Below are 535,058 nucleotides of genomic sequence, written 5' to 3'. Positions count from 1 at the left end.
TGCCCCCCTGTCAACACTGTCTGCGACCGATCGGAGAGATAGGAGGAGAACCACCGATAAACGGTGCCTCCCACTCCCAATCCCCCCAACCGGCGCAGCAGGATACCATGGTCGATGGTATCAAAAGCCGCTGAGAGGTCTAATAGGACCAGGGCAGAGGAACAACCCCTATCCCTGGCCCTCCAGAGATCATCCACCAACGCGACCAAAGCCGTCTCAGTGCTGTAACCGGACCAGAAACCGGACTGGAACGGGTCTAGACAGACAGTTTCATCCAGGTGTAAGGGAAACTGATATGCCACCATACTCTCTACAACCTTCGCCGCGAAGCGAAGGTTGGAGATCGGACGATAATTACCTAAAACAGCCGGGTCCAGGGAGGGCTTCTTGAGGAGGGGCCTCACCACCGCCTCTTTCAAGGCGGCCGGAAAGACACCCTCCACCAAGGAAGCGCTCGTAATTGCCTGGAGCCAGCCTCGTGTCACCTCCTGAGTGGCCAGCACCAACCAGGAGGGGCACGGGTCCAGTAAACACGTGGTGGCATTCAGCCTACCCAACAGCCTGTCCATGTCCTCGGGAGCCACAGGGTCAAACTCATCCCATAAAATGTCACCAAGACCACCCTCAGCCGTCTCACCCGAGTCACCGCAATTTTGGTCCAGACCATCCCGAAGCTGAACGATTTTATCGTATAGATAACCGTTAAACTCCTCAGCACGTCCCTGCAGCGGGTCATCCCGCTCCCCCTGGTGAAGGAGGGAACGAGTCACCCGAAACAGGGCGGCTGGGCGGTTATCTGCCGATGCAGATAAAAGTTATGTTCCTCTTATATTTAGAGCATATGCCATTCTAGTTTACATAATTATTCTGAAACATGGAGATTCTATATTCTATTCTATTCTATTATTCTATTCTATTCTATTCATCTATTCTATAGATAAAAATTCTATCTGTTTTTATTTGTAGGAGACAGTGAGAATAAAGAATATTGACTCAAACATTCATTGTGTGTATACTAATGTTAAAAAGAAAAATGAAGTATGGAAGTTCAAAAGAAATTTGAATTCTTAATACAGAAAAGCAAATGCAATAGATATAAAAGAAATGAGATGGTATTACTGGAAGGCATCAACTGAAGAAAACTGTTTGCACAAAAGAAGGAAACAACAGAAAGGAAGGACTTTAATTGTATGTTAAAATATCTATCCCCTGCTTAGATATAAAAGTAAATGAAATTTGATGATACTGAAGAGTCCCTATCTAGTGTAAAGTAACTGTAGAAATGAATAAAATGAATGTTTGTAAGCCGCCTAGAGTTACCTTATGGTAAGATGGTAAAATGGAGGGCCAATAAATTTTATAAATAAATAAATAAAAACAATACTATAATTAGTGCATAATATCTCCCACTCACTCAAAAAATACAATGTTTTTAAGAGATATAAAAGAATAATAATGGAGGACTTTCATTATCATAATATTTATTATAAGGCAACTTTCTAATTCTCTGAAAACTATCCTCCAGAAGATAGAGTAAAACATCAGCTTTCTCTCACTTGACCCTAGGGATTTGTAAGTGTGTGCATGTGCAAAAGTGACATATGATGCTAGAGTTCCCGATTACAAGGACAATTAAAATATAGATGAACAAATATCTTAAGACTTTTAATAAGCTCAGAGTAACCACAAATGAAATTCCACAGCAAGAGAAACAGCAAAATGTGTATAGTAATGTATTCTATCAAACAACTCAAAAAAGCAGGATTGAAACTTGGGACTGAAACATGTTTTAGTTTAAATCTTTTGGACCACATAAATGACATCTAAGCTGCTAACTGAACTAATAGTCTGGGAAAATATGAATGAATTATCTTTGAGAAATACTGGAAAATAAGTGACATATCTTTGAACTTAGGGGAACATGGGCCATGGCAATTATGTTAGATGGTAGGTTACCCCATAGTCATCAAAGATACACTCAGTATGGAAATTAGATTTAATGGCCCAACTGTTATCTTAATAATAGCTTATATACCACTTCACAGTGCTTTATAGCCCTCTCCAAGCAGTTTTTACAGCATCAGGGTATTGCCAATTTCCAACTTCAGAAGGATGGAAGGTTGAGTCAATCTTGGGCCGGTGAGGATCGAACCCCTGGCAATCAGAATTTGCCTGCAATACTGCATTCTAACCAATGTGCCACCATACCTCCTTATCCTTATCTATTCTTATATGGTATTAATTTTCTAATGTCAAGCATTCCAAACATATTGAAGCCTTCACACCAGATTACAATATGTTCATAGAAAAGATCTTCAATTCCAACAATCAAAGCCACTTGAAAGGATAATAGCAATATCACTTAGACTTATATACCGCTTCATAGTGCTTTACAGCCCTCTCTAAGCGGTTTATAGAGTCAGCATATTGCCCCCAACAATCTGGGTCCTCATTTTACCAACCTCGGAAGGATGGAAGGCTGAGTCAACCTTGAGCCTGGTGAGATTTGATCTGCCAAACTGCTGGCAGCCAGTGATCAGCAGAAGCAGCCTGCAGTACTGCATTCTAACCACTGCGCCACCGCAACTCATTTAATCAAACACTTGTTGATGAATTGTAACAACAGTGAAATACATATTAAAAATTTATGTAAATGATAGATATCTTGGAGATTGGAGTTAATTTAGAGATTGGTTATCTATAACCAATGGACCAGGTAAAATAAGAATAAAGATTTCACTAGTTATTTCTTATTATAGTCATTGTGAACGTTAAAAGTAAATTAGAATACTAAACAAAAAATCAGCGCAAAACAAGTTGTTGAGGCAAATCAATTCCAAACAAAATGTATGAAAAACGGATTCTATACTCACAAGGATAGGAGTAATGCTTGCTCGAGTTAACATCTGTTTCACAAGCCTGTACCTGTCATAGAGGGGTTTAACAACATGTCTGTCTTCTCTGGAAACCTGAAAGAAAGAAAAATCAAACACTGAAAATGAACAAGGGGGCCTTGCCTTAAAACTAACAGAGTAATATAAAGATGGCAAAACTAAATCACACAGAAATAAATCCATAACAAATTGGGCTTGATAGGAAGAAAGCAGGCATAAAGAGTAGAGTAGAGTAGAGTAGAGTAGAGTAGAGTAGCGTAGCGTAGCGCAGAATAGAATAGAATAGAATAGAATAACACAATTGGAAGGGACCTTGGAGGTCTTCTAGTCCAACCCCCTGCTTAGGCAGGAAACCCTACACCACTTCAGACAAATGGTTATCCAATATCTTAAAAATTTCCAGTGTTGAAGCATTCACAACTTCTGGAAGCAAGTAGTTCCACTGATTTATTGTTCTAACTAAGGAAATTTCTCCTTAATTCTAAGTTGCTTCTCTCTTTGATTAGTTTTTACCCATTGCTTCTTGTCCTACTCTCAGGTGCTTTGGAGAATAGCTTGACTCCCTCTTCTTTGTGGCAACCCCTGAGATACTGCTAGGAACACTTTATCTGACAAATGGTCAGATAAAAGCAACAGGGATAGGAAGGGCACTTATAAAAGCTTAACTACTCAATCCTTATTTATTGTAGGAGGTATCCTTGCAAGACAAAATCTATCATGTGTGGTTGTATTATCATAAAGTAGACTTTGCTTCATGACTGCCCTATTAAGCAACAATTCAAAGTTATGACAGCACTGAAAAAGTAACTTTATGACACACCCTTGTATTTATGATTGTCACAGCATCCCTGCAGTCACACAATCAACATTTGGGCACTATGCAATTGTCGGGCATTTGACTATTGTAGCATTCCTCAGTCATATGATTGCCATTTTCACACTTCACACTTTACATCTGGCTCCATCAAGGAGAGACAATGGAGATGCCGGCAGTAAAATCGTAATTTGCTCTCATGTGATGTCTTGCTTAATAGGAAGTAATACTGTAAGTCTGTTGTGATTAGGTGATGTTTCATTAGTGGCCACGGTGCTTAGCAAGTGCTAAGTGCCACTCTCAATTAGGGTAGCTAAATGAAGAATACCTGTATTTAAATTTAACATGTGAGCCATATAACAGCTGTATGCAGGAACTTGGTAAGTATAGCTTGAAATAAATAATAAACAGACTTTTGAGATAGGTGTCTATTTTACAATGCGAAGATGCAGCATCTCAATTCACAAAAATAAAGCAACCCCATCTTTTCAATTCCTTAGATTTTAATTTCATTTTTTAAAAAAAAAAAAATCTATACAATACAGACTGTCAGCAAAATTAAAACTCTTAAATGTTACAGTTAGTCTTCGACTTATAATAGTGACTGTTCAAAGTTACAACAGCACTGATAAAAGTGACCATTTTTCACAGTTATAGCCATTGCAGCATTCCCTATGGTCATGTGATTTACATTCGGATGCTTGATAACTGACTCACATTTATGGGAGTTGCAGTTTGTTGCATGTGATCAGCTTTTGCAAGCTTCTGACAAGCCAAGTCAATGGAGAAACCAGATTCACTTGACAATCATGTTAATAATTTACAACCACAATGATTCACTTGACAAATGTGGCAAGAAAAGTCATAAAATGGGACAAAACTCATTTAACAAATCTCTCACTTAGTAACATAAATTTTGGGTTTACTTGTGGTCATAAATTGAGGACTACCTGTATTCTCTTCTCAAATTAATAGTTCTTAAAATATTTCTGAATTATGTTTCTGAGATTACATTTAGATAAACATCGATGAATGTTGATGAAAGTTTTAAGGAACGAATTTCTGAAAAGAAACCAGTTTCTTTTACAATTCTTAGAACTCTATTATTATGCTGTTTTGAAGGACTCAGTCCTATTTATTCTTTGGTCTCCAACACAATTCCTGCAGGCTAAAGCTATTAGAAGAAACACCGGAGCAAGAGTTCAGTGCTTCTGCAAGATGTGGTAAACAGTGTTTTAAATAATTCTAAACAGGCAGGAGGGAAGAGTATGAAATATTACCGGACGTCCATGCTGACTTTCATAGAACAGGAGACTTTTTTGGAGTGATGTTTTTTCTTCTGCCAGATTGTCTTTCGTCATTTTCTGTTATAATGAAAGAAATGAAACTGTTTTATCCTACATCCATTTTTGTTTTTATACTTACTTGTGGAGCTAAAATAATAAAATTGAAATAGTTAAATTGAAAAATAATTATGATGAAAATATTTTTCTTCCCATACCTATTTCTTAAAGCAATGAAGAAAAGTTTCTCGGCAGAACAAAAGGCAATGCAAAACATTGTTTAAAACAAACTGTAATATTAAAATCAATTTATAGGCTTTAAAAAATTTCTTTCAAAACACTAATATTCTTATTTCATGTTTAAACATCATTAGGGATTAGTGCTAGAAATTCCAAAGTCAGAATGCTAGCACAGAAAAAACTCTGACCTAAGTATCCACCAACCTAGCCTTTCTTGGTTGTGGAAAGAAAGCCAAAGATTATAAGAAAGCTCCAGGAGAAAAGTGGTTTTCTTTGAAGTCTTTAAGACTTCAAAACAAGGCATCTTCATTATAAATCAAAACCAATGCAATCGGTTCATACTCTCTAGAGCAGCGGTGAAATCCGCCCAGTTCTATCCAGCTCACCAAACCGGTAGCACTGGTGGCAGGAGGCTCTGCCCACTGCCGGGACATCATTATGTCCCCTTTTTTTATCTTTTGCACATGTGCAGAAGAGACACGTGCGCATATAGCGTGCTCCCAATCCAGAACCGGTAGCAAAGGTAAGTGGATTTCACCGCTGCTTTAGACTGCACAACCACAGTATAAAATTTTATTTTGTCATAGCTGAATGTCCCTACAAAGGGACATTCTACAAAGCTGTATAAAACTGAGTGAAAATTTTCAAAGTAATTTTAGATTAATACAGCATATAGAGGTGATTTTAATACTTTAATACCACTGTCAAATTAAATTAAGAATTAGCAAAGGCAGCCAACAGAAGAATAAATAATCAGAATAAGCAATACATGTTCTATCTAAATTGAAAAAGTGTGTCCTTATTGTAACAAAGAAGCAAAATCTAACATTTTAAAGCCTTGAAGTAACCCAAATTTTGGATGTGAGTGTTCACATGCAAAATTATAGTCTACAGATAGTTTTCAAGTTAAAAAAATTTAGTATCAGGCTTATTTTTTAAATCTGAAGTTATCTATTACATGGATGCCTAGTTCCATAGCAGTCTGCTATTTTCTGAGAAGGAATTTTGTGTAATTTTGATCAAGAAGCAGAAAATATCCTAGCAGCTGTTCTCATGTTTAGACCCAATTCTGTAGGAATATAATGCTTGGTAAGATTTAGCATAAAAACAGCTGGTGAGGAATCAAAGTCTATACTTAAATTTCGCTTTATTTTATGGTGAATCATCTTCCAAATTGTTGAGCCTCTTAGTTGCCACAATGATCCACCCTGGTTATTGCATTTCTGGTAGACTGGTAGTCTTTTAAAATTTGAATTGTCTATTAGAGCAACAAAGTCTGGGGTATTGCATCAATGAAAAAGCATCTTGTACCAATTTTCTTCAAGCGTAGTATCTGCAGGAAATGTGATATTTATTTTCCATTTATATTCCCACTGCTGCATATCACATGTCCTGTACATTCACCAAGACAAATTCCTTGTGTGTCCAATCACACTTGGCCAATAAAATTCTATTCTATTCTATTCTATTCTATTCTGCATTCATTTAATCATACAATCTTGGTTTGTTTATTTTCTATATCATATTTCAATAACTTCTTACAATTAGGTCTCAGCCAGTGTTATAGTCTGCATTACGAGCTTCGTTGATCATCTACCTTGTTTTTGTAATTCCTTTGAACTATACAACTTATTTCAAGATGGTGAAACCAATGGCATTTCTGACCATTTCCGGGGAAGTGCCTCAAAAGAATTCATATTTGCTTCTGGGTTAAATCTTGTGTTCTATACAAATTATTACAAATATGAATGTACATTCATTTTCATAAAAAATTAATGTTTGATACTGAAGCAAGGGGCAATAAATCTGGACTTAGTCTTCTATATATTTATCCAATATTGTTATAACATTATTTTTAACCAAATAATCCCTGACAGCCTTGACAGGGGTTTGTATTTGAGCAAAGATACTCGCCTTCTGGGAGTCCTGCTCCTTCCACAGAAGTGGCCCACTTGTAAGATGATATAATCCAATTTGTAATCCACTTCAAACAACTGGTTTGTTAATATAATCTACGATGTGATAAACCAAGTATTTTCTTACAATGATTTTGATTTTAAATGCAGAGGGAAAAAAAGAGATGGATTTTCTAGCAAAGGCATTCCTGGTGACACAGGTGAAAGTTAAAAGATGTAAATTGAGTAAAAACTGCATTTTGGTTTGGCGGCTGACAATACATCTGGTCTACAGTGATTTTCAGTTTCTTTATCACAGTACTTTACTGGGCAGACAACAGTTCAGAATGATTTTTTTTTACTGTTCTCACTCCTACAAAGTTCTAAAATATGAGCACGGTGGTTAAATGAATTTGCAGATTGCTTCTCCATGTTAATATTTAAAAATGTGCCTGATGGTGCTACCTATCCAAGCCATCTTTCCAAATCAAAGGTTTCAAAGTCATCCAGACCTTTCATGAATCCTTTTCTACTGATGTATTTAAGGATAATCTAATTTAATAAACTCCTATCCTTGCAGAAATTTTGAACACTCTAATTATACAATTAATCTGGTTAGTCATCTTTGTTAAATAAACATAGATCAAGGCTATGTTTCCCCACCACCACATTTATAAGACAAGATATTGAGAAAGACCTGCATATTGTCCCTAAAATGTCAAAGCATTCTATTCCAGATAACTGCTTCTTCTGCAAGATGCTTCCTTCTTTAAATCACTAGCAGGTTAATATTTGTCTCCAACGTTATGGAAACAAATTCCATTTCTTGTGCAGAGACCAACACATGCATTAGAGATTATTCATATTTCTACCTATCAAATTAATACACTATGGGTCAGTACCATAAGCAACTTACTAAATTATATATTAGGAAATTCAACAGGATAATGAACTTGACAGATGCACTTTTTTTGATGTAGCAGTATATGCAATACTTACTTTTATATCTTCTGGCAAGCATCTTTCAGTTCGCTTTTCTTTCAATTTCTTTAAAATTAATTCAACAGTGATTTCTTTTGTAGGCTTCTTCTCTTTCTGAGCAACACGCAGATCATCTTCATTGTCTTCATCTTCATGGTCCAGAGATGAACCAAAACTTTTTGGAAGAGTGTTGCTTCGTGGACGTGCCTGAGGTATCAATTCATCTGAGTTTTTGTGCTTTGCATCTACATTGAATTTTTTAAAAAAATGAAACATAAGTTCACAGAACAAAGCTCAGTCACTTTGTAACTGTTACTTCTAATCTGCCTAATAAAAATAGAAACAAGGAATTTAGACATTAAACTGCCTGGATCCAATGGATCATCATGTTGGCACAGTGGTTAGAATGCAGAATTGCAGGCAAACTCCAGGCGTTTGATTCTGAATCGCTCAAGGTTGACTCAGCTTTCCATCCTTCCGAGGTCAGTAAAATGAGGACCTGGATTGTTGGGGACAATATGCTGATTCCGTAAACTACTTAGAGGGCTGTAAAGCACTGTGAAGCGGTATGTAAGTCTAAGTGCTATTGCTAGTTCAGAGATATTTCCTTATCTAAACAGATAAACAAGGGCAAAAAGGCAGGGGAAGTGAGATTAACTTGCAACCATCTTGACTGCAGATAACCACTCTCTGGCAGCCAGTGGCTTCCAGAGGGCTAAACAGGACTGACTTATCTGATCTCCAGCAGTTGAAGGAAAGGTCAGTCTGAAGGACTAGGGGAATATGCCTACTTGAACCATGGATGGCAATGCAGCAGCACTCAACCGGCCATAAATTTGCCAAATTTCAATCTCACAAAAGTCATGGATCCAGATTTTGGATGCATTCTGTAAGTTAGCCTATTTGTGACCCCTCAGTTCAAAATTTGTTTACACTGACGAGAATTTTAATGGCATATAACATTGTTTTCAAAAGTAGAATGAAATAATAATCAAATGCTTTCTTAATGAAAATTATCAGTAATGAATAAGCATGAGCTGCCGAGGTGCCATAAGAGATTTCTATGAAAAACTTACCTTTTATTTGCTTTTTTAATTTGGTAAGCTCTGTCATCCATTTTAAAACCTTTGGATTTGCTGCAATATCAGAATACGAAGGCTGCAAAGAAAGCAATTTTTAAAAAAAATATAAAATACAAAAGGAGCAAAGAAAAGGAATTTTAAAAAGGGAACAAGGGATAATAAAAACAAAATTAGATAATGCAAACAACAACAAAAGCTATAAAAAACAATAAACTCCTGACTTTCTTTGATACAGATCAAAACCTGTAAATCAATATCCCATAACAGTACTTGTATTATCATAAACATATCTAATTATCAAAATATGTCTAATCATCAACCCTGCAGAAGGATTGGTACCCGTTTTGCTTCTGTTTACCATCTACATGAAGCTGTATGGGGAAATCATCCATCACCATGGAGTGAGATATCATCAGTATGCTGATGATAGTGAGCTGTACATCTCTGCCCACGGTGAATTAAGCGATGCGGCGACCGCCCTCTCAGTGCCTGAAGGCTATTGAGGTCTGAATGGGAACCACAGGCTAAAAGTGAACCCTGACAAAACAGAGTGGCTCTGCGTTAGGAACTCTTTGGCTCTTGGAGAAGTACTATCTTTTTGGTTCTGGAGGGGTTGCACTGCTCCAGATTGACCCAATGCATAATGTAGGGGTTCTCCAGTTCAAGGAACAAATGGCAGTCGGGGCCAGAGGGGTGCAATTATGAGTTGGGCACCAATTACACCTGTTCCTGGACTAATGTGTCCTTCTCCCAGTCACACCCACATGGTGTAACCTCCCCTCTTAATTATTGTAATGAAGCTGCCTTAAATAATATCTGGAAGCTTAATGTATGCTACTTAGTAAAAGATAAATATGTTTTGTGTGTATATTATTTTTACAGGATAAAGTGATTTACATATACCATGTTTCCCCGAAAATAAGGCCAGGTCTTATATTAATTTTTTGCTCCAAAAGATGCTTTAAGGTTTATTTTTTGGTTAGATTTTATTTTGAAGAAAACAGAACTAAATGTATCCATCTGGCTGACAATCTTAACTGGGGCTTATATTGGGGGCTTATATTATGAGCATCCTAAAAAACCATGCTAGGATTTATTTTCCAGTTGGGTCTTATTTGGGGGAAAACAGGGTATACTTGTTATCTGAAATGCAGCTGAAATCGAATTTATCATCATCACCACCATCCTGAATCAGTATCTATCAGATGAAAACCTCTTCTTTGAAGGTTATGGATAGTAATGTACCATATGTTGATCCAGTGTAGGTTGGTAAACAGATAATTTTGAACTTTCTAATCTAGGGAGGAAAGAGAATGACTATCCCAAAGTTACTCAGCCAGCTTCTATGCCTAAGGGAAGACTAGAAACTGGGTCATCCTCTCCTAGTCCAGCACCTTAACACCCACTGGTTCTCCAAGTAATAAATATTCCTAAAGGAATAATCAGCTTCATTCCATCATATAGCTTTCTGAGAAAAATTCAATTTATGATTTTCCTTATTATTTTCAGTTGATATTTGCAATTCTGCTTTAGTGCTAAGAAAAAAATTAGCAAACAGAAAAAATAAACACAGCAATACAATAGTATTCTATAAAGGAAAACAGGAGAACATCCTTTTTATCCTATTTTGTTCAATGAACTGACATACATGCATATATATATATATATATACTAACGCGTGTATGTGTGTGTGTGAAACAATTGAGAAAAGAAAATTAAGTAGAAAAGAGGAAAGAATGGAATGATGAAAAAAATCAATGCAAGTTCATTTTTGTAAAGTAAGAGCAAATAAATATTATCCTAAAACAGCACTGTAAAATATTAAAATAATTTACCTTGAAGTTTTTTTCTTTCTCAAATTGCTCCTCAAACTGTCTTATTTTTTTCTGCAACTTTTTGACTAGCTGATATGGAGTCTTTTCTTCCCTTCTATCATCCTTAGAACTACTAAATGCTGCTCTTCGAGTTCTGAATTTAAAAGAAGAGGTAAATATTATAGGTACTATATACACATATGCACACAAACATATACACATGTTCAATTAAAAGAGGAAACAGGTATACATTTTTATTTCCATTATAAAATTGGAAACAGAGACAACAAAATTAATTTTTTACTTTTACAATATTGTCACCAATATTTACTATAAATTACTACTTTATTTCCCGCTTTTTATTATTTTTATAAATAACTTCAGGTGGCGAACGTATCTAATACTCCTTCCTTCTATTTTCTTCACAACAACTCTGTTGTGCTGAGTTGGGTTGGGTTGGGTTGGGCTGGGCTGGGCTGGGCTGAGAGACTGATTGGTCCAATGTCACCCAGCTGATTTCATGCCTAAAGCAGGACTAGAAACACAGTCTCCTGATTTCTAGCCCTAGTACATTAACTACTAGATCAAACTGGCTGCTGAAAAAATAACATGGTTAAGTTTTTTAAAAAGCTGTTAATCAATACACTGATTAATAAAAAAACTCCTTTTTCATGCTAAGGCTTTTTCTAAAATTAGTAAACCATGACATCTAAGAACAATTATAGTACCCTGTTTCCCCCAAAATAAGACATCCCCTGATAATGAGCCCAATCAGGCTTTTGGGCACATGGCAATAAGGCCAAGCACTTATTTCAGGGTTCAAAAAATATAAGACTGGGTCTTATTTTCGGGGAAACATGGTACTGAAAAATCACTTCTATGAAGAAAAACAGAACTTTTCCATATAAATTCTTTTAAAAAAACAGAACTTTAAAAGAAAAGTAGAGCAGAATGCAGAAATAAATGGATTAAAATATTTTAATTTGGATCTCAATCTTACAATTATTATGTTGGCTAGGCTTTATTAGCTGCCCAAAACAAGTCACATATTGAATGAAAGCTTAAAGGTCATTTTTTCTATCAATGTACATGATCCTAATTTACTTCAACTGAATGTTATCAATTTAGTTCACAGTTAGCATTTCTCAAGATTTAATACAAAATTTGTTATGGTTTTTCTATTCATCTTAGTTTACATGCATTAAAACATTTGGAATCTATTCATTCTTTGAAAGAAGATTTCTGGCATTCTTTTACTGCTTTCCCATATCTTTGCTCCTCTGACAAGTGTGATTTTAAACAGACATTTCTATTTTTGTTCTTTCTAATCAATCAATCAATCAATCAATCAATCAATCAAATCTCATATTTAATTCTAAAATTAGAAAATTTCCAAAATTTGAGTTTTCTATACATTGTACATTTAGAATCTATAATCTAAAATAATTCCATAAATTATGTTGACATTATGCAATTTTCACCATTATATCAGTGATTAAGAGTTAGGAGTAAGCAGTTAAGGGGTCACATTTACTGAATATTTCATAAAGATGCTGTCTAAATCAATCAAATATTAAAAATTCTCATATGGGAAAACATCCTAATTTCACATTTGTGTTTAATGAGTCTAAACTGGCAGTGATTATTTAGGAAAGAGACACTGGAATTATCATAGATAGTACAATAAAATGTTAACTCGGTATGAAACCAAGTCTATTAACTTGTATTACCAGATCTCATATGATTAATATGGTTTTTTTATATTGTCCCAAAAACAGAATGCCATGCCCATTACTACAGTATATCTACAGTGGAAAAGATTGTGTCCAATATCCTATCCTAGGTAAACTATAAACTATATGATCACTTTCATATAACTAAACTTAAGGCTTTATAACCAAAAATAGACATGTCAACTGTACAGCTCGGCAGAATCATAGAGATATATAAACCATTAAGTCTGACCGATTGTTTTCTACAGAAATCCAGACTAAAATATGCAACAAGGGCTATCTAGTCTCCACTGTACAATGATTGCAATAAATGAAGGGAAACCCACTATTGGGTTGCAGAATTGGTTTTCTCTCTTGCCACTGTTACTATTAAAAATGTTTCTTAATAGGTGTAACTTCATTGTCACTCTACGTATATACACAGTATATCCATACAACAAAATTAATCCATTCTTAATCCATTGTTCTAAAACTTTGATTCTGGAATCATAATAAGCAGATCTTGGCTTTTCCATGTGACATCCCTTCAACTATGAAAACTACAACTGTATCTTCCTTTAGGTTTTTTTTTGTTTTTTTTTTTACATTTATATCCCGCCCTTCTCCGAAGACTCAGGGCGGCTTACAGTGTGTAAGGCAATAGTCTCATTCTATTTGTATATTTACAAAGTCAACTTATTGCCCCCCCCAACAATCTGGGTCCTCATTCTACCTACCTTATAAAGGATGGAAGGCTGAGTCAACCTCGGGCCGGGCTTGAACCTGCAGTAATTGCAGGCTGCTGTGTTTTAATAACAGGCTTCTTACAGCCTGAGTTACCACAGCTCTAGTATTCCCAGAGCTGAAGATTTCAATCTCTCTTCATATGACATTAGCTCTAGTTCCTGAATAATTCCAGTGATCCTTCCTTGAACCTGTTCCAATTTGTCTGAACAGTTTTTAAAGTGTGGTACCACAAACCCAGCACATTACACAGATTGTAAAATTAGGTCTCGTCACATAGTGACTTGCTTAAAATTGCTTAGTAACCAAAAATAGACATGTCAACTGTACAGCTCGGCAGAATCATAGAGATATATAAACCATTAAGTCTGACCGATTGTTTTCTACAGAAATCCAGACTAAAATATGCAACAAGGGCTATCTAGTCTCCACTGTACAATGATTGCAATAAATGAAGGGAAACCCACTATTGGGTTGCAGAATTGGTTTTCTCTCTTGCCACTGTTACTATTAAAAATGTTTCTTAATAGGTGTAACTTCATTGTCACTCTACGTATATACACAGTATATCCATACAACAAAATTAATCCATTCTTAATCCATTGTTCTAAAACTTTGATTCTGGAATCATAATAAGCAGATCTTGGCTTTTCCATGTGACATCCCTTCAACTATGAAAACTACAACTGTATCTTCCTTTAGGTTTTTTTTTGTTTTTTTTTTTACATTTATATCCCGCCCTTCTCCGAAGACTCAGGGCGGCTTACAGTGTGTAAGGCAATAGTCTCATTCTATTTGTATATTTACAAAGTCAACTTATTGCCCCCCCCAACAATCTGGGTCCTCATTCTACCTACCTTATAAAGGATGGAAGGCTGAGTCAACCTCGGGCCGGGCTTGAACCTGCAGTAATTGCAGGCTGCTGTGTTTTAATAACAGGCTTCTTACAGCCTGAGCTACCACAGCTCTAGTATTCCCAGAGCTGAAGATTTCAATCTCTCTTCATATGACATTAGCTCTAGTTCCTGAATAATTCCAGTGATCCTTCCTTGAACCTGTTCCAATTTGTCTGAACAGTTTTTAAAGTGTGGTACCACAAACCCAGCACATTACACAGATTGTAAAATTAGGTCTCGTCACATAGTGACTTGCTTAAAATTGCTTAGTAACCAAAATACTGGCCCCAATTCTGGACGCAAGTGGGGACTACCTATACTGAATCTAACTTGTTTTAATTTATGTCAATTAAGTCTAAAGAGTTATTTATTTAGGTTTATTAACCTGATAGATGTGTAGCTTTTTAAAAAATAAAATCTACTTGTGGACTACAGTATTATAAAGATGGCAGTAAAATCGGCAAATCATCAAATGTCGATCAATAACAAAGTAGCTAGAAATGGAGGAAGGAGGAATACTGACATAGTATCTGTGCTAAAAACTACTTTTTTGCAGCTAGGAAATATGTTTCCAAAGTATTAAAATAACTGTAGAATCATGGCAGTTATATACTATCCCTTCTTTTTGCTGCAGAGATGACTTTTGAGAAAAAGCTAATACGTGTTTGAAGGACTTTGAACTTGCTTTTTACATAAATTTTGTATTTCATTTAAGTAAAAAATAAAACAGCTTTGCGTGTGTGTGTGTGTGTGTGTATACAAATGTATATATTTATATAAAACTTTATATTATTGCTTTTAGTAAGATGGGAGGCAAACAAATTCAATAACTAATTAAATAAATACGTTTTAAAACCTCAAATGTAAAAATGTGTTCTTTTTATCAAAGTAATGAAATACAAACACTGTGTAGCCAGAACTGAAGAAGTCTCCATTAAAATACCACATTTTTTTTATTTTTCGTAGGTGAAGAAATTATGCCATGGAATTTCCTTTTCTTAAACTTGTACTGTTATAATTTACATTTTAAAAAACCATTTTAAGGGGAAATTTTAAGGAAAAATCAGATTTAAAAACAATCAAGAATACAAAAGTATTAAAATATAGACTAGATTTGGAATTTTCCTAAGATATATGCCTAAAAGCACCAACACTTTTACTCTATGCACAAGTTGCAACTGAAGAATTTATTCCAAAGTTCAACTAATAATAAAAACTATTCAGTGGAAACGGCAAATTCTCTTCTAGAAAACATTTTTTTTCTTTTTCTTTTATAAACCTGCTTTTTTTTTTACTCAGAAGCTTTCTAGAAAGCTAGCACAAAACCAAAAAGCCTTACAACTTTATAGAAAACAACTACATGATACTAACACTCATGATTTTGGAGTTAAAGGTGAAAAATTCTATATCCTAATACAAATCATTAACATTTTTTTTCTTATGAACTGTATCTGTGAATGACATTAATTACTTACTTAACAAAAGAAAGGGCTTTAGATGAAGAATCTATTTTTTCTGGATCATGCAGAAAACGCTGACTTTGCCCAAAATCCAAACTCCGGTGTGCCAATATGGGATGACTATCTAATTCCAGAGGATGATTCATTCTTCCAGCTTGTGGAGAAAGCTGAGCTTCTCCAGATTCATTATCTTCCTGCCAAGATTTAAAAGCAGGAAATGGCTCTAGAAGGAAATAAAAAACAAATGGCACTGGGCTATTAGAAGAATGCAAGAAAAAAATTGCAAATTCACAATGTGACTAAAATGAATAATGAAATGCACTGAAAAGCTACATGTCAAAGCAAACAAAAAGAAAATGGTCCCAATACACTTAAGACATATACAACAATCTTCCAATAAGTGTATGCCACTTAACATATTTTATTAGATAATCATCATGCATTAATATATAAAACTATACTATGTTGTACACTAAATATATACCATATGCATTTTGATTATGTGCTTTAAACCATATGAACAGGTAATTTTTGTCCAAAACAACAGAAAGCACAGTAAATACCTTCAAGTGCAACAGTGTGCATCAATATATTTACCTAAAGATTTTAGATAATGAAGTGCAAACCCTATGTTTCATTTTAATACAAAAGACTTGACTCCTCCATATATTGATATTGAAGAATAATAATTATATTGAAGGAGCATTATTTGTGAGGAAATAAATAAATATTTAATATTGCATATTATGTTTAAAATGTGTGCTTATGAAAAAATTTGGGCTGTTCTAAGGAATCTGAAATATTAGAATAATCCAAGAAAGGAAAACCTTGTTATTGTCCCTCAAAAATAACATGTATGTGTGTGTACTGATATTAATACACACAGAGAGACAGTTCCTCACTCTATCTCTTTATTTACAAACCCAGAAATAGAATGACATAAATACTATATCTGGTTTTTCCAATGCAAATCTTATACTTGAAAGATAGTTTTGAACAATACAGTGACAACACAATAAGATGTTGATTAACCCACTTATACCTGCTTCCCACCAAACATCAAAATATATTTTAAAGAATCCCTTCTTTAAAATAAAAGTTATTGGATTACAAAAAGGCAAACCAGACATGATGTCATGGTGTGAACTTAAAAAGCTGCTTTATATGGACACTCTTCACTGGTCCAACTAGCAGAGCACATTCTCCTCTAGCTGCCAGAGGCTTTCCCAGGTTGTGAGAACTTTCTGCTGGCAAAAATCATTTAATTGAACATACCAGCACGTCAACCTGGAACGCTAATATGCATATCACTGCACCAATCACAAGCCATGACTCTTCAGAAGGCAGCAGGTAAAAGGGGTAATTTGAAAGCAACCATAAACCATGAAAGAGGCAGTAACTGAATGTATGGCGAACCATACTTACCCTCCCCTTCTCTCTGTAGATGCATTGTTTTGAAATCAATGAGGGGAAAAGTGATAGGGCATGGCGCTAATAAATGAAAAAAAATGGCAAAAAATACTGAAGTGAACACATCGCACAGTTAGAACAAACTATAAATAACACATAGGTGTATAGCACCACATAGAAAGTCTTCCAATTGATTCTGGGCCAGGTCTAAGCACTCTTCTCAACTGAATGGAGCAGTTAAAAGGTGCCCAATACCATTCAAAATTAAGCCCTTTATTAATTAAAAGTCTTCCCAGAAGTGTTCCAGAGGTGACAAACAAAAAGCCACATGCTTTTCCATGTTTAACAAAACACATTTCAAAGAAAAATAAATTTACACACAGGACAGATTTTGCTCACATGTGTTTAAAGATAACAAACCAAAATGCAGAGAAAATTTGTATGCCAATTATTTATGTGTCCAACATACTAATTCTGGCTGAATTAGTAAGAAATGCATTTTTAAAAAAGAAGCAAATTTCTGATAACACAATAGGTCTAGAAATCACTAAACTATATCAAAATAGACCTTAACAATAAGATTAATATAAAAGAATTCAATCTGATTTGAAAAAGAGAACAGAGAATCAACAAACCTAGTTCAGGATCCAAAGAACTTTGCAGAGTATAAAGGGACTTTCAGTTCAACCCACTGTAGCCCCTAATCCCTACAGTCTGAGGATATTCTTGAGCTGCATTCAATTTTATCACCAAAAGGAAAACAATTCCATTAACTTTGGAACTGTTAATGCATTGCATTTCTTTGGATCCTGTTCCCAGAGTATATCAGCAAATAAAACAAAAAGCTACTGCCTAAACAAAGAGCCATTTTAAGTAGTTATCTGGTCAAAATACATATGTTTTATCCAGAGGTGAAATGCTCCCAGTTCAGACCAGAAAATCCGATCCGGTAGTGATGGTGGCGGGTGGTTCAGATAACCGGTAGCAAAAATCCCTCCCCCCTGCCCATGCCCAGCTGAGACACGCAATCATCAGAGATTGGGTTTTTTTTTTACTTTTAAAAGCATTTTTTCTTCAGCAGAAAAAATGCTTTTAAAAGTAAAAAAAAAGCCTCTGATGATCGCACGGTTCAGCTAGGACAGGGGTGTCCAAACTTGGCCCTTTGGAGAGTGGTGGACTTCAACTCCCAGAATTCCCCAGCCAGCATGAGCTATAAATTTAAGCAAGTTGCTAGTTGGAGAATTCTGGAAGTTGAAGTCCACCACTCTCCAAAGGGCCAAGTTTGGACACCCCTGAGCTAGGATCATCAGAACCCTTTAAAAGCATTTTTTCTACAACCTCTTCGGCTGAAGAGGTTGTAAAAAATGCTTTTAAAAGAAAAAAAGTTGACCACACCCACCCAGTCACATTACACCCCCCCCAGCCACACCCACAGAACCGGTAGTAACAAATTTTACATTTCACCCCTGGTTTTATCCTTACATTCAGAGGAACGTTAGAACAACCATTCTCAAGAGAAACTATACTTTAATAGTTTATCATAATGCAGCAGCCTATACCAATTATTAGAGGAATAACTTGTTCAAATAGAGATAACTAAAATATAAGCAGCAAATATGACATTTCATTTTTCAAAAATAATGCAAAACAGATTATATTAATGTTTTACATGTTCTTAATGTACACTTACTCCTATTAGGAATCTCTTTGTGTTTCTAGTATACGACAAAAAATAACCTGAATGGCTAATCCAATGGCTGGGGAGGAATTTTATTATCTGCTCATTTTGAGGAAATCTGTCCAATTGACATCATCTAGATACCCATGAGATTAAGCTACAGTTATAAAATAGAAATAGCATTTATATGGTTTGCGTACTGCCCCATAGCTTTTTATAGCACTCTCTGGGTGGTTTACAATGTAGAAGTATTATTTGCATATTGCTCCCCACAATCTGGGTTCTCATTTTACAGACCTTGGTAATATAAAAACTTTATTTTTTGACTACTAATAGCTTGCATGAGGTATAGAGGCTACCTTTTTCAAGCTATCTGGACAGGCAGAAAAATCAGGGTGCCTCTTTATATAAGAGCTTCTGGGAGCAGCCTATAACATGATGTCTTTTAATTGTTAATTGTATGGAAAAAAATATGTTTGTCCACATATAGCAGCATTACCAGGAGCAACATACGATAGGGGGGGAAAAAAGAATTGTAAAAGAAAAAGATAATCCTGAAATTGAATATACTGTAAAGTTTTAATATAATTTCAGCTGTTGTAGATTCTGAAATTTTCTTTAAGACATTTTCATGGAAGTAAAAATGCACTTCTGCACTTTATGGTCAATATACTCCCTACCCCCACAAAAAAAGAATCAAACCCATTCTTAAATATTACATATTAAATGTTACATAGAACAACAATATTAGTTTTATATTGTAAATTATAACTTCAGTTACTTCATCAGACATGACTATGAATGTTGATAGGTATTTTTTTAATTTGCATATTACAACAAATGTATACATTATTCTATATAAGCAGTCATAGTTATTTGCTGGCATACTATAAGCCATGGTAAATATGATGGTTGCCAAGTCATTATTTGCTATATGGGCGATATATGTTTTATCTCAAGAAAAATGATGTATGGAAACATAATAGAATTATCACCTCTTGAATTCTTTAAAAAAAAAATGAGCAGAATCCCATATCTCCCTTGCTATGATACAATAAAAAACACAGGAAGTGTGACAGAGAAGCTCTAGCTAAGCTCCCTCATACATTCTTTTACAATGGAAAATGGGGTTGGCATCATCGAAGTCAACACAACCTCCTTTTCTTAATTACAGGACTATGCAGGAGTGAAATACCTGTTACACAATTATCATTATGATCCCCAGCAATCTTTGCAGTTTATAAATTGAGAAACAATACACAAATATTGAAAGCCACCAATTTTTAAAAAGAATATTAGTAGAAATAACCACTCTCACAGACTTCAAGCTGATTAAAACAAATTGTTAAGAATTATTGGCAACTTCAACTAACATATATTTGGAAGTTTCAATTTCCCAAATCTAATTTTTTTTCTACTGATTCATTTCAATAGCCGTCTAATACCCATTTGAAATACATTATTAAGTATAAACAAATACAAACATATTGATCATATATTTGAATTTTCAAAATTAACAAATTTTTGAAAAACATCAAAATCAAGAATTACCTTCCCATTTGTCACCACCATTCACATTCTTCAAATCAAGATGTGGTAAAGAGGCACATAGTGTTGCTTCAGGAGCATTGTTATTTTTGTTTTTCAATTCCTCCGATTCATTTTTCATATTTTGATCAGAAATGTTGCTAACACAATCCTGTAAATAAACAATACACTATTACAGGGTCAACAATTTCCAGCATATCTGTAAATTTTTGTTTTGTGGATTTCAGCAAGTTTTCCTGGCTGATAAAAAGAATTTGAACTACAAGTAAGCAATTAAGTAAACTAAATTTTTACAGATACATGGAATAGGAACCAGACAACAGAATGTGAAATACTATCTATCTGTAAAATTAAAATTAATATTCATGCAGTTAAAAAGTGGAAGTGGAAATATATTTGTGGATATATATTTAAAATGTGCCTAGATTTACAAGGGAAAGAAAAAAAGCAAGCTCTCACCAGAATCATATGGGTCGTCATTTTGCTACCATCATCAAACGATATAAAATCTTGCCTATAAAGGAAGTTAGGGAAGATTATTTCAAAACACTTATGATGACAATTCGTATGGTCTCAACTCAGTCATATCAATACAATTTAAAACAAAATAAACTTACGATTATTCCCCCTAATCTAGTGATATTAATACATGCAGACATAAATACAAGCACACATCTAGTATTATGGCTAGCAATATATCTGTGTATATAAAGCTGTACTTTTGATTTGCCAATTTAGCTATCATGATAAAGCATGATGTACAAAAGAAATGGTTTGGGAATCATTTAAAATATTTTCTGATTCATCTAATGAGGAATAACAAATCATGGTTCATCAATTCAAAAAATCATGGCAAACACTGTTAAATGTGTTTCTTCATTTATTAAACTAAACCTGAATTTATTGCCAAACTCTGTTTTACTTGTCCTGAGAAATTGTAAAGAATCTGATTTACTTGGTTTTGTGGAATTTTAATGGTAAGCAAGATTTATAAAATAATTTCATAATATAAAATAATATAAAAATTAGTTAACACAAAAGAAAGAAGACTGGCTGAGTTGAAGGAGACAGAAGTTTTTATACAATATTAAATTATTTTCTTACTTGGCTCTGGACTTTTTCCTACTCTGAAGGCAACAATCACTAAAGCTATGTTAAATTAACCTTTCTGTATCCTGTAACACAAAATAAGGTTACAATCCTGGCTGTAAAACTATCAACTCACTAAATATACTCAGCCCTAAATATCCTAAGTATAGACATTTTATCTGTTCTTCCAGCAACAGATAGATGTCCTCATACTAAGGAAACCAATTCTGGAAAAAGAGTTCCTCATAGAGATAACCTTAATAAAAAGTATCTTGCCCAAGACCCAATGTTCTCATGTATACTGCAGTACATACTTATTTCCAAAGGATTCTTTATCTTCACCTCCATCATCACATGGCTTCAACAATACGCCTGCAGCCTATTGGTGAAAACAAAGACCTTAGCATGGTAACCACCATTCTGTTTTAAGAAAGGAAGAAAGCTGCAACATTCTGTGGTTCTAAGGGAATGTAAAATTTATTTAAAACTACTTAATTACTTTAACTTCTGGGGGGAAACTTTTGAAGTACCCTGCTGAACTACACTAATGTAGATCAATTTGAGGCCTGAAGATGTAAACAAAGTATTATCAACAAGGATTCTGAGGACTTGTCTCAGCTTATGTAGAATGAGCCATCTGCTGGACTCTAAAAGATACAATTAATCCTTGTTACTAAATAAAGCAGCAACATGGACAGAACATTGCTGGCAGAAAGCACTCATGCCACTAATAAAGCCACACAATTAAAACTGGCTTATCTGTTAAATTTTAATTTAAAAATCTGTATTTAATACAATGAGAAAAGCACATTAAAAGTGATTATTGACGAATCCTTGTGGACAGCTGATAGAGAAAAATACTCAATTCACTACTAAGCAGTAACAGTGCTTCTTAATATAGCCTCTCCTCTGTCCCTTGGATCTGAAGATAGCTAAACATACTTCAGATAGTTTTAAGTCATTTGCTCTTTTCCTTTTTAAGTAAAGCACATTTTATACCCAGGATATAAAATGAGGGCGGTATTCAGTTCCCAAAGCCTAACCCAAATGCTGAAAACATATAATTTTAAAAAAATTATTATTTATTTAATAATTTGTGAACAGTGTATTATTCAAAAATCATACAAGAAGTTCTGGAAATGATGTTCCAGATGAAACTTGTTTATTTGGAGTATTACAGCCCCCAAAGCACACTGAACTACCTTCAGTGTGGAGAAATCCAAAAACAAACTTCACCAAACCATCTTTGAAAAGGGAGAATCTTCAGAAAGTTAACATGGCTTACTAGAACTGCAAAACAGTTTTAACATTATCCAGAATGCCCCGTCTCTAGAAATTATAAATTTTGCATATCCCTAATATATTTTTCCATTTCTATGGCTTATATCAGAAGCCATTTACTATTATTATAAACATATGCATTCAATTTTTTGGCTCTTTTGATTTGAAGCATTTAAAATGGTTCTAATAACAGTGACTAAAATAACAGTCTTATTTACATCTATTACAGTGGAAGGAAGGGCAAAACTATTGTAAAACACAACTGAAAGTTATATACATTCTAATATTTGCATTTTCCAGAAAAATTCCTTGAAAGAGTACATATAGGATTCTCAATGCAACTACTTTTATTAGTATTTGTAATATTCATATAATGGTAGCATGCTAATATTATGTAAATCTTAGTAAAAGAAGTTAACAAATGATTCTAATATAAATAGAAAGATGAATAATTCAGTTATGCATTGCTAGGGTAGTATGGTAAGCGAAAATCCCACGCAAAACATGCTAATTTATAATGAGGAGGACTACATTAATTACCGTATATACTCGAGTATAAGCCGAGTTTTTCAGCACATTTTTTGTGCTGAAAAACGTCCCCTCGGCTTATACTCGGGTCTATACGGCTTATACTCAAGTTTTGTTTTTTTTTTAAGCCCCTCGGCTTATACTCGAGTATATACGGCTTATACTCGAGTTTTTTTTTTCTTTTTTTCACATTTTACCGGACTGAAGCCCTGCCGGTGCAGTGAGAGGGCGGGGCGGGGGAGCCGCCAGCCTTCTCAGCTGAGGGAGGGAGGGTTTCCCCAACCGGTAGGTGCCTCATTTCCCACCCTCGGCTTATACTCGAGTCCCCAGTTTACCCCAGTTTTTGGGGTAAAATTGGGGACCTCGGCTTATACTCGGATCGGCTTATATTCGAGTATATACGGTAGTTTCCTACAAAGCTATTATCTTCCTTTAGAAAAATTGGTAAATTAACTACAAACTCTCATTTTTTTCCTTTTTTAATTCTGATTTTTTTCTATATACCTGAAGCTTTTTTACAATAAAAACTCCTTTTTACCACCCTGTAATTCCTTAATTCAGGATAGAGTCGGGATGACTGGATGGAGCTGAGTGTTTACAGGCCAGATCCCCTTCCTGACCACACACTGCAGATTCTCTTTTTTTGCGCCCTAGGAGAAAAACATTTGCTGCTACCTAGGATTGAACTCTCAATCTTCAAGTGAGAGGTGGGCAACTTCACCACTAGGCCACCATGCCACTCAAAAGGTTTTACAATGTCTTTGCTAATTTTTCCTTTAACTTACATTCACTCAGAGGTAGGATTCTTAAAAAGAATGAAAGAAAGGTATTTTGCAATATTTTTGAGAGTGTGACTCTTGAAAGAGAATGTCACATAGGACAGGGCAAAAATCATATATTTTGCAGAAGCACAAATTCCTGCAGAAAAAAAAAAGAGGCTAGCAGGAACAAAAAAAATTGTTCGTTTTGTTCTAACACCGCTTAAGATTTGCAGCAAGTATTTCCGTAAGTCTGGACGCTAAATATATAGATGCAAAAAAATACACATCTATAAATGTCTTCAAGCATGATATAAACTTTAGCCTTCATTTTGGATGGGGGGGCGGTTCCAGACTGGTCAGCTGCTTTAAATTTCTAGGCCTTGGTAAAAGTGTTCCCTGTTACCCTCTCTTTTGGTCTTTCAAAGGGAAAGAAGTGCTTCAAAGCATTCACAGATGTACACTCTGCATCTGTCAGGAACACTTTAATATATACGTGTCTTTTCCAAAGTTATAGAAGCCAGTTATTCACGCTCAGGAAAAGATACAGCTGCTTTGAGTTGCTTAGAAATGTTATGCAAGTTCCCAGCTCCTAAACATATTTTCCCCATCAAAACGTAAGTGCTGTAGTGAAATTGCAATGGCATTTGGAACTCATAAGTATGCACAGGATATAGTGAGCAGACATAAAATGGGGGATATCCTGTTAAATAGACCAAGGGTGGGGATCGGAGCAGGGGTTGACAAAATATGGGACAGTAATCCTTTGGAACTAAATTTTATGGGAACAACATTCCAGCTTTCTAGCAATTTTTTCCCTATAACAATGAAGGTTTAAATATAATTTTTGGCTAAGTGATATATATTTCCCAGGGGCAAGTAAGCCCTAACATAGGTCTCTGCAGAGAAAAGAACAAGATTCTCTGGTAGAATCCTGAATTGTCCTGAAATGATCTGATACAACTCCCTGCTTATCCATCATGTTGCCTGGATTATCTTGAAAATACCTTTTATTTTCAATCCAACTAAGTTCTTACAGGAACAAATGTATCAAATTTATGTGTTCTTTTATGGATATTGCACTTGGCTTCTTGTCAGAGTAGAAGGCAAGGAGAAGAATGGCAAAGTAAACAGTTTTAATTGGAATTAATTATGTGAATGCTTTAGTTAAAAGATTAAAAATAACATATAAAAAGGTGAAAGAACACAGGGCAAATCATATTTTACCCCAAGGGCATGGAGAGTACAGTCTCCTGAGCCAAAAAGGGAAGGAAACTTGAAAGAGTGTAAAGCTTGCTAGCATATGGATGGCTTTAAAAGCAAGATATTGAATTTGATGGACATGTTTAACGTCCAGAAGTAGAACACTGGATTCATGTTGTGTATGGGGAAAAAGCAACGCTCCTATCTATTGTTACATGAAAACGACATAACTGTGCTGGCAGCAGGGGTGGGTTCCAAAATTTTTTACTACTGGTTCTGTGGGTGTGGCTTATTTGGTGGGCGTGGCTTGGTGGTCCTATGACTGAGTGGGAGTGGCCAACTTGAAATCACTCAGGGCAAGGTGGGGCGGCACCTTGCTGTGAGTGACATCAAGTTGGCCACCCCCACTCAGTCACATGACCAATGCTGCAGAGACAGGACGATTTCTCCCGGGGGACAGCCAGAGCTTCGCCACCTCCTCTTCCTGAAAGGAGCTGCCTCCAAGTCCTTGCGAAGGGACACACACAAACAAAATAACACAACACAACACAACACGACTCACACACAATGTAAAAGCAGCTGCACTTCACCCAAAATGGCCCCTGCAACAAGCAGGAACCTCACACAGCCACAAAAAGCTCAAAAACCAACTTTCACACTTTACACACACACAACACAACATAACACAACTGCCTCTCTCACACACACACACAAAATGCCACATACAGCTTTGTGAGATTTTGTGTGTTTGTGTAGTTAGAGTAAACATTACAGAAACACACCAAATCTCAGAAAGCTGCACAAATATTTTATTTTATTATTTTATTTTATTTATATTTTTTAGATCAGGAGTCTCCAACCTTAGTAACATTAAGGTTTGTGGACTTCAATTCCCAGAGTTCCTCAACCAGTAAAGCAGTTGGTGACTGAGGAGATGGATTCCAGGCAGGCAGATTCAGTTGCTAGCTGATGCAACTGATGTAAAGCATGGCTTTGCCAGCCCGAAAGAAGCTGTAGTCAGGTAAGTGAGAAGTGGGGATTGGGTGGGCCAGAGGAAATTTTTTTTTTAAAAGGCTCCTCTGATGATCCAGCTGAAGTTGCCTAATAGCAGCCCAGAAGTTCTTAACTCAGCTTGGATCACCAGAGGAGCCTTTTAAAACCTTTTCGGCTGAAGAGGTTGTTAAAAAAAAAAACTTTTAAAGGATTCTGATGATCCCTGCTCAGCCATGTGATCATCAGAGGGTTTTTTTTTTACTTTTAAAAGTTTTTTGGGGGGCTGAAGAAAAGATGTTTTTAAAAGTAAAAAAAAAACCTCTGATGATCGGGGAACCGGTTTGGGGGCGTGGTCAGCCAGCCATTACTACCGGTTGTCCGAACACCAGCAGATTTTTACTACCAGCTCTACAGAACCGGAGCGAACCAGGAGCAATCCACCATTGGCTGGCAGGTATTCCAGATGAGTGTCTAAAAGCAAAGTTCTTATAACTTGGACTACCACTTGTCTTTTCAAGCTGTATTTACAGGTGTATGGAGCACCGGCCAGGTCAAGTTCAGTTTCAAGGGAGGAGGCAAACTTTTGTCCCTTGGCTTGGATGACCTGCCTTGCAGACTGCATTAGACTTACGTTCCCCACCCGGAGTTACAAAGAAGAATTATGATGGTCTATGACCATAAAAAAATACTTTATTTAAAAGGAAGAATACAGGCATAGTCTGGAGACTCTCTTATCAACAAAGATTGGAAAGTGAGGATATTGTTATTATAGCTACTTTACAGCAGGATAACAATATATTTACAAAACAAATACTAATAGTATTCCTTCTGGTTATATTTCAGATTGCACTAAAATATTTTCAGACTACAGTTACAGGAAACAAAACTCAAAATGCATGAAGCATATTTTATGCTACTCTTACCTGATAATTTTCTTTTTCCTCAGACACAGGTTGTACAATTTCACTGTCTAATTTAGTGCAATTCACTGTTTCAGAGCAGTCTCCAAGATTCTCATAATCTTTAGTAATATTCTTTTCAGTATCATCCCTAACAAAAGGAACAAGATGCTAAATAATGAATTTTACCTGCATAAAACTATCTGGTTATGGGTTTAGGTTAAGGACTTTAGGCATTTACTATTTTGGTGATCATAATATTCTGGATTAATGAAATCAGAATATGTTTATAAAAGTATCTACAACTGCATTCAGAAAAGAAAAGAAGTAAATTCCTAATATCCATTTATTATTGAATAAGATGCTCATAAATGTTATAGCACAAATACATATAACATTCTACTTTTAGAGATAATTTAATACTGTTCCTATCGTATCCAGCCACAGGCTGTAGATACCGCAATGATCTTTAGATTGCTATTTCCCAAAGCAAGAGTTTAGAACAATGATAGAAAGAAACATACATTGCAGTTGGTTGATACAAATTGATCACACTGAAACCATTCTGAAACAACCAACATCTATGAAACAGAAGCTGCTGCCTATTCAAATACATTACTTGAAGAATAGCTTCAGAAGCAGCAGAAGGGAATGAAACTTTCACCTAAGGTCACTATATGAAAGAATGGATCTAAAGATGCTGCAGGCATCTTTGTGCTACAGGTAATCCTCAACTTACCATCATTTATTCAGCGACTGTTCAAAATTACAATTCTAAAATAATGGGCTTATGACCTATGCACAAAGTTATCACCATTGCAGCACTTCCACAGCTCCATGACAGAAAATCAGGCACTTGGCAGCCTGCCTACACTTACAATCAAGGGGCACATCACTGCCCATTTATTTGTATTTCATATTTCTTAACTGCCCATCTCCTTTTGGCTGACCTGCACCCTGCTTCACAGGGCGGCAAGCAGTCCCACAACCACAAGGGTCTGCAGCTGCTTGACAAACCCACCAACCCCGGGAGCCTCAGCAAGCAGCAGCAAGCATTCATGCACCTATGTCTTCCTTTACAACCACCCTCATTTATGACAGAAATTCTGGTGCCAATTGTGATGTAACAGTATTCAACTCTGTGGAATCATTCAGTTTGGGTATTTTATTTGCAGTCAGCTAACATCACTGAATATACTGTCAGCAACAACGATCTACAACTTAAAATCCTTATTTAATTAGAATATCCTACAAGTAAATCATCACCTGCCACAATTGGACAGCAACTATAAAGTTACTTGATAATTCTTATAGGAAATTGATTTGAAATAAAATGCAACAGAGCATAAATAAATAATCAGGACACTACAAAATCACTTATGAAATATATTAAGGATAATAGAAATGCTATCAAGTATCCTCCTCTTCATTACTACCATCATCTTTATTCATTATCCATACTATCATCATCATATAGTGCCCAAACACTGCAAACAATAAAATTTCTATTTATTTATTATAAAAAATTCATTTTTATTTTAAATGATTGGTTTTTGTAATCAAATAAACAATATAAAACAAAATTTTACCGGTTGTTAGATCCTTTTTCATCTTCCTCAATATCTCCTTCATGACACACCACTTGGTGCTGTAAATTCTTGAGATCTTGATCTATGCTGCTCTGCAGATCAAAAAGATGTTGTTCTACAGCTGCTCTAATTGTTCTTTCCAAGATACTTGAAATAAAACAATGATATGTATTAATAATCTATTTTCTTATATGTAAATCACGTTGCTCAATTTTTTTCCTAGCACACAGAAGATATTCAACTAAAAAGAAACTAGTTTATTCATTCACTTTTACTACCAAATAGAGAGTGTGTGCTTACATTACAAAAATAAATCTTTCTCAAAAGTTTTTAAATTGACTGCTGTCATTGTACAGTTTAAATAAGACAAACAGAAAGAAAAGCTACAGTAACAGACTCTAGAAAGAAAAAAAACCACTACAATCAAAACAAATTTCTTACACACAGAGGATTAAAGTAAATTTCTTTATAATTCCAATTGAAAGCATGAAAATTTTAAAAATTAAGTCCAAGATCCATTCATCCCATATTCTGATTCAGCATATTTTTCTATCAATTTTTAATTTTAATAATTGGAGGAAAAAAATACTGGAGTCTACACTCGATCAAGTAAACTGAAACAAGTGAGTATATCCTGGTTTGCTAACCTACTGCAATCTGAAAGAATAGCAACCTGTCTGAGAATTGGTGGTTTAAATTGTGAATTGCACAATATAAAGGTATAATTTAAAGAGGAACTAAAGAGATACAGAAAAAACAAATGAATTTAGGGTCAATATAAGTCATGTGCTCTTAGACCAATAAGAAATGTGAGTATATTGAAGATTAGGAAAAGAAAAAAGGCGCTAAAATTAATGTATTTTAAATAGCCATTCAATATTAATTCAAAATTTTTATCTATACTAAAATCAGCCAGTATTCACCAAAAGGTCAAGATTGCAAAGGTTCCATAACATAACAGACAGTCCTTGACTTACAACCACAATGGAGCCCAAAATTTCCATTGCTAAGCAAGACAATTTTCCCATTTTACAACTTTTCTTGCTACACCTCTTAAGTAAATCACAGCTACACAGCATGTTAAGTTAGTAACATGGTTGTGAATCTAGCTTCCCCATGGACTTTGCTTTTCAGAAAATAGCAAACGGTAATCACATGACACTATAACCATTATAAATACATGCCAGTTGCAAGGAGTCCGGATTTTAATCATGTGACCATGGGGATGATGCAACGATAATTAAGGGTGAAAAATGGTCATGCCACTTTTTTCAGTGCCGCTTAACTTCGAACGATCACTAAACAAATAGTCGAGATTACCTGTATACAATGCAATCATGAATATTTTCTTTCTTTCTTTTTTTTGAAACATTTTATTTATTTTTAAACATAAAATAAAAAAACCTCATCAAATCAATTCCATTACAACATGCTGTAAGGGTGTTAACATATCTTCCTGTGCATTCACAAAATAATCATCTCTTTCACACATATATCTTATACTCATTTTTCCTAACGTATCTTTCCATTTAACCAATTATAGAATAAATCCCATATTTTATAATATTGTTTATCTTCTTATTCTCTAATTTCAAATGTTAATTTACTCATCTCTGCACATTCCAACATTTTTCTAATTATTTCATCTTTCAAAGGTAACTTTTCATGAAAAGTTACAATCATGAATATTTTCTACACCTATGGGGAATTTATACTTACTCTGCAGAAGCTGGCAAGATACTTAAGGGGGAGAGATGAGCACTGCAATGAAAATGATACAGAGACATTCAGGTTTCAGTTCATTTCATTTTAGCATATTGAAATGATGTTCAATAAGAAACCTAGTATATCAATGACAGGTTACAAGCTCTAATACAAGCTTTAAAATCAGGCTTAATTCTAATTGACCAGGTTATGAGTTGCCTTTGCCACTCTTTTAAGAGTTTCTCATTCACCATACTTAAATGCAGTCCTTTAACATAACTTCCGCAAGCAAAACAATACAGCAATATATGAACTGCTAACAGAACAGACTCAGGTGTTGATCTCAACAATAACTATTGTTATTAACCTGTTATTCAGTAATGCTAGGAAAGCCTGTGCAAAGTATTTCAAAGAGGTGCTTTGCAAAGTGCGTTACCATGAACAAAGCACCTCTCTTTGAAAGCCACATCCTTTGCAAGCTGCTTTCTTTAAAAGCTCTCCTTAGTTGCCTATGCATAGAAACAGAGTGTTTTTATAAAGGAAAATAAATGGCCTAGCTTCTTTAGATTTTGAAGACAGCACCACTATCACCTTGCTGCTGTTTTTTGGAAAAAATGAAGTATGAAAGGAAAAACTAAATTCTTTCCTCCACATTGAAAAGGGATGTGTGTTTTGCTTCCTTTCCCTTCAATTTACATGAAGAAATGCAAAATGCTTTATACAGATGGTGAAAAAACATTTTTAATTTCCTCCCAGGAAGACATGATATGAAAGAAGAGTGTTTTAATTAACATAGCAAGAGCATTTATAGCAGGACAGCTGGGTGTAACATATGAGGGAGGACTTCTTATGACTGGCAAGAAGGCAGTTTTATTCATCCTTTAGGTTAGTACCTCCACACTTCCACCAGAAAAATTGAGACTATTTAAAGGCAGCAAAGCATTACTTCTTGGGAAAAAGATATAACACATTCAAGGTACCATAATCAAAATAAGTATCGTTCTCATTAAATTCTACACTTTGTTGTACTTGAGTTTTCAAAACATTGTACAAAATATATGAAATTTTAATGAATGATCTTCAAAATAACTCCGATTTTGTGTTTCCTTGTTCTAAAAAAACGAAAGGACTACCGGGGTTTAAAAAACTCAGTTAAGTATAAATTTTGTCAAAGTTTTTTAAAATCTTTATAACAAAGATTAGCAAATCATTAAAAATATTGCACATCTGTTCAGTATTGATCTAAATAAACATGATATAAAATAGTTCAGAAAGCAGTAATGAACAGTATTGGTCAAACATCCGTAATTTGATGAAGTATGAGAGTAATTAAACATGGAAATAGCCCCAAACAAGAACATTTTTGCAGGTGAGGAAGAAATGAGGTTTTACATGCAAGTTCAAATGAATGTCTCAAGAACTCAACATGAATAGAAAATGTTTGATTAGAAGCTCTAGTCAGTTTTAAATACTGAACTGGGGAGACAAATAATAAAGAACATTATATAAAGCATATTGATCAGTTCACTAAGATCTAACTGCAAAAAAATTGTATGTTTATTTATTTTGGGAAAAGTAGCACCAAAGGTTTTTCATTTCTGGTATAAGTAATTTTAGTAGCAGGACTACCAACAAATTTTGTTCAGTATCAAAAAAAAAATCTTTAAGATCCTAGCATACCTACAATGTCATGTCTCTAAGTTAAAATACAAATTTCAAAACTTAAAATACAATACTAAATTAGTTTTACAACTGCTTTTGTAAAGCAGGCAGTTTACAAAAGGCAGTTGTAAAAATAGGCCTATAACAAAGGCCTTCTTATTTTTGCTTATATATAAAAATATGCTCCCTTATTATTTTTCCCAAATCAACCTCATTTTTTCTTTTACTAAGTGACTGTTAATTTTGGAATGGAAAAACAAATACTTTTCATTTATTGTAACTAATATGAACAAGCTCTTAACCTGTGAAATGGAATGAAGTACTTAAGCAGTATTAATGAGAAGAGCGGACTCATTAGAAAAGACCCTGATTTTGGGAATGATTGAAAACAAAAGGAGAAAGGAACAGCAGAGGATGAGATAGTTAGATAATGTCATCGCCATAATAAACATGAATTTGGGCAAACTCAGAGAGACAGTGGAAGACAGGAGGCCTTGATGTGTTATGGCTATGGGATTGTGGAGAGTCAACATGACTTAGCAACTGAATAATAACTTAAGCACTATATTTACACTGTATTATACTATATACAGAGGATCAAAAGAAAGTTTAACAAAATAAAATATTTAAGCAAAATTTATTAAAGAAATGAAGGTGATTAATTTTTAAATAAGCACTTGAATATTCAAAGTTTATGTAAGGTACTTTGATCATCAGCAAGCTTTTATTAAATTATATACTATATAGTAGTTATATTTGACAAAGTTCTAAACTTTTTTAGTGCTTCCAAGGGGGGAGGGAGAAACCTAGTCAGTAAACAAAACACTCAATACTGCCTCCTCCACCTCAGCTATCTCCAATGCAGTGACTATTCTCCAAAAAAACAGCCTCATTTCCAAGCCTAAAAAAATCTTACTGTTTTTACAGTCTCTTTCATTAGTTTTACAGCTTTTAATATTTCAAGCAGCAGCATTACTTGGATGAATTGCTGACAAAGAATGACACAGCATGATACAGCATAACCATTTTAATATGTTGTCATAATCTGATAAAATCATGTAAATATTCATAAGCGTTATAATTTTAATACCCCAAAAATACAATTAGGAATACATAAGAGGTTTATTTTCCTTAAATATTACATATTATATGACTGCAGGAAAATAGCAATGTATAGCAGTGCATATTTCCAAAGCTAGTTAGCTTTTAAAAGTTATTTCAGTTCTATCATGCAATCCTTTAAATCAGCTTACCTATGTAGTAGAACTTTGTAAGCCATTTTCATTATTTTTCCTATTCCAAATGAACATTTCATATGAAAACACTTCATTGGAAAAAACTAAACAGATCAGCAGTCTCTGTCAGCTATTCTGCTTGCTTAACTTAAGTAGTTGCCTCTAAGATAGCACTGAAGTACTGCACTAAGTCCTGCAGTCTACATAGAAAAGACTGCAACATGAGGTCACTACTGACAGTAAGCTGCCCAATCAACATTTTATTTCTAATAGGAAACTCCTGGATGCAAGATGGTGGATCTTAAGGGCATCTGAACAGATTTGCAATCTTTTCCATTTAAATCATCACAGAAAAACGTGAAATATATAAATGTCATACTAATTTCAATTACTCCATATCATAGTTTTTATAAGCCCTTAATGCAGCCAAAGAATGGGAAACTCAGCTCAAACTGCAATAAAAAGTGGTTTATCCAACTATGAAAGTAACTAATATTCATCAATAGAGATGAGTATACTATAAAACTATCACAGAATGCATAGGCTTCCTATCTTTTGGTGTTATTCAGTACTAGTTAATAGAATAACAGACTTGGAGGGGACCTTGGAGGTCTTCTAGTTCAACCCCCTGCTCAGGCAGGAAACCCTATACAATTTCAGACAAATAGTTGTCCAATCTCTTCTTAAAAACCTCCATTGTTGGAGCACCCACAACTTCTGGAGGCAAGGCATTCCACAGATTAATAGTTCTAACTGTCAGGAAACTTCTCCTAGGTTGGTTTTCTCCTTGGTTAGTTTCTATACATTATTTCTTATCCTGCCTTTAGCTGCTTTGGAGAATAGGCTGGCCCCCTTTTCTTTGTAGCAGCCCCTTAAATATTGGAACACTGCTATCATATCCTTCTTTTCATTAAACTTGACATACCAAATTCCTGCAATCATTTTTTATGTTTTAGCTTTCAGTCTCCAGTCATAAGAGACAACAATAAATGCACCTTGAATATCCCTTCCAATTCTCTATAGTGTTATTTATTATTCATCACAAGATATTAATTAATCCTGCAATTTATGAAACAGGGCTGAAGACATTCATAGCATCAACATCTAAAAGTAAATACAAACTTGACATTTACATGTAAAACATTATCTAGACAATTTGTTTTCAGTACATAACAGATTAGCAATAAAGTAACTACAGAAATATGGCTAGCTATGTGTGGACTTCCACTGTGCCCTCAAGTAAAAATTATATGCAATCAAAAGGTTAAATCCTGAATTAATCATTGTATATGTGTATGGCAAGAAAATGAATACGTGTAAAATACACATGCTTTTAATGTGGCCTCTCAAACTAATACTTATGAAATAATCAGAAATAACTATTTAAAATAGCTGGGCATCACCCCATGTACTCTCTTTCCTCTTTTTACATAATACTGTAAAATTACACTGTGCTCTCCCCTCTGGAATATTCTCCCTTCAGAGGTGAGATCTGCCTTCATACTGCTGACCTTCCAAAAGAGCCTAAAAACTTGGTTCTGCCACTTGGCCTGGGGCCCCAGTAGGAGCCTGCTACATTGGGGGTGGCTGATGGAGATTCTCATCATCATCTTTTAAAAAGTTAAAAGTTCTTAACTTTTAATCTTTTCCCCCCTTAATTTTAATTGTTTAGTACTTTTTAACTTTTTATTATATTGTAAGCTGTCCAAAGTCGCTGTATTAGACAGATGAGCAGCTGAGACATTTAACATATAAAAAGAATTTTATAAAGTCCATTTAGGGATACACTAGGAAGCAATTGGATATTAAGAAACTATATGGAATTACAGAAGATTAGTCAGTTTCATTTTTCCTATTAAGAGACCATTTAACTTTATTGAGTAATAGACACAATTAGTGGGACATTGTTTTAATTTCATCTAACATTCTATATATTTATACACCCTTATTTCCCTCCTTTTGTTAAAATATAACTGTTAATATCATTACTCAAAACATCAATATATTAAATCAGGCATGTGTTCAAGGAAACAAATTAGGAGTCACAACAAGAATTAAAACACCCCCACCCCACCCCAATAGTCCCCAAAAGCAAGCTTAGATATACCCCCAGCATCATTATGGCAGAAGCTACGTAGAATAATGTTTACATTTACACCTTGCATTTTTTCCTCAGGAATCAGGCTAGCCACTTTGGGAATGCTGGATCCTGAACATTAACTAAACTCATTTTACATTCTTATGAAGTTGGGTTTTTTTTACCATGCATAAAGCAGCAAACAAGTCAGAACTTTCAAAAATTGTTTCAAGCTAAATTAAGTGTTAATTTTGGCTCATGCCAAGTTCTTGAATGAAACAATAAAAACACGAAACTATTATTTCATTAATTGTGAACTGTTATATGAAGTATTGACATCCTGAAATTTTGTCATTAATCCGTAATTCAAAATACAACTATTTTAAACTCTATTTTGAATAACTCTGGTCTAGATGAAGGAAACTCAGATCTGAGATCTTTGTGTCAATTTGACTACATTACTGTATCTAAGTCTGACTTCTGTGACAGAACGGTTGGAAAGTTGTTTCCAAAATTTTGCATAATTAAAATCCTAAAATTCAACACTAAAAACAGAAGCTTATATAGTATTGAAGTATACTACAGTGTACTGCCTAGTGATGCCATCCTTAGTATCTTTGCTGATACCTTGTTGAGGCTGAAACACTACATGACTCCAGGATGCTCTCCATCATATCTTGAGGCTCTGTGTCTTCCCTATATTTTGGATCCTCTGTATTTTCTTCCTCTTCCTCTTCTTCTGGCAGTTCTTCAGACTGCTCAAGCTTTATATCATCTTCATCCAACAAATCATTTATCTTAAAAAAAAATAAAGAAAAACAAGTAACATCAAGACCCCATTTTCTCAGATAAAACAAATTATTAAATTCCACACACTGTAGAGAAAGTATACCATATGTTAAAAATAAAGTGGATCAAACTTTATTGATACCTATGTTTTCGATCTCAATTCAACAAACATGTATCAATGAACCCCTGGACTCACAGCCAGGAATAATGCAGGAGTGAAATGCTCCCGGTTCAGACCGGATCAGGTGATCTGGTAGCGATGGGGGCGGGTAGTTCGGAGAACCGGTAGCAAAAATTCCTGCCCACCCAATCGCCCAGTCCCCACTTGCCTACTTGACAGCTTGCTGCTTCTTTCAGGCTTGCCTTGCTTCGGCTGCTGCAATCAACTGCATCAGCTAGCAACTCAATCTGCCTGCCTTGTCCCTTGAATTGGGTATGTAACTGGGAGGTTTTTGGGGGCGTGGGGGGAAACTTTTAAAAAATAGTTAATTGGGGTTTTTTTAGGAGGTTTTCTTTTTTTAGACATAGCAATTTAAAGTTAAGGAAGTTTTAAATTTAGCTGCTTTTATCCAAAAATATAAATTAAATTAAATTAGTAAGAAGCAAGAAAAATGCATATGCACAGAATCAGTGTGTTGAGGCAGACTTTGGAAATAGATGACTTATCTATAGATGGTGAAATTTGAACACAAATTTAGACTATTGCATCTATGTTAGATTGAGATTTCATTGAATTGCTTTCAGAAATATGGAGAGCAGAGATTTCAGTATTATTAAGCTAAAGAACACTGCTACTCTTCATGGTATTATGTATGCTTTACTTAAAGAAGATCCAAATTAAATCTCTTAAAAATCTTGTGCCAGATTAAGAGATATCAGATTGCTTTTGAATGATTAGGATGTATTTATCTTTGATTTGTATGGGGGAAGTTAGGATTTGAGAAGAAGGGGAGGATTATAATTTGTGTTAGGGAATTAAGCATCTTCTGCATATGGTAAAAGAAAAGGTAGGAACATAAATGAAGCCCAATTAGTAAACTGAACTAGAAGTTATAAACGTATCTCACAGTACATTATGCAGCAAAATATTTCTATTTTTACATAATGCAAATATTTTATCTATCCAAAAATGCATTAGTTTCTTACCTGCTCAGTTACTGAACTTAAATCATTAGATGAGAAATCTTCCTCTTCATTTTCAAAGAGTTCATCATAATTTTCTAGCAGTCCTGCCATTATTCTGCTAACAAGTTCTTGCTCTTTCAGATCCTCCACATCTGTGTAAATGCTTTAAGAATGTCCAAAACTAAATTCATGTTTTTTAACATTATTTTATAAATGTTCCTAATATTTCCTACTCCAGGGTCACCAGAGGTAAAGGTTAAAAAGGATTGCCAATATAGCATTTTCATCCCTTAAGCTAGACAACCTTCTAAGAGCACCATCTACAAGAAATTATTATTTTGGTTTGTCTAGCAAACAGGGCCACTGCTTGAATTACCCCATTCAATTTTGCCTTTCTGAAATTAGAAAGAATGAGATTTATTCATCACATTAATCAGAAAATGATTTAGTATGCATTCTGAGCATCTAATATAATTGTAGAATTACATTTGAAAAAATGCGTAATGGGCAGATCCAATATTTATACAAAAATTCAGTTTTGTTAATTTAAAGTAATTAATTAACAAAAGTTTTGTTAATGTAGCAAAAGAAAAAAATTCTTACACTATTTTAATAGAAAAGCTAAATTTAAGGAGCATATAATTTTAACATAATATTTAATAAATTTGCTGAATGGATAAAATTAAGGAAGGTAAAATAAATTACTTGTTAGGTTAACAGGACAAATTTCTTAAATACACTTTTACTCTAAAGGGGAAGGGAACAATATCTTACTGAAAGACATCAGGACCAAAAACTGCAGCCAATGAAGTTGCAGACCAAATCTCTTCATGATGTGATGCTACATTAGCTAAAAATCTACACAGAAACTTTAATAAACTGTAATTCACAGGCGGAAGTTGTTGCAAGAGGAATCTTAATTTTCTTCCAAATTCATCTTCATTATAATCTGCAAAGAGTGATAGAATTTTCAATAAATTTTAATGCACTATTCCACATTTGATAAATTTCAATTCAAATAGTAGTATGTTAATTCCATTTTATATAAAAATGTTAATTTTAAGTAAAAAAAACCTTTTCAGTAATTGAACATTTTTCATCTCATTTTCTGCCCCTGATTTTAGCAATCTTTCCTATTATCTCTACTTTGTTGTATAATTATTTGTTAGTTTTATGTTATCTTTATCTTTGTCAGATGGATTTAAATTATCTAAATAGAGATGTACACAAAATGAATTTTAATATGTAATAAATTCCCATCCTCTCCCAAGTATTGCAGTGATTTTATACCCGGAATTAACATCTGAAGCTGTTACTACTGTTATTCAGTTCATTATATTTCAATATTGTAATTCTGTGTCAACAGCCTTTCCATCTTGCTGACAGAAAACATGACTACGTTCTATACATTCATATTAACCAAAACACACAGATACTAAGTTATTAAGTTATTCATTTCTTTTGCGAAATATGTATCACAAGCATATCAGATTGACTTTATTAGGTATTATTAGGCTGAAAAGAAAACATTGGATAAAAATATCTATATTTAAATATAGTACATGCAGCACTCAAGAGCTATATTTGATTCTGTTTATTTAGAATGGTTCAGAGAACACATGCACATTGCTCAGTTGTTCAAGTTTAGCTCTTTATCAGACCCTTGTTAAGCAGGTCTGTGTTAATCTTTTTAAAAAGGTGTTTCAATGCCTTTTCCCAGTTACCTGAACACACAAGTATATGCACAGAAAAGATATGTCAGAATTGTTGCTAAAACGAATGCTCAGAAAATCTAGAAAGAGGCCTGAAATGAGCACCTCAATCCTTTAACAGATAGTTGCCCTTGACATTTCTGAACAGCAAGTTCACAAGAGTGCTTGCCTTGCCAAGCATTCCTGCAATTTTCAAACCTATATCTACCTACGTACCAAGATATGACAGTCACCTCTAAATCTATTTTGATTATCAATATTAAGAAAAATATAGTTTATTTGGCAACCGAGTGCCAAACACTCAATAGAAAACTCTGAAACACGTAGGTGCATACATTCAGAATATTTTTCTATTGATTTCAGAAGAGAGTTTAAGAATGTTTCTGATGATAACTAAAGAAATATGAAATATCAGTTGAAGGTGTCTTTCAAAACGTTTTTCTAAACTTTCCAATTATCTAAATTTATTTGTGGTTCCATGTGTTGAAATGTTCACATAAATTAGATATAGTTAAACCACAAGAAATAAAATGCAAGGATATTTTGACATACATGGACTCCACTCAGATCATCCAACACATTCTTTGAAAGGTCAACTGACCACCTTTTATGTTAGATTGTTTACAAATTTTTGAGAAGGGATTACATAAAAACAGGTATGTCGGGATTTATTAAGACAATTTCATTTTCTTTTTAGTTTTTCAGATATAGAGATAGGGCCAAAACCTATCTCTATATATCCAGTGGATATAAAATTAACAGAGTTCCAAACCAAATAATCCCCAATCATCAATAACATAGTGTGCGTTTGTGTGTGTGAAGAGATAAGTAGGCATTACAATGTGACCCTAATAAATGTTTTGTTTACATAACAATTATTAAATGGGCCTAAAAGTGGGAAAAGTGCTATTCCTAGTACATATAGCTTTTATTTTTATCAATATCAAAGCAAGGTTCCCAGTGATCTTGATACACATTTGGAATATTATAGAGGAACATATTTCAGGGATTTTAAATTTCCAGATTAACTATTTGTGAAGAGTTTTTTTTTTCATATATATTGAAGTCATTCCAATACCTTGAGGCAGTTGTATTAAATGCATATGTAGCGTGCCAGGAATAACTGGTTCTGGAAGTGCTTGAAGAAAATATCTAAGAAGACTAATAGCAGAAGGTACATCTGCTTCTTTAACCAGGTCCACATCTTCTCCATTATCATATCTTTGCCGAAGCCACTCCACTGTTTCTGCATTCCCATTGACTTGAAAAAGTCCTTCTTGCTCTAGACCTCCTTCGAATAGAATGAAAAAACAATATTCCCTTTAAAATGAAAATATAGTCATTTCTTACCTATGAATATGTAGGTTTTGTTTTACCTACAAAAACAGGCAAAAATGACTCTAGCCAACACTGCTACCCAAAGAAACATTTACAAACAGCAACAAAAATTTTGAAGCAGTGTGCAAAAACTTTTGTCATTTAACAATGAAACCCATAAAACTTCCCATTTCAAGTTTATGGAACTTTTGAATTGAAAATAGGCTGAAGACTGTTTGGAGGTTGTGAAATGGAACATTACATGTTGAAAAGAGCTTGTTTCTTGCTTGGAATACAGGAAGCCCTAGACATACGACTGTAATTGAACCAGAAATCAGTCATTAAGCGGATCATTGCATGGCTGTGTCTGATTTTATTACTTTTGCGGCATTCAAGCATATGGCATAATAATTAAGTGAACATTGGGGTCTTTAAGCAAACACTGAAGTTTTTAAACAAGTCTGTTTTTCCCAATGAGTGTTTTTTGCTGGAAACATGAAGTAAATGCTGGAAACTGACAAAAAAACTGCCCAAAACTGCAGTTGAAGGACCATGAGATGCTGCAAATGGATATAAATGTGAGCCAGTTGCTAATGTTCAAGATGCAAGTCACATGCTGCAGTCACACTGCACACCGGAACAACTAGACACAAGAACAGTTTTTCCCCGAATGCCATCACTCTACTAAACAAATAATTCCCTCAACACTGTCAAACTATTCACTAAGTCTACATTACTATTACTATTAATCTTCTCAGTGTTCCTATCACCCATCTCCTCCCACTTACGACTGCATGACTGTAACTTGTTGCTATATCCTTCATAACTTCCAAAGAAGAATATGTGAAAATTATTTATATTTTCAAGTTTTAATTTTATCATTAAGGCACAGGACAAAAATACATACCATGTTCCTCAATATAGTCCACGACATGGCGGACTATGAATGGAACTTCACTGCCTGGTTGCCCTTCCTGTTGCAGTTCATCAAGTGGAATTCCAAATATTTTATTAGTAAGAACAGAGTTGCAATTACTCAAAGAAGGGGAGGAGCTCTTCCTCATATCTTTATGCAGCCCAATGTCAAAGTGTCTTTCTGAAAATAAATTAGTTGTAGATTTAACTTCTTCAATGTAATGCACTGCTTCCCACAGATATTTATTACCTGAAAAAGGATTAGAACTGTCTCTAGTAATAAATACCATCTCAAAGTGATGATTTCATTACAAATTTACACTAGAAACTAGGTAAACCAGAATGAATACCAAAATTTGGTTAGCTATTTCATTTCTTGGATAAGGCTTGTCTCCAGTTTAGTTTCTTTCCATTAAAAATTCTTGACAATTGCAAATCGAAATGGTAGAAGTTTATTATAAGTAACTATTTTCTCATGACTGTTCAAGTTTCTATCACACTTTAGGATGAGAAAAAACCAAGACTTACTCCAATATATTAGAATTTTGTTAAGAAGAACGTAGACGAACTGAAGATAAAAGGATATTCAAGTCAATTATTTCCATAAGTACAATTATTAAAATAGATAAAAGAATTTTTGGTTTTGAACAATGTAAGACTAAATTTGAAATGGGGTTGTATAGAAATGAGGAACATGTTATTGTTAAAATGTATAAACTTCTACTGAACTTCTGAAACAGACATGAAAAAATAAATGATAAAATGGCTAAAAACTATGGTAATAATATGCACATGGGTAAGTCAGACAATAGATAGTTGAAAGGACTGAAATTTGTACTATTGTTATAGTCCTAAAGTTAATTTTTATAAATGATGTATCATAGCTGCAATCCTCAGAAAAACAATCTAGAATAACAAACAATAAGACATTTTATCATGCTTAGTAGACATGTAATAAAAGCTAGAAAATGTTGGACATAATTACAATTACACAGAAGATTCTAAAGATTCATATAGAATTTTTGTTAAGTAAAAATTCTGCTTTTTTGCTACAAAATCATCCAAGAAAACCAGCACATACAGTACTTAAAACAGAAAAATTAAACAAAAATCCAAATAAAATATATGAATACATTTGCAGAGAAAACAAGCAAAACACTTGGTGAAATAATTATGTCTTGATAATTTGCCCCCCCCCAAAAAAATCAATGGGATTCCAAAGGCTCAATTTAAAGAGGAATACTCTTACTTTTTATCAGACTGCTACTATCACTGTAGCAGGCTGATAATCCTTTCACCACGTGAAAGATTTCCACAAACTTTAGGACAGACATCTCAGAGTAAAAGGGAACTGCAATAATACTTTTATTCAACCCATGTCTTGTAATTTCGGGATTTAAACCAAATTAGTATCTATTTCTCTAAACACTTAAAGATAGGAATGCAATTTTAAAATACAGCTGCCTAATATTCTGAAACAAACCATTTTTCACTAACTTTAAGAACATTATAAACTGATTTTTACCACATACTGCTTAATAGAACATATGATGACCATATACAGCACCTTCACTGCTACCTGCAACCTACAAAATACTTCTGGGTCGGTTTTGAACTATCTCCAAAAGTTATTAAAAAATCAGAACGTACAATTCTGGGCATCAATTATCAACCAGTTTAGGTCTATGCCTTTTGAATAGTACAAAGAACTACTTTTAACAAATTTCATCCTTTTACAAATGTTTATTGGCATTTTAAAAAATAAGGAAGAAAACTAGATTTTTATAAGAATAATTCCAATAAATAAAATAAGTAGTATATTAAATACAAAAAAAAAGCTAAATTTGAATGGTTATTCTAACCAATATGGACTTTACAATATGAGAAATCTAGGGGGGTGGGGAGGGAGCTTTACATATGAAAATACGCACAGACTACCCAGAGTTGCAGATCACAGTGTATTTACCACACTACTGAAGAATGTTCTCCATTATGTTCCATTTTTATAAAGCAGTACCTTTCAAATCAATACAGCTTAAGAATATCTTGAGAAAATAATAATAGTTGAGAACACCTACCTCACAGCACTTAAACACCTATGTTCACAAAATACTTTCTATGCCAGCTACCTTTACTGACCAAGCATTCTTTTGTCATTTATGGTTGCTTAAGGTTATGGCAGAAGATCAGCCTGTAGTTCCTCATTGAAGATGGGCAGAACTTGATCAGTATCTCAGCTATTAATCTGCAAAACACACAAAAGCATTTGAGTACTTGATCTCTTAACAAAGCAGTCACAATACACATTACTGTACTCAAAAATAAAACTAAATTCGGTAGCATGTAATACAGTGGTAGTCAACCTGGTCCTACCACCCACTAGTGGGTGTTCCAGCTTTCATGGTGGGCGGTAGGGGTTTTGTCCGATACTGAAGCACTTTCCTTTTTTTTAATTTAATTGACTTTTTAAAAAAAATTCATAGCATTATTTAAAAACATTTTCATTAGGTTTTCATAAAATTCCCCGTGACAATTTAAATTTCTGAAAATATACTATTTGTATCACCCGCGCATAAGTTTAGTTTACGTTACGTAAGTGAAACTAAATGGCGCTATAGTGCAACCGCAAACAAAAGAGCCTCGTCCCAGAATAGCTCACACATCTCCCCCCACACCACCCAGCTGTAACAAACAAGCAGAGCTGGTAGCTGGCGCCCCCACAAACCCAATCCACGATGCGCGAGAGGCATGCGCAGACGACGATACATGGTGCATTACTGTGGAACCAGTGGGAGGTTAGAAAATGTTACTACTAACAGATACAAAAGTGGGCAGTAGACATAAAAAGGTTGACTAACCCTGATGTAATACATTTCCCATTTGAAAAATTTTGACCTTCAAACACATTCTAAAATCAAACTCCTTGTTTGTAGTTTAGGGCATTTGTTTGGGACTTACTAAAAGTGTCCCAATGCTGTTTCAGCCATGCCAGAAATGTTTCAACCTTAAGAATTGTGTTTCAATCTTAAAATGAGGGCATTTCATATTCAATATTTTTCCAGGTTGATCCACACAGCATCAGAACACTTTCGGTAAAATTATAGCAATTAATTTGTCCTCAGAATGCAATGCTTCATGTTGAAACCAACAAATAGCAGAAATTTTGCACTCCAATGTATGATCCAAATCAAATTTAAGAATAGATCATTGTTTCATATTATTGATTGACAATGTTAATTATGCAATCCAATGATTCTTAAGGTGAATATTATATACAAGAGAAGAATGTACAACTCGGAAACACTTGTTTTCTCCTTAGAAAGTATGCATTGCTATAAATAGGATTAGTTATTGAGCCAGAATGGAGCAAAATTCTGTATGGTAGTCTACCAAAATACAGAAACATTTTATCATAAGTTAGAGCAGTGGTGTCAAACTCAAGGCCCCCAGGCCAAATCTGGCCCACAGGGTGCTTAGATCTGGCCTGCGGGACTGGCCTGGAAATAGCAAAGGACCAGCCCGTGGGGCCTCTGCTGCAAAAAATGCGGCACGAGGGGGCACATGTAGTACCCCATATCCCATTTTTTTAAGAAAAGTTTTACAAAAATTTTGACAAACATTTTCCCCCTCCTCCCTCCACCCTCTCCCTTCCCCCCTCCCATTCACCCTTCCCCCCACCCAGAACTTCCCAGAGCAAAATACAGGGTATTACATCTAACAATCATAAGCTAGAATACACTAATTAATCATAAACTCCCATCCCCCCTTTGGAACCTTAACTCCCCTTTTCCATAAAAAAAAATTACTAATACAATACATTCCCTCCATCATTCATAGACTATTTGATACTTCTCGATACGATATTTGTTTTGAATATAGTCAATCCACCTTCTCCATTCCAATATATATATATATATCTTTCTTGTGAATAGTCTTTCAAATACACTGAGATTTTTGCCATTTCCTCTAAGTTTGATACTTTTAATGTCCATTCTTCAATTGTAGGCAAATATTCCTTCTTCCAATATTGCGCGACCAGTAGTCTTGCTGCTGATATTAAGTTTAAAATCAATTTAGTCTTTTAGTCAATTTAGTCTTTATTACTGTACAGTCCGTAATTATACCCAATAGAAACAACTGTGGAGTAAACTTTATCTTCTTTTTCAAAATATTTTGCATAATCCACCAAATTTTTATCCAAAATGCTTTGATTTTTTTACAAGTCCACCATATATGATAATAAGTAGCATCATCACAATCACATCTCCAACATTTAGCTTGATGAAGCCCATAGTCATGTGATCAACATTCAAACACTTGGCAAACTGGCTCATATTTATGACGGTTGCAGCATCCTGAGGTCATTGATCACCTTTTATAACTTTCTGACAAGCAAAGTTAATGGAGAAGCCAGATTCACTTAACCCTGTTACTAACTTAACAACTGCAGTGATTCACTTAATAACTGTGACAAGAGGTCATAAACTGGGGCAAAACCATTTTAACAACTGCCTCACTTAGCAAGAAAAATTTTGGGCTCAATTGTAATCTTCACTAAGACAGTCACATAGCTCACTTATGGTATAGGGAAAAACATGTTATGAAAAAAAATGTATATATTCATTTGAGCAGTTCTTCTAGATTCCATCCTTATTCAGTTTAAATTACTTATTTAAAAAGTCATAGAATATGTACTAACAACTCCTAGAGGGCTAGCTATATTAGTGTTTTGCAACAACTGCAATAAAGAGCAATAAGGAATTATTCTTGTGCAAATATTTTAAACCATTAAAGTTACTCCAATACAATACTTTTAGCTTCCTATGGAAAGTAATCAACACCATCTAGATAACAATATATTAATTTTATCACATTAACAATACTAATTTTCTGTCATCAGGTCCAACTTTTGCTTCCTTTCCCCACAGGGAAATTCACCATCTTCACAATTCTTATCTTTGTAAAGACAGACACATCATGGCACCTGAATATTTTTTTTCAAGGCCTTCAATGCTACCCTCCCAAATTCAAGTTTGAAAGTATTTCTTTACTGCTTTACTGTTCATTGTTGATCCTAAAAGGCAGAAGCTACCTATCACTTCAGTATCTTTTTTGTTAATTCTATGCTGGTTGCTGTACTTCCTACAATTATTTTGCCCTACTTTATATTTAATATAGTCTCATTTTTTCACTCTGCTCCTTCACTTTCGTTATTAGAGATTACATTTGCATTTTCAGCTATCAGTACAGTACAGCCCAGGTTATAGATATTTCTACCTCCAATTTTAAAACTCATCTGCTTCCAATCCATACCCTCTCAATATATACTGAACATAAAGATTAAACAAGTGGGGAGACTATGCAGCTTGATTTCTTGTGGGGTCATCTGTTCTACTATATTCCACCACATGGATCATAACTTTCTATCCTTTATATAAGTTTTGCATGAGGAGAATAATATTATTCTCCTAAGCATTATTTTCCTAGCATGAGAAATTATTGTATTACTGGATATTATATGACATGTCTCCTTTCTTTGATATTAGTATGTAAATGAATCTCTTCCAATTTTATTGGTCACTGTGTCTTCTCCAGGTTTGCTGGTTAGAACCTTCACTAATTCTTCTGTTTCTTGCCATACTTTCATTTATTCATTTGTTTGTTTGTATTCTGCCATATTATTTTTACAAATAACTCAAGATGAAACACATATCCAACACACCTTCCTCCTCCTATTTTCCCCAAATAATCATCTCATGATGTGGTTTGAAGAAATGGAAGTTCTTCTTGAAAATGTTGATATAAATTCAAATTATACTACAGCAATTGGCTTCCTTCTTCCACTCTGATTTGGAACGTGCATATAAAGCCATCTGTGATCTGTTCCACAGTCAGCCAATGGCAACTTCTTCACTATTATAACTGAATTCTTCCATCTCCTTGTGCCCCTAATAAAGCAAATTTTATTTCTGTATACTCCATCAAGTGATGCCCATGAATACAGGCGTTGTTTGGTTGAAGACTACGTTCCAGTCCAACTAGTTTTCCTTCTTAGTATTTCCAACTTTTCATAATAAATTATGGAAATCTAGTGAAAACAAAATTATCTGCAACCACAAGCCCACCTTCAAGTTGTAATTAACATATTTAATATTAGCCTTTTAGTCATTTCTGAAAATACAAAGCAATTACAAAATTATAGCCAATCCAACATTCTTTCCTTCCACTAATGTATTTCTAAATGTTCATCCATTACACAATGGTCACCTTTAATCAGATTTTCTAAGTTCATTTTAAAAGCTTTATCTACAGTCCACAGTTCTTACACATAAGAAACGATGTAGGAACAAAAAATCATCAGCTTTATGCCAATGGTCCAATGTTCACACTTATTGTACAGGCTGAAAAGGTTGGAGTGATTTGTCTTAGATCAATCAATAAGAGCACCAGTACGATACTATGATTAAAATGGACTCAGAGACTCAGATTCAACTTCCAACCATGGGAACTGGGGAATCACATTCTGCTCAATGAATTTTATTAAGTTATCATTGTGGGGGGGAGGAACAAAGGAAGGAATACGAGACTATATCAAACTCCTGAAGGAAAGGAAATATAAATTTAAGAAATAAAAAAGCAAGAAGCAAATAATAGATAAAAATTCAAATTCTAATTGTAGCAAAATAGAGAAGGCACGTAGGCTTCTGCCATTCCTTCCAATTCTTTTACCAGAAGTGTAAAAGTGGTGTTACTAGAAGCATACTTTCTTCTGTGTAAAAAGTGATAGGCTGCCTGTGTGTTTTAGTCCCCTCCTCCTCTTGTTTATGGGTGTACTTGTCTATATGCACACACTGGGATTTTCAAGGCAGTAATTGTACCGTATATTATTCTCTGGGGTTTATGACCAGTGAAAAAGAGAGGGAAGTTGAAAATGAAAGAGTGGCAACATATGAGCAGCTACCTAGCTGAATTCCCTATAAGGATATATAGTTTAGTTCACTCTCTCACCCCCCATTTTGAACTTACCTTTCTTTTGCCATCCACCCACCCAAATCTGATTGGATCCAGTTCCTATACTGGGCTTGAAAAAAATGAAAAAGCCAAGTCTTCTTTCAACTACTTGACTCCTTGTTATTTCATGGACATATCTGTGGGTGTTGATATTACAATAATACAGAAATAGTCTAACATTGTCTTTGCATCGGATTTTAAAACTTCCAGTATAATTTCCTGCTACTCTCTCATCTACTGAGTTTTTCAAGATCTGGCACAAGACATTAGCATACTGTTTAATAGTTGGGCTGAAATTCTAAAATATGTAACAATTAGATATATAAAGTCAAATTGCTTAGTGTCAAGTACAACTTAGCAAAAAGCTTTAACAAACGATAGTATTTTTTAAAAATAATAATAATAAAAGTTTCCTTTAGATGGAAGATTAATGATTAAGATGAATTAGCTCAAATTTGCTTTAAAAATTTTATTCAAACAATAAAATAATTACAGATAATCAAAATTCCAGAAGACAAGAGTTACCAATAATATAGTCCAAAACCTGCAGTTTTAATTTTAACTCCACTGCATCCAAACATACATTTTAAAGATTAGTACTTCAGGTGGTAAAGTACTATTGAACATAGCATGATTTAAGGCAAAAAGAATGGAATTCATTTTATTCTAAAATTCTTATATTTTTTCATGTGGAAAAATCATATGAAATGTAATTGTCAAGGTTTCTATCATTATCATTCCCATACAAAACTCTAAAATTATCCTAGAATTTTGTCATTTCATTTTCAAACCAAATAATTTCATCACATTTATTTTTAATTTCATACTCAGTTAGAAGCTCCCTTTTTATCCTTTTCACCCACAATCCCATCATTTCTGCATGTTTTTTATCTTAGTAGTTCCTTGCCTGTTTCATTATATTCTCTGCAGATTTCCCTCCCTCTCTCTCTCTCTCTCTCTCTCTATATATATATATATATATATATATTATACATACATACACTGTATATACTGTATATGTGTATGTATATGTATACACACACAGTATATATTCCTACATTTTTGCAGAAATCAATCTCTTTTTTTGTATTTTTTTCCCTTACCGACAGCTTCTTCCAATACAATGTGGCATAATGGTTAAGGGATTAGACCACACAATTCTTAGCGAGGAAAGAGCCAGACTGATATCTTAAAAATAAACTGTAGGCTATTATGGAATACTTGGCCTGGTGATCAGTTATCTGGTGGCTAGCAGCACCACGCAGCACCGGAGTTGGCTCCTGAGGCTTAGAAACAGTGGAGATCCTGGTGGCATGTCTTTTGAGGGAAGTAGTAGCTGCAAAAACCAGGGCAGCAGCAGATCATTCATGGCAATAGCAGTATTTGATACCAATGGATTATTTTTTGAAAAACACTGGTGGATCACATAAGGCTGCCTGACATGCAATATACAGCCCATGTATAGCGTAAGTGTGGATTAGGCTATGAATGAAGAGATCAAAGTTCAATTCCAGCTTCAGCTATGAAAGCTGGGTGACTTTGGTCACTCTTCTTAGGTAAAGCTTCCTTACAGGGAGAAAAAAAAAGAAGGGAAAACTAGTACACTACTTTGGATTCCTAAAGCATTAGGGCTAAGAAAGCTGAGATAAAAATCCACCAAATGAATAAATAAATCATTCCACCAAGCATTTTTTATACTTCCTTTGATATAGCCTCATGTATTTCCATGGCATTTTGTGCATTCACTCTGTTCCATTCTGCTTCCATACCTCAATCCCAAGTATCACATTAAATTTATTCTGTTGGAAAATTAATCTATCTCTTATGATGTTTTTATGCACAATCCATACTTGCTCGCCCTGCAGTTGTTCTACTTCCTTTAATCTCCCTCACAAAATATTTACCATTCTCATATATTCCTGCATCAGTGAATGACTCATCTACATTCTACTAATTGCTGTGTTTTATTCTCATTCATTTATTCATAGCAAGTTAACTTTTTCCCCTAGATGTATTTTGAACTTCAATATTTAGAAAATTGGCGTTTTCCCCAAATTCATCCCTGGTTCTTTCATTATCATCATTCAATGGAGGATTATATGCAACTATCATCATCTTATAAATTTCTACATTCATGTACACACACAATTAATAGCAATTTATACTTTATATGCCATTCATTTTAGCTTCTTCATAACTAAATCTACACCTTCATTTCATATATGTGTTCAGTAACTCCACCCTATAAGATTAAACTATGTTCATTCTTATCACAAACACACAATATAATTATTTTCCTTGTCAATTCATGCTTTGCCATTTAGTTTTTTTGCATTCCAAGTTGAAATCTATATTTTATAGTTGTCTTTAGATAATCCCAGAAATGGGATCCCATCATAGTGCTGCTCTGAGGCTTTCATAGATGTAATATTCATCAGTTATAGAGAATAGATGAATACTAAGTTTCCAACCTAAGCCATAATCATGTGACATGCAGCATTTCCTACTAATGATTGGTAACAGCCAATTTTGGCAGCCAAAGGGTGCTTTACAGACTGTAAAGCATTTCTGACTGTTGTAAAGTATTGTATCGACCCCCATGATCACGGAAGATAGCCCAAAAAACATGGAGCCATCTGATAGAATCTGGACAGGCCATGCCAGAACTAAGGCAAAGCTCTTTAAGTGGGGAATGGCTGAGAGCCCACAATGTGATTGTTTCCCCAGAATAAACTATAACACATATAGTTCAAGAATGTCTCCTCAGGAAATTTCAAGGCAGCTGGGATGATCTCACTGCAGCTACAGCAGAAGCAGTTAGATAGTTGGCTTCCTTAGATATTGAATTATAACGTCTGTCCCACTGCAATTCTATGGCTTCATATTATGGTGGTTTTATTATGGTTTTACCTTGACATATTATTATATATATTATAGTATTAGCCACCTACCTTACACATGTTTGCTGATGCTTTAAACTAAATTTGTTATATCAGTGATTGTATGACCTCTGTAGATGCCATATACTGAATAAACAAACCCTCATGATCATGTAACCACATTTCAGACACTTGGCAAATGGTCTGTTGCAGCATCCATGGTTACATGACCACAATTTGTAACATTTTTGCCATTTTTTCTTAATGATAGTAGTGATTTGCTTTATACAGTTGCAGAAACAATTATAAAATCAAATTAGGACATAACAGTCCCAACTTGCAACCAAAATTCTGGGCACAATTGTGATCATAAATCAAGGCCTATCTGTAATAAATTTTCCTCTTCTATCACGAAAAATAGTAATTCAATGACTGAAAGGTCTCAGTATGCAATATTCAACTTTTTCAGAGGCTATGTCTAGCTCTCAAGTTGTACATTTCTGACGTAAAGTACAGAGGAATATAAAGAAAACAAGGAAAAAAGTGGACAAAATTGATGTAGGGAATAAGATTTCAAGAAAAAACTCTGAGCTCTGTTCTAAAGTGTATGATGAGGCATAGTGAATGGCATGCATATAACTTGATTTAGCTATCTTTTTTTAAATGCATCTTTATTTTTATAAATAACTCAAAGCAGCAAACAAAGCTTAATATTACTTCTTCCTGTTATTTTCCCCAGCAACCCCTGTGAGATGAGTTGGACTGGGAGTGTATCACTGCCTCAAAGTCACTCAGCTGATTTTCATGCTTAAGGTGAGACTAGAACTCATAGTCTCCTGGTTTTTAGCTGGGTGCCTTAACTGCCAAACCAAACTGGCTCTCTTACACAGGCCACTATACACACATGTGCACACACACAAAGCAAATAAAATAGACTGCTACATTTAAATTCTCACTCACAGCTTTTATGGCAATAATTCCTTTTCTTTTCTCCTGTCTTTAAGATTTTATGCTTGCTATTTCTTACTCCTTTTCTGTATTTTGCATCACGTTTACTCTGAAAGGGAACAGCATAAGTATATTTGTGTACAAGGTTTTTAATGATTTCCATACTAAGATTTTGTATTACACTGTTCCGTATGATTTAAAATCTCCTCTGCAAGGAAAAAATAAAGTTACTTGCCTTATCTAAACATTGTTATTTGCTATAATTTCAAAAGGTTTTACTTCTCACAGAACTACCCACTCCTCTGCCAGATTCCCTTGTATTCTGGGTTCTTCTCATTCTTCACAGTCAACAAACTGTTTAGATGTTTCCCATTCTCAAAAACCTTGTAATATAAGAGTAATAAAAAACACACTTGAAATAGGTTGTGTTTAATAATCTTCCTTATATTCTTCTAAAAATGATTTTTAAATATAATACCATTTCACTGTAACTCTTATTCTAGCATGTTTAACACTAATCACATACCCATCTGCACAGATGTACAATATTCAGATCTGAAGTAGAATGTTTCATATCTGGCCCTGTCATGTTCATTGTACCTGTCAGAGGCTCCTTAAAGAAGCTGCATCTAAGGAACTATTGGACATCTCAGATGCATCATTACTTTGAATTTAATGTGGTGCTTCACAATATACTCTTTTCATAAAGGACATTCATCTGCATTATTTGTATCAGTATATCAGATAAAGAATTCTTCAAGAAAAAAATAAGTTAGAGATCTTTGTTGCCAAGAATGATCTCTTCTAAAACTGAAGATGACAAAGAAAACACATTATAGAATTTCAAACTATATGAAGCAAGTTAATGGACACATTTTTTAAGCTATTGCAGAAGCTAAGCGATATTCTCTGCCCATCCACCCACCCACCCCCAAGACACTGAGTCCAGTGGTGACACAGACCAAGCATAAAATGCCCTTCTCACTATGTAGCAACTGAGGAAGGAAGAAGAGAGGGAGAAGATGAGCCACACAGCCACTACTTCTCTCTACTGCCATTAAAGCAACAGACCTCAACAATGCAAGGTCTCAGGAGAAAAGCAGGAGATCAGTGAGCAGGAACCACTGTGAAAGTGACGAGAGCTTCCAAGAACTCTCTTTTTACCACAAGCATCACCTATTCTGGTTATGCTTCCAGGCAATCTGTAGCAGAATAGCAGCTCTTTTCTCACTTGCTCCATCCTTCCTTCAGCATTGCTATCCTACTACATCTGTCTTGTCCAAGCAACAAGGTTTATTGGAAGAATGGGGCAAGGCAGCTGTCCAGCACTATTTGATCCCTCATCCGCTGTTATAAACAGTTAAGAAGCAATCAGTCCCTCTTACATTGACCAAAAGATATGAACCAAACATATAAAGTATTACTGAAGATGAACGCAAATACACTAGAACAATAATGTCACTAACTGTCCCCCCCCTAAGAAAACAAGACAATTTATATTTTAATATAATATAATGCTCAATGACTCATCTGATTTCAGTAGCATACAATGTTATTGTTTGTAACCCACCCAGAGTTGCCTTATCAGTGAGATAGGCAGCACATAAATTTAATAAGTAAATGAGTTTTTAGAAAAACATGCCATATCTTTCTATTATTTTGTTTGATAGATTTTAAAAAATACAAAACACATTTTATTCCCTATGTATATTACAAAATGTACTGCAGCTGAAGACATTGCCAATTCTTAAAACAAATAACTATCAGAAAATAACATAATTCAGGAACATTAGTCAGTACATCTTACATAACTCATAGTAACATGAGACACCTGATAGTGTTGGCTTCCCCAGTTTTTACTAATTTTGCAGTGTAATTCTATACAAGTCTATCTCAAAATAAACTTTGTTTGATGGTGTTTACTCCAGTGACTTACATTACAATAAACAGCCTACGTTGTATTACATTATTTTACTTCTGAATGGTAATTATCAACTCTTACCTTTATAAAAGAAATATATCTATCTCAAGAGTAACAAATCTTTACATATGTTATGTAATGTTTATGCTTCACACTAGGTACAATCAATATACATAGCAGAGCTGCCATAATTGTGGCAACAGTACAATTCGTTATCATTTCTTTAAAATGTTAAATGCAAAATACACATATGAAGATGGAGCGGTAGGAAACTGCTAATATAAATTCCATCACCCACATGCTTTTTAATGCAAGCCAAAAGCAAATCAAAAAAAATATTTCTTGCCTACTGTATTCTTTACTTGGCTCTATTAACAATTCTGAACTAACTGGCTTTTGAAGCTTCTTCTTTTCATCCTAAAGTATTACCCTATGCTACATTTTTCTTGGCAGTTGTCATGTTACCTCTTAAAAGTATGCTTGTATTGCTTTTTCATTTTAAGTCAGTTTATTTTTAAGGAAAAAATAACAAAGCTCACAATATTAAACCTATCTAATTTATTTTTATAACCCATTTTAAAAATTTCTTAATAATTAGTAATAATAAAGTGTCACACTATAATAAAAAGCTTGAGTTCATATACAGGATAAAATACCCATCCAGCAAAAAGAAAAGAAAAAGAAAGAAGAATCTCTTGTAGAATTTTGGGTAAGCACATGCAGTCCCCACTTCATGTGGCAGATAAGACTGCAGCAGGTACATGGTGTTATGCCAGTGGCTACTGCAGGAAACATTTCAAGGGCAGATGGCATTCTTGCATTTTTAAACATCTATGAACATGCACTTGGGAGCATGCCCAATATTATTCACATTAACTGATATCAGCATTGTTCATTTAAAAAAATGTTTAAGGCTGAATTCAGAGAAACAGTGTTACTTAAAATAGCTGCAGTATCAGCCTCTGTGTCCATTGCTCCTAGTATTTCTGAGCTTTGTTCTTAACAGTTGGGGTGAAAAAGCAGAATTATGTAATGAAAACAGCAATGGTTATTGTATTTCTATTTTCTGCTTGAGGCTGAGAAAGTACAAGCACCATGTGCTACGCTGCTGTACATCCCCATTATTTCCAGCTACCGCTCATGACATCTTACATCCCATATCCCTCTACTTTCTGCTGTGTTTTCCTAACAGGGACAGAGAATATAGACCTCTCTTTTCTATACGTCTTCCTGAATTATTGCTTTAAACATCTGAAAAGAGGACCAAACTTAATGATAGTATGATAGTTATAAGATCAAATTATCACTGCTCAGTAAAGAATAAATTAAGAACTCAGGCTAAGTTTTCTTTGTTAGATATAAATTTCACAATCTTGGGAAACCAGCTTCAAATCAGACTGTAAATAAATTTTGTGCATTTGCCTAGGATCCAGATCATCACAGAAACTTATGAGAGGCTCTGTTATATTCAAACCAAGATACCTAGAACATGCCATAACACTTTCCTGCAGATAATGATCAGTAATAGCAAAACATGAATGCTATTGCAGTCCTCCTTAATTAGTGCTTGATAAGTTCTCTTGGAACATGAAGAATCATAAAAAATATTATCTACACTGAACTTAATTGATCCTTACGAATTAATACTGTCTTCCAGCAGTGCTGATGTAACATTCAACTTGACTTCAATTAGTCATACAGGTCTATTTTGTCCTGAGAGAATTTTTCTGTGCTGCACCTGCTCTCTGTTTATGACACCTGATCCTGAATTACAGAAGTTAAACTGTTGGAGTCGGATGAGAGACATAGTAATAGAAATGTTTTGCGTTAATGTGGGAAATACCATTATTCCCTAGCCCAGGATCCTACTTCCAGAGAGCGAGAAAGGCGGAAGATGGAGCTAACCCTCTATCCCGTTTCCATCATCAGCAACCACACAACTGGAATGCCAAGAATCACATTCTCAACCGCTTTTGTTATTTGCTTTCTGTTAACCACAGATGCTGTCCCTCAAATGTTTCTGTTATTCTTAGCCCGTCCATGGCAACAGGAAGCCTTAAACAGGGCTGATCTTGCAAAGTAAGCACCGTTCCCCTCCCGGTAAGATCTCAGTAGTTATGGCTCCAACTTCTACCGAAGTCTCTAAATCGCCATCACGGTCCCACAGCAGAGCCGCCCCCTCCACGGGGAAAGGCTCCCTGCCGAAAGGGGCTTTCCGATCTCAATTTTGAGCAGCGAGCCTCCGAAGAGCCACGGAGCGTAACCGCCCCTTCCCCGCATCCCTTTTTTTTTCTTCTTCTCCTATTCTGCCCTCATCGTTTCAGCTCCCTCCGCCTCCGCCCCTGCTGCTGTGCCGCGCATGCGTGCCTCAATTCCCTCACCGTTGCCGGGTGACTCTCCCCTCGGCCCTCAGTTTCAGCAGCAGGTTTCTCCGGCTTTTTCCGTTCGAGGGCCCGGCTTGACTAGGTGCCGCTCGGCTCTTCAGGGCTGGTCCTCGAGCGGCGTCAGCCGAGGGTAACAAGCGTGAAGCTGCCGTCCCGGTCCCGGCCCCGCCCCTGGAGGCCAAATAAATGCACGGTCCCTGGCGCGCGACCGAGAAACCCTCGCTCCCCGTAGCGCGAGCTTCCCCGTTGACGGACTCGTCAACTGTAGTTAGCAAAATAGCAGCAAGCCAGCCGCCGCCTGGAGAAGGAAGTGACGCGTGAGCCTGATTGGCAGGGAACGCCAAAGCGCTCACGAGCCCTTCTTTCCCGCCCCTTTGGTTAGGAAGTGACGTTTTTTTTACCACCCCATCCCCCCACCCCAGTGAGAGAATCATAAAGGAGAGCCGTGACGGCTCGGGCGGGGCGTGGGTGGGTGTGGTCAAGGGAGGTGGAGGCGCCGAGGGCGGGGCGCGGAGTGGCTGTTGCGCTTTGGGGAGCCTCTCCTGCATTGACCGCCTTTAGTTGACGTCCCAAGGGTGGGGGAGGGGGGAAAACAATGGATGGTCTTGCTTGGTGTCAGTGATGAGGAAAGTGGCAGCTACTGAATTTCTGAGCTGTAACTGACGTTAGAAGAGTAAGGAAAACCAGTTCTTACTCATCATCACCTTTATACTTTCTGATCATTAATCCAGAATAATTATTTTTCTCTGATTCCCTCTCTGCAGTTGCTGAAGGAAACAAACAGACAAACAAACAACCCTGCCATCTTTTTGTATTGTGATTATGGTATGTGCTGTGAAGTTGGTTGTGGGCTCCTGGCAGGGGTGAAATCCAGCAGGTTCTGACAGGTTCTGGAGAACCAGTAGCAGAAATTTTGAGTAGTTCGGAGAACCGGCAAATGCCACCTCTGGCTGGCCCCAGAGTGGGGTGGGAATGGGGATTTTGCAGTATCCTTCCCCTGCCACACCCACCATGCCACGCCCACAGAACCGGTAATAAAATTTGGATTTCAACACTGGCTCCTGGACCACCTAGATTTTTGCCCATGAGAACCTGTCCCTAACCTGGTCCTTTTAACGGTGCACTCATCACCGTTGCAGTGAAGTCCATCGACTTTGCTGGTGGTGGCCCTCTTTCCTTCCGCTTTTCTCAGTCAAGCCTTTCCAATACAGTTTGCTAGCAGTTGTCTTAGCAGTTTTGATTTATTTCTACACTGCTTTGCTATCCAGAAGCATCTGGAGTGATTTTATAACAAAGTCAGGAGCATCTTAAATGAAACAATTTATTTGTAACACAAAGCCACTCCATTCTCTTGCTGTTTTATGTGGGTTAAAAAATGACCAATTGATTGCAGCATATATCCCACTCAAAGCCTTGTGGCATCACAGTAAAACATGATGAAAAGGGTTTTCATGATATTTTTAACTAGGACTCAAAAAATAATAGTCTGAATTCTGGAAAGCTGCTATCATTATAAACTAAAGTGAAGAAGATGGACCTGTAGTTTGTTATGGCATAACTGCTCTTTTTACTTCTGGCCCATCTCCATCCATTGGCAAACCTTAACCTAGAAAATTGGTGTGCTGGCAGTTCTATGTTGCCAGACAGCAAAAGATTTCCTCCACTAGGAATAACTTAATCCTGATCAGTCCGTCCATGCTTTCTGTTAAATTTCATTGTTAGTTAGTGAATAGTGTATAATAAATTATTTCATTGCTTTGATGTTGAAATAAATATTAGTATTTGATCATTCAATACAATACAATACAACTTTACATTTTTTTCAAATTCTAAGGAAAACTTTAAAAACAATTTGCATATTACAACTTTGAAACTGGGAACAGGCCTAATATTGATAAATTATGTATCATCAAATGGTGCAGGTTAAAATGGAACATGAGTTCATGGCTTGATTCAGCAGAGAGATGCACAGTAAGAAAAGAAATTTACTTAAATGTGTATATTGAAATCCATAATAATTGAAATCCAGCAATTATTTATTTCTTTACTTATTTATTTATTAAATCTATATGCCATCCCCTCACTATCCAGAGTTTGTGACGATTTTAAAAGTTCTGATGTACTGGCATTTGATTAATTTGTGAGTCCATCGCTCATCTGCAGGCTTTTACTGAGTGAATAAGTTATAGTCCAATAAAAGTCAAATATGTCTAATGAACCAGGAGAACTTTCACTTAATCTGCTTGCTGGGTTTATGTACTTCCTTTCTGCTGAGGCACTCTGGCCATTTGTAAGTTAATTAGTGAGTGCTATGCATTCAAAAGTATGTTAGCACAAGCAGAAGTCTAAGAACTGGAACAGCCACATCCTTTAGAAGGCTGACAGAGCTGTTTCGAAGGCTGCTCCCAGCTGAATGCACATCTCTGCACAGACAGCACATTCTGCCACAAAGGGCAGCTTTGTGGGCAGGCGCAGATAGTCGAGAACAGCCTGCTTAAAGCCTTCAAAAGACACAGCAGCTTTAATGCTTTGAGGATAGCGTGCTCACAGGCTTTGCAAAGCTCTCCCTTTGCTTTGTAAAATAAAACTGCAAAATTGTCACATGATTTAGCACTTTTCAGAGCCCAATGGCATGGCCTTTCTGACCTAGGATGCTTTTTCACTTCCACTGAGCACACGATCTTCTGACACATAAAGATAATTGTTGAGTGGGAATTTCAAGAGAATTTGCTCTGTTTGTTGCAATGAAAACAACAGAAATTTCTGGCAACGGTTAATTTTGTTATTAATGTTGGCCGTACTTCCTCTATTTCAGGTTGTTGGGTTTTTTTTGACATTACAGTTTCACTGTCCACCAACTATAATTGTTTGTGTGTGTATCTAACTCAGGATATGCATTCGTCTTCTTGACTGCACGAATCAAGAAGAGGGCCGTGAAAATATTTGCAGATCCCTCGCATCCTGGACATAAACTGTTTCAACTCCTACCCTCAAAACGACGCTATAGAGCACTGCACACCAGAACAACTAGACACAAGAACAGTTTTTTCCCGAAGGCCATCACTCTGCTAAACAAATAATTCCCTCAACACTGTCAGACTATTTACTGAATCTGCACTACTATTAATCGTTTCATAGTTCCCATCACCAATCTCTTTCCACTTATGACTGTATGACTATAACTTGTTGCTGGCAATCCTTATGATTTATATTGATATATTGATCATCAATTGTGTTGTAAATGTTGTACCTTGATGAACGTATCTTTTCTTTTATGTACACTGAGAGCATATGCACCAAGACAAATTCCTTGTGTGTCCAATCACACTTGGCCAATAAAATTCTATTCTATTCTATTCTATTCTATAAATTAACCTGGATATGTCTGAAATATTCAATTCTCTAGAATCCTCATAACATTAAAAAAATTGGTATGTTTCATGTACGTTTTATCAGGGAATGCTTGCCCAAATAATGCTCTACTGAATACACCCATTAAACAAATTATAAACACTAAAGGTTTGCATGAGAATATATAAATTGATTTCAGAAAAGCTAAGTGTATCAACTATTGTATACCTAATTAATTCTTACTACTAGGAAATTCCAAGGCTGTGGGCAACATTGGGAGATATACTGTATGTATGTATGTTTGTATGTATGTATCTGTGTATACATGTAATCCCTGGGTTACAACAGTTCCATTAGCGAATGTTTGAAGTTACGCGATAACCGCCCTCTAGCGTTTACAAACAAGTCCCGAATCACTAATCTTGCAACATCATGGCAATTGTTTGCCCTTATGAAGAATTGCAGAGGCTCTGCAACATTCGTCCTGCCTGTTGCCAGCCAAAATGGAGCTTCTGAGGGGCAGATCTGCCTATACATTGCCATGATGTCACCAGCACTCCTTATCTAAAATGATCTTAAATTTTAGCAATAAGAGATGAGAAAGTTGCAAGCTCTAGAAAATAATACCCATGTGATTAGCAGTTAGGAAGATTTGTTATTTAATTAACAAAGCTGTTCTGGAATCGTTTTGGCTAAAGAGGAAAATAAAACAAGAGGCTAAATAACTAGTCATACCGTATAATCCTAATTTTAAATTGTCCATTAATCTCACGAAACTATAATTTTGGGTTTTGTTTTTTTAATCTGACATGCCTTACTCTGCTTCTGTTTCTAAAATATTTAATTGTTTCATTCTTTTAAGCTACAAAGGGTTTTCTTGGCCACTGGTAGCTAAAGTTCAAATGCAATAAGTATGTGGTGCTAATCACGTTCCTGTTTGTACAGCCTTAAAAAAGGGTGCCTCGGATAGGCTAGATGAGTTGAGGGTGGGGTGGCCTTTGATACGTCTTGAAGAGGACTGGCAGAGATAAACAGCCACCTGCATTAGGGCTTCCGCAGCAAGACAAAGGCGCTACAGTTTTAACTCAAGCAAATCCAGATTGCTAGTGGCAAGCCCAGGAACTGAAGGACAGAGGTCAGCAACATGGAGCAATAAGAGCCACGTGCTGCCTCTTCCACACACTCGTGATTCATTGTCTTCGTGGCTGGGAACTTGTTTCTGTTTCCAAGATGAGATATTTATCCTGGCAATAAAGCAGAACAAATGACACAGAGGGAATAAGAGCCTTCCTTGCAAGATGATCACCTTGTTCTGTTTTCTTAGGCTTCATACAAAAATCTGAAATGATCTGACATTTCTAGCACTTGGCTGTATCCAGCAGATATAAAGACCTTTTATGCACCATAGGAATTGAGCAATACAATTTCTGTATTAATTTATTCTGAATTCTGAATTCTAAACTCTCAAGCTTTTGTTTACTAAGAATAGAACATGTACGACTGTGGTTCGAATGTGTGTTGCTCCAAAGTAACGCTAATATGACTATAAACTATTTCTATCAGCTTATTGACTTAAAGTGATTGCTTTGATAAGGCAAAATGCTTGCTTTACTTAGGCCTCATTGTTTGGTTTCAAAGACCAGTCTCCTACTTTTTCCCTGAAGAAAAACGTAATTCTTTGTCACTTTTACACATACCATCGATAACACCTATAAAAAGAACACTTTCTTATTATTCACCGTCTTCTGATTACACTAGAGGTTGTATATATCATGGAACAAATACTACTACAGTCAAGAGAATTAAGCACAATATTCTGCAGAACCACTGAAATGGCAGTACTATTTTTTTTTTTTAAAAAAATCTGTATTGTAAGTTTGTAACTCTGTTTTTTAGCTGAACAGATATATTAGCCTAGATTTAAAATATGTTGCATCTTCAGATCACTGCTCTCAATGGCTTGATGATCACTCTTTTCTAGAAATACCATATCTAGACTGAAAATTTCTCTTTCTCTTTGCTGTCATCTAATTATCATATGGATTTCTGCAGTCCAAGTATGGTATGCCCAGTCTTGGAAAAGTTCTGCCTATTCTTGGTTCTGCAAGCTGACACTATTCTCTATTTATTTTCAGTGCAATCTGATGATTAACAATAAGAGTACACAGTGATGGGATTCAGCCAGTTCGCACCACTTCGGGAGAACCGGTTGTTAACTTTCTGAGCAGTTTGCTGAACTGGTTGTTGGAAGAAATCATTAGAGCAGAGAACCGGTTGTTAAATTATTTGAATCCCACCACTGAGTGTACATAATATACTAGATTACCATGATGGCGAACCTATGGCACGCATGCCAAAGATGGTACACAGAGCCCTCTCTGCGGACACGCGAGCCGTCGCCCCAGCTCAGCTCCCCCATGCTTGCCCATGCGCCTCCCACAGGCCAGCTGGTTTTCAGGTCTCTGCTGCGCATGCGGTGGGTGGTGCGCATGCGGGAGATGCATGTGCATGCAGGAGGGTGGGGTGTATGCGGGGGGAGGTGGCATGCATGGGGGGCAGGGGCAGTGCAGAGGGTGCAATGCGCCCCACCATGGCCTGTTTTTGGGCCCAAGAAGCTGCAGGGAGGCCTGCTGGCCAAAAACGGGGTAGAGGGGTTGCATGCACATGCACAGGGGAGGAGCGTGGGGAGGTCGCATACGCATGTGCAAGGGGCCTGGGGGAGTGTGGGTGGGGATTGTGCGCATGCACAGAGGGACACATTGCATTATGGGTGCCAGCGCGCACTTTCAACACATGAGAAAAAGGTTAGCCATCACTGACCCAGGTGGTTGAATTGTCAGAAGTCAGATGCTTTACTTCCAGTTGCTGTTGGCAAGCATCAGATCTATTCAAAATAATATCCTAAGCTGATAGATCAGGGTTGTCAAACTCACTTTGTCACATCGGCATCACATGACATATCAGGACTTTTCCCCCCTTTGCTAAACCAGACGTGGCCGTGGCCAATGTGTCACGCATCCAGCCCATGGGTTGAGAGTTTGACAGCCCAGTGATAGATGATCATGTAGATTCGGCATGTATTATTCAAACCTGGTTAAATAGTTAGATCTTGCCCTGTCAGAAGCCTGCCCTTCTGGTGTGGAGTAATTTCAACTTTCACACCCTCAAGTCAAGATCTCATGTCATTTCTGAGTTCACAGTTTCTACAGTGACTATGGATTTGACACAAGTAACCACATGAAATTACAAGGGTGTGCATCAATTGGATTAGGTCTTCCCTTGGAGTAAACCTGGTCATGTGAACTGGTTATGGAGGACATTAACATTTATCCCTGAGCAAGGATAGGAGGAGGATAGTGTACACTGTGGTGAGCTCCTAAACCAAAGGCTAAATTAAAGAAAGAAAGAAAGAAAACTTGATTAGATTATATGCCTAAAATTGAGTCCAAGAGTGAGTTGGATGTTAACAAGTTTTAGAGATGCTATTTGTCTTCCAAATAAATAAATATTTTCTCCTACATAAGAACATAAATATGCAGGCCCGGGATAGAAAGAAGCAGCATATGGTAAACATTAAGGTCAACAATAACAAATTATTTAAATATATTTAAACTCAGAAAATGTGGTAGGGAGGCCATGTGATGTGCTCAAGGAAGAGACGTGGATTGCAGGGGCAATCAGGTGAAAAAGACAATGCCTGTATCAGACATGGATATTCTCTACATATTCTGTCATTTTTATTTCGATCAACTATAGCTTTTTCAATTTAATTCTTTTATAGTTGAGTATATAAATGCTTGTGATCAATTTGTTCATAAATTCGCTGGTTAGAGAAGCAAGTGAAGCACAGGCGCGAACACATATTGCCATCTTCCTACAGCACTGGGTGTGACAGTGTATTTGCATCCTTGCTCACTGCCCTCTTAGCATAAAGAGGAATCCAGCTTTCTCATGTATACATAAAAGACACCCTTATTTCTGATCAGTGCCTAGGCTAATTCCAGGAAATTGAAAGGGAACATTTTACTTCAGCCGAGGTATGTGCATCCTTCTTTCTGCCTGCCACATATTGGCCTCAAACATTTTTGCACGTTGCAGAATTAATAAAAATAGGCTCAGCAAATAGGGGGGTGGAAAAGGGGGAAAATAGAATATTGATTTTCTTTTGAGGTTTTCATTTTTCAGGTTGGATCTTCCCCTTTTGTCCCTGGTGCACCCAGCTACGTGGAGCGTGCTTTGTGAAATAATAAATTGATATTCGCTGAACCACCCTTGCTGCAAGCTTATCAATATTAATTGAGGTGGGCTGAGATGGGGAGGAGGGATCAGTGTGTGACCTTTCCCAACCCATGCTGGCTCAGATAGTCAAAACGTAGCTGAGGAGGAAGGAGCAGAACAGGTAACGGCATGTGGTTTTATTAGCTTTCCTGCCCTAATCATATAAAAGCAGTAAATGTGTCTAGCTTTTACAGTACGTACGAAAGGCAGCCTTTATTGATAAACTTTAGGGTAAATTCATTCTGGTTGAACTGGAATTAGATTCTCTGTTTCTACGGGAGAAAATCAGAAGCTTAAATATGATCCACTAGGGAAAGATTTAATGCTGGGGTGTTTGTTTAATCAGAAATATTCTGCATGGGGTGTGATGAATGGAAACAAAAATACGAAAGAACAAAGCAATCTTACAAATCTTCCATTCTATTGTTAAGAGCAGTTGTGCACCGTAGCTCTTCTGGACATTTATTTTTGTGGCTTTGTTCTACTAAAGGAAACTCAATTGTCTGTTAAACAATGTCCTTGAAGGATCTGGGAAATGATCCCCAAGTGTTAGAGGCTATTTTAAAAACAACAACAACGAAGCAGGCTTCTGTGCATCCATCCAGAGTCAGCTTTTCATTAAATTGTTTTCAGAGCATTTGTTAATTTCACAAGGAATATTTTATTCAGAAACAAATTTAAATCCTTTTATTTCCCTTTGTTGTTATTTTCATGTTTAAATAATTTTTAAACTCTTATGTCTTCAGAAGTAGAACATTTACTTTATATATTATTGGATTTCACATAAAGTATGATCCAGAAGTATTTTAAAGTGTGTGTGTGTGTGTGTGTGTGTGTGTGTGTGTGCCTACAGCATGCAATGTAGCATGGTTAACAAAGCCATGGGTGTGTTTCTTCCTTCTTTGTCAGGGTTCATCATGTCTGACAAACCAGATTTTGCAGAAATTGAAACGTTTGATAAGACCAAACTGAAAAAAACTGAAACCAGAGAAAAAAATCCATTACCTACCAAGGAAAGTAAGTGATTTCTTTGTACAATTAGTTAATCGGTGTGTATGATAGATAAATTGCCAGTGACCTGCTGGACCGCAATTTCCTTGGAAACTGTTCATACAGATGTATGATCAGGCAGGTCCTGTTGAAATGAATGAATTTATTCCTCAAATACCTACATAGAGCGTTCCTGTTTTCCTAGCACTTTCAAAAAAATGACTGCATGAAATGTTGGCTTCTTCCAGTACAAATTATGACTTTCAAGCTAATTGAACCAGTCAGTGCCAAGCAAGATAATAATTTAATCTGCACTTTGAACTATTTATTTCATGTGACTTTCCTAAGGCATTGTGACTGGAATTTCATATCCAAAATCTCACGTAACACATGCCAAAGGGAGCATAGAAACCGTTTCAGCAACATGCCCGCACAAAGGATTTTATATCTATTTAAAGATTTGACAGGTTCTTTCTGGAAAAAACAGTTATGCTACAAAAGTAGCCTACAAAAGCTGTGGTTATAATGAATTTAAAAGTTTTAAGGACATTCAAAAATATTTTTTAAAAACCGATAAATGCACAACATCATGACAATAGTATTCGATCAATTGAAAAATTACTTAGTGCTGCCCTCTGCTGGTTGATAGTTAAATCCACCATATAATATTGCTTCACGAGGCTTTCATCTACAGTGTTCGATCTGCAGCAAGGCTTATTATCTTTCTTGCAAAAATAACAATTTAACATGGTAAATAGAAAAATCTTAAAGCATCCATTTTGCCATTCTCAATCTGAAGTGTTTCCTGGAGCAAGAACATTACATCACAGATCTTCTGACCTGCTAGTCTAAATGCTTTTCCTATGAATGGAATATTTTCCTTTATTGGGTATAATATAAATGGGTCAGTTAATATCTCTTACCTATATTTCAATAAATGATACAGCATGTAGCTATATTCTTGCAAAGGAGAGAATAAAGAAAAGGTTAGTTCCTCAGATTATTTCAGAGACAGATTCAGATACTCAGATAAAGGTATTCCTCAACAACCGCCCCGTTCAGCGACTGTGTAAAGTTACAACGGTCCTGAAAAGGTAACCTTATGACTAGTCCTCAAACTGTGGTTACATGATTAACATTTGCGAGTTTCACAGCCAGCTTCCAACAAATAAAATCAACAGGGAAGCTGGCACTAAAATCACCAGTTGCAGTCTCATGATGTCTCAATTAATGACTGCATCACTTAGAATTGCTGTGGTCATTCAGTGAAGACTAACTGGCTCCTTTGCATGTGGAAAACGTAAAATGATCTCTAGCTGAGAAAGCATTGCAATCACCAGACTATCTCCTAATCCTTGAACCATAACTTTGCAAGACACAGAAGAAACATATTTCTACGATCCTGTAAACCAAAACCGTTGGGTTGTAGAAGTCTGTGTCTTTTTTCAGCCTCTCCTTCTGTTTGCAACACGCCCTTTTTCTTGCCCAGGGTAAGGAAAGAGAAGACATGGGCTATCATCTCGCAGCCTCTTTCTGGCTTCAGGAGCTTTAGTTCTGAGTAAATCTCGTGTTTGAACAAGATTTGTGATAAAATACCAAACACAGAAAGCAAATACAATATATGTGTTGCTTTACTTTATTAGTATTTTACCTGCCACGATTTTACAGAGAAAAGTTGCTGGTATAAATTAGAGCCTTCTCTACCTCTTTTGGGAGCACTTGATCCTGTGCATTGACTAGGAATCATGGAATTCTTTTGCTGTCTTCTGTTACACCTCCTTTCAGGGGCAATACTAGACATCAAACCCCCCCCCCTTTGTTTATGCATTCCGAGAATTGCATTCAGTGGTGAATTCCAAATTTGTTTACTACGGTTCTGTGGGCGTGGCTTGGTAGGTGTGGTGTGGCTTGATGGACGTGGTTTGGTAGGCGTGGCAGGGGAAGGATACTGCAAAACCCCCACTCCCATCCAACTCCAGGGGAAGGATATTGCAAAATCCCCATTCAGACCCCACTCTGGGGCCAGCCAGAGGTGGCATTTGCCAGTTTTCCAAACTGATCAAAATTTCTGCTACCAGTTCTCCAGAACCTGTCAGAACCTGCTGGATTTCACCCCTAATTGCATTCCATGTTGAATATCCGTTAACAGAAAAGGTATCTCTGGTGGAAGGGTTTCCTCCTTCTCTCCTATAAATCCTTCCCCCAAACTCTGCATTTAATTTAGAGATTTATGGGACACTCAGAGCAATTTGGGGCGGAGGAGGTAAATAGGCAGAAAGAAGCAATTTTGTTGTACGGGCTTAAGTCCTTTCATGTGATGTTGGACTGAACTCCTGAATTTTTTTAAACACTGGGTCTGTTCTAAAAATAAATAATAGTTTACAGAGTTAGCAGTCTGATCTCTGGGACTATAATTTGCTATTTGTTAATAGAAAGAAGTAATATTAAAAAATGTCTTCTCAAGCACAGCAGGTGTTTGATACAAGAGAAAGGATTCTGGCACTTTCTAATCTTTTTAAAATGTCCAGTTGTTGGGCCAGTAACCAATACGAGAGAGCAACTAGTTTTCATACCAAGCATCAGTTGACTTTGGGCCCATAAAGGAGGAGATAAAGGTCAATAAAGATATGCAGTTGATGAAACTTTGTCATTTATTTTTTAGTGTTAATAATACCCTGCACCATCTGTAGAATAACACTAGACCAATGTTGTTGTTGATGATGAAGATGTTTATCCTCCCATACTTCCAAAAAGCTAAGAGTGACATCTAGCCTTCCATTTATTCTAACGAAGCAGAGTGTGGAGTTAAATTATCTTCATTCCTCTAAGTCTCAGCAGATGGCACCACCTAACCAATCTTGGCTGATCTAGAAAGCTAAGTAGTTTTAGTATTGATTAGTTTTTAAAGGGGGAGCAGAGAGGAAGTGGAGGGCTTTAGCTGAGACTGGGAAGTCACTTTCCTGGGAGAAGGCAATAACCATCCAGTTCTGCATCATGCCAAGAAAGCTGCAAGAATGTTTTTAGTGTAAAACCCCACAGGGCTGAATTCACTTCGAAGTCAACTTTCCTCCCATTCTAAATTCAAACTGCTCATTAAGATTCTGTAATGGGTAGTCCTTGACTTACAACCACAATTGAACTCAAAGTTTATATTGTAAATGAGCCATTTGTTAAGTGAGCTTTGCCCCATTTTACGACATTTCTTGCAACAGTTGTTAAATGAATCACTGCAGTTGTTAAGTTAGTAATACAGTTGTTAAATGAATCTGGCTTCCCCATTGACTTTGCTTGTCAGAAAGTTGCAAAAGCTGATGATGTAGACCCAGGACACTGCATCCATCATAAATAGGAACCAATCGCAAAGCTTACCAATTTTGATTGGATGACCATGGGGATGCTGCAATGATCGCGTGAAAAACTGTCATAAGTCACTTTTCTCAGTGCTGTTCTAACTTCAAACTGTCACTAAGCAAACAGTTGTAAGTCAAGGACTACCTGTACTGCAGTATCTCTTCAGTGTAAGATTGGGAAAGGTAGGCCTTAAAATTATTTTGCCAAACCAGGGATGCTATTCAGCAGATTCTGACAGGTTCTGGAGAACCGGTAGCAGAAATTTTAAGTAGTTCAGAGAACCGGCAAATACCACCTCTGGCTGGCCCCAGAGTGGGGAGGGAATGGGGATTTTGCAGTATCCTTCCCCTGGAGTGGGGAGGGAATGGAGATTTTGCAATATCCTTCCCCCAGGAGTGGGGAGGGAATGGGGATTTTGCAGTATCCTGCCCCTGGAGTGGGGAGGGAATGGAGATTTTGCAACATCTTTCCGCTGGAGTGGGGAGGGAATGGAGATTTTGCAGTATCCTTCCCCTGCCATGCACACCATGCCACACCCACCAAGCCATGCCACGCCCGCCGAACCGGTAGTTAAAAAAATGTCAATTCCACCACTGTGCCAGGCACATAGTGAGCTATGGCAGGGTGGGGGTGGGGGACAATCCTGGGTCTGTGGAATGGCATCAGTCTGCAGCATGCCAGAAACCAGCTCAGACAAGTGAAGCCCCATCCACAGGATGCAGGCAACACACAAAACCACACCCTCTTTGGGCCACGGAAAAACTTATCTCCACGGAACAGGTCCCTGGTGCCCAAAAGATTGGGGGCCACTGAACAATGAGATTCTGTAACTCTTTAATTTAGGAAAGAGGCCTAAATTGCAGGATATCTGTATTGGGCTGCTTGAGGTCCTGCCCTGGACTGCCTAGTCCCCAGGAAATTTTGCCTGATTCTAATTGCCAAGACAGTTTCCCACTATTTTGAGATGATAAATACAGATTGGAGTAGATTGGAGTAAAATTTCATAAAGCAGTTGTTGGAAAGCCAAACACACTTACAAATTAAGACAAATATACATGTCCCCAGGATCCTGCCACATTCATTCTTTCCTGTGCTGAAACTTATGGGGGAAAAAATCGAATCGAATCCTGGCCCTGTGCATGTGTGACATCCATCCTATATGTTATTTCCCCCAATGCAAAATTTCCTCCTAATGTTAAAGACAGAGGTGGTATTCAGCAGGTTCTGACCAGTTCTGGAGAACCGGTAGCGGAAATTTTGAGTAGTTCGGATAACCGGTAAATACCACCTCTGACTTGCCCCACCCCCATCTACTCTCTGCTTCCCGAGTCCCAGCTAATCAGGAGGAAATAGGGTTTTGCAGTAACCTCCTCCTGGATGGGGAGGGAATGGAGATTTTACAGTACCCTTTCCCTGCCACGTCCATCAAGCCACGCCCACCAAGCCACGCCCAGAGAACCAGTAGTTTAAAAATGTGAATCCCACCACTGGTTAAAGATCACCATATAGGCAATAGATCAGAAGGTTTCATCAGTTTGTTGTCTCCCTAATTAAATATTCAATTGACTGTGATACTCCTGAATATTCTATTTCTGTTCAACTGATCACAATTATTTTCTCAAACTTCAGAAATCTCACTTCCAGCGCTGGTGAACCACTTGATAAAACAAATAGTGCAAAATTGGTTGATCTGCAACAGTGGTTTTGTTAATCTTTCATAGTTGCTAAAGCATTTTCTTTGCACAAATTCGTAACAGTGAAGACCTGTTTAATTGTGTAATTTTTTTTAAAAAAATTCTGTACAAATGTCAAAGGTTGAGAAATTATGTTTATCTTCTTCTTTTCTGTTTCTTTCTTTCTTTTTCCAGCTATTGAACAGGAAAAGCAAAACAAAAATACACCTTGAAGTTGAATCAGCAAATATGGCTAACATCTCCTGCTATGGGGTTTTACGTTCTACATTTTAAAAATCTGTTATTAGTTGATGTATTCTGCTTTTTCAGAAATAGCACTTTTTTTACTTCCCTCCCTCCTGTATTAAAACAGCAATCTGTTTTAAAGCAATCAAAATACCATTTATAATTTTCCAAAGACACTCCATATTGTGTATCTAATATATATGTGAATTTGCCAAAAATGTATCCTTTTGTTGTTTGTCAACAGAAACTATTATTTTCATATACTATCTTATATGGAACCCCACAATAAATCAGTTTCTGATGTGTTGCCCTTGTTTAAAATTATATTTTCTAATTCAAAAAGGCTGCGCGTCATGATCAAAAAGTCTGTCTGTAAACATCCTTAATACTAAGATTTAATTTCGGACCGCAATTAAATATATTTTTGTCCGTAACAGGTATGGGGCGGGCACATAACAAAATGTTTGAAGATTATCTGGATAATGTTACAACAGATTATTCTTTTCCAATTTATTTCAGAATTGAAGTTATGAATGCTCCCCATGATCAAATACATATTTCATCCTGGTACGAAAATGTTCCATAAGAGGTTACATACTAATTTATCATACAGGAGCATATTTACGATTGGAAACCTTGGAAATAGCAATAGCACTTAGAACATAGACTTATATACTGCTTCACAGTACTTTTATAGCTCTCTCTAAGCGGTTTACAGAATCAGCATATTGCCCCCAACAATCTGGGTCCTCATTTTACCGACCTCAGAAGGATGGAAGGCTGAGTCAACCTTGAGCCTTGAGAATTGAACTGCCAAACTGCAGCTAGCAGTCAGCTGAAATAGCCTGCAATGCTGCACTCTAAACACTGTACCACCTTGACTCTTTTTTTATTAACCCATGTAATCTTCAGATAAAGGGTCACAGGTTTGAATCTTAATTCATATGTCTTTCTGATAAAAAAATGAAATTGGTATTTATGAATATTGGTATTCATTGGTATCTAATGACCCATCCATTTTTGTTTCTTGGACTGCTGTCCCTGCATCTGATGAGCATGATATTGGGGGATTCTGAACAGACAAAAACTACCCTTTCCATCTCAAAGTTAGTCAATGGAGCTATTAGAGCTAGGTGATTATACATTCAAATAATTTGTTATTATTATAATAAATAATATTAGTACAAGACAATTAGCTTCAAAAGCTAAGGCAATTTGGTAGACAACAGAGCTATAAAAGAAGCAGTGTGTTTGTGAATTATTATTATTACTAGGAAATACCAATAGGTCATAAACTCTTCTGCTTCCTATTCACTTAGATTTCTTCTAAGGACTACTTTGGGAAACTAAAGGGGAAGGACTAGATAACTGTTTCAGCTGATCCACCCAGACTGTTCCTTCTTTTTCTCTAAGAATAAGGATTAACTGTCCTAATCTAAAATATATTTGGGGTGAGGGAAGAACTTGAATTTGCAGTGTGACTTGTTTTTCACTAGAGGGTACTTTTCCATCATTGTACTGCATCTGGTTAAGATGTCAACATGTATGAGAAGCATCTGGTTCATGGAAACCAAGATTCCCCCCCCCTTCTTTTTATTTTTCTCTTTCTCTTTCTCTTTCTCTTTCTTTTTCTCTTTCTCTCAGTCCTGGGAATTAGTTCTGGAAAGCCCATTTCTGAAAAATGCTGCCAAGAAAACCACAGGGTGCAGTCTCCTGTAGTCAAAAATGACTTGAAGGCAAAACGTTTAAGTTTAACTGGAGAAACTGGAAACAGAAATATGTTCAGAAAAAAGTTAATATTTATTTCCATAGTAAATAGGACAATTGAACTCATCTGGTAGCTAAGAATGTGTCCGGCAGGATGTGACCTTTCAATAAACACAAAATACGACTTGAATTTAAAATCCTCCATTTAAAAAATTATGGATACAGTTAAGGAAAAGAACTTTTGTATAAAATAAATAACATGAATGTTTCAATCAAAAACTTTGTTTTCAATACATAGAGATGAGATTTCAAGGTTACTGTCCTCTGGTTAAAATGCAAGGGTCGGGGTTAGCATGCATGTAGATTCTCCCTTCTAGTGCAGAAAATATGCAGTTAATGGTGTTGAAACATTTACATCATATCAGAAAAAAAGTTGTTGAATAATAAATATAAGAAATATATATGTATCTAATGGATCTAGTGAAATAATCAAAGTAACGTCTGAAGAATAGGATAATTATGGTTATAGTATCAAAAATAAGAAACATTACTGTTTTATTAAAAAATGCTTTCACAAAATTGCCTTTATGTTTCTTTTTAAGGCACATTTTATGTTATTTAACTCTGCTATAGTACTATTAACATCCTCTTTGGAGTTGCTGCTTTAAAGATGTCAGGTAGTTGGCTTTTGAGAGACAGTTTTAAGTTAGAAAATGCCACATACAATATGTTTAGATACAGAAAAATACAAAGTAGACCAATTTTTAGTTATCAATACTACATAGACCATTTTTAAGAAATCGAGTTCAAAAGTTTTATTCCGGAGTATGCTTGAAAAATGAGTCCAAGAACCCGAACGCTACACCACTTACCTTTATAGTCTATGTATGGCTCAGGCCCACAGAGGCTACAAGATACAAATTACTGCATGTTTATCTCTTTGTAAAATTATTTCTTTCCATTAAATCCAGCAAATAAGATCAACAAGCAAAGAGAATGAGTTGTTTTGAGAAGTAAAAGTATGCAGTGTCGAATATGTCTTGGATAATAGCATCGACATGCATTACTGCATGCATGAATCAGGATGTTGTCAAAATAATGCATGCATGAATCAGGATGTTGTATTTTGTTGTCAAAACAACAAAATACCTTATACCACCAGGCTTGAAATCCTGGGTTTAGAAAACTTAGAACTCCACCGACTCCGACATGATCTGTGTTTAACACACAGAATCATCTATTGTAATATCCTTCCTGTAAAAGACTACTTCAGCTTCAATCACAACAATACATGAGCACACAATAGCTTTAAACTTAATGTGAACAGCTCCAATCTTGATTGCAGAAAATATGACTTTAGAAACAGAGTTGTTAATGCCTGGAACGCACTACCTGACTCTATAATTTCTACTCAAAATCCCAAAATCTTCAACCAAAAACTGTCTACTACTGACCTCACCCCATTCCTAAGAGGACTATAAGGGGCGTGCATAAGAGCACAAAAGTGCCTACCGTTCCTGTCCTATTGTTCTCTTCATTATAGTATTATATGCATACTTTTACTTATACTTTTACATATATATACTTTTTCTCTCATGATGGATTATTGTTTATGTTGATTGTATATACTGTTGTGACAAAATAAAAAAATAAAAAAATAAAGATCAATATTAATATTTCAAAGCAATCAAAGCTTTGAAAATGTGCTGTGCACCTTGACATTAGTTTCTTCTCTAACTGATTTATTTATTTATTTATTTATTTTATTAGATTTTTATACCGCCCTTCTCCCGAAGGACTCAGGACGGTGTACAGCCAAAATAGTAAAAACCCCACAGTATACACATTAAAACAAAACTTAAAACCAAGCATATAACTTAAATGGCCAAAATTTAAAACAATTTAAAACCCTAAGATACATAAAAACCCCAATTTAAAAATTTAATAAAACTTTTAAGCCAGTCCCGCTTGAATAAATAAATGCGTTTTCAGCTCACGGCGAAAGGTCCGAAGATCACCACTTGCTAGACCTGTCCTCCAGTTAATTGCCACAATCAATACGAGACACATATAAGAATCATATGAACCTTAGGAAAAGTTTATCTCATTTTTTCCCCCAGAATAAAATTGTGTAGGACTGTACCTACAGTATGTTCATATGCTACGCTCTTTGAGAATGTTAACACTAAATCCAGCACAAGATCACTTTATTAACTCATCAGGAAGGTTACAATGCCTTCCTCAACAAAACCACTTGGAAAAATACTGCATGTTTGTACAGAGCTAAAACACAATGTTCTTTTTTAGTTGGAAAGGAAGATCTCATTTGCATTTTCAGTAATTAGGTTTAGTCCTTTGTATTTTCAGGGAGGATTGGAAACAAAAATCCTGCTAGAAACTTTGAAGTGCCATTGTTATATCACAATACATTTTTGTTTTCTTTTGTTCATCAGAAAAAGTCTCCAATATTTTATTTAGTTTATTAGTTTAGTTTATTCAAATTTGTATACCGCCCTATCTCCCTAGGGACTCAGGGCGGTTCACAGGCAGTTAAAATACATATAAATACAAGATAAAATGTCCGTTAAAAAACTTATTAAATATAGCCCGATAATTAAAACAATATATATAAAACCCATTTAAAATCTAAATTTTAAAAATTTAAAAATTTTTTTTTTTTTAAAAACCTAATCCAGCCCTGCGCAGACAAATAGATATGTTTTAAGCTCGCGGCGGAAGGTTCGGAGGTCCGGAAGTTGACGAAGTCCTGGGGGGAGTTCGTTCCAGAGGGTGGGAGCCCCCACAGAGAAGGCCCTTCCCCTGGGTGTCGCCAGACGGCACTGCCTAGCCGACGGCACCCTGAGGAGTCTCTCTCTGTGAGAGCGCACGGGTCAGTGAGAGGTATTTGGTAGCAGCAGGCGGTCCCGTAGATAACCCGGCCCAATGCCATGGAGCGCTTTAAAGATAGTTACCATTGATTACCATTGTGGGAAAGAATGTCATTTCTGGAATTATCCTTCAGCTATGCATATTAACGTTATATTAAGGATACTTCAGTCTGCAGGCCACATACCTGCTTATTGCAAACTTCAAAGAAAAGGAGAAGTTGTTCATTTTCTTTCTTTTGAGAAAGAATGGAAAGACATTGAATAAGGGTGTGGGAGAGTAGCAGCAGCTCTAGGGCACAGAACTGAAATATCTGAAAACATAAAGTGTTGTCCTTTGGCTTGTGTGAATAAGAATATTCTTAGCTTAGCATTAGCAATGCCCTGTCTAGGCTGATGGCTATCTGACCCTAGGCTACAGACTAATACCCACCAGACGCCCAGGTATGATGAATGTTTAACATAATTCAATTTGCACACTAGATACGTCTTATCACAAAGCTTCAGTCCATCCCCAAAGCTTCAACCCAAAGCTGCAAATTCCTGTAGATAACATTTCCATAGAACGCATCTTCAGGGACAGCATATATTATCCCCCGCCAAAATAAACAAAACCAGTCACATGCCATAGTGTTTAAGACATTTCAATGTATGACTATATTAGAGCTATAGGGTGAGTTCAGATTAGCACTTAACAAAATTCTCTCTGCATGCGGGACAATAATGGGGGGCAAGATACCTCATTGCCCTTGCAGCCCCACATGCCAAGTGAAGAAAAAAATGTGAAAACTGGATTTCCATTTGTCCAAAGAATTGGAGTTCCTGTTGTCCTTCAGGCCCACCTGAATTTAGACTGTTTGAGAAAATGATTGATATTGCTTTTTGGATCAGATGCAAAGACAGAAGACCTTTTTGGGGAGAGAAACAAAAATATCCTGAAAACCCGTCCTTTCTGAATGATCTTGACATGATTGTCATGGACAGATTGTCAGGATAACTTGTCCTCAACTTGACCCTTTAGGTTTTGCAATGGTGAAATCAGAAATCAAACCAAATTCATCCTCCTGACTGCTGTTCATTCCCTTCTTTCTCTTTCCACTTTATCCATCGTAATAGGCTCCTCCAAGGAGCTACATAATGTATTATAATTTAAGACAGGTAATTTCTATCTAATGTGAGAAATAGATAGAATGTGAGATGCACAGAATTCTGTCTTTGCATCTGGTTATAAAGCAATATCAATCATTTTCTCAAGCAGGCTAAATTCAGGTGGTTTGTTTTGTTTGCTTCAGCCATTTGTTGGTTGTCTATACCAGTAGTAGGATTCAAATTTTTTTACTACCGGTTCTGTGGGCATGGCCTGGTGGGCGTGGCAGGGGAAGGATACTGTACAATCTCCATTCCCTCCCCATTCCAGGGCAAGGTTACTGCAACATCCCCATTTCCTCCCAATCAGCTGGGACTCAGGAGGCACAGAATAGATGGGGGCAGGGCCAGTCAGAGGTGGTATTTACCGATTCTCCAAACTACTCAAAATTTCCGCTACCTGGCCAGAACCTGCTGAATACCACCTCTGGTCTATACATAATGTTCTCGAGTTTACTTCAACATTAAAAAGCATTAATGTTTATTCTGCTTTTTCAACAGCAGCAAGGAGAATGGATTCAATTTACATTCGTAGACTATCATATTAATAGCACTGCAGGCTACTTCAGCTGCAGTTTGGCAGTTCAAATCTCACTGACTCACGGTTGACTCAGCCTTCCATCCTTCCGAGGTCAGTAAAATGAGGACCCAGATTGTTGAGGGCAATATGCTGACTCTGTAAACAGCTTAGAGAGGGCTATAAAAGCACTATGACACAGTATATAAGTCTAAGTGCTATTGCTATCACCATTGCCTGCCCAATTTTGATCTTTGTAGGTACAGACATCTCAGAGGCATCTGGGCACTTTTTCCAGAGGCATCATTGTTACCCTACCAAGTGCTAGTCTGTGGTTTATTTCTTCACTGTAAATTCCTTTACTGTTGATAGTCAATCCTAAAAAGCAGTATCTAGCACTTCAATATATTCACTGTCAGTTCTGTTGCCTCCTTGATATTTAATCTTAGTCTCACTTTTTCATTTTGCACCTTGACTTTAATTACTACAGCTTTAAGATCATTTGCAGTTTCACTATCACCATCATACAGGACAAGGTATTGATATTTCTTCTTCCAGTTTTAAAATCATACCCTCCTTCTTCTTCTTCCTTTACCTGACATGGAGTCGGTCTGTTCCACTGTATTCTGTCTTGGCTGTAGCTTCATCTCCTGTACATGGATTTCACTTAAGGAGAACAAGATGTTTTCTAAGCACCTTCCACAGTTTGACATGACCAATACAATAAAAAAGCCTTTTTACAATCCGTGAAGGACACACTGACTTCTTTTAGTTACTCTGGCTTTTTCAATTATCCATTGTGAGTTCATAGATTGAGGCTCATCTTCCCTTCCAGAGACAATTAGTCCAGGGAACACCTAACATCTGGCTCAGTTCTGCCACCTGCGTGTGGATTAATTATTGATGTGATTAAAACACTTAAAAAAATCTAATAGGATAGTCAACATGATGATCTATCATTATTATGCATAAATATTTGTACATATTTTATATTGGAAGTTGGGTCTTTTACATTTTTCCAGTATTGCCCACAAAAGAAAATAATTCATATCAAAAATACATATTCCATGAGGTCAAATTCTTGAAAGAATTCCTTTTATGAAGATAAGCTGACTAGAAATTACTTGTTCAATAAAGCAATTTTATTGAATGCATATTTACGGGACCGCCTGCTGCCACCGACTACCTCCCACCAACCCATACGCTCTCACAGGGAGGGACTCTTTAGGGTGCCGTCCGCCAGGCAGTGCCGACTGGCGACACCCAGGGGAAGGGCCTTCTCTGTGGGGGCCCCCACCCTCTGGAACGAGCTCCCCCCAGGATTACGTCAAATTCCTGACCTTCGAACCTTCCGCCACGAGCTTAAGACACATCTATTTATTTGTGCAGGGCTGGCCTAGGGTTTAATTTTAAAATTAATTTTAAACGGGGTTTTGTATTTTTAACTATAGTTTTAAATTTGGCCTAATGGAATACGTTTTTTAAATGTTGTTTTAACATGTATTTATTTATACTTTATGTTTTATAAGGCTGTAAACCACCCTGAGTCCTTCGGGAGATAGGGCGGTATAGAAATTTGAATAATAAATAAATAAATAAATAAATAAATAAATAAATACGTTTAAAACCTCACTTTAGTTCTTGGGGTTAGTTTAAGATAAAATTATATATAAGGTGAAGGAGTATGTAATGTTCAGTATTCACTTGGAAATTAGGTATCTAACATGTTAAGTACAGGTAGTTCTCAACTTACAAATATTCATTTAATGATCATTCTAAGTTATGATAAAAGTGGTCCTTGCACTCACAACTGTTGCAACGTATCTGTGGTCACATGATCAAAATTCAGGCACTTGGCAGCCAGCGTGTGTTTATGAGGGTTGCAGCATTCTGACATCACATGATCAGCGATTGTGACTTTCTAAGCTGGTTTCCAACAAGCAGAGTCAAACGGGGAAGCCAGATTCATTTAATGACCACACTGATTTGCTTAACCATTGAAAAATTGAATACAGAATAACGGAGTTGGAAGGGACCTCGAAGGTCTTCTAGTCCAACCCGCTGCTCAGACAAGACACCCTATACTATTTCAGACAATTGGCTGTCCAATCTCTTCTTTAAAACATCCAGTGATTGAACACCTACGACTTCTGGAGGCAAGCCATTCCACTGATTAATTGTTCTCATTGTAAGGAAAATTCTTTTTAGCTCTAAGTTGGAGCTCTCCTTGACAAGTTTTGAACCACTGCTTCTTCTCCTGCCTCCAGGTGCTTTGGAGAATAGGTTGATCCCCCTCTTCTTTACGGCAGCCCCTTAGATATTGGAACACTGGTATCATGTCACCCCGTAATCCTTCTGTGCATTAGATTAGACATACCCAGTTCTTGCATCTGTTCATCATATATTTTAGCCTTAAGCCTCAATTATCTTTGCTTTTCTTCTCTTAGCTATCTTTGTTGCTCTTATCTATACACTTTCTGAGTCTCAACAAGTGTTTTGTATTGTGGAGATCAAAACTGGATGCAGTATTCCAAATGTGGTCTTACCAAAGCAGTATAAAGCAACACTAAAACTTAATGTGACCTTGATATTATCATCCGTTGATGCAGTCTTGGACAACTTAGGCACTTTTTGGCAGCTGCAGCACACATCTATTTTTATTAAATTATTTATCCTAATGTCTGTTGCACTACATACAAAATAATTAACCATCCTATATAATATAATTATATATATATAATTATATACAATTCTAATATTAATATTCATTATTGAAATATATTCATAGAAAATATTTTCCTCTTCCCCCCCCCTTATCTCTTGCCCATGTCCAAACTTTTAGTCTTTTTTTTTTTTTGGCTTGCCTCCCATATACTTTTCTTAAATCTTTTACTCCATCTACTTCTAAATCTATTTTCTGACTATGCAATCTAACTATACCTGTGCATTTGGTTTTTCTTGCCTAAGTGTAAAACTTTACTTTTCTCACTACTGAATTGCATTTTATTGGATAAGGCCTACTGTTCATGTCTGTCAAGATCCTTCTAGACCTTGAGCCTATCTTAACATAACAACAGAGTTGGAAGGGACCTTGGAGGTCTTCTAGTCCAACCCCCTGCCCAGGCAGGAAACCCTACACCATTTCAGACAAATGGTTATCCAACATTTCCTTAAAAATTTCCAGTGTTGGAGCATTCACAACTTCTGCAGGCAAGCTGTTCCACTTATTGACTGTTCTAACTGTCAGGAAATTTCTCCTTAGTTCTAAGTTGCTTCTCTCCTTGATTAGTTTCCATTCATTGCTTCTTGTCCTGCCCTCAAATGCTTTGGAGAATAGTTTGACTCCCTCTTCTTTGTGGCAACCCCTGAGATATTGGAACACTGCTATCATGTCTCCCCTAGCCTTTCTTTTCATTAAACTAGATGTACCCAGTTCCTGCAACCGTTCTTCATATGTTTTAGCCTCCAGTCCCCTAATCATCTTCGTTGCTCTTCTCTGCACTCTTTCTAGAGTCTCAACATCCTTTTTACATCGTGGCGACCAAAACTGGATGCAATATTCCAAGTGTGGCCTTACCAAGGCATTATAAAGTGAAGCTTTGCTGGCTGGGGGATTCTGGGAGTTGAAGTCCTTCAGGCTTAAAGTTGCTAAGGTTGGAGACCCCGTTCTAAAATGTTGGCTGTTCCCTCTAGCTTGGTGTCATCTGCAAAATTGATGAGTTCCCCTTTTATCCCCTCATCTAAATCATTTATGAAAATGTTGAAGAGTACTGGACCTAAGACAGAACCATGGGATATCCCACTGCATGCTTCTCTCCATGAAGATGTAGTTCCATTGAGAACTGTGGTCCACTCTGTCCAATGCCTTACTGAATGTTCACAACGTTTTGCTGGTCAACTAATTTAGTCACTTTGTCATTAATGTAATAAAGTTTATCTGACATGGTCTGTTTTTGACAAACCCATATTGGCTTCAAGTAATAGCTTTGCTTGATTGATGTCAGGCTGATTGGTCAATGGTTTATTGGATCTATTTTATTTTTCCTTTTATGAAGATTGGGAACCACGTCAGCTCTTTTTCAGTCCTCTGGTAGTTCCCTGGTTCTCCAGGATCTTTGATTCCGAGATCAGACCTGCCAGCTCCATTGGGCATTTATTTGGCATTTATGTGACACTATCCAATGTAAAACTATTCCTAAATATCAATGTTACTCTTCATCAGAAATGCAGCACTGCAAGGACTTAATCCTGAGAAAGAAAAAAGTTCAAGAAAATAAGTCATTCAAGAACTTTTCCCTCCTCCCTCCCCACAAGTTGTAGGTGTCTGTATACAAATAAAGTACCGGTATATGGCATCACACATAGGGAAGTACTTTGCCTCCTATGGAGAGCAATGCAGATGAATACAATAAAAGTCTTCAAGGAAGGAAGGAGAGGAAATTTTTTCTAATTACCCAGGTGTGGTAATTAGAATGGAGGTAATTAGTTGGAGGGATATATTTGTGAAGCCATGGAAGATCCAATTCTCTTGGCAAGGAGGGTATAAACTTCAAAAGCTGTCATTTGCTGTGTCTAACTTTTAAATGTACCTTGCTTCCTTTTCTATTTGCACAATGTGACTTGCTTGTTGTATTATTCCGTGTTGACTTCCTTTTTAGAAACTTTTTTTTTCTAAGATAGCTCAAGCACAGGAACTCCTGTTACAACTCATTTGTGCCATATATCCCAAAATCCAACTTGATCAAGATTGTACTCGTTCAATCTGATCCTAATGCTGTACTCTTTGAAATGTGTTGTAAGTTACTTACAAGTGTGGCCATGGGAAAGTTCAGATCTGTTTCAGTTCAGAAAGCCTGAAACAATCCTACCACTTATATTTAGATAGCCTGAAATCACTTCCTCATTCTTTCTACTTTTCTTATATGGCACACAGAGTTCATATTTTGGATCTGTTCTTTCATTGTAGTGGCCTCTTCCAATCTTTGTGTTGTGTTCCGCAGCATTCCTACCCTTCTACTCAGGGGTGAAATCCAAAATTTTCCCCTACCGGTTCTGTGGGCATGGCTTGGTGGGCATGGCAGGGGAAGGATATTGCAAAATCTCCATTCCCACCCCACTCCAGAGGAAGAATACTGCAAAATCTCCATTCCCTCCCCTCCTGGGGGAAGGATATTGCAAAATTTATATTCCCACCTCACTCTAGGGCCAGCCAGAGATGGTATTTGCTAGTTCTCTGAACTACTCAAAATATCCGCTATCGGTTCTCCAGAACCTGTTAGAACCTGCTGGATTTCATCCCTGCTTCTACTGGTATCCATTTTTTCTTTCTTTCTCCCAGATCACATCACTCCCAAACTCACTCCAACCCAATCCTGATTGTCTTTTTATACTATTGGGTCCTTTTAGCTCCCACGCTCCGTAGCACTAGGCAGTTATTTCTTTACAATATCTGATTTTCAAAGATTTCATACACTAAGCTTCTATTTGATAAAAATAAACATTTTTTATTAAATAAAATAAACAATAAAATAAACAATAAAAATAAACAAGTGTTCCTTGAAAAGCTCCTGCGTGAGCTTTTGCGTTTCGTGATGACGTTTGCATACTAAAATTATGCAGCGTTTTGCATTTGATTCCAAAAATGTGTCTTATCTTTTCCCAAAATCATATTGCTGCCATTTTCCACACAATTCCACATTCTCCAAAATGTGGCTATTTTTAAAGAGTTGCCCACAGGCTACATTTGCATCTGTAATGCTCTGAAGCACCTATGCAGAATAAAATTCAAAACACTGCAGACCCCAGATATATACATGTTGATATAAAGTAATTAAATATTGGAAAGAAAAATTTGGAATTAAAATAATAACAAACATGCCTGTTTGATACAATGGTTTCAGAATGGTTTTCACAATCACCTTGAGTTTGATAATTGCTGTTCATATGTTCACAGGGGTGTGTTAACTGCCAGTGTGTAAAGAAATCTGTGGCATAATTTCCTTCCTTCAGTCTTCTGAAAGCCCTAATCAGAGCTTGGCAGGACAAGTTGTTGCAGAGTCAATCATGGGCACTGGCTTTAAGTCAGAATGACATGAGTCATAAAATCAAACCTAGATACATGGTTGTCCCTAACCACCATCACAGTCAGTCATTGAACAAACTATAATTCACACGTCTTTCCTTTTGTTTTCTCTTCCTCTGTAATCATGGCATTCCCCCCCCCCCTTAATTTTTTTTTTTTTGCTTAGCCATAGTGGAGGAAGGAAAATTACTAAGAGGAATTTTATATTAACAGAGCTGCAGTAGAGAGAGGAAGGGAAAATTAAAGTATCTTCTTAACTATTTTCTTATATAACCCCTGAATAATTATCTTTAAATTATCTTTAAAAATATTTACCATTGTTAATAAAAAAACTTAAAAGATTTTTTAAAATTATGGACAAAACATAGAATTCAAAAGATACAAAACCAGACAAAAAACAAAACAAAAGCACAGTCCAATTTTCCTTGGAAAGATAGCAGAATAACAGAGTTGGAAGGGATCTTGGAGGTCTTCTAGTCCAACCCCCCGCTCAAGCAGGAGAGCCTATACCATTTCAGACAAGTGGTTGTCCAATCTGTTCTTAAATACCTCATGTTGGAGCACCCACAACTTCTGGAGGCAAGTGATTCCACTGATTAATACTTCTGTTAGAAAATTTCTCCTAGAAAGGTTGGTTCTCTCCTTGATTAGTTTCCATGCATTGTTTCTTATTTTACCTTCAGGCGCTTTGGAGATTAGGTTGACCTCTTCTTCTTTATGGCACTCCTTAAATATTGGAAAACTGCTATCATGTCTCCCCTAGTCCTTTTCATTAAACAAGGCATACCCAATTCCTGCAACCCTTCTTCATATGTTTAGCCTCCAGTCCCGTAATCATTTTTGTACCTGAAGTGAATAGGATTTCTTATGTCAGTGAGCAAGAGGCAGTTATGCAAACCTTCATTGGAAGAGAGTTTCATGTACAGGGACTTCAGCCCAAAGGCCCACCTTGCTAATTATGTTCCTTGGCAAAAGTCTTATCAGAAAGTCTAAAGTGCTGGGAGGCCTGATGGAAGAAGGGATATTCACTAAGAAAACCAAGACGTTTAAAAGTAAGAATAAATATTCTTTTTAGCACATTAAAGACTGGGCACTTTCAATTAAGTCTGGAAATGGAATACTAGCTTGAAAATATAACATTTAATCGATGCCCTCCATTTTTGCAGCTAATACTATTCAGAAACTCTGACTAGAATTCCTTCATTTGCTTGGACATGAATAAATCTTTTGAGTGCAGATCTAAAGATTACTAACAAGGTACCTAACCAGTCCTTGCTGCAGATCATTCTGCAGATCAGATTCCTGTATCATGAGCAGAGGTGGGTTTCAGCAGGTTCTGACCAGTTCTGCAGAACCAGTAGCAGAAATTTTGAGTAGTTCAGAGAACCGGTAAATACCACCTCTGACTGGCCCCACCCCCATCTATTCTCTCCTGAGTCCCAGCTGATCAGGAGGAAATGGGGATTTTACAGTAACCTTCCCCTGGATTGGGGAGGGAATGGAGATTTTACAGTATCCTTCCCCTGGAGTCGGGTGGGAATGGAGATCTTACAGTATCCTTCCCCTGCCACGCCCACCAAGCCATGCCCACCAAGCCATGCCATGCCACACCATGCCCACCAAGCCACACCTACAGAACAGGTGGCAAAAATTTTTGAAACCCACCACTGATCATGAGGTAAAAGAAGCCAACATGCCCTGAACCAAGAAGAATTTTAGAGGCAGTCGTCTATATATTAGTTCTCCCTGTCATTTTATTTGTGGCCCTTTCCAAATGCCTCCTTAGCACAATAATTCATCTAATCCTTGTCCAAAGCTGCTGCTTATTTCTGCTAAATTCATGTTAGCCATTGCAATGAAAATAGTCATCTTACAATTGGACTCTCTTGCCACAAACTCACAAACTGAACTCTTTAGTTCAGTAGATCTAATTAGCCTTCCTCAGCCTATTGTCTTCCAAAGGTTTGGGTTTACTTTACAGCATCTTCGGCATGCTTTCCATTGAATATATCACACATCTCAGGGGTTGGGGGAAATGGTACTAGCTCCTTAGTAAATATTGTTAGGACTGCAGGCATGCAATGCCAGCCTGCAGGCTTACTCAGAAGTTAATCTCACTAAATCCAGTACAGGAGCATATACTTCCTGGTATAGATGCAGATTCAAAGTCAAACATCTTTCCTGAACAGCGGATTTCCTCTGTGCTAGGAAAGCACCATTGGTCACACTTCCTTCTTATGTCAAAGGCAAAGCAGCACAGCCAGCCCCAGTGAGCAAGCCATCCTTTCCATCCATGCTGCTAATCACTTCATCCCCTCAGGGCTGTGAACAGCCAGGACCGCAAGCCCTGAATCACTAGAAGAATCTGGAGAATTTCACTGATTACAGTCAAATAGCTATGCAGTCAATATAACCATTTCTGATTAAATGCCAGGTCTACTGAGATTTCTGCATAGCTAGTCTTCTCAAGGCATCTCCATCCTATGCTCTGAGAATATTTTGTATAATAAATGCTGCTAGGTGAAAATGAGATCGGTAGCTAACAAACAGGAAGATCTTTATTCTTATTTTGACCCCTTTCTTAAAAGAGGCTACTTACTCAAGAAAAAAAGAGGTGGCTCCTCAACTATAAAACCACATGTATAAGTACACATGTGGTTATTGGCATACCACCCTCATGCCAGAACATAGAAAAATTATTAAATAGCTGCTCTGAAGAGGTCCTTCTAGTGTTGTTGTTTTTTAAATTAAAGAAAGAGTAAGCTATCTAAGAAAAAGTCATAGTTGGTACCAAAAGATGATAACGTGGCTAATTACAGTTGATGGCATGGTTTAAATAAGTAAATAAATAAATATATCTCTCTGGAAACAAATTACTTCTTCCAGGACCTGCTCTTGTCCTAGGTAATTGCTGTGGGAAATGTCCACATATAGTAGCTGCAGCTGCTATTTGAAGAACAGAGTCTATCTCATAACTTGGTATTTTTCTGTGGTGTAGTAAATGGTCTAATGCAGGGGTGTCGAACTCACATTGTCATGGCAGCATCATGTGACGTACTGGGACTTTTTCCCCCTTCGCTAAAACATGTGTGGGTGTGGCCAGTGTTTGACACATCCAGCCCATGCGCCAGGAGTTTGACTGCCCTGGTCTAATGCATGGAAAGTGCCAGCTTATGATGAGATGTGAATGGTATGGATTGCCTTCCTGTGTAGTATGAATCTATTTGGTGTGGTTTATAAACCAAAATTAACATGCTTTGTGAATCTAGCCAGCTGTTATTTGTTCAGCCAACTACGGTATGTTAAATACAGTGTTATATGATCTGATCTAATGAAATTTTGGTAGGAAGTCAACTGAAGAAAAATATTTTGCAGAATATTTAACGTAAGTGCTTATAATACCAGACAACCCATGTTGCACTAGTCTTCCCCAGTTTAGCACTCTACAGATGTATCTAGGATTAGGGTCCTACTGTAAATGTAATCATTTGTGTGGGGGGAAAAAACAGATTAGCGGTTTTCTTTCCACCAAACACTTTCTTACAAAGAAGAATTGAATCATTTGTTGTCTGTTAAAATCCTTTCCTTTCTGAAATGGCTTTCCAGAATGTTAATGATTACAGTGTCTCAAGGCAAGTTTTTTTCCTCCCAGCAAGAATACATTCACTTTGGGAAAACTTCTGTGCTCATTACAAGGAATTTGGCATTCATTACATTCTCACTAACCTACCATTTTAATCCTCTGATTGTGAATGTTTGTTTGCAGCTTTATCAGGCTGGCTCCAGGTTTCCCTTTCACATGATCTTGGATGATGATAAGTTTCTCCTATTGCTAATAAACTTGGAGTCAGGAAAGAATTCAGAAAGAAAGGAAGGAGCCTTGGGCTTGTGTGACTTAGTCTTTTGCTATGATATGAAAATCGTCTACTTAATCAGATACAACTTTTACCTGCCCAGGGCTATATGTGTGACCGCTGAACAGCAAACCAGAATTGCACTTCTAGTAATGAGTAGGCTGAGAACAAAACTAAATTTGGTTGCGTTCATGCTTCAATTGAACCAGAGATATGAATACTGTACTCCTTCTCCATGAATTAATCATTTTACTTTCTATCATATTAAACATATATAATTTCATAGCAGCTTTTGAAAGTCTTGAAGGTTTTTGAGCAAACAGGTATGTAGCCCTGAACCACTAGTTCTTTCCAGTTAATTTTTTGGTTGGCTACTCTGGGTTTCTGGCAAACGAATAAGCCCAATTTATGAGATGCCAACTATCCCGTGTAAGAAATGGTGGTATCTAAGGACTGCTCTACTGTGCTATTTTATAATAACTCCCGTTCACAGCATGTTTAAATGCTTATGCTGTGTCAGATTTATACCACATTTTCTGTCATTGTAGTTCTTTGCAGTAAATTGTGTCAGGAAGTTTAAACTATTAGTCTTGGAATTGGAATTCTAAATACCTTACATAAGTGATGATCTTTAGGAAATGATTCTCAGCTACATTGTGTGATCTGATGGTGCAGCTCCAGGGCAAGGAATGATGGTCTTTGCTTGCCCAGGCATTTTATGCATTCTTCACCTGTATTGCCTCCGTGTGGGAACAAGATCCTTGAACAGATAAGCAATATCATATGATTTATGATAATGATTCATGATTTATAAAAATGACTGAGTAAATACTAAAATATACTAAATAGTGAAAAGAAAGTATTTTTAAAAAATTTCCATTTTAAAAAAATTAGGAAGAAAGAGACTTTTGGTGAGAAGGAATTGCTTGCCAAATCCCAACAAACCGTACCTTTTCCCACAAATTTCCAATATTTCTTTTTTAGATAAGATGTGAACGTGTCATTTCACTTTTGCTTTAGTATGTTAATGAGTTGGAGTGTGCTTTGTCATATTGCTAAATAATCTTCTGTATTCCAGGAGCTGAATAGGAATAGTAGGTAGCTGGTAATTTGGCTGGATCCCCTTACTGCTTTTAATATGCTTGACGATGGGACTATTCTGGAGTACATGTTTAGAATGGCAATTTGAAGCACAGAACCAGTGTCTCCCACAGATTTCAGACAGTGGTTCTGAAACATCCCTTCTGAGCCTGCTCAGTGGTTTATGGACTCCAGGATTAAATTTTATACCCCCATTCTATTTCACATAAACATGACATTGTTGGGAGAAGATAGTTTAGATAGTTTGGCTTCATCAATATGCATGTAGTACTGATGGCAGTACGATGGCTCCTGCCTTCTTTTCTCTTTCCCATCTAATCAAGAAATAGATTCAAATTCTAAATCAGATATCTAATGTTGATAATTGATTGAATAACATCAGACATAATCATATCAAATGCTCCATTCATTCCTCCTAAGTTGAAAAATGGAATACGGGATTCAGTTTATCTAACTGATGAACTAATAAAATGTAATGGCTTGGGCTGCATTTTCCATGAGGACATATATTTTCAGTTATCTTAGAGTTAGATCTTAAACTAAAAATGTCCTTGAATTGATACCTCAAGAACATGTTCAGGCTTTACTGGTAGTCACCAGTGCATTTGCTCATATATTCAGTGCATAAAATCTTGGAAATATCAAATCTTTATAACACATACCTTGATGATGTTCCTTTGGATCAGTCTAGTGTTGTCTTCAAGAGGCTTCATTTAAAATGCATTTGGAAACTTAATGAAGTCTAAACCCCACCTGGCCATGGCCATGGTTCACTTATTTGGAGAATCAGGAATTAGACATGCAAGAACAAGAAATATTGGTTATTATCAGTCAAAAAATGAATCAGAAAAGGGGAAGTTAAGGAGGAAAAGGGGGAGGTAAAATTTGTTGTGGTCATATTGGGATAAATCAACAGCAAGCTGACAAATCAAACATCGAGATGCCCAGTCAAAAAAAAGGGGGCTTTATCTTGCAAAATGCTCCCCCAGAAAAGTAAATTATCCCTAATTTTCATGTGAATAGGCCTTGCAGAATACTAATGCTGCACCTTCTTGCAATCTGTTTGGGTATGAAATAAATGTAAAATTCTGTGGATTTAGGGATATTTATGTTTAAGTAAATTTGCAAGTGCAGAAGAAAGGATTTTTGATGATTACTTAATCACACCAAAAAAACCATCTTGCTTTTAATGTGCTGGAATAAGTCCATGGACATTGTTACAGATAGTCTTTCTGTCTGAATTTTTTGAAAGCCAGTTTAACTGCTGATTTATAAACTTAGATCTCTGTCCTGCCCATCAGAATAGAATACAGTAGTTCAAATTAAGGATGGAACGAATTTTCTATAGCGAAGACAATAACCCACTTTTCCTGGCTGGGATCCTGTTTCTTAATCTGTTGCATGATGAAAATAAAATGAGAATTATAATATTAACACTTTATACTTTTAACTACTTTAGAATATTCCAAGAGGACCATCCCTAGTGCAGGTTTACTGAACGTTATCTTCTATAGTTTCAGGCAATAGGACTACACTCATGAGGAGCAGCCCTGCAAGGCATCAACTGAGGAAGTCTGTTGAAGTTCACAAATGAGGCTGCCCTCACCTTCCAATGTATGAAATCTTTAGCTCTGTCCTCGAAGAAACCCACTCAAAGTTTGTTCAACTAGCAGGATTTCATTGGAAGGAGCAATTTAATCATCAAAGATAATTAGCCTTTCCCCAAATGATTCCCCTGATCTCTGGGGAGCGACAGAAGACCAGAAGAAGGAAAGGTGTTGTTTGTTTGTTTTTCAAAGGAGAAAGAAAGGACACCTCTCTTCAAGTCAAGGAGCTGCTTTAAGAGCATTAAAAAGTTCTCTATTGTTAGGCAAGTTCTGAGAATGGATAGCGAAGACACACACACACCCTCCTCCCTTTGCCTTTTGAAGTGCAGCATCATCAGGCAGCTCCTTCTACTATCTTGTCATTGGGTAGCAAATGAATGGGGGTGGGTGAGAGGGGGGCAGTTGGCCTTTTAGGCATCCACCTTATAAATAAGAAAGACTTAGGCTGCAGGAACTTCCCTTATTCTAGCATCTGATGAAGGGGGCTGGCGGGCGCATGAGAGCTTTTTATTCCATAATTAGGCTTTTAAGTAATTAAAAGAGCCTTGGTGTTTTTTTCCATCCTAATTCTATTGGGCTGGGACTTTTTGTGGGGTTGGGTTTTTTTTAAAGTATAATAAAAGGAGGAGAACTAGCTCTTTCTGTTATCTAGCAAATCCTTTGAGAAGGGTGTGAGGAGAAGACAATTTAGTAGGTCGGCTAGGGGAACAGAGATTTACCATGAGAAAAGGGACCTCCGTCACCCTGGCCAGTCTTGTGCTATATAGTGCTATTGCTGTTTTCAACACATCATCAGCCTGGTAGGTATTCAAGACTCATTGCTACTTAGGTATTGGGTTTGGAATGATTCTGTTCAGAAAAGTTTTTCATAACTTTTTTTCCTCTCTCTTTCTACAGGTCAGTGAATAACTTTCTGATGACAGGGCCCAAGGTACTTATTTATACCCCCTCTAAAATGTATTTTAAACTTGCATAATTGATGACAGCTTACTTTAGTCAATAGCATATTATTTACCTATGATAAGTAACCTTTATTAATATTGTGACCCTCTTTGCAGAAGCTGGATATAAATAGCTATATAATTTGGATTATATCTTCTGGATATAATTTAAGGGTGTTTGGGAGGGTTGAGAAACATTGAAAAATAATGTATTATATTTGTTTTGTCTGTGAAAGGCATATTTGAGGTACTCTACAAGCGTATCTGCTGGTGCTCAAAGTGGAATCCAAGAATGTAAGCATCAGTTTATCTGGGAACGCTGGAATTGTCCAGAGAGTGCACTTCAACTCTCCACTCACCACAGACTTAGAAGTGGTAAGTGGATTTTAACACATCCCTGCCTTTTGATAGGTCTACTTGAGTTGCGTTTAGCAGTCTGCAAAGGTTATGTGCAACTGAGAATAGAGCATAACTTGTAGGTAGGGTTCACCAAGTTTTCAGTTACCTGTGGTAGGACTTGCTCCTGGAATATATATGTGAAGGAATATATAATAGGAATACATTCTTGAACAAATCAAAGTAAATTTCTCTTTTACTCTGCTGTTATTATTTACCATAGGAGGGACTGCTCTTTTTCTAGGAATGGCATGGAAAATTGTTTTAGACTGCTAATCCTTACAACAAATTGTAACAACAAACTAGGAGGTAGATTGTGTGGAAAGAAAGTGACCGATCAGTCATCTGCTGTGCTTTATAGTATGAAGCTCTGAATCAGGATTGGTATGATATCCAGTTTATAATGCATGTACACATTGAGTTGGTACCTCAAGAACATTTTTTTTCCCCAGCCTAGGTTGAGGTTTGTCTTTTTATCCCAGAAATCAGCTGCTGTGTTCATCCCTATTAGGGCAATGGTTTTATTAGGTCAGATCAGATAAAAAATAGTTCGCAAGTTTTGAGTCTCTCGTTTTTGCAGAAGGTCAGAAAGGTGAGCTAATGTAGTGCATGGATTATTTTTTTAAAATTATGGTCAGGACTAAGTCAAGCAATAACAATTCGTTTTAAAAGGCAACTATTTGTTGCTGTTATTTAAAGACATTTTAAAAAGGGTCATTCAGAATTCAAAATGAACAATGATTTCTAGGATGATCATAAATCTGGAACTCAGAGCACAATCCTGTGCAACTTTCCTGAGAAGCTACTCCTATTGAATTTAGCATGGAAGACTTCTACATCTGTGGGTGCAAGAATACTTTATAAAATAATAAAATTAATGTTGCCATTGTTGGATGAATAATGAAAATATATATTTAAATATATATATTAAATATATATTTAAAAAGGATTTTAAAAAATCCTTATTTAAAAGAATTTTGGGGAAGGAAGACATTCAATGGCAACATTAATTTTATTACTTTATAAAATATTCCTCTGTTTGTGTGTGTTTGTGTGTGTATTGGGGATATTTGTGTATTTATGTGTATGTTTTATATTAATTTTTAATACAAAATGAAAACTAATCTGTTGATTATCACTAGGCATCATATATCAATGCACCTAATTTATGAACTGAAGTAGAGACCAGGGAAAATGTAGATGGATTAACCAATCAATCCTCTCTGCTTCAAACTAGCTCAGAATGAACAGACATCATACAAATGAAAAAACACTTCCATTCAATGGTGTATCAAATGAGGAAGCTTTCACCAAGAGTGCTGCTAGATTTGTCTGTGACATGATGAAATGCATAAAATTTAAACACTAAAATTTAAAACCTTGGAGTTGAAATAAAAGCAATGACTAGAAAACAAATCATTTTATAGTAGAAATGCAGCAATTATATCTACAAATTTAGTATTTCTCTCCGTCTAATTTCTTATTATGCTGTACAATTTGCAAAAACAGTTTGTTTTTCTTTAATTCTGTTGTAATTCCTGTCTTTTGATATATTTCCTAATCCAGAATCCTAGTGAGATTTGAGCATGGGAGCGGATATAAATTGTTTAACCAAATTTCCTTCCAGAGATTGGGAATGTATTGGCATATACAAATCCATTGCTGGTAAACCTGAGATGAGAAGAAGATTTCTTTTGCTTTTATTTTGGCCAGGAGAAGGGAAGATTAGACTAGAAGGAAGTGAGGGTTTATGTTTCACACTGACAGTTCTTTCTGCCTTCTAGCTACAAGGGAGACTTCATTCGTTCATGCCATCAGCTCAGCTGGAGTAATGTATGCCCTAACCAGGAACTGTAGCATGGGAGACTTTGAGAATTGTGGCTGTGATAATTCAAGAAATGGACGTGTAGGTGAGCCTGGGTTTTTTTTGAAAAAAATATACCGAAGAAAGACAGGTGTTGTTCTCCTCAGTTAAGCTGGTTTCCACACGTTTGAAGAGCAGAACTGCAAGGTCCATATTTTGTACTCTTTAGTTCTGCAAGTTAGACAAAGGTATCAATTAACTTAACAAATTGTGCAGATTATGAACAATCCCAAGCAGCACAACTGAAAAATGTTTTATTTCCCACCCCCCCACCCCCACCCGCACATGCATGCTTCTCTACTAATCCAAAAATTGTGCTCATTCTCTTTAGATTTTTGGTGAACTTCTTAAAACCTATCTCTGTTTTATGACTCAACCCACAGGTATTTGGAAATAACACTTTTTTTTCCTCCCCCAGGTGGAAGCGGATGGGTTTGGGGAGGATGCAGTGACAATGTGGAATTTGGTGAAAAAATTTCCAAGCACTTTGTGGATGCTTTGGAGACAGCACATGATGCCAGAGCATTATTGAATTTGCATAATAATGGGGCAGGGAGATTGGTAAGTTTTACTTAGAGAAAATATTTCTTTGGGAATTCAGGTATGGGCAAACAATGTTACAGAACTATGCCTTCAAGCTGTGTTTTCCTGATTTGACTATCTCCATGATTTCATGAACTTGAGTGCTCAACTTGAATAACTATAGAGTTACCTTACCTGGCCCTACAAGGAACAACATGTTTCAATAAACTCCTTTTTACTTTGGAAATAGAAAATTTAGTCGTTGTCAATAGGAAAATAGTTCAGTGATTGCTTTAAAACCAATAACCACAATGTCTGATTTTTTAAAATTTTAAAATATTATTAAGTCCAATTTGATGGGATGAATACAAACTTTGCTCTCACTTAGTTCTGGAGAAAATATGGAAAATCTGTTCTCTATATTGATTGATTGGAATTGATCTTCAAGTTCCATTACAATGAGAGATTTGGACAAGTCCCAACTTGTCTGCTATTGACTCTTTTTCCTCAAAAGAATTTGCAAGATTGCTTGTTAGGCATATTGATAATCCACAATGTGCAAAGTAAGCCCTGATGGCCTGGTTTGCAAAGAATCCTTATCCATAACACTTGTATTCAGACATCCAACTAAGTAAAAGCAAACCAATGAATTTTAACTTATAGTTATTTTAAGAACTGGCGCATTACAGTTTATTTATAATATGTTAAACAGCTGGCCATATATATTAATATTAAAATAAAAATCCATAGAGCACATTTTTCTGCAGTGTTTGATGAACATGAGTCTAATTTTCTCCAATCTGCTGTCCTCCATATGTGATATTTATGCTACATAGGGATAATAGTAACTAGAATCCAATTTATTCAGAGGGCAGTAGACTGCAGGAGGCTTTTAAGATATGGACAGTAACTATATTCTATACATACTAGGCAAATACATACAAGTCAGCCTAAAATTATAATATACTGGTGTAAGCTTTTATTTTCAACTGCTCAACTAGACATTCTTTACATATTTATAAAGTAAATCTAACTGAACAAAGAAGAATTTATTTTAGTAATGTATGTTGCTTGTTTCCATTAATAACATGTTCACCTAGCATGGGAATTTACCTGTGGAGAAGTTCAGGGTAGGAGGGAAGATGTTATGGGGAAATTAAATGAAAGCCTGATGCTTGTGCCAGTGCAGAGCTGTATTTAGAATAACAGCTGGTTGATCCAGGTTTAGCTTTTTACTTTAATCATAAATCCCTCTCTCTGCCCAAATCACTAACATTATCACTCTTAGAATGTTGGCAGAAATCATGTATGCTAAGTAGCATTCAGATCTGTAGAAAACAGGGCTGTCTTAGGATTCAAACTGGACTATTGTTTAGCATAGAGCTGTATAAAGGTGGTCCAGAGCTATTATTGAAAGGAGAGGCATCCATATACATCTACCTGGACATTAAGATGAGTCTTTTAAGAGTTATTCTCCCCCCACCCATGTGCTGTTAAGAATTGACAGACAAAGATGGAACCTTCCTGGTGATGGCCTTGCTCTGATATAATTTCTTTTTTAGCATACACTTTTATATTGTTTATAATTTCTTTTACCATAATGCAGGTCTGATGTTTAACATGTTTTTGAAAGTATGATTTTTGCAATTACTTCTACTGATTTTGTATGGTATTGATGTTTCAATAGTATTATAAATGGATAGTAAATCCTAACAAATATACATTTTCCCAAACTCTCTGGAAGAAAAGTTCGGCAAAAAACATTCTTCCAGATTTGTGTTTTTTAAAATCCTGTAAGTAATGTAAACCAACTAAGCGCTGAACAGGAAGTTGTACACATTTTGAAAAACGATTCAGAGGATGTGGTGCATACCTGATGTGAACTTAACACTGCTGCACAACACTTTAAACTCACTTTAAAATAACTTTTGCTCAGACTTTGATATAAATGTGAAAGAAAGGAATACCCTGCCTTAACAATCATTTTTATGGATTCCTTTAAGTAGCAGTGTTCCCTTCCCCTCCAGCTTACATAGAAGCCAAACACTTTAACAAACAGCTGATAGGTGATGTGCTTGTTCAAGGTCTAAAGCACTTGTCCTGAATCAAGTTGACAGCACACCCAGACCTCCTTAGCTGGACACCGAAGTGGAGCCCACCTTTTCTGATCTAATATAAGACCCAACTAGTTCATGCATGTACAAAGGGCTGTGTGACAAAAAGCCTGTCTCCTTTTTTATTTCTAGAATGGAAAGAACTTAAAAAAGAGGGGCACTTTTCTGTAATTTTTAGAATTGGGGCCAGGGGGATGGAATAGGAGAATAAGAGGTTGTTGCTTAAGGCACAAATTTTTCCCTGTAAAGCTTCTGAACCCCTCTCTCAAAGTGACATTTCTCCCAATCATTTTTGGAGTGCAGATTGCAGTATCCCATACAGATTTTTGAGTCTCAGCCTGTCAGAAATTGCAGGCCACAAACCAAACATGTTGCCAGAGACCAGGAAGAGATAAATTGATGCCTTCCACTAAATCCAAGTGGCCAACTGCCATGAAGATTTGCAGTTTGGAAAGCTGTAATCCAAAATATTTGGAAGATATCAAGTAGTAGGGACTTATGCTCACTGTTTAAAACTTTTGAATCTCTAATTCAAAATTAAAGTTTTTAAAATTTAGTCAATCTTTTCCAGTCTGGTGTCCTTCAGATATATTAGGATGAAACTCCCAATCGTTATGTCCTCCATATAATGTTTGACCATGCAAACTCTTAAAATAGCTTACATGGGAAAGGAAGAGTTAAGTTTCTCTTCTCGCCATATTCTTTTGGTATTTAACAGAATTATTCAATACTCTTATTTCCTAGTATTCCTAAATGTTGTTCCATCTCTCATGCAAGGCTGTAAAAGCAACTATGAAGCGGGCCTGCAAGTGCCATGGAGTATCAGGGAGCTGTAGCATCCAAACTTGCTGGCTCCAACTAGCAGACTTCCGAGATGTTGGAAATTATCTAAAGAAAAAATATAACCAAGCTCAGAAGCTGGAGTTGGACAAGAGAAGAATAAGAGCTGGTAATAGTGCGGAGAGTCGTGGAATGTCATCTGAGCCCTTCAACACCATGCATGCTGCTGATCTTGTGTTTTTGGAAGACTCCCCAGATTACTGCATCAAAAACATCAGCTTGGGACTCTATGGTACTGAAGGACGAGAGTGTCTTCAAAGTGGCAAGAATCTGACCCAGTGGGAGAAGCGGAGTTGCAAGAGGCTCTGCGTGGAATGTGGCCACAAAATAGAGGAGAAACAGATTGAAATTGTCACAAGCTGCAATTGCAAGTTTCATTGGTGTTGCAAAGTGAAATGTGAACAGTGCAAACAAGTGGTAACTAAATATTATTGTTCCACTCGAGTGGGCTCTCTTTCCAATAACTCTCGGCATCGGAACAGGGGTCATGGGAGATAAATTCATCATTCTCTAACTCTCCCTAAGGCTAACGCCTGGTTCGCAGGAAGTATTCCGAAAAGAGATCTTTGGATCATAATTGTCGGACTTTCAGGTTTTCATTGGACGAAGCTTTAGTGTTCACATTACAATGAACTAAATTTGTATTAAGTCTGAGTATTATCACTGCTCATCACCTTTTATATGCCTACCTGTATTCTAGAAACATGGTTTCCCCCTAGCCAAATGCTAGGCAAATGTTTTCACCAACAAGCTAACCTTACATTATAAGGATCAACTCAGGCTTGGGATATGTAGATGTTTAATTTACAATGCAATGTAATATGGATTGTAAACTTAGACTGTAGCCATTGATGGCTTTAAAGTTTCTTTCAAAAATTTCAAATCTGTAAGCAAGTTAAACCTTGTAGCAAGTCTCCTTTCACATTGAAGCATTGTATTTTTTGGCAAGATTGGAATGGAAAAGGTCTGAAGCTCAGATTCAATATTGTTCAGCTACATGTATAATACTTATTTCCCTTTCTTCCCCAATCTTTTTCAGTCTTTGATCTTATTTATAATTATCAATGTGATATAAAATCAACATAGTTTAGGGCATACAATGTTATCATTTTTCCTAGGATTCCAATGCCCAAGGTAATAAGATATTGATGATACATAGTATCCAATCCGATAGCTATTATACATTATATGTTTTCAACTTGCAAAATACATAGTTATCGAAAGTATGAAAATCAGAGGCTATCCTGCATTTTATCTCTTCGAACAAGATAGTGTCATAAGAATCCAACATTGTGATCAGAAAATATTGGTTGCTTAAATTATTGGTTGAAATTCACAGAAATTTTGGAAGCCCATTGTTTGAATGATTTTCTGTAGTGCTAGAGAATAGTTTTTTCTTCTGTTGAACTTCCATAGGTTGTAAATATATATAAATATATATATAAATTTATATATTAATGTGAAACGAAACATATGCACTTTTTATTCAAAGTGTTTAAATGCACAGGTCTAGTTCTCAGAGGTGCCTCAAGAGATGAAGCTGTAGGTTTTATTAGACATTCAACTTTCAAGGAAAGAATTTCAGGTCTTTTAGTTTTTAATGGTTGATTAATTTTTACCCCTTTCAAGTTACTATTGTAAAACAAGTTAAGCTGTCCTTTAACAATATTTTACAATAAACATTTTTGAAGAAATGTTTCCTTTAAAATACTCTGTTTGCTCCATTTGTCTGGGTTACAAGAAGCTACTTTTTCAGAAAAGAAGATAAAAGGAAGTTAAGGATTTGATCAAGAAGCCACAAAATAAGATAGAAACTGGCTTAGGTCTCTTTTTTTCTGGGGATATAAAACTTGGAAGAATTGGCGACAAACAAGGGCTTGACAAAGTAAATTTCCCTTGTCTCGTTAATTTGTCTATTGTCTAATGTTCTTCAAACAATGCAAGCTGAGATTGTGTTTGATGTGGTAAATATGAGGGCTTGTTGCAAATTCTTTATTCTAAAGGACAAGATTAACCCTTTGAACTAGAGAGTTTGGCGAAAACTTGGAAGCAGTTGTGAATGTGTCTGTAGGTTCCCTGCTGTTTGCTCCTATAAATAACCTGATGACTTGCATGCCTGAGAAGGCAAATGGAGAAATCCTCTAGCTCTGGAAACAGGACAACAAGTCCTGGCTGCTTCCTTAAATGCATACTGAAGATCTCATCCAGGTTAATTATTTTGCTGCCTCTGTAGGTCAACTATGCCAACAAAGATTTGGCTTATTGTTCTCCCAAGCAATGCTGCTATTACCTTTCCACTCACCATTTTCAATATTTATAAATAATTTGTGCCCATCAACTGACCTAATTAGGAATTTTTCATCTATTCTCTCAAAGCTTGAACATAGTTTTGATTGGGAGAGAAAGAGAGAGGGAAGGAGAGGGGGGGAGAGAGAGAGAGAGAAGGAGAAACAACTTGTGACCCCTTGGGTCATGTTTTTCAGAGATATTTCCTTATCAGATTTCTCATTGCCTTCAACAATGGCAGAGTTTCTAATATACTTGACAAGTTCTTAAAAATTCAGGGAGATGTTTTGCGATGGATTTTTCTTGAACGTGGCCCATCCTGCATTGTATAGCATAGTCAAACATCAGGAGTTGACCACAAGAAATGTTTTATAACATTTGTATTCTGTCATAAAAAGCTTAATGATCTTTTTAATATTGTTAAATATTTGTAAAATATGCCAGTTCCACAGGTGTTATGGATCCTGAACTTTCGAGAAATTCTGTAAGAGCCCATTTGAAGTACCTTGTTTCAAAAAGTTTTGCCCTGCGATAGTACTTTCACCTAGTTAAAGATTACACACATGAGAGTTTTAGGTGTGTGTGTGTGTGTGTGTAGTATAGTCCAGCACAACTATCTTTGTTGCTTATATCTTTGCCATCATTTGAAATCAGCATGATTAGTTTTCAAGCTCTGCTTTTCTATAAAAGCGCTTGAATTTCTCTTACATATTTTAAGATATGTTTGAAGAGAAATCACAATCTTGTGGTACAATATTTTAGTACCATCATATATCCTGTTTGTAAAATTAACCCAGTAAAATAAATCTCTAATACCATACTAACTTAACTTGAGTCACTTTTGCCTCCTGTGAAATTTCTTAATAGAATAGAATAGAATAGAATAGAATAGAATAGAATAGAATAGAATAGAATAGAATAGAATAGAATAGAATTTTATTGGCCAAGTGTGATTGGACACACAAGGAATTTGTCTTGGTGCATATACTCTCAGTGTATATAAAAGAAAAGACACGTTCATCAAGGTACTCTTCTAACTCTTCTTGCCACCAATATCCCAGTCTTAATTTATCGTTTACAAAAACTTTCAAGGCTGGGATGATTTTACTTCTCTGTCATATCTGAGGGGAAAAAAGAGTTGCTCTGATTTTTATATAGAATAATAATAATAGAATAATTATATATAATACAGGTAATCCTTGACTTACGACCACAATTGTGCCCAAAATTAATGCTGCTTGCGAGACCTTGCTAAATGAGTTCTGTCCTATTTTACAATCTTTCTTGCCCCAGTTGTTAAGTGAATCACTGCAGTTGTTCAGTTAGTAATCCAGTTGTTAAGTGACTCTGGCTTCCCCATTGGCTTTGCTGGTCAGGAAATTGCACAAAGCAATCAACCGTCTTAAATATGAGCCAGTTGCCAAGTGTCTGAATTTTGATCACATGATCATGCGATGCTGTAAAGGTTGTGACTGTGATAAATGGTCATAAGTCACTTTATTCAATGGCATTGTAACTTTGAACGGTCACTAAATGAACTGTTGTTAAGTCGAGGACCAATTTTATAAAATAATATAATATAATACAAGACAAGACAAGACAATATATATCACACACATATATACATATATATGCAGTTAGTCCAGAATGCGGCTGCGCGGGTGATAGAGGGAGCCCCTCGTGGCTCCCGCATAACACCCATCCTGCGCAGACTGCACTGGCTACCTGTGGCCTTCCGGGTGCGCTTCAAGGTTTTGGTGACCACCTTTAAAGCGCTCCATGGCATAGGGCCGGGTTATCTACGGGACCGCCTACTGCTACCGAATACCTCTCACCGACCCGTGCGCTCTCATAGAGAGGGACTCCTCAGGGTGCCGTCAGCGAGGCAATGTCGTCTGGCGACGCCCAGGGGAAGGGCCTTCTCTGTGGGGGCTCCCACCCTCTGGAATGAACTGCCCCCAGGACTTCGTCAGCTTCCGGACCTTCGGACCTTCCGCCGCGAGCTTAAAACATACTTATTTAATTGCGCAGGACTGAGCTAGATTTTAATGTATGGGTTTTAACTTGGGTTTTATTTTTTATATTTTTAATTATTAGGCTTTTGAATAAGTTTTTTAATTGTTTTTAGATTGTATTTATTTGCTTTTAAATGCCTGTAAACCGCCCTGAGTCCTTTGGGAGATAGGGTGGTATATAAATATAAACAATAAATAAATAAATAATATATGTACATACAATATTTTTTATTACCCAGTGAAAGCTTTGCTTTACAGTTAAGCTTTAGTTTAGTCATGGTGCTATTCCAGTATATCATCCTTCTTTTCAAATGGGCCAAGAGTATCCATCAAATCTGAGTTAGATAGAGGTTTTACCGATTTTTGGGAAGTTATTTATTTTTTATTTCCTCAGATGACAAGAATACATTTAATTTTATTAATTTATCATATGCACACACATACATACACACACACACACACACACACACACACACACACACACAGAAAGTGAGTGAGAGTGAGAGATAGTGAGTGGATCTCAACTTACAACAGTTCATTCAGTGACCGCTTGAAATTACAAGGGCACTGAAAAAAGTAACTTATGACTATTTTTCACACTTACAACTATTTCAGTATCCCCAGGGTCATGTGATCAAAATTCAGATGCTTGACAACTTACTCGTATTTATGACAGTTGCAGTGTCCCAGGGTCATGTAATAACTTTTCCCAGCCTTCTGACAGGCAAAGTCAATGGGGAAGCCAAATTCACTTAACAGCCATGTTACTAACTCAACCACTGCAGTGATTCACTTAACAACAGTGGCAAAAAAGGACATAAAATGCAGCAAAACTTAACAACTGCCTCATTTAACAACAGAAATTTTGGGCTTAGTTGTGATTGCAAGTTGAGGACTAGCTATATACCTTGCTATTTTCAAATTTGGATTCCTCACTGATAATTTGCCATTATTGTTATGCTCAAAATGGAGCTGGCCAATCAAACCAATCTGATATAACACAGTTGAAATGCAATATTTTCCAAAAGGACTACAATAAACCTCTATAATTTATAAGAGTTGGCAAAAATGCCTATTCCAAGTAGTGGCAAAAGACCTGAGACAGAAGATACGTTTTATGAATAAACCAAAATCTTGAAAATAAACCTTGTTTTTCCCTGACAGCTTGGGAAGCTGTAATTTTTCCCATGCTGTTTGTGCATGCGCAAAATAACAAAAACATACTAAAGTCCCTAAATATGTAGAATCACATGAAATCATATTGTGAAAGCCAGTGTCAGGTACAGTATGTCTTTTTAGAATTTATGCTGAAAATGGGAATGTGTTTTATTATCTTGGATGAATGTTTCAGTTCAACCATAGATAGTTATTCTAGAATGTAGGCTAGCTTCTACTCTATTGCAAGATTGATCCAAAGGTAAGATTTCATTTTTTAAAGATTTATATCCAATCTGCCCTGGATATAAATCTAAAATGACGGAAATGCTAAGAATGAATGCAGTAAGGATAACACATGACTGAATTGGCATGGTATGCATAAGAGGGCTAAGCAACAGGCAGGCCAAAAATACAATGGCCAGTGTCCCTTGTCTTGTGTTTCCACTGTTCAAGAACAGAACTACCACTGATTAACAATCCATGGGTTAACTAAGATTCATCTCTATTGTCAGCAAGCATTCTACTATAGATAGACTTCTTGATATCAGTTGCTCACCAAGGATTGTTGACTGTTTTTCTTTTTTAACCCACCAGGGTCTAAGAACAGAAGAACGTATTTTTACACCATCCATTTCCTGCATTTCCACATGGGGTTGGCAATTGTATGAAGTGAATATTATGGCTCCCAATGCAAAGGTTTTCCATCACTCCACTTGACATCTCCTCTCTTGAAGAGAATAAGTGACCTTTTCATATGCAGCTTGGCTAGCTGGTCACACCAAAACTAAATTAGGAAAAGCCATGGGTCACATCAATTCCTTGAGGCCTTAAAAACAAAAGGGAGAGGCTCTTTTCAACTTGCAAAAATCTTCCTTAACATTACAAAGTTTGGGGAGGGCAGGAATATATGGCTATTTTGATGATCTCCCTTCCTCCATATGTCAAAGTTGAGTAGATATCACAAAATGGTGGCCGAGTGTCATTATCTCTTTCCAGGATATTCAGATTAGTTCAAGAGAAATATTAGAGTTAAATTCTTGCTTACTGGGACATGTTGATGGCTGAAAAAGTAATAGTGGTTAAAAATAGGATAGCCTCATATATTCTTTTTATAATGTCCTCCACTCCTGGTACACAATAGAATAGAATACACAATAAACGTGTGGATTTTTAATACATCCCCTACATACAGCCCCTAAACTGTTAGAATAAAAAGACTGTCAAAATATCTAGAATGGCCCTACTTGGATCATAGAGCCCATCTTTCCATAGATAGGAACCCTGCACATATAAGTGTGAGAGTATAATATATATAGAAGTAGACTTTCCAGTTGCATGATCCAGGAAGACAGTATAGCAGGAGAAGAATCTGGTCTAACCTATAACTATATGGTCTAACTAACCTATAGCTACTGTATATTTATATAAAATGCTTTCCCATGATAAATTTAACCCTAATTTAATCAGTTATACCAATTTTCTGTACTTTTCTAGTACACTAGACTAAAATATGATTAGCTAGTTTGGATTCAGTGACATATATGAACACAGTATATGGATTGGGGATAGGGTTCTAATACACAGTCCTGCTTTCTCCATTTGAGTGCATGTTCCTTTTGTGGGACCTCTTATTTTATACACCTGCAATGACTCCATGGTTCATTGTAGGATCACAACCTATTGTTCTGTATAAAATCAGTGTGATTTAGAGAGGGAAGGATTTGCTCGTTACTGTTATCCTGCTGAGATGTCCATGAGAAGCTGCTGCCAGAGTAGGCTGGGTTTGTATGCTGTGCAAATTCAGAAAGTGTTTTGTCTGATCATTCTATTGTTATGAATTATTTATGTTGTAAACATGTGAAGCCTACCAGTTGTGATTTATTTAACAAATCATTTTAAACAAAGTTGAGCATAGGGTGATATAAAATCTCAAGTATTTTCTTTTCTTTTCTTTTTATATAAGGTTCTAGGGAAACTCCTAGTTTTGTGAATTACTAGCATGAACTGGCAATATCAGAAAAATGGCACATTTGTGGTAGTCAAATAGAAATGGTTACGTCAAAACTTTGTGATATTGTGCTGGTTCTCCAAGGACATTTTTTCATTTCTGTTTAGCTGTATTATCATGAAGACGTGAAATCCTTGTAAATATTTATATATAGTAACATATGATATAGCTGCCTAGCCCCATAGCACGATAGATGGCAAATAAATTTAGCAAATAAGATAGATAGATAGATAGATAGATAGATAGATAGATAGATAGATAGATAGATAGATAGATAGATAGAAGCATCCAATTGTCAAATGTATATGCAGTTATGTTTCAGTTCCTCAGATATTAAGATATATGCTATCTCAAATTAGCCTGGCTGAAAATACCACTTAATATTCTCTGCTTTCACAATTTGTATCAATTTAAGATTTTTTTTTCAGGATTTGGGATTGATTAAAAAAGACTGGAATCGATTCACATGTTTTACAAGCTACAGAACTGTTGATACAAAAACATGTAGCATATTATCTCCTGTTCCTCTTTTTTGTTCTTCTGCTTTTTCTCTTCAAACTTTGTAGAGGAGAGCAAGAACTCCATCCTGAGAAAAAAGACTTCATTGATCATGTATTTACAATGAGAAAAAAAATCAGCAAAGCAAAACTTTTAATATAATAAACTTATTCTATAGGGTAAAACCTGAACCTGATTTTCAAATGTGGTATCAAGCAGATTCGGTGTTTCATCACTGCCTTTTAACATGAGAAACTGCCAGCTCTAAGGATGAGTGCTAACTCTTTGTGTAATCAGGCGCAAGAGACCAAGAGATATACTAGCTTTATCTCATCCATCACCAGAAAACTACCACAAATCATGCTTTAATGCTTTCTCTGATGATTGGGAGCACTAAATTATGCCACTGTTATCCAGAATTCTCTAAATTTATAAATACAGACCAGAAACCTTAAAAAGAAAGATAGCGTAAATGTACTATGGGGCTGCTACAGAAAGCTTAAGATTTCCAGTAACAATGGGGAATCTGGTTTAAATCCATTTAAGCTTACCTCATCTCCTCATCTCGCAAAGATTAGCAAAATTAAGAGGAATTTGAATGAACTTTCCTCAGTTATAGCAACATTGAGAGATTCAATCTATTATATAGATCTGAGTTACAGTTTTTTAAAAAAACCAGTTCAATATTGTAAGTAAGAAAGAAAATCCCCCAGTTGCAAATGGCAATGGTGTGATGCTTGCTTCCATAGATACTTTTCTGTTTGCCTTTAGAAGATTAACTTTAATTTGCTGGTGACCTAATATTTTCTTCTGCAAAAAATGCTTTTCATTTAGAATTTGAAATGTTAGCTGAAGAACAGCTTAGACCTACTTTTGTTTTCTATGCATCTGAATGATTTTTTTGTATTTCCTTGAATGTTACTGACATTCTGTTGTGGAACTCCCATTAACAGCTGCCGTAAACTAAAACACCACTGTTGAACTTCAGTATGAAATAGGATCAGTTAAAGCATTTTTCTCTTTTTTCTTTTTTAAGTTTTAGCCCTGCAATATTTGCGCACAACTACTGAATGAGAACCACATTTTAGCTACAATTCTGTGTGTTGCACAATAGCAATAGCACTTAGATTTATATACCGCTTTACAGCCCTCTCTAGTCTAAGCAGTTTACAGGGTCAATGTATTGCCCCCAACAGTCTGGGTCCTCAAATCTAGAAAATTACTTTAAATGCATGAAGGAGAGATGTTTGTGATGACATATCCTGTCTTTTATGTATATCAACCATTCATGTGCTTCTCCTAATAGCCAAGAGGAAGTTTATACATGTTTTGTACATAGGGTTGTCCTCATTGGAATGATGAAGAGTGTAATCTAATATATTCAAAGGCAGCCAAATTTGAGAAGGCTATAGTAAATTATTGACAGTGAATGTAATGTTAACTGTGAATAAACGTATCTGTATATTAATAATTGATTTCCAGTTGCCTCTGTCCTCCCCCCCCCCCATTGCATGGCTGTGCAACATGATAAATTGAATGCTAAGGATAAAATAATCCAAGCAGAATTTACTGGTATCCTTTAAAAATTCAGAAATAGCAATGGGTTACTCATTTCAAAAGAGGTGGTTGAGATACTGGCTATGTAAACCCTTCTTAGCAGTATTTATCCTATCATTCAGGAGGCACAACATGAGAAATTATTGGTAATATATGTTTAGCTTTTAATGTGTGAGGGGACCTAAGTGTAGACCTAATGCTTAACTGACTTGTTTTCTTTGGATTGCAGTTCTTGCATTGTACTATAAGTGGCTTATTGCTTACCAGACTGTGCAAAATTGTTTTGTTACTTACTGTTAAGTGTTATATTTGACTATGTAAACCATAGTTATAGTTTATTAATTTGAACATAGCCTGATTCCCAGCAACCATGAGCAGTTGACTAGAAGAAAGCATGTGAAGCTCTACAGTAATCTGAAACTGGATTGTAAACTCAATTAGTCTGCAGTGATGAAATACTAAAAGTCCAATGTTTATAATCTTCTACTCTATTGAAACTCTGTTGGTAAGTATGCAGTTCTTAAACAGCATTTTTGTGATGTGTTATGCTGAGTTCATCTGGATACAACAACTTTCAGGGAAGAAATTGGAAATTGAAACTGGCTCCGCTAAATGTGAAGCCAACAACTGTGGCAGAATGAAGAGCCATCAAGTAGGCTAGCTGTTCATAATTCTTTTCTAGACAAGGAAGGGACTTGAAATCCCTCACAAGTGTTCCAGCCAGCTGCTCCTTGTAAGACCGCAAGACAGCAATCTCCAGCAGATTTAGAGCTCTGAGAGAGGATGGAATAGTCTTGCTCAAATCATGGCTGGCACCTTCAAAAGGGTACTGACTTTGCATACTTTCTTTTCTAATCACTTTCAGAAATTGCTTATTAACTGCTTCTCAGCTATTAGGAACCTTTGGATCAACAAGTCTGAAAACACCAGGTAAATCTTCCTTAGTCAGGAAGACTTTGGACACTAGAGGGAACTAAAAGTAACTAAAGATGACAAAAAAGAAGATAATCCTCAATGGATTTTTGCTGATAAGGTTTTGAAGATTTCTTCATGCATAAGAGATGGGATATGGGAAGAAGATATAATTTGTTGCACTTCAAAAGAAGACAATAAGTTACTAAAATTGTTTATACTTGTGATAAAGGGGGAAATAATTTCTTTATATATTTCCTTTCCTCCACTTTACTATATTTTTATTTTTCCTTTTCTATTTTTCTATTTTCTTCATTTTTGCATTTTTTATTTGTTATTTTTTTAGTATGCATTAACTTTTTTTATAATTGTAAAGGCAATCTTTTAAAAAATTGCTATTAAAAAAACAATAATGCTGGACTGAACATAGGAGCAAGCTACTCAGTGATAGAAGTATATTTTAATGCAATACATAAATAACTGAAGTAAAACCACATTGATTCAAAATGCAATATCCTAACCTGAAACTGGATTACATTCAAAGGAAATTGAAGGAAGTTTCGTTTTATCAGCCCTTTGTGTTCTTTCAAAAATTAGAAGATGACACTTTTCAATGCAGCCAGCAAGGTGTTAGCAAAACAAAGGCCCATGTGGTCAAACACATTTGGCTGTTTTCAGTTACATAGCTTTCTATGTAACCATGAATAGTTAGGTAGAAGGCCCTGGAAGAAAATATTCCCCAAGAATACTCGCCATGATGCTACAAGGAATAGTTTACTCGGAATGAATGAGCTAGCAATAGCCTAACTAATCTGTCACAATAAGAAGCCCTCGGGAGAATAGGCTGCTATTTTCTTTAACAGCAATTGATACATGGACATTTACCAAATAATTTTTCGTTTTCTTTTGCTTCTATGTACAGAAGAATATATGTACAGTAACTGAAAAATGAAGACAGTAGAAAAAAATTACAGCACAGCGGAAATTTCTAGGAAATGTATTCTTAATTTCAGTACCAGTGCACAGTTTGATACTGAAGTCTAAGACTTCAGGCATTCTTGGGATTTTTCCTGGCACCTTCAGACCCAAGCACTGGTCACTGCAGTGAGTGGCAGTGTGTTGTGGTCAGAACACTGTGTACTTTTTTTTTTTGCTTTGTTCATCCACTGACAGTATCTCTTCATCTTGATAGTTATTGTTTTTTCAATGATTATGACCAAACAATGCGTAATTGTTATTTGATCTGATTACATATACAACTAATCATAAACGGTAGGTTGATATGGTATGCTATATCAAAATCACTGATATGCATGTGAGTCTGGAAGAGGGAGGGAGGGAGAGAGGGAGGGAGGGGGAGAGAGATCATGCATATACCTGAACTTTGTGGCCATGTCTACTATTCCTATTTAATTCAGTGGCCTATTGGTAGGAGTTAACGAGAAGCCTGACCACTTCTGCTTTAATTCAATGTTTAAAAAAATAGCACAGATTGACCAAAAGCTACTGCAGTTGAGCATTATTGCTGCTAAGCTGAAAAGCTGAAAAGTTCTTTCTCAGTCAGCAGAAAACCTACTGGCTAAAATGTTCTGTACCCATTGCTGATCACTGCCTCCCATCCAAAATAAGGAAGCCAAAACAATTCTACACAGCTTGAAGTTGCCTTTAGATGATGTTGGCATACAGAAGGAAAGAACTTTAATATTTGCTATAGCTAACAATGAATTGACTATGTCTTGTGACCTGGAGATATTGTAAAGACAACATCATTTGAAATTATAGCTGTGTTGTCAAGATAGGTTTGCGTTGAGGCTTAGTGACTGGAGAAAGCTCCCAATGTATTTTTTTTATCCTAACTTATTTCCCAATCCTTCCATGAAGGAAAAAAAAATTTAGCAGGTTAGGTTTTTTTACTTCATGTTATCCTGTGTACATAGCAAACCACCAATGAAATCTAAAGGAGAGAAAGGAGTGAACTTCAGTAGTGAAGATATATCATTCTTATTTATTAGATGTATGGCTGCCCATCTCGCCCAGTGACTCTTGCCAGCATACAAACCTATGTCTGTCTGTCTGTCTGTCTGTCTCTCTCTCTGTGTGGCTAAAAATTAATATTAAAATTTGGTGTAAAATATACAAAATCTGGGCATGGAGAGGGAGAAAGTATGCCTATATTATGTGATCTGTTAGGGTTTGACAATATATTATGTATGCACAGCCTTTATGGGCTTATTCAACAAACTGTGATTAAATACCTCCAGCCTACAGCTATTATGTGCAGGATTAGATCAAGAATATCTACCCAAATGTTTCTTCAACCATAAGGTCTGAACATTTAGTTTATTGCTGCAAATTCGTCTTTTTTCTGATTGAAGGTGGGTTTGTCTTCATCTGTCACTATTTTTCTTATTTTGTTCTGTTTGATTTCAGGTGCCTCAAGTTGCAGCTGTGAGATGAATACTATATAAATTGTTTTTAACAACAAAAATCATTCTTGTGAGGAAACTATGCTAGAAAACATTCCAGCCTAAACAAACCCAAATTAATGCATGTTTCAGAGGACACAAAAAGTACTTTACATCATTCAGAGACCATCTGGTCTTAAACCGTCTTTAGCACAGCTCATATAAACATAAATTGCAATTCCATGCATGCTTACTAGAAAGTAAGTCTCATTGCCTCTAATGACTTTTATTTCTAGTAAATATGCACATGATTGTAGTGATAAAAATACCAGTAAAGCTAATTCCAGAATGATGCTGATGATTTTTTGGAGCAGCCTTAGAAAAGAAGCCTAGATTACATACAGGTGCTATTAACAGCAAACCTGGCCTTAGCAGCCTTTTCCTTTTTCACAGTTCATTTGCTAAATTGGGTATTATAAAAATAGTTTGGTGTGACTGGGAGGATGTGTGAACTTCATTGGCTTTACCGTTTCTCAGTGATGACTGCTTTATGTTGGGTACATGGTCATCTCTTTTATGGTACAAGCCGGCAATTCATCCACATACATATGTTAAAGTCCCTGTGGAATGTTCTCACGTTAAGAGAGCAAAGAGTCACTACCTCAGAAGCAAGCTACACCCCAAATGTTGCAATCCCTTATATTCCAGCCTACATGCCACCCAGTTAGAAGAGACGTTTACAACTGCTAAGAGGGGGTGAGTCGGGGGAGTCAACCTAGCCCAAATAAAATGCAGCTTTGAGGATTTATGTCCTTTTCCTTCTCCCTCTCAATTCTTGGGAGCAGAAGAGTACAATAATAATCAGCATTTATTTTTTTTACTTATCAAACTTGCATGCCATGCCCATCTCGTTGGAAGCAACTCCAGGAGGCTTACAGACATTGAATAAAATATACAGAATAAACATTAAAATAATAAAGATCTTAAATTTAAAACTGAATTAAAATGGAGTTTATTTTTGCAGAAACAAAACATGACCAAATATAAGATTTATTTTTTTTAAATGGAGGAAGACCCCACTTAATTTTTATCCTGCTATAGTCAAGTCCCATAGTAGTTGCACTGAAAATGCATCCCAGAGCCATAAAAGTTCCATACATATAGGTTTATATATTTAGTTCAATGGGATATGTTTTTCCCATTTTTAAATTTTTCAATAGGAAGATCATTTTTTTCTGTATTTTTGTTATGCATCTTCATGTAACTTGGAGTCGGATATGGAACATGTGGCTTTTCAAATGTGTTGTATTTCAGGTTCAAAAGCTCCATTCAACTTGGTGAGTACCGAGTAATAAACAGCATGAATTATAGTTTAGCAACATGGGGGGAGCGACAGATTGTCCATTGTCAAATCTCATCCAGGCATCTTCATTTTTTTCCTATTTCTCTGACAGGACTCATTTTGCATTAAAAGAAGTTTAAGCAGATTTCCCATCATTACATTGCGAAGTTAGGGGAAAAAAACTTCCTTTTGTTGAACTTCTATTCATCTTCTTTCAAAGCTCCCAAAGCAGAAATTATAAATTGCTGCATTTTAATTGCAAATATATTCAGCTCTGGTTCTATTTGAATTCATACTGACAAAAATGGAACAATTTGACACAGTGATTTTCTGCAATCTTGTTTAAAAAGAACTGGTGGGAAGCCATGAAAGCAAATGTCATAAAACTGTCCCTGCCTTTTTAATGACACTCTTTTCCCCTATGGAGTGACTTATCTAAGTCTAAACTGCTTTGCTCCGCACATAATTGTCACGAAGTAAATAGAATGATAAAAAATATGACTGAAGAACAAACAACTATGCTTATATAAATAAAATAGCATGGTCAAATAGTCTGTAATAACAGGTGGTATTCTGTTAGGTAATTCTGTTGTTTTAATGAAATATATCCTTGTATTTTAATTTATCTGTGTATGAAGGCTGGTATTATTTATGTGACAGAAGCTATTATCTGAATTAACAAATCTGTTATTCAGAGGCCCATCAAATTCAGTGGATCGTTCTCAAACAAATGAGTTTTCCACTTTGATAAGGCTCCAACCTAATAAGACTTTCACTTAAAGTATCTTTCCAATAGAGCTTAAATTTAGATTTCAAAGAATATTATATAATATTCAAAGAATATTATATAATCACTATGAAAAGAAGGTGTCCATGCTATAAAATTAAAAGGCACTATTCTCATAAGGAGCAGCATTATTCTGCCATTCATCTAGAATTTTTCCTACCCACTTGCCATTAGCTGCTGCCACAATTCTGAAGACAGGAATAAGAGACAGCTACCCCCATGCTGAGGGTAATGCTATTCCATCATGAACTGGCAGGGGGTTGGTACCAAAGCAATTTGGTCAGTAGCTATTCTCTTGGATACAATACTGATCAATCATGCTTCTGACATGTTTGGGTCTCTAGGGGAACCAGACTTTTGGGGGAAGATATAGTAAGCGAAAGCATCAAACTCTCAATATAGCGGAGAAATTTCTTCAAGATATGCCAATGAGTTTGCTGTGCAACACCATGTCTTGTTTGAAGGGAAAAGTAATATGACAGACATCAATTTCTTGAACATCCCCTTCTCTCTCTTGTTCCTTTTCAAATTCCATTTCTTAAATTAACTGACATAGCATCAGGACTGTCATATTCTAAGGTTATTACCCTTTAAATAATTTTAATTAATTAGAGAGTAACTTCGTCATTTATATTGATGAGCTGCAAAAAAGGATCAAAAATGTTTAATAAATATGTAGATCATGATGTCAGCTATTAATTGTGCAGTTCTTATCGAACATTTCCAATGATGTTCAGAAAGAAGATAATGTTCAGCCTAATGGACAACCACCTCAGTCCTGGCTGTAGCTCTGTCAAATGGTGTGGCTCATTTTCATGGCTATGGAACAACATTTCAATCAAACTCCTCTGTATCTGTCTCGAGATATGATCAGTAGTTCAAATCAGCTTGAGAAACAAGTAAACTGAGGTTTTCCTCTGGTCCTTTTATGTCAGTAACTTGTATTCATTTTATAAACAATACAATGGCCACTTAATGATTCTAATCTCTTAAATTACAAGATTAATTACAATACCATTAGAACTCAGGAGATATGTAACATTAAAGGAGCAACTTTTAAAGGAATTTAAAGTTTCATGAGTTTGATTCATTCACACAAGTATAAGAATCTCATGGAAACACTGTATTCAGAGCTCAGAAGGCAGAGGTTGAATGAATGAATGAATATAGTGTAAGCAACAGGCATATTCTCCAGACTGAGTATTTTATTCATTGGATTCTGTCTTCTACGTATTTTTTAATCAGACTGTTTCCTACCATACCAAAATAATATAGAAATACCAATTAGATGTTCTTTTGTTGAATTACTGAAAGGTACAGTCGTCTTATCAAGGTAAAGACTTAGTAATGTTTATTATGCTAAACTAAGATCTACCTTAATAGTGAATTATTTGCTCTTAATATTTGGTATTTATTATTTTCTATAAACACCTTAAATGAAAAGCTGTTCTTGGAAAACAATGCAGATCGAGGACATTTTTTTCTGCAAAGTACAGGCTACATAAATGATATTTTAATAAAAAAATAATAGATGAAATAAATAGGTTGGAATTTAAAAAAAACTCTTATCAGCTGTTCAGATAAAGAGGGAGACTTATCAAAATCTGCTAGAATTTTGCTTCTCACTTTGCCTGGGGATACATCGAGGGGCAGCTGAAGTATTGCAAAGTTTGTGAACTTGCCTGACAGGCACAATAATATATTAGGGAAAAAAATGGTATATTTGTGTTGCCTCATACTAACCTCACTCATCAGTCATATTATTCATGGCAGGAGAGAAACAAAGCAATTCGCTTACCATTTTAAGGCATCATAGTACTGCAAAGTTTGAAGACCTCTGGCATAAATAAATAATAATTGTAATAAATAAATAGTAACTATATACTCTCAGCAACAGAAGAGCCAAGTTTCTTATTCTATTCCAAATAACTTGCAGTTCCTTTAGCAGAGGAACTGTTTTTAAAGGAAATAGGGCACAAGATACTGCTGAATTTAAATGAAAGTCTACCTAGTCCAGCATTTAGTTTTCCAATGCTTAGTAACAGGCCTGCAGGAAATCCACAAATATTTTAAACTGATGTTCAGTGAGTTGATATTTTGAGACAGCCACCATAGCACAATGATTTTCCTAAACATTAAATAGTGAGGACATGCATTGTGCTGCATCACACTCTCATTTTAGTTTGCTAGGTATATGAACTCAACTCATCTGCCTTAGTTAATAATGGTTAAAAGTGCACTATTTTGTACTGCCCTAATATGAAGTACTAAATCATTTCATGTCATCTGCAAAATGGATGGTTTCATTGTTCAACTTTAAATCCAAAATATCCAGAGTCAATTTAAACCAGTGGTCTCCAACCTTGGTCCCTTTAAGACTTGTGGACTTCAACTCCCAGAGTTCCTCAGCCAGCTTTGCTGGCTGAGGGACTCTGAGAGTTGAAGTCCACAAGTCTTAAAGGGACCAAGGTTGGAAATCCCTGATTTAAACAACAGTAATCCACGTGCAGATTTCTGGCAGACCTCACTGCTTTTTCCTGCCAATTTTAAAAACTATTCTTGGCTTCTTATTCTTTAGTCAAACGTCTATCTTATTTGTCTATTCCTTTACATCAATATTACATTTATTCAGGGATATTTTGGAGAAACTATGTCAAAATATTTTTCTTGTACAGTCCATCAGTCCATCACTCCACTACTACCCACATGTTACAAACATCAACAGGTTAGTGAGCCAGATTTTTTTTAAAAACAAAAATCAGTAGAATTTCTTTAGTAAGATCTTTCTTTTAAGGTTTCAGTATTATTCATGAATATTAAGTATTATTAATAATACTTTCCATGTTTTTATCCAGATCAGGCATTATTCGGATCCAGTTCCTAGATATTCAGGAACTCCTTTAAAAAATAGGATTGATAGACTAGCTACTTTCCAATCTTGAGAAGTAGGAGTCGGTTGAGTAATAAACTGTATATTTATATTTTAAGAGAAATTTCACTTAGGAAAACTGGTTATGTGTTAATTTTCATTTGTTAATATTTATATCTTGATCTAAAAAATCTTTAAACTGTTGAATAAGCATCTGTCTAAATATATTTACTTTACTATTAATACCCGCATGCATCAATGAAAGCATGTATTTATGGTTTTATAAACAAACTGCTTTCAATACAAATAAAGAATTGTGCAAATCTTATACCAAGTATATCAAACCTTATACCAACTAAAGGCAGTTGGTTGCAGCAATTAACATACTGGACAAGAACTAAGGAGACTGTTTCAAATCCATCTATAAGGTGAGTGGTTTTAGCTAGTAACGCTGAGAGTAACTTCTGTCACAAGTCTGTTGGGGTAAAATGGAGACCCTCCTGTTAATTGTTTTTATAACCTGGATAACTGTAAAATATAAACAAGATGGGTGGCTCTCAGCCTTTTTCATTTTACAGCACATATCTCATAGGAAGGACTTCTAGGTAGAGAAACTGAAAGTCTTGTGACATCACAGGTTGTCAGGAATCAGGTGGAGAAATGGAGTAACCCCATCACTAGTGAACTCACGAAGACAGGATTCTAGTTGCGCACTTCCTGTCATTTACTCTGGCTCACTTATAGGGCACACCTATATTTTTTGCAGCATGCAAATATGCCAGGGCCCAGCAGTTGGAAAAAAAATCTGAACTAGACAAATAAATGCACCTTATTTTTATGCCTTAATTGCAACAAATATACTCTTTATTAGTTTAAGATCCAAATATGTACATTGACTCTTCCATTTGCAAATACCAGTTAGTAGTATTTCTCAATATAACAATTATTTTAAAATTACAACTTGTGATACTTGCAGGAAATTGGTTAAGATTTAACTAGCAGCCTCTTCTCTTAAGGTTCCTCCACAACCACATTCTGCCGCAACTTAGGTGTATTCGGATTATTTTCGATTAGCCAATCAGCCAACCATATCTATCAAAAAGAGCAACAATAAAATTCCTCGCTTAATTTCTGTATCAAGATACTGTTTGCTAATAGGAGGCATTCATACTCTGTATTTCTACTGACCAAATTGCCTTTAATATTTCTCTTTTATAAAGCAGTAAAGAAAGTAGAAACTCCTTAAAATTCCTAAACCTTCCTTTTCATGATTTTTTTGCTTTTGAAAATGTACCAGTTTGTCTGAGTAGGTGCTGGCAAAGGAGGCAGTCAGTCTAGACAGCTTCTGAAATACAAAGCCTCACCAATTATGGGCATTCTAGCTTGAAGGGACCAAACTCAATATGCATATAAACAACTCTTGCTCTTATCAACCATCAATTTTTCCCCCTTTGGATGTCTATCTGTCATGGAGCATTTTTCCTTAGCAAAGGAATGCTGCCAGTTGTTATCACATACTCATTCTGCCTCTTGATTTGGGTCTTTCTTGTGATACATACAAAAGGATCTGCTGGTTTCCTCTTAGACAGCGCTGTAAGTCCTTTCAGTAGAGTAGGTATGACATATAAGTTGAGGTAATCTTTAGCAGCTTGCCCAACTGGAATTGGTTCAATCAAAACTGGAAAAAAGAAAGAAATACATTTAACATACTGACTTAAAACCAATAATTTGCCTCCTATTGCTGAACACATATTTCATGTTTGTCTTCTCCTAGATCAGGGGTGTCCAAACCTGGAAATTTTAAGACTTGTGGACTTCAATTGGAATTCCTCAACCAGCTTTGCCAAGTTTGGACACCCTGTCCTAAATAATAGCATTTCAAGCTGAAATCGGGGTAAAATCCAGCAGGTTCTGACAGGTAGTGGAAATTTTGAGCAGTTTGGAGAACTGGCAAATACCACCTCTGGCTGGCCCCAGAGTAGGGTGGGAATGGAGATTTTGCAATATCGTTCCCCCAGGAGTGGGGAAGGAATGGAGCCATGGTGAAATCTAATTTTTTTTACTACCAATTCTATGGGCATGGTTTGGTGGCCGTGGCTTGGTGGGCATGGCAGGGAAAGGATATTGCAATATCTCCATTCCCACCCCATTCCGGGGACAGAAATTGCAAAATCTCCATTCTCTGTGGGAAGTTGTGGGTACTCCAACACTGGAAGTTTTTAGGCAGAGATTTGATAACCATTTGTCTGAAATGGTATAGGGCCATGATGGCGAACCTATGGCACACATGCCAGAGGTGGCACACAGAGCTCTCTCTGTGGGCACAGGCACCGTCGCCAGCTGCTCTTCCGAATTCTGTTGCGCATGTGTGCCGGAGAGCTGGTCCGTTGTGCATGCACACCAGGTAGCTGCTCTCTTCCGGTTTCCGGTAGAAGAATGCGCACCCACCAGTTGGTCTTTAGACCAGGTGGTTGGTGCACATGCACGTGCCGGAACCCGGAAGAGATTAGCTTCCAGTGAGCATGCGCGCTAGACCAGCTGCTCTCTTCTGACTCTGACACGCGTGCACGCATGTGCACCGGTTTTGGCATTCAGTGCCGAAAATCACTGGTATAGAGTTTTCTGCCTGAGCATGGGGTTGGACTAGAAGATCTCCACAGTCTCTTTCAACTCTTATTCTGTTTACCTAGAAAACTCTTAAGTATAAAGGAACCACAGAGAGCTTATTATTGATATATAATACAGTTCATCTGAGCTTATCACATGGTAACCCACAACAAAAGGATTACCATAAAAGAAAAAAAACCACATCTCAAATATAATGGTCAATATCAGCCACAGTACACGTTTTGTTACTATTTGGAGAATTTTGAATTATGTTTTCAAATACTTGCAACCTCCATAAACTTCACAAAAGCTAGGAATAACTATGTAATAAAGTCTTGATTATAAACTAGAATTGCCTACAGAAAATCTGCAGATATCCAGTTCAAATACTAATAGGAGTATCACACATACCAACCTCATTTCAAGGAGCACACTTTAGTTTGAGTTGCAAATGAATATTGTCTCATATCAGCATGAGGATTTATGATAAATATTGCAAATTGAAACTTATACTGACTTTGTGTTGAGAATGAATGGCTGATCCAATTCCTCCCACTGTTTAGCTCTTAGGTAAAGGTAAAGGTTCCCTCGCACATACGTGCTAGTCGTTGCCGACTCTAGGCGACGGTGCTCATCTCCGTTTCAAAGCCGAAGAACCAGCGCTGTCCGAAGACGTCTCCGTGGTCATGTGGCTGGCATGGCTCAACGCCAAAGGCGCACGGAATGTTGTTATCTTCCCACCAAAGGCGGTCCCTATTTTTTCTACTTGCATTTTTACGTGCTTTCGAAACTGCTAGGTTGGCAGAAGCTGGGACAAGTAACGGGAGCGCACCCCGTTACACAGCAGCACTAGGGATTTGAACCACTGAGCTGCCGACCTTTCAATCGACAGGCTCAGCGTCCTAGCCTCTGAGCCACCGCATCCCTCTGTGCTATTAGGAGGATACAATTAAGGAAAACATCTATGCTGCCTTTAACAGTTAGAGAAAAGGTGAATATGTACACACGCAAAATAAATTTATTTCCTCTACCAGGTACACACACACACACACACACACACACACACACACACACAGGGTGACAGTATTAGACAACAATGTGCGGTATTTAGTTTCTTTAGCTTCATAGCAGGAAAGATGCTAAATACATACCTTCAGGAAACATGAACCGGATTTCTCTTTCAGCTGAGGAAAAGCTGGCACTACCATGAAGTCCATTTCTCAGATCATCTGTTCCATAGATTGCTCTTAAACTAAAAGCAACATAGATATGCTCATACAGATGCAGTGCAAAACTATTTTATTTCTATTTAGTATGACTGTAATACAACTTTCATTGAGTTACAGGAATATCCCCAGCAATGATTAAGATAAGCTTATGATTAGTCTTTTTTAATCCATTATTTAATAAAACAGATGTAACATGGATCTCTGCCACAATTCTTCTATTTTTTCTTTAAGTATTGCCCTTCCTTTATTAAAATAACCCCTAATCTATAAAATAGCCCTAAACCATACAGCAGGTACATAGGATAGCACAGAGGTATGTCACAGAAGTTCTATATTGCTTAGATCTGAATCTATACACAAGTAAATTCTTTACATATACGAAACATAGCAATAGCAATAGCATTTAGACTTCTGTACCGCTTCACAGTGTTCTCCAGCCCTCTCTAACATAATTATATTGCAAAGCCTTAAATTGATAATTCTTGCGAAATCAAAGGTGCAATAGTAAAATGTTAGTTCATTTTAAGATAGTTTTAATTAATTAGTTAATTTACCTGTCAGGATGTGTTTCCTTAGCTACTATACTACTTGGGGGTCCAATAAGTTCCTTCCAGTATGAGATTGCCTTTTGCCGAGCAAGAACCATTGCAACTAAAGGTCCAGAACTCATGTAAGCTGTCAAATTTGGAAAGAACATTTTCCCATACTGTTCTACATAGAAGTTGCTACATTGCTCTGGACTTAGCTGAAGCTTTCTTTTCTATAAAAGAAATGAAAAGTATCTCTAAATGTACAGTTCAAAAAGCAATCAAATATGATACCTTGCATAACCATACTGATATAAAAGCACAGTAACGTGTCTGTATGAAGCTCTTTCTGATTAGTATATAGATTAACCATTTACAATAGACCATCCTCTCATTCATCTGATGTCATAGGGGAGCTTATAATAAGTTATAAGTTCTTGACAGCCTCAAAATACTAATTTTTAATGCAAATATAATTCATGATATATTACTGGAGCTATAGGTCTTAAAATGAAATCCTTGTTTACCACATTGTCATTCGAATTAATGTTACTACTTCAGTAACATTAATGGAAGGCTTTATACTCAGATGGAATTGTTGCTTTACAAAAACAAAAATAGTCTTTTATTTGAAAATTTCCAGTAGTGAAAGAGAGACATCTAGTGGAAATATTTAATAGCTTATCTATAGCCAACAACATTTTTCCAGAACTGCTGCATTGGCAGTTCCTTGATTATAACAATTGTATGTATATTTTATAAAAATAATATCAGCTCAAACAGTTCTACATAATAAGTGACCCAAACTTTAGAGTATCAAGAATATTTGTTGTGATCATGGTATATAATAAGTATGGATTAATGTTAGTGATTTTGGAATTTCACAGCTGTGATTAAAAATTTAAATTTATTATAGCATTCCAAAATGCATACAATTGTATAGCATACATCATATAACAAAATTATTCTCTAATAGGCATATGTGCTGCTTTATCTACACTGGTTTTGATCAGTAATTAAAGACTATCCAGTTCAGTTATGTTATGATGTTGCAGCTTACAAGCTGTTTCACAACTAAATGATATGTATCATCTAACATGATCACATTTTAATTGGGCCTTGTTCCTCAATATCTTTCTATCATTCTTTTGCGAAAGCATAGCCCTGAAAAAGGTAAGTTAGAAATCCAATTTTCTCTTGTATTACCTGAACAATAGTAAATCCTGATCTGAGAATTATATCTTCTATTTCTACCTCTTTGTTGATAACATCTGGCTTGATGATTGCCAAGGTTCTTTCAACATAGATTTGAGGTTCAGGCATTAAAGCCTGCATTTTTCAGATTAAAATTCACGTTGTCTTCTCCGACTGAAATGATAGAATTATTAAACCTTTAACATATGCTCTTGTTTGAGGGATGAAAGAACAGTAATCTGACCTTTCAGAATAATAATTTATTCCAAAATAACATTGCATTAGCCAAAACAGGATATCACACCCATTATGCACATTTATTCTAGTTGAGAATTAGAACTGCAATGCTGAAGGTTCATCATTGGCTTGCAAATTAAAAATCATATGGAAACTTTCCCAAAAGAACAAAATGACAAGTTAGAGATGGCGCCTCCTGCGTCATCCAGAAAAGTAGAGCTATTTGACCTTTTCTTCTTTTGCCAGAAAGCTAAACAATTTTTTTTTTGGTAAATTTCAACGTCTGAGTAATTATGGTGCGGCCGAAATCTTACCAACGCTTACTCGCCCAATAATGCTATATTTACTGGGGCTTCTTTAGCCCTTTGATGAAAAAGATAGAATGGCAGTCCTCCGTAATGATATCTATGCCTGGGCGGCAGAAGTAACTCCTTTCCACGGCTCTTGTGAGCTAAGTAAGCGTGCAGAGTTGCAACCTCAAACGACACCCCCTTTCTCTGCCACTATACCCTCGTCTGCAGTTTTGCCCGTGACTTTTCGGTATCCCCGAGCCAAAGCCATCCCCAACGAGAAACCGCCTTTACGTGCCTGATAACTAAGCCCCTACCAAATACGGTTGCTAGGCAACCAGTCAAACTACCCGGAAAACACTGTGTCTACGGTAGCCGGCAGGGTCAGGTTCGAAACATACACTGGCTTCGCTTTTATCATTTCTGTCTTAAGTTTTTTTTACGGTATATCGCTAGCCTTTTTAATGGGCAGACCGTTCCTATCACATCCGTAGATATTTTGGTACGTGTATTAATTTAAAATTAATTAAAATTAAAAAATTAAAATTAAAGCTACGGGTGTGGGTAAAAATTCGGAGGAACAGAAGTCGGAAAAATAACGTGCTGCCGACTAGTGGCTCCCTGCATTTTTGCAGACGGGTTTGTAAATACTAACTGTGGAGTTCTATGAACAATGAAACTCACGTTCTTTCCCGGAAAAGTCTTATATTGTACTTCCTTCATTAACTAGATGCCTCCCAGTTAGGTTGGTCTCCTGTTTCAATCAACTAGAAAATTCATCAATGAATTCCGCTTCTGCAAGTCTCACTCTTGGGATCATTGGTAATTTCCTAAGAAAGCAGAAAAGCCACAGAATAGAATAGAATAGAATAGAATAGAATAGAATAGAATAGAATAGAATAGAATAGAATAGAATAGAATAGATTTTTTTTATTGGCCAAATGTGATTGGGCACACAAGGAATTGTCTTGGTGCATATGCTGTCAGTGTACATAAAAGAAAAGATACCTTCATCAAGGTACAACACTTACAACACTTAATGATAGTCATAGATACAAATTTAACACTTAATGATACACTTAATGATAGTCATCAGCTACAATTAAGCAATCAGGAAACAATCAATTACATTATAAATTGTAAGGATACAAAGCCAAGCAATATCCTTGAAAAAAGATGGATAGTCAAATGTTTGTGTCTGCTGAGCTTTCATTGGAAACCTTGTTAGAGCACCAGTGGAAACACTTCATCTAATTAATAGATATCTCACACTTTTAATAGTTAAAGTTAATTAATAAAAATATACTTGCGTTGTGTTCATTTGAAGTACAATAGATTAACAAATCTGATATTTGTTTTAAAATTTAAACAGTGGACAAATAGTTTTATACATTTTTTAAAATGTAGATAATGTATCTGTAACTATATACCGGTAAACAGACAATGTGGTATGGTGGTTAAAATATTAACTATGATTAGACAGATCCAAAATCATGTCCAGTCTGGGTCATTCACACTCAGCCTGGCCTACTTTACAGTTGTGTTGTCAGGAAATTTAAAGTGCCCTGGACACTTGGGCTTCTGAAGGAAAAGTGGGAATTTGAATCTTACATATAATTAATACAATCCTATACAAATCTACTAAAAAATAAGGCTGTCTTCTCCTGTAACGTATTTCTTTTTCCCCCTTTCCCTTCCTTTCCCAATAAATTGCTTATGCTATGCCAACAGTATTTAGGAATCTAATCTGTCTACTTTCATAATCTGTCTATCTTGATCCATTCCAGTCCGGTTTCCGGCCTGGTCACAGCACGGAAACAGCCTTGGTTGCGCTGGTTGATGATCTCTTGAAGGCTCGGGACAGAGGTTGTTCCTCTATCCTGGTCCTATTAGATCTCTCAGCGGCTTTTGATACCATCGATCATGGTATCCTGCTGCGCCGACTCAGGAGACTTGGAGTGGGGGGCACTGTTCATCGGTGGTTCTCCTCCTACCTCTCCGACAGGTCGCAGACGGTGTTGACAGGGGGACACAGATCGACCCCGAGACGCCTCTTATGTGGGGTGCCGCAAGGGTCGGTTCTCTCGCCTCTTCTGTTCAACATCTATATGAAGCCGCTGGGTGAGATCATCCGTGGTCTTGGGGTGAGTTGTCATCTATACGCTGATGATACTCAGCTCTATATTTCCACCCCTAACCACCCCAACGAGGCTGTTGAAGTGATGTCCCAGTGCCTGGAGGCCGTACGATAATCTGTGCGTAATCTGCACTGGCTCCCGGTGGTCTTCCGGGTTCACTTCAAGGTACTTGTTATCACCTTTAAAGCGCTCCATGGCTTAGGGCCGGGATATTTATGGGACCGCCTACTGCCACCATTAGCCTCTCACTGACCAGTGCGCTCTCACAGAGAGGGCCTCCTCCGGATACCGTCAGCTAAACAATGTCGGCTGGCGACCTCCAGGGGGAGGGCCTTCTCTGTGGGGGCTCCTACCTTCTGGAACAAGCTCCCTCTGGGGCTTCGTCAACTCCCCGACCTCAGGTCCTTCCGCCGCGAGCTGAAGACGTTGCTGTTTCGAAGAGCAGGACTAGTGTGAATGTAGTTTTAAATTGGGGTTTTAAATCAGGGGTTTTAAACGGGGTTTTAAATTTGTATTTAAAAGTTTTAGGCCATCAATTGAATTAATTTTCTATTCTTTTTTGCTGTTTTATATGTATTATATGTTTTCTGTTGTTTTATTGGCTGTGAACCGCCCTGAGTCCTTCGGGAGATGGGCGGTATACAAATATAATAAATAAATAAATAATTGTAATCATCTTTATATGGCTGAATCACATCAAAGGTGTGATTTTTGTACCAGTTTTGTACCAATCACTTCTTCTGTATTCAATTCACACTAATGCTTCATCCATTCAATCTTGATGTTGCCTGTTTGTTTTATCAATTGACTACCCAATCTCCACTGTATTCAACTGGTTGATATATTTCTTCTGCTCAGCTCTCATATTCATAAAATAGTCAAAAGCAAGTTCTTGCTGGAAGCTATTTTTATTTCTTTCAGCCCTCATCCCTCATTACTATATGCTCACTACCTGTCTAACAGGATTTGCACATTTTAACAATTTTCCATCCATTTCCCCATGAGTAGTAAGCATAGTACAAAATACAGATTCATAAACTTGCTCTAGTTTAATAATATAATAATATAACATATATATGTTACAGGTGGTCCTCAACTTACGACCACAATTGAGTCCAGAATTTATTGCTAAGGAGAAATTTGTTAAGTGAGTTTTGCCCCATTTTATAACTCTTCTTGCCACATTTCTTAAGCGAATCACTGCAGTTGTTAAATTAGTAAGATAGTTGTTAAATGAATCGGGCTTCCTCATTGACTTTAGTTGTCAGGTCACAAAAGTGGGTCACATGACCCTGGGACACTGCAACTATTATAAATGTGAATCAACTGTCAAGCATCTGAATGTAAATCATGTGACCATGGGGATGCTTTTTTCATAAGTGTGAAAAATGGTCATAAGTCATTTTTCAGTGCAGCTGTAACTTTGGTCACTAAAGGAACTGTTGTAAGTCAACGACTGCCTATATATAATTTTAGCTATTGTCTATCCACTGCAGGATGAAGGCCTCTTCCGCATGTTTCCAACCAATATGGTCCTAAGCTTTCTTTTGTCAACGGGGCCTGCAATACTTGCTAATGTGATCGATCCATCTTATTTTAGGTCTCTTGTGGATGCTTTTTATCAAGTGGGATCCATTCTATGAGTGCCTTGGTGCACCTGCCATTAGTTCTTTTTGCTATGTGACCAGCCCATTTCAATTCTTTTACTCTCTTGATGATATTGTACACTTTCGTTTGTTCTCTAGTCCATGAGCAGGTCTTTCTATATTGTCTTGTAATGCCAAGCATGTATTTCTCCATGGCTCTTTGTGCCACTCACAGCTTTTGTTTTGATTGTGAGGTTAGTGGCCATGTTTCATTGGCATATATGAGAGCAGGTAGCAGACTGATCAAAAACTTTTCTCTTCAGGCATATACACACACATACAGAGTTTCTGTGTATATATACACACACACATAAACAAAAAAATCAAGGAGAAAGTTAAAAGTGCAAGAAAACAAGTAAAATAAAAATAAAAAATGTTAGAGAAATAACCACTAATCTTCTTTACAGCAGTTTCTTACAATTAGAGATTTACCTCTTACATAAAAGAATTCAATTAGCCATCTCATGTCGATATTCTCTTTTCTTGATCAAAGTCAATTAGCCACTTCAGCAAGTGTCATCTTCATCAATCATTTCTCCATTGTAGGTAGTGCTGAATCTTTCCATCTTTGTGCATACCATAATCTCATTGCAGCTATCATGCTGCACAAAGAAACGTTTTTCCCCAACTGTTTGTCCATCAGCCCCAAAAGAACAATCTTTGGTCTCAATTGTAATTTTTAACTTTTAATTTTTTTCTCTGAACCAATTTTTTAGCTATGTACATACTCATCACATGATAAAATCTCTCTTCTTGTTCATGTTCTAGATAATTTCTCTGGTGACATACAAAAATTCTGTTTAAAATATAACATAGTATAAATTTCAATACTTTCAATCACATATTTTCCCGCTGTTCCATTTGTATATTATAACCAAAATTTTAGCTCACTTTATTATACATTTCTTGTATGATTCTTGTTTCAAATTTCAATAAAAGTTTATATATTTTAGCAAGTACATATTCATCATTTGTATACAATTCTACTTCAAATTCAATTTTATAAAGTTCAAAACCATAATTTTTGTCTTTAATATTTCTAATAACCGTGAATAAGAAAACCATTGACAACTATATCCCTCTGCTACCAGCTCTTCTCTTGATTTTAAATTTTTCTTGACAAAATTCTAGTATCTCCCAATACATTAATTATTTGTATTTGCCTATTATTTCTTGTCTAAAATATGGTTTTTGTGCTAAGAGCCACAAAGGCATAGTATCCTAGTAGCTGTTTCATATATAAAGCCAACTTGATATACTTTGTAGAGACATAAAGTTTAATGATGTGTAAGAGAAAATTGGATAGCAAGAAAGAGCATTCAACCATTATTTTTTTAAAAATCTATAATCTTCTTCCAGAATTCTTGAGCTTTACAGGATTGCAACTAAATATGAAAGAATGATCCAACTTGATTATTGCATTTCCAACTATTTTTAGAAAATGAGTTACCTATTTTGACAATCAGTATTGGTTAAATACTTCACTGATAAAACATAAAATGCCAATTATTCTAAGTGCAATATTAATAATAAATTTAATATTTGTCTACATTAATATTCCCATTGTTGTCTGGTTTAATTTCTACAACCATTTAATCATACATTTTTAATTGTTCAGATAGTTTTTTAAGATTAACTCCCTCAGGATTCTCCCTTGTTTGTAATTAAAACTCTGCAACTTATTAAGAGATATTGAAACCAGTAAAGTGATTCTAACCATTTCAAAGAAAGAATATTAAAAGATGGCTTGATAATACAATTTGAAAATTGAGACTGCTAATTCAACTTCTTTCAGCTCTTATAAAATCTTTTTTTTAATTTGCTCCTGTAATAGTTATTTGCTTCTCCTACAGTATTTAACACGGAACTTTTCATTATTTCTATTTATCCTTCACTAATTCTCTCACCTGTTCATTATTAACCATTGCATGCACACTCATACTGACTGAGATTCATTCCTTTGCCATGTGTACATGCGTATATTTGATCTTAAATGTTATACTCACAATAAACATATTTTCTAAGCAAATATCAGGCATCATTTGCATTTATTTTTGGCTCTCAGAATGTTCCATTCACTTTTTCTAAACCCTCGTCTCAATTCACCTCCCCATTCACCTCCCCCACCTCCCCATCACTTAGCAGGTTCATTCATTCATTGTTCCACAAGCTTTCCTAAAACTCCTATCTTCACAGCCCATATACTTACAGTAGTACATATATCTCAACTCCATTCCATTCAATAAAACTTTTAAAGATAGAAGTGTAGAGCAGCCTTAGTCAAATCCATTTCACATACAGGATTCCCTGCTAATAATGAAGCCATTTAAATGAATATGCCATTATACTTCAGTTTTCTTTCACACTATTCATTATAAACTGGAATCTCAATGTAAGCCCAATATAGTGTTGCCTGTGTCACACCAATTGTAGCAGGGAGATCCAGATTGTACTCCTACCTGTTTTGGGAAAGCTCACCAAGCAACTTTGAGCCAGTTACTTTATTTCAGCCTGACCATCATTGCAGGGTTGTTGTGGGGGAAAAAAGGAGGGAGTGTTATGTACATTATCTTTGGTTCCTGAATGAAACCGTAACATAAATGAAATAAATAGATATATGTAATATACTGACACACTCAGAATACTAGACATGAGTTATAGTAACTGTATTAAATGTCTCTAAAAATTAAAGATCTGATTTGCAATTTATGTATTTATTTAGAAAATTTGTATAACTTACTCACTCATAGTGTCTAGGCGGCTTACAAACAATAAAAGCCCAGTATAAAAACAAAAAACAATAGTCATCCCCCCCCTCCACAGAGTATTAAATAAGTCATTTGATGGCTTCATTGCACTCTGGGCTCTCCAGGCCCACTGGCAAAACTAAATCTTACAGGGCCTTACAAAAGACTGTCAAAGTAGGGGCCAGTCTAATTTCTGCAGTGATGATGTTCCAAAGGGAGGGAGATGCAATGGAGAAGGCCATTCTTCTGGTTCCCACCAGATGTACTGCCTTAGGGATGGGACTTGCAACACTTCATGCCTCCCCGCTTTAGTGGGTTCCGTGAATGTGACCAGCAAGAGATGTTCCCTCAGACAACTTGGTCTCAAGCCATGAAGTGCTTTAATGATGACAAGCAGCATTTTTTATTTATTTTATTTATTTATTTTTGTCACAACAATATATATAAGTATTGCACCCAGAAGCAGATCGGCAACCAATGCAGCTCCCATAAGAAAATTGATACAATGATTTATCATAAATCAACTTATACAAAAGCCTTCCATAATTGTAGGTTTTATATTTTAATGAAAAATAAATAATTGAAGTGGGAAAAGATAAAACATGAGTAGAAAAAAAAACAATTTATCTGTTCACGTATCTTTTAATGACAGATGAAGTACTGGAAATGGTAAGGATCAAAACTATCAGTCATATTATTTTGATATGGAATCCTAGAATGATGGTCATTCACTTAGTTTATATTTCAGCAATTAATAAATTGGATGCAATTAGATGGATTTACTTCTTTATTTTTATTTATTTATTTTATTTTGTCACACAGTTGTACACACTTAGAATAGAATAGAATTTTTATTGGCCAAGAGTGATTGGACACACAAGGAATTTGTCTTGGTGCATATGCTCTCAGTGTACATAAAAGAAAAGATACCTTCATCAAGGTACAACATTTACAACACAAATGATGGTCAATATATCAATATAAATCATAAGGATTGCCAGCAACAAAGTTACAGTCATACAGTCATAAGTGGAAAGAGATTGGTGATGGGAACGATGAGAAGATTAATAGTAGTACAGATTTAGTAAATAGTTTAGACAGTGTTGAGGGAATTATTTGTTAAACAGAGTGATGGCGTTTGGGAAAAAACTGTTCTTGTGTCTAGTTGTTCTGGTGTGCAGTGCTCTATAGCGTCGTTTTCAGGGTAGGAGTTTATGTCCTGGATATAATATAATATATTATAATATAATTATTATTAATTATTATTATATTATAATATAATGGATATATTTACTTCTGTACAATCTTTTAATAAAAATTAAAATTTTATAAAAAAATATTGTATTTTAATAAAATAAAACAAACTTTTATTTGTTACACACTTCTGTGTAACTATACTTTTTATATAAAGTATAAAAGAATATACTTTTTATAAAGATTATTGAACAAATTCTTAATTTTAAGGTGGCAGCATCAAAGCATCATTTCACAAGGTGCTTGCAAAATTGATACCCCCTCCCCCATATAATTTAAAAAAAATGTATTATAAAGAAACCCTTGTCTAATGTGAAAGCGCTGATTATGTGAGTTTGACCATTTAATTTGGAAAAATGTACTTTCAGATGGGGGAGGATTTCTTTTTCTCCACAGTGGTGGTCTTGTGCCTTAAGCTTGCTCCTTTTTTGGATCGAGGTGTTAAGAGGTGAGGTCAACACGACTGTCTCAGTGAGCAAAGGATTGGAGGTGCTTGTGTCCTTTTGACAATTAGACCAATTATCTAATTGGAAGCAAAAATTCTCCATCCTTCCCCGCTCATTAGGACACGAAGCAACTGGGTGCAATCCTATCAGCGGCACTATAAATGACAAGTGCTCTTTTGTAACACCCCAATTGGTCTGTCATCTGCTTCTCCTTCCCTTCAGAAAGGCCAGGAGGTAGCCCCCCCCCCCGCCTCCTCAGGAACCGCAAGTGGCTGAAATCCAGGGCTGTGCCTCGGCTGGCCTAATTAACCCCTCGCAGCCACATGGGATCTTCGCTTCTCGGTCACCATTTCCTTTCGGACGGTTGAGAGGCAACCCGCACAGGTGTGCAAGGTTAGGTAGATAAATTAAGGCGAGAAGCGGGGCGGCCTGAGCCATCGTTCTCACGCCCTCCTATGTGACGATCAGATCAACCGGCACTTATGTGGGGGGCGGGGGCGACAAGGGGAGAAACTTGGTTCCATTCTCGTTAATGGTACCGCCGACTTCCAGATGCTCGGAAGCTGCAATATGAATGCTTCCATCCCAGAATAATTCTCGCCCCCTCAGAAAAGCGAACTCGGAGACAACTTGTGAACTATGTGACCGTAACTGACGGCGAGGCCTTTACAATTCTATTTCCGCGCTCTCGTAAGAAGCCGCAGGCCGCACAACCAGCAGTTAGAGAGGAGGCGTGGCCGAGAATACGCAAAGGTGTTCTCAGCCAACGGGAGCTGAGATTCTACATGAGTGATCGACGTGCTTGGCCAGTAAGCGGGAGGTTTGTTGCGGAGTGGCCGCGCGACCCGAGAAGCCTATAAAAGGAGGCCAGGCGGGAGCGTGCTTTCGCCCCCTGGATAGCTGTGCGCCGTCGTGTCCGTTTGTCTGTCAGGAACTGCACGGGAGGGGAGGAGCCACTGTCGCCGCTGACGACATCGGCAGAGACCGGCAGGCTCGCGACAAAGCTTTAAGGACCGGATTCCGGTTCCTCCTGGGAAAGGCGAGCCGAGCGGCGTTTAAACGTGAGTCTCGGAAACTCGGGGTGGGGGGGCGGCGCTTGGCTTAGCGGCTTCGCGTGGCGAGGCCGAGTGGGACGCGCGCTCCTTCCTTCCTTCCGTGCGTCTGGAGGCGCCATCTCTTTTTTTTTCCCCACCCCCCTTCATAGGCCTCGCTGAGGGGGAGAGAACTTCCGTTGTTGTCGCTTTACGCAGGTTCGAGGCAGCGGCGCACTCTGGGCTAGAGATCATGGCCGAGGTGGAGCACCAGTTTGGCGCCACCCAAAACGGGCACGAAGCGGCGGCGGCCGCGGCGGCCGAGGGATCCGTGAGTGGCGGCGACGAGGAGCTGTTGCAGCCGGAGCAGCAGCTTGAAGAGGAGGAGGAAGAGGAAGAGGTGGTGGCGGCGGCAGTGGTGGTGGCCGAGGCCGGAGAGGAGGGGGACGGCGAAGGAGAAAGCGAGGAGGCAGGGCAATCGGTAGCTTCTGCAGAAGCTAGCGGCAGCCAGAACGGAGCCGAAGGCGATCAGATCAATGCAAGCAAGAACGAGGAGGACGCGGGGTAAGGCTGCCGGGCCTCGTTAGCTTGCCCCCGCCCACTTTCTGTGGTTTCCGGCGCCATGCGCGGCGACAACCTGCTCGGAGGAGTGACAGGCCCGAACCCGCTGCTTTGGCTCGGCTCCAATCCCGTTCTTAACGCTTTTTCTTGCCTTGCCTGATCATATTTTTTTTTTTTTGGCCGAGGGAGATTAGCGCGGGGGTCCTTCCTTTTTTAGCCTTGTCTTTGCGGATGAAATAGACAATGAGCCGAAACGGGGCTGCAGCAGTCGGTCCTCCTTTGTTCTTGAAGCTGCCTTTTGTTGGCGCCATGTGGTAGGGGAAGGAGGGGCGGTTAAGGCTCCTGGTTTCCTGAAATGGCAGTAGTCTAGGCGTCCCCCCCCTTTTCTTTGTGTGCCATTTGAGGACAGCTTACTGTCCTTGCCTCTGTATTAAAACTTGAAAAGGGTAAAATGACCCCTTCTCCCTAAAATATATTAAGTTGCTAGTTCGATGGGAGTCAGAAGTAGGTGCTTAAGAACTTTGAACAGGAACATATGTTTCTGAAATTATTTGCTGGCAGTGTAATTTAACTGTACATCCTCCAGCAATTGCAGTTCGATTAGCATGTATGCAGTTTAGTTTCTTTAGGTGATTAGGTAACTCCAGCATAATCCTTGTAGAAGTGATGCTGAGTTGTTTACTATATTTTATCTCCTGTTTTCTATGTTTTTCCTGTTCCATTAAATTTTCTTAGGGAAAGTCTGGACTTGAAGTGGACTCTCAAAAAAAGCAACCTTTTACATAATTACATGCAGCCCAATTGAAATGCCAGGTGGCTTGAATATATCTAAAATTTAATAGAGCAGCCTATTATAATAGAAAATCAAACTGGTAATTGTTTAAACAAAAAGTCTGAGTCTTGATGAAAGCTGTATGCTTAAAACTTGAGTTGGAATCATTAGTTTGTATGACTTCAGTTAGTAAAATACTTTGGTTTGCTTAACTTTTATTGTAAGTATCTCAGGGCCTGAAATTGAGTGAAGGCAATTGAACCATAGGTATAACTATGTAAACTTGTTTTACGAAAGGCTAAACATCACAAATTACAGATGATAAATTATATATAATTAAATTATAAATTATAATTACAAATTATACTGAGACATGATGAAATGCAGGTAGTCTTCATCTTATGACTACAGTTGAGCCCCAAATTTTCATTAGTAAATTGAGTTTTGCCCCATTTTACAACCTGTTGTTAAGTGAATCATGTCATTAAGTGAATCCAGCTTTATCCTTTGACTTTGCTTATTAGAAGCTAGCTAGGAAGGTTACAAATGGTGATCAGATGACTGTGAGGGCACTGCAATTATCATAAATTCATCCATTTGCCAAATGCTTGAATTTTGATCATGTGGCCATGGGGATACTGCAATGGTCTTAAGTGAAAAATGGTAATAAGTTACTTTCTTCAATAACTTTGAACTGTCACTAAACCAGTGGTGGTACATCGAGGACCAGTTGTATTGCTATGGTAACAATGGTCATAATTTTTCAGTGTATCTTGCTTACCTTGTTGCAGGAAAATGTTTGTTGGTGGTCTCAGTTGGGATACAAGCAAAAAAGACTTAAAAGACTACTTTACTAAATTTGGTGAAGTAACTGATTGCACAATAAAGATGGATCCCAATACAGGCAGATCAAGAGGTTTTGGATTCATTCTCTTCAAAGAAGCAGGAAGTGTTGATAAGGTTAGTGATAGACTGAGATATATTACTTAGACTAATGCTAATGTTATAAATGTTCTGTCATCCTGATTTCTTGAACTGCTTTGTAGGTTTTGGAGCAAAAAGAACACAAATTGGATGGAAGAGTGATTGACCCTAAGAAAGCAATGGCAATGAAAAAGGATCCTGTGAAGAAAATATTTGTTGGTGGACTTAACCCAGAGGCAACAGAAGACAAAATCAGGGAATATTTTGGAGAGTTTGGAGAGGTATATAATCTGATGCAAGTTTAGGTAGACAGGATAGCTTTATCCTGAAAATAGTAAAGTAAATTGTTTTAATCCACAGTAATTGTAAGTAGAAATATGGGGTATATTACTCAGGGATTGATTATTATACTAGGTGCAGTAGTATACCAGGTGTGCAATACACATACATATGAATTTATATGCTTGTATTTCAATTTAATTAGAATTGGTTACATCATGGCATTTCTTTAAATGGTTGACAAATCATGTACCCCTGCGTATCATAAATCTATTTTTATATTGCTTTCTGTCCTTGTATTTCCTTGTGGTTTTTCGAGCATAGTATATAGTAAATTTTAACAGACTTTAATTGTTTAGAGCAGCAAATGGTCATCCTTAGATGAAATTTGTAAATTATTATACAAATCAGATCACACTTGCAGAGCAGTAATAGTTTGCATTTGTTACATTATTTTATCAATGTAGCTTTATCTACTGAGTTCCTAGTGCTTAATAAGTTGCAGTTTTTAACACAAGACTGTTGTACCCTGAAAAAACAGATAGAGACTGACCAGAATTACTGAATAAGGTAATGTGATACATAATTCCAATTAACTTGAAATATTATGTTTCTTTAGATTGAAGCGATTGAACTTCCAATGGATCCAAAGACCAATAAAAGAAGGGGGTTTGTATTCATCACATTTAAGGAAGAAGAACCAGTGAAGAAAATATTAGAGAAAAAGTTCCACAATGTCAGTGGTAGTAAGGTAGGAATTCCGCTTATGTATAGTGGATTGGAATCTATTCACTTTATATATCTTGCACATTGTTGGAAGGTGAAAAGTAAGAGAATTACACAAAGTTTATTTTGAATTTGGAAACTATATAGGAAACGGACTAAATGAGCACAATATATTTATTGTATAATTTTTTAGCCACGAGATCTGTTTTTGCACTACAGAATTAGAAACTATCCAGATTAATTTAATTCCTTTTGCATAATCGAAGATTTGAAGTAGCATCAGCAATTGTAGATGGTATTACAGTGTACATGTCTTTTTTCCCCAGAAGTGAGGGCTAATTGTTTCTAGACAGTATTAAATTTATATGCTGCCTATTTCACTTTGAAAAGTGATGCATAATATTTTTCATTATATTATCCCAAATTTGAGAAATACGTAGTGCCTACCATTAAATATGATTTGATATACTTCAGCAAATTAGTGAAAAACAGGACTAGTTTGTATGAAAGGAGTATATTATAGTAATATAGTATATTTAGTATATTATAGTAAAGTACTATATTTAATTTATAATTTCATGAAAACAGCCAGTGGCATTTGAGACCTAGAAGCTATAGATCAGTGATGGCGAACTTTTTCTGCATTGAGTGCCGAAAGCGGAATGCGTGCACCAGAGTGCTTGAAACTTGAAGACCAGCTGGCTGGTGCGCACGCCAGCCAGCTGCTCTTCTGGGTTTTGAGCGCTGGTAACCTGAAGACCAGCTGGCTAGTGCACATGCACGCTAGCCAGCTGCTCTTCCTGTTTCCGGCGTGCATGGCCAGCTGATCTTCATGCATGCCAGAAATCCAAAGACCAGCTGGCCTGTGCAATTTGAATAAAATAAATAAAATGTGCACGCCAACCAGCTGGTCTTTGAATTTCTGGTGCTCCAACGCACGTGAAGACCAGCTGTGCATCAAAAACCGGAAGAGCAGCTGGCAACTGCGCATGTGCCCAGAGGGCTCTGCATGCCACAGGTTTGCCATCACAGCTTTAGATTATTATTCCCTCAAAAAGGAATATTAATGATATACAAGTCTTATGTGGACCACATTTGTTGATGGGATGTGGGAATAATGTAGGCAGGAAGGGTAGAATGAGTAAACTCATAAGTTGTATTTATATAATGCTGGTATACTACTGTTATTTGAATGTCACAGCCTGGGTCGGTGAAGTAATCGACAATATACCGTATATACTCGAATATAAGCCGATCCGAGTATAAGCCGAGGTCCCCAATTTTACCCCAAAAAACTGGGGTAAACTGGGGACTCGAGTATAAGCCGAGGGAGGGAAATGAGGCAGCTACCGGTCAGGGAAAGCCTCCCTCCCTCAGCCGAGAAGGCTGGCGGCTCCCCGCCCGCCTCTCACTGCACCGGCAGGGCTTCCCCGCGCTAATGCAAAAGCCCGCCAAGTTTGCACCATCCGGTATAATGTGAAAAAAAGAAGAAAAAAAAAACCTCGAGTATAAGCCGTATATACTCGAGTATAAGCCGAGGGGACGTTTTTCAGCACAAAAAACGTGCTGAAAAACTCGGCTTATACTCGAGTATATACGGTAATGCCTTTATCATCCCTTTTACAGCTTCCAGAACCTGTGACATAGTGCTAGATTTTTAGTTTTGTTTCCTTTCTGTTCATAAACCAAAATGGCAAACTAGGGCAAAAATACTGATTTTACCAATGTGATGTCATTGGAAATACCGTAATGCCCATTGTCCTCAGTCACTTTAAAATGCAACCACTTTCAAAACAGGAAGTATCTTTCTTTTGTTATTTTCTCTAGAGTTGTTGCCCTGAACTAGGAGGATAGCTAGAAGGATAAAGGTTTCTTAAACAATGGACTTAAAATAAGCATTTTCTGTTAATTTTTATTAATTTGCTTGGATCCTATGATAGTAAGGAAATAAACTTTTTTGAAAATTACTTGAATAAGAAGACATGAAAACATTAATATAACACTGTCAGGGTTCCAAGAAACACCCCCAACAAAATAAAGCACTGAGGCTTGAGGTTCCTCAAAGTTCCAATTTATTAGAGATGTCATGGTGGCACAGCTGGGAAAACTCAAAACTGAAAGCTTCCAGGTTTTTCACACCCAGTTAACAGTTCACAGTCCTGCCCCACACCCACAAGTTCATCTCATTGTCCAATCAACTCTTCACACTCAATTGGATAAAATCTTCAGGCAGTCTCCATCAGAGGCAGGATGTCCTTGAATGCGAAATGTTGTTATGACTAACTTTCGATGCTCCAACAACAACCCCCTCCCAGCTTCCCCAGCTAAAATATGTGGCAGTTAAGAAGCAAAAAAGAAAATTGCCTTCCACAACTGACAATAACACTAGGTAACAGCCAAAAGTAGGAAGTCGCTTGATTAGAATATGGACTACTTGAAGCAGAAGATATAAAGCAAAATACAAATGGTAGAATGTGGAAGCATATTTTAAGAGCAGGGCTTATAGTGGAGCTAGGGTGCTGGAACTTTGGATGCTGCCAAATTGCCAATAATTCCAGTAATCATGAAAATGATAAGGGATGATGGATGTATTTACAATATTAGGGAGCTTCATGTTGCCCTGTTTTGGGTTATAGTCACTGTGTAATAGTTTAAAACTCACATACTTGGCATTCATAGCACTATCGGATGAAAAATATGTGTACATGGGTAATCCTTGAATAAAATCACAATTGGGGTTAGAATTCTTTTGCTAGGCAATGTGCTTGTTAAGTGAGTTGTGGTGGATTTTATGACCTTTTTTGTCATGATTGTTAAGTGAATCAGATGTTCATTAAGTGAATACATATTCCTCCCATTGACAATGCTTCACATGATCCCAAGGTGCTTCAGCTATCATAAATACGTCTGTTGCCAAATTCCTGAGTTTTGATCATGTGACTTTTAAGATACTTATTGTAAGTGTGGGGACTATTCCTAAATTATTTTTTTCAGTGCCATTGTAACTTCAAATGGTTGCTGAATGAATGATTGTTAAGACAGGGACTGCGTGCACTTTTGGCTATACTCATGTGATATATTTAGCCATAGTTAACCATATTTTGCTTAACTTGTTTCCTGGTTTCAGATAGCATATGGAAATTTAATCATGTAAACTGAGTTTATGCAATTTGAGAGATTAAAGTTCAGTTTTGAAAGAGGTATTGAGTTTATAGATTATATCTTATAAATTATAGTACAGTGCTAACTTCTGTGCAGCAGAAGTGTTCTCTAGAATATTTGCCCTCAGATTTTATTGTTTGGAAAGTATTTTTGTAATCCAGGTATTTATAACATTTATAACTTGTGGTATGTATATGTAGTGTTGTATGTTAAGAACATATGTTTTACATTACAATCTTTTCAGTGTGAAATTAAGGTAGCACAGCCAAAAGAAGTATATCAGCAGCAACAGTTTGGTTCTGGGGGCGGCCGAGGAAGAGGTGGAAGAAGAGGTATGTATTGCATTCAGTATTTTAGAATGGACAGATTCTAAAATACAGAGTTTTCCAGATGATTTTCCTTTTATAGAAGAAAGAGTTTTTGAATATAGGATATAGCTATCAAGACTACAACTGTTCAGTATCTGTTTATTTTGGATGGGACCTGGTTATAGATACCTGCAAGCATGACTAAATACTAATTTAATGTATTTGATTGCTTACTTATAGGTCAAGGCAGTTCAAATTATGGGAAGGCTCCAAGACGTGGTCATCAGAATAACTACAAGCCATATTGATCAAAAGTATTCAGGTATGCAGTGGCATGCTCTAATGCACAAAACTACTGCATATGTTTTGTACTTAATGCTGTAGATGGACATTACAATTATGTACCAAAATTAACTTTACAATACATTTCTATGGCCTGTTATGTGTATCTGAAGACCTCCCTGGAAATGTCTTTGTTTAATATTTACAGATAATAGTTGTCTAGAGAGTGTGGTGTGTAAATTTCAGCCTTGCTGAAGATTAATGATTTTATTGATAGGTTAAATTGAAATGATTTTGAGGGGTCTGCTTAAAGCTGCAGCTTCTGCATCTAGGGACTGCCCATTGGAGTTAACCACGTTATTCCAGTTGTACAGAATGAGATGCATCTTAGGGAACCAGTATCACTTTCCACCTTTTTATTTTGTATTGGTTTTGTGTCATACATTTCCTGTAATGGAAGTGTTAATTTTACTGTACTTTTTGGTACCTTTTTGGAATCTAATGTATTGTAAGGTATTTTACATGTGTTCTGATTCACCATGACATGGATATTGATGCTATTCTAGCTTTTGAATAAAAAAGCATAATACAGTATCCTGTGCCATTATTCCAGCTATCCTTTTGTAGCTCAGAGAAAAGAAGCCTTAGAATTTCATTAGAAATGATGGTGGCTGGTTGGATGCGTAAATTTTAGAAGTTGGGTTTAGAGCATGTTTTATTTAACCTTTACTAAAATTGATGAAAGACCAGCAAAGTTTAATTATTTAATCACAAATTTAAAGTATTGTTGAGGTAGGAAAAACCAGGAAGCAGAAAAAAGTATTATATTTCAGGCAAATTTTAGGATTAAGAATAGTGTATTGCCTTGCGTAGGAATAAAGGTCATAGGAATTTAGGAATAAATTTGTAGAATTAAAATACCTAAAATACTGAAGGGCTCAAGGCTGTATTTACACACACAGGACAATATTAGACAAGCTTACACTATAGTCTGCTTTTTTGTATATGCAAGTTCAATTTAACTGCTTTCAAAATCTGAAAACATGCTCAATAACGTATGTACAAAACTCCTGGATGCTTATGTAGTACACTCACTATATTTGAACCTTCCCTAGGTTAATTGATCATACTTAAATCTATCAATCTGACTGGCTTTTGTACTCTTATGTGTTTTATTAGTATTTAGAAATTAAACATTTCATGCTAAAATTATTAAGCAAATATTAAAGCTGCGTAAACATTGGATTTTCAGTACTGTTTCCAAGTTTTTTTCAACTATTCTATAGCTTCTTCCAAGCTTATTCTGAGCTATTTTGCAGTCATGTTACTATTTTCAGTAGTTAATAGGTAATAGCAGTCCTACTGTCAAATATGGGTAAAGATCTTTAATGCACTATAAGTACATTAAATTCTACATTTCAAGTTTCCAAAAATGTAGCTTTTTAGCTAGGTATAAGCTCAGAAGAATATCATGCATTTTTATTTAGAATAATAATTTCTTGCTTAAATCAAAGATATTACAATAACAGCTCTGTTTTAATGGAAGTTTTAATTATATTGTAACAGCCATGGTTAAAATTAGGTTTGGCAGAAGAAGTTGTCTCTGGAGAGACAACACAGTCTTTATCCATGGGATAAATAATCTGTTATCAACATTTTAATTGTATAGTAATCAATATTAACCCCAAATTAGAACTCATTGTTTAAGCTTATATAACAACAGCTATGGACTGGCTCCAGTTATTTAATTTTTGACCATTTTTATATGGTAATCTGCTTGGTTTGCTTGTCAGGGCATTTGAACAGTAACAAATAAGACTTGAAAATTAATTTTGCTTTTGACAGTTCAGTAGTTCAGTCAGGCTGAATTGTGTCCTGTGAGAAATTAAAAGGCTACTGAAAATATACCTAACTACTTACAAAGATTTTGTCCACAATGATACAAGACAGTTTTCAAGTCTTATTTGCTAGAGTGTCAAATCCTTCTAACTGAAGGCGAATTAAATATAGTTCTTCTGAAAGTGAAACCATTAACTACTGCATTCCAGAATTTATGAGCTAGAGTGGTAGAAGTAGGTAATCCTATATCAGAGTTACCTCTGATCAGGAATTGCTAATTCATTTAGACATAAAATGACTATTATACATTTTTTTCTGACTCATTTATCTATTATAATCAGTTGGATATCTAGCAGGAGTTCCTGAAAGACATTTTCACATTACACTAGAATTACAATTACCTGTCTTCTCCCTGGCTATGAACTTAACAGATCACATTTTTGTTCTCTGTAATGTGTGTGATAGTGGGCTTTCCAACCTTACTTGTTTTTGAGTATTTTAACATTGTTTTCATCCTATGTTTTTGTGCCCCAAAGAATGGAAGTTCTATGCTCCAAGTGTAGATAGTTGAATACTAGTACTGTATTTTGCATTTTTTGATAAGTAAGCCTACTTGTTATTAATATGCAGCATAAAAGAGTCTATTGAAGTTCTGTTAAGCACATTTTACCAAATTTTTTAAAAATATGTTTTTATTTGCTTTAAGTCACAGATCTTAGGGATTGAAACATCAGAGCCTGACATAGCAAATATAAACAGGATTTTACACTAGAAAATGCATTTTCTAGTGAAATACAGAAAATTAGCTGTAGCTAAGAGAGAAAAGAAACTGCTTATGAAGAAATGGAGATGTACCAATTTGATACTGTTATGATTGACAGACATAGCAGAACTATCTTTAGCAATGGAATGCCATCTCAATAGCACAGAAAAACAGGTAACATGTTTGAAGATAGTAGTTGTTAGACACTGTCCTTAGAAAATGGGTTGCTTTTCATCGGTTATAACATTTTTGGTATAAATACTTTTTGATCTGTCAACTTCTTAAAATAAGCATTCCCCTTTATTTCTGAATTGTTGTAATGGGAGAGCTATGCTTTCCAAATAAAAATAGGTTGTCAGCGTTGGTGACAATACTTTCTTTCGTAAATAAAACATTTCTATAAGATGTTACAAATCTTACAAAAACAATTCTCACGAGTCTAATGTTTGGATGTTTCATTAAATAATGTGTGCCTACCAATTTGTTAATAAAATGTTACAAAGAAAATGGACTTATTAGATCAAATGTGCTAATTGTGAAATATAGGCAGAAATAAGACTGTATATATTTTCCTGCAACCTCTATAGCAGGGTCTCCAACCTTGGTCCCTTTAAGACAGCGGTTCTCAACCTGTGGGTCGGGACCCCGTTGGGGGTCGAATGACGATTTGCCAGGGGTCGCCTAAGACCATCGGAAATATGGGAAGTATACTTGCGAGTCGAAGAATCGCGCTCCGATGGTTGACTCCACAAGCCAGCTGCAGGCTCTTCAAATCGCTAGCCGAATTCGGCTTCAGGTGCGATGAATTAAAAAAGAGAGAAATCTTTGCTCTGATGTCTCCCTCTCAAGCCAACTGCAATCACTCCCAATCGCTAGCCTAATCTGGCTTCAGGCGCCATAAACTTAATAGGGGAGGAGTCTCTGCTTTAATGCCTCCGTCCTCAAGGCAATCGCAAGCAGTTCAGATCGCTAGCCAATATGGCTTCAGGCGCGATAAATTCAAAATGAAAATAATTTTACACTTGGGGGTCGCCACATCGTGGGGAATTGTATTAAAGGGGTCGCCACATCGTGGGGAATTGTATTAAAGGGGTCGTAGCACTATAAAGGTTGAGAATCACTGCTTTAAGACTTGTGGACTTCAACCAAGGTTGGAGTCTCCTGCTCTATAGCACAAGGATGACAAGCTATATTTTCTGGATAAATCATGTTAATTCTTCTCTACTATATTAAGAGTTGCATTAGTAGAGATTAATAGCTATAGAGCTGAAAAATCACAAACTGTATTGCTAAAAATAATGTCAGCAATACAATAAAACTACATAGACTGGATTACAAAAGCTTGAAGAAGGCAGAATTTTATTATTGTAGTTTTAAGTGTAGAAAATGGTAGAATTCTGCACCATGCCTGTATCCTGTAAAAGATGGATGAAAGAATTCAGTATTCACATGAGAAAGCCAGCAAGTTAAATTTTTTGTAATTTATGTTTGACATGATGTTGATTGTATATTGTTGGAATATGATTTGATATTCAGGATAATGAAATTAATGGCTTCTGCATAAAGAACATGCTTTTTGTATATAATAATAGTACATGAATGGTTACCTCTTGTAGCCTTGGAAATCATCATCTTTAGGTTTTTCTTATCTCCAATTCTGCAGAATATTCAATTAGAACATGTTTGTTGTCTGCCTGTTATTCATGGGCCAGTATTACCATATAATCCCCATATAATGGGAATGCAAATCTGTTATTCCTGTGGCACAAAAATATTCCTAGTGGTCTTCTGATTCAGACTGTTATATTCTCCCTCCCCCAAAAACGCGAAAGTGAAAAATAAGATTTATTCAAGGTAACTATCATAAAGTTAAAAACTTTTTTCCATTTAAACCCAAGCTTGTTTTTTCATTACAATGATATCTATTTTCGGAAAAAAAATTAATTGGTGCATTCTCATAAAGAATTTAGTAGGAAAATCATTCAGTATAGAAGAGCTCCCATATAATTTTGCATATGTATCTTGTGTTTCCCCAAAAATAAGACCCTGTCTTATATTTTTTTGAACCCTGAAATAAGCGCTTGGCCTTATTGCCATGCGCTCAAAAGCCCGATTGGGTTTGTTATCAGGGGATGTCTTATTTTGGGGGAAACAGGGTAAACTGTACACATAGAACAAAACAGATACAGTAATTTTAATCCCCTAACTGCCTCTTTATGGGGAAAAATAGCTGAGAAAGAGGACTGGCAAACTGATTGATGTTCTTAGAACAGGCTTTCAGACTGCAAAATCTTTGAGCATTATTGCTTATATATAAAATGCTTTATTTCTTGAGAAGGCTTAGCTCAATCAATAGCATGTCAAATAGGCAATCTAGCTTCAAATATATATAATATAAACCAATGTTAAAGGTATTCCCTTTACTTACCTGTTAATATCTTATCAAGTTTATCAACAACTAACTCTGCATCCTTTGTATTGAAACACAATGGTGGCTTGAATTTAAGCACATTTCTGCCTGGTCCATCTGTGCTCAGCATAATGAATTCTTCCTTTAATCTAGAAAACCAGAAAAAATGGTTGATTTTTGTAGAAGCATAAGTTATTTACTTGGATTAGTATGATCATAAAATCACTTTTATAATAATATATGAGCTTTATCCATTGTTGGGCACAATGGAGGTTTTGGTTATGATTTCTGGCAGGATTTGACATTTTTCTTAAAAATCTGTAGCTTCAAGACCTGTCTGGAACATGCAATCTTACAGTGGCATTGAGACCCTGCATGACCAAGAAGGTTACATGTTTCTAAATACTTTTAAGCTGGAGATGGAAAAATCATAAGGTCCCCTTTAAATTTGCCTTACTTTATTATGTAAACACAGGTTTCAACATGTTATGGCTTCCATTATTGTAATGACAGAATCAATATGAAAGGATTAATTACTTTTTACATGAAGCTAGGGTCAAGCATTTGCTTTTTTGCCCTTTGGGAGGAAGCCCTCTTTAGCCTTGGCTCTGTCTCTTTGAGACAAGGTGGAGCTTATTCCTTTATCAGCTTTAATCGCTGAGCAAATGACAGGGCAATGATGTGTAGAGATGGAAAGAAAAGTAGGCCAAATTTCTGAAAATGTTCACTCCTCCCAAAAACCTACTAGTAAGTTAGCTGAGAAATAGGGTGCACACTTCAATAGTCTTGGTAGAATGATTATTTTAGCATAATCAGTAAATTCAAGATATCTGAGAGCAGGACCTGGAACTGCAAGATTGGTTCCACAATGTGGTCTGGTGCTAGTTAAAACACAGATGTGGATCACCTGTCCAAGGTCAGGTCACATACAAGCCCTTCCTGAGATGAAGACTGTTCTGTAAGTTGCTTACACAACTGCTAATAAAAAGCAAGTACAAAAATGTAATTGCCCACAGCCCTAAGAAATACCAGATTACAGAGGAAATCCTTATCCAACTGTTAAAGCAAAGATTAAGCAGTACCTTTTCACCCCCTGAAAATAGCTTGTTGGCCCTGCAGCTTACAACCACTATGACACAGCACTCTAAACCCACCAGAGGTGAAAAGCCCAGTGGAAAAGATGCCTCCTAATAAATAGGTTGAAACGCACAGGATTCCATGAAGATCAAGCTGGTGTATGCTGTAGGATTGAAGAGAAAAATTTCTACCATGTCCAGGTATACAAAAGGATGTTCTAAGCCACCAAGAATTAGCAAAAACATCGGAACCATAAAGTACCATCAAAGTAACTTCTGTCAGGATGTTTTTCCCATTTTATTTACGGTTCCCAAAAGGAATTGAAAGAAGGGAATGATGTTGAACCTTAAGGGTCAGAATGAACCTATCAGGTTATGAAGGTTTAAAATGGAAGCAGATTACAGCACGGGATATCCTGGAGTTGATTTGCTTAAGAAAAGCAACAGCAAAGAGGATCAATGCAAATTTCCTGCTTCCAAGACAAAAAACAGAGGCTTTGTAACTTCCAGTCCTACTCTATATGTTCCTACCAACACTGACACACATCAGCAGGGAAGCAACTGATCTGGAAACCCTCTTGACCTGTTGGAACCAAGTGGATGGTCCCAGTAATTGACACTCTCCTTCCCTCAAGATGCCCAATTATTGTCAGAATCTACCAGATGGGCTGGCAAGCCTTCCAGAATGGATGCAAAAAGCACAAAATGTCATCAAGCAGCTCAGAAGGTTTCCTAGGAGGACTGAATAGGGGCTGGCAGAGTCTACTGTTAACAAACACCTTACTTAATCCTAGAGCATGGCTGTCAAACTCTCGATTTAGCAAAGTGGGGGGAAGTCCCAATATGTCATGTGACGCCACTGTGACAATGTGAGTTTGACACTCCTGTCCTATAGAATCTGGAAAACTACCTTATTCTAGCTAGCAGAGAGATGCAGGCCTTTAGGGCAAATGGGAAGCCCTTAAAACATCAGCTGGGTAACACTAACAGTGATGGAATTTTCATTTGGGCAAGCATATTAACATGTTTCATGGTTGATAGCTTGATTGTAATGGTTCAAAACAATTGTTTGAAAAATTGGTCACAAAATATGACATCACTATGATTGAATACAGTTCTTAGATTGGGAAAAGGGGTTCCCTGAAGGATATTGGAGGGCTGTTCTTTATTTTCTTACCTAAAGAGGTGTTAACTCCTTAATTTAAGTTCTATGTTCAAAGACCAAAAGGATACTAAACAATAAACCCATTTTACCCAATAATTCATCTCTCCCATTCCTTTCTTATATACCTCAGATAATTATGTACTCTTTGAGAGTATATTATAGCTATCCTTAACATTTGGAAAACTATCAAAAGAGTTTGTTCTTTCCATAGTAGCAGGATTTAGACATGTAACAATCCTGAGTTAGGATATATAATTAAACTTACTAGCTGTTCTGTTGTTGATAAATTTGGTATACATATTTGAAAATATACCTAGGGGGATGCAAAAATCTGGTTTCCAGGTATAGAACGTTCTAGTGTTACCTAATATACACCAGGCCATCTGTTCCAGAGGTACCTTATAAATTGCTAGAAGCAAATCCAATTCTCTTTAGAGATCAGATCATGTCTTAAAACTAATAACCATTTTCTATTCTTCAAAATTACAAACTACTATTGGTAGTTTGCAATAGTAACTACATTACTAATATACTATATTATATACAGTAAGTAACTACAGTAAGTTACTATGATTCCATAGATTCTGCTTTTCTCTTGGGATGTATCAATCTGGCAGCTACTATTGGAGCTGCCAGATTGATACATCCCAATAGAAAAGCAGAATCTAGGGAATCATAGTAACTTATTGTACATTGCATGTACAATTCTGCATACACAACGGAAAAGAGGTGTGCAAACTGCTAAATTCTTTATCTGTAATTCACTTGTGAAAAGTGGAGATACTGCCCACAGATTATTTCAGGAGATAGAAGTTAAAAAGTAAGTACTAATCTCTCTTCCACTACCAATAAATTAAAGGATAATTAAACTGTCCAAGAAAATAAACAAAATATCTCAGAGTACCTTTACCTTGTTATGATGAATTCTGCTTCTTTGCTAGCAGGTAATCTTTTCTCTTGGTCTTGTACTAAATCTACACCAATAAATAGTCCAACACCCCTGTAAAAACAAGATCAAATATGAAGTTACAGTTAGTTACAATAAACACGTGCAATTTGGGACTGCTAAAAATCATGCTAAGAAACTATGTGGCAAATATATACTGCTTATATTAAATAATTGGTAAATTTTTAAAATTGATACCTGATATCTCCAATTAGAGGATGTTTAGCTTTTTGTTGATTGAGTAGTTCCATAAAGAATTTTCCCACATGAAGGGCATGGGTTTGAAGCTCTTCTTTCTCAATAATATCCAATACTGTAAGGCCTATTGCACAGGACACCGGATTTCCTCCAAACTATGAATGGGAGGAAGAAATAAAACAAAAATAAATTTTCTACACAATATTGTTTGCCAAAAGCAAGTACCATATGCCAGTGAGAATTTTATATAATGTAGTAGCAATCCAGTAAATATCTTATGCATGAAGTATTTGAATACATGTAACACTCAAACTACACTAAGATGCATTTTAGAATGAAAATGTGGGTGACTGCTTACTGTGTTAAAATACTCTACTCCTGTTGCTGAAAAGGCCTCTGCAATTTCCTTTGTTGTTGCTACACAAGCCACAGGATGTCCATTCCCTATTGGCTTTCCCATAGTAACAATATCGGGAATAAAATCCTCTCCTTGAAGTTGAAATGCCCAAAAATGTTTGCCCACTCTGCCAAAGCCAACCTGAATTTCATCAGCAATAAATACACCTCCTGCTTTGTGTATATGCCTATTAAAAGAACAAGAATTATATTTATGCAGAAATGGAACAGATCTTATTAAATCAGTATTTCTGAACAATTTATTTAGGGTTAAAACAAATATCTCCAACAATTCACTTTTTCCAAAATTAAGCAAACAAAATCCCACCAAGGAAAATTAAATATTTGTAAAGTTAAATCATTTCAGTTTTAATTATTGAAATCTTTGGGAATTAAAATTGGATCTTGCGGAAGTTAAACATCTTAAAAGTCCTTAAAATTGGAGAGTTTATGCTAAACAGAAAATATATGAATACTTTTTAGAATAAATAGAAACAGATAGAAGAAAAGTATGAACACTTACTCGGCAACCTTTTGGAAATAACCAGATGGTGGAATGATTTGTCCAGCAACGCTGGGCAATGATTCTACAAAAAGTGCAGCAAACTGAAAGTGTATATAACGTAATTAGTAGACGTATACATAATACCTATGTGCATGTTATCTGCCTTTTTGGTATATTAAAGCTTCTAATTCAGAAATCTTAGGTACCACAGTTGAGTAACAACTACTATAACACGTAAGAAACCTTAAATATCCAAACAACAGTGTACATTTGAACTTTTTTCTTGCCAAGAATTATGAGTTATAGCCAACAATGTGTTTTTTTTCTTCTTGAAGATGATGTTCCGCCACTCAGATTCTTTAGAATGCAAGAACATTACTCAATTTTAAACAGTTGTCTGGAGCAAAATGTAAAAAATTATAATGAATGAAGCTGCAGCTGAATACCACACATTTTTTTCCAAATTTCCTGATTTGTTACATAATTGCTACAAAGAAAACAGAAGAAAAAACTCCACTGTAACAGCCCACTGGATAACTGACTAAATCCATGTTAAAAAGAAATCCAAAATGATAAATATAGAAACTTTAAAGACAATTTTACCTTTCTGTTTTCTTGGTGTGCTTTGCTAATAATTTTTTTCACTTCATCTGCATATGCTGTGGCTGGATCCTTATGATTTTCTCTATATAATCCTCTGTAAGTATCAGGAAGAGGAGCCTATTAAAAAAAAGTTTAAAGCTGATTAGACCTCTTGGTTTTAGGTGAATTGGAAATTAACAAGAAAAGGGTTAATATAGTCTCTTATGCCTACCACATGGACCCATTCCTTTTGGCCATCTAGATTTCTGAATTTGTATGGACTTATGTCAATCAAAGATGTCAGATGTCCATGATAAGCGCTTAAAACAAAACACAATAATCCACAGAAATACGATAAATTCTACCTTGGTTTAATATTAGCACCAGAAAATTTTACACACCCAGACTGCCAAACTGAAGCACCTACTTTCTCATTTGTAATACTTTTACGTATCTCAGCTTATGTCCTAGAAAGCAAACAGTTCTCATAAAGATACATTTTCAAAATTATGTCTGTATTAAATGCAGGTTGTAATTCAAAATATGGACTTTGGGATCATAAAATAATAACAGAGTTGGAAGGGACCTTGGAGGTCTTCTAGTCCAACCCTCTGCCCAGGCAGGAAACTCTACACCATTTCAGACAAATGGCTAGCCAACATTTTCTTAACAATTTCCAGTGTTGGAATCACATACACTTAGCTTTGAAACTAAATGGATGTGCCTAGATTAGGAATTAAGTTTGTTTGATTTTGGTTTTTTGGAAGAATAGGAAGATTCAAGTTTTAAAAAGTGAGTGTTAATAAACTTACAATACTGATAACCTAAATACGTCTTAGTATGAAATATAGGTTAGATTTTAGGTATTTAAAAGTTCACTTGAGAAACACAGAGTTGGTGACTCCAATTACTTTTGAAAGAAAATAAAAATTCTTGAATCAAACTAAACTTCTGATAATTATAACAGCATGTTCTTATAGTTTTCTACAGAACAGTGTGGAAATGATTAATACACCTTTGTCATACTTTTTTAAAGGCTTCCTAATCTAACCTATTTCTCTCATTCCCTGTGGCAGCATTTTCTTGTCCAAGTTCTGGACATGATCCCGTTTAGGTTTTTCCAAGTTCAATTAAGATTGATTAGGTGCTGTTAGCTGAATTGGACATAGTAATTTAATGGTATTTAAAGCATTGTATATACTTACTGGTCAATAACAATAACGTCTTTATGCTTTGTATATTGCCGTGCTAGTCTCAGAGCAAGATCATTAGCTTCTGATCTGTAATGGAAAATTCTGAGGTTTTCTCATTGTTCATATTCAATCATCTATAAACCTGAGTAGTTTCATATGTATCAAATGGGGACATACTGGTATGGAAATATGACCAGTGTTAGATGTATGTAATTTTTAATAAACTTTAGTTGAATGGTTAAAAGAAAAAAATGCGGATACAATAAACATAATTTTAAAAGAGAATTTTACATTTATTTATATGCAGTATTTCATTACTAATTAAATGTTTGATGAAAAGCCTTTTGATTATAAAATATAAGGAAAATATGAATGTCTTTTTTCCTCCAAAAATGGAAAATGCATTTTCATTCATTCTGACTAAAGGAACAAATACTGAAGTAATATAAATACCAAAGAAGCAAAAATGTGATTATCCTGACAAACAGTTCCATGAGGTGATAACAAATTTTAGTTCTCTTGTTCTGCAAAGATGCCTGTATGATCTATTGATTAATAAATAAATCCTACCCTGAATTCAAAAAATAGAAGATACACAACTTCTCCGGCAATTTTTTAGAAAGTCTCTGTGCATAATCCACCAAATTGTCATGCAGATACCGAGAGTTTGTATTTAGCAGTAGATTCTGCTGATGAGCTGCTTTGACCACTTCAGGATGGCAGTGCCCCACTAAAAAATAAGGATAGAAAAATAGCAATTTTAGTGACCATTCATGCAGTTTTTAAGACTATGTATATAATTCCTCACTTATTTTATTTCCAGCCTAATCTTGGGAAATCAAAGGAAGAATTTCATGATGTCACTTTAGTTACTGGATATATTTGCTAGGGGTGTACTTCCATAGAAAAGTAGAATGTCCTTCTATTTTGTCATGGTCACCCAAATTTTTAAATATCAACTATAGCTTTTATTTTTCTAAATAATTCTGAATCATTGTTAGCATATTTATTCTTACTCCGCAGGGTTTGAATTAAGTGAATGAATGGGTGCAGATACTGTCTATGAGAGCAGACACAGGCCACATAAAGCTACCACTGCGGATGGATGATATGGACAAGTTAAGCCATGGAAAAGAAAAGAAACACAAACATTTTGACAGTTTAGAAAGGACTGGAGTTAAATTTACCTGACTACACAGGTCTGACCTAAGAGAGTTACTAAAGAGAACATAATTTCACACTTGCCATGAGCAACATTATTGATACAGTCAAGGTACTGGTTTCCATTTTCATCATACATATATTGGCCCTTTGCCTGGATAACCTTCACTGGATCTTCTGGAAAAAAAAGCTTGCAGGATGACCTTTAATGAAATATTTTTAAAAAAATTAACTTAATTGGAACAAATTAAAATTGTTTACCATCAATATATTGCAGATTTGAGGTAATAAATCAGAAACAAAAAAACCCGGTTTAATTAGCTATGATACAATATTTATGTTTTAATCAAATTCTAAGGAAAATGTTTTTGAACTGAGTTTAGTCATGCCTGGTTGCAAGTAATTTGAGCAAGTAAAAGTCACTTTCTTTAAGAATTTTTAGCATGATTCTATCTCTGAATACAATCCTTTATATAATTGATCTGTGGAAATCTTAAAGAAGCCACAAAGTCAGGAACTTGTTGAGGTGACATTTGTAATGCATATTTGTAGGAGATGTGACAGTGATACAAAATGTTTGGGTTCAATTGTGGTTTTAAGTCGAGGTCTATCTGCACTGAAAATATTAACTTGTTCTAAGAACTTAAGTATAGTTCTGCTGGATCAGGGCAAACCCTTTCTTGAACCATTTTGTTTCTCACAATGACTAACTAAATGCTTCTGGGGTATTCCCAAAGCATTAGAGGCATACCCCTTTCCTGCAGAGTCCCCGAGCAACTGGTATTTGGGGCAAGCCAACACAGAAGTAATATTTGTTTTTAGGACAACTGGCTTTGATGGACTTACCTACTGATGTGGCCTTGGGTATGGAAGTAAGCTGCCTGTTCGAGCCCTCTTAATGAGTGCTTTTAACAGACCTATATATTTCTGAACAGGGCTTGATTAACCTGAGGGGGTGGATAGTTTGCAGGCAGTTACAGTTATATTGGATCCTGAAACAATGTTTCCTTCTCAGGAAATCAAGTGACCAGGCTTGGTGGATGAAATAAGTACAAGACAGGTGGAATTGGAATTTCCTATTGTCTATATAGCCTGGGTATATAAACGTTTTGGCTTGCCTAGGCCACTTTGAGTGAATAGGAATTGTCTTTTGCCGCATATCAGATACCGTATAGAAGATAGTTAATGCATATAAATCATATACATGTGGGGCCCCATGAATAGCTGTCCAGGGCCGCATGCAGCCTGTGGGTCATGTAGTGATTTTCAGTGAGGCCTGATCTGTAGTGATTTTCAAGCTCCTATGACCATGCTTCACTGTGCCACTAGTAATGAAAGGAGGTACGCAAATTTCAAGCCAAGCCAGCACTGCAGGTTGGCTTTTAGTGTGCATGCTAATACAAACATTCCGATTGCAGTCATTATGCCTTAACAATACTTGTTGGTGTCTCTAAGAGCAACATGATTTACAAGAGATGTACCTTGAACTGTCCTTGTACATAGAAGGACAAAACGCCTGTAGTTATGAAGTTTACTTGTGTTATCCCACAGATATATAAACAAACCAACCACTAGCTTTTCAAATTATAGATACACACTCAATTACACAATTATAATTATTACAAACTGAAGAAATCATCTGCTCGAAGAATCACGCCGCCTAGATGCTAGATCATTTTGTATCGCCGACTCGAGGACTAGAGAAAATCCTCGAGCCGGAGATAGAAATAAATCTGGGTAGCGCGGGGCGATCGGGTTGATATCACGGGTGAACCAATAGCGAATCTACGCAGGTGCCGCCTTTAGAGCTGCCCTGCTGGACGAGCCGAAAGCAGCAAGACGCCCCCGGAGGCGTCGCGCCAACCGCCAGCAGCGGAAGTGTAGCGCGCGTGTATTGCAGCGGCTCCCCCTTTCCTGTGGAATGAGTGGGTGGGCGTCTGGCACTTTACGACACAGGATGGTCTTTTGAGGGCCAGGCAGACTTTTCATCCGCCGCCGAAGCACCTACCCGATGAACTGCTTCCGTAAAGCCAGAGTCTGCTGGCGGTTGCGAGGCTCGGAGCTCATGGCTGTCTGGGAGAGGAACCGTAGAGATAGAAAAGGTTAGCATAGGGGGAATCCACGGGCAAAACCGCGCTCTCGTGCCTTTTGCCGCTCTATAGGTAATCGCTTTAAGCGACGCCAAAGCCCCGGGTTCTCTCCGCCGGTCAGCGCTCGGAGCGCCGGCTGCTGAGGGCGCCGCGGAGGACTCCAGTTGCGTGTTTTAACGAGCTGCCTAGGCTGAGTTTGGAAATCGAGTTAAATTTTGTCAAAGCTGGAGCCAAACTGAATCTGCTGAAAGTTGTTCCGACTTCCTCCAAAGAGAGCGCGCGTCTCTCTACTACTAAATTTTGGTAGGATTTGAGGTCGAAGCTCACTGCCTTGAAAAGCCTGTTTTTATCTTTTTAAAAAGAGGCACTTACTCTACATTTATGCGGCCGGACGCGGCGCGAGGGGGAAGGCGATTTAAACTATTGCCAACTCTTGTGGATAGAGGTTTCAAGGCCCTTTAGCTGAAAAACAGTCAAGCGGGCGAGTTTTCCTTTGTTAAAATTGCTGTTGAAGGGCTGCATTAAAGGCGCCGCATCTTTGCAAGAGGCAGCAAAGTAACCTTTCCCAGAGTTGTGCATCTTCTCACCAGTAAAGCGGAAAATGAAGGGAAAAGACGCTTGCCCAGCACTGGCAAATGTCTGACGTGATTATCTCGTAATCTTTTGCAGCCGCCCTGTATGGTTGCAAGGATTTCCTTCTCTAACCGACAACTTGGAGCGCAGACCCCATGACCAATAGGCATTTTACATAAATTGTAAGGCTGCTGTAAGAGAAATCCAGTAATTTTTTTTTTTAATACTGCAGGTACTAGAACTAAGCAATCTGCGATTTGGCAGGCGTTTTGTGAACAGATAATATTGTTCTTTTTCATTAACTCAAACTGCAATTTTCTGTGTGTTTACCAGGAAAGAAATCTTACAGAACGAGGCGACTTACCGTACTTTTGAGTAGATCTGTACAGACAGAGTTGCACTGCCTGTTTCTTTGCTGGGCTGACTGTGCAAAATGGCAGTTGCCGAAATGCTCCAGGCTGGCAAAAAGCTGACGAAGATTAAAAAAAAAAAAGTAGGATGGGGTTAAACAGAAAGTACATCTGGAGCTGTCCTCCACAGTAAAACTCTTCCAGCTTTTCTGCAGGAAATATAAGATGCGGGTGTCAGATATACCCAGGATTGATAAAAAAGGCTACTGTAGCTCCTTATAGTTGTATCACTAAGATGATTTTTTTAAAAGTAGGAATTTCTTTCCCATATTTGGTACTCGGAAAGAACCCAGCACTGTGGATGTTGGTGAGAGGCGTCCACAAGACTGCTTGACGGATATACATAAAAACAGTGTATATCTAAAGATAAGCAAATTAATAATGCCTTATTCACAATTCAAAAGACTAATTTGCAGAGAGGAACATTTAATCTTTCTTGCACCACAGCTCAGGGGATTCAGGAAAACGGCAGATTTTTCTATCAAAAATTGATTTCTCAGAATACTGCAGTCTATCCTGATACTCGTGGCCTTACTTTTGCTTGTGTTGATACCATACTTGCTTTGTTTTGGGCAAAGATCAGAAATTCTATTCTATTCTATTCTATTCTATTCTATTCTATTCTATTCTATTCTATTCTATTCTATTCTAAAACCATTTATCTCTTGTTTTATTAGGGTCTTGTTTTATGTACAAATTAAAACAAAATGGAAGACAGCATTTAAAACTGGTCCTATTTGAACTTTAATCCTGTCTCACCACTGGTCCAAAATTGTGGTGCTGAAATTTGTTATCGTGGGATGGTTCTGGAATTTCGGGAGAGGTTTCTGAGCAGGGGTTCGTTCCAAGGGTAGAAATGAGTGTCATTTGCCTAACAAAACTGGTCTGTTCTTGTACTCCCTACATTGCATTTTTGGAAGAATGAAAAGGAAATTTCATGACCCTATATTGGCAATTTTTCTCCAGATTTTGGAAGAAAGAATTTTAGAATACTGTGCCTTGCCCACCTTTGTATAAAACAGTTTAAGGTTTAATATGTTGTAGAAATATACCCAATTGCTCCTGATTCAACATAGGAGAAGCCAGTGTCATATAATAATTGAGGTGCTGTTACAGGACATTAAGGTTGAAGTCCATCCTTAATAAAACCAATAAAAGATTACTAGTGAACTTTGAATCAATCAAAGTCTTTCAGTTTATCTACCTCTCAAGATCATTATGAGTAAAATCAACAGAATAAAATATTACTATGTCCAAGAATTATGCACACTTTAAAACTGTTCAAGTGCTTTTTATCTGGTAAAAACGTAACTCCTCTGAAATTCATTAAAGCACAGATTTTTGTTTGTGCAAGCTTGATAAAAGATGCTTCTACTCTAATGAATCATATCAATATAACACTGTCTTTAAGGCAACTCTTAAACCATCTGCATTTATCTTCCAGAACTCTGCAAAAAACTATTGCTGCTTCATTGAGTAGGAGACATATATGATAGGATTTATATGTGGTCCAGAGCCCTTCTGAATGACTTTTGAAATGCAATTACCTTGAACACCTGGCTAAAATGGTGTAATATACATTTACTCACTAGCAAATAAATCGTTGTTAAGCAAAATGTATTATAGCAGGTTGTGTGAACAGCCCAATTATATATGTGCCCAAGTTACTAGAAGCTACTCTATTTCACCCGTAAACAGCTCTGTGAAAAATAGGAGCAGTGTATTGTGATTTTGGTTTGAATTTGTAGAACAGAAGCAGTTTATACTGTGTAAGAATTTTATTTAAAATCATGAATTCTTTTTGGGTGGGTGGGGATAGAGTGTGGGACAATCCCAGCTCTGTTAATGGTCTCTGTTGTTTTCTGTGAGTAACAGTTTTCTTTTCTTAAATTAGTTTTCCTCCATGATGCTGTTGTTTGTCCCGATTTACCTTTTTTCTTTCTGTGTGTAATCAAATCGGATCAAATCAAATAATCTTTATTATAGTCTTTGACCAGCCTTTACAATAAAATGAGTATAATAAAGGAAAGAAATAGCTTACCACAATAATTGGTTAAAATTGACAGCGTGGCCCTTGTATTTGAAGTGAGTACACCTTAGAGCACCCTATGAGGACATGAGTACAAAAGCAAACTCTCTGCAAATAAAGAGTCCTATGAAATCTTCCTGCCAGTAGAGTTAATGAGAGGGCAACAAAGCGAGATGTGGAAATGGCCCATCCATAATATTTTAGATTGGGTAGTTACCACACTTATGTCTAACATTTGGCGATAGAATTCAGCAGCACTGGTGATGTCATTTTGACAACCAGTGCCCCGATACTCTCTCTTACTATTGATTTGGCCTTCTCCAGCGTTAATTGGCCAAATATTCAGGAGAGAGACCAAAACTGCAAAGTTATGCTATGCACTATGCAGTGCCAATGATAGATTCAGATTATTAAGTCTTGACAGCAACAGAGGCATTAGACCTGAATTTGATCCTGAGTCCTGAGATTAGAATCCTAGTGTAGGATTCTGGCTCACATTGCCAGGAGTTCGATTCCTTTGATCCTGAGAGACTCAAGATTGACTCAGCTTTCCATCCTTCTGAGGTCAGTAAAATGAGGACCCAGTTCGTGGGGGGCAATAGGCCGATTCTGTAAACAGCTTAGAGCTGTGATGGTGAACCTATGGCACACGTGGCAGAGGTGGCATGCACAGCCTCTTTGTGGGCATGTGAGCCATCGCCCTAGCTCAGTTCCGCCACGCATGCGCGTACGCCTCCCACCAGCCAGCTGGTCTTTGGGTCTCTGCTGCGCATGCGTGGGGGCTGGGGTGCATGTGGGGGGGAAGTGCATGTATGCACAGGGCGTGGTGCATGTAGGCAGATGCGCATGGGCGTGGTGCATGCGGAGGGAGTGTGTGCATGCACGGGCGCACATCGGGTAAAATGCTCCTGGTTTGGACCGGATGGCTTGATCCAGTAGCGATGCTGGCGGGTGGTTTGGAGAACCAGTAGCAAAAATCCCTACCCCGTCCCCAATGCCCAGCTGAGCTGCGTGATCATCAGAGGTTGTTTTTTTTACTTTTAAAAGAATTTTTTCTTTGGCTGAAAAAATGCTTTTAGAAGTAAAAAAAAATGATGATCGCACAGCTCAGCTGGGTGCTAGCCAAAAAACGTGTGTGTGTGTGTGTGTGTGTGTGTGTGTGTCCATTTTTCCTCCCAGCAGGCTCTGCTAGGCAGCAAATCAAAAAATGGTGGGGGAGTCCATTTTTCCTCCCAGCAGGCTTCCCTGAAGCTTTCCTGAAGCCTGCTGAGAGGAAAAACGGACTCCTCCACCCGTTTTTTGGTTTGGCTATCAGGGAAGCCAGCTGGGAGGAAAAATGGGTGTGTGTGGGGGGGTTCGTTTTTGAGAGAGAGAGAAAGAAAGGCAGGGAAGGAAGGAAGAGAGGAAGGAAGGAGTACAAACCTGGAACTAGACGCAGCTTCAGAGGATGATCCAGGGCTGGAAGGGACCTGGAGGTCATCTAGTCCAACCCTGCTCCAGCAGGACATTGCTAGTGAGTTTCTGTTTTTTGATCCCCCGGTCACATAGCCACGCCCACCCAGTCACATGACACCCCCCCCCCAAGCCATGTCCACAGAACTAGTAGCAAAAAAAATTAGATTTCACCCTGGCGCACATGCATTGCATTTTGGAGGTTCAGGCATGCACGCATTCGCACACATATGCACACGCTTTGGCCACTCAGTCGGGAAAAGGTTAGCCATCGCTGGCTTACAGAGTGCTGTGAAGCAATATATAAGTCTAAATGCTGTTGCTATCTGTAATCAATGACTGTGCTGTCCCTGCTTTAGGCACCCCCCTCACCCCATCTTTCTTAATTTCCCCTCCCCTCTAACAATCCGTATAGCGTTGGATAATATGTGGCTGAGATTGTGCTGTGCCGTACTAAAGATTTTTTGGGTGAATGCAAACCGCAAAGTTAATCCAAGCCTGCTATCCCTATCATTCTCTTTGGAGAATGGTTGGCGCTGTTTGGCTGAAAAACCTGAATTATTACTATATAAGATTATTATTATCTAATGTTTGTTGTAAATGAAATAATCTTCAAGTAATTATTTCAGAAATATAGGCTGGTTAATATAACACTCTTTTTGGACTGAAAAAAAATAATATAACTCTTATTTTTACTTGAAATGTTTGCTTGAGATATAATCATAGTTACAAATGCTGCAGTATAGAATAATCATAGAAAACAATCGGTACAAGAAACAGTTTATTTTAAAACTGTTCAAGTATCAACTCTTAATACAGATTAAAACACAAAACAATTGATACACTGCCAGATAATGCAGTGATTGTTGTAAAATTTACAAAACAAGCAGTACAATTCTTAATTAATGAGTAATACTGTATTAATGCCTTCATTTAAAAAATAATTGTTCCCCTATATTACAGCTAGATATACCACTTCTTTTGGCATGTACACATTAGAAATTATACAAAGAAATCAGTAACAGTGAGATATGACTGTTGTATAAAATATTACCCTCTTTGTTTTGAAACAAAGCTTTACATTTTATTGAATCGCAGAAGAGGGTTTCCAATATAAACATGAATTACATTCACAGTTATGTTTGCCTTGTATCCGTATCTAATTTATTTAATGTCTTGAGATTATTTGCACGAAAATAAAATATAGATGGTCAGTTTAAAAAAATTAGATACCACATTTATATTATACCTATTCAGATTAAGCTCAAATGAAGGAAGTTTGAATTAATCCATCTTACCCTGATACAATTTGGATATTGTATCCACCTATCATGACTGAATTTATCTTCCTGCAATTCTCAAATCTACTTGAGAGATTTGGGAAGTGGAGGAAAGAGACAGCCCAGGTTATATTTGGAGAATGTGTGGTGGAGAAAGACAAAGTAACTTCCCTTGCATGCATTGCTGGTAATGAGTAGGTATAGCCAGGGTAGCTGCTTAACACATTCTCAAATCTGGACTAGAAGCCAAGTCCTCTGACTTGTACTACCTGAACATCTGGGTCTGCTAGCATAGAGGAATAGACAATGGCATCTGGAAGAGCATGATTCAGTAACGAGTAACTGAGATGCTTATCCAGCTATCCATCCATTCATCCTTATTTTCAAGAGAGTCACCAGATCCTCAGGTGATACAAGTAACTCTTGTTGGATCTGCATGCCAGGACAAGACCTGATTCACCAAATCTGTCTGAATTCCTATCAGCCTTAGCTAGTTATGGATGCTGTAGACGGAAGTTATAGTCCAATACCCTCTGGCTTTAGGCAGTGCATAGTGCTGATGAGTTATTAATAGCAGTAAATTCTCACACCTGCCGGGCTAACCTATTTTATTTTATATTGAGGTTTCCTTAGAAATAAAGGGCAAATAAGTGGGATTTAAATCTAATTTCAGTTGAACTGTAAAATGAAAGGCAGAACAATTATTTTTTGACAAATAATTATTTTTGTAATTGCAACAATGTATGTGTGGAATAAATGCAAAAGGTTTGCAAAACATCATGAATAAATTGATTGTGAGACATTCCCCTCCATTTTAGTCCTATTAATCAGTTTATTAATCAGTAGTTGAAATTTAGATCAAATTTGGAATTGGTTCAAAAGATTTTTAATGCTTCGTTTTGGGTTAAAGCTAATCATGGCTTAACACTGTATTGAGAAAATAGACATGATAGAACCCAAATTAAATGCTATCAAGTCTGTAGATTCTTCAGCATGAGAATCTAAATCATGTATATTATGCTTTACCAATTCTATTTCTTTAATAATACTTTATTGGGGATTAATTTGCGCTAGTTATGAATAAATAATATATACTTAATTCATTCAGAGCTACACTACAGTCAAGCTACTCCTTGACTTAGTAACAGAGCCCACAATTTTGGTCGTAAGTTGTAAGTGTAAGCTGTAAGGGTCATAAAGTAGGTCACCACATGACTTGACCAAATTTTATATAAAAAAATTGTGTCTATATTGTTTACTATAAGGTGTTTTTGTTGGAAATTGGAAATAAATATCAGTTTCTGGCAAAAGCATATTAAATTACAGTCATGTAACCATGGGGTACTGCACATAGCTTTAAATACAAGCTAGTTGCCCAGTGCCCAAAATGTGGTCTTTTGACCATGGGGGAGGGACATTGGAACTTCAAACCTGCGTCCTAAGTCCCATTTTCAGATCCATTGACTGATTGCAAATCAAGAACTTCTATCTGTATATGTTTTACAGCTCACTTGTGTAGTAAAGTAAGATCAAGAGTTATATATGAGTAAGTTTTTATTTATATAACTGCCTACCCCTCCAAATTAATTTAGTGAGTAAATGTCAGTTACTGAGTATGTTCTGTATTACCAGAAGATAATACCGAATAAGTATATAATTATTCTATTACAATATTAATAACTTCACAGGACATTAAAACGGAAGACTTTTTGAATGACTGCCGTGTTCCCCTGAAAATAAGACCCTGTCTTATATTTTTTGAACCCCCAAATAAGCGCTTGGCCTTATTTTCGGGGATGTCTTATTATTTTGGGGCACATGGAGCAAGATAAGGCTCTTCTTGCTATCTTACCTGATTTCCAGCTCTGTTTCCCTAACCCTAACCAGAGGAAACGGCAGGGACCAGCTGTGCATGCATTTAAATATTTTTGGGAAGGGCTTATTATCAGAGGATGTCTTATTTTCGGGGAAACAGTATCAATATCATTTTTTAGATGAGTTATTACACTATACTGTGGATACGATATAAAGGATAGTTGGATTAAGTTGATATGTTCAAAAATTATCCCCAAAAATGAAAACTGTAAAATGGTGCTACAAACAAGATAAATATGTTGTCTAGGTGTTAGTTAATATTTCTCATTCTCCAAGATAATGCCACTTGTTTATCATCTTCAATTCTGCTAATTTCTAGCGGTGATTTGCCAACTTAACTATCCTTACCTAAAATAAATAGGATATTTCTATTCATCTTGTTATTATTTTCAAGACTCATTTCGTTTCCATAATTATCCATACTAAAACATACAGTATTGCTAAATGAGAGTGTACTCAGGAAGGAACTAAAAAATGTCAAGATGATGGCCACAGTGAAGCAATCAAAATCCCTTTTTATACGCCTCTTTTTTGTATATTCATTATTTTAATCGTTTTGATCCCCCAAACCAGACACTTATCCTGATAAATATTTTTAAAAGAATATCCAAAGAATCATTTTTCCATAACATTTTGCTTGTGCTTTATTGGTAGTTTACTTTGTTTTTTGTATTTTTATTCTGATGCAATTTCCTTAAAAAATTGCTAAAAGCTGAACCAAAAATTAATCTCATTAACTGAAAGGAGAGTATTCTAGGAGAAAAATGCCTGCTAACATTCAACATTTTATTATTTTCGGCACTTTAGAATAGTTTCCCCACAATTAACCAAAACCAGGGGTCTCCAACCTTGGTCCCAGAGCTTTGCTGGCTGAGGGACTCTGGGAGTTGAAGTCCACAAGTCTTAAAGGAACCAAATTTGGAGACCCCTGATCCATACCACAAAATGTGACACTGATAAATATTTTGAAAGGAATATGCAAAGAATCTCATTAGCTACAATGAAATTAAACTAATTTCAGAGTTATCCGGCAGAAAAACAACTGCATATTTTCTTTCATAAACCTTTTGCTTAGGATGAAATTTAAAACTCATACTGTGATACATATTAATTGTTAAATTATTAATATATTGCTACAATTTCTATGTAATAGGTGTAAGATATGAATCTGTGAGAAAATATTCTGGAAGTTATAGGACACTATGGACTTTCACACCATAAATGTTGAGGGAGGGCCATCTGGCAGAGTTTTTTTCTACCAGAACTTTCTAATAACAATAAGTAGGAAGCATAGTCCAAGGACACGTGAGAGGTGGCTAAGCGTACTGTGCTTTATTTTCTAACTGTCAAATTAGTTTACAACTGCCAGTTTCTTCCCCCTCATCCTAGTTGGAGTTCTTAGCTAGAATAAGCCTCAGGGCTTCTCAACCAATGCTAACGAAAATTATTTAAAATAAATGCATTTTTGCCAAATCCTTAAAGCGGTGTAGAAAGGGACGATTTCTTTTAACGGGAAATATCAAAGAGGCATTGAGTTTTTAACCAGATATTTTTAGAGTTCTCATAAAAGTTATAATTATAAACGATATCCCCATCTTGAGAATTTCCTGGTTCTGTGCTGAAAACATGGGCCTGAAGTTAATTCCCTCATACCTTCTGTGCTCTATTTTTGTTAAGAAAAGTAGTAGATATACAGTATTAAAATAAGAATGAATGAAATATCTTTTCACATGGTAAGAGTGGAAGAGAAAGACTAGGAAGTCATAATATTTAACTTCTCTTTCTTAATTCAGTTATATCTTCATTTAACTAAAGTGATGTTTAATGCTATACAAAACTAAATGTCATACAGGCCTCAAAAAAACCATAAACTAACTTCAACAACCAAATGAATTAACACAGTGAAGCAATGTTAACTTTATAATCCCAAATTTTAAGAAATTTGTGCATCTTCTCCCATGAAGACTTGTACAGTAGTTTAAAGTATTGATTGAAGCTTGTCTAGAGTACTTTAAAAACATTTACAACAGAAAGAACAGACATTCCTGCCAAAGATTCATAGAATAGGGGCCCTGTCTATACAAATGGGGAGCCATTGCGTCATCATTGTTGAAATAGATTCGAATCAGTAACGCCAATCAGTATTTTTGAACATCCTTAAATTTATTTTTGGGAATGAGGGCTAAAACTGAGACTGAGGCTAAAACCAATTAGTACTAAGATAAAATGAGAAGGGAAAAACATGGTTTCTAAGTATGGTTAAAACCAGACATTATGATACCTCTTGGTTTCTATATCATGTGAATGCTAATTGTAGCATTGTAATTGAATTGATTTTTGCTGGTGTTAGAGAATTTCAAATAATATTCTGATTAGCCATAAAGGAATTGCTCTCAGGTTAAACAGGAATAATTTCTGTTCGTACATCTTTCTGGGCAAAAATTACGAAATTATTCCTCAAATCTTTTTGCATTGATTTTGGAGTTCATGAAACTTTGTGTTAAGGTGACCTTGGAAAACAAGCACCTTTTAAGATTGTTGGCTCTTCAGCATTTTATGCTTTGAATAAAATATTGAATAATCAAAACTTGTAATTTGAAACCTATGGCAGGTTATGTTATTTGGTTGGATCCTGAAAGATATTTATGAATGGGAGAGCTACTGTCTGTGAAAGACTACTGATATAACTATTCAATATTTTATTTGAAATTCTGATTTAATGGGCTAATTCTGGTGAAAGGAAGAGGCAACACTTGCTATTTCTCCCAAGGCTTAAGGTGCGCTCTGGGTCTTGATACAGAAAGATCAAATGGCAAAAATCCCTGCTCCCTCTGTGCAAGTAAGCTGGCAGTCTTACAGGTTGCCAGTCAAAGAACAGTCCTGGCCAATGCTATGTCTGTTAGAGAGAACAATGACCGTGTAGATGTTCTCCTAAGCAAGAACATTACTTTCTTCCAATGATATTAGTAGACTGTGGGAAACTGTAGAAATCTCTGCTTGTTATAAGCAGAATCTTCAGACCATTGGGAGCAAGGTGAATTTTTTTGGAATTAGTAACTGAATTATAACTACAATAACTAGAATGGATCTTATATTGAACGATGTCATAATCCACTTGTATAATTTCATAGAGGCAGTTTTGGGACTGAAAAAATACAGTGTTGTATATAGAGATATTTGGCTTTTTGGGCAAACTTTTTTGAAGCTAGAAAGATGTACCTGTAACAAATATAATTTGCACAAAATGTGGAACTCAACTTTTTTCCTTCTGAAAAGAGCCATTTCTGTCACCAGGTTAATTACAAATGCTTTAACAATAGCTTGTTTCACGTTGCTCTTATAATCTTATATATTACAATAGAAACATGCATATTAAATGGGTGTGATGAAACATCACTGGTGGGTTGGTGGGAATAATATTTTCTGTATTTATTGAGTTCTGTGATGCCAAAAGAATAAGCAGCAACAATGGGTATCTTTTCCAAGTTTGCAAAAGAGAGCAGCCGTAATGGGATTCTTGTTTTTAAAGCAAAAATTATTATTTTTCAAATCTGTACATTGAGATGAATATTTTAGCGAATCCTTCATTTTATTAAAATTAAAAAAAAGATCTGACAGTTGAAGTGTCCCATGTTTTTGAATTTCTGCAGTAAAATAAAGTTCCACAAAGGAATCTTTCAAACTTTAGTCACAGACTGAAGATGTGAAGTGGGTTTTTTCCCAGAGATGATGTTTTCTTCTGGAGGAGAAGCAGCCACGGGTCATGAAACGGATCAAAGTGACCCAGGATGAAACTAGTTTCTTCAAGGTTGAAGCAAGTAGCAACAAGTGTGGCTATAGTTGTGTTACCTTTCCAGATTGGGAATTCTTCCTCCGTTCATCCACAAGGTTTGTTCAATTTCTAGGGCTGAGTCTTTTTTTTCTTTTTCGTTTTCTCTCCCTTTTCTGCCTGTGTCTATGTGCAACAGAGTTAGAAAGTTGAAAGCTGAAAAGATTGTCCAGGGATGTGCTTTCTCCATGCAATAAAGCAAATATTTTCAGTATGGTTAATCCACACATTAGTATTAGCAGCAAGTGACATCCATTCCTGACTGTTTTAGAATGTTGAATGCTTCTGTGTTTCTGCATGTGTGTATGTGTGTGTGGTCTGTCTTGTGGCTCTCAGGAATGTTCATATTTTAAAAAGTCCATAGATGACAAAGTCCAGTATTAGAAGATCAATATATTACTGTTGAAAACATTGTTTTTGTGACTTTTTCCTCTTTTTGTATAAAAAAAAATAATAAAAATAAACATTTATCTCACTATTATTTACATAGTCCATGCGTGTAGAATCACTGCAAAACAAAACAAAGCAATGCATGTTTTAAAACGGGCAGTCAGGCATTTTTCTCTCACAGACTGTTTCATTAAAATGCAGGTTTTTTAAAATATGTCATTAAAGAGCAGTAAACAAGGCATTTTTGAAATGCTGCTAGGGGACAAGTAGACAAACCTTAAAATATTATAAAGACTCTACCGATATATTTTCAGTGTTCATAGCAGATGTATGAAGTCATAAAGAGAAAAGCACATTTCCTATTTCTCTTCCAAAGTCAAATGGCAAAGTATATTTTAGAAATAGGAACATGTCATTTACATGTTTGATAAGAGTTGGGGAGATAGTAAGGACACAAAAAGGAGTTGTGGAAGTCAACCCACTATCTGTGTTTTGCTGTTGGGTACTAAAACACATGCAAAGTAGCAAAATTAATCTTGTTATTTTAGAATAGAATAGAATAGAATAGAATAGAATAGAATAGAATAATAGAGTTGGAAAGGACCTTAGAGGTCTTCTAGTCCAACCCCCTGCCCAAGCAGGATACCCTACACCACTTCAGACAAATGGTTATCCAATCTCTTCTTTAAAACTTCCAGTGTTGGAGCATTCACAACTTCTGCAGGCAAGTCGTTCCACTCATTAATTGTTCTAACTGCCAGGAAATTTCTCCTTAGTTCTAAGTTGCTTCTCTCCTTGATTAGTTTCCATCCATTGCTTCTTGTCCTGCCCTCAGGTGCTTTGGAGAATAGTTTGACTCCCTCTTCTTTGTGGCAACCCCTGAGATATTGGAACACTGCTATCATGTCTCCCCTAATCCTTCTTTTCATTAAACTAGATACAGTTGCAAGAAAAAGTATGCAAACCCCTTGGGATTACATGGAGTTTTGCATGAATTGGTCATAAAATGTGCTCTGAACGTCATCTAAGTCACAACAATAGAAGAACACAGTCTGCTGAACATAATACTACACAAACATTAGATGTTGCCATGGTTTAATTGCACATAACATGTAAACATTCACAGTGCAGGGAGGAAAAAGTATGTGAACCTTTGGACTTAATAACTGGTTGACCCTCCTTTGGCAACAATAACCTCAACCAAACATTTCCTGTATTGCAGATCAAACCTGCACAACGATCTGGAGTAATTTTGGACCACTCCTCTTTACAAAACTTTCAGTGTAGCAATATTCTTGGGATGTCTGGTGTGAATCGCTCTCTTAAGGTCATGCCAGAGCATTTCAATCGGGTTGAGGTCAGGACTCTGACTGGGCCACTCCAGAAGGCGTATTCTGTGCTGTTGAAGCCATTGTTTTGTTGAATTACTTGTATGCTTTGGGTCATTGTCCTGTTGCATCACCCATCTTCTGCGGAGCTTCAGTTGGCGGACAGATGGTCGTACGTTTTCCTGCAAAATGCCTTGATAAACTCTGGAATTCATTTTCCCATCTGTCCACATTCCGTCCAGGCCCTGAGGCAGCAAAGCAGCCCCAAACCATGATGCTTCCTCTGCCATGTTTTACCGTGGGGATGAGGTTTTGATGTTGGTGTGCTGTGCCTTTTTTTCTCCACACATAGTGTTGTGTGTTCTTCCCAAACAACTGAATTTTGGTTTCATCTGTCTACAATATATTTTGCCAGTAGTGCTGTGGAACATCCAGGTCCTCTTTTGCAAACTTCAAACGTGCTGCAATATTCTTTTTGGATAGCAATGGATTCCTCCGTGGTGTCCTCCTATGTACTCCATTCTTGTTTAATGTTTTCCTTATTGTAGATGTGTCAACAAAAATGTTAGCATGTGCCAGAGATTTCTGTAGGTCTTTAGCTGACACTGTAGGATTCTTCTTTACCTCATGCAGCATTCTGCGCTCTGCTCTTGCAGTCATTTTTACAGGACAACCATGCCTAGGGAGAGTAGCAACAGTGCTAAACTTTCTCCATTTGTAGACAGTCTGTCTTACCGTGGACACATGAACATCAAGGCTTTTGGAGATACTTTTGTAACCCTTTCCAGCTTCATGCAAGTCAACAATTCTTGATTGTAGGTCTTCTGAGAGCTCTTTTCTGCGAGGCATGGTTCACATCAGACTGTGCTTCTTGAAACCAGTAACCCCACAACAGGTGTGTGTTTTTAAAGGGCAGGACAGCTGTCAGCAACACATCCAATATCATCACACTGATTGGAGTCAAGGTTGGCTCACTCCTGGCTCCAATTAGCTCTGGGAGAAGTCATTAGGCATACTTTTTCCTCCCTGCACTGTGAATGTTTACATGTTACGTGCAATTAAACCATGGCAACATCTAAGATTTGTGTAGTATTATGTTCAGCAGACTGTGTTCTTCTATTGTTGTGACTTAGATGACGTTCAGAGCACATTTTATGACTAATTCATGCAAAACTCCATGTAATTCCAAGGGGTTCACATACTTTTTCTTGCAATTGTATACCCACGGTTCCTGCAACCGTTCTTCATATGTTTTAGCCTCCAGTCCCCTAATCATTTTTGTTGCTCTTCTCTGCACTCTTTCTAGAGTCTCCACATCTTTTTTACATCGTGGCGTCCAAAACTGAATGCAATATTCCAAGTGTGACCTTACCAAGGCATTATAGAGTGGTATTAACACTTCACATGATCTTGATTCTATCCCTCTGTTTTTGCAGCCTAGAACTGTTTTGGCTTTTTTGGCAGCTACTGCACACTGCACACTTTTGACAGAAAACAGTTGTGCTTTTCAACCTCAAGGCAATTAGAAGGCCTCTTTTACTTATGAAGATCAATGTATGTGAATCAAAATGTTGGTAAAGAAAGTTTTATGTGAAGGAGAAAAGCTGTTGTTTCTCTGCCAGAAAGCCTCCTGCCAGTCGCATGAGCCAAGTTCATGGGCTTGCTTAAAACAAATGGTTAAAAGTACATTAAAAAGAACTATAAAAGCAACTGAAAAGGTAGATGCAAAATCATATTGAAACTGAAGCAAAGCCAGATTTTTATGCATTCCACATAGTTGTTATTGTTAACTATAATTTGAAATTTGACATACATAGGAAGTATTTGCTTGTCTCTGACTTAGTTCTCTTTTATATTGGTATTAATACACAGCTGTAAGCCCTAGTCAGCTGTTATGAAAATGAGAAAATCAACCTGCATTCAAAGCTTGAGTGTATTAGCCTTACTTTCCCTATGAGGAAGGTAAACACCTACAGTGGGGAGTCTCTTCTACCCAATGAATATTTCCTTAGTAGTTTCTGAAAATCAGAATAATCATATGACGAGCCTCTCCATTCTACATATGGGAGGTAATACAAATGGGTCATCCCAGGGCAAATCAACAGGGCTATGAAAGCACAAAGATCCAGATTTACTTCAGTTTATTTAGTTGCTTACAACTGAATATACTGTGTTATTGCTCTTGCTTAACAACAATCCAAATTCAGGACAAAAAGAAAATCTAAAATATATTTATAATACCTTGTGCCAACATCCTGGTACCGGTAATCCATCTGGACCCTGTAACGAAATAAAGAATCATTTTGTATTATTGGAAAACAGCTAAGAAGCAAATGCCATTACATTCATCATGACTCTGGAAAGTCTACAGCAGCTACCATGAAGAGCAGCGAATGTGAAGACCCATGCAGAAATCATGTGCTGGTTTGAAGAAAAAGTAGTATATCAGAACAAACAATGTTCCATTAGTTAATAACCATTAAAACAATCAAATATCTGAATTCTCCCACACATTTATTTTCTCAAGGTGTTTTAATTTATGGAATCACATGAATCTTTGAGATAGGTAAAGCTATATTGTAGCTAAATTAAATCCACCTGTGCTGTCTGTAGGAAGTACCATTGAATTTAATTCCACAGCAGGTTCTGACAAAAGTTTAAAAGGCTATATCTTTAAAATGAGAGTGGGAGCAATGCTTAGGAAAATCTTAGCATTATCTTAGGGGTTTTTTTTTATTATCCTCCATGTCCATCTTTTCAGTTTACAACTATCAATTGGAAGGACACACATGATACATTAGCTATGTAAACATTAGAATAGCTATGCACAACATGATCCAAAGATCCTCAACCAATTTTGCACAAGCAAAATGTGGCATCTAAGGTAAAAAAAGGCTGGAATAAAATATAGTAAGTGAAACTATTTATGGAACTTGACATGAGATTTTAGAGTTTGCAATTTTATCCTAAACATCTGATGGGGTAATTTAATGGCAACCACTAAAGCTGATCCATCATGATTACAAAATCTGACTGAGGAATCGGAGAAGACCTGAGTATAAAAAAAGACCAATTAAAGTCAACCATGATATTCATAGATGGAGGAGGCCAGAAGACAGGATTGACAAAGCAGACCTAATTGGGAAGAGGTGAGTTGGAATATCCTCCCAATCCAGGATTTTATTGAGATTTTCAGAGTTTGTCCTGAGCATCTGCATGTAGCATTAGCTATTTTATGTAGTTCAACCAACTATATTTTATATAGTTCAACCAATACAAACTTTAATAATTCAACAAACTAAGTAAGATACGTATTGTTCAAAGGGACAATGGTGGGATCAAACAACATTGAAAAATATCTTATGAAGCAGATAGCTTGTTAGGAAGTAAAAGGGTGATTTGAAACCATGTATGTGTGTGTGGGCGAATTAAAAAATCAATAAAAACTTGTTCAGTAAAAAAAAAAAGAGTGATTTGAAATGGCCCAGATTTAGGTTTAAAAAGAAAATGTCCTGGTGCTTTGAATCATCTCCATTTACCACTAATTATTAAGATGTAACAGCTATATTTCTGTGGATCATGCAATCAGCCCAATCAAACCTCCTTTCTCGGGGCCAAAGCAAAGATAGAGAAGAAAGGAAAAGCAAGCATCCCAGAAATCAAGGAACCCTTAATATTAACACAAAGGAAAAATAGCCATACATTATGACTATTTGACTGGATATTGCTAAAACACAGATCTGTATACTTGTATCACTGCACCAACATATAACATGTCAATTAAATGTTTGTCTTTGACAACATCCTGTGTGAAATCACAAGTCAACTTGTTCAGATGTTCTTATAGTCTAGCAGCTTTTAAAACATTTTAAACATACACAGAGAGCAAATGACTTGCCTTTGTGACTGGCTGTGTTACAGAGTTTTGTTTCCTATACTCAAAGGTACTAGGATGCTGATACAAACTTTGAAAGACTTAAGTTGGGAGTACAGAAATCCCAAATGAAAGATTTTGAGAAACGTGGAGCAAAAATTATACGTACAATAGCAAGATCTTGGGAATGTACGGAATCTGTGTGAGATTCTTAATTTGGCACAGTTTTCTAAATTCTGTGAGACAGGTTTCTGCTTCTTAGTATCTTTTTAAATTGAGAAACCAGGGATTCAAACAACCCTGCACCATGCCTAGCTTTTGTTTGGAATGCCAAGGAGGCTGTGTCAAGCTGCTTCCAGAGCATGCACTGGCAGAAAATGTTGCTTGAGAACCTACATTTATCCCTTTAATGCTATGTCTTTCAATGGTACCAGATGCTACAAAATATATACTCAGGCTGGGAGGAAGGGAGAAAATGGGGATATGCAAGCAGTAAAAGTCATGCAGGAGAAGGAAGGAAGAGAAAGATACTGTACCAAAGGACAGAGCATTTCCACACCATTCAGTTCTGGTAAACCTGGCTCGCCTTTAAAAATGAACTGTTAATCGAAAATGGAGAGAAGGTTAATAGGAAAGGAAGAAGGAACAGAAATAGAGAAAAATTTAGAGGTTGACTGAAACCTTATAGGTGGAGTGGTCAACTCCCGAGAAGAAGCCTTCTAGTGATGAAGTGCCATGACCTAAAGGAGCTGCCTAATCTCTTTTTGTTTTCTTTTGTTTTAAAGGGAGGGAACAGGAGCAGAAGGAAGGCTGCTCCATTTCCTCTCAAAGACCTACATACCCCCCTTGTTTGTGATCTTATACAGGGGGGTTCCGCGGACCTTATGGGCATTACGGAGACCTGGTTGGGCACTGAAGGGGGCGTGCCCCTTGTAGAGATGTGCCCGCCGGGTTTCCGTGCATTCCATCAGCCGAGGGCCCAGGGTAGGGGTGGGGGGGTGGCGGTTGTGATTAGAGAGAGTCTAGAGCCGAGGGAGACCACTGTACCTCAGATTGCCGGGTGCGAATCCCTCTTTGTGAGATGGGGTCGTAGGTGTCAGATGGGCTTGCTGATCACGTACCTGGCTCCTTGCTGCGTGACAGCTGCCCTGCCCGAGCTCCTGGAGATGCTGGCTGGGGTGGCAGTTGAGACCCCCAGACTTTTAGTCATGGGGGACTTTAACTTGCCATCTTCCGGCTCATCATCGACGGCAGCTCGGGAGTTCACGGCTTCCATGACGGCCTTGGATCTGACCCAAGTAGTTGATGGCCCTACTCACATTGGGGGTGGCACTCTGGACCTGATTTTTCTCTCTGGACAGTGGTTGAGAGATCTGGACTTAAAGGAAATAGTCATCGAACCTTTGTCATGGTCAGATCACTCTCTTCTTCGCTTAGACTTTCTGACCGCCATTCACCACCGCAGGGAGGCGGAGCCGACACGTTGGTTCCGCCCAGGCGCCTGATGGACCCTGATGGGTTCGGACGGAGCTTGGGCCATTTCCTGAGGGTCTGGCCCACGGCTCGGCTGAGGAACTTGTGGCGGCCTGGGAGCGGGCGCGGCGGGGCCTTGGACCGTGTCGTGCCTTTGCGGCCTCTGACCCGGCGCAGGTCCCAACCGGCTCCTTGGTTCTCCGAGGAGCTGAGAGGATGAGCGCGGAGAAGGCGCCTAGAGAGTTCCTGGAGGTCTAGCCGCTCGAAGCTGATCGGACACTAGTGAAGTCCTATACTAGGACTTACCTAGTGGCATTGAGAAGCGGTAGCTCGCCTCCTCCCTCATTGCATCGGCAGATAACCGCCCAGCCGCCCTGTTTGGGTGACCCGCTCCCTCCTACATCAGGGGCGGGATGACCCGCTGCAGGGGCGTGCTGAGAGTTTAACGGTTATCTATACGATAAAATCGTTCAACCGGGATGGGTTGGACCAAGATTGCGGTGATGCGGGTGAGATGTTCGAGGGTGGTCTTGGCGATATTGTTTGGGATGAGTTTGACCCTGTGGCTCCTGAGGACATGGACAGGTTGCTGGGTAGGCTGAATGCCACCACATGTTTACTGGACCCGTGCCCCTCCTGGCTGGTGCTGGCCACTCGGGGGGTCACGAGGCTGGCTCAGGCGATTCGACCGCTTCTTTGGTGGAGGTGTCTTCCGGCCGCCTTGAAAGAGGCGGTGGTGAGGCCCTCCTTAAGAAGCCTTCCCTGGACCCGGCTGTTTTAGGTAACTATCGTCCGGTCTCCAACCTTCGCTTTGCGGCGAAGGTTGTAGAGAGTATGGTGGCATATCAGTTTCCCTTGCACCTGGATGAAACTGTCTATCTAGACCCGTTCCAGTCCGGTTTCCGGCCCGGTTACAGCACGGAGCGGCTTTGGTCGCGTTGGTGGATGATCTCTGGAGGGCCAGGGATGAGGTTGCTCCTCTGCCCTGGTCCTATTAGACCTCTCAGCGGCTTTCGATACCATCGACCATGGTATCCTGCTGCGCCGGTTGGAGGGATTGGGAGTGGGAGGCACCGTTTATCGGTGGTTCTCCTCCTATCTCTCCGACCGGTCGCAGTCGGTGTTGACAGGGGGGCAGAGGTCGACTCCGAGGCGCCTCACTTGTGGGGTGCCGCAGGGGTCGATTCTCGCCTCCTGTTCTTTATCTACATGAAGCCGCTGGGTGAGATCATCAGTGGTTTCGGTGTGAAGTATCAGCTGTATGCGGATGACACCCAGCTGTACTTTTCTACACCGGACCACCCCAACGAAGCTATCGAAGTGCTGTCCCGGTGTCTGGAGGCCGTACGGGTCTGGATGGGGAGAAACAGGCTCAAGCTCAATCCCGCCAAGACAGAGTGGTTGTGGATGCCGGCATCCCGGTACAGTCAGCTTAATCCGCGGCTGACCATCGGTGGCGAGTCATTGGCCCCGATGGAAAGGGTCCGCAACAGGCGTCCTCCTGGATGAGCGGCTGTCTCTAGAAGACCATTTGACGGCCGTCTCCAGGAAGCGTTCTACCAGGTTCGCCTGATGCGCCAGTTCGCCTTTCTGGACCGGGATGCCCTATGCACGGTCACTCACGCACTCGTGACGTCTCGCCTGGATTACTGCAATGCTCTCTACATGGGGCTCCCCTTGAAGGGCATCCGGAGGCTGCAGTTAGTCCAGGACGCGGCTGCGCGGGTGATAGATGGAGCCCCTCGTGGCTCCCGTATAACACCCATCCTGCGCAGACCGCACTGGCTCCCTGTGGCCTTCGGGGTGCGCTTCAAGGTCTTGGTGACCACCTTTAAAGCGCTCCATGGCATTGGGCCGGGTTACTTACGGGACCGCCTACTGCTACCAAATACCTCTCACCGACCCGTGCGCTCTCACAGAGAGGGTCTCCTCAGGGTGCCGTCAGCAAGGCAATGTCGTCTGGCGGCGCCCAGGGCAAGGGCCTTCTCTGTGGGGGCTCCCACCCTTTGGAACGAACTTCCCCCCGGGCTCCGCCCGCTTCGGACCTTGGACCTTCCGCTGGCTTAAAACATATTTATTTAATTGTGCAGGACTGAGCTAGGTTTTAAATTCATGGGTTTTAATTGGGTTTTATTTGTATATTTTAATTAACGGGCTTTCAAATAAGTTTCTTAATTGTTTTTATTCTGTATTTATATTTATATGTTTTTAAATGCCTGTGAACCGCCCTGAGTCCTTCGGGAGATAGGGCGGTATATAAATACGATTAATAAATAAATAAATAAATAAATAAATTTTGGGGAGGGATGTTGGGTGTTTTAAAGACTGGACATTGGAAGCAGTTTGACTTGCAGAGGCCTCCTACTCCTTCTGCCACCCTTATTTTTGGAGGGCAGGGGCAGGGAACCACAATAATGGTGTCATTGGAAATGGCATTTTGGTGATGTGACCAAAATTAGAAGCCGCAGCCAATGGACTCTGAAGCTGACCACAGCCTGCTAGCTGCCCACTTTTGCTATAGAGGCTTCAGGACAGTCAGGATAAAACTGACAGGTGACAGGAGGGACAACAAAGGCCTTTCTATTTTTTAATGAAACAAAGATTTATGTGGTATTGTCTTAAAATGGCAGGCGAGGAGTGTGGCTTTTAGGATGGCTTGTGAGATATTTTTAGCCATCTGTTCAATATTAGGGAGCAAAAGCACATTCTAGTCTGTGGCATAAGAAAGGCCAATAATCGGAAGTATTAGCATTCACTTAGAAACTTTGTTCCAAACAGTGTCTCTCCAAAATGCTTTGAAATAGTTTGCTTCTTATACTAAAGTTTTCAAACACATCAAGAATATTCCCCCCAAAATAAAATCATACCACTGGGCAAGGCTGATCTAATCCAGGAGGGCCTGGTTCTCCTTTTTGTCCCTTTGCTCCTTTTCTGCCCGGCAATCCTCTTTCTCCCTGTTGACATTAAAATAAAAAGATACATATATTCTTAAAGAATTTGAATGACAAATGTCTCAACCTTCAGCTAGCACCTAGTTCTTAGCTGTTTATTTGCATTAAATGACTGACGGCTTCAGAACCTTCCTAGAGAAGCATTTGACTGATATAAATAATGGATACGAAGCACCTATCCAAGAAATTAGCTCAATAAAAATTAAGATGGCTTCTCTTACTATAGAGGCTTATATATGACATTGTTAAGTTCCTAATAAAGAAGGTTTAGATTAAGATTAGCAACTTTTTCTGGCCCCTAATAAACAAACAATAATGGCCAAATAAACAAAGAATGCCCAGAATTTCACAAAATCAGCATACACATATTCTTGCCTGTACTCTTATAGTAGAGTTGGTAATTATAGTAGTTTATGACTTCTGAAAATGTTTTATTTAAATCTGGGTACCATAGGTAGTTTAGACGCTGTGCTGCCAAGCCTAAATTATATCTAAATTATAACTTATATCTGTAAGTGTTTACAATGTGAAAAAATAAAAATGTTGGCTTAACAGAACTATGAATTATATTATAACTTATATTCATTCTTAAATGTTTTTCTATACAAATACGTGAAAAATTAACAAATCAAGTAAGAGGATTTAACTTTATATTTTTTTGATAAGACAATTTCCTAGAACAGATGTTTTATAAAGGTTTGGGAATAAAATAAAAAAGCACTAAAATGTGTATATGTGTATTAAAAATATAAATTTTCTAGTACAAAATGCAGCCACGTATGATTTTAATTATGTGAATTGTTTGAATTAAATATGTTAAGTCAGTCATTAAGATAAAGGATAATATTTGTACAAAATACTAGATTCTGCCTTGTTAGAATGTAATATGATAAATTATCTGTCTATGCTTAATCCCATTTAGATTATATGGGAGAACAAAGGTTAAGAGATAGCTTTTTTGAAGAGCTGAAAACAAGGCAAGAATTTATTCAGAGAATTAGAAATGATAGCAACCTTTTCTCCTCTTTCACTTTTTTCTCCTTTTTCTCCTCGGAGGCCAGGGAAACCCTAGAAAAATGAGATGGTATATTCTTCTATACACAAGAATAACATTAATCATAAAGCAAAAGACAACACATTGCTTCCTTTCAAATAAGTATATCCAAGAATCATTCTCAAAGGAAAGAAGAAACATTTTTTTTGTGTTGATGTGTATATGTATAAGGTTGCACACCCACAGAGACGTGTATGCGCACAAACACACAGAGTTATACACTTAATAGGGGTTCTGAAGTGTATAATATCCAAATCTGTTAAGAAGCCACTAGATGGCATAGAACTCAAACTCAATGAACAGGATAACAGCACTGCATTATGACATCCTTATGATAGGGACCATATGAAGAAGGCTGATATCTACGATTCAAACCATGTGTAGTTTAGAGTTCAGTTTTTAATTTACTCAGAAACTATGACTGATAGCCACTGAATCCAGCAAACAGAAAACCTGGAAGACTTAATCTCAGGCAACCTGCTAGCTTTCAGTTTCCGTCTTTTATTTATAAAACAGAAGTGAATGACCTACTTTAAGACAGCTCTTTTTTTCAAATATTCAGCTGAAGGACAAAGTTTATTGTAAATACTTCAGATAGATCTTACCTAACAACCTTAATTGGAACCAGCAACCTTGTTGCTAACCTAAGTGGTTGTTAAAATGGGAAATTAGGTGACTTTGATTGTGCTTTCTGGCTGGAAAAGAGACAAGACCACTCAGTTTCACACTTTTCACTTTTGTTCGCTTTCTAAACACTCTTCTACCTTGGGAGTGCTCAAGTGCCTGCTTACTATCTTGTACACACTGAAAGCAAAGCAAATATGCTAGAGCCTAGGCTGGGAGCCATGGGTGCACTACCAAAACAGCTTATAGTAGGCTCTTCCTCTACCTTCTCTCTTCTCTGTGCAGAAGGAGGAAGCAAGCAATTTCTGTAGGCAGAACAGTTCTCTTGCTTGACCCCTTCCTCCCATCACCTCTCACAAAGTGGAGAGACTAGAGGGATCTCAAGAGAACAAGATGCACATCAAAAGCAATGTGATCAGAGTTGTGGATGCATTGGGGGGCGGCGGCAGGGGGGGGAAGAAAGCAGTTTCTGTAGACAATCTTTCTTTTGTCTGACTCCTTCCCACTGTTGGTGGCATCATCACATGGTTTTTGGGGTGTAAAACAGCAAACAGTTTGCTCTTGTAATCCCTTCCTCTACAATCTGCTCTGAAAGGGAGTGAAAAATTCAGGTCAGGCACCGGATAGTGTGTACTGACTATAATGGCAATCATGTGAGTAAGAAAGGCTGTGAAAGTCAGAAGTGGTTGGAAATTGGTTGTAAACTAATTTTTTTAGCACTGTCATAATATATTCCCAATGAATTCCCAAGGAGGCATAAAACTCTAACTTTTTTTGCATGTTATTTCAAAGTATATAGGGAAGACATAAAGTGAGTCATTCTTTATGAACATTTCTATAACTCCACAAGTGGTAGACCCATATTAAAAGGCCTACCTAGTAATCATAGTCCACTTTTCTTGATAAACCAAAGCAGAATTAAACAAGGCAGAATTACTGGGCAGAACATAGGTTCTGGAATTATGTTCAATCTCTTAAAAGTAGCTCCATTTTGGATCGCATGGCCAGGAAGGGAGCTAAGAATAGCGTCATCAACACCTTCTGAGCCACTGTCCACTTTCCTTCAATTGGAGCACAACAGGGTATTAAATGGGTGTTTTTTATCTGGAGCCCCTGGCCAGATCCAATCTATGAATGTGATCACCTTCCACAAGAGTCAGTATCAACCCCCAGGGATTCACAGGACTATCCATTATTACTATATCCATAACAATGTGGAATCGCAGCTGCCAATACTTTAGCTGACATTGGCCTTCATATTCATCAAACTCTTCCCAATAATATTGGATGTTGTAATGTATTGGTGTAGTTAGTATACGTGCAGATCCAAGCGATATGACGTTTTGTAATTGACAGATGAAAATTTTGTCAATGTACAGGCTTTCTAAGTGCTGTCCAAGATTTTTTGATATGGCACCCAGGGTGCTGATATCTACCATAGCTGGTTTATGCCATAATCTTTCAATTTCAATTTTCAAAACTTGATATTTTGTGATCTCCAATTCTTTGTCTTCTTCTACGATTCCCTAGTATTACCAAATCAATTGTCCATACTTTCTCCTTTTCAACTTCAGTTCAATCTGGTGTGTTATGAGCCTAAACTATATCAGCTTGTATTCAGAAATCCACAATATTTTAACCTTCTCATTTTTTATGACTTTATCACTTTTTTTTAACTACCAGTTTTTCATTACAAGCACATGGTATTTTACAGATGTTCCAGTGAATCATTTTGACAAGTATATTATGTCATTGTTTATAATCGGTTTGTGTGATCTTGCATGAGCTGAGTATATGATGTATTGTTTCTTCCGCTTCTTTGCACAATCTGTACTTTGAATCATTTGATGCTTTTTCAGTTCTTGTCTTTTTTATTATTTATAATATAAAATACAAAAATACAAAAGAAAACAATAGAAAAGATAGGGGAGGGAAAAGGGAAAGGAAATGTGTACAAAAGAGGGGGAAGAAAGAAAGAAAAGGCGTTGACTTCTGACTCCCTTTGGTGCAGTAGAATAAGCTAGTAACATCAAACCTCAGCTTTTTACTTTTACATACTAGTATAAACTAGTCATTTTTATAACAACAAACAGTTCTGGTCTTGATTGCATTACAGGAATTCCTCAACATATGACCATAATGAAGTCTGCCCATTATGGTCATATGTTATAATGGCCATAAAACAGGCCAGACTTGTAAATCAATTTTACAATATTTTTTGCAGTGGTCCTTAAGCAAATCTACAATCATTAAGCAAACACCACAGTTGTTAACCATTATCTAAATTAATTACCGTATATACTCGAGTATAAGCCGAGTTTTTCAGCACGTTTTTTGTGCTGAAAAGCGCCCCCTCGGCTTATACTCGAGTCTACGTCTCGATGTACTTCGGGAACCCCGCACAGGAGACACCAAAGAGGCGGGATTTGCCCAAGGCTGAGCAGTTCGCCGCGCGGACCCGAGCCAAGCCGGTCCCAGTCCAGCCGAACGGTGAAAGCGGAGCGGCGCTCGGCATGTCGCTTTCACCGTTCGGCTGGACTGGGACCGCTTGGCTCGGTCTGCGCGGGCGAGCCGCCAGCCTTCTCGGCTGAGGAGGAGGTTTCCCGACATGCGGCGTTGGCGAGAAGGCTGGCGGCTCCCGCCCGCCTCTCACTGCACCGGCAGGGCTTTCTTTCTTCTCCCTCCGTGCTTCAGAAGCTGGGCTTTTAAATGGTTTCCTTGCGGCACAGCCTGGCGGGAGTTACTGCGGACCCGAGCCAAGCCGGTCCCAGTCCAGCCGAACGGTGAAAGCGTCGGCCAAGAAGGCTGGCGGCTCCCCCGCCCCGCCCTCTCACTGCACCACCAGGGCTTTCTTTCTTCTCCCTCCGTGCTTCAGAAGCTGGGCTTTTAAATGGTTTCCTCGCGGCACAGCCTGGCGGGAGTTACTGCGGACCCAGGCCAAGCGGTCCCAGTCCAGCCGAATGGTGGCGTCGGCCGAGAAGGCTGGCGGCTCCCCCGCCCCGCCCTCTCACTGCACCGCCAGGGCTTTCTTTCTTCTCCCTCCGTGCTTCAGAAGCTGGGCTTTTAAATGGTTTCCTCGCGGCACAGCCTGGCGGGAGTTACTGCGGACCCGAGCCAAGCCGGTCCCAGTCCAGCTGAACGGTGAAAGCGTCGGCCGAGAAGGCTGGCGGCTCCCCCGCCCCGCCCTCTCACTGCACCGCCAGGGCTTTCTTTCTTCTCCCTCCGTGCTTCAGAAGCTGGGCTTTTAAATGGTTTCCTCGCAGCCGCATCCCGCGGGGGCCTTACGCCGAAGTCAAACCGCTCGAGCTAGTAGTCACCGTGCTGGGCGACCTGGAGCAGCTGCTCTTCAGCCAGATGCTCGGTGAGTCAGCCCGTCCCCTTCCTTCCCTTGGGGGTCTGCCGGGATTTCCCTTTGTTTAGAGCTGGGAATCCTCCTTCCTCAGCGGCCTTTCCCTGCCCCAGTCCTCAGAGCTCTCTCTCCGGATCGCTCTTCTAGTTGACCCTATACTTTAGGCTGGAACAAGCGGTTTGAGAACTGGGTTATTGCTTTACTATCTTCTCTTGCTTTTTCATGCTCGGGCAACCCTGGGCTTTCCCAGCACAATTGCAGAGTAGACGTTTTGCAATTTTCGTTCAAATAAATATTCATGTTATTTTACTTGGCTCTATCTTTATTTTTTACATTGACCAGTAGCTGCCTCATTTCCCACCCTAGGCTTATACTCGAGTCAATAGTTTTTCCCAGTTTTTTGTGGTAAAATTAGGTACCTCGGCTTATATTCGGGTCGGCTTATACTTGAGTATATACGGTATCTAAAATTAATTAATTATCTAAATCAGGGGTCCCCAACCTCTGGGCTATTTGCAACTGGGCCATGGAAACAGCAGGCCAGCATGCACACATCCCCACTTGCACGAGCAGTAGGCAAGTGTGTGCATGCCACTCCATTTGCACGAGCAGTGGGTGTGTGGGTACACCACTCACGTAAATGGAGCTGCGCACATGTGTGCTTGCCAGCCACTCATGCATAATCATCCACCCTCCACCCTCCCCATTGGCGCATAAAGCCAGAAAGTTGGGGAACTCAGGATCTGAATTATTTTCTATATTACTTGATAACATACTGATGACACTGTGTAGGTAAATTATTGATTACTTACATCTAATCCTGGTTCCCCTGGCTTTCCCTGCATTATTAAAAAGGAGAAATAGAGAACATTGATGAGATGACAGTGGAATGGCACATTAACTGGGTTATGTTAAGTCTATAATTTATATATATAAAAAATAAAGAATCGGAGTGTGTTAGTAGATTTAGCCTCAATGGGAAAATTAAGCAATATCCTATTTTATCTCCTACTAATTTCCATGTACTGTATTAGGATAATGCAAACCCTTATTCAGCATAACTTTAGGTTCATCAGTCATTTTAGCAGGGCAAAAAGAAAGCAAAGGCGATAAAACTTTTTTATTATTTTTGTAGATTTTTTAAAAAAAATTACAAACACAGATAGCAGATTTCCTCCTGTATTTGATTTAGGCAACCTGGCTAAAATGCATCCCTGAATTTAAATGTATGAGAATCGGTGTTGTCCCTAGTGCAACTGTTTGCTTCCCTGGCAGAGCTACCTTCTTTCTAAAATTGTAGATCCTTTCAGTAGATACAAGAATTTGGGCAGAATCAAATGCCCAATGATCTTTCATGACAGAAGGATTTAATCTGTTATGGTATGCTAGATACCCTGTTTTCCCGAAAATAAGACATCCCCTGATAATAAGCCCAATTGGGCCTTTGAGCGCTTGCAGTAAAATAAGCCCCCCCTGAAAATAAGCCCTCCCTGAAATTATTTAAATGCATGCACAGATAGTCCCCGCCATTTCCTCTGTTTTCTTCCACATGCCCCAAAATAATAAGACCTCCCTGAAAATAAGCCCAAGCGTTTATTTCGGAGTTCAAAAAAATATAAGACAGGGTCTTACTTTCGGGGAAACACGGTATATCCAAAATGTAAGTGACTTTATAGCACATCAAAAATGAGTGATGCATTTTAATGATCTTTTTAAAAAATGTTCAGTTCTTACCTTCTCCCCTTTGGTACCTGGTAAACCAATAAGTCCAGGAGTGCCAGGAGGACCCTACAGAAAATGAAAATTATCAGGAAGGTTTGGGATATTTCCTCTGCTCTAGTGGGCGGGTTTCATAAGACTCTGTTACTCACATGTGGCCCAAGGGGTCCTTTTTCACCTTTATGGCCACTTTCACCTTTTGAACCCTTTGAACCTTCTGAGCCCTTAAAGGAAAACAAGTATTTTGATTAGACTTTCAAATAATCATGTGCCATTTAATAACCTGCTTTATGTCTGCTTCATAAATTAGTTGCGTTTGCACAGAGTTGCATGGCACCCACTTTTCACAAGGGAAATGTAAAATAGCATATTCTTTTTAAAAAGTTGCCATGTTCGGTGTCGTAGTTAAGGCATCAGGCTAGAAACTGGGAGAGTGGGAGTTCTAGCTTGCCTTAGGCACAAAGGCATCTGTGTGACTCTGGGCCAGTCACCCCCACTCAGCCCTAGGAAGGAGATAATGGCAAACTATTTCTGAAAAGAAAAAAGCTTTCCAAAAAAGCTGCAGGGACTTGTCCAGACAGCCTCTGAGAATCAGGCATTATTGAACGGAAGGGGAAAAAAAGGGATCTTCTTCATTAGAGGAAAAGAGTTTGCGCTTTTTTCAGTTTCCTGTACCTTGAAAAAATTACTATTGAAAAATAATTCATGTCTATTAATATTTTGTCCTTACTTAAACTAAACACACCTCCCCTCAACAAAAAAGCAACAAAAATAATCTCCATATAGTCAGTAGAGAAACCCCTGTATAAATCAATAGGTTTTTGTTCAACCGACACCTGAGAGAAAAAGTCATTCCACAGTGTTTGTTAGTTTTTTCAACATTTAATACATTTCAAGACTGTTTACTAGGAAATAAACAAATGTAAGGCATGTTCCCTAGCACTGTAGAACTGAAATAATTCTTTAGAGAAAAAAAATTAGAAGAATTTGCAAACACCCTTATTCCTGACCAAAGACTCCTTTGTAAGTACGATGAGATGTATGTGCATAATTATTGTTTTCAAAAATCTATGCTAAATATCAGAAGTGGGTTTCAGCAGGTTCTGACCAGTTCTGGAGAACCGGTAGCGTAAATTTTGAGTAGTCTGGAGAACTGATAGTAAAAATTCTGACTGGCCCTGCCCCCAACTATTCTCTGCCTCCCAAGTCCCAGCTGATCAGGAGGAAATAGGGATTTTGCAGTATCTTTCCCCTGGAGTGGGATGGGAATGGAGATTTTACTGTATCGTTCCCCTGGAGTGCGGTGGGAATGGAGATTTTACAGTATCCTTCTCTGCCATGCCCACCAAGCCACACTCACCAAGCCACGCCACGCCCACCAAGCAAAACCCACAGAACCAGTAGTAAAAAAATTTGAAACCCACCACTGCTAAATATACAGTGATTTTGGAGTATTTGCATCAGAACAGGTTGAAATTGAATTTTTATGTAAGATATTCCCCCAATTTGAGTCCTGATTTAGGTGAATGTTTCTATAGACTTCTTGAAAAAATGTCTTTGAAAACTTCTTGCAAAGTTGTTTTACCAAAGAAATAAACTGCTGTTGATTCCACCTTCTAAATCCACAATCAGAATTGATCATCTAAATAAAATACTTTATACTTGTATAGCCTGCCTACTTTTTTGTCAGATCAATGTTCTATTATAAATTAACTTCTCAATGCCTATTGAGAAGTTTTGCATTCAAGATCTACTTTACAATTATAAAATATACAAGACAACACATGACCTGTTATGTCTTTTGTTTGTCAATATAGAAGTAGAAAGATTGACCATGGGCAGGTAAAAAAATAGTGAGAGTGGGAGTAACTTTCAACTTCCTGCTGTCTTCTACACTGACTTTACTTATGGGAAGCTGACAGGGAGTACCAGAAATCACAATCTCACAATTGAAGCTGCCTGTGGCAATTCTGCGATGGAGACAAGTATGCAAATACAACTAGTCTGAAGATCTTCGAAATTTCAGGCACCCAGGAATAAATGGGTCGTGGATGCTCCATGCATTCTGTTAAATTAGGAGATTTGAGGTACCTTGATTCAAAAATGGTTGCCCTGAGGCACAGTTTCAACTCATTGAAGGTTGCAAACAGATAAACAGACAGGAGAGGTTTATGTAGATTATGTAGATTAAAATTTTTTATGACACACCTTTTGTCCTTGACTTCCTTGAGGGCCCTGCAATATAACAATAGAACATTTGAAAATAAGACCTTTTTAAAGCTACAGGTTTATATCTACTTATAATCCATTTGTGACCCTTCTCTCATTGAAGGTGCTTCAGTGCAGTCGGAAGATTATGTGGAATGAGAAGATGTTTTCTCATTGTTCTTTGGAACAGCCTCATTGTTGAGACAATACTTACCCACTCTTTCATTCCTTTTCAAAAGAGACAAAAAATTGAACTATTCGAAACAGTCTTTGTAGACCATCTGGGTTTGAAAGCTGAAAGTGAGTTTTGAGGTCATGTTATTAGATAATCTATAACAGGGGTCTCCAACCTTGGCAACTTTAATACTTGTAGACTTCAACTCCCAGAGTTCCTCAGCCAGAAAGCTGGCTGAGGAATTCTGGGAGTTGAAGTCCACAAGTCTTAAAATTGCCAAGGTTGGAGACCCCTGATCTATAACACTGCCCCAGGACAGGATGCAGAGCTTGGCCATAAAAATTGGGTCTCTAGGTGGCCTACAGAGTTTAGCTCCATGTACTGCTATTGATACATACATATACAGGGTCTCCAAGTACAACTTTAAAGGGTGTTCTTGATGGAGAGAATGGAGTGTGCAGAAATTATAGACCCATAGAAGGGCTGATGAAGGAATAAAGGGAAAATATCTCAGCAAGTGATATTCCTTTGGGAATTTTATAAATAAATAAAATGAATTGATGTCATGCATTATTACAATAGCGATGCGACACATATTAGTAGTAATATATGTACTATTGTCCCAGGTTTAGCTATTAAGGACTCACCTTATGTCCTTGTATTCCTTGAGGACCCTAGAGACAACAAGTATTCATTTGTAAAATATTCTACAATACTATTGGAAGTTTGAAACATTTGTGCTCAAAATGTCAGCATTACAAAGCTGAATTTCCCCAATCAATTCCAGACTTTTCCAAGATAACCCATACTTGCTGGGAACAAAATTGTTTTACATCAATATTTGTGGGGCCTTATTACTCATTCCTGTTAATGTTATTATCAATACCCAATATTAAAAACTCAATTCTAAATGTTTGTTTATCTTGGTATACAGGAATACTTCATCTTGTATTCAAAACTATTTCCTAATTTTATCTCTCAGATACATGGGAAACTGCTAATAAATATTTAATTATATTTCTAAGCATCAGTCTAAGGTTTAGCTTCATAATCACCAAAACAAACAAACAAACAAACAAAAAAATGTTACAAGGTGGGTTTGGCTCCCTAATGTTGAGGGTATCATTCTACATTTGCCCAACAGTCCAGATACATAAATAGGCATTTAATTCAGGAAGGTTTGCACAATTGTACATGCATTGTACAAGTAATCCTTGGGTTATGACCCTAATTGGGACTAGAATTTCCATCAGTAAGTAAAGCAGTAGTTAAGCTCATGTTGGAAGTTGCAAGTCCTTTTTGAGGCCTTGCCGGAAGAAGGCTAGGCTGAACAAACAGAGAGTCTAAGGGTATGCTCAGTTGGCACTGAGATTGCCGCCACCCCTTCCTGAAGTCCATAGGTCAATTCCCTAAGAACACTTCCAAATGAGCTGAGGAGTTTCTGCCTCTGTGAAACTCTTCATGCGAAGGCCTCTGTGAAGCCCTCATCCCACTACTCCTTTCAGTTCCACCATCACACAAAAAGCACCTCCTGAACAACTGCATCTTTGCCCAGGGAGCTGTTGTTGCCTCATTGGAGCATTGCACTGTCCTTTTCATGGTCTATGGCCTATTGCTTCTTGAAGCAGAAGATGGGGCAGCTCTGCCCGCTCTCCTGCTCTGCCAGCTATGTCCTGCTGCATCCTCCCCCGCTGGGCCTGGTGAGCTCTCTTTGACAGATGAAGCCCCACTGTCCTTTGGCAATCGCTGTATGTATCCTGAGGATGGATCCTTGTCCAGTCCCTGGAACTTGGATTAGCAATGGGAGAAGAAGATAGCAAAGATCAGCAGGAGGCAGTGACCGGAGGGTGGCAAAGGTAGCGAAGCCAAGCAGGGTGGCCCAAAAGTCAGATATGGCAAGAAATAGGCGGGTGGGGGGGATTTGAAGTAGAAGCAGCTCATGCAAGGCAGGAGAAAGTGACCATGGGATGCTGCAACCAGCTGTAAATGAAAGCTAGTTGCCAAGTGCCCCAAAATTGATCACACGACTACACTGCACTGGCCAGTGTAACTACCATTCATCCAGGTTTGCTGAATGAATGGATGTAACTTGAGAGCTATCTGTAAATGTGTGCAATGATCATCAAAGGTTGGGTTTTTTAAAAAAAATTCATAGAGATCTGCTTGGTCGGAGGGGGCGGTCATATAAACTGCAGAGCTGTCAATAGCCCAGACAAGCTACTTGTGCATGAAAAAGGTTGTGGTAACACTTACCATAGGACCTGGTGGACCTGGTAGACCTGGTACACCAGGAGGCCCTGGTTCAGGTATGATCTGCACATGTAAATGACATTACAAATCTGAACTGTAAAACCACACAGGAAGAAAGATAACTCTTCAAAATGAAAAGTGGGATGTCATTGAAAAAGCACAGAAATTATAGATTGGGAAAATAGTTTAAAGTTGTTCCTCTAAAGAGTGAGCCTAGGTATAGTATATTGTTTTCTGCAAAGCCTTCTGTATCCCCGTGATGCATCAAACTTTTACAGGTTTAAGGGTGCCCATCTCTTTAGAATTGCAATATTACTGTAATATCATACACTGCGTTTCTGAGTACATTTTTCCTGAAATACTCAATGGGTACAAGTTCTACAACGCAGCAATAAAGCCTGCCAGAAAACAGCAGAGATGCATGATCATGGCATACAACAATCTAGGCAGGAATTTCATACGTGTGAAGCAAAACTGTATCAGAGATGGGCAATTTGTGGCTTTTTATCTTTTTGTGAGTCTTGAAGCTCTTTCTAACCAAGACTGTTGAAAATTTATCACACAACCTTGTGTTATTTTGCAGTAAGTAACAGATAATTACTGCTTCCTACCTTAAAGCCATATTGTAGTTGAAAACATCTACCACCTTGTGAAAAAGACCAGAATATATGGCTCCTTAGCCTCTCTGTGTCTGGAACTACAGTCTTAAAGATTGTAGTTGTACAATCTCTGGAGAGGTTGTAATCTCCAGCTTTATGTTATGATCTTAAACTATTCCTGAATATAAGCAGCCTCGCCATCCAACTTAAATGAATAATTTCCAAATAAATGACTTGATTCCAGATATGAAAACACCCTTAAATTCCCTGAAGACTCAGTGAAACCAATCAGCATTTTAATACTTCTATGTGTATTTAAATTACATTTTAACTGTACATTTTACTTTTTCCCCCCAACTACCTTATTTATCACATGCTCAGAACAAGCACACAAATGCGTTTATTACAGAAAATTGGACTATTGCTTTTATAATTTTTTGTAATTTTTTGTAATTTTGCACCTTGGCATATTTTGATAGTAATTTGATATTTGACAAGTATATAGTCAAGTTGGTGACAACTTACAAGGTTTTGCTCGCAGGGTGTCCCAGGTTCTCCTTTAGGTCCATCAATACCCTAAATAGTAATAAATAAAAATAATGGTATCTGAAGATAGTTCTAGATAAAGAGTAAGTTTTCTCCTGTCCAGTCATGCTGATCTCCATTTCTTAGCTGAGAAAGCCAATATTGTCCAAAGACATTTCTGTGGTCATGTGGCACCTAGAATGCTGTTAACTTCCAACCAAAGTGTACCTATTTATCTACTCGCATTTGCATGCTTTCAACCTGCTAGGTGGGCAGGAGCTGAAGCAAGTAACAGGAGCTCACCCTATTGCACAGTGCTCAGGTTTTGAACCCCGGTTGACAGCTTTCCAACTGACAAGCTCAATTTCTTTAACTGCTGAGCCATCTTCTTCTAATTCTTGATACAGGAAGACAAGTCACTTTGCTTTCTCTGGAAGTGTTATTTGAGCTGATTATCCCATTATTCTTCAGGAGAAGGATTTTTTGCTTGAAAGATTGTTTTTCTCCTGGCTCTTATATCCATAACCAGATAATCACATAGTTTGGGAAAACCTCTCTAACATATACTATTATCAGCAAGGGAGTCATGTCTCCACAGTGAATGGCAAAGATAGTTTGATTGTCATCAAGTGGTTGGTTTCTTTGGCCAACTAGAACCAACACTGAGGTGGGCCAAACTCCATAGCCGCATAAAGAAGCTATTTCACTCCTCTTGAGGCATATAGCTCTCTAGGATAGAAGATTTATTATGATTTACAAATACACTAACATATTTATATCAGCTTTTAACATAGTTCTTCTTCTTTGTAGTGGCTTTTATCAAAACATTAACATATGAAGAGTGGAAAACTGAAGTAGTCATTATAAAATGTACTGATGTAATATCAAACAAGGGGTTTCAGTGAAAACTGATTTATTAGAGGGAAAATACTATATGTGATTTCAGTAGTTACGTAGTAGTGTTACGTACATCAAAATCCAACATGCATGCATATTTCCATAATGTCAGATAAAAAAAGATGAAAGATAAACATAAATGGGTGTGGGTGAGCCCATTTTTTGTTTATGCAAACTGGGAGGATGTTGGTGTTGATGTAATGTGTAGTTTGGTTGCTCAACAGCTATATATGTTATTTATAATTTTGTTTACTGTTTTAATTTTCTTTTTAATGGTTAGCTGCAGTGGTGGGATTCAGCCAGTTCGCACCACTTCGGGAGAACCGGTTGTTAACTTTCTGAGCAGTTTGGTGAACTGGTTGTTGGAAGAAATCATTAGGGCAGAGAACCGGTTGTTAAATTACTTGAATCCCACCACTGGTTAGCTGCCTTGGTTCGTGTACTTGTGATGGGCAGCCACATACAGTATATTAAACAAATAAACAAAGTAAACAAATCTATATTATACATGTCTGACATTTATAAGTTTTTTAGTCGCAAAAAAGATTTCAAAACATCTCCTGTATTGAGAAATGTTCCTTTTATGATTGTGGCTTCTTTGATTCCAATTTTTACATTGATCACTTTCTACTCCCAGATCTGGGCTTATTTTATATTGGAACAGAAAGGAGAAAGAAAAAATGGACTTTAATTCAATTGGGTGCCAAGATCAATTTATAAGAAAAATAGATGACTTAAACAAAAAGAGAATGGCATAAAAGGCAGGATTGTATAGATTCTGGAAGTTTCATCATAATAGTAGAACAGAATTATTGTTGCGTATTAAGTAGTTTGAAGCTGAAAAGCTTCAAATTAAAGCCCCAGTTATAAATGGGCAACCTATGTGTTTCAGATGATACTTAGCCTTAGGATTACCACCCATGTTTTTTTTATCTAATCCAAAGTTATATTCATGATTTTGTGCCATTAAGACGGAGAAATATGCAGTCTGCACTAGACAGTATTTGTGGCCTTATCCTTCGTCCAATCAAGCTTTGAGAAGTATAGTGTAAGTGATGACCAGGTTGAGCCTGAGGAGGGGTCAAACGCCTCATCAGTTTTGAGTCCCTTTGCACTCACAAGAGATCTAAGTCCTGCCCACCTTGAATTCCATTGACTCTTATCTACCGCCAAATTGCTTGGTCCATTAGTAGTTCAGATTCTTCTAGAGAGCTAAAGTTTGCAGTAAATATTTGTACCCATTTGAACTGCCTGGATCTTCTGACTTCCCTGGCACTTGTCATATAGGTAGGAGGAAAGGGAAATAAGCTTCCCTCAGTCCAAAAAGCAAAAATTGTTCAGGGGGGTCTCACATATTTCCCCTTCCTTCTACAGCCCTGCTTAAAATGTCTGGGGCTAAGCTGAGTGGATAGTGTCTGAATATGCTGAGTGCCTGCATGTGAGTCAGAAAAAGAAACAGAGAGAGGTATAATATGGTTTAAAGGAACATCTTGAGAAGATGGCTGTCCTAGCAATCTGTGTAACTGTGAAGGCTGAGCAAACGGCCTATCTATGCTGTAAAAGAAAACCTGGTAATCGTCTCTCAGGGTGGCTTCCTTAGCAAAAGTTCAAAAGCTCCTGATGTATAGAATTCAGCAGTAAAAAAAAAATGCTTGTTCTACTACAGATACTATAATAAGCAGCCATATATTAGCTACTCTTTGACAAAAAACCAAGTTGTACTGAAAGCAGACCATACCGGTGGACCAGATAAGCCCATTTCTCCTATCTCTCCTTTCTGTCCCATTACTCCAGGGTTTCCTTGCTCTCCTTTTGATCCTTTGGGACCCTGTAAATTATGAAACGAAAGCATGACACATTGTTAATTGGCCAGTTTATCTCACCACCATGCATTTTCCTCTGAGATCTTCTAAGTCCCTCCCTAAAAAAGACAGGGGGGGATTAGCTGGAGAGGTTTTGAAGAGGAAATATCAAGCAATATAGTACATACATATATCTGGAAGATAACCTTTAAAAAGTTCTTTTAAACTGGAATAAATTACCAATGCAGCCTAATACAAAGTATTCTCCAGCTATTCAACAAAGAACTTGTATCTGCCACTGCCGTTTTTTTTCCAGAATCCCCTTATACATATAGATATATTTGGTGGGCCACAGGAATACAATAGTGTGCTCAAATTATATCGTAGAATTCAGATTCCCCCCCCCCTAAAAAAAAGATTTTGTGTCAAATCAATCAATCAATCTCAGGAATTTGAATTGAGAAGGGGAAAAAATGAGAGGGGGAAAATGAAAGGGTAATGTACATTTCTTACATACTAGTTTTTGAAACCTCGCCAGATGATATTGACTTTATTAGGAAGGGGTACCTGAGTAAAATCTGAGTACCAAAACAGAGCCTTAAGAATAAAATACAAGAGATGCAAAGGTTTCTGCTTTTAAACTGAGAATTGCAGCAGTTGCTGTCTTTCTAGAGGAGCAAATACTGAAAACTGAAGGAGCAGTGATCACTCAAAATCCCTGCCACTGTTGTCTAAAAACTTCACTGAGGAGATGGTGAGAAAATTCTATCACTTGGTTGCTAAGCAAAAAGCCAAAAAAAAAAAAAAAAAGGCAAAAATCTGCCACTGCAATTTGGCATAAAAATCACAGTATAGGTAATCCTCATTTAGTGACCACACTAAGGCCTGGCATCGTTAAGCAGCATGATTGTTCAGCATGATGTCATGTGACTGCATCACATTACAGCATCAGTTCTGTCAGTATCAGCTAGTCATCATTTATTTATTTATTTATTTATTTTTCAAATTTATATACCGCCCTATCTCCCTAAGGACTCAGGGCGGTTCACAGGCAGTTAAAATACATATAAATACAAATTAAAAAACAACAATTAAAAAACTTATTCTATTGCCGAATTTAAAAAACAATATAAATAATAAAAAAACCCTTAAAACCAATAACTTTAAAATCTAATCCAGTCCCGCGCAGATGAATAAGTGCGCTTTAAGCTCGCGACGAAAGGTTCGGAGGTCCGGAAGTTGACGAAGTCCTGGGCGGAGTTCGTTCCAGAGGGTGGAACATGTACAGCAACAAATCACCGTGGGTGATTAAATGCAACATCAGATGACCGTGACTTGCCATTTCCTGCTGGCTTCCCCACTGACTTTGCTTGTTGCTAGCAAATGGCAATCACATTTACACAAAATGTTGTGACCATAGAAAATGTGGTCCAGTTGCCAACATCCAAATCATAAATATGACTCTGTGTGTGTGGGGGGGGTGCTAGGTCAGCTGCAACTTTGAGGAACAGTTTTGAATCTCTTTTTTCAGTGCTGTTGTACAAATAGTCAGTGAATGAGGAATATCTGTACTTTAATGGCACAATTGTAGGCTAGGATTGGATTTAGGATCGTTTTAATTATGGGAATAAGACCACCTTGCTTCCATTCATATTTCCCCTCCTTAAAATCCCAAATCTGACATAGATAGAAATTATTTGGCCCATTCCCACCTAGGGATGTCACTCAATGGTATGGAGTGGTTAGAGCAGTGTTTCTCAACCTTAGGAAATTTAAGATGCTTGGACTTCAACTTCCAGATTTCTGGTAGTTGAAGTCCAGGCATCTTAAAATTGTCAAGGTTGAGAAATGCTGTGTTAGTGGTTGCCAACCAAGTTGAATGAGAAAAATTAGATACAGACATACAGGTAAACCAATCATGCCCACTTCTCCAATCTCTCCCTTCTGTCCTTCTAGTCCAGAGCTTCCTTGATCTCCCTTTGACCCTTTCAATCCCTGTAATAAAAAGCAAAAGTAGATGGGGGTGGGGGTTAGTTCAAAGGATTCGTTTTCAGAACTTCTCAGAGATATTTTAAATTCTGCTTACAGAAGAAAGCCCTGTTTACGATCAAATGCTGATGATAAAGAGTAGAACAAAATTTCTCAGAGTGGAAAGTTTTTCCTCAATATTCTATTATCACACACTTCCCTGCACAAAATCTATCATTTTGTATTAAATTTGTAATCTCACAGCATAACCGTAGAATGGCTAATAAAGAGCCAGATAGGCAGCTAAATCAGATGCTGTTGTTACTGCATTGTTGTCTTCGGCCAGGTACGTTCAGGGAGGCCTACTAGGCCGAAAACAGGGTGTTGGGGTGTGTGTGGCACGCCCCCCCACGGTCCGTTTTTGCTCCCGGGAGGCTGCAGGGAGGTCTACTAGGCCCAAAGTGGGGCACAGGGAGGGCGGCGCGTCCCCCCTCACAGGCCGCTTTTGCTCCCAGGGGCCTTCAGGAGGCCAAGCCACCATGGCCACACCATCCAGCCAGTCATTAGGGCAGAGAACCAATCGTTCAATTATTTGAATCCCACCACTGTGCTAGGCGATAATGGTTGAGGAGGGGACATTAATTTTCAGGGGATTATTTACCCTGGGAAAAGATGGACTGCACTTCTCAGCAAAGTTTCAGAGAAATATTTGCTTTTCTATTTGTTGTTTGCTCTGTAGGGTTCTTGTTTCTCTACTACAAGTCTACTGTGCATAAGCCTCTTTTTCACATGAGACCAAAGCTCTTGAATGATATAGCCTGTTAATAGAACTTTCAGTATTTACTTCTTGGATGATATAGCCTGTTAGTGAAACTTCCAGTATTTACTTCTGCAAGATGTCTTCAAAGACATCTTAATGGCATGTAGATACATTCAATTCTGCAATGGTTTAACTCTATGGTAGCTTATGTACCAAACCTCTAAATAAGTGAGGAAATTTAAGGGCTCTGCATTCTGAAGTGCTATGGCTATGCAAATCCTTTGCTTCTGCACAATGTAAAGTGTCTCTCTTCAAATTACCAAAAAATCCACATCTTTTTTTCACAGCTTGCTGCTTTGTAAAGAAAGGCTTCTTTTGAAGACTTTGCACAACCCTCTTAAAATGATTTTGAATATCTGATAGGATAAAGTTGTATACAGGTAAAGCTTGCCTGAACTTCAGTCAGCCCCAAATATTTGTAGGGATAATAATGACACCTTTCTATTTTAGAAGGATTTTCTTTTGATTTCTAACTTTAACTTCCAGAGTTTCTTCCTTTATTTTATTTTCTTTTTTAATGTAAATGACATCTGGTTGCTGGGCCTCACAAAATGAGAGAGAAGTTTGACAAGTAAAAATGTTGCTCTTTCTGTTTATTTCTGTCACTAATGTTTGTTCAAAATAGCAATAAACAGGCCTATGTTTATAAAGTTTATTTCCTCATAAACCCTTGAAGATTCTGACTGTTTTAATAACTTTGACAATTACAGTGCAATCTCTTAATTACTTAATTCACTGTACTTACAGCTAACCAAGTATAGAACTATAGCCATGATAGTAATTTTCTATTTTAAGATAAATTCAGCCAAACACTTTCATAGTGAACATATTAATCTTGAAACATACCCTCTCTCCATCAATTCCAGGTGGACCAGGCAAACCAAGCTCCCCCTAAAGTATTAAAAAAATGAATAAATTAGGATAAAGGGGATATTTTAAATTGAATATCAATTCAAATTAAGTTCTATAAAACAACTTTTATTTTCTTGGACTAAGTATAACAGTGATTCTTAAAGCCTGAACAGCTGTCAATAAAGCTGGATATTTTAGTCAAAGCACCCAGTTTCTTCAGATTGCAATTCCATGTCCACTTACCTGAATTTATGACTTTGTATTTCAGAATTGAAACACCCATTTTAACTTAATTTAAACACCTCCCAGCTCTAACTTGTAAACAAAGACAATCTTTCAAGAGCTCAGTGAGCAAAAACCACCACCACCACCACCACCACCAAGATCTTGGTGGATATAAAGTAACATTTGCTAAACTTCAGTTATGTTGTCTTTGCTGTCTTTCAGGTAAGTCATTAGATCTTCAGTAAATAGCCATTAAGAGCCTCTATCAGCAACTGTGATCAAAATCCAAGTAACCATATAAAGAAACCTAATGCATATTACCATATACATTAAAATAAATGACCCAAAAATTTCTGATGCCTGCTGCCTACATACCGCTACATGTTAAGCTTCAAAACTCATCACTGATCTTATCAGTTCTCAAAAGACATATGTCATTAATAGAATAATCCACATGAATCAATAACTATGCCACCGAACGGCCATTGCGTAGAATAGGAGTGTCCAACCTTGGCAACTTTAAGATTGGTGGACTTCAACTCCCAGAATTCCACAGCCAGCAAGGTTGACAACCCTGGCATAGATCAATATATTTTGTTTTAAAGGAACTGAGATCCAACCTTTGGTCCTGGAGCGCCTTGAGGCCCTGGTTCCCCTTGAACCCCTTGAGGCCCTGGTGGCCCCTAAAACAAAGAATAAGAAGGATTTTGTTGCTTTTGTTAACAGTAATATTTAATATTTAATATTTATTTTATTTAAGAAATAAAGTATTTATAAATAATCATGTACTGAATAACTTTTAGAAAACAGGCAACAGTTATTTTAAGCAACAATGATAATATACAGAAATGTTTTTGGATTAGATCTAATATTTAATTGCAGGGAATTTATTCCACGGTGCAAGGAAGCTTGTATTATGAGGTGATAAGAACCATCTTCTTATAACAATAGTGACACATCTCCAAGTTGTCACTTCAGGGAAACCTTTTTCCCCTTCTTTTTCAATCTCTTCAACTAGCGACAGTGGACAGGTACAAATACGTAAACTCAACTATTCTGAGATTCTTGCAATGTGTGAAATCTTGGATTATCAACACCATGCAACCACACCACAAGATTTTTGTTTTCTTTTGTATGGAACTCTCTTAAAATACAAGGGAGAAGTTAAGGTAAAAGGGAAATCTGTTTGGGTCCAGCAGAAAGTAGAGAGACATTGACTCTTTTATGTCAATCACCTTATTACAGGTTTTCTTTAACTTATGACCATTCATTTAGCAACCATTCAAATTTAGGACAGTGCTGACTTACAGCCAGTCTTTGCACTTACAACCAGTGCAGCGTTCCAGGTGTATGTGATTACCATTTGTGACCTTCCCAGTTGGCATCCAACAGATAAGCTCATTGTAAGAAGCCAGAGTTGCTTAACGACCATGTGATTCACTTAAGAACTGTGGTGATTTGCTTAATGATTGCAACAAAAGAGGTTCATAAGATTGGGTGTGATTTGCTTAGTGATACATACATACATACATACATACATACACACACACACATACATTTACACACACACACATACACACATATATATACACACACATACATATATACATATACACACATACATACAATACATACACACACACATATATATAAATAAAATAAAATAAATAAATAAATAAATATATAAATTTTAAAAGAGACAAGTGACAGTCCCAATTTTCATCATAAGTTGAGGACTACTTGTAGTTCCCAAAATGAATTTTCTCCTTGTACTAAATATGGTTATTTGTCTTTTATATTTTTATACAAAATACCTACAATTTTCAGAGCAACTTTTAATTTATCATATATTCTGGCTGGGAACTGAATGTGTTGGGAACTGAATTTACCAGTTCAGTAACGTATGTGCAACATTTATATAGGAAGCACTGGGTAAAAGCTCCAAATATGAATGAATTTCATTTTGTTCACTGTGGATATACATGCAGGTGACAAGTTCTTGTAGTTTATTAAAAAATACGAATTGGCTTTCATCATGAAGAATTCAATCTGAAGACTGCCCTCTATTGCCTGGGTGTCAAGCTCGATTTCATTGAGGGCCACATGAGGGTCAGGTCAGGAGTGCCTGTGGTGGCCTGAGCACTCTGCCAGTGAAAACGGGCTCCGAGCTCCATTCCCATTGCAACAGCCTTCTGCAACCTTCTGCCACCAAATAAAGAGCTCGTGAGGGCCACCTGCGTCCCTCCTGAGCTCCATTTTAACTGGCAGAGGCCAGTTTCCAGACTGGCCTCATGGGGCAGATCTAAGCATCCTGTGGGCCAGATCCGGCCCCCGGACCTTGAATTTGATACCCTTGCTCTATTGGATAAATACTCCTTCCATTGATAAAAGGAAATTTTTGGATTTATTTGGCATATTAAATTATATATGCAATGCCTGAAGTCTTCCAATGCAAATTAATTAAGGGCACAAATCAAGCATGGGACTAACGTGCATTTAAAAAAAGTCTTGTATAAAATCAAATCAATGTATCATGCATGCATGATCAGAACAGAGGTGGCACTGGAGGCTCTGCTGTCTGATAATTCAAATGCACAGAAGTCTACCTGTTAAGTTCGGGAAGTAACGAGGCTGGAGACCAGGGTAGTGACAACAGCTCTTTAATATAGGGTGAACCCAGCAACTGGCTGGGGGAAAAACCTCTCCTTTTATACAGTTCTACTGGAGGCTTCGTCCAATCAGCAACGTGCTGATTTCCCGCTCAAATATTTAAAGGTACAACATGAATACATAACACTACCTATGAACAGTTGCTTGCCCAAAGGCTTTCACACAACTGGATTCCCATCATATGGAAGCTCATGTGTGAATAATTGCTGGCATGTAGGTTTTTGCCACTACAGAAAAAATTACAGGGGCATTGCAGTCTCATTCCTGATAACCGCTGTGAACATGTGATTCATGCATGAAATAGGCTATAAATGGGCAAACTAATGATCACATGGTAACAGATTATTCATGTAAAATAGTCTGAAACTAGGTTACTTAAATTATAATGCCTCTTGTCTATGAGGCCTGGTCATGGGAAATTCTTGGATTTTTTGGTGAAAAGATTAGTGGAAAACAGAATTTAGTTATTCAATGTCCCCCCCCCCACACACACACAGTAAGGGTAACACGCAGTTACCTTGAGAACAAAAATACAAGTCAGAATGAGTATGTTCTAATAATCAGGTTATCACTATCATCTAAAATGTAAACTGGGAATATTTAATCTAATAGCCATCTCTGGTATGGCGGAGTGTGAAGTCATTTTGGGCCCTTGACTAAAATAAAATCAAGTTTCTTGATCTAAAATGATAAAAACCAAGCAGTGTTAACTGGTGGTTCAGCTTTCCTCAATCGGGTGCCTCCAAGTGTTTACGACTTGAATTATGTTGGTGGCTGTTAATGGGAGTTGGCTGTATCAAGAGATCAGAATGCTGTACTGGATTAATGTAATGGCAGGCACTGGTGAAGTCAAAGCTAAGTAGCAATATTAATTTCAGTAATGAGTAAAAAGCTCTCTCATATTAAGCACTGCCAGTGACTTTAGTATCAAAATGACTGTAGGATCAGTCACTAAACTTCAGTAAACTAGAGACATACAAACCAAAGTAAACAATCCCTTCAGATTTGGATCTGTTTTATTAACCAAATGTTTAGCAGAAGTTTTGTTAATGATCACAATCCAGAAATCCAAGACAAAAAAGCCACATGCTAGGCCATTCCAACAAAGCCACATGCTAGGCCATTCAATCCAAGTGAACATCTGGCACGCCACAATTACCGTCAGTTTGGGTTTCCCCACAGCCTGTTATAAAAGAATTAGGATGGTTTTCAAATGTACTCGACACAGCTAAAACAGTAGTTTCAAAGGCTGGCCTTCTCCCAATAGAAAATAGTATAATCTGTGCAAACTTGTTATCAGAAAATGTTACTGCATTGCTTTTATCTACTGATCTGAAAGGAAAGAAATGTAAACTCTATTCCTGTAACTACTAAACTTCAATCTATTATGTAAATGAACACCTGTTAATATTACTTGTGTGTCAATTGTTGCAAGTATTCATCACCCTGAGGAAATGTAGGCAGCCATTACTGTGCACCCCACCCCCCCAAGTCCTCACTCCTAGAACAGACCGGCATTTTTCTGTATTTGTGTTTAGGGAAACTATATTCTGTCTGGGAAGCAATGCAGCTGCCTTTCCAAATTCAAAAATAACAATGAGACACCAAGCAGCACAACACTATAAGGAAAGTATTAAGATTTGTATCAGACTGGTATGAGCTGAGAATACGTAGTAGTGAAGGGCCTGGTGTGCCCCAACTCATCAGAGTAGAGAACCAATGTGTATTACATTAGTATGAAGGTAATGGTCTATGCATGCAACTAAAGATGTATGCCTGAAGATGTGCAAGTGCAGATGTGAGACAATTGGGATCTAGTTCTCGTTGGTAGGATGGGGTTTCACTTTCATTACATGTAGCCCTCAGGGGTAGAAATATTGTTACCTTTGTTGTAAGCATTGATTAATGGAATATTTGGGCCATGACCTATACTTTCAAAGTTACCTTACTAAATCTTACGCCGAATATATATATCTTATGTTCATATTTTGATGATAGTTTTTCTAAAGGTGCCTGACTGGTCAATGAAAGAAGCAGGGTACACAACATTATGGGTTTCTGATCTTATATACGTACTGTATATCTGACAACATTGCTACAGTTTTTAACTTATTTCATCCAGTGTGACTATCAATCATGGAATGTCTGGAAAGCACCAATGGTGGAATATCTGTCTGACTGTCTGTCTGTCTCTCTCTCTCTCTCTGTCTGTCTATCATCTATTATTTATCCATCTATCTAGGTATCATCTAGCAATAGCAATATCACGTAGACTTATATACTACTTCACAGTGCTTTACAGCCCTCTTTAAGCAGTTTACAAAGTCAGCATATTGACCCCAATAATCTGGGTCCTCATTTTACCGACCTCAGAAGGATGAAAGGCTGAGTCAACCTTGAGCCACTCAGAATTGAATTGCCGAACTGCTGGCAGTTGGCAGTCAGCAGAATTAGCATGCAATACTGCATTCGAACCACTGCACCACCTATCTCCACCCACCCACCCACCCATCCATCCATCCACTTATATATAAAACTCCTTTATTTACACAATGAATTGATTAATTCAGAGAATAATATGATCATATTGTATCACACATGTTACCTTGAGAGCTTCCAAGATCCTACCATCATAGTCAATTACTACTGTATCACCCTGTTCTCCTTTCAGGCCTGGAGGTCCCTGAAAAGAAAAAGTTATTACAAGGTTTATGCTAACAGACATAACACTCTGCTATTCACATACTGTTAGGATGCTTTAGTAAATTATTATCCAGTGTAAGGAAGAGTCAAATATCACCAACACTGCTAAAGTCCCAAGAAAGGCCTAGCTGTTGACTGCCCTGATCCCAAGCTTGCTATTTTTAAATTATCAAGCCCAGCTCCTTTTCAACAGTGCTGATACAGCTATAGAACTCCTTTCCATAATAAAATTTTAAAGTTTCTCTTCAAACATTTTGTTAAAACCATTTTGTTATTCAGAGCTTTTTATCACCACATGAACTATGAACCACTGAAGATGAAATGGAGATTTATTCTCCTTGCCTTACACACTGTAAGCCGCCCTGAGTCTTCGGAGAAGGGCGGGATATAAATGTAAATAAATAAATAAAAATTCTGGGAAAGAAACTTCATTATGTTCTTTCGTTGTTTTTCTCGTTTTGTTATATACTACCTTGGGGGATTTCTATTTTGAAAGTTAATCAACAAATATTCAAGTTAAACTCAAGAATGTGAACCCTCAGAAAGGTACTAAGAATAGTTTCTAATTGCACTTTTCCATTCATGGAGAATTCTTTAATCCAGGAGAAGCATCTGTAAATGGAGGAAAAGAGGAGGATTTTATTGATACCCCTTCTCCCAATCTATTACAATCGTCTTCCCTGGAGGTTTAGTTAAGTATTTGAACTCTATGAGAAATAAAAGGAGTGTCTTTTCAACTTGGCAATTTCAGATGAACTGAGACCAGTAGTGGGATTCAAACTTTTTTACTACCGATTCTCTGGGTGTGGCTTGGTGGGCGGGCATGGCTTGGTGAGCGTGGCTTGGTGGGAATGGCAGGGGAAGGTTACTGCAAAATCCCCATTTCCTCCCGATCAGCTGGGACTCAGGAGGCAGAGAATAGATGGGGGCGGGGCCAGTCAGAGGTGGTATTTACCGGTTCTCCAAACTACTCAAAATTTCCACTACCGGTTCTCCAGAACTGTCAGAACCTGCTGAATACCTCCTCTGACTGAGACTGTAGAATTGGGAGGACCCCAACCTACTCTTTGTAAAGTTGGGAAAACTTTGCTGTAGGAGAAATAAATATGTTCTTCAAATTATTTATCTTCTGTTTCTGTAAGGCTCTAACCAATCTATAACAGTGTAAATGATTTTGGTATTGTAATTATTTGAAAACATAGTGTATTTGAAAGTATATGTGTATACAAAACAGATTCTACCGGTACTTGTTGTAATCCTCCATGTCCCACACAAATACCAACTTTTAAGAATTCCTTGAAAACATTTTCAGTGTCAAAACATTTATATTAATTATAATGTTTAGTTGAATTAGTGTACAGGTTCAAACACAGGTTTCTGCAATAATGTTTATAATTACCATATTATATGTTTTTCCCAGCTCCATTTAAATTATTGGGAAATGGTAAATTGTGGCTTATGAATTTTAGGGCACTAAAAAAAAACCCCAGGAAATTCATACCCTTGGCCCGATATATCCATCTGCTCCCTTCTCACCAGGCTCACCCTGAAAAATGAACAAAAACAATAAAGAAGATTAATTTAGAGAAAAGATAGAGAAATTGACCATGTTGACTTGAGCTGTTAGAGATTTAATTCAGTGAAAATTTGGAGAGTGACTTTCTCCACCTACTTTAAAGAAAAAGCAGATTTATATGACTTCTGGAGGAACACAATATTAGCAGCAGCAGCAGCTTTAAAAGCTTTCAACATAATCTAACTATAAAATAAACCAGACAGATCAGATTCAAGACTGTACAATCAGGCCAGAAATGTATTAACAAGGAGATCAGAGCAGCAAAAAGAAGCTACTCCAAAAAGCTAAAGAATCAGTTCTCAACAAATGAACCAGCAAATGTGGAAAACTCTTAAAAATATCACTGGCTACGGCAAACCTCCTTCCCAGGCTGAAGGAAATCAACAACTGGCAGATGACCTGAACGTGTTTTACTGCAGGTTTGAAAGGAAACTACAGCCACCTATCTCCACAACCCCCATCTCAGACATACCAAAAACAGCCAAGCCTCCTACAACTGTCCCCATCCCATTGGGTTCACAACCCCTAGTGATCACGGAAAAGGAAGTGCAAGACCTATTTCACAGACAAAAGGAAAAGCTCCAGGCCCAGACAAGATAAAAGTCTATTCTGACCAATTGGCCCCCATCTTTACCCATATCTTCAATAAATCGCTAGAGATGTGCTATGTTCTATCTTGCTTCAAACGCTCTATTATCATCCCAGTGCCGAAGAAGCCCACCATCAAGGAACTGAATGACTACAGACCAGTTGCTCTAACATCTGTAGTCATGAAAACATTTGAAAGGTTAGTGCTGTCCCACTTGAAAACCATCATGGATCCGCTGTTAGACCCCTTGTAGTTTGCATACGGAGCAAATAGATCAACAGATGATGCTGTTAATATGGCTCTGCACTACATCCTACAACATCTGGAATCTCCAAAGACCTATGCAAGGTCTCCTCTTTGTAGACTTAAGTTCAGCATTCAATACCATCATTCCAGACACTCTTCTAACTAAGCTAAACCAGCTACAGGTACCTGAACAGACTTGTAAGTGGATCACAAGGTTCTTAACAAACAGGAAGCAGCAGGTGAAGCTAAGCAGAATCACATCAGATGCCTGTACAATTAGCACAGGACCCCCCAAGGCTGTGTTCTCTCCCCACTTCTCTCTGTATACCAATGACTGCATCTCTAACGATCCATCTGTTAAACTACTGAAGTTTGCAGATGAAACAACAGTGATTGGTCTCATTCAAGACAATGATGAATCCGCATACAGATAGTAGGTTGAACAACTAGCCTCGTGGTGCGACCGGAACAATCTGGAACTGAACACCCTCAAAATCGTAGAAATGGTGGGAGACTTTAGGAAAAACCCTTCCATACTTCCACCTCTTACAATACTGGACAACACAGTATTCAACAGTGGAGACCTTCACATTTGTAGGTTCTACCATATCGCAAGATCTAAAATGGACAACCAACATCAAAAACATCATCAAAAAAGCACAACAAAGAACGTGCTTTCTACGCTAACTCAGAAAGTTGAAACTGCCCAAGGAGCTGCTGATACAGTTCTACAGAGGAATTATTGAGTCTGTCATCTGCACCACTATAACTGTCTGGTTTAGTTCTGCAACCCAACAAGACAGACACAGACTTCAGAAGATAATTAGAACTGCAGAAAATACAATTGCTACCAGCCTGCCTTCCATCGAGAACCTGTATACTGCACGAGTCAAAAAGAAGGCTGTGAAAATATTTACAGACATCCTAACATCCTGGACATAATCTGTTTCAACTCCTACCCTTAAAATGATGCTATAGAGCACTGCACACCAGAACAACTAGACACAAGAACAGTTTCTTCCCGAATGCCATCACTCTGCTAAACAAATAATTCCCTCAACATTGTCAAACTATTTACTAAGTCTGCACTACTATTAATCTTCTCATCATTCCCATCACCCATCTCCTTCCACTTATGACTGTATGACTGTAACTTTGTTGCTTGTATCCTTACGATTTATATTGATATAGATCATTTCCTGATTGCTTATTTGTACCCTATGACTATCATTAAGTGTTGTACCTTATGTGTTGCAGTTGGGGTTGCTGGGAGTTTTTGTGTTGTTATGCGTTTTCTCCCCTGTTTTTATTGTTTATATTGAATAGAATAGAATAGAATTTTATTGGCCAAGTGTGATTGGACACACAAGGAATTTGTCTTGGTGCATATGCTCTCAGTGTACATAAAAGAAAAGATATGTTCATCAAGGTACAACATTTACAACACAATTGACGGTCAGTATATCAATATAAATCATAAGGATTGCCAGCAACAAAGTTACAGTCAAACAGCCATAAGTAGAAAGAGATTGGTGATGGGAACTATGAGAAGATTAATAGTAGTGCAGATTTAGTAAATAGTTTGACAGTGTTGAGGGAATTATTTGTTTAGCAGAGTGATGGCCTTCGGGAAAAAACTGTTCTTGTGTCTAGTTGTTCTGTTGTGCAGTGCTCTATAGTGTCGTTTTGAGGGTAGGAGTTGAAACAGTTTATGTCCTGGATGTGAGGGATCTGTAAATATTTTCACGGCCCTCTTCTTGATTCATGCAGTATACAGGTCCTCAATGGAAGGCAGGTTGGTAGCAATTATTTTTCCTGCAGTTCTATTTTATTTATTTATTTATTTTATTTATTTATTTAATCATATTTATATACCGCCCTATCTCCCAAGGGACTCAGGGCGGTTTACAGGCACTAAAAACAGATAAATAGAATATAAATACAATATAAAACATTTAAAAAACTTATTCTAAAGCCCGTCCAATTAAAAATAGAAATAAAACCCAATTTAAAACCCAAAATTTAAAATCTAGCTCAGTCCTGCACAATTAAATAAGTATGTTTTAAGCCCGGCGGAAGGTCCGAAGGTCCGAAGCTGACGAAGTCCGGGGTAGATCGTTCCAGAGGGTGGGAGCCCCCACAGAAGGCCCTTCCTGGGCGTCGCCAGGCGACATTGCCTCGCTGGCGGCACCCTGAGGAGACCCTCTCTGTGAGAGCGCACGGACGGTGGGAGGTATTCGGTCGCAGTAGGCGGTCCCGTAAATAACCCGGCCCAATGCCATGGGCGCTTTAAAGGTGGTCACCAAAACCTTGAAGCGCACCGGAAGGCCACAGGAAGCCAGTGCAGTCTGCGCAGGATAGGTGTCATATGGGAGCCACGAGGGCTCCATCTATCACCAGCGCAGCTGCATTCTGGACTAACTGTAGCCTCCGGATGCCCCTCAAGGGAGCCCCATGTAGAGCATTGCAGTAATCCAGGCGAGACGTCACGAGTGCGTGAGTAACCGTGGATAGGGCATCCCGGTCCAGAAAGGCGCAACTGGCGTACCAGGCGAACCTGGTAGAACGCTCTCCTGGAGCGGCCGTCAAATGCTCTTCTAGAGACAGCCGTTCATCCAGGAGGCGCCTAAGTTGCGGACCCTCTCCATCGGGGCCAATGACTCGCCACCGATGTTCAGCCGCGGATTTAGCTGACTGTACCGGGATGCCGGCATCCACAGCCACTCTGTCTTGGCGGGATTGAGCTTGAGCCTGTTTCTCCCCATCCAGACCCCCTCGGCCTCCAGACACCGGGACAGCACTTGATAACCGTTGGGGTGGTTCGGTGTGAAAAGTACAGCTGGGTATCATCCGCATACAGCTGATACTTCACACGAAACCACTGATGATCTCACCCAGCGGTTTCATGTAGATGTTAAACAGAAGGCGAGAGAATCGACCCTGCGGCACCCACAAGTGAGGCGCCTCGGGGCGACCTCTGCCCCCTGTCAACACCGACTGCGACGGTCGGAGAGATAGGAGGAGAACCACCGATAAACGGTGCCTCCACTCCCAATCCCCAACCGGCGCAGCAGGATACCATGGTCGATGGTATCGAAAGCCGCTGAGAGGTCTAATAGGACCAGGGCAGAGGAACAACCCCTATCCCTGGCCCTCCAGAGATCATCTACCAACGCGACCAAAGCCGTCTCCGTGCTGTAACCGGGTCGGAAACCGGACTGGAACGGGTCTAGATAGACAGTTTCATCCAGGTGCAAGGGAAGCTGATATGCCACCATACTCTCTACAACCTTCGCCGCAAAGCGAAGGTTGGAGACCGGACGATAATTACCTAAAACAGGCGGGTCAGGAAGGCTTCTTGAGGAGGGCCCTCACCACCGCCTCTTTCAAGGCGGCGGAAGACACCCTCCACCAAAGAAGCGATCGTAATCGCCTGGAGCCAGCCTCGTGTCACCTCCCGAGTGGCCAGCACCAGCCAGGAGGGGCACGGGTCCAGTAAACACGTGGTGGCATTCAACCTACCCAGCAACCTGTCCATGTCCTCGGGAGCCACAGGGTCAAACTCATCCCAAATAATGTCGCCAAGACCACCCTCGAGCGTCTCACCCGCATCACGCAATCTTGGTCCAGACCATCCCGAAGCTGAACGATTTTATCGTATAGATAACCGTTAAACTCCTCAGCCCGTCCCTGCACCGGGTCATCCCGCTCCCCCTGATGAAGGAGGGAGCGAGTCACCCGAAACAGGGCGGCCGGGCGGTTATCTGCCGATGCAATGAGGGAGGAGGCGTAGCTACGCCTCGCTTCCCTCAATGCCACTAGGTAAGTCCTAGTATAGGACTTCACTAGTGTCCGATCAGCTTCGAGCGGCTGAACCTCCAGGAACTCTCTAGGCGTCTTCTCCGGCGCTTCATCCCCTCAGCTCCTCGGAGAACCAAGGAGCGGTTGGGCCCTGCGCCGGGTCAGAGGCCGCAAAGGCACGACGGTCTAAGGCCCCGCGCGGCCCGTTCCCAGGCCGCAACAAGTTCCTCGGCCGAGCCGTGTGCTAGACGCTGAGGAAATTAGCCTAGCTCCGTCCGGAACCCATCCGGGTCCATCAGGCGCCTGGGGCGGAACCAGCGTGTCGGCTCCGTCTCCCTGCGGTGGTGAATGGCGGTCAGAAAGTCCAGGCGAAGAAGAGAGTGATCTGACCATGACAAAGGTTCAGTGACTATTTCCTTTAAGTCCAGATCTCTCAACCACTGACCAGAGAGAAAAATCAGGTCCAGAGTGCCACCCCCAATGTGAGTAGGGCCATCAATTACCTGGGTCAGGTCCAAGGCCGTCATGGAAGCCGTGAACTCCCGAGCCGCTGTCGATGGCGGGCCGGGAGATGGCAAGTTAAAGTCCCCCATGACTAAAAGTCTGGGGGTCTCAACTGCCACCCCGGCCAGCACCTCCAGGAGCTCGGGCAGGGCAGCTGTCACGTAGCAAGGAGCCAGGTACGCGATCAGCAAACCCATCTGACACCTATGACCCCATCTCACAAAGAGGGATTCGCACCCGGCAATCTGAGGCACAGTGGTCTCCCTCGGCTCTAGACTCTCTCTAATCACAACCGCCACCCCACCACCCCTACCCTGGGCCCTCGGTTGATGGAATGCACGGAAACCCGGCGGGCACATCTCCACGAGGGGCACACCCCCTTCCGTGCCCAACCAGGTCTCCGTAATGCCTATAAGGTCCGCGGAACCCCCCTGAATAAGATCACAAACAAGGGGGGCTTTGTTCACCACGGACCGAGCATTGCACAACATCAACCGAAGGCCCGGGCTCTGAGGATCCTGACCATCCGAGGCAGGAGAAGTCAAGGGGTCAGGCGCGTGATCGCTTTCAGACATCGAGCACGCGCTCCCGAAACTTGGTATGACCCCTCGCTTCGCCATATCTGCCTCTCCCACTTACCGTGTCAATAGAACCACCCTCATCAATAGGAACACCTCCACCCCATAACCTCCGAACCTGATAAAGAAAGACCGCCATGAGCATGTGCAGAGACTGGCCTCACCCGACGGGTTACCCCCATTGCCCGCCCTTACCCTCCCACCCCTTAAAAGTTCCCTCTCTAAAAAACCCCACAAGCTCTTCTTTTTCGCATGCCACCTCTGTGGGTCCCAAGACCCGTCATGGAGGCCGGCCCTCGGTAGTGAGGAGGGCCATTCCTGCGAGGCGGGGGCACCTCGCAGGCGCAAGAGTTCCTCATGAGTATAGTGCGTAGCAGCTGAGACTAAGAATCGGCAAAAACAAAAGCTCCATCTCCGAATGGCAGGTGGTAGCAGATGGTACTAGTCCAGAATGAGGACGGACGCAGAATGGAACAGCGATAGGCACCAAATGACAGTCTAGGTGGTATTCTGTCGAGTGTATAGTCCAAACATCCTGGAACCGGGGGTGAGGGGAGATGGCACTCCAGTCCTTGGGCACATCCTCCTCCGTCTTCCTCTGTCCCCAAATAAGTCCCATTGTCTCCCCCAAAAAGTCCTAATAGGACCAAAAACGGCCATAGAAGTCCCAAAAAGGCCGAGGGGGGCATGGATGATGTTATCACAGTCACAACCACAGACTGGTTACAGGGGAACCGCCCGAATGCCTCCATCATCTCCCGCAAACCTCCAACAACCCCTCCAGACATGGCCAGGAATAAATCCTAACCACCCCAGAGGCCAGGTCTCTCCAGCCTTATCCCCAAGAGGCCAGGCCCATATAAAGGCTGAACTTCTCCGAGAGGCTGGAGGATATGAAGGCTGCCAAGTCCACAATCCGCAGCAGGAGAAAGCCAACAAACCGTGGCACAAGAGGCAGATGGCAGTAGTAAGGGTAGATGTAATACCTCCGCTCTCATCCAAGTTGCAGAGGCTGAAACCCCAAAGTCCAAGTCGATGGTCAGAAGAGGGCCGGAAGACGAGTCCAATGGCTAGAGGCCCGCCAGCGAAACGAATCGGCCGAAAAACGGCCGGCTAGAAAACGCCGACTCATCGCCCCACCTCCGAGCCTCAGAACATGGCCTCCGAATCCACCGCCAGCCTACCCGGCCTCGTTCTCGGCAGCCATGTATCAGAGAAGGTCCAGAGACCTCTCCCATGGCTGCTCGAAAAGAGATCTCCCGGGCCGGGGGCAGCAAGCGGCTAGACGGGCCGCCAGGACATTGCCAGCATCGGAGGGGCCTTTTTCTTCGCCGGAGCCGAGTCTTCAGAACAGCGCCATCTTGCGCATGCGCAGAGCCAATTATCCTCTGAAGTCTGTGTCTTTCTTGTTGGGTTGGAGAACCGAACCAGACAGTTATAGAGGTGCAAATGACAGACTCAATAATTCCTCTGTAGAACTGAATCAGCAGCTCCTTGGGCAGTTTGAGCTTACTGAGTTGGCGCAGAAAGAACATTCTTTGTTGTCCTTTTTTGATGATGTTTTTGATCATTGATCATTGATCATTGTGGACTGTAAGCTACCCAAGCTTATGTTGCATAAGTTGAGTGGCTACATAAAACTAATAAATAAATAAAAAAGTTTCCTTTATGCACAATTCATTTAATAATGTTTAAACTCATGAGGAACTATGGAATCAACCCTCAAACATTTCATTTCAACAATGAAGACAGTAAGAGGTGTAGTCATCCATGATGAGTTCTTGTTGTCCACAGAAATGAATGGCACTTATGAGATCTCTATTTTGGGTCCTCTCAGCTTTCTTTTTCTAGTCTCTTCTTTCAGCAAGAGAAAGTTAAAAAAATACCTGCTGGCTGAGTAGTTGAGAAAGGATAATGTCAATGCCAGTGGCAGTCTTACTATTCTGCTATTTCCAGGATGAAAACCAATGAATGTGCTAATTGTACCATGCTTTTCTCATGCTGTCCTTACCTTCGGCCCAGGTAGCCCATCTATGCCTTTTTCTCCTTTTTCGCCAATACTTCCTGGTTCTCCCTGCAACATTTGAAAGAGGCACAATGGAAAACAGTTGTCAAACAAGTCAACATTCAGCTACGGTAGCCTTTATGTTTCCTCACTTTTGGCTCTGTAGCTTGTTTGCATCTTTTTAGACTACTGGGCATAACCTGCCTTGCAAACTCCATGTGTCTTCAAGAAGAGCAACTGAAATGGAAAAAAAGTTTCCAAACATCGATTAGCTAATTTAATATTAGGCATCCCATACCTGTAAGCTCCGATGGCCTATTTACACATATTTTTCAATACTGCCCCATGCTTCCCGCTCTTCTAAACACCTTGGAAAGAGATATTCTATAAAAGTACAAAAGAGAGCCAGATGGCCTAGTGGTTAAGGCACCAGGCTAGAAAGTGGGAGACTGTGATTTCTAGCTGGATGACTTTGGGTCAGTCACTCTCTCTCAGCCCAGCCCACCTCACAGGTTTGTTGTTGTAGGGAAAACAACTGTTGTGAAGAGGAAGATGTGTTGGATATGTTTGCCATTTTAGTTATTTGTAAAAATAATAAAGGCAGGATGCAAATAAATAAAGAAAGAGAGAGAGAGAAAGAGAAAGAGAAAGAAAAGAAAGAAAACTCTCTGTTCCTAACCAGAATACATTAATCTGTTTTGCTCTTTCATTTGAAGTGGTTTAACATCATCCTGTATTCAAAAGAAATTCAAGGGAATCAACAAAATGTACGAACAATAAGGTAAAGTAAGAACCTGAGGTTTATAAAAAATAAAAACTATAATCTTATAATTTTTTTTAAAAAATGGCTGAGTTAGAAACCCATTAGAAACTTTTTTTAAAAAGGGGAGCTGCTACTATTTCAAAACATTCTCTAACTTCAGTCTGAAGAAGCCACTTGAAACAAGGCCTTTTTCCATTTGGGCTAATACTTCCTGGTTGTTTGAAAGAAATCTAAGGAAATTTTAGTTTTTAAGCAAAGCACATGCTAGTCTTATTCTCTTTGGACTCCAGAAGTCCATTTGTGCCTCTGTCCTTTCCTGAGGCAATGCCTGCTTGCTTGCTCGCAATGTCTAAGAGTGGTGCCCAGACAATTCCTCAGCTGAATCCAGGACATTCACAAATCACATGATGCTATTTAATTAGATGCTCACCTTTGACCCTGGCAGCCCCTGAACACCATTCTCTCCTTGTGGCCCAGAAGTTCCTGGCTCTCCCTAAATTTAAAAAGAATCTGGTATCAATTATTACTTGAGAAACAATATTCATATTAAAATCTTTTATTTGCATTGTATCTGAATTTTAAATGAAGTTCAAACTTGTTTGTTCAAACTGTTATATTTGCTTAACTATTAATAAAGCCCAATATCATCAGCCAAATAAATAGAAATTTTCAGTTCTTGATTCAGCGATATACAGGTAGCTATTGCTTACCAATTGCCTGTTTAGCAGCTATTTGAAATTAGGACAGTATAAAAAAAACCAAATAGCTTTGTGACCAATCCTCATATTTATGACTGTCGGAATGTCCCATGATTGCCGTTTGGTCCATTTGTGACCAGTTTGCAACAAGCAGAGTTAATGGAGAATGTGGAAGTGAAGTCATACGTCACAGCCCAAGGTGTTTCACTTAATGAACGAAAGGTAAGTGAGATGGTAAGTCCATTGTGGTCAAGTGATTTTCTATTCAGTGACCATGGAATTGCCAATTGTAATTGTAGTCACTAAGGTAGATTCATATACTTGTGTGATATACCGATATTTGTAAATTATCTTGTATACTTATATCTCAATCAATGCAAGTATTAAGAATCAAATATTATGCACAAGTCTATAGATATTCATGAAATTGAAATTAGCTACAAAAATGAAGATTCTTTTTCTCAAAGAGCTATTGCAAGCTCAGCTGCTCAGTCCTATAGAAGTTCATGCTGTTTATAGCCATCCATCCCTAACCAAAATAATATGAAAAATGATGAAATGTACATTGCAATCTCAAAATGCACACCCCAACCTTTTTTACTGACATCGCAATGTTATCTGCAAATATTTGTCATTGTGCACATTTCATTGCCTACTTGCTTTGTCTCAGTGGTGAAATCTGAACCGGTTCACTACCGGTTCACTGGCAGCACATGCACGCTGCACGCCAAACACACACTGCACCTGTGCATGCACAGTGCTCACCATGCTCCAACTGCAAGGTGTGCATACAGCACGTGTTGTGCATGCCAAAAGGAGGCATGGGGTAAGTAGAACAGTGCACGGGGTGTGTGAGTGTGTGATCAGCTGTGGTGCACAATCTTTTTTTACCTTTTAAAAGCATTTTTTTACAACTTATTTGCCCGAATAGGCTGTAAAAAAATGCTTTTAAAATTAAAAAGAAAAGGCTCTGATGATCGCGTGGCACAGTTGTGATCGTCGGGGCCTTTTTTTTTACTTTTAAAAGCATTTTTACTACCGGTTCCAGAGAACCGGTAGTAAAAAAATGCTAAAAAAGTTAAAAAAAAAGTACCCATGATTGGGCATCACTCACCTGATCATCAGAACTTTTTTTTTTACATTTTTTACTACCGGTTCGGCGAACCAGTAGCCTTTTTTACTACCGATTCGTGTGAACCGGACCGAACTGGGAGCATTTCACTCCTACTTTGCATCCCCAGATCCCAATAGTGCTTTTTGTTTTAAGGCAGAGTCCCATGCTCAAGCTTACATGCAGCCAGAAAGAGTGAGATATAGAAATGAGATTTACCTTTGGTCCTTGAACTCCTGGTTCTCCTGAAGTCCCAGCATCACCCTGATAAATAGAATATATATAGGTGAGATTGAAATGTAGATGTGTGTTATGTTTGCCAGTATCACAAAATAATTACTAACTGGATTTAATTTAAAAGTGGGAATAAATATTTATCTTTTAAAGAGGTTGTTTGCATTTATATTAGAAACCTTACCTGTGGAATCCACCGAATTTTAATCCTTAAATATATTTATAAAATCTGGTAGCCATATCTTATTGTAATTCTGATTGCTATGCATCAATCATCTTTATATTTTACATGGACAGAACATTTTAGTATGGTATCATTAAGTTTTGATTTGGCATATAAGCTGATTCTCGAAATTCATGTGATCCATCTCTTTCACACTGCAGGATTTAAATATCACTGGTATTATATGTATACCAAATTGAGCATTTTTGCTTTGTATAAATGTGTGATTATAATGGGTGGTTTTGGGCTTAAACCACAAATGCTAAGTCTATAGGAAACTGTATTAAAACCAACTCATGCTTGATAAATAAAAATCACCACAAAAGAAATTAGTAAAATTAAAAAAACACCTACTTTAATGAATGATTAAAAACAATATTAAGCATTCAAAATCATTAAAAAAAAGAATACAAGCAGAAACATGTAAGGAGAGAAGCCAGAGTATAAAATGTATCATTGTACAAATCAAAGCCCATAGTATCTCTACTTTTTCTATAATAATTTACACTTTACTAGGTTTGACCAATGGCCATTATGACATTTAAAGCAACAGAGAATAAATTTTAGAATTGTTCCTCTCCTTTATTAGATGAACAAATATCTAATAAAGGAGAATATTTGTAGCTCAGAGTTGAAACGAGGGGTCCTTGGTGGTCTCTGAGCTTGGTTTTCTTGCAGACATTTAATATCCAAACTAGGTAACATCATCAATGCTAGGACTGATGATGTTACCTAGCACTGAATGATGTTACGTAGTTTGGGTAATGAAATGTCTGCAAGAAAATAATCAAGCTCAGAGATCACCAAGGACCTTGAACAATATCTTGTTTCCAAACTTCTGAAGTCATTTTGTTGACTCCACATTCTTCTCTGAATTGAAGACAACTAGTGTGGGAATCCAATCCAATTTCAAAACTGCCAATGAGTCAGAGGGATGAAGGCCAACTCAGAAAGTGCAGGCTCATAACTCTCATTTATTTTACATTCATCAATTTATTTTCTTTTTTTTAGTATGACCCTTGACTTCATTTCAAAGAATCTCAGCAAGTAATTGCTTAACATCTGTAACAAGAACAATCTGTCCCAGCCTCCTATACATGGGGAAGAGGTTGATGAGAGAAAGACAGGGAAGAAAGAGAGAGTAAAGGAGTGGATAGCCCCACCCTCTTTTGGTTTCGCCCATTGCTTAGTGACACCCAACATTAGTAGTTAAGGCACCAAGCTAGAAAGTGGGAGACTGTGAGTCCCACCTTAGTCCTGCCTTATCCATGAAAGCTGGATGAGTAATCTTGGGTCAGTCACCCTCTCTCAGCCCAACCCACCTCAAAAGGTGGTTGTTGTGGAGAAAATAGGAGAAAGGTGTGTTGGATATCTTCACTGCCTTGAATTATTTGTAAAAATACTAAACACAGGATATAGAAAGGAAAGAAAGAAGGAAGGAAAAAAGATGTTGAGATTCTAGAAAGAGTGCAGAGAAGAGCAACAAAGATGATTAGGAGACTGGAGACTAAAACATATGAAGAACGGTTTCAGGAACTGGGTATGTCTAGTTTAATGAAAAGAAGGACTAGGAGAGACATGATAGCAGTGTTCCAATATCTCAGGGGTTGCCACAAAGAAGAGGGAGTCGGGCTGTTCTCCAAAGCACCTGAGGGTAGAACAAGAAGCAATGGGTGGAAACTAATCAAGGAGAGAAGCAACTTAGAACTAAGGAGAAATTTCCTGACAGTTAGAACAATTAATAAGTGGAACGACTTGCCTGCAGAAGTTGTGAATGCTCCAACATTGGAAATTTTTAAGAAGATGTTGGATAACCATTTGTCTGAAGTGGTGTAGGGTTTCCTGCCTGGGCAGGGGGTTGGACTAGAAGACCTCCAAGATCCCTTCCAACTCTGATGATGATGATGATGATGATGATGATTATTAACAAGCAATGATATAACTTTTACCCTCCAGTAATACAACTCATAATAATACTAAAAATGCTTATCATACTGCTGCTCATTCATTGCTCTTTCTGGCATCTATTTACTTACGAGACCGCCTGCTGTTACCCTTTGCCTCCCACCGACCCATACGCTCTCACAGAGAGGGTCTCCTCAGGGTGCCGTCTGCCAAACAGTGTCGGCTGGCGGCCCCCAGGAGTAGGGCCTTCTCTGTGGGGGCAGCGACGCTCTGGAATGAACTTCCCCCTGGCCTACGTCAAGTGCCTGATCTTCGGACCTTCCGTCGTGAGCTTAAAACACACTTATTTATTCAAGCGGGACTGGCATAATAGTGTTGAATTTTAAATTTGGGGTTCTGTTAATATTTTAAATTTTAAATTTTAAATCTAAATTTTTAAATTATCAGCCTTTATAATCTGCTATGTTTTAAATGTTGTTTTAATTGTATATATTTGTGTTTTATTTTTGGCTATACACCGCCCTGAGTCCTTCGGGAGAAGGGCAGTATAAAAATTTAATTAATAAATAAATAAAAATAAAAAAATAAAAAAATATTTGCTGCATGTTCAGTTCTATACATAGAGCTGGTTCAATGTGTATTGCATAAACAGAGCAAGACATGCACATATCCAAAAAAGAGACAGGTTTAAGCTGGTTGCTTCTCTATCTGCTCACTTGGTGAGGGATCATTTTCAGGAGCATTGCCTATGATGCCCTGGGATGGCCTTAGTCAAGTGTTAAGCAAGCATTAGTGTTGAGGTATCACCTTTGGAGGATAGGAACTATTGGAGAGGTAAATAGGTGAAATGCCCAAACTTGTACTCCTGGCTCCACATCTCTCCAGTGTTTGCTACTCTGATAGCCACCTCATCCTACCAAATCTTAGGGCTTGTTTGCATGATTGATTACATGATATCTAAATGCAGGTAGTTTTGGAGAAAAAGAAGAAACAAAACTTACTTTTGTTCCTGGAATACCAGGTTCACCCTTCAAAATAAATAAATAAAGCATTTTATATGACAGATGCAAAATAAATAAATAAATAAATAGGCATGAGAAAATAAAACTAATGAATATGAAAATACTAGTTCAAATTGATCTTAAAACTATCTTTTCCAGTGCAGTAAAATTCAATTCTTTCACCAACAACTGATGCAATTTCTTTTAAATAACCTGAGGTTATTGCATTTTATGGATAACAGATTTCAAGCACTTATTTCAAAAGGTTTATGTTTAAATTCCACGATAAATAAGAAATGCCCCTTTTAATTGACTGGGAGGCTTCACGCAAAGTTTACTTTTCAGTACTTCGATGTTAAAATTAAGGAGTCAAGATGTAAACATGGCGATGTTCCTGATTCGTACCTTCAAGCTGCTCAAAAGGAAGATCACCAGAAAGGTAAACGGGAGTTCCGTTTCTCTTCCTGACCATGTGCACAGCCCTCAGAACTTCAGAACAAGTATTTTTCCCCCACCAACCCCTTTCTTCACTACTTCACGCAAAGAGAAAAAGACATGAATCTAATTAACTGATACACTGAATTGGAAACAGAAGTAAATGGATGTTTCTGACTATTTGCATCCTCAGAATTAAATTATTACAAGCTGGTTTTAAAAGACAGCTGTGTGGAAAACTATATATTATGGTGCTTATCTCATTTATTCTCTTTTAGCTCTACCTTTTAGATTTGTTTGATATTCTACAACTAAACTGAAAAAGTTTTTAATAGTTATGACCCTTTACAATAACACACTGCTAATACAACAACAAGGACTGAAATAATAAAGTCATATAAAAAATGTGGAAGAAAATATAGCGCATACTTCTTCTACAAGACTGTAGCCATTTTTTTCTAAAATATAAAATATTAGCAGAAAACAGTGGTAACATCAAGTTGGTTGAGCTTTCAATATTCTCATTCTGAAATCTGGAATTTTAGCCAATGCAAATACCACTTAGAAGAAATATTATTCTAAATAAATGGATTTTAAAAGTTCCTTACAAGATAATAAAATGTGTGAAGTGACACAGAATTATTTTAAGAGGAGGCTCATGATGGTACACAGTTTAGTTCGGAAAGTTACCGATCAATGCAGACTGTTTGTTTCCGTCCTCCATACTACTTTAAATCTGGCTATTGGTATTCTCTGTTAGCTCAGGAGAGATGAAGAAATGATTAGATTAGGAACCAAAAGTGGATGGAAGTAAACAATAGTGATTACTGACCAGGATGAAAGGAAGTCACCCATTAAAGTTATTAGACACAGGACACAGTGACTAAGAAAACAGGCAGAAACTTTTGAGTTATACTTATATAACTATCCCATATTTAACATGTGAACAATTCATTACAGATGGCTTTAATATCATATATTGCGTACTAACCATGACACCAGCTTCTCCTTTCTCACCCTAAAAAAAACATAAATATATATTTTTCAGATTAGACCAACAATATATTTCACTTTAAAATCTGTCTTCTAAAATCCTTTCTACCAGCATAACAGTGAAGGAGAGAAATGTGGAGATTGTAAAAAAAAATCACATTGCATTTTCTGTTTTGAGAAAAAAAAATACTTCAGGTATTCTGTTGATTTAGGAATCACCGTCTTATCAGCTCACTCAAGCAACATGCAGATAACACCACACGATCAACAATCAGACTTAACACTGAGCACAACAATAGATTTCATCTCATTTAATGGTTTTTGGTAAATAAAACTCTATCATTCTTCAGATTCAAGGATGGAGTGTCAATAATTAGTTATTAAAGAAAAGATTGAGAATGGCTAATGCATAAAAATAACTATCCTGAGAATAGATTTTTCTAATAGATCTGCCGTTGCTCAATGGAATAATCACACCAAATTCCTTCACATTGTACTGGTAATTGCTGTTCTAGCAAAGAAAATAAAATGTTGTCAAACCCTGAAGCTTGGTACATAATTACGATTTACAAATAATAAATCCTGATAAGGTTATCCAATGTATTTCATTGCAAAATTATATTGGACAAGCTAATATAAAAAAATCCATTGACTGTAAATAAAATAAAACTTGATAGCAAGTGCAGTCAAGATACTGCCTCTTTCACCTACTCTCTACATTTGTGATCAAGCTGGGTATATGACTTAAAGATCTTTTAGCTTACATGCATCATGAGGAGAATCTCCCCCAAATCATGCATGTTAGTTAGCTTTGTTATTGTTTATATCTTACAGGAAGACCTTGCGGTCCCTTTGGGCCATCTTTTCCTGTGTCTCCAGGGGGCCCTCTTGAACCCGGCTGTCCAGGAGGCCCAGGTGGGCCAGCAGCACCATCTTTACCTTGGTCTCCCTATAAGAAGTTTAGACAAAGCATTATAACATAGGGGAGGGGGAGTGCCTTCCTAATAAATAGATTGTATCATCAAATACTAGGAGCACAGTGGCTCGTGTGATTAGGATGTTGGCTTGACAAACAACAAGTTCACATTTGAGACCCAAGTGCTGCCATTGGGAGGGATGAGCTTCTGTCCTTCGCTCCAACTTCTGCTGTGGACATGAAAGGCATTCCCAACTGAGTGTCCCCGGGCAACGGTGATGTCATCAGCTAATCCTTTCAACCCAGAAATGCCTTGGTGCCTCCAACATGAGTACAAAATAAAATAAAATTAAATACTATGAAGTAAGATGGAAAGCACCAGGAGAATATACATGGGACTTATGTTTCAAAGTCCTGCAATAAAACTTTAGACTGCAAATTAATCAAACTTCGTGGAGTATAACTTATTGAACCTAAAACACCTCATGTTTAAGAAGCTTTTAAAGACTTCTTTTGCAACAAATTTAGCAACAAATATTGGTGGCTATATTGTTTTATTCACCAATATCCAATTCACATGTACCAATGCTATGCAATGATGGGTACAGTATATCTTCTGTATCCAAATGCTAGGTTTCCATATCTTTTAGACCAAAATCAGGGGAATTTAGTAATCATATTGCAAAAGTATTGTAATCACACTCATGCAGAATAGTATTATTTTTATTTCACAAATTAGGAAACTGACAAATAGCTTTTCCAATACATTCTGGTCTAAGTAGAGAATAAAAACCAGGTCCCACAAGATGTTATTATTTGAATGAACAACTATTCAATCATTGTTATAACCTGGATTATAATCTATTTTGGAAAATAACAATCCTGCCAGAAATATGGAACCATCACTGAACCCTCCAAGAAAATTAATATCTAAGCAAGTTGTCCTAGTGTCAGAGTTAATTTAATGCCAACGTACTCTAACTCAGAAATTTAATAATAAAAGACATTTAATGTCTTTTCAATTTCTAATGATTCTTCACTGAGTAATACCATAAAACCAAACTAAATAGATCCATCTCAATCATAATGGAATTTTAAATTATTTCATGTATATCCCACTCTTACTATTCATTAAAATTGGCAGTTGTACTAAGGCTATAATTCTGGAAACAGGACATATCATCAAAGTCAAGAACAGCGTCTTGACAAATTTGCCAAGCTTTCAATTTTTGGATAAACACAGCATTAAAAAAGTGAGGACATATTATTGGCTTATCTGTTTTGATATTGACATATACTATGTACTATTGTACATGTACTATTCTCACTGTGCATGACATGCAGTACATGCAAGAACACAGCAATTAACTTATACAGATCTTGGGGATTGGAGCATGTTATTGTAAAGTTTTTCTTAGATTTGTATGAATAGCTGATGCTAACATTACAGATCACAAATAAAATGAAAAGCACGAAAGGGAAATTTAAGTTAATATCGCTGAAATAAAGAACTGTATGTTACTAATTATTGTTAACCTTATAGTATTGATTGTGTAAATAAATATAATGTAAATGTATGCATTTAGTAGAAGAATTGAACAAAAATAGACAATATGCATATTGATACAGAAGGCTGTAAAAATAGCATATAATGTATTGTTATGTTTGTCATGTTTGTTACTCTGTTTTTGTCCTTGTTCTTTCCCCCTCCCCGTTTTTTTAAAGTAAAAAGCTTAATAAAACTATTTTAAAAAAGAGAAAATAAAACCACAAGAAAGGTAAACATATTTGATTGATGTAACATTTTTAAACAATAAGCAAGAAGATGGATTGCAAAAATATCTTAAGATTGCTTAAATTTATGAGTTGCTGATAGTAGCAGTTCTTGTAGACTGGACGTATGGACACTTAAGAATTAACAATGTGGCCTAATGCTCACAGGATGGAGTAGAAATGAATCCTGTATTAGGATGTAGCACTGCAAACTGCAAGGAGTATAGTGTATCTGCTGTTTCTGAAAATTAGTTCTATGTTCTTTAAATATGAAACTCATAGAAGCAGAGATATTTTCAATGCACACAACATATTCTTTGTATAAGATGCTTGGCAGTTTGCTGACTTTCTTGCTGACATTTGCAATTCTTGTAAAGCCACAGCAGATTTCACATTTTAATCTATGGAAAATCTGAGTAGTCATGACATATATTCACCATGACTTTCCCTAAGTGGGAGAAAGGAAGAATTAAATCTGTTTTCATGAAGACAACTCCTGTATTCTATCAAATGGTGAAGCAAGTGGATGATAATTGAAATGTTTATTATGGTTAAAAAGTAAGTAATTTTTTAAAATACTACTTTGATGCTTTTACAGTGAAACACAGGGAGACAGACACAGGGCCTAGCATGCTGTGGTCCATGGGGTCACGAAGAATCGGACACGACTTAGCGACCGAACTACAACAGTGAAATACAATTCTGATTCTAATTGCCACAACACTCAAGTATATTCAGTTTAGTTTATGACACAAAACAGTAAGAGATCTAGTCAGAGTGTGAAAAACAGAAGAATAAAAGAGTAGAACAGAAGTACTTAAATTAAAAAAAGCCAACAACCTCTCAAGAAAACACAGCAAGCCAGAAGATTAAAAATGATTCTACCTTAAGGATACGTCTGCTAAAAATATGCTGGTCAGAGAGAAATCCATGACTGAGGCGAGGAAAAGCCATCTAGTCAATGTATGTCAGCAAAGAAAAAAATCAAGACAAAGAAGATAGAGAAAATGGTAAAGACATTTGATACAAGAACTCCAATAGGAAGCAAACAATTGATATAATCAGAAACAGCATTAATTGATTCAAAACCAAGATGCTGATAGGTGACAGCAGAATAAACTATTACAGTAGTTCACAGGAGACAATTTGTGACACCCCCTCCAGACCACCTACAGTCTCCTGAGATATGGGTTTGTTTACATAGGTTTGCATACAGATGATGTACTCGTTCAACAAAGCTAAAACTTTGACTAAAAACAAAACAAAGGAAGTATTCTTAACTCTTGTCTCCATAGATCAAAATTTAAGACATTTTACAGGAATTTCAAAGAGATATTGTACATTTTATTAGAGCAATCATACTCTGATAATGCTTGTCCCTAAGGAACTGATATAGCTTCATTAAGAGACAAACTAGCTAAACTGTTAGAGTAGTTTAAAGCTGGGGATATCTAATCTGGCATCACACTTTCATTATCAAGTCACTATGGTATCTTAGACAAAGTTAACTTTCTAGGTTTGGAGAAAATACCCAAGTGGGTGTTTCAAGTATGTGCCAGAAAAAAACCTACTCTCAATATCTATATATGTATGTGTTTATGTGTGTAGGTACAGTATGTGTACAGTACACACAGAGAGAGAATCTAAAACTGAAGGAAAATCATCTTTAGATGAGCCCTTCTCTCTTTTTAAAATCAGTATTGACTCAATATTGACTCCTAATGACTTTCTGAACTAGACACTGCACTTTTCTGGGCAAAATCTATGGGAGTGGTTTGTCACTACCTGCTTGCTAAAGTAATCCACCTGGTTTCATTCCCAAGGTGTGACTAGAACGCGTGGTCTCTCAGTCTCATGACATGCCTTAGCCACTATAGCACATACAAATGATTTTAATATAGAAACGTATGAGCAAGGTTGATTTGCCAGTCAGTCTTATTAGATAAGGATCTAGATAAGGATCTAATTGTCAAGTGAACCTATACCACATTTAACACATTGGAAAGGAAATAATTTATGTATATTTATTTATATATGAACTGATTTCTGAATTCTTATTTATAAAATAAAAGGGAAAATGAAGGGCTGGGAAAAAAGATCTAATCATTTTGTATACACCTACCTGGAAATAAATTTCACTTAATCCCATATGATATAGCAACATATTTAAATAAAGTAACATCTTAACAAATTTTAATGAAGAATGTCGATTGGAAGCAAAGAACCTGATTAAAAGCAATGCTATGCTGTTTTGATATAGAGATGGGATCTTTTTTTCTTCTGCCAGTTACTTTCATGGACTTTGGCTGAAAACATGTGCTATAAATTACACATCATACTGTTTAGATGATCATTATCATTATCAAAATGCTGTTTCGAGTCAGTACTTGGACTGAATGTACTGTAGATATGATTCAAACCTTAGCTGAAGCGGAAGTAAATAGTCCAGTCTTCTATTTTAGTTTGGGCCACAGGAGTAGCAAAATCAAGCAACCAAAACCACATTTTATTTATATTGATATATAGATATTTATTTACTCTTATTCTTTCTGTGTTCAAGGCACAATCAGCAGTTCAGTTGGAAAACAAATACTAACAATCTCTACTGTTGCAGTTGATTTAATATATAGAGAGGATCTTGTCACATTCTATTTTAGCCACTATAACAAAAGAGAGAGCTAATGTAGCAAGCTAGCTATAAAACATCATGTTCCATTTGATTTTATTCTTTTTTGAGCACTATTAAGACAGTGGGACAACACTGTCAACATTCTCTAGTATGGAGAATGAATTCTGAACTTAGTGCTTGACTTCAATTCCATAAGCTCGACAGCATTCCAGGCAATGGGAGAAGAAATCAGTTCACAAAATTCCATGAAATAAGACTTTTCTTTCTTGGAAATGCTGAAATTTTCAGTAAGAATTCTGTTTCATAACATTATATCTCCGATTTTCACAAAAGACTCTAATCAATACCATTCAAGACAAGATTCCTCTCAATGCCTATTTACCAAGAGAGAAACATGGGGCAATGTGCGCCTTCAGAAAAATCTGTTTGGTGAAGATCAGTAAGATGAACCAAAAGACTGATGTAATCATTATATTTTGGTCTTCATTTTTGGTTAAATATAAAACTACTTTCCTCCTAATAATTTACATACACGGCACAGATACTTCTATAATGAATTTGGTAACAAAAATTCTTTCAGGTGTAAATTCAAAAAGGGAAAGGCCTAAAAAGGTAGGATTGGGAAAACATGGAACTAAAATGCTGGAAATATGGCATAATGTGTTCCACAACAATTGCCTGGTCAAACACAACAGTGGATCCAACTGGGTACCAAATGTCTGGCCAATTAATGTAGGCTTTGATCATGATGCACTCAGAGAAAATTCAAGACTTTCAAATATTAAGCAAATCACTGCTTTATCTGAAAATATGGGGTATTTACAGTTGTAAATGTATGTACTATGTATTGTGAAGCATGAAGTATGAAATAATGCACCCCCCTTTAAGCCGGGAAATGCTGCTGAGGCCAAAGCAAAATAAACCTGTCCAATTTAAAGAAATAAAAATAATTTAGGCCAGATGCTGTCACAGAAAAATGTCTCTCGGAATGGAAAAAAGAACAAGAGGACTTAGGGGCCAAAGAAATAAAGAAATGTCCTAAAATTTCAAAAGAATCTGATTGGTTTTTTGCATTTGTGAGAGAAAATGGATGATTACATACTGTTGGAACTACAATCTGATTACTGGTTTGTCCTGCTGCGAGACCAGGTCTCAATTTCCCCAAAAGACGCAACACTTTTGAGAAAATGGGGCAAAAATACATTTCGTAACATGAACATTGCTAAATGCAGACCTCTTTTATGCATAATTGATAACATCTGGAAATGGCTTGCAATGTTTTCTTTCCTTCCTTTAAAATGTAAAGACCCCTTCTGAATCATTTCCATTTTATGGTTTATGTTAAATGCACAGTGACAACAATCCTTCTTTGAGAAAGAGATTAAGCATCACTGCTAAATATCTTTTTTAGTCACTCAATTTCTAAATATGCATTGTCTCTTGTTCTTCTATGGATAATACTAATAGAATTACTAATTGTTCTTCTATGGATAATACTAATACTAATAAACAAGTGAATTGTTTATGAATTGTGTTTAAAACCATTAAATTATTTAAAAATAAAAATAAGGCTCTTCCCATTATAATGTAGAAATGGAATGGAATCAAAGCATTATCTAAAGCAAGCTGTCCTCTTCTGATAAAACTGAGGTAACATATTCTAGCTTCTACTGAATCTAGAGGATTGAATAATTAGAGAAATTAATTTCCTGTTTGGCTTAAAATTTTGTTACACAGACCTTGGAAAGCTCACACTGTTTTTGTGTAGTAACATTTTGCATTACAAAAGAGAGAAAACTGTTGAATCCAATTAGTTAATTATTAAACACAGTTCAGTTAGATCAAAAGAGAATATATGTAGAATCCAATATGGGTCAGTCACCAGGACCAGAGGTTTTGTCTTCTGAGCTTTTGGACTCGTGCTGGAGCCCATCTTCAGGTTCCCAGTAACTGACCCAGATTGGATCCTGCAACATTATCCTGGAACATGTATATTTGCCTTCATTCACAAGAATATATGTAGCTCACGATTGAACTGTGGAGTCCTTGGTGGACCTTTAAGCTTGGTTGTTTGCTTGCAAATGTTTCATTACTTGACTAGGTGACATCATCAGTGTTCCTGAGTGTGGGGTTGCTCCCTGTTTATATACAATAGCTTGCATTGCCAGTTTTGGTGGCGGCATGATTTTCTCCTTGATAGTTCCTTGTTTTGTTTTGTTTTTTGCTTGTTTGTTTGATGTTAATCACTGCTTATCAGGGTGTAGGCTTCTAAAATGTGTTCTAGACTTTTGTTTCCTTCTTAGCTTTTTTGTTGTCTCTTTTAAATGGTGTGTAAATCTTGTTTATCTCTATGAACCACTTAATGGCTGATTTGTGTGAGTACTAAGCTTCTATAAATACTGTGTTTTTGGATTTAACTTGGTCTAGGATGCTCACAGTTTTACAGTTGAAGCTATGGTAAAATCTGTCTACGTGTTGTAAGATTAATGAGTTTTTATTGTGTTTTCTGACTACTAGTTGGTGTTATGGATGTGCTATGCTAGTCTTTTGTATGTCTGTCATAGATAGCAGTTGTTAAAATCCTTACACTATATGTTGTAGATGACTTTTGGTTTTTCTGGTTCTTTGGAACACCTGGACATCTGTTTGGTGCAACTTTGTATTCTGGAGACTGCTCTAAACAGAGCACTTCTGGGGGGCATTTGAAGCTTCATCCAATCATTATTTAATTATAGTTTGGTTTACTTTAATAGTATTCAATGTTTTTCATTAGTATCAGTAATCTTTTTGTTATTGTATATTGTACATTGATATTGTTTATTGCTTCTTATGCATCTTATCTGTACACCACCATCGATATACCATCAGTATACCATCTTAGCTCCTTTTATAGGTTAACCTGGACTCTATCACTGTCACTAGACCATGTTGCTGTGCTATTATAACTTTCCTTTATCTAGAGCAGGGGTGTCAAACTCGTGGCATCACAGCAGCATCACATGACGTATCAGGACGTTTTCCCCCTTCGCTAAACTGGGTGGGGGTGGGGCCAGCATGTGTTGTATCTGCCCGGGGGCTGCCAGTTTAACATCCTTGATCTAGAGCAGGGGTCTCCAACCTTAGTAACTTTAAGGCTTGTGGACTTCAACTCCCAGAGTTCCTTTGCTGGCTGAGGAACTCTGGGAATTGAAGTCCACAAACCTTAAAATTACTAAGGTTGGAGACCCCTGATCTAAAGAATACCTTGCTTTCACCCATGGGAAATTAATTTAATAAATTATATATAACATTACTGTTCTGAAATTGTATTACTGAACTACAAAGCTTACCTATTTGAAAAACTAATTAGGGCTGCTCTTTCTATTGGTTTTGATGGTGCTTTTGTCTAAAGGCCCAATCTTCTATCTGAGCTATTATTACACAAACTGCAAGGTACATCAATAGAGAGCCATGAAAAGAAACATACAGAGAGAAGATATCTGTATAAGTCTGGAAAAAATATGATCATATGCAATTAAACTGAATTAAAGTTAAATATTGCTTTCTACTAGGAAAGGGAATTTAAAAGGTAATAGGTGATGTTTATGTAGAAGTTGACATCAAAAGGATTTACTCACAAGTAAATATATGAAAAAAATGGAGCCTGGAATAAAATTTGTTTTGTTTTGAAGAGTTTCCTTAAAATTCAGGCTTTGGGAGACAGAAAGGTAAGGATAAGTTGTACAGCTGTTTTTTACTCTTTTACTCTTTATGTTTATATTCAGATATTTTGATGTTTCTATGCTTATTTTAGCCAAACTTTCATGTACATGTAAATATGTTCATAATTACTAGTGATACTTACCCGTGGGCCAATGTCTCCTTGTTCACCCTACAAAACAGAAAAGTTACTATCATTGGCTGCTCAGTGTTGCTTTTAGGCAAAATACTTCTTCCTTATAAATAGGACCAGCGGCCAAATTAGGAAATTAAAAGTTTCAAAGATTAATGTTGACATTAGCCAACGTTATTTCAAGTCCTAGAAATCCTTCACATTGTATACTTAGATTTAGTGAGCTATTTAGGACTCACATACAGCAAGTAAAACAGTGCATGGGTAGAATGGACGGACCTGTAGAATGTATTATCGGGACAGGTATGGACAAAGTATTTATACAATTCTTAGATGAACTTATTCAAATGGAAAGAAAAAGGAGTATATTTTTGTGGTTTAGAAACTATCTGATTGCAATCCTGATTCAGGACTCCAACTTTACTGCAGAAATCAAAACAACAAATTCATGCAAGATACAACATTAGTTTATAGTTCACCAGAATTCTTCCCTTAGCATTAGGAGGTTATAAAAGCATGTTATTCCAATTGTTCTTGCCAGTGGGTACAGCTAACAATTCAAAATGATTCTCTTTGTTCTTGGCTTCTTTCTCAGTTTCTTCTCTTGGATATGCTTGGTGTGCTACCCTCATCTGCCCATGAAGAGCCTGCAAGGGACATCAGAGCAATATGCACCAACATAGTAAAGGTAAAGGTTCCCCTCGCACATACATGCTAGTCGTTCCCGACTCTAGGGGGTGGTGCTCATCTCTGTTTCAAAGCCGAAGAGCCAGAGCTGTCCAAAGACATCTCCATGGTCATATGGCTGGCATGACTCAACGCCAAAGGCGCACGGAACACTGTTACCTTACCACCAAAGGTGGTCCCTATTTTTCTACTTGCATTTTTTACGTGCTTTCAAACTGCTAGGTTGGCAGAAGCTGGGACAAGTAGCGGGAGCTCACCCTGTTACGTGGCACTAGGGATTTGAACAGCTGAACTGCTGACCTTTTGATCAACAAGCTCAGCGACTTAGCCACTAAGCCACCACATCCCAACATACTAATTGATAATTCTGGTTTGCAGGGTCATCTCAATGAGGTCATTATAGAACAAAGGCCACAAAAATAAGACTATGCTTACTAGACTAATTAGCATTCCTAACAATATCAAGGCACTTTTCATTTGACTCACCTTATCTCCTTTTGCTCCTGGAGGTCCCTATAGACATCAAAAAGAGAACAATTAGCATAGAGAAGCACTGTTTTCAATTGGAACCCTTCATGTAAATTACCATAAAAATAGTTTGAATAGAATAGAATAGAATAGAATAGAATAGAATAGAATAGAATAGAATAGAATAGAATAGAATAGAATTTTATTGGCCAAGTGTGATTGGACACACAAGGAATTTGTCTTGGTGCATATGCTCTCAGTGTACATAAAAGAAAAGATACGTTCATCAAGGTACAACATTTACAACACAATTGATGGTCAATATATCAATATAAATCATAAGGATTGCCAGCAATGTTATTCTCCTATACAACTATTTCAACATGTGACAGCTAGCACCACAGAATGGAAAGTGGCTGATAAGTTGATCCCCAAAAGAGAGTCTAAAATAGATATTTTTGCTGTATTAAGAGACAACCAGTTGTGTAGGAGTAGTGTTGGAGTAAGGGTGATGGAATTAGAAAATCAAGAAGAAAGCTATTTTTTTCTATTTTGCCCCCAAGGTCCATTTGTTTTGTTGTTTATTTTTGAAAAAGAATCAAAGAGGAGAACTTGAATAAATATAAAATGATTAACATGTGAAAGTAATTGTTCTACATTTGGAAATCCATTAAATTGTAAAATACACTAGTGTGAAGTGCTAGAGGCAAATTTAAGTTTCAGAAATCATTCAAAACTAAAAAAATAAGGATTAGAAGAATTAAAAACGTCTGTCAGAGATAGCTTGCTTTAGAAAACGAGACAGTTCAACAATTGAAGCTTTTTTCTCACAATCAGTTGTTTCTGTATCTGTTCATTAGAGCGGAAGCTAAAATCAATACCTAACTTCCTTTCTTTTGCAACAATCTTGACAGTTTATTCTGTTTTTAATGTAAACATTTTGCTGCCTGTTTCTCATAAACAGACAAGAATTAAAAAATGATATTTTTAGGAGTTGAGCAGCCTGTAATTCCATGTGTATCAAAAATTAAAAACATGTTGAAATCAATCAAAAATGTATAATTATGGTTTGAATACACAACACAATGGTAGGCACCAAGCACACTTTTACAAGTGAGCCAAGATAAACTTAGCAAAATATATCTGTAAAGGATGTTGAAAACTAACATTTTCACTCCTCCTACCCCAATTATTAACTTCTGAAAACTACTCCAGGGACAAGTTTTCCTTATTGCTTCAAAATATCCAAATGTTTATATTTCTACTTCTGTTGTAGGTATTTTATTTATTTATTTATTTATTTATTTATTTATTTATTTATTTAGTCACACAGTATATATAAGCATAAGCATGAAATAATTATAAAATATATAAGCATATATATAAGTATGAGTATGTAATAACTATATTAACTGGATATAACGAAAGGAAACAATAGGACAGGAACGGTAGGCATGTTTGTGCTCTTATGCACGCCCCTTACAGACCTCTTAGGAATGGGGTGAGGTCAATGGTAGACAGTTTTTGGTTGAAGCTTTGGGGATTTGAGGAAGAGACCACAGAGTCAGTTAGTGTGTTCCAAGCATTAACAACTCTGTTACTGAAGTCATATTTTCTGCAATCGAGATTGGAGCGGTTAACATTAAGCTTAAATCTATTGTGTGCTCATGTATTGTTACAATTGAAGCTGAAGTAATCTTTGACAGGAAGGGCATTGTAATAGATGATTCTATGCATTAAACTCAGGTCATGTCGAAGACGGTGTAGTTCTAAATTTTCTAAACCCAGGATTTCAAGTCTGGTGGCATATTTTGTTGTATTCAGAGGAGTGGAGAACTCTTCTTATAAAATATTTCTGGACACGTTCAATTGTATTGATGTCAGAATCAACTGGGAATGGCAACTCAGTTGTTAAGCAAAGCAGTTGCTAAGGGAAACCTTGACTGTGTTTACAATCTTCAGTTTTTCACTTCTGATCACTTCGGATAAGCAAAGTCAATGGGAAAGGCTAATTCACTTAACAACTGTGGCAAGAAAAGTCCTAAAAAGGGGTAAAACTCATTTAACAATAGTCTTGCTTAGTAATGGAATTTTGGGGCTCAATTGTGGTTGTAAACTGAGGATTACCTGAACTAAACCAAGCTGCATAGGAAACCTGTCTGAGCTCACCCTTTTCCCTTGTCCAAGCTGGGTTATTTTTTCTTTCTTTCATATCATTCAAGGACAATGCCTGTATTCCATGCAAAACAATCTATAAACAACTGTCAGACAAATAAAGGCTGCACTGGGTGACTTTCAACATCAGTACTGCACTTAAACAGAAAATAATATTACATTCTCTTGCGAAATGAAAAGAAAGGCCTTTTGAAAGTAGTTAGTCCTTGACTTATGACCACAATGGAGTCCAAAATTTCGGTTGTTAAACGAAACAGCGATGAAGTGATTTATGCCCTATTTTATGACCTTTCGTACCACAGTTGTTAAGTGAATAACTGCAGTTGTTCATTTGGTAACACAGATGTTAAGTGAATCTGGCTTCCCCATTGACAGCCTGGCTATTAGGTCACAAAAGGGGATCATATGATCGCAGAACACTGTGACCATAATAAAATATGAGTCAAGTGCCAAGCATCTGCATTTTGATCAGTGATCACTGGGATGCTGCAAGGGTCATAAGTGTGAAAAAAGTGCATAAGTCACTTTTTCTCTTGTAACTTGTCACTAAACTAAAGGTTGTAACTCAAGGACTACCTGTAGTGTCAAATTCACGGCAGACCCAGTAAAAAGGATTTCTTTTGAGAAATTATCGTTACAAGTAGGATCTGCAAACAAACAAACAAAAAATATGCAGCCACCCAGGAAGCCTCCAATTTTCCATTTCACACATGTATGAGCAGGCACTATACATTAAGGCTGAGTTGGGACTGGCCTAAGGTGCCATGGCTGGCTCAGGAAACAAAGGCTATTCTAAAAAAGCAAATCTTTGCATGGGTGGAAATGACACCATAGACAATGAGGCCTAGGGGAGCCATATAAGCTTGAGCTAGATTTGAGACCCGCAACCCAGAATTTCAGCTTTCAGGTTTAGGATTCCAGAAATTCCTTTACATCTCTTCCTTACTGTTTTTTATTCTTCACATCTCTAGAATCAACCAGTTTTCTGAATCGATTAAGTGTCTTATTGATTGGTTTTTAGACTCTCTTTTGCACCCAGATATTTCTATAAGCTTTTTATTTGCTCCTCTAACTTGCTATGTTGGCATCCCTCTCTCTTTTCAAAAGGTAAGAAGAGCTGATCAATAGCATCAGCAATAGCACTTAGACTTATATATTGTTTCACGGTGCTTTACAGCCCTCTCTAAGCGCTTTACAGAGTCAGCATATTGCCCCCAACAATCTGGGTCCTCATTTTACCGACCTCGGAAGGATGGAAGGCTGAGTCAACCACAAGCACCTCAGGACCATCTAGTTTAACATACAGCTGCTTACACAAGTAGAAAATAACTGGAAGAGGTTCCCCTTGCTTGCATTGCCCGGCAAGTGGTCACGGAGTTGATATAAAGCCATTGTTGGCTACTTGCCATTCAATTTATCCTTCACAATTCTATTCAATCTAGTTGAGTATAGATAACAATTCTGTAATAGTCACAAATGTTCTTATGCTTCAGTGGAGTTTCAGGTGTATACAATCCAGAGTGTTCAAAATCAAGGGAAACCTAACAGCCAGGCTGTCAAACTATTTTTAGAAGAGCATGCCTCTTAGTAAAAACTATTTATTTGGCTTTTATAAATGATTTTCAGAAATTATTCTGAAACACTGCAGCAATGTTCCATTATTATTCTTTTACTTATACCTGAGTTATGGCACTTTTAATTATTTTATTTTATTTTATTTTTTATTTATTTTATTTTATTTATTTTATTATTTTATTTAATCAGCTAGTACCTAACTCACATTCGTGACTCTTGGGAAATAACAAAAGTTTTTTTAAAAAACAACAACAACACAATAATCATCAAATGAACCAGAAATGATTGTAGGGAATCAAGGAATGTTGTAGGACCCAGAAGAATGGCCTTTTCCATGGTGGCTCCCTCTCTCTGGAACATCATTCCCCCAGAGATAAGACTGGTCCCAACTCTAACATTCTTTAGGAAGGCACTGAAAAATTAAGGTGGAGGGGGTCAGGGGACTATTATTTTTTATTTGATTATTTTCTCCTATTAGTTTTATTATTTATATATGATATTTTTATATTCGTGTAAGCCGCCTTGAGTCACCATGTGCAAATAGGTGGCAATATAAATTTTCTAAAAATTAATTAAATAAATAAAATAAAAATAACAGGTACACTTGGGTCCCATAACGAAGCTTCACCAACATCAAAAAGCACTCAAAATGGGTAGACCTGATATTGCAGGCCTGATGACATGGAAGACCTGTTCCCTGGGTCCCACCATATGTTAAATGGATGGAGGCTACAACATGGCTACTTTGTCAGATTTGGTAGAACAAGCAGAAACAATTGGGGGCAAATGATTCCACATTAACGTGAAACATTAGGGCACCATCAATCCCACTAGGTAGATGAATCCAGGTAATAAACTCCACAGGAACAGTAGGGACATCTTGAAAGTTTGATTGTGCTTTACTTCCTCCCCTTTCTTAAAGTTCAGAGAATTAGAGAGTTTCTGCCTGGGGAATTTCTGAATGTTATCTTGTAGTTCTTGACTTAAAAAATTTCTTTAGCCCCTTTTGTCTTGGCAAAAAGCTCCTTGGTAGCTCTTTAGGGCATCTTCCATTCTCTCTATAGCCACGATGGCGAACCTATGGCATATGTGCCAGAGGTGACATGCAGCGCCCTTTTTGTAGGCATGTGAGCCGTTGCCCTAGTTCAGTTTCACATGCGTGCGCACTTCCCGCCAGCCAGCTGGGTTTCAAGTCTCTGCCACGCATGTGTTGGGGATGGGGCATGTGCCTGTGCATGCATGGGGGGCAGGGCAAATGTGCGGGGGTTTGGGCGTACATGCACGTGCTTTGGGCACTCAGTTTGAAAAAGAACTCATATAGAGCCATCACTGCTCTATAGTATATACTTGTAAATGTATTAATTATTTAGATCATTACTTACTGGCTTTCCATCCAATCCAAGAGGCCCCTAAAAAAAGCAGAGAGGTGTTTTAATGGAAAGAAATGAATTTGTAGTTTAGGTAATTCTGTCTCTTAAAGTTTTTCCCCTATATTTTGGGAATTTATAACAGTTCTGGAAGTGCCATCCAAAGCCAATAATGCAAAATCAACAGACAGAAGTATCCTTGCAGCCTAGGGTGGGTCTGCTTGCCCTCACAAAACTTTTCTAACACTGCAACAAAGGTAGATGGCTGAGGGAGTTATGACATTAAAAAACTAACAAACCAACAGAACTGGTGTTTTAAAAATGATTGCTTGCCTATAATTATGAGATGAAGACAATCCATAGGGAATATTTTTCTATACACCCATTACTTGCACTGATATATGCGGAGAAGGGGGGACTGTTACTTATTACTAATCAAGTCACAATTAACTATCTGTGACATATCAAAAACCCACCTTTTCCATAATGATCATACTATTGATGTATTTGATTCCAGAAAAAGTACAGTCTCCCCCACTAAAATAAAGTTTAAAAGTCACCTTTGAGGGCTGAGAAAATATGATATTCTCCCAGCAGAACTGAAGATGTAATAGAAGAACTACAGATTTTGTTCATTAAATCAAAAACAAATGTCCATTCCATGATCATGTAGGACAACCCTATGTGAATTTTGTTTAGTAAGGTGTTTAATTACCAAGAAATACTTTTTGATTGTTTTTAAACCATAACCCACATCCTTTTTAATAATTTCTCAAATGGAAACCAGTTGGCTCTGTCTTGCAATAATTGCCGTCAATATTTTAATAAGTTATTTTATTTAGGACTGTCCTTCATTATATCCGCTAAGTCAGTGATGAATCATTCACTGCAAGAGTCAGACTGCCATATTTCCCCTAAAAGCAAACATTATCCAGACTGAAGAAACGGCAGATGATGTTGGTTAATGCATCATCAGTGGCACAGATCCAAGGCTTTTATTGTCAAAACAAATAATTGTAATTAAGGAAAAACAGGGAAATGATACTTGGTTAAAAAAAAAGGCATCTATCTTTTTTCCACTATTTCTTTAATGCCTTTAAAATTTAAACACCCTTTGATCTATAAGTAAAAAAAGAGTAGTTAGAGTGGATGGATAATTATTCTGTACTGTATAAACACCAAAAGGATATAACTTAATGTTTGCTCAGTACCTCTTTGTAATCTATTTCCAACTATGAAGGTATTTCTTTTGCTTTGCATTCTAGATCAGGGTCTCTAACCTTGGCCACTTTAAGACTTGTGGACTTCAACTCCCAGAATTTCTCAGCCAGCTTTGCTGGCTGAGGAATTCTGGGAGTTGAAGTCCACAAGTCTTAAAGTGGCCAAGGTTGGAGACCCCTGTTCTAGATGATAGGGATATTCACTATATGCTCTCCTAAACTCTGCTGAAGATGTTATCTAGCCTGGTAACGAAACGTTCAGAAACCAACCCACAAGCTCAGAGAATGAACCTTTACCCTCATATTCACTATTATTTATTTATTTATTTATTTATTTATTCGTATTTTTATACCGCCCTATCTCCCTAAGGACTCAGGGCGGTGTACAGCCATGTAAAAACACACAAATATACAAGATAAAACATTCATCTAAAAAACTAATTATAAAGGCCAAATATTTAAAATAAGATATAAATAATAAAACCCAATTAAAACCAAAGCTAAAATTTAGTCATTTAAAAATTTAAAACCCTAGTCCAGTCCTGCGCAAATGAATAGATGTGTCTTAAGCTCGCGGCGGAAGGTCCGAAGGTCAGGAAGTTGACGAAGTCCTGGGGGAAGCTCGTTCCAGAGGGTGGGAGCCCCCACAGAAAAGGCCCTTCCCCTGGGCGTCGCCAGTCGGCACTATATGGCTACCTTCTGCTTGTGCAAGGAACATGGAAGGTGAACAAAATCCATACGCATTCATCAACTGGCTGTTATTATGGATAGTGAAGAAAGCTGGGAAAACACTAGATTTGGGAATGTTGGGATATCAGGCTAAAGCCACAACCTTTTAATCAGTGGTGGGATGCTGCTGGTTTAACAACCGGTTCAGTGATCATGCGCTTTGCGGGGTTTCATTCATCTTAACCTAACTACTGGGAGAATAATTGAGTCTTTAAGGCCTTCCAGAACTCCAACAGGGTGGGAGTCACACTGATTTCAGTGAGATTCTTCTTTAGAGAGCAAGAACAATGAAAGAGAAGGGATACTTCCTAAGTCCCAATAGAGGGCATTGTTTCTGGCCAAGCAGAAACCATGGGAGATAGGTAATTCCTCAAAATATCCAAAATCTATGCTATGGCGGTAATAACCAGCACTTGAATTGCACCTGGAAGCATATTGGCAACCAATACAAATGTCAAATACAGTACAAATACAAATACAACATTCAAACTGTTGTAGTCCTTGACTGTTCAAAGTTACAATGACAATGAAAAAGTGACTTATGACCATTTTTCACAGTTACAACTGTTGCAGCATCCCTGTGGTCACATGGTCATTCTGCAATTGGCATGTATTTATGATGGTTGCAATGTCCTGGGGTCATGTGATCACTTGACCTTCTGATAAGCCAAGTCAATGGGGAAATCAGATTCATTAAACAGCCATATTACTCATTTAGCAAATGCAATGATTCATTTAACAACTGTGTCAAGGGAGTATGTAAAATGGGGCAAAACTCACTTAAAAATATTTTACCCAATAAAAGAAATTTTGGGCTCAGTTATGGTTGTAAGTCAAGGGCTACCTGTATATAGATGACACACTCAATGCCCATTACTGTTCATGCCATTATATTCTGGACCAGTTGAACTTTCAAGTGGTTTCCAAGTCCCATATGGAGAATCAAGCTGGGAGGCAACTATGCAGTCCTCCTGGACTGTCTGAGACAGAGGACCAGAGGGATACTCTGGTGGTTCCCTGTCTTCCTGAAAGGGCAGTTTAAGCAGCAGTTGGGAAGGATAGCTCTAGTGTACATAAATGGCAGCTAAAAATCTATTTTTTTAGTTTAGTTCTCAGCATCTTACAAGGCAGCTATATAACAGCTTTGCATGTAAACAATTATCATATCTATAAAAAACAGCTCCTTTGTTTGCTGTTTTAAAATTTGTTCTGCATAAAAAAAATGACAATGCTTTGACAATACTTTTTCATGAGTACTGAAAAGTTCAAGGGATATATTCAAATATTGTGTGCCTGTAATATGCTCCTATTTTATTTCTCCTGAAACTTGTTTACAAGTTCAAATCATGCTCAAATGCATGCAATTGAATGGAACATGTTTTGGTAAAAAATTACATTTATAATTTATTTATTTATTTAAATGACTTACAGGCTTCCTCAATCACAATTGCAACTCCAGATAGCTTTTTGCTTTGTGCCTTTGAGTCAATTTTCACTCCTGGTGACTGCATAAACAAGTCCCTCCAGGGTTTTTTGGCTAGGTTTTTCAAAAGCAGTTTCCCATCGCCTCCTTCTTAGGGTTAAGAGATAAGGAGCGGCCCAAATCACCCAGCTGTCTTTGTGCCTAATATGGGATTAGAACTCATGGGCTCCTAACCTGATGACTTAAGCACCAACTAATTTCTAGATAGTTTACAAATTACAAATCATTAATACTAAAATAACAAGAAAAGCAATTTGAACGAGTAATACTAAGATTACTAAGACCCATTGTTAGGGAACCAGCCCCATATAAAACATAGGTTATAAAGTAAGTCACAAACCATAGCCTGGTGAACACACATGTTGATTGCATGGACTTGGGAATACTACTCCAGAGTATAAGAACAAACATAGAGAAATCCAATTTCTCAAGTCCCACAAGATGGCAGTGCTTTACTGATTAGTCCTGGAGCCTGGAGATTCTGTCACAGTCAGCATGTACATAATTTTAGTAGATGTTACTACCCTTCCAAAGGACTTCAAAATTAAGTCTCAATCATTTGTAGGGGTGATTTTTTCCTCAATGGCTTCATGTTAACGCACAAAGGATTTAAAAAGTAAAGCCAATCCAAGTAATGCCATCATTCACAACTCTCAAATAATCTGGAAGCTTCCTTTACACTGCCATTCCAAACAGTGAAGTCAAATTCAGAGAAACTTCAAGTAGAACAATGTGGTAACAGCATCAGCTCATTTGCTGGCATCACTTTGGCTGAGATCAGCTCTTCTCAACCATCCAGATGTGAATTCTGCCCTCCCAAAATTCCCAGCCAGATAATATTCCCCCAACTGAGAGAAGACTGACTGAGACACAGACCCTTTTCACAATATTAGGCCAACAAGATCCATCTGGGATACAGATGCAAGCCGATCCTTTTCTGAGTACTAATATGGACAGTAGGTCAGATATACCTTGGATTTGATCCGGTGAAGATCCCATTTCAGAATATGTATCTTTCTGAATGAGTTTAGATCCACGGCAGACATGTACTAGCTGTATTTAAAATGCTTAAGAGGGGAGACCTGTTCTAATGGGGGATCCAGTTGCTAGTAGTCTTTATATAAAGAGTAGCCCCTTTATAGCATTTTGGATAACTGAGCAACAGAGTGGCAACACTAAACTTGAATATGTAGTCCAAAGTTAAAACTACTGCTGCCTTATGAATGTTGTTGTGAAGCGCCCAAAGTTGTGCTCTAAGATAAGTGGCCACACAAATCTAAAGTAAAATCCATATAATAAGCTTTCAGTGACATCACACTTATTTTAAGGCAATTTTCACTAACATGGTGCCTTCCAAACATGGGAGACTTCAGTTCCCAGAGCACCCAGCTAACATGATCAAAGCAATATATGTGTTGAGGAGGAGAATGGTTAAAATCTGCAGTATCTGAATAATAGGGTTCTACATTACCTGAAATTAAATACTTTCAGAATAAGGGCAAAGCCAACTTATATTGTCTCCTGGTGATGACCTTGATATATATATATATATATATATATATATATTTTCTATTTAGGGTAAGCAGATTATAATGTTGCTCAAAGAAACTCTGCTTGACCTCCAAGGTCCCTTCCAACTCTGTTACTGACCTGAACTGGAAGGAGGTAGACAAATAGATTATGATAAATGCTGGCTAGGAATTCTGTTATGTGGTCCAACACATTAGGGAGAACAGATTGCCTTTTTGTGTGGTAGGGATTCTACTACCTTTTACTGGCTAGCCTAGCTAAGGCTGTTGGAAATTATATTTCAACAGATCTACTTCGCCATTATTCTCCATCTCTTGTTATTACGGGTACCTATTTAATATGTTGATCAGAAGATTCTGGTATAGAAGAAATCAGGTTTTCATTCCCTTATTTGCTAGGACTCCACCACAGTTCGTTCTAATGTTTAGCTAAACCTTATTTGTAAATGTCCGATTTGACCACTCCAAATATTAGCATTATTTACTGTCTCTCATAATTTGCATGCAAAGAGATCTTCCTAAATATTACATTTTTCAATCGAAGAACAGTTTCTATGGCTGTTAATCCAGTATGAAAAAAGATTCCAGAAAACTCCAAGCACAAAAGAGAACTAATCTGTAGGTCATGGCAACAGACCTCTGTTTAGAATTTAGAATTGTTGGCAAAGAGAAGAAAACCTGTTACTAAATGAAAATCTGTGGGTTGTCTGGTTGCCACATGGAGTGGGAGATCATACTCTGGAAATTATTCCCTTAAGTTTTATGAGTGCCCATAAGCAATAAACAATTCAGGAAATATATTCTTGCAGAAACTATTGGTGACTGCAATCATGTTGTTTTTGTGGGCAGTGTGGATTTTCCCCCCATTGCCACTGTTGGGACTCTTGTTTGTCTAGACCAGACAATCTCAAGGCTGTCCTCTATTACTGTCCAAATATTAACCAGATTGACCCTGTTTAGCTTCTCTGAGATGAGCCAATGACAGCTAGATATTGACACCAACTATGGCACCCTTCTTACGTTGTCCTAATACCACAATTGTTGCAATTACCAATTAGGTCTTCAGAGTTCTTTTTAATCCATGCAATCCCTTGAATTATATAAGAATGTTTTTTGTTTTGTTCTCAGAGGTTAAAGTAGCCAAACCAAAATATTTAAAGAAGAGAGTGGGCCTTTCTGAGTTTAAAACTTCTATCAATGAAGTGTCACTTTTAGTTCTTTATTGTTAAAGACAACTGGGAAACTGCAATGACTTTTGCTGGGCTTCATGCAGCCCTTGATTGCTTGGTCAATGTCTTCTAACCCCCTCCCCATCAGCCCTATATATTTTCCTGCTATCCTATCCTAAATCTAATGGCATGTGAAGGTCACAGGGAAGGAGGTCATAGGGAAGGAGGGGGAATTACAAACTGAAAGACAAAAAGCTTTAAAGACCATGTGATAATCCACTTCAACCTGTTGCTTTCTTTCTTCAATAAGAATATAATAACAGGGTAAACTACGCATTACATAAGGTAGTAAATGTATCATGATATTTGACCTTCAGGTCACCTCCTTTGCTGATGGAGGGAGCCAGCAGTCTCCAAACGAACAGAATCCCATATATCTTTTTCATTTCCATAGGATGTAAAAAGACCTGATGCACAGGGATGCAACTGTATGTTTTTCAATCTTCATTTTCCACGAGTCATCTTTGATTAACATTAAAATATAGCCAAGGGATCCTAATTTCTTGCTTTCCCTATTTTGGGGGTGGGGCTACCTTAGTTATAATTGATACAGGGAGAGCTGGCAATTTGAAACTCCATAATTTCAAAATTGCTAATGGGAGAAGCTGCATTTGTTTATACACACCAGGCAAGCAATAAAACTGTGAGCTAGCCAAGAAGTAAGAGAACTGATTGGTTCTCAGAGAGGGTCTTTAAAAAGATGAGTAGATGGGATTCAGAGATAGAGGTGAAACAGGTTGTTGGTGGTTTTGAGTTTCAAAGTAATCTGTAAGATCTCTAAATCATCCACAATGCAAGAGGCAGCAGGAAGTGTTTAAGGCAGAGAAAAGCTGCAGTATAGCATCTGTTCCTAATTGTGAGGGATTGGCTCGAGGGAGTGGGGAAATCTGGCTTGAAGAGAAAGCAATTTAGAGATCATTTAGTTAGACAAAAGATATAAAGAAATATGTTGCTTATTGTCTTAGGAAATCCTTATCCTACTGCTCTAAAGCAATGGTTTATTCTCAGATTAAGTGCCATTTTAATTTCATAAAAGCTTTGTTTGTGACTTTATTTTCTCTTTTTCACCTAACAAGGTAGCTAAGTTACTTGCCTATGGATACTAGCACATCTAAGTGAATCCTGTGCTAAAATGGGCAATTTTCTCCTGTGACCACAGTATTTACTAGATTTGAACGTCTGCTACTATCTCCCATGTTCCATCTTAAAATTCCAACTAAATGTATATTATATATGCTTCTATCCAAGTTATCACATTGGATTTACACACTGCAGTAAGCCATGGTTTATTTCACTATTGTTTATGTAATTACGTCAATTGTCTGTATTCACATATTACGCTAAGCTATCAATCTTGCCTTAGAAACTGAAATGACTCGATTCACAAGACACATTAAGCCAAAACCAAGCAAGCTGCATTATGACTTACTATGATTTATTTATTTATTTATTTTTCAAATTTATATACCGCCCTATCTCCCTAAGGACTCAGGGCGGTTCACAGGCAGTTAAAATACATATAAATACAGATTAAAAAACAATTAAAAAACTTATTCTATTGCCCCAAATTTAAAATAGTATAAATAATAAAAACCCCTTAAAACCCATAACTTTAAAATCTAATCCAGTCCCGCGCAGATAAATAAGTGTGTTTTAAGCTCGCGACGAAAGGTTCGGAGGTCCGGAAGTTGGCGAAGTCCTGGAGGGAGTTCGTTCCAGAGGGTGGGAGCCCCCACAGAAGGCCCTTCCTGGTGTCGCCAGACGGCACTGCCTAGCTGACGGCACCTGAGGAGTCCTCTCTGTGAGAGCGCACGGGTCGGTGAGAGGTATTTGGTAGCAGTAGGCGGTCCCGTAAATAGCCCGGCCCTATGCCATGGGCGCTCTAAAGATTGTCACCAGCACCTTGATGCGCACGCGGAAGGCCACAGGTAGCCAGTGCAGTCTGCGCAGGATAGGTGTAACACGGGAGCCACGAGGGGCTCCCTCTATCACCCGCGCAGCTGCATTCTGGACTAACTGGAGCCTCCGGATGCCCCTCAAGGGGAGCCCCATGTAGAGAGCATTGCAATAATCCAGGCGAGACGTCACGAGGGCGTGAGTGACCGTGCATAAGGCATCCCGGTCTAGAAAGGGGCGCAACTGGCGCACCAGGCGAACCTGGTGGAAAGCTCTCCTGGAGACGGCCGTCAAATGATCTTCAAAAGACAGCCGTTCATCCAGGAGAATGCCCAGATTGCGCACCCTCTCCATCGGGGCCAGTGACTCGCCCCCAACAGTCAGCCGAGGACTCAGCTGACTGTACCGGGATGCCGGCATCCACAGCCACTCTGTCTTGGAAGGATTGAGCTTGAGCCTGTTTCTCCCCATCCAGACCCGTACGGCTTCCAAACACCGGGACAGCACTTCGATAGCTTCATTGGGGTGGCCCGGTGTGGAGAAGTACAGCTGGGTGTCATCAGCGTACAGCTGGTACCTCACACCGAAGCCACTGATGATCTCACCCAGCGGCTTCATATAGATGTTGAACAGAAGGCGAGAATCGACCCCGCGGCACCCCACAAGTGAGGCGCCTCGGGGCCGACCTCTGCCACCCTGTCAACACCGTCTGCGACCGGTTGGAGAGATAGGAGGAGAACCACCGATAAATGGTGCCTTCCACTCCCAATCCCTCCAACCGGCGCAGCAGGATACCATGGTCGATGGTATCGAAAGCTGCTGAGAGGTCTAATAGGACCAGGACAGAGGAACAACCCCTATCCCTGGCCCTCCACCAACGCGACCAAAGCCGTCTCCGTGCTGTAGCCGGGCCGGAAACCGGACTGGAACGGGTCTAGATAGACAGTTTCATCCAGGTGCAGGGGAAACTGATATGCCACCATACTCTCTACAACCTTCGCTGCGAAGCAAAGGTTGGAGACCGGACGATAATTACCTAAGACAGCCGGGTCCAGGAGGGCTTCTTGAGGAGGGCCTCACCACCGCCTCTTTCAAGGCGGCGGAAGACTCCCTCCAACAAGGAGGCACTCATAATCGCCTGGAGCCAGCCTCGTGTCACCTCCTGAGTGGCCAGCACCAGCCAGGAGGGCACGGGTCCAGTAAACACGTGGTGGCATTCAGCCTGCCAACAACCTGTCCATGTCCTCGGGAGCCACAGGGTCAAACTCATCCCAGAAAATGTCACCAAGACCACCCTCAGACGCCTCATCTGAATCGTCGCAATTTTGGTCTAGACCGTCTCGAAGCTGAACGATTTTATCGTATAGATAACCATTAAACTCCTCAGCACGTCCCTGCAACGGGTCATCCCGCTCCCCTGGTGAAGGAGGGCGGGTCACCCAAACAGGGCGGCTGGGCGGTTATCTGCCGACGCAATGAGGGAGGAGGCGTAGCAACGCCTCGCTCGCCTCAGTGCCACCAGGTAGGTCCTAGTATAGGACCTAACTAGTGTCCGATCAGCCTCTAAACGGCTAGACCTCCAGGAGCTCTCTAGGCGTCTTCTCCGGCGTTTCATCCCCCTCAGCTCCTCGGAGAACCAAGGAGCCGGTTGGGATCTGCGCCGGGTCAGAGCCGCAGAGGCACGACACGGTCTAGCCCCAGCCGCAGCCCGTTGCCAGGCTGCGGCTAGTTCCTCTGCCGTGCCGTGAGCCAGACCCTCAGGAAGTGGCCCAAGCTCCGTCCGGAACCTCTCCGGGTCCATCAGGCGCCTGGGACGGAACCAACGTTGTGGCTCCGTCTCCCTGCGGTGTTGAGTGGCGGTCAGAAAGTCCAGGCGAAGGAGAGTGATCTGACCATGACAAAGGTCCTATGACTACATCTCTCAAATCCAGATCCTTCAACCACTGACCAGAGATAAAAATAAGATCCAGAGTGCCACCCCCGATGTGAGTGGGGCCATCCACTACTTGAGTCAGGTCCAAGGCCGTCATGGAAGCCATGAACTCCCGAGCCACTGTCGATGACGAGCCGGCCGATGGCAAGTTAAAGTCCCCCATGACTAAAAGTCTGGGGGTCTCCACTGCCACCCCGGCAAGCACCTCCAGGAGCTCAGGCAGGGCAGCTGTCACGCAGCAAGGAGCCAGGTACGTGACCAGCAAGCCCATCTGACACCTATGACCCCATCTCACAAAGAGGGATTCACACCTGGCGATCTGAGGTACAGTGGTCTCCCTCGGCTCTAGACTCTCTTTAATAGCAACCGCCACCCCCCCACCCCTACCCTGGGCCCTCGGCTGATGGAATGCACGGAAACCCGGTGGGCACATTTCGACCAGGGCACGCCCCTTCAGTGCCCAACCAGGTCTCCGTAACGCCTATAAGATCCGCGCCACCCTGGATAAGATCGTGTATTGGGGGCCTTATTGGCCACGGACCGTGCGTTGCATAACATAAGACGAAGGCCCAGGCTCTGAGGGTCTTGACCATCCGGGAACGGAAAAGTCAGAGGATCGGGCACGCGATCGCTTGCAGACATCGAACGCGTGACCCCCTAGACCGATACGATCCCCCCTTCCGCCATATCTGCCCCTCCCACTTACCGTGCAAATGGAACCACCTTCACGGAAAGGAACACATTCCCCCATAACCTCCGAACCCACTAAATAATCGCCACGAGCACGCGCAGGGACTGGTTTCCTCCCGACGGGCTACCCCAATACCCGCCCTAACCTCCCACCCCCACCTGACACTACCTCCCTCCTCCAACCCGAACCCGTCAGTTCCCGCCTCCTTAAAATTCCCATTAAAATTCCCTTAAAACCCGATTAAAATAATTAATTAAAATCCCTGAGTCTCCTATTTTTGGCATGCCATCTCTCGGGTTCCAAAACCCGTCCTCAAGATGGGCCTCGATAATGTGGGGGCCAGACCCGCGAGAGAGGGGAATCTCGCAGGGCAAGAAGGTCAGCCGCTGTAAATGTCCGCATGATAAAAGTCCGGCAAACAGACCCATCCTGGACCTGTCAAGATGGAAATTGACGCACCAGTAATTCCGAGTGGAAGACAGACGGGATATAGATCTTGGGCAGTAGATAAACAAACCGCCATGATTCAGTCAGAGCTCCAACCCCTCATCTCCAATCCCGAGGGGTGGTCTATGGGCGCGGGGGGGGAGAAGGATATAGTCCTACAATAGTCAAGCTAGGATTGTCCAGGACCATCCTCAATTCCCCAGCTGGGGACCAAAGGTCTTCAGAAGATCCCCTTGCAGCCAGCCCATGGGCATCCTCCAAGATGGTAAAAAGGTGCCTACATGGCCCGTGATCGTCCTTCAGGTTGACAAAGAGGCCGAAACACGCGCCTAATGGGCCAAGCTGCTCCACCGACGAGGCACGATGTTTCATCCCAGCCACTGTCTGCTTGAAGCAGGGCCTCTATAGAGTTAGCAACCACAATTAAGGCAACCACAAGCCTTGTATGCCCAATACAACATACTGAAGCCAGAGAATACAAAACAAACAAATAAAATGCAGCCTTATTTCATACCCTCCAAGTCAAACTCACCCACATTTCTTAATAATCTGCTTTTCTTGTATACATTATAGGAAGTGTTGATATGTTGTTGGAAAGGCCATCCCATTTGCAATGTATGGTTTCCCAGCCACTTTAATCTCATTCTACCCCTTTATTTCATAGCTGATCTCTCACATTCAGAGGAACTTTAGAGTCAGTTAATTTTTCAAGTTGGCACAAATATGGGCTAACTCTGGAAGTACTACAACAGTGAGATGATCATGAAGTGAAACCATCTTTTGTTTCTACATGGCTTCTGATCAAAACTTACAATTTGCAATACAAAGCAATATTAGAGGCAGCTAATTAAGTCTACTTATTTGATTTTTCAGTGAAGATAAAGTTTCTAGTTTCATTTCTTAAAATCACAAGGACTGTCTGACCTTTGCCCAGAGTTTGGTTAAAAAAAAATAATCTCTTTCTAGGATCTCAAAGCTGCATTTTGGACCTAACAACAAAAAGTCAAGGACAAGAGTCAAGGGATTCATTTTGCTTGTCTTGAAAATCCAAGAGTTTTCCTTATGAGAATCAGCTGCTTCATAATCAAGCAATCAAATCCACCTATTTTAATAGCCTAGGGTTTAAGTCTTTTATCACTTTCTCATGCCCTTGTATGGTAAAGGACACCTTGTTGCTAGCTTCTTGGCACTGGTGGTGCAAGGCACTTTCATCATGTTTTGAGAATGGCATTAGATAATTTATTTTTATTTTATTTATTTATTTTTGTCACACAGTGTATATAAGCATAAGCATGAAATAATTATACAATATATAAGCATATATATGAGTATGAGTATGTAATAACTATATTAATTGGATATAATGAAGGAAAACAATAGGACAGGAACGGTAGGCACGTTTGTGCTCTTATGCACGCCCCTTACAGATCTCTTAGGAATGGGGTGAGGTCAATGGTAGATAGTTTTTGGTTGAAGCTTTTGGGATTTTGTGAAGAGACCACAGAGTCAGGTAGTGTATTCCAAGCATTAACAACTCTGTTACTGAAGTCATATTTTCTGCAATCAAGATTGGAACGGTTAACATTAAGCTTAAATCTATTGTGTGCTCGTGTATTGTTGCAATTGAAGCTGAAGTAGTCTTTGACAGGAAGGACATTGTAATAGATGATTCTATGAGTTAAACTCAGGTCATGTCGAAGGCGGCGTAGTTCTAAATTTTCTAAACCCAGGATTTCAAGTCTGGTGGCATAAGGTATTTTGTTGTATTCGGAGGAGTGGAGTACTCTTCTTGTAAAATATTTCTGGACACGTTCAATTGTATTGATGTCAGAAATGTGGTATGGGTTCCAGACGGATGAACTGTGTTCAAGAATTGGTCTAGCAAATGTTTTATATGCTCTGGTTAGTAGTGTAATGGTTTTGGAGAAGAAGCTACGCAAGATTAGGTTTACAACTTTTAAAGCCTTTTTTGCGATGTAGTTACAGTGGGCTTTGGCACTTAGACCATTTGATATGAAAACTCCAAGATCTTTAACAGAGTGGGGGTCATCAGTAAGGTAATGTCCATCAAGCTTGTACTTAGTGTTTAGGTTCTTTTTTTCAATATGTAAGACTGAGCATTTGCTGGTTGAGATTTGGAGTTGCCAAGTTTTAGACCATTCAGATAAGAAATCTTAAAATTTTTCTTCCTGCCGTCATTTCACCCCTCTTAAGGACACATTTTCATGCCAGATCAAGGAATTCTTTTCTAAAATTTCATTTATTTACAGTGGTACATGAAAATTGATTTTTTTTGGTATCTAGCATTGAATATGGATTTGTCAATATAGAAAAAATTAAGTCTACATCAAATCCCAGCCCGAGGGCCAGATGCATCATGCACTGGCCATGACCGGTTTAACGAAGGGAAAAAAAGTCCTGATATGTCACATGACAACGTGAGTTTGACACCCCTGGTCTACATATACTGGTTCAGAATAAGTTTCTTATTGACACTGATTGGATTGCCGTTACGCTTCTGTTTAAAATATGCTTTTTATTAAGTTTCACACCATCATGTAGTTATAGTTGTGTAACAGTTCCCAAATAGTAGCAAAGAACATTTCTAAAAACTGGCTGATTTTATGAAACAAGAACACTCTGGAGAGAGGTTACGGTGCTTTAAGAGCACATCATTAAAAGCTACATTATTGTTAATGTCTTGAATTGAATTGTTTTGAATGGTGTTACTGTTTTTATTGTTTTAAAATATTTTTTTAACTTATAACTGTAATATATTTTATGAACTGTAAGCCACCCAGAGGCATTGACTGAGATGGGTGACCATAGAAATTGAACAAACAAACAATGCAGTTACCAAGAATGCAATGTAAAAAAATTATATGTCTATTTTAAGAGCTATATACATTATGAATTTAAAAAAAGCAACAAGATTTATAGTACAGGATAAACTTGGTAGTTTGCTGTAAGGTATCATTATTTTTGAGTTAACAGTACCCAACAGGGAATAAATGCATGCAACTTAACTAAAGTTTGTTATATAACTATTGTATTTTATAGGAAGTGTAGCTAAAGAAATTTGAGTGCCTTCACTGGAGTCAGCCATATTACTAAAAGTCAGCATGTTTGACATATGCCTGTATTTCCATTCTACACTATATGGTTTTAGACATCACAATAGATTTATTCAATTCTGGCTTAATATATTTTAACCATGTAATTACATTTAACACAGAGAATAATTTTACCATGATGGTTTAGAGAAATTCTGCAATTAAAAAATATGTATAAAGTTGGTAACCCATTCCAATTACTTGCTATGTTGAAGGAAAAGACAAGAACAGAAAAGTAGTCTGCTTGATAAGATAGCAGTGCTCTTCATAAGAAAAGACCAAAATACAATTTCTAAATTAAGAATTACCAAGATTCAAGTATGAACTACTTACACCATTTATTTTGCTGTATAAGAACCAATATATACTATGATTAACTAATTTACATCTCGTCTGGATTACTGCAATGGTCTCTACATGGGGCTCCCCTTGAGGAGCACCCGGAGGCTCCAGTTGGTCCAGAATGTGGCTGCGTGGGTGATAGAAGGAGCCCCTCGTGGCTCCCATGTGACACCTCTCCTGCGCAGACTGCACTGGCTACCTGTGGCCTTCCGGGTGCGCTTCAAGGTTTTGGTAACTATCTTCAAAGCGCTCCATGGCATAGGGCCGGGTTACTTACGGGACCGTCTGCTGCCACCGATTGCCTCTCACTGACCCGTGCGCTCTCACAGGGAAGAACTCCTCAGGGTGCCGTCGGCCAGGCAGTGCCGACTGGCGACACCCAGGGGAAGGGCCTTTTCTGTGGGGGCTCCCACACTCTGGAACGAACTTCCCCCAGGACTTCGCCAACTTCCTGACCTTCGAACCTTTCGCCGCGAGCTTAAGACACATCTATTTATTTGCGCAGGACTGGATTAGAATTTTAAATTTTGAATTTGGTTTTAATTGGGGTTTTATTACTTTTATTGCTATTTTAAATATTCGGCCTTATTTAATAAGTTTTTTAATTGATGTTTTACTCTGTATTTATATGTATGTTTTTTATCAGGCTGTAAACCGCCCTGAGTCCCTTGGGAGATAGGGCGGTATAAAAATGTGAATAAATAAATAAATAAATAAATAAAAATACATTTGCTTTTATTATGAGCTTCATATACATGTATACGCAAACACATATAGACAAACACAAAAACGTATTTTGTAATTGTTAGTGGTAGACATGGCTTTTTTGCTTATTTGCAATTTGGAACTATATTTGGTACAATAAAATCATGGATTAACTTTATTGTTTTTAAGACAGTTTACAGATTAGAATGTAAAGTACTTGAAAACATTTAGATATTTGGGATGGTCTTGTTTATAACAAGTCAGAGAGACATGTATTCTGCATTAATTATGGGTGGATCCCACATATCCAGTATAAACCACATATATAAATACATAGTTTTATGGCTCTCTTTTATATTATCCTGTGATCTGACTACACTGGTAGAAAAAGGAGTATCTTTGGAACATTTTCCAGACTTGGAGCTGGCTGTCCCCAAGTATTGTCAAAAACATGTGGTTTGAGAACTGCAGAAAATTTGGCAATCTCTTTGATCTTTCCAAAGAGGGAAGGGTTTGAAAGCTTCGTGTTTAACTAGAAAAAAGATCCCCCCAAAATAAAATAATAAATGAATGAATATAATGAAAATTGGGTTACAAAGCAAAGTGTTGGCTGAGTAAAACTTTTTGACAATGTGCTCATCTGAAGCCACTCTTATTTTGTATTAAGATCCTGCTGCAGAAGAAATATAAAAATGCTCACAATTAGTGGCTCACAATTTTTATTACTTCTCCTCACTGTTCCATTTCTATTTCTGCCATACTGGTATGCTTAAGAGTACAGCACCTCTCACCGAGGAGGATTCAACATTCTGTTTAGATAATGGGAACACACCTCAGGATTTTCAATGGGAGTTCTTCCTTTCTAAACACTATATACCCTGTTTCCCCAAAAATATGACCTCCCTGGATAATAAGCACAATCGGGCTTTTGAGTGCACGTGCTAAAATAAGCCTCCCCTGAAAATAAGCCCTCCCTGAAAATACCCCACCCCCAAAAATATTAAAATGCATATGCAGCCAGTCCCCATTTTCTCTGGTTGGGGTTAGGGAGACAGAGCTGGAAATCCAGTAAGACGGCAAGGTGAGCCCCATCTTGCTCCACACGCCCCAAAATAATAAGACCTCCCCGAAAATAAGGCCAAGCGCTTATTTTGGTGTTCAAAAAATATAAGACAGGATCTTATTTTCAGGGAAACACGGTAGGTAGTCCTCAACTTACGACCGCAATTGAGCCTAAAATTTCTGTTGTTAAATGAGACAGTTGTTAGGTGAATTTTGACCCATTTTATGACTTTTCTTGCCACAGTTGTTAAGTGAATCACTGCAACTGTTAAGTTAGTAACACGATTTTTATGTGAATCTGGCTTCCCCATTGACTTTGGTTGTCAGAAAGTGATCACATGACCCCAGGACATTGAAACCATCATAAATATCAGTCAGTTACCAAGCATATGAATTTTGATCACATGACCATGGGGATGCTGCAATGATCATAAGTGTGAAAAACAATCATAAATCACTTTTTTCAGTGATGTTATAACTTTGAAGGGTCATTAAATGAACTGTTATAAGTTGAGAACTACCTGTAAAATTCTATGAATGGAATTTCCCTGAGAAGGGAAGGATGGAGACAAATATATTGAAATGAAACATAATACATTTCATATTTATAATCAAGTATTTCATGACTGAGAAGATCCAAGCTGGAAACTGGGACACTGTGAATTCTAGTTCTGTTTTAGTACAAAACCGCTTGGGTGACTTCGGTCAGTCACTCTCTCTCAACCACAGAAAGCAGGCAATGACAAACCATCCCCCAAATGTTGCCAAGAAAACTGCAGGACTAATCTGGGCAGTTGTCATTGACTCAAAGGAATACTAATGCTAATACAGATCTGCCTGTCCCAGATTGTTGGAAAGGACTCAATAGATGGATAAAAAAAATGCCAAACCCAGTCTAACCACTTGGCTGGCTGTACAACAACAATAGCAATACAGCTAAAGAATTGGCAGCTGTGATTTTATATTGTATACAATAATAAAAGAAAGTAATGTAACTGCTTCAGTTAAGTTGGGGAATTTTTTTTCTCAGGTTAAATTATTTTGGTTCTGTTCTCCATTATTTTCTCTTAAACCCCAGTCAGAAGCTGGAACTGTGGTTGTCTATCAGCTCAACAGCTGGTCGATACACTTTCCTTATGGATTGTTTTCCATCTCTTAAAGGCTTTTGCCAGTTGATATATTTTATATCATTGCAAAGAACTGCTAATTTATAGGAACACTAAAACAGATGAGCTCTCCCTTGAAAAGAGTCCAAATACTCACTTTTGATACCAAATAATGTTTGAACATCAATCTAAAAACTGGAGAGGAGTCTATAGTACCCCAGGAGAATTCATTGCTGCTAATGATTTCACTTCTTTTTCCTCAGAAGGCAATCAATCTTTTCAGTCACGTGGAAGGGGAAAAATATTTCAAATAAACTACCTTGAATGTTTGTAAAACAAATAATGAGTTTCTCAATAGCAGGGTTTATGTGTTGAGAGCTACCACAGGGACAGCATCCTGCGGTGCTGGAGAGAACATGCACGTTTTGAACTGATGCCTGGACATAGAATGAAGGAATGCCAGCAAGCTGAGATGAAACATGGTAAGAGGGAGAATCGAAGTGTGGATAAAGGAATTGTTACATTTCTATAGATGGATTGGGTGAAGTGGGCAGGCTTTGTTTGGATTCAGTGATTTCACTGGAGGCCCAATTATCTTAAAACTGCAAGGATAAATATCCTCACATGGAAAAGTTGTACTTATATGCAAAATTACCCAAAGAAGGTGAGGGGGGAGAACAAATGCTAAGCAAGCCAATCAAAAAAAGTGGCCCTTGGAAGTAGAACTCTAAAATCAACAAAGAAAATGAATTGAATTCTTTAATTACACATCAGTTGAAGCAGGTAAAATATACATCTGTTCCAAACATTAATATATTTTATTTGTGAAACCTGAATAGTAAAGCAAATGCTTTTGCTTCTTATTTGTAGCAAATGACCTCTGCCATTACTGGACAACCATTCCTTTGTAATTGTCTACCTTAATGCTCTCCAGGGATTCTCCTGAATTAAAAGGGAATGATTCTACCCCAACAATGCATTATTTTTTTGGAAGATGTTTTTGGAGTGTTCCCTTAAGAACAGATTATTATAGCATTATTGCAGAAATGTGTGGGGCAAAACCTTGAAAAATGTCAAGGAGACATGCCTCTTTGCAGGTTGGGGAAATAGGTGGCCACCCCAGTTGTTGCTGAACAAATATAAGCATATTGGGAGATGCAGTTTAGCATCCTCTGGAAGGACATAAATCCTCTACTTCTGCCTATTATTTAAAAACATCAATGTACAGCTTCTACTGGGTCTGAAGTTCCACTAGGCTGAATCTCAAAATCATAATCTATGGGCTTCATGAGACTCTCCAGTCTATGCAGCCTGAGCCTAGATGACACACACAGGAGAGCATTGATCAGAAGCACGATGACAGTTTATCAATCTCAGTGCTCCTCCACATTTCAGAAGATAGCATAGTTCAATTATTACTAGGGCAGTCCACACAGCAGATGCCTTCCTATCTCTACATTAAAGAACAAGGCAATCCTGTTCCTGCTTCTGGGCAAGGGCAGATCCATCCTCCTACAGATTTCTGCCAAGCCTCCTACAACTGACCCCATCCCATTGGGTTCACAATCCCTATTGATCACAGAAAAGGAAGTGCAAGACCTATTTCACAGACAAAAGCCAGGAAAAGCTCTAGGCCCAGACAAGATAACTCCTTCTTGCTTAAAAGTCTGTGCTGACCAATTGGCCCCATCTTCACCCGTATCTTCAATAAATCACTAAAGCTGTGCTATGTTCCATCTTGCTTCAAATGCTCTACTTTCATCCCAGTGCCAAAGAAGCCCACCATCAAGAAAATGAATGATTACAGACCAGTCGCTCTAACATCTGTAGTCATGAAAACTTTTGAAAGGCTAGTGCTGTCCCACTTGAAAACCATCATAGACTCCTTGTAATTTGCATACTGAGCAAATAGATCAACGGATGATGCTGTTAATAAGGCTCTGCACTACATCCTACAACATCTTGAATCTCTAAAGACCTATGCAAGGTCTCCTTTTTGTAGACTTCAGTTCAGCATTCAATAACATCATTCCAGACACTCTTCTAACTAAGCTAAACCAGCTACAAGTACCTGAACATACTTGGAAGTGGATCATAAGCTTCCTAACAAACAGGAAGCAGCAGGTGAAGCTAAGCAGGATCACATCAGATGCCTGTACAATTAGCACAGCCCCCCCCCCAGGGGGGTATCTCTCTGTATACCAATGACTGCATCTCTAACGATCCATCTGTTAAACTACTGAAGTTCGCAGATGACACAAGAGTGATTAGTCTCATTCGAGACAATGATGAATCCTCATACAGATGGTAGGTTGAACAACTAGCCTCATGGTGCGACCAGAACAATCTGGAACTGAACACCCTCAAAACCGTAGAAATGGTGGTAGACTTTAGGAGAAACCCTTTCATACTTCCACCTCTTACAATACTAGACAACGTAGTATCAACAGTAGAGACCTTCACATTTCTAGGTCCTACCATATCGCAAGATCTAAAATGGACAACCAATATCAAAAATGACATCAAAAAAACACAACAAAGAATGTGCTTTCTGTACCAGCTCAGAAAGCTCAACTTGCCCACGGAGCTGCTGATACAGTTCCACAGAGGAATTATTGAGTCTGTCATCTGCACCTCTATAACTGTCTGGTTTGGTTCTGCAACCCAACAAGACAGACACAGAGGATAATTAGAACTGCAGAAAATACAATTTCTACCAATCTGCCTTCCATTGAGGATCTGTATACTGCATGAGTCAAAAAGAGGGCTGTGAAAATATTTACAGACCCCTCACATCCTGGACATAAACTGTTTCAACTCATACCCTCAAAACAACGCTATAAAGCACTGCACACCAGAACAACTAGACACAAGAAAAGTTTCTTCCCGAACGCCATCACTCTGCTAAACAAATAATTCCCTCAACACTGTCAAACTATTACTAAATCTGCACTGCTATTAATCTTCTCATCGTTCCCATCACTCATCTCCTTTCACTTATGACTGTAACTTTGTTGCTTGTATCCTTACTATTTATATTGATATTGATCGTTTCCTGATCGCTTATTTGTAGCCTATGACTATCATTAAGTGTTGTACCTTAGAATTCTTGATGAATGTATCTTTTCTTTTATGTACACTGAGAGCATATGCCCCAAGATAAATTCCTTGTGTGTCCAATCACACTTGGCCAATAAAAAATTATATTCTATTCTACCTGTCTGGACCCTAGTTCACCAGCGTTTGTGGAGATGCAGCCATCATGCTGTTTCCTGCTTCTTCCCTTCTTTTCCTAAAGACCCTTTTCTTACATCCCAACTAATGGTTGTAAAGTGCAAGGAGACCCTAAATAGCACCAGCCTCACTTCTGTTCCTTTGATATCACTACAAACTGTATTGCATGAGCTGCGGTGGCGCAGTGGTTAGAGTGCAGTACTGCAGGCTACTTCTGCTGATCACCGAATGCCAGCAGTGTAGCAGATCGAATCTCACCAGGCTCAAGCCTTCTGTCCTTCCGAGGTCGGTAAAATGAGGACCCAGATTGTTGGGGGCAATATGCTGACTCTGTAAACCTCTTAGAGAGGGCTGTAAAGCACTGTGAAGCGGTATATAAGTCTAAGTGCTATTGCTATTGGATGGACCAGATTATAAAAGTCCTAGCAGTTCCTCCATTCACCCAAATTAGAGAAGCAGGATTTATTTGAGGTACGTGGTTCTGTCAGTAGGAGGACAGAGTTGGGCAGTTGGGGCAGTGGCTGAGTCTCAGTTTCTCAACAAACTCTGGCAATCTTGGTCAGAAGCAGAGTGTGCCTCTCAGCATAGTTAAGGCCAGAATGGTGGCTCTCCCAAGTGCAGGAATCCTGAACTTCTGCCAGCTGCCTTGAAGTCAAGGTGAGAAAGCTGCCAAGTTCTGTGCAAAATTCGTCTTCCACATCTTTTGCATAGAAACCCCACCCTAAAGGGGATGGTTTATATAGTGCTGGTTTATTTCCTTCCTGTTGACTCCCTTGAACATCCCAAAAGACTAATCCCTGTTTGTATCCTAACTACCTTCCATGGTAAGAACCCTATGAGGAGAGGAGAATTAGGCTTAAGTCTTAACTTGTTTTTGAAACCCAAAACCCTTATGTTCCCCTAATAATTAGCAATATTTTTCTGGGTTGTGAAAGGATGTATTTATTTAATCAATTTTTAGCCTGCTTTCCATTATATTTGGATATTATCTATAAATCTCTTCGGAGTGGGTGAAACATGCCAAATGGAAGAGAAAGCAAGGTTTTCTTCTTCTTCTTTTGAGAACTGGCAATATCACTTTGGGGGGGGCAGAATTGGAAATCATTTTCAAGCATACTTGCTTCTTCCGGAAGGATTAAATCCTGGCAAATTACAAATGATCAATTAAGAGTTTTATATTTCTGTGAAAGAGATGAGAGGATTACTCTCAGATTGCACAATTTAGTTAATATAGCTTTATCATAAAATAGAATTAGCTCCTCTAGTTTTGTTTCCTGTCTGGTCTACCTAGTAAGGCTGATAGGTTCAAACAGTATACTCATCTATATAATATAGCTTAATTTTGTTTTGGGGCTGAGCTACCCGTGATTTAGATAGAATAGTTTAGGTTTACTGTGTTCTGTTTATCTAGCCAACCATGATTAATTCAATTAACCAGTTAAATAAACCATGGCTTAGCAGTAACTCTCCAGGCTTTAGACCACAGGTGTCAAAACTGCGATGTCATGTCATCATGTGACATATCGTGACTTTCCCCCCTCTGCTAAACCAGAGATGGGCATGGTCAGCGTGTGATGCATCTGGCCCGTGGGACATGAGTTTGACACCCATAGTTTTCTAATGCCTTTATTAAATAAACATCAAACAAAAACTGAAAAAATACACTAAATTAAAAAATGAAAATAATCCCCCTGAGGAGTATTATATCTCATGATGCTTCCATTGCATGAGTGATAAAATTAAGACTACAATGCCCAGTTTAGGTAGAGCCCTAGTCAGAAAATGGTATCAAATTAGATTATGTGGACAAGGGGACACTAATAGAGCACTAATGAACTTTTGTCTCTCCACTGTTCATACTGCCTGATTTATGCCCAAAAATGGAGCTAACTGGGACAACCAATGTTCATGCCCAGCCAAAAGTTAAATAAAACAAGCAATGGTGGAAAAGATGGAGCACAGCTTCTGGAAGTCTTTGCAACCATTTCTACTCTGCTTCAGATGGTGGGGGTGCTTATAAATGGCATTGTTGACAGCATTTCAAGCTGCTACCAGCTACCTCCTCCCAAGTGATGGACTCAGGGAAACTGTGATGATTTTTTAAAAAGGTGTCCACTGCCTTCAACTTAGCAATAGGCTACATGTAGTTTACAGGTATTGCAAAACAACTGCTCCTTGCAATCTCCACAACACTGCTAAGGATGAAAGATACTTGAACAATATCCATACAAGATTTTAGGCCAGTGTTTATGTTTCCTAATGATTAATATATAGGAATTCTTTTAACTGAAAATGTAGTGATTGAATCTGGGGCCTTCTACAAGGTCAACAGGCGTTTTGAAACAATTTATTGCCTATTTCTTCCACTCCTTCAGCTACACCTTAAAAATACAGCAAATTTATTACAAACTTCATTTCTTGCTGATCTACTTGCTTCTCAAAAATGCTCCTGGATGTTGGAAATGGGACCCATCAACCAAAAGTTCAGGTATCTTGCCTCTTCTTTTGCTCACAGTATGTTTTATAGCTACTATTAAAAGCTTTTTACTTTCATTGCTTTTATGGTGGTTTGGTTTTGTACCTCACTGCTGTGAGCCACCCAGAGTTCCGTCTCTTAAGCTGAGAGGCCATGTAAGTCTTTTAAATAAATAAAGGGTAATCTAGATGTTACTGTTGTATTTTTTCTATAAATAATTTGAACCATTAAATGCAACATTATGGAAACATCCTGCTGACTTTATAGATTAGCTGAAAAAAGTCTACTTCTACAATCTGTTTTTCATTTTATTCTTTTTTCTACCAGATGCAGCTCTAGCATAAGCACCAGAAACTATCCCTGTTTTAGTTTTTTTTTAATAGTATCCTATGGTTCCAATTTTATGAGATTTAATGCCCTCAAAAAAGTTGATCCAAAACTGGGCAGCATGTAAAATTAAAATTAACAAGCACGTGTCTTCCAAGAACCAATAAATCATGGTCAACACAGGCATGTAAGGAATGAAACACAGTGCAGCTTATACTCCAGACCTCAGTAATTGATTATTCTTTATTGCCCCATTAACTTAAATAGCTTTCCTGCAGAGTAAATATGCCATCTTCTATAAAGGCAAGGCTAACTGTACCTACATCAGTGAACCCAGAATAGAGCCTGGTAATCCTGGTTCCTCTCTCTACTCTTCTGCAACAGATGCTGCTGAGAAGAAGAAAAAATAAATATTGAGGAGAGGGAGGGAGGCATCTCTTTTTCATTTTGGAAATTTGCTTGGCACATCTAACTTCTTCATTTTCCCCATCCTGGATACTTTTACAGCAAGATTCTGCAAACCTTATACCTAATTATAGTTATGCCACAAGAGGTCAGGCAAAAATGTTCTACAGATGTTGATGATGGAGGAGTTATCTCAAAGGAGATAACTATCAACATTCCTCACCTGGTGTCATCCAGACTGTTGGACTTCAATTCCCTAAACGCCCCCCCCCACTTTCAACAAAGTTGAATCCTACGTAAGAAGGATGGAGGGGAAGGAATAGAAGTTAGACAAATTGCTGGGACAAAATATATTACTCTTATTGCCAACTATGGGTTGGCATTATACAAGGGAAGAACAAGGCATCTGGGGTGAAACAACAGAATACAAACTTCCAGATTGCTGGTCTGTTGCCAGCCACGCGAAATGTTTTTTCCAGAAGTTTTGAAAACGGAAGAAGATTTCATTGCCCTGTTAAATGCTCTTTATCTTCTAGCTCTTCCGCAATTATAACCAGTAATTGGGCATAAGGGTCTGTAAGCAGAATGAAGCAGCGGGCTGTGGTCTAGTGGAACATCTGTGGTTCATCCCTTCATTCTGCTAGATTTACAGCTGAAGTATCTTCTACTTCCAAAAGTTGAAGGAGGTAATAATGAGATTCTGGTTTTCTGTATGTTTGGGACTCAAAGAAAGCTATAGACACTGCCGCAATATCAATTTCCATTATTTTTTTTTTATTTGCATTTATATCCCGCCCTTCTCCGAAGACTCAGGGCGGCTTACACTATGTTAGCAATAGTCTTCATCCTATTTGTATATTTATATACAAAGTCAACTTATTGTCCCCAACAATCTGGGTCCTCATTTTACCTACCTTATAAAGGATGGAAGGCTGAGTCAACCTTGGGCCTGGTGGGACTAGAACCTGCAGTAATTGCAAGCAGCTGTGTTAATAACAGACTGTCTTAGCAGTCTGAGCCACAGAAGCCCCTCATAACAGTATCAGTTGTCATTTGACCTCTAGAAGCAGAATACCCTAACTCATTCACACAGTTATACTTCATCATGGATAGCATGCACCCTATGAAAACTTCCATAAAAAGAATGGCGTGAGAAATAATATTTGGCAACTCCCTCTTCCTCTGTAGCTTTGCCACTCTTTGACAAAATCTTTCTATATAACATTAAGGGAAATGACTTTGGAACAATATAGGAGGGAAAAATCTCTTAAAATGACACCACTCCCTGCTCCACAGACATTATGTCCTTTTAAGCAAAGACATACCAGTCAGCATTTTAAAGGAGTGATTGTTAGAATTTACATCCAAAAATCTACAAATACATTAGGCAGGCTCTCAGTGAATTCATTGTACTTCAGTTATATTTAATGGGTGCAGCATTAACTATTAAATTTATTGACAGCAGATAGTTATTAAAATGATTTATTATGATTTTATTTAAATAACTATTGCTTAATCTTAAAAGTATTAGATTGGTAAATTAATGATTTATTAGATTTTACCTCAATATATTTTTTGGATAGACTTTTTACTGATTACTTTTTATATCTAGAATACAAGAAAATATAGAAAATAGATGGCAGTAAATAGTAGGGACTATCTTATTTAAATCTGAAATCAATTACAAGATTAATTAACATAACGCAGAAAGATAAGAGATGTAAATACTCCCCTGGGGGGGGAAAGGGAAATAAGATTATACAATTTTTGCTAGAAAAACTGATACCTCATACTTAGGCTTAGACTAAATTTAGACTGTGTGCACATTGTGTGCCATCAATGTTCTGAGATTCTTTGGGCCAATTGTAAGTAAAACAGGAGAGAAATAGATTGATGAATGTATTGTACCAAAATTAATGAGCTAAAAACCTGCATAAAGAAATATCAAAGAAAAAATAGCAAAATTATAAATAGGCAGAAACTGGTAGATTCTAATATAATTTTATTTAAAAATAAAGTGATATAATAAGCAATATCATTCTGAAAGACCACAGGACAGAACAATTATTAAATGTTCATTTGAAAAGGATGTAGATAAGCTTACAATAAGAAAAAAATCAGATTACCTGTTCAGCATACTGCTATAATAAGTAATAGGTAAACGTAAAGGTTCCCCTCGCACATACGTGCTAACCGTTGCCGACTGTAGGGGGCGGTGCTCATCTCCGTTTCAAAGCCGAAGAGCTAGCGCTGTCCGAAGACGTCTCCATGGTCAAGTGGCCGGCATGACTCAATGCCAAAGGTGCACGGAACGCTGTTACCTTCCCACCAAAGGTGGTCCCTATTTTTTCTACTTGCATTTTTATATACTTTCGAAACTGCTAGGTTGGCAGAAGCTGGGACAAGTAACGGGAGCTCACCCCGTTATATAAGTAATATACTTATATTAATAAGTAATATACTTATGTAAATCAAGGGAATACTATTAATGACTTAAAGAGCTACTAAATCTGCTACTAACATACTGTAAATTCTACACTGGTCCCATGAGACCTATTGATATTTATAAAGCAAAGCAAAAATGAGAATAACACTGATTAATTAAGAAAACTGTTACTGATCACCATGCTCCAGGTAACAATAAGGAGATGTGCAATTTTTACCAATTTTCTGTCCTCCTTTAATTCTCACAATCATTTCCCACTATGTATAGAAAGTTCCTCAACTATCTGAGAGATTTCCATAAAGCGCAGGGATTAGAAAGGCAAGGGAAAAATAAACCAACATTTCTTTTCTTCCTATGATCCAGGGGAAAATGTCTTGATTAATCCATGATAAGAAGATTCTGCATTTAATTTACAATATTATTCTATTATAAAGAGGGAACTAGTGGAGGCAAGGTGTAAGAATGCATTAGAGAAACAGTTATTCCACAGGAATTTTTTTATAAGAAGTTATATTAACCAGATACATTTTAATAGCGTCATTGAGTTATTCATTCTTTTATCATACTTGAATCTATCCTATGATAAATGTTTCTCAAGTGAATGTTTTAAGATACTTCTTAACTCAACTTTTATAGCGCAAGATACATAAAACAATGCATTTAGATAGAACATCAGGAGTTAATTTGGAATGCAAAGATTTTGATAGCTTGTTGTTATAATTTTTATAATATTTTTATTGGATTGATAAATACATTACTGTATTTTCCCAAAAATAATACTTTGTCTTATATCTTTTTGAACCCCGAAATAAGTGCTTGCCTTATTTTCAGGGAGGTCTTATTTTGGAGCGCAGGGTTTCCTGACTCGGCAGGGGGTTGGACTAGAAGACCTCCAAGGTCCCTTCCAACTCTGTTATTATGTTATGTTAAGATGGGGTTCCTCTTGCAATCTTACCTGATTTCCAGCTCTGTCTCCCTAACACTAACCAGAGGAAATGGCAGGGACCGGCTGCACATGTATTTAAATATTTTTGGGGAGGGCTTATTTTCAGGAGTGGGATGGGCTTATTTTAGCACATGTGCTCAAAAGCCTGATTGGGCTTATTTTTTTATTTATTTATTTATTTACATTTATATCCCGCCCTTCTCTGAAGACTCAGGGCAGCTTACAGTGTGTAAGGCAATAGTCTCATTCTATTTGTATATTTACAAAGTCAACTTATTGCCCCCCCAACAATCTGGGTCCTCATTTTACCTACCTTATAAAGGATGGAAGGCTGAGTCAACCTTGGGTCTGGTGGGACTAGAACCTGCAGTAATTGCAGGCAGCTGTGTTTTAATAACAGGCTATCTTACAGTCTGAGCCACCCACGGCCCTTTATTTCCCTTATTATCAGGGAAACAGGGGATATATGTTTAGAATGAGTTGAGTAAAAGTTTTAAACAAATATTATTAATGGATTACTGTCTATCATTCAATGTTAAATTCACTTAGTGCACTTTATGAAATGGTTGTCCTTTCCAGATGTCCCTTCCAAATGTCATGGGGTTTATGAAGTTAGTCAATTATTAGGGGTGCTGGGAACTGTAGCCTGGCAGTCTATGGATGAGTTCTCAATCCTAACATGAATAATAACAAGATATTTATGTGTGTGTGTGTTTTTATTCTGTATTAAAAATATATCTACTAAGAAATAATTAACACAGTTAATTAAAGAGGTAGCTGTCATTGATCCGATGACTAGGATATTAATTGTCCAAGCATGGTATCTATTCTGATAGCCTTGTGCTCTACTAAAAAGAACCGCCATGCATTTCTTGGGTAAGAAAGCCCATATACTATAAGGCTTTTAAGGTTCTTGACAACATTATGGTTATCAGGGTAAGATTTTAAATCTATCTTGTATCTATTTTTAAGGATATGTTTTTTTTCCTTTTTTAAATGTTTCCTCTTATGATTCTGGCAGAGAACCAGTTTGGGGTTGTGGATAAAGCTAGAAAGTGGGAGGTCATGAGTTCTTCTCCTACCTTAGGCATGAAGCCAGCTGGATAACCTTGGGCCGATCACTCTCCCTCTTCCTAGGAAGGAGGAAATGGTGAAAAAAACCTTGGCAAGAAAACTGCAGGGACTCACCTAGAGAGTCACTAGGAGTCAAAACTGACTTAAAGGCAACAACACACATCCAAACTGAACAAAAAAGAAAGAAAAGATTCTGGCAACACATGATATTGTTCTCTAGAACTTTGCTAGAAACAAATGAAAAGCAGCAAACTACTTCAGCTTCAACCACAACAATACACGAGCACACAATAGATACAAACTTAAAGTGAACCACTCCAAACTTGATTGCAGAAAATATGACTTCAGCAACAGAGTGGACAATGCCTGGAATGCACTACCTGACTCTGTAGTTTCATCCCAAAACCCCCAAAACTTTAACCTAAGACTGTCTACTGTTGACCTCACCCCATTCCTAAGAGGCCTGTAAGGGGCGTGCATAAGAACACCAGCGTGCCTATCGTCCCTGTCCTAATGTTCCCTTTAATTGTATTCATTTTATGTATTCAATTCATGCTTATACTTATATATATATTATCTAATATGTACTCGGCAAAATAAATAAAAAAAAAATAAAAAAAATAAGTCCTCAAAATAAGTTTGTATTTGCACCTATTCCTACCCCATTCTCTCCCCTTTGCCTTCAGGAACTCAGCAGAATGGAACAGATCTGGATGTTGCCATCCTTCAGTACAATTCACTGGTGTCCCAAAAGTGCTTTTTCAAAAAGCAACTGGACTTTGTTTTTGTTTTTGTTTTTTTGTTTTTTTTGCTTGAAGACGTTTTGTTTCTCATTTAAGAAGCTTCTTCAATTCTTCAGCTGAAGAAACTGAAAAAGCTTCTTGGATGAGAATTGAAACGTCTTCAAGCAAAAAACAAAGTTCAATTGCCTTTTGAAAAAACACCTTTGGGATAGCCAACCATGACTAGATGACTGAGAATCTCCACAGAAATTCATCGAAGATTTTCACTTCTGCTTTACATTTCTATGGTTGGTATTCAGAATGTAGATAAAGTTCAGTATACAAAGGAAGTGGGAATAATTTATCTTTTCAAGAGAACCATAACCCAAAAAATGGAACAGAGAATGATGATTATTTACATAGCCTGCATAAGCACTAGGGGGTGCCTCTGAGCTTAGGAAAAAAGTCTACTGAATAAAATTTGAAACAAAAAAGAAGGAAACAAATATAGTACTATAATGATTTCCCTCCCAAAGACGATTACTTAAAATGTGCATATGGCTGTATATATACATACATATCTCAGTAAGATTTTTATGTTGGAAACAAAGTAAGCCCCTAAATATTAATTCAGTGCTAGGGCCTGCAGATGTCTTCCAAATATAGAGTTCAATTCTGTCAGTCTTATTCTTGCTGACTGGTACTTCATTACTCAAATAACTGAATCCAGATCAACGAGGTTGCTTCAAGATGGTAAAAGGTTAAGGTTAAATGAGGCTATCAAACGTTCGTCTCAGGTAACCCCTTCTGCCCTTACAGCAGTTCAAAGAAAGAAAATAGCATTCAGTGTGCAAAAAATAAAAATAAAAAAATCAAACTGTACTAACATCACATGATTCTAGCTACATTAATAAAATAAAATTTTATTGGGTCAAAAATTCCATCATATGGATTCTTAGAATGAGGAACTTTCCCTTTTTCAACATAGCATGGGAACAATCCATTTTCAGTAGGTAAAATATAAATATATATCAGCTTAGTGTAGCTTTGTGGTTTCCAAACTAGAAGAGATGGATTGAAATAAGGGAAGCACAGACAGATCCTATAACTGACTAGAGCTCTGTCTGAATACACTAACATAACTAGGCTCATTACTTCATGTGTTTTATATTACATGATTAAATAATTAGGAATGAAGCAAAGGTGGCAACTTCAAAATATTTTTATGAATAGAATATAGTGTCTGTTAAGGCAACCGTTTTGCTATGTCTACACTGCAAATTTTACCAGGAAATTTGAGAGAGAGATTATACAAATTGTTCTGAGTTTCCCAGGAGAAAGCACATTTTATCATTTCCTAAATTCACTATAATCAGCTTACAATCTATTTTGATAAAGTTTTGTTTCTGCACAAACCATTAAAACTTCATATTGGCCCAGATATAAGGTATCTGTTTCTTAAATTAAAAGGGGGGATATTTTAGTGCACTATTCTAAATGTTGAGCTTTTTATTAGGTACAGAAATAATACACTGGTTAAGTATCATTTTACCTATAGGAACACTTATGGCAAATGATGTGGATGATTGGCAGCAGTCCTTCTGCCTGAAGTACAAAGTTGTTTTGAGTACTATGTAGGTTTTTTAGGTATCTGGTGATCAGAAAAGAAGAAATCCTGCCTAGTCTTTAGAGCAGTGTTTCAATATTGAGCACTTGAAGATGTGTGAACTTCAATTACCAGAATTCCCAAACCAGCCATGGAAACTGAAGCTCACATATCTTCAGGTGCCCAAGGTTGAGAAACACTCCATTAGAACAATGGGGGGAGAAAGAAATACCAATCTGGGATACTATATCACTATCTGTCCTTCATGCCATCCCCAGTCATAGCATTTCAAGATCCCTGATGTTCCTCTTAAATTTTCTCTATTCACTAAAAGAAAGTAAAAACAATGTTACTTATAACTAAACCCCTGAAATATCAACCTTTCCCAAACTCAAAATAATCTCTAAAACCATGGTTCTAAAATAAATCTTAGCAATGACCTAATTTTACAAAACTATTAAGATTTTGTGAGAGGAACGAACTTTTGAGGCATCAAAAGAAGTCCTGAGCTGGAATCTCCCTCCCCCCAAAAAAACCCCTTGCTCCTCCTGTTCCTGTTTTTGCTTTTTCAAACACTTCCATTTTGCCTTCCCAAAATAGCTGAACTATTGAGCTGTAGCAGCCAAGAAAGTAGTTACTGTAGGTGCTTGCCAGGGAACAAGGTCAAGTCTGCCTGCACATTATTATTAGTACAGGTCAGAAGGGCCATTCCTTGTAGATCAGAGAATTCCAGAGTTGACAGGTGCCAAAGTAATAATCTAATTCAACCCTCCCCCTTCTCAGTGCAGGATCCACTAGAGCATCTCTGACAGCCCAACCTCTATTGGAAGACTTCGACAGTTCATGAACTCGCCACTTCATGGGACAACCTGTTCCATTGCCCGACAGTTCATCAACTCAGGAAATTTCTCTGATGTTTTACCTGAACTTCTTTCCTTGTACCATTAACCCACTGGTTCATGTCCAGTCCTCAGGAGTAATGAGCAATCTCTCTACTGAGTGACAACTTTTCAGATATTTGAATACAGCTATCATATCTTCCCTCAGCCTTCCCTTCCCTCAGCCTTCCCTTCCCACAGTCTTACCAGCTAAACATGCCTAGGCCCTTCAACTGTTTATCCTCCAACTTTGATCATCTTGATAGCTGTCTTCCGAACTTTCTAGAATTTGTCAGTGTCCTTTTTGAACTAAGCTACCCAGAATGGATACAGTACTCTAAGCAGGGTCTGATCTAGGTAGAGTAGAGTGGAACAATTACTGTACTTCCCATGATCTAATCCAACTGGATTGTCTACTGTTTTGCTTTTCTTATCAAACTTAAATCTAATTGACACGATTCTTATGATAATGATACCACCATTCCTAATATTCCTAGGTTTTGCACATCTGAAGCACAGATCTTGAAGGACTGGACAAATTTTTAGACACAGAATCACTGTCTAGATAGCCATCAAACTGTGCACGAATTCCAAAAACCAGTAAATTAAACTCAAATGTTTTTTTTTCCTCCAGGGACAGACAGGAGCAAGCAAGGTCGTTAACCTTCTAACCTAATTCTCTATAATTAAAATCCAATCAGACAATCAGATTAATTAAAAGTGTTTCTACAGGATTCAGAAACAGAAGGAAAACATTTTAAACTGCTCAATGCTTTTCATGTACATTGGGAAACAAAACACTTAGTATATTTGACAATAAGCAATGAGGATGGAATAGAGAATGCCTTTAACTCTACTTGACAAAAGCTTTGCTCATAAATGTAGTTATAAAAAGAAGCACAGTTGGTTTCTCTTTTCTCTTCCAAGTTGGTGGCTTTTTTTCATTTTCAGCTTTAGATCAAAATGAAACAAAGGTTCCTCTATAAAGGAACCAAGAATAAAATTAAAAAAGAAAACACTAATTAAAAAGAAAGTTCAATGCAATTAGGAATGGCATTGTTTTTGATGGCTAAAAAACAATGCCCTGAATCACAACATGTTGTTGTTGCGTATGACACACCCAACCTAACTGAACTCAAGGACAGAAGTGGGATTGTCCCCTAGCTAGGGAGAGAGTTAGGAGTTCTACAGTGGAAAATGAAAAGAAAAATCCTAGGCTGCACATGTCTGTTCATTCCATATGGATCTGTTTAATTTTTCTGGCCTTCAAGCAACAGGATAGTCTAGAATTATTTCCACATATCATTTAAGATGGATATTGTCAAACACATTTCTAAAAAGAAATTAAATCTTCCATACCAAAAAAAAAAATCTTCTAAAACGTTTCTCTACAAGAAAACAAATCCATGAATTGAATTCTCAGTTCATTCTTACAAGGAAGCAAGAAGTTAATGCTGGGAAAAATGTTAAATTTTTTATTGTTGTTATGATTCTTTATATTATAGAATACAACATACAACATCTTATTTAAGAATCAAAATTTTACTTCAGCAGCATCCTAGTTTCTCTGTGCTGCACAGGAAGTAACTTTAATTAAGTATTTATTCTCTGGCAAAAAAATAATAATAATGGGAAGAATAAAGAAATAAGAGTAGCTCTTTTTAAAACTATTATTATTATTAAACACTCATTTTTGGTTAGTATGGGTTTCCACTATCTTGAATCATTCTCAGAGCATTGCTGTGAAACTAAGAGCTGAAGCTAGCAAGAGAGGATAATGTTCGGATCAGACAGAAGTGTTATATAAACATGGAACAGGTGTCTCTGATGCTCAAGGCCTGGAAAAGAACACTCAAAAGTCCACTGGGTTGAAAGAGTAAAAGGACAAGACCAACTCTGAAATTGGCATAAATATCTTTACACATATGCGCGCACACACACACTCTGCAATTGCCCAAGATAGATAGAAAGATATAGATATAGATGATGTAGATCAGGGGTCTCCAACCTTGGCAACTTTAAGACTTGTGGACTTCAACTCCCAGAATCCCTCAGCCAGCTTGCTGAGATTCTGAGATTCTGAGCCAGCTTGCTGGTTGAGGGATTCTGGGAGTTGAAGTCCACAAGTCTTAAAGTTGCCAAGGTTGGAGACTCCTGATGTAGATGATATAGATATATAACTGTTTATGAAGCTTCTGCTATTAGCTAGTTATTGAAACTGCAGTTGAATTCCTGGTGAAGTCTGACATGCAGCAATGGAAAGTTCCACTTTATTTTATTTTTTATTTATTTATTTTTGTCACAACATTATATACAAGCACATATAATGAAAGAAAACAATAGGACAGGAACAGTAGGCACTTTTGTGCACTTATGCACAAAACAAAACAAAAAACAAAACCTGGCAGACTCCAGGAAAAATGAACTCATAATAGGTTCTTTCTGATAATTATTTTGGGAAGGAAGATTAGTGGTAAGGGATTAAGGATTACATATGTCATGGATTCCCTATAGCGTTGTTGTTGTTATTTAACTTATGCCTTGAATTGACTTCTGGTTCTAATAGGAGAAAACCTATCCAAAAAATGGATAAAGAACCTGACTGATGTTCCAAAAAAAATCAAGGAAGAAAGTAGATAACTAGATAATTAGAAACTAGATAACTAGATTGGGCCTCTGGTGGCTCAGCAGACTAAGTCTGTCTGTAATTAACACAGCTGCTTGCAATTACTGCAAGTTCAAGCCCCACCAGGCCCAAGGTTGACTCAGCCTTCCATTCTTTATAAGGTAGGTAAAATGAGGACCCAGATCATTGATCTAAGGACCCAATGATTGCCCAGATTGTTGGGGGCAATAAAAGTTGACTTTGTATATAATATACAAATGGATGAAGACTATTGCTTAACACAGTGTAAGCCGCCCTGAGTCTTCGGAGAAGGGCAAGATATAAATTCAAATTAAAAAAAAAAGTAATTTAGAATAACAATAAGGATTCTGAATTTCTGAAGCCCCTTGTGTTGGGGACAATAAAGCAAATGTATACTGTGGTAAATCAGATTGAATTGAGAAAATACTGCATGTAGTGTGAATGTGAGTAAAGCTGGTAATCTAGCCGATGCCTTCCCTATTTATTTAAAAAATGTTAGGTGATAGGTTTGATTAAACAAAGCCACGATGAGCAGCAGAAGTCAGAATCTATTGCTTCATTGGTGATATGGAAGACTGAGACTTGGAACAACAACAAAAATATGATAAAGTATATAGCTAAATGAAATGAAAATGTGGTCTATGAAATAAAGAGAACAAAGAGGAAGATAATAGATCTGAATAAACTGAACAAGCTTCTTCGGTTTTCAAGGAAAAAACAAAGAAGGTCCAGCTGCCCTTTGAAAAACACCTTTGGGACAACCATGACCTGGATGATTTAGAATCTCCATTGACATTAAGATCTGAATGAAGGTGGCCTGATTTTGTATGAAGTGGTATTATCATTCTAGGTTGTTGTGGGGGCATATGGAAGTAGAAATTTCACCATTTTTCTGAGAAACCTATACAACCACACATAGTTAGTCACTAGGGGGCAGGAGATATAAACTGGAAATTGGGAGATGGAAAGATTTAATATATTTTCCCTTTTCTTTTTGGCTCCTGATCTGGATCCCTTCATCCTACATATTTAAATACACAAATACTTATATAATTATTAGCTTCATTTAAGGTCACATTTAATTTGGCCCTCAATTAGAGGATTCTTTTTATGCTATAAAAATAGTACTTAGGATTCTATACTTCACTGCCATTAGAGAAAATGATTTGAATGCCATGTATACTAAATGAGAAGTTCTGCAGCCACCCATTTGAAGGCACAGATGGACATAATTATTTTCCAAAATATTCTTCTGTCCGGCAATCTAGTATCTCCAAGTACTTCGGACTACAGTTCCATCTATGACTTTTGGCCATGCTGCCTGAGCATACAGGGTTTACAATTCAATGCATCTGGAGGACATCAAGTTGATTATCTTAGCTCATGTTATTGAATTGGTGAAGCCTTAGGCAATGTGAATTGTAAAACAAGGGTGGAGAACCAGAGATCTGCCAGATGTTGTTCAACTGTAATCCCCTATAATCTTCAATTGGCTGGCTAAGGCTGCTATGAGCTATAATTCAATATTCTTTTGAGGGCTACATGTTCTCCATGTACATGTTTTAAAAATACGAACATACCTTTTCATATCATCTTGAAACAGGCAGCTAACCTGATTGGATCCAACTGATGCCATCCTTTTATATGAAATTAATTTTTTAGAGGAATTCCTAATGCAGTTGCTACAATCATTAAGACATATTGCTCACAAATACATTTCTTTATACCGTCAAAGTGTTTTCCTAAGATCTAAAAGAAGTAAACTAACTGTACCCCATATTTCAAAACAATAAATATGCAAATTTAAATGACAAAGCAAAGCAAATTAAATCTCAGAGTTCTAAGAACATCAGCTTGACCAAATAAAAAGACCATGGCATGCTTTATTAGCAGCTTTCTTATATTAGAGAGCATATCCTACTGCTTTGTGCAACCTTCCTTAGAGGAAACAAATGAATAATGGAATTGGGAGGGATATTTAGGATACCAAACCCAATTTCCTGTTCATTCAGGAATCTAAACTAAAGAATCCTCTAATGGCACATTGGACTATCCCTTAACATATTCAGTGAAAGGGAACCTGCATTTTTTTTGTTCACTGATTTCCAAACATTGCCCTCAACACTTATTATTTTTCACTTAACGTTCAGTTGGAATTATCTTTTTGTAACTTAATTTTACTGTTTTGTATTCTGTAGTTTGCAACAACAGGGAACATGTCTTGATGTCTTTTGTATGACACCAGTCCAAGTACTTGAATAGTGCTATCATATCTTCCTTCAGTCTTTTGTTCCTAAGGCTAAAGACTCAGAATTCCTTCAAGCCTACACTTATATTAGTTTATTAATCATAATGTCACAAAATGCCATTGTCAAATGCTTTGCTGAAATGAAAATATTTTACCTGAATGGGATAAATAAAAATTGTTCTTGAAAAATCAGTGCTGATTTTTAGTAATTACTACTTGTGGGGAGTCCTTGATTCTGTCTGAGTCTGGTTGTTTGCTTGCAGACATTTTTGTTACCTACTTAGGTAACATCTTCAGTGCTAGTTCACCACATCATTTTCAAGGAGGCTGATCCCTTTATGATATCATCAGGAATTTAGTTTTTGTCAAAGTCTGGTTGGATCCAGTAGTCTGGATTTTGTCTTTTCCTGGGTTTGAAGATAAAGACATTTGCTCTCCTCAAAACATCTGGCACTTCACCCATTACCCACAATTTCTCAAAGAAATTTCAGTCAGCCAGTTCATCACCAGCTTAATGCAGTATCCTAGGAAGCAATAGCTCTGGGAAACAGGTAAGGAAAGAGTAAGAGAAAGGAAAAGACATTCTATTTAAAAGTCTGTTAAACTGCTATAAATAGTTCAGTTTTCCTCTAATTCTTGCAAATATATTTGTGTATAGGAATCAGAAAACGCCTCCATGGTTTCTGTCTTTGAGAAACAATTGTTCTGCTAAAAGTGACAAACACACACTCAGCTGGAAAAGGACCAATAATCATGCTTTGACACATTCCCCTTTCCTTCTGCAGCATATAACTCTTTAATAGTTGTTCTTACTTATTGTTTCCAATAAGTTTCCAATTGGTACAGACTCAGTTTGAAACTCCGGTGTTCACACTCACCAGAGATCCACGTGGGTCCCACCCTGATGATGTTCTGAAAATCCTTGAAAACTTGGCTGTTCTCCCAGATCATGGGTTAGATTGGAGGTTATTTTCCTTATTGATATATGTTATTTTATTTTCTGGACAAGTACAATTTGCTTAGCAATATTTAGAATAGAATAGAATAGAATAGAATAGAATAGAATAGAATAGAATAGAATAGAATGTTTTATTGGCCAAGTGTGATTGGACACACAAGGAATTTGTCTTGGTGCATATGCTCTCAGTGTACATAAAAGAAAAGATATCTTCATCAAGAATTCTAAGGTACAACACTTAATGATCGTCATAGGGTACAAATAAGCAATCAGGAAATGATCAATATCCATATAAATCGTAAGGATATAAGCAACAAAGTTACAATCATACAGTCATAAGTGGAAGGGGATGGGTGATGGGAACAATGAGACGATTAATAGTAGTGCAGATTTAGTAATAGTTTGACAGTGTTGAGGGAATTATTTGTTTAGCAGAGTGATGGCGTTCGGGAAAAATCAATATTATCAATATTGTCTTCTGTTTTTAAAATGTAAGCTGCCTAGAATCCTTTGGAGTTGGGAGGCCTCTATAATATATAAACAATAAGTTAAGATTAGTTGGCGGGACTCATTTTTTTCCAGTCATAATGAGGTGTCTATTCTGTGGCAGAAGTCTACTGTACAGATAACACAGGATACAGTCCTAGAAACAAAATCTCTCCAGTTGGCATCATCTACTTAATCCACCACTTGCATCATTCGATCCTCCAACCGGAGATTGAAAGGGAAATAAGAAGCCTAGCTTAGCCATCACATTCTTGAGTGTTCTTTCTTGATCCTCAAATCATGGCATCCCTTTGGTTTGCAGTACCATTTGTCCAAACACGGATTAGTAGGAAGGAATAACTATCAATGCTTTAGATCAGGGGTCTCCAACCTTAGTAACTTTAAGGCTTGTGGACTTCAACTCTCAGGAGTTGAAGTCCACAAACCTTAAAGTTACTAAAGTTGGAGACCCCTCCTTTGATAAATCTTGGGTGTTGCTTTCCTGATCTATGTTCCCAGCAATCAGCCAACTATTTATCAACTACCAGAAACTGTCCTTTAATCTTGTTGCAGAGCACAGCCACATCCCTTCTGTAGGGATATACCATCCTATTTCTGTGTCTGTTCTTCCCCTAAAGACCTCCTCAACAATGGTCAGAAAGAAGTATAAAAGTTTCAGTAGTGCAGAGTACTTCTACATCAGTTGCTTCTGATTATTGTTACCATCACTGGGCTTGCTCCTTTGTTTGAGTATCTTCCTCTGTCAAGTCCTTCTGTAGTACCCTCTTGTTGTGATCTGTTAAGTCTTCATCCCCACTTATCAGAAAAGTGTGGCTACTTGTTACTTTAATCTTCTGACATTTTTGCAGATACATGCCAGATTGTTTTCAGGTAGAAATATTTTAAATTTGCTTGCCTGCCTTTGGCTTTTTACACAAAAATTTCAATTAAGGATGGCCATATTTCATTATAATTGTCCATATATGCGTTACATCTGTAAGCAATTTATTCTGATGCTATTTGCAACTTATGAATGAGGTAGGAATTCAATTATGCCACAAGTATTGTAGGTCAGAACTGCGGGCTAATTTCATTTTCATTCATTTGGTTTCTTAAGCTTTTCTTTCTTATTTGACCCATTCACTTAGACCAGGGGTATCAAACTCAATTTCATTGAGGGCTGCATCAGGGTTGTGTTTGATCTTGGAGGGCTGGGGGGGGGAGCGTGGGGCATGGCAAGGACATGGCCATAGTGGGCATGGATGTGGGCATGGGCATGGTGGGTGTGACATGGAACTCATGTTGGGGGCACCTGTGGTGGCCAAGTGCTAAGGCAGGACATCCCTGAGACCCTCCCTCATTCTCATTATAATCTCCTTATACTATAAATAGAGAAACAGAATGAGCACATGTGGGCAAAAAAGCAACTTTTGATTTCCTGCCAGCTTCCCCATTAATTTCCCTATGGGAAGCTGACAGGGAACATTGAAAACTTTTCCTTCCTTCCTTCCTTCCTTCCTTTCTTCCTTCCTTCCTTCCTTCCTTCCTTCCTTCCTTCCTTCCTTCCTTCCTTCCTTCCTTCCTTCCTTCCTTCCTTCCCTCCTATATTAATTCATAAGTATTATTATCTCATTTTAATAATTCATAAGTATTATTATGAGTTGTATTACTAGACGGTAAAAGTTATACCATTGCTTGCCTGCCTGCCTGCCTGCTTGTTTGCTTGCTTGCTTGCTTCCTTCCTTCCCCTTCCCTCTTCATTCTCTTTTTTTTCTTCATTCTCTTTCCTTCTTTTTCTTTTTCTTTCCTCTTTCCCTTTCTCATTTCCTGTCCCTTCTTGGATGCTCAAATGCAAAAGGGGAAACCTTTCTCCTTTTGTTTTGTTTTTAGTTTGTTTTGATAGCCCTCTGCCAGCAAAAATGCACACACACACACCGAGCTCCATTTTCACTAGCAGAGGCACCATGAGCTGGTCCTTAGCTGTTTCCAGGTTGGCCCTGCAGGCCAGATCTAAGCACTCCGTGGGCCAGTTCCAGCCCCCGGGCCTTGAGATGGCATCCCTGACTTAGACCTTTTGTAAATTCCTCTTTGGTCTCTAAATTCTCTTTATCAGCCTTCTTTCTCTATGGATGCTAGCCTATGTGCATTATATATACACTTTTACTTCATTATCAGAGTAGAGAAAGCAAAGACTATGATGCTGCTGCTAGACTTTCATTCTCAGATATCCAAGTGGGTCAGTCATCAGTAACTGAGTTTAAACATGCTTGGAATAAACATATGTTCACCATCCAACAAAAATTTAAAAAAACCAAAAATTAACAACCAAAACTTAAAAGGCCGACTCGATGGACCACTATGTCTCTTTCTGCCATTAGTTTTCTTTTTTCTACCCAACTTGAAGATAACCAAAGGGTTGGCATCAGGAATTCATCAGAGGGTATCAGGCCTATTTTTCATCCCAGCATGCCCAAATATGTTGTATGCATAAGCATACGTACATGGAAACTCATCTTTTTAAAAAATATTTTATCTATTTTGTTCAATGCTTGCCATTTTGGCTGTAACCCTTATTTAGCCACATCAAAGCACAATAAATATTTTGGGTAGATCGTTGTAATATATATGATGATTCGTTTAAGTGATTAACTGCAGACTTCTGGGATCCATAACAAAAGTGGTGTTTGATGCTTTATAAATGTCTCTTTTGTTATTCCTATATTCAGATAGCCAAATGTGATTGGATTTATTTGTTGGGACAATTTTTTAAACAAATATTTGTAAAAGTTTCCAAGGCAAATTATTTAAACGGGCAAGTTGCATTACAGGCCTCCCTGCCTTTTCTTCCCCTTATTTTGAATATGATCAAATATTATTTTCACTAAAGAGTAACTTTTATTTAATTGGAATTGTCTTCTCTGAAAATACAACTGGAGTAACATGGGCTATATGAAGAGTGAAGACAATGCTATATGCCCCTATAAAGTTATAGGGACTTCTTTTTGACATGCACCTGTTTACATGAGGATCAATGTTAGCTGATATATAAGCATATAATTTGACTGAATCGGAGCAAGAATATAAGTAGAACTAAGATAAGAAATGGAATAGAATGAGATCATCACTCTCTGTACTATCTTGTTAGTGACAGGTCAAGGGCTGTATCTTTTTGTGCTGCTCCCAAAACCAAATAATTATTCCAATATTACTGATGAGCCTCTGCAAGTTACAGAAAATCTATCAAGAATTAAAAAAATTTAGTCATCTTGGAAAATACTACAATTATTAAATAATTTCCATCCCTTACAAGAAATGTACTAAAGGACTTTTGTCTTTTTGTACAAAAGAAAAAGACAGTAAAAACGTGCAGCCATGCTGAAAGTTAAAGACATGTTGAGAATGTTTCAGTTCTGCTTCTAGGCTCCAATCCAAAATCTCATTTGATATTTGCCAAGAACAATACTTTATTATTTGCTTTCATGCCAAAGAGTAAGCTTATGAATGAATGTAATGTACTGTATCGGTAGGCATAAATATGCATTGCTTTCTTACCAAGGTCAGATTATAAACTTATTGTCAAGCAATCTACATATCAAATTTGGTGCATTCTAAGACTTTTAAGAATTCTGTATTTTATGGAATTGGGACTAAAAATGGACATTTCTAAAAAAAAATTGAATCTAAAGTTCTTTTATTACTGAGTAAACAATTCAATATAGTTGTGTATTTCTATATTTAAGTCTTTTTACAACAGGAAATTCTCAGTGTTGGTCAACTGATTTGTTTGTTATATTCATTGCAGCTTTTTTTTGCCTTTGATAGTAGCAAAACTAAGAGACGTCAATAAATCTCTGCTATTTTCACAGCACTAACTGCTTTTTTAGTTGTGTTTGACTAAAAGATATCAAAGCGGGGTGGATATAGACCAGCAACAATGGCTCACTTACACTGTTGCTTGTAATACAAAGGTTTAAAGAAATGTTATCAGAAGTTTGTTTAAGCTTATTATTTCCCCACACTCATAATGCTATGCTATAGGATGGGAATAAAAGGGAGACGTAAGCCATTGTTCATCCTTTAAAACAACAACAAAATAATGACTGTATGCATGAAGATATATAATGCCATGAAGAAAAGAAAAGGAACTTTGTCAGTATGGAAACTCTCTCTCTTTGAAGTGTTGTGATGCTAGTTATAATGGATTTACCATATTTTTCGGAGTATAAACATACTCTTTTCCCCCCTAAAATGGGTGAAAATTTGGGTGCGTCTTATACACCGAATGTAGCCCTGCTCACCCACTGGTCCCCACCCTTTGACCTCTGCCTCCCAGCAATTTACGTCCTTGCAGCAAACAGCAAGAAGAAACAGCCCATTTCAGCTTCAGCACAGCCTAATTAGCACAAATTGATTGTCGGCCTCCCAACTCTTAGCTGTTTCAGGCTGCAGGGATTGCTATTGCCTATTGCTGCACAGCCCCTGCTGCTTGCTGCAAAGAGGTATTTATTTATTTATTTATAATTTAATTTCTATACCGCCCTTCTCCCGAAGGACTCCGGGCGGTTTACAGCCATATTTAAAAATGCAAATACAAACAGCAAGTTTAAAAACAGAATTAAAAACAAATATTTAATAGGCTGAATCGAAACTAAAACGGTCATAGACCATAGGTAAATTGCTGGGAGCAGATTTTTTTTTCTTGTACTAATCAAGCTATGCTGAAAACAAAAATGAAAGTAAAATAGGCTATTTGCTATTTGCTGCAACGAGGCAAAATTGCTGGGAAGCAGAGACAGATTTCTTTTTCTTGTTTTCCTCACCAAAAATGGTAGGTGTGTCTTATAGTCTGGAGCGTCTTATACTCTGAAAAATATGGTAATTAGATCTACTCAGAACTAAGTTGTTTGGAATTCATGGGTTTTATTCCTAAATACATATAATTTGAACTTAAAGCTAATACATTTGAAAAATCATCCAGTAAAAAATTAAAAAGCTCACAACATGATATAGCCAGTGGAGATTCCTATTCTTCTTTATTTATGCCATACCAACATCAAATAAGTGTTCATAATGAATGTTCAATACATTCCATAAATTGAATACATTAGCAACATATGTGTTACCTGAGGCACAAATAATATATTTCAGGATATAAATTATGGAATATGCTAGAAAGCGGCAATGACAGAAATAATGGTTGATTAATAGGGAGACTTTAAGGAATATTTCTGTATGGTAGTCAATAAATAGGGTTAATATTCTACTGTAAAGATAGCTTTCAGATGCTAACACTAGCATGTATTTATTAGACCAACATTACTAGGAATACTATGCACATGGGAACTTTATAAAGTGTAGTGTAAGTACAGGGCTTTGAATAATAATTAAATATCTTGAACTTATATTAATAGTCAGCTAGATCTAAAGGTAGTAAACAGATGTTCAAGTGGGTGAAATTATATTAGTTTGATACTTTTCAAGGGGCAAATAAAATATAGATAGTGAAAATGGATTAAGCAGGAATAAACAGTATGCAGGAAAGATTGCAAAATACAGTTACCGGGTAACCATCTCGTCCTGACTGCCCCTGTGATATTAAATAAGGAAAACAATAATATCAGTCAGTGGCACTTAACAGCAGCAAGAGTTTACAGTCAATATCAAAATTTAGGAGTTGATCTGAAAGACAAAAATAAATCCAGTGGATTCCACCCAATAGGAAATCTATATCAGAATAAGAGAAAATAGGAATTTATGGAATTTTAAAATTTTTAAATTCTTGTAACAATCCTATGATATAGTTGAAATAGAGAAGCAGATATCTGCACAAGATCACAATTAAAGGACTCTGCCTTAGCAAACTTCACTCATCCTCTATACATGGGTTTTAAAAGTAAATATTGTTCCTACTAAAAGGAAAACAGATATATTTAAAAACTTTAAACAGAAATCTAAATGTCAAACGTTTTTCCTTAACGGAACCTTTATCTTCCCCATAACTCTACTCACAGTCCCATTTCATCCTGCAGTACATCATGTATTGCTGTGTGAAGCTGATTCTGATTCGATTTTAATATGAAAACATACAGGATTATATTTCAGGCTTTGCTCCATAGTCAAGTTGTTCAACTACAGTGGAGTACTCATTTATTTTACTGAGATTTGTTCTATATTTGTTGTCTGGTTGGCAGAAGCATCTGGTGGGCAGTAGGAACTAAATACCCTTCTTCCCCTTTTTCTTTCCATTCATTATAGGTGGTCAATTTGAAACAACAAATGGGTTTACAACTAATGAAAACCAAGATTAGAATGAACAACCATGTAATTTGAACTTGACTATTCAGTTAAATTGGTTTATGAACCCCTGTTGTTGGTCTCTTTAAGGCAATAACTAGACTGCAACACATGCATCTGTGCTTCGGAGAGAGTTGCACAGCTGTTGCTAGTCTGTAACCATCTGTGACCTATGCTTACCCATCAACTCCTTCTCAGTGTAGGTATGCATCAACCCCTACGTGTAGCTGCAGACAAGTCTAAATCAAACAAAACAAGGAAGGAGCAACAACATTGTCTCAATAAAGCAATTTAAGTGAATAGTCAAGGTGTTTTACTCACCTCAATTGAGAGGTGAACATTCTTCTCAGAGGGAATAATCCTTCTTTGTCTGCCTAGTGAGAGAACCACTAGAGAGTTTAAAGGAACTTTCTCAGGCCATACATATAAGCCTTGGAAAGAAAATGGGTTTTATAAGGGAAAATGTTAATTTTATAGACCTTTTCTGGGAGGAAAAAGCTCCTTTGCAATTCTAATATTGCCTCTCTAATATCTAATATAGCTACTTCATGGGGCAAAAATAGAAAAATGAATCTTATCTAAATAGTCAAATGTAGAAAGTAAAAACTGAAATTACTAAAGAAATATAATTGCCTCACAGTTACATAAGAATTTTAATACGCAGCTCCATGTGGGGGAAAATGGTATTGTAATCCAAAGCTACTATTTCTACTTTTTAAACTGAATTCAGTAAGTATATTTTAAAATTTATTTGATTATTGATATTTTAGTTTCATTATACCAACCAGTTAATGAGGCAAATTACAAAACTACTTAAAATTATACCATTCAGAATTAGTTGATTGCTGTATTACCAAATACTAAATATGAATTAATAAATAATTGATTCATAAGTTTCATTGTCATTTTAAATGAAAATGTGGTATCAACAAAGATATTAGCCTTTAGCATTTTTCCTTCTTTTGATCCATAAATTTCATGAAAGTAGTTTTCATATTCTTTGGTATCATTAATATTCAAGATAAAGCAACAAACTGCTTTCCAAATTGAGTCCTTTGGCAATTCAATTCAGGAAATAAGAAAACCCAATCAAATCTGAACATATACAACATCTCTATTGGTCCAAAAGGGCCTGAGAAGAATATTAAAATGTCACATTTTGTACAGTGTCTACATCATTTCACAAGTTTTTTCATATTCTACACTATTTAAAATTGTATGTCTCATTTAAATTTTAAAATTGAATTTTAAAGAATCATATTTTGTAATTAAATTTCCAATATATTTCATATTTGAAATTCATATTACAATTTAATAGAAAAACATTTTTCAAAGTTACAGGGTAGCACAGTTTGCTGTCTTTACTGATATTAATCTTCCTATCATTATTACGCCTAGAGGAAACTTGAGATACCACTTGAGAGCCACTTATTTAATATTTATTTGTAAATTCCGTGAAAAGCCTACTTATAGGTAAGATGACTGGCATATGCCAACAGTCTCTGCATCAACTTGATGGCAGTACAGCTAGTTCTCAATTATAACAGTTTGCTTAGTGATCATTTGGAGTTACAACAGCAGTGAAAAAAGTGACTTATGACTATTTTTCACACTTACAACCATTGTAGCATCCCCCTGGTTACATGATCAAAATTCAAATACTTGGCAAGTGAGTCATATTTATAACGATTGCAGTATCCTGGGGTCCTGTGATGACTTTTTGTGACCTTCTGGCAAGCAAACTCAATGGGGAAACCAGATTCTCTTAACAACAGGGATACCAACTTAACAACTACAGTGATTCACTTAACAACTGTGATAAGAAAAGTCATAAAATGGGGCAAAACTCACTTAACAACCATCTCACTTAGCAGTGGAAATTTTGGGCTGAATTGTGGTTGTATGTCAAGGACTATCTGTGTCTATTGTTATGTTTATTTATTATATTGTTTTAATATGCCTGTGAACCGCCCTGAGTCCTACGGGAGATGGTGCGGTATATAAGTTTGATTAATAAATAAATAAATAAAATAAATCTGCCTAGATTGGCTAACACACCTGGATGATAAAGTGGTCTTGCCTTATTATACAAATAGGATTGAAAAAAGTTCTCCAGATTCTCATTCCCTTTGTATTGCAACCTGAGCATCTTTCTGCAACCTGAACAGACTAAGGATATGATGTTTACTAAGTGAGGAATATAAAATAGGTGGCAAGTTGTTTAAATAGTTCAACAACTAGCTTAAGGAAGGCATGTTCTATATATGCATCTGAGAAATCTCAGAGAAGATTTGCCTTGTACCCTTCATCACACAACTGGCAGACAAACAGTACTCCACTGTACTTAACATTTAAAGCAAAAAGTGCAGTTCAGCTACTCTTTAGTTACCACCAACCTATCAGAACTATAACCCGCTAGGAAAGATTTGATCTAAATTTTTGAAAACCATTTTACTATTATTATTTTTTGCAGATGCAGTCTTGTTTTGCCCTTAAATCTCCAGGATAGTTTTTAATTGATCTAGAAGAAGACCATGAACAGAAAAGTTCATTCATATTGTTGTACCCAGAATCTGTAGCTGCAATGTCATTTAACTACGGCAATACAACAATTTAGCAATAGATTGAAACCACAGTAAAAAAAAAGCACTGAATCTAATGTCTAGCAGTCACCAGGAAATGTTGCATTGTCAACGGATAACATCTGGAGTTTGAATGTGGCACCTGCCATGACCCTAGGGCAGGAATGGTGGAATAGCTCTAGTAATCTGGTGGTTTTTTCCAAGTTAATTGGATATGAGATCCTACTGGGGAAATTGGGCTCTAGGGATTAGATACTCATAATATGAGTTTGTGGATTAACAGTCAGTTTAAGTCAAATCAATTGGTTAATCAAATATATTTCCTTTTAGCTTTGGATCAATTTACAACATAAAAAATAAAATATTAAACTTGCTACTGAAGTAGAACAAGGTACATTTGGCTTCTTTCTATGGGAGTCAGATGAATATTTAAGCTACTTCTGTATAGGCCTGTCTCTGGCAATGAAAAATTGTTTGCAGGCTGTCAGATGAGATACAGATTGTCATCTTCCGTGACACTGGGAATTTGCACATTTTCTTTTTCAGTGTCCAAAGACATTGCTACATGAATCAAGACATAGTAATCTAGTTTATTATTGTTATGATTTTCAATTTCCTTCCATATTTCTTTTTGTTCATGCAAAAAAGTAGCAAATTAAAAAAAAATAACGTATGAGGGAAAGTGAAGTGAGGATTAGACAATTCTCTGCTGGAACTGTATTTACAAGATGCATTCAAAGTGACAAAAGTTGTTCATTCCTCTGGACAATCACAGGATGTATTCAATCTGCATTTCTAGTAATTATTTCTCAGAGATTTGGAGGCTGAAAGGCAGCAAGGCAATTTAATATTTATGGAAATAATAACAGCAGAACAAGGATATATTTTAAAAAAAGTTGAGATCAACAAAAAAGCTCATTCTTAAAAGAAAAAAAGGGTTTTTACTATGTTCAAAATGGCACAAAAAACCCTTTAGGCAAAGAAATAAATAACTGCTTTTTCCTCTTTTACTATTTCCCTACATCAGAGAGAGAAAGAGCAAGAAAGAGAAAGAGAGAAAAAGAGAAAGAGGCAAAGAGAAAACAGCATCTGTTACCAATTTCTGGACCAGACACACCTCTACTGAAAGGCCTGTTCTTGTGAAATGAGACAGAAAGGAAAATAAATGCCTTAACTTTGTTGACTCGTGGCCAAGAGTAATGTCAATGTTACTTACTGGAGGACCTGAAAAACAAAACATAATACATTGGTTATTAATTACATGGGACAAACAAGCTAAAATTATTATAATACAAAGCATTAATTTTGAAGAACAGTTTTAGTATAACAACTATTAAATGGTAATGTGATGTCATGCTATTATATTATGGAATTTTAACAAATCTGGAACTAGAAAAGCATTGCCTTTTTGAAAGAAAAAATAAACCAAACCAAATTACAATGCAAATTTATTTAATTGGAATAATATCAAAGTCAAAATAATATTTGTCCATTGTCTAAGATTTAAGGCTTTCATTAAAATAGGAGTAGTTATTGAAGTAGTTATACCCCTCGATAGCTGAATATTATTTTTTTTTTAAATTCTGTATTAAAAAGAATAACCATACTAAAAGATAATGCAAACTAAAATCAGAAAGAAAAGAAATACTAAGTGCAGAAAGAAAATAAAAAAGAAAAGAGATCGAAAAAAGAATATGCAAAGAATACGTAAATTATTTATATATCTTACAGCTATGTAAAGAAGCAACTCCCAATCTTCCTTGAAACAAGTACAGGAGAATGTAATATCACCCCGCCCTCCTCCATAAGATTATGTACATCTTTCTCCCATAACCCCCACCCCCTTATCTATTTCACAAATCTAAAAATATTTACACTGTATTTATTTATCATATTTTAAAATTGCATATCTCTATCATAGAGTAACTTCACTTATTGCTGAACGAAAGGTAATATGCCTAAAACATTAACTGTTAGGGAACTATTGTGGAAGAGGGCTATCATTATTCTGATAATTGTGAGTTTTGTGGCTGCTGCATGACATAGAATACTGGACCAGATGGGCCCTTTTCTTGGTTGAACAGCCAAACAATACTACAATATAAAACAAAAGAAGACAATTCACACCAAGGTAATCACTTCTAGAAAGAGCATTCAGCATAGCCATTGGGTTGGCTCCAATGCATTTCTGGGTCCCCCCATTCTATTGGCAAAACCATGATCTCAGGGTCTTTTGAAAAGCCAGCAGGGTCAGTGCCAATCTAGTCTCTGGGAGATGATGTTCGTATGTCATCCCTTACTTCAGAGGTGACCTGGACTAGATAAGGCTGTTGACAGAACAGAACTCTGAACCACATTAGGTGGCCTTCCTACAGCCCTAATTGGAAATAGATGGGATCTACTGGTATCAGTGGTGGGATTCAAATTTTTTTACTACTGGTTCTGTGGGCATGGCTTGGTGCGGGTGGCATGGCTTGGTGGGCATGGCAGGGGAAGGATACTGTAAAATCTCCATTCTCACCCCACTCCAGGGGAAGGTTACTGTAAAATCCTCATTTCCTCCCGATCATCTGGGACTCAGGAGGCAGAGAATAGATGGAGCCGGGGCCAGTGAGAGGTGGTAGTATTCACCAGTTCTCCGAACTACTCAAAATTTCCGTTACCGGTTCTGCAGAACTGGTCAGAACCTGCTGAATACCACCTCTGACTGGTATTCTTTGGAACTACCTTGAAACAAGGCTTCTTGCTCTAAGTAATTAAACTCCTATTCTGTATTCCATAGAAGCAATGTATAATTTAATGTAGTCTCTATGTTTTTTTTCCTGTACCAAGAGAAAGCCACCACTGATTTGGACTAAGTGAAACAGGTTCAGGGAAGAACACTTGAGGGTAACTGGTGAACCAAAATGAAATTTTATGAAAAGGACAATTGAGAAAAGAAAACTATGGTAGCTCTTGTCAAATATCTGAAAGGTGGTAAAAACCTGTTTTCCATCATTCTAGAATACAAGGCAAGAAATTATGAATTCAGATTATGGAAAGAAAGATTCAAACTAGACATCAGAGAAAACCTTTTTAACTGTAAGAGCCATCTGGCTGTGGAATCAATTGCCTAGAATGGTGCAAGTTCTTCTTTTCTAAATACGTGCTGGGTCTTAGCCAACCATCTGCTGGATACACTGTCATTTGGATTCTTTTATTGAGCAACAGGTTGCACTCAGTGGCCTTAATGACCTTTTTGGCCCTATCATGTCTACACTCTTAGGATTACAGGTTAGACCTCTCCCTGATGCACCATTATGGTCATTCCTATGTCTCTGTACTTGGAGTTTCAAATAGTAGAGTTATAGATTTAACAAAAACTTTTTAAAATATACCTAAACTGGCTCTTAAATCATGCAAAATAAAATGGGATATTTAGTGTTTCAACGTTTTCCCTTTCATAATATTTCCAGAGAGTCTGGTCATATTAATTTCTTACAGAAAAATGCTCTTTTAAACATTGCTATTCGCAAAACATCATAGTTTGTAAACAGTCCACTTTGTTACAATGGTTTTTGATCTCTCCAAATCTTCTAGACCTTTGGGAAGACTATGCAAACAACAGAGGTGAGCATTTGGTCTGAAGAGACTAACAAATCCATGTTTTACTCCTATTTAAAAAGGCATTTTACACTCTTTTAAAAGCTTCTTCATGCTTCGTTTCCTATATGATTAATACCAGAAGGATTAAATATGGGAAAATGTGGGAAAAATTAACGAAAAACTGAACTCTCTGAAAAACAATATAAAATGAAAAGCATGTTGTTTTGTTTCTGCAACTATCTTGAAACACTAAATCTGTTTTAAAGCTATTTTAATTTTTGCAAAACAACTGAAACAATATATCACCAACATGAAAATATGAATAATGATAGTAGTAATAGATTATGAAATCCCATGATTTCATTATGGCCTCTAGTATGACTATGTTCTGATAATGCAAAGCCACAACTCAGTGGTGTGTAAATCCTTGTGTGAGAAATGAGCCCCTGTCTTGCTTCAGGTTTCGATTACACATTCAAATAAAGTTACTATGGAGATCAGCAATTTACTCAAGACTGAAGAGATAATAACAGACAAGGGATTGGGTAAAAAACAGAAATGGACACTTGCCTGAATGGTTTTACTTTTAATAGGAGCATACAGAAGAACTGTCAAAATCCAGTCCAAAGTTCAGAGAATCAGATTTGCCAGCCAGTCCAAAGGTCAGGATTTCAGAAATCATAATCAGAATTACAGGAATGGCACTCTAGAGCAAGAGATCAGCCAGTTGCTTCCAATGAGGGATCATGGTCAGGGCTACTTCTTAAATCAGGCTGCCGGAACCTGTCTCTAACCAAGAAGTTTGCTGGGCAAGGAGCCTCATAGAACTGCTCATAGTCTCTGCTCTGCTCTTTTCTCTACTTGAGGGATGCGAGAACTGGGTGGACTTACATAATCCTCATTTAACTGTTCCTCCTGGTCAGATGGTGCCTCCTTTAGTTCAGTCTTGTATAATTCTTGACTTTGACTCTCTTGAAGCTGACATTCCACAGGAACAACTGGAGCAACTTCTTCAGAATCAGATTCATATCCTGAGTCCTGGGCCATGATAACCTCAAATGGTTACATTTGATGGAGGTGGTAGAGCAAGGGAAAATGGTGTACTTTCATAATATCATAGTATTTTTATACATTTAACGCGAAAGTGGAAGTTCAACTAGACTATAGCATTATTAACATAAAGAGAAAATTAAATATTTGGAAGGTCTAGATTTTCTTGTTGAAACTTTGCTGGATAATACTGTCACTTCAAAGAAGCAGCTATATTTGATTATGTTGTCAGTGTTGTTCTATTTGGAAAATGAAGATCTGTATGAGATGTAGGGAACCTGTAATGCCAAGGATGTTGTTGGTCTCCAGTTGATTGCATTAGTATTGGCAGTATATCCAGGGTTGCTGAGAGTTTCCTGTAACAGGAGCTAATGGTCTACCCTTTCCCATAAAATGTGACTGGTGGAAAGGCAATTTGTAAAGAGTCAAAATCAGAGCATTCTCTCTTGACTGTTTATAACAATAAAAAATTAAATTTTGCAGAACAATTTGAGTACTTCTGACATTTGCTTCATTTTTGAAAAGGGTTTTTTCCCCATAAGTCTTCCAAATTTTAGATGGTGAAAAGAGGGGATAGTTTTCACAAATTTAGAATGATAAAATATTTTGGTCAGGAAAAGGCATAACCAAGTGAGCAAAAGAGAAGGACAAAACCAGTGGTGGGATTCAAGTAATTTAACAACCGGTTCTCTGCCCTAATGATTTCTTCCAACAACCAGTTTGCCAAACTGCTCAGAAAGTTAACAACCGGTTCTCCCGAAGTGGTGCGAACTGGCTGAATCCCACCACTGGACAAAACTATATGTAATTTATGTCAGAAAACTAATTCAGTTTTCTGTAGACTTCCTCTGTATAACTTTGGCTGTAGCTTTATAGTCTGAACTATAGTTCAGGTGTTACAACATTTGGGGGTTTTTATTCATGCATTTGCTGTGAATTACCATCAATCCGGCAATGAGAAAATGCTGTATATGCACTCTGTTATGGAGAATGTTTTCTTAATTTTCTTTCTTAAAATTACAATTAACCCAGGGATACAGCTAAAGAATTTACTGGTTTTGCTGCCACTACTGGAATAGAAAGAGATCATTTAGGCCACTTTCCTTTTCAGGGCAGTAATACAAATGTAAACAATTTCCAGAAAAATTGTTATCTAGGTTCTATTTGAACAGTTCCACCACTTTTGGGGCAATTAGTTCCATTATTGCTTTTACTTTCAGTAAGTTTTTTTCTCCTCTAATGTTCAGTTGGATTCTGACTTCCTGTAACTTAAATTAATTATTCTGTGTCCTTCACTTGGAAAGTGTTGAAAAAAGATATTAATGTTACAGCTTTGGAAACATGTAATTTACGATCTTTTTAATACTACCAACATTAAATTGATTTTTCAGGAATTAAGAATGAGAAACTTGGTGCATTAGGAGGCATTTCATATTTTTAAAATGAAGATGAAAATTGTAATGTATCTTTAAATGTTTTGGCGGGAAACAAGCACGTTGCTGATTGGTTGAAGCCGCCGGCTAAACTGTATATAAGGAGAGGTTTTTCCCCAGCCCGGTTGCTGGGTTCACCATATATTAAAGAGCTGTTGTCACTACCCTGGTCTCCAGCCTCGTTACTGCCCAAACTTAACACTGGCGACGAAGGTGGGATTTCGAGGCTAAGAGCACCAGGAACGAGCTGAACGCACGAAAGAACCGAACCCAGCAAACTCAGGGCGGAAACGCAGCGATGGCCAGCTACACTCCGCCCGCGCCGTTTGACCCATCCAGGGAGAAATGGGGAACGTACATGACCCGTTTCGAGAGCTTCCTCGAGGCAAACGAACTGCAAGGAGTTCCAGACAACCGCAAAAGGGCGTATTTCCTGAGCCACTGCGGTCCCGAGGTCATCGACATCGCGGAAGCCCTGGCAGAGCCAACGCCGGTACAATCGGTATCGTGGCAAACTCTGCAAAATCTATTGAAGAACCATTTCGCGCCAACACCGTCCAAATATGTACGGCGTTTTGAATTTGGAGAGCGCAGACAGCAAGAGGGCGAATCCATCAGCGATTACATGGCCGCCCTGAGGAAAGCCTCCAAGGATTGTGGGTACCGAGACTTGGATGAGGAGCTGTTAGAGCAACTCATCCGTGGGGTCAGAGACATTCGTTTGTGGAGGCGGCTGCTATCAAAAAGCAATCTAACGCTGGCAAACGCTCTGGACGAAGCCAGAGCTCATGAGATGTCCACCCAAGCGGCGGAAACCCTACAAAAGCCGCTCACGCCAACGGCGAGCGCGAAATCAACCCCGGTCCACAACGAAGAAATCCAGACCGAATCAGACGGCGAGGATGAGGAAGGAGTTTGCCACACCGGGAGAAGGGGCAAAGAAGACCGGGATGAATGCGGAAGTTGCGGAGGGCAACACCAGCGTCAACAATGCAAGTTCAAGGACGCTACATGTCGGCGGTGCGAGAAGAAGGGGCACCTGGCTCAAGTCTGTCGAGCACCCCAACCTTCCCGCCGAAAATTCAAACCAACCAATCAGAGCGCGGGATCGGCTAGGCGACCCGTGATTGGTCAAAACAAAAAGGGCGCGAATTCAAATCGAACGACCGTGATAGTAGGTCGTGCAGCAACCCGCGTAGAGAAGAAAATCTTCACAAAACCGAAAATCGAAGGAGTGCCGTGCCGACTAGAAGTGGACACAGGGTCAGCGATCACAATCATGTCCTGGGACACTTTTGCGAAAGCTTTGCCGAAAATCGCCAAACGCAAACTGCAAACACAGCGGCTTAAAGTTCAAGACTACCAAGGGAATCGCATCCCTGTTCGAGGGACCACCTCCGTCCGCGTCGAGTACGGACCACACAAGAAGACCCTGCCCATCACGATAGTCGAAGGGACCCTGCCAAGTTTGTTGGGACTAGACTGGTTCCGTGCGTTGGGCATGGGAGTGACTGGCATCTACAGAAATGACTTTAACCTAAAGGACACACTCATGGACGAATTCGAAGATGTTTTCAAGGACTGCCTGGGCAAGTACAAGGGGACCCCTATTTCCTTCAATTTAGACCCCCAGGTAGCCCCCATACGGTTAAAAGCAAGGAGGGTCCCTTTTGCCCTTAAACCCAAGATTGACAGGGAGATAGACAAGCTCATCAGTCAGGGGATACTGGTGCCAGTCGATCATGCAAAGTGGGAGACGCCAATCGTCACCCCAGTGAAACCAGATGGGTCAGTTAGAATCTGCGCTGACTACAAGGCAACGTTAAACAAAGCCTTGCAAAAAAGCGCTTACCGGTCCCGTGGTGCAACACTTGCTGCACTCGCTGGGGCAAGGGCACGTTTTGCCAAATTAGATTTGGCCCAAGCCTATCAACAACTGCCTGTAGACGCCAACACAGCCAAGCCCAGACAATTGTGACTCACAGAGGTGCTTTCAAGTGTACCCGGTTACAGTTTGGGGTGAGTGTGGCACCTGGTCTATTTCAAAATTTAATGGAGCGACTTCTGCAAGGGCTCCTGGGGGTAGTCCCCTATTTTGATGATGTATTGGTATCAGCCGAAAATTTAGAAGAATTGGGGGAGCGTTTGAGAAAAGTTCTGGGCATTTTCCGGTCAGCCGGTCTAAAGGTTAAAGTGAACAAATGCCAAATAGGGGTAGAATCCGTAGAGTTCTTGGGCTACAGAATAGACAAGGAAGGAATCCACCCCACTGAGAGCAAGGTCAAGGCAATAAGAAAGGCTCCAGCGCCCAAAAACAAAACAGAGCTACAGGCATTCCTGGGTCTAGTGAACTTTTACGCGGTCTTTTTGAAAAATAAGGCAACCGTTGCCGAGCCGCTACATAAGTTACTGGGAAAGAATACTGTTTGGTCTTGGGGAAAGACGGAAGCTAGGGCTTTCGAGGCAGTAAAAAACCTACTCTCGAGCGATAGCTTACTGATCCAGTATCATAGCACAATGCCATTGGTATTAGTTTGCGATGCTTCCCCTTACGGGGTGGGTGCTGTGCTCAGCCACAGGCTTCCAAATGGCACAGAAGCCCCAATAGCCTTCTACTCCAGAACGATGTCCTCGACAGAGAGGAACTATAGTCAGTTGGATAAGGAAGCTCTAGCTATAGTTTCAGGAGTAAAAAAGTTTCACGAATCGTCTTTGGTAGAGACTTTGAAATTGTTACAGACCATAGACCACTGTTAGGGTTACTGGCTGGCGATCACCAACGCCTGTGGCACTTTCGCCCGATTGACCCGATGGACTATCTTTTAGCCGCCTACTCCTATAAACTGCGGCATCGGCCAGGAAAAGAGTTGGGGCATGCGGACGATTAAGCAGATGCCCACTACCGGGGGCGATCGGGACCCCACTCCGGGGACGCCCATACTGTCAATTGCCTCTCTGCACTCTGGCCCAGGCACGTCTAAGGAGGAGGCTCGGGCGTCATACCGGGACATCAATTTGAGAACTGTACCTGGTTGGGTACAAAGAGGGTGGCCGCTGCGCGGGCGGCGTTTTAAAGAATTTGTAAAGAAACGTGGGGAACTTTCGGCTCAAGGGGGGTGCCTGCTATGGGGGGATCGAGTGGTGATCCCAGAGAAATTGAGGAAAAGGGTGTTGGATCTCCTCCACGAGGGTCACCCAGGGATCGTAAGGATGAAGGGTCTAGCGAGAAGCTATGTGTGGTGGCCCTTAATGGACTCGGAAATTGCTGAAAGGGTAGGGAAATGCCAGGCCTGCCAGGAGTCCAGACCGCTACCCCAAACGGCCCCGGTTCGGGAATGGGAGAGACCCCAAGGGCCCTGGTCTAGAATCCACATTGATTTTGCCGGCCCCTTCCACGGCCAAACCTTCCTGGTAGTAGTCGATGCCTACTCCAAATGGCTGGAAATCATTCTCATGAGATCCATGACAGCCGAGGCCGTGATCTCAGTCCTACGGCACCTATTTGTAACCCATGGGTTGCCCGACACGTTAGTATCCGATAACGCCCGCAATTCACGGCAACCCAGTTTGAGGAGTACTTGGCAGAAGAGGGCATCCGCATGCCCTCTCGGCGCCTTTCCACCCTGCGACGAATGGCCTTGCAGAGCGTTTCGTCCGGAGCGCAAAAGAGGCATTGTCCAGACTCAAGCCAGGCGACTGGCAAACAAAATCGATGTTTTCCTGGCCGTCCAACACAGAACCCCTGTGTCACAACCGCAGAAGCCCAGCAGAATTATTAATGGGCCGAAGCTCAGGTGCCCACTAGACCGTTTAAATCCAAACTATACACGGAGGGTTACAAGGGGACTCGAAAAACAAGAGGGATGGACATAGGCGACCGAGTGTGGGCACACAACTATGGTGAAGGCCCGACCTGGGTAGCAGGAAAATCCTAAACATAACAGGTCCAAATGGCTGGAAATCATTCTCATGAGATCCATGACAGCCGAGGCCGTGATCTCAGTCCCACGGCACCTATTTGTAACCCATGGGTTGCCCGACACGTTAGTATCCGATAACGCCCGCAATTCACGGCAACCCAGTTTGAGGAGTACTTGGCAGAAGAGGGCATCCGGCATGCCCTCTCGGCGCCTTTCCACCCTGCGACGAATGGCCTTGCAGAGCGTTTCGTCCGGAGCGCAAAAGAGGCATTGTCCAGACTCAAGCCAGGCGACTGGCAAACAAAGATCGATGTTTTCCTGGCCGTCCAACACAGAACCCCTGTGTCACAACCGCAGAAGCCCAGCAGAATTATTAATGGGCCGAAGCTCAGGTGCCCACTAGACCGTTTAAATCCAAACTATACACGGAGGGTTACAAGGGGACTCGAAAAACAAGAGGGATGGACATAGGCGACCGAGTGTGGGCACACAACTATGGTGAAGGCCCGACCTGGGTAGCAGGAAAATCCTAAACATAACAGGTCCAAATGGCTGGAAATCATTCTCATGAGATCCATGACAGCCGAGGCCGTGATCTCAGTCCCACGGCACCTATTTGTAACCCATGGGTTGCCCGACACGTTAGTATCCGATAACGCCCGCAATTCACGGCAACCCAGTTTGAGGAGTACTTGGCAGAAGAGGGCATCCGGCATGCCCTCTCGGCGCCTTTCCACCCTGCGACGAATGGCCTTGCAGAGCGTTTCGTCCGGAGCGCAAAAGAGGCATTGTCCAGACTCAAGCCAGGCGACTGGCAAACAAAATCGATGTTTTCCTGGCCGTCCAACACAGAACCCCTGTGTCACAACCGCAGAAGCCCAGCAGAATTATTAATGGGCCGAAAGCTCAGGTGCCCACTAGACCGTTTAAATCCAAACTATACACGGAGGGTTACAAGGGGGGACTCGAAAAAACAAGAGGGATGGACATAGGCGACCGAGTGTGGGCACACAACTATGGTGAAGGCCCGACCTGGGTAGCAGGAAAATCCTAAACATAACAGGTCCAAATGGCTGGAAATCATTCTCATGAGATCCATGACAGCCGAGGCCGTGATCTCAGTCCCACGGCACCTATTTGTAACCCATGGGTTGCCCGACACGTTAGTATCCGATAACGCCCGCAATTCACGGCAACCCAGTTTGAGGAGTACTTGGCAGAAGAGGGCATCCGGCATGCCCTCTCGGCGCCTTTCCACCCTGCGACGAATGGCCTTGCAGAGCGTTTCGTCCGGAGCGCAAAAGAGGCATTGTCCAGACTCAAGCCAGGCGGCAGGCAAACAAAATCGATGTTTTCCTGGCCGTCCAACACAGAACCCCTGTGTCACAACCGCAGAAGCCCAGCAGAATTATTAATGGGCCGAAGCTCAGGTGCCCACTAGACCGTTTAAATCCAAACTATACACGGAGGGTTACAAGGGGACTCGAAAAACAAGAGGGATGGACATAGGCGACCGAGTGTGGGCACACAACTATGGTGAAGGCCCGACCTGGGTAGCAGGAAAATCCTAAACATAACAGGTCCAAATGGCTGGAAATCATTCTCATGAGATCCATGACAGCCGAGGCCGTGATCTCAGTCCCACGGCACCTATTTGTAACCCATGGGTTGCCCGACACGTTAGTATCCGATAACGGCCCGCAATTCACGGCAACCCAGTTTGAGGAGTACTTGGCAGAAGAGGGCATCCGGCATGCCCTCTCGGCGCCTTTCCACCCTGCGACGAATGGCCTTGCAGAGCGTTTCGTCCGGAGCGCAAAAGAGGCATTGTCCAGACTCAAGCCAGGCGACTGGCAAACAAAAATCGATGTTTTCCTGGCCGTCCAACACAGAACCCCCTGTGTCACAACCGGCAGAAGCCCAGCAGAATTACTAATGCGCCGAAAGCTCAGGTGCCCACTAGACCGTCTAAATCCAAACTATACACGGAGGGTTACAAGGGGACTCGAAAAACAAGAGGGATGGACATAGGCGACCGAGTGTGGGCACACAACTATGGTGAAGGCCCGACCTGGGTAGCAGGAAAAATCCTAAACATAACAGGTCCAAAATCATACTTGGTGGAGATAAAGGACGGCCGGGTATGGAGGCGCCACATAGACCAAATAAGAAAACGCATAGCCGAACAATCCGAATTAGACGAAACAGGCCCTGACTATACAATGTTTGAATCCACAGCTGACTCAAACCCGGAAAATCGCAGGACTTATCTGAGTTCCCGGAGGTCCAGCGACGCCAACAGGTTCCATTAGAAAACAGCAGGGACGACTCTGCAAATAATCCAGGGCCGGATGGCCTAGAGGAGGAGCTCAGAAGACAAAACAGCTGATCCCAGTGACTGACCCAGATTGGATCCTGCAACATTATCTTGGGACACGTAAATTTGCCTTCATTCGTAATAATTACATTGCTCTATGAAATCTTTTTTAAAAAAAATAAAAAATGGGCTAATGCGTTTCAAATAAAAAATGGACTAATAGGGCGTTCTGAAAGCATGAATTTGGACAGGATTGGGACTGATGGAATAAAAAGTCAAACTCAATTTTTAGATTCTGAGAATCTAGATGGGGGGAAGGGTCATTCTATCTGGAGCAGGGGTGTCAAACTCGATTTCATTGAGGGCCGCATCAGGATTGTGTTTGACCTCGGGGGGGGGCATGGCATGATGCGGATGGAATGGGCGTGGCCAGGGGGCATGACCAGTTTGACATCACTTGTTGAGGCACCGTTTTCTGCCGCTTTTAGCAGTCTGCCAGCAAAACGGAGCTCGGGGGTGCTGCACGCACTGGCGGCTGCAGGAGGCAATCACAGCTGAAATTGGAGCTCTGTTTTCACTGGCAGAGGGCTGCAGGAGGGTGCAAGCTCTGTTTCTGCTGGCAGAAGCACCAAGGGCTGGTCCTCCATTTTTCCAGGGCAGCCCTGTGGGCCAGATCTAAGCATCCTGCGGGCTGGATCTGGCCCACAGGCCTTGAGTTTGACACCCCTAATCTAGAGTTATGGAAAAGAGTCTGTTGAATACGTTTATTAAGAAACTTCCAGCAGCATTTGTTCAATAAATACAAAATTGAAAAATAAATAATACATTTTATTTAACTATGTCAAGAAAACTTTCTTTAAACACCAAGACATTGTTAGCCTATTTTGAGATATCAGGAAAAGCAGATATCAAGGAATTGTCTCTAACTCTCTATATAGATTATAACACTGGATACTCAACTTTCAACCACTGTTCTTTACTTCAATTTGGTTTCCAGAAAATATCTTTTTCCCTGTAGAATTTAGTTTTGCAAACAGCATTATTAACTTGGAACTTACCATCTTGTCTTCTTGCGGCCAACCAGCACCATCTTGTCATATGCCCAAAGCATTTAATTTTCTTTTGTTTACGTAAATTGCCATGTGTTATTTCTTTGAGCTAGACAGCTCTGCAATTAATCATTATTAACAATGAATATTTGCAAATTAATATTTAAATACTGGAAAGTGCCCAAAGGAAGTTCAGGACTTTATGACGGAAGGTGCTTAATTCCTATTAGATCTTTCCTCACAAAATGAAAAGGGTATCTACCTCGCATAAGTATGTAGAAACCAAACACCATCAAAGACAGTGAAGCCTGAGCAGTTTATTCAATTTTATGACCAAGTCTTCCTAATAAGACTCAAGACCATAGAGACAGCATCAGAGATAGGTCAACGGTTGGAAAATTTCACACCTCAGGAGATGGTGGAACCCTACCAACATGATCACCCTAAGATATTCTTGAGGTAGGAGAAAACCTAGCCAATCAAAGCTAAGCTGGGGTCGAACCACATCCAAATTCACAAAAACAGTCAAGTTTTCAATGACTTTCTGAACTTCATCTGAGTGGGAGCTGAACGGATGAATGTCCTTTGTTGTTCTAGAGGGCAGACAGTGCAATAGAGTAGACATACTTCCTAGATCTTGATACGTAACACAGTTTTATCCAAGGGACTTAAAGCACACACACTCTGCTCAATGTTGCAGCATTGGGCAGAATCAATTGTATTAAACAATTCAGTGGTGGAATTCAATTTTTTTCTATCAGTTCTGTGGGTGTGGCTTGGTGGGCATGGTGTGGCTTGTGGGCATGGCTTGGTGGGCATGGCAGGGGAAGGATACTGCAAAATCTCCATTTCCACCCTACTCCAGGGGAAGGATACTGCAAAATTCCCATTCCCTCCCCACTCTGGGACCAGCCAGAAGTGGTATTTGCCGATTCTCTGAACTACTCAAAATTTCCGCTACCAGTTCTTTAGAACCTGTCAGAACCTGCTGAATTTCACCCCTGAAACAATTCTTTAACAACACATTTAAACGAAAGTCATATTTGGCTATGGCTCTAACCCCACTTATTTGGGACTTCCAAGGAAGGAAGGAAGGAAGGAAGGAAGGAAGGAAGGAAGGAGGAAGGATTGATTACATTTTTAACTTATTAAGAATGAAAGGGAGAAACATAGATCCGTATTAATCCAATTTTAAAAGATGAAAATTTCCACTAAGAAATAGCAACTTTTTGCAAAACTTTAAATATATGACTACAGTTGGTCGTGGTGCAGCTTCATGGTTATTTCACATGAAGATTTGAAATGCTGAGTTGATCATGCAATATCATACATAAGAAGTTTATTTTATTTTTCTCCCCTTTGAAAGCCATTTGCCATGAGATCTTTGAGAAAAGATGTCTAAAAGAACTTTCTCATTCTTGAACTGATTTATTTATATGCATCCAGCATATATATCCTCATTAATGTAACTAATTAAAATCCTCAACCTTACAAAACTATTAAAGGAAACCACAGTTTAATCATCATTACAAAATATGCTTCTGAAATATGTAAGTTAGGAGAAGGAGAAAGAAGAGAAGTGGAAAGAGAAGAAAGAATTTGTGCAGCCATGAAGTTTTAAATCCTATTACTGAACTGGTTTGATTTTTCAGAGGTGGATGAATGACATTTATATTAATTTTCCATTCAATTTTCTTTTTAAAAATTACAACTTATGAACCCTTCCTGTTCTATGCCCTGCAGATATAAAAGAGACCAAGAATGAAAGAAATGAAAATTCTTTCCACAGAATTTGTAGCCTTGGAATACAGCTCTGCCACCATTTAGAAAAAAAAAGAAGATTCAACTTTGCATTTGCTAGAATAAAGTAACCAAATAAAGATCTACAAGGAAATATGAAAAAGACTGAATGGTAGTAGTGAGAAAAACAGATATGTACTGATTTGCTATCATACAATTATTTGACTAGACATCCTTTAACTTTACTTAAAATAGGTTACAAGAAAATAAACAATTCACCATTTCTATTCCTCTGTTTTTACATGAAGATGAAAGAAATATAGTCTGACCTTCTTGAAAAAAATCTGAGCTGGAACTGGCATGTTCCATAATGAAGAAGGCTAAGAGAAATTGAATCTCAAACATCTGTTTTCAGGCCAGACAGAACAAAATCCTAAGAAGTTGATCCTCCCCACTTAAGCCTGTTTAACTAATTACTTTTTGTCAAAGTCCATATTATGCACCTTCAAAATTGCACTATGCGCAGAGGCTACTTAGTTATTGTTCATTTTCAAAAAATACAGCTACATTTGGTCTTTGTAAGAAAACATGTGTTCTGCATGAAGCTGGAACATGTGGCGTTGACTTGGAATTAGACGATTTGAAGTGCCGCCTTCACCAGTATCAAGTGCCAATATTTTAGGATTAGTTTCAGAGGATTATAATTACGTTTGTAGAGACAAAGACCTTCTCAATGATAGCACATGTTACAAACCTCAGTGCAACTGAAAGTCGTGTACCACTAGAGATATTTAATCAGGTTCAAAAGATCCACCTGCTTTAAAGTTTTCTCATAGAGAATTGATTGTTTTGCTATTTGACTTTGTGCTACTGTGTTATTCTCAGTAATGCAGTGTTATTCTCAGCATAAAGTTGGCTTTATTCTTGATACTCTTATTTGACATTATGATGCTGAATATCATTAGATGCTGATGTAATGGATTTGACTACAAAGGAATTCTTAACATTATGTCTGTCTGTCTGTCTATCTTTCTAACCATTTATCATCTGCCTGCCTGCCTGCCTTTCTCTCTCTCTCATCTGTCTGTCTGTCTGTCTGCCTGTCTGTCTATCTATCTATCTCTGCCACATTCCAAAACAACTCTATAATATAAATTATGTTTATATAAGATGGTACTTATATATAATGACAAAGGAAGTTAAATAGTATGGAGGACTGATACAAGGCAATTTAAATTAAGCAGCAACCAGTTCCTAACAGTGGAGCAACCAGGCAGATGGACGTAGGGCTAGTAGGACCAAAGCCTTCAAAAATGGATTCCCATATGTGAAGTATATGAAAGTCATGCCTGCCTGTCTTTATGGCTGGTGGAACAGCAATGCCCTGCTTAGTTCCCAGTCCTGCTGGGTTGATGGTACTGTTGTCTCCTTGCCCTTCTAAGTGGATTGCTTGCCATGTCCCACATAAAGCCAAAGTGAAGACACTCCAATAGCTATTTCCAATGTGCCCAGTTAATAAGTCTTACATTTTGAAGCAATCTGGGAAGAGTTGTGTTTCTATAACTTTAGTTTATGATCATGAGAATGGTGTGAATCAGTGCCCCACATAGACATATTCCTTTTCATGGCCCAAGAGATGGGTTCAGGCAATAAAAGTACAAGTTTAGCTAAACATTTTCCTCTCTTTGATAGTGTTGCTTCCAACACAAACCTATTGGAGAGATGTGTATTATTTATGGACCTTATGTGTGAAACTAGAATGTTATGCTAATATTCTGGTTTGCATTTACTATCTGAACTTTTGCAGTTTTAACTGTGCCTAAGCACTTTAAGATGTGTTAGATAATATAGAACAGATAATTTTGTATTTGTATTTTGTTTTTAAAAATCTTCTGGAGTAAAAACATTGCTGGAAATAATCAACATATTGGAACAGTTCTGGTTTCTCTTCCCAAGTTTCTGCATGCTAGAAGTATAATGACATATACACAATCAAACATCTATTATGAAGTGCACCCAGCTAGTCAATGAAGTGAAAGCTATATATATCAGCAATTGAAAGATAATCATATTACATTCAGCAACATAACGTACGATTAAAAAAAGAACTAACAATCTTAAATTGATCATAAATCCAAAAGCAGAGACGGGATAGAAACTTCTTTCTTCTCTAGTAGAATCTGCACATGACTGGCTTTTAACTTGCTGCCAAACATTGGAACAAATTAACTAGCAACAACTACAGACATAGAGAGCTGTCAATTGGCTCTCTATAGACTAAAGCACTAAAACCTCACATTAGTTTCGCATATCACATAAATGTACTTTTTTCCTCTTTTTTGATGGGTAAATCACATCTCCACCCACCTACCTAATAGCCTTTTATTTTCCAGATCTTCTACTTCTGCTAAAACTTGTCATCATTTATATCCTTAGGCCTCTATTGGATGTTTATGCTCAAGGAAAGTACTTAAAAATATCTACGACTTTTTTAAAACTGGTAATGACAGGACTTGACAAAGCTCAGATAGCAAAATAAGTCCTTTTGTCAGCACTGTTAAACCTTGGCTTAGTCAAACCAAAAACACGTCTTTAATATATTGGAACAGAGATGGTATTGGAACAGAAATGGATCTGATAATCTTAAAGGATCATTTATAAATCTTGGTTATGTTTCCTTGTAAAATCAATTGATCGTGAAGAGGTGTCTCATGCAGAAGAGGCTGGTTCATTATACTTTGTGCACTGTGATTTTACCACCTCATTCCATAAAGAGCATTGGCAATGCTTATTCTTTTCTGATACATGGAATCAATTATATGAAGCAATCAAATTAATGCCAGAAATGCACAGAATGGATACATATGAAAACATATGAAATCAAGTGATAATATATTTGGTGTGGAAAAAGCACCCTTAAATTTAGTGATCTTTCCTATTAAAAATGATCAAAGATTCCTTGAGGAATTATGAGGTAAAAAGATGAGTTTATTTCTCACCATGGACTCCTACCCCCTGCAAAAAAAGTTAAATAAGAGATACTCAATAGGTTGGCACTAGAACCGATTAGAAGTAATCAGTCCAATTGCCAGGCTTTAGATGGCATCGAATGTCATGCCGGATTGTCACACACAAAGCCTTGAAAATGAAGAAAAATATGCCTGTTAAAGGATCCAGACAAAAGAGTAAAATCAGTTATCTGTTTTAAGTTAACATGTTCCTTAAAGACAGCAATAAAATCGTGTGGTGATATCTTGGCTTTGTTTGATGGAAGAGCCACAAGAACATAATGAAAACATTTATCTCTTTTCCCAAATAATTTTTTGCCTAAATTGGAGTCCAACTGATTTGGTTACTTGTTATACTGTCGTTGTAGCATAATTCTGAAGGGTTGCTTGTTCAGGGAATAGGAATAGGAAAGCATTCTTGTCAACTATGAAAAACACAGAGGTACTTTCCCCCCATTACTCTTGCATTCCTAGGTAGGTATGCAACCTATTTTTATTGTATAAAAATCCAGATTCAATACAGAACCTAGCCTTGGAAAAGTATAATTCCTGCTACCAGAAAAAACAAAATACAGTAGCTATAGTTTCATCTTTTTAAAATTATTCTTTGTTGCTCATTTCTCTTGGCTACATGCTGATCATTACAGGAGATTCAATACAGATCTACAAACTGATGCCAAATGAATCTACTAAGTAGATCTTTATTTATTGACCTAATTGAAAGGAAACTGGACATTCATATGGGCAAGAGTTTACATGGTCAAGACTATTCAAGAATGGAACAGCTTTAGCAAGACTATCACCTCTTTCTGTCTCTGAAAGCAGCTGTGCTTAGGCAGTGCTGAAATCTGAACCAGTTTATTACTGGTTTGCTGGTTGTGTATGCGCACGTAGTGCGCACTACACACCAAATGAGAGGTGTGCGTATGTAGTGCATGCCAAAAGGAGGCATGCAGTAAGTAGAACAGCATGGTGGGGTAATCAGCTGTGGTGCGCAATCTTTTGTTTTACATTTAAAAGCATTGCTTTTAAAAGTAAAAAAAGAGGCTTTGACAATGATGCGGCTCAGCTGGGATCATCAGACCCTTTTAAAAGCATTTTTTAAACAACCTCTTCAGCTGAAGAGGTTGTAAAAATGCTTTTAAAAGTAAAAAAAAGACTCTGATGATCGCATGGCTCAGCTGGGCATGGACAGGGGGTGGGGGTAGGCAGGGATTTTTGCTACCGGTTCTCCGAACCACCTGCCGCCATCACTACCGGATTGGCCAATCCGGTCCGAATCGGGAGCATTTCACCCCTGTGCTAAGGGCTGGTCATTCTTTTCATGTTACAAGAAATCTTTCTTACCTCTCCTAACCTCAGAGGAGGAGATTTGGGGATGTGTAAGGGAATAGAAGAGGGGAGATAATATTCCACTGAGAATGCAAAATTATTTGATAGATACAAATTGCTTCATACTAGGAAGATTAAGGCTGTTTTCCTCTCTTAAGTGTTTTTTTTTTTAGTTAGCCTATTTAATTAGCCAAAGGGGCTTCAAAATTTAAGAGTAAAAACACAGTAATAAAATCTTCAAAATACTTTGGTCATTTGTCTAACAGAAATTTTAAAAAGTATAGTTTTTTAAAAATCCAAGGCACTATTATGAATCATATCAACAATGTATAACTGTTCTCCTGTTTAGAACAAGCAAAATGATAAAGAAAGAAAGAAAGAAGGAAAGACAGCCAGCCAGCCAGCCAGCCAGACAGACATAATTTCAATAGCTGCCAGAGCAAAGATACTACCAAGCAAAACAACTGCTGAATATTTGGCTCTAACTCAGCCTTTGTCTGGAAGCTGTGAAGTTATAACTGCACAAGAACCACTAGGGAGGATGCAATCATATAAAACAAATAAAAATTTGGTCCCATTTATCAACTGTAGTGAAAGAGTAAGAGCCTCTGTGGTAAGGTTATCTAGGTAGGTATATAGGTATCAGTAGGTAGGTAGGTAGGTAGGTAGTAATATGATTATTATTATTATTATTATTATTATTAATAATAATAATAATAATAATAATAATAATAATAATAGATAGATAGATAGATAGATAGATAGATAGATAGATAGATAGATAGATAAATGCACACATACATACATACATAAATACATGCTAATTTTGATTAAAAAAAATACTCGGCACCTGGGTGACTATACTCAGTATAACTAATTATACTGAGGTCAGTCTGCTTTTTGGTTAGGCTGTAATCCAGATAAAACATTCTCTTAGAGCAATAATACAAAGCTATGCAATTGGAATGCTATTATTAAGTTTTGAATTTGGGTGCCTTTGGATTTGTCAATTTATATGTTTATATCTTCTTCTCTTTCAAAAAGTCCTTCGGCTTACATTCTGTTGAAAAAACATACACTCTACTAGCCTTCTGCCAAAAACAATTATTTTCTTCATCTCTAAAAGAATATACATTAAATTAATTGTGCATAATTATTCTTTTATTGGTAGTATTTGCTATATGGTTCCAAAGAGCCTTTTATACTACAGATGAACAATAATTTTGTAGTTCCGGCAAAGAATCAAAATATGTGAATTATATGTGCATGGTTTGGTTAAACACAGTTTCTATGTAATACTTGATCTGAAAGATAACATTCAAAAAAACAGAAGAAATACAATTCTGAACACTACAATTATGAACTCCACTTAACCAAGGCTGAATACATTTAATCAAAAGCCAAATGAACAAAATAGTGTTTAATTCACAAATCCATATTTAATCTTGATACTAATGTGGAAATATATTTTTTGTAACTGAACTATGAACCAGAATTGTTTGGAGTTGGTGAAAAAGCTCTGATTATTATTCTATGCAGCAAAATTTCAAGATGGTCTCAAATAATATTTGTCAAAATCAGTCATAACACTCAATCCTTTTTTAAGCCTTATTGTTTTTAGTGTAAAGTATTTCAGGAAAGGCCACCCCCCCAAGAAATAAATGAAAATACCAGCCATTAATATATCTGCTCTCTTTTCCTTGACCCACCTATTAGACAATATAGTATAATTCATCCTGCTGTTCAAACCCACAGCTGTGACAATATAATGTATTCTTTTCCCTTTAGCCAGTTACTTCACTCTTTCTTGAACTACATATTCTTGTGTCTTCTCTATATTTTTAGATTGCAAGGCACAATTCTATCAGCTTGGATGATCACAATAGATTTTGTGTGACATATTTGGGTCCATATTGAAAACTACATTACAGTTCACAGAAAGCACAAATAATTCTCAATGGATGTCTAAAAAATCTCTGTGAGATACAAAAAGGGACAAATTAGGGATGCCCACTGCCTTCTCTCCTGTTTGTTTTAGTTCTTGAAATATTAAACACAGATATAAGACAAGATGAGAGAATTGTGGGAGTAAAGATTGTTGTTATGTATCTTTAAATATTTAGGCGGGAAACAAGCACGTTGCTGATTGGTTGAAGCCGCCGGTTAAACAGTATATAAAGGGTTGTTTTTCCCCAGCCAGGTTGCTGGGTTCACCATATATTAAAGAGCTGTTGTCACTACCCTGGTCTCCAGCCTCGTTACTTCCCGAACTTAACACTGGCGACGAAGGTGGGATCTCGAGGCTAAGGAGCACCAGAACCGAGCTGAAGCACGAAAGAACCGAACCCAGCAAACACAGGGCAGAAAAGCGGAGATGGCCAGTTACACTCCGCCCGCACCGTTTGACCCGGCTAGAGAGAAATGGGGAACGTATATGACCCGTTTCGAAAGCTTTCTAGAAGCCAACGAACTGCAAGGAGTTCCAGACAACCGCAAAAGGGCATACTTCTTGAGCCACTGCGGTCCCGAGGTCATCGACATCGCGAAGCCCTGGCAGAGCCAACGCCGATACAATCGGTATCGTGGCAAACTCTGCAAACCCTGCTAAAAAACCATTTCGCCAACGCCGTCCAAATACGTGCGGCGTTTTGAATTTGGAGAGCGCCGACAGCTAGAGGGCGAATCCATCGGCGACTACATGGCCGCCCTGCGGAAAGCCTCCAAAGACTGTGGGTACCGAGACCTGGACGAGGTGCTGCTGGAGCAACTCATCAGGGGGGTCCGAGACATGCGATTGCGGAGGCGGCTGCTATCGAAAAGCAATCTGACGCTGGCAAACGCCCTGGACGAAGCCCGAGCGCATGAAATGTCCACCCAAGCGGCGGAGACACTGCAAAAGCCTCTCACACCAAAGGCGAGCACAAAGTCAACCCCGGTGCACCAAGAAGAGATCCAGACCGAATCCGACGGTGAGGATGAGGAAGGGGTCTGCCGAACCGAGAAACGCGGCAAAGAGGACCGACGAATGCGGAAGTTGCGGAGGTCAACACCAGCGCCAACGCTGCAAGTTTAAGGACGCAACATGTCGGCGGTGCGAGAAGGAAGGGCACCTAGCTCAAGTCTGTCGAGCTCCCCAACCTTCCCGCCGGAAATTTAAATCGGCCAAACAGAGCGCGGGATCAGCACGGCGACCCGCGATTGGCACAAACAAAAAAGGCGGGGATCCGAACCACACGACTGTGGTCATAGGCCGCGCCTCGACCCGAGTGGAGAAGAAGATCTTCACCAAACCCAAAATAGAAGGAGTTCGATGCCGACTCGAAGTGGACACCGGGTCAGCGATCACCATCATGTCATGGGACACTTTGGCGAAGTCACAGCCATCAGCCGCGAAGCATCACCTGCAAACACAACGGCTACGAAACCACGACTACCAAGGGAATCGATCCCTGTTCGAGGGACCACCTCCGTCCGAGTCGAGTACGGACCACAAGAAGACCCTGCCCATCACGATCGTCGAAGGGACCCTGCCTAGTTTGTTGGGACTAGACTGGTTTCGTGCACTGGGCATGGGGGTGACTGGCATCTACAGAAGTGACTGTAACCTGAGAGACATACTCATGAACGAGTTCAAGATGTCTTCAAGGACTGCCTGGGCAAGTACAAGGGGACCCCTATTTCCTTCAACTTAGACCCCAGGTAGCTCCCATTAGGTTAAAGGCAAGGAGAGTCCTTTGCCCTTAAACCTAAAATTGACAAGGAGCTAGATAAGCTCATAAATCAGGGGATTTTGGTGCCAGTCGATCACGCAAAGTGGGAGACGCCAATCGTCACCCCAGTAAAACCAGATGGGTCAATTAGAATCTGCGCTGACTACAAGGCGACGCTAAACAAAGCCTTACAGAAAAGCGCTTACCCAGTTCCCGTGGTGCAACACTTGCTGCACTCTTTGGGGCAAGGGCAAGTCTTTGCAAAGTTAGACTTGGCTCAAGCCTACCAACAACTGCCCGTAGACGCCAACACAGCCGAAGCCCAAACGATTGTAACTCACAGGGGGGCCTTCAAGTGTACCCGATTACAATTTGGGGTGAGTGTGGCACCGGGGCTGTTCCAAAATTTGATGGAACGACTTCTGCAAGGGCTCCCAGGGGTAGTTCCCTACTTCGATGATGTATTGATATCAGCGGAAAACGTAGAGGAATTGGGGGAGCGTTTGAGAAAAGTTCTGGGCATTTTCCGTCAGCGGACTAAAGGTTAAAGTGAACAAATGCCAGATAGGGGTAGAATCCGAATTCTTGGGCTACCGAATAGACAAGAAAGGAATTCACCCCACTGAGAGCAAGGTCAAGGCAATCAGAAAGGCTCCAGCGCCCAAAAACAAAACAGAGCTACAGGCATTCCTGGGCTAGTGAATTTTACGCGGTCTTTTTAAAAAACAAAGCGACCGTTGCTGAACTGCTGCATAAGCTTCTAGGGAAAAATACTGTTTGGTCTTGGGGAAAGTCGGAAAGTAGGGCTTTCGAAGCAGAAAAAAACCTGCTCTCGAGCGATAGCCTGCTCATCCAATATCATAGCTCATTGCCACTAGTGCTGGTTTGCGATGCCTCCCTTACGGGTGGGGCTGTACTCAGCCACAGACTGCCAAACGGCACAGAAGCCCCTATAGCCTTCTACTCCAGAACGATGTCCTCCCCAGACAGGAACTATAGCCAGTTAGATAAGGAAGCGCTAGCAATTGTGTCAGGGGTGAAAAAATTTCACGAATATGTTTTTGGGCGAGACTTTGAAATTGTGACTGACCACAGACCGCTGTTAGAATACTGGCTGGCGATCACCAACGCCTGTGGCACTTTCGCCACGATTGACTCGATGGACTATTTTTTTACCCGCTTATTCTTACAAGCGGCAGCATCGACCAGGAAAAGAAGTGGGGCATGCGGACGCGTAAAGCAGATGCCCACTACCAGGGGTGATCGAAGACCCCACTCCGGGGACGCCCATCCTGCTTATTGACTCTCTGGACTCTGGCCCAGTCACATCTAAGGAAGTGGCTCGGCATCATACCGGGACATTATGTTAAGGACTGTACTCGGTTGGGTACAAAGAGGGTGGCCGCTGCGCCGGGCGAACGGTTTAAGGAATTTGTAAAAAAACGTGATGAGCTCTCGGCTCAAGGGGGGTGCCTGTTATGGGGTGATCGTGTGGTAATCCCGGATAAATTAAGGGGAAAGGTATTGGACCTCCTCCACGAGGTCACCCAGGGATCGTAAGGATGAAGGGGCTAGCAAGAAGCTATGTGTGGTGGCCACTCATGGACTCAGAGATTGCTGAGAGGGTAGGAAATGCCAGGCTTGCCAAGAGTCCAGACCTCTACCCCAACGGCCCCAGTCAGGGAATGGGAAAAACCCCAAGGGCCCTGGTCAAGAATCCACATTGATTTTGCTGGCCCTTTCCACGGCCAAACCTTCCTCGTGGTTGTCGATGCATTCTCTAAATGGTTGGAGATCATACTCATGAAATCCACCACGGCCGAGGCAGTAATCGCAGCCCTGCGCCACCTATTCGCAACCCACGGGTTGCCGGACACTCTGGTGTCCGACAACGGCCCGCAATTCACGGCAGCCCAGTTTGAGGAATACTTGGCAGAGGAGGGCATCCGACATGCCCTCTCTGCGCCTTTCCACCCTGCGTCGAATGGCCTTGCAGAGCGTTCCGTCCGGAGCGCTAAGGAGGCATTGTCCAGGCTCAAGCCAGGTGACTGGCAAACAAAGATAGATTTCTTTCTGGCCGTTCAGCACAGAACCCCAAGCACTGCTACAGGCAGAAGCCCAGCCGAATTATTGATGGGACGGAAACTCCGGTGCCCACTTGACCGTTTGAATCCCCATTACACACCAGAGGGTTACAAGGGGGAACTAGAAAAAACGAGAGAAATGGGCATAGGCGACCGAGTGTGGGCCCGCAACTATGGGGACGGCCCAAGTTGGCTCGCAGGGCAAATCATAAAAGCAACCGGTCCAAAGTCATACTTAGTCGAGTTACAAGACAACCGAGTATGGAGGCGCCACATAGACCAGATAAGGAAACGAATAGCTGAACAACCCGAGCTAGCTGAGACAGACAATGACCACTCCTTATTTGAATCCACAGCTGACCATAACCCGGGGGAGGCGCAAGACTTAGCTGAGGTCCCGGAGGTCCAGCGACGCCATCAGGTTCCCGATGGAAACAGCAGGGAAAACTCAAAAAGTAATCCAAGGCCGGAGGGCCAAGAAAAAGAGACTGCCAGTAATCCAGGGCCCGATGGCCTAGAGAAAGAGCTGGGAGGAGAAAAAAGCCCCTCCGACCAGCTCAAAACACCACCCAGGACTGAACCGCGCAGGTCCGAAAGAATTAGGAGACGCCCAGGTTATTTGCGTGACTACGTCGAAAAATAACATGTAAATAATATGTAAATAGTGGTAAAGTGTTTTCTGGGAGGGGAGGAGTGTTATGTATCTTTAAATATTTAGGCGGGAAACAAGCACGTTGCTGATTGGTTGAAGCCGCCGGTTAAACAGTATATAAAGGGTTGTTTTTCCCCAGCCAGGTTGCTGGGTTCACCATATATTAAAGAGCTGTTGTCACTACCCTGGTCTCCAGCCTCGTTACTTCCCGAACTTAACAATTGTAGTACCCTAGCAGATTTTAAGGTTAATAATCAGAAGATAAAGATGTAAACAAAAACATGAAAGTAGAGGATGAAACAGAATTGATGAAGAAAGCAAGATTTCAGATTGATAAGCAAGTAAAGTATCTGTGCATCGCCATCGCAAATATGCACTACATGTTATTTCAAACTAACTAGGTTAAGACCTGGAATGAAGTTTTTAAAAAGATATATTAAGATGGAAGAAATTACAATTGTCGTTGTTGAAGAGGATTTCCGTAATAAAAATGAATATTTTTACTATTTCCCTTCTACTAAACCCCAAAATAGAAACAACCAGTAGGTGACTAAAAAAATGGGAAGGAAAGGTTTGGGCAGGCATTGTAGTTAGTGTATGAATGGGCAAGGAAAGCTTGGATAAGGTTTGAATGGTCAAAAAGTTATAAAACCAACTGGAAATGCAAAAGATGGAAAAATATGTGGAGAGGCCCATGCGGCCCCCAGAAAGAGGAAGTAAAGAACTGTTAAGAGTAGAGCAGCAACAAAAATTTGGAGACAAAGAAGGACACATGAAACAAGATAGAGAGAATGAATCGAAACACAGTGGATCCAGTGTGTGCAAAGCAGCAGTAGGAGGGCCTGGGGTAATGGTAGCAGCAATTGGGTTGAATAACTTATGGGGCTGAAAATTGTTGCAGACCACAATCAACTTCTCATTGGGCTGTATACGGGCTGAGACTGTACTTCTTGTATTCTTGTCTTAGATAACGTTCTGATTTATGCCTTTATCATCTCCTTCTCCAGTCTAAGCCTAAATCCCTTACCTAAGTCTTGCTGCTAAAACAATTAAGTTCTTCTACTCATCAGCTCATCTGACATCATCCTCAGATCTTTTCACTAGCTGTCCCTCCCACATATAAAGAAAGCATCAATTTTAAGCTTCCATTTTTTTCTTTCATTCTTTGTGTTTTAATGAAATCGGCAGATGAATAATTCTAGACAGAGAGAGGTGCAAAATACTTTTGTTGCATTATGGTACTTTCTTATAAGAAAAGTTGCAACAGTTTAAAAATAAACAAAAGGGTCCACCTTCTTTCCATTAAAACTTTCTGAGGTCTTGGAGCAATGCTACAACATTTAGCATTGCATCTGCAGTTCAGCAGATCAAATCTCACCGGCTCAAGGTTGACTCAACCATCCATCCTTTCAAGGTGGGTAAAACGAGGACCCAGATTGTTGGGGGCAATAGGCTGACTCCATAAACCGCTTAGAGAGGGCTGTAAAGCACTATGAAACAGTATATAAGTCTAAGTGCTATTGCTATTGCTTTTTAGCATTGGAACCTTTTCTTTCTCTAACTCTGTCTAAGTATGTTTGCCTCTTTATTATAGCAACAAACACCTCCCTTTCTACTCTCTCTGTCTACATTTCCCATCTTTACATTATCCATTTGTCTAGCCATTAGTTGTGTCTTCTTAAGCCCAAGAAACTAAGCTCTAGGGAGGACTTGGTTGAATTAAGATGAAAATGATGGAAAAAGCTTGCTCTGTGAAGGATGCTTGGAATTTTTGCTGAATTATTTGTCAACCATAATCTGATCCAGACAAGGATTACACTTGGAAAATGCATATGAGATGGAATAATAAAGATTCCATTCTGAAATTAATGCAGATAATGGGAATGATTCAAAATGAAAAAAAATATAAAAATACACGAACCTGTCATTGATCAATACAAGGAGAATAATTTCCACTTTCCCATTTCACCTTCCAGTATTCCATTTCTCTTTAGTTTGCTTATTCAGGTCTAGAGTAATTACTTTCTACACAAAACACTAGCTGCTTCCATACATCATGCAATTTAATGCAATATGCTTTTAATTTTGGCTTAGCATATTTTAAGAAACAAATCATCGTAATTGATATATCATGGTTCATATATGGCTGTGCAAAGCGTGAATCTTAACAACTGTGCTTTATTTAACAAACCATGATTAAGTAAGCTATGGCTTAATACAATGCAGATTAAGTTTTGTGAACATAATTAGAAGTCTGTTTCATGGTTTGTATCAGTAGCCCAGATATTAGACAGGCAACAGAGCAGATTTGCTTACGTCTCAGAATTAAACTACATGTTATATTCAATATCTAGAGTGTGCCTTCCTTTTCTTAAAAGTGAGCATGTTGTGTGTGTGTGAATAATATTACCTGGGGCCATGTCCCAAATGGATCAACCCTTTTTTCTGTTTATTCCTAGGCTGCATCTCTTTCCTAATTAGCCACTCAGTGACTCACCAATCTACAATCAGAAGAAGATATTCCTACTAACTGCTGTCCAGAAATGTAAGTTTTCAGATAGAAAGTAATAGTTGAGGAAGAAAGAAGTAGCACAGCCCTTACTGTACATGACTGTTTACAGGCTTATCCCATTAAAAACAAGGAAGGAAAAATCAGCAGACAAATGAAAAGAAAGCCACACTTATATACATAGTACAGGTAGTCCTCCACTTACAAAAGTTCATTTAATGACTGTTTGAAGTTACAATGGCACTGAAAAAAGTGACTTATCACCATTTTTCACACTTATGACCACTGCACCATCCCCATGGTCACGTGATCAAAATTCAGGCGCTTGGCAACTGATTCGTATTTATGACGGTTGCAGAGTCCTGGGGTCATGTGATCCTTTTGGGACCTTCTGACAAGCAAAGTCAATGGGGAAGCCAGATTCACTTAACAACCAGGTTATTAATTTAACAAAGTTGTTCATTCAGTTCATTCCAGTTCTGGAAAGATTCACTTAACAAACGTGCCAAGAAAAGTCATAAAATTGGGCAACATAAATTTGGGGCTCAATTTTGATCATAAATTGAGGATTACCTGTAGAAGAAATTTTCCCCACCTTTTACTTTGTGTATATAATTTAATTTACCAACATTACTTTACAAGAAGTATAAGAAAATTACCTGGTTCTCCCCGTCGTCCAGGTTTCCCTCTTCTTCCTGGTGGACCTGTGAAGAACAAAAATGATATATTTATCTCATTTCTTACTAATACATCTTTACGTAAAAAATATTTCATTTAAACCCTGGTTAGACATAAATATTCCAGGATGGTAGCAATAGAATGGCATCCTATGTTCTATTATTCTTAAACAGCAAGCCTATATCTAATTTATTTATTTATTCATTACATTAATTTGCCTCATATCTCACCATGAAGCTACTCTAATACTGATATTTATTTATTTAGATTTATGTGGCCACTCACTCACCCTCAGTGAGCGGCTTACAAATATTAAAAATCCAATATAAAAGAATAAAAAACAATAAGCCCCACCTCCCTGGTGACAACACACAACAACACACCACTTGATGGGCTTTATTCTACTCTGGATTCTCCAGGCCCATTGGCAGAACCAGGTTTTCAGGGCCTTATGGAAAAGTGTCAAAGTGGGGGCCAGTCTAATCTCTGTGGAGATGATGTTCCAAATCATCTCCACAGGGAGATGGAGGGTCTTCCAAAGGGAGGGAGTCACCATATATTTAGCGTATATGGCTTCCCATTCATGACACTGATTGGTTCATAATGTTTAAAAATTATAAAAACACCCAAAAAACAAAAACAGAATCAATGCACATAAGTAGCAACCAGAGTAAAAATAAACCCATCCATCAATGTTCAGGCTCAGCCCCCAGGAGTGCTGACTCAGTTCTTCCAGTTAAATTCAGTTCAGATATCTTCTTTCTGAACAGTCTGTATATCTAATTTGTATCCAAACTAGGATCAAATAGATTAGAAATGGAATGAAATCTGCTGGGTATCGCTGCATCATATAAATTAGAGTTTCTAAAAGATTCTACTCAGGACCCTTACATACTGTACATATCCATCATTTTGTTCCCTTTTGGGGTAAGCAACATTACACAAAGTGCAGAAAAGAAGATATAATTACAATTACAATTACAATTATAATTATAAAGGCTCTCATTACTTCATAAGAACTACCTAACATTTGCTGCTGTAGCAACAGTAATAATAGCAGTAGTAGTAAACTTTATTACGACCATTGATCAATTCAGAAACAAAAATAAATCCACATCTGAGACAGCAAGTAAAAACCACAGCAAAACTTAATTATAACACTCATGTGGCCAAACTATGGCATATTTTACAAACAGTAAAACAAAACTTAGCCACATGCAGAGAAATAAAATCACACAAATCAGATGGTTTACAATTGTACATAAAATGGGTCTGGCTAACCTGGAAATTTGACCAGAGGTATAATTAGCAATTTTTAAAAAGCATAAAATATGTCAGAATCTACTTTTCTTACCATGCAGAAATATACATAGAGCCACAGACACACACAAAGTAAAACTTGGCTAAGAATGATTAGACTTACAACTTCTAAGTAAAATGCATTTACAAATTGCAACAGAGTATAAACATTTTTTAAAAAAGATGACAGTGAATTATTAAATCATATCAATTTGAACCCATGAATTTTGTCATTAATGTATATTTGTGTGGTCAATAGATGCATTTTTTAACAAGAATAATTGCCTCAAAGGCCAGAGGCAAAACATCAAATAACAAGTGTGCTTCTTTAAATAAAAAAATCACTCTAAGCCTAGACCAGTTTCACAGTTTAAGTAGTAGTTTGTTACCCTTAATGATAGTAACTTTTTGTTGCTATCATTAAGGGTTAAATTGTACCCTATGACCATCATTTGTGTTGTAAATGTTGTATCTTGATGAAGGTATTTTTTTTCTTTTTCTTTTATGTACACTGAGAGCATATGCACCAAAACAAATTCCTTGCGTGTCCAATAACACTTGGCCAATAAATTCTATTCTATTCTATTCTAGTTGTTAAGCTGTTTTAATAGCAGAGGAAATAATATGAACGTTCTGGATTATGAAACATTCCCATTCTATGAAATATTTGAATTCCCAGAAATGTTTCCATTCTACATATGTGAGTTTATTACCCAAGGCATGGAGATTCTATCTGAAATACAAACAACACTTGTTAATAATCTGCATGCAATTCTGTCCATAAGGGCAAAGCAGGACTTCTTTCTCTGGGAGCAAAAGGGAGAGCATTTTTTCTAATCCCATAAACCTCCATGACGGCAGCATCATGTTTAGAAGATTACTAGGAATCCATCACTTTATGGATACAAGTCAGGGCAATCGTAGTCTTTCTTTCCTAACCCTTAGCCAGGCTGCAAGGTCAGATATAAAATGTTACAGATATCCAGTGCAGGGCTGGACGGTGCAAATCTTTTGACAGATACTTCAGAATTCAGGCGAAATAAAATATATGTCTTTTACAACTGTTGAAGCAGCTACGTCTTTCCAAAGATGCATAGATGAAGGTAAATGTGAATAGTTTTAAAGAAGCGATACCAACTACCCAGTCATGAAGCACTCTGCAGCAGTTTTTTAATTTTGTGGTTGCAGGGCCACAAGTGTTTTTTCTTGGGACCAGATAATAGCATCACTATATCACAGACCCGATCATTAAATGGACTGTATCAGAATGCAATCTTTGTGATTTGGAACGTAAGTTTTTCAAACATATAATTAATTTTATTTACAGTTGCATTGCCTTACACAATGTAAGCCGCCCTGAGTCTTTGGAGAAGGGCGGGATATAAATTCAAATTTAAAAAAAAATATAGACTCTTTATTCATCATGTTGAATCATGTTTGCGTGAAGTCTTTGCATCTGACTAAATCTAAAATGCTGGAGGTTGCAAAGTATGCAAGTGGTTCACACATCACCTTATGGTTCAAACCAGCTCTATTTTGACATGTGTAGAGCATCAAGCTTTGGAAAAGAACAACACATGTCTTTTTCTAAAGCCAGTTGCAACACAGTTGGCCAAAGTTGGGGGGGGGAGTTTTTGTAAGTGAATCCATATGAAAACCTTTTTTTAATATAGAGACAAAGACTGCAGTTGCCAAGTGGTTCAAGAAATCGCTAGCTGCTTCCCACCCACCCATTGTCCTCTTAAGATTACCTAGGGTCGAAATGTAGTGGCGGCTATAGACTATTTGAGATCAGAGATCATAGCACAAATTTCAATATTTTTTTTTTCTGTTGCTGTGCATGTATATAATTTGAGGTTGGTTGGAGATGTGAGAGTAAGAAAGCCATTTTTGTATTCTGTAAATGTATAAAGCCCAACCTGTTCTGAATCATAGGAACCATGTTCTGTGCTTAAATTGATTAGTGAAGGAATTCAGCCGTGTTCAACATTCCTTTGCTATTATTTATTTATTTATTTTATTTTATTTATCAAACTTCTATACCGCCCTTCTCCCGAAGGACTCAGGGCGGTGTACAGCCTTCATTTAAAACAATAAATATACATATTAAAATAACCATTAAAAAGCTTATTCAATGAAAGGCCAGATTAAAACCGTCGATGACCATAAAAATACCCAATAAAATTACCATTAAAAGTTTAAAATTTAAATTTAGAATTTAAAAAGTCAGGCCAGTCCTGCTTGTATAAATAAATAAGTTTTCAGTTCCCGGAAGGTCCAAGGTCAGGCAATTGGCGAAACCGGGGAAGTTCGTTCCAGAGTAGGTGCTCCCACAGAGAAGGACCTTCCCTGGGGCCGCCAGCCGACACTGCTTGGCGGACGGCACCTGAGAAGACCCTCTGTGAGAGCGTGCGGGTCGGTGGGAGGCATGTGGAACAGCAGGCGGTCCCGTAAGTACCCGGCCCTAAGCCATGGAGCGCTTTGAAGGTGGTAACCAAAACCTTGAAGCGCACCCGAAGACCACAGGTAGCCAGTGCAGACTGCGCAGGAGAGGTGTTACCGGGAGCAACGCGGTGCTCCTCAATCACCCGCGCAGCTGCATTCTGACTAACTGCAGTCTCCGGTACACTTCAAAGGTAGCCCCATGTAGAGAGCATTGCAATAATCCAGTCGAGAAGTGACGAGAGCATGAGTGACCGTGCATAAGGCATCCCGGTCAAGAAAGGGGCGCAACTGGCGGACCAGGCGAACCTGGTAAAAAGCTCTCCTGGAGACGGCCCTCAAGTGATCTTCAAACGACAGCCGTTCATCCAGGGGGACGCCCAAGGTGCGCCCTCTTTCCGCTAGCCAGTGACTGCTTCAACAGTCAGCCGCGGTTGCAGCTGACTGTACCGGGATGCCGGCATCCACAGCCACTCCGTCTTGGATGGATTGAGTCTGAGTCTGTTTCTCCCCATCCAGACCCGTACGGCCTCCAAACAACGGGACAGCACTTCGACAGCTTCGCTGGGGTGGCCTGGGGTGGAAAAGTACAGCTGAGTATCATCAGCGTACAGAGATAACTCACCCCAAAGCCACTGATGTGCCACTGCTAAGTGTGTTTGCCAGCTGAAAACTGAGGTATTAGAGTTAAATTTGGTACATGTGTTATGGCCATTATTCTATATCTCAAAAGAAACTCAACTTGATTTTTGCATCCATGTGGAATAGGGATGTCATATTCAAATAAAATGCTATTTTACTTGAAGACTGAAACTTCACAGTGGAAGTTGACATGTTGGACCCTGCTCTATTTTACCCTGAAAAAAGCCCCACTTTAATGACTTCTGTAATCAAACATAATCCTTACCCGTGATTCTGATCCCCAAAGAGGCTGTACACTGACCATGACCTTGCACGATTCCTTTGTGATTTCCCCTTCTGGAAGCCTCTAAGTTTCAGTTTATACAGTCAGGAGAAAACTGTGACAGAATTGTATAGAGGAACTGGAGTTAAGCTCCTTCCATCAACTGTAGAGGGGCTGATTATCTATAATATATATGAAAAAGAACCATTTCTTTTTCTGAAAATCAGACTCCTCCTAAAGGCCTGAGACCCAATACAGAGCTTCTTCTCCACATAATTTCCTATCAGGACTTACTTCTCAGATGGGAACTCTTTTGAAAATTTCATTTACAGACTGATAATTATCGAACCCACATAACAGTCTTCTAGCTGCTTTTGGTACGGTAGGTAAACAATTGCAGACTGTTGATCATCTAATCCACGTAATGGTCCTCTAGCTGCTTTGGTAAAGTAGTTCTTTAGCTACTGTTCCAAAGCAGCTAGGGGACTGTTATGTGGATTTCTGCAAATGAAATTTTCAATAAATGGGTGCTAAAAGTTCCCTTGCCTGAAAAGAAAGTCCAGATCAGATTTATATCCAACTTTGTCCATGTTCTTGAGGTGGCTTATATCAGGAGTGAAATCTAAAAATTTTCCCTACCAGTTCTGTGGGCGTGGCTTAATTGGTGGGCGTGGCTTGGTGGTCAGATGGCTTGGTGGGCGTGACCAATAACAATAAATAATAAAAATAATAAACAAAGTATAAAAAAACAATAAGAGGTACCAAAAACCAACTTTCACACTTTACACACACACAACGCAACACAACTGACTCACACACAATGTAAAAGCAGCTGTACTTCACACTTCACACTTCACATAGCCACAAAAAGCTCAAAAACCAACTTTTACACTTTACACACACACAACTAACAAACACACACAAACACACACACACACACAATGCCACATACAGCTTTCTGAGATTTTGTGTGTTTGTGTAGTTAGAGTGAAACACTACAGAAACACACCAAATCTCAGAAAGCTGCACAAATATTTTATTTTATTTTATTTTATTGTGGACTTCAAATCTCAGAGTTCCTCGGCAAAGCCAGCCAGTTGATCACCAAGGAAATAGATTAGCTGAGCGATTGATTCTGTCTGGGCTGAAACTGAAACTGCTTTCGGGCTGTGGCCATGCGTTCATCAGTAATCAGGTAAGAATCTCTACTCTTACTTGTAGAAAATATGTTTTCTACAAGTAAGAGTACAAGTAAGGTTCTGCTGTTTTTTACTTTTAAAGGCCTGTTTCTGCTGAAGCAAAACCGGCTTTTAAAAGTAAAAAAACAAACACCTCTGCAGATGGTGCGGCTCAGCAGAGGCAGGGGGGCGGGGCCAGGGATTTTTACTACCGGTCCTCCGAACCAGCAGCCGCCATCGCTACCGGATTGCGCGATCCCCTCCGATCCGGGAGCATTTCACCCCTGGCTTATATAGGAAACTAATTTTATCCTCACAACATCCACCTAAATTAGAGCTGTGGTGAGAGTCACCCTGGAAATTTCCATGGCAGAAATTGGACTTAATCTGGTCTGTCCTTACTTACTTACGAGACCGCCTGCTGTTACCTTATGCCTCCCACCGACCCATACGCTCTCACAGAGAGGGTCTCCTCAGGGTGCCATCCGCCAAACAGTGTCGGCTGGCGGCCCCCAGGAGTAGGGCCTTCTCTGTGGGGGCACCGACACTCTGGAACGAACTTCCCCCTGGCTTACGGCAAGTGCCTGATCTTTGGACCTTCCGTCGTGAGCTAAAAACATACCTATTTATTCAAGCGGGACTGGCATAATAGTGTTAAATTTTAATTCGGGGTTTTATTAATATTTCTAAAATTTTAAAATTAAATCTTAATTATCAGCCTTTTTGTAATTTGCTAGGTTTTAAATGTTTTAATTTGTATATATTCCTGTGTTTTATCTTGGCTGTACACCGCCCTGAGTCCTTCGGGAGAAGGGCGGTATAAAAATTTAATAAAATAAAAATAAAAATAAAATAAATAATGCCTTAACAGAGTAATATAAAAAGAATGTACCTTGGAGATCTCCCTGCTCAAGCAGGAGATCCTAGATCAGACAAATGTTTGACCAATCTCTTCTTAAAAACCTCCAGTGTTGGAGGCAAGCCATTCCACTGATTAATTGTTCTGACTATCAGGAAATTTTTCCTTAGTTCTAAATTGCTTCTCTCCTTGATTAGTTTCCATCCACTGCTTCTTAAGCATGATACCACCCTGTTTCCTATCAGATGTGCATCCGGATTAATATATTTTTGTCTTATGTTGGAGGACAGAATTATGATAATTTTATGTTCCCCTCCTGCCTTTCTTTTTGACTGAAATAAAAAGGATCTTTGAAATAAAAAGGATCTTTGATGAGGATGAAGCCTATAAAAATGGATGACAAAGAGAAAAATGATAAGATTGGAACATTTATTAAACCTTATAGTAGAAGAGGAAGATGGAACATACCAACAAATACAGGATGAGCAACGAGGCATCCTGGGATTCATTCAACTCTCAAATTGTCTATCCCTATTCCTTGGATCCCTTTCCAACTAAAGCTTTTGCAACCTGATAATAACTTTTCACTATTTTGAGGAAAAACCACATGAAAACTATGATATAAACTCTGAAATCATAATTTAAATATCAAGAAACACTGCTTCCAGTTTACTCACTTTGTGATTCTCGATACATTCTGTATCTTTCCAAATTCAGTTGTAATTTGTTCAGTGGAAATATTTCTCAGAAAAATAATCAGCTGCTCTAACATATCTTTTACTTTTAGTACATTCCACATTTTGGCACAATTACATAGTTAAAGATCTTGTTGTAACTAACTGAGCAAAACTAAACTCTTTATCTGGGGGGTAGGGATTATATTACAAACATCCTAAAAATCATGTGATGGCTTACTTTCCGGTTGGAACTTATTTTCGGGGAAACAGGGTATTTATCTACTTGCATTTGCATGCTTTTGAACTGCTAGGTTGGCAGGAGCTGGGTCGAGAATGGGAGCTCATCCTGTTATGGCGCTCAGGTCTCAAATCTGGGCTGCCATCTTTTCAGCTGACAAGCCCAGCACCTTAACCGCTGAACCACCATACCTCCCCTTTGCTTTCAATGTATGTGTTGTGGCTCCCGCCCCCGAACCTGGCCCCATGCCTGGAAATGCCTTGGAGCCGGGCCTGCTGCCAGAAAATGACTCAGAGCCAGGCCTGATGCCTCGGACAGTGAGGGGGAAGGGCCGTCAGGACTTACCTTGGCAGCATCGGCCTCCCTGGCTCAGCTCCAGGAGCCAGAAGCAGGCCAGGTGGACGAACTAATGAGACTTCCATCTCCTGACTCTCCCCCGCCCCAGGCCACGCCTGCAGACGCAGCTGAGAGCAATCAAGCATCGTTGGATCCGAGGTTTCGTAGGCAGGAGAGGAGAGAACAACAGAAGAAAGGGAGAGGCAGACCTAGGAAGTGCTGAGTCATGGAGCCACACCCCACAGGATATAAAAGGGAGCAAGAGCTGGTGGGTCTTTTTGTATCAGGCAAATCCACTGAGTGACTAGAGCTGAAGGTTGCGACTTGGTAGCTTGGTAGCTAATGAGGGCTTTTTGGCAGACGCTGGCAGAGCTGATAAGAGCCAGCTAATTAGGCCATCGTTCGGACAGAAACGGGGAGGACAGAACAGTATGGGTCTAATCTTAATAAGATCTCAGGTCAACTTGTTTGATATATTCATGCAAGGATATATTAATTTGTTCATCACTGGCATCTTTCTTCACATACCCAATTTTTTCCAACTTCTTATTTCTAGAGCAATTGACACTGACATATTAGTAGTTCAGCTACATCTTCTCCTACAATTTAAAGATGGTTTCTTTTAACATTTGAATTTATAGCCATCTCTTTAAAACTGCTGTATTGCCTTTATAATAATCAGTTTCTGAATATATTCTCTTTTAATAATCCATTCTAAAATCAGAATCTTGGCAGCACCTTTTGAGACTAACACATTTTACTAATAGGCATGAGTTCCCTGAAGCTTATTATTTTGATAAAATATATTAATCTCATGCCAGCTCCTCCTGGTTTTGAAGGAAATAGGAAAGCAGTGTGGGGAAGGGGAGGAATGGAAGTGAGGAAAGCTTGGGGAAAAGAAAAACAAGTGTTGACTTCTGACTTCTTCTGCTGCAGTAAAATAAGGCATCAACATAAAACCACAACTTTTTGCTTTTTCATAATAATATAAACTAGCCATTTCTATAAGCATCTATCAATCAAATAGGTAAAACCCAAAATCAGAGTTTCGGGTTTTTTCCACCTCAAGCACAAAATTCAGAAGCAGTCTCCATGTTTTCAGTTTTCTTTCACTTTCTTTGCCTACAATTACCTCAGTTTGTTCTGAAAGCTATTCGGATCTTTTCCTTTCTGAAATTTTATCCATGCTTCTGCTTTCAAACTTTCTCTTTTTTCTTTCATATAAGTTAAGCATATTAAATTTATTTCTTGCATAACCACCAGACCAAAACTGTTCTGTTCCCTACTATTCTCCTTAATTTTCCAAGAATGGCCTATTTTTTTGACACCAATAATTTATAGTTCTACAATCTGAATCTCTAAGTTGCCTGTCTTTCTCTTTTCCATCTTCTTCTTCTGATGGTGGTTATTATCATCCCCTGTTGTTCATCTAATGATGTCCAGGTCTATAGTCTGCTTTTATGTTACTTGAAGCAGATGCTGGCAATGAACAAAAGATTCTCTTCCCAAAATCCAATTTATCTCTTTCTATTGTCCCATTTACCTGTTTCAAATCTTTGTGCAATTTCATGTTCTTCTATTTCTTCAATTTTTGCATTCTAAGAACTTTCTCAAGCACCCCATCCCATTTAGAATTTCTTCCATTCTAGCCTCTGCTGCAGGTACTTACAGTTACATAATTTGCCACAGGTTTCTTCTGAATTTCATTTTGGAATTTCTTCTCTTATGTATCTATGGAAATTCTCAATTATCCAGGTCATGATGTCCCAAAGATGCTTTTTCCATGTTTTCCCTTAGGTAGATTGGCTTCAGAGCTTCACTTGTCCTTACATTTCGTGCTACTGGAGAGGAATTAATTGATGGGGCTTATCCAACCTTTATACAACATTTCCAGACTATGAAATATTCCAACTTTTGTTCTTCTGTTATTATTCATAAGGTCCCTGTTTTATAGAATACAATTGCACTCAGTTGGAAGGAGATTAGATACTTAGGAGTAGGCTGCCTTATGCTCTAAATTTAGACTGTCTTTAGGAGGAAAAACTGATAAAAATGTAAAACAAACTTTTTTGTATATTATAGAATGGTTTAAGGGTTTTAAGAAAAATAATATTTGTTATCTGATGACTGTAATGAGAGAGAAATCTGGACTGGATTGAACTAAATGGATCTACCTGTTAATGTATATTGAGAGCAAATTAAAATTACTTCCCCTTTTCTAGTAACACAAACCATAAGAAATCATTTCAAATCATAGCAAATAGTTTCAGCAAGGTCAGAGCAGCGATTACGGTAGATTTTTTTGGTTTTGGTTTTTTTGCTTTACAATGTACCCAGTGGTGAAATCCAATTTTTTTTTTACTACCTGTGGGTGTGGCTTGGTGGGCATAGCAGCGGAAGGATACTGCAAAATCCCCATTCCCACCCCACTCTGAGGCCAGCCAGAGGTGGTATTTGCCGGTTCTCCAAACTACTCAAAATTTCTGCTACCAGTTCTCCAGAATCTGTCAGAACCTGCTGGATTTCACCCCTGAATGTACCAAAAAATAACAATGTAATGCCAGTACATATTTTTTTCCATTTAAGAAGATATTCCTCCTCGTTTTATCCCTGACTTTTCTGCCTGTCAGGCAAAGTAGATTGTTATGTAGGGCTAAACCCATCTCCACCGTTAATGAATCATGATAATATGAGTCTGTGTGCTATTTTTTCTGAGTTACCTAATATTTGGTCAGTCTTGAGTGATAGATAACATACATTCCCAAGACAACTTGGTTGTGCGTTTGAGCTTTAGTAAAAAGTAAAGACCTTCTCTGTCTTGTTTCATAATGTGAAATACAGAATAATCAGTTTAAGTTACAAGAAAGCAGATTTTGACTGAATCTTAGAAAATGTTTCTTACAAGTAAAAGTAGCTTGATATTCTTTAGTTTATAGGCCATATGAAGATCTCAGTGTCACTAGAGAAATGCCATATTATCAATAATTGAGTTCTTAGATAATATGGAGATAAAGAAATTCAGTAAACTTCACCCACATTACACAAAGCATGGTGCCCTTCAACAAGGATTCTACTTCAGTTTATTTTGCCTCACCCTTCCCCTTTAAAAGTCATTTCATATTTTTTATCATTAATGAAATAAACATTTGCCTTCATTCGTAAACATGGAAATGAAAGAGAAAAGGCTTTTATTTTCAAGATTTGGAAGCTTATACAGAATCTCATCCTTGGCTCTGGGGTTTATTATTATGGCAAACTCCATTATAAAAGATATTTCTCACTTGGCTTCAAAAACACCAAATCCAAATATTTAATTCTCAGCCAATGACTAAAAAGAAAGTTATATGAAGACCATTTGTACAACTACAGTGAGATTGCACAAAAGTTGGATCATGGTTAACTTTTAATTTTGTATCAACTAATCTCTAAAATCAGCCTATAAAACAAATCTTTCTCTTTTTTTTTTACTGGTAATATTGTACTTAATTAGACTGCATAGATTTATTAAAGAAAACGAGTCCCTGCAGAGACATTTTTCTTTCCCTCTTGTTGTGTCCACTGCATGCCTGAAAACAGTTTCCCACTGGAAGTCAGCCTATTGTAGCATAAATGGGTCTTGGAGAGTATGAGATTTGGATCTATCAGAGAAATTGTTTTCATATATTTAAATATAGGAACTTACGATATAGATTTGAGAATATTTGGGCTCCTTTTATTTCTTCATCCAACTAATGGCCCTTCATCTTCTCAATTCTCATTTTAAAGAAACATGATTTTTGATGAATTGTACCCTTTCTTTTGTATTCAAATGTTTCCTTTTTATTTATTTATTTATTTATTTATTTTTTCATATTTATATACCGCCCTATCTCCCTAGGGACTCAGGGCGGTTTACAGGCAGATAAAAAACATATAGATACAAAATAAAACATCCATTAAAAAACTTATTCCAAATAGCCAAATAATTAAAAATAACAGTATACATAATAAAACCCATTAAAACCAATTTAAATTTAAAATCTAAAATCTAGTCCAGTCCTGCGCAGATGAATAGATGAGTTTTAAGCTCGCGGCGAAAGGTTCGGAGGTCCGGAAGTTGACGAAGTCCTGGGGGAAGCTCGTTCCAAAGGGTGGGAGCCCCCACAGAGAAGGCCCTTCCCCTGGGTGTCGCCAGACGGCATTGCCTAGCTGACGGCACCCTGAGGAGTCCCTCTCTGTGAGAGCGCACGGGTCGGTGAGAGATATTCGGTAGCAGCAGACGGTCCCGTAAATAGCCCAGCCATATGCCATGGAGCACTTTGAAGATCATTACCAAAACCTTGAAGCGCACCCGGAAGGCCACAGGCAGCCAGTGCAGTCTGCGCAGGAGAGGTGTTACGTGGGAGCCCCGAGGGGCTCCCTCTATCACCTGCGCAGCCGCATTCTGAACTACCTGGAGTCTCCGGGTGCTCCTCAAGGGGAGAGCATTGCAGTAATCCAGACGAGACGTCACGAGAGCGTGAGTGACCGTGCATAGGGCATCCCGGTCTAGAAAGGGGCGCAACTGGCGAACCAGGCGAACCTGGTAAAAAGCTCTCCTGGAGACGGCCGTCAGATGATCTTCAAAAGACAGCCGTTCATCCAGGAGGACGCCCAAGTTGCGCACCCTCTCCATCGGGGCCAATGACTCATCTCCAACAGTCAGCTGCGGACGCAGCTGACTGTACTGGGATGCCGGCATCCACAGCCACTCTGTCTTGGAGGGATTGAGCTTGAGCCTGTTTCTCCCCATCCAGCCCCTTACGGCCTCCAGACACCGGGACAGCACTTCGATAGCTTCGTTGGGGTGGCCCGGTGTGGAAAAGTACAGCTGAGTATCATCAGCGTACAGTTGGTACCTCACACCGAAGCCACTGATGATCTCACCCAACGGCTTCATATAGGTGTTGAACAGAAGGGGCGAGAGAATCGACCCCTGCGGCACCCCACAAGTGAGGCGCCTCGGGGCCGACCTCTGCCCCCCTGTCAACACCGTCTGCGACCGATCGGAGAGATAGGAGGAGAACCACCGATAAACAGTGCCTCCCACTCCCAATCCCTCCAACCGGTGCAGCAGGATACCATGGTCGATGGTATCAAAAGCCGCTGAGAGGTCTAACAGGACCAAGACAGAGGAACAACCCCTATCCCTGGCCCTCCAGAGATCATCAACCAACGCGACCAAAGCCATCTCAGTGCTGTATCTGGGCCGGAAACCTAACTGGAATGGGTCTAGATAGACAGTTTCATCCAGGTGCCAGGGGAATTGACATGCCACCACACTCTCTACAACCTTCGCCGCGAAGCAAAGGTTGGAGACCGGACGATAATTACCTAAAACAGCTGGGTCCAGGGAAGGCTTCTTGAGGAGGGGCCTCACCACCGCCTCTTTCAAGGCGGCCGGAAAGACTCCCTCCAACAAAGAAGCATTCGTAATCCCCTGGAGCCAGCCTCGTGTCACCTCCTGAGTGGCCAGTACCAACCAGGAGGGGCACGGGTCCAGTAAACACATGGTGGCATTCAACCTACCCAGCAACCTGTCCATGTCCTCGGGAGCCACAGGGTCAAACTCATCTCAGACAATCTCCACAAGACCGCCCTCAGCCGTCTCATCTGGATCCACCCAATTTTGGTTTTATGAAGATATAACTGCTTTAAAAGATATATAAATAAACACATTACAAATAAAAAATGTATTTTCTACCATTTTTTTCCTGTTAGTATTACATTTTACACCAGTGGTTCCCAACCAGTGTGCCGCGGCACTAAGGGGTGCCGTGAGATCTTTTGAGGGTGCCGCCAAAATTTCAGTGAGGGTTGTGGATTGACGCGCGGGCAGAGGCGGGCGCTCCGGCGCATCATGTGATGAGCCCCTGGCTCTCTCCCTGGCGGCGTGCCTCATTCCCGCCCGCCCGCCCGTCCGTCCTTCTTCTTCTTTTTTTCCCCCCTCTCTTTCTTTCGTGGAAGCCACCGCTGTTGGTCCGACTTGTGGAGGCGGCTGTCTGGCTTCCACCAGGACGAGGCTGTGGCTGCCTCCTCGCAGCATGGACAGTCCGTTGAGCGCGGCGACTCCTACCGGTCTTTTGAGCTGCCTCCGGCAGCAAATAAGCACTTCTCAAAACTTAGCGAGCTGTTGTATCTGGACTGCTGGCTCTCTTGCTTCTCTCTCTCTCTCTCCCCCCTTCTCGCTTGTAGAGAAATCTTTCGCCGAGGGAGGAGAGCAACCCAAAGTCTTGTGCGCCTGTCGATTTTCTCTCTCCCCTCTCCTCTCCCTCCCCAGTTTCAGCCTCTTGCCGATCTCCTCCCTTACGCGCTCCCTTGGACTCCCAGCCAGCCTCGATTTTCTCTGGCGTCCTTCCGAAGCGCTTGTAAGCAGCCGCTGCTGGTGGAGAAAGTATGGATATATAATGTATGCGGCTCGTTTATTTTTGCAAAGCGAGTCTCGCTCTTCGGTATTTGTCAGAGGTGCCACCGTGCTTTCGCTCTGAAGTTCATTGCTTGGCTTTAAGTTATGGGGTTGAGGCGGATTTTGTTGCTGCTCTTAATCCACAGTTTGGGGTGGGTGGGGTGGGAGGAATGAACTAGCAAAGCATTGGAGGATGGGAGACGTACACCCAGGTTGACATCTTCATTTTTGCTAGTTTCATTATTTTAGAACCTTTTTCCCCGGTTACTGTCTAAAATGGTAGGTGGTCAAGTTCCCGATCCCAAGTCATGGTCGTTGCAGTCGGTTTGTCAGATTTTCTTTCCACTCTTAAAGCGGGAAATTTGTTAGGTTGACTAAAAAGGAAAGGGGTAGTAAAGGAGTGCTAGATGGGAAATGCCAAAGGGCATATAGCCCATAGGCGTACAGCTCATAATGCACCTTGGATACCACTTTTAGTTGATTTCTGCTGGACCTTTTGTTTCCTAAATCTATTTTTGTGGGAGCTCATGTGTGAATTTATTTATATTATTTTTATTGTGTTTATTTCGTCAAGCATGTATTTTATGACAGATACAAGTGCAAACATAATTATAAATACGGGTAAAGGATACAAATAAAAGAAAACATTAGGACAGGGACTGTAGGCAGGCTGGTGCGCTTATGCACGCCATTGCAACTTTTAACAGCACAAACCTCAAATGCAGCACAGGAAATGCCTTGAAATGAAAGGCAGAATTCTGCAAGGTTGCCAAAGGATCAAGTTGTCCTGCACTATTTGTGAGTTTCCTGAGGTTTGGTTTATCTGAAGATGGCTTACATCTTCTAGTCATTTGGAAGTATCTGGGATCTGTTGCTGCTTTTAAAAGGTCATCTTGATCTTTAAGTCTGCAGCATGCAAGCATTTCCTTTAATGAGAAATACCTATGATTGCTCCATACATACTAATGTAGTAGCTGATTTTCAGTAATCACGCAATCACTAATAGGAGCAAAAATATATATTTTTTAAAAAATCTCCTTGCTGCCATCTGATGTCATCCTGGTTTTTCAGGTCAATTCTAAAAACCAACTTCTTACAGCTATTCTAAGCAGATGTTATTTGTTTATTTTACCCCACCTTTATTATTTTTATAAATAACTCAAGGCAACAAACATACCTAATATTCCTTCCTCCTCCTATTTCCCCCCAAAACATAACCCTGTGAGGTGGGTTGGACTGAGAGAATGACTGACCCAAAGTCACCCAATCTGCTTTCATGCCTAAACTGAGACTAGAACTCGCAGTCTCCTGATTTCCAGCCTGGTATCTAACAGGATTCAACAGCCAAGCTATGATCCTAACTGTAACCAAAGGATTGTGGTTTAGATGTTTACCTATTTTAGGTTTAATCTTTGGCATCCCTAGATCCTGTAGGGCCAAAGAAGCTACTCTCTGAAATCTCAGAGGGTTGTTGAGTATCAATTACATGGTATGTTAAGTTAGATCTGTTTTAAACATATTTTCTAAATAAGTCACAAGTAGCTTAATTCACACAAATACTAAGTCACTTGTGGCCCAAAAGTTCTCTGCCCCCACCCCGGCTATTGTTGGTACAACTGTGAGGGAAGAAAATTTGAAAAGCTAAGTGCTCGTCATAAATTGTGCCATAAATCCATTTTGGAAACAAAGGCACCACTGCTAACTCTAGAAACCAGGAGGGAATTTTGCCGTGCCTACATAGTTGACACGGCCTTTTCCCTGCTGGGCCCACGACTTCTTCTAAGTTAAAGTTCCAACTCTTATTAGGGTTTAGACTCTATTTCCTTATAAGGGTGCCGGGAACTTTTGAAAGGCTTTCCAAGGGTGCCTCAAACAAGAAAAGGTTGGGAACCACTGTTTTACACCAATATATCGTAAGAGACCAACATTTCATCTTCCTTTTCATATATACACTGTGTGGCAAAAACATTGTAAATTGTACCTCCAAAGCTCAGGCACTTTTGTAAACGTATGAAATACATCATTACAAGAATTGTGAACAGCCACTTAGTAACGGAGAACAGAAGTGTTATTGGGTGAACTTGACATGAAGTACATTTAGCTTTTCTAAGCATTTAAAATTTCTACTTCTACACTGGAAGTTATATTCTACTTTAGAAGATCCCTGCAATTCATTTGAATGTTTTATGCAATTGTGTGAATATATATGAATGAATGGATGGATGGAAGAATTAATGTGTTTTATATAAATTTTGAAGAGGCTACTTGAATATCTGAGAGAGAATCAGTTTGATCTAGTGATTAAGGCACCAGGCTAGGAACCAGGAGACTCTGAATTCTAATGCCACCTTAGTGACTTTGGGCTAGTTCTCTCTCAGCCCATAATGTCAAGCTTGGGCAATAAGCCAGTTGGTCAATTTTTGACTGCAACCAATGCATCAACACCCAGTAGATCCAGAGGAAAAAAAATCCAGACCCTTTCTTGTGGGAAAAATGCTAGAAAAAAAAAAGAGCATCTGAGAGATTCATAATATTCATTGCAGTTAGTTGTATCATAGCTTTTAAATGCTTACCCTTTGCAAAATATTTAGCTAGGAAAAAGTTTACGCTATATAGGTTCTGAAGATTAGGTCTCCTACATAGTAGATGACAAATTTTGACAAGCCAAGAATTGCTTAGCTAGATCTATGTTGGGATTGCTACTTAAAATCATTACTAGATAATTTTAATACAAATGCTACTATTTAATTTCATTAAAATGCATAGATAAATAAGGTATTAAACAATAAATCTCAGGAATCAGACATATAAGTCAAGGCTCTTTCCGTGCCCAATTTCAATATAAGGGAATACACTACATTACTTCTGAGAAGTAATTATGCTATTTTAATTCGAAAAACTTGGTTGTGCACTATACATGAACCTGAAAACTCTGGCAAGCTGATACCACCTTACCATTAAGCACCTCCAGAAGCATTCCATCAAAATTCTGAAAGGATTAAACAAGCAAGGTGTCTAAAATGAATGCTGTCCGGGCACTTGACAAACAATCAAGAGAAGAAGCATATTTAGTAGCCACTTGACTCTAAAATCCTTTGCCTACGGATGAAACGTATCAGTTGCAAAGCTGTTCTGAGCAGCAAGGCAAGAATTAGATTGGTTTTAATTGTTAAGAGAACATCTGGCTCCTCATTAGGGGTAAAATGGGAAAACACTTCAGTGAATTGATTCTGAAGATAAAAGCCTTTATCCAAATTGATGCCCTCCAGATGTGATGAAGTACAAGATGAGCCAGTGTGGACTCAATTGCAGTAAAGCAGCAGATATTATTATGTGTGCATTTATATGTTTTGGAGTGGACTGAATCAAGGAACCACTGAAACTGATTCTTCTGGACATGAAGTACACCAAAGGGATGCCAACCAAATTGCTATTGGCTAATATTAGGCACAGATGTAAAACAGAAGGGAAGAAAACATGCAGGAAATAAATTGACCTACAGTTACCTATTATAGGATATTTTGAACAGCCAGAAGAACTGTACTTTTTTTGTCTTCGGCTCCTCTTATCTAATTGGCCCTTTCTTGACCAATGGTAACCAGGTATGCTTTCTTTGTGAAGAGAAGAAGCATAATCATCTTCCAATTCTTGTTTTGTTGGTATGGTTATAATTTTCCTTGCCTTTTGTTTTGGGAAACTCAGGGGTATTTTTACAATGCAACACTCCTACTTATTATTTGTTTGCTTTTAAGTAAGGATGCAAATTAGAAAGGTAAAAACATTTGTCTTTGTGAGATTTATTTCATCTTGTCCTATTTAGGCCTTTCAAGTCTTGGTAACTTGGTAATATTACCATAAAGAGGAAAGGGGAATCCTTACCTACATTTTCCATTGCTCCCATGTAAAATCCAACAACTCCATCTTGCACTTCTTGCATAAAAATACTTAATAAAGCGTTCCTCTTTCCTTAATATCTATGTGCTTTAGTTATTTTACTCAGTGTGGCAATGAAGGGCCTCAGTAAAGGATCTAAACACATGATCTAAAGCTTTCGATAACATTATATTATATTTTCTATCATTTAATGCCATACTTCCTAACAATCCGGCAACTCCCTGCTCTAAACTTACTCATTAAAGTTATTTCTTTGAACACAGGAACCTGTCTTATTCCACATCAGACTGCTTATTCACCAAACCTTTTCTTTCTTTCTCTCCCTCTTTCTCCCTCTCCCTCTCCCTCTCTCTCTCTCCCTCTCTCTCTCTCCCTTTCCTTTCCTTTCCTTTCCTTTCCTTTCCTTTCCTTTCCTTTCCTTTTTGAATTTCAACCCACGGGATATTTTCTGCCCACCAAAGTAGTGGCAGAAAATAAATAGGGCCAGGTCTTTCAGTATAAGTAAAGAAAACAAAAAAAGAGATCTGCTCATATCTTCAAGGTGAACCAATATATTATAGTCTAAACATTTGTAGACTGGAATCCATTTAATTAAATGCAATGTTATCTTCAACTGACCCCTGTTCAACACACAAACACCAAGGTTTAAATAAGTGAAATCCAAACCGTCATCAATGCCCCAAGTGCAGTTTGCAAGAACACTTATCCTTAATGCTTTATATGATAAGTCACAGATTTTGATATTATCCTCCTAGGAATGTAGCTGCCCATTTTTCATTAGCTGCATTCTGAAATTCCACAGAAATGGGAAGACACCCCTCCCCCATATCATAAACATGTCTCATTGGTTCTCTGCCAATGGCCTGAGCCAAATGGAGACAGCAGCTGAAGCAGAGTGCCAGTCCTTGGCTTCCTTCACACTGGCAGGAATGGCAGGTATCTTACGTTGCATTATCATGGGTGAAGAGTGCTTTGGCAGCTACAGAGTCATTTTTTCATCCGTACATTATTTTGGGCAGCGGTTTATGCTTCTATTATGTTAGGAGGAGAACAAATGTTTAAGGCAATATTTATTTATTTATTTATTTATTTATTTATTTATTTATTTATTTATTTATTTATTTATTTATTTATTTATTTATTTATTTATCGCATTTGTATACCGCCCTATCTCCCTAGGGACTCAGGGCGATTCACAGCCAAATAAAAATACATATAAATACACAATAAAACATCCATTAAAAAACTTATTACATAAGGCCGAATGATTAAAAATAGCAATACAAATAATAAAACCCATTAAAACCAAATTCAAAATTTAAAATTCTAGTCCAGTCCTGCGCAAATAAATAGATGTGTCTTAAGCTCGCAGCGAAAGGTTCGGAGGTCAGGAAGTTGGCGGAGTCCTGGGGGAAGTTCGTTCCAGAGGGTGGGAGCCCCCACAGAGAAGGCCCTTTCCCTGGGCATTGCCAGCCGGCACTGCCTAGCCGACGGCACCCTGAGGAGTCCCTCTCTGTGAGAGCGCACGGGTCGGTGAGAGGCATTCGGTAGCAGCAGACAGTCCCGTAAGTAACCCAGTCCTATGCCATGGAGCGCTTTGAAGATAGTTACCAAAACCTTGAAGTGCACCCGGAAGGCCACAGGTAGCCAGTGCAGTCTGCGCAGGAGAGGTGTCACATGGGAGCCCCAAGTGGCTCCCTCTATCACCCACGCAGCCGCATTCTAAACTAACTGGAGCCTCCGGGTGCTCCTCAAGGGGAGCCCCATGTAGAGAGCATTGCAGTAATCCAGACGAGACGTCACGAGAGCGTGAGTGACCGTGCATAGGGCATCCCGGTCTAGAAAGGGGTGCAACTGGCGAACCAGGCGAACCTGGTAAAAAGCTCTCCTGGAGATGGCCGTCAAATGATCTTCAAAGGACAGCCGTCCATCCAGGAAGACGCCCAAATTGCGCACCCTCTCCATTGGGGCCAATGACTCGCCCCCAACAGTCAGCCGCGGCTGCAACTGACTGTACTGGGATGCCGGCATCCACAGCCACTCTGTCTTGGAGGGACAAATATATCTGTTTCTAGCATTGGTTCTGGATGATTACACAATAAGATTTCCAAGGAAGGAGGGAAAAAAACCAGCAGTATTTTTAGGGGTGGGGAATGAGAAAAATTGTCTTCTAAAGACAAAACATACATATAGGTTGATAATTATTTTCCTTGTTTATAAAAAATTATCATTGGAAATAACTTAACTATATGGATTGCAGATTATATGTATTTAGAGATTATATATTAATCTTTTATTAGAGTAAAAACCCAGGATCTGATAGAAATTTTGATGACTAACTACCAGTGTACATAATACATTTTTGTCATTTTTTTACAAAATTCAGAACACTAATTAAATTATTTTGGTTTTAGAAATTGAAGGCAAACCAAAAATTCTCATTGACTAATTTGGAACATAAAGCAGAAAATAATTTTTCCTTTTCCTCCCTTCTTCCTCATCTGCTCCACAGCATTTCCTATTCCCCTAGAGAAGATCTGGGGGTGTATAGGACAGAGTAAGCATGAAGTAAGATATTCAGCTGTAAATCCAACCTACTGGCACAGATTCACAAGATACAAATGATGAATTTTATGAATTACACAGTTCATAAATAATATATGAATAACTTTTTTTTTCTTTTGCTCCTCTAACTGAAAATATTTTCTGAATGCTTTAGAGAAAAACTGGACATCGGTTTTTAAAATTATAAAGTTCTTAAAGAAAGAACTTGTTCAGCATGGAGAGATTTAAGCTCAAAAAGAAACTGTCTCTGTTTTACACAAGAAAGATCTTTACAAAAAGGCTCCAAATAATGCATCCATCACAAACTGAACTCTGAGGCATTGCTTTTCCTCAAAGAACAAATTTATTTAGATACATCATGTTGGCGCTACTGGTGAAAAGCCAGTACTAAAGTTCCAGGCTTTTCACCCCAATATAAGTTTCAGTTTCTCAAGTTTCCAAAACAACTGTCACATTGTCCAACCAAGATGGGAGCTGGTTGCTTGGTGACATTTCTCCTCCTCCTGCTTGATCAATCATGCATTGGAATGTTGTTGACTCATGAGTTTGGAATGCTTTTCTGACTGAAGGCTCCATCCCCCCTTCAGCTCCAAACTGTGTCAAGCTGAATGCATGTCAGAATGCCCAAGGATAAAAACAACTCCATATCCCAATCAATTTCAGGCTTGACAGGGATCACCCCAAGCATTCTATCCTTTTTACTATAAAAAGTAAAAACTGGAAATCATGCCATATATGAAAGCATAATTTTCAATGCTGAATTGTTTAGATAAATTCAGAAATTATATTGATAAAGACCTTACACTGCCTAGTTAAAAGTATAAGTTCAATGCACAAATGAATTAAGATAATTCAGAAGACGATTATGAATGAAGGCAAATATACGTGTCCAGGATCCAAAGTCGCAGGATCCAATCTGGGTCAGATTGGATCCCACCGGCTCCAGGATGAGTCCAAAAGCTCGGGAGAGTAAACCTCTGTCCCAGTGACTGACCCAGATTGGATCAGAAGACTGTTCTTTTTCTTGAACAACTGTAAGGTCATATCTACAGGAGCAAGATGGTAATGTTTTTCATTTCAGATGTTAGACCAGCCTTCGTTAATCACTGGCCATAGTGACTAGAGTGGTAGAGAATCCAGTCCAAGCATCTGGAAAGAATTACCAATATAATTATGCACTTCAGCATTATTTCTCAGCCTCTGAACAGAATGAGTATCTGGGGAATTTATTAAAATACCATGCATGCATGCAAACACATTAAATCTATTTAGTCCATTGCTAATTCATTATAGTAAGTATAGTTCATTCATATTCATGTGGCAAATAATAAAAGGTCTCTAAAACTGACATAAATAGACATAAAGTGGACAAAAGTAGTCATTGTTCTTGATTGTCAGTCTCAAATGGCTGAAGCTAATATCCAGAATTTATGATGCAAAGGGCATTCAAAAGTGCAAATTTCCAGTTTTATGGTACAAGCAGATTCATATTATTTTATCTTTTTAACTTATTTGGAAATCTATTCTTGGTTCATTTATTTAATGTATTTGTCTTCTGATCAAGTATCTTAATGAACTTTGTATGTACATTGGTCTCCCGTTTACCTTTAAAGTAGAAAAATATATGAACAATATAAAATACTAAACAACCTGTGAACTGTTAGGTCATTACCTCATCACCCTCATTCCTCCCTAATTACTCACGACCATTCAGAGATTTCCTATTTTGGCCTTGGTTCTAAACCAGCCAATGGCTGCTTGCCTGTCAGGCTTTGCCATCAGCCAACTGGGCACAGGGATAAGAGAAAAGTGGAAAGGAGTGTGGGAATACAGCCCTCTCATTTTCCCTAATGCCATGCAACCTATGAGTTTCTGAGAAGTGTAGTCAGAAGGTGTGATGGTACTGAAGCGGCCGCAACTTTGCCAATTTTTAATCCCACAGGAGTCAGGGGTCCAAGATTTTGGATACATTCTCTAAGTTTCCTTATCTGAAGTATGTTGATTCAAAAATGACGCACCATTTTGCCTAACTGTAAGTTACAAAATTTAAGCAAAGAATTTTAGTAGTATACAGATCAGCAACAAGTATTAGAGGAAAGCATTTTGAAATCTGATTTTGAATAAAGTATGAGGCCCATAAAACTAACAGTTATGAATATACTTGCAAAGAAAGTTAAAAGAGCAAGCTCATAACTCTTTAACAGAATATGAACTGTTAAATATTTCCTACCAGTTTCAATGCACAGCAACTTATAAATTAAGTGCATCAGTCATTTGATATTATCATGCTTTTAGAGCAAGTGGCAAACCACATATACAAATAATTCATTTTAAGGATGAATAATATCTCCAATGCGGTGCATTGGATATAAGAAGTTTAATTAAGATGTGCTATGATAAGCAGTATATTACTTCTGATGAAGCCAAGGTAAATATATCCAGATACAGATAGAAAAAGTCTGGATTTTATTAATTATCACTATTTCTCACTAGAAAAAATGAACATTCAAAATTGCTTACACACACCCACTACAACTTTTTGAGCAATAATTTTAAACCCAATGAATGCTCAGTTGCATATGTATTGCTGAACTTGGATTTAAGGTGAGGAAGTTACATATAAAACTGTGAAGGCAACACAGCTGAAGTTGGCTCACTCAACAAAATTAAAATTATTATATGAAAATAAGAACTTTAATGGAACAGAGCTTCAAATTTTCAGTGTACGAAGTCTGGATTCCTGAAATCTGCATGCAATCCTTGACAAATTTCACAACAAAAAACTCCTTTAAACCAGTGGTGAAATCCAATTTTTTTTACTACCGGTTTTGTGGGGGTGGCTTGGTGGGCGTGGCAGGGGAAGGATCCCACTCCTAGGGGAAGGATATTGCAAAATCTCCATTCCCCTCCCCACTCTGGGGCCAGCCAGAGGTGGCATTTGCCTGTTCTCCGAACTGCTCAAAATTTCCACTACTGGCTCTCCAGAACCAGTCAGAATCTGCTGGATTTCACCCCTGCTTTAGACTGTAAGGTAATCTCTGTAAGAGCGGAATGTGCTTCTTGGGATATCTTTGTTAGATATCCAGAGTTGGGAGGAGATTTTTTGCTTAGTGAATAGGCAAAATAAGCAAAATCTATTATGGTAGATGTTGCATAACCCTAATTCCATGGTATAGGCATCTGTCCATCCACCCAGTTTTATATACCTGCCCATCTCACACAAGTGGCTCTGAGTGATTAAAGGATCAAAGTACACAGAAATCCATCTGTTATGACTCCTGTACCAAAGAATAAACAATAACTCATCTCACAAAAAAGCACATTGATAACAACAGAGCTCATTTACCCACCTGATCCAAAAGACTGGAGAAATAACCAGGATTTTAATGCCTTGCAAAAGGCTAACAGAACTGGGGCCATCTGAATCTCTGGTGAAGTGCAATTCAACAGGGCAGGCACTGCCACTGAGAAGGCACTGCCATTGCCTGACTCTGGGCTTCAACAAGATGACATTGTTTGATAGAAGGGATCTAGATTGTGGCCTTTCTGATGGTGTCAGCAGAAACAATTGAGGAAAGGTGATTCCACCAGTAATCCGGCCTATGCCTTTGGAAGGCTTTATAGAAGTGACCATCATATAAAGAAGTGGTTCTTCTCATACATTATCAGGATCAGCACATACTTTCTCATAACTGATGTCAGAACAGACCTTACTTTACACTCCAGGTAAATATCTGATCATTTTTCAAACTATAGCTCATATTTTTATTTAAACCAATATTGTTGCATTGCCACATTGACCTGTCCCAAGCGTAATTAAGAATGCACCGAAAACCAGCATACTTTGTTCATGTTCTTAAAGAACAAAATAACAACAACAACAACAACAATAATAATGGGCATGGTTTAAGAGAGGAACCAATAAGAAAGAAATGGAAGGTTTAATACTCACTGCTCAAGAACAAGCACTACAAACTAATGACATGAAAGCAAAGATACAAAAATCCACCGACAATCCAAACTGCCGACTTTGTAACAACAATGTTGAAACTGTTTCACATTTAATACATGAATGCAGCAAAATCGCACAAACTGATTACAAAGCTAGACATGACCGAGTTGCTAAATTGATCCGCTGGTCATTATGTAAAAAATATGACCTACCTGTAACCAAAAAGTCATGGGAAGATAAAGTAGAAAAAGTTATAGAAAATGAGAAGGTGAAGATCTTGTAGGACTTTCAAATATAGACAGATCATAATTTGAACACAACGCGCCAGATATCACAGTTGTCAAAAACCGAAATGTACAATTTATTGACATTGCGGTATCAGGAGATGCCAGAGTCAAAGAAAAAGAACTGGAAAAAATCATGAAACATCGCGACCTGGCCATCGAAACTACACGGCTATGGATGAAACATGTAACAGTGATACCCATTGTCATCGGGGCATTTGGTACCATGTCCAAGAATTTTCTAAGATACATTAACTGATTGCAGCTTCCTGCAATAACACCAGCGGAACTGCAAAAAACTGCATTACTTGGAACATCATACATTTTTTTTTTTTAATTCAAAAAGTTTTACAAAAAATTTTTCCCCCCTCCCTTCGCAACCCCCCTCCCCCCCCCGACTTCCCGGAACGAGCACAAGGTATAGTTAAAAATAAAACAAACATATGCTAAAAATTTTTCGTCCCAACTTAATTATACCCCTACAATCATCAATTCCTAACTTCATCATACATTTTAAGAAGGTACTTGGTTAAACCTAGGACGCTGGCAGCAACCCCTATCAACCATTAGCATCAGTCAATGGTATTTGTGATGCATTTTTGAATGTTCAGTTGACTGAGTTTCATGTTTAATGAATAAAGTAATAATAATAATATAAATATTAAAATTGTAGTGAAATGAAATGAAAACAAGTAGCAAAATAATATATATACTTTTCAAACATTTAATTCACAGGAATATCTCCGGTCTGATGAGTGTGGCAAATCACCGTGATAAATGATAAAAATCACCTGTACATCAGTTCAAGCTACAGCAGGTTCAATGCAAACAGCAAATGTGTGCTTCTTTCATTTTTTTGTGGCTTGGAATGCCATGTTTACAGTATGTCCGACCCATTTCCTCTAGGTCTCAACAGTTTTAAAGAATCCAGCCTCTAGTCAGAGTGCAAGTTTAGACCCTGTTTTTTTAATCAAGAACTGGCCCTCTCCAACAACGTGGACTAAGTTCTCCAAGTTTGCTCCAATAGCAAAAGGAGGAAGACTCTGTGTCTAATCAACTGAGCGAGAGAGACTGTGATGGACCCCTGCTTGTATAAGAAAGGCCTATGGAACAGATCTGAAGCTCTTTTAAACCTCAGTTTAAAAGTACTTGACAAATTTACAAATACTACAGGTAGTCCTTGACTTACAACCAATCATTTAGTTACAACAGTCCTGAAAAAAAGGGACTTATTTTTCACACCTATGACTGTTGCAGTATCCCCATGGTCTTATGATCAGAATTTGGATACTTGCCAACTGGGTATACTTTAATGATAGTTTCAGTGTTCCGGGGTCATGGGATCACCTTTTTGTGACCTTCTGACAAGCAAAGCCAATGGCAAAATTAGATTCACATAACAACTGTGTTACAAGCTTAACAATTCCAGCGATTCACTTAACAACTGCAGCAAGAAAGGTTGTAAAACGAGGCAAAACTCACTTCACAACTGTCTTGCTGAGCAATGGAAATACGGGCCACAATTGTACACTTAAGTGGAGGACTACCTGTACAAGAGATGATACTGTTCCCTAATTCACTTGGTCTCCAAAAGAAATTGAGTGCCCATATTTTTGTTCTATGTGAAAAGCTGTTCCTTTTTAAATGGGCTGTTACATGATCAAATTTCTTGAAAAGTTTATCGTGACCTAATTACGGAAGAAAAAATTATGATGATGATTAGAAACCACTATAAGGTCTATGGTTACAGAAACAATAATAATGTTTTAAAATCTCTGAATATTTTCCTTTTGTGCAATCTGATGCATGTTTATGCAGAAGTAAATCCCACTGGATTCAATGGCAAGTGCTCCCAGTTGTACAGCTTGAAAGCAAGTGAAAAGCACATATAAATCCATTTCAAGGTCATTGAACAGCACAAATGCCTGTTGCCTCTGTCTGCATTTACTACATAAAGCTCAAATTGTTTATGTATACAGCATCAAAAAAAAAAAAATGACAGGAGGATTTAGGCATATTGGACTGTGTCAGAACTAAAAAACAGATCCTGTAAAGCCATGTTATGCTTCTTATCAGACAACCATCCTTCAGTGAATCATGAGCAAGGTAATACATTTTTCTTTGCAAATTTCTATTTCTTTAGTAGAGGTAGTCCTCTATCACAATTGAGCCCAAAATTTATGTGGCTAAGTGAGTTTTGTCCCATTTTACGACCTTTCTTGCCACAGTTGTTAAGTGAATCTGGCTCCCCATTCACTTTGCTTGTCAGAAGGTCACAAAAGGACATCGCAACCATCATAAATACACACCAGTTGCTAGGCACCCAAATTTTGATCACATGACTGTCACTTTTTTAGTGTCTATGAGCAGTCACTAAATGAAGAGCTGTAAGTTGAGGACCACCTGTATATGATATGAGAGGAACTCTACGTAGGATTCTTGTTTGATTCTCCCATTGTTGTTTAGAAAAGCACGGAAAGGAGGCAAGTGAACAAAAAATGTCTTTGGCTGTCAGAACTAAGCATCTGCTACCCAGAAATAAAAGAAAAGAAATGACTTCAGAAAATAATGTCTCATAGCTTTACTCTTAACAGATTGGGACCAGGTAAATTTGCACATCATTTCCGACCCAACGGCCATTCATTTCAAATTAAAGATTAGGGCGCAGCATTAGATTGCTCAGTCCAACCTATAAACAGCTGTTTGGCTTTCATTTCACAGAGGAGCTTATATAGTAAAAGGAATTCTGGCCCAAATTCAAAAGTTGCATTTGTGCCTTAGTGGCATGCTCGTTTTATTCTTGATAATGGAAAGACATTTACAGTGAAAAGGTCTGAATTATAAACATGAAGAGAACCTTGCCACCATAGGCATACCTAAAAGTTTTCATTCTGTTCTCTGGAATTCAAATATGGCTTTGAGTTTTCAATGTATTTAAAAGCCTTGTCACTGTTATGTATTAATTTAACAATTTAAGTTTAGTTTAATGTAATTACACAGAGGAAACACATTTGAACATGAATTTGAATTAAGAATAAGTAAGGAAACTTTGAGAGAGAGTATGGTATAATGGTTAAGGCATCAGATTAGATGGAGTTCTAGCTCCATCTTGGGCACGAAGCCAATTGGGTAACCTTGAGTCATTTTTATTCAAGCTCTAGGACGGAGGCAATGGCAAACTGCTTCTGAATAACCTTGCCCAGAAAACCGCAGGGATTTGTCTCTGAGAATTGGTCACAAATGAACAGAAGAAGAAGAAAAAGAAAACATTATCTCAGCATTTTTTCCCCTTTCTGATTGGATAAGGTATCAGAACTTGTAGCCTGTTTCCAAGTCATGTTTTTCAGCCTGCAAATTTACTATGTAGATCTTGAGGATGTTTTCTGGTAACACCAGGCTATTGATTGTCCTGAAGACACACAAGCTGGGTCACGGAAAAGAAAGACATGGCAGCTCAACTTGGGCCAAAGGGCTGGCAATAAGAGGCCCTGATTGGCTGGTTTACACAGTTTGCACCACTATGCCTATCACTCCAAACAGCACGGCCCTCTGGAAGTACTATCCTTTCTTGGACTTCAAGGGAGAAGCCAATCCTGGTACGACAGTCCCACCAAAATGAAGAGAGGAGAATGGGAATGAGAAAAAAAATCAAAGGGAAAAAAAGATGCTCAACAAGAAGAAGAAGAAAAAAGAAGAGTCAAATTTGGGCAGCTCTGGTGTAGGTTTCCTGGGTTACATCAGTGGTTTCGGGGTGAGTTATCATCTCTACGCTGATGATACTCAGCTGTACTTTTCCACCCCAGACCACCCCAACGAAGCGGTCGAAGTGCTGTCCCGGTGCCTGGAAGCTGTACAGGTCTGGATGGGGAGAAACAGACTCAAGCTCAATCCCTCCAAGACGGAGTGGCTGTGGATGCCGGCACCCCGGTACAGTCAGCTGCATCCGCAGCTGACTGTTGGGGGCGAGTTAGTGGCCCCAAAGGAGGTGGTTCGCAACTTGGGCGTCCTCCTGGATGGACGGCTGTCCTTTGATGAACATCTGGCGGCCGTCTCCAGGAGGGCCTTTTACCAAGTTTGCTTGGTCCGCCAGTTGCGTCCCTTCCTTGACCGGGATGCCTTATGCACAGTCACTCATGCTCTGGTTACGTCTCGGTTGGATTACTGCAATGCTCTCTACATGGGGCTGCCCTTGAGGTGCACCCGGAGGCTGCAGTTAGTCCAGAATGCGGCTGCGCGAGTAGTAATGGGAGCCGCACGTGGCTCCCACGTAACACCACTGCTCCGTAGTCTGCACTGGCTTCCTGTGGTCTTTCGGGTGCGCTTCAAGATTTTGGTTACCACCTTTAAAGCGCTCCATGGCTTAGGACCCGGGTACTTACGAGACTGCCTGCTGTTACCCTATGCCTCCCACCGACCCGTACGCTCTCATAGAGAGGGTCTCCTCAGGGTGCCATCCGCCAAACAATGTCGGCTGGCGGCCCCCAGGAGTAGAGCCTTCTCTGTGGGAGCATCGACGCTCTGGAATGAACTCCCCCCTGGCCTACGTCAAGTGCCTGATCTTCGGACCTTCCGTCGTGAACTAAAAACATACTTATTTATTCAAGCGGGACTGGCATAATAGTTTGATTTTAAATTGGGGTTTTATTAATATTTTAAATATTTTAAATTTTAATTTTAATTATCAGCCATTTTTGTAATTTTGCTATGTTTTAATTCGTTTTTAACTGTACATATCTTTTATTTTATTTCTGGCTGTACACTGCCCTGAGTCCTTCGGGAGAAGGGCGGTATAAAAATTTAATAAATAATAATAATAATAAATAATAATACATAATGCTACATTCAGTCTTGAAAAATGTTATGCCTTAGCCTAGTAATAAAATTGAATATTTGTTGTGTCTTGTCCGCTCTCAGCGCAGCCGGGGTCTGCTTATCTGCTCCCGAACACGGAGGAATGTATGCCTCCCGGCCCCAGTTCTGGCTCCATGCCCAGACAAGCTGCAGAGGAGGGGGCACCTCCCGGTCCCAGCCCTGGCTCCATGCCCAAGCAGGCTGCAGAGGAGGGAGCATCCCCCGGCCCCAGCCCTGGCTCCATGCCCAGGCAAACGGAGCAGCTAGACCCCTCCCCCTCCTCCACAGCATGTGAGCCTGAGGAAAGTTTACTTCCAACAACAGCTGATTGGAGTGACCCTCGCATCAGAAGATTGGATAGGCGGAGGCAACAGAAGGAAGGGAGGGGCAGGCCTTAATGAGTGCTGAGTCATGGAGCCACACCCCATGGCCTATATAAAGGATCTGCTTTCTGGCAGTCTCTGAGTCAGGCAAAGTTGAACTTATCTTGCTGAAGTCACTTACTGGTCTCCTGCCTGCTCTGAGGACTTTGCTAGGACTTTGGGCAGAGCTGCAGAGGCAAGCCTCATTCGGATTTCCCTGACCCGGCCGTCAGCGGAGGAGTGGGACACGACAATATTAGTGTTTTTGTTATGCTCACCAGTGAAATAGTCAAAGCTAAAAGACTGCTCCCTTTCACAGTAAAGCTTTTATATTGTAAATGATTATATTATTATATTTTTATATTATTATATTTTAATAATTTTATATTTAAATGGCACACCATAATGCTCCTCATCTTTCCATTTTTGGTCTACAAGACACATTTATATCAGTATATGAAAAGATTTCAGTGTTGTGGTCTTTGGACAAGTGAGTTTGTTCTCAGTGGCTGAGACTCTCACTTTAGATGAGTTGCCGAAATAAACAAAATAATTGACCCAATGCAACCTAGACTATTAAGCAATGATAATATTTGAACAAAGGATTTAGGACTTCGGTACATAACTATGTATTTAAAGCATTATCATTATCAGCCAGTCAATCTAGCTGATTTTATACTAAAAGAGGCCTTCTTGGAGGCTGAAAACATTATATGCTGCTTTTGCTGCTGCAGATCTATCTATATTATATCACAGACTCTGGCTATAACAGGTGCACAATATTATATCCAGATATTAAATTTCATATGCTTTCTATAAGTGGTGCTATGGACAGGCTTTTTAACCTTTATGTATACAATCAGCATGAGAATAGAATAGAATAGAATAGAATAGAATAGAATAGAATAGAATTTTTTATTGGCCAAGTGTGATTGGACACACAAGGAATTTGTCTTGGTGCATATGCTCTCAGTGCACATAAAAGAAAAGATACCTTCATCAAGGTACAACATTTACAACACAAATGATAGTCAATAACCATAAGGTGGTCTTAAATGTTCTGAGTGAACCTTCTTATTCCCTAGAAATATGAAAGGAGAGGACTTAATAGTCATACCTGAAGACATGTCAAGAAAGTATTATGCAAGTATACATACATACATTAAGGTATATCAAAACTCTAATATACATTTTATGTTATGTTTAAAATATACACGTGATTATAAATCACCTTTTATGTCAGTAAACACAAATTATAAAGAGAAAATTAGCTCCAACATTCTATGTTATGTTTGTCCATTTGGGATCTCAGCTCTGTCTGCAAACTAGACCTTGGTGTCTGTTCCCTACAGCTGGCTCAGAAAGTAGCACTTTTACCAATAGAAAGGGGTTGTGTTTAACTTTGGGCAGATTAAGTAGCAGGATGGCCTTATAATGAACTTAAGAAGCAACCAGGATGAGATAAGTGCTTTCCAAAAGACTATAAAAAAAAACGTAGCAGAATTAAAACTAACCATAAAACCTGTCCCAGAAACTGAAAGAAGACAGAAATGGCGGAATAACCTTGCAATGACATGGCATTATGCATGTTTAATAAAGAGAAGAAAGAAAAAAATATCAGTTGAATTACTGGAAGGAGTCCAGGAGTGTGTGTGTGTGTGTGTGTGTGTGTGTGTGTGTGTGTGTGTGTGTGTGTGTGTGTGTGGAGAGAGAGAGAGAGAGAGAGAGAGAGAGAGGGTGGGGGGTGGGGGGAGAGAGAGAGAAGTGCCTTTACTTGTTTGAGAGAGGATAACAAGGCAATGTCATGAAACTTCAGATTATACTGATATACTGTCAATCTCTTTAAAGACTCTGAATTTTAAATAAAACCAAATTTATTTTTTGGCAACATAGCAATTTGCATTCTCTTCTGTTTAAACCCAATATAAATTTTACAATAGCTTTACAGGTTGTGTTACCTAGCTTACAATGAAAAGAAAACATTTCAGCTTAACACAAAACACAAATGGCATTTTGAAAACTTTTTTTAAAAAAAACACACAATTGCTGTTCCTGCCTCTAGATATATGAATTGATGACATACACTATCCTCAATGGAACTGCATCTACATGGAGGGAAGTATGCAGTGGGGTTCCCCAAAGCTCTGTTTCAGGTCCAGTACTCTTCAACATCTTCATCATTGATTTGGATGAGGGGATATATGGGGAATTCATCAAATTTGCAGACAACACCAAGCTAGCAGAAATAGCCAACACTCTAGAAGATAGGCTTAAGATACAGAAGGATTTTAACAGACTTGAACATTGGGTGCTATTTAACAAAATGAAATTCAATAGTGAAAAAAGTAAGATTCTACATTTAGGCAAGAAAAACAAAATGCACAGGTACAGTATATGTGGTACTTTGCTCAACAGTAGTATGTGAGAGTCCTAGTGGACAAACATTTAAATATGACCCAGCAGTGTGCTGCAGCTGCCAAAAAAGTGAACACAGTTCTAGGCTGCATAAACAGAGGGACAGAATCAAGATCATGTGTTAATACCACTTTATAATGCCTTGGTATGGCCACACTTGAAATACTGAATCCAGTTTTGTTCACCATGATGTAAAAAGATGTTGAGACTCTAGAAAGAGTGCAGAGAAGAGCAACAAAGATGATTAGGGGACTGGAGGCTAAAACATATAAAGAACGGTTGCTGGAATTGGGTATGTCTAGTTTGATGAAAAGAAGGACTAGGGGTGACATGATAGCAGTGTGTCAATATCTCAGGGGTTGTCACAGAGAAGAGGGAGTCAAGCTATTCTCCAAAGCAATGGGTAAGAAGCAATGGGTGGAAATTAATCAAGGAGAGAAACAAACTAGAACTAAGGAGAAATTTCCTGATAGTTTGAACAATTAATCAGTGGAACAGCCTGTCCCCAGAAGCTGTAAATGCTCCAACATTGGAAGTTTTAAAGAAGAGATTGGATAACCATGTGTCTGAAATGGTATAGGGTTTCCTGCCTAAGCAGGGGGTTCTATTCTATTCTATTCTATTCTATTCTATTCTATTCTATTCTATTCTATTCTATTCTATTCTATTCTATTCTATGCATTATATATTTCCTGTTATGTATGCTTTGTGAATCTAGGGATCCTATATTTATTAAACCAACAGAGGAAAAGAATATCCAGCTTGAGCTTTGATTTGGGGCTCACTTTCAATTTTAAGATATGTCTGCAATAATGTAAACATCACTAGGTTCTTTTTTTATGTATCTGCCACTTATATAGCCAAATGAAATCTTTCAGTAAGAACAGTAAGACAAATAAAGCATAGTGAAATAACCCTTGCAGATAAAGCAGAGACAGCTTGTAAGAGTGCAGTCTGACTTGATGATAATTATATTGTAACTGGAAATGCTATTTTAAGGGCCATCTATCATTGCATTAAAGGCACATAGCAACCAGAGATTAGGCTTTATTAGTGCTGGCACCCTAATTATGGCATGCTTTTTTTTAAAAAGAGATTTGCCTGGCACCTACATCATAAGTTAAATGCTTTTTAATGCAGGTTAGGCTTTCTCCACCCTCCAAACAAGAATGCATTCTCTTTTTATTTAAAGATAAAAAAGGACTGGGCCTGAGAATTGAAAACAAAAATGTCCAAAGCACACAGTCTGTTCAACTTGGATTATGGATCATGACGCCAAAGACAGTGTCAAGATTTAATCTCCAACATATGGCTTACATTTGCTTATTTATACAATGATTTATAGACCGCCCACTTCACAAGGATTCAAGGCAGCTTACAAGAAGAAGAATCAATGAAAAGAACAGACAAAATATAGTCTAAATGAAGTAACATGGTAGCCAAATATTATTAGCAACCAAATATTGGGTAAAACAAGAATGTTTTCTAAACCTTATTGAAGCCCAAAATGTAAGCGTAAGTCCTTAGCTCAGGTGATACAAGGTTACAAAGTCCAGGGATAGCACTGAGAAGGCACATTGCCAGTCCTTCACCTTCCCACTTTCTGTGGTACTGGGACAATCAGCATTCCTTCTCTCACAAATTGCACAGAGTGAACCATGTCTGATTATGTAGGAATCTGGATGCCAAGCCATGCAGGGCTTTAAAAGTGATAGCCAGTACTTTGAAATGGATTATCAGGAGCAAAAGATCAGATCCATACATGAAAGTCCAATTAAATTGATTTATTGCTAATCATGCATGTATACAGGAATCGTCTCAACAAATGGTTAGTACAAATGGTTAGATAAGGGTCAACAGAATTCAAGAAAGTTGGACTTGATTTGCTTGTGGCTATGTAGGGATTCTAAGCTGATCCCTCTTTTGACTCCACCCCCAGGTTCTGCCACTCTTATATGGATCAAGGTAACCACTGCAGCAGTTGGACTAGAAATGTAATGCTAAATCTATTGTCTCAGTTAGCAGACAAGCTGCCATATATTGGACTAAAGCTAAAACCTTCCAAGTTGTGGATGTATGCCATCTCAATTCAAAAAAGTCTGTAATTGGTACACCATGCAGAGCTGGACAAAGCCCCCATTCATGGTTTCCACCTGCTGCTTGATCAATAGCCACAAGTCCCCAAAATCAAGAGAAGAGCTAAGAAGGTAGATGTATTACTGACAAATAGTAACTTGGTCTTGCAGGAATTTAATCTGAGGTTATTTTGATCCAGCCAGACTCTGTACAATTGGATTCCTGAGCCCCATATAAGGCAGGATCAGAAATGTACATTAAATGTTGATTTAATTATCTTCCTATTATTTTAAAAGAAAGAAAAAGGATAACAGAGTAACAGAGTTGGAAGGGACCTTGGAGGTCTCTTGTCCAACCCTATGCTTATGCAGGAAAACTTATAAGATTTCAGACAAATGGTTGTCCAATTCTTAAAAACCTCCAGTAATAGAGCATCCACAACTTCTGAAGGCAAGCTGTTCCACATATTAATTGTTTTGACAGGCAATTTCTCCTTCGTTCTAGGTTGGTTCTCTCCTTGATTAGTTTCCATCCATTGCTTCTTGTCCTGCCTCAGGTGCTTTGGAGAATAGGTTGTCAACTTTTTCTTTGTGGCAGCCATTAGATATTGGAAGAGTGCTATCATGTCTCCCCTAGGCCTTCTTTTCATTAAACTAGTCATACCTAATTCCAGCAACTCTTCTTTATATGTTTTAGCCTCCAGACCCCTAATCATTTTTGTTGCTCTTCTCTGTACTCTTTCTAGAGTCTCAACATCTTTTTTACATCGCGATCAAAATTGGATGCAGTATTCCAAGTGTCGTCTTACCAAGGCATTTTAAAGTGGTATAGATGAAGGTGTCATTTTGTAGCCTAAAATCTTCATTAAATATGCAGTCCATTTGTTGATCATGTTTGAAGATTCCCCTACAAATTTCATTTTTTGCATGTACATTATAAATGTCTTAAGTTTTTGAAAGGAAAATATGTAATAATGGCATTTTTGCTTGAAATATTTTTTAGCCTTATTAAGCAGTCTAACTAAATCACTCACTTCTGTGATAATCCTTTATTTCTGAAAATGTCTCTTTCTGCCTTCTTGATTAATTCAACACCAACTCAAAAAACAGGTAGATTTAATCCCCTTTCTGAAATATTTCCAAAGGATCACTTCAGTGGCCAAGAGAAAGAGTCTATTTTCCTTTGTTTCTTACACTCCCTATTTTATTGCTTGCCAACTTCCATTATCCAATTTAAATACGTAAGTGGAGAAAAGCCTACATTATTTTATAGTACAAATCCACTGGAATACCAAACCAAGTTTTTTGAATAAAATATACATGAGATATTAGGTTTATGATTTCATCTGTATTTATTTTACAGAAACAGAAGATTTCCCCCTAGTTATATCTGATGCACTGAGGTTTAATTTTCCTCAATAGTTGGACATTAAGTGATGGTGAATTTAAATAAAAAAGTACCTAACTCTTTCTATCCCAAGCAAATTGTGAGAGAGTATTTACCAGAGGCTTCCCTAATCTGTACCTTACACAAAAGATTATTTAGATTACAGTTCTCAGGAAGATTGAGTTATCAGCTAGAACAGATCATAGGCCCTGCCAGACATTCAATTTACTGACTTACAACCATTCGTTTAGTGATTGTTCAAAGTTAAAATGGTACTGGAAAAAGTGTCTTATGACCATAAGCGCGCAACTTAGGCGTTCTCCTGGACGATCGGCTGTCCTTAGAGGAACATTTGACGGCTGTCACCAGGGGAGCATTTTATCAGGTTCGCCTGATTCGCCAGTTGCGCCCCTTCCTAGACTGGGACTCCTTACGCACGGTCACTCACGCCCTCGTTACTTCCCGCCTGGACTATTGCAATGCTCTCTACATGGGGCTCCCCTTGAAGAGCACCAGGAGGCTCCAGCTAGTCCAGAATGTGGCTGCGCGGGTGATAGAGGGAGCACCTCATTGCTCCCACATAACACCTATCCTGCGCGGCCTGCACTGGCTGCTGGTAGCCTTCCGGGTGCAATTCAAGGTGCTGGTTATCACCTTTAAAGCGCTCCATGACTTAGGACCGGGATATTTACGAGACCGCCTTCTGCCACTGATAGCCTCCCAACGACCTGTCCGCTCCCACAGGGTGGGCCTTCTCAGGGTGCCGTTGACCAAACAATGTCGGTTGGCGGCCCCCAAGGGGAGACCCTTCTCTGTGGTGGCACCGGCCCTTTGGAATGAGCTGCCTCCGGGGTTGCGCCAACTCCCCAACCTCCGGACCGTCAAACGTGAACTTAAGACTTTATTATTCCATTGTGCGGAACTGGCCTAAGTGTAATTTTAAATTGTAATTTTAAATGGGTTTTACGTTGGTCTACGACCGTTTTAGTTCAATTCGGCCTATTAAATATTTGTTTTTAATTCTGTTTTTAAACTTGCTGTTTGTATTTGCATTTTTAAATATGGCTGTAAACCGCCCTGAGTCCTTCGGGAGAAGGGCGGTATAGAAATTAAATTATAAATAAATAAATAAATAAATTTCTCGCACTTATGACCACTGCAGCATCCCCATGAACCCTATGATCAAAATTCAGGCGCTTGGCAACTGGCATGTATTTCTGGGGTCATGTGATCACCCTCAATGTGGAAGCCAGATTCATTTAAGAACTGCAGTGATTTACTTAACAACTGTGGCAAGAAAGGTGAAATGATGCAAAACTCCCTTAACAACTTTTCTTGCTTTGCAATGGAAATTTTTGGCTGAATTGTGGTCGTAAGTCAAGGACTACCTGTAGTTGCAAGATGGAGAATAACGGTGAGGGTGGATTTTCCCTTGACCTACGTGCTGTCAATTTCTACACCCAAGTTGTACGTTCACTTTTTACATGTAGAATGTCATCTCTGAGGAACGGAGATATTTTTTTCATCTATAAGCACAAACAGAGCTTTCTCAGTATTGAATTCTAGATTGGAGCCTGATTGAAATAGGTGCAGATAATTCATTTCCTCCAAGGTCCTCATCTGCTTGTGCATTTATCTCATTTTTGAATGGGGGAGTGCATTCCCATCCAAGGTCAAAGTTGGGCATCTATGGTTCACCTGACCTTGCTACAGTTGAATCAGAGATAGTGCTTCCCATCCAAACCCATACAACATCCAGGTCCCGGGGCACTTCAGTTGCTGTCTTGGAGTTAAAATATATAGCTGGATATCATCAGCACACTGATGATACCAAACACCAAGCTGGTGGATGACTTCACCCTGTGGTTGCAGCTAGATATTGAAAAGATTTTCCAAAGTACCAGAAAGCAAGACAAGAAACAATGGATGGAAATTAATTAAGGACTGAAGCAACCTGAAATTAAGGAGAAACTTCCTAAGAGTGAATAGTAGTTCTAACTACTAACCAATAGTAGTTCTTCAGAAGCAGTAGTTTGTCTTCAGAAGTTGTAGGTGCTTCATCACTGAAGGTTTTTAAGAAAAGCCACCTGTCTGAAATGGTATATGGCAGGAGTGAAATCTAAAAATTTTCCCTACTGGTTCTGTGGACGTGGTTTAATTCGTGGACGTGGCTTGGTGGTCAGATGACTGGGTGGGCATGGCCAATAACAATAAATAATAAAAATAATAAACAAAGTATACAAAACAAAAAGAGGTACCAAAAACCAACTTTCATACTTTACACACATACAACACAACACAACTGACTTACACACAATGTAAAAGCAGCTGCAGTTCCCCCAAAATGGCTCCTGCAACAAGCAGGAACTTCACACAGCCACAAAAAGCTCAAAAATCAACTTTCACATTTACACACACACACAACACAACACAACTGACTCACACACAATGTAAAAGCAGCTGCAGTTCCCCCAAAATGGCTCCTGCAACAAGCAGGAACCTCACACAGCCACAAAAAGCTCAAAAACCAACTTTCACACTTTACACACACACACAACGCAACACAACTGACTCACACACACACACACACACACACACACACACACACACAAAATGCCGCATACAGCTTTGTGAGATTTTGTGTGTTTGTGTAGTTAGAGTGAAACACTACAGAAACACACCAAATCTCAGAAAGCTGCACAAATATTTTATTATTTTATTTATATTTATATTTTTAGATAAAAGAAATTAAATTTAAAACTTCCTTTTAAATTTAGATGTAGCAATTTAAAGTTAATTGCTATGTCTAAAAAATAAAATAAAACTCTTAAAAAAAACCCCAATTAACTATTTTTTTAAAGCTCCCCTCCTTCCAGTTACTTACCCAATTCAAAGGACAAGGCAGGCAGATTGAGTTGCTCACCAATGAGCTGGATTGCAGGCAGGAAGATTCAGTTGCTAGCTGATGCAATTGATTGCAGCAGCCGAAACAAAGCAAGGCAGGAGCGAGCCCAAAAGAAGCAGCAAGTGGGGACTGGGCAATTGGGTGGGCATGGGTGGAGGGGGGAGGCAGGGATTTTTGCTACCAGTTCTCTGAACTACCCGCCCCCATCACTACCGGATCACATGATCCGGTCCGAACCGGGAGCATTTCACCCCTGGTATACCGTTTCCTACTTGAGCAGGAATTTGCACTAGAAGTCTTCCAGATCTAGTCTGATTGAAATGAGATTGGGAAAGAGAATAGATGAAGGGCCTAAGGAACAATCTCTCCCCACAAACAAACTCAGACTGAAACAGGCCCCAGAGAAAGGTAGGGAACCACTTTAGCACAGTGGCTCCAATGCTCAGCCTATGAAGCCAGCTGAGAAGGATATCATAATCAATAATATTGAAAGCTACTGAGAGATCAAGGAGCACAAGGATGGATGCACTGTAATGCACTGTCCATAATGGAATGTGTGCAGGATCTCGGGGACTGAGGGCAAGGGATGTGTCTAGGAAACAACCAGACAAGAGAGGCAGGAGCCTCCAGTGACCTAACAGTCAGAAAAAGAAACATGGCAAGTTTATACTTTCAGACTTGCAAGATAGATATCAGCCTCCCAGGTAAATCAGACAGGAAACGCAACTACATGAATTAATTCTACTTTATAGTAAGGCTACATTAACAGAACCTTTAAAGTTTGAAACTTTCTGTCACTACTTTTAACTTCTTGATCCCTTGAGGCAGGTCCTTTCTAAATTTTCTAGGCACATCTCTTCCCTTTATTCCCCCATTTCTTCCACACATTCCATTACACTGCCACAAGTCATTGACAAGTGCAACCAAGGCTGTCTCAGTACTAAATCCTAGGCTTAAACCTGACTGAAATGGGTTCAAATAATCCATTTCTTCCTTTCATCCTCACCCTGACCACCTTCTCAACAAGCTTTTCCAGGAAAGGGAAGTTGGAGACATTGATAGTATCAAAGTATGTTGGGTCCAAGGAAGGCTTTTTGAGGAGGGTATGCACCATCATCTCTTTCAAAACTGTGAGCAGCGTCCCCTCCATCAAAGGAGCCATCATAGCATAGCATACAGTTCACTTCATTGGCTGGGACCTGGATCTGGTAAACAGGTGGCTGAACTGAGAGCATACAGTAAGATAGTCCTGCCCATGTTCTAGGAGTCAGCTTGGCCTGCTCTACCCAATCAGAGTCCAAGGCAGAGGAATCTGAATGACTTTATCCACCAGATAGCTAGAATAATCATCATACAGTAAAGCCTCCTCAGAGTGATTACATATATCATTTTAATACTACTACAGATAATAATATATCAATTTATATGGAAGTGTTTTTCATGTTGCAGTGGTACAGCAAATAAACTACTAATATGTTTAGCACATGATATGTTATACATACATTTTTCTTTCAGAAACTGCACTGTATATGAAGGGAATTCAACACCAGTCTGGTAATTGTAGTAGGACAGTGCACAGATCAGAATGTTCACTTCCTTGGATATTTATATTCCCTTCCCAGTTGTGTTTATTTCCCCTCTTCATTTATTTATGATAATACAGAACTTCAGCTATGAACAAAAACTTTTAGCCATATTGGAAATGTTCTCAGTGTTAAGTCATTCTGGACTGATCTTGTGGGCAGCCAAGATCAGCCAAAATAATATTAAGTTAAAATTGCTTCATGCATTTTTATATGTTCCTTTAGGATCCATGCAAATGCATATGTTTAATTGTCTTCCAGACAAGATTCTGTTCTATACAACAATATAATAGATGCTTCATTGTGCTGTAAAAACTTAACAAAATAGTAAAGTAATTTGGCTGATTCTTAATTTAGGATTAGGTACAAATCCTAAAAATTGTCAAAAACAATGCAATGTAATTAAAGCAAGCTCATTCAAAAATCTAAGACCAGATGTATACTTTTCATCTAAGCCAATATTTTTTTTTCTAAACTTCTTTTGATTTATTTTACAGGGAAAATGTTTTGAGACTCCCATTATGTTCTATATTTGATAGATTTCATTATTTCCAATTTGCTTTTCAAATTTCAAATAAATTGCTTTGATATAAGAAATAGTTCAAACACAAGATATTAAGAATATACAGTATATGTTCTTCCATCCATAATTAAGCACTAACTTTTGTTTACTTTCAGATATTCACTTGCAAATAAATATTAGATTAAATATCATTTTTTATAATACAAAAAGGTATGGTATTTCAAATCTTGAATGACTTAATTTTAAACATCTATTTTTCTTACTCTCACAAATTAGTCAGTTTTTTTAATTATATATCATCTGTCTGTCTGTCTGTCTGTCTGTCTATCTGCCTGCCTATCTATCTATCTATCTATCTATCTATCTATCTATCTATCTATCTATCTATCTATCTATCTATCTATCTATCTATCTATCCTGTTTTCCCCAAAATAAGACATCCCCTGATAATAAGCCCAATTGGGCTTTTGAGCACATGACAATAAGGCCAAGCACTTATTTCAGGGTTCAAAAAAATATAAGACAGGGTCTTATTTTCAGGGAAACATGGTATCTATCTATCCATCCATCCAACCACATCCATCCATCTAGCCATCTAGCCATCCATCTCACCACAGAGAGAGAGAGAGATGGTTACATTAAACATTTAAAAATATGAATTATGTATATGGGGTTGTCAGAGGCAATAGGAAAGATTATTCAATATTTTAAATTGTTTGAAAGAAAGATGTGTAGGCTAGGTTCATATATATTGTCATAAGCCTTTGAACTATGATTTGTTGAATATTTGGCCAACTTCACACATTAACCAAAACAAACCAATTATATTGTGGTTTAAAATGATTTCTAACATCTATGCAACATTTATGATTTCAGCACCAGGTTGAGAAAAATCTCCATTTGCTAAAAATGTTCCTTCTCAATTTTAAAAGATCTTGTTCTCAAGAATCCTGCATGCTAATGTTTCTGGCAAATGCAGCTCTGTTTATAGTATTTCTAGACAAAAAAGATACTTGTCAGCCTGGAATCATAAAACATTCACATAAACTGACCCTCAGTGAAGGAATTGTATGTTGACAACATAGAAATGTCCAATGAGGCCAACCAGACGTCTAAGCAGTTATGAAATAAACACAATTCAAATAATAATAATGTACCACCCATACTTTAATAGGCAGCAAGAAATCTGGGGGGAAAAGTCATGGAAATGATTTTAAATTTCTTCTCAGCTGCTTAAAATGGACTATTGAACATAAGCAAGGCTTAAATAAAAAGCTAAGGACTTATACTAAATAAATATTTGAGATTTAGGGACTCTTTTCTGCTTGCTTGAAAATAAAAGAAAGATATTTGTGGATGATATTTGTGAATGAATTACAATTACTGAATTTTCTTTTCTAGAAACAAAACAAGACATGCACCTTTGCCAGAATCTAAGAGCATGCTAAGATGCTTATAAGGAGTCATGTATTCCACAACATGAGTATTTGCTAACCTTAGTATTATTGTTATTACTGGTCTTTTTTTTTTTGGTCTGCTATCATAGTTATTTATACTACGAAAGACACTTAGATTTATCAAATACATAAACAGCAAATCTCAGGCTGTACCATGATCTCTGTCTCATGTTGGATATACAGAACTAATATTATAGAAATCTAAGCTTTCTTCAGATATGATAGTTAACTTTAAAATGGGAGAGGGAAGCTGTGTTGATGATTCTAGTTTAATGCCTTATATCATTAGGCTTTTGGTTATGAGATAGAGATTCACCATTAGCTGCGATAATACTTTTTATAATGTAGATGCCAAGAAAACGCATCATAAATTTTTAGAAGACAGTGAAGCACATAAAACCGGGGGGGGGGCACACTTGATGATGTCATCACTTGGATGGCATGATGCCTCCACCCTCTGCCATTGTGATCAGACTCACATTAGGTAAAATTCAGTAGAGAAACGTGTACCATCGGTTTCTGACAAATGAGGCTATTTTTAAAAATAAAATGAATCTGTTTGCTTCAAGAGTCTTCAAAAGAGGAAATTAAATTTGAGAGGCACACCCATTTTTGTGGTAGTAAAATTTGCACTTTCATATAACTCACAGAACATAGTGACACAGAAAATCAGGGTACATAACAGAATTTAAAATAAGAAATCCAGATGGCAAAGCCATACTCCCATGCCAGAGCAACATTTTGTTTAAAGATGTTAGAAGTTGAAAAAGTTAATTATGGATAGTTGGCATAAAAAGTGGAGAGGTTTAATTTAGTAGTGGGTTGGGATGTCAAAAGACATGCCATTTCAAAATAGGTTTGCAGTCTTGTGTCAATTAATGTGTCTTTTGTTTTGGTTCTGTGTAAGATTAGTTTCTGTCAAATTTTTATACTTTTGAGATGTAAACTATGAATAGAGCTCTCCTAAACATTTTTGTTCTCAAGTATTGTATATTGGTGTTAGCTTTTGATTTACTTTGTCTGCTTATAGAATCAGTCCACAAGATCAGAAAATGAAGGGGGTTGTTCTGGTACTCATAATCTTATTTTAACACATCACAAACTGTTTCATTAATAGTGATATCATTTCTTATTTTTTATAAATCAAGCTACCTAAGACATTACAAGTCCACTACCAGCTGCAGTAGATCTAGTTGGCACTTCGTTATAGAGATCTGAAAATATGTTTTCATGTTAGTAATTGGTGTTCTGGGTATTCCTGAATGACAGAGTGACTCTGGAAGAACTGACTCGTCTCAAATGAAATGAATATGCAGGAGTTAAGGTTGGTTAAGGATGGTAGAAAATTAAATAACTGAATAAGATATTTTTGGAAGTGAGTTATCAAACAGTTTTTGCATAGGTGTAAGGATATTTATACGATAGTTCATTTAAAATACAAGGTTATATTCCATAAACTTCAATTTAAATTCTATAAACACTATGCTACAGTATAGAAAATACTGTATAAATTTACAAAACTTAATTTGAAGACCAACTCTCTGAAATGTTAACATGCCAAAGATATTATCTATATGATTCATGATCCAGACAGGGTTACCCATTAGAAATTCCATGCATGAAGAACTCTCTCTTTGCAGCAGGATGTATTGTGATAAAAAAAATAACACAGTCAGAATTTACAACTAGTTTTTTTTCTGAAATAAGAATCATATCTTTGAATTAAAACAAAAAACAAAATGGATCCTTTAAAAGGCATCTTGGGAATTAGATTGCATAGGTATGCTGATGTATATCAGTCTCACCCTAATGGGTTTGACCCATCTCATTCATGCTGGTTGAGGGGACCTGATGCAGACCTTGTTAGTAAAGAAATTCCAGCTGGTGGCCTCAAGGAGAAGAGCCTTTGCTGCCATGGCTCCCATCCTCTAGAACACCCCTGAGGTGAGATTCACACCCACCCTCTTAGCCTTCCGAAAAGGCTTGAAGACCTGGCTCTGCTAACTGGCTTGGAGCCCCAATGTGGGTATCCCACTCTAGAGATGGTTAATGGACTAAGATAAGACCCAACCTCCTCCCCATGTGGATCTTGCTCCCTTTATGTCCATCTTTATCAATTTTAAATCCAACAGAATGTGACTATTTCTTGTTTTAATGTTTTATATTGGTGTTTAAATTATTATAAACCACCTAGAGTCACCTTTAGGTGAGCCTGGTAGCATATAAGTTAAGCAAACAAATAAATAAATAAAGATGTTGAAACATACTCCCAATATAGCATATCAGATGTTTTATTTTGCTTGAAGGAAGTAACTACTTCAGTTTTACAGACATGTAGAGAACAGCACTGTAGAAAGAACGGAACTAAGCAGCTACCAAAGTCATGACTTTGAAACAAGATCTCTGTTATGCATGTTTGCCAATACATTTGATTAGTTAGATAATTAAAGAACGTAGAGTAGAACATTTCTATTGGGCATGGTGTAGTTGAAGACTCCAAGACAAGGCACTAAGGTGGCAGTCCAAGAGAAACTCTGAATTGAGCAAAGTAGTCAGAGAAGTTTAAATTATGACTAAGGAACATTTAGCTCTCATTGAAGATCCATGAAAAATTCAGGAGGTCTATTGATGTGGTGCTCCTAAAGCAGGGCTGTCGCAGCCCGCAGGCCGGATGCGTCACGTGCTGACCACGCCCATGCCAGATTTAGCAAAGAGGGGGGAGTTGCAATACGTCACATGATACCACTGTGACAAGGCAAGTTTGACACCTCTATCCTAAAGCATAGCAAAGAGCAGAAGAGTTGCCACCATGGATTCTACTGTCAAAATCATGGTGAGACCTCTGGCAACTTATATGCTGTAAAAAGAGACAGTGTTGGATAATAATTATCACATTTTTGGAGAATACTTTCAGATATAAAAACCTAAGATAAATTTTGTGTGGGAAACAGAACAGGCCATTTAAAGAATTTTTTTTAAAGAAAAACAGTTACCATTTCTTAAAGGTAGCTCTGCATAAAGGCTATACTATGCCATTAATTCTACTTGGCAGAAATCATTTCTTCACTTGGATGTTTAGTCATGTAGTTAAAATTTACAGTGCAAATGCTGTTATTTAAACTGAAATTTGAGTTTAATAAAATCCTTTAAACACTCTGCTGATTTTTGTTCAGCATACCTATACTACTTTGACCAAATATATTATTTTTCAAGGAAAATGCAACTTTTATTCCCTTGAGGAATGGCAAACATGCATCAGAAAATGAAATGAAATGGTAAAACTGCAAACCATGTATACTGTACATCAAATGCACTGTCCCATATATCATATATTCTGATATAATAGAGGAAAACAGTATGGAATGAATACATATGAAAACAGGTTAATAAGCAAAACACGTTGATCTATAGTTGGAAATCAAGCTTATAACATTATGACTGTCTGCATCTTTCCCTATAGTAAATAAGAGGGACAGTAATAAACAGCCACTTTCAATTAAAGACACTTCTCTGGAATTAATCAGGTGTCATTGTCAGGTCTTTGCAGAAGGACATAATGACGGTTTATTGCAAACATGTTCTTTTTTTAACTTGGTTGTCATACTTTCCCCTTTTAAGTAAAACCATCAGGTTATGGACATCTCTTCCCAACCAATTATTTGTCACTTTTAACATCTACCAGCTCCTGTTTCTACTCAAGCAAAAGAAATGGTTTCATAACACAAGGCAGCTGAAGCCATTTTTATACACAATAATATAATAATAAAAGAACCACCCAATTCATTTTCCATTACCTAGTGTCTGCAGAAATCAGGCTAGAGTAAACAACTCAGTGGTCTTGACGTTTTCCTTCACAATTTAGTAAATTTTGCACATAACAGCAAACTTGGCTACGCCCTGAACACCTTCATCCACCTGGAGGACTCCAGATGTGCTGGGACTGTAATTCTCCTGGATATGCAGCTTAGGAATTCTGCAAGTTGACTACCATCACATCTGGCAATACATCTGCCTATGAAAAAATAAAAAAAGGCAAATACCTATCCATAGGAAGCCATGGGAAGGGGACAAAGGAAGGGCAAATGAAAAAAAAATACACTGCAGAGTTGCAGCACAAACTCTGCCTCTTAGGTACTTGCATGTAACATGATGTCATTTTAACGTTTAGTCAGTCTGATTTTATACTAGAATAGTAGATTTTATACTTTTGCTATCTTCCCAATGCCGCCTACTTTCACTGTTTGTCTGCAAACTTATTGTTACCTTGTTTTCCTATGTTTTTAAAAAAAATATTGGTGTGTTTTGTACCCTCCACCCACTCATCCCAAAATGAGTAAAATGAATATCAATGTCTATTGAATAAAAGCCGTTGAATGTGTAACTACAGGAGCTGGGAAACTGATTAATGCAACTAAAGTTTTATTAAAGCAGTATTGTTTCAGAGAAACATCAGTAAAGTTCTCTTTGAGGTCTTAGTGTAAATGCACAGAGGTGGAGAACAACATGTGCACAGATTCCTTATCTGTTTTGAAGCTTTCCACATATTCAACTAAGACTACAAATTAGGGCAGTGACCTCAACTCCTGACAAGTACAGGGTCATATCCAAGAACCCTTCTCAGTAATAAAGCAGAATCGATGCTATTACCTTCTTTTAAGATATGTTTCAATTTCCCATGTTAGAATATGGGAAATTGGCCTAGTGGCCTCCCACTGAACCATTAATTAGATCCAACCTTATGGTCTAAAGTTAGTGAGCTGCTAGGCTTTAGCTGAGAAAATAGGACTATTGTATTGCCAGTTTACCAAGCTATAACTCAACATGCAAGAAGATCTTTTTCTCAACAGTGACTTTTAGGACATTATGAATAACACACCCTCATAATATAAATGAATATCAAAGTAACTTTCTGAACAGTTTTTCCTCATATATTTAATTTTGATAGTGGAATATATTTATTTGAGAGATAGTAGGCTTGCCTTAAGTATTCAGAGGCTGGATAGGCATCTGCTTGGAATGCTGCCATCTGGGCTCCTATACTGAGCATGAAGTTCAGCTTGATGATTTAAATTTGCTAATTCTATGACTCCATACAATTAGTAATATAAATTTCTTTCATATTTTACCAACAAACCTATGACTCTTCAGAGATTGGTATACCAATGACATACACCATTATATTTCCAAGTCAAACTTCTTCTTCTTGTGCCATATCTGCCATTGAATGTTGGCGATCATATTTGCGATCCTATTTTTATTAACATCCAAGTCAATACATCTTAGATAAAATTGAGCTTTTAACGATATATATTAACAGTGCAAGTGGAGTGTATAACATTTTACCAGTCTTGTTTTTCCCAAGATTAAAAAAAAAAGTTGGTGGGAGAAAAAGAATGCTAGATTGGATTTTTATTTAGAGAAGGCTGGATGAGAAATAAACAAGTGCAAAGCACTTTAGGAGAAAGTAATGGAAAATGATGTCTGTACCATATCCAAAAAATACATCACCATCTACTTGTAAGTCATCAGAAGCAGAAACTTACTTGAACCTTTTTTTTTTCATCCCAAAGGAAAAAAGAAAGTTCCCTCATATTTTTTTTAAAAAACAAAACAAAAATCGTTTGTTTGGTCCCAAATTATTACAATATACATTTTTTGAATACTGTATATGACACAGTGGTGAAAGCCTCCAAGGTCTGCCACTGGCTCGCTGTGCACGCCTGCGCAGTGCACACCAAACATGTGTTGCACATGCACAATGCATGCCAAATGCACCCTTTGCGTGCATGTACACCACAGGCGCTACCACGCAGTCCGGAAAAAGGAGGCTTAAGAAGGTAAGTAGAATAGTGAGGGGGGAGGAACAGCTGTGCCACATGATTTAGATTCACTAGAAAGCAAATATAAATCATGCGGCACAGCTGATTGTCGGAAATACTGGTTCAGACGAACCAGTAGCATTTCTTTACTACCAATTTGCCAGTAGTAAAACTAGAATGTTGTCCCTATATATCCTATTTCTCCTTCAATAGAAGGTATGGAGAGGTCTATTTTATTTGCATCAACATAATTTATTCAAATGACATTTTTTACAACTTGCTAATTTTGCCCCTTTATTTTAATTCAGCAATTTCTACCAAATAGATACAGGATGATATGAATCGAAATTTATAGAACTCTGATGTAATGTACTTGTGTGAACACATTTATGGGTAAAGCAAGGGCAAAGTCATATTTCAACAACTCGCTTCTCAACTGATACACACTGACTGAGCAGCAATTGATAGAAACAGGTGCTGTACTAAATTAGAAACATGCATGGTTTTCAAAGACTTGTCTTCTGGCTCCTTCCCTAGTACAGTTCTTTACTTTAAATTGCGAAGGAGCATTCCTTCTCTTAAGGCCAAGTAGTGCCAGAACAGTAACTAAATGCATGAGAGAGTCACTATTTGGCCAGCTACTCTCACAAGCGATAAACTCCAAGTCAGATTTGGCAATGACTAATAGCTACAACTTTGCTTTAAAGGGCAGTACAGTATCAGAGTAAATCGTAAGGATATCTTAAAGCAGAATATGCATATCTCTTTTTTAAAGCTGTTCAAAGCTGCCCCACAACTGTTGTTGTAACACGTCGTTGTAGAGAGGGACACCGATATGCATGATTATTAAGAGTGCTTATTGGAAAAAGCAGGCATGTTAATGAATTAATATATATATATATACATACATATGTATGAGTGTGCATACACTGTACCTATACTGTGTCTATCTACACACACACACACACACACACATTAGAGGTGGGTTTCAGCAGGTTCTGACCTGTTCTGGAGAACCGGTAGCAGAAATTTTGAGTAGTTCAAAGAACCAGTAGTAAAAATTCTGACTGGCCCCACCCCACATCTATTCTCTGCCTCCAAGTCCCAGGTGATCAGGAGGAAATGGGGATTTTTGCCGTAACCTTCCCCTGGAGTGGGGTGGAATGGAGATTTTACAGTATCCTTCCCCTGTTACGCCTACCAAGCCATGCCCACCAAGCCACGCCACACCCAAGCCACACCCACAGAACCAGTAGTAAATTTTTTTGAAACCCACCACTGACACACACACACACAGACATTGTATAGAAATTATGGAAGAAATAATATATGATTACAGGCTGCCACTTGATCGTTGCGTATTAATTGTTGCTGCAGAAATAAGTATTAATTTCTCCATGAAATATGGTATGCTTTAATTACTGCAAACTAAAAATTTTTATTAATTCTTTTGACATGATCCTGGATAATGATAGATAAGTTTAAATTTTGTAAAATTTCTATGAAGGAAAAAACATCAGGATAACGTCACGTGGAGGCAATGTGACACAGCGAGTTTCATACCCGTGATCTAAAGGGTTCCTGCACCACACTGTGAGAGAACTTCTACTCTAAAGAAATCTTTGAATTGCTATACTTTCTTACTTTAATAGTAACATTGAAGAAACCACTGTAAAATGTAGGAATAATAGTAGAAATAAAAGAACGTCATAATATCATAACAGCACAGTTGTACTAAATGTACTTGTCTTGGAAAGGGATTCCTTCTACTTTTGTTATACATTCCAAACCCACTTCACAGTGAAAACTACACACTATGAAAAGTGATACTGAATTTAAGCCAATTACAGTAGCTGTAATTAGGTTATACAATAGTCAGTTCAAAGACCAGAAATATGTTTGCCATCCAGCACTAAGCAACCTGATGTGATCTCTGACAAGCTGATACCCTATGTTTCCAGCAGAAACATAATCTAATTTGATGGGAAGTTGCATATCAAGGTGATTGCATTTCATAGTTTCAGTGTTAGAATTTTAGTATGCGGGGTCCTTAGACCTCTCTGAGCTTGCTTGTTTTCTTGCAGGCATTTCATTACCTTTAACTAGGTAACATCATCAGTGCTAGTGATATTTTAGTATGCATCGTTCTGGGTATTAAGCAAATAGAAGAATAAATGCATTTTTAAACAGCAATAAACTTACATATTTTAAACTCTAGAATACAAATTTAGAGTGTGCTTTTGTGGAACCATGATCAAGCAAAATTAACAACAATAACAACTTCAGCTTCAACTGCAACAATACATGAGCCCACAATAGATACAAACTTAAGGTAAACCGTTCCAAACTCGTTTGCAGAAAATATGACTTCAGCAACAGAGTGGTCAATGCCTGGAATGCACTACCTGACTCTGTAGTTGCTTCCCCAAACCCCCAAAACTTTAAGCTTAAACTATCTAGTGTTGACCTCACCCCATTCCTAAGAGGTCTGTAAGGGGCATGCATAAGTGTACCCGTGTGCCTACCATCCCTGTCCTAATGTTCCCTTTAATTGTATTCATTTTATGTATTCATAATCATGTTTATACTTATATCTGTTATCTTATACATGCTTGACAAAATAAATAAATAAATAAAAAACAAAACAACAAATTACTTGTCCCTTCCCGTCCTTGACAGTTAAACCCCTCTAACAAACCTACATTTTGTAAATAAAAGTATTTTGCCTCTTTGTGAAAAGATGGGAGACGCTGCAGAGATAGCCCTCTTTTATATTTCCACCAGCTGTATTTTTGATTGTGGTAATCCCCTCCAAAAGAGCTGCTATTCAACATCTATTAAATCACAGCCTGAAATCCAATTGAAACATGTCTAGACAATCTGCTTCCTCATAGATCAACCATAGACCAGCCACTTTCTTGGCAATTTTTTCCTAAAATGAGAAAGTTGGAGATAGGAAATAATTATCTAAAATATTTGGGTCCAAGGATGTCCTCTTCAAGACAGGAGGTACCGCCACCTTCTCAAAGTGGTTCAACAGTCTCTCAAAGACTCAATCCCAGATCACGTCTCTGGCTGCTTTTACAACTCAGGTAATGAATCCAGTAAACAGGTAATCAAGCTGACAGCACAGTGAATCCTATCCACTCATTAGTGGTAACTCATCCCAGATCACACTATAAGAACGGGTCCAAAACACCTCGGCAGAACTGTCCAGTCAGAATCACTTAGTTACCTCTAACCCTCCCAAAACTAAAATCATCCTATGTTCCCTACCAGACAAGATATATACAGAAAAATATGTATGGGTGCCAGAAGCTGCTGCGCTTTTTAATTTCCTCTTTGTTCCACCTATTTCATTAGAAGATAATTAATTTGTATTCATGCAATTCGTGATGCTTAAAGGCACCATACATATGCCATGAAGCTATAGTATGTCCAAAACCCTCTCTATTCAATTTACCAGCTGTGGGCTGGACAATCATCATGTGAAATCCCAGCTTGCATTGAAATCTAATACTGCTAACCCTGACCAATCATACCCAACTAAAAGAAATAAACCCCTCAGAAATTCAACATGGGAATCTCTTCTAATGTACCTCCAAACACTTATGACGCAAAATTACACATATATTAACATAGAGAGAAAACTGTATTTGGCATACTGCAGAAAAAAAGAAGGGAAAACAATTTAGAAATTAGCCAAAACAGATACTTTTGTCTGCAAGACAAATTCTTGGCTTAATTTTAATATTAATTTAATCATAATCTATAACACCTCAGACCTATTTTCATGTACACGTGTTAGAAACTCCACATACCCACGTAATGGTCTGTTTCTGTTGCTCCCCTGTGGGAGGAGGTTTCAAAATATTTCTAGCAGGAGTACCACATTTTGTAACAGCTTTGTTCCTTATGCCATCCATCTGGTCAACTGGCAAGATTCGTTTTTCTCACCATGTAACATAACATAACATAACAACAGAGTTGGAAGGGACCTTGGAGGCCTTCTAGTCCAACCCCCTGCCCAGGCAGGAAACCCTGTACCATCTCAGTCAGATGGTTATCCAACATTTTCTTAAAAATTTCCAGTGTTGGAGCATTCACAACTTCTGCAGGCAAGTCGTTCCACTTATTAATTGTTCTAACTGTCAGGAAATTTCTCCTTAGTTCTAAGTTGCTTCTTTCTTTGATCAGTTTCCACCCATTGCTTCTTGTTCTACCCTCAGGTGCTTTGGAGAACAGCCCAACTCCCTCTTCTTGTGGCAACCTCTGAGATATTGGAACACAGCTATCAGGTCTCCCCTAGTCCTTCTTTTTATTAAACTAGACATACCCAGTTCCTGCAACCGTTCTTCATATGTTTTAGCCTCCAGTCCACTAATCATCTTTGTTGCTCTTCTCTGCACTCTTTCTAGAGTCTCAACATCTTTTTTACATTGTGGCGACCAAAACTAGATGCAATATTCCAAGTGTGACCTTACCAAGGCATTATAAAGTGGTACTCACACTTCACGTGATCTTGATTCTATCCCTCTGTTTATGCAGCCCAGAACTGTGTTGGCTTTTTTAGCAGCTGCTGCACACTGCTGGCTCATATCTAAATGGTTATCCACTAGGACTCCAAGATCCCTCTCACAGGTACTACTATTGAGCAAGGTACCACATATACGGTACCTGTGCATTTTGTTTTTTTGGCCTAAATGTAGAACCTTACTTTTTTCACTGTTGAATTTCATTTTGTTAGATAGCGCCCAATGTTCAAGTCTGTCAAGATCTTTCTGTAACTTGAGCCTATCTTCTGGAGTGTTGGCTATTCCTGCCAGCTTGGTGTCATCTGCAAATTTGATGAGTTCCCCATCTATCCCCTCGTCCAAGTCATTGATGAAGATGCTGCAGCTGCGTCACCTTAAATATCTTCTATTTTAACATCGTTTTGAGGATTTCATGAGAGAGCACCCATCTTGTCTTCACCATCTCGCTTTATCATCTTTACCATCTGTGGGCTTTTGTTATCGGCCCCTAAAATTATGACTGCCATACCATCACCAGTGGTCTGGGATGAACTCTTTTTATGCCAGTTTGGCCCAATATGAGATATGAGATACTCTTCGTTGGAACTCCATCATCTGCGAGGTTCCCCCGCCTCGCAGGAATGGCCCCCTACGTTATTGGGGGCCTATCTCAATGATGGGTTTTGGGACCCAGAGAGATGGCATGTGGCAAGAAGGAACCTTTGGGGTTTTTTAGATTGATTTTTAAGGGGAGGGAGGGTGAAGTCGGGTAATGGGGGATAATCATCGGGGAGGGGTTTTTTAAAGGGGGGGAGGGAAGAGTCGGGTAAGGGGAGAAACCCGTCTGGGAGGGTATGTCCAGTCCCTGCGTCTGCTCACGGCATCATTCTACTTAGTCCGAAGGGGGGGGGAAGGGGGTGTTCATAGTGTAAAGTATCGTTCCATCTGTACGGTAAGTGGGAGGGGCAGATATGGCAGAGGCGAGGGGCCGCATCGTTCTTTGGGAGCATGTGTTCGCTGTTTAAAAGCGATCACGTGCTCCGGCCCCTCAGTCCTTACTCGTTCCCCGGATGGTCAAGACCCTCAGAGTTTGGGTCTTTGGCTGATGCTGTGCAATGCCCGGTCCGTGGTTAATAAGGCTCCCCTGATTTGTGATCTTATTCAGAGGGAGGCCGCGGACTTTATGGGCATTACGGAGACCTGGTTGGGCACAGAAGGGGGTGTACCCCTGGTTTAACTGTGCCCTCCGGGTTTCCGAGCATTCCATCAGCCGAGAGCCCAAGGTAGGGGTGGAGGGGTGGCGGTTGTGATTAGAGAAAGTCTAAAGCCGAGGGAGTCCACTGTACCTCAGATAGCTGGTTGTGAATCCCTCCTTGTGAAGTGGGGCCATAGGAATCAGATGGGTTTGTTGATCACGTACCTGGCTCCTTGCTGCGTGACTACAGCCCTACCTGAGCTGCTGGAGGTGCTTGCCGGAGTGGCGGTTGAGATTCCCAGACTTTTGGTCATGGGGGATTTCAACTTGCCATCGGCTGGCTTGTCATCAACGGCAGTCTAGGAGTTCCAGGCTTCCATGATGGCCTTGGGCCTGATTCAAGTAACTGCTGACCCTACACACATTGGGGGTGGCACACTGGACTTGATTTATATCTCTGGACAGTGGTTTAATGATCTGGAATTAGGAGATTTAGTGACAGAACCAGTGTCATGGTCAGATCATTTTCTCCTTCGCTTGGACTTTCGGACCGCCGCTCACCACCGCAGGGAGACGGAACCAATGTGTTGGTTCCGTCCCAGGTGCCTGATGGACCCTGAGAGGTTCCTGATGGAGCTTGGGCCGTTCCCTGAGGATCTTGCCCATGGCACGGCTGAAGAACTAATAGCGGCCTGGGAACAGGCCGCGGCTGGGGCTTTGGACCGTATCGTGCCTTTGTGGCCTCTGACCCAGTGTAGAGTCAATTGGCTCCTTGGTTTTCTGAGGAGCTGAGAGAGATGAAACGCCGGAGAAGACGCCTAGAGAGTACCTGGAGGTCTAGCCATTCCGAGGCTGATCGGACACTAGTTAGGTCTTTTTCTAAGACCTATCTAGTGGCACTGAGGGAGGCGAAACGTTCTTACGTTTCCACCCTCATTGCGTCGGCAGATAACCGCCCGCCCTGTTTCGGGTGACCCGCTCTCTCCTTCATCAGGAGGGGCGGGATGACCTCTTGCAGGGACGTGCTGAGGAGTTTAATGGTTATCTATACGATAAAATCGTTCAGCTTCGGGATAGTTTAGACCAAAATTGCAATGATCCAAGTGAGATGATGGAGACGCATCTTGTTGAGGTTATTTGGGATGAGTTTGATTCTGTGGCTCTCGAGGACGTGGACAGATTACTGGGGAGGCTACATGCGACCACATGTTTACTGGACCCGTGTCCCTCCTGGTTGGTGCTGGCCACACAGGAGGTGACACAAGGCTGGCTCCAGGGAATTATAAATGCTTCATTGTTGGAAGGGGTTTTCCCCGCCGCCTTGAAAGAGGCGGTGGTGAGACCCCTCATCAAGAAGCCTTCCCTGGACCCGGCTATTTTAGGAAATTATCATCCAGTCTCCAACCTTCGCTTTGTGGTGAAGGTTGTAGAGAGTGTGGTGGCATGGCAGCTCCCCCGGTACCTGGATGAAGCTGTCTATCTAGACCCATTCCAGTCCGGCTTCCGGTCCGGACATAGTACGGAGACAGCTTTGGTCGCGTTGGTGGATGGCCTCTGGAGGGCCAGGGATAGGGGTTGTTCCTCTGCCCTGGTCCTGTTAGATCTCTTGGCGGCTTTTGATACCATCGAATATGGTATCTTGCTGCACCGGTTGGAGAGTTTGGGAGTGGGAGCCATCATTTATCGGTGGTTCTCCTCCTATCTCTCTGACCGGATGCAGACGGTGTTGATAGGGGGGCAGAGATCGACCACGAGGCGCCTTACTTGTGGGGTGCCTCAGGGGTCGATTCTCTCGCTTCTCCTGTTCAACATCTATATGAAGCCGCTGGGCGAGGTCATCAGTGGCTTCGGGGTGAGTTACCATCTGTACGCTGATGACACGCAGCTGTACTTTTCCACCCCAGGCCACCCCAACGAAGCTGTCGAAGTGCTGTCCCGGTGCCTGGAAGCCGTACGGGTTTGGATGGGGAGAAACAGGCTCAAGCTCAATCCCTCCAAGACAGAGTGGCTGTGGATGCCGGCACCACGGTACAGTCAGCTGCAACTGCAGCTGACTGTTGGGGGCGAGTCATTGGCCCCAATGGAAAGGATGCGCAACTTGGGTGTTCTCCTGGATGGACGGCTGTCGTTTGAAGATCATTTGACGGCCGTCTCCAGGAAAGCTTTTTACCAGGTGCGCCTGGTCCGCCAGTTGCGCCCCTTCCTTGACCGGGATGCCTTATGCACGGTCACTCATGCTCTTGTCACTTCTTGTTTGGATTATTGCAATGCTTTCTACATGGGGCTTCCCCTGAAGTGCACCTGGAGGCTTCAGTTAGTTCAGAATGCAGCTGCGCGGGTGATTGAGGGAGCCTCACGCTGCTCCCACGTAACACCACTCCTGCGCAGTCTGCACTGGCTTCCTGTGGTCTTTCGGGTGCGCTTTAAGGTTTTGGTTACCACCTTTAAAGCGCTCCATGGCTTAGGGCCCGGGTACTTACGGGACCGTCTGCTGTTACCTTATGCCTCCCACCGACCTGTACGCTCACACAGAGAGGGTCTTCTCAGGGTGCCGTCCGCCAAGCAATGTCGGCTGGCGGCCCCCAGGGGAAGGGCCTTCTCTGTAGGAGCTCCTACCCTTTGGAACGAACTTCCCCCTGGTTTGCGCCAATTACCCGACCTTCGGACCTTTCGCCGTGAGCTGAAAACGCATTTGTTTATTCAAGCGGGACTGGCTTAAATTTTTAATCCTAAATAATTTTAATCGGGGTTATTATTTATGAATTTTAAGGGTTTTAAATTTGATCGTTTTAAATTTCGGCCATTTATGGATTATGCTTGTTTTAAGTTTTTGTTTTAATTGTACATTGTGTTGTTTTTTATAATTTGGCTGTACACCGCCCTGAGTCCTTCGGGAGAAGGGCGGTATAAAAATCTAAATAAATAAATTAAATAAATAAATAAAGAGTACTGGGCCTAAAACAGAGCCTTGGGGTACTCCACTGCATACTTCCCTCCATGTGGATGTAGTTCCGTTGAGGACTACACGTTGAGTGTGGTTGGTTAGCCAGTTACGAATCCATCTGGTGGTAGTGCTGTCTAACCCACATTTTTCTACTTAATCTAGTAGTAGGTTATGGTCTACTTTATCAAATGCTTTACTGAAGTCCAAGTAAATTATATCGACAGCATTCCTCTGATCTATTAATTTTGTCATTTTGTCAAAGAATGCGATAAGATTAGTCTGGCATGATCTGTTTTTGACAAACCCATGTTGGCTTTTGGTTATTACTTTGTTTGCTTCTAGGTGTTCGGTGATTCGTTGCTTGATTATCTTTTCCAGAATCTTCCCCGGTATTGAGGTCAGACTGATAGGTCTGTAGTTTCCTGGATCTGGTTTTTTTCCTTTTTTGAAGATGGGAACTACATCAGCTCTTTTCCAGTCCTCTGGCAGCTCCCCTGTGCTCCAGGATCTTTGAAAGATATAGTTCAGTGGTTCTGAGATCACGTCTGCCAGTTCCTTCAGAACCTTGGGGTGTAATCCATCCGGTCCTGGTGATTTGAACTCGTCTAGGGTAGACAGGTGTTCACTTACCATTTTCTTCCCTATTTTAACTTGTGTTTCTAATCTGTTTTTTGTAGTGCTGTTTTTGATAGGTTGGATTGTTTTTTCCTTTTGTGTAAAGACAGATGCAAAATATGAGTTAAGTAGATCTGCTTTCTCCCTGTTGCTTGTCATCTTGCCACTTTCTCCCAGCAATGGGCCAATTGTTTCCTTGACTTTTTTCTTGTTTTTAACATGTTGGAAGAAGCTTTTTTTGTTATTTTGTAATATGCTCTATTTTAAATTTTGATTTTAATTGTATATATACTGTGTTTTATTTTGGCTGTACACCGCCCTGAGTCCTTTGGGAGAAGGGCGGTATAAAAATTTAATAAATAATAATAATAATAATTTTTTACTTTTGTCGCTAGCCTTTGTTCATTGTGAGTCTTAGCTTTCCTCACTTCATCTTTACAGGCTCGGGCTATTTGCTGATATTCTGCCTTAGTTATTTGCCCCTCTTTCCACTTTTTATATTTGTCCTTTTTGTCTTTCAATTTGTCAGATAGTTCTTTATGCATCCATGCTTGTTTTCCTTTTGAGATCTATTATTTTTCTTCTTCATTGGTATTGTGTTAGACTGCGCTTTTATAATCTCACTTTTCAAAATTTCCCAAGCTTCTTGAGTCGTTTTCCCCCTGAGGATTCTCATCCATTGACTCCTTCTCAAGCTCTCTCTAAGTTTATTGAAATTAGCTCTCTTAAAGTCCAAGACTCTCGTTTGACTTTGTTCTACTACTTGTATTTGCTTAATGTCGAATTCCAATATTGCGTGGTCACTTGCCCCCAAGGTTCCTGTAGCTTCAACACCTTCTATCATTTCATCTCTGTTAGTGAGAATTAAGTCCAGTATGGCTGATCCCCTTGTCGCCTTCTCTATTTTTTGGGAAACAAAGTTGTCTGCTAGGTTTGTTAGGAACCTGTTGGATCTTCCACTTGGTGCAGAGTTTGTTTCCCAGTTGATGTCAGGGTAGTTAAAATCCCCCATTACTACTGTGATGTGCTTCCTACATACCTTAGTTAGCTGACTAGCAAAAAGTTCCTCTACTTCCTCTGTTTGGTTGGGTGGCCTATAGTATAGACCTATGGCAATATCGTTTTTCACCCCTTTTATATTGACCCAAATACATTCAAGATGATTTTCATCATTGTTGTGCTCTATTTCTGTAGAGATGTAGTTATTTCTTATATATAGTGCATGTACATGTATACATCTGAACTAGACGGTGTTGTTTCTCTGTGTCATATGTGGATATATGCATAATTCTGTATTGATTGATTGATTCTAAGTTCTAAGTCTAACTATAGCTTGAAAAGAAAAAAAATATGCACAATGACTCTTGCCTATGTGAATTCTATGGGGCTTGACTGAAACAGAACAAACAAAAATTTAAATTGAGCAGTTTTTATAATGACAACCAGGAACAGAAAACTATATACACAAGCAAGCTATTGTAAATACACGCATACACTTACCCTCGTGGAGCAAGTCAATAATTCTTTTTGTACTAAAGTGACATATGCAATTTACACTTGCTTGCAAACTTGGTAGTCAGCCAGTCTCAGTATTCTGATTCATCAGTGTTCTGGACATTTCATTTACTCTTCTGCAAACAACTCTAGCTCCAAGCAATGAGACAACTGTAACCATTCCAAATTGCAGCTGGGAGAACACAGTTCTACACGACTAATATAAACAAAACAAACAGACACTTCAGATATAAAAATTGCCCAACTCTTACACTTCTGATATGTTACGTTAATTCAATTTACCATATACAAGGTGACAGCAGCCCGTATGTTTTCTCTCCAGCAATCAAATTCAGCTCTCCAATTACCTGTGCATGTTTCTCTCCAAATTTTCACATGCATGAAGATTCTGCCCTTTATAAGCTAAATTATTTTAGCCAGACAAGGTCCCCAGCTGATTCTGAACTAGTTCTTATTGTTCAGTTCTATTGTTGGTAGATAATTGGAAAGAAGGAATGCTAAATATAGGTCCCTGACCTCCTGACAAGAACAAAAGAAGAATATATATTATTCAATTATATAATATATATAAATGTCAAGGGTCTCTTTGAATGGGCCTGATAGGAGGCCCAATTGTAATTCAAAGCCCCAGTTTTTCAGCTAGAGTTGCCTTCTAATGACTAAGTTGGCTGCCATGCCTCTATCTGAAAATCATCTGAGTTACAATTTGTTATGAAGGTGTCACCTTTGTATGTTTTATTCAAGTTCTCCTTGGGAGAGTTTTGAGACGGTCTAGTGGTTCTAGGATAGAATTTGGTGCCATTGATGGGAAGGGAAGGGGATAGATAACACTGAAGATTTTGAGGGAAGGAGTCCTGATAAAACCAAAGAATTTATGAGTTGTTTGGAGTAATGAAAGGTTGTATCCAGAAAGGAGATAGCTCTTCCCACAGAAAACTAAATCAATTAGTGAACTGAATGAGAATCATTTTCAAGTATTAGAATCCCATAGGGTTACATCATTTTTCAGTCGTTTCCATATGTGAGGAGATTATTTTACCTGTTTAATGGGTGCCTAAAATCTTTGTCTGTCTAGAATAGCCAGCTAGGGAGGTTGGAAACAGTAGCTCCCCCAATGCTCTTCTCAGTAATTTCTTTTTCTTCTTCCACAGCACAAATGTTAGTTTAACTATATGAAAATTTATTGAAATAAAAGCAAATATTTTTTTAAAATGAGCCAATAGGAACAAGTAAGAAAAGCATCTCTTCTGGACTGGGAAAAGGGCTGCACTGTATTCACCACAGATTAACCCTGAATGAAGTTGGTTTACAGTCCTTGGCCACTTTGGCTGTCTAGGATTAGGCAGCTACATTACCTTAAGCAAAAGGTGTCTCCAATCAGCATGATTAATTTGTAGATTCTCTGCCTTTATCATCAAAGACTCAACATTGCTCCTCAAACACAAAAACTTTACAAAATTGTGACAGTGATTCACACGGGGTCATGTCAGTAATATGGGATAGCCATAGCACAGGGGTGTCAAACTCACATCCTTATGGTGGCATCACATGATGTATCAGGACTTTTTTCCCCTTTGCTAAACCGGGCATAGGCATGGCCAGCATGTGATGCATCTGGTCCGCGGACCGGGAGTTTGACAACCCTGATATAGTGGCACACTGTAGAAATCAAAAGAGCTTTGTTAACGAATTTATATTAGTAGCAAAAAAGATTAAGATGGTTCAAGGTTATAAAAAGAGCAAATCTTAATCTATTTTCAATACTGTTTCATCACTACAATGGACAGCAATTGTCTCAGTTTGTATAAACATCATATAAATTTTAGAAACTAGACATTTTCCTTGAATATTAGAAAAGAAACAGATGCTTCTCTTTCTGCTCTTTTTTTATTTTCGGACATTCCTGGTTAAAGGACATTTTGTTCCACAACTTGGACACATTAGGTACAGGAGTTTGGAAGTGAAGTACCATTTTACTGCATTTGTTTTCCTAAAGAGGCAAAACACCATGCAGCATGTTTAATTAGCTGAGATTGGACTATTTTTAGAAACCAATGTAATATTAAGAGCAGACAATATCTGTAAGACAAAAATGATGATGTAAATCGTCCCTATGTGATACGATTGTCTGGAAATAAAAGCTATTTTGATTAGAAATATATCATTTATTTCTTGCCTGATCTATGCATCAACTATGACATTGCAGTATCCTGTATAAATGGACAGCAGATGTTAACATTAACAAGGAGATATACATGGTTTTGATAATGGAACAATAGATCTACTTCCATTATTGAAAATTTAAGTAAATGTGATGTTTCTGAAAATTATTCAATATTAAACATATGGAACATTTAAAGTCACCTGGGATTTCAACATTCCACCCTTACCTCTTTATGTAGATAATTATGTGAAAAAGTTAAAGCACTAACATGCTGATTATCGCTATTCCTTGCTATGTCACAAACTACTTCCCTGGAAAAGGGAAGGATTGAGAGTCACCAGGATGTTGCAAAGTAGCTAACGTGTTTCCACTGTGTTTACTTTCATTTCCAATGCAGGTATACATGAAGCAATATAAAGCATATGATGATCCTAAGCAGGAACAGGTCTATATTTATTTGATTTGTATTTTAATTAGAGCATATTTCAAATTCTAATGTATGTTTCATAGGAATCATTAATTGTTAATAGGAACATAGTCATGCAATCAAATCTTTCTTAATTTCTAAGTACATTTATCATTTTAAAATGTACTAAGTATGTACATTTTAAGGGATATTATACTTACGCTTACATATTACAAAAAACAAATCTTGCTAAAATACATAAATCAGGGAGAATGCCTACAGCTTTCCACTGCAGATTTTTTTTAAAAAAAAGCTACTAACTGATGTGCAAATGGATTAGAATGAACTTGATCTTATAGAAACTAAATCAGAAACTGAATACAATGAATATTTTTTATTTATTACAAATATTTATATACCGACAATCCAGAACAACTCCAGAAAGTTTACAACATGACATAAACATGATATCAATGTCAAATATGTCCTCAATCCTGCATATTACATATCTATATGAATTAAGAACAACAAACAATTAAAACAGGCCAAAATTAAAAATCCAAGAAAGGCAATCTGATGCTACCACTGCCCTACCAGAACAAGATCTTTTTAAATGATTTATGAAAAGTGATCAAGTTCACATATTCCAAAGGTTAACTCATTTCCTTTGTTGGGGCTGCTGTCATGAAAGGGATGCCTCTCTGGGCCCTTATCCCTTTTAATCTAATGTGAAATGGGAACCTTAAGCCACATTTCAATGGGTATTGGTAACCTGGAAAGTGACCAAAGGACCAGTATTATTTTACCTGTGGACTTCTACCCGACCTCCTAAGGAATGAGACCATGTCCAAATGCTATTCAATTTTAAAACATGGAACAGAGCCAGATTGTTAGTAATAAAAAGCACTTCCACCTTCCTGGGACCAGCCTTGTCTCCCAATTTCAGAGTTTGACATAATCCTCAATAACGGCTCATCAGGTACTTGAAATAGATCTTCCTAAAAGAACTTTTACTGCTGCAGACGTCAACAAAAAGTTTATTAATGATAAACTGATCCAACCATGTAAGAAAGAACTGATGATACTTTCCTCCTCTGTGTTATCTGATTTAAGGTGAAAAATATGTCTAATAAGCTTCTACCTATATGTATGAAACCCAGGATGACCTGGGACAAGTCTATGGATGCCAGTGAGATCATGACATCTTGAATTTATTTGGATCTCACACCCTGGATATGGGGATTGAAACCCTCATTGTGAGAAGTCTCAAGGAGTCCAACATCAGCCTACCTCTGAGATCCATGAACTGAGGCAGGAGCACTGTTGGACAGTACTGACAGATTTTGACAATACTGATAGATTTTCTCAGCCTTGCTAAATGTACATATGGTTTGCCTATTAACTCTTAGACTGAAATCCTTTTGTAATTCATAAATTTCAGGAGTATCCAAAGTGACAGCAAAGATGAATTGTTTTTGGAAATTTGATGGAGAGCAGACTTTATTGATAAATTCGAGATTAAACCAAAGTTTGCTGGTTATAGAATTTGCCGGCATATTTCAGGCAGATGTCAGACATGTTGAGGGTAGAGAGGGGGTAACTCTTCGAAGTAATAAGCCAATAAATTTCACACCATTGAATGAGAGTAAGTTAAAAGTGAATTAGAAATGCAGAGACTTTGGAAGAAGAAATGGTGAATTGAAGACAGCTCTGCTGAGAACAGAGCCAATGACAGCAGCAGAATGAAGAACCAGTGAGTGGACTGGCTCTTTGCACTTCCTCTCCAGAGAAGGACAGAACTTGGGATCACCCACAAATGCTCCAGACAGTTGCTCCTCACAAGGACACCACAGGATAGCAGTCTTTGGCAGGTTTAGCATTCTGTGTTGAGAGAACACCATTTTAGCCAAAACCCATTGGTGCCTTTATGGACATAAGATTCACATACTTCCTTTTCTAATTTCTAGCCACTTTGGGAAATTGCTTGTGAACTGCTTTTTGACTATTAAGAACCTTTGGATCAACATGTTTTATAGCACTGGGTGAATTTCCTTTGATCCTTAGTGAAATAAGCTTTAAAAACAAGTTTAAGGACTAAAATTGTGGGGGGAGAGGGAGAGAAACAGCAAATGAATGATTAGAACACTGGTTTCAGAAAGTTACAAACAGATTAAGGGTTCTGATACATTTGAAATAAGGTTTTGAAATTAATTCTAAGAATTCTTCCCATGACAAAGGGCTGATTTTTTTTTTAATTCTTAAAAAAGTATGATACGATGGGTCTTTAAACCTCATTTTACATTTGGAGCTGCAGTTTATCTGAATCAGTCGCATAAGAATATCATTATTTTTATTATCTTTTATTCTAATTGTCCTTTTTTCTGATATATGCATGTAATAAATGTTATTTTAAAGGGAAAATAAAAATAAAACAGCTTATTCAACATAAAAAATAATGGTTGCAGAAAAGATTTGCCAAATCCAGATGACTAACCTAAGAAGTTCAGAGAAGACCCAGAAGAAAATCATCATCATCATCATCATCATCATCAAGGGTGTTTTTTTTAAGGATGAAGATTTCAATAGACATAAATATTGTTTATATTTCCTTTACAATGAGTCACAATCTAGCCCTGAAGTCCTTAACTAATCCTGTGGCCTACAAAGAATCACTATTGTAAACAATCTTTTGTTGCAAACTAACATTGCACGGAAAAGCAGCAATGGCATAGTTACTAACATAGTAAATTTTATTCCTAATGAGTCATCAAGAATGAACAGCTGGCTTCTGATAGTTCTCTCAGCTCTTCGACTTGCTCCTCTAAAATTAGAAAGAGAAATTGCTAACAAAATATTGAGTCTGCCAAAATCTGTAACCTTTCCAGGATTACTGACCACAGCAAAATTTGTGATTCCCTCTGCTACTGTTAGAAAAATATTGATTTCCTTTCATGTAACTAAAATGGGCTTTAAATAGCAGACAACACATCTGCCCTATCCTGGTTTACCAGCATTTACACTTCAGAGGCAAAATGTGTAATCAGAAGCAGGGAACATCATAAAAGCCACAGCAGAATAATATAACAGCATTAAATGCTATCAAAAGACAAATCAACACTTATAAATCTTCTACTGTCCTGGAAACTGACCTCTTACTCCCTTTCTGCATTTTGTAGAATACTGCTTATTCCTCAAGAGAACAGCATGTCGGTTCCAAGTTAATGTATGTATGCATCAATAGAGATGAGAGAAACACGGAGATCAAGATAGCTAGTTTTCATTTCATTTTAATTGTCTAAGAAAAATGCATATTTCTTTTCTTTACTTTCTTTTAAACAGGGTTTAAAAGAACATTTGGTTTTAGAGTGCTACATGTCATGATTCAGAAAAAAAAGAGACTGGGATCTTTGGCACAAAGTTAAATTTTTGAAATCCTCTTCTCTTCATTTTCAAATTAAAAATCATAGTCACTGCTAATCTTCATTAAAGTAATGCTTGAAAGCCCATAATAATTCCTTTTAAAACATCGTAAAATAGAAGGACTAAAGAAGGACTTCAGCAATCTGGGAATCTTCATAATTTGTTATTTCTCTCAGTAATGAGAAGATTTAGTGGAGCTAACCCAGTGTTGCACGTGGGTCACCTACATACACACGCTTTCAATTATTTAAAGTGGTCATGTCCTTTTTAGGAATCACATGGCAATTGCAGAGGGTAGCTAAAAGATCCTGGCTGCTTAAAAGAGATGCAATGTTTGCCTTCCTATGCTGCCTGAAGCAGTTTTCCCTCATTACTTGCAAAGTTCCACATAGCTATAAAAATGGAATACAGTATGCTTCGTTATATAGATCACAGAATTCAGATTTTTCTGGTACTGAACTATATAAACCCTAAAATAGGTTATGATAAAAATAGCTCTGGATTCTCCAGTATGTTTTTTCTTTTCTTTTTTGATTGCCTCATGTCCTGAAACATATGACTAAGATTTTCATTTGATATATGCTTAACTTGGCACTAAGCCTCACTAAACTCAGTTTAGTTTTAGTTTTGGACAGACATATATGGGAGTCCATAGCAGAGTTAATAATATTTTATTCCAATGTGCATATGTCTTTATTTATGGGGAGGAAACATCAAGATGTCAAACACAAATCAAACACAAATGCTCAATAATCTCTAAAATCAAAAATGTAATCTAGCTCGAAGAATAAAAAAAATACCGTTTCCCTGAAAATAAGACCTCCCCGTTTAATAAACCCAATTGGGCTTTTGAGCACATGCCCTGAAAATAAACCCTTCCTGAAAATAAGCCCTCCCTGAAAATATTTAAACGAATGTGCAGCTAGTCCCTGTCATTTCTTCTGGTTAAGGTTAGGGAGACAGAGCTGGAAATCAGTTAAGACAGCAAGAGGAGGCCCGTCTTGCTCCACAAGCCCCAAAATAATAAGACGAAAATAAGGCCAAGCACTTATTTGAGGGTTCAAAAAAATATAAGACAGGATCTTATTTTCAGGGAAACACGGTACTAATCACCACACCATTAATCATAAGCCCATACATCAATATTTTCTAATAAACCTAACCTTACTACCTAACCTTACAATTCTAATAAGTATTAACCTAAGAAAATATATTATAATTGTTTCAAACCAGAATGTCACAGGAATGCCATCAAAAAAATAAGATTCCTGGAATGGTTGAATGCCACTTTTAAATAGCTCTGACTTTCTAAAATGATTTCTATAATGATGTAGAAATACAATTTCAATTGCTTAATGTATTTACAGTAGCACATGATCACAATATAGATAATGGAAGTAGCTTTAGGGTGATTTTTGCCCAGCATTCTATGAACAGTTTTTACTTATATAATGAGATACTTAGGTCTTTTCTTGGCTGTATTCTTCTAAACATCTGAAACAGACTATGACAGCAGACACGGGGGTGGGGAGATCCATATACAGACTGAAACAAAGGGATCCAATAGAAATATACATACCAATACCAGTACAGATGATAATCGAAGTATGCTACACAAACCACAATCCTGCTAACAAGTGTTAATAATATGGGTTTTTAATGTTTTGGAAAGGCAAACCTGTCAGGCTTACAATTACCAATAAGGAAATTCTCCTGTTTCATCACATATATTGATTCCACTTACAGAAAAGAGGAATGGGTGCAAGCAAGGGAAAAAGTAATATGAATAGGATAAAGCCATTTTTTTTCTCCGTCTTGATCACTTTCTCTTCATTTATGGCATTTGAAACAGTGGCTTCTAGCCAACTAACTATAGCTAGGTGACCATATTAAGCTATGAAATTACAATTTCCAATTAGTAGTATAGTACAATTTCTATCATGTCATTGTCTCATTGCAGTGAGATCTGTCACAGAATAAGCAAGTTGATAGTGTTCATGGTAATAGTGTTAGGAATGAGGCTATCAAGACTGGAAATATCAGACTCCAGGTTTGATTATTATGTCATTATATCAATAGATCTTATAGCTCAATAGATCTGATTATTATATTATTATATAAATAGATCTGCCCTCCTGAGCTTGAAGAGAACAGTCAAATAGAAACAATGTTCAAAAATTCTTGTGTGTGTTAGTCCTTCCTGCTCTAACTTGTGGAGTTTTCTACTTCCAATCCTATCTTTCTGGGTAAAGATAAAAAGTTTGAAATAGAATGTATTTTGGACTCTTGGCATGGGAGAGACATGTTTGGATATTTAAGTGACTGAAAGAGCTACCAGTTATAGGATTGTTGTGGTAAATAGCAGAGAACATAGACACAACTCCTTTGACATACAGTATTCCAACACCCAAGCTACCTGAATGATTGTACAATCGGATTTTGGCACTTGCCAATATCTAAGAAAGAGAGAGGAGGATTTGTTTGGGAAGAATGAAATACACATTTGTATGACTAATAAGAAAGAGATGGGCATAGAAGATGAAGACAAAAGGGAGTGTTATGGAATGAAGGGAGTTCATGATAAAGCAGTAGAGATGGAGATTTCCTTCCCTTCTTCTTTCCTAATGTTGGGGAAAATCTCATCCATTTTAGGTGAGGAAAAGACAGATAATTCCCTCTCTTGTTTATGACCTTTCTCAAAATGAGGTGTAGAGAAGATTGAAGAGGCAAGTTTGTCAGTTCCAAGCAATGAGATAATATAGTGGAACAGAATGCCTTCCGGCTACCCAGGACCAAATGGAGCAATTGGAAGAAGATCCTGATCCTTCCAGTCTCGTCTTTACCCCTCTAGAGCAGCGGTGTCAAACTCAAGGCCTGTGAGCCAAATCCGGCCCATAGGATGCTTAAATCTGGCCAAGAGCTGGCCTGGAAATAGCAAAGGACTGGCCCGCAGTGCCTCTGGCAGCCAAAACCGGGGGGCACATGTTTTTGGGCTACGTGTTTCTGCACCCCATTTTCAGCCTCAATGGCCTCCTGCAGCACTTTGCTGGCCAAAACAAGATGTGGGGGTCCATGTTCCCCCCCATGCCCCGTTTTGGCCAGCAGGGTGCTGCAGGAGATGTCCATCCTGTCTCCCCACCTTCCCATAGTAGGAGAACTACAATGCTGATCTGACCCTTGAAGAAATCCAGTTTGACATCGCTGCTCTAGAGGAAGGAGCAATAAAATAGAGAAGAAAGCATTAGGTATATCTGGAAACAGGAATCAATGGTTTCCAGGCTTGAGAGAACTGTTATGTTAACAGAGCCCAGCTCCTCATGTAGCCTTGAATGGCCAAATATCCATTGACTCAAAAAAATGGGAGCCAAAGGGCTAGGATTTAAGCCTTGGAACAGGGATGCCAAACTGGCGGCCCGCAGGCTGGATGCATCATGCTCAGGCCACGGCCACCCCAGGTCCGCAAAGGGGAAAAAGTCACGTGACGCCGCAAGTTTGACACTCGTGCCTTGGAACATGGATCTATGTAAAACACTGATAGCTATGAAATGCAGATCTTCTGTTCTGAAACACCAGGGAATATCCTATCAAATAAGCTTATTTTAAAATAAAGTACTGAGAGTCTGGATATGCATTTTAGGCACAAAGATATATCAAACTGCAACCAAATTTGAAATTTGGTTACTCAGAAAATGACTAGCCAAGAGTGGGGCAGGGATGGGTGGGAAGTGTGAGCACTAGGATAGAAATCATTTCATAGAAAATGAAGACAGATTATTTTATTCTTTGTAAAAAAAAGAGTTTTCAACAAAAGATTTTCTATGGGGCTTTGTGGTCAGAAATGCACATTTCTTATTTGAGATGTAAAATCATTAAGAAAGGTTTCTCACAATGAAACTGTGTATGTCAAACAGCAGGGAAAAAGCTGGTCTCCTGCCAAAACCACAAGACAGAATGACCAGCATATGTAAAATAGGTTTTCATGGAATTCATAACAATCCCATTTTGCTAATAAAGACACCACTCCATAGTAACAAGTTTTTGGGGGTGGTTCCAATCTATTTGTTGTTTCATCAACCTGAATAATGGTGTAGAATCATGTTTTCTGTCTCATTGTTTTAGAGGTGAAGAGCTACAAATAGCAAGTTCACATTTTGGAATAGGAAAGGACCTATGACAGCCATTCTTATGACTCAATTCAAACTATGAAAATTCCTAATTATTATCAGCTGATTCCAAATATGTTCAGTTTTGGACAACATAATGTTAATAGAACATTATGATTAGAACACTGTTAGAATAGAAAAGATAGGAATCTACCCATTTCAAAAAATTAAGAGTGAGGTAGATTTCTTTGTCATTTTGAATAGTTTGGAATGAAAATCACTTGCATACAATATATTATATAACAATATCAATAAATTACATCCTTTTTTTAATCCATGAAGCTCAAAATCTCTTCAAAATAAATGGAGGAAATGAGATCCAGAAGACCACCTCCCGTTGATGTCTGAAAAGCCATAAAGAGCCAAGTCATCCACTAAGGTAACACAAAAAATTTTCCCCCCCATTTTTGTCTGTCACATTAAAATGACTTTGGACTCAGAATGTTAAGTATTGGTGGAATGTTTTGGGGTTTTCTGGGTTGTCTGTCTTGCTCTTTTTTCTTTTTCTTGTTTGGTTTTGTTGTCTGATGTTTCCCTCATATTATTTTATATTATTTGGTATACTGTGAGCCACCCAGAGTTGGATAACACCAAGTCAAATCAATCAATCAATCAATAAATGCATCAAACACAAAAGATGGAATTTAATGTTGGCAGTACAGCTCTTCCTCCTCCCCCTCCTCTTCCCTCACTCTTTGCTATCTCCCATCAACAGAAGGATTGGATAATTGTCCCAATATTGTGATAGAAATATTTTTGTCAATTAGAAGACACTGGAGAAATCAGTGTACAATGTCCACTAAACAGCTTTCTACAGGCAACCAGCACTATTTAATGGGCCACTGGGCTACAAGTGGATAACTTCCCTTGCTAAAATGAACCTTAATTTTCAGTTTTTATTTTTTTTAAAAAAGTTTTCTGCCCTTCTAAAAGCATCTATGCCTGTATTAGCCAAAATCAACAATCCAAGCAATGGCAGGTATAGATAGATCATAGATCAATTGATCAAATAATAGACAGGTAATCCAAAGGAGCAAATCCTTGGTTTGTATTTTACATGGAAGCAGTTCTAAAAGTATTTTTTGGTGTAGCTATGAGCTCAATATTACATACAAAGTTAATATCTGAGTTAATAACCACCATGTCTGAAAAATACCAATTGGCACAGCTTGTAGCTAAGATAGCAGCTTCTTGGTCTACGTGAAATTTTATCAGTTAGGAACCTTTGTCAATGGTTCAGTCTGGGCCTCTGATAACATATATAAGAACACGCTGATACAAAAAAAAACACCAGGTATAAAACCATGAGCTATTTATATTTTGATTTGTAGAAGTAAAAAACAGTTAGGAAAAATCTGCAGGTCATTTTCCTCCAATTTACCAAGCCCAAATACTTCAAACTTACATTTTCTCCAGGAGAGTGATGAAAAAGACAATTGGAAACTATTTATATTCTGAATCAGGAGGAGCTTGATATGACATTTTTTAGACTAATCATTCTGTGAAAAGGCACATGCTTATTGCTCACAAAACTTTATGCCTTTTAATAAAATAAGTTGGTCCAAAAAGGTGCTACCCATTTTCCACCTAGATTCTGGTTATCATAGACTGCCTGTCCTTCTACAACGCTTGTACTATGGTGGCCAACATGATCTATGTTTGAGGAAGGATGTTATAGATTGAAGGAGGCTTTGAGGGGGACAGAAAACGGGGGCATGCAGGTTGTAGCAAATTCTCACACTTCTGGCAACAAGGCATTCCATTTCACAATAACTTTATAACAATTATTCCATTAAATACTTAACTGCAAAGCAAGTGATGCTATTTAATAATACCAAATACATGTTGCTTCTTGTGTTGTAGAGCAGAGATGTGTAACGTATGATCCTAGAGCTGAGGAGTATAAGATGTGTCATTCATTCATGTTAAAGCATCTAAGAGTCACATAACAGGACCCTAATTTAAATGCTAATGTAATGTAAATAAAAAAGGGACGTGGTGGCTCAGGGGCTAGGACGTTGAGCTTGTCGATCGAAAGGTTGGCAGCTCGGCAGTTCGAATCCTTAGTGCCGTGTAATAGGGTGAGCTCCCGTTACTTGTTACTTGTCCCAGCTTCTGCCAACCTAGCAGTTTCAAAAGCATGTAAAAATGCAAGTAGAAAAAATAGGGACCACCTTTGGTGGGAAGGGAACAGCGTTCCGTGCGCCTTTGACATTGAGTCATGCCAGCCACATGACCACGGAGACGTCTTCGGACAGCGCTGGCTTTTCAGCTTTGAAACGGAGATGAGCACCGTCCCCTAGAGTCAGCAACGACTAGCACGTATGTGCAAGGGGAACCTTTACCTTTTTAATGTAAATAAAGGACAATTATGTCCTAAAAAGGACATAATCCTTGGTACTAGATTAGCTGCTTAAAATGTATGGAATCTTTTTTCAAACTGTTAACATGCATGAGGTGTTAGTTTTATAGGAAAGTAAACAGTTTGATCTAAAGCACCACTTTGACTCTAGTGGCAAACCCCTTCAGTACTGCTGATGAGAAAGTGGAGATATTTCCCATATCTTATGTTTCGGGAATAAACTTAATGAAGGTTGTGTTTCTTTTGCAAGTTCCAATTTAACTTATTTTGAATGTCACCATAGCATTTTATAGAACAGTAATTATTATGGGATTTGGATACACGTTTGCAATTAAAACTTGAACACTATATGAAAACTTTAAATATGTTATAAGAAAGGTATATTATTTTCATCACTTTGGCAATATTGCGTATTCTCACTGTTCTGGTTAAGATCAAGTGTGGTACTGCATAGAAAAAACAATGAAATTTGTAACATGAAGCAGCTACATGAAGTTTAGTCAGTGCAAAAGGTCATGTGGTGTTTATTACCTGATGAATGTTTTAATTTAGTGACATTCCTTTACATGATATTAAACTAGGGAGTCAGAAATTCCAAGAAAACACTCTAGCCAAAAGCTGAATCAACTACTGATAAAGTTTGTTCTCTTAAATGTTAGCTCTTCTTCTTTTGTATTTTAACTTGTTTTGTATTTTAACTTTGGTGCAAATGTGACCAAAGAAAGAATCTTTTCCTGCCATCTTTTCAGCAAAACCAATTCAGCTAAATATATATACTTTGAACTTGTATATCAGAAAATAAAGCTGCTGAATACTAGATATTTGAAAAACCAATATCATGTGTTAGATTTATGAAAATCAGAAATCAAAATAAATAGGATGAAGCTTACACAGTGAATTGACAACTGAAATTATTTATGGCTGATAATAGCAAAAGCAAGAATTGGGTTGCTATTTTTTAAAGAATAATTCTTTGTTTCACATATCTGCTCTGTCTTTTAGGAAGTGATCCCTGACTAACCTCCAATTTACTGTTGGAATGACTTCCAACACATTAGCGGCCATGAAAACCTATACCCTATGACCTCCAATTTGCTTGTCTTGCCTCCCAATATGTTTCCCCAGTTTAGACCCCCCAGATGCATTGGATCAAGTTTCATAATTTTCTACCAGCAGTTTAGTCACACTGTCTTGAAACTGAGGCACTGAAGCCTCACTGGACAACCTCTCAATTACCTTTCTGCTCCAATCCAAATTTCTCTGTCTCTTTCCTACCTCGGAATAATTGTCCTTTTTACTATCAGCATCTTCTTTTCCTCCAAGAATACTACAAAATGGTAGTGCTTTAGATAACAGACAAAGGTAATGGTGATAGAGTGGACCGCATTAGATGTGTGGCCCAGCCTATCACCATTGCATTTATCTCTGTTCATGATCAGAGATTTCCATCCCCTCTTTCACCCCTTTTAACAATTATATTTCTTTCCTCTCACTGCTTAGTATCATGAATAGATTTCACATCTAGAAACACCTGTTTATTCACATGTGAACCCTGAACGTTTGTGTGTGTGTGTGTTTAATTTAAGATTTAATTTTGTAATCTGACTTATAATTGATTTTGGCAGACAGATCTGTATGTATTAGCTTAAAGGTACAGCAATCTATCATGAGATTTTGGAACAAGAATGGACTAAGTTAAACAAATGTTATCTTGCCTGTGGTTAGAAATAAGTGCTTGAAGTATTAAGCTGCTCAGAACAGCCCTGTGTTTTCTAAGACTGTAAACCTGCATGAATGGGTAAAAACAAACTTTTAAAATGTAGATCATTATATAAACAGGTCCTATTTTATTTTTCCCTCTACAGTTCTTTTTTGAAACAATGAACAAAATAGAAAGAGTTACTCTCTAGCAGAGTTCAGTAAACATAGTAAATTCTTTTACATCACTTTTAACCATGATTGCTAAAACCCAAGTCATTTCCATTCACCCACTTTTAAAACAAGAGATTTATGATAATAACCCTAGGGCATATCCATGTACAGTACAGGCCATTAACCATTTATGGAAGGCAGGAATGGATGTTGTCATCTTCTGCTTGCCCCAGCCCACCACAGGACAGCCCTCACCCATGTTTTTTATTTTTATTTATTTATTTTATTTTATCAAGTACATATTAGATAATATATATAAGTATAATCATGAACTGAATACATAAAATGAATACAATTAAAGGGAACATTAGGACAGGGACACCACGCACACTGGTGCTCTTATGCACGCCCCTTACAGACCTCTTAGGAATGGGCTGAGGTCAACAGTAGACAGTCTTAGGTTAAAGTTTTGGGGGTTTGGGGATGAGACCACAGAGTCAGGTAGTGCATTCCAGGCATTAACAACTCTGTTACTGAAGTCATATTTTCTGCAATTGAGTTTGGAGCGGTTCACTTTAAGTTTGCATCGATTGTTTTTCCACCTTGAGTTGAAAGTAGCATTTTTCAGCTATCCAATTTACCGGCTGCATTTCCATTTCTTTTAAGGAAAACTCTGCTTTTTCTGCAACTGTAGTGAAGCAAGATAAATGTTATAAGTAGGAAACTCCTGAGGAACTGCTGAAATAGAAGTTACAGCAGACCCAATGAAGCTAAACCTGGGGGAAAAATACAACTAGTTGACCTGACCAGACTGATTACTGACTGTCCAGAAATTTGGCTATTTGCTCACTGGGAAATTTCTAACAACCTCAAGTAGTCTCTATTCCATTTGCATGATGAGATAAACATAGGCTATAGATGTACTTAATGAATAATTAGCAAATGAAACTAATTGACAGACTGAAACAGTACTTAAGAACTCTGGCCAGAAAACTTTATTTTTGTATATCAGTTCCCCAGACTTCTACACCTGGCTTTCAATGCAGCATGTGGGGCACAATTTGCCCGTAGTTCTTTCTTAGTATCCACTGAGACTCCCTACCTAACTTAACAATCAAGGGACACCCTCCAAAACAGGAATCATTGCATTCACCACATGCTGTCAAAATTCCAAATACGACTATAAACACATACACTCAACAAAATTTGGGGATTTTGAGGATAAACTATTGGCAACTTCTAAATATTTTTATTAGCATGAAAACTGGGCTAAGTAATCTAAGAATACTTGTTAGATCCGAGCCCGGCTCAATAAGGACAGAGGCGAGACTGCCTTAACTCCAACTTTATTGGCCATTAACAGAACAGAGACAACGCTAACACTTCAACAACTCGTTAGAACGCTTCTGAGGAGAGGCGCGCAGTTGACAGCTATATAAAAGTAGCTGTCAAAATGGGAAGCCAATGACGGCTCTTCCAGGTTCCCGCTCTTCCTTGTTGCTTGCGCCTCCACCAATCAGCACGCGGCTAATCGGCTTTGCTGGGGCAGACAGGACGTAGCCGCGAGGACTTAACACCCCTCAACCCCCAGATCGCGCATGCGTAGTCGGCCAGATACGCTGGTCGGCGTCGGCTCCGCCCCGAACGCCTCAGTCCTGGAGGCGGAGTAGTCGAGGGAGGAGCTGGGGACCAGCTCTGAAGGATCGTTGGCGCGGATGTCGGCGTAGGAGGAGCCGGGCCGTCCGATGTTGGACCCAATGGATGAGCAGGTACGTCAGCCGCCGAGAACGCCTCGGGAATGTGTGTCGATGGCCGGTTTGCCGGGAAGTTCTGGGGATCGAGCGGCCTTATTATCGGCGAGGCCTGCTCGATTGGTGGCTCGGCTTGAGTGGTGGCCTCAGCCTGAGTGGGCGGCTGAATTTGTTGTCGTTGTTGGCCCACCTCCTCGGTTGTTCTGCGTCTTAATTGGTTGATGTGCCGCCGCCACACTCGTCCGTCTGTGAGCTGGACCCTATAAGAGTATGGTCCAGTCAATGTAATGATGTGCCCTGGTAACCACTTTTCATCTTCCCCATAATTCTGCGCAAATATAGGATCCCCCAGACTGAACGCTCGGGCCCTTATATTGGGCTCTTGGAGCCCGCATGTAGGTGGGTGCAACCGTCAAGCACAGTTCTCAACCGCGCCCATAAGCAACTCTGCCGGGCTCATCTTGGTGACCTGGCACGGGGTGGTATGTTGGGCCATCAAATACCTATTTACATTCTGTTGCCAGTTGGAGGTGCCTAGACGGCCTAAAGCCTCCTTGGCTGATCTTACGCCCGCTCTGCCATTCCATTCGCCGGGTGGTAAGGGGCCGTGGGGCATGCCGCACCCGTGGACCGCTAGAAAGTGCAGGAACGACGCTGAGGCGAATTGAGGCCCATTATCCGTGACCAACACGTCTGGGAGACCGAACGTTGCAAACAACCTGCCTAGGCTCCGGACTATAGTGTCTGTGGTGGTGGATTGCAGTAGGAATATTTCAACCCACTTAGAATACGCGTCCACCACCACCTAAAACGTTTTCCTAGAAAAGGACCGCGAGATCTAATGGATCCTTGCCCACGGTCCCCGGGCATCTCCCAATCCCGGACCGGCGCAGCAGGGGCTACAGCCCTGGAGCCCTGGCATTGCTGGCAGCGCCCAACCCAATTTTCTATGTCGTGGTTCAGCTTCGCCACCAGACATAGCTGCGGCCTAGAGCCTTCATTCTCCCTATGCCCGGGTGGGCCATGTGTAGGCATTCTAACACCTGAGAGCGTAGAGCCGGAGGGATCACCACTCTGCTCCCCCAGAGTAGGCACCCCTTATGCACTGACAGTTCCCCTTGTCTGCGGGTATATGGTAGAAACTCGGGTCCCACAGCTCCTTGCGGCCAGCCCCTGCGGGCCCAGTCGAGGACTTGCACCAGTACCGGGTCCTTGGCGGACTCACGGGAGACATCCAGTGCGGAGATGGGGGAGTTAGACTCCTCTATCAGAAGCACCGGCAGGGCTGGGGCCGGGTCGACGACCGTTGCTGGGAGGGGGCAGCGGCTGAGGGCGTCTGCGTGCCCTATGGCGCTGCCTGGCTTGTGCCTCAGTTGGTATGAATACGCCGCAAGGAATTCTATCCACCGCGACATGCGCAGTGACAATATTTGCGGGGTTGCGCGGTCACTGGCCAGTAACCCTAACAGGGGCTTATGGTCAGTGACCAGGGAAAAAAATCGGCCATATAGATAGTCGTGGAATCTTTTGATTCCTGCGACAATTGCAAGAGCCTCTCTATCCAGCTGACTATAGTTTCGTTCAGCTGGAGAGAGAGTGCGCGAGTAGAACGCTATGGGTGCCTCCACTCCATTTGGGAATAGGTGGCTGAGAACAGCCCCAACCCCAAATGGCGAGGCGTCGCAAGTGAGCGTTAGGGGGAGCTTCTCATTGTATTGCACCAGGACAGCGGAAGATGTTAGGAGCCGTTTGACAGCTTCGAAGGAAGCTGCTGCGGCTTTAGACCAATTCCAAGGTGTGCCGGCGTCTAGGAGGCGATGGAGTGGCTCGGCCACCGTCGCTTTGTGGGGAAGGAATATAGCGTAGAAATTTAGGAGGCCTAAGAACGCTTGGAGCTCGGCCTTAGAAGTGGGCGTGGGGGCATTTCGGATTGCTTCGACCTTCGAGGGGGCTGGCCGAATGCCGCGAGCATCCACAAGGAACCCTAAGAATTCAACTTGGGGCACTCCGATCCGGCATTTGTCCCTCCGTAGCTTCAACCCCGCCTGGCGGAATCGGCCTAACACAGCTTTTACCTTGGTGACTAGTTCTGGGAGATCCTTCCCTGACACCAGAACGTCATCAAAGTAAGGAATAACGCCGGGGAGGCCATAGAGCAACCGCTCCATGAGTCCCTGGAATATCCCTGGTGCTACACTGACTCCGAATTGGAGTCGTGTACACTTGAAAGCTCCCCGGTGGGTGACGATTGTCTGCGCGATGGCCGTCTCCTCATCCACCGGAAGCTGTTGATAGGCCTGTGCCAAATCTAACTTCGCAAAAACTCGGCCCTGTCCCAGGGAGTGGAGCAAGTGTTGCACCACCGGGACAGGGTACGGGTTGGCTTGGAGCGCTTTATTAATCGTCCCCTTATAGTCCGCACAGATCCGTATGGACCCGTCCGGCTTCAGGGGGATTACAATGGGGGTTTCCCACTTAGCATGATCAATGGGAACCAAAATGCCCTGGGCTATCAATTTATCCAGTTGTGCATCTACTCTCGGTCGGAGTGCTAAGGGGACCCTTCTCGGCTTCAATCGAACTGGCTGCACCTGGGGGTCAAGCTGAAGGGACACTGGGGTTCCATTATATTTACCCAGGGCGTCTTCGAAAACGTCAGCGAATTCGCTGGCCAATGCTGACGTCACATCAAGGAGTGTGGTATGGACCCCTGCCACATTTAGGCCGAGGGCAGCGAACCAGTCCAGCCCTAGGAGGGTTGGCAGGTCGCTTCTGACAACGATCAGTGGTAAGGTGCCCTCGAATTCCTTATATGCCACCCTGAATCTGCCCATGCCCAGGGTTGGGATCATTTTCCCCTGATAGTCTCGCAATGTCACTTCACAGGGCTTGAGAGTTCTCTTGTCCAAGCGTGGAGCGAGACGTTTCAGGGTGGACCAGGCGATGAGGGAGCGCGACGAGCCGGTGTCCACCTCCATGTCGCACGGTGCTCCTTCGAGCCGCACCGTCAAGTGTATTTTGTTGGTTGGTGCAGTGGAGGCGGCAAAGCTGACGACTTCGTCCGTAGACTCAGAGGCGGTGAAACAGGCCCGTTGGCGTGCCATCGGCTTCCGGGTTGGCTTTTGTGACCTGGGTCGCTCCGGGGCATCATCGCTGGATGGCAGGGCTGCCCTGCACACTCGCGCTAGGTGTCCTCGTTTTCCGCAGCGGCGACATACAGCTGCTTTGAATTTGCAGTCGCCTCTCGCGTGGTCTCCTCCACACCCCAAACATGGGTTTGGCAGGTGCTTGTTGGGGACGTCCCCTCAGACAGGACGTAGCCGCGAGGACTTAACAATACTGAACAATCCTTGCTTACTATGACACCAGAATAACTGTGTTAAGGGCAGTGGTGGGATTCAGCCAGTTCGCACCACCTCAGGAGAACCGGTTGTTAACTTTCTGAGTAGTTTGGCAAACTGGTTGTTGGAAGTAATCATTAGGGCAGAGAACCAGTTGTTAAATTACTTGAATCCCACCACTGGTTAAGGGGTTGGGGTTTTTTAGGGGGAGGGGGTTGGATTGGGTGTTTTTTTCCTGAGAAGACATAATAAAGATGGCTAGTACCTCAACAAAGATATTTTGATACTTTTGCAGTAGTCAATTAACCTATTTATTGTACATTTCTATCATTTATTTTTGTGAACTTCAAATACATTAATTAAAAGGCAAATAAAAGCAATAGCTGTTCTGATAGATATAAGGCAAATTGCCAGTCAGGTATGAGATCAATGGGCAAATTAATGAGTTGTGAAAAATCTATTTCATAAACAAGTAGAATCTGGGAATAAGTTACTAAAAGTAAACAAACAGTCTAGACATACAGAAGAAATACCTCATTATTATTTCTAGAAATGATAAGTTCTTACAGAAACCATCTGTCAAATGTGTATTAAAAAGAAACCCACCCCGTGTAAGTGCTTTGGGAAAGTTGCGAATCTTGAGATACCGATTCCTGGTTGGATCAACTTACAGGAAGTGACCTGGTGGCCTACGCACCCTAGTTGTTTGTTCTTTGAAGTCATGGAGCCTTTTAAAAATGCTGGGCAGCATATTTTTTTGGAAACTGGACTGTGACCTTTTCTAAGCAATGCAGTAGTAAACTGGACATTTCCCAGGCTGATAGTATTACTCTTCTACCAGATCAATGTTAACTGAAACATCGCTTATTTTCTAAATGCCAGAAGTAACAAATGTAATGGCTCATCCTGAAAGCCTCTTTCTGCCTGTATTTTTTCTACCAGCTGCAGACCAACACCCCAGGCATGATGATGCCCAAATGACAACATGTGCATTTTGACATTATATAAGTTCTACCATTTCATACTTGCATCATGATTTCACATATGACTATGTAAGGGGCAATTTTTGCCTTGTGATATTGGACTTTGTACATTTGGTCACTTGTCCCCAGCCCCACAAATGCTTATCCCATCTGAACAAGCAGATCAGTGGCACAGAGGTTAGACTGCAGTGTTGCAGACTAATTCTGCCAACTGCCAGAGGTTCAATTCTCACCGGCTCAAGGTTTACCCCTTTCAGCCTTCTGAGGTCAATAAAATGAGGACCCAGATTGTTGGAGGCAATATGCTGACTTTGTAATAGAATAGAATAGAATAATTTTTTATTGGTCAAGTGTGATTGGACACACAAGGAATTTGTCTTGGTGCATATGCTCTCAGTGTACATAAAAGAAAAGATACCTTCATCAAGGTACAACACTTCCAACACTTAATGATAGTCATAGGGTACAAATTTAACACTTAATGATAGTCATAGAGTGCAAATAAGCAATCAGGAAACAATATCAATATAAATCATAAGGTTACAAGCAACAAAGTTGCAATCATGCAGTCGTAAGTGGAAGGAGATGAGTGATGGGAACAATGAGAAGATTAATAATAGTGCAGATTTAGTAAACAGTTTGACAATGTTGAGGGAATTATTTGTTTAGCAGAGTGATGGCGTTCGGGAAAAAACTGTTCTTGTGTCTAGTTGTTCTGGTGTGCAGTGCTCTGTAGCGTCGTTTTGAGGGTAGGAGTTGAAACAGTTTATGTCCAGGATATGAGGGGTCTGTAAATATTTTCACAGCCTTCTTTTTGACTCGTGCAGTATACAGGTCCTCAATGAAAGGCAGGTTGGTAGCAATTGTTTTTTCTGCAGTTCTAATTATCCTCTGAAGTCTGTGTCTGTCTTGTTGGGTTGCAGAACCAAATCAGACAGTTATAGAGAAGCAGATGACACTTAGAGAGTGTCATCTGCACTTAGAGACACTTAAACCACTTAGAGAGGGCTGCAAAGCACTGTAAAGTGGTATGTAAGTCTAAGTGCTATTGCTATTGAGGAAGGTTGTGATGCATCATAATCCTTTGTAGGCAAAGCAGCAGGAAAATGTAACTTATTAAATTAATTAATCTTCCACAAAAGTACAAACCTATACCAAATGTTTTGTGAGATATAACCAAAGAAGATCAAAGATAATATAAAGATGTACCAGAAGAGGTTAGTTAGTTAGTTACTTACTTACTTAATTTTATACAAGTGCTAACACTTATCAAGTGTTTCAGGGCTACCATATTTCAAGCAATTACAGGATTAAATAGAACACATTCATAAACATGTACAATGTAGGGAAGAGAATTCTGGTTTTATTGCTGTTGGAAAAAATGAATAAATCTGTAAGAAGACACATTTTCTGATTTACAGTAAAGGTTAGAAATCACTGAGTATCAGTTCTTTTAATCAGTTAACTTTACTGATCATCCCATATTAATGGTACTTGGTCACCTGGGAGAATAATTCTCAAGTGCTGGATAGGGTGTAGATTGGTACCTTTAATCCATTTGTACATTTGTACAGGTACAGCTGAAACTCACACATTAACTACAAATTTGCTAGAGCTGTCACAGGAACACAGGAATAAAAGAAGATTCCCAGATGCCTAGCAGAACAGACAATCAATGAATTATTCTCTGTCTTAAAAAAATGGTTTGCCAATTCAAAAAAATTGGAAAAGCATGTGGACCTTGGAAGAAATAGTCAAAAAAATAATGCTGATTTTTGATGGTTTCTGATTTCAATTATTAATTTGTTTTTTAAAAGTTCTCCAACTTCATTATATCCTATTAAACAACTTTCCTGGATTAAATTTCCAACTTCTCTTTGTAAAACAAATGTGTTTAATCAAAAAATTGTAAAAGCATGTAATTAAATCCTTGTTGGAAAACTGAAAGATACTGTGCGTCTTATCTGGAATAGAGTAAAGCTCATAGTAGCCTATTATCCCTGACTCTGCACAATAATCAGATCTTTACAAGTCAATTAAAAAAGCCTGATTATTAACCCCCTTCTTCCATGGCTGCTCCAAGCTCCCCCTCTCCAAAACTGCACCTGGAATTCAGATGCCTCAAAACATGAGGTTTCATTTAGCTGCCACAGTTGATGACAGATGACAGGTCTAGCTTCCATGTCTAATTGCTCTTTAAAGCCTTCTAAACTGGAAGTGTATTTAACTATGTGTTTTAAATAACAAACAATGCCCTAACATACAAAGATATAATAAAATTCTACTGATAAATATCAGTTGTTTGCTTAACAAATCTTAAAGTTATTATGTATTATTTCCAGATTTGCAGTTACTGTATATAGTATTTGTTTTTTATTTCTTTTCAGCATGGATTTTTTTACTGTTTATAGTGTTTAACTGTTACTGTTTAACAGTAATAATGAATTCTAAATAGCTGAGTTACAACTTTTCTTAATTCACAGAAGTAAACTGTTTTAAAGTCGCGTCTTTGGAGAATAACATGCAGGCAATTTGACAGTTGAAGGTGATTCCTTGGTCACACTATAAATGTTAAATACAGATACTGTTTTTAGGCAGTGTGCATAACACGAGAACCTCTCTCCTTACTTTGTCCTTTAAAATCCAAATTTCACACAAGTTAGTACTTAGTACTGAGACAATACTGAATGTCTTTCTGCCAATGGATTTATTATAGTGAGTTGCTAGAAAGAGTTTGTTGACTTAGAAAAGTCATAACAAATCTTTATTTGCACTGAAGGCAAATTACTAGCTATTTGTTTTTGTTTTGAATTCCATAGGTCTAATTGACAATGAAAAGTTATGGACTATGATCATTAATAATTTAATTAAGAGCAAATTTGAAATTATATGCTTTTTGTTGTTTTTGTATATGAGTATGCGTAAAAACATTATTATCTCACGTGTATTGTTCTCTTCTACAGCTTTCCTTATAATCTCTCCCATTTCCTTAGAGTCAATACTGATTCTTCCATGTGGTTTTGGACACATATCACAATGCAACACACAAATATTTGAAATATGAGAGAGGACGAATGTATGAGAGCAAAACAACAAACCGTAATATGGAATGTATTAAAATGTTTATTTAAGGAATGCAATACTACAGTGTCATCTTCAAAGAAGGTCAGTGTCATTACATTAGTAATGTAAAGGACGTTTAACTGTGGCTCTGAAAACCTTGAGAGCTTTGGGGGATTTGAGAGACAGAGAGAGATGAAATGTGTGAAATCATTTCCATTTTTACTTCACATTTTAAAAGAATAATCAGAAATGGGGCCAGTCCAGCTTCTTTGGGGAAGTAAAGGGTTGGTAGAAAGAACTTACCTATTGTGCTTCTTTTAAGGAGGGATATGATAAAAAAGCAACAAATGATTGCTAGAATCCACCAGTAAGTACATCTGGGAGACAGTGGCCTCTCATCCCTCCTGGCCCCCAAATATTTAGCATTTTAAAAGCAAGGCTTGTCAGCCAGTGAACCTTCAAATGTTGCTGACCTATAGATTCCATTGCTGGTTATGTTCCTGAAAGCATTAGTTCAAAAACATCTGGAGACCCACAGTCTCTCTCTTCTCTATTTGAAAGATTTAAGATTTACCACACAGAATTAGACCCAGAAACAAACCAGAAGCTAGTGTGGCTAATGCATGAGGGGGGAAAAAGTACACCCAGAAGCACATTAATTATTTAACTTTGTATTTTATATAGCAACTTTTATCCTTAAAATATTCTCTGATCCAGCATATTGAGATGCATTTAACCTATGTATTATTTGTAAAATATAGTGGAATATAAAATAATCCAAATTATCTGCAATTAATTCAATGAACATGGATAGACTTTTGTGTCAAATATGTCAATTTCTATGAGTAACACTGGCAACTTTAAGAAGTTTACAGGAGCAAAACTGTACTTAATCATATACAGTAGGTAATCCTTGACTTTTACAACCACAACGGAAGCCAGAATTTCATTTGAAAGTCATTGCGGTCATAAATTGAGGGACCATGTGACTGGGATTCAATTTTATGACTGTTTTTACAAAATTTATTAAATTTATATGCCACCCAAATTTCAGTGACTTTGAGAGGGGATGATGGTTTCTTGCCTATGACTATTCTTGAAGTGTCATTCTACTGAAACTAAAAAAAAACCCACAACCCAGTATCATTCCATTGCAAATAAATAGATTTTGCAATATTGATCCTTATATGTACCACTGAAAACTGATATTGAACACCACAATAAACTCCCAGTTGAAAAGAGAAAAACTAGACCTGGGAGATCATGCAGGACCATCTTCTGGTTACGCAAACATCCCCGAGCAAAGCTCAAAGAATTCAAAAAGGAAACGATAGCCTCCAAAGTTTATCATTTCCATTGTAGTGAGTGTGTTTATTTTGCACTGCTGTTTAGAGGCACACTTTCTTTTCCTAGAACATTAGATAAATAAGTTTTTTTTCCCTGAGACCTCTGCAAACAGTTCTGGTTGTGAGTGCACAAGCAATAAGTACCAGATTCCACCCTGGGTGGTTCTTAGACAATGCCTGCTCATCAAGGACATAGTTTTATCTGATGCCAAAAAGAAAAAGAGTGTTTTAAATTCACATCTTCTCTTTTTCACATTAATTTTTTTTTTGCCTCTCGGCTGTAATGCAGTAATTTTTCTTTATGCCCATTTGTGCCATGAGTTTCACATCGAAGACCATTTTATAAACCCAAATGTGAAATTTAAATCAGCAATCTGTTTTTTTGTTTTTTTGTTTGTTTCACAGCTATGAGCTGAACCAAATAGATTAAGTATGGTCATTAGAAATCTTACAAAATATTTTCCCAGTTCTTAAAAGGAAAAAGTTGGTTAGGGTGGGAAACACTTTTGAAATTACAGGAAGAAACAGATCTGAAAACAGAAAATTATCTCACTATCAGAAATCTAAGACCAGAAAGAAAAAGAACATACAGTAGATTTTACTGTTAACACATATACACAATATACACATATTAACGTGTATATTTCATCACTCTACTTTGGGGTGCCATTTTTGCTCAGAGGTTTAGTATCTGAAAATGTCAGTGTCAAATTGTATTGAATCAAAATACAATTATCATTTTAAAAGGTTGTGTACAATGTAATTCCTCTGGTAGTAGAGTCCAATAAAATAACCACTAAATATATTCATCATTGACCACAGTGCAGGGATGAAAAGACCAGAGCTTGACCACAAAAATTCAATGTACTTCATTTTGTTCTGCATTTATTATTTTTATTGACCAGAAACAGCTTTTACATTTCACCAGTTCTTCTTAAAAATTTGAATAGAATAGAATTTTGAATAGATTTTTTTTTTATTGGCCAAGTGTGATTGGACACACAAGGAATTTGTCTTGGTGCATATGCTCTCAGTGTACATAAAAGAAAAGATACGTTCATCAAGGTACAACACTTACAACACTTGTAAGTATACAAAAAATAGAAATAAAGCAGATAAAAACTGCTACTGATGAAGAAAAGATTAAGCCTAATAAAATGGCAAAAAATTGACTACATTAAAAAAAAACCTAGAGTTATTATAAAAAAGTAAGGAACAACAAACAAAGAAGATATGAGAAACAAAATATTCTACCATGTCTAAGTATGATATGAAGCAATGAAATAAAATAATATGCCAGAAATAATTTTGAGATCAGTTTGCTAGGTACCAAAACTTGATATTTCAAGTATTAAGGAATTAATTTTATATTATCCTAGAATATGCTTAGTTACGCAAAGCATTAAGCTATAATTGATTAAATAAATGAAACTGCTTGGAATTCACACATTATTAACTATGATGCACTAACTATTGCATAGGATCACCTAACTAACTTTGGCTGCTTTAAAAAAGTTAAATAGGGTTGGATCTGGTTGGTACTTGCATGGCACTATAACTATCTGTGCCCTGCCTAATCACCAATCTTTGTGTATTTTATTGCTGTTATTTATTGAAGTAAATCTGGAATTCTTGAGAGATAAGGCTAACTGCAGCGCATTAGACTGCCAAGTAGCACACTTACATTCTTGATTTTAATTAATCAAGTATTTTTTTTAAACTCCTGATGTTGCAGAAATGTTTTTCATATTAACATTTTATGCGTTATCACTTATTTGCTTAGAGGAGGTGCCAAATATTTTTGTTAGCATTTTACGGCATCAGCCCATACAAACTGCTAACTTTGAATGGACAAGGACATGCATTGTATATAATTATCCAAGTACAAAATAGAACAAAACTAGGTTATGGAATGGAAACAGTTTTAAGCTTAGATGCTATGTTGTTTTTGTTGTTGTGCTTTTGTGGGTCATCCGCACTTAAATGTTGACTTGCTTATGGAAACAGAGCCTTCAAAACAACTGGCAGATTAATTTGGCAGACAACATAAGAAAATGAACAAAAGGAGATGTCTTCCCTTTTATACCCCTTGGCACTTTTAACTTTTAAATTCATAAAAATCCCAGGAATTAAAATAAGGATTATATGTCCTTGTAGAAGTAGACCATGCAAAGTCTAGAGCATGGAGGATATTTCCCTGCTCAAGCCTGCCACCCAATCTGTCGCTTATGGGAGAAGGGAGACTTTTAGAGGCATGCTCTAAATCCTTCACTCAACTCCAGATGGCTTACATTATCTAAAGATTAAGCCCTGCAGTTCTTTTGGGGTCAGAATTGCTTTAATTACAATTAAAATTACAATGACATATTTTATTCGCTCCCCCCTATCCTATCAACAATCCGATGAAACCTCAAAAATGAGTGCAAAAAAGGCTTATTTTTCTAGATGACACCCAGAGTAGACATAGGAAATAAGCCATTGTCTTAAAAATGAAAGAGAACATAGTCTGTGCACAAAGTATAACATACCATTGCAGGATATAGTTACTGTATGCAAATAATTAACATATATTTATTGCCTGGCTGGCTGGCTGGCAGGATAGATTTTTCTACTCAGTTTAGGCCATATTCCAGAAATGTATCCAAGATTGGAATTTAAAATTGATTTGACTTCAAGAATTAGAAACTTCTGACTATGTTTTAGTAAAGAAACACACAATCACTTTGTGAAGCAGATTGCTTTGGTTTCAGTACCATGCGGATGATAGTGATATTGGCTTGTTTTTAAACTCCCATGATACTTTTAAACTCCCATGATAATTTTAAACTCCTATAACTTTCAAGTTATGCATATAATGGCTTTGTCTTTTTTTAAAATATGCTGACTTCAGATTTTGCCATATAGTAATAGCAGATAATTAAACACAACTACCAAGCTATAATTTGTTAGATACATGATCTACTTTAAAATAAATATGTATACATTTGTTAACTCGACTTACAGTAACCCTCCAAAATTAGGGCATATGGTAAGTTAGGCAGGGCTAACTCTTCCACGATTAATTTAAACAAACAATACAAACTCCTGCCTGTAAAAAGAGCATTTAAAATACAAATACCATAAATGTAAATAATAAATGTGAACCAAGAAAAAAACAACGAATAAAAGTAATAAGTAGCCGTGTTTTCAAAAAGTCACAAAAGTAATTTTAGACCAATTATATTTATATTTTATTTTATTTTACGTTATTTTATTTCTGCTCATTTTGCAGTATACAACTCTGGGCAACTGACAATAGTAACAAAAACACAAACATCACACAAAAAGAAAGAAAGAAAAATCTCCATAACTGTACTCATTCAACCCTTCAATAACTGGGTTCCAGTGCCTGAGGGAAACACCAGCTCTTCACTAATTTACTGAAGGCTAAGTGGATGGATGGCTCTCATGTGAAAAGTGCTCCACGGGGTAGGGGCTGCTGCAGAAAAGGCATACTTCCGAGAGCTGATTACCTGGGAGCATTTAAGGAAAGGGTGTGCACACTCTGTCCAATCTAATGGAACAAGCAGATAGTTTCAACGAGAGGTGATCTTGCAGATAACCTGGTCTCGTGCCATGTAGGACTTTAAACCTGATAACCAGTACCTTGAATTGTACCAGGAAAGGAATTGGGAGCGAGTGTAGCTTGTGTAGCAAAGGTGTAACATGTGCAAACTGAGAGAAGCAAATACAGGCTGCTGCATTTTGATCCAATTGTAACTCCTAAGTGGTCTTCAAAGGCAGTTCCATATACAGCACATTGCAGCAGCCCAACCAAGAAGAGCCAAGGCACGAATGATCATGAACAAGGCCTCCTGGTCCAGGAATGGGGACAACTGGTGCATAAGATGTAGCTAGGCAAAGATTCCCTTAGCTGTGGCTGCCACCAGCTTCTTGAGCAGCAGTTGCAACAAACTAGCTGTGTCTGGGGAAGTGCTACTCCATTGATGGTCAAAGATAAAAGGTCACTTAAACAAAGGGACCCAAAATCCAAACTTGATATTCAAGTTGATATTCATCTTGATATTCATCTTGAGCTTCAGCCAGTTTCTCCTCATCCAGGTCCACAGAGCCTCCAGGCACTGACCCAGCTAGTTATACAATACTGTTTTCTTATTATCTGCGGCTCTTCAACCAGTTTGTATAACTAGCGAGACTCCAAAATGGTAAGTATTTGAAAATAATTTTGAGTAATATGGAATGCACATAATAATTAGGCTTAGAGCACAGTATAGGGTTTTGATTTCATTTTCTCTAGATCAGTGGCCCCCAACCTGGTGCCAGGGTCGGGTTGCGGAAGGGAATAGTTTTGTGTGCAACCTAGATCCTGTGCAGGTACAGATGAAGCTTCGCTCATCACGTGACCTGGTTCCTAACAAGTCATTGACTGGTGCCGGTCCATGGACTGGGATTGGGACCCCTGCTCTAAATGGTAAACAGAACCCCAGTTATTTCAGTCTTATATTAGATTATAAGAAGGAATTAGGTACAGCTTTGCAAGATTTTGTTATAATAGACAACCTCAAGAAAGGCTCTAGTTTTCTTATGAAGCTGCTTTTTGATTTGGTCTACCTAGTATGGCTGATGATGGAAGATATACTTTGAAAATATTGCAGGTAGTTCAAAATAGAGAATCTAGCCAATACAAACGTATTATTCAAATTCTTCCCCATATACATTGGCTGCCGGTCTATTTCTGGATCTAATTCAAGTGCTAGTAATGTAGTCTAGTCTAGTCTTTAAAACACTAAGACAGGGGCGAAATCCAGCAGGTTCTGACAGGTTCTGGACAACTGGACAAATTTTGAGTAGTTTGGAGAACTGGCAAATACTACCTCTGGCTGGCCCCAGAATGGGGTGGGAATGGAGATTTTGCAGTATCGTTCCCCTAGAGTGGGGTGGGAATGGAGATTTTGCAGTATCGTTCCCCTGGAGTGGGGTGGGAAAGGAGATTTTGGAATATCCTTCCCCTGCCATGCCCACCAAGCCACGCCCACAGAACCGGTAGTAAAAAAATTTGCATTTCACCACTGCCCTAAGTGCCTTAAGACCAGGTTACCTGAAAGAGTGTCTGAGCCCATATACTGGTAGTTAAATAATCTCTCTTACAGATTCTCTCAGCAAAGGAGGTGAGATGGCCTCTGCAAGAGGGAGAGCTTTCTTTGGTAGTGGCCATTCCATGTATAAGATTTCCATGGCTTGATTAGCACCCACACTAGCATAATTTCAGTGCCAGGTGAAGCATTTTTCTATTTTTCTAAGTTTTAATCTAATTTTTGATTTTTAGCTGTTGAATGATGCAGTGCAAATGCCTAATATTTGTGGTGTTTTTATTTATTTATTCATTCATTCTTCTCTAATATTTTGAAGAGACTTTACAAGTTTGAAATTGCATTGGCATGCTTAATTGCAGGACAATTTCAGTGCAATGAAACAAATAGTTTTTAGAAATGAAACACTGGAACATTAAAAAAAATCAATGTTCCAAATTACATAAGATTTGACTTAATTTTTTTTCATTGAATTCATATCCCTCCTTCAGAGATTTCAAAATTTATCTTCAGAAAGTAAGTTCCAGAGGTTTACAAATACATGCAGATGTCACAAACAATACGCTTCACTTCACTTCAAAATCAGAATAAGCTGCATTTGGGATAATCAAAGCCAGGGAATGGCTAATATGAACTTGTGTTCTGACTCAGCTTGTCTTCAAATGGCAAGCTACGTGTTGCAGCAGGAGTTATCCATCACACTGGCTTGTCATCACCATCATCCATCTTCATCTCCAATAAAATTACAAAAGTATAACAACTAACTAAAACTAACTAATTTACAGTCAAGAAAACATACAAACAAAACTGTTGTTCCGTGGCCTGTCAAAACTGCCAATAAAATTAAATAATTAAAGAGAATAAAAACTTACAAGACAATTAAAATCTATTTATTTTTTGTCAGGCCAAGAATGCTATTTTATAGAATTAGGCTATGGTCAATTTCTTTCTGAAATAAGGTTTAATTTGAAGAAATCTAAGGAACTAATTACCTAATAAAACATCCACTCTCTGCCCTGAAAGCAAGGAGCCACAGTCAAAAGTTTCCATGAGATTCCATGAATCACCTCTTCCACACAAAAAATTATACCAGGAAACGAGATAAGAAAAATGATATGGAGTATTGCAAAAGAAGACCCTGATTGAACACAAAAGTAATACTGAGCCCTTGGTCTCATAAGAAGTGTGTTGCATACCTAAGAATAGGAATTTACAGAACATTAATACCTAACAGACTGTTACAACAGTGCAGGAATAAAATGACTAAAGCTTGCACCAGGAGCCCCACTGCATAAATTATCAGAAAGCAATGGATTCATCAGATGGAAATTACAGGATTTTGTGATTACTGCTACAAATGATTGCAAGGACAGCCTATTATTCACTGGAACCTCTAAGATCAAGAACTGAAACATAAGTCAGTGAACAGCTCTAGTGATTGATCTATCTTGGAAACTGAATTTGGAAAGCCTTTGACCAACTCTGGTGAATAGAATAGAATAGAATAGAATTTTATTGGCCAAGTGTGATTGGACACACAAGGAATTTGTCTTGGTGCATATGCTCTCAGTGTACATAAAAGAAAAGATACGTTCATCAAGGTACAACATTTACAACACAATTGATGGTCAATATATCAATATAAATCATAAGGATTGCCAGCAACAAGTTATAGTCATACAGTCATAAGTGGAAAGAGATTGGTGATGGGAACTATGAGACGATTAATAGTAGTGCAGATTCAGTAAATAGTCTGACAGTGTTGATGGAATTATTTGTTTAGCAGAGTGATGGCCTTCAGGAAAAAACTGTTCTTGTGTCTAGTTGTTCTGGTGTGCAGTGCTCTATAGCCTCGTTTTGAGGGTAGGAGTTGAAACAGTTTATGTCCAGGATGCGAGTGATCTGCAAATATTTTCACGGCCCTCTTCTTGATTCGTGCAGTATACAGGTCCTCAATGGAAGGCAGGTTGGTAGCAATTATTTTTTCTGCAGTTCTAATTATCCTCTGAAGTCTGTGTTTTTCTTGTTGGGTTGCAGAACCGAACCAGACAGTTATAGAGGTGCAAATGACAGACTCAATAATTCCTCTGTAGAACTGAATCAGCAGCTCCTTGGGCAGTTTGAGCTTACTGAGTTGGCGCAGAAAGAACATTCTTTGTTGTCCTTTTTAATGATGTTTTTGATGTTAGCTGTCCATTTGATATCTTGCGATATGATAGAACCTAGAAATTTGAAGGTTTCTACTGTTGATACTGTGTTGTCAAGTATTGTGAGAGGTGGAAGTATGGAAGGGTTTATCCTAAAGTCTACTACCATTTCTACGGTTTTGAATGTGTTCAGTTCCAGATTGTTTTGGTTGCACCACAAGGCTAGTCGTTCGACCTCTCATCTATATGCGGATTTGTCATTGTCTCGAATGAGACCAATCACTGTTGTGTCATCTGCGAACTTCAGTAGCTTAACAGATGGATCATTGGAGATGCAGTCATTGGTATACAGAGAGAAGAGAGGTGGGGAGAGCACACAGCCTTGGGAGGGCCCTGTGCTAATTGTACAGGTATTTGATGTGATCTTGCTTAGCTTCACCTGCTGCTTCCTGTTTGCTAGGAAGCTTGTGATCCACTTACAAGTCTGTTCCGGTACCTGTAGCTGGTTTAGCTTAGTTAGAAGAATGTCTGGAATGATGGTATTGAATGCTGAATTAAAGTCTACAAAAAGGACCCTTGCATAGGTCTTTGGAGACTCAAGATGTTGTAGGATGTAGTGCAGAGCCATATTAACAGCATCATCTGTTGATCTGTTTGCTCGGTATGCAAATTGCAAGGGGTCTAACAGCGGATCCGTGATGGTTTTTTTTTTCCCCATAAAAAAGTTTTATTTTTACAATCATGTCAAACATCTCATTCAATGTACAGTTATATACAATTAGTCGGGCCTGCCCAGTCACCACCCCCCTTTTTCCTCCCACTTCTACCTTCTACTTTCCAGACCTTCCTCTCCTTCTCTTATCTACATCTCTCCTCCCTCCACCCTACACCTTCCTTCTTCCTCTTCTACCCCTCTTCCTTCCTCTTCTCCTCTTTCCTACCTCCTACTCTCTCTTTTCTCCCTCCCCACCATTCTAAAATGGTAACTGGGCAGACCCGACCCTACATTAATTATATTTATACATCTTCAATAATCCCTGTACATTAACCATCACTCCATCTCTAGCCTCAACCCCCCAATTCCCCTCCCCCTTACCCCCCACCCCCCACCCTGACTTCCCAGAACAAAATGCAGGGTATCAAAACTAACAATCATAATCTAAAATAATTCCTAAATTATAATCTCTAGTCTCTCCACACTTAATCACACTCTCAATTCCCCTCTCCTTCAGAAATATATCTAATACAAAATATTTCCTAAATTTACTCATATGCTATTCGATATTTTTTTATCTGATACTTATTTTGAATATAATCAATCCACATTTTCCATTCTAAAATATATTTTTCTTGTGTATAGTCTTTCAAGTAAGCAGAGATTTTTGCCATTTCTGCCAGATTTGATACTTTAAGTGTCCATTCTTCAATTGTAGGTAATTCTTCTTTCTTCCAATATGGAGCAATCAAAAGTCTTATGGCTGTTATTAAGTTCAAAATCAATTTAGTCTCTATAGCTGTACAATCCATAATTATTCCTAGTAAAAGAACTGCGGGTAAACTTAATCTTCTTTTCAAAATATTCTGCATGATCCACCATACTTTAATCCAAAATGCTTTAACTTTTTTACAAGTCCACCATATATGGTAATAAGTGGCATCTTCACAATCGCATCTCCAACATTTAGCCTGTTCATTAGGATACATACATGACAATTTTTGGGGGTCTAAATGCCATCTATAAAACATCTTATAAAAATTTTCTCATATTTTGCGCTTGTGTAAATTTAACATTCCTCACCCAAATTCTTTCCCAAGTTTCCAACATTATTGGTTGCTGAAAATTTTGTGCCCACTTAATCATACAATCCTTAACCAATTCAGTCTCTGAGTCTATTTCTACTAATACATTATACAACCTCTTAATATGCTGTTGGCCTTGATCTCTCATTTGTTTTAACAAATTATCCTCAATTTGCTTAACACCTATTTTTTGATCTAATTTCCATCTAGCTTGTAATTGTCCATATTGGAACCATGTATAATTTTTCCCTTCTTCCCCCATCTTTTCTCTAGATTTTAATTGTAATTCCCTTTTCCATACAAAGAAGTTCTTTATAGGTAACTACCTCCATCTTTTGATATATATTTATATTTTCTATCATGTGTCTCGGATTGCCCATATTGGAATCTTTCCATCTAATTTATATTGATATTTCCTCCAAACCCTCAATAATGCATTTCTAATTATATTATTTTTAAATATTTTATCTACTTTCTTATCATATAATAAATAGGCATGCCACCCATATAACAAACCATAACCTTCTATATTCAAAACTCTTTCCTCAGTTAAATTAATCCAATCAGTAATTAATGATAAGACAACTGCTTCATAATACAATTTTAAATTAGGCATTTTAAGACCCCCTTTCCTTGTATCCTGCATTGTTTTTAATTTTATTCTTGGTTTTTTGCCCATCCATACAAATTTATTAATCCCCTTTTGCCATTCCTGTAATTTAATATCATTCTTAAGCACCGGTATCATTTGAAACAAAAATAAAAACCTGGGCAAAACATTCATTTTTATAGCCGCTATTCTTCCCAGCAAAGATAGTTGTAACTTCTTCCAACTCTCCATTTCTTTCCATACCTTCTGCCACAATACCTCATAATTATTTTTGTATAATTTAACATTTGAAGCTGTAATATATATTCCTAAATATTTAACCTTTTTAACAATTTCAAAACCTGTAGTTCTTTCTAACTCTTCTTTTTGTTGTATATTCATATTTTTAGTTATCATCTTTGTCTTTTGCTGATTCACCTTAAATCCAGATACTTTGCCATACTGACCAATTATATCTTTTAAACCAGTTACTGGGTATATTGGTTGAGATACAGTAACAACCAGGTCATCTGCAAAAGCTCTTAATCTGTAATCTTGATGTTTAACTCTAATTCCCTTTATTCGATCGGAACCACGTATTTTATTCAAAAGAATTTCTAAAGTTAAAATAAAAAGTAATGGGGACAAGGGACATCCCTGTCTCGTCCCTTTCCCAATTTTAAAAGTTTCTGTTAACCCACCATTTACTATTATTTGTGCTGTTTGCTTCTGATATATTGCTTTAATTGCATGGATAAAATAATCCCCAAATTGCATTTTTTCTATTACTTTAAACAAAAACTGCCAATCCAATCTATCAAAAGCTTTTTCAGCATCCAAAAAAAGGAATGCCACTGATACTTGGTTGTTTCGTTCCAAATATTCAAGTAAATTTACGATTTGCCTCACATTATATCTCATCTGCCTACCCTTAATAAATCCTGACTGATCATTATGAATTATTTGATTCATCACTGGCATTAATCTATTAGCAAGTATCTTGGTAAATATCTTGTAATCAGTATTTAGAAGTGATATAGGCCTATAATTCTCTGCTTTAATACCATCTCGATCTTCCTTCGGTATTAACGAAATAAAGGCTGTCCTCCATGAAGGGGGAACATCTCCTCCCATTTGAATTTTATTAAATAACTCTTTAAGTGGTTCAACCATCTCATTTTGTAAATTTTTATAATAAACAGCTGTTAAACCATCTGTACCTGGTGCTTTACCGATTTTAAGTTGTTTAATTGCTAACAAAATTTCCTCTGAAGTAATTAATTGATTCAGTTCTTCTCTTTGGTTTTCTGTAAGCTCACAAATATTTTGTTGTTGTAAATATCTTTCTATCTCTGTATCATCAATCATATCCCTAGAATATAACTTACTATAATACTCTAAAAATGCTTTTTTAATCAAGTTCTTTTGATAAACTTCCTTACCCCTATATTCTATTTTATCAATCATTCGTGATTTCTGTTTTTTCCTTATTAAATAGGCAAGCCATCTTCCTGGCTTATTGGCATTATTAAATGTATTATGTTTTACATATTGTAAATTAATTGCTACTTGATCTGCCATCAACATGTTAAACTGACCTCTTAATATATTTATTGATTCTTTTATTTTACTATTTCCTGGACTATTTATCAATAATTGCTCTTTTTTTTTAATTTCCTCTTCCAGTTCCTTTTTCTTTTTCTGCAATTTATTTTTGTATTTAATATTCATTTGTATAAGATTTCCTCTCATATAAGCCTTGCTGGCATCCCAAATCATCTCTATAGATGTCTCTTTTTTCATATTCAGAATAAAAAATTCTTTAATTTGCTTTTTACATTCATTTACATTTTGTTCATATTTAAACAAATTCTCATTCAACCTCCATGATCTCCTAGCCTCCTTTTCCCGATCAAATTCAATCCAGACCGGACTATGATCAGATACAGTTCTTGAACAAATCTTAGTCCTCTTCACTCTAGAATACAAATCATTAGTAATCAAAATAAAATCAATCCTCGAAAATGATTGGTGCCTGTCAGAAAAGAAGGTAAAATCCCTCTCTTCTGTATTATGTTCTCTCCAAATATCTCTTAATTCCAAGTCCTCCATCATTTCAAAAAAAGCCTTTGGTAATTTCGCCTGGCTTGATATCTTCCTTAAACTTTTTTTGTCTTTTTGAGTATCCAACACACCATTCCAATCACCCATTAATATATATGATTTATAATCCCAAAATACTATTCTTTTATGTAACAACTTTAAAAAGTTTTCTTGTTGTTGATTCGAGCATAAACTCCTATTAATAATGTCTTCTTTCCTCCAACAAAAGTTCAATAGCAATGTATCTTCCTTGCTTATCTACCTCAATTAATTTTGCTGATATATCCTTCTTTATATATATAACTAAACCATTTTTTTTCTCCAAAGAGGAGGCAACAAAATGTACTCCCAGTTTTGAATTTATCAAATATTTCTGGTCGAAAGATCTAATATGTGTTTCTTGTAAACAGATAATGTCATTTTTAAATTGTTTCAAATAGTGAAATACTTTTCTTCTCTTCTGCGGTGAATTCAAACCATTAACATTCCAAGATAATAGTTTAATTGCCATTATCGGCCAAAGGAAACTTTTGGAACACTAGCCGCAGATCACATTTTGCTTTAGGCCTTGCTCCTCCCACTGTTTCCGTTGTAGTAGTTGCCAGTTGTTGTTGTGCCTTCATCTCTTGTTCCTTGCGTTTAGCAGCAGCTCTTGTCAGCCTTTGTTCTTTTGAGTCTGAACCCGTCATAGGTATTTCCAACACTTGTAATAAATCTTCTTCCATCACAATCTGTTCTTGTACCTGCTTCACTTCTCTTTCCTTCACTTCAGTCTCCCTTCTTCTAGCTTCCAATGGAGGAAGACTTCCAACTTTAACGCCTCAACATAAAATTCTCTTGCTTTTCCAACTGTATTGAGACGATGTACTTTCCCTGCATAATATACTATTATACCAGTTGGAATATCCCATCTATATTCAATCTGACGTTTTTTAAGTTCATTCACCAGGAAGGCAAATTCCTTCCTAGCCCTTAACATTTTGGTGGAATTTCCTTTAATATTAAAATATCTTGACCAGCAATCTGAATCTTCTCCCCCTTATATGAGGCTTGCAAAATCTGATTTCTCACTGTTCTATTTGTAAAATAAATAACAACATCCCTTGGCAACTTTTTTTGCCTTGCTATCCAAGAGTTCACACGATATATTTTATCAATTTGATAAGCCACATCTGCTGGACGAGCTGCTAATATCTCAGCAAATACTTCAGAAAAAATTTCCCTTAAATTCTCTTCTTTATTCTCTTTCAGACCATGGATTCTTAGAGCAAATTCCATATTTCTATATTGTATCAAAACTATTTCATCATCTGTTTTTTCCATTTTACTTTGAAATTCAGCCATTTTATTTTCTAATTTTGAATTATGTTGCTTAATTTCTTCAACTTCCTCTTCTAATAAAATCACATTTGTTGCCAAACTTTGTACTGCAATTACAAATCCTTCCTTAACTTCTTTATTTCCCACTTGAATTTCTGATATCTGCTCTTTCATTTCAGACATCTCATCAGTTATTACTTTAAATTTTTCTTGCATAAAGTCTTTTAAATTCTCTTGTACTGCCTCTAAATTCAATGTTCTAGTCTCTGCTGTATGAGCTGGAGAGGCACCAACTGATGAAATTCCAGAGCCCTTTGTTACAGTAGACTTTAATTGTTTGGCTGCCATCTTCTATAAAATTATTTATTTATTTCCAACTTAATATTCTCTTTAAATCTTCTTAACCTCTGAGAAACACAGTCTTTTAAAGCAATATTTAAAAATCTCCCCTAGATTCTATCAGCAGGCAGCAAAGAGTTAAAGAGTTAAAGTAGCAAATAACATGCAATTTACCAGCAGCAGACGGCACGCTAAAAGTATCACTTTCCCTTTCCACTCGTTAACTTGTTAACAATTCGCCTCCATTTTCTTGCTGTTTTCAAGCTTGTTACAAAGTAACGGGGAATTGGCTTGGCTACTTGCATAAAGTTCTCCCACTTTCGTTCTGTCCGGTATAATCCTTTATTGTCCAAAATAAATCTTGGTGTTTGGTCGTGGTGATTGGTTCCGCCAAAGCAGAAAAATCCTCGGATCTGGAGCACTTCGGGTTGCTGGAGGGAACTTAACCCTTCAAACCCCTTTTTTCTCAGGGGCTTTAGGGAAATTCAACCTCTGCCCTCAGCTCACCATCTCTTCTTCTCCCGAAGAGAGGGTTTTTCGAACCGCTGGGCAGCAGATTTAAGCTGTCCTAGCGATTCCACACAATCCAGAGGTTGGTGATTGTAAAGATCACCGCCATCACCTACAGTGCCAAACAGGAAGTCGGATCCATGATGGTTTTCAAGTAGGAAAGCATTAGCCTTTCAAAGGTTTTCATGACTACAGATGTTAGAGCAACTGGTCTGTAGTCATTCAGTTCCTTGATGGAGGGCTTCTTCGGCACTGGGATGATGGTAGAGCGTTTGAAGCAAGAAGGAACATAACACATCTCTAGTGATTTATTGAAAATATGGGTGAAGATGGGGGCCAATTGGTCAGCACAGACTTTTAAGCAAGAAGGAGTTATCTTGTCTGGGCCTGGAGCTTTTCCTGGCTTTTGTCTGTGAAATAGGTCCTGCACTTCCTTTTCTTTGAGTACCTATTGGCCAGGGCCAACATATGGAGTTGCCAGCCAAGAAAGAAAATGGAAGTTATTTAAAAAGAGAAAAACCAGGAAAGGGAAGGCTACAAATGATCGGGATGCTTGGCTGAAATTGAAGGATTTGATTGCCTAAGGACAAATTCTGCAACACCACTACAAGTGACCAATGCTGTACCTTGGCCATTCACACTTGAGGTAGATAGTTCAGCTTAATGGAATGTCCTGCCCAGAACCTATACTGAAAGGGGTCCTTGCAGTGCATGTTAGAAATATGGACTACAAAATGGGAGAGACTGAGTGAGGAAAATAGGGTCGGAATCGTAAGTAGGAAGAAATTGGGAACCAATAAGGGGCTATGGACAGCAGCCCTTCTGAAAAGATGATGAGTTAGTCCTTACAAGTATAAGCCAAAAGCATTTGCAGTTTATGTGTAATGGGCAAAGAAAACTACTATCCTATTCTATCTCCTCTACAATTAGAACTACAGACTCCATGGGTTCTAGCAGTAAATGACAGGGTTAGTTGTTTGGTACAAGAAAATAATTTTGGCACTGGCATATTCCCAGGCTATAAAATCTGATGCTGTTATTTTGGAATTCAGAGAAGTGGTCTCTGAGTATTTAACACTCATTCAAGACATCAAGAAGACTAACTAGGCTTCTTTGCTTAGGCACCGCATTCATCTAAAAGTGACAGGATTTACTTAGATGTTTACATTCAACTAAGTAAAGCCAAAGTAAATCAGTGTAACTGAATACATATCACCTATTTATTCAACTGGAAAAAAACTGGATCTTCTACTTAAAAAAACCTAAGAGTTTTCCTTACATCTTTCCTTTTTTAAGTAAAATAAACTAAGGGCTAAAGATGGTTTTTTTAAAAAAAAAACCACAATGAAATTGGTGTCCTTTGGGTAAATTAAATTGGTTATTCAAGTAGCTTCTGAAAATTAGTCTTTAACTTAGGATATATATTTTTTTTAAATCCTTCAAGGCTGCCTTTTTTTTATATAATGTGTATTTAGAAGTCACAACTGCTACTGATGGGGCTAATGTTATAATTTGCCTAGATACATTGTTTCCTTTTTTTTAAAAAATTACATTTATATCCCGCCCTTCTCCGAAGACTCAGGGCGGCTTACAGTGTGTAAGGCACTCATTCTATTTGTATATTTACAAAGTCAACTTATTGCCCCCCCCAACAATCTGGGTCCTCATTTTACCTACCTTATAAAGGATGGAAGGCTGAGTCAACCTTGGACCTGGTGGGACTAGAACCTGCAGTAATTGCAGGCAGCTGTGTTTTAATAACAGGCTTCTTACAGCCTGAGCCACACCGCGGCCCTTATTTATTATTTATTTATTAAAAACCAGAAGGCAAAATAAGGACAGCAGCAGTTATTTTAAAATTATTTTGTACTTTCTCAAACATCATTCCCAGCCACTAATAAATTTCAAATGACCTCTCACATCTATTTAAAAGCTGCTTTTCTAAAGACCAAAAATAAAGTCAGCAAAAGCTGGTATGGCCACTGAATGAATGTTAAAACAAACCACCTGGACATCTGCCCAGAGACCTCTTCACTATCTATTCAACATTTATCAGTTAAGGAATCCCTATGATCGCAAACATCAACTTATATCTATTCAAATAGAAAATAAGATCCATTTAGCATTCTAGGAAAAATGAAATTAACTGCAATCATTAAAGGAGTAAAAAGTAAAAATACTGTGTGTCATATACAGTCATATGAACCTTTCAAATACATGCATATTGGATTACAATTACTAGAATTCCCACAAAACGCGATAAAACAATTAAAATAAAATACTCTTTATTTCAGATTTTTATATTGTTATATTATTATTTGCCTTATTTGGTGTATACTACATTTGTAATAAGTACTTTTTCAAGGGCCTGAATATTGTTTCTATCTTGCCCTATTCGAACTAACTGATCTTGTTTACATCAATTAAGTACAATTATAAATTTAACTTTTATTTTATAATTACAACCTAACACTTTTCTTCTATAATCTATCCTGTCTAATCATCAAAACCATAAATCATAAGTTCTATTTTCTATTTCATGCAAAAAGTGTATAAGGGGTTTTCAGTCAGCAATAAATGTAAACAAGTAACAAGTAACCTTGTTGCTGGAATCCTTACGATTTATATTGACTGTTTCCTAATGATTTGATTATTTGTTCCCTATGACTATAATTAAGTGTTGTACCTTATGATTCTTGATGAATGTATCTTTTCTTTTATGTACACTGAGAGCATATGCACCAAGACAAATTCCTTGTGTGTCCAATCACACTTGGCCAATAAAAAAATTCTATTCTATTCTATTCTATTCTATTCTATTCTATTCTATTCTATTCTATTCTATTCTATTCTATTCTATTCTATTCTATTCTATTCTATTCCATATTGTCTTTGGAAGAGGGAGTCAAACTATTCTCCAAAGCACCTGAGGGTAGAACAAGTAACAATGGGTGGAAACTAATCAAGGAGAGAAGCAACTTAGAACTAAGGAGAAATTTTCTGACACTTAGAACAATCAATAAGTGGAACAACTTGCCAGCAGAAGTTGTGAATGCTCCAACACTGGAAATTTTTAAGAAAATGTTGGATAGCCATTTGTCTGAAATGGTGTAGAGTTTCCTGCCTGGGCAGGGGGTTGGATTAGAAGACCTCCAAGGTCCCTTCCAACTCTGTTATTATGTTATGTTAAATGTTCTCTGATTAAAGAAGTCAATTTAGTCATCTCAGCAAGTTCCATCATCTGCACCAACCATTCCTCCATAATGAGTAATGCTGACTCTTTCCATCTTCGTGTATGTAATAATCTTGCTGCAGTTAGCATGTACAAAAGCTAAGTTCCATAACATTTTTCCAACTGTTTGTTCATGGTTCCCAAAAGAAAAACTTCCAATCTCAATTGTTTATTAATCTGTAAAATCCTCTGTATGTATTTGAATCCAGAATTTTCTAGCTATTTACACCAAAAACATGATAAAATGCCCCTTCTTGTTGTTCATATATCCATCATAAATTTGAACTGCTTTTATAAATTCTAGACAATTTCTCTGGTGACATGTACCAACATTTTATAAAATGCTCTTTAAGTTTATAACACACTATATATTTTCCCTCTGACATATATTTTCCCATTCTTCCATCTGTATATTATAGCCAGAATTTTAGCCCACTTGTTCACTTGTTCTTCTGTTTTAAATTTCAATAAAAATGTACACATTTTAACAATTACATGTTCATCATTTGTACACAATTCAGTTTGAGACTCAATCTCACAGTGTTCAAAACCATAAATTCTTTTGCCTAGTTTAAATCTAATAACTGTAAATAAGGGAACCACTGACAACTATATCCTTCTGCGCCCAGTTCTTCTTTTGATTTTATTCTACATTCCCCTGAAAAAAATCTAGTATCTCATAATCACTTAACCCTGTGATGGCGAACCAATGGCACTAATGCAGAGGTAGCAAACAGTGCTCTCTCTGTGGACATGCAAGGTGTCACTCCAGTTCAGCTCCGTTGCACATGCACATACGCCTCCTGCCAACCAGCTGGTCTTTGGGTCTCTACTGCGCATGCGCAGGGGGCAAGGCGCATGTCAGGGGTTGCGTCTGCATGCAGGCGGGTGTCTGAGGAGGGCCCACGCTCACACACATGGGGGGAAGGGTGTGTGTGTGGGTCTACGTGCGCATGTGCGATGGTCCACAAGTGCACATGTGGGGGAAGAGCACGTGCACAGTGCACACGCACACATTGCATTTTGGGGGTTTGGGCTTGCATGTGTGCATCCGTGTGCACATGCCCGCACTTTGGGCACTCAGTCCAGAAAAGGTTAGCCATCACTGACTTATCCAATTTGCCTATTATTTCTGGTCTATAAAATATTTCATGTGCGAAGAGTCACAAAAATGTTTTAGGGAACAACCTGGGTTTGTATCTATTCCATATTCTCAGTGTGACATATCTAACATAATTATTTTTAAAATCCACATTAACCTTGACTTTATTGTATCACAGTAATGTTCTTTTAATTTCATGTAATAGCGGCATATGGTATATCAATTTATTGTAGTCATTAAGACTGCTGACTGGGAAATGAATCCTCTAGGAATGAGGGAAGATGTTGGGTTTGCATTTTTTGAAAGGAAAGTCTCAATAGTTCACTCCTAAACTTCACTTCTTCCAGTGTCCATGACTTTCGTGTCCCAAGTTCCCCAAAGATCAAAAAGACAAGAGTAGAATAAGATGTGATTCATGGTTGCCTGTTTGCTCTTCATTTCATGACTGACAAAGAAAAATAAATTAAAACCAACTGGCTAGAACAAGCCAAAAAATTTCATGGATGAACCTGGAGAATCAAAAGCTTATGACAACATGTGCAGGAAAGCCCTTGCTGTGCAGGAAAGCCCTTGCTGTGTAAATGGCCAATTAATTTATGAGAGCCAGATGTTCTTGTATGCTGGAATTGTTTTCCTTTCTGCTAGCTTCTTCGTTAGACTGATAGATGTCACCATGTCACAGCAGCAGGGTAGCAGGAGAGCTAGTGCCTCACCTCCTTGCCCTGATCAACCCATTTCAAACTTTTTACATTTTTTTAATGGCCTCCATGCCCTTTATTCTTCTATTTGTAAGTTATGGGGGTGGAACAAAAATAAATACTTATAATTAAAACAAATATAAGCTTCCTTTGAACAAACCCTTCTATTTGAAGAAAACGGTTAGACTAGAATTAACTCCCAACTTCTAGATTCCAAATAAAGAGTTTTTAAAGTTTTTGTTTAAACTACTTGAATTTATAAATGTTCTAATATTAAAGATTCAATGCCATTTACTTTCCAGTTCAGAAGATATAAGTAAGATGTAAAATATATTCAATTAAGATGCATAACAGTAGTTGTACTAGATCAAAAAAGTGTCCACTAATAACTTGTGATACTAATAATGTCATATGTAATAATTTTTCCCCAATCTATTTTAAAGCCAATTAGTAATTTGCTTTTGTTTCAGTATGCATTCCTCAAAACAACACTTCATTATTATCTGTTTTAATCTACTTCTGATTGATTACTTTAAGTACATATTATTAAAAATAGATAAAAGTATCTACTTTCTCTATGGTGTTATGAAATGTCTTCATATGTCGTCTCTTACCTGCCCCTTAAAAATGTATTTATTTATTATATTTACGTTCAACCTTCCTTTTGGTCAGTGCAGATGGTGCACTGCAGAACTCCTCTGTTCTCTATTTTACCCTCACAACATTTTGTTGGGGTCAGCTACTGCTAGTGACTGGCCCAATGTCATCTAATTAATTTTCACGATTAAGTGCAATTTAAATGAGGAACCCAACTGTCACTTGAACACTCTAATTAACATAAAAGCCTTGCTCATCCCGTCTTTTCTTTCCTCCGCAAGCGCATTTCAAAGGGGCTATTGCCACTGCAGAGGTTGTTGAATGGCAATTCCCAACATCCCTAAAAAGCAGTCTCTTTAGAAAGCAATACATAGTATTGAGCTAGACCCCCTAAGGTAGGTACCCTACATACCCCAAATATACCCCTATAGCTAAGCAGGCATATTAAGGAATATTACTTATCATATGAAAGCAGAAGTGTATTGTTTTTGTCAGGTGTGGTATCACAAGCTTTCTGGAAAGTACAGAACTATTTCTAAATGTTGTTCTTTGTAACCTGTTTACCAGTTCGTTCCAGTAGCATGATTTTGTAAGGAAGGGTACTGAAAGTGATGAGATGTAACAGAGGATGTAAGATATATCCCATATATGGACAAATGATATGATATCCAATTAGGATAACTTCTCTTTTTTCTATTATGATACCATCTGTAACCAAAACTATAAAAGTGATGTTGGGGCGTTGCCCTATGCTCAGACTTTTTTCCATGTGAATGGATCTGTGCCTTTGCGCAAAATAAACCTTGTTTCTCCTACCCTTCGTGGTATTTGTCTTCTGATCACAAACTTAAAATTCTCTGCAACATTATAGTATAGTGTAGTGTAGTGCAGTGCATGCAGTGCAGTGGAGTACTGTACTGTACAGTACAGTACAGTACAGTAATCTTGAACATATACAGTTCAAGAGTGGAACTATCATCATTTATATACATGGATGACAATAAACTGTTTGCTGAGAGTGAACAAGATATCAACTCACTGATCTACCTGACATACTTCTACAGTGAAGAATATGTATACACACACAGACACACATTTCATTGGTCATTTGCGTGACCAATTCTAATTTTCCCCATCTGTCACATCAATAATTTCTGTTTAGTGGTTATTTTTGCAATGGTTCTGTGGATTTAGGATTTTAGGCACCACAAGCAGTTCTGAAGCCTCAGTTTGTTCACCAACGCTCAATATGAGGGCAAGAAAAAACAGGGTGAATTCTGAAGAATTGGAAATGGTATTAATGAAGTGAAAAATAAAATTCCTCTGAATCTACACTGAAAAAACTGAAGACCTCAGTATTGTCATTTCACACATAATGAGAAGTTTATTTGCTTATTTAATTTGTATTAAAATCACTTGCACATGACTTTAGGTGGAGTACATAGTTTAACATAAAATCATAATCTTCTACCATTAAAAACAGATAAAAATTAAAAATTACATCCATGTTAGTTATAATAGGTTATAGTAAGTTGTAATTAAAATAAATCTGTGAACCATTTGCAAATTAATGTGTATCACAGATTACCTTTAGTTTGTAAGAGCAGTCATTGAACATGAAAAGAATTATTGATATGTAATAGATTGTCTTTTTTAATGATATGGAATATTAATAATACTAGACATAGCACTGACATTCTAGAATGTTTTTAGTGGATTACCACATAAAAGGGAGGATGGTAGACAAAAGGGAGGATGGTATGAACCCATTATAGGTAAGCCTTGTTTAACAATCACGATCGGGGCCAGCAATTTGGTTTTTAAGCAAAGCAATCACTAAGTGAAACTGCAAATGTGCTTATAATCTTACTTCAGCTTTCCTTTGCTTTACAGACCTGGGCTGGAGAATTGGTTATAAATTATTTTTTCATCTTTGTCCTAAACTCAAACCATTGATAAATGAGGCAGTTGCTAAATATTGATATCATCCTTGCAAAAGCCATACTTCCACATGGCAGAAGGGATGTGTAGCCACATGGCAGAAGGGATGTGTAGAAGATCCAGTTTGTCCTTGGATCAGCTATTTGAATCCAAAACATATTTTAGATCAGAATGATTGTCTTTTGCATTGCTGATGAGAGTTCTTTTAATATTAGAACTGCATCCAAGACTACAATAATATTGCAAACTTTGTATCGACAATCAGCAAGATTTTAATCCAGCTGAGAGCCCAATGTTCACGGACTAATGTTCTGCAACTCCCATGTATTTATTCTTCCACTTATGTTTGTCTTCAGGCTTCATGCAAGTTTCCATAATATTTTACCTTGTTGTCAAAATATTTAATTGGTCTAAATGTTTTTCAGACCCTGAGAAATCATAGGGTACTATTTTCCACAATCTGACATCCTTCCTATAATGGAACTGCCATGCTCCCTGAAAATTCTATAATTTATGGTCTCAAAACTTTAAGATTTAAGGAACTAGATCTGATAGACAGAGTGCCTGAAGAACTATGGAGGGAGTTTCGCAACATTGTACAAGAGGTAGCAACTAAAACCATCCTAAGGAAAAAGAAAGGCAAGAAAGCAAAATGGCTGTCTGAGGAAGTTTTACAAATAGCTAGCTGAGGAAAGAAGGGAAGTGAAAGGCAAGGGAGAAAGATACACCCAACTGAATGCAGAATTCCGGAGAATAGCTAGAAGAGATAAGAATGCCTTCTTAAATGAACAGTGCAAAGAAATAGAAGAAAACAATAGAATAGGGAGGACCAGAGATCTCTTCAAGAAAATTGGAGATATGAAGTGAAAGTTTCATGCAAAGATGGGCATGATAAAGAATCAAAATGGCAGGGACCTAACAGAGACAGAAGAGATTAAGAAGAAGTGGAAAAATTACACAGAAGAACTATACAAGAACGAGCTTAACATCCCTGATAACCATGATGGGCTGGTCACTGACCTCAAGCCAGACATCCTGAAATGTTTTAAGTCAAATGGGCCTTAGGAAGTCTGAGCAACAACAAAGCTAGTGGAGGTGACAGTATTCCAACTGAGCTATTCAAAATCTTGAAAGACGATGCAGTAAAAGTGCTACACTCAATCTGCCAGCAAATTTGGAAATTTCAACAGTGGCCAAAGGATTGGAAAAGGTCAGTTTACATTTTAATTCCAAAGAAAGGCAATGCCAAAGAATGTTCAAACTACTGCATCATTGGTCTCATTTCACAGGCTACCAAAGTTATGTTCAAAATCCTACAAACTAGACTCCAGCAGTATGTGGATTGAGAACTACCAGAAGTACAGGCAGGATTTCGAAGAAGCAGAGGAACTAGAGATCAAATGCCGGATCATGGAAAAAGCTAGGGAGTTTCAGAAAAACACCTACTTCAAGTTGGCTTGAAACTCAACATTAAGAAAACTAAGATCATGGCATCTGGGTTTCTCAATTCCTGGCAAATAGATGGGGAAGAAATGGAGGTAGTGACAGATTTTATTTTCCTGGGCTCCAAGATCACTGCACATGGGGATTAAAGCCAAGAAATTAAAACACGCTTTCTCCTGGGAAGGAAAGCTATGGCAAATCTAGACAGCATACTAAAAAGCAGAGACATCACCCTGCCAGGAAAAGTGTGTATCGTCAAGGCTATGGTTTTCTCAGTTGGATCATAAGGAAGGCTAAGCGCCAAAGAACTGAGGTATTTGAACTATAGTGCTGGACAAGACTCCTGCGAATCCCTTGGACTGCAAGACAATCAAACTGGTCAGTCCTAGAGGAGATCAACCCTGACTGCTTTCTAGAAGGCCAGATCCTGAAGATGAAACTGAAATACTTTGGCCTAATGAGAAGGAAGGATTCCCTGGAGACAAGCCTAATGCTGGGAATGATTGAGGGCAAAAGAAGAAAGGGACAGCAGGGAATGAGGTGGCTGGATGGAGTCACTGAATCAGTCGATGTGAGATTAAATGGTCTCCAGGAATGGTAGAGCAGGGGTCACCAACCTTTCGGATCTCAGGGACCACTAAATTCATAATTTTAAATCCCGCGGACCACTAATATGATCTGCATAATGATTGGCTGGGTGGGCATGGCTGGGTGGTCATGTGACTGGCTGGGGATGGCCAACTCAATGTTACTCATGTCGAGGGTGTCTAGCCAGCCTCTGCTTGCCCCCCCAGCTATCCTCACCTCCCTGCCCAAGCTCCTTAGGGCCCCAACAGGAAGCAGTTGTTGGAGCTAAATAGCCACCACTAGAAAGAGTTGGCAAAACAGCTTGGATCAAATTGGATCAGATCGAGAAGGAGGCTCAGTAGAAGCACTGCACTGAGGACTACGAGCATAGGCTTTCCAAGCAGAAGGAAGACCTGTGGGAATGCAAGGCCAGGTACCGGCGCCTGGAGGCTCAGCAAGCAGAGGTGATCAGCCAGTTCCAGACCATGATGCAGTCCCACTGGAACAAGGTCCTCTGGTTCTTCGCCACCAGTGGCACTTCTCTCCAGCCTTCGCCCAAAGTCCCACACCAGGAGGCTGAAGCAGACCTCAAGTCGGAATTTCTGCCCCCCTCCAACCCACACAAAAAGACCCGAAAGGGGGAGACTCTCTGCACCAACACAAATGTTTATTGCATGTATCTGATCCAGAGGCTGTAGTTTGAGGACCCCTGATTTAGTGCAATATAAAAAAATGCAAATAATTTTTCTGCGGACCACCAAAATTTTCTCGTGAACCACCAGTGGTCCACGGACCACCGTTTGGTGACCGTTGTGGTAGACGACAGGGAGGCCTGGAGGAATGTTGTCCATGAGGTCATGATGGGTCAGACACGACTTCACGACTAACAACAACAATCACAGGATACATTTCTGTCCAAATTATAATTCTAGTTTGTACAACTAGAATCTATTATACATTAACATATAGAAGACCTACATAAAATATCTAGCTTCTGACTATACATTTAATCAGGATCAGTGTAATGATATAGAAGACCTACATTAATTTCCAGGAAACTAATATTTATATTTTAAAATAATGAAGATATATCTTCATATTTTCATATTAGTATATATTACATAATGTAATATATAGAAACTACCAGATCATTATTTAGGTCCCTATTACTTCAAAGTATTCATTGCCCAATATTCATTTTGTCATTATTTTATGACAGATGTTCTGAGCTGTATGTACAGGTTTGAACTGTCTAGTGCTGCATTTAACACAACGTTAAAACTATAGCTATTATACAGTACATTGAAAAGATAACTATAATTACATTTCAACATATTTCTAAATATATATACAGTATATTTTCCTGTACTTTTCTTTGCAGCAGAAATATAACATGTGAGTTGAGTGCTTTAAGAGTTCTTTAGTCCAAGGTAAAAAAGACAATCCTCTTGTACAACTACTTGGAATTACAAAATGAGTTATGTCATTTTTTTAACAATTCCTGCCATCACTCAGCAAATCTAAGTAAGACATTATGATTTAAAAATAGCATAAATTGCTAAGATCTTGTCCATTCACATGGATCCATGTACTTTCTAAAACTACAAAAATACTCATCTACTAATACCGTGTTTATGGTACAGTACTTTTAGTACAATGCTGATTTCAAGTATTCCTAGTAATAAGGTTTTGGAAGGCAAATTTCATAGCCAGCTTTGATGTAATGGATGAATGTAAGCAAATGGAACCTTTCATAATACTTACCAAAGCAATTTTCAATACCGTTCTTAAAAGAAGGAGATTGTAAAACATAAGGTAAAATGTCTAATAAGCTTTAAGGCAGTGGTGGGATTCAAATAATTTAACAACCGGTTCTCTGCCGTAATGATTTCTTTCAACAACCAGTTCACCAAACTGCTCAGAAAATTAACAACCGGTTCTCTCGAAGTGGTGCGAACTGGCTGAATCCCACCACTGCTTTAAGGGATTATGTCTCTACCATTTGGTTTATTTCACTTAGGTTTTATCTATGCTAGATTTTTAATCTGGCTTTAAAGAAATTGCTTCTTCCCAGGGAATTTTGCAGAATGTTATGTTAAGAAAGAGGTGAGAATCTCTGTCTGAGGATCTACAATATTTACAGCAAATTATAATTCCAGAAACTCTTTGGAAGTGTTTTGCAATGTAAAATACACAACTTCTATTGGTTCTCTTGTGATCTGCCACATCTCAAAATCTCCTAATGGGTAAACCTGACCCTGGTAATATGTCATTAGAAAACAGAGTACAAATTTGGCTGTAACCCTCATGTACAAACTTTTCTTCTTCTTTTGAAAATACAACAACATACTTTAGAACTACTTAAATCCCAAAGATCCTTCATACTTTTCTCCCATCTGGTGATCAACCAGATTAGTGCAGCTCAAATCTAGTAGCCCTAGTATATTTAAATTGCTGGATTCAAAATGGACTTAGTGAATTGGGTGTTTAAATCATAAATGGTCCTTAATGATCACTACTTATTTTGCTTGCTAGTTATATGTTTTCATGGATGTGTTAGTATTACTGATCTGTGATAAAATTTAATCACTAATGTCTTTAGGTTTTATGCTTTTCTTCTGTAATGATGTAACTTTAGCACACATTTTATGCAAAATTCATAATAAATTAAATTTGTACCTAGTAATAAGTTTGTTTTTTTCTTTTTGGGTGATTTCAAATCAGTCTTGATTCCTGGCAATTTCCTGAACCAATCCCTGCAGTTTTCTGAGTGATGTACAGTATTTGGAAGTGGCTTGCCATTGCCTCTTTCTAGACAGTGAGTGGCCGAAGAGCACCCAGCTGGGTTAGGCCTAAAGCAAGACTAGAACTCACGGTCTCCCGGTTTCTAGTGTTATAATCACTAACCCAGAATGGTGCTTTAATCAGTTAAAAAGGGTTAATTATTAGCACTTTAAAACCATTGATTTATACAAATAAAAACTTATTGTCAGTTATTTTTATAGGGTATATAAAAGAGATGATAGGATCTGGACATAGGACTCTTTGTGGATAAGAAACACTAAGCTACATACGCTTAACAAACCTACATGATCAGCAATGACAGTGAAAATTATTAGTAAATGCCATTCAAATTTATTTTTCACCATGCAAAATGAATCAAACAATACATTGATATTTTGCTTCTATTTTTGAAACTCTACCCTTTCCTATAAACCCATGTTTCTCGCATTTATCTCCCTATGCGATGTATAAAAATCAAAGATCTTTTTTATGGGGAAAATGAAATGTAATTCTATTTGGAGTATTATCCTAAACAAAGAGCACAATTAAATTGCACAGAAAATGGAACATATTTATTTAGTAAGTTGAATCATAGCCATTCAAAATTGTTATTTCTCAGAAACAGTTTTCAAATGGACTGAAAATCCACCTTGAGCAGCAATTTTATTCTAAATTTCTGTTAGTGATGTTACGTTCTGATCTTTTATATATATATAATATATATATATACACCTACCATAAGTCTCCCTGGAGTTTGAGCACAGCTAGAGTTTCCCTTAAAATAATACTTCCATTAATCATATTTATACAAATAAGCAATGACATGCATTTTATAGTGAACTGTTTCCTTAAAGATCATATGTGATTTAAGAATTTATAACATAACTCTGCACTCAGAAATTGGATATAGAGAGCTTTAAGGAAAACTGTAGAATATAAAATGAATAGTTATACCTCTGAAGAATTAGAGCTCTAAGGTTTTCTTTTAAAAACCGAAGATATTAATTTTTGAAAGAAACAGTGTAATGCAAATTTGGAACATTAGAAGGTGCTTCATATCATCTGATCTTCTAATAAGATCAAATATTAAGTGGCCAAATCAATGTAAAAGAACATTTATTTCAAGTTGAAATACAGTCATAAACTCTGAAATAATTCTGAATTGTACTCTGATTTATTTTTTAAAGGACATTCCTTTTTGGTGAGTTACCATTTTGCTATGCAACCGAAACATATTCATTACTTGCTTCTGTATGGATGCCATTATGTACTTGCTATTGAGGGCTCTCATCCTCTGTCTTGTGTGATTCTGACCTTGTTCACTTTAATCCTCTCTTTTCCTTTTTTTTTTTACTTGTCCTTTTTCTAATCCTCTCCTCAAGGGTGACAGTCTCCAAGTGCTAAGATAAGTCTTTGTCTACTGACTGGTCTCCTCATCTCTATTCCAAATAGTTTATTAATTGTTTCCTTTGCTCCTTTTTTGCCACCTCTCCCCCTTCCCCAGGCAAAGTTACTACAAAATTTTATGTTAAAACTTCTCAACACCTTTCCTAGAAAAAACCCTCAGTAAGTTACTGTATTCTTCCTATGTTTGGTTTTCATGGAATTCTCTCCATGTGGATCCCTTCCAATATAACATCCCTCCTGCCAAGCCAACTGATGGGAAGCCTCATAAACAATGGGATTACAAAGAGGTCCCTGTAGTACTGATGTTCTGGATAGATCAACTATTCTACCAAAGGACAGCTTTTGGTCTGTCCAAGGGCATAAATGAAAAAGTAGAGGAGAAAAAAATCAAACTTGGGAACTTTACTTAGAAGGAGGGAATGAGAAAAATATAATTGTTTTGAAAGGCAATCTATACGATGTAAAATGCTATAAAAGACAACATGACAAACTCTACATGTTCTATAGTAAATAAATCTTTCCACTAATCCCTTTCTATCACATGCTATCAACATCCTACAGGTATACGGTAGATTTGCACATGATTTTACATGTGACCAGCTCAGATTCCTTCAGGATGAGCATGTCTAACGTAAAGATAGCCCTTGGCTTATGACCAATATTGAGCCCAAAATTTATGCTAAGTAAGATATTTGCTAAGTGAGTTTTGCCCCAGTTTATGATCTTTCTTGCCACACTTGTTAAGTGAATCGTTGCAATTATTGAATCAATAACATGGCTGTTAAGTGAATCTGGCTTCCCCATTGACTTTGCTCATCAGAAGGTCACAAAAGGTGATCACGTTACACTGGGACACTGCAACCATCCCAAATATGAGTCCATTTCCGGTGTCTGAATTTTGATCATGTGACCATGGAGATGCCACAATAGTCTTAAGTGTGGGAAATGGTCATAAATCCCCTTTTTCAGTGCCTTTGTAAGTTCAAACAGTCACTAAATGAACTGTTGTAAATTGAGGATTACCTCTATTGCTAGCAGGAAAGATTTGTGGAATATATTCTGACATATATTTTCCTCATTTTATGGGAAATAATGATGGAACTGCTATAATACTGGAAAGTAATTGATTTCCTAAACAATGAAATCATAAGTGAGTGATAATAACTTCATTTTATTTCCAACATCAATTCATTGTATGCTTCCAGAGGCACTTGTATTATTTTTTACAAACAACATATACATAAAATATTTGACATACCTGAGAAAATATGGAGGTGTCCCAGCCATCAGAAAGCAATGAGAACCATGCAGAAAGGAAAAAAGAATCTATTTTAGTCACAAAGTAATTCTATGTATACTCAAATATGTACAATATTTACATTATTTATAAAACCACAAATGATAATATATTAGAAAACTTTTGTAATTCAATCAAAAATTTCAGAAACAGATATTTGTTATAAATATTTAGAACAAAATATTCCCTTTTTATATACTCCTTTATTTCCCCACCACCACCATAAGTTGCTACTTCTTTTCTTTATCCTCTTTAAAGCACTTTACTTAGAATTTATATTCTGTTATGCGATACCTACTCTGAAATAACTAATTCTTTCATTTTCTTGTTTTGTGTTTTGCTTTCATTATTCAGTGGTACTTTGGTACTCATCATTAATTGGTTCTGGGGAGTGCAATGAATACAAAAAGTGATGAGTACCAAACCATTTTTCCCCATAAGTTATAATTTAGTGAATCACAAGGCAATCAACATCAACAAGTTCTATCTTACATGTTGAGTACCAAACACAAGAATAAAACTTTATTACGATCATTGACCAGCCATAGACATACAATAAATTAAAAATACTACTGACATCAATCATGTATAATACCATCCCTATGACGAAAATACATGATCTCAACCATTAGGGTACTTAATTTGAGTATCAAACAAACGATGAATACTGGGACAAAAATTTCCACATCAAAATGCACTGAGTACCAAATCTGATGAGTTTCGTAGCAGTTGACTACCAAGATATATCACTGTATATCAATACAGCTGTTCCGTATCGCTTGGTGATATATAAAATCAAGGTTATTACCATTCCTCCCACATTGATTGATTTAGCTGTCATCAAGTCATTGTCAACTTTTAGTGCCAAGACAGATTTTCTCTATGATTATCTCAGGGGTGAAATCTACTTACCTTCCTTACCAGTCTGGAAGTGTGCGCGCACTACATGTACGCACAGAACTTCTGCACATGCGCAGAAGGTAAAAAACACATTACTTTCTGGTTAAAACCAGCATAATGGGTAATGTGATGGGTAATAGTAATGGCTACTGGATCGCCGAACTACCCGCCATGATCGTGACCGATTGCGTGATCTGGTCCGATCCAGGAGCATTTCACCCCTAGATTATCTGTCCCTAGCCTGGTCTATCAGGCCTTTCAAAAGTGTACTCATCACCACAATGAGTCCATCCACCTTACTGTTGGTTATCCTCTTTTCTTTCTTTACATCTTTTTACACAGATCCTTCCCCATACACACTTCCAATTGCTAACTCTTACAGGCAATCCAGAGAGATACCTATGGCCAATAATATTGAAAAGTGCTGAGAATTCTAGTGGGTTAGAAGAAGTCATGCCCCTCCCTCCAGTGACTCCAGTGACAATAAAGATAATCAACCAGAGCATCCAGTACCATCGCCATCGATCGCCTAAGCCAGAATCCTGACTGCAAATGGTTCAGATAATCTGTTCTGATTAGGACCCTTTATTATTGCGGTTCCAAGACCGTCTCTAGAATTTTCCTCTAAAAGGAGAGGTTGGAAATTGGGTTGAGGGTGTCCAGGACAGCTGGATCAACAGATGGTATCACCCCTGCCTCATATATAGCCTTTTCCATAATTACATGTGAAGGGATACTTGTTTCTGATTCATTATAACTCTTAATAATTAACTGTTTGCTCTGAGTTTGCTATTCAGCACATTCAAAGACAAATCAACATTTGAACTAAACATTTCAGCAAACAAAAGCCTACAGTGTAAGGTACTCAGTTTCCGTATATAATACACAACCAACTGGTTTTTGAACAAACAGTTTTACGGAAACTGTCATGCCATATTATTGCACATGAGCTACAGTTAATGTGTCACATCCAGCATACCATAAATCTTTAGTTTTCTGTATGTGTAACAATATGGCCTCAAGGGGACAGTAGAAGAATGCCAGATTGTATGGAAAGCAACTAGTGGGATATCAGAAAGAAGAATGATGACAAGCTACAATTAGTCTGCCCACCCATTGATGATATTTCCTTGTGAAGAAGATGTGAACAAATAATTAAAATAATTAAATATATCCTAGCACTGGGTGAGAAGAATGAATTAAAGCTGCAGTAATTAATCTCAATTTTTTAGGCACAACCATATGTTTCTTGATGCTCATATATGTTATGAATTATGATGCTGAATAAAAATACCTTGTACTATGAGAATAATTCAATGCTATATAAAATAAAAACCAGATTTTTCACTGGAAACATAAAGGTAAAACTCAAATATTTTGGACATGCAATGTAAGGGCAAGAGGATTTGGAGAAATTCCTGAAGCTTGGGAAAAAATCAAGAGCAGCTGAAAAAGAGGTTCATAAAACAAAAAGTGCCTAGACAGGATCACCAATGACACAAGCCAGAGCTACTGACACACACATACCTATCGCAAAATGATGTCCATCAAGATCACAAAGAGTTGGGGGAAAAGGGAAGCACTTTTCAAAATGAAAGGAACAGTTTACATTATTATGACCCACTGACAAATTAAAATGAAGATTCAATATTAAAATAAGTTGAATGTGTTGAAAATACATTGAAAGTGTTAGATTAAGTACCTGTATTTATAGATTCCCTACGAGGGCATTTAAAATCATCCACGGAGGCAGAGGAGCATTATGGGCAAAAATAACACTCTTCCTTTCTTAACAATATCATCTTAAAAAATATTCACAATTAGAAAGCCAAGATTTGGATAAGATTAATGTATCTCTAAATTCTAAAACCATTAAAATTCTGATGTCTTCAAAGAAACATATTAATACTACTTTTTAGCAACCTGTGGGCAATTTGTATCTTTAGCAAATGTTTTCTGGAGTGTGGCAAATGTTTTATGCAGTAATGAACAGTATTGCATGTTATGATTGTGCCAGTCACATGTCAATTAAAAGAATTATACTTATTTACTAGAGAAATAGACATGCAGGTTTTTTTCCCCTGAAGCTCTTTCAGGTTCAGATTTCTCTTTAAATTTGGAGATGGGCAGGTACAGAAAAGTATCACAGACTTTCTTAAATAAGTAAATAACTAAAATATCTGAAAAATGAACAGATGAAATGAAATTAAATGAAATGGGTAAGATATATAAAAAGTAAATACAGAAATTAAAGAAATTATATATTAAGATTTATCTATCTATCATCTATCATAGAGGTGTCAAACTGAAGGCCTGGTGGCCGGATCCGGTGCATTGCTTAGATCTGGCCCTTGGGGCCACCCTGAAAACAATAAAGGACTGGCCCACGGGACCTATGCCAGTGAAAACAGAGCTCAGGAGTTCCATGTGTGGCCCTCCCGAGCTCCATTTTCGCTAGCAGAGGGTTGCAGGAAGCCATCACAGCAGAAAATGGTACTCGGAAGCCCATTTTTGCTGGCAGAGTGCTCAGGCCTCCACAGGTGCCTCCAACACTAATGACGTTGAGCTGGCCATGCCCACCCTGACCACACAAACCCCACCCCCCTGAGGTCAAACACAACTCTGATGTGGCCCTCAATGAAATTGAGTTTGAAAGCCCTGATCTATCATCCTCATCCTCATCATATCTCCCTCCCTCCCTCCCTCTCTCTCTCTCATACACACACACACATAAACCCAATCCAAAAGCAAATCATATTCCTCAAAAAAATTGTTAAGGAGTCCAGTTTCAATCACTTTGATAATAACCCTTTGTCCATCTCTCTTATCTAGTGCTTAGTCCTGGCAGTGAGAATAATCAGCATTTGAAAGAGGAGAGTATCAAATTTCCTACTACTACATACATCCTGTCTACCTCTATTGCCTGTTCAGCACATCCCTTAAACTATTTTTAGAGAACAAGCATGATAATCACCCAAGCAGGTGCTGACATTCAAAATATAACAGCTTCAGGTTACAAAATTATGTGTGTGAAAGTGTGTAAATAAAATTCTTGGCCATGTATAAGATATATGTAAACATATGCATAATGGTTCATGGCAAGAGAAAATTAGTATTGATAACTTTGGTAAACAAATGATGAAAAGCTGGAAATACTCTAACCTTGAAAAGAAATTTCCAGAGCACAAAATAAACAATCAGAATTAACAAAAAGTCAGGAACTTAACCTTTAATCTCTAGTCCATAATATACAGCTGCTAATGTTTGATGTGTCGTCACTGGCTAATAGTGCTTTTATGTTACATGACTATGAACAAATGATTGCTGAATAACTGTACTCCTGATTTTTACTGTAAAGCTCATGAAATGTACTTTTTTCAGAACTTGACATTTACACTTAATTTCATGTGAAAATATAAATTGCATGTAAAGGATCAGTAGACACATAGTCATCCATCCATCCATCCATCCATCCATTCTTGACACTATTTCTTCATTACACACACTTCTTAACTACTTTCTTTCCAGTGTGTTAAACTTTTATGTTTTATGAAATTCTGAGTATGTCATTATATTCACACACTGTGCCTTCTAGCTAGTGGAATATGGGAACAAGTATATAGTATATAACAGTGTTTCTCAATGCTGGCAACTTTAAGAGACAGGGACTTCAACTCCCAGAATTCCCTAGACATGGACTAGAAGTCCATGCCTTCTAAAGATGCCAAGGTTGAGAATCACTGTTACATAGACTTGCAATGTACTCTTTAGATTAGAGGTCCTAATAGTTCAGGGGTGTCAAACTCAAGGCCCGGGGGGCACATCTGGGCCATGGGGTGCTTAGGTCTGGCCCATGGGGCCACCCTGGTAACAGCAAAGGACTGGCCCGCGGTGCCTCTGCCAGTAAAAACAGTGTTCAGGAGGGCTGAGGGTGGCCCTCACAAGCTCTATTTTCACCGGCAAAGGATTGCAGGAACCTGTTTCAGCCAAAAATGGAGCTCCGGAGCCTAGTTTTGCTGGCAGAACACTCGGGCCACCACAGGCACACCTGACACAAGTAAGGTTGAGCTGGCCACACCCACCCTGGCCATGTCCATCCTGGCTGCCTTGAGGTCAAACACAACCCTGATGCGGCCCTCAATGAGATCGAGTTGGACACACCTGTAATAGTGTAAGCTTGTTTAAAGTAAAAAAAAAAATTGGCTGTACTTACAGCATGCTGAATCAAAATATTGTTTTTGTTTATTTATTTATTTATATCCTACCTTTATTTTTACAAATAATCAAGGCAGAAAATATATCCAACACACCTTTCTCCTCCTATTTTCCCCACAACAACTCTGTGAGATGAGCAGAGCTGAGAGCGACTGGCTCAAGATCACCCAGCTGACATTCATGGCTAAAACAGGAGTAGAACTGATAGTCTCCTGGTTTCTACCCTGGTGCTTTAACCAGTAGACCAAACTGACTTATGTTCATATCTAGAGGTTGCAACACTACACGTGGCATAGATACAACTTTTTATGTTACTAAAATTATTACTTAGAAGCCTCAGCCTACCAAAACCTTAATAATATTCTTAGCACTACCCCTTTGTTCATGACACCTCAAACTTCTCACCAACGTTGGTTTCTACAGAAGAAACTTACATCAGAGGGGAGAACTGCTTATATGCACATTAAGATGTCTACAACTTCCAGTGAAAATACAAATGCATAACCCAAGAATATTTACTTCATTAATTTTCTTGAACTGTGTTATATAATCAAATATTTATAGTGCTCATTTCATTGAGATACAATAGATAGCACAGCTCTTCTCCAGACTAAAGAAAAACTTATCTCTTAGTACCTATCAGGTACTATTTCTGCACTTTCTAATTCACCTGTTTTTCTACAAAGAAGAAAACACAACTTACAAAAATGCCTTACTTTTCTCTGCACCTATTTTCAGAGTACATACAGTATATTATTTTACAAATCAGAATGCATGTTTGTGGAATTTATAAGCAAAACTATGCATTCTTATTGTTCCATCTTTATAGGGCAAAGAAAACAAAGTTCATAACCATATAAACCTGACTTTTTTTTAGTCTGCCTGCTTTGCAATTAAGAGAGAATTCTTTCCTCGATGTAATGTTGTTCAAACTTTCATTTAACACTAGAAACTCAATGTTTTGATCTATAATTATTTCAAAATACAGTTTAAATTTATGACAATTGCAAAGAAGTTGAAAATTCATTCAATACCAATGTTTTTAAACATATTTTTAAATAAAAATAATAATTGGCAATACCTCAAGCATAAATATGAATATAATCATTACTCAAATTAATACAGGAGTTTTAGAAATGCTAGCAAAAGTTCCCTGGCAGAGAAACAGAGCAAGTATTTGGGAGAAAAAAAATCACTTGTGGCAACAGGTCAGTGATGAACAGATCTAGCAACTGGCTTTGATTTTGAAGAAAGCCCTGAGAAAGAGATACCTGGAAATAAACTTAATGAAACAGTTAAATATGAGAAAGGCCTTCCAAATGAAACACAAGAGTCATTTTGACATCTATTATAAAACATGCTTGACATTTTAAGTCTAAACAGTATCACGCTAGTACAATTAAATGCCAACTACATAAGCATTACGAAGAGTGAAATAAACTAGGAGTATTTTCAAGTATTAAAATTTCCCTACACAGCAAGGAGAACATCCATGGGGGGGGGGGGGAGAGAAAAAAAGTGATTTAATGGTTTAACCCTTTAGTCTCTCTTCCTCCTCCTCTCCCCCTCCCAAAGCTGATCTTTATCACAACCTTTACCTTGGATTTGCAAAAAGGCTCAAGGCTTTGATCAAAATCAGGACCAGAGCAGGTTTGAGTTTTCCATGCAGAGCTAATCAGAAAGGATTGGCTCTGCATATTCAGTAAAAAGGAAAAAAAATCCATTTGCTACACCAGTTTTGTTTTAAATCACAGAGTGCATTTCAGAAAAAAAGTTTCTTGTTCGGAAGCATTTTAAATGTAACATTCCACAACCTAGTCCTTCTTTTGAACAAAGGATTTAATGAGAGTTGGAAAGTAGAATAGATTTCTTACAAAAGAGGAAACTACATTTCAGAAATTACAGAATTTAACTAACCATGGTCTTAATCAAAGGTATCCATTACAAATCTGCTACCACAAAAGCCTGACTTTGGTACCTTCTACAGCATTGTTTATTTGTACTAAAAGGTCTTAAGTGCCAACATTTTAATTTATATTTCCATAAAAATTTAAATAAAATCCTAAATATATATTTGGGATTTTATTTCATTAGCATATGGAATAAAATAATAAAGTAAAATTAATGCCTATAAACAATGGAAAAAGCCAATTTCAAATGAAAAGGAAGTGAATACAGTGAACTATAATTAAGAGGGAGAGAGGAATATAAAAGAATTATTTTATACATGTTATTTCTCCCTCATTTTACAGTAACTGACATTGTTGTTATATTCAAATTGGATATTTAAGCATAAAACTACAGAGAAAGGAACACAGGCCATGAACTAATGCAGGTCCCCACTATTACTTTGTTTTTACGATCCTGTAATCCCTTAATTTGGGGTAGAGTCAGGGCGACTGGATGGAGCTAAGAGTTTATTGGCTGGATGCCCTTCCTGACGCCACACAGAGTTCATAGCAGGTATTTTTTTCTTTGCACCCTAGGAGAGAAACATCTGCCACTACCTAGGAATGAACTCTCAACCTTCCAAGTGGGAGGCATGTGTCTTGATATGAAAAAAACCAACTAATGCTTCACCATGAAGAACCTCTATTTGCACAAGAGATTCCACAGGCTAGTTATGAAGTCACTCTTCACTATTCCTTTTGGCACAAGTTGAAATTCCCAGCTGAGGCTCTAACTGGGCCATGTTCTTCTTTTCTTCCTGAAAGAGAAAAGAGGAAGCAAAGAGGAAACCAGCCTTAAGTTGTGTTCTTTTGTGATACTGACATCACGTTACTAACCCAAAGAATGGTTTTTAAAAAAATTTTTATGTGAATAGCTTGAGTTTGCAGACCAGGCTAATCCAAAAGCGAAGCCAAATTTTGGCTTGGTACTGTCTGTGAATCCACTAAAGGTTCTTTCCTCCACATGCCTTTATTCAGTAAAAATTGAGATCTAGTTAAATAAATATGACATATCCTTGACAAGCATCAAATTGACCTGCCTCGTATTATGGAAAGTGAGTGAAATTATGAAAAGTTCATCTATATTGGAAGATAAAACTGTGTGTAAACAAATGTAGCCATAATAAATTAGTAAGCAAATGTCAGTTGTTATGAATTTTTGGTAAATATTGTATTCTGTCCTTTGGCTCAGACCAAAACAAACACGCTAACAATTTTGGTTTGGTAAAAACATTTTTGAGCTCAGCTCGCATTCTGGTGACTGCATCCATGCAGTTTTCTTGGCAATCAAAGAACAGTGATTTTTCATTATCCTCTTCAGAGATCTTTTCCCGATTTCCTCCCTAATCCATCGGAAAATGGAGAAGAACTGCTTCACTGGCATGATTAAGTTGTAGCAGTGGCTTTTAGTTTGAGTCAGCTTATTCTGCTTTCTCATGCCTAATCAGTTTTCTAATGAGATATTAGCTTGTAGCTCAATTCTTGATTGAGCAATTACCAAAAGAAAGAGTGAATGAACTGATGACAAAGACAAAGTACCTGATAGGATATCAAGGTCTGTATTTTGTTGTTTGACTTGCCTGTCAGGGCAGTGGAAAGTCAACAAGATCAGGTAAAGATATGGGTTTTTTGTCACTCTTCAATTATTCCACAGCAAGTGAGAGTGGGAATTTAAACATCCACCAGCTCTTACCTGTTTGGTATATATGTACTCACACGGCTCCTAATAGGATATTTAGGAGTCTTATTTAGTTTCCCACAGTAACAGAAATACTGAATATATTGCTCCAAACAACACCCATCATCTTTGTCTACTGTTTCTGATACTTACTACTGGAATTATACCATTGTTAACCTATTAATTTGACCTATTCAATAGTCAAAATAATTATTGATCTTAAGCTCAATTTCATCTTTCCAATGACTGATGGTTTGATGCTCAGGGCACAAAAATACTTTGGAAGAGATATGTTTAATATGAACAAAAGTTGTTGGATATTGCGTAGAGTTTAACTTCTGCCAAACCTTAATAGAAGTTTCAAACAGAAATCATAACTCTAAACTTAATCCTAAAGCAAATTCTGACTTTTTATACAGAATAGTTATAAATTAGGCTACAGAATAATTTATTTTTCATACAAATGTTGCAACAATCACATACCCAAATGTTGTAAAACACAGATTAGAGAGAACCAAGCAAATATCATTGAATGCTGTCTTGTGGAAATATTGAAGTAAAAAGAATATCAGCACCAAGCTTTCTTCAGAAATTCTTTTAGAAAGGGAACATATTTTGTAACAACCACATCAAAGAAATTATGTTTACTTCATAAACCCTTTTCAATATTCACAAAGGCTCTCATTAACAACTAACGCTGACGTACTAGTCCACATTTACCACTGCAAGCTCCCAGTAAACCATCTTTCTAGAAACTTGTAAGTTATATCTCAATCCTAATTATATGGTGTGGGTTGAGACACTATTTCAGACCCTTTTGATGTTGCATGAGTGACACTCTACTGAATGCGACAATGATGGTGCTAATGAAGTTAACAAGCATAGCGATGGTGGCTGTGCATTGTGCAATGCAATGACAAATCATTCTATCACTGCTAAAATTCTCTCATGTCAATATTGTATTCTATTTTTGAGAAAAAGAAGGAAAGAGAAAAATATCCTCAAGGGATTAATGTAAGCTTTGATGACAATGTTGGTGCTTTTACTAAACTTGCAAATTATATTATTGGTAGCATTTGCTTTCCTTGAATAACACACACACGAAAATTAGAACCAGAATTTTTTATTTAAAAAAAAAAGCACAGGTGAGGAACCAAACATTATTGAAAAATTCAGAAAAGTACAGTTCTTAAAAAGGAACAGTGAGGAATATAAACATTTTTCCAGTCCAGAGACATCCTTGGGGAGATTTTTAAAAGCCATCACTATGCAATCAATGCCCTCGTTATATGGTCGCACTTGCCAGTCTGATTTGCGCGCGCACACACACACACACACACACACATTCCAGGAGACAACTGAACTCTTTTGGAAGTTTGCCAAAGAAAGGTGCTTTCTGATTAAATGCACTGAATCCATTATAACTGTTTAAATCTTCTGACTTAGATTAAACATGTGATTTAAACGCTCCTAGCTATCCCACTTCAGACAGATAAGCCAAAAAACAAGTTTGATGGAGAAGGCTCTGATGTTGGAAAGGTGGAAGGAAATAGAAGAAGTAGAAGACTAGCCACAAGGTGAATGGCCTCAGTTACAGTAGCAATAGGTACACTACTGGAAAATCTGAGGATCAGGAAAAGGACAGATCATCAGGGACAAAATCTATGTGATTGCTAAAGGTCAAGCAAGGACGTAATAAAGGGAAGTGGAAGGTGTTGAATTTCAAATGTACACAGGAAGATGCCCAAATAAGTTTCATGACTTGGAAAGGCTGAGTTTATTTTTCCTGGTAATGGTCAAGTCCAGAGTTAATGCTTTCTTAACATCTGAGAATTGAACAAGGAGAATCAAGGTTTGGGAGTCAGCTGCCCATGCCATCCAGTTTGGAAATTCAGATCAAAAACAGAACCATAGAAATATATGCTAGTGCTATAATAATTCTCATTATGTAAGAAATATAAAAAATATTCAACATCTCAGACTTATCTTGACCAATGATATAGGCTGTATCACATATCCATAGGTGGGAGGCTGAAACAAAGAAACAGAATTTTGGCTGAAGCAAATCCTGTTATGAAGCTAATGTGTTGTGAGGTTTAGATTTTAACCCAAAAGCTTCAATTCATTAAATCCAGACTGTATCAGTGCTGCTTCAGCATCTTGCTATGTCTATGTGTTCTTCAAAATATTTATTAAAAGTCACTAATGTGAACTTTATATGAGTGGGGCATCACTTAACTGCCATTAAATTTGTTCACTGCATCCTATAGTTGTAGAAAAGGGTAGCCTATACAAGTTAACACACTCATTTTGTGACCATAATTAGTTAATTACAACTAGTAGGCAGCTGCTGTCTGAAACTGACCATTGTATTTTCACGTTGTTATTCAAAGCAGTTGCTAAATGTGTACCACCAATGTAAACAAAGGGCTTTCCACTGTTTCATTATTCTTTCACAGTTCTTCCCTGATATAATTAAACTATATATCAGAAGTCAGAACCAATTTGGTGTAGTGGATACACCAGATCTTAACCACTACCAGGAGATGATGAGTTCTATTTATGCCTTTGGCACAAAGCCAACTAGGTAGTCTTGGGCCAGTCACTCTCTCATACCACTAGAAATTCAAAATGGCAAATACTTCGAAAATCATCTTACCAAGAAAATGGCAGAGACTTGTTCAGGCAGATGCCAGGTGTCAATCTTAAAACAGAAGCTTCAGGTTGGCACAATCTTTTCAACACACTAAATTAATATTTTTGTTATAAATTCATAGTTTTATAAACTGATAAAACCCTCATTCTTTTGGAATGTAATTCCAAATCGCATATTGAAACTTTACTTCCCTTAAAACTATACTATTACATTTAGGAATATTAAGTAAAATGGAATCATAGCATAGCAACCCTATATCTTGCATTTCCATCACAAATAACACTGGTGTATCTAGCAAATATGAAACTTATTGCTGTAACAATTTCATTTTAAGATTATAAAAACATGGTTAATATTTTTCAGGCCTTTAGCCATTGATTTCTCAATATGGAGAATTCTAACTCTTTATTCCAAAGTTCCTGCAAATAACTAATATTGACTTTAAAATATTTTTAAATTTATAAGTTCAGAATTCTCCCCAACTCATTTTCACTATTATTAATAATGGTGATGCTTTAGATAACGTTAAACTGTCTGGCAAAACTATGAGATTAAAGCTATATTGCATTTCTAGAAATTCAAAATTCCTTTGAAATAATCCAATACAGTTACAAATCTGATTAACAATTAACTGATCTAAAGTACTGATATTCCTCTATATCCACAAGTTTCTCCCACTCCCTTTACCTGAAGTTTTTAATCTAGTACTATATCTCATATGTAAACAGTGAATAAGGATCAAATATGTGCTGGTATTTCACCAAATAGAAGTAGCAGCTTTTTGTGTTGCTTATAAAATAGAACTCTGACTAAAAGTGGAATGAAACCCCTAACATATTATCAAAGGGTTCACACAAAACTTCTAATTCTGATCACAGTGATTTTTGGAACTTTTGCCTATATCCGTTTTGGAATGCATCAGTGGTTGGGAGTGATTTTCTTAGCATTGTTTTTTTCTTCTGTGAAAAGTAGATATTGTACTGTGTGATATGATAATAAAACTGATGAACTGAAAAGTAAGTTCTATAGCTGCTTTTTTGACAAGCCACTGGCTTCTGAACTTGCCTTCTATCCTCAGTTAAATGGGGTCAAATACAAGCTTTGGTATTTGGAACTCAGCATAAAGCTCTCAAGGAGGTGACAACAGTGTCAAAGTCCTCTTTAATTTGTAATCAAATATGCTCTGGCAGCCATTTTCTGTTCATGTCCATGGACAACCATGAAAGCAAACAAATAACAGAACAAGTAGCAATGTAGTGCTGCAAACCACATGATTTGTGGGTCTAGGCCTGTCATTAGGACACCAGTACTAAATGCTGGAGCTTGCGTTGTGATACTGTATCCTGATTTTTGTCGTTTTCATACCATCATGGTTTTTATGGATCCCCCCCCCTTTTTAAAAAAAGTTTTATTAAAAATTTTCTTTTTACATACATATTTTATGAACAGAGTATTGACCACATCTCATCTTATACAACTTTTAACATAATTATATATATTTTATAATCTGTTCCAGTCTTCTTTTTCGGTGTTTCCAAATATAATTTGCATATTTCAATTTCTGCCATGGTATTCTTTTTCTCTACTTTTTTATTTTATCTTAATCTCTTCTTAATAGATAGTATATAAACAGTATTACCATCCGCCCTTCACATCCTAATTTCTTAACATTACTTCAATTAATTGTCTTATTTCTCCATTTATATATTTCTCAAAATCCTCATCACCTTTTTTAGCTATAAACAATGTGCTTCATCCTACTCAATTTTTATATTGAAACCCTTTAACTTAAACAATATCATTTTCCATCCTTAATTCCTGATTTCTTATTATAACATCAATTAATTGTCTTATTTCATCACTTAAAATTGTAATGGGGATTTTAAATGATGTGTTGATCATTTAAAATCCCCATTACAATTTCAATTCTTTTCATATTTCATCTACTGTTCATTTTGCAACAAACAATATGCATCATTTTTATTTTTTACATCACATTTTTAGCTATAAACAATGTACTTCATCTTATTCAATTTTTACATTGAAATCACACTTTTTTACTTTTCAAGTTTATCTCTTAATCTCAGTTATTTTCATACACAATATATATCATCCTATTTATTTGTTACATTCCCAATTACTAATTTTAATACAATTCCCTTAAATCTATAAATATATACCTTATTTCCCTTCCTCCTTTCCTCTACCCGTCCCCTTTTAACTATTTTTTCTTGGTCCCTCCAGAATTCCACTTCTTAATGTTTTTCTCCCTTTATCCCATTCTCTTGTCTTCTTCTTTTTCTTCTTTTTCTTTTTATATTTATTATATCTTCTCTCCTGAATCCTTTCTCTTACTTTTAGGTCTATTATTAGCATAGTTCGCCCCAAGTTTTTGTCTAGTCTGTTCCCATTTCCTTCTCTTCCCTTTGATTGCTTCTTTTTTGGAAAATATTTCCCCCTCTTGTTTTTTTTTTCACTGTTAATCCCAGTGTAATCATCTAGCTTTTTTTTTACCTAGTCTCTTCCCTTTTCCTTTTCTCCCCTTTGCTTGCTTCTTTTTAAGAAAACATTTCCTCCTATCCCTTCTTTTTTCCCCACTGTTAATCCCAGTGTAATCATTTAGCTTTTCATCTTCAATAATTTTCTCTTCAACCTTACATTCTTGCTTCTCATTTATATTCTCTTTATCCTTTTTTTTAAAAAAATTCTTCTAACCAGGCTTCTGCTTTTTTATTACCTTCACACATATTTTTAAGCATCTCCATTAATTCCTCACATTCCCAATGCTCCATGTTATCTTTTCAAAAAAAAATTTTTAAATTCCAAATAATATCCAGTTCAACTATTTTTCTAATCCACTCCAATTTAAAGTTTTGTTGTTTTTCATCTCCTTTCAAAGTTGAGACCCAACAGTTCCAAAAGAAATAAATACTCCTTAAATTCTCTCACGGTCATCAAGGTCACTAAAGTTTCAATTTTCAAAGCGGACATTGTAGTACTTTCTTTCCACCAGCAGATGCCTCTCTCCAATCCACAATTCCCAAGGCAACAAAGTATCATGTTTGCAAAAAATCTTTTAAATCCACATAAAAAATACTTTCTCTTTGGTTTCTTTTCTTTTTATTGTTTTAAGTTTCTCCAAATTCAATTTTAAATCCAATTATAAAATTTCCTTTCTTGTATTTAAATTTTTAGCTTCCTCTTTGTTCTTCCTTCCAGTATCAAAACTATCAAAAATAGTTGAAATCTTTATTAATAAATGCTTTCCCTTGGGTTTCTTTTTCTTGTGTTATTTTTAATTTCTCCAAGTCCAATTTTAAATCCAGATAGAAATTTTTCTTTTTGGGCTTTAGTACTTTAACTTCCTCTTTGTTCTTCTCCCTCCACTAAAATTCCCAAGTGCCAATTAGCTGCTTATTTCCACGCTGGGATCACTTTTAAGGTTTTTTAAAATGTTCCTTTTCACCTGTGAGTTGGCCAATCACTCACCCAGTACCAATACTCCATTCAAACCCCGCTCCTGCACAAATCTTAGTCTGGTTGCTCCAGCTTCAGAGCGGTCATAATGGCCGCCACCCCTGCCGCTGGTCTGAAGAGTTTTCCTCCAATACTTTGCGGAACTTGCCTGTTCCTCTTGGTCGTCCAAGGTGCCTCTCCGTCTTCACCATCCCTACAAGACAGTTCCAGTCTGAATATCCCCCGATAGCGGTTTGTCTGGCTGGATTTTCGCGAGGCTCTTTGGAGCCTACTACTTTCCAACCGGTCTCACTGCAACGCTTCTGGTTTTCTGGTTTTTATGGATCCCTATGGTGGTGGTACCCATTAAAATTTCTCAAATTTTTTATGTATCCACAGACTCCATAAGAATGAGGATCCCATTCTAAAATAATTAGGGATAATCTAAATATTCAGCAACCAAGAGGAAGATTCGGACAGAAGAACTACTCACAAGACAAAAAACTATGAATAATGCAACTTCAAATAAAGAGGACCTATATTTTATTACAATGTACTCTATTTAGTTGAATAAAATGTGGCTACTTCAACATTATTTCCTAAAATAATCTCTTTCCTTTCCATTCATAATGCAGGGGCATCTAGTTCATCAATCATATTTAGATTTTTTTAAAATAGGCTGAGCAAACTAATAAAAGAGGATTGTATTCAAAAATCTGGAACACTGAGATCCAAAAACGATTTTCAAAGGACAATCAAAATTAGGATACTTGACAAAACAATCCAGCTGCTGCGCCCAGCAGGAGAACATAATGGAATGAACAGCTTTACTTGTTTCGCACTCTGCCCTTATTTGCTCAGGTGTCAAAACAATTGCCAATGCACCGATTATCCAGGATTCAATAATATTAACAGATGCTCTGTTGTGAAACGTTGCTATCTACCGCTTCATCCACTGAGCTCAGCAAGAAGCTGAAGCTACTCAGCAGCTTTCACATATGTTGGAAGGCTGCAAAACGACATTCCAACCAAATCCACTGCCAGATTTATAGGACAATCTCTCTTATCATAAAAGAAACTGTGATGCAATGTGCAAGGCTGTTAATAGTGGGTCTTTGAACTAAATTCCACGTTGTGGTTGATATACATACTGTTCTCAAACTGCATGTATGAATCAGTGTGTATTAGAGGGAGGTGTTACATTGGAGGGAGGTGTTACATTTATCAGGAAAAAAAGGAAAAAAAGTTGGCAATTGGACACTTCAAAATGGGAAGAAAATCAAAGCATTCCATATTTGAAATTAATTTCTTCACTTAACGAAGAAACTCCCGCATCCCTTTTCATTTGTGAATTCCTGAATGTTCTGGTACAGCATGCAATGTGCTTAACAATTTGCAACATGCACTTCAACTTTACTACTTTATTGTGACCCCACCCTAAACTAGCAGTTCCTGTGCTCACATTTTACAGGATCATAACAAAGTGTTACCCTTCATTTTAGGACCAGCTCTAATTTAACATGCCATACAAATATCCCAGAAGGGAGAATGAGACTAAAAGAGCACCTCCCACACAAACAGGCCCTCTGCAATTTCAAAAGAGCTTCTAGAAAATATAGCTCACACATGGATCTAATTTAAGTTTAATCAAGCAATTGCTATCTCTCGTCTTTCTGCAAAGGAGAAACTTTGAAGTATACAAACTGACAAAACAGCAAGGTAATATATATATGGAAATACTGTCATAAGTTCTTCTTGCAGATTCTTGGTAAGAGTGGGTTAAAAAACAGAGCCCCATACTTGAAGGCATGGCTGTCCATTAATGTATTGGCCTATAACCTAGGCCCTATGCAGAAGACAAGCTTGTTCATCCAGTGAGATTAATAATAATTGATGTGGAAAGTTGAGCTTATTATCAGGGAATTTATTTAACGTGCTGTAGCATATTATGTTTTGAGAACCGTCATCTTTTCCATATTAGTGTAAATGCCCTCCATTCTTATCTGCTCAAATTCCTACATAAAATTCTCCTGTCGTCTCTACTTGTAAATATCTCTATCCCTGGACAGCAAAAATCCAGCTATAAGATTTGAGTTATGCATATGAGTTATGAATTCTGCTGAGTGGTATAGGATCCTGACATTAGGAAGTAATCATCACAATGCTGCGATATACAATATGGCTTCTTTGTGGAAAGTTGTAGTTTATATTGTCTACTTCTGCACTTGCAAAAACTCTCAAACATTTTTATTTTATCATTAAGCTCATTCACAAGCGTGCAAATAATGGAAATACAATTGGCCTGCAGTTTACTCTGGTGTCCACTATAATCATCAGCAAATATAAACAAATTCTGATATGACCTTTGCAAATATGTGCACAGATGAAAAAACATCAGTGACAAATCATCTCTCTATTGAGCAGATTAAACTATCATCCAAACAAAGTAAATAAATGAAGTACATCATTTGGGCAGCAACAGTTTACTAGAGAGCATGAAGGTTGGAAAGCTTTCTGAAAAAAATTAAATCTAGCCTTCACTAATCTATTTATAACTTTGCTCAGGTTTTGAAGGTTTCTTCTATTAAAGTTAACTGTTATTTTTATTGCTTTTTAAAACAGAGGCATGGGAAAAGCTGCTTGGCCAACTATTTCTTTTTCTAAATTCAGTTAGAATTCCCAAGAAAATGGAACTCAAGAAAACAGTGACGCACTACTTTACGATATATAACCTATTTTAGATTAAAAACAGCACTCCCTTTTCAGGCTATTTGTAAATGCAAAAGGAAATTCCTTCTAATAAACAGACCCATATTATTGATGAAGTGACAAGTAAAGAACTTCAAGATTGTTTCCTTCATTTTTATCATAATTCTAAAGTTATTTTAAACACTATTTTATGTGGAGATGTACAGGTATCAGGAACATTCATTTTCCTTTAAATCAGAGTTGTACTATCCAGTGGTGGGTTTCAAAATTTTTTACTACCGGTTCTGTGAGTGTGGCTTGGTGGGCGTGGCAGGGAAAAGATGCTGCAAAATCCCCATTTCCTCCTGATCAGCTGGGACTTGGGAGACAGAGAATAGATTGGGGCTGGGCCAGTCAGAATTTTTACTACTGGTTCTCTGAACTACTCAAAATTTCTGCTACCGGTTCTCCAGAACTGGTGAGAACCTGCTGAACCCACCTCTGGTACTATCATTCTAATAGTAATATGTATATTTTCAAATAACTCATGCACCAGTCCTCAGGAAAGGCAGAAATGTCCAAGCATAACTATAATAGTATTGCCAAAGTCATGTATTTGAGATGGGTGGCCATACAGGTAGTCTTGACAGACTTGAATATGCTTTATGGCTCATAAAGTTACTCTAAATGGTTGCGTCCCCCTGTCATCATGTAACTGGATGTCAGGTGCTTGACTGTTGCACCACACACACCACTGTCACATGACTGCAATTCAATACTTTTTTTTTGTATTTTTGCTGCTTCCCAAAAAGCCCATTCAAATGAATGGATTTGCATTTATGACTGCTGTGTTCACTTAACCACTGCAGTATTCTCGTAATGACCATTAATTTTGCTTAATGACTATCACAAAAAGGTTCTAAAATCACTTCTGATCATGTGGGGACCTCAACCTATGACCATAATGACGTTCGATTGGATTTCCAGTCCCAGTTGTGGTCACAAGCTGGATTTCTGGTCCCAATTGCCTGTATAAATCTGAAGAAAGAAACAGCAGTATCCCATACTAAGCTGTTTCTGCTGCTCACTGACTGAAATGTGAGAAATACATGATGCATAGAGACAGGCTGATGGAAGTAGCTATTTGCTTTCAATATAACTCAGAAATCATTTGCACACTGGATGCCTAGTGAAGAGAGATTTCATTATGGCTGCCAAGAAAGGTTCTTCGAAAACATGTCAATTCCTGTTAATCTGTAAATTAATAGTAATCATTACATGCTACGAAACATGCTTTCATATATTGAATTCAAGAAGTCAATTTAATACGGTAAATTTAATATAGTAAATGTGCTTTTCAGTGTGGATTTCACCTTATTGTAGGAATAGGCACATGAGACCATATACTGTGGAGCCCTGACAACATTTAATAGGAATTTATGATAATTCTATACAGGTAATCGTCACTTACCCAATGCCTCATTTGCACCCAGTCAAAATTACAATAGTCTAAAAAAATAACCTCTAGGTGCAATCCTTGCATTCATGACTGTCACAGCACGTTGCAATCATTGCAGTCACTTGATTGTCATATAGGCACTCTGCAACCAGTGCACATTTATGACCATTGTCCTGCCCCAGGCCCAGCCCATGCAAATACACAAGGAGTAGTTTTGCGCTCTTTACTAAATGAGGTTTGCAAACACACACCTTTGCAGTATAGAAACAGGTTCTCCCCAAAGTTCAGCAAATCTGACTTATGAGAGGTCCAGACCAAAGCGCCAAGTAATAGAGCAGCTAGGAGTTGCGTGATTACTCCTTCAGACGCTTCCCCAGATACCTCTCCAGATGTCAGTTCGGAGGGTGATGAGCCAGTCCCAGATACATCAGCAGGAGAATTGGTCAATGGCTCCGAGCAGCCATCTGGGGATGATTTAGCTGAACTGCAGCTGCAGCAGGACAGCCCTGAGGCTTCAGGTGGGGAAAGCATGCAGCTGTAGCTGGATAGTGAAGAGGAGAAGGAGCAGCAAAGATCATCCCGACTACTTGTGAGGATACTTCATCCCTCTTGATGGGCTGCACCAAAGCTGACTATTTAGCATAGCAGACAAATGGAGACAATGCTGGGAAATACATGCCTATTTCCTAGCTGTGATTGTGATTCCTGCCTAGCTTTGGATTGACACCGTGCCTTGATTTTGGATCATGCCTTGTGAACTCTGGACTTTTCTTTCCTTATGAATCCTCTTGTGTTGTAGATTTAATTTTGCCTGGTGAATTTGTCTTGTTTGGGAAACGTTCAAGTGGCTTGTGGAGTTATTGGCCATTGCTCTGTGGACCAACATTGGTCTGCTTTTGGCTGGACTTGATTGACTGATTGATTGAGTGACCGTTTTGGGTTTTGGTGAAGGGAATTGCTGGGGAATATTAATATCCCACTAAACCATCTTTATGTGTGTGTGAGAGTGAGCAGGACAGCCCAGGTTGTCACCAATACAGAACTTGCTGCTCCATTTTAGTAGAAGCAGCCCCAGTGTAGCTCACAAGACTCCTTTCTTACGGGAAGTCTCACAGAGTGCCTTTGCGCTATTCTCCTTGCAGCCTGCCAAGGTCTTGCAAATTTGGAGGGGGCAATAATTCTGCTTCTTCATTTTTGGAGAGTGACATCATTTGGAGAGTGACATGTGTCTGCCTGCTCGGATGGCAATGTGTCTAGTGACTCTGGAGCTGACTGCTTATTATTTGTTGGCACTTCAGAAGCTGGCCGCTCGTTATCAGCCTCTTTCTTTGACTCTGAATCTGAGCCCATGATGGCAGTTGCAACATCCTGCAGTCACGTGATCTCCATTTGTGTGCCTCATCTTGCAAACAAGCAGGATGTTGCAAGTTAATAGGGGAAGCAGTTGTAAAATTGTTAAGTTGCAATCACATGGAATTTTGCTTAATGAGCATGACGATTTGCTTAGCAACTGAAAGAGAAAAAGGTCATAAGCCTATTACAGCCACATTATTTTCCACTTCATGACTGAGGCACTTATGAATTGCCGGTCCCATTAATCTTATTTATTTATTTATTTATTTATTTATTTATTTATTTATTCATTAAATTTGTATACTGCCCTTCTCCCGAAGGACTCAGGGCGGTTCACAGCCAGTAAAATCCGAAAATACATATAATACAGGTTAAAAAACAATATAAAAAACTAATTCAACATATGGCCTAAAAGATTTTGAATACAATTAAAAAACCCCGTTTAAAAACCCCAATTAAAAAAACCCAATTTAAAACTACGTTTGAGCTAGTCCTGCACACCGAAACAAAAACGTCTTCAGCTCGCGGCGAAAGGTCCGGAGATCGGGGAGTTGACGAAGCCCCAGAGGCAGCTCGTTCCAGAGGGCAGGGGCCCCCACAGAGAAGGCCCTCCCCCTGGAGGTCGCCAGCCGACATTGTTTGGCTGACGGTATCCGAAGGAGGCCCTCTCTGTGGGAGCACACTGGTCGGTGGGAGGCTACTGGTGGCAGTAGGCGGTCCCATAGATAACCCGGTCCTAAGCCATGGAGCGCTTTAAAGGTGATAACAAGCACCTTGAATTGGACCGGGAAGACCACCGGGAGCCAGTGTAGACTGCGCAGGAGAGTGTCACATGGGAGCCACGAGGTGCTCCCTCTATCACCCACACAGCCACATTCTGGACCAGTTGGAGCCTCCAGGTGCCCCTCAAGGGGAGCCCCATGTAGAGAGCATTGCAGTATTATATTTTTATACCACTTCCCATTATTACACATCTAAAAATGTATTGGTTAATTTTTATGACTATCTTTTCTCATTGTTAATAGGTTAGCAGCTCAGAACTGGTGAAAACTGTTTTTCTATTTTAATTTAGAGAAAACCAAATTCTTAAGCAGATCTGTATGCTGTTACCATGCCCCTCATATTAAAACACAACCCCCCCTGCCCATCCCAAAGCACAAAAGGACTCCAGATGAAAAAACACACCATTTAAACATAGTTATACTAATACCTCAGTTTTCAATATCCAAGGGAATCTTTAATATATACTGCATTGGAAAGATGATCCTTCTTTATTTACTAAAATGAGATGTTTTAAGGGTGGCCTCACATTTGAACTGCTCTTCTGACCTTGAAGTTAGAAACTTACTTAGAAATATGAGGACACAGCAGAAATTGAATTCCATAGCCAGTTCTCTGAGCTTAGTATCTGTAGTAAAAATACTCTTGATAATGAATTAACCTCATATTTATTATGGCATTTACACACTCATCTACAAAATTTGTCAAATTCAGATTTATAAAATTTCCGGATTCTTTCTAAAATGTGTAAGTCAATTATATCTTATGTTTCAGAATGCTGTCTCATGAATGACCTAATTAAATGCCTTATTTTGGTTTGGCAAAATAGTATCATAAACTAAGATAAGGAGTTTACAAGGGAGTCAATTTATCCATTGCATTATTCTTTCATTAACATAAGGTGTTTGTAAAGGTCTTCATTTTGCTGAAATGACTGAATTGCACTATATTAACTTCCACAATAGGCATTTGACTGTCTTAAAGAGACCCAAGAAACTCAAAAAGCCAACTAACATGGCATAAAATGTGAAGTAAGTATAATATACTACAGGTAGTCCCTGACTTACATACCCAACATTCATTTGGTAACCATTTGTCGTTACAAAAGTGACTAATGACTGTTTTTTGCATTTACAACCTTTGCAGCATCCCCATGGTCACATGATTAAAATTCAGATGATGGTTGCAGTGTCCCAAGGTCATGTGATCACCTTTGCAACCTTCGGAAAAGCAAAGTCAATGGGGAAACCAGATTCACTTAACAACTGTGTTGCTAACTAAACAACTGCAGTGATTCATTTAACAACTGTGGCAAGAAAGGTTGTAAAATGGGGCAATGTTCACTTAACAACTGTCTCATTTAGCAACAGAAATGTTGGGCTCAATTGTTGTCCTAAGTCAAGAACTACCTACAGGCTTTTATCTGATGTTTCTTCTGGGCAATAGGAATGCATAATGTATCACTAAATGAAACTGACCCTCTTTTGAAATGTAATTTCCTAATGTTGAAAAAGGTGAAATTCTTTCTGGAAACTCTGTTTAATTAATAAAAGCAGTTATTAAACTACCTGGGGATATTAACTTAAAAGTGACAACAGCTGTCCAGGAGAAACAATATACATTATTGTCTAATCACTGAACATCTGTGGAATATTAAAAGACAAAAAAGTATAAAAGGGGAAAACAGCCAATAAATGTAAAAATGAGGAATAGCTGAGGGATTTTCTCTCTCTCTCTGAAAAGTGATCTAGTTTCTTTATTTTAAGTAATAATTATTAAAATATAGTTTATATTGATCTCCAGAGATGCATGTTCAATGTAGTTGACAAGCAGTATTGGAAGTATTTAGCACTACTTCCATATTATACTTCCAGATTATAATATGCCTATCAACTCAAAATATTGATCTGCTTCCATTTTCTGGTATTTGTAGTTTGACAAAATGTTGCTGAAAACATACTGTATACCCCAAAAATGGATATATGCACAAGTTTTTCATAACACTGGATTGAGTTTTGTGAGCTCCCTAAAATGTTCTGGTCAGAAACTCATCATTGGCAGATAGAAAGGAGACTATTCACAATTTTTTTTTCTCTGTGGCACTCCAATTAAATTAATGTACTTTCTCTTTAACTACATACCAAGAGCCTTTTAGAAAAGCCAATCAAGGCACCCTTTTTTAACTAGGCAAATCATGTTGATACACCAAAGAATCAATCATTTTGGGACACCATCGTAAACAACTGCCAAGCAGTACCATTTGTATGCAACCAAATGGCAGATAAGATATGACCCTTCTCTAAATATTCCTGAGTGGGCTTGGAAATATCTTAATAGATTTATAAATAAACAAAAACTTGGTTACACCTCAACTAGCTTTTTGTTCACTATGTGTAGAAGAACCTGGCTTGTAATATCCATTACACTGTTCCCATTGTTGAATTCATTAAAGTGAATACATATAAATATAGTTTATTTTTACTTTTATTTATTTTATTTACTGAATTTATATATACCCTGCCTTTCACCAATAACTCTTGTAATTTTTATAAGTTTCTGGTTACTAATGCAGTGTCCAAAGTAATTTTTGTTGCTTTGCAGAATTCTAATTACTCATTTAAGAAAAAAGGTTAAAAACTGTCATTCACTTCTGTATCTTCAAGTTTGGTGAAAAATTTGTGTAAAGCAATTTCCTAATTTGAGATACTCCAAAGCCTATTTTTAAAATTTAACCGAAGTAATATTATGTAATCAGTATTATTTACAAGTTTACCAGAGACATATATTTCTTTTTTTCAGAACAAATAGACAAGCTATAAAATGCATTGTAAATTTTAACATTTTTCAAAAATAAAAAAAAATCAGAAATTTCCTAAGCTATAATAAAATAGTTTTGTTAAAAATTATCCATATGCTGTTTTAAATGTAACTATAAAACTTTGAAAATATCAGTCTTCATTGCTATTTAAAATAAGTTTTCCCTCCAACAAAAAGAAACAGATCAATTCTGGGACAAGAACAAAAACTTATTATCTTTAGAATGCTAAGCACAACTAACCAAATAGGAGGGCCATAATTTCCATTAAACAATCCACTATGCTAAAAAAGAGTTACTCTTTTCAACAGGCATATGAGAGACATTTCCAATAGCTGTAGGCACTTAGTGGCAACATATGTTTTTGGAAATGCTAGATGGTATCAGTGCACAACTATGCCTTTATGCTCAAGCCAACTTCCAAAAGGTAGCAAAATACTATGGTTGCAAATTGTCCTAGGGAAAACAAAACCAGGCAGTAGAAATTTGCATAAAATTTGTACAAGCTAACTTGGGGGGTGGGGGGAGAGATGGAAAACTTATAAAAATCAGTGTTTTAGTGATGTGCTTTATATTTTTAAGTTTGGAAGCTTCACATGCCTCTTGGCTTTATTAATTGCACATTTGTATGCTGCTTTTTCTTCTGACAATTGATATGACTCATAAAAATAATCAATGCAACATAAAACATAATGATCTCAAACACAGATCAGAAAACATATGCCACATAACAAAGAGCCCTAATACATGTTATTCCACAAAAAATCCACTGAACATTAAGTTCAATAAACAGTTTGACTTGTGCGCATAAGATACATTAAAGCACGAGTATGAAAAATCTATCTTTGGAATATTCTGGATAATACTGCAGAAAAAGGATTTGCTTCTTATAACTTTTCTTCATGGTAACAGAGAAAGGTTTTAGAAGTAAGGTGTATTGTTTATTAAAGGCAGGCAAAGGCAACTTTACACGAATACAGTTAGTCCTCGATTTATGACCACAACTGAGTCCAAAATTTCCATAACAGTTAACGGTTGATAAGTTCCCCCTCCCCATTTTTACTACCTTTCTTGTCACAGTTGTTAAGTGAATCACTGCAATTGTTAAATTAGTTAATTGAATTTAACAATAGTTGAATTAGTTAAATTGTTAATTGAATTTGGCTGCCGCATTTATTTTGCTTGTCAGAAGTTGCAAAAGGTGATCACAAGACCCTGGGACACTGCAACCATCATAAATCCATGCCAGTTGTCAAGCAGTCAAATTCTGATCACGTGACCTTGGGGAGGCTGCAACGGTCCTAACTGTGAAAAATGGCAAAAAGTCACTTTTTTCAATGCCATTGAAACTTTAAACAGTCTCTAAATGATTGGTTTTCGTTGAGGACTACCTGCAATAGCTACTGGTGTCTCCAACCATAATGGAAAAGCAAGTCAGCAAGCGGAGAAATAGACCCAGTTCCACTCTAATCTATCTAACTATCTGGCAGCTGGCATAAGCACTGCCCATAACAGAATGGGACTTTGTGGCATGGAAACTTATGTTTTAGAAAGCTTCCTAACTACCGTAATTTTGTTTGCAAAGGGTGCAATGACATGTTGACTTTCAAGTATGCAAAACATAAGACTTGGAGTAAAGGAAGGTCCACAAATCAAAAGGCTGGTTGTTTTTTTTAATCATTCAAAACTCCTGAAGGTATAAAAACTGGACATTTCTCCCGGAAATATATCTGTGATTGGTAAAGCTGCTTATAATTCTTTCGGTGCATATTAAGGGCCATTACATCTGGGCTGCAAATACCCAATGACCACTAGAAAGCAACAGAACGATACATGCATTTTAAATACTATTCCACTGTCTATAGATAATCAGGATTTTTAAGCTGTTCAGCTCATGGAATACAATTTACAAACTTTTTGTCAAGGTGGATTATACTTTACACATATTTTAAAAGAAACTTAAGGATGAGGGAAACAGGGATGACCAATTACCTCCTTCGCTCCTTTCATAGCCCTTGACTTCTTTAATTCGGTCCAAATGTGCCTTTATCCAATTTTTTTGTAGGCCTTGGGGCCAAAATGTAATACCAGCAATGAGAACAGTCTTCCTCTGACCTTTTAGTCTGCTGTTAATTCATTTAAGTTGTAAACAACTGCAACTAATTGCATGCATGCATGCATGCGCACACACACACACACACACACACACACACACACACACGTGTTTATTCTTTTTGCTTGTCCTCCTACTTCTCACTTATTCAACTCAATTTTCTTTTAGTCAATCTAGTCATTTATTAACATTGCATTAAGTGGTCATTCTTCTTTCTTTACTACTTATAACTTGGCCACAAAGAAATAACAGAGGGAAAGGGGAAAGACAGGGAGGAAGCATTTATATAGCTACATCTGCTCTGTATTGCTCCATTCTATCTCATGTTCATGCTGGAACATAATCGGGATCTTGGTTAGTTTCCCAATTTATGCAAACCAAACATGCTGATCTTGCCAGATCTAATTTATTTAATTTCCAGCACGTGCTTTTTAATCTCTGTTCTTGATAGATTCAACATACTTGAAGAATTGATGATTAAACCTAGTCTTCTAAACACAATTTGCATTTCTGAAAGATGGAGTTTTATTAATGACTCCAATTCTTTCTTTTGAAGATGCAGTGGCTATATAATGTTTGACAAGACTATCCTATTTACCAGCACCTGAATACAATTCTGAACAGTAAACAATACTGTACTCATTCTTTGATTATACCCATATGCATTAAATAAACTTTACAAGACAACTCAAAATCCATAATTGGTCAATATTTTTAACGACCAATTATAAAGTAACAATGAAGAGAGCCAATGGCCTGAAATTCTTTCCATGGCTAAGTGTACAAAAAGTAGGGGGGGAAGAAGAACCAAAAGAACTCCAAATTTAGATCATATGTTGCAGTAACATCTACTTATTTTAGATCTACAGTAGTAGCAAATTGAGATTGGAGACTGAAATGAATTGTTCATTGATAGTTGCTGACGATATTAATTTACACACAGAATTTTGAGACAATCAAGCAATGGTTGATTCCTGTTTCTGAAAATGTAAACGCAGCTATATTGCTTTCACTTCATAGGCATCTGAAGGACTTTGACATCGTAATGCAAACATCCTTTACATGCTTCTGAGCAACTTTGCAGCACAAGAATGAAAAATTGGAGTTTGCATTCTGATGTTATGATATGCATTTTCACATTGTCATGGTTAGGAATATATAGGTTTGGTCCCTCGATGTGGCTGAGTAGAAAAAGAAAACTATAATGACGAATAATTAAAATATGACTCAGATATACAAAGTGTCTGATGGAACAATGATTCTCATTTGTGATACTATTTCAGGCTTATCCATTTCATTTACTAACTTAAACAGTTCTAATGAAAAAATCTGCACCAAGAAAAAGGTCTGTTTGTGAAATCTTCCATTGTGTTATTTTGTTTTGTTTAATCTGCTTTGACTTTTACATTCAACAGGGCGCAGAGGAATGATGACTGATACTAAACATCATATTTGTTGCCATACTTGAACATAATTAAAATTCATTGAAGCAGGATGGACAACAGTCACAAGAGAAGTAGCAATAAGTAAACTCCTTGAAGCGGCCTCTGTTTACTGCACTATTCTGCAAGACCTGAGTTGAAGATATTTCTTTCAGATGTGGGCAGTGCCTGTGAATCCAGCTGCCTGAGCACTTTGGACACTTCAAGGCCATAATATACAAGAAGGATCTCTTATGACTGATACTGTCACTTGCATGTGAAATTATGTCAACCCACAGACGTGCAGTCTGAAATGTCTTATAACTTCTTAATTTAAAGAGACAAATGTATATTCATTTTCAAACTGAGAAGCATAGTAAATGTAAAACAAAACACGCTGATTGCATTTCTGAAGGCAGGGGGGGAGGACGTTCCAGGTTTAGAGGTTTGTTCAATCTGTACGGTAAGTGGGAGAGGCAGATATGGCGGGGGGGAGGGCCGTATCGTGTTGAGGGAGCACGCGTTCGATGTTTGAGAGCGATCGCGTGCTCCGGCCCCTCAGTCCCGACCCGTTCCCCGGGTGGCCATGATCCTCAGAGCTTGGACCTTCGGCTGATGTTATGTAATGCTCGGTCCGCGGTTAATAAGGCCCCCCTGATTTGTGATCTTATTCAGGGGAGTCCGGACCTTATGGGCATTACGGAAACCTGGTTGGGCCCAGAGGGGGGTGTCCCCCTTGTTGAGATGTGCCCCCCAGGTTTCCGTGCATTCCATCAGCCGAGGGTCCAAGGTAGGGGCGGGGGGGGTGGCGGTTGTTATTAAGGAGGATCTAGAGCCGAGGGAGACCACTGTTCCTCAGATTGCCGGCTGTGAATCCTCTATGTGCGGTGGGGCTATAGGAATCAGTTGGCTTGGTGATCGCGTACCTGGCTCCTTGCTACGTGACCACAGCCCTGCCTGAGCTGTTGGAGGTACTCGCTGCTGTGGCGGTTGAGACCCCCAGACTTATAGTCATGGGGGATTTTAACCTGCCATCAGTTGGCTTGTCATCGACGGCAGCTCGGGAGTTCCAGGCTTCCATGACGGCCTTGGACCTGATTCGAGTAAATGATGGCCCTACGCACACGGGGGGAGGCACGCTGGATCTGATTTATATCTCTGGGCAGTGGCTTAATGATCTGGTGTTAGATGATTTAGTAACAGAACCAATGTCATGGTCGGATCATTTTCTCCTTCGCCTAGACTTCCGAACCGCCATTCACCACCGCAGGGAGACGGAACCTATACGGTGGTTCCGTCCCAGGCGCCTGATGGACCCCGAGAGGTTCCTGACGGAGCTTGGGCCATTCCCTGAGGAACTGGCCCACGGCACGACTGAGGAACTGGTCGGCCTGGGAACAGGCCGCGCCGGGGCCTTGGCCCGTGCCGCCCCTTTGCGGCCTCTGCCCCGGCGTAGATCCCGCCCAGCCCCTTGGTTCCCCGAGGGGCTGAGGGAGATGAAACGCCGGAGAAGACGCCTGGAGAGCACCTGGAGGTCCAGTCGCCCGGTTGATCGACACTAGTTAGGTCCTATTCTAGGACCTACCTAGTGGCAATGAGGGAAACGGGGATGACCAATTGCCTCCTTCGCTCCTTTCATAGCCCTTGACTTCTTTAATTCGGTCCAAATGTGCCTTTATCCAATTTTTTTGTAGGCCTTGGGGCCAAAATGTAATACTAGCAATGAGAACAGTCTTCCTCTGACCTTTTAGTCTGCTGTTAATTCATTTAAGTTGTAAACAACTGCAACTAATTGCATGCATGCATGCATGCGCGCGCGCGCGCACACACACACACACACACACACACACACACACACGTGTTTATTCTTTTTGCTTGTCCTCCTACTTCTCACTTATTCAACTCAATTTTCTTTTAGTCAATCTAGTCATTTATTAACATTGCATTAAGTGGTCATTCTTCTTTCTTTACTACTTATAACTTGGCCACAAAGAAATAACAGAGGGAAAGGGGAAAGACAGGGAGGAAGCATTTATATAGCTACATCAGCTCTGTATTGCTCCATTCTATCTCATGTTCATGCTGGAACATAATCGGGATCTTGGTTAGTTTCCCAATTTATGCAAACCAAACATGCTGATCTTGCCAGTTCTAATTTATTTAATTTCCAGCACGTGCTTTTTAATCTCTGTTCTTGATAGATTCAACATACTTGAAGAATTGATGATTAAACCTAGTCTTCTAAACACAATTTGCATTTCTGAAAGATGGAGTTTTATTAATGACTCCAATTCTTTCTTTTGAAGATGCAGTGGCTATATAATGTTTGACAAGACTATCCTATTTACCAGCACCTGAATACAATTCTGAACAGTAAACAATACTGTACTAATTCTTTGATTATACCCCTATGCATTAAACAAACTTTACAAGACAACTCAAAATCCATAATTGGTCAATATCTTTAATGACCAATTATAAAGTAACAATGAAGAGAGCCAATGGCCTGAAATTCTTTCCATGGCTAAGTGTACAAAAAGTAGGGGGGGGGGAGAACCAAAAGAACTCCAAATTTAGATCATATGTTGCAGTAACATCTACTGTATACTTATTTTAGATCTACAGTAGTAGCGAATTGAGATTGGAGACTGAAATGAATTGTTCATTGATAGTTGCTGATGATATTAATTTACACACAGAATTTTGAGACAATCAAGCAATGGTTGATTCCTGTTTCTAAAAATGTAAACGCAGCTACATTGCTTTCACTTCATAGGCATCTGAAAGACTTTGACATCGTAATGCAAACATCCTTTACATGCTTCTGAGCAACTTTGCAGCACAAGGATGAAAAATTGGAGTTTGCATTCTGATGTTATGATATGCATTTTCACATTGTCATGGTTAGGAATATATAGGTTTGGTCTCTCGATGTGGCTGAGTAGAAAAAGAAAACTATCATGACGAATAATTAAAATATGACTCAGATATACAAAGTGTCTGATGGAACAATGATTCTCATTTGTGATACTATTTCAGGCTTATCCATTTCATTTGCTAACTTAAACAGTTCTAATGAAAAAATCTGCACCAAGAAAAAGGTCTGTTTGTGAAATCTTCCATTGTGTTTTTTTGTTTTGTTTAATCTGCTTTGACTTTTACATTCAACAGGGCGCAGAGGAATGATGACTGATACTAAACATCATATTTGTTGCCATACTTGAACATAATTAAAATTCATTGAAGCAGGATGGACAACAGTCACAAGAGAAGTAGCAATAAGTAAACTCCTTGAAGCGGCCTCTGTTTACTGCACTATTCTGCAAGACCTGAGTTGCAGATATTTCTTTCAGATGTGGGCAGTGCCTGTGAATCCAGCTGCCTGAGCACTTTGGACACTTCAAGGCCATAATATACAAGAAGGATCTCTTATGACTGATACTGTCACTTGCATGCGAAATTATGTCAACCCACAGACGTGCAGTCTGAAATGTCTTATAACTTCTTAATTTAAAGAGACAAATGTATATTCATTTTCAAACTGAGAAGCATAGTAAATGTAAAACAAAACACGCTGATTGCATTTCTTTAAAGAAATCAAACTCTTTAATTTTTGTGTTTCCTCCCAGGCCCCATCCTTTTTTACAAACCTGACTGCTGAATATCAAATAAATGTGGTCTATACGAAAAGTCAAGCAGGATGAAATCTGTAAGCCACTGAGAACATTGTTACATAATAAGAACAAAGGGCAAGAATTTTTTAAAAATCAAAGATCCATATGGCAGATCTGAATTTGGATACTTAGCATCTGCTATAAATGGGGAACTCCCAAGAAAAATGGAACCTCTGAGTCAAGATCATCTAAGCATGTTTTCAAGATTTTCCTTTAGTTCTCTTTCTTTTTTTTTCTTACGGGAAAGGATAGTTTTCTGTTACTGGTACTCTTCTTTAACTGAGTAGCTTCTTTCCAAAGATAGTTACTAAAAATTAGAATGTATAAAACCTTCTCTCTTCCAAAAGTTATTAATGGGTCACACGAAAGAAATTCCCTCAGTTAAAAATCTTATTTCTTATTGGAATCCAGTGCATTACCAAGGAGAGGCTGCTTAAGCACATATTTCATGGGATGAAGATAAAGCCTCCTAATAATTCCATTGAGGACCTGTATACTGCATGAGTCAAAAAGAGGGCTGTGAAAATATTTACAGATCCCTCACATCCTGGACATAAACTGTTTCAACTCCTACCCTCAAAACGAGGCTATAGAGCACTGCACACCAGAACAACTAGACACAAAAACAGTTTATTCCTGAACGCCATCACTCTGCTAAACAAATAATTCCCTCAACACTGTCAAACTAGTTACTATGTCTGCATTACTATTAATCTTCTCATTGTCCCTATCACCCATCTCCTCCCACTTATTACTGTATGACTGTAACCTTATTGCTGGTATCCTTAAGATTTATATTGACTGTTTCCCTATGACTATCATTAAGTGTTGTACCTTATAATTCTTGACAAATGTATTTTGTCAAAAACCCAACAAGCCAATCACAGACTTCAGAGGATAATTAGAATCGCAGAAAAAACAATTACTACCAACCTGCCTTCCATTGAGGACCTGTATACTGCACGAGTCAAAAAGAGGGCTGTGAAAATATTTACAATCCCTCGCATCCTGGACATAAACTGTTTCAACTCCTACCCTCAAAACAATGCTATAGAGCACTGCACACCAGAACAACTAGACACAAGAACAGTTTTTCCCCGAACGCCATCACTCTGCTAAACAAATAATTCCCTCAATGCTGTCAAACTATTTACTAAATCTGCACTACTATTAATCTTCTCATCGTTCCCACCACCCATCTCCTTTCACTTATGACTGTATGACTGTAACTTTGTTGCTTGTATCCTTATGATTTATATTGACTGTTTCCTAATATGATTTGATTGCTTATTTGTTCCCTATGACTATCATTAAGTGTTGTACCTTATGATTCTTGACGAATATATCTTTTCGTTTATGTACACTGAGAGCATTGCACCAAAACAAATTCCTTATGAGTCCAATCACCCTTGGCCAATAAAGAATTCTATTCTATTCTATTCTATTCTATTCTATTCTATTCTATTCTATTCTATTCTATTCTATTCTATTCTATTCTATTCTATTCTACATGGAATAACTACAGGGGGTCCTTGACTTACAACAGTTCATTTAGTGACTGCTGGAAGTTAGAACAGCACTGAAAAAAGTGACTTTAGACCGTTTTTCACATTTACGATTGTTGCAGCCTCCTCCCAGTCACAAGATTTACATTCAGATGCTTGACAACTGGTTCATAGTTACGACGGTTGCAGTGTCTTGGGATCAGGTGATCCTTTTTGCGACCTTCTGACAAGCAGAGTCAATGGGAAAGCCAGATTCACTTAACAACTGTGTTACTAACTTAACAACTGCAGTTGTTAAGAAACGTGGCAAGAAAGATCGTAAAATGGGGCAAAAACTCATTTAACAAATGTCTCACTTAGCAATAGAAATTGTAGGCATCCTTCCTTTCTTCCTTCAGAACAGGTTATAAGCACAATTGGGACTGGAACTTCTGTTGCTAAGCAATGTTGTCATTAAGTGAGTCCTCATGTGACTGCAACTGGTTTTAAGACCTTTTTTTCCCCATTGAGTCATTGAGTAAATCTAGCTCCCTTCATTAAACTTGCTTCTCAGAAGTTGGCTGTGAAGGTCACAAATGATAATCATGAGATCCTGGGACACTGCAACTATTGTAAAGACATGTGGTTTGCCAAGAGCCAAATGACAATTGTGTGATTGCGGGGACATTGCAACAGTGTGAGGACTGCTCCTCTGTTACTTTTTTCCATGCCATCACAATTTCAAACAGTTGGTAAACAAATGGTCGAATAGTGCATCAGGAAGCTGGGAAAGTTTCAAACTACCTGGAGTGAGCTATCTACCAAAAGCCATGCATAAATTGCAGATTCCTGTAAAAATAGAGAATGCCAAACATCTTTACTTCCTTCGACCTGGCAAATGGATTATATTTCAGAATTGCTATAGCCCTCCAAAATTGCATCTGAGGATTCATTAGAAGTCAATTTCCACACAAAGAAAAAAAATCATGTGCATTCAATAACAGATATTGAAATTATTGCAGTGGATGCTATAAATGAACGTTTATTTAAAGAAAATCCCATAAAAGCCTGATTTATGAAAAATCTTGAACTGGATTTAAGGACCATACATGCTGCTGGTATGTTTATATTATCTATGATGTTTATATTATCTGTGCAACTTGCCTGGGTTTAAACAGCTTAGTAGGGTCAGTCCCGTTAGTTCATGGGTTGGAGGCCAACAGGAAATTCCAAGCTAGACTAAGAAATTGAGAAACCATTTTGGAAGAAAGCAGCAGCAAACCAAGAAAACAATTGTATTATCATAAAATGTCATGGCCATCTCTATAAACAACCACCATATATTACATTTTATATCACAATCATGTTTTTTTATTATTCTTAAAAATAGTACAATTTTAACAGTAGTAAGAGCTTTGAACAATTCTCTAGAGTCTTTGTTTTCCTTATAAAGCTGGTCAAACCAACAAGGGCAATTACCAATTCTAGGAAAGTCATAATTTACCTAAATACCGCTAGGTATACAACGATAAACTTTGAGCATCTCCTGATCAATACAGCAGCTTTTCTTTTACTTATTACTGCGAAATTGGGTTGTTTAGGCTGAAGATATTCCACAAATCTACCAATAAGCTCAATGTTTTAATGTACTTGTTTCTTGATGAGTAACTCTGATTCACAACAAACTCTGATGAGTAACTCTGATGCTCAACCAGAATTACAAAGTAACTCTTTCAAAAGAATCAATAATTCAAAATTTATGGTATATCTTTTATAAGAAGTGAGGAATGTAGTCTTATCCATTCAGATTATGACACAATCTTCCAGAAAATCTCCTGAATAAATGTATGGGACAATCACATACTATTCATTTTCCTCCAAATATTTAAATTGGACTTGAGCATAACGTTCTGGATGATTATTCTGTAAGATATATGCTTATTCAGGTGAAAGACAATCTGCCATTTATAAACATATTATTGTTAAGTTTCAACACTGGACCCTAATCCCATTTATATAGTTTCTAAACTGTTGTGTTTGGCATCCCGTCTTAAACATACTAACTCAAATGATAATGTGAGCTAACTGAACCACATTAAATGTGGTTGACATTGATCTTGACCAGGTATAAACAGAAACTGATTCAGTTATGATGTAATGCAAAAACAGAGGCAGATCCTTGCAGGGCAATCAATTCTTACCTACCATTAAAAACCTATTTTTCTCAATTAATAATTAGATCCCTGCTGGGAGAAGAAGTTAATCCTGTTAAAACAGATATTACAAGCTCCTTCAGAAAGATTGTATAGAACTCGAACAATATGAAAGCATTGTTTTTATTTATTTTTTATTGGTGACTAGCACTAATAATGTTACCTGGCTTGGGTAATGAAATATCTGCAAGAAAATAACCAAGCTCAGAGAACACCAAAGACTCTAAACATCTCTATATTATTGTACCAAGTTACTTCCTGGTAGCTATTTTACTGTAGTTGGTAACACTATACTACCCTTCCTATTTGATTTCCCAACTGTTACACACAGAAATTTTATATTAAGAGGCTTTGCAGAACCCAAAAACTTTTTACAAATCCAACAGAACACAGACCATTACTATGGTCAGGAGGATTTTTGGATAGCTTTGGATAGTGCTCCAGCTGGAATTGTATCTGGAACATGATGTACTTATCTGGAACAAGAGCACAGTCATTCATGCCCTTATCATCTCTCAATTAGATTACTGCAACTCACTCTACACAGAGCTGCCTTGAAGTCCTGGAAATTTCATCTGCTCCAGAACAGAGCAGCACACATCCTTAGTAGTTGGACCTGATACTGTCACATTACAATGTGTACACACACATTACCTTGACAGCATAAGCTGTACTAATTACCAATAGGCTTCCAAGTGCAATTCAAGGTGCTGGTAGCTGTGTATAAATCCCTAAATCTTAGTGTTTGACTAGCTTAGAGACTGCCTTTCTCCAATTGTTTCTGCCTGTCCTATTCCAGTAACTTGGGAGAACCCGATGGTTCTCACCAACCAGGAGATACTTTGTGAAGGAACTTGACAGAGAGGACCCACTGTAGCAATCCCTTCCCTCAGGAAGAGCATGCCTTCTGAGCATATATAACCTCATCCTCATTGCTTTCTGGAAGCTGGTGAGACATGTCTTCCGAAGAACTTGGAAAATGATGTATTGTAATTTTGATTCTTACTTTTAAAATTCTCAGTTCTACATAGTAACCAGAATCTAATTTTGTATTTGTAGCTAGTTATTACCAATTTCTGTAAACTGCCTAAAATCTGGGTGGTTTCAAGTGGTTAGATAAATTTTAAAACAAGAAAAAAATGAATAGATGCATTTTCTTTCATTGTATGATACAGGTGGGAAACATTTAATGCTATCAGTTTTAATCATATGTCCTTTACTGATTTGCTTAATCCCTTTAGACATGCTACTATCTCTAGAATGAATCATATTTAATGGAAATATCTCTATAAGTATTAGCAAAATTGAACAAAAAGCATATCCAAACTTTCAGAGATTTGCCACCTGTTTTTAAAGTCAGCTAGAACAGCAGTCACCAGTCAGTAGAGAAAATTTTGGTGGTCCGTGGAGAAATCTTCATATTTTTGCTGGTGCACCCTGGTGGAGGAGCTGCAGAGCAAGCGGGCCAAAGCGGCAATTGCGATGGTTGGAAACTGTGGGAGCGAAGCACTACTTGTACTTGCGCAGCATCAGCATTTCGCCTCAGTGAATTTGTCCAGGCGGTGGTGCAAAGCAGCCCTCGTCTCCTGCTGCTTGGGACTTGGAGCGGTAAATAGCGACTGGTCCATGGAGCAGCCAGATTTTGCTCTCTATTGTGGACACCAGATTGGCCCCCTGCAAGCTCTCGTCTCTCGCTGAAGTCTCTCGTCTCGTCTCGCGCTGAAGTGGCGCGGTAAACTTCGGCCGGGCTCCTCGAGACACAAGAGCCGCTGGATTCATATTAGTGGTCCGTGGGATTTAAAATTATGAACTTGGTGGTCCCTGAGGTCCAAAGCTTGTGGACCCCTGAACTAGAAAGTTTCTACTGAGTGCCATAGGTTTTACAAAATAAATGCAACTATGCATTAATGTTAATTTATTCAGGATCCTTGGTGAAGAAGTGTAAGCATAGACTTGATTGACTGGTAAATAAATAGATGTCATTTAATTGTTCTATATCAAGTGATATAGATCAAGCCAATGATCTCCAAGCTAAATATATTTAAAGTATGTCAGTGACAGGAATAAAAGTACTCTGGCTTATTGTAACATACCACACAATAGTACCCCAACCCTATCATATAATATCTTTGTAGCAATCATCCCATACAACAAGCATACAGTACAAGGTCACCTTGATATATTTTCCTTCTGACACTCTAGGATGCCCAAATGTAGATAACAGATTCTGTAACCAACAGTTGTCAAAGGCCATCTCTTGCCTTTGCCAAGCTTTTGCATAGCTTCTAAATATGCTATGGGGTGGCAGAACAAGTGGGAAAAGAAAAGATAAATCTTGCTAGATGTGCAATTTTCAAGCTTTGCATATTCCAGTTCATAATGTGATTTTTTTCCTTTGAAATCACAACCACAGTATATAAGGACTCCAATTTTTGTTGTAATTGTATTAGCAAAATTGAACAAAAAGCATATCCAAACTTTCAGAGATTTGCCACCAAGTTCATAAATAATTTTGGGGTGGGGGGAGGGATCTCTTGCTTTTCCTACTCTAACATTAAAATATAATCCATAAGAGGTTCAGTAATTATCAGAAAAATATTCTGCATTCATAGAATGGTAGGAAACTGCTATTTAATGTCCAAAAATGTTGGCCATAAGGTCAACATACAATCAGATTTGCTTCAGGCATCTTCTTCTCCCTCTCTCTCTCATCATTTTCTCATACACATATAAACATGCACTCCGTGCAGTTTTGTCAAATGATGTCGATTAGTTATGCTCTGTTTTACCATGGGCATCGGGAATAATCATCTTGCAAATCTGAGTTGTTACACAAATTTTATGTATAAAAGCGCACACAATGGAAAATACGTGACTCTTTGAAACCAGCAGAAAAATGCGAGTGCGGGCAGAGCTGGCCTAAAAATCTAAAATACAAATATCTGTTTAGGATGGAAATATTCAACGACACTCTATGCTTTATCCACTTTAAATAGTGGCCGGATGATTACTGGTCTTGATTTCCTTTCTTTAGAGAATTCATGAGCTTAGCTGCATATCTTGAGATTGTGTGGGAACTATATGTGAAGAGGAATTAAGAAGCAACTGCACTCTAAAAATAGATTTCCACATATACTTAGACGTACAAGATAGGATGTTGATGAGGACAAATGGACTGAACTGAGAGACAAAGAGAAAGTTCTCACTTCCTGAACCATTCATACGTTTTCAAACCTATGACAATCACACATATTTTTATATGATGCTCCCTTGAATAATTCTGGAGCTTTACGATAAACATAAACAAACCCATTAAAACTTACAAAGTTCATTAGTATATACAAAATTCTAGAGAAAAATATTTAAAGTACTGTCATTGGTTACCTAGTTTTATTTTAGTTAATTTCCGATTTTTTTAAGAGTTGCAAATAGGAGAGAAATCCAGTTTCAGCTACAGAAACCACTGCAACTGATCGTATTACTAGTTAAAAGGACATGGGAAATTTGTGACTTTTTCAGAACATGTGAGCCATTTCCAAATAAAATCCAATTGATATTTTTATATACCATGACAAAATCATTCCAAAGAAAATGAGTTATACTATTTCCCCTCCCTATATTTTATCTGCCTGCCTGCCTATCTAGCATCTCAATCATCCATCTGGAGCCTCAAAAATGAAAATAGAATAAAACCTGCTTTTTCCTGTGATGAATTTCAAATGATTAATGTTACATAGTATATAATTCCAAAATTTGGTATAAACAATAACTCTCTTCAGTGTATATTTTCAGTAGCAGATTGTAAATAAAAAAGCAAGCAGAGCCCATAAAATGTAATCATTTTAACTGAATCACTTTGATTATGGCATTTGAGTAAACCTGATCTATGACAGTCACCAATATGCCAGCTTGGATTTTATTTCAAAGAATCTGTGGGAAGCAACAGAATGTTAATATGTTTTATCAGCCAAATAAAATATTAACCATGTGATAGCACACCACATTGCCTTTGTAAGTGAACATATCCCCTCAAAAATCTAGTTTTATTACTTGAGCTGTCACATCAAAATAGCCCTGTCCAGTCATTTACTTTTCCTCCCAAATAATCATTTTTTTGCATTTCTTGTGATGTACTGAGTGAAATGGGAATATATAAGATGGAAAATTAAGAAACCTGGCTCTCCCTCCAAGAAAATGAGATAAGATTGAAAAATTGTACATTAGAAGTTTAATTTGATGCTTTGTTGTTTTTTATGTTTTTATGTTTTAATTTGTTTATCTTTACAATTTTAATATTTTATATGTTTTAACTTTTGATTGGGAGACAAGTTGATTACAGAATTGATGGATGGATGGATGGATGGATGGATGGATACATACATACATACATACATACATATTTAAATAGGGAAAAACAAGGATTTAAGCAGCTGAGAAATAGCAAACCAGAAAGTCATATCTGATTATCTGTTTAACACAATAGAGCAGGCAAATGTAACAATCTCAGGGAAAAGTTGGCACAAGAATAAATATCATTTTCAACCCAAAACAGGAGAAAAGATGGTAGATAACTGGGAACAGAAATCCAAGCAGTAATCAATGCAGATGTGTTTGAGCATACGACAATTGTCTGAATTATGCAATAACTTTTCACTTAAAGAGTATGCTTAAGTAGAACATTGCATGAAGCAACACAGATAATTTAAAACGTCAATTCAAATGACATCTGTTACTAATTAGATTTGGAAGAACACGAAGTATAAACTATTATTGAAACACTTTTTTTCTTGCGTATCACTACATTAGTGTAGTAGATTGTCACTAAATATACACTTACATAAAAATATCCATACTTTCACACTCAGCATGTTCTCTAGGATTTTTTGTTTGCTTGTTTCAGCATAATAAACTGTAAACAGTGCAACCAGACTGTGGCAGCAGCAACATTGTTCCATATATATATTTATAATTTCTGCAGTATTTCTCCCTTTACCTTTATCATGATTCTCAAGGCATAGAAAATTGTCAAGTATGTATAAACAAAATATGTTTTTACATCTAGGACTACAGAAGTAAATTGCTTAACTTTATCTACTTTTTCCTCCTTGCCTTCACTCTTGACAGAAATTTATCCTGATTATTTTCACTGGTTTTTGAAATTAGGATAAGAGCTGCATAAAAATGGATTGATTGATTGCTCTACTCTGTGTTACCATGATCCCTCTCTTTTCTGATAATGTTTCCTGCAGTATGTTTCCATTGAAATTTGCATGCTTCTTTGCAGCAATGTCATCTGTTAAACTACTGAAGTTCACAGATGACACAACAGTGATCAGTCTTATTTAAGACAATGATGAATCTGCATACAGACAAGAGGTTGAACAACTAGCCTCATAGTGCAACCAGAACAATCTGGAACTGAACACATTCAGAACTGTAGAAATGGTGGTGGACTTTAGGAGAAACCCTCCTATACTACCACCGCTTACAATACTAGACAACACAATATCAACAGTACAGCTCTTCAAATTTCTAGGTTCTACCATATCTCACGACCTAAAATGGACACCCAATATCAAAAACGTCATCAAAAAAGCACAACAAAGAGTGTTCTTTCTATGCCAACTCAGAAAGCTCAAACTGCCCAAGGAGCTGCTGATTCAGTTCTATAGAGGAATTATTGAGTCTGTCATCTGCACCTCTATAACTATCTGGTTTGGTTCCGCAACCCAACAAGACAGTCACAGACTTCAGAGGATAATTAGAATCGCAGAAAAAACAATTACTACCAACCTGCCTTCCATTGAGGACCTGTATACTGCACGAGTCAAAAAGAGGGCTGTGAAAATATTTACAGACCCCTCGCATCCTGGACATAAACTGTTTCAACTCCTATCCTCAAAACGAGGCTATAGAGCACTGCACACCAGAACAACTAGACACAAAAACAGTTTATTCCTGAACGCCATCACTCTGCTAAACAAATAATTCCCTTAACACTGTCAAACTAGTTACTAAGTCTGCATTACTATTAATCTTCTCATTGTCCCTATCACCCATCTCCTCCCACTTATTACTGTATGACTGTAACCTTGTTGCTGGTATCCTTAAGATTTATATTGACTGTTTCCCTATGACTATCATTAAGTGTTGTACCTTATGATTCTTGACAAATGTATTTTTTCTTTTATGTACTCTGAGAGCGTATGCACCAAGACAATTTCTTTGTGTGTCCAATCACACTTGGCCAATAAAGAATTCTATTCTATTCTATTCTATTCTATTCTATTCTATTCTATTCTATTCTATTCTATTCTATTCTATTCTATTAATTCATTTTCATAGCTCTTCATGAAGCTCCACAGTTTAAACAGTAAAACATGCATGGATAAAACCAAATGGACGCCTTGCGTCTGTCTCTAATGAACATGAAATTCAGCTGAAAGATTGCTATTCTACAAAGGTGCAATTAATAATACAGTCTTGTTGGTTTAGTTTTTGAAACTTTCAAAAGCAAGTGAGATTATATGTACAGGTATGTATAATATACTGCAGCAACAGATATTTGCCATACATGTAATAGTCCCTTCTCAACAGTTAAGAGAATGCATACATTCCCTTCCTCCTGGGACAATCAGCACACAGAATGTTCCAGCTGTCAATCAGAAATTATAAATTTGACAATTGGTTATTCAAAGATTAAGAATAAAGTCTTGAGTTCCCTCCAGTTGTGACATCAACATTTGGGTTGTTGATTTTGAAGGCCATAGGTGATTTAGAGCAGGGACTGACTTTGAGGTTAAAATTCCAAATGCAATTAATAAATTACAAATAGTGGACCCAGCAGGGAAGAATTTTATACCAGCATTTGTAAAATATAACAAGCTGTATTCAGGGCTGTTTTTAGTGAACTCTTTGTTACCAGCAAAATTAACATAAGCAGTAAACGAACTAAAAAAAAAATCACTTGCCATGGAATTTGGAAAAAAAATAAATCTTGGACTGTATTCTGTAACATAATTAATTTTGTCCTCAAGGCAATGAGTTCAGTATTTTTTGCTAAGCAACACAGTAATAACCAAGGTAATTTAGAGCAGAAACATTTATAGAATATAGGCATCAATGGTAAACTCTCGAGCATAATTAATTTACAGTTAGATGCTCAATAAACATTTAGCATTGTGATTTTCAGAACTTTAGGTATGTGAAAGCCACATGAGTTTCTGTTAGAAGAAAGTCCAGGGACAGCCATAAACACTGAGGACACCATAAACAAATCTTAATTAGCTTGGTAAACAAACAGATCATTGATATATGCATCCAGGCAATGTTTAGCCTTGCAAATTATCAAGTTTGAGTCATATATCCTAAGACAAACAAAAGACTTTTTGCATGCAAATCTACATATTTTTCTACTTTAAAAATTTTGTTTACAATTTCCAAACAACTCATTCCACACAATGTGGAGAAAAAGCAATTATCAGTTCTCCAAACAATATCTGCAATTCAAAGAACTTCTTTATGGAAATCTTGGCTCAGATCAAAACCTCCAAGTCTTCATGATTCCATATTGGGCAATCCATTAGAAGATCTCAGAGCCAATCTCTCATTTCTTTTACATATTTAAAATTTTCAGAGCTACATTTTGGGTACTGGCATCTGCAGGAGGAATCAAAACAGACAAAGGGGCACTTGTGGCAATAATCAAAATTACATTCCTTTGTGTGTCTAGTGTTGATATATATACAAAAAGGGCAGAACTTGGATTGCAACATTATGGCCACTATCTTGCCTATTTTGATGCTACTTGAATATAATTTTTTAAGTAATGTAAATCAGGATATGGCCATTACCAAAGGAAAAACAAATACAAAAGACAGTATCTCTGTAGCTTGTGAAGGGGTTCTGAATTGTTAAACACATGAATTTCATTTGAGCCATCCCATAATGCAATATAGTACTATAATATTGATCATGGATTTTTAAAATATGAAATTCTGCAAGGTAATTACAGATAGGCATAAATATTACAAAAATATATTACTTTTGGTAAAAGATAGAAATAGAGTAGAATGTCTGAAAGTTGATGAAATTATTCTTTGTCACTAACTGCAATAATTCTGGTTATAAAGACTTGTTATTATATGTATAAATGATTTCATAAAGGTGACATAATCTTCCACATTTGGTTGCTTTCTCTCTTGGAACAGTCAATAATGTCCATTTTTTAAAAGAGGAAAACCTAAACTATATAAAGTATATGATAGGATCATTACTGGTGACTATTGAAAAAAACTCTTGTGAGAAAGACCAATCTAAACATTCCTACCGTCACAAGTCAATGTCAATATCACAAAGACCCTGAATAAATTATACCTAAAACTATAATTACACCTAAAATTATAACTACCTATAGTTATAACAAATCGATCTGCATGTATTGATATAAACCAACCTTGGTTACGTACAGTTAGTATTCCTAGCATCAAAGCAGCTTCAGATCTGCAGAAACCCCAAAAGCATCATGCCCAAACTCTAGAATTTCAATGTAACATTCAGCAATTTACATTTGTATCATTTCCCTAAAGTAATATGATTTTTCCTCTAATGGGCTGGTCTTTAATATTTACCTAGGCATAACTCAACCAGTCATCCCAACAACTTCGTATTTCAGTATAACTGAACCTAGAGAGTTCATGAGGATAAGGCATTTTTTCAATTTTTTCATACATAGGAGCATTTCATATTCTTTCTTTTTGTTCCAAAAGAACAAAACAGGAGATAAAGAAAAACCTTTTGTTCAATTCTCCTTTGAAGTTTCAGAATTCATTTCATAATTACTGCTGCTACATCAGTATGGGCAGCAGAACTATGATCTATTTACCGTTCAAATTTTATCATTTGCATGATAAATAGGATAATGACTTTTCCTAGTTCGCGCAACAGGAATTGAGGGAAAAAGATAGCAATGAGCTAAAGTAGTTTATTGTTGAGGTGCAAATTGAACTCAAAATGAAAGATTAATTTTGTGAATTGTTTAGCTCAAAGTGTTACACATTCTTTTTCACATTTGAGAATATTTTAAATAAATGAGGGTTTGAAAAATAAACTCTGAAGTCATTATGTATTCTGCCGATGTATATTTGTCTACTAACAAAATCTTTGTTTTATGCTGGGTTTTCACACAAAAAATTGCATGCGCTCACTCTTGAGATTACCACCACCTGGGGGGAAAAATCCCAGTCCCAGGATGGCAAAGTCTTTTCACTTTTACAGTGAGGGATAGAATGCGATCACAAAGCTTTCTCCAGCACATCATTCAGTGACCACATACCTTTCATGAACTCTAAACCATTCCAAACATTTCAGTGTGCCCCACCAAAAATCCAATTGTCTAGTTACTAGGGCAAGGCGCCTTGAAACATGATACAAGAAATGTGTTACCACTTCAAACAAAAGGACTCCCTTGGAGAAGCTTAAACAAATGCCAGTCCGTGCAACCTAATGTCTAGGTAGTTATAAGGGCATTAAACTGTCCTTCTTTTGCATATTTTTTAAAAATATAATGACCATGGTGTCCTATTGCTGAATCCTTATGCTGCAACAGAGAGTTTCTACTCCTGCGCATTGATTGAGATGGCTATTTTTATTCTGACAAGATTGTGCTGATTGAATACTGCTCTGAGGGGACTCTGCAGAGAAAATGTAGGAGATAAATCTTTTGGGTGGGAGCAGAATACCACCCAAAACCTTTGGATCTCAGCCATCAATACGAGCTAGTCTTACAGTATGCACAACTCAGTGCATAATAGTTAAAATATATTGCTTAGTGAGTGCCTTGTTCCTATTTGTCAATGCATATTTTGGTGACACTTTCTTCTGGGGAATAATTTATCACTCTAAACTCAGTATTTCTTCCAGCAAAAAATGAGATTGCTTTCTGGTTTCCAGTTAAGTGCATTAATGAAAACAATTTTATTAACTCCACCTTTTTCACATTAACAAAATGTACATATAATCTCTGGTACTTTTTTTAGATTCATGATCAAGAAAAAAGCCCAATGACAGAGAAGCAGAAAATCTATGACTTTCCTTTGATGTAAGAGGGCCTGCCTGGAACACTGTGGGAAAAGTTTGTTCTCTTCTAAAAATCACTGCATAAACATCCTGTGTGACTGAACATGTTTAGAAGCTGATACTTAGACTAGCTATGATAGCACTTAAAATGGAAGAGCTTAATATGGGATCACTTTCAATAGATGGTGCCTCAGGAAATGGATAAGATACTTGAAGAGCTTCATCCGGCTACATGCTCAAGCTTTGCCTATCTTGATTAATTACGTAAACTTGAACATGAATGTCCAAAGAATGTCTCTTTGTTGTTTTATTGTTTTGTTCTAAGTTTTTTTAGAATGCTACTAGAAGAAAGTGCCCAGAGTCATTTGGAAGTTGGACTTTCTTTAAATTTATGTCAGATTATCCCATAACATTTGAATTGTATGGTCCTACCTATCTGAAATTGATGGGAGTGAGAGTATTTTTCAATAATCAGATGATGCTTGTTTCTATTTCTCAATGCTATCAGTGAAAGTGATGATGTACTAAATTTGTGCTTCAACTCAGTTGAATCTTGACAGGGTAGAGGTATCATGAATAGATCTTTTCCAGAGTTTAGAATGTGCAATACACTTTATTATGGTTAGGGTTATACTCCCTGTGGAAGACCAACTGACCAATTCAGGGATCTAACGGTATTAATTAAGCACTGTTACTAGAAGTGGTTTGCCAATGTTGATTTTTCTTAGACCGAAGTCAATATTTAGAACAATATTTAAAAACCAAAATGTTACTAAAAACCTCTTTTAAAAAATAGTTTGCTAACCAGAAGTTAGCATGCTCTGTTAACCTCAAAGGCATATGCATAATACATGAATCTGTCCACAAACATAGTAGAATAATTACAAGTAAAACTGGAGCTTTCTTACTTGGTTATACAGTTACATTACAAAATTACCTTTATTGCCTATTTGTTTCTGAGTCAAGCTCAAGGAGTTGGTTATTACCTCTGAAGTCCTAAATGTCAGGGAATCCAAACATATTAAGGATTACTAAAAAGTATATTAAAGAGAGTTGAGCCAAATACATTATCCAATCCTAGAAATCTTAAGTGCCTTTTGGTTTTAGAGTCCCCAGGTTCTGGGTCTTTCTATCACTTGTTCTGGATGCGGTTGCAGTGCCCCCAAAAGTTGTTGAGGACAATTTGGGGGTTCTCTTGGTCTTGTGGCTCCAGCTGAAAAAGCAAGTGTCAGCGATGATCAGGAGGGCCTTTACATTTTTGTGTTGTGTGCCAGTAGTGCCCATCCCCGTACAAGGGGGCCCTGCTCACAGTTACTCATGCCTTAGTCACATTGTGACTGGATTACTGCAATGTGTTGTACATAGGGCTGTCCTTGAAGACTATGTGGAAGCTTCATCTGCTGCAAATGCAGTGGCTCAGGCAGTTATGGATCCCAGTCCATATGTGGACCCAGGCATATGTGAATTCTCTGCTCTGCTCTGGCAGCTCTTTTGGCTACCAGCACAATTCCAGGAACAATTCAAGGCATTGGTGGTTATCTTTAAAACCCTTCATGGCTTGGTCCTGCATTATGTACAAGACAATCTTACCCAGTGGTGTCTCCCCATATTATAGATCCAGCAGGAAAGCCTCTGGGTCCCAGCTGCGAGAAAATGCCATCAGCCAAGACCCATAAAGAGAGTCTTTTCTGCATGGCACCTGGTCTTCCCCTCAAGATCAGATTTGTCTCAACCTTCCTCACCTTTCACAAGACATTAAGAAGCCAGTTTCCAATCAGGCCTGGGGCCCTAATGTACAGGTGAGCCTGTTTCTTGATTGTATTGATTGTGGGATGTTGTGAGTTTTCTCAGTTACTGTTTTATGCTATTCATGTTTACAATTTGAGTGGTGGTTTTATTGTTTTCTGTTGTTTAATTGTTAGTCCCCAGGAGTCTTGTATATGAGATGGTCAGCCGTTAAAATAATAAAGTAAAGTAAAATAAAGTAAAATAAAATAAAAATACTTTGCCATACCATAATTCCCAAAATCCTTAGAGGAAACCCAATCTCTAGAGAAAGAAAAAGTACCAAATAAAGAGTGTCTTTCTTATCATAGCAATCAATTCTGGAACGTCCTGCAGAACTACATATTCAGTCGTTGATTAAAAAGCTCTCCATCTTCTCAGGCACTTTTTAAAAAGAACTTCTGCATAGTTATTTTCCTGTTCTTCATGGGTGTAGAAGATATAGAGAATGGGCTTGAAGGACATGAGGAAGAGCTGCTAATAGGGCAACAGTCAAATAAGAGATGCTTGATCTCACTCCAGGAACAGACACCAAATTAAGAAGTCAATGATGCTTGGTCAGGTCTACCATTTTCATGGCACAGTCTCAAGCCCCTCTTATCTGATTGCCATTTTGATAGCAGCTCTTCCTTCTGTCCTTCAAGGCCATTCTCTCTGCAGTGAGAAAGTATATTTTAATGGAATAGAAATTTGAAAATATTGCTACAAGGTGAAAATCAACAGGCTTATTCATATCTCTGCCATGCATTGGGTGTTCATTCTAAGATTTTTTTTAAATTTCCAAGTATTTTTCATTTCAGTTTTCAGTTTTTCACAACCATCACTACCACAATAAAATATCTAACTCATACAAACTTTCTGTAAATAAAAATATCTATCATTTTAAAGAAATTTGGTGCATAACTGAGCTACAGTACATGTAGGACAAATAAAATGTAAATGACTTCAGATCACCACTGAAGGGACTGTGTTTTCCCAAAAATAAGACCAGGTCTTATTTTCTTTTGGGCTCCAAAATAAGCACTAGGGCTTATTTTCAGGGGGTGTCTTTATTTCCCCCCCATATACTGGAGTCCGACTTCTGCTTGCCCACACCAGCTTACCTCAGGGCCCCCACAGCCAGGCCACCCACATTGCAACACCTGCCTCACAGCTCCGGCTTTGGTAGGCCCGTTCAGCAGGACCCTGCATGGCTGCCGGCCCACTTCTTCTGCTTGCTCGCAGCCACAATGGAGCTGGAGGCCGAGTGATATGGTGGTGCCATAGCCACAAGGCGAGGTGGGGTATTGGAGCTGCCCTACACAACCTGAACTGGCATACCTCAGGGTCCCTACAGCCAGGCCACCCATGACTTGCCTTGCCTCATGGCCATGGTACCAACAACAGCACACCACTCAGCCTCCTGCTCCATTGCAGCTAAGCGAGCAGAAGAAGTGGGCCGGTGGCCACATAGCCCCTGTTCCAAATGGATGGCCTGGCTATAGGGGCCCTGAAGTAAGCCAGTGCGATGCGCGTGGACAGTTCCACCCCCGCCTTGCCTTGTGACTGCAGCACTGTGAGCAACCAGATGGAATGGGTGGCCAGCTGGCTGCACAGGTTCTTAAGTAGGTCTTATTTTGGGGGTAGGGGGTATATTAGGCACGTAGAAAAACATGATAGGGCTTATTTTCAGGATGGTCTTATTTTCGGAGAAACATTATATCACTAAGATTTTGAATCACCTCCATTTAGTCAATATTATGATCCATCACTCAGTACATTTGACTATTATCATGCTACAGGAAATAAACCTGTTTTAGAACTATTAAAATATGAGGATGGAGTAAAAATTGAAGCATCCAATGTTACATAAAAAACTGGTAGAAGAACTACAAGACTATAATTTCCATACTTTCTGATCCAGCACAGATCTAAAGAAAGAATTGTTTTCCACCACCTTACATTTCACTGCTTATTACCCATCAATGCCCTATTTTATGTGAAATACCAGACCTTTATTGAGACAATAAGATTATGTGGTTCAATCATTAGTCCTATTTTCTTTGATTCCTATTTCCTTTTTCATTTTCTGTTTGATGGCAGTCAGTTCCTTGTCTAAGCCACAGAGACATATGTATAAGCAGAAGTACACAACCAGAGATAAGAAATATCTGCACAGATTGGTTAAAAACAAAACATTAAATATTAGTACACATTACTTAAAAAGCACATGGCCCCTTTTGAACAAAAAGTTTATATCTCTAACACCCAAGTATGTTTAAGTTTTATCTTGCTTCACATAGTGGCTTGGATTTCTGCCAAAGCTCAATAGAAAACACTCAGTTGTACGATTCTATAAAAAAATCAAAGATAGTGAAGGAATGCTCCCAATACAATGGAATTCTATTGCTTTTATCCACTGTCTTTTCAGAATTATATCTGCTTAGTTTTTCTAAAATAATAATAAAACAAAATTATTTTATTTTATTTTATTCATTACAGGCTGCCTGATTCCCAAGCAATTTAGCAGCTTATAGTAAAACACCAAATGAAAAATACAACGAACAAGAAAAGTAAATCACGAAGAACCAAACCAAACCTAAATAAAATTAAGCAAAGCTAACAAGAGACTCCATAATTACCCTGTCCCCATGCCTGGGAGAACAACCAGATTTTTAGTGATTTTCTAAACAACAGAAGAGTGGGAGCCACAGAAACCACTGGGAGCAGATCATTCCAGAAGACAGGAACTGCAACTGAATTGACATGCTTCCTAGGTCCCACAAGACAATCTCCTTTAATTGATGGGACTGGAGCCCATTCATTCTGTTGGACAGAACAACACGAGCAGACATTACTGGACCCTGAAGATAGGCAGTCTTTCAGCTAACCAGATCCTACCCCCATGAAGGACTTGAATTGTACCTTGAATTGTACTTAGAAGCCAACCAGTGCAGCTCACAAATCAACAGGATCATGTTCACATATAGTGGAGCCCCATCAATGCCCACACCACCACATTCTGGACCAGCTGCGGCTTCTGGATGGTCTTCAAGGTCAATACCATGTACAACACATAGAAATGCAATTGTGAAGTGACAAGGACCTTCCAGTCTTAGAAAGTACACAATCAATACATAAAATGTACTCATACAAAGGTCCTTTTGGCCATAGCTTCCACCTGCTCTACAGCAGGTCATGAGAGTCCAAGTAGACACTCAGATTCTACACAAGTTTCAAATGGGAAAGTGCAACATCACTGAAAGACAATGATGGAATATCTTCAAATCCATGGGCTAAATAGATAAAGCCACTTGGTTTTGTTAAGACTGAGCCTGAGTTTGTAGGGCCATGGAGAATGCATGCCTGCTGAATTTCATCACATAACATTATTTTATTGGTGGGATGCAGAACATGCCAACTCTGTCAGAACTGATGTGGCATGAAGAGACAATTAGTATAGTTCTGAGGGTACTATAAATAGGCAACCACTGACCATGTAGGACTCCGTAAGTGACCACAGTGCCTTAAATCACATCAGAAGCCTACTGGTAATTTCTTAAAGATCTTATATGTTTGATGCAACAGCCAATGCTAAAACTATTAAACAAAAAACCTATAGAATTAATGTCTTGGACTGAAAATTGGGTTATTTCCTATGTTTTGTTGAAATGAAAATATACCTGCATCACCTAGATTATCTTTTGGGCCCCAAAATAAGCACTAGGGCTTATTTTCAGGGGGTGTCTTTATTTCCCCCCCATATACTGGAGTCCAACTTCTGCTTGCCCACACCAGCTTACCTCAGGGCCCCCACAGCCAGGCCACCCACATTGCAACACCTGCCTCACAGCACCGGCTTTGGTAGGCCCGTTCAGCAGGACCCTGCATGGCTGCCAGCCCACTTCTTCTGCTTGCTCGCAGCCACAATGGAGCTGGAGGCCGAGTGATGTGGTGGTGCCATGGCCACAAGGCGAGGTGGGGTATTGGAGCTGCCCTACACACCCTGAACTGGCATACCTCAGGGTCCCTACAGCCAGGCCACCCATGACTTGCCTTGCCTCATGGCCATGGTACCAACAACAGCACACCACTCAGCCTCCTGCTCCATTGCAGCTAAAAGCGAGCAGAAGAAGTGGGCCGGTGGTCACATAGCTCCTGTTCCAAATGGATGGCCTGGCTATAGGGGCCCTGAAGTAAGCCAGTGCGATGCGCGTGGACAGTTCCACCCCCGCCTTGCCTTGTGACTGCAGCACTGTGAGCAACCAGATGGAATGGGTGGCCAGCTGGCTGCACAGGTTCTTAAGTAGGTCTTATTTTGGGGGTAGGGGTTATATTAGGCACACGTAGAAAAACATGATAGGGCTTATTTTCAGGATGGTCTTATTTTCGGAGAAACATTATATCACTAAGATTTTGAATCACCTCCATTTAGTCAATATTATGATCCATCACTCAGTACATTTGACTATTATCATGCTACAGGAAATAAACCTGTTTTAGAACTATTAAAATATGAGGATGGAGTAAAAATTGAAGCATCCAATGTTACATAAAAAACTGGTAGAAGAACTACAAGACTATAATTTCCATACTTTCTGATCCAGCACAGATCTAAAGAAAGAATTGTTTTCCACCACCTTACATTTCACTGCTTATTACCCATCAATGCCCTATTTTATGTGAAATACCAGACCTTTATTGAGACAATAAGATTATGTGGTTCAATCATTAGTCCTATTTTCTTTGATTCCTATTTCCCTTTTTTCATTTTCTGTTTGATGGCAGTCAGTTCCTTGTCTAAGCCACAGAGACATATGTATAAGCAGAAGTACACAACCAGAGATAAGAAATATCTGCACAGATTGGTTAAAAACAAAACATTAAATATTAGTACACATTACTTAAAAAGCACATGGCCCCTTTTGAACAAAAAGTTTATATCTCTAACACCCAAGTATGTTTAAGTTTTATCTTGCTTCACATAGTGGCTTGGATTTCTGCCAAAGCTCAATAGAAAACACTCAGTTGTACGATTCTATAAAAAAATCAAAGATAGTGAAGGAATGCTCCCAATACAATGGAATTCTATTGCTTTTATCCACTGTCTTTTCAGAATTATATCTGCTTAGTTTTTCTAAAATAATAATAAAACAAAATTATTTTATTTTATTTTATTCATTACAGGCTGCCTGATTCCCAAGCAATTTAGCAGCTTATAGCAAAACACCAAATGAAAAATACAACGAACAAGAAAAGTAAATCACGAAGAACCAAACCAAACCTAAATAAAATTAAGCAAAGCTAACAAGAGACTCCATAATTACCCTGTCCCCATGCCTGGGAGAACAACCAGATTTTTAGTGATTTTCTAAACAACAGAAGAGTGGGAGCCACAGAAACCACTGGGAGCAGATCATTCCAGAAGACAGGAACTGCAACTGAATTGACATGCTTCCTAGGTCCCACAAGACAATCTCCTTTAATTGATGGGACTGGAGCCCATTCATTCTGTTGGACAGAACAACACGAGCAGACATTACTGGACCCTGAAGATAGGCAGTCTTTCAGCTAACCAGATCCTACCCCCATGAAGGACTTGAATTGTACCTTGAATTGTACTTAGAAGCCAACCAGTGCAGCTCACAAATCAACAGGATCATGTTCACATATAGTGGAGCCCCATCAATGCCCACACCACCACATTCTGGACCAGCTGCGGCTTCTGGATGGTCTTCAAGGTCAATACCATGTACAACACATAGAAATACAATTGTGAAGTGACAAGGACCTTCCAGTCTTAGAAAGTATACAATCAATACATAAAATGTACTCATACAAAGGTCCTTTTGGCCATAGCTTCCACCTGCTCTACAGCAGGTCATGAGAGTCCAAGTAGACACTCAGATTCTACACAAGTTTCAAATGGGAAAGTGCAACATCACTGAAAGACAATGATGGAATATCTTCAAATCCATGGGCTAAATAGATAAAGCCACTTGGTTTTGTTAAGACTGAGCCTGAGTTTGTAGGGCCATGGAGAATGCATGCCTGCTGAATTTCATCACATAACATTATTTTATTGGTGGGATGCAGAACATGCCAACTCTGTCAGAACTGATGCGGCATGAAGAGACAATTAGTATAGTTCTGAGGGTACTATAAATAGGCAACCACTGACCATGTAGGACTCCGTAAGTGACCACAGTGCCTTAAATCACATCAGAAGCCTACTGGTAATTTCTTAAAGATCTTATATGTTTGATGCAACAGCCAATGCTAAAACTATTAAACAAAAAACCTATAGAATTAATGTCTTGGACTGAAAATTGGGTTATTTCCTATGTTTTGTTGAAATGAAAATATACCTGCATCACCTAGATTATCTTGTGAAAGAGCAAAGATAATGATTTCTACATTCACATTTTCTAATATCTCTTTATGGTCAGGCATGTAATGTTGATAAAATGAGATAAGGTGATATTGTGGCCCACATCTTTCTAAGCTTTTCTTCAATGTGCTGGCAAATAAAAAGGAAAACCAGGCCTTCCATTACAAGTTTACAAGTCAACTATTTTTCAGGTTCAATCTGTTTCCCGGAGCTTCATAACAGTGACAATCAGACAAGTTAATATTTCAAAATTGCTCTAATTTAAAATCAGATAGCATTCAATAAACCAGAAATTGTGCTTTTCAATAGCATTCTTAAAAAAAGAGAGAGAGAAACAGAGGTAAAACTCCCTATGCAATCACCACCATTACCTACTTTTATCACAGAGATTTCATGTGCTATAGCCGTAATGACAAACCTATGGCACGCGTGCCACAGGTGGCACGCATAGCCATATCAGTGGGCATGCAAGCCCAGCTCCGGCACGCATGCGTGCACTGGTCAGCTGATTTACGGGCCTTCTGGGCCCACCAGAAGTAGGGAAACAGGCTGTTTCCTCCTCCAGAGAGCCTTGGGTTGGGGGGTGGGGAAGGCCCATTTTTCTCTCTCACCTGGCTCCAGAGCCTCTCTAGGAGTCGGGGGGGGGGAAACAGCCTTCCCCCTTCAGGTCCTCCGGAGGCTGAAAACAGCCTGTTTGCCAACTTCCGGTGGGACCAGAAGGCTCGTTTTTTGCTGTCCCCAGCCTCCAGAGCCTCTCTAGGAGTCTGGGGAGGGCAAAAACGGCCCTCCCCAAAGCCTCCCCAAAAACGGAGGTTCTCCGTAGGCCGAAAATGGCCCGTTTGCCAACTTCCAGTCACTGCAATAATAGTTGTACTGCAATCATAGCATTACAAAAATAAATATCTCAGAATGCTGCTTTATTACTTATTCCATATTTCTACTAGTTGCTTGCATACTGAAACATTTATTTTAAATAGTCATTAGTGACCAATTATGTTTTTTTAAATGTTTAATCACCACAGACTATAATCAATGAAAATGTATTGTCTTAAGTGGAATAATTATATTATATAATTATTATATAATAATTATATACAAATAGAATGAGACTATTGCCTTATACACTGTAAGCCGCCCTGAGTCTTCGGAGAAGGGCGGGGTATAAATGTAAACAAAAACAAAAAAAAATTAGATAGAGAACATTCTCTTATTTCTAGGTCACGTTTTTTTATTCCTAACATGCATTTCCTAGCTACCTGACTTTTCTAGATATCTTTGCTAATATAAACCCTTTCCCAGTTCTATATTTATATGTTCTTTTTTACCGAGCTGCTTCCTACCTTTCCTTATCTCTTAACTGTTCAGCTTATTTACTCTTCCTCCCAACTCAGGTTCTCGTTATAAGTGTAAATACTCATAATCTCTTCAGTCTTTTAATTCTTTTACCAGAATCAGTTAATAGCAAATAGGAAGTACATTTATCACTTTTCCGGTTTGCTTTGCTTTTACTTAGATTAATGAAGTTTTATTTCTAAAACTTGCATTCATTGCGTTTTTTCAAACCAGGGGGATTTCAAAGAAGCTAATAAATAATAAAGATTGCAGATCACACAATGCAACAAAAATACAGCTATAGCATGAAATAAAAAAGCTGGATTCTTTATGATGACATACTATTGAGAGGATAGCCCCGTTAAAAAGGTCTTGACTTCTACAAACATCTACAAACATCAAATAGCTGAATTCACCAAGAAAGTCTTTCTTGAGAGTATAACAAAAATTGATAGACAGTAGCAGTTTTAAAACTGAACTATTAAATCAAGATGTCCATTACCAAAACGATTGAGCAAGACACAAATGGAACGAGTCACCCAAACCCAATAAATGAAGCTTGTATTGGAAATGCCCTGTCCATATACATTTCCCATTATGTAATCATGATTATGATAGATCTTTCAGATTTCAGAAGTAATTTGCTATAGTCTGCTTTCTAGGATAAGAAAGTGCATTTTGCCCAAGATCACAGAGTTGCCCTAAGGCAGGGTTAAAAATCAGTGTGTCCCCATTTCTAGCCTGGTGCCTTAGCCATTATATCAAACAAGCTCTCTTCCCCTACTGTAATAAACTCTGTGAAACTATATCACTGTAATTATTTTGTAAAGTCATATTTTCCCAGACTACTACTAAATAAATTGATAGTCTTATATTCTTATTATTATCACTATCATTATATTCATCCATGTGTGGCATGGTAGCCTAGTGGTGAAGACACCTGCCTTCCACTCAGAAGGTTGTGAGTTCAATCCTAGGTAACGGCAGATGTTTCTCTCTCAGGGCACATATAGAAAATATATACTGTGAATTCCAAGTTGGTGTCAGGAAGAGCATCCAGCCAATAAACTCTCAGCTCCAGTCAATTGCCCTAATTTTATTCCAAATTAAGGGTTTACAGAATTGTAAAAAGATTATGTGTGTGTGTATGCATATGTATCAATGGTTGGTTGCCCCCGGTTCAGTCCAGTTCTTGCGAACTGGTAGTAAAATTGGCAGGAGACTCGCCTACCCACCCAGATGTCATCTTAGACAATCTGCGCAGGCAGCACGTGATCCCGTTGTGAACCGGTAGTAAAGGTAAGTAGAACCCACCCCTGATATTTATGTGTACATATATATAAAAGTATATGTATATGCATGTATACATCCAGGATGATCCATTTGAGGAGACAACCAGCAGCCTCCGAAGCTCCCATATACTTCAGAGCAGCTGTTTCAAATGTCTGCCACAACTGATTCTGTAAACATAATTAATTTTATGAACTTCACAGAAGGAATGTCTCCAAATATTAGTATTGTGTCTTCACTCATTTCTCCTGTATCTTTTCCATTCTTATTATTTCCTTTGAATTATTTGAATAGCTTTAATATTTCCATTCTCAGCCTTTGGAAAGTTACAATAAAAATGCTTGTGTTGTATAGCCCTCTGTGGTATATTGTATATTTTATATTACCTTTCTAAAAATGCTGGGATGTGCTATTTTTGTGAAACGAAAAACATAGAAGTCGAAATTAAATCAGGCAATTTTGTTCCCAATTCCCATGGTTGTTTACTTTTAACTATATGAATGAAGCAGTGTGGGTGTCTCAGCACTTTCTTGATCTCGGTTTTGAATATTTGACATTAACCAGATGTCAGCTCTGGATCCCACCAGCAAATGTGTTGTTATTATCAGAAAGATAAGAACAAACAACAGAATCAGATCTGACATTGCTGTAAAGACAACTAAGCTATTTTTTATTTTACAAAGTACAGGGCATGGGGGTGGGGTGGAAGAAGAAGAAATAATGTGTGAGGCCAAATGTCAACAGTGCAGAAGCATCAGACAAGTAATGTATGGACTGATTTGCAATTTATTTTGTATGGAAAACTTAGAGACTTTGCTTGCTTAAGGAAACCGTAAAGGTTTTTTTTTTCCTTAAAGAAAACACTCATGATGTGATTTACAATGATTACATACAAAATGTGGTATGGTAACCACAACTCAAAGTTTTTCACTCAACAGTGATTCCTTATGGGGATATTCATGTGTAAAATGGTGTAGTTTTCCAAGAACTTCATCAAAAGTATTTTTATTATTCTGATGGATTCGCCGAAAGGATGATAGTACCTGAAAATAAGTTTTCCATTTTATACAAATATTTTTTTGACAAGCAATCATATACTTTCTAAATGTATTTGGAATAAAGGACATTTTAAAAAGTCCAAAATCTTTTTCTAGGTAATTGTCTACAGACATCCAATTGAAATATTGTTTAAAGTACAAACTTCATAGACAAATCAGCTTGAAACCAACATGAAAGAGTGGCTTTAAAAGTACTGCAATTCCAGTGAATTTTCACTATTGAACACCTTTGAAAATACATATAATTAGCCAACTTTACACATTATTATAGTACAAGAATAAGAAACATGATAACAGTGTGTGGTCCTTTTGCTCCCTAATTTGTTGAAATAATATGTACTTTTCATTTGTACAAAAGTTATGCAGAACAAACTATTTCAGTGTTCGCTAATTTGCAGTTGGTACATACTTGCTGTTAAGGGTTATCTTCAATTATTGCCCACAGCAGTAATTCATTTTGTAAAACTCAAGCTGCATTCAATACTTCTTACAGAAAAAAATCAACATTTGGTTTGCGGTAGATAAATGATTCATGGGAGAAACAAGTTAAGTCCTAGAGACATCTTGGGCTCAACAGGTTTAAAGCCCATGTTTCTTTCTCTTGCTGTTTTGCTGTAAGGGACTGTAGCACATTTCTGATACTAATCTGTTGATAGCATCTGCACTATGTTTACATCATGTCTTATCTATTCTGAGACCATCTGCCTGGCTTTGGCAGCTCTATCCCTTACCCCAGACATTCTCCATCAGCAAAACTGAAGGGAAATAGGCTTACTTTTACTTTTCATAGCTGATATCCCCACTCCCAAAAGTTAATCAAAATACAGACCAATATTACAATCGTTCCTCTGCAGAATGGAATGGAATGAATGCAAATATATAGATCTCAGTAATCTTAATAATAAAATCACAAATACAGGTAGTCCTTTACTTACAACGTTTAGTGACCATTCGAAGTTACAACAGCACTGAAAAAAGTGACATATGACTATTTTTCACACTTATAACTATTGCAGCATCTCCATGGTAATCTGATTAATATTCAGATGCTTGACAACCAACTCACATTTATGTTGCAGTGTCCCAGTGTCATGTTATCACCTTTTGCAAACTTCTGCTAAGCAAAGTCAATGGGGAAACCAGATTCACTTAACAACCGTGTCACTAATACACTGTCATGTGAATAAAGCAAATTCTCACTTAACGGATGAATTGTGAAATATTAAATCTCATTACAAATGATTTGAAATTTAATATTCACTTTGGGAGGTCTGTATTTCTGCAGAAAAGGGCTCAATTAAATATATATATATATATATATATATATATATATATATATATATATATATATATATATATATATATATATATATATAGGTCTTTGGTTGTTCGGGTTTTCTCCGTGTTTTTAGAAAAATATATATATATATATATATATATATATATATATATATATATATATATATATATATATATATATATGCAGTTCTCTGAATTATTGCCAGGTTTGATGACATTTCACCTCTAAAATAGTCTACAAATTTCATCAAGATAATAAAATGATGTTCATATAGAGGCTAATGGAAGCATCAGAGTAATGAGCAAGAATTCTGTGACCTGGATGTCCAAATTACAAAGTGAGTACCCCCAAAACACACACAATTCCAGCAAATTATCTGGGGAAAAGATAAAAAGCAAACTGTCAACAGTAATTGGAATAATCAGAAACTGTAATAACGTCACTAAAGAAAATAAAAGTTTGCTCATTGAGGCAAAAAGGAATGTGGCTCTTGGTTTCGCTGCTCCTTTGTTTTTAGTCCATTTTCTTCTCTTCATTTGCCTCTAATCAGGGCTAATGAGTTCCACTTTCCAGAGTTCCTGCATTACTTAAAGAAGCTTTGCAACCCTTTTGGAAACTCACAGAAGCAGTACTTAAAACTCTTGCTTTGGTATTGCTCAGTACCAAATTATATTTGCAAAGAGACAATAGAACATATAACTCTCCAATTCCTTTGGACACCCAAGATTCACCAACATCATAAAAGTTAGTTCAGCTACTAAAGTTTCAATTAAAAGAAATTCCGAATGGTGCAGCAAAAACTATTAAGGCAGAAAGTAGTATAAAACAATGATTGTGCACAAGATAAAGGATCCAGGAAACACAAAGAGCCTGATTGGGACCTTTAAAAATACCCAAGTTATTTTAAAAGGTGTATTTCTCTTAACAAAGTCTCCTAGCAAGCAACATGTATTAATAGCAGCCACATGTAGTAAACAACGATAGAGATGAAAGCAAGGAGAGCCTAATTAATGGAGCTTTTTGCTAAACAAAAGTAGCTGTTTTATTGCAAGCATGGTGGCCTTTTGGCCTCCACTGCAACCTTTCAGAGCAGAGCAAGAAAACAATGGAACTGGTTTGCATTAAATGCCTGGAACTCAATGAGAATGTCAGTAAACAAGGTGTGGCAAGAGTGCAATAGGCCCTCCTCCAAGAAACAGTGCAGGCCTCAAGTTATTTTAATTGCTGCGCCTTGGAAAACCCTTGTGTGAGAATTACCAAGCTCAAAATGTTAACACCAAACCAGATAAATCTCATTTTATTAAACTTCCAAAAGTGATCTACATGGATATCCTCCCAACCATATAGACGTCTGTGAACATTTTGGGGTTAGTCCTTAAGGTAGAGGGGCTGTTTAACTAAGCCAGGGATGGCCAAACTTGGCCCCTTGAAGAGTGGTGGACTTCAATTCCCAGAATTCCCCAGCCAGCAACTTGCTCATATTTATAGCTCATGCTGGCTGGGGAATTCTGGAAGTTGAAGTCTTCAAGGGGCCAGGTTTGGACACCCCCGACTAAGCAAAGGGCTCTATTCAGATTAATTAGAAAACACTTGCATACAAAACAATACAGAAAGCAGAATAGGGTCATTCTGTAAGTCTAACACATGTGTGTTCATCGTTTAACTTCTCTTAGAAGTTCTTTCTAAAAATACACTATAAAAACTGTGAAATAAGCCAGACACCCAAACTCATTCCTGTTTAACATGAACTCTATCCATTATCCAAAATCAAATGACCACTAGAACTCTGACACAAAACATCACAAGTCCTATAGACTGCAGCAGTTTAAAGGAGAATTCATAATCTGCTTGAAATCATCCTTATCTAATACCTTAACACTTATAATCACTGTGTTTAATAAAGCCTGCAAAAACTGAAACAAGCTCCACATCAAGGTATCCAGCTCCGGTGCATGGGCTGACTGATTGTTTAATGAATTACATCTCTCTCTTTTGGATGCTTCTAAAGAACAGTCTGGTCTCCATTTACCACTATCTCTCCTTGGAATACCTCGAGTTCAACAATACCCCAAAACATTAGGAAATACACTAATTTGTAGCCTGTCCAGAAATAGAATGAAGAGTCTGTGGCTGCTACTCATTATTCCTTCAGGTAATAAAGAAAAAAATTGAGAAAGACAAAGGGTTGGGTAGATAGCTAATGGGGCAGCTGGAGAGTAAACTTTGAGGGAAGGATGGAAGGAAGGAATGCTTCTGTAGATAGATGGTATGGTTGACTGAGTTTAGAAATGACCCAGGATGACAGAAACTAATTTTAGTGGTTGTGGTGTATATTGAAAGAAATGATCTGGAGGTGATTTTCCCAGTAATATGAAATGGATAGAGGTTTTACTGATCCAGAAAACTTCAGTTCACAGAATTACATCTCTGGCGGAATAGTTTCCCTCCTGTGGTAAAGTGAGAGCAATTTAACTGTATTTTAGTTCTAACAGATGTTCCATTGCTGTCATTACAGTGACATTTATTTTGCAAAGTGTCCCATGGCAATCACTTTTGGGGACAGCGTCCTTAGCATTTTCTCAAAATCCAAAGTACTTAGGAATGACCCACGATGAATTTTTTAAAATATGGGACATGCCACTGATTTAATGGAACTGAAATACAGAATTTTTAAAATGTACCTGTACATAGAATTTATATAATTAAATTACTTTAAAGGACTAGTATTTACAGCTCCCAAAGGAATCCATTATCTTTGTGAATATTATAGGTCAGAGAAAAGTGAAGAAGTTCTTCTGATTATTTAGGTTCAACTTTTGTTTAACTCAATCAAACAGCCAAGCAAGAGCTCATAACATCAATCCAAACAAGTCCTCTTGCTTTGCAGCAAACTTGCACCCTCCGGATGCTTTCTGCCCAGCCCAAGCTTCATCAGAGATATCTTGGCTGCCTGTTAGCCCCTCCCTCCCTGAACAAGGTTTCCAAAAATATAGTCTTAGTCTAAAAATTCTGACTAAAAGGACAAATTTTGCTACGAAGTAATACAATGTGTGGATGATCTTGGAGGATGAGGAAAAGAGATTCTGCCTAGGGAATGAGGGAGAAGCCAGCAACCCCTTACCTGTCAGAGAAATAGATTTAAGGATGACCTGCCCTAATTGGTAGTGGCAGTGGAAAGTTTGTATTTTCAGATTCACAAAATTCTGTTAATGTAGCCTTACAATAAAGTAGAATTAACTCATCTAGTTATGTTTCCTGTATGATTTAGCCAGGAGAGATGACTATTTAAAGCACGGGTGTCAAACTCGCTGTGTCACGTTGCCATCACATGACGTATCATGATGTTTTTTCCCTTCAAGGAGCTGGGGTGGGTGTGGCCTGAATGTCCAGTCCGCGGGCTGCCAGTTTAACACCCCTGATTTAAAGAAATCTCTGCAAACAGCAAACTCAATTTCTCTTTATTCTCATCAAGGGAGTTTTGTTCTACTGTTAAAAAATCAATTGCAAAAACCACTAGATTGAAGTGTGTGACCAGCCACACAATTTCAGAAAGAAATGTAGTTAAATATTTTCCCAGAGAGATGAGTCTTCCAGGCTTGATGATATAATATTATTAGAGCTATTAGAAATGGAAATGTAGATAATTTTATTTATTTATTTATTAAATTTATATGCTGCTCATCTCTCCAATAAGGCAATTCTGGGCAAAGATACAAATAGCTCTCGCAAAAGTATACATTTCATTTACACATGAAGACAACAAAAGAATGTTTATTTTCCAGAATAACTATTTTGATCCCAAAACCTATCCCTTATTATTCCAAGGATATGCATATAGGACTTTACTAACCCAAATAATTTTAAACAGAAAAGTACTTGAAGGTACAATTCAAACTCAGCTTGGCTGCAACTTGAACAATACTAGTATTTTGCCAAACCTATGTGATACTACCTACCCAATGAGCATGGATCTGGAATTGCACTAATTTTCATGGAAATCAACTGGGAAAGAATAAACCTGGTACACAGATTTCAGTGGGACTTAATGAACTCTAAAACCAAACCTATCTAGATCATTATTCTAATTTGGATTGCATGTTGGATTCTGAAGAAAACATAAAATTTTAGGATGAAAGGAATATTGTGCTAACTCAGACAGAATGCTACATCCCCAACTTGTCCAAGCACAACAATTCTATATTATTCACTATCAGATCTATCTTTCAGGGGAAAACCAGCATTAAATTTCTATCAATGGATAGATAAGATTCGTTTCTGTAGGAGTTAAGGGGGGGGGGCTCTTTATCTGTAATAGCAATTCTGTAGTACTTTTATCAGTTTATCTAAAGTGCACTGCAGGCAACTAAAAAAACAGCCCTTGGTAGTAGAGGCTAAATCTAAAAGGATAAAGTTATGAATTTAACATACTGCTCAGTTCTGGGTTTGGGAATTCCATCACTATCAAGTTAATCAAAATAATTTGAATTTGAGAACACCTAATTACCAGTTCACATTTTTCCTGTTGGACCATAGAAATATACACATTTCAGAATATTAACACAGAGGGATTTATGCAAGAATAATCTGGTTTTTTATCATGTCCATCTCAGACTATTTCTATCCTTTGTCCCAAGAAATTAATTATTTTTTTATAATTATAGACAAAAGTCCAAATAAACTCTTTATGTAATCTATTGACAAAATGTTCTCCATGTAGTTTGCTCAAGTTTCAAGCTTTTATCAGAAGAGATTAAATAAAGGTATCATGAGCTCAACTAATCTGAATGGATCAATGCAAACAAACCCAAGCAGTCAATTTTGATTAGAAGTATATAACAAATGTGGCTTTACTGGCCTTAAGCTATAAGCAACTAATACACTTTGCCTTAACATGTGAAGCAACCAGCTGCTGTCTAAATCCACAATTAAGAATAAATGCTTTTGGGAATAAGATGGCTCATACCTTTTCAATACATGGAGCTTTAGACCCAGTAGGAGGAAGACCCCAAAAAGAGTTTAGGAAAACAAAACCTTCTCCAACTTTAATTTTGGAATATATTTCATATCTCATGAAGCAGGTTCAATGTCTGCTTAATAATATTTGGTGTTCTTGTGGCTTTCTGCAGGAGCACAGTTAAAATAATAGCTTGGATCCTTATTCAGTATGATGAAAGAATCCTATATTAATTTGACATGAAACCATGACTAAAACTTTATCTGTTGATTTATTTTTTGTGTCTATTCACATTAATAAAAAACAGAAGAAATTAGACCTTCACAGGCCATGATACTAACAAAAATCTATATTATTCATTAATTTAACACATCTAGTTTGTAAAAGCAAAGAAAATATAGATTCACAACTGATCACAAAGCCTGGTATGAAATCTTGGATACTATACCTTAACAATTTTGTAATGAAAGATTTGTTCAAAGATGTAAAAAACAGACTAGAGAACACAACTTGATGACTAATAACAATGTAATACATATTCTGTAAATAAAATCAAAGTGACTGCAAAAAGCCTACTACATGTAGAATTTGTGTCAGAGGTAAAATTAAAAAGGTGAACTATATTTCGTCACCCTGCCAAATCAGATTGCAAGTACAGCACGTTTGACTCATGTTCAACATTAAAAAGTCTGCCTTTGATAGACACATAAACCTTGGAACAACAGGTGCCAACTTAATTAGACTTTCAAAATAGTTCACATGGTTAGAAAGTACAGGTCCAATAAAGCAAGCTGATTGTACAACGATACAGCATGGTGTATCGTATGTAGAATCCTCTATTCTGTGGTTAATGATGAACAAGAGACAAATAGCTGTAGAAATACACTATATCTGACCCAAAGCATTTTGCTTTCGGGATAAGTATTTAATATACAACCAAGAAAAAATAAAGCAGGCTGTTGATATGATACAAAATATTATAAACTATTTTATGTTATATACTATTTTATGTACTAATTTACTAAGCAGAGTTGTCCATCTTTGCAGTTTTATTCAGCCAGGGAATAAACAGAATGAAATTTCCATGAGCTCTATACAGCATCGAAGCTACAAACTATACAGGCATATGTTTTTAGAGATAATAATGGGTGGAAATACCACAAGCCACAATGGTTTACTTTTGACCGTTTCTAACCATGTGTTATAGAGAATATACCACCACATTATGTTATGATAGCCTTTAATTGTTGCATTTGCCACACTTATGAACATGGCACTGATTTCTGGTGGGACTGTCTCTTAATGAATCTGTCTCAACTTTGAATTTACAGAGGTATGCAGAGTTCTTAATCCCACTTTCGAGATGGGAAAAAAGACTATGAATGTACTCATCTATTGACTTTCTGTTTCCTGCTGGAGAGGAGTATCCAATAGCACAGAGACCTACAGATGAGCAAGACTTAAAAGCCTACACTTTCCTAGCCTTTCCCTTAGAACGGAATGCTGGAAGATAATGGAGGAGTGTTGGTTACTTGACTTGGAAATCTTAACCGAGCAGCAACTGATAACAGTGTTTTTACTTGTTTACGTGTCAGGAAAGGTTACTGGCATAGGTATCTGTAGCACAACAGGGAGATAAAAAATATAAGAACAACATGATGAAAAAACTGCAGCTTATGTATCGTGTGCATAATTTTGATGCGATCTTCTTTTACCATGGAAGCCCATGGTTATCGGAAAACAATTCTCTGTTAGGAAAAAGGGCCTGTCTCCAATCACTGGTTGGTGAGTGAGGAAATGGAAAAGTAAAATTGGCAACCCCAATTTGGGAATTGCCCCCCACCCCCAAAAAAGAGTCGGTTGAGTTGGCTGAACTCCTAGTAATAAATCTATAGATTTTTCTTGGCAATGATATGAAAATATTTGCTGACAGGGATTCTTTTACTTCTTAGTTAAACTACAGACTTGAAAGTTCACAAAAGAAAGAAAGAATATAATTATACGTGTGAAATAGTATTATATTATTCAAAGGCACTGAAATGTTTATCATTTTAAAAAATCCAAATCTTTATAAAGACCAATAGCAATGTTGTGCCTATATTTATCAACCATATTTGGAACATAGAATTGAGAGCTGGAAGGATTTAGCATTCTTAAATATACAATTATTTTAAACCAAATAGAGTTTGAGACAACAAAAAGTTTTACTTATGTTTCAGTAAAGACATAAAGTACTTATGGTTATTGTGAAAACAATATACTCCTAATCAGAATATGATCAAAGAGGTATCCCAGTACAGCAGAGAACTGAAAATGATCTAAATAGATTAATTACTATATAAAGAACATTAAAGAAAGTTTGTAATGATCTAGCTAAGTAACATAAAAATAAGCCTTTTATAGTCGTGGAACTCTTCTCCACATTTAGGAGGATTAGCATAAATATCTTAATCAATCCTGATTAAGATCCTGATAATGAGATTTATCTTACTATTTTGCATAATTTAATTTCCATAGTATTCATGAAATAATATTAGCTCCCTCTAGTGGTAAAAAATACCAAAGAGTGTGCAATCATGTTAATCTTGGGTGAATTTTCAGGACAAAACATTAATATTAAGTGGACATTTCTGAAATCACATCATGGTTATACAAATGCCATATACCTTACAGAATTGTGATATAATTGCATTAATATATGCAACAATACTTAATTTCCCTAAGACTAAGACTCCAATTCTATGTATCTGACTCAATGCCACTTTCTTCATAATCGGACAGCCATATAAACATATACTGTATGATTAGATGACACACCTCATAAAACATTTATAGTTGGATTTTGCTACATTGTGGTCTTTGTCAATTTTCTATGAAGCAAGTTTCCTACAGATTTTATACCCTCATTTCCAAATTTATTCAAATTATAGCCCTTACATATTCACTATGCTTTTTGTACAATCTAGGCCTGTGATGGAGAACCTATGGCATGTGTGCTGGAAGTGGCACGCAGAGCCATCTCTCCAGGCACATGAGCCATCGCCTGTTGCTCTTCGGGGTCCCGGCGCGCCAGCCAGCTGGTCTTCATATGCGCAGGAGCACTGGAAACCGGAAGAGCAGCTGCCTGGAAACCGGAATCGAGCATGCAGACTCGGCTGCTGCTCTTCCGGTTTCCGGCACGTGCATGCGCACCAGCCAGCTGGTCTTCATGCGTGCATGTGTACCGGAAACCAAAAGATCAGGTGGCCAGTGCGCATGTGTGTGCTGGAAACCGGAAGAGCAGCCACCCAGCGCATACATGCGGTTGCTCTTCCGGTTTCTGCCATGCAAGTGCGCGTGCATGGTCCTATTTCAGCACTCAGTGCCAAAAAGGTTCGCCAACACTGACCTAGGCTATGCATCTCCCACTAATTACTGCTCAGATCAAGCCATCCAATAGCTGAGCAGGAAAAAAATGGCAGTTCTCTCAATCTAAGAATAGCAGCTAATTACCAAAGGTATAGCTTCCCCATCAGCTCTTCATGAATTCATAAAAAGCAGAAACAGGGGAGATGGCATAAAATATTAAAGAAAAATGTTTCTAGCATTCATGTCCTTAAAATCACATATTTGTCTATAATATTCAGGGTGGGGGCATGTCTGTGTATCTTACAGTTGCAAAACATTAAATTTACTGTAAATCAATAACGTGGAGTACTTGGGGCTCTCTGGTCTTGGTTGCTTTGCAGATATGCCACTATCCAACTAGGTAACACTGTCAGTCTTCATGCCAAGCTTGGTCTAAGGTCCAACAGTTTCCTAGCTGAAATTGTGGTTGAGTTTGTCCTTGTGTTGTGATATTAAGTTTTCCTCCTGTCTTCTGACTGCTAGTTTGTGTTCATTGATGCTCTCTGCTAATCTCCTGCCTATCTGTCCTACATAGAGGCTGCTATAATCCTTACATTGTATGTTGTAAATGACTCCTGTTTTTATTTCTTGGGCTACTAGGCTAAACCCAAATTCTAGGGAATTCTTGGAAGTTTACTGTTCAGACAAATCAGTCATCAATAATCAGAGATAAATCATATTTTCAAAGCATTCAAAGGAGACAATAAAAAAGCTAAGAAGGAAACAAAAGGATTAGAACACATCCTCTCCAGCAGTCATCTCACAGATAAGCAGGAATTAACAACAAACAATCATGCAGAAAACAGTACTCCAATCAAGTAATTACCAAGGAGAAAACATGCCAGCTCTGTAAGGAAGACCAGACAGAAAGCATGGCAAGATAAGTTAATTCTGGTTACATTAACAGAATCTTGCAAGTCTGAAAGAACACTTCTTCCTCCTCCATTTTACATCCCAAGAAACTAGGGATCTCTTCTGAGCCACTTGCTCTGCTCACATTGCTGCTGTGGGCCATGTTGCCTTCTATCTCATTGTACTTTGGCTATGACTCTTCTCCATCTCCCAAGGTGATTCCCACATACCAATACACAACCACTTTGCTATCAAAATTGGCAACTATTGTATATAAAACAAGGAACGAATTCCACACTGACTCACACTAATAGTATTACCTAGTTGGGCGATAAAACATCTGCAAGCAAACAAGCAAGCTCAGAGAGCACTAAACATTGTTCAGTCCTGAGCTACACATAATCTTGTCCACTAAGGTCAATGACTCCTTACTAGGAAAGACAAACAGTATTTGTGTGTGTGTGTGTATGTATGTATGTAAGTATGTATGTATGTATGATCAGTGGTGGGTTGCTCCCGGTTCTGTCCGGTTCTTGAGAACCGGTAGTAAAAACAGCAGGAGGCTCCACCCACCTGCCCTGATGTCACATTTGGTGATCTGCGCATGCAGTCCCGTTGTGAACCAGTAGTAAAGGTAAGTAGAACCCACCCCGGTATGTGTGTGTGTGTGTGTGTGTGTGTATGTGTATACACACATACACATTCAACATATATAAACTTATAAACATATATAAACTTTTCAACTAATAGTTAGCACCTATTTGTTGTTAGATAAGGAGCAGTGGAATTTAAGGGAAACTGGACTTCATCCACTTGTGGCTATGTAAAGATTCTAGGCCAGTGATGGCAAACCTTTTCGGCACCACACATGCTTATGGGCTGCAACCTGGAAGAGCAGCTGCCCAGGGCGCATGCAGGCGCCTGGAAATGAATGTATGGTTTGAGCCAATCAATACTATAAAATACTTCATGCTTTTCACTGTAGGAAGTCCAATTTGGATTGGAAAAATATGGTAGGGAAAAATATTTCCTATCTCAGAACCAAAGTTCTGATGCAAGTTTTTCCCTGTACAACAATACTTGAATTTGATATGATGAGATCTTCATCACAGACATCCCAATTTCTGGTCTTGAGAACAACAGAGAATAAATGAAGAAGTAGAAGGCAAATAAAACAAATGGCAGTGGAGAATGGAAGAGAGAAACAGGAAAGAAGAAAGCAAAATATTAAACCATAGCATATGATTTTCCTGAAAACTGTCTGTCATACAAAAGACCGTAGAGATGCAGAGTTGGACCATGAAAGCAAAACAGAGGATTTGCAAAGGGAAAGTTCTCATCATGTGACCATGTGGAGATGACCATCATGTGGAGATGACCATCATCATCTCCAACATGGTACCAAACAATGTTGACAGGCTTAAAGATGCACTTTTGGGGCCAGGGTTTTTTCCATTTAAAAAAAAAATATAATATTTAAGAGAGGAGGTTGGATACTGCAAAGTAAAAGTACCACTTTGTCTCACTTTCATTAATGTATCTAGAACCCAATTTTAAAAAACAAAACAAAAATAGTAATGAGAGATTTGGTGCTTTGCTTGAATGTTATGTCCACCTTTGCTTGGCAAAAAATGTTCCTTATTACAGCCACTTTGTGCACAGAAAAATCTACCCTAGTGGCAATTTTGTAAGTTTCCCAAATATGCATTTATAACCCAAAAACGCTGAAGACTCCAGATACTGGCATCAATTGACTATAAATGTTAACTGTACTTCTGTGATTTCATAATCAAGAATCAAGAAGAAGGAAGGGCCTTCTCTGTGTGGGCTCCCGCCCTCTGGAACGAACTCCCCCCAGGACTTCGTCAACTCCCGGACCTCCGAACCTTCCGTCGTGAGCTTAAAACACACTTATTTATCTGCGCAGGACTGGATTAGTTTTTAAATTTGTGGGTTTTTTAATGGGTTTTTTATCATTTATTCTAAATTTTAATTTTGGCCAATTGAATAAGTTTTTTAATTGTATTTTAATAGTATTTATATTGTAATATTATTGTCTATTTTATCTGGCTGTGAACCGCCCTGAGCCCTTCGGGAGAAGGGCGGTATACAAATTTAAATAATAAATAAATAAATAAACATAGTTGTAGCATACAGGTAGTCCTCAACTTGCACAATTGAGCCCAAAATTTCTGTGGCTAAATGAAACATCTGTTAAGTGAGTTTGGTCCATTTTACAACCTTTCATGCCAGAGTTGTTTGCTCCATTTTACAACCTTTCACTGCAGTTGTTAACAACACAGTTAAGTGAATTTGGCTTCCTTGTTGACTTTGCTTGTCAGAAGGTTGCAAAAAATTATCACATGACTCCAGGACACTGCAGCCCTCATCAATATGAGACAGTTGCCAAGAATCCGAATTTTGATCATGTGACCATGGGGATGCTGCAACAGTCGTAAGTGTGAAAAATGGTCCTAAGTCATTTTTTTCAGTGCAGTTGTAACTTTGAACAGTCAATAAATGAATTAAGTTGAAAAATGTATTTCATTTTTTTTAAGAATAGAAATCATGAAAAATCATCAAAATCTCAAGTGTACAACCATATTAATGCCATGGGTGGGGCCCTGTTCATTGTAAAACACAGTTTTTTTCTACAGGGAGTTTCACTACATTTATTTATTTTACATTGGGGGTTTTGAAGATGCAGCTGGCCATGCAGTGAAATAACCCATGAAACAAGGCCAACAATGTTAACATAAAAAATAGATTGGCTATACCTCAAGAAAGCTTAACATACACAGTTTTCACTTGCGGGGGTGGGGGTGGGGTTTAAAAACGTTCTGCCCAAAGTCTGGATTTTGCCTCTGAACTTGGGAAGTACAAGATGGCTATCAAAGTCAGAAAGAGCATTGATTTAAACCTAATCAAAAACTTTAAACTACTGTCTATGCTCCAAGAATCAAAACACACCCTTAAATATTAGGCAGGCTTCCCAGTCTTCAAATTTAACTGATATTTTGGCATACTACAAATAATTTTAATATACCAATAAATCTATAGTAACCTGCTTGGAAAAGATAAGTCAATATAAGCATGAAGACAGCTATCAATTTATCTGATGGTAGTTACAAAAGTAAAAGAACTACAATTATGTTTAAAACAATTAGAAATCTAATAGAACTATTATATATAATTTAAAGATAAAAAAAGGATAAAATAATGTTACCTTTCTCAGGATTTCAAAAACAACTTGCAAAGTTTACATGCATTAATGTTAGCATAATTTCTGTTTACAGTCTTTTGACTGCTTCTAAACATTGGGCCCCACAAGGTTTTCATTAGAAAATAATAACTGATCCAAGTATATGTGCAATGATTTTGGTTTCTGTGCAAAACAAAAATGTCCACTTGGAAACACTTCACCTCAACCTTTACAAAAATGACCCCATTCATGTGGCTGCAGGCTTTTCAAATACAAGTTGCCCTGTTCTGTGTTGTTCCAAACGTCATCAGCAATATTTATAGAAAGAAACAAGCAAATACTTGCATATTTTGCTCATACTGAAATCATTAGACATTGATTAACCGAATCTCACTAAATTTCACCAAAGGTAGCCGCACAAAAGCTAACAAAATTATTTAATGATTAATCTAAGTAATTATCTTTGGGATAAATCTATAGATAAAGATTTTTAAACAGCCATGCATACTGAAGGTACTTACTCATCCAGCAAAGGGTGCTTTGGGGTAAAAAAATTAAGAAACGTTTAGGTATATATTCTAATAAGGAATAATTTATTATGTTATGAAAACACTCAGACCCTTCAAAACTAAATGAACCAATTAATTTCATTATCTATTCACTTTTGTCTGAAATTGTATAGAGTCTCCCTGCTTGAGCAGAGTGTTGGACTGGAAGACCTCCAACTCTATTTTTATTGATTGAACAAAATCAAACAGAGATCTCCTGCCCATACAAAAAAAATTATTTGTAAATATACTCAAATCAGAACACCCCGTCCAATCTTTCAAGCAATGTTATCATACATATTTATTTCTCACATTCACTTAATAGCATAATATATCTAATTTAAAATCTATTAATATCTATTTCTCATCCACCTACCTGGTGGGCAATGACATTCAGAGGATACTTCTCTTGCTGTACGTAGTTTGGCTAATCCTTCATTCAGTTTCTGTCAAGAAAGCAAATATGTAAATAAATAAAAACTAATAGGCAACAAATGTGATCCATGTTATTGTTAAACATACGACTCTTAGCCATACTAAAGCCAAGTCTCATAAATTTCAATGAGAAAATTAAGGAAATATTTAGATCTCTCCCACTTGAAATTCCAAGACTTGTTTAGCTTTGATAGGATCACACCAGTATTTAGTTAATTTTCAAGCCAAATAAACTACACAAACCAGCACTTTGATCTTTTTGTTCCTTTCAATTATTTTATATTTAATGTGCAAAATTATTTCGTAATAGTTGGAAGAATCTATTAACCATTTGTCACACATTTTCACCTAGAGACTCTGTAAAATAATTGATTGAGATCCAAATAAAGCAATGGTATCCAAATATGCATACTGTGCACAAAAATGGTATGCATTTTTTAAACTAAAGGAATTACCTTTATAGAGGATTGTCTGTTTGTAGATAGGATTATGCAGCTTTCATGTTTAAAAAAGGAAGAAGCTAGAAAACAAAGCTGAACTGTTGAATTTGGAATACTTTTTTCTATTCACTTTTGAGGATCTATGCAGCATTGTAGGTAAGTAGTAAGCATCACACCAAATAAAGCAAATAATAAAGTAAATAAGAGAAGGGGAGAGAGATTGAAAACTAAAAATATTTATGCCAAATTGAAACTATGTAATTACTGACAATTTAGCAGCCCGTGAAAAAAGTAACATAACATAAGGGGTGTGCATAAGAGCACAAAAGTGCCTACCATTCCTGTCCTATTGTTCTATTCATTATATCAAATTAATATAGTTGATGCATATTTTTTTTACTTATATATAAATATATTTTCTTCAAGATATGTTGTTTTATCTATGACAATTGTTTATGTATACTGTTGTGACAAAAAGAAATAATAAAAAAAAAACTTCCTGTTGCCCCACCTCATGTCAGGCATTAGAAAGGAGTTGGGACAAATTACTCATTCTCTTCCTCCCATAGAACTAACAAAAGAAAAACAACCATTCCAATCTAGTTATTATGGTGGGAATACCAATGCTGCTTTTCCAGCTTGTACTACAAGCCCCTGAAAACTTCATTTCCAGTTTCAGAACAAAGATTCTGGGCATATTTGAAATAGCAAAGGCTTTGTAAAATTAAGATCCTATCCCTATGATACTATTGAAAACTAGATGAGACATATTTCATTTGTTACAATGATGACTCAGTTCAGTCTACAGAGAAGCTCTCTAGAATGGAGCAGTTACTGGAAGATTTAGAAAATTAAAAAGAAAGCTCTACTTATAATATTTAATGCAGCTCTGAAATATGTTGACATTTGCATTATGGATTGATGAAGTTGTTTTCATGGATTGGTAGGGAATCCAATTTATATAATGTACTTTAGGACTGGGCAAATCCTTCCAAAAGGTGCTGCTGAACACAATGGAGCATTTCTTTTGGCCTGTGAGTTCAAGCTGTCTACATACACGCAGTCAGTCACCTCCCTGCCTTTTTCCCAGCAAAGAAAAGTGATTTTGCATGTATGAACAAGCAGGAACATTTGGAAACAGCACCCAAAGTACTTGTGCAGGCTTGGAAAAAGATACAGCTGCTTTAACTATTTGAAAAGTAGACACTCCTAACACCCCTTGGTGTGTGTGTGTGTGTGTGTGTATTCCAGCATAACTCTGGAACACCTCAAGCAACTTCAACCAAACTTGGTACACAGATGACTTACTATCTGGAAAAAATACTGCGGGGGTAAGACACCCCTAACACTCCTCAGGGTGTTTGAGTATGTGTGTATGTCCAGGCACGCAGGTGGCACACAGACCCCAGCTCAGCTTCACTGGCCAGCTGATATTCGGGTGTCTGCCACACATGCACAGGGGGCGGGGAAGCACAGGGGGGCAGCGCGGCCCTCCCGCAGCCCATTTTGGCTCACAGGAGGCTGCAGGGAGGCCTACTAGGCTCAAACAGGCCTGAGGGGGGTCGTGTACACATGTGCAGGAGCGGGGGATTAGGATGAAAAAATACCCAGGCAGTGCCAGGTCATCAGCTAGTATATAATAAAGTAACTTTTTTTTTCTTTAGGACTAAGGCTGAGAAGTCAAAGAAAAGAAAAACACAACAAACTGCTCTTTAAAAAAACACCAAGTTGTTCTAGCCCCTAAGCATTTTTCAAGGCAAATTCATTTGAGAACTTTCTAACTGTGGAGTGTCACCTAGAGACGTGCTCTTGGGACATTTTGTGCAGTACAAGAATGAGGTATCATACTCTGATGCCCTCCTTTGGAGCGCTCATCTTTCACTGGCATGCCATCACTGATGTCTCTGCAATGACATCCATTCTCTTCTTTGGCACCGACCTACGACAACTAAAAATAACAGCTTGGTAATGTAGAAAATAGACATTAACATGTTTTATCAAAAAGAGCTGCACATATATCAAACTTTATTTAGTCCTCCACTGAATGAGATAAATTTAGAGACTTTACACTAGTCAAATAATCCAAATCACCCAGACCACCTGCTTAAACAGCAGGTGGAAGATCTTGGAAAAATTGCATCTTCTATACCAGCTGCAGCCGTTTTTTGGAAGAGAGGGGACTTAATGCATGCCTTTGTACTTCACAAGTGGCCCTCATGGGGCTACCCTTGAAGACTGGTCAAGTCACTTTATTTGGTTCAGTAATTGGCCTGAATAGTTACAGGAGTACTAGGGTTCACCATTATGACATCTATGAAACATCATCGACTACAGATGCAACAATGATTGCTAGGTAATTCCAAATGCAGCTCAAAGTGCAGGTTGTCACCTTTAAAACCATACATCAGGGCTGTCAAACTCGTGGGCCATGGGCCATATGAGTTACACACTGGCCACACCCATGCCCAGTTTAGCAAAGGGGGAAAAAGATGCAATACATCACGTGATGCCACTGTGACGCCGTGAGTTTGACACCCCTGCCATACATAGTTTAAGCCTTGGATATCTTCCAAAATCACCTTCTCCAAGAATAATATTGGTGTGGTCTGTCAGGAAGGACTTGCTGTAGGTTCAAAATCTGATAAAATGTCATCTGCAAGGAACCTGTGCCACCTTGTAAATATATGAAATTTGTTTTTCAAACTGTATATTATAGGCTAAGAAGACATTTCCATGTGTTAATCCCACCAATTGTGTTATAAAAAGATCCATCACATAAGTGAGCATAGAATTTATGCAAGAAGATACAGGTTAAATTACATGATCCAAAAATCCCAATGTCTCTATATAAGAATTAGGCTAGAAAAAGATGATGATGATGATGATGATGTTGATACAGCAGCAACATGAATTTTAACAGAAACAAATGTGAAGTCTTATATTTGGGTAAGAAAAATCAAATACCCGTAGAAATATAAGGTGCAGGGGAAATACCATATTCAAAAAGAATCTATTTTAGTAGATCACAAAATATGAGCCAACTGTTATTATATATTTGCAGAAGAAAAAGAAAAAAAACTATGCACTCCTAGACTGCATCAAAAGTAGTGTTACAATAATGTTAATGATATTCACTGTATCTCTTTATTCAGCATTGATGCATTCGGTTTCGAGCATCACATTTTAGGAATGACACTGGATAAACTGGAGCTACCCGGAGGAAAACAACAAAGATAATAGGGAGTCAAGAATGAAAACTACATGAAGAACAGCTGAACATGTTGGGTAGTTTAGCTTGGAGAAGACAAAAGTGCACGAAGGCATGAAATTTGATTTTAGGTATTTGAAACTGTTTTATCATGACAGATTATAGATTTTTTCCCTAGAGGAGGAAAAGCTGTGGAAAGTCAAGTATCGGAACTGGAGAGGTGATTCCTACATTGAACAGGAAGATGGATTAAATACCCCCCAAAAATTTCAGCCTTACAATCTATAAAACTATGAACTTCCTTTTAAAACCCAATACTTTACTCAGTTTAGGAATCATAATAATCCTGGCAACCGATTATCCAGCTTCTCTTTGAACATCTGTGAACATAAGCACTGTCTCCCTTTATAATTCGCTCCACAGTCAAGTTGCTTTCCTCCTGTACCTAAAATCATTCTTCTGGATCATTCTTTGGGGATGATAGAAACAGATCCTTCTTCTGATGGAAGTTTTTTAAAGATAGCTATGTATTCCCCTAATTGTTGCGCTATCCAGCCCACATACTTTCCCAATCCAGAATGTTTTTGAATACTTTATCAAATGCTTATTGAAATACAAGTGTGCCTACCGTTCCTGTCCTATTGTTTCTTTTCATTATATCCAATTAATATAGTTATTACATACTTATACTTATATATATACTTATATATTGTATAGTTATTTCATGCTTATGCTTATATATACTGTGCAACAAAATAAATAAATAAAAAAATAAAATAAATAAAGGTCCTTTATGTCCATGGCAATCCAATATTTAATGTTACAAGTCTAAAAAAATGTCAGCTGCACAAGACCTACTATTGACTAATCCATACTGGATTTTGATAATCACCAAATTATTATCAAGGTATCTGCAGACTGATTGTTTCATTATCTGTTCTCAAATCTTCCCAGGTATTGCTATAAAAGTAATTGTTTCAAGTTGGAGAGAGCCACAGAAATGACCTTGGAGAATCTATATCATAGGTGTCAAACTTGCGGCGTCACATTACTGTCATGTGACATGCAATGTTTTTTCCATTCAAGGAGCTGGGATGGGTGTAGCCTGCATGTGATGCATCTGGCCCGCAGGCCGCCAGTTTGACATCCCTGATCTATGTGGTAAGCATATTTTAGGACCAGGAAACAAAGTTTTAGGAAAAACGTAAGTAGGCTTTCAAGATTCTGCTACTATAGTCTGTATTAATACAGTTCCAATCACTTTGAGTCCGTTTCCAGATCTGACCTACCTTGAAGGGTTGGTAATAGTTTCCTGGATCCTGCTTTTCCCATTTCTGAAGTCATAATTTCCTGTGACATTGCCTTCTTTTTATTGTCTATCACAGTATTTCTCAACCATGGCAACATGAAGACATGTGGACTTCAACTCCCAGGATTCCTCAGACAGCATGAAGCACACATAATTTCAAGCTGCCAAGGTTGAGAACCATTTTGGCTGTTTTCTGGGATTTCTCAAAAGTAATACATAAAGTTCAGCCAGACCATTCCTGTGTCTGGAATTCTATAGTACAATGTTCCTATAGTATGGTAGGATGTAAATCATGCAGCTCTGCAGATTTAAACTCCTTCAGAATAAACTGATATGTCCTGACCATCTCTCTTTTTCTCAATCTCAAGCTTTAGGCCTGCCCTTTCATTCTGCCTGGTACAACACCTGCATTCTTGTTGATAAAGCCTGAATTAGAATAGGAATTGAGTAGTTTCACCTTTGTATATTATATGCTAATGTCTACCATTTTGCCATCTTCACTGAGCAACTGGTATAAATCTTTTCTCTTTTATTTTGAATAAATCTGAAGAATCTTTTGTTGTTTATTACCATTCACCAACTTCATCTTATTCTGAGTTTTAGCCTACCTGACACTAGCTCAACAATTACGAATTTTGTCTATTTTTAACCTTTCTTTTAATCCTCCATATGTGTCCTTTTTGGTTTCAGACCTTTATTAAATAACTAAAACTTGATTCTCTAGTGAATGAATACATTAATGCCCATATTCTTCTTTGTATGCCGGTTTAAAAATGTTTTAGAAAAGTCAAAGCATTCCAATTCTGTAGTCACTCAGAAAAAGAAAATAAACACAGCAGGAGACCTAATAAATGTAAGATTTATACCAATGGTTCATTGATTTAGCATTACTGTATGTCTGAACCAATCCAAATTTTTAAAAGTTCAGTGACTAAGAAACTATTCTCAATCATAAACAAAAATGAAATCCAAATTTGGTTTGGTTTGCAATATCCAGCTATATGAGAAAAATAAATCTACTGTCTTTCTTTGAGCATTTCTGTAGCATCCACTGCTTATATTAGAATTTCCTTTTTTCATAATGACTATTTCAAGAAGGGATTTTTCATTGCAATATCACTTCATTAAGCTGCAGTTATACTATTGCACCACAGTAGTAATTTCCCCATTTCTGTTGGCTTGTGTTCCTCTATTTCTAAATCTCAAGCCAATAAAGCTGGACTGAACTAATCATATTGTATAGACTGGCTACAAAATTCAAAACATTGGTAGGAAAGCGCTATTTATAGGTGGAGAGTATATTCCAGGATATCTTACAAGTTATCTTGTGACAGTTCATGAAGAACTGTATCTGAGACTAATTGAACAATTACCTTATTTGAATGCTCTGTCAGTAACAGCAAAATTAAGGATCAAAGGGCATATTTATTCATATCCTTGGAAGTACAGTAACTATGTTAATCAATTTTATAGTTCTGAAGAAATTTTGTTTTTGAAATAAAATATAAACTCCCTGTTATTCTTTTCTTGGCTACTTACAACCAACATTGAGTGGAGTTAGACAGCATATAGATGTTGCTGTCAGATTCTGTCCTGGTTTTGCTTAAATGTTAAGCAATTTCATGCCAATTTTCCAGTCTTGGAGATATAGCTACAGACTGAGCAACACTATAAATTGTTTTCCTCTTTTAGCATGGATTTTGCATCATGTATCTACATCCCACACACTTCTGGTCTTTTAAAGAAAGCAAACTATGGATAATTTGCATAGGATTAGAAAACATACTATGAAAGGGATTCTTAGTCTTTCTAATTCTTCTCCTGATGTTGGCTGCAAATTTCATGAGCAAAAAGCCGCAAACACTATAAACCTGTTAGATAATACTTACAGTACTTTATTTACCTATCTATCAATATTTGTAATCTGCCCCAGTCCTGAAAGAAACCAGGCACCACATCATCAAAACAAACAAAAATCTGGAAACAGAAATAAACAAGGGGAAAACATAGAAATGCAATCCAATGCAGAACCTTAGACAAACACTCTCAATCAATCAATCAGCTGGGATCAAAGGTTCATTGGAATAAAGTATATGTAACTAGTTTTTGAGATGTCAGCAAAGCAGAAGCTTCATATACCTCTGGAAAGAAAGAATTCCAGAGGAAAGGGGGCTACCACTGAGAAGGACTACCATTCTGTATAATTACAGATATGAATTTTACCTCATATTTTAGAATAGTAGCCATCCTGGTTTATTGCAGAAAAAAAAATCAACACTGTAAAATTTTAATCCTTTACTATAGCATGCAAATCAGTTCTCTTTTCATAGGTATAACGAATGTCTTTGTTTTTACAGTGTCATAAGCTTCTGTCCTCACTTCACGTCAGCAATTATCCTATGAAGAAGCAGAATCAAGTTGTCAATGAGGGGTATCTAATATTTTGTGAAGGCACAGAACAAACAACTGGGTACTTAAGAAAGTGCCCTTGGCTTCCCTCTTGTTAAGCTTAACTCCTGGTGGCTGTATAGACATGTCCATGTAGTTTTCTTGGCAACTATACAAAAGTGGTTTGCCACTGCATTCTTCTAATTTTGTCTAATTTTGTCACCTACACTACAAGCAAAGGACTTTCTATTGGACTTTCATCCAAGTACTAATCCAATCACACCATATTTTGTTCCAGATCAGCCCAGTTCAATGCTAGAAAGGAGAATGTCTTAACTGTAACAGATAATTAAACCGAGATTAAGATTTGTGTGAACACCATGCCAGTCAAGTTTGTGTATTAATTGCCAACCAATCTACAAGATATGGCCCATGATTTGCAAATCTTTGCAACTCTATTTAACACACTTCATAAATAAATTAGCTTCATTTTACACTTACTAGGAGGTTCTCCCTTTCCTGGGAAATATTCTTAAAGTGCTTTTGATTTTAAGAAAGGTTATTACTGGAGCTTTTCCCAACTCTACGCAATATGGTTATCAGTAAGTTTGAAATGTTTCAGCCGTTTATAACAAACCCCATCTCTCTAGCCTGAAACCCTCCAGATATGTCTTAAATTGCAACGCCAACCTGGCATTCTGGAAAGAATAATCACTATGATGAAGACTGTTCTGAGCACTGCTGTCACAGAATTGAAAAACACAAGGTAATGAAGTAATCTAGAAATCCAGATTTCACAAATGTATATTTACAAAAGTGTACAAAATTAATTATACCTTTACAGTTTTGTGAGTTGTGGTCCAACATTTCTGGAGAATGCTAGTTTAAAAGAGCTTTGGAGAGACCTTGACATCCTCAAAGCACTTTTACAATTTTGGAACTATAGCGAAGGAAACATTCTGTACCTGCTCAAAATACGCATTTCTTTTACATTCATCCAAGGGAGTTGATTAAAATGTGAAATAAAACGAAAAACAAAAATGATCCCCAAAAAAGCAAAGGCAACCGGTCTCCAAAATGGTGCTGAGAAAACTGCATGAATGGGGCCACCAAGAGTTAATCTCAACTAGAGGATGTCTTTACTTATACATTGCAGCGCTTGCAATCCAGCAATTAAAACAGTGCATCCTGGCAGATAACAGCTGGGTTAAAGCCGGATCTGAATCCACCGCGCTCAAACATTTTAGATCAGAGGATGCTCTCGAGCAAGTCATTTGGAACACGCTAATGGTTTACTAAACTAATTAAACCGCTGTGGTTCTCACAATATATTAAGCAACGGATCATCTCGCTCTAGCTTAGCCGGGAGTGTTGTCACAACAACAGGGAGCAGGTGTTGAGGATAGGGTTTTCATCAGGTCCCAAGCTCTTTGAGGAAATGTAGGTTAAAAGGTTAAGCATGGAGTTCCACAATGCAAAACACCCCCACAAGTGTTATCATTTGAAGAAGCCAGAGAGCGGGGGTCCCATCCCGCCTGCTTCCACTACCGAGTTGTAACGGTCTTGGCCAGTTACAGCAGAAACGACACCCGATGCCCTGGGAGGCACTTTGAAGACACACAGCTATGCAGAGTCCCGCCGCTTCAGCAGATCGCGAGCGGCGGCGGCGCCTTTAGATGCCCTCCTCAGCCTTGGATTAAGCTGTGAGGTGCGACGGGGCTCTGCCTGCATTCTCGGGTCAAGCCCCGCGCTGTCAATCAAAAAGACATCGGTGGCCAAGATTTAGATCCAAATGCCAGCCAGCTTGCCTGCCTGCCTGCCATTCGCAGCCCCTTCCTAGAGCCGGTGAAGAGAAAAAGCCAGACTTTTCTTCGAAAGTTTACTTGAGAGAAGCGGGCAGCCTCCGGCCCCGCCGCCCCGCCCTTGTCCCCTTGGCCTCCACCCCGCCCTTCTCAGCCCTTACCTCCCGGAGAAGGTCGTCCACCTGAGGCTGAAGCGCGGCGAGCAAAGGCGCGGCGCCCAGCTGCTCTCCGGGGCTCCAGGCGCGGCTGGCCAATTCTTCTTCCAGGGCCACCAGCCGCCCTTGCAGCTTGGAGGTCTTGGCGCTGAGGAGAAAGCAGGCGCCCACCGAGAGGAGCGAGAAGAGCAGCGAGAGGATAACGGGGCCCCTACCGACGCCCCCGGCGCAGCGGCCACCGCTTTGGGGCGCAGCCTCGGGCGCCTTCTCTCGAGGCCCGCTCATCTCGCTGGGGCGCGCGCGCGCGCTCCGCGAGGTAGAAGCAAGGCGAGAGCGCTCAAGTCCTCCCCCGGGAGCTGCGGCGGCGGCGGCTCCTGCGGTCCCCTGGCTGAGGAAGCGCTCGCTCGGCTGCGGTCGCGGCGGCAGCTCTTGGCACCCGTTGGCCGAGCGAGCGGGGCAGGAAGTTTGGGAAGCGTGGCCTCTTCCCTAGCATGGCCCTCCAGCTGCGCGGGGCGGGGGCAGGGAGGAGGGTAGGTGGGTGCCTGCCTGCCTCTCTCTCTCTCTTTTTTCTTTCTCACCCCCTCCCTCAACCCTCTGGCACTGGGGAGGCGGGGGCGGCGTCCACCACTCGAGGCTCTCCTTCCCGGTGGGATTCCGAAATGGATAGCCGCCCACACCACCACCACCACGCGCCTTCGCGATCTCCTCCCAGCCCTGGTCAGAGCCCCCCCCCCAGCTCAGAAATGGAGAAGGGGGGCTCAAAGCTGCGAATAGGACCCCTTCTCCTCCTTTCTGCTGCTGGCCGCCCCCCTGTCCGGCCGCCGCGGAAGGATTCTTCTCGGCTGATGGGGTCGTCGGTTTCTCCCGGGGACAGCAACGGCGATAAAACCCTCTTCCCCGAGTACTGGATGAGTAGAGCCGTGTCAAAGTCTTATCAGATGGCCTGAAATGACGAGGGGGGGAGGGTGCGTGTAAATGTGGCTATCCCTCGGTGCTATTCCCATTCACCTGGGATATGTGCCATTGAACTTAGGTGAGGTTCACTTCTGACTTGGCTTTGCTTTGTAGGGGAGGGAAGGGATAATTAGTCAAAAAAATGAACTATCCATCCAAAAAGTATCCAAGGTACAACTTCATAGGGGTTCACCTTGAATCCCTATGAAGTTGTACCTTCGGATACTTTTTTACTTATATAGTATAAGGTCTGTGGCCTTTCATTTCCCAAGGGCTCCATTCCACCCCAAAATTACACCAGATGCAATTTACAACCCATAACAAATAACTTATAATAGTGGTAAATATAAGCAACTCAGGTATAGGATGAGAGTGGAGGTTCGTTCTCCAGGCTTTGTGAGTTGGTTTCCAAAGGTTTCATTACCAGACTAGATAACATGACCAGCGGAATTTAGGGAATGTCAGTGCTGGTGTTCTTCTGCTTATAAGGGCTTTGAGTGATCAGTAGGTCCTGTGATGGGAGGGTCAAGACCCTCACCTGACATGACCCTCCCCTCACAAGACCTACTGACCACTCAAAGCCCTTATAAGCAGAACACCAACACTGACATTCCCTAAATTTTGCTGAAGATGTTACCTAGTCTGGTAATGAAACATTCAAAAACCAACCCACAAGCTCGGAGAATGAACCTCTATTCTTATATAACTTATACATTAAAGAGAGCATGTTACTGTGATGGAATTGTAAGAAGAGCTTGTCCAGCATTCTGTCACACGGTGGGCAGCTTGATTGAATTGGGAAGCTCTTTAAACCTAGACTGGAGGCTGAGAGCCCTCTTCCATTGTTACTGCCTAGGGCTGCCTATAATTCCAGATATAGTAGACAATTAGTATTCATAGCCATTGATATCCTGATCCTCTAATCTTCCACAATGCCAGTTGCAAATTCTAATTTAACTAGGAGTCTCATTTAAAATATTTCTTTCTATCAATCCTGAATCTCTCTGCATTCAATTTCAATGGAGGGTTTTGAAGTCTAAGGTAATGAGAGAAAACCTCATCTAAGCACTGCCTGATTTGATGCACTCTGTATTTGTTTCCTTTTATTCTAAGAGCCTTGATTGCTGTACTGTAGCCTTTCTTTGCAGAAGAGTTTCTCTAGCCCTTAATAATTTTGATTGTCATTTTTTGCACCTTTCCTAGCTCTAAAATAATCCCTTTCAGAGTGTAATGATCAGTGCTCTGTATGCTAAAATCTCGTTTCCAATAATTGAATTTCCCTTTGTTGTGGCAGCTGTACATAGTTGCATTTTCATCAAGCTGCCCACCATGACAAAAGATCTCTTTCCTGGGGTTACTAAGAACTCATTAATGTACGGGAGATATTTTATGTCAACATATATCACTTCACAGTTGTTCACATTGAATTTAATTTTGTCTGTCTGTCTGCCTGTCTATCTATCTATCTATCTATCTATCTATCTATCTATCTATCTATCTATCTATCTATCTATCTATCTATCTATCTATCTTAATTATTGATCGAACTATCGATCTATCTTTTTTTAGAAACCATCCATCTCCTTTCACAGATGCATTAAAGGTGGTTTATAAACACATTTCACTCAGTTTGGAGACTTTGGGAGATTTTTGCAGTCCATTTTTGATGTTACCACACTGAATAGTTTGATTTCATCAGCCAACAGAGCTATAACTACTCAGTCCTAATTTTAGTAGTAGTAGTTGTTCAGTTGCTAAGTCGTGTCTGATCCCTCGTGACCCCATGGACCACAGCACACCAGGCCCACATCCCATCCTCCACTATCTCCTGGAGTTTGCCGAAATCCATCTTCTTTGCTTCAATGACATTATCTAACCTCCTTTTGCCTTCCATCTTTCCCAACACAAAGGTCTTTTTCAATGAGGCCTCTCTTCTCATTTGGTGGCCAAATGAAGTATTTGAGTTTAAACTTCAATATATGTCCTTCCAAAGAACAGTCAGAGTTGATTTCCTTTAGGATTGACTGATTTGATCTCCTGCCTCAAATTTATAGACTATTAATTAGAAGACCTCAGTTGCAATAGACATTTTAGTTCACACATCTATTGTCTAGACTACAGTCACTAAATTCAGAAGCCCAATACTGCTCATTTTAGTTCAGACTTTACCAGATTAAAGTCCACTGTATCTAACACATTCTGAACAATAAATTAACATGATTTGCATCGTTTTACATTATTTACACTATATAAGAGATGTAAGTTGGAGGAAAGTGATGTCAGCTATATTTTTTGGAGTTCTACAGATATTTGGCTTTAACAGACATTCCCCCTCCCCCAATTCCTCCATAAAATCACACATGCAAATAAACAATAGCAGTTACAACAACACTCCCTGGAGGATTCCAATTTACACATCTCATCCGTGTGAAAATTGGCCATCTATTCCCATCTTGGTTCCAGTTCTTCATCAGTTGTCAATTAGTGATTGCTCCTTCCTCAAACAGTTACATTTGCTCAGTTATTTTTATTTCCTTTCTCAAAAAAAACAAAACAAAAAACTTTTGGGTCAATATTGTCAACAAATTTGTTAACACCCTCAAATAAGTCTATAAAAATAAGATTTAACTTTACAGAAACTATGTTGGTTTCTTTTCATCAAGTCTCATTCTTTCTTGCATTTGCATATTTTATTTTTAATCACAGTTTCAATAATTTTCTCTATAACCAATAACAAAACTAACTGGCCTAATATTTTTATTGCCCCCCCTTAAGCCCCTGTGAGCCACATTGGCTTTTTTCTAGTTCTCCAGAAGTTCTGTGTTCTTGAAAAAAGATAAACAATTTCATATTAGAGTTCTTCAAAAACTTCTGGGTGGATATTGTTTGGACTTGAGGTTCTATTTATTTTTAGTGTGTCAATTTGGCTCATAATTTCATCTAACATTACCTCTTTGTCCTGCCTACACGACCCTATACATATTTACTCAAGCATAAGCCCCACTGAGCTTGGTGGGTCTTATTCTAGTATAAAATTGCATTAGGTTTCAATCTTAAACAATCTTTTACTTGAAGGTAATATAAATTGAACTCAGTTGCATGATGGTTTTAAGGAGCTCTTTTTAATTCTATGAAATCTAATTTTATTTGCTTGCAATTTCAAAAGGCTTTTGATAAAATCACCGAATATCCTTGAGCAGTCTTAGCAGTTATGGAATAAGAAGAGAGGTTCTCTTTTGATTAGAACTGGCTAAAAAAAGAAAGCAAGAATAAACAGATCTTACAATGAATGCATCTAAATAATGGAAATGTAAGCAATGAAGGGATGCTTTGGAACCAGCACTTTTTATCTTTTAAAACATACATATACTTTAAATGATAAAAAAACCCCACTGGTTCCAAAAGATCATTTCATTGTTAAGGACTCCAAAAAGATATTTCTGACTGGGACATGGTATTAAAAGGCAAATGTAGTTCTGAAGCATAAAATGCCTAACTTTACATATAAAATAATGACATCAGGCATAGTTGTGACCAGTCAGAAAAGGAATTTAATTGGTTGACCTGCAAAGGTTTTTTTTTTTTTTACTTACTGGGCTGTACAAGAAAACCTAGAATAACAAACACAGTGCAGTTCTCTGTGTTTTACTCAGAAATGCAATTTTCAACTTTGTGGAATGTTACTTATAGTTGTGGAATAATCGCTGCAGTCTAAATGTATCAAAGACAACTGAATCTATTTTTGAATAAACTTATATAATTGACCAGCAAAGCCCTATATCCCTACCTGTATCCTCTGATTCGAACTACTTGTCCCCAAGCTAATATACTTGGCTTTTGGCTGGAGATGATACTGAATGCCTCTGAGTACCCACAGAGTGCCATGTCCTGTTGTGTTCCTGTTGTAAATTTGTAGTAATCTGAAGTCAGACCTAGTTTCTAGGTTACCTTTATACTCTCCATGCAAATTAAGCACTATGGAAATCTCTGCAGTGACTTGTGAATTTTCCAGATATTTTCAAAGTAAGAAATGCACTTTATTTTCCTACAAGAAAAACTAAAGTATGGCAAATCAAAATAAATATTTCATACAGCAACTTTCTAAGGACTATGTATTGGCAGAATATAGATGTGTGAGAAGGGACAAGTAGCTTGAATTAGGAATATAGGCAATAATATGGCTCTTTGTCACTCAATATGACAATTCATTCAAAAATTGTCTTTAGTTGTCTTTAGTAGAGGTTATCCTTCAACAGATGAGAAGAGGAGTCTATCTCAGTTTTAAAATGTGTGCATTATGCAGCTCCTAAGCCAGAAACACTATAATAAATAACTGGCTCAGGAGAGCTTTAATAACAATAATATATTTCTGAGAGACACAGAAAATTTTTAAGGCAGGGAGAGAAATGACTAGTGATATACTATTCTACTTATCAACTTGCCTGGTGTATTTTGAATAAAATAAACCTACTAAGCAATTTCTGTGCATGACACAATTCAATCTTATTGCAGCTACCAAGATACAGAAACAAGAATAGCTGTCATAGATCCAGTTGAGATGCATCCACCATCTGACAATCTGAGGGCTGAATTTTCTACTGAAATTCAAGTTCTTTAAGTGATTCTTACTAATGTTATTGTTGGAGGGATTTGATCTAATCCAAGAGCAGATAATGCAGTGGTGAAATATGAACCAGTTTACTACCGGTTTGGTGGCTGCGCATGTGCGCATGCACGCCAAACATGCGCTATGTGTGTATATGCACACTGCACACCATGCACCAAATACGAGGTATGCGCACACGCGCATGCGCAGGTCACGCCAAAAGGAGGCATGGGAAGGAAGGTGAGTAGAATAGCACGCATGGGGTGGGGAGTGATCAGCTGTGGTGCGCAATCGTTGGAGCCTTTTGTTTTCTTTTTTTAAAGCATTTTTTTACTGCCTATTTAGGTGAAAAAATAATGGTGAATGCTTTGTCAGAAGAAGTCCATCTAGTTTGAAAAAAAAAAGAGGCTAAACTGGGTGGTAGGAGGATTCCAAGAAGATGGAGGAAGCATTTTCACTAAATTCTGACTGGTAGTTGAGGTAAAATTTGGGTGAATGTCCTTCTTCTTCTTGTGCCACATCCATCATCGGACGTTGCTGATCATGCTGGTGATCCTATTTTTATCAACAGCCGCATGAAAAAGTGCTACTGAGTTTTGTCCAAACCAGTCCCTTAGATTTTGAAGCCATGTTGTTCTGCCTGGACTTTCAAAAATTGAAAAAATATTTTCAAAAATTGCAAAAATGGTCAATTACTTCAGAAAACTGCCCCATCATTTTCTAATTTATCTTTCCTATTACTGTTGTTTTTAGTATCTGTAAGTGCCATGATACATTCTTATCTATTCTTTTCATCTGCCTTCTGTGCATTCACTCTTAATGAGTTAAATTACGGGGGGGGGGGAATCTTCCCTTTTGCTTAATAAAATAACAAGATTCTAATTATAACTTGACTATAGGCTTCATATAATCAGTTCAAATTGCAATTAAGCACCCATGAGTTTAATATGCCTGCATTAAAGATTATAATATATATTTTTTGTTGGTTCAGAAATTATAAATTGATGTAATTACCATTAGCTTATAATGCCCCCTACTGGAACTTGCTTACTTTGTTAATTTGAGACATTAAAACGATAGGTCTATTCTGTACACATTTAAGAATCCCATCGGTGAGACTTAACAATATATTTAAAATACATTTACACAGATATAGTACCCTGCTGAATTGTCATTATTCTTTTTTACAGCACAAACTTTGTTATTTCTACTTTAAATAGAAACTAATATTCTTTATTATATGTCCTCTTAAAAGATAAAATTCAGTGTTAAATGTTGTTAGCTTGGTTTTGGCATGTGCTTAATAATCTAGGCAATTGTGGTTTATTCAATAAAGCACGGTTAATCAAAGTTTAAGAATTTTGAATCCAACTTTAGACCCCAAAACAAGATCCACACTGTAATGCAGTTTGTGCTGTAGGACTGTAACATATTGTAGTTTTAAAAAATAGCTCTTGATTATGTTAAGCCTCTTTTTCTCTAGCTATTCCTCTATCCTTGTTTATTCCTTCAGTTTGTTTATCTGGGTTGATGCAGTTTTGGGAATTTAAAACTCTTTTGTTATTTTGGTTGCTCTTAATAAAGGTATTGGCTGACTATGGTTCTTCAAATGCAATAAAAAGCATTCACAAAGGAAATTATACATTAGTAGTAGAGCATCATTGCTATTTATTCTGGATGGGCTGTATTTATTCTGGATAGGATATCTTAGATTGCCAGGAGTGTTTTTCCCTTTCTTTAAAAAAAAATCTACTCTGGAGAATTGAGGAATTCTCTTGGACTCATTTGGATGGCTGAGGAATGTTGCAAGCAGGAAGGAGAAAGAATATACATGATTGTTTCAGTCTTCTGCATACAAGTTCTGTAAAAATGATATACTTTAAGTACTAATTAACTTTGTTTCTATACCTGCCAGTGTCTTGTTTGTTATTCAGTGACCTTGCTACTAAAATTCAAATATTTCTATCCCACTGTTCAATGTTTTGTCAGGAGCAGGGCAAAGTTTTTGTGATCTTGGAGCTGTTGTATCTTGCTTTCTCGTCATTCACTTAAATGATAACATAGTAATTTCCAGAGTAGCTGTAGAAGTTCCATTTCTGTATACTCAAGCAATATCTCCACTAGGAGATCTTGTGTCACTCCTACTTATTTGCCCCAGTTTATTGCTACAGTAGTTGAGCAATTGACCAGCTGATAAATGGACCTAACAAATATTATTTTAAAAAGTTCTCTAATTTTCTATGTAACTAAAGACTTTTCAAATATTAGCACTTGCACTACAGAAAAAAATCACTTTTTATAAATAAATATTTTCCTAATATTTCAGCCAAGTTAAGATCTAGTATAGTTCTCAATAACCCAATAATTGTAAGATAAACCAGTCAGAGTATAATTAACCGCAAATCCATTGCCCTCCATTTTTGGCCCATTACGTCCAGTGACCATGGATTATGGGACTTGTAATCCAAAACATTTGGAAAAATCAAGTTAGTAGTGTTAAGATTTCTTTCTATTCAGGTCTAACAGCCTCCATATACCAGGTCAGAACTTCTACTGCATCTGCCCAGGACGGAGATTTACATCTAAGTATCATCAACATGTTGATGTAACCTCACCTTGTGCCAATGGATGAAGATGCTAAGATTGGATACTTCTAATTTAAATATGAATATGAACTATTGTAATAATCACTAACTTTGTAACAGGTTATTGAAGTCAAGGCACGATTAGTAATCGTGTTGTAGAATTAAATAGAAAAGCAGCATTTCACTAACAGTTTACCAGTGCCCTAGCAAGTCATAGCAATCACTGAATGATAATCATTGTCCTTTGTCCATGAAGAGCCATTTAAATAGGCATTTTTAATGAAAAAGTGATCTGTTAATATAAAAGTGATTACCATATTTTTCGCACTATAAGATGCACCGGACCATAAGACGCACATTAGCTTTAGAGGAGGAAAACAAGAAAAAAAATTTGCCTCTGCCTCCCAGTATCCATCCGGTATTCATCTGGCTAGCATCTTTGCAGCAAACAGCCTGGTCAGCTTCAGTACATTATCACAGCCCCAGAACGTGGCTCATCAGGGCTTTGTCCATTGCGCCCACCAAGCAACTGATCTGAACTGCTGCCGTCCCTAGGGAATGCTGCAACCTTCACTGCCAAGAAGCTGATTGGTGGTTGGATCGGCCTCCTGGAATACCACTAATCAGCTTTTCTAGGCAGCAGGGATTGCCACCACCAATCGCCGCCTATTGCCACTGCTGCCATTTGGCGGCGGCGGTGAGCATTGCCGCCTAGAACAGCTGATCAGTGATATTCTGGGAGGCAGATCCAACCACCAATCAGCTGCTTGGCAGTGAAGGCGCCAGCATTCCCTGGTGGCAGTGAACAACAGCAGCAGTTATAGGCGGCGGCGGTGACAGGTGACACCAATCCCTCTCCCCCACAATATTCCCTCTAAGATGCACAGACATTTTCACCCATTTTTTTGGGGGGGAGGGAAGTGTGTCTTAGAGTGTGAAAAATACGGTAAATAGATCTCCTTTGTAGCAGTATTTCCTATACCTTACTTGAATCAGTAACTTCCCTATTTTCAAAGTGGATTGTCTGTTCATCCCCCATTAGCAAATTGTGATGAGTGGTACTTGACTTTATTATACACAAATGTCCAACCCATTTCAGTCCTTTTAATAGCATAGAAGTTCCACAACTTCCTCTGTTCTGATCTTTTTATCTTAACTCCCAGAAATACTAATTGCCAGTTCCCCACTGTTTATAAAGTTACTTTAAAAACAGCAACACTAACACTGAACTTTGGAAGAAAATACATGCTTGACTGCCATAAAACTACATATGAACGGCAGTCAATATCATATGAACTGGAAATTCTTCACTTAGTTCCCTCTGCAGGCATCTCATAATCTGCTACAGAATGTCAGGAGCATTATAAGACAATTTACAGAAAGGGAGAATTGTGACTTTTCCCATTTCCATGAAAGCAAGCAATTGGATTTTTCACCATCAAAGAATTCCAGATGTCCAAAATGCAAATCTACTGTGCTCGTGTGAAATAAAATCTCTCAAAAAATATAGTGCACAGAATAATTAAAAATACAGTTCTGAACTGGTAAGGAAAGATAAAAAATATAGCGCTGATTCATGTAAATTAGGTATTTAAAATAAGGAAATAAGGGGCAGAGTGTTGTTTTTATTAATCACTCATCTCCAAAAATTTATGAAGTGAATTGCTAGGGAGCTTTCATTTCTTCTGAAATCTGAACTTCTTTGTGCCATTCTGCTTGAATAGTTTTCCAGAGGAAGGAGGAAAAAAAGATGAATGGGAGATAAAATATGGGCTGTTGGCCAAAGCATGTAGTTATACAAATGCCTCATGAAATTGCTATAAATGCTGTAATGACTTACGAACATTAAAAGTGGAAGCAGACAACATAATTAACCTGGAATTTCTGGCATCATACAGTATCTGACATTGATAATAACTGATGGTCAGCTGAATAGAGTTATTTACAATTAATCTGACTCAGCATTTTGTTTTGTTATATTTTTGGATGACCTTGGTTCAAACAGTCTCTTTTTATAATTACTTCACAATATTGGTATGAGAATAAAATGGCAACTGAATTATTTAGATCAAGAACAGTATCAAAATACAGTAAATACTTTTTCTATGGTTATAATAAAACCATTCAAAAAGTAACATACCTATGTTAAAAAGGCCTTCACAAAAATTGAAATGGTTTTACAGATCCTAATATTATTTTCTTGCTTAAGTTTCTTTGAAAACAACAGAAAAAGGGATTGCCATGATGTTCTTCAAATATGATTTTGGAGTTTCTTGAAGCAGGTAGCCTGGTTTCCTTCACGTCCCTTCTTCCTGTTACAGATTGCCTATAACATCAACTTTATTCTTTCACCATTAGCAGGAACCTATGTCAGTGTCCTTTTCAGGGTCCCTGAAGGTATGTCAAGGTCATGTGTCACGGAAAAGTGGGCACAGACTGTGAAAAATGCAAGGATACCCTTTGAACCATAGCTTTGAATATGGTGAATGAGAATACCAAGGACTGCAATGAGAACCAATCCATCAACATTGAACAAAAAAGACTGACTTAAGAGAATGATCAACAAGCCGTAATTTACAAACTTTGGCATGCAAACATGTTTGGCAAGGTTCAGGTTAGCAGTGGAAGGGTAAGCAAATAGGTAGGTAGATGGACTGGATGACAAAGGCCTTGAATGAGTTGTAGAGTATTTTTTTTATTTGCATTTATATATATATTTTTTATTTTTTTTATTTACATTTATATCCCACCCTCCTCCTAAGACTCAGGGCGGCTTACACTATGTCAACCAATAGTCTTCATCCATTTGTATATTATATACAAAGTCAACTTATTGCCCCCAACAATCTGGGTCCTTATTTTACCTACCTTATAAAGGATGGAAGGCTGAGTCAACCTTGGACCTGGTGGGACTTGAACCTGCAGTAATTGCAAGCAGCTGCTGTTAATAACAGACTGCATTAGTCTGTTGAGCCACCAGAGGCCCGCCCTTCTCCAAAGACTCAGGGCGGTTTACACTATGTTAAGCAATAGTCTTCATCCATTTGTATATTATATACAAAGTATAATTGAAGGTAGGCTGAGATAGAGAATGTTGGCCCACAATAACCAGGGGTGAAATGCTCCCGGATCGGACGGGATTGCGCAATCCGGTAATGATGGTGGCTGCTGGTTCGGAGAACCGGTAGCAAAAATCCCTGGCCCCGCCCCCCCGCCTCTGCTGAGCCACACCATCTGCAGAGGTTTTTTTTTTTTTACTTTTAAAAGCCGGTTTTGCTTCAGCTGAAACAGGCCTTTAAAAGTAAAAAACAGCAGAACCTTACTTGTACTCTTACTTGTAGAAAACATGTTTTCTACAAGTAAAAGTAGAGATTCTAAGGCAATTACCTGATTACTGAGGAACGCCGGGCTCCCTTTCCAGCCCGAAAGCAGTTTCAGTTTTAGCCAGACAGAATCAATCGCTCAGCTAATCTATTTCCTCTGTGATCAACTGGCTGGCTGAGGAACTCTGGGATTTGAAGTCCACAATAAAATTAAATAAAATAATAAAATAAAATATTTGTGCAGCTTTCTGAGATTTGGTGTGTTTCTGTAGTGTTTCACTCTAACTATACAAACACACCAAATCTCAGAAAGCTGTATGTGGCATATTGTGTGTGTGTGTGTGTGTGTGAGGTGTGTGTGTGTAAAGTGTTAAAGTTGGTTTTTGAGCTTTTTGTGGCTGTGTGAAGTGCAGCTGCTTTTACATTGTGTGTCAGTTGTGTTGTGTTGTATGTGTGTAAAGTGTGAAAGTTGGTTTTTGAGCTTTTTGTGGCTGTGTGAAGTGTGAAGTGCAGCTGCTTTTACATTGTGTGAGTCAGTTGTGTTGTGTTGTGTTTGTGTAAAGTGTGAAAGCTGGTTTTTGGTACCTCTTATTGTTTTTTTATACTTTGTTTATTATTTTTATTATTTATTGTTATTGGCCACGCCCACCAAGCCATCCGACCACCAAGCCACGCCCACCAATTAAGCCACGCCCACAGAACCTGGAGGGAAAAATTTTAGATTTCACCCCTGCAATGAACCACCACTAAGTGTTGAGACCAACTTAATAGCATTCTAACAATTACTGCTTTTTATATATCATGGGATTTCACTCATGGGCATAAACTAATCTAAATTATATTACGACTGCTAAATTATATTTTACTTCCAGGCATCAACTGCACATTAGAAAGTTACATCTCACTTTGATATCAGGAAGTGGTTAAGGTTTATCTATACTCTCTTCTGTATCCCCACTATATCCCCACAACAATCTACCCCCAAAAAATATTTTTTAAGTGTTAACCAAACATAATAATTAAAATAACTGAAAAAGTGGTGGGTTGCTACTGGTTCGCCCGAAGGCTCTGCCCACCGGACTGGATGCGTGCACACGCGAGTAGCAACAGGTTTTGAAACTCACCCCTGAACTGAAATATAGGTAATCCTCAAAGATATGAATGTAATGGCACCTGCCAATTACATTTATAACCCAAGAATTCATTGGAGTGAATCATGTAAACATGAAAACTCCCTGCTTTCGCCCACACATTCACAAATCAAATGCATGGGTCATTAAGTGCACAAGGTATCTGGGGTGGGGGGGAGGGTGCTAGTGATAGAACAGGCTACCCAAGGACTCTCCTAACTGATACCTTATGCTTCCCACAATTGCTTCCCTTCCATCCTGCTACATTGGGTCTCACTTGCGAATAATTAGTGAGGTGTCTTCTCTATGCCATGGTTTGTGTCCCTCCCAGGTTCCATTTTGGGCAGCAAAGGATTTTTACAAAGACTATTGGAACGTAGAGGAACACAATCACCCTCTAGTTTTGGGCAAACCTTTCCAAAAACCTTTGCTGGCAAGAACAGAGTCTGGGAGGGGCCAGTGCATCAAAGGCTGTTTACAAAGATGATCAGAGCCTAGAAGGGAGACTGCAAGCTGAGCAGGGCATGCTCATCCACTCTCCCTCTGCTCTCACCACTCTGCTTTTGGAGCACTGGGAGAAGGCAAAGAAACTGTGGCAGAGAGGCTGGAGAGGAGACAGCTTGCTAGATCTTTGCAAGGTGAGTCTCCACAGGCCCAGGGCTTGTGGAGACCCAATTATGGGGGTGGGGTGGGCATAGGGAATAGGCAGGGCAAATGTTGCAGTGCCCCTGCAGTGGTTTGTAAGGATGAACGACTGCTGTGGTGCTGCAACATTCGTAACTGTGTTGTAAGTACTTGGGTAGGTGGGTGCTATGTGGTAACTTTGAACGGTTGCTAAGTGAACTGTCTTAATTTAAGAATTACCTGTAATACTTCTTGCAATATAGAGGTAATTAATCTAAGAATCACATAAAATATTGTAATATTTTAAAATGTAAGCCTCAATGTGAAAATTTGGAGAAGCAGGATAATTTTGAATTATCTTGTTAAAACTGAATTATGTTCTTGAAATATTGACTGTCCTCTGAAAACTCTTGCTCCTAATGTCACCATTGTTTAACAGTTTCCAAGTCCATTATTGCCTGCAACTTTAACTCAAAAAAGTAGAATCACTTGTAAAAACATTCCTTTAATGTTTACATGATAACATCCATGATCAGCTGTAACTGTTCAACCAGATAATACAGGAGCATCAGTATAGACACATAACGGTTATATTTACAGAAACAACTATACAAATTAATTTATTATTTACAACATCTCACAACAGATGTTGACAGACCTAGTTCATTTCCTTTAAGGAAGACAAGAAAAGCTATCTAGCTTTTAAGGGAATCAAAGAAGTGATGCTGCAAGGCTTCATCTAGAGTTATTCTGTTGGCTGGATCATATTCTAACATCTTGCGGATGAGATCAAAAAGGTTCTCATGGTCTTTATCATGACAATGCATAAATTCCTAGGGAAAAGAGAGAAAAGCTGACTTAAAAAAAATTCTCTTAGGACATCAGAATTAAATGGGAGAAAGAATTCCCACCCCACCCCTTACCTTTAGTGGTTTGCATCGTCTCCTAACATAACGGCCTGCAGAGCTTTGTTCATCCCAGTCCAGTTGGTTATGATGAAAGTAACATTTCCTATATACAAAAAGGCTAACTATAACTTGCCAATCTCCATTTTTGGGCTATCAGTATGACCGTGCAGTTTACAAATATAATTTATTCATTCATAAGCAAATACATAAATGTTTCATTTTCTTTCAGTATTTATAATATCCTTAATACAATCCTATGTAAAATACCACATTAAATTCAATTGAAACTTATACCCAAAGTATACATATCTGTTTCGCCTTTAGCCTTGCATATAAGGCAGTAAAAGATGAGTAGCTACTCCTATGTGCTTACAAGATATGTACAATCTATTAAAATTTGAAATGCATTATTTTGACCGTACTAAATTTTTTCAAGTTTCTTCAAAAGAGTTTTTAGCTCAAAAACCACTGCTTTGAATGTAAAGGACTTTCTGAAGTGGCTGAAACAATGAAGTCTGAATTTTGAATAATGCATTCTAAACTCAGGTCTTTTCAAACTCAAAATATTTCAAACATCTATATTTTCTCCTCTAAGCACTCCTGTACTCTTCCTTTTCTCAAGCTCCTTTCAGGGATATCTTTCCTTAATCTTTCTTCCTGATGCTTGTTTTTAGAGTTGCACATAGGCTTCAGCTACTTTTCTCAACTGCCATTAATTTCTCCATTAAAAAAATACTGTCATGGATGCTACCCCTACTTTAATTCACAGCTAGTTATTTTGGTACCCAGCACCTAGAACAATTGCTGTGTATTTTAACTCGGAAATAAAAGCTCCCAAGATCAGTTTATTTATTTGTTAAATTCATTTGCCACCTATCTTGCTCTGTTGGTAGCAGTTGGAGTTATTCTTTTCTAAGCATATAATCTTAAGATTGGAAAGGAAAAGAAACTTTGCCCTGCCCAAGAACGTTTCTAACAATACATTTTAGTATATGATAAATGGAACAGATTAAGAATTCTAAGTTTCAGGGACATCTTTCTTCAATCTGTTTGGCTGCAACTCACGAATCTTAATTTGGGATGGTTTAGGAAAAACATTTTTTTGTTGCCCTTGCAATCTTAATTTATTTGGAGCAACAATCCAGGGACTGGATGTGGCAATAAAACATTCATTCCTACTTAGTTTTGTTTGCTCATGTAAAGAGTAAATGAAGCCCAGGAAAAAGGGTTGTATCCACAAACATGCAGTTTATTTGAATTAAACCAGACAAAAGAATCAGGGTTTATAATCCTATGCAAATATTACCACCATCACAGATTTTTATCCTCCCCCAAAAAAGCTTTCTTTGAATTTTTTTTGTAAAGGGCACGTTCACAATTTAAAATAAGCATACCGTGATTTTTTAATCATGTGCACTGGTAAAGGCCCAAGTATCCTCTCCATCATTGCCAGGTGTTCCTTGCTGTCATGTGTCTGCAAAAAATGAAAGCAGCTCAAAGAAATTAAGCATACACCAAAATTTAAACATTAACAATCAGAATATCTTTTGCCCATATCAGCAGTTTCCATAGAAAAAGGACAACTGTTTAGTCTCCAGGGTTCTGGAACCTGGAACCATGCAAAAACCTGGAATGCAGTGTTCCTCAACTGTATATTTTATAAGTAGTCTTTGCTGAATAATTGTCCTGTTTAGAGACCATTTTAACGTTACAATGGTTCCGACAGAATCCCCATGGTTACTTTATTGAAATTCAGGTGTTTCAGACTATAGCAGGAACCTGTGACCATTACTTGCATGCTTCATAGTCCACTTCCAACAAGAGGTTACAATGAAGAAGACATTACTTACCAATGGAGTCGTGGGTACCAAGTATGGTTGTTAAGCAATTATTACCTGTATTCAATGTGCCCTCTTTTTCAGTGATATGCATAGCATTTTACATTGGATCATTTCAGAATTCGGAATATTTGTTTGGTTTTAGTAACTGTTTGTTCTGAACTCATTGTAAATGTTCCAACAGTCTTCTGATCATGCCAGAAATACTCAGAAATTGATTACTTCCAGAATAGTAACCACAGCACTGAAACACTTAGGTAACACTGGAACAATTCAGCCATACTATATTAAAGTAAGCGATTTTTGCCTCTAAAAATGATTTATTTATTAAATATATATGCCACCCATCTCAGATAATATAAAGTTCCGATAAATAATCTTACCCACATTCCATAAGATTTCACATCAAAGGATTAACAAAGCTAAGTAGGTTCAATGTTCCATTTAATGCTAGAATTATAACTAAAAAGTTATATGCATACCTGGAAAACAGTGAAACCAAGATAATATTCAATCAAAATGCATCCTATACTCCAGACATCACAGGGCTGAGACCAACCAAGTGCTGTAACACAATTCACAATATTCTGATTATTTCATGATACTCAAGTTGAAAATAGGAAATGATAGAAATAGTTAACACCATTCATGTTATAAATGTATGTATGTATGATAAGGATTCTTACTAACCAAGTATAACTTCAGGTGCTCTATAATGACGTGTAGAGACTAAAGTGCTGTGATGTTCATTATCATATGTTGCACTACCGAAGTCTACAACTTTAATATCTGTGTTTTTCAGGGTGCGTTCATCTCGCTTCTGTAACAACGTTTAAAAAAAAAGTTGTATTTATTGATCTCTTATAATTGAAATATAGCTTCATGCAATGATTTTACTAATTGCGGCCTTACTAAATAAATTTACACAGGAATCTCATACTAAATATTAAAAATAGTATGGCAGTTGAATATATTGAACAGAATAAAAAATGCATAGGAACAACCTAGAGAGGAATATGTTTTAATACTTACCATTTTACAATTGTACTTTACTATATAATCAGACTCTACAAATAAAATATTTTCAGGTTTTAGATCTGTATGAGTCAATTTATTGTGATGCAAGACTGGAAAAAGAAAAAGAAATAGGAACTTAATACTTAACTTCCTGTATAGCATTTTAGATATAAATAATTCTTTAATCATTAAATATACTTACAGTTTATGGACTGACAAATCTGAAAAGCCATCTTTCTAATCAGTTCAATAGAAAATGGCAAAAAACTATTTTCTTTAATAAAGTCGTAGGTACTGAGTCCCAGCCGTTCAAATACAATGCAGACATGACCATGATGTTCAAACCATTCCAACATCTGTACACAACGACTAGGGAATAAAAACATGATCAAAACAAGGGATTAATAAAACAGTTAATTATTTATTTTTAAAAACATAGTATTAATGTTTCAATTTATACTTACAATGTACTACTAGGATCCAAGGTATTTAAATGCTCCAATACTTGTATTTCTGAACGAGCTGCTTCTCGATATCTACCAACACTTTTAACAATTTTTATAGCTACATGCATCTTTCTCCTAAGAAATAAAATACCGCAATTTAGGTACAGCCTTTTTCAAGCATATAAGAAAAATTCCTCTGTAACCTTTATTATCTGATACTTAGTAACTGATAGATGGGATCATATAATTCTAGCATGCTCTGATTCAGAAATAATATTAAAATATTGTATAACAGTTAACGAAAGTATAACTAGAACATTCTTTTCTCTTGTATGTAAATAATATTTGAAACCTTTTCAGATATTACAATCTGGTCATTTTGTACATATCACCATCAAACCCTACCAAAATAATACAAGAATGATTACATACTGATCAAGTCAAGATGTTGTGCCCACAAGTCAAGGGTTGGCAGGGGAGAAAATTTATACTAATTTTGTAACTGTCGGCATTATTTCTCATAATGAACCAGAGAGTCTTCCAAAGCATTTGAGCAGTATTTTATGGAAGTTCAGGCAAAGGAAAAATAAGTTTCCATATTTTCCAACTATGAGATTATGAGATCCATATCTTCCAACTATGAGATCATATAATATTTTTATTTTTAAAGAAATCTAGCAATTTCCTCTTCAAAAATAGGATATGCCAAGAAACAAAGTAGTCGAACAACTTAGTAGAAATTATTTTTAACATGCCTTTCAAGAATCCGAATAAACACCTTCCTTACAATCACCAATTACCAAGACCATAAACATATAATCCAATATTCTATTAAAATAATCAGTAAAAGGATTCAATGAAGGTGAGTTTGGCTTCATTGGCTGCTGTTTAATAACAGCAAATAAAAAAATAAAGAATCCCTAAGCTTGGAAATGCAAAGCTCAATATTTAAAGTTGAATTCATCATAAATTAACAGAAGCTCCAGTTTTCAGGAGAAGAATATGTCTCTTTTTTTCTGTTGAAGACTTAACTGCTTCAACAATTTCATTGAGGCTATAGAGCAAGCACACTAGAAACAGTGAGCAGGGCAACGCCATTCTCTTTCCAATGCGCTTACTTCTCCAAGTAGCCAGCTGCAAGAAAGGAATGTCTGAAAATAGGCTAGAACTTCAAGTCCCATAGCCTAGACTGCAAGGCAGTTAAAGTCCCTTAATAAATACCTGACCTCTCGTCTTGTTTGCCTTATGCTTTTTTAAAGTTTTATTTGTTATTATGGACTAGTATTGTTGGTTGCATGTATCAACATAATACTAAAGAGAATGGGTTTAAATAATATATTTAAAAGGCCAAAAACTACAAATGATTAAAATTAAAGTTTTAATAATAAGACAGTTAAGACTACATGTAGCTTGGAGTTGGCATGATGCGTTAAGACTTTTCTGAACTATGTTTTGAACTGCAAAAATGTTGTTATCATGCTAAGTTTACACCCTCAGCACAGAAGATGCAGAAAAAAATTAAATTATTATAGTTGGCTACCATATAACTATTTTTCTGAAGTTTGACTTGCTTAAATTAATAGCATGTGCAGAATGATTTCTACCATCATATAAACACATTTCAGTTGGTAATACTTTTGAGAAACAGGATACATACATATGATGATCAATGCATTCTACAACTTTCCCAAAGGCGCCTTCTCCTAAAGTAGAGATAACTTCATCTAAAAAAAGAAAAGAAATTAATTCCAGCTATTATCGAACTAGCTGAATAAAGCTAAACACTATTAAGTCTATCATTAAAACATTTACTGTCTGTTTCAGAATATGTTATTTTTATTGGAAAGGTGTCACAAAATAGTTATCTAGCTATCAAACTAACTTTAAGCTTTATTTACTGTTGTGGTTGTCTAAACAGCAATATTTAAGAGTACAGAAAAGAAAAGAAATAGAATACAAAGACAAAACAAAAGATAAAAGAGAGCAATGAAGCTTTCTTAGCCCCGCCCCCATGTCTCATCTAACATACTATTCTAAACAGATGTTTTGCTGACATTTTTTTTTAAAAGTGTTGAAAAATATTCTATACATCTTGCTCTTAGTACGTCTCCACTTTGACAGATCAGGTGACCCTCCTCATCATCCTCTACACTTCTGGATCTTTTCCTTCGATGGCTCTTCTGGAAACGGCACCAAGATCGTCCAGCCAATCAATATATCACAGTGAATTCAGGGTAGATTAGGCAATTCATTCAGCGGGGATATTCAGGCATTCAGTTACGCACCAGGCCACGAACAGTTGGCAGGAGCAATTTCAAATTCAGTCCCCAGAAATTCACAGGGCACAGTTTATGTTACAGAAGAAAAACATGGCAAGGAACAGATTTTCAGATAAATACTTAAAGTTGCAAGACAACAGAAACACAACACAATTTTGTCTCTTAAATTTTACATTACCAGAGGACTGAAACTAAGATTATAATCTAAATTACATCTGCTAGTTGAAAACAATTTTTTGTCATTTTTGTTTTTATAAAACAGGTCTGAACTACTTGAATTTTTAAAAAATGTAATTTGATTTTTATTAACATATTATTCATGCAACTATTTATATTCCATAATTAGACCAGCTAAAGAGAAGAATATTAGTAAAATTTGTAAACGTAGTCTACTATTTTGGTGATATACCTCATTAAGAACAAAGTCTTGCATCTCAAAATTTTCAAATTTGAACGTATACAATAAAAGTACTTTTATCATTTGTAAAATATTCAGATCTTGCTAACTGTTGAAATGGTTCATTCTCTGATAATAAAATCATCCAATGCTTAATATTTGCTTGAAATTATTTCACAGAAACATGAGGAATTCCTTACAGACATTGTATTAATAAACTAATTCCACTGAAATAGATCCATTTTGAAGAACAAGGAACAAGCTAGATAGGGTTGCTTCACCATGATGTAAGACTAATTCAAGTAAGGGTAAGACAACTATTTTTATTTTTTGAGCTGCAAGACAAAAGGCAACAAAGTAATCTGAGTTTTCCTGTTTTGGATAAATTAAGCCAAATGAAAACTCATATAGTTAATACCCTTCATTATAGTAGAACCTACATGCATACAGACACCATCATACAGAAATAATAAAAATAAAATGCAGACTTCATATCAAATCTTTCAACTATATCCAGAGAATCTAATATTCCTTGAAGTAGCCTAAAAATAATAATACATTTATTATTATTTTTAAAAGCATACATACCGAATGTGAGCTGTTGCTGGGATCATGTTTCTTATGCTTTCGTTTATGACTCTTTTTCCCACTTCGACCAGAAGATTTGCTATAATGATGGCAATGGCTTTTTTCATAATGTCTGTGATAATGCTTATGGTCATCTACGTCACAGAAGTCATTTCGATATTCTTCAACATATCTTCGGTCATGATGGTCTCTCTCATGTGTGGATGTATCGTCCAAGTAGTTACTGAAAATATATTTACATTATTTCCCCATTTCAAAAAAAGTAGTTAAAAACAAGTACCTTTTATAAAGGTGTGCAAAATATTTCCATCCTGACCTTTTTCAAATTCAAAACATTTCTTTCATGTTTGAAACAGCTATTCCATGCTTAAGCATTCAAGCTTAAACTATTTCCAAAGGAATCAGAAGATCCTGTTTCGAATGTGAAACATCTGTTTCAAACTCAAAACAAATACAGTAATTCAATCAGATGAGCTGTTTTGAGTTTGAGATGGCTTCGATTTTAAATGTACTGCACACCAGTAATATTTTCTATATTCTAATAAACTTCCAAAATGTACAATATTTTATTAGGATTCCTTTTTGTTTAAAGTTCAAATGGAAAACATAGTGTTTATTATAGAAATGAGAGTATTAAGCTCTTTTAAGTAGAGAGCACCCATATGAAAGTTGTTATTATATCAAAGTTTAGGGCATTAGTAAGAAAACAGAAAGCAGACATAATTGAAATTTCAATTACAATAATTACTATAATTATAAAAAAGTATAATCAATGAACTATCCCATGAGGATTGCTTATGCTGAGCAACACAAGAACTACTTAGATAATTCATCTCATCTGAGGATATTCTAAATCAGGGGTGTTAAAACTCACGGCCTGCGGGCCGGATGCATCACGCACTGGCCACACCTACCCCCATTTCAGTGAAGGGGTAAAAAAGTTGAGATACGTCATATGATGTGACACCGCGAATTTGACACCTCTGCTCTAAATCAACAAACCCATACACAGGGCAGGTTGAGAATATCTTTGAATTCAGCAAACACAAATGCTAAGGAGAAACTGCCCAGCACTTCAGGAAAATAGTCATGATTTTGGAAGCTTTAATGTGCAACGTTTCTTTCCCAAGTGGCCCTCTCAGTACTCTCCTTCATCCTGAGGATGTGTTCCTTCCACAACCCCATGTCAACAAAATCCTATATAATTTCACTGAAATTGTAGTTTGAGGTGGTTGTTTTTACAATAAAATATGTTTTTTATAAACTGATGACAAATTAAATCAAGTAACTAAATAGTGGAGTCACTTTTTTAACCAACAATTCAACTGAAAATAAGATTTTTAGGAAAGAATAATGGCAATTGTGAGCTTATAACCAGAGTGAACAATCAGAGTTAGGTACAGTGACCACTATCTTCAAAGACCAAACATCATTGTGGGTATATCTATTGGGTAAGGAAGTCAGTGCTTCAAACTCTTTTTGGATCACATAATTTCTAAAATAGATTACTAAATTATCAACAATAATTAGCACACAAACAAAAAGCCATCAGGGAAGGGAGTGGTATCAGATGTACAAATGGATCATGTTCCTGAGTCAAAGAAACAAGCTAGTTTTCTTAAAACACGTAAGAACTGGAAATGGTCAGAGAGTTAGAAAATGTAAACAAAACCTTCTGAGATGTGATATTTCCCATGGTAATTTTCCTTATCAGGGAGAAGAAAGATCCTGGAGAAGAAAGTTACTAGTTGGAAGATAAGATGTTCCCATGACCCCAGTGATGAATCCCTATCCTCTGAGACCGAGGATATTTCTTTGGAGGCTTTTGATTGTGATTCAATTAAAACAGATAGATGTGTTTGTAATGGATGTGGTTGCTTGCCTATCTTATGTAAAACTTTAAAATTTCATATCTCATCTAGATAAGCTGCTCAACAGTGCTGGGGAGGAGGCAGTAGTTATGTCCATACCAATTATATTAAGAAATAGCCAAATTTAGGCTGCTTACTGAATCCAGGATTGCCAAGTCAGCATTCTTATAAATGTTAGTTGCCCTCCTATAGCCAGAACAAGATAGACAAGCAATGCTCAGAGGTCAGAATGTGTGAATGAAACTATGTCAGGAGAAGAGATTTAAATTTGTTCAATACCGGGGAATGTTTTGGAAGGAAATACAGGATTCATCTGAACTGAAATGGAACCAGGCTGCAGGTACACATTACAGATGTAGTGAAGCAGCTTTATGCTGATTCCAGCCAGCATCTGATTTGGAAGGGTGTAGGAAATACTGTAAGAAATAGGACCACTGTGGAGTGAACTAATGAATAGTCCGCTGAAAAACTGAAAAAAATGAAAATATGAAAAAGATTCATACCAATATTTGAATACCAACATGTATCTGTGCTAGCAGTCTGCAAGCCAAAAACACAGATATAATAGAGATTTGGTGACAACCAATGGAATATAGTAATTTCCAATGTTTGGCAGAGCAGGATGCCTTGGAAATATATATAGCCAGGCTTCAAATCTAATGTACTAGAAAATATTGTAGGACAAGATACCTTCATAGAATCACTAAGGTGCCAGTATATCTGGCCAAAATTGTGAACTAGATCTAAGGATATGTTATTGCTCAGCCAATCAAAATACTGAAGAGTTCTTGAGTTGTTGAAATAATTCACAGAGGCATGGTAAGATAAATTCTTGTAAAAATGGAAGCTATTTGATTACTAGTACATACTTGGGCATAACAAAAAAAATATGTCATAGAATAGTTGATCTTAGAACCAACCATGTCGGAAATAAACTTAGATTCAATTTTAAGTAGTGTCCATATTCTCAATTGAGATGTAACTGTCTAGAACTAATATAATTATATTTAGCATATATACCATGGAAACTGTCAGTTGCGTCCAAAAGTCACATCTGAATATAAACAAAAACTACTCATGCTGCATAGTGGTAACTTAAAACTACAATAATTGATGCTCAACTATATATATTTCACAATATATGAAAGGATCAACCAAAATCAGGAAGAGGCCAAAATGACTTTCTAGTTGTGTCCAGGACATGCAAAAGAAGGCTACCTTCAGAACAGGAAAGCCTATTCTAATGGGAATAAAAAGGAGCATAAAACCTGGCTGAAAACATATATGATAAGGAATGCAGACAAGAATTTTGAGAAGCACATGGCAAAAATCATAAAGGAGAATAAAAACATCATTAAACATATTCAAAGCAAAAAAAAAAAGTCAAGAAGCTGGCTACTAAACAATAAAGGCAATAAAGGCATGAAAGGTACCCTCAAGAATAATACTAGCAAAGGATTTGAATGGTGACAAAGCAAAGCAACTCTCAGTCATAAAAAGTTATAATCCTCATATTAACTTAATCTGTGCAAAGGTATTCCTGGTCACATTCTTTTCAAGCAGGAGATGTGAAGCCAGGAAGACCTCTATATTATAACCAGTTCTGTTGGTAAAGTATAATCCTATTTGAACCTAAAGTAGGAAAATTCCTGGCAACAGAACCATGAATTTTGTCAATCAATTTTGTGTTTATTTATTTTAGAAATGTATACTATTTCCCAACTCTACAGTAAGTATGAACAGTGTATAATTAAAACCAATAATTCAATACAATTAAACAACACCAAAATATGAGATCATTAATTGATGCCAAGGAGCACTATAGCCCAAAGCCTGATTTTCCTGGTGCTGTGACAGTTTCTAAATCTTACTGGATGACATTTCTTAATTGATGGGACATGCAGCATGCCAATTCTGCCCAATTGTACAGGCAAGATGGAAGCAAATGGAAAACAGACAGTCCTTTAAATAACGAGCTTATACATGAAGGGTTTTATAGATAATAACCAGCACTCTGTATTGCGTTCAGAAGCCTATTTAAATCAGTACAGCCCATGGAGTAAAGCTGTTACCTGGGTGTGATGAACCATGCCCAAAATTGTCTGCACTTTTTTTTAAATTTGAATTTATATCCCGCCCTTCTCCGAAGACTTAGGGCGGCTTACATTGTGTTAAGCAATAGTCTCATCCATTTGTATATTATAGACAAAGTCAACTTTTATTGCCCCCAACAATCTGGGTCCTCATTTTACCTACCTTATAAAGGATGGAAGGCTGAGTCAACCTTGGGCCTGGTGGGACTTGAACTTGCAGTAATTGCAAGGAGCTGTGTTAATAACAGACTGCATTAGTCTGTTGAGCCACCAGAGACACTGCTGCATTCTGGACCAGCTGCAATTTCTGAGTGGTTTTCAAAAGCAATCCCATGTACAGAACACTGACTATCTCAAGGGCCTCCTGATTCAGGCAAGTAGTTTAAACCAGGGGTGAAATCTAAAAATTTTCCCTACCGGTTCTGTGGGCGTGGCTTAATGGTCAGATGACTGGGTGGGTGTGGCCAATAACAATAAATAATAAAAATAATAAACAAAGTATAAAAAACAGTAAGAGGTACCAAAAACCAACTTTCACACTTTACACACACACAACACAATACAACTGACTGACTCACACACAATGTAAAAGCAGCTGCACTTCACACAGCCACAAAAAGCTCAAAAACCAACTTTCACACTTTATACACACAACACAACACACACACAAAATGCCACATACAGCTTTCTGAGATTTTGTGTGTTTGTGTAGTTAGAGTGAAACACTACAGAAACACACCAAATCTCAGAAAGCTGCACAAATATTTTATTTTATTATTTTATTTTATTTTATTGTGGACTTCAATTCCCAGAGTTCCTCAGCCAGCAAAGCCAGCAGCATTAGTTGATCACTGAGGAAATAGATTAGCTAAGCAATTGATTCTGTCTGGGCTAAAAGTGAAACTACTTTCGGGCTGCGAAAAAAGCCATGCGTTCATCAGTAATCAGGTAAGTGCCTTAGAATCTCTACTCTTACTTGTAGAAAACATGTTTTCTACAAGTAAGAGTACAAGTAATGTTCTGCTGATGAGGAACTCAGGTGAGACCATCAGAGGAGACTTTAAAAAAATTTTTTTTAAAGTTTAAAGATCTCAGCTGAGGGGCGGGATCCTCAAAGGCTTTTTTTTAGTTTTAAAGGCTGTTTTCGGCTGAAGAAAAACCGGCTTTTAAAAGTAAAAAAACCAAAACCTCTGCTGATGGTGCGACTCAGCAGAGGTGGGGGGCGGGGCCAGGGATTTTTGCTACTGGTCCTCCGAACCAGCAGCCGCCATCGCTATCGGATCGCGCGAACCGGTCCAAACTGGGAGCATTTCACTAAAAAGACTATCATTTTTGGAGACTCCACTACTAATCCAAAGACAGTGTTAAATAGCACAAGCTATGCAGCAGTAACAAACTCTCTATACCCTAAAGCTCAACTATAACCACCCTTTTTCTCCACCATCAATTTTACCTTCTCACACTTACTGATTCCCTCTCCCAGGTCTTGGAAAGCAGCTAACATTAACTATCCACAATAACAGTCAAACATCCTCAATTTAACTGTCAATCCACAGCATCTCCTCAAAGTGCAAATTTCAGCCTTGCTGCACTGAGCAGCTGAAAGGCAGTTGCATAGCAAAATTAGGACTAGGGGCTACCTAAGGAACCTCACTGGAAGGATAATCAAACAAGTAAAAGGAAGCACTTTTTCACATAATTCATAATCAGTCTGCATAATTCATTATCATATGATGACAGTCACTGGAAAGTTTTAAAAGGATATTGAATACATTCACAAAGAGCATGCTTACTGGGGATTACTAATCTTGAAGACTCAGTTTACTTCCAGGTTTGGGACAACATTCCCATATATAAAATATAAAGGAACAATGGTAGAAAGAGAGTATGTATCCCTCTTCTGTTTGTGAGAACAGGGACATCTGGGTTGCTATTGAGAATGAAAAGGTTGGACTGAAATGAGCCTTAGATTGGTCTGCATAATAGTTGAGCTTTTAATGAACACCGCAGGTGCTAAAAAAAACCCTTTGGGTAGGTTATGAACTGCTGAGGGTAGGTTATGAACTGCTGAGTGAAAATTATCAGGATCATCCTCAAAGACATCAACTCCTCATATATCCTTCCGACTAGCTAAAATCAATTTACACTATGCAGTTTATTACACTATATGAATTGTGATATGCCTCCATAGATATGGAGAGATGCCTCCATACGTAGGGCAGAGATGAACCACAGTCAAGAGCTGGCCACTAAAAAGGGTCTAATTAGATCCTTGAAAAGAAAATAGCTGGGGGTGCAATAGATAAGGCTCGCACATCCAATACAAACCATTTATACAGCAATAAAATAATTATACTGAACTAAATCTTGAGGGAATTTAGTGTTATCACTTTCCACAAACAGTCTAGCAAATAAATAAAAAATAAAACAAGTTAAAAACATACAGTGTTACGTATCCCAACTTCAGATAATTTATTAATCAAATGTATATAGCTGCCCATCTCATAAGAAGTGACTCTGAGTGACATACAATAGTCAGTAGAAAAAAATACAAATATAAAAAGACATTTAAAAATAGAAAAGCAGCATTATAATGAAGGTGATTAGTGAAAATTATATTAAGTACCATCAATATAACCCTTCTCTTGGAAAAAGCATCCAATTAATATTAGACATAAAAATGTACTTTGCAAGCTTAGCTCATAAAAACTTTGCATAAATGTATCAAAGTTATTAAATAAATTGTTGGTTCCTTTCCTTACTATTTTACTTTCTAGAACTCCAGTGAGCAATATTACTATAAAAGGAACTGTCCTCATCTCACTAAATAAAAATAGGAACACATCATTTGTACTACTAATTACACTACTTAAAAAAAACAAAATAGAGCAAAAATATATAATTCATTAAATCAAATAAAAACATTATTATTATTAAATTTATATGCCACCCATCTCCCTGATAAGGTGACTCTGGGCGGCTTACAAGCAGTAAAAACATAAACAATTAAATTTTTAAAAATTATATAAAATCTAGAACCAAGAAAATGGATAGCACAGAGATGAGCTTTTTTATCTCATCAACTACTTCCAGTGGTAAGCAATGCCCAAGGAAACTGGAAAAGCCAAGTTTTAATACCCTTCCAGAAGGCCACAAAGGTGAGAGCAGTTCTCCCCTCTTTAAACCTTATTTATAATGATTATATAATTATTCCACACCATATTTATAATTAGAAAGTTATAGTTAAGTACCTGTCTACAGTTTTACGTGATTTATAGCGTCTGTAATTTCGTTCACTACTAGGAGACCTCTTCTTATGCTTTCGGCTTTTTGTAGTTTTTTCTTCTCCTCTGTCATCTTCTTCATAATAAGCTTGTTTTGAGTGCTTCATCTTTTAAAAGAAATATATCAAGATAAAAGTATTACATGCTAGTTTAATAAAACATTAAAATAAATTAAAAGCACAATCTGAAATATTAAGACAAAATGGACTATTATTTCAATAGGAGTTGATTTTACTTGAATATGGCAAATAAAAGTAAGGTTATATTCTAATTTCTATTTAGTGGAAATAAACCTCATTAGACAGTGAAATTTATTTTAGAGTTATTCAAAGAGCAGTTTACAAAAAAATATTTAAATCTGTAAATACAGAATCATTAATTTAAATGCAAAAGAATTTCTGCCCACTTATTGTATTCCCTTCCATTCCTCATTACTGGAACCCACTATGCTATCTATCAAGGCAAAGAAACAGAATAAATATTAAAAACATTTTAGGTTAGATTGTCTTAAGGCTGGAAACTTACTCCCTTCAAATCCCTTTCTCTACAATTTCTTCACTCTGCAAGTTGTAACATGGGGGGGAGGGGTAAAGCAAGGAATTTATGTGGGCAATCTCTCTTTGCTTGACCTTTCTTCCCTGCCCACTGAGGATTAGAAAAACTGGAGAGGAAGAGATTTCAAGAGATTAAGCTGTCTGCTCTTCTACACATTGAAAGCAAATATGATCACGCTGGCAATGAGATAGGATATATAGTAAGCTGTATATGTAGCACATTCATAGCTCCCAGCCAATGCCCAGCTCGACCATCATGGATTTCGATGAAATTTTGCGTGAACATGCACACATGTCCTCAATGAACATTGGTAAAGTGTTATGTGTGCCGCTGCAATACTTGCGGAGATATAGGCCCCATACCGCAGCCTTCTACAGTATGACTGAGATTCCAGCAACTTTGAAACATAGTATCTCCTGCAATATTTTGTCAAGAGAAAGAAAACTTGGCCATCTTGTACAACTGTTTCTGCTCTATTAAACAAAATAATAAAAACATTCTCATGAGCGATCTCCATCTAGATAATTTGGAGCAAAGTTGGCTGAAAATAGTGCAGCTCAAAAAAAGGTTAAAGTTTGGCTTTTTATATCTCTGGAAGGAAAGGTATGATAAAGGTGAAACTTTGTGTGTAATAACTTAGTAACACAAGGTTTTTGAATATAAAATTTCATCATCCTACTGTTTCCCAATAGTTTACAAATTGAGTGTAAAGTTGACGATTTTTGTAAAAACGCCAAAAATAGGGTATTTTCAGCCTGCTTTTACAAAATAGATCTTCTGGAAACTCTGTGAAATCATTCTCATTAGAAACAGCATATTTCAACCCCCCCTAAAAAGTATGGTTGGTAACACTTTACCAATGTTCATTGGGGACATGTGTGCATGTTCACACAAAATTTCATTGAAATCCATAACAATTGAGCAGGGTTCCCCAGACCACTTGACGCGGAATGGCATGTTCTGCAAACACAGCCATCATGGTTTATTCATAAACCATAGCTTAACATTGTTTGAATGTCATTAACATCATATCCCAACTGTAGCCCATTAAGATTTTCTGTAATGTGTAAACTCACTGAAAATCAATGTTGTCTCCTCCCACTGTATATCTCGTTACCTTTTGTTGAAGAGCATGTTCCAGCTTAAACTGGGAAAGAGAGGGGCAACAAGCATCCCTGACAATGCAATGCAACAAACAATAATAGCAAATCAAGACATTAAATGCAACCATGCTCATTTTTAAACTGACTTTCTGTTACCATCTTTTTTATGGATCTGTTTTATTGGCAATTAGTGAAGTCCTAATGCAAAAGAGGGGTGTACCTATCTCGACATTACATTTATTCGGCTGTGATTATTCGATGCAGAAAGACACTTTTTTATGCAGTCAAAAATCTTACCTCTACACCTAACAGGTGCAATACATACTTGACACGCCCAATCCCATATTTAGCCCCCTGGCATCTCCAGATAAGCCTGAAAAAACTGATTTTTCTACTCGTGAAATGGCTGCTGAGGCGTAATGTGGATCATTCCGATATATCAAATATTTTTAAATTTAAGTCACATCGTTCGCTTTCTATTTTTTAGCGTAAAAACTGCAGCAACGAACCTCAGGAAAAGTATCGGGGTTGGGAAAACCTCTTTTGCTGCTGTGCAAGTTAACTCAGGGGAGGGGGAATTTTTGTTTTTACAGCAACTTTTATCGTCGATTTGTTCTCCTTCTCATTCCCTCAAACGGAGCTCCGAGGCTTTTCCCCCCTCCCCAAACCGTAGAATCGTCCCAAAGACGCTCCCATTTACACCTACCTTTTCCCCCCCTTTACAAAGGTGACCTTTCCGGTCGCTTCCTGGCTATGAGCAGGTAGGAAGATGACGGTTTCGGCCGTTATCAAGTAGCCAAACAAACAAAATGGCGGCTTCCTTCCTCCCTTCCTCCCCCTAAATGACGTCACACATCCGAGGGCGGGAAGAAGGCTGCAGCTTTCACGCCTGGATTTCTTTATAGACCGACCGCGCCGTCCAAATTTTTGGGTTTTTTAAAAAACTTTTGAGTGTCGTGGCGTGGAAGCCTGTTTGCCCCAACATTTAAATCGGGAACTTTTAGAGGCGAACTTCAGAAAAGGTGACTGTGGGGAAGGGTAGCAGTGCTTTTGTCACCACAGCCTGAAAGTGGAGGGGAGAAAGGCAGAAAATAAGCGTGGGGCCAGGTGGAATTGTATCGACATCAAGGGTATCCAAACTTGAGTCTCTTGCGATTTCGACTCCCAGAATTCGCCGGTGTGAAATTATTTCTTTATATTCCGCCTTTCATTTAGTTTTTATAAATAATTCTGGGCGGAGGCGAACACGCATTGTGCTCCTTCAAGCGTTTCTAAATCTATTTCTGCCGGGATCTTGGGTTGTTTTTTTACATCAGTGCTTCTGCAGCCAAGAAAAAGGATGATCTGCCTTCTCCGTGGGAACGAATGCTGAATGCGACGGGGGGTGGGGGGAGAAGGGGGTTGGTGGCAGCAGTGCGGGCTTCCATAGAGCTGCGCGTCCAACTTGTGACGTTAAAAGCAGCTTAAGATGGTAGTTTCTTTTAAAAAAAACATAATAAATGGTTCCAAAGCATCCACTTGGACAGCCACCTGTCTGAAATGATAGGGAATCTTGATTGAGCAGGGGGGTTGGACTACGAAGACCTCCAAGGTCCCTTCCAGTTCTATTCTGATATAATCTTTTTGTATGATGTTGTGACAAAATAAATAAATAAAATAAAGTATCCACTGCGGGGCTGTCGCAGGCTAATGGCCTTCAGACCACATACCCCGCTTTGTGAGGGTACTGTAGTCTGAGAAGCATTTTAGAAGATGAGGGTGTAATGCTCGCTCCGTACCACAGAGGAACCTGGATTACAAAAACGTACTAGGTTGAGAGTTTAATTTGTTATTGCTTTTAAATTGGCAGCAAAGCTGGCTGAGGAACTCTGGGAGTTGAAGTCCACAAGTCTTAAAGGGACCAAGGTTGGAGACCCCTGGACTAGATGATCTACAAGGTCCCTTCCAATTGTTATTCTGTAAAACTAGGCTCCCTTAGAGAGATGTTAAAAAGTTCTCAAGTAAGACACCCTAAAATCCGAACTAAGCAGTATTATAGCTCTCACTTTTGCTTCCGAAGAATGCTGCTTTCCCTCAGAGCCAAGCCTAAAAAAATAAACCGGCGAGCTTAACGTACAGTAATTTCTCTCCAAAATTTCTATTTAAGAGAAAAAGAAAGACGAGCGCCTCTCCCTCCGCAGCCCACGTCCTCTGACTTCTCCAGAGTAGGGCGCTGTACAAACGGAGACTCCGCCCACATTTTGCGCGGAGGAGGGAAGAGTTGGGTGCGGAGATTATGACGTCGGAAGCAGCGATTGGTTAATTTTTGTGGCTTGCCACAAATAGTTCTCTGCGGCGCGTGTTTGGGTTGATGTTTTTGTTACGTTCAGGGACGGTGACAACGTCGCTGTGCTGATTATAGCTTTCAAATAATTTATTTTTACGTGTGATTGTTTCCAGGAATCCTGGAACTTTGGAAAGATGGATGCCGCTTTGCCACCAACGTAACTGGAAAAGGGGCTTTTTAAGAGATCTTGCAGAAGTGCTCTTGTGGATTGAAAATGCGGAGGCAATTATGTGGACGGGTAGCATGCCATAACGTACTTCCCGCATAGGAACCGCAGTATTTTACTTAAAAGCGTTCTTCTAACTTTATAGAAAATAGGGGAAAAGAAAGGAGAGCTATGCATAAGCAGATTTTTTTAACGTTAAAATATGGAGTTCTTTATTGTCATCTCCAAAATGTCATTCCAATTGTATTGAGAAAAATAAAACAAGGCCAAGAAATTAAAAGAATTTTGTTTTTCCTGAATGCTCAGATGAAGGTGGATCTGGCTTGTGTGCCAGCAGAATCGCTGATGCAGTAATTGATCTTGGAAGGGATGCTGGAAGTTATTTAGCTTTTGATCTTGAGAGACATTAAAATTCACATTGAAGCCACGTAAAAACTGCGGTTAAGACTTCAATGGCTTCATACAGATTGTTTCTGAATTTCCTTATGGAATCGGTTATATCTTTTCTTTTTTGTCCTGGAGGGAAGGTATTTATGGAGGTCCCAGAAATGAGATCCTTGCCATGGAAGGACCTTCAACTGGTTAAGTCTGGATTGTTGCAATACATTTTCTTCTTTGGGCATAAAAAGACCAATGCTGTCAGAGGCATATCTGGTATTTCATATGTCAACTATGACAGCAATCAGACAGGATTCAGGAATCAGTTTCCTCTATTGAAGAAACATCCCAAAGCCTCTCAAGGTACTTCATACAAGAACTTCCAAGCATTATATCCCATCTTTTAAAAAAAACAGTTTTATTGATTTCATATATATGAAGAGGATGATCAGCTTTAGCTGATCAATCAGATGCATTCTTAGGTGGAGAATAGAACCCTGACTGGTTAGTCATATGCTGGCTTGTTTTTTTTTAACAGTAACAGAGTTGGAAAGGACCTTGGAGGTCATCTAGTCCAACCCCCTGCTCATACAGGAGACCTATACTAGGGATTCGAACTGCCGAGTTGCCGACCTTTCTGATTGACAAGCTCAGTGTCTTAGCCACTGAGCCACCTAATCATGTTTGTCTCAAAACTAGATTATTTGAATATATTCATTATTGGTCAGCTCTTTAACTCAGTACAGTAATTGTAGGTGGCCCTGAATGTGGCCACACACTGCTTCCTGCCTTACAGCCCATTCTATTGTCATCAGAAAAGTACAAATTGTGCATTCTGCCTCAAATGCACTGAAGATTAATTCTGCATTTTCGGAAGAGAAATGTATTAGATAACAAATTATCATTGGAACTGAAGCAAATCTTTTTCTTTTCAAAATTTGGGAACAAGCTGAGACATCATTAATTATCCTTTGAATATCTTTGGGTTTTAATGTTAAGTTTTCAGTATTTTATTTTTGTTGTTTTTAATAATTATGGGTATTTTTATATTTTTGTAAGCCTTGCAGACATGCCAGTAACGTGCTGAACATGTAAAGCTTTAAGTTAATACAGTTCTGTAGTATATAAATAATTCCTTTTAAATGTATTAATATCTAGTTCAGATAAGCAGTCAAGTCCTGGGCATATATCTAACCCTGAAAGATCATGTTGTGGGATTTTCCTCCTGTCTTGCTTGGATAGTGATCCAGCCTTGGATATGTCCACATCTAGATCCCACAAGACCAACTAGAGCATTACCAAATTGGCTTCCAACTACATGTGGACAAACATTGGTCCAGACAGAATGGAGTAAGTTCTGAAAATGACCCACACACTTGAGATGGTAGCCCAACATAAGTATATGGTAATAAATATGGAATAGACTACCTGCAGACCACAGGAAGCCTCAAGATATTAAGGGTTTCAAAACCACATGACTAAATTTAGGTCATAGAATTTCAACATTTTTCTGCCGCAATCCATAAACTGACTGAAGGTAAACACGGGCTTGGGGTTTATATCATCTGTTTCCCAAATCTGCCTCGTCCTTTAAAAAAGTGCCTGGAAATTGAAGCTAATTTACTTTGGGTAGCATATATCACTATTTATTATCCCTTCAAATCAAGTACATTCTCCCTTATCAAAACATGACCTGATCCTGATATTGAGGCAAATGCCCAGAGAAGGATAAATCCTGTATATTTTCTCTGGCATATGCCCTTTCATTTCACGGGGTGTTTAATTAAACAGTAAATCAAACTATTTTATAGATTGTAATGAGACAGTTCAGGTTAATATCTTTGGTTTAATTTCTACACTACAGTCTTCAGAAGTCCTTAAATTTTATTTTGTAACTATGAATGGGAATTTGTTTATTATCTTCCCATATAGACTTGATTGGAATTCGATCAACTGGACTTGATTGAAATTAGTTTTAACAAAGTATTTTATTCTGCATTTATTAGACAGCATAAATTTTTCATCATAAAGATTGGACAGTTGATTTTTCTTTTGCTGGCAACGTAAGAAAATGTGAAGGTATATTGTCCCTTTTATGACTTGGTCTGTCCTGTTAATGGTTTGGAATAATATTGTAATATATAACAATAGATCCACCTGTAAAAGATTTATGTTAAAGACATGTTATTTTGAATTATATTAAATCTTATTATAATAAGACTTTGTATTATGTCATAAACATTTTATCCAAATGTCAATTCCAAGGGAATTATGGGTCCCAGAATTTGGACACATTCTGTAAATTAGCCTATTTGAGGTACATTGTTTCAAAATGTTTTGCCCCTATAATGTATTGTTTCACCCAGTTAAATGTTACAGACATAAACTTTTTAGTGGTATATAGATGACAAAAAGATGGTAATGTTACCAGTTTAAATGTATATATATTTCTGATCAGCAGGTGGCAACAGTGGTACTGGCATTCTGTAAGGCTTTGAATACTTTGAAAGGTGATTGTGATAAAGCAATACAGTTTAATTATAAAGATGTATCTCCTGCATTGATATTATTTTTAAAGTATTATTTCCTTGGGAAATGAAGGTGAGAGCAAATATGAAACAATAGACCACACTGCCCAGGAAGTAGTGGACTTTCTTTTACTAGAAATAAAGGAATCTGGATGGCCATTTGTTGGGTACCTTGTACTTATGGGATTCCTGCATATGGCAGGTGTTGGTTCAAATTGATTCCAAGGCTTTTTCAACTCTATGACTTTGTGGGCATTATAGTTATTTATAAAATTGATTTGCCACCCATCTCATTTTGAAGTTATTTTGGGTGGCTTACAGTATTAAAAGCATTAAAACTGAACGGTAAATATCCGTAAGATGATAAAAATGTAATTACAATAAAAATAGAATTATAATTAAGAGATGGCAAAGGAAGGAACAGGATGCACAGGGGTGGGGAGGTGGGATTACCTCTTAATTTATCAACCATGGCCAGTGTGATGCTCCCCCACTGGGACCCTAAGCCATGTGCCAGAGTCAGATCTTCAGGCCCTTATGGAAGATCAGAAGAATTGGACCCTGCCAGCTGAAATTCCTTGACTGATGGGACATGGAGCATGCCTCCTCTGCCAGCATGGGGGGAACAGGCCAGTCCCATCTGGTAACATAGTTATATTGTAGGATCCTATCTTCTTCACTGCCTCTGTTTTTGCATCAGATCCAAATACAACCATACAGTCTTTTAAAAAACTTATGTTTGAAATAGTATCTCTTCCTGTATACTACCATTCAAGCTATAAGATTACTGGTAGAAGCCTCACTCTGAATGTCTCACAAGTGGGAATCCAGCACCTGTTCCCTCCAAGAACTTCCCTTTCAATAGTAGCTCCTCATCTCTGGAATAACCTGACCACTAAAAGTCTTCATTACATTGGCAGTGCAATCAAAGATTTCAGAGTGATGCTCACTGGTTTCATAATGGCGGTCATGACTGGTTATAAAAGATCTGCCTTTGTAATGTGTATCACAAGCATTGCATACATGTACAGGATGTCTTTGTTTAATGACACTAATTTGGATCAGAAACTGTCATTAAGCAATGTCATAAATGTCATAAATTGATAAATTGACTGTACTGCTTATTTCTGGCAATCCTGGTTGTCATGGTTAAATGAGGACTGCATAGGTTGTTAAGCGAGGATCTCATGTGATGCTGATTTCTGACTGCTTCCCCATTGATGTGGCTTGTGGGAAGCTAGCAGGGAAATCCACAATTTTTTTTTGATGTTTTTAATCTCACTTTTATTACTTTATATGTAACTCAAGCTGGCGAACATACCTAACATTCCTTCCTCCTCTTGTTTTTCCCACAATAACTCTGGGAGTTGGGCTGGGTTAAGAGAGAGTGACTAACCTGGCTTCTAGGTCATCACCTTAACCACTATACCAAACGGGGGGAAATCACAATCACGAGAACTTGGCATGCTGCAACAGCCACTCCTTCATCACTGTTGTTAAGTTTGAATGGCCACTGTGGTCACTAAACAAGTAGTTGTTAAATGACCACCACCTGTAAAGAGAGATGGGAGCTCAGTTCCCTGGTTGTGCCCACCATTTGGAAGTAAATAGCCATCATTGTGGAACAACTCATTTTGCTAAGTTGAGGTTTTATGTTGCCTCAGTTCTGCTACTTCTGCTTTTTAACTTTGTTTCTATTTGTGTTTTCCTTGTAGATGAGAGGGTTTAGCTACAGCATGTTTTATAGAAAGAAAAATATTCAAGGTTTTTCTTCTATCATAGGTGTAATAACCCAACCTTCTGATATACATGCAGTGACCATGTGTCCTTTATTATAAAGGACAGCCCTTTTTTTCCAGAAAACTATTATCTAGATCTGTTTTTGTCCGTTTTTTTATCATTTAACTTTTTTATGATAGAAATATTATTTAACGCATAG

General features: G+C 38.0%; 8 protein-coding genes and 1 long non-coding RNA gene across 31 annotated transcripts in view; 4 read left to right on the top strand and 5 right to left on the bottom strand.

Moving 5' to 3' along the window:
* FAM13B (family with sequence similarity 13 member B) overlaps positions 1-56,806 on the bottom strand; it is a 66,437-nt gene extending 9,631 nt beyond the window's left edge. Inside the window, exons 1-19 of one of the 3 annotated variants that reach the window (XM_058168859.1) lie at positions 56,468-56,806; positions 43,406-43,572; positions 41,320-41,508; positions 40,174-40,386; positions 38,158-38,332; positions 37,405-37,546; positions 36,097-36,266; positions 30,511-30,552; positions 28,792-28,938; positions 27,227-27,353; positions 21,855-21,919; positions 20,911-20,965; positions 20,455-20,602; positions 15,831-16,038; positions 11,025-11,157; positions 9,184-9,265; positions 8,126-8,352; positions 4,989-5,072; positions 2,874-2,969 (exon numbers count right to left, since the gene is read on the bottom strand). In XM_058168859.1, the coding sequence (XP_058024842.1) occupies positions 2,874-2,969; positions 4,989-5,072; positions 8,126-8,352; positions 9,184-9,265; positions 11,025-11,157; positions 15,831-16,038; positions 20,455-20,602; positions 20,911-20,965; positions 21,855-21,919; positions 27,227-27,353; positions 28,792-28,938; positions 30,511-30,552; positions 36,097-36,266; positions 37,405-37,546; positions 38,158-38,332; positions 40,174-40,386; positions 41,320-41,476 (2,271 nt within the window). In that variant the 5' untranslated portion in view covers positions 41,477-41,508; positions 43,406-43,572; positions 56,468-56,806. The remainder of the gene's footprint in view (positions 1-2,873; positions 2,970-4,988; positions 5,073-8,125; positions 8,353-9,183; positions 9,266-11,024; positions 11,158-15,830; positions 16,039-20,454; positions 20,603-20,910; positions 20,966-21,854; positions 21,920-27,226; positions 27,354-28,791; positions 28,939-30,510; positions 30,553-36,096; positions 36,267-37,404; positions 37,547-38,157; positions 38,333-40,173; positions 40,387-41,319; positions 41,509-43,405; positions 43,573-56,467) is intronic. The other 2 variants (XM_058168856.1, XM_058168858.1) reach the window with 2 other exon arrangements.
* Positions 56,807-57,053: 247 nt separating this feature from the next.
* LOC131191088 (uncharacterized) lies at positions 57,054-59,937 on the top strand. Its single transcript, XR_009153418.1, has 3 exons — positions 57,054-57,143; positions 57,235-57,295; positions 59,360-59,937. It is a non-coding gene; the product is annotated as an uncharacterized LOC131191088 (long non-coding RNA).
* Positions 59,938-64,083: 4,146 nt separating this feature from the next.
* Positions 64,084-70,524, top strand: LOC131192022 (thymosin beta-12-like). The gene is made up of 3 exons (XM_058170771.1): positions 64,084-64,220; positions 65,009-65,116; positions 70,309-70,524. The coding sequence occupies exons 2-3, from the start codon at positions 65,017-65,019 to the stop codon at positions 70,344-70,346; spliced, it is 138 nt and encodes a 45-aa protein (XP_058026754.1). The 5' UTR covers positions 64,084-64,220; positions 65,009-65,016; the 3' UTR covers positions 70,347-70,524.
* A 19,454-nt stretch (positions 70,525-89,978) lies between these two features.
* Positions 89,979-96,433, top strand: WNT8A (Wnt family member 8A). Its single transcript, XM_058167858.1, has 6 exons — positions 89,979-90,058; positions 90,156-90,189; positions 90,436-90,574; positions 92,380-92,505; positions 92,878-93,020; positions 95,873-96,433. The coding sequence occupies exons 1-6, from the start codon at positions 89,979-89,981 to the stop codon at positions 96,431-96,433; spliced, it is 1,083 nt and encodes a 360-aa protein (XP_058023841.1).
* An 18,197-nt stretch (positions 96,434-114,630) lies between these two features.
* Positions 114,631-120,188, bottom strand: NME5 (NME/NM23 family member 5). Of its 3 annotated transcripts, none has more exons than XM_058170280.1 (6): positions 120,155-120,188; positions 119,342-119,503; positions 118,163-118,368; positions 117,531-117,631; positions 115,332-115,450; positions 114,631-114,864 (listed from the first exon to the last, which is right to left on the bottom strand). In XM_058170280.1, the coding sequence occupies exons 2-6, from the start codon at positions 119,468-119,470 to the stop codon at positions 114,784-114,786; spliced, it is 636 nt and encodes a 211-aa protein (XP_058026263.1). In that variant the 5' UTR covers positions 119,471-119,503; positions 120,155-120,188; the 3' UTR covers positions 114,631-114,783. The 3 variants fall into 3 exon arrangements, with proteins under 3 accessions (XP_058026263.1, XP_058026262.1, XP_058026261.1); XM_058170279.1 differs by lacking the exon at positions 120,155-120,188 and adding an exon at positions 120,076-120,145; XM_058170278.1 differs by lacking the exon at positions 120,155-120,188 and adding an exon at positions 119,881-120,037.
* Positions 120,189-128,879: 8,691 nt separating this feature from the next.
* Positions 128,880-162,385, top strand: LOC131191795 (heterogeneous nuclear ribonucleoprotein A/B-like). Of its 6 annotated transcripts, XR_009153576.1 has the most exons (9): positions 128,881-129,148; positions 129,338-129,682; positions 131,243-131,411; positions 131,498-131,656; positions 132,274-132,405; positions 135,787-135,874; positions 136,091-136,172; positions 148,229-150,468; positions 161,726-162,385. XR_009153576.1 is itself a non-coding variant. In XM_058170276.1 (8 exons), the coding sequence occupies exons 2-7, from the start codon at positions 129,372-129,374 to the stop codon at positions 136,156-136,158; spliced, it is 927 nt and encodes a 308-aa protein (XP_058026259.1). In that variant the 5' UTR covers positions 128,880-129,148; positions 129,338-129,371; the 3' UTR covers positions 136,159-136,172; positions 145,766-147,490. The 6 variants fall into 6 exon arrangements, 5 of the variants coding, with proteins under 5 accessions (XP_058026259.1, XP_058026258.1, XP_058026257.1 ...); XM_058170276.1 differs by lacking the exons at positions 148,229-150,468; positions 161,726-162,385 and adding an exon at positions 145,766-147,490 and having other exon boundaries at positions 128,880-129,148; XM_058170275.1 differs by lacking the exons at positions 148,229-150,468; positions 161,726-162,385 and adding an exon at positions 139,322-139,561 and having other exon boundaries at positions 128,880-129,148.
* LOC131191794 (5-phosphohydroxy-L-lysine phospho-lyase-like) lies at positions 140,083-159,462 on the bottom strand. 4 transcript variants are annotated; one of them, XM_058170268.1, is made up of 13 exons: positions 151,394-159,462; positions 150,375-150,439; positions 148,451-148,569; positions 147,776-147,935; positions 147,218-147,292; positions 146,245-146,332; positions 146,034-146,150; positions 145,449-145,531; positions 144,888-145,113; positions 144,530-144,684; positions 144,296-144,385; positions 141,163-141,293; positions 140,083-140,149 (listed from the first exon to the last, which is right to left on the bottom strand). In XM_058170268.1, exons 2-13 carry the CDS (start codon positions 150,431-150,433, stop codon positions 140,097-140,099), a joined length of 1,356 nt encoding a protein of 451 aa, XP_058026251.1. In that variant the 5' UTR covers positions 150,434-150,439; positions 151,394-159,462; the 3' UTR covers positions 140,083-140,096. The 4 variants fall into 4 exon arrangements, with proteins under 4 accessions (XP_058026251.1, XP_058026252.1, XP_058026250.1 ...); XM_058170269.1 differs by having other exon boundaries at positions 150,375-150,435; XM_058170267.1 differs by lacking the exon at positions 151,394-159,462 and adding an exon at positions 140,342-140,391 and having other exon boundaries at positions 150,375-150,448.
* COL23A1 (collagen type XXIII alpha 1 chain) lies at positions 161,893-498,843 on the bottom strand. 8 transcript variants are annotated; one of them, XM_058170260.1, is made up of 34 exons: positions 498,127-498,843; positions 488,760-488,829; positions 304,307-304,351; positions 276,376-276,482; positions 271,943-271,969; positions 228,460-228,486; positions 223,346-223,372; positions 222,185-222,211; positions 216,597-216,665; positions 213,855-213,971; positions 213,021-213,047; positions 211,595-211,621; positions 208,451-208,495; positions 206,853-206,915; positions 205,666-205,728; positions 197,862-197,906; positions 196,263-196,340; positions 194,817-194,840; positions 191,608-191,670; positions 190,757-190,801; positions 189,049-189,117; positions 187,059-187,148; positions 184,424-184,474; positions 183,303-183,362; positions 181,697-181,723; positions 180,875-180,901; positions 178,819-178,890; positions 178,682-178,735; positions 177,760-177,786; positions 172,935-172,988; positions 171,837-171,923; positions 168,033-168,095; positions 165,864-165,902; positions 161,893-162,030 (listed from the first exon to the last, which is right to left on the bottom strand). In XM_058170260.1, the coding sequence occupies exons 1-34, from the start codon at positions 498,403-498,405 to the stop codon at positions 161,977-161,979; spliced, it is 2,049 nt and encodes a 682-aa protein (XP_058026243.1). In that variant the 5' UTR covers positions 498,406-498,843; the 3' UTR covers positions 161,893-161,976. The 8 variants fall into 8 exon arrangements, with proteins under 8 accessions (XP_058026243.1, XP_058026241.1, XP_058026246.1 ...); XM_058170258.1 differs by having other exon boundaries at positions 189,028-189,117; positions 498,127-498,838; XM_058170262.1 differs by lacking the exon at positions 161,893-162,030 and adding an exon at positions 162,275-162,412 and having other exon boundaries at positions 189,028-189,117; positions 498,127-498,836.
* A 12,996-nt stretch (positions 498,844-511,839) lies between these two features.
* On the bottom strand, positions 511,840-528,545 carry CLK4 (CDC like kinase 4). 4 transcript variants are annotated; one of them, XM_058170028.1, is made up of 13 exons: positions 528,428-528,545; positions 526,031-526,170; positions 518,816-519,038; positions 517,641-517,731; positions 517,209-517,275; positions 515,570-515,686; positions 515,308-515,474; positions 515,121-515,215; positions 514,779-514,908; positions 514,571-514,653; positions 513,645-513,724; positions 512,266-512,353; positions 511,840-512,175 (listed from the first exon to the last, which is right to left on the bottom strand). In XM_058170028.1, exons 2-13 carry the CDS (start codon positions 526,168-526,170, stop codon positions 512,038-512,040), a joined length of 1,419 nt encoding a protein of 472 aa, XP_058026011.1. In that variant the 5' UTR covers positions 528,428-528,545; the 3' UTR covers positions 511,840-512,037. The 4 variants fall into 4 exon arrangements, with proteins under 4 accessions (XP_058026011.1, XP_058026012.1, XP_058026009.1 ...); XM_058170029.1 differs by lacking the exon at positions 528,428-528,545 and adding an exon at positions 528,019-528,407; XM_058170026.1 differs by lacking the exon at positions 528,428-528,545 and adding an exon at positions 527,695-528,001.
* Positions 528,546-535,058: the final 6,513 nt, after the last annotated feature.

Source organism: Ahaetulla prasina, chromosome 2, assembly GCF_028640845.1.
Source record: "Ahaetulla prasina isolate Xishuangbanna chromosome 2, ASM2864084v1, whole genome shotgun sequence".
Taxonomy (NCBI): domain Eukaryota; kingdom Metazoa; phylum Chordata; class Lepidosauria; order Squamata; family Colubridae; genus Ahaetulla; species Ahaetulla prasina.
The sequence above is the reverse complement of the archived record's forward strand: the minus strand, read 5'-3'. Positions and strand labels throughout refer to the sequence as shown.

Bases quoted from the DNA above. Each gene is read 5' to 3' on its own strand.
- LOC131192022 (XM_058170771.1), top strand. From the start codon at position 65,017: ATGTCTGACAAACCAGATTTTGCAGAAATTGAAACGTTTGATAAGACC. The intron at 65,117-70,308 runs GTAAGTGATTTC...TTCTTTTTCCAG, and splicing joins TCCATTACCTACCAAGGAAA to CTATTGAACAGGAAAAGCAA.
- WNT8A (XM_058167858.1), top strand. From the start codon at position 89,979: ATGAGAAAAGGGACCTCCGTCACCCTGGCCAGTCTTGTGCTATATAGT. The intron at 90,575-92,379 runs GTAAGTGGATTT...TCTGCCTTCTAG, and splicing joins TCACCACAGACTTAGAAGTG to CTACAAGGGAGACTTCATTC. The intron at 93,021-95,872 runs GTAAGTTTTACT...CTCTCATGCAAG, and splicing joins ATAATGGGGCAGGGAGATTG to GCTGTAAAAGCAACTATGAA.
- NME5 (XM_058170280.1), bottom strand. From the start codon at position 119,470: ATGCAGGCTTTAATGCCTGAACCTCAAATCTATGTTGAAAGAACCTTG. The intron at 118,369-119,341 runs GTAATACAAGAG...TTTCTTTTATAG, and splicing joins CAGGATTTACTATTGTTCAG to AAAAGAAAGCTTCAGCTAAG. The intron at 115,451-117,530 runs GTATGTATTTAG...TCTTTTTTCCAG, and splicing joins CCGGTTCATGTTTCCTGAAG to TTTTGATTGAACCAATTCCA.
- LOC131191795 (XM_058170274.1), top strand. From the start codon at position 129,372: ATGGCCGAGGTGGAGCACCAGTTTGGCGCCACCCAAAACGGGCACGAA. The intron at 129,683-131,242 runs GTAAGGCTGCCG...ACCTTGTTGCAG, and splicing joins AAGAACGAGGAGGACGCGGG to GAAAATGTTTGTTGGTGGTC. The intron at 131,657-132,273 runs GTATATAATCTG...ATGTTTCTTTAG, and splicing joins ATTTTGGAGAGTTTGGAGAG to ATTGAAGCGATTGAACTTCC.
- LOC131191794 (XM_058170268.1), bottom strand. From the start codon at position 150,433: ATGAGCTCCGAGCCTCGCAACCGCCAGCAGACTCTGGCTTTACGGAAG. The intron at 147,936-148,450 runs GCAAGTGTGAAA...CTTATTTTTTAG, and splicing joins TATCAATAATGTTGCTCATG to TGGGGCACTGCCATCCTGAA. The intron at 140,150-141,162 runs GTAAGTAAAGGG...CATCTTTTACAG, and splicing joins ACTTGATAAGATATTAACAG to GATACAGGCATGGTGCAGAA.
- COL23A1 (XM_058170258.1), bottom strand. From the start codon at position 498,405: ATGAGCGGGCCTCGAGAGAAGGCGCCCGAGGCTGCGCCCCAAAGCGGT. The intron at 208,496-211,594 runs GTAAGTTTTGTT...TCTATTTATCAG, and splicing joins CTGGTATTCCAGGAACAAAA to GGTGATGCTGGGACTTCAGG. The intron at 190,802-191,607 runs GTTGGATCTCAG...TTAATACTTTAG, and splicing joins AAGGCGCTCCAGGACCAAAG to GGGGAGCTTGGTTTGCCTGG.
- CLK4 (XM_058170028.1), bottom strand. From the start codon at position 526,170: ATGAAGCACTCAAAACAAGCTTATTATGAAGAAGATGACAGAGGAGAA. The intron at 513,725-514,570 runs GTATGCATATAA...CATTTTTTGCAG, and splicing joins TTGGTTTCACTGTTTTCCAG to ACACATGACAGCAAGGAACA. The intron at 512,354-513,644 runs GTATGCTTATTT...TTTTGTATATAG, and splicing joins CACATGATTAAAAAATCACG to GAAATGTTACTTTCATCATA.